General features: G+C 37.8%; 9 protein-coding genes and 1 long non-coding RNA gene across 21 annotated transcripts; 5 read left to right on the top strand and 5 right to left on the bottom strand.

Annotated features, from left to right (window-relative positions):
- Nucleotides 1-55328: 55328 nt before the first annotated feature.
- Nucleotides 55329-58822, top strand: LOC124160855. Its single transcript, XR_006865251.1, has 3 exons — nucleotides 55329-55354; nucleotides 58207-58367; nucleotides 58662-58822. It is a non-coding gene; the product is annotated as an uncharacterized LOC124160855 (long non-coding RNA).
- Nucleotides 58823-64725: 5903 nt separating this feature from the next.
- LOC124160540 (palmitoyltransferase ZDHHC9) lies at nucleotides 64726-98564 on the bottom strand. Of its 2 annotated transcripts, none has more exons than XM_046536404.1 (9): nucleotides 98145-98564; nucleotides 90161-90363; nucleotides 88456-88590; nucleotides 87167-87304; nucleotides 84205-84359; nucleotides 78437-78554; nucleotides 76082-76218; nucleotides 73103-73340; nucleotides 64726-67999 (listed from the first exon to the last, which is right to left on the bottom strand). In XM_046536404.1, the coding sequence occupies exons 1-9, from the start codon at nucleotides 98372-98374 to the stop codon at nucleotides 67797-67799; spliced, it is 1557 nt and encodes a 518-aa protein (XP_046392360.1). In that variant the 5' UTR covers nucleotides 98375-98564; the 3' UTR covers nucleotides 64726-67796. The 2 variants fall into 2 exon arrangements, with proteins under 2 accessions (XP_046392360.1, XP_046392361.1); XM_046536405.1 differs by having other exon boundaries at nucleotides 88456-88587; nucleotides 98145-98563.
- Nucleotides 98565-98649: 85 nt separating this feature from the next.
- Nucleotides 98650-99552, top strand: LOC124160541 (transmembrane protein 242). The gene is made up of 3 exons (XM_046536406.1): nucleotides 98650-98940; nucleotides 99016-99254; nucleotides 99335-99552. The coding sequence occupies exons 1-3, from the start codon at nucleotides 98844-98846 to the stop codon at nucleotides 99488-99490; spliced, it is 492 nt and encodes a 163-aa protein (XP_046392362.1). The 5' UTR covers nucleotides 98650-98843; the 3' UTR covers nucleotides 99491-99552.
- Nucleotides 99553-113091: 13539 nt separating this feature from the next.
- On the bottom strand, nucleotides 113092-317913 carry LOC124160538 (dual specificity protein phosphatase 14-like). Of its 7 annotated transcripts, XR_006865185.1 has the most exons (10): nucleotides 317824-317913; nucleotides 317509-317702; nucleotides 316412-316486; nucleotides 294955-295103; nucleotides 276603-276793; nucleotides 240125-240413; nucleotides 239446-239570; nucleotides 238818-239013; nucleotides 217166-217438; nucleotides 155510-155590 (listed from the first exon to the last, which is right to left on the bottom strand). XR_006865185.1 is itself a non-coding variant. In XM_046536403.1 (3 exons), exons 1-3 carry the CDS (start codon nucleotides 166295-166297, stop codon nucleotides 114450-114452), a joined length of 735 nt encoding a protein of 244 aa, XP_046392359.1. In that variant the 5' UTR covers nucleotides 166298-166397; the 3' UTR covers nucleotides 113092-114449. The 7 variants fall into 7 exon arrangements, 1 of the variants encoding a protein (XP_046392359.1); XR_006865181.1 differs by lacking the exon at nucleotides 316412-316486; XR_006865182.1 differs by lacking the exons at nucleotides 316412-316486; nucleotides 317509-317702; nucleotides 317824-317913 and adding an exon at nucleotides 314405-314492.
- On the top strand, nucleotides 230335-309601 carry LOC124160536. 2 transcript variants are annotated; one of them, XM_046536399.1, is made up of 8 exons: nucleotides 230335-230635; nucleotides 291140-291276; nucleotides 291792-291980; nucleotides 295471-295641; nucleotides 298684-298989; nucleotides 300029-300284; nucleotides 303292-303556; nucleotides 306681-309601. In XM_046536399.1, exons 1-8 carry the CDS (start codon nucleotides 230401-230403, stop codon nucleotides 307948-307950), a joined length of 2829 nt encoding a protein of 942 aa, XP_046392355.1. In that variant the 5' UTR covers nucleotides 230335-230400; the 3' UTR covers nucleotides 307951-309601. The 2 variants fall into 2 exon arrangements, with proteins under 2 accessions (XP_046392355.1, XP_046392354.1); XM_046536398.1 differs by having other exon boundaries at nucleotides 230336-230635; nucleotides 291789-291980.
- On the top strand, nucleotides 314614-359703 carry LOC124160537. 3 transcript variants are annotated; one of them, XM_046536400.1, is made up of 9 exons: nucleotides 314614-314784; nucleotides 315982-316135; nucleotides 329721-329818; nucleotides 344690-345102; nucleotides 346542-346820; nucleotides 350171-350363; nucleotides 351325-351434; nucleotides 353625-353831; nucleotides 359088-359703. In XM_046536400.1, exons 1-9 carry the CDS (start codon nucleotides 314745-314747, stop codon nucleotides 359490-359492), a joined length of 1899 nt encoding a protein of 632 aa, XP_046392356.1. In that variant the 5' UTR covers nucleotides 314614-314744; the 3' UTR covers nucleotides 359493-359703. The 3 variants fall into 3 exon arrangements, with proteins under 3 accessions (XP_046392356.1, XP_046392357.1, XP_046392358.1); XM_046536401.1 differs by lacking the exon at nucleotides 314614-314784 and adding an exon at nucleotides 315543-315655; XM_046536402.1 differs by lacking the exons at nucleotides 314614-314784; nucleotides 315982-316135; nucleotides 329721-329818 and adding an exon at nucleotides 342616-342985.
- Nucleotides 359704-362324: 2621 nt separating this feature from the next.
- On the bottom strand, nucleotides 362325-380814 carry LOC124160678 (quinone oxidoreductase-like protein 1). 2 transcript variants are annotated; one of them, XM_046536646.1, is made up of 8 exons: nucleotides 380602-380814; nucleotides 380126-380393; nucleotides 379923-379991; nucleotides 377878-377988; nucleotides 373901-374035; nucleotides 372737-372924; nucleotides 371615-371766; nucleotides 362325-362747 (listed from the first exon to the last, which is right to left on the bottom strand). In XM_046536646.1, the coding sequence occupies exons 1-8, from the start codon at nucleotides 380695-380697 to the stop codon at nucleotides 362651-362653; spliced, it is 1116 nt and encodes a 371-aa protein (XP_046392602.1). In that variant the 5' UTR covers nucleotides 380698-380814; the 3' UTR covers nucleotides 362325-362650. The 2 variants fall into 2 exon arrangements, with proteins under 2 accessions (XP_046392602.1, XP_046392603.1); XM_046536647.1 differs by lacking the exon at nucleotides 380602-380814 and adding an exon at nucleotides 380481-380557.
- A 1562-nt stretch (nucleotides 380815-382376) lies between these two features.
- On the top strand, nucleotides 382377-384892 carry LOC124160949 (MFS-type transporter clz9-like). The gene is made up of 2 exons (XM_046537086.1): nucleotides 382377-382653; nucleotides 382953-384892. Exon 2 carries the CDS (start codon nucleotides 382958-382960, stop codon nucleotides 384797-384799), a length of 1842 nt encoding a protein of 613 aa, XP_046393042.1. The 5' UTR covers nucleotides 382377-382653; nucleotides 382953-382957; the 3' UTR covers nucleotides 384800-384892.
- A 1936-nt stretch (nucleotides 384893-386828) lies between these two features.
- Nucleotides 386829-406250, bottom strand: LOC124160535 (serine/arginine repetitive matrix protein 2-like). The gene is made up of 9 exons (XM_046536397.1): nucleotides 406180-406250; nucleotides 405936-406062; nucleotides 404999-405121; nucleotides 404788-404924; nucleotides 402331-402419; nucleotides 402003-402149; nucleotides 400957-401135; nucleotides 398944-399074; nucleotides 386829-389836 (listed from the first exon to the last, which is right to left on the bottom strand). The coding sequence occupies exons 3-9, from the start codon at nucleotides 405112-405114 to the stop codon at nucleotides 387594-387596; spliced, it is 3042 nt and encodes a 1013-aa protein (XP_046392353.1). The 5' UTR covers nucleotides 405115-405121; nucleotides 405936-406062; nucleotides 406180-406250; the 3' UTR covers nucleotides 386829-387593.
- A 2135-nt stretch (nucleotides 406251-408385) lies between these two features.
- On the bottom strand, nucleotides 408386-428623 carry LOC124160534 (protein downstream neighbor of son homolog). Its single transcript, XM_046536396.1, has 8 exons — nucleotides 428072-428623; nucleotides 427798-427954; nucleotides 427485-427592; nucleotides 426896-427164; nucleotides 417748-417926; nucleotides 413497-413800; nucleotides 411641-411836; nucleotides 408386-408847 (listed from the first exon to the last, which is right to left on the bottom strand). Exons 1-8 carry the CDS (start codon nucleotides 428284-428286, stop codon nucleotides 408476-408478), a joined length of 1800 nt encoding a protein of 599 aa, XP_046392352.1. The 5' UTR covers nucleotides 428287-428623; the 3' UTR covers nucleotides 408386-408475.
- Between the last annotated feature and the right edge of the window lie 84614 nt (nucleotides 428624-513237).

The raw sequence follows: 513237 nt of genomic DNA, 5'->3' as shown, positions 1-513237 counted from the left end.
CTGGACATGGTGGGTGAGAGTAGGCAGCTTTTATATGAGATACGGAGAAGACAGATGGTATGGATGGTGGGAGTACTTAGCGGAAAGTGGATTTTGAAACAGTGTTAGAGGGTAGAATGTTGCGTAAACGAGGGAGATGAGGGAAGAGAATAGGATTTATAGATGGAATAAAAGAGAATAGTTGTTATTGTGATTTGAAGAGGGAAGTCGTGAAAGGGAGTGGACGAGGCCAGAGCGATTTTCAAATGCTCTATGCAAACCTACCTAGGTAGAGCACTTTAATAATGACGTGGAATCGATGCTAGTTCACCCCACGATTGCTATACCCTAACTGTTATAAATAGGAAAACAAGGTGTTGAGTAATACATCGACAATGGCACTGAGCGCGAAGTGGAAATTAATATAAAATTCGATACGTGAGGCCTTCAATGTCGATGAGGTCAAATTAAAAAGAAATCAAAATCTTTTCGATTATATTTCCAATTTTCATTCAAAATTAAAATATTCTTACGAAGGTATATGGTGTAATTTTGGCACATTGGAGGTGTTAGTGAAAGTAGACCACGAAAAAAAACCAGTCGAAGGCGTTCATACCGCCTTCAATCCCTACCCTTCAGTTAATAGCGGCCCATGCTTAAACTGGATAGATAGAAACTCATTTAAATCATCAAATTACTCTGCACTCAAGGTTTACTTTCAGGAGGTTTTCAATTACGTTAAACATTTAGGGGAATATTTGATAATTCACTTCCATACACTGGCACATGCACATATGTGATGAGAGTCAAATGCAGACACTATTCTACATCTACATCTACAAAATACCCTGCGAGCCACCTCTAGGGTGTTTGGCAGGGGGTGATCAATCACCAGCATGCAGCATGCATTTGGACTCCCACATGCACACCACACCGTCCAAAAAACGTCCCGTATAATAACAAACTATACTACTATATGCTGTTAGAAATAGAATATAGAATAGAAATTCAGAAACATGCATTAAGTTTTACATAGGTTAGTAGGCTACACTACAAGTCATGCAATCTATTTACGAGTTCTATTGCTGCCGTTATAATCTCTTATTGATCGTGGAAAAAATGACATTCGGAATCTGTCTGATCTGCAATCTATCTCTCTTATTTTATTTATATGATCTGATCTTCCGTAGTACGTTGGCGTCCGCAAGATATGGTTAACTTCGTCAGAAAAGACACTGCTCTTGAATTTATCTAAAAGGTTTCTAGCTTGACCGGTTATTTCTCGAATATGTTTATTCCACGATAGATCATTATTGAGTCTAACCCCTAGATATTTCACGGATTCAACTGCCTTTAACTGGGTGCCCCGAATGATATAGTTACGCTGTAGGGAGTTATTCTTCTTCCAGAAATTCATTACGACGCATTTTTCCAAATTTAATTCTAACTGCCATGCATCGCACCAAGCTTGGATAGCAGCAAGGTCATTAGTTAGTTCATCTATATCTTTGCTGGAACGGATTTCTCTGTAAACTACAGCGTCGTCTGCAAATAATCGTAACTTACTCTGCACTACTTCGCCAATGTCGTTTATATAAAGAAGGAATAGGAGTGGACCAATGACACTACCCTGAGGAGCGCCAGAAGTGACTCTAACCTCATTGGAGACTGCACCGTCTAATACTACTCTTTGGACGCGGTCGCTCAAAAATTCTCTAATACAGGAAATGACATCTTCGTCTAGACCATAAGATTTCAGTTTTATTATTAACTTTCCGTGGGGTACTTTATCAAATGCCTTTTTGAAATCAAGAAAAATCGCGTCTACTGGAATGTTGTCTTCCCCGGAGACTAAAATATCGTGGGCGAAAAGCGCTAACTGAGTTTCGCACGATCTGCTTTTCCTGAATCCATGTTGATTTCCCATTAATAAGTTTTGCGCGTCTAGATGTTTCATTACCGAGCTGACTACGATGTGTTCAAGGACTTTGCAAGAGATGGACGTTAAAGATATCGGCCTGTAATTAGATGGCTGTTCCTTGTCTCCACTTTTAAATATTGGCGTTACATTAGCGATTTTCCAGTCATTAGGTACTTCGTGTTGCTTGATGGATTTACTGAATATTAACTGCAAGTAATGGGCAATTTCTGAGGCTAGTTCTTTATATACGCGAGAAGGGATTTCGTCTGGACCAGGTGATTTATTCTGGTAATGCATGTCGTAAAATGTAAAGAGGATCACGATAGAAAAAGATGGAGAACAAATATGTCCACTGTAGACGGGAAAAAATTGATTTGTCAAACAATTTTTATGTATCTATGAAGTACACATACACGATGTTGAATGTTGATAAATACCCATCCCCTAGGGCAGCGGTTCCCAAACTTTTTCTTTCTGCGACCCATTTTAGCCCATACGTTTTAGCCGCGACCCCCTAAAAATGGTTGTCTAAGTTTAAGTACATAGTTCACTTTATTATTCGTATACATCTCGCGACCCCTTTCCGAACGGCCCGCGACCCCCCTTGGGGTCGCGACCCCTAGTTTGGGAACCGCTGCCCTAGGGGATGCAGCTGCCAAAGACTCACATGGAACAATAAGAATGTTATCGTAACCGGTCAAGTTATTACTAAATATTTGGACGGAGGATCGCATAAATCACTACACTGAAAAGACTGTTTTATTAAAGTCACGTTTTTGCGCAGTTTAGCACTAAAAATGTTTTTGAAATTGTGAGACGGAATACCTGGGGGTCACCATTACCCGGGATCTTTCGTGGGGTAATCACATACGTGAGTATGCGGGAAAACTAACCGTAAACTTGGATTTGTAAAAAGAATTCTCGGTAAATGCCCAAAAAAGAGGAAAGAAATAAGCTACCTGACTCTAGTGAGGCCTCACTTGGAATGTGCTGCTAGCGTGTGGGACCCTTACGAGGTAGGACTAATAGCTGAAATCAATCGAGTACAGCGCAGGGCGGCCAGATTTGTGATGAGTTGTTACGACAAAAAGTGCAGCGTTTCAAGTATGTTACACGAGTTAGGATGGGAATCTTTACAGGAGCGTAGATCGAAGTATAGGCTTAACTTACTTAGGAAACTCGAAGAAGATATTTTCTCAGACGACGTGAATCATATCCTTCGTTTTCCTTCCTACTATAATAGACGCGATCATGAGAATAAAACAAAAGAAATAGACCGCAAAACTGAGAGATTGAAAATGTCATTCTTCCCTCGTACTATTAAGGATAGCAACGTTGTCTCAATTGATAGGATTAATGGCATCGCTCAATAGGATCACTCATTTCATGTTTTTTCATAGTTCTAATCTTGCATGTATTTGCTCTAGGAACTACTAACCATTAGCAATTTTTTATATGAATAAGCACGTATATTTTTCTTGTGTGCCTAATATTTCTATGACCGTGTGGTGTGCATGTGGCGGTCCTCTTGCATGCTGCATGTTGGTGATTTTTCACCCTCTGCCAAACACCCTACAGGTGGCTCGCAGGGTATTATGTAGATGAATTAGAGCAGGGGATATTTTGCCATATCACGTCCACGCATTCTCGGACGCGTTCTAGCAATGCAGCGCTTTACACGACGCAATTTGAACTGCGCCTTCATACATACGCCAGACTGCGCAATGACGTTCCCGGTGCAAAACGGCCCAAAGATCTGAAAGTAAACGAATCCGATATTGAAGTCGTTTACCGTTTGCAGGAAACATAGAATCTGAAATCTTAAAAATTCATCTAAAATACAGACTTAAATCTGGGAGATTCCATCCATCCTATCACTTTCAACCAAACAAATCGATGTAGTCAGTATGTCACTTATTTGGACAAACGATATTTTTCTCGAAAATGCTTGCTTTTTCCTTGCCACATTTTTTTTTTCTTTTGGTGATTTTAAGTTGAATACGAAATTTTATATCGATGGAATGTCGTGAAATGCTGAATGGAACGCCAAGGATTACAATCGCAAATTGGTAGTGATTTTTCTGTTTGAGTAAGGATAAAAATAAGTAATTCATGAGTTTTTTTTACCGAATAGCCATGGAAATACAATGAAATTAAGTCGTTGACCGCATTATTACAATGGTATCGGAAAACACACAAACCTTTTGAAATGTAAGTACGATGCCATAAAAACAAAGTTTTACAATTAAAAAAACTGCTTTAATTATAACAATAATGCACGTAATTTAGGTCTAAGTCGTACCCTTAAGTCAAAGTCTTTGATTGAAGTAGCGAATCTAGAGAGAATCAAGCGAACAGATATGTGAAAGTGGAACAGAGACCAACCAGGAATGGATGAAACTTGGCCGTAATTAAGTGTCAAATTTACATTTACAGTGTTCGTTACGTAATCGAGTAAAAGCAATCCGATTTCTTGTAACGAATACTTTTGCAGTAATTTGTACTTGTAATGGTCACTTTTAACGAAATATTGAATTTATTTGTAATTTTTGTAATTTAGTCCTTACGGTGAAAGAGGAATCGTAACTTTCGTTATAATCGTTACTTGCTCGTAATCGACCATTACTTTACCGATTCCGCTGATTTACCAGGGCCGACATACTACTATACAGGGCAGACATAATTTTTTTGCCTAGGTTCAGCCATCCTTATGTTGTAGCCAACTTATGATCGATACAAAATGTGACACCCGTGCGTTGTTCCAGCAGTTATAATTGCAAGCATCGCAAGTGAAATTGAAACTTAAGCAATTTTTATTACTCAATTACTCTACATTTGTACTGCTCTATTCGACAGTTGCCAAGTGGTCTATAGAAAAGGGACAATCTTACAATAAGTAATTGTAACTTTAATTTCAATGGTTAACAATTACTTGTTTTCAGTACTTTTACCAACACTGCCCATTTATTTCCGCTCGTAACTCTCTTACCGCCAGACAAAATTCTACTGGTAATTGTATTCGAATTTTCTCACGATTAAAGTCTCTCCGAGAGTCTAGTGAACCCAAATGTTTTTCAAGGCAGACATATTAATTCTTCGCTGCTCCATACAAAGCGATGAGGCAAGTAGTAATGAGCGCAATGCCGAAAAAATTCACAGCCAGTATTCCTAATCGCAGGAAATGGTTTGAGTTGGGAGGGCTTTCACACTTTTTCACTCAGATGATGAGAAGACAGAAATTTCGGGAGCCAAGGATTAAAAGGAAGCAATTTGAAATTGCTATTATTATTATTCTGCTCTGGTCGTTATCTCACCCTGCACCGGAAACAATACAGGATTTTCCAAGATTTAAAACGCCATGAGCACTTGCCTTATTGCGACGCCAAATTATTCATACATTTGTTGATAAAATCTTCGCATTGAACTTCGGCTGGAAACCTGCTTAAAAATGGAAGGTTAACGAGACGCATGCTTTTGTTCAACTCCATTCGGGTCTTCCACGTGCTGAAAAACTACTGTCAAAATTTATAACTTTCAACGGATCAACGTGGTAGCTTTAGTGCCAACTTCCCACCCTGTGGAGCCGGGTTTAAATCCCGGCGGAGGCAGAGATTTTTCAGACTGTCTGTTCCCTTAAAATCGTTTCCTCGGTTAATAAAATTTATAGTGCCACTCGCTAAGGACGAGTCGTAGCATGTTCATATTTTGTCATTTTTACGCATCTTCTCGATCAAAATGATTGCTGTTTTCTTATCATTATATTTGTTGGTAATGCATCAATAGTATTGAATAGTATGTTAATATGATATTTTTCCTGAGAGAAACACGATATGTAATTTTTTTCATCTGTTCTAACAGGTCATCCTAGTAAATAAATAAATATTCATTCATTCATCATTTTTTAAGCGTAGTTCGACCGGTGTCTCTTTCCGGTAACTACTTTGCATTGTCATAACCTCGCATGGATCATGGATTAACTATATATTCAACGCGTGCAACGAAGAGCTGCCAGGTATGTGAAAGGTCGTTACGATAGTCTTGTTAGTGTAACTGACCTCTTAGAAAACTCGGATGGGAGTCTCTGTCGGACCGTAGATTGAAAAATAGACTAAACCTTTTAGATAAATTCAAGAGCAGTGTCTTTTCTGACGAAGTTAACCATATCTTACGGACGCCAACATACTACGGAAGATCAGATCATATAAATAAAATAAGAGAGATAGATTGCAGAACAGACAGATTCCGAATGTCATTTTTTCCACGATCAATAAGAGATTATAACGGCAGCAATAGAACTCGTAAATATATTGCATGACTTGTAGTGTAGCCTACTAACCTATGTAAAACTTAATGCATGTTTCTGAATTTCTATTCTATATTCTATTTCTAACAGCATATAGTGGTATAGTTTGTTAGTATACGGGACGTTTTTTGGACGGTGTGGTGTGCATGTGGGAGTCCAAATGCATGCTGGTGATTGATCACCCCCTGCCAAACACCCTAGAGGTGGCTCGCAGGGTATTATGTAGATGTATATACACCGTTAGCAATTTTTGCCATTCTATGATAAAGTATTTGCGTTGTGGTCTTGGGTTGCATGGAGCTAATCAAGGTTGGTGGTGCCTCACACCGGCTGCACGAATGTGCACGCATTGCTTTTGTTATAATTTGTGTTATTTTCATGACCGCGGGGTGTAATTGTGGGGATCCTGTGTTATGCTGTTGATTCATCACCCCTTGCCAAACACCCTAGAGGTGGCTCACAAGTTAATGTGCAGATGTACTTGTACACAGCACTCCGTCCGTCGAATAGGACGTTGAGCCGTGGTCCACTTGACGTCTTCCGATGAGACCAGGATGGGTTTCTCTCCTCCTTCCCTATCCTATGGCACAAATGACCTAAGCTTTGGGTCGCCTGCTCTTAAATACCCAAATACCGGTTTCATTCAGCAAGGGATGGTATTGGATTTAAATTTTCGAATTTTCCTTGACGTCAAAACTCATGAAGTGACGTTGGCTTGGAATCCTTTCTGCAATAACCTCGCCTAAGGGCAATAGCATTGGGGGGGTTGAAGGAAAAGAGCAGGAAAATCCAGACTGGGACTAATCCTTACGCCGTGAGGCATTCGTGGGTTCGCGGGCCAAATGGTGGGGGTGATTTAAGAGTAGCTGAGAAGTACTTTCAAGGAGTCTTTAAATAATGCCCATGCTTGAGTCACCCGTGAAAACCGGCTGCAATCAGATAAGGATTGGCGAAGAGGGCAGAAGTGTTAGCAAGCCAGACGCTGAATCATCCAAGAGAATAAAAAAATGCGTAAGAAGAAATTTTTGCATGCAATTTTTTCAGGGTAACTCCTTACAAAAAATCATTAAGCTCTTAATATTTTATTTATTACAATTTTCATTTGCTTCTACAGATGATTTCCGCGTACTATCTAGTACCCTAACGTAGCAGTAGCTGTTACTAATAATATCACTAACTGCATGTATGTAAATTATATACCACTAAAGTTACATGGTTAAATAGACCAATCCAAAAAATTTTACCGCTGTCAAAGATTTGATATGCAATCCGTATTATCATTTCAAAAATGGGATTAACGTTTAAAATCTGAGGAGGAATCGATTGGTTGAACAATTTTGATTATTTCTCTCTTGTACTACACAGTTGAAACCTATTACACTGTTCTGCAAAAAAAAGTTCAAAAAATGCCCGGCTACAACTTAGGGTGTTTCTGACTAATTTTGGGTCGCTGAATCCGAAAATGACCTCCGTTTTTTTCTATTACCCTCCATTTTTACGAGCAACCCCTAAATTAGGGAAAACTACCCCGTATCTAAACTTATCGCTTTTCAAGGGACTTTTACCAATGTTATCTGCTTCTGTTTGAAAAAAACTGAAGTTTTAAGGCAATCAGGGTCACAAGAGAGACAAACTGGGTTGAAAATATTTAGGGGGTGAAAATTGAAAAAAATTAATAAAAAACATTGAAAAAACCATATTTCTTCGCTTTTTATTGCATATACAACAGAGATGTTAACCATGGCCCTCTAATTAGTATTCTGAATACTTAACTACGGGATGTTTCCGGGTAATAACATAGTTTACGTGAAAATTGCGGATTAAATTTTCATTGTCTATTGTTCACTCCAAGGTCTAAGGAAGTCATTCGCGACACATGCGTCAATATTTCATCTTAGTCGCAATGCACTCGGATCATTCGCGTAAAAACGTCTTCCAAATGCTTACACGCACGTGTGGCACTGATCGGCAACCCTTTCAGCTATTTTAATGCGCCACAGGAATTAAAGCACGTTTCACTATTAAAAGAATAAACAAAAATTGGTAAAGGATAGCAGCTGGAGGATAATAATATACCTCATGAAGCCTATCCCGTTTACAGAATAATTTTAACTTCATAGCCAACAACGATAACATCGTAATTCAAGATGATGTCTTAGAAGTCTCAATTATCGACCTGCTGATCAAGGAAAAGTAATTACTTTATAAATCTCTAAAAATTCAAAGAGAGTAAAAATTTAAGTGTTTTCTTTCACATTATTTTCTATAATACTTTCTCATCACATTGTAAAATATCTTCCATCTGAAGTAAGATGCAGCGATAAAAAAATGAGAGTCTTAAGAGAAATAATCTGCTTCTACTTCATGTTTTAAATATTTTGACTTCCACTTCAGTTACGTTGCACATTGATTAAAAAAAATTATCGACTAAATGACGTATTTTCAAGTCAAAGTGTACAAACACGGCCAGTGCCCGTCTTTCTCGTGCCTTTCCTTCTTTTTGCTGCGCAGAATGTAAACAGACCGCTAACATCACGGGGAAAGACCGACCGAGAATCCGTTGAAGCCTAAGCGAGGGTTTCGCCTATAAGTAAGCGCTTAAAACCTCGGCACATGCATACAAATAATCCGAAAGCGCGTGGAAGGAGGCTTGTAATCTCTTTCGATCGCACCACCACCGTCTCTAATCTCATAAATGCGCCGTGCGGCACACGAGGACTAACGTCGGAGACATGAGACGGCATGCGGGCGGATGAATGGCGAAGTATCAGGTGGCAGTGACGTAGGCCAGTGGGTTGGAGCGGAAATAAATCTTTCCTCCATCCACCTTAACCCTCTGCGCTGTAATCGCTGCTTGGATCTCAGGTTGAGGAATAGTCGGCAGCGATTACCAAGAGAGAGTAGCAGGTGAGAGATATAAGATGAGTAAGGTAAGCCATGGTTATTGACTCCACTCAAAAAAAAGTTACAAAATGCCCATTACAGGGTTTGACTCAAAATCTTATTCCATTTTTTTTAACATAGTAAATTGATTTACTAAATTACTTGCTCCATAAGCATTCCACCGTTTGAGGTAGATTTGCACATTGGTATGTAAGAAGCATATGAGTCTCGGCTTCCGGGCGTACCTCCGCGTTGAATTGCCCATAGGTGACGACAGATCTCCAGCCATCCTGATGGCGTCTTCAGGCCAGGCCAGCAGTGTGGCTGGAGACACTGTCGTTATCAGATGGACAACTCAACGCGGAGGAACGCTCGGAAGCCGAGACTAAAATGAAGAAACGCCGCGGACACCTCAGATCAAACATATAAGAAGCATTCTTTTAGCTTTTCAAAATTTTCCCCCTGCCAAGCACCTCTGTAGTTGGTTTGCAGGGTAACATGCAGATGTTGATAACAGTGTTATATATTTAGCTAACATGTTTAGGATAACAGGGTAGTGAGTTTATACATCTATTAGGTTATCTTCACATCAGTCACTTGTCCACCAAACCACCTAACTCATTCACCCCTTGCATTACGACCCACCGATGCATCACCATTCCTTACGGCACCCACTTTTTGTGGCTGCTAATGTGTGAGAATTCAGTAGTCGCCGAGGATGACCTAACAAGTCTAAGCCGGTCGCAAATACATTTCTACATCTATCTACAATTACATAATACCCTGCGAGCCACCTCTAGGGTGTTTGGCAGGGGATGATCAATCACCAGCATGCAGCATGCATTTGGAATCCCACATGCACACCACACCGTCCAAAAAACGTCCCGTATACTAACAAACTATACTACTATATGCTGTTAGAAATAATAATTGAATTAAGAAACATGCATTATTTATTACATAGGTTAGTAGGCTACACTACAAGTCATGCAATCTATTTACGAGTTCTTTGCTGCCGTTATAATCTCTTATTGATCGTGGAAAAAAATGACATTCGGAATCTGTCTGTTCTACAATCTATCTCACTTATTTTATTTATATGATCTGATCTTCCGTAGTATGTTGGCGTCCGTAAGATATGGTTAACTTCGTCAGAAAAGATACTGCTCTTGAATTTATCTAAAAGGTTTTTTTTTACGCGGAATAAAAAAGGAATAAAAAAGTTTTCGCTCTCATTTATGAAAAATGTTAAGCAAACTCCACCAAATATCGCCTGAGGAAATCAAAATTTCAAAATTTAACCCTCAGGAATGTCCATCAATTTTAACCTCCTACATTTTTCAATGGGGGAGGTATTTCATTGATAAATCTGTCCATCGTCTGTATGGACCAAAAGGATGTATCAACAAACGAAAATTACAGCCGAACACTAAAAATTTGTTGTGGCATATTTTCTCTATAAATCGTAGAGGTTTCTTTCATGCAAAAGCATCGAAGTTTGATTTAATAAAAAAAGTTTTGGCATAATGTAATAAAGGGTACGAGTATAATAATGTTAACAGCTAGTATAATTTATGATAACGAATAAAATAAAAATGGTATTAGAAAACTGATAAGAATTTTTATGCCAAATTATTTTATTAGTAACCTGCTCAACACTCCCAGAATAAAGTTTATCCCATAATTTATTCGCTTTCTAATTTCCTGTCTGAACACCCTCCTCCGCGAATGAAGTAGTTCCGATCTCCAGAAAGTTCGTACGCGTACCGATACGGAGCCCATGCAGTAAAAAAGTGAAGTTGTTAGAAGTATTCATCTACATCTACATAATACCCTGCGAGCTACCTCTAGGATGTTTGGCAGGGGGTGACCAATCACCAACATGCAGCATGCAAGAGGACCGCCACATGCACACCGCACGGTCATTGAAATGTTACGCATACTAGAAAAATATACATACATATTCATAAGACAAAACTTGCCAATGGTTAGTAATTCCAATGGCATATACATACAATATTGGAACTTATGGAAAAAAATCACATGCAATGAGTCATCCTAGCGAGTGACGCCTTTATTCCTATTAATTGAGACAAGGTTGCTATCCTTAATAGTACGAGGAAAGAATGGCATTTTAAATCTCTCTGTTTTGCAGTCTTTTTTTTTTATTTTCTCCTCATGATCACGTCCACCATAATACGACGATAAACGAAGGATATGTTTAATGTCGTCTGAGAAAATATTGTCTTCGAATTTGCTATATAAATTTAGCCTATCTACGCACAATTCTATCAATCTACGCTCCTGTAAAGATTCCCATCCTAACTCGTGTAACAAACTGGAAACGCTGCACCTTTTTTCGTAACAACTCATCACAAATCTGGCCGTCCTGCTGTGTACTCGATTGATTTCAGCTATCCGTCCTACTTCATAAGGGTCCCATACGTTAGCAGCATATTCTAAGTGAGACCTCACTAGAATGTCGCGAAGATTTACTTAATGCTACAGCCAGTGGCGTAACTAGGAATATGCCTTGGTGGGGGGTGGGTTGGCCTGGGGTGGCGACCCCTCCCCCCAGGCAAAATCCGGTAAAATTTTTGAAAAGTGACAAGCCAGGAAATGCATTTTACACCATTTTGGCACTAAAAATTGGACTTTAAGCAGATGCAGTTATTATATGTAAAAAATATTCAATAGTTTTAAATATTTTTGTTTAATTTCTCTGAGGCTTTGGGGGAGGGGATCTATCCCCTAAACCCCTGTTACGCCACTGGCTACAGCCCTATCGGCGACAAATAGGCAGCCGCTTTCAGTTGCGGTGGTGATTGTTACGAATAATTACGTTTAATATTGAGAAGGTTGCTGACTGATAACTTATTTTTAGACTACGCAGAAAAATTACGTAGTTCTCAATCAAATATAGATTAGATAACGTTGAATCTTCTTCTTCTTCTTCTTCCTTCCAGGATTAGGCTACTAAGCCTGTTCCGGCTCCACATCACCATCTTTTCCTTGGTCTTCCTATACTTCTCTTGCCAAATGGTTGATATTCCATTGCTTGCTTTGGAATTCTTTCATTTGGCATTCGAAGTAAATGTTCTTTCCATCTATGTTTGTATTCTTTTAATTTGTCAGTGACTGCTTGGACACCCAGTTCATCTCTTATTTGAGTGTTTCTTATTTTATCCAATATTGTGCAACCTTTAACTGACCTTAAAAATTTCATTTCAGACGATTCTATCTGCCTTAATTCCTTCTTTTTTGTTACCCAACATTCTGATCCGTAGAGTACAGTAGGGACTGCCATCACTTTGTAAAATTTTATTTGTGTTTCTTTTCTTGTTTTGTTCTTTAGAGTTCTTCTGATAGTGCCACATATTCTCTGGAAAGTGTTAACCTTATTTATAATATCTTTTTCCTCGTCATATGTTATGTCGCATCCTAAGTACTGGAAGTGCGACACTTGCTCCAGGACTTGATTCTCAATAACAATTTTTGTTCTTATCGGGTTGCTTCCTAAAAATGCCATAGTCTTTGTTTTGTTTTTTGAAATTCTCAGGTTGTATAGCTTGCTCAACTCGTGTAGTCTGTGTACTGCCATCTGGAGTTTGTCCTCTTTATCTTGTATTATAACCTGATCGTCAGCAAACAGCATCGTATTTAAGTATTGAGATGGTCCTATTTCTATGCCTGGTGATACATTATTCTCTTTCCACATTCTTAGAACGTCATCTATGTATAGATTAAACAAGGTTGGGGATAGGCTGCAACCCTGTCTAACTCCACGGTTAATGATAATTTCTTGGGTGATCTGTTTCCCTGTGTCAATTACAATTCTGGTGTCTCTGTATAGACTCTGGGAAGCTTTTATCAGATGTCTAGGAAACCCTCTTTTCTGCATAACTGACCATAACATTTCTCTATTTACACGATCGAATGCTTTTTCAAAATCTATGAATGCCAGATGCGTTTCCAGATTGAACTCTCTTCGTTTTTGAATTATTTGTTTTAAAGTAAAAACATCGTCGATGCAAGATCTTCCCTTCCTAAATCCAGCCTGTTCTTCTAATAAAATGGTATCAGAGATAGCTTGTAGTCTAGTATTTATTATTCTACTGTAAATTTTGTATGCAGTATTTAGTAGGCTTATACCTCTGTAATTCTCTGGATTATTTCTTTTTCCTTTTTTAAACAATGAAACAACCTTCGCCACATTCCAATCCTTTGGGATTTCAAGCTTTTTCCAACACATGTTGTATAGATGGAGGATTCTTATTTGTAGGGATGTACCTCCATATTTTATCAGCTCTGATTCAATTCCATCTATGCCAGCAGCTTTCCTATTTTTTGTCTTATTCAGGGCACATTCTAGTTCTTTCAAATCAATAGGGTCTACTCCTATTGTTTCCTCTGGAGTGTTGATCGTATCATCTAATGTTGGATCATACCATAATCTCCTATAGTGTTCTATCCATTCTTCCTTCGGTATAACATTAAGTTGGGCAGTATCTTTCTCTGATTTGTTGAGTTGTTTCATCAGTTTATATGCTATTTCTTGCCTACCATGAATATCATCCTCTACTCCACTTATAAATCTATCCCATGATATCATATGTGCATTCCTTATTATTGCTTTCGTGCGGTTTCTGACCCTGTGATATTTTTCTTTCGTTTCCTCTGTTTCTCTCTGTAGGTATTCTCTGTATGCTTTGTTTTTATTTTCGATGGCCTGTTCTATCTCTTCGTTCCAGATTTTTAAACCTCTTTTCCGTTTCTTTTTATTTCTGGTGCCCAAAACTTCATTAGCTATTTGTAAAATAGCTTTCTTAAGATTTTCCCATTCCTTATTGATGTCATGTTCTGGTTTTATCTGTTCGAGCAGTTGTGTAACGTTGAATATGATACAGAAATAGATTGCGGAACATGGATAGAGGGCTAGTTTTCCGGGATCAATAAAAAATCGCAATAAGTAGCTTTCATTTTTATTATATTTTTCATAAAATCGATGGCCTCTTAGCGTGGCTTATTGATTAATTTCCGCCTTTTATTTTTTTGCCGTGAGAAATAAATCTGGGTGAGAGATTACTCCATTTCCATTTGTTCACTTTCAGCAGGGGCCACATTTTACCTTGCCAGCTATATTTTGGGCGTTTGACAGTGGGTGATTTCCGCGACCATTTAACACTATTCGAAAAGTAGTATTGTGTTAGATGATATCACAATAACACATACGTAAGTACACACGTATCGGGGGTGTGCTTTGTCAAATCAGACACTGTTAATTCCTCAACTGAGGAAGCCAGATCTACATGAAAGAACATGAAAGAACAATCCAATAATAGACATTTTGACCTGGCGGTCGTTATTTTTGCCAGAACTACAAGTAAAGTACATTACCTTACTTGGTACACCTTAGAACTACCAGTACTACTAGGCCGACTATAAATAAATAAACCAGTAAGAAAATTGCCATAATATGTAGTAAACTGCCAGAGTTTACAAGGGTTGATGCAGCAATTGAGCGAAGAATACACCACACACGCCGTGTGAGGAAAACTGGGATCGAATCAAAACATCTTTGGCATGACGTTGCTGAGATTCCCCAGGGAGATAGTCTGGAGATTATTTCAAGAGCTGACGTTACGAGATCTATCACTGGATTCGTCATCAAGGGACTGTTCTTAGTTTCTCTGGCATTTTTATCGGTCCCTTGATAATGATTGCGGGGCTAGATATCGTAAGGTTGGCTTTTCAAGGTTCTCACCCGACTGTCCACCGAAAAGAAATTCATCCACAGTAGGTATTCAAAAGCGAAGCACCAAAACCTATACATTTGCGCTGGCTTGCAGGTTACAATTTATATATAATTATAAATGTGTCAACGCATACTTTCTGAACCAATTTATCCATTTGAAAATATTATAGTATTTGAAAAGTAGGAACGTAAACTTAAAATTGTTTTTTGTGGGGGTTACAATTTAGAATAGATATTAATATTAACTTCCCAGTAAAGGTGCCGATAATTACAGAAAGCTGCCTATAAATTTTAATGCCTGGTTGTTAAACCAATATTACTCATTTCTCTTTTTCCTAAAAAGTCGTCTTAAACACAGCTGTATTTAAAATCGTGGATCAATTTGAGTGTTCGAAAGATCCACAGAGAAAAAATCATTCGCCTTGAGTGTGTGAATTTGAGTGTTGTTGGCTCGGCATCAAGTTTTTATGCATGCGAGAACTGAGGAAAAGTGAAAAAAATTTGGAGCCTTTTCCCTCACTCTATGGCTTCTTGTAAGCTACGTCAAAGGTATTTGAAGGGATTGTATCACCATCATGCCTACATTACATTCCGAAGCGCATGTAAAGCTCCTACAGCATTTTAAGCTCCAGTGTCCAGGGACGGATTTAGATTAAAAGAGTCCTTAGGCTAATCCACTTATGATGCCCTTTCACGTCCCACATTTGAGTTTGTAAATTAATTAATTTATGCAAGGACAAAAAAGAAATTAGTAGCATAAGTCACGTCAATATTTGCCATAGCACTCAGTGAACCTATGAACTATACTTTCGATCAATCTAGTATATACAAACGATCGGGTCCGAAGAGACAAATGCGTTGATCTTAACCGATACATCTCTATATTTGTTTATTAGCCATTTCCGTAGAATTTCTCCTTGTCTTCGGTTAAGTGCTTTAGTGTTCACTGTTTTTAGAATCATGTTATTTTAATTTTGCTAACAATTTAAATGTATGCTCCTCTTGATCTCGAGGCCATAGGTTGAAGCTTAATGGAGAAGCAGGAGCAATTTCCACAAATTTATATTTATTTTACGACCGGTTTCGCTTACAGCATCATCAGGTGGAAATTGCTTCTGCAAATTGCTCCTTAAAATAAATATAAAATTTGTGGAAATTGCTCCAGCTTCTTCATTATGTTCCGTTTCCACTCCATCTCGCCTGAAACCTCAGAGGCTGAAGCTTAGAATGGCTATAGGAATATCCGGCCCAGCCTGTATCTACATGGCCTATTTGTTCCGTCTTCTTATCACGGTTTTCATGAGACTTCTCTCACACTCTTCTATGGACTTTCCCATTATATACTCGGTCGATAACGAAAATGCCACCATGAAAATAAAAACATTAGTAGGTAATCGAAAAAAAAAATGTAACGTAGTAAGTGATTCATTCATGGGTTATCACTCAATCGGATGTTATTTGGCAAGTACGTACGATCGCCGTAATCTAGATACCGGCGTGCAAACATGACTACGCTCCCCAGGAAACGGTGGTCCTCAGTTTTCTCGATAAATCTTATGAAAACACGCCCACCAAGCATATTACTGTGGGCTCTCGCGTTTTTTCGGAACAGGTAGTGCTACTGATACGCACTTGAATTTCTTCCATGCATCTCCAGCTTCATTGAGAAGAAAAGTTGGGATGTTCGCAGAAATTGGTCATAATTCATGTATTACATCTCATCATCGAAAATCAGGAAATTGTAATCTATGCATCAAAATGTTTGCATGTTGTGTTATCAAATGTTATCACAATCATCATGCACTCATTTGTCTCGTCTGGAATCACTTGATTATTGTAGACTTATTTTTCTAAAGTAATTATTTGCTATATATTTATTTTTTGTTTATTTTTCAAGTTGTTGTTGCTTTCTTCATTTGATCAGTATTTTAAAATGGCGTTATCCGTTGGAAATTGATGAATAAATACACTGTAATACACCCCTGGGGCCTTCTGTCAATCAACTTCATAGCGAAACATACACCTAGGTGATAGGGTAAACAAAGGGCGTACCCAGGATCAAAAATAGGTGGTGGGGCAAGCCCCACAAGTTATTCAAGTTATAGGTAAGATTTTAGCATGGAAAAGGTGAATGAAACCAACATTTTAAGGAAACTGTAACAGCTCTTTATTAGTTATTAAAATTATTTGCTTGAAAAAATATTATTTTCCATAAAGACATTTGCGATTTTTGTTTCTAATAGGGGGGCAGCTCCCCCATACTGCCCCTCACTGGGTACGCCCACGGAGTAAAAAACCAACCTAACATCCTACTGCGGCCACTATCGGGGGCGGCGGGGCTAATTCCGAACTTGCTAGCCTTAAAATCGCAGGTTCGATTAACGCTTACATATTCCATTAGTTGATGGAGAGGGAGGACTAAATTACTTAATTATCTATATTAAATTATAAATTTACTGCACGATTCAGTGGTCCCAACTTCTTTCATTCCTGTAGGCCGCATTTTCTTGTTGATATGGCTTCATGTGACACATATACCTTTATTTTCTCGTAATGTATCTATACGTGGGTATACAATGAATGCAGTAAATTTGATTCATACTCTGTTTCCATGTACACTTTCATCATTTGCACATTTTAATTCAGGGTCCGCGGGTACTAAATCCATAGCCTAGATTTTTGTGAACTTAAAAATTACGCTATTGCTGGATCATAACGTCGTAAGTTTGAAATTATTTCAACTTTGCTTCTTCCATATGTATTTTAAATATTACCTATTTTTTGGAAAAAGCAATGCTCCACTTAAGAAAAAGCATAATTTCTGAAGTAGGTACTGTCCTATGGATTCATAACAGGGGCGTAGTCAGGACGAAGTGTTGAGGGGGCACGACCCGGGGAGTCAGGGGGGTGGAATCCTCCTCTGGGGAAAATTTGAACGTTTTTATCTCTAGAAATCGCATTTTATGCTATTTCGGCCTTTAAAATTACACAATTGAAGGGTCGTCGAGAAGCTGTTTTGCTAAAAAATATCGGTGGAGAAGAATAAATTTGTTTTATAACTTAATATTTTTCTGCTAAGATTGATTGGTTTGGGGGCGGAGGGCACTTGCCCCCTTTGACCTCCATGGTTACGCCACTGATTCATAATGATGCAGAGGAAGAAAAGTTAAAATATTATCGCCCATTGAATCAAATGCACACACGATAACGAATTCCACGAAGTCACGCCCGCAACGATTTCTTGGATTACGGAGATTAGTACAAGCAAGCAAAACACATTTTCTTTCCCTTAACTTCATTCCTCCCATCTTTCCTACGACTCCAGACAGTCCTTCGCTAGTCCATCCCCCTAGGGTGATGTTGAAAGTTATTTGAAGAATTTAAAATGAACAATCACCCTTCACCGAACGCTGTTTTCGCAAACTTACCCCTTCACCAAAACATAGGCAACTGTGTTCACGAGCAACTTTCTGCATTCAAAGGAGATACTTCGGAAACTGAAACTGGATGCGGAAACATGGACTGCACCGCGGAAGGAGGACGAGAAAAAACTCGGGATATTCGAGATATGTTAATGTAGAAGGGGGAATGGATGTAGAGGCAAAGGAACGAGGAATTGTTAGTAATTATGGGCAAGGAGAGGAATATTCTAGAGCAGGGATGATCAATTTCTTGAGATCGAGGGCCGCTTTGTATGAGCGCAGGTTATCGAAAGACCGAAACGTTTACAGTGATTGTATTCATCAGTTAACTATATCTAATTTCAGAATAAATATAAATTGTATGATAAAAATTAAACAATAGTGGTACATCTGCATCTACATAATACTACATATCACGGTAAGTGGTTCATTCATGGGCCATCAGTCACTCGGATATCATTTGGCAAGTACGTACGTTCGCCGTAATCTAGATCGCAGGATTATTTTGCAAGTCTGAGTAATATTTCTATGACCGTGTGGAGTGCTGGTGGCGATCCTCTTGCATGCTGCATGTTAGTGATTGGTCACCCCTTGCCAAAAAAAAACCCCAGAAGTGGCTCGCTGGGTATTATGTAGATGTAGATACCGGCGTGCAAACATGACTACACTCAAGAGGAAATGGCGGCTTTCAGTTTTCCCGAAAAATCTTGTAAAAACACGCCCGGGCGCGTCCGCCAACGAATGTTAAAGCCAGGTCTGCTTGTACCGGGGGAGAAGGTGTTGAGACAGAGGGTGGGGGAAAGGATGATGGGAATCCTCGCTGTGGGATCGTCCTTCTTGGGGCCAAGGACAGTGGCCGAGGCCGTCTTCGTGGGGAAATCCAAAGGGTGGATGACGCGATCCAGCAATTACACGCGGCGGAGGGGAGGGTGGGAGCCCGCGGTCGATTTACTGCTGCAGTCACGAAATCCCAGGGAACCACTCACACTCAGTCAGCGAGATAGCCACAGGTCTCGCAAAAGGTGGTAGCAGCAACCTCAGAGGAAATATAATAGGAGCGATTTTTGGCGTTCAGAACTGTCTATGAGAAATATTGGTTTTCAAACACTGTGACAGAATTCTACTCTTGCTTCTATTCGAGACCCAAATCACCGATGGCGGCGCTGAAGGCAGTGACGTGTTTGCCAACATGGCCGAAACATCGAGGATGTTGTTGTGATGATAAAATAGGTGTAATAGAATGTATCGCGAAAATTAAAGAAGAAAATTTCGAGGAAGGTTTTTCTTGTCTTTGAGGAAGTATTTCGATTCCTAGGGGCAACGATAAATAGCAGTTAAGATTAAGGAAATAATAAATTTTATCTGAAATATCCTCTACTATCTCATAGCGAAAATCAAAGGATTCCTAATGACCATAAATGCATGACTCCGATACAAAACATTTTCTTAGCAAGCTAGGAAAGAACAAGTGCAATACGTCGGTTACCCCTAGTGCATTAAACAAACAAACCGCCATCCCAGTAAATGATGAATTGTAGCAATGAATGGCAACTAAAAGGCATTTTACATGAATATTAAGGCATAAAATAAATTACTTACGACCTTGTGATAGCTCAATACCAAAAATATAATTAGAAATATCAGTAAATTCCCAGAAATACCAATGATTAGTTAACGTGGTTTACATAGGGAATTGCTTGATATCCTCGGAGCTCTATTTCCGAATTCGGCCAATAGTTGACTTATAGCTTGTCTGGATTCTCGAACATAATTCACTGTTGGCCCCTCTTGGGTGTTTGGCAGGGGTTGACAAATCACCAGCGTACAACAAGATCCCAACACTCACACCACACGGGCATAAAAAACGCATATTTTTTCATTTAATATTAGCGCTTCGTAATTCGCGTCGCAAAATTCACAGATAAAAAAACAGGCTTCCCTCGCGAATGGCAGACTCAAAGGTGGGTGTTTTATCACCCGTGGGTATAATGAGCTCGTCCGGGCCCTCCAGACCTGGCCGACTCCCATGTAATTTAAAGGGGAATTGCGCAAAATTCAATTGAAACGCCGTTTGGCTGCGAGCTTGTTGCCGGATGCTCTTGACAAAGGCAAATTCAGGCCAAGCATTCGAAGTCGTAACATTTTTATGCCCGTGTGGTATGCATGTGGGAAACCAATTGCATGCTGGTGATTGATCACCCCCTGCCAAACACCCTAGAGGTGGCCCGCAAGGTATTTCGTAGATGTAGATGTCGTGAGTTGTACAGAGCATCCGGCAACAGGGCAAAGTCGCGGCCAATCGGAGCGTTCATCTCAAAGTTTCTGTGGTTTAAAAATTATGCCTGTTCGACCTACTAGTAAGCATAAGTAATTTTGGTTCCTACTTGCAGTAGCTATCCGGGGTTAAAATTGCGTGACACAATTTTTTTCCACCCTGCATAAGACGGGCAAAAACTTGCATCCGACATTTCAACCCGCTGAAACGCCGGCGAAACTGTCGTTACGAAGATATACATCTACATAAAACCCTGCGAGCCACCTCTAGGGTGTTTGGCAGGGGGTTATCAATCACCAGCATGCATTTGGACTCCCACATGCACACCACACGATCAAAAAACGCATACTAACAAATTATACTACCACCTGCTGTTCGAAATAATAATAGCATTCAGAAACATTCATTGATTTATGCATGAGTTAGTAAGCTACACTACAAGTCATCTAATCTATTTACAAGTTCTAACGCTGCCGTTATAATTTATTGTTGATCTTGGAAAAAAGACATTCTGAATCCGTCTATTCTACAGTTTCTCTTTCTCTTATTTTATTTAAATTACCTAATCTACCGTAGTATGTTGGGGTTCGTAAGATATGGGTAACTTCATCGGAAAAACACTGCTCTTGAATTCATCTAATAGGTATAGTATATTTTTCAGTCTACTGTCTGATACAGATTCTCATCCGAGTTTTTCTTAGAGGTCAGTAACACTAACAAGACTATCGTCACGACTTTTCACTTACCTAACAGCTACTCTTTGCACGCGTTCTAACTCTGTTATTGAGCCTTGAGATAAAATCGACGCGTAGGACAACCCGGAAGCCTGGCAGTGCCTACCTCTACTAGAGTAGACCCACTCTAGTAGAGTAGACCCCCATTTAGAATACGCTGCCAGTGTTTGGGACCCTCATTAAATAGGCTTAAAAACAGAGTAAGAACGCGTGCAAAGAAGAGCTGCCAGGTACGTGAAAAATCTTTACGATAGCCTTGTTAGAGTAAGTGACCTGTTAGATAAATTCGGATGGGAATCTAACTTACGTTTACTTTAATCCATGTTCCCGAATTTTATTATTTCTAACAGCATGCGGTTATATAATTTTTAAGTATGCGTAACGTTTTTTGGACCGTGTGGTGTGCATGTGGGAATCCAATTGCATGCTGCATGCTGGTGATTGATAACCGTCTGCCAAACACCCTAGAGGTGGCTCGCAGGGTACTATGTAGATGTAGAATATATTGAGTACACGCTTCAATCGCGCTGCCCGCGGTAGATGCTTCGTCATTGGGCCGCTACGTGCGTCCCGTCCCGTTCGCCAAATGCCACCGCGTCTTCCTCGGAGATTTGATCGATCGAGTTCCCGGGAGCCGCAACGTTTCGGGGAATGACCACAACTTTCATTCGCACCCGCCCCCCCCACGTTCCCCCCCCCCCCCCCGCTCACATCGGCCTTCGGATTACGAATACGAACGAGCAAGACGCTCCGATAGTGCCGTTAATACGCGTTCCTTCATCACTTGTGTTCTTCTTCGCTAAAAAATAAAAAAAATATTTTCTCCAGCTGCCATCAGGGACGGGTTTGCATATCATCATTTACTGAAGATTGATTTGAAATTTCGTGAAATAGGCTTAAAAACCGGGATAGAATGCGTGCAGAGAAGAGCCGCCAGGCACGAGAAAAATCGTTACGATATAGTCTTGTTGGTGTTACTGACCTGTAAGAAAAACTCGGATGAGAATCTGTATCAGACGGTAGACTGAAAAATAGACTATATCTAATAAATAAAAGCGAACAAACTATGTATAAATCCACCAATTTATTTTTGTGGTTTTGTGTGCGTGCGTCGAAACTAGTAGTATCACAAAAATAAATTGGTGGATTTATACATAGTTTGTTCGCTTTTATTTATTAGAATTAACCTCCACAAAGTTGAGCCTGTTACGATATAGACTATACCTATTAGATAAATTCAAGAGCATTGTATTTTCCGATGACGTTAGCCATACCTTACGAACGCAAACATACTTCGGTTGATTAGATCATATAAATCAAATAAAAGAGAATGTAGAACATATATATTCAGATTCAGAATGTGGTTTTTTCGACGATCTATAAGAGACTATAATGGCAGCGTTCGAAATCACAAATAGATTAAATGACTTAAAATGTAGCCAACTAACTTGTGCATGCCTTAATGAATATTTCTGAATTTCCTTATTGTTTCTAATAGCATTTTTGTGTTTGCTAGGTAAATTGGCTGTTTACCTAAATGAGTAGTTGGTCTTTGCATGATTGTGGTACTCGTAGCATAATTTTTTATTACGCGCAACGTTTTTTGGACCGTGTGGTGTGGATGTGGGAGTCCAATTGCATGCTCCATGCTGGTGATTGATCACCCCTTGCCAAACATCCTAGAGCTGGGTCGCAAGGTATTATACAGTATAAAAATGGAAAAATTGAAAAATATCTTGTTGGAAAAAATCAGGGTAAACTAAATAATTTCCTGCCTCGGGTTTAATGCAACCAAATTAGTGTGACGAATGATAATGCCCTTTTGACTTCAAAATTTCATTAAAATCAGGTTCCAAATTAGATGAGCCAATTGATTTAATAATAATGGAAGAGAATTGATTTCAAATGATTATCATACAAGCTTTCTCGATAGTAAGATTACTCACACTTCATTTCGGAGAATGTTTGTTCACACAAGTATTTTCACACACAATTAAGGGATTTGTTTGACGGGCCGGATGAAATTATGTGTCAGGCCGGATGTGGCCCCCGGGCCATAATTTCGAGACCTCTCGACAAATATTGGGTAATGTATGAACCCCTGGGTAGTGCAAGGATCCCTGGGTATTGCATGAAGGAGACCCCAGTTCGGCCCGTAAAATCAAGAATCACATAGCCACTTCTGGCGCATTTTAATCGTTTGCCAAAAATGCCCGCAGCACGGCAATGAGTGAAAAACGATCTATTCATTCTTAATATTTTCAATAGAGTATATGCAATCGTAATGAATACCATTGGAAAGTTATGCATCCGATAGAATATGTCACAAAGAATATAAATTTCGGTGAAAACCCCCTAATTTTAACTTATATCCTAGTGAAATTCAATGGTTGACAAACGTCGCCACTGTCGCCAGCGACATTCAGTGGCGACGTTTGTCAACCTATTTAATGCGCAGTGAGTGAATGACCGTTTCCTCAGTTTCAACACGCATGGAATAAAGAGTACACTGGATTATTCACTGACCCTACTAAAAATGAGTGTTACTCCACCAATAGGGTAGTTTCCTTCATCAAAGAAAACGAAAGGCATTGATTGCGATTCGTTACCCACCATTACTGTATTCATAATATACAAATTATTTCGTTTTATAAATACCGGTTTAGACGAATGGCTATGGTCCATTTTTATCCTCATTTGAAAAGGGCCAGATTGGCGCCTATGCGATGCCACTCCACGTGACGTCACAGGGACCTAGTTTCTATACGAGAGGATAGGAGTTATACATCGTCTGAGATTACCAATGCATGCATGAGGCGCAGAGCTCAGGGAAACATGTCTTAACAATCACTTATTAAAACTGGCTAAGGTCGGAAAGTTTTCTTCATTTGATAAGGTATTAATAATTCTTATTTAAGCCAAGCGCTACCAGCCAGCAGGGTACTCAGCTACCCGCTAGCAGCCTGCGTCGTATCAGCGCTCAACTCGCCTCAAGGTTACCTCACGGGGCGGCAGCGGGAACCAGAAATACGCCACACGGAGAGATTTCCCGGCATTCATACTTACGCGTCGCGTTTTCGCGCGCTTGAAATTTTTCACTTTTCATTTAATCGCGAAAAATAGATATCGTCATTTAAAAATCTGAAAGCGTGAAATATGTACTCCAGGAGTAATAATCTTTCGATTCAAGCAATAAAAAAATAATAGGAAACCACCCTATTGCGCGCTAACGACGCGCTACAAGGGACCGCGAAAACCTCATGTGATCAAAAGCGCTTATTTTCGTATTCTGCCGGCGATAATTCCTCCAGGAATAGCAGCTGATCTCATACCCACTGCCTTTCGAATATTATTGATTATGAGGCGGTAATACGATGAGGCAAACAACAGCCCATTTTTCTTTCATGTTTCTCATAAATTTTACGAGTATATTTTGTCACACGTCCCCATATTTGGCAGCGGGCTTAACTAGTTTAACTCGAGGCGGTGTGGTCTTAATTGTTTACGTTTACATATTGGCCTGCAAGCCACCTACTGAGGTGTTTGGTAGGAGATAATCCATCACCAACATGCACCAGAGGATTAAAGGTTACTTCCAGGAAAATGCACCACCCAAAATTTACGCTACATATGACACATAAGGGATTAATCCATATCCTACACATGAATGCAATCTGACTATGAAGCTAGCACATGCAAAAAATTCTAACTGTTAGAACTAGGAGGAAATGCATAAAGGAATAAATAAGTTAGTACTAACAGTCAATTAACGAATATCTAAGTCTTAAAGCTGCTGTTATATTCTCTTATCGATCGCGAAAAAACGGCACTCTAAATATATCTGTTCTGCAGTCTATCAATTTTATTTAATTTTTATTATCTGATCTACCTTAATATATTGGCGTTCGTTAGACATGGCTAACTTTATCGGAAAATAAACTGCTCTTGAATGTAGGTACATAATGGGTTCAGTGTAGTTTCAATCTACCTACGGCCTGACAGTGATTCCGATCTGAGTTGTTCTAAGAGATTTGTAACACTCACAAGAGTATCTTAACGGCTCTTCACGTACCCGGCTGCCCTTCTGTGTGAATGGTTTAACTCGAGTATCATTTAAACAATCATTTTCCATTGAGTCCAGGAAATAGTAACGAAGAGAAGCAACTTACTGTTGCAAGAACTTCACTGGCAAACCAGTGGTGTAGCGAGGCGGGAGGTCCGGGGGGTCCACACCTATCCCCTCAAATATAAAAACACAATTACTTTGCTTCATATAAAAGAAAACAAAGTGTTGAAAAATCATGAATTTACAAAAGATTACTTTGACAAATGAAGTTTTTCGATTATGATAAGTGTTAAAATTAGCTTGAAACCCTCTACATCTACATCTACATCTACATAATACCCTGCGAGCCACCTCTAGGGTGTTTGGCAGGGGGTGATCAATCACCAGCATGCAGCATGCATTTGGACTCCCACATGCACACCACACCGTCCAAAAAACGTCCCATATACTAACAAACTATACTACTATATGCTGTTAGAAATAATAATTGAATTAAGAAACATGCATTAATTTTTACATAGGTTAGTAGGCTACACTACAAGTCATGCAATCTATTTACGAGTTCTATTGCTGCCGTTATAATCTCTTATTGATCGTGGAAAAAATGACATTCGGAATCTGTCTGTTCTGCAATCTATCTCTCTTATTTTATTTATATGATCTGATCTTCCGTAGTACGTTGGCGTCCGCAAGATATGGTTAACTTCGTCAGAAAATACACTGCTCTTGAATTTATATAAATGGTTTAGTCTATTTTTCAATCTACGGTCCGTCAAAGATTCCCATCCGAGTTTATCTAAGAGGTCAGTTACACTAACAAGACTATCGTAACGACCTTTCACATACCTGGCAGCTCTTCTTTGCACCTCTTCTTCCTCTACTTAGTACTATGTTTTTTAAACATTTCCCCCCTGGTTTTGTAACCCCCCCGAACGAAATTCCTGGCTACCCCGCTGTGGCAAACCAATAGTAATCTGCACCTGTTATTTTATCCTCCATACAAACAGATTTATTCCTTACTTCTAAAACTCTGAGCTATTTCAATGTTTTTTTCAACCGAAGTTTGGGATGCATTTATTTCAATACTCACTGCAAATAATTATACGGTAGTGTGGTTTTCTTTTACCCTTTTTAGCAGCGAAGTTTTTCGAAAGAAAATTGTTTTTCATCTAGTTAAGGTAACCTTGAATGTACGATTTACTTTATCCCATCTTTCTCCGTTCTAAAATCAGCTGTAACTTTAAAAATTTGGTTATTTTTATCATAGATGTAATAAAATTTTTAGTTATTCATTTTTCACATATTTATGAATTTTGAGGACGATAATCTTGTAAGACACATCGAAAATACTGTGAGGCCTGACAGAAATCCGATCAAGATATGCAATCTACAGTTATGCACAAAGCTATGCTTCAAACATTTGAAACTAATAAAAAAAAGGCATTTAGAATCGAATGTCTCATTCGCGTTTTTGAACGTTTCCTCAAGATAATAGCTTTTATTTTACCACAGTTGATAATAGGGTAGTTTCCTTCATCAAAGAAAACGAAAGGCATTGATTGCGATTCGTTACCCACCATTAGTGTATTCATAATACACAAACTATTTGGTTTTTGAAATACCGGTTTAGACGAATGGCAAGGGTCAAATTTTATCCTCATTTGAAAAAGGCCAGATTGGCGCCCATGCGATTCCACTCCGCATGACGTCACAGGGACCTAGTTTCTACACGAGAGGATAGGAGTTATACATCGTCTGAGGTTACCAATGCATGCATGAGGCACAGAGCTCAGGGAAACATGTCTTAATAATCATCTATTAAAACTGGCTAAGTTCGGAAAGTTTTCTTCGTTTGATAAGGTATTAATAAACCTTTTTTAAGCCAAGTGCTACCATCCAGCAAGGTACTCAGCTATCCGCTAGCATCCTGCGACGTATCAGCGCTAAGTCTCGCCTCAAGGTCACCTCACCGGGCGGGAGGGGGAACCAGAAATACGACGTACGGAGATATTTCCCGGCATTCATACTTAAGCGTCGCGTTTTCGCGCGCTTGAAAATGTTCACTTTTCATTTAATCGCGAAAAATAGATGTTGTCATTTAAAAATCTAAAAGCGTGAAATACGTACTCCAGGAGTAATAATCTTTCGATTAAAGCAATAAAAAAATAATTCGAGACTCAAATGACCGATGGCGGCGCTGCTGTCAGTGACGTCAATTTCCAATATGGCCGCCAGAGTGATGGTAAAATCAAAACAATCGTAAAGCATTGGGGTACGGAGAGAACATAAACCATAATATAAAGAGCTAATAAGATAGATTTATTATTTTAAAACCTTCATACGGTGTATTTCTCGGCTTTTTTCGTCCGTATGAAGATCTAGAACTAAAGAAAACTGCTTGTCGACGTAACTAAAGGTGTTTATAATGTACCTAAGCATTCCGACTCAGGTTTGATTCTCGACTTCCGTTCATCGGACTCGTATTGCGTTACTTTCTAGTCATTTCTATGGAATACACCACAAAAGAACTTTATAGTATTTTATACACAGTCTGCCGCTTCAATACATGGAATCATAATCCATCTCAAGCTATTTTCGTGCTGTATTTGGGTGCCACAGCCGTCTGCTTCACTGATGTGGATTGCTGTGTTCACCTTTATTATTATCATATTTCCGGATAAGAAATGAACTAAATAGTTATGTGATGTGATTTACCATTGGGAAATGAAATTGTTTGGTATGATTTAGAAATTTAAGGACGACTAAATGAGACGATAGTTCTTCATTCTTTATCCCCATGTTGAAGTATGCAAATACTAGTAACTGAACAGCAAGGTTTCAGATAAATAATGTCTACTACTACTAATTTAGCTATATTTAATAATTTTATTAATAAATCCTCAGATGAAAATATACAAGTTGGTGTAATTTGCAAAAGGCTCGTATGTATGTTTGGTTTTATAAATCGTCTGCTTTGAGTTACAAAAACACATTCATTTGTTCAAAGTATTGCATTCAGAACTGGTATGCTCTACTCTCGAATTTAACATAGTTATATGGCATCCTTGTTATCAAGTGTAAATGGTTACAACTGAAAGGGTACAAAGCAAATTTTAAACTACTATGGTGGATTCAATACTAAACATACCCCATACAGATAAACAATGCATATTTTGGATATCCAACCGCTGATGGTTAGAAGGAAACTGAATGACCTGATATTTTTACATGAATTATGTCATAGTATGATATGTTGTACTTGTGTGAATCGAGTTTTAATCGTTCGGTTGCCTCAGAAAGGAATTGCAATATTATCTTTGCAATCTTATTAACACCAGGTTATGGTTATTTCACAGAGCATCACATGAAATTGGCTGGATTTTGAATTTAAATTTGGTGTCACAGTTAAATAATAATCCATTGAATGAGTTACTGTAACTGTCTACGGGGAAAGGAATTTGGGGACTAAGTTTCTTTTCCCACTATTACATTTCAAAGTCGAAATGAAACTTGAAATTGCCTTGAATTGGTGAAAGTCGTCCATTTCTTGTCTGAAAGCAGTATGTTCTGTGTATGACTTCGAACTGACTACTGAATTGACCCCTGGAATCAATCAAAATAGGATAATAATGTTTACCATAATGCATATATTACTAATTTACATCGTGAGACGCTGTTAAAAACCGTTCTTTCAACGGTACAGTAGCTTCATCCTCCTTGCAATTGATACTTAACGTCAATCTTGAGTTACTATACTCAGCAACTTCAGGTAAATTGTTCAATAGTACATCGCGCACAGAAGAAAAAAACACATTTATCAGACTAACACGGGCAAATACCATCCCGCTTATAATAATGGCAATGTAAATATTGATTATGTTATATTGAAAATCTCGAAAACAGCGATCACGGATATCGGATACTTTGATGCATTGGATGTAAGCTATTTTTCTAATTTTTCTGCGTAACCTCACAAATGAACGATTTTCAATTGAAATAACACTATATTAATAGCTATGACATATAAAACCAACGTATCTCCATTAAAATCGTCCTAAGCAAGAGCTTACTGCTCCTACCTACGTGCGGGAATGAACAGCCGTCGCCTTGCTTTGAAACGATTCCATTTGTGCTGCAGTTATTACAGGGCCGTAGAATGAAATAATATTTAACCTCAAGTAATGGTAATAATTGTTTTGAAACCAAAAGGTAGGTATCACACCGTAACTAGTCTATAAAACAGTGTAAAGGTCTCATACACACTATTCCTCATTGCACTACCGCGTCATGACCATCGTTCCTCTGTTTCGAGCGTTCTCCGCCAGGTGGTGTCTCCCTTGGCTGGAATCGCGAATAGGAAACCACCCTATACAGCGACGGGAAGCAGGAAAATTGGAGTGTGGCCAAAGTTAAAGATTAATGGAAAATATTTACTTCTAACTAAACGTCTGAAATTAAACTGGAAATCTCTCCACTGTAAGAGACAAGGGTTGAAAATAGAACTATTGAAAAATACCGACCATAATTGGGAATACTTTTAATTAACAAAATTTGGAGGAAAGAAAGCCTTGTTTACTTTACCCCTCTTCAATTCCACCTGTCCCTCTACGATTATTTCATTAGGACATTATGCCTCATAATGTGGCTAACAAATAAGGTTTTTGGGAATCAATGTATACAATATTCCATATTATTCTAGTTCATTCATTCACGCAACTCTTATAATTTGCATAAAGGCCGTTTTATACGGGGCACGGAATTTCGCAGGTTAGAACAGTGTTAATTTCTAAAATGGCGTGGAATCACGAATTCATGAACGAATTAGAACAGGGACTATTTTTCCATCTCACGTCCACGTATTCTCGCATGTTTTCTAGCGATTCACCGCATTACAGGACGCAATTTTGACTGCGCCTTCGTACACACGTCAGATTGTGCAAGTACTTGCCCCGTGTAAAACGGCCTTAATAGAATTTAACAATACGTAATCATTTCTGTCCAGAAAACTTTAAATGGGTGTATTCTATATGTTTGTCGGTTATTTTATATTATCTCAAGAAGTTTTGCGTAAGATTATTTTAAGCGGGTTTACCCGTAAATAAATAAAATTTATGGTTTTGACACATGGCGGCGCCAGGAAAAGCTCACGGTATTTCGGCCTCAATTTCCAACGCCAGCGAGAGATATAAGAGTCCCTGTATACGAGATAAATGAAATCGAGGAACGTAATCACTTGACAAATGCAAACATCACGAGTTTTCGCAGTGAATATCATTTAATCCCCAATAATACACACGCATCAAAGATGAGAGAATATACTGTATGCATATAGCTTCTTGTCTGTGTTGAGTCCAACGTTGCTGCTTTTGGAAAACTGTGGATTACTGCTGGCATGCTAGACCGTCGTAAGAAATTACTCTGTGGAGAGGCTTTATTTGAAGGAGTATTTATGGGTACATTTCGGGTAGAAGCGTCACTTGGAGGGAGTACTAGCAAAATCATATGCCTAAAACATTTCGGAAAGAGTGGTTGGATCTCGCAACTCCCTTCCTCTCACACTACGGTATAATGAAATTGTACAGAATAAAATGTTGGGGAGGATCTAAATTTCCCAAGTTCCTTGAGACCTTGATCAAAATCCGAAACATCGCCCGTCGTGTATAGCAAAATTCGTGCAGTAAATTAGATGAATCTCGCTACAATTAAGTAGTAGTTAGAGGAAGGGTGAAGGTCATCACTAAATGCGGTCGAGGAGACAATTACGAAGAAAAATCTAAGAACTCTCAGGCACAATATACGGCATACGCTATGATCTAATGCCGCTGGTTAGGACAATCAAATGGACATGAGAAAATTCAAGTGTAGTGGACAGTGTTGAAACAGATTTCCTTTTAGGGAAATTTATTTCGGAATGCGAAGATTTAAAAAATTATTTGTCTATCGAATGATTTGATGCCACTTAGCTGTTGCCAGGATATTTTATGGTATATACCGAGATAGCTTAGGTCTTTTCCTAGGCAGTACAACTCTTCGTAGACTTAAAAAAAGCGAGGAAGTCGTTCAAAAAATTTTCTACTATCAAAGTGAGGAGACAGAAGTGTATGGGGAAATTCAGTAAAACGTAAAGCAAATTCACCACATGGGAACATATTCATCTCGTTTGTAGTCAGTGTCTACAGGCGTTTGAGATGCGGGTGTGGAGGAGAACGGAGAAGATGAAGTGGACGTAGCGGAAAAGGAACGACGAAGCGCTGGATATGGTGGGTAAGGAGAGGAGATTTCTTGTTCTTGTCTTTTCAACCCGTTTTCAAGGTCATCCACACTACCTTGAAGTGTATTTCAACTCCTTCTCAATCACATCAAACTTGGCTGATAGGCCAGTGACTAGAGCACAATTTGTACTTACTTCTGAACATTTTCTTTGAGTAAATAGTGGTATTATTTCCGATAGATTTCATATTCTAATGTCCAGAAATTTTGTGCGGCTGGTTTCCCTAATATCCGCATTCGGGATAAATTTTATGTGTATGTTTTTGTAGGTTTATATTTTGTTTTTTTTTCCTTCACTTTTTTCTTTTTTTGTACTTGCACTTAGGTACTGAGCCTTGTTGTGGCGTTTTTTTTAATCTCTGTTAATTGTTTTTTCATGAATTGTTGTGCGGTTGTAATATATGCCATGGATCAGAATGGCCATCAATAATAAATGAATTGGAATTTTCTTGAGGGTATAGAGGGCACACAAAGCGCCTGGATGAAGCGCTATCTGAAAGGATATGAGTTGCTAAAAATGGAGTTAGAGGGAAGATTGATAAGTTAGTTGTGGAGGGAAGTAGAAGAATAGGATTTATAGATATAATGAAGCAGAGAATAGGCCTGAAAACTGAAAATGAAAAAAATAGAACTGAAAAGAGAAATCCAATTTAAGAGTGGAGATAGTCCAGGATATTTCGCAAAATGTTCCACGTAAACTTACGTAAACTGTAGAATTCTTTAACATTAAGTCGCTGATTGACTCAGTATGTCGACTGTATGGGTAGAGCTTACCCCAGACTATTACCACTAGCTAAGTTAGTTAGCCGCACATATGTCATGATGGGTGAATACCTCACCTTTATGGGTTAAAGGGTCTTTCCCAGGGCCATTAGTTGAAATTCCACCCACTCTTGACCCACCTCTTTACCTCGATTATGCCTCAAAATGGCACTGCACGGGTTTTTCACGCATAAATCCAGTTTTGCAACTTAATGCGCTAAGTACTAGGACGGTTTCCGTCCCAGCAGCACACGATTTCGAGAGGAAGGCCAAGTTTTAACTGTCACAGCAGGTCAAAAACGACTTTTTAACGACAGCGCAACTGGTAGATAGGCGATTAAATCCTCATCATCAAGCTCGGTGCTACGGAAATAAAGAGTTGTATACAATCGAAGAATATCTGTACCCCTCCCGACCTCAAAGTTCCCGTTTACGCGAAAGGCTTGAAAATGTTGTATAACACTGAAGAGCGTCGTGGTTAAATATGGAAGCCTCGATAATTATTACAAAAGCGAAAGCATGGAAACATTTCAAAAAGCAAAACTTTTTTCAAAAGAATTTATATTTATTGATCCTTAAACAATTTAAAAGTTATTGAATATTATAGATAAAAAACGAATTGTGGAGCTTTAGCTGACCCAAGAGGCTAATGCCTTTTGGAGGGATCACCTTCAGAAATATAATCGTAATGTGTATATTGTTGCATAAGAAACAATGTCTTCCCAATGAACTTTTGATGCATAAGAATATTCAATGAGGATACACTAAAGAAAAAACAATGGAATTGAAATCAAATTAACAAAATTAAAAAAATTAATATGGTTTGAAAATACTTCTATGAGTAATATTTTAATAAATATTTTCCATAGAAGTAATATTTATTACCTCCGTAATATTTTTGCTGCTAATTAGCCTGAGATTCATTCTTCGGGAAGGTTTTAACATATTGTTCTACCCTCTTTGATTTTTTTGGCAAAAAGCTGTCAATTTTTGGCCCCGAGAAAAGAAAGCTTTTTTTAAAAAATTCGTTTTTGGTTTGGGTAAAACACGTGAAGTATTTGTGCGCACATTATCTGAATGGGGCTTATCCCTTACTTTTGGGATACTCCCACTACGGAGGTAGAATAACCTTATTCCACTGACTCCTATCAGTTTACGTAAAGATTAGGCATTCACTGCAATAGATCCCGAAATATGTGTCAAGAGAGTGAAATCTAATACAGCACTGCACGCAGACGAAAGTTTTCGCGCGCTTTCCATGCTTTTTTCCGCATCAACGACGACGAGTTCCTCATCGTTATGAGCGCAAATATTTGAACGATCGTGACGGAGTGGCATTTTTTTCAGCACATTTTATTTTCTTTATTTTTAGGAAGACGCAAGCAACGTGGTGTATTGATTTAAGAGTGAAAGCCAACGTGACATAAGTAACATTTTTCGTTTGTTCTGCCCAGGGGGCCAATATTCGAAGAATTTATTCTGTTGGCTTAAATCATCCAAAATGTAAACTCTTCAAAACTTGACGGTAGGGAAAACATCATTAAGTGGTTTTCAAGAAGTAGAGGACGATTTCTTGTCCTGGCCCAGTCATATTAATGGGGAACTTGCATGAATTTTTTTTATTTCGTAGGCGGACAAAAAATTATTTTCTGAATACAACAAAGAAAACCGCATGTAAATCTGAGTTTTCCTTCGCGAGATATTTAATGATAAATATAACGAATTTGAAAGCGCGGGAAAAACTCCCTCACCCCCCAAGCCACTGCCGACGAAGCCTCGATGACGTCAAAGGTGCCTAAACATCACGCGAAGCCATTGTTGTGATTGTTTGTAATAGTTGCCAGCAGTTGTGAGAGCTTCGTTTGTTAGACGTGTTGATTATTTTATATTTAAAGATAAATATCCGACGATAGAGGCTTGGAATCCCTCGTATTTTGCATTATTTATAATATTAATATCTAAGTAAGGGCATAAAATATAAAACTGGAGCAGTTAAACCAAAAATTTGATAATACCTAAATAACATCGTTGTAGGAGTCTGAGCCACGGCCATTGGAAGGGGGATACGTTAATTGTAAGTTGATGTTATCGACGGCATATCATTCATTTAAGTATGTAATTAGAACGATTTTGATGTTTACTAATGTCCGCTTAGCTTTTATATACAATAACTTCGTCCGTTTATTCGTAGGTACTGGAGAATTCGTCGTTTAGGACTGTATGTGCTTGTATTATGGGGTGAATTCCAGTCAATGCAACTTTTGCTCGCTGATTGGAGACATCTAGGAACATTTTTGTGCCAAAATAGTGTTATTTTCAACGTGACATCTCCCGTTAAGCTACTACTAATAATCACGGTGCCAGTGGTTGTAATGCACAAAGTTTGACAAGGTTGAAAAATATCGGCCAAGAGTTATCAGTGTTCCATCGTGATTGAATTGTAAAAAGTGCTATTACGCTATCGATAAATGTCTAACAGTAGTGTAAAAATTGTCAGTGGCGTGCTAATCTCCGTTGTTCACCGTAGATATGACATTTCACGATCACGCTATTGAAATAAAAACTGTGTGTGAAGTTTGTTATTCCATTATTTCAACGAATAGTAGTGAGAAATGTCACCTGTGTCACTTGTGTGGGCTAATTTAAGGGTGAATCAGTGAATAAATAGTTGTATTCATCATAACGAGTTCTGTTATTGTAAGTTGTACGTGATGAATATAAGAATGTGATAGTGACATCCAGTTTTTGATAAGAGTATTTGCCTGTTTCCCACTATATTTTTATGGTATATGGTAGTATATTGTTTATGGATTTACCTATATTATTGAAATAGGTTGTAGCTTGTGTGTGTGTTGGCAGCGGAACCGATTCGCGATCTCACATGTGGATTGTGTGCAGACTGTTTTGCTGTGAATTCGTACCGTAGGACGGATAGGATTACCTTCTCCGTTAATCCAGCGTTGCCAAATTCAACAGCACAGCTTACTCTAATGTCAACAGCACAGCTTACGATCGTTATCCTCCAGTATTACAAGTTTCTTTTACAACTCGATTTGCCGCTGACGTATAGCAATAATTTGTCTTAACAAATTCCATGAGGGTCGTGGCATCAATTCTTGGTGTCCTAAAAAAAGGCTGGTGTCCTAACACCCCATGCCACACGCCTTTTAGGCGGCTTGCGGGGTATTATGTAGACGTAGATGAATTTCAGGTGTACTATTCGAACGAGTGGCAACGTTATCATCCATTTTTCTGATAACCAAAACACACGAAGTGAAACGCTTGTACTTCATCATCCTGATGCCGCATTATTAATATCCCAAGTAATAATCTAGGCACAATAGCAATAGGAAAACTTGCCCAAGAATAACAGAACAAAATAAAGTGACGATGAGCGGCTAAATACTCCCTCAAAACAATTTTTACACCATGCGCTCAGCGTATTTCCCTACTCCCTACGGTTGTTTAGGCACCTATGACGTCACGCCTGGCCTCGGCAACGCTCGGGTGTCTTCGCGCAGTGGTCGGCTCAGAGAAATTTTTCTCGATTTTAAATGCAATTTTTTATTTCTTTTGATGTTGAATGGAGAAACTGAAGGTATTTTTGCGAGCTAATGTATCCATTTGACTTATTCAAAATAGATTTTAGAGCAATCTACGACCCATGCAAGTTCCTCATTAGCACCTACTCTTACGTAAAATGAAGAATGCAGCACGACATATAAAAATCACTCCACAGCAAAAAAATGGTGGCAAACCATCTAACGAAGAAACAATATCATTAGGCAAGGAAATGCATTTTTAGTGACACTATTCTTTTTTTAAATGAGTGATCAGTCAATCATACGATCGAGCGTGAAAATCAACAGAAACATCTGTCACGCTATATCACCTGCATTAGATAAGACATCAAGGCAACGCCGAATGAAATGAAAAGAATATGACGGAGGGCAGTGGATTAGATGAGCGTCATCGTGATAAGCAAAAGATTGGCACAAAAACATCATATGAGAAAGGTTATAACTATCCTTATTAAGTAGGTAAATACCATCGCAAGGAAGTTTTTGGCAGTAATTGCTACAGCATCTCAGTGAGGGCAACTTAAAAAATGCACACACTCAGACATATTAGAATAGCCATCACAGAAGCTCACCAAGACTTAAAGCACAGATATATTCCTAGAAGGCTTCTAAAAAATTTCGAAAAATTCAACGGGTTGGGCTCTCTCTAATATGCATATTTAACCTTTTATAGAGACTACTAAACTGCTACTATTATGCAGCAAGAGTTAATGGTCATAAACGATGCTTTCTACTTCGAAAGGAGCAGAAAAATTGAGGTTAAATACTATTAGATACTATAAACGTAAGGAAATTGATTCTTACCGTTCCGTATATTAAAAATTGTTGTAGCCCGCATATTAATAATTGGCTAAGGAATTCTCTACTCTCATATACCAATAGACCAAAGAAGTCCAGTGGCGGATACAGATGGGGGGCGCAGGGGGCGCGAGCCCCCCCCTTGCGGGTCTGCATGTATTGCCGAACATTGCAAAACCACAATTGTAACTTATTTATATCATAAGATGGCATTGTCTTTTACATGTTTATAATCACTTTAAATAAAATTTTCATATACTCTGCCTGTGACTTGATCATCTTTTATTACGATAAAATTAAAGACAATTAAAGATATGTTGCGCCCCCCCCCCCTTGAGTTTTTTCTGCATCCGCCACTGCAAAGAAAGGAGACGGTAAATGCAGATTAACGCTTGCGAGAAACATGAAGGTTCAAACCTCTACATTCTGAAATTTTAAGCCTTGTTATCAATCAGCGAAGTCATTTGGGTCAATGGTAATCTTCTTTCGCGTCGCATTTTAATATTTTTCCTTTTTTATAACGATATACCCAGAATTTGGGGCTTAGCTTTCATTTATAAATGATCTGCTCGTGGTTCGCAGTTTTCGCAATTCTAGTTTCTTCAATATGTACACAAAAATTCAATTTCCAGCGATCAGAGTAATTGATTTACTTATGCCCATCCCCCTAAAATAATCAACAATTTTGTACGACAAATTTTACGGTGTGAATATAATTTGCGAAAAATACTTTTAGCTTCCACCTTTGCTAATAATGCATACGTTGCAGATAGATATGACATTCCGAAGTTCAACAACGTCGAGATTTCCGAGTGATTATATGACTATCGATCTCTTACATACATAAAATAGAATTGATAACGTAGAGAAAGTATACACACCACTTTTGCGGACAATCTTAATATGGCTTGCACTCTGATCTCACGACTCGCAACGGTGACTTGCCATTCGTTAAAAGGAATATCACTCACATTTCAAACATTAGGACTAAAATTTGAGAATTTATTAGTACAAAGGGTGGTGAAAAATTAGTCCACGAAATTTTAACCCTGGATAGCGGATGCCAGCAGGAACCAAAATTATCGATGATGTTTTGGTCGAAAACGAACCAATTTTAAACTACGGAACCATTGAGCCAAGCGCTCCAATAGGGTTTCCTATTTTTTTTATTGCCTTAATCGAAAGATTATTACACCTGGAGTACGTATTTCACGCATTTAGATTTTTAAATGACGATATCTATTTTTCGCGATTAAATGAAAAGTGAAAATTTTCAAGCTCGCGAAAACGCGACGCGTAAGTATGAATGCCAGGAAATCTCTCCGTGAGACTTATTTCTGGTTCCCGCTGCCCCCCTGTGAGGTGACCTTGAGGCGAGGCTGATACGACGCAGGTTGCTAGCGGGTAGCTGAGTACCCTGCTGGCTGGTAGCGCTTGGCTTAAATAAGGATTATTAATACCTTATCAAATGAAGAAAACTTTCCGACCTTTTCTTTCGTTTTCTTCGATTAAGGAAACTACCCTATTGGCCACGAGTTTGCCCTGTTGCCGGATGCTCTGGACAGCCAGGGATGGCAAGTGAAACGACAAGAAAGTCAAAACCAGTACTTTCAATAGCTTGGTTCCTGGGAGCGAAATGCAGAAACGAAATGAAATAGGTCGAAACGAAATCGGAGTCAAAACTACTTCGGGTCGAAACAAAACTAAAACTCTGGGACGAAACGGAACGCAGATAATGTTTCACACCAGAGGCACCACGTGCTTCACCTTCGAAAAATTTATTTTCGACCCACACACCGAGTACGAAGAATGGTTGAATGAATTAAGAGGTTCGGCCTACCGCCATTGGAAGCATGGGAATTTTTACCACTAATAGGAGAACGGTGAACACAAACTGGCCATGCGATTTTTAAGCTCGATGCTTTAACCTCTGTACGCGTATGCCAAACGTAATGGGTCGAAACTATTCCCTCTTGTCCCTTTCCACTCAACTTCAGGGATCGAAACTTAACTATTAGCAGCGGAGTTTCGATTAATTTCGTTTCGTTCCCGGGAGAAAAGTTTCGTTCCGGGTCGAAACTAAACTCCTTGGTGATTTTAATTGCGTGCGGGAACGAAACTAAACCCAGGCCTCGTATTTTCGTTTCCCTCCGTTTTATTTTATATATTTATATAAATATTTTCGTTTCGTTTCACTTGCCATCTCTGTGGACAACTGATGAATGTATTGCCTGCCGCGATGTACCCAATACATCCGGCAACAGGGCAAACTCGCGCCCAATCGGAGAGTTTAGTTCAAAGTTTCCGTAGTATAAAATTGGTGCGTTTTCTCATCAGTAATTTTGGTTCCTAATGGCATCAGCTATCCAGCGTAAACATTTCATGACACAGTTTTTCTCCACCCTGCTCAAAGCCCTAGGTATAAACGTTCGTCATTGAGCAATTTGAGTGTGTAGAGCTTGTAGGATCGCTTGCATTTAAACCGTGCATTCAAGCATTGATCGGAGGTCTTTAGCCCACTTGCTAATTCAACTCAAGTAGGCATTCATTTCCCATTAATACCATGCCTTATGACATCAATGTGACGTAGCAAAACCTCCAAATCCGCAAGCCTAAATCGGTGAAGGTACCGTTTCTCCAAAAGGTGACAAAATTTCTCGGACTGATCGCCTTGCGAGCAAGATTCCGCGTACTATAAGTTAATGAATGGATCAGGAAGTCACTCACTCAGTGATTCATACCAGAGGGGAAAGATGAGGTTAGAGCTCACTCCATGCTAAGTCACAGGCGAGGGTAATTCACACTTTCAGAGAAGAGGATTTTTACTTGGGGGTCTTCGAAGGCATTCCCCGGGATTTGATGTCAGGACCATTTTACGAACAGTCAAACGCTCAACCGATGAGGCTATCACGCAATTCTATGGCTTATTGTTAGTAAGAACAACATTTCCTTGAATTTGTGATAAATTCGTCAAATGTCACCTATCATTCCTTTAAAAGGACGCTTCACTCTATTCTTATCCGTGACGAAGAAAATTCCCGGATTGCACCGCGAGGAGGTTAACGATATAGTCGAGGCTATGTCCTTGCCATAGCTTTCGATAAACGCTCGTCATTGAGCAAGTTGAATGTGTACGGCTTGGAGGATCGCCTGCATTTAAACCGTGCCTTCAACCACTGCTCGGAAGTCTTTAGCCCACTTGCGAATTCAACTCAAGTAGTCATTCATTTCCCATTAATGCCTTACCTTCAAGTATCAACGTGACGTCGCAAAACACATGGATGATGCAATGGTAAGTGTCCTTCAATAGAGATCATATATGATACAAAAATATTTCGTAAAGGTTTGAGGCACGATTAATTGACATTATCGAAGACGTTCGTAGCGTAAACACCGATTTCATGGAATGAGCGTTTCGCCAAATCATCGTATTCATCATGAAAGAGCGAATAAAATCATTCTGCGTTACAAATGATGTGCTATGTCATCTAATAGGTGACCTATTCTTATGGCATTACTACTCTTCAAATGCACTTATTTCTTATGTAAAACTTCTTAGAATATCAGAAAATATTAATCACAAAGATGTGAGGCAGGATAGACTTCTGGTATTCTGGTATCGTAGCAAATACATTGTGATACTCTTTTCCAATGTTGTATTATTGATTCAAAGTGAGTAAGTGCCTTGAATGTATTGTTACAACTTTTTATGCTTCTCGTATATATAAGTGAGCGTATATTTTAGATTTTTAACCCCACGCAATTGCAATATTTTATGCAACTTTTACAAAGAGCGGATGCAGATGATTTCCGAAATGAAGACTAATAAAGGATTCATTTGTCCACCACCATTTTCAAAATATAACAGCATTTAGCTTAGTGTGTACACAATTCAAAGCAAGAAATTCAAGGGATCAATAATTGCGAGATAGGGTAGATACTCAGTCATTGCTGATCGGATCTGCGACACTAAACAATTCAGTTATTGCAACATTACCCGACACAGCTTCATCACGCAACGTGTTTTTTTCTTAAATAATAAATGAAAGCTTCCGATTTAGAAAAATTTGCATATACAGTACAAAGCGTAATCTGAGCAAAAGTGAAATAATTGTTTTGCCTTCATTAGAGGTGTATCGTTTCCACCACATTGTACCTGAAACAATACATATCTTCTGAATCGGTTTATGCCCGGTATTTTATAACAAGAATGTTATATAAATATTACTGAATAACATGTACTTGAAAAATGAAAAATATTGCATAGTGGAGATGGTGAAAGCATTGCCAATTTTCGCCAACACAACGGAGCCAATCGATAAGCACCAAATCATGTGATCTGATTTCCTTTTTATTCCATGTATACCAAACCTGGCCCTTATTGGCTCAAATCATTGTACGTAACAAATTAAAGTTATGTGTCTCACAATTTTCATTTTTAAGGGGAAATTAAAATGTAATAAAAAGTAATTATTTTTTCATTGCCAACTATGGGTACCGGTAAAACGGGGTGAATAAAGGTAAAGCTTAAAATAAGCCTGAATCATATATATGAATAATTAAACTATGTTTTTTACAGCTATTTACTTTTAAGAACACTACGTATTCTGACTTACCTGGAAAGTTCAAAGTGGATAAAAAAAACAAGAATCACGTGGTAAAATTCAACATGACAAACAAACAGGAGCCAGTGCTGCCAACCAAACAAACCATTATTTCACTTTCAGCCAAAAGTGTACCAACCTAAAAAAATAATAGTTGCCGCTATTTACCCATAGTTATGTAGGAAATAGATTATACACAAAAAAAAGAAGTTTCGTTTCTATTCACCCCAATGTTTCTTTTCACCCCGTTCTAAGGTACGCTAGTAAAATAAAAATACTATAACTGTTTTCTTTATTCATTTTTTCATCAATTCACACAGTATTTTTCATTAAAATTCAATGCCTCGTGAAACAGCTTGCGAGCAGGTACATAAAGTGGATCTCCGATTAATCAACAAACTTCTTGAAAGAACAGCAAATTGTTGTTTTTTATTGTTTATAGAGCCTTGATGCATGTACAAAATTTTTTTCAACAAAGGTTTTTTCATTATCAATACACCAAATGGGGTTATTTCTTCCAATCAAAAATTCGCTATCTTCTCTATATAATTCCTTGATCTGATGGAGGGATAAAAAATAGATTTCGTTCGGAAAACAGCCTTAAAAAACCAGCCACCCAGCTGCAAATATAAAAACGCATTGCTACCCTGTTGAAAGGTTAAAAGCGTCACCAGGAAACTGAGGGATGAACAGAAAAAGCAACTACAGACGGCAACGACTTTCCTCACCTATTTTAGTTGCAAATGGTATGACATTCGATTTTACGGAGGAGCGACAGGTAACTAAGTAGAACTTTCATTCGATATAGAGGATAATTTTATCCATCATTTCCTACCCCAAACTTTTCAGTTTTTTGGTGAAATTCAGTGTACTCATTCCAGTTTTCACGCATTATTCCTCCTCGCGTCTAATGTACCTATCGATGCCCAAGTTCTAACAACACGTGTCTGAAATTCGGCCGGTTTGAGACGGGTATCTTAAACAAAGTGTAATAACGTAAAAAAATAAAATACGAGCAAAGAACAACTCTTTATTTGAAAATGAATACTTCTTTTTCAGTTTTATGGACTTTTGGTTTTTAATTTCAGTGTGCAACTAAAAGAAATTAAATGGTTTTTTGCTCTCCTGAAAAGTTGCTATTTTTGAGATACGTGTTTTTAGAACTTAGCCATCGCTATGCAGCTTTAAGCATTACCTTCGAGAAGAAATACTTACCAAAGGTAAGCAAACCTTCAATTTATAAGAAAAAAATATCTATAGAGCATACTGAAATATTTACATTCACATTCTATGCCGAAAATGGTAAATGTAATCCTGCACTCATTTTTTTCAGAAGGAAAATCCACATGCAGGTAAATTTCATTTTAATAAATACCACAGGATGTTGTCATCTTTACCTAAGGCGAAACCAAATCTCCCATAAATCACATTGATTACCCAATAAAAAAATCTCAGCGTAAATCACTTTCCCATTCTTTCACGCGCGAGACCACATAAAATCCTTCTCCTTTATACACCTTAGGTAAGAGTTCTTCCCATATTCTCGCAGCTAAAACATTAGCAACATTAAAATCATTATCTTGACGCATACAATGCAATAACTGTGAAAAGTGCTGTAAAATGAAGTGCTTTATGACATTTAGTTCTTCGTGTTTCGCATCTCCATTTGCAGATATGAGGTCAGGAAAGCGATTACTGTTCAGAAAATGTAACTGAGAGTAACATATACTTCCCATAACGTAAAAGAGATCCAATATACAAAGCATTTGACGAAAATCGCAAAGTAAACTACCCTGTCACGAAATGAATACACGCTAAGGGTATCGATTTAAAAGGGTCGAAATTTTGATTTTCGCCAAGAAAAAAATTGGCTTCCACCTTGCTATTTCAGTTTAAATTTTATAAAATCCAAACTCAAATCAATTGCGGAGGTTATGCGAAAGATACTCATTAAATTATTTCTTTAAAGAATTTACATGCCCTCATGCTTGCCATAACAAAAGACAGATCCAATTTATAAAGCAATTGATGTAAATCATGTAGTAAATTAATCTATAACTGTAAACTAATCTCACACTATGAGGCATGATGGCTTGATGGAAATATCGTTGAAAGACAGGCGCAAGGGAAGAAGGGCAAGGGACGGCCCCGAATGAGTTACATGAGACAGTTACCTAATAAAGTATGCAAAATAGAAGAAATACGTTGCTATGAAAAGGCTAGCGGATAGGAGAGAGGAATATTTAGAGAGCTGCGTCAAACCAATCTTATGATTGTAGTCTAATGGTGACGCAACTAAGCTATCACGAAGCGACTCTATGCTTAGGGATTAAATTTAAGAGGGTCTGAAATTGGATTTCCGCCATAAGAAAGAAATCGTCTTCCATCTTGCTATTTCAGTTTCAATTAAAAATATCCTCGCTCAAATCAATTGCGTTGGTTATTGCAAAAGGTTTTCATTAAATTATTTCTTTTAAGAATATTCATACGGCAGTTAGTTCTTCGCAGTTTCGCATCTCAATCGGCATTCAATAGTCCAGGAACGCAAAACAGCGAAAAAAATGTTGTTCTGAAAACGTTACTGAGATTAAGATATGAGAGTACCCAGCGAGGGGCAGAAGGGGGCAGCAGCCCCCCTAGAGGCAAAAGTAAATTTAGTTCAAAACGATAGTATTTTTTTATACCCAAGAAAAGTGGTGTTAGTATAAAACAAGTAATTAAAATTAAATAATTTTTCGGGCAAATAATAAAAAAAACTAATAAAAGCGCTGTTATAATTTTCGTGAAATTTTTGTTTCCTTAATCTTTTCTGGGTTACAATTTGAACTATCAGGCTCGCCCCCATCTAGTTTTGATCCTGGGTCCGCCCTTGCTTCCCTTAACATAAAATAGATCCATGATACAAAGCAAACGACCCTGTCACTGAATGACTCTAAGATAAAGAATTAAATTTAAAAGGGTCTAAGAATTAAAAGAAACAATCGGCTTCAGCCTTGTTATTTTTGTTCTCATTAAAAATTTCCAAACACTAATCGATGGCGGTGATTACGCCAAATATACTCATTAAATTATTTATTTTAACAATTTATATGCCCCTTTCAGATCTCCGCCTTGAAGTTTTCACTCTGCATTGAAGTCTGCCTCTATTGACGGGATGCATGGCGCAGTGTTTTTGTAGCGGCGCATGCTGGAGTCCGTTTCAGTAGGTATTTCCCTCGGCGCAAAAGGGATAATCAGTGAACTGTGAGCGGCCCGCAGCCCTCAGGCTTCTTTAAAAACGTCCCCACGCTGATTTATCGCCAAGAACGAGATTCACCGGCCGTGGGTATCCTTCGCAGATAAGGGGCGACGAGCAATATGCTCTGGGAAAGATCGATCAGATAAACTGGAGAGGAATTTAGAGTTTCCCAAGCGACTCTCAAGGTGGGATTTAAGTTCTCACCTCGCGGTCTTTGAACCCGCGTCATCCCCACGGACTTTGACCTCAAGCTTACCGCTCATTGTATTTTTCATACGGTTAAAAAAACATGCTAGTATTTAAGAAGGACGTGGAGTACCCGAAATGAGAAAAATAAAGGAAATATTAAAAAAATAGTTTGAATTATTTTAATGGGTTATGCGCGCGGGCAAAGCCGCAGAATGCGGTCATGCTGCCTTAGCATCACTGGTCAACAATCCTAAAGGCCGTTTTACACGGGGCACGTAATTGCATGTTTGCGAATGTGCAGTCAAAATTGCGTCGTGTAATGCAGTCAATTGCAAGAATGCATGAACATGAGATGACAAAATAGCCCATGTTCTGATTTCGTTCATGCGTTAGTGCAAATGCACGCCATATTAAGAAAGAAATGCAGTTCTAACCTGCGCAATTACGTGCCGTGTCCTGTATAAAACGGCCTTAAGATTGGTTTGAGGCAGGTCTCCACTCAGTTCTTCTCTAAGCTTATCTTTTCACACCCTCGTATTTCCTCTTTTTCATATCCTTCTTTACCTGTTTCATATATTATATTCGAGATACTCCCTCACATTTATGTTATCAGTCGTGTATAATTTAGTTTGATAATATCAGGCATTGGCGTAAATAGGAATATGCTTTGGCGGGGATGGATGGGTCTGGGGGGACAACCCCCCTCCAGGCAACGGGAAAATTTCTGAAAAAAGACATGCCTGTAAATAAATTTTACCTTATTTTGGCACTTAAAATTTGGGTTTCTCTCATAATTCCGCGGGAAAACATTAGTATATTTACTAAAAAATTTTTTGGGGGGGGATCTATCCCCTCATCCCCCCCCTATTGTTACGCCACTGATATCAGGGGTTTAACTTGTTTAAAAAGTCAATCCTGGGGCCAAATCAATATTTAGGGCAGTTAATGGTGGTCCCCTCCCGGGTAATATTAGGGAGTAGGGGCCATACCCCCACATCTTCCGACGTTTCAAGCTCCGAATCTGGGCTCATTTTCAGGGCTACTGAACGTCGTTGCGGGGAAATTGGAGTATCGTTGAGTATTATTTAACCCGATGGGAATCCGGAGAGAAGTTTACCCGCATAATTCGCCGGGAAAGCATCGAGTACTATTTCATCATTCTAAATGATGTTTTCTATACGTCCTCCCGGGGGAAAATTTTGTATTTTAGCATTAAAGAGGATAAACATTTTGCTGCACGTTTGAAGTCATCTGCCCTATAGGGTAATTACAGCTCGTAATTTACATAGAAGTCTTGGTTTCGAAGTTTTAAAATTTTAGCTTTGGGAAATTTTTTTCGGGGATTGACGGCGTGGGTGTGGTGGCACTCTTCCATCCTGGAATCACCACTGTCCCTCAAGGTTGTTTTACACGGGGCACGTACTTAAACATTCAGACGTGTGTATGAAGGCGCAGTCAAAATGCGTCGTGTAAAGCGCACGCCATTTTAGAAATTAATGCAGCTCTAACCTGCGCAATTCCGTGTCCCGTGTAAAACGGCCTTCACAGTTTACTGACACAACTCACTAAGTGATTAAAAGTGAAGGTGATTTTGGATAGGCGAGGGTAGAGCTCACCCCGGACTAAACATCGGCATGTGAATTTTAACTATCAGGCAACTAGGGCCAGTTCCTTTCTCCGGGCCACAATAATCATCTATGATAGTGGGCTGTAACGTTAGACATTAGATTTTTTTCCCAAAAACCTCTTTCTTTTTTTAAATTACGGTTTTCTTTATTTTTCTCACTCCTATGAGCAATGTTCCCTTTTTCCTTTCCTCCTCAACAATTCCCCCTCCTTCCATCAACAACCAACTAAGAACATCAAATACATTCTTAACTCATTAAACAATACTCATTAAACATCAACGTCAGTATTAAAATATCAAACGTTACCGGACCTAATTTATTACTCCGGAGATGGTTTATATTACGAAATGCTCAAAAATTGTCAAAAAGTGCTTAACGTTTCCTTTAGAATTCTAGATAATTATTCGTATATGCCTTTGCCTGCGTTCTCCGAAGGCTTCGCCAGGAATTCGAACCCATGAACCTTTGATCAGCAGGTAAGTAGAGAATATTTGGAATCTAGCTGGAATAAACATGAAAATAACATGACACGGCTACTTTGATGGTGGGAGTGGTCAAAATGTTTCCGTATGTTTGGTAGGGTTAATGGTTCGATAAGTCTGCAATAAGCCGATCCAAACTTTTCTAGTTAAAATTTTGCTATAGAAACTTCACATTCAATGCACCCCTTATCAGACTTCTGCGCACATACAACTTAGTGGATCCATATTCATTTCGACTTTGCTTTTATCTTCAAGAAAAAATGTCTGGCAAAATTGATGTCTCTTTATTATGCAGATGCCATCCCGCATAGTTGAATATGTAATTTGAGTGTATTTCTTATCCATGTTTTTGATCATTTTTTGTACTGATATATTTTGTATTTCTTGACGTGATATTAATCATATGTTATTTTATAACTTTTTATATTGTTCACACGTTATCTTTTGCTACCTTTTACTTTTTTAACGTGTTAAATGAAGCTTATTAATGTTTACATGCTTGTTATATATACTTATTTATGTAACACTAAGTCGATATGCTTATTTATGTAACACTATTTCTGTACAATGGGTTAACACCCGTAAGAAAAAACAATTACTATTATTATAAGACTGTGTAACTCTCAGTGGTGAAGTTATTAGGGAAAATAAGAGATTGAGTGGTAAATGTATAACCATATGTATCAGAAGTAGATAAAGTAGCCAACCGCTTTACACAAAAACGCTCTTGATTCATGTGTGACAGGATTAAGTCAAATTTCGTGATACTAGATCAATAGTGACTGTATTTGCCTCCAGAATGCAGATTACGCCGGTTTGCCACTTTATAAATCTAACTTCGAATAAGATTTTCACCTCATCGACCAAACTAACTCTGGTCACAGGGAATTCCGAACCAATGAAGAGAAAGGAAGAGGACAAACACGTCGAGGGGCTGACACTTGATTTTTTTTCTAATTTTTAATCTAAACTTGAAAAAAGAATAATTTAGAAGATATTTTTTTCTGGCTACACCTATGCTTAAAATTAACATTGACCGTTGATCTTAGGTCTTCTCTTACAATTAAGCGATAATTACAGCGCATGTTTGCTGTTTATCCGCGGTGATGTTGGATTAAGACATGGAAATGCAAAACTACTTACTTTGTGTACCACAAACCTTAAAAACTTCTACAAGAAGAATATTTATGCAAATAAAACACCCGTATACTTCAGACCCATACATGACAGGAGCCCCGAAAATACGAGACAAATCTCTGTCGGTATTCACGTGACGTGTATTACTACAGATATAGATTAGGCGATTACAGTTTCACGCAAGTATTGTAAGCGTATCTATGGTAACGACTTACGGTTACTTCAAGAATAAAATTACCAATTGTCTGAGTAAAAGCAACGCTTTAAGACTTTGAATTTGTTAGGATGTCAACAAAAACAAAAGCGTATGATTGTCCACCACATGGGCGTACCCAGGGGGGGGGGGGAGCAGCTGCCCCCTCCCCCCAGAAGCAAAAGTAAATTTATCACAAAATGAATTTTTAAAACAAATTTTCTTTAAATCCAACAAAAGTGATATTAGTATTAAACATTTAATAAAAATAAAAATATTTTTTCCGAACAAATTATTTTTAAAAACAATTAAAAAGCTGTTATAATTTTCTTTAAATTTTGGTTTCATGACCTTTCATGTGTTACGACTTAAATGACTAAGGCTTATCCCCCTCTAGTTTTGATCCTGGATACGCCCTTGGTCCACCATGAATTGCTGTGCAGAATTCCCGCACAGTAAGGTTAGAGCCCAATTATGAAATACGTAAAGACACCAGACACGTGCTCGACAACAAAGTCGGGAAACTGTAGCGGGAGAGGTTGTTTCCATAACATTTGCCGGGCTCTTGTGTGCTAGACATCGAAACCTAGCGAGTACAACCCGGAAAATCCACGTTCGAGCTAATAATAAGCTTATTTTATTTATATTTCCACTCAGGGTTCCGGAAGTGAGACGCAACACCCAATCTCCCTTAAACACAGAGTACGTGGACTTTAAACAAAAATCATCCCTCTTTTCGCTCTTCTAATTTTTTTCTCTTTCCATTTAGGCAATTAAATGCTATCGCAGTAAAGGGGAGTTTTTAAATAGTTCGCCCAAGCCATCGCCCGTGGAGTGGTTTCATTGGGACAATTCACGAGGTAAACGGACTCCACTGAGCCAAGGGCGACAAAAATATCTCAACACGACCGACGTCACAGCAATCCGCTTTCCCGGCTCAGCCCACGTGGTTTCCGAAGCACGGGCAGCGCTCGCGGCCACAATCGCTTACAAAAACTGTTACGCGCGGCAAAAAGGGGGCGTGGCAGGATCTTCGGGATTATGCACGGGATTACGGACTTAAAATTTCAATGGTTAAAACTGATCGTAAAAATCCAGCTAACCTATTCTTATCACAGTTCCTTTCAGTAGGTGTAATCTTCAACTATAAATCGGTTAAACCAGGGGTTGCCAGCCTCAGTGGCGTAGCGAGGGGGGGTTTGGGGATAAACCCCCCCAGGAGAAATTTTTAAGTTTAATCCATTTTTCTTAATTGGATCAGTATTACTGTTAGTATTAGTATAGTGTTAGGATTAATCAAATATTCCTCAGAAAGCCGTAAAACTCGCCATTTTGAACCTATTCTTAAAATTTTTCTGGAGGAGGGCTCCCACAACTCCTGCTTACCCTGGCGGGTATGCAATACCCCCACACCCCTAAGTAATAGTTGCGCCTAACCTTAATTCTTAGCTGCGCCCCTGGCCAACCTAATCCTGCCTAAAGTGCTGCATTTTCAAATTGTCACGTCTGAGAGGGTCACAAAATATTAGTGCCTAATGCCTCATGCCCTGGGATGCTCAATTGATGGAAGACATAGATAAGTTACCCAGACAAAAATCTTCATTCAGCCATTCTCTCGTAATTAGAAAATATAAAAGGTTGCCGCCAAAACTTTTCATGAGTTGGTGACGTCATTAGTGTTAAGATATATTAGCTATTTCGGGTAGGATCGCTCATCAGAGGAAGGAATGCCTCACGTGAGCGCATACGTCACATATAGGAATCACGTGAAGATCATGCACATAGGCGAGGAGTAGCAGAAAAGCAGCAACCCTCATCGCCATGAGTTCGTGACGTCATCAACTTGAATGAGAATATCTCACTTACTATGCGAATGTCTTTTAAGTAAGCGACGGATCGAAAAGCGGAAAAAATAAGCGAGTCTTTATTTTTTAAACATAACGCCGTCGACAGCATGTCGTAAATGGTGACGAGGCCATTTGAGCAGCAAGGACAGTCGCGGTCGACGCAGTTTTGGCCAGTTATCTGAGTGCGGACGTTCCTATGACTGGATCAGGTGAATTTTGCGCAGTGCGGATGAGCCGTTACAGTTCGTTCTGAGGAGAAACGAGGCATCATATGACCGACCGTCCCTCATGCAAAACTTCCGAGTAGAGGCCGTCTCTGAATTTCCGGGAACGGCCGGCGACCAACGCGCGGGGGATCCCCCAATTCGTCCTTCCACTGACGTGTGAGCGGACACCCACTTCGCGCCTCAACGTGTCCCACTTATCGTCCGCCGTTGAACCTTCTAACCATTCGCATGTCGCCAGCAACGGCTGTGCCAAGGCTAGCCGTTACTTTCATTTAGCGCTTCGTAATTCGCGACGCGAAATCCACGGTTTTTGTTTTACTAGGCTTCCCTAGCGAACAACAGACTCAAAGGTGGGTGTGTACTTACCAGAGGGGTGATAACTGGTCGATTTGTTGGCCAGGGTAAAGCCGAACGGAATAAAAAATTCGGGTTCGAATCAAGGTCGTGCCCAGGATAAAAGCTAGGGGGAGGAGGGGGGGGGGGCAAGTCATGGTTGTTGCAAGTTGTAAGCAAGATTTAAGCATGGAATTTATGGTGAATGAAATCAACATTTTTGGGAAACTTTAACAGCAAATTATTTGCTTGAAAAAATATTACACCCCTTAAAGATATTTGCGATTTTCGCTACTAAGGGGGGGGAGGGAGGTGCAGTTGCCCCTTGCTGGGTACGCCGATGGTTCGAATGTGGTCGAGGCAGGGCCGGATTCTTATGAAAAGGGGCCCTAGGATATTCCACTACAATGAGGCCATTTCACCTCTATTTTAAACATTTTTTAATTATACGAGAAATAATGAAGTAATATATCAATGTGATATATATCAATATATTAAATGAAAAAACTTTGTTTTTAGAATAGTGTGATTAGAATTTAGCTAAGAATTTGAATGGAGGTTGTTGATTTTGACGTCCTAGGCTCAAGCCTATTGGTAAATCCGGCCCGGGGTCGAGGCATGAAAAGGTAGTCCGTAGGATTGAGATTAAAAGAAATTTGTTGATGCTCTGGATATTGTCAGAGCGAACACGTACGAGAGCCAATTTCGACTAATTCGTATTCGGACCAAGGTTGCAACAAAAGTAGGGTATATATCTCCTAATTTCGGCGGAAGAAAGGGGAGGAACTCCCTTATATTCGACCCTAAAAGGACTACCATTAGTATAATTTATTTTGCTACGATGCTAAGCGTACTGTCGCACAGAAGGATGAAATCGGAGAAACTGATCAAATCCTAAAAAACTTTGTTTTTGAGCTAGAAAGTTTAAAACTCACATAAACATTCTCTTTTAAATTGTGCGTAACTTGCCTGATTCATTTTTTCTTGTGACGACAAGTTAACGATATACATAAAGTCAAAGTGAACGAATTTCACGAAAAACGACCACCCTCAATATTTTGATGAAAATAACCAAATCAAACCTCTCGCTGTCGTTTAATGAATTTGCTATGTGGAAAAACAAATACAGCCATTTTAATAAATAAAGTTATTTTGCTTTCGTTCGGTGTTTTTTCAAAGATTGTAATTTATTATTAACTATAGATATATATTAAAAAAGTGGCGGAGCGCGTTGTACTGTCCTATTTTCCGGTCATTTAAAAAATAGTAACTTTTGAAAGACAAGTACAGTAAATTTTTAAGTAATGCGTTTTAGTGGCATTGTGAACTATATTTCGCATTTCAGCGAGGGGTTTTATTAGTGGTACCGCCAAGTTCCGGATAGAATTTGATAGATATACTAAACTAAATTTACTTTGGACGGAAATGTTGCACTCACTTGCACATTTTGCTGGTTTTTGCTTTATCGTGGGTGACTGCACGTATCTCGCAACTGCTGCCCAAGCCGTGCCGTTCTGTCACAACGATAGGCGTGAGCAAATTCACAGAAAATGGGATATTAAATTATTCAGTGCATCCAAACATCTTATTTTTAGTTTATTTAATACTAATATTAATATTAACTAATTATAAATAATTAATAATGTATAATTATTGAAGCAAGAAACTGGTCCTACTATTGAGGGGAATATCACACGAAAACTTTGAGTTCATGGGCGTAGGGGGTGGGGGCAAAACTAGCTTTGGTCGTTCAATTAGTAACTTTTTTGCTCAGAGAAGGTTTATGAAACCCTTTAAGGAAATTATGACAGCAATTTATTAGTTTTTATAATAATTCGCTTGAAAAAAATGATGATTTTTATTTTAGTGTCATGTCTTATACTAATATCATTTTTCTTCAAAAGGAAAATTTGCTCATAACTTGTTTTGAACTAAATTTATTTTCGCTTCTAGGGGTGGCAGTTGCCCCCCCTGCCCCCCGCTGGGTGCACCCATGTTTGAGTGCAACAGCAGCTGTCAAGGACGGACCATTATTAGCTTGTATTTCAGTAATCCTCGTAAATTTGTCATGTGGCACGAAGATTCATCGACGTAAATTTGGAGAATACCGTAAGGATACAGCGCATCTTTTTGTTTCGCTGTATGGGTGGTACAAAATACCTAGCACCAGGGGCGCAGCTAGGAATTAAGGCTGAGGGGGGGGGGGATTAAGGTGCAACTAATACCGGGGTGTGTGGGGGTATGGAATACCCACCAGGATAAGCGGTAGGTGCGAGATTAGAAAATTGCGGAATTTTAAGATAGGTAAGTGGTTCCAAATGGTGAGTTTTATGGCTCTCTGAGGGATATTTTATTGATCCTTACACTATCCTATTAGTAATATCAATCCAATTAAGTAAAATGGATTTAACTTAAAAATTTATCTGAGCTCTGGGGGGGGGGGGGGGGGTTATCCCCAAACCCCCCCCCCCCCTCGCTGCGCCACTGCCTAAGCACCATCCATTAAGTGTCAATACTCAGTAGAAAAGTAGCATCAGCTGCTATAATACTCAACACCTAGGAGGCGCGAAATAAGCACGCAATATCGGTAGCACTCAGGGGCGGTCTGGCCGGGTCGGCTGGTCGGCAATCGCCGAGGGCCCCGAGCTTAGGGGGCCCCCACAACGCTCGCGTCCACCGTGAAGCGTATATGAATGGTGTGAACAAAAAAAGACCCAGCTTACTGGGACCAAAGTTTTTTTGCAACTATAAAATTGTACGTTTTCATTAGCTGTTTTACACAGTAGGTATTACACTCAGTATAAAAATTCAGTATAAAAAATATTTACACTCAGAGTAAAAATATTAAACAAAAAAATAAAGGCGTTTGAAGATAAAAGACAACCTGATACTTTCTGATAAATAAACGATAATAAAAAGATAAAACTGATTTGAAAAGGTTATTTAGGAGGTTGTTTTTTAGATTTAAGCGACGTTTAAAGGAACAAATTCACTAAAAAATGCCTAAATAATAGAACCATAAAACATTATTTAATTTCATAACCTGTTAAATGCTCACTTGTCATAGTATTTTTATCTAGAAATTTCTACTTTTTACTAATTTTTGTCAAGTTTTTAAGAGTCAGAATGGTGTAAAATTCCATTTCCGGGAAATTTCCTAAAATTTTCCGAGGACTCCCGCATCTCCTGGTAAGGGTCATTTATTGGGTCGTTATCATGAGCCCCAGCCAAGGACCCCCAACCACCCCTGACCGCCCATGGTGGCACCAAGCTTGGAAATGTGCCGGATGAATTTTCAAACCACTATTTATAATTTGTGCGACAATTTGGTACTCTGGAACCAGTATTTCGTAAATTATAACACATTTATTTCTCTAATTCTTCTATAAGAAAGATACGATAGTCAATCTAGTCAGATGGCTGCTCCTCTCTTCCAGTCCACTGATTTCCTCAATGAAGGAAATGCATCAACAAGAAACATCAATCTGCAATACTGGAAGAAGCCAAAGACTTTCTTAAATACGCCGAGTAGCACCATTTGAAGTAGGAGAGGATTAAACAAAAGTGTGAATTCTGATGTAAAACGTAGTTTTCATGAAAGGTTGTCATTCATTGAAAAAAATACTGCGAATTATACAGCATAAAAATTGCCATTAATATCTTCTTCCCTTAATATGTAGCAATCTCCAAATATTCGAGAAAATCTGCACTAGGGACCCCATTTTTTTCAGTTTGAGACTGTTGAAAATTTTTGCTTGTGGATGCGATATGTCCAAACTCATTTTTCTATCTTGATGATCGATATCATAGAGGTTGGAACGTGTCACCATAAATCTATGATAAAGCCTGCTAAAGATATATCTATGTATATATTTGTAAAGTGTGATATCACACTCATTTTTTTAAATTGCAATATCGGGTTTCATGTCAGACCTATGCCGGCTTGATGTCAGGCCAGTGTAAGTTGGACGTCATTCCAATGTTGGTTTGATGTCGGGCCGACCTGCACCCTGGCGAAAAATCTGTGTAACAAATATGTGTAAAAATATGGTATATTATGTAAAATTACACATTTACTACACTTTTCTACTCACAAAGTTACACAAATCGTACAGTCTGTACATCCTGTACATCATTGATACCACAGCCGTACTCAATGTGATGCATCAGATGTTACACAGATCGTACCACTAAGTTACCAGTCTATTCATGCACCATAAGTGTACTCAATATATACACATCAATCACTATTTTTGGGGACACAAATGTCATCACAGTTTTACCACTGTGTCGCGATACCATTATATTATGCAATTATTATTTTTTAATATAAAGGATTAAATATCGTATTTTGAAACTTGCGCCTAAGGCCAAAGCGACCGGCGGCCATCTTGCATACCATGTCCCAACAGCCGTCGCGCTGAAACATTCGCAGCTACTGTATTTTGTGACTTTGCGAATTAAGCTATGCTGTAGAATCTTATTTTACAAGCAAATTTACGTTGAAGTACGCAATGGAAGAAGTAAATAATCCGTGTTTCGCAATGAAGACTGGCAAAAAGGAATTGGTAGAATACCATTTCAGGGACTTTTTAAATCGACGCCGGATTAAGTTCCTGTCTGTTTCTGTGTACTGAATTACCGGGTAAAGTGGATCCTAGCGGCACGAAGAGATATATAAGAATATATCCTTGTCAGCATCAACACATATCTGCTGAGCTGACCATGTAAATGTAAGTAAATGGAACATTTTTTCTATTCGTTAGTAAATCACCGAGGTTGTGCATGTAATCTTTCGTATGTACTAATACGATTAATGAACCGCTAATTTCATTCCAATAAGTATTTAAGATTATTAATTACTATGTTCACAGTTTAATTACAATTTAGCATGATCTTTGCTTTCGCGGCCATAGTAAAAATACAATCCATTCAGACCGATTAAGTGGAAATATCAGGGTTCTCGCAGAAGAATCCACTTTGTTAGCAGTTAGTTATGGCATTAAAGTATCAGCCTCAATCTCAATTAAATCGTATACGAAGAGTTTTTTCTTGAAAATTTATAACCATTGGAAATACGTCGAAGAATTATAATAATTAATAAGCTGTTCAAAACACAGCCATCAATTTAACTCTCTCCGATCATTATCATTTAGGTATTGATTTGTGCTTCAGTACATTTTTTACGAATGCCTAAATTGCAATGAAAGTCATAAAGAGTTATAATGTTATCAATTTTCACAATTTGCTGGCAATTTCAGTAGAAGTTGGAATTGGGGCAGAAATAATATCTTCGGAAAATAATATTTCAACTGGTTTATATATTGGACTAGCTGACCCGGCGAACTTCGTACCGCCTAACAATAAATGAACTTACAGTTTACTTACACCATTTATAAATCAAGAGCGGCTGTATCGTTTTTAATCATGTTTAATTTATTATAATAAAATAAGGATACAAATTCAATAAAACTACGTAAATGAGTACCAAAATTGCTTGTCAGAAAGACATTTTCTTTATTGAATCTACATGGGGTGGATCGGAGCACGTTTACGCGGATTTTTTTCAACAAATTTTCTTACGTTTTGGCTTAAGAAATTTTGGGCATTGTGGTTTAATAAAGCAGTTTATGAAATAAAAATTATACGCATTCAGTTGTTGGCTATTTGCGTTATTAGCTGTAAAAAAATGTTCTTAGGTCCACGTCTGTTGCATACACTTGGCCCTTTCAGAGGGCAGGTTGACACAACCCCAGACCGACGCTTGACTGATGCTCAAAATCGTGCAAGAAAAGCCCCTATGAAGCAGCATTCGCATTAAATGACTTAAGGCGCGCCAGTTTTAGTATCTCTATTGGGAAAAAATGCACTGCGTAAACGTACTGCATGCGTAAACGCACCACGGTGAGCCCTACACATTCGGGTTTAATGTCTTGCGTCAAGCACCTTCTGATAAACAACAGTTTTTGTTTTGTATCAGGCGCAAGATGAAGCGGATGAAGCTAAATAAATATAGCGAAGCAAAGCAGTGACGCAGCGAGGGGAGGCTTTGGGGGATAAACCCCCCCCCCCCCCCCCAAGAGCTTAGAGAATTATTTTATGAAAGATTTTGTTATTAATATTAGGGGGACGGATGACTAACAAACAAAACATATTTAACTATTCACACAGCCACAAAACCCACTATTTTGAACCATTTATCTTAAAAAATGTCTGGGGGAAGTGCCCCCACACTTCCCGCTTACCTTAGCGAGTTTTCTATACCCTACAGACCCGTGGTATTAGCTGCGCCCAAAACTCCCTATCCTAGCTACGCACTTGAAGCGAAGGAAGAAATACAGAGGATGGTTTATCGACTCGTGAACATAGCACGCTAAATTGACCATGAGAAAATCATGGGTTTTCATTAGCACATGATCACAAACAACACAAAAACTGAAAGAATGACCATGCGATTTTTTAATCGTTATCACGAATGCATGACGAATTTGAAATTGGATACGTTTAAGCTCAAAAGGGCATATGAGTTGAGATCATGGAATCTACGGAATGAGGACTTCCTAACCTTTGAATTTTCCTTTGAGTAAAGTTGCGTGAATCACATTCATCACCAATTTTTTAATGATCACACACGTTCCGTTGGATAGTTATGGTTGGTTCAGGCTTCGAAATATCATGAGCACAGAAACTACATTTTTCTGTAAATCGTGCCTTGGTAAGCCAGGTATGTCCAAGGACTTAAAATATTTAGATAGATAGTTGGTGATTTCGTCTTCGTTTGTTACACATTTAAAAGATTCGAATCCATGCAGAGTACGAACTATTTGAATTTACCTCGTTTTAGTCATCCACATCTTCGTTCTTGCTCGCTAAATCAACCATCTTTGATTCGGAACACGGACATTACCGTTTGTCAACAATTGCTTGGAGATTTGTTTACAAACACGGTAGTGAAGTGTCAACTCGAGCTGGGCCACGGCTGGGCTTACAATCAGCTCGAATTAAATTTAAAAAATGTAATTTCAATTTAATTAATATTTTGAATATATTTAGTAATTAAAATGTTATATTGTTACTAAATTCAGTTATTAAAGTGGTAAAAACAAAACAAATTATTTAATTTGTAGTTTTGACCGACTTATCAATTGTTGTGTTACTATAACTCCTAAAAGCATGTCCATAGGAAAGAGATGAATATTTTTTGTGAAATTATTCTTTTTTTAATAGCCTATATGTTAACCCCGCCTGAGACGAATCCAAAGAACCAAATCTCATTGAAATCGGTGCAGCCGTTCTCGAGTTATAAGTGTTCTAACTAACACGATTTTCGACTTTCTTTTATATATATAGATGTCAGTTTGTGAATGCAGTGTACATAACAGGACATAACTGAATTGTCAATAAGACCTGAAGATGCTGGCAATAATGCTGGTGAAACTATTGTTATACAAAATGTCTCATGCGACAGATTCCTATAAAATATTATCATCATGAATATTTACAATTCTGTGAAAGACTTGACGCATCTACCTTTGAAAATGAAGATTACAATGTATATACTTTGTTAATTTCATTGCAGATTTCCGAGTTGGCCCTAATTGGAGGCAACACTTCTAAATAAATGATTTTAACGAACTATCCGGTATGTCATGAATGACATCTTGGAAGCCAACTATAGCTGGATAGGCTACAAAAATAAAAGAGTATTTTCTGAGCTTGGCCTGAAAACAATAATTTTTGGTAAGTTTTATATTACATTTTTTCATCATTAGAGGAGAGATACTATCTGAGGTAATTCTAAATCAAAAGGATATTTCTTTGTGAAAACGCCCCAAAAAACATTATCCCTTTCTTCAGTTAGACTTATTTCTTATTAAGCTCTTCATCCCCACTACATAAGTTATTGTCTAACATATCTCTTCCTTATTTTCCATATAAATTGATCCTTCAAAAATTTTATAAATTACCTATGATGGTTAATTGGACTACATGTTGTTGATATCATTGTCATAGAGAATACCCCTTCTTTTACAGATGCAGTTCGACTTTATCACCTAAGTGCTTCATCTAAGGAATTAGAAAATTACACAAAGCATTGGCTTAGACATGACAAATTTAGGGATGCCTAGAAGAAAGGCCATCATATTGATCATCCTAATCAGTAGTGCAGTTCTCACTTCTTTGTAGCATTAGTGTGTAAGTAATTTTCCCACATTATGTCAATTGGTGTTTTAACTTTTAAGTTATATTGAATAACAATATTAAATTTTCTAAATTTGATATATTTGTGGAAGTATTCTGAAGCTGTTTATTAGTGTGGCTTCTTTTAAAATTTTGTTAGAAAATAAATAGAGTTGTGATAACATAAATGCATAAAATTACTAGAATTTATTTTTCTGTTAATAACCAAATGAGTTTGATTAATGGTTGCACAAAAGTCCTCAGAGGTGATGACCATGTTGTCAAAGCTGGCCAGCGATTTAAATGGAAGACATAACACTGGCTTGGGGAAGAAGAAAATCTCAGGAGCCTGGCTTCGTAAGTTACTTCAAATTTTATTTTACCTATTGGCTTAATATAAGTTGGCTGGAATCAACATGGTATGAGGTAAAATAAATAAGAGCAGTAACTTAAGGGGTTGTTATTTATGAAAATGTTGTGAAAAATAAGGTTCTCTCAACCACTGTTTCATTTCATTAAAAAAAAAGAAAGATTGTTTTGACAGAAAGTGTAATGTTATGCATTAAACCAAATTTTTGTCCATTTTATCAAGTTATAAATTTTGCTTGACAAATGTTCTTAATTTTACTTTTTCATTTAACAGGAACTATCAAGATCATCAAGAGGGAGTAGAGGAGGCAACAATTGATGATTTATAGTTCTTCTTCAAACAGCAATAAATATTGATGTTTAAACATTCCTGCATTTATGTTTTTAATTTTAATCCTAATTGCATGGTACCCTTATTACCATTATTGTACACCTGTGTACTAAATGGTACTATAGTGTACATCATGTACACATCATGTACCACTGCAGACTCTGTACTCACTGTACACAATTCAGCGCCAATTGTTACACAAGTTACACACAAAACCTACACAGATTGGGCCACTTTACCACAAAGTTACACAGATTGTACACTGGAGTTATAACTATGTACACTATGGTTACACACAGCCTTCACAGAGTTTACCATTTTCCTACACTAATGGTACACTCAAAAGTTACCATTAGGTTACACAAATGTTACCATTCTTTTTCGCCAGGGCAGCCAACAGCTGCCGACGAAAAATTTTTAAAATGTCAGGTCAGTTAAGTTTCTAAATAAGCCATTAAAACCTTGTAGAGTAAAACCTCTACGTAGTGATCCTCTTCACATCGTAAACCTCCATACTTCATATCACCCCTACGGTCCCGTCAGATTTAGATGTAAATTTATAGGCAAACCTCTTTGTAGTGAATGTCTTAATATCATAAAACCTCCTCTTATTATACCAAGGAGACACCCCCGATACAGCCTAACTACCTCTGTAAATTGCACCGAGACAACTAGAGACCATTAATGCAGCCGCGATTACGTACATCGAATGACATTTTCAGCAATAAATGTTTCACACTTATTTTTTTTCTTATTCACCTTTAATATGCTGTGATTTTCACGTTAATCGTTAGTTATGACCATTTTGTTCCATATGAGAGCATACCTAACAGTAAATAAGAAAAAGGTATCCAACTATCCTAATCATTTTAAGAGACTGTTGAATTAACGAGAGATCACATCGTTTTCTCTCGAGTCACGGTAAAAATCACACAATAGCGCTCGCTTTCTGTTATAAATAATAAATGTATGCTTATTAATGCATGTATGTTTGTTTCAACATATAAGTATAACGGTTTCAAAGACAGTAGTGCCTTTCATTTCTGAAGGATTTGAAAAAATGGTGCCTATCACTAAAACCTCTCTATAGTGAACCTGTATACATTAAATTGCCCAAATGTTGGTCCCCTCCATTATGATATAAAGAGGCTTCACTGTAATTTGATTTCCACCAAAGATTGAAGGAGACAATTTTTAAAAAATGACTATTAAAAGTCATGACATATTTGCAATTTAAAACATTTATACATCTAGATATTAGTATTAAAAATCAATTTTACTCACTCAATAGCAGAGAAGAAGGAGACAAATGCAATTCTCCTGACAGTATTCTTCATTTTGAAGAATTACCTTAACAGTCAAATTCATCTATAGCCTTAGCTATTTCTTCCCTATAAAGAATGAGTGATACATCAACATTATATACACAGGACAGTGGAAAAATTTCAAATCCCGAAGCATCTCTCCAAAGATTACTTCACTTACCAACAACAACATCCTAGTAGAGACTCACTATGTAGGCTGAATTTCACACACACGTGAATGAACTATTCAATTCTGTCTACTGCAGGAACTTTTGAAATAATCACAACTTAGCTTTTACACATGAAAATTTATCTTCCACTGCTACAGAGCTAACTGACTATAGCTGCATCACAGGGTGGTACTTTAAATTTAAATTGACAGCAAAATGATAACATTGTACATACACAGGTAGATAACATGGTGGGGGAGGTAGTGAGAGATTGTATTGGCAAGCTTCCCATACACTTGAAATACAGGATTGTCCTAAATTTTAAAAACCAGAGTAACTGAAAATTTTGCTGAAATGTTTTCAAGCGGGAGCGGAAATTTGTTTGGTTGGACATCTTGAAGCACAGTCCAACATCATCACCGGATTCTGTCTTGATTAAAGCCATGGTTTACACTTATGTTGTCTACTTCCAGTCGGGAGCAGCATATTTCAGTTTAACAATGTACGTAATCAGGAATGAAAGGCTTGGCAATTCATGCACTGCTAAATAAAGAGGGCAAAAGCTCCTCTAGAGTTTATGCCCCTTTTCGGCAACCTCATGAATAGGAATGTGTGGAAGATTTCCAGGTGCTGAACAAGCAGAGAAAGATGTGGCAGTAGGCCTAAGAGCTTAGGGGAAGGAGAATGATTGGGCAAGTAAGATGGAGAGTAAGAGGTTGGTACAGATGGTGATTCATGGCATTTGGCTCAGCATGGCTTAAACTGCTCTCCGAAAACAAGATGTTCATGATGACTTGACGATGATATGAAAATACCACCATGCAATGCAGCCATGGTCAGTAGTAAAACTTTATACTGGAAAAGTAGAGTTGAAAGTATATCATAAGTTTCTACAGCTGAGGAGTTCCACGGATTCATGCCCATAGTGATAAGTCATCTCTGTATTGTGAGCAAATAGAACAGGAGATATCATCAATAGAAAACAACTCTTCCTGAAAATGAAGCACACACTTGATAAAAAGATAGAACTTGGCAATGGATGGAAAATAATTGTAGGTACCTTAAGACTGGTGATTCAATTGACTCATCATGTCATCTAGAGACTGATGGGATGACTCAATAAGTTGAAGGATGTTATAACATTAATACGTATAAAAATGAACTAGTACTTGAACAGCATTTGGATCAAGATCCTTAGCGATTCCGCGGAGATACATACATTCTAAAGGCAGGTCTCATAAGTTCGCGACTTTTGTGCCCTGCTTTGCCCTAATTCATATTTTGTTATGCCCCAAGACTGGTCTCCAGGGGGGAATGAGGGGAAGTGAACAAGGGATTATAGACGATGCCTCTGGGGCTGGCATGTAGCCACAGGGGCCTTAGCCCTTCATGAAGCCTTTGAACCCCTCCAATAAAAATGCTTGCAACAAATGCATCAGATGGATAAATGATCCATGAAATCATAAAGTACCTCTTGTTAGTTTATGTAGTGAGCAGTGAGCTCGTCAGCACTCAATTATTATTCAAGTCCACTCATGGATTAATTTGGCAATGATAATACCTAATTGTTTCCCTTTATGGGGACTGCCCATGTTACAATTGCTGAGGAGACCATTAGAGCAAGAGAACCTATCCTCTGGCACTCCATTTTTTTACATAATTACAGACAGTGCTTAAAGACTGTTTTACATGGGGCACGGAATTGCACAGGTTAGAAGTGCATAAATTTCTAAAATGGTGTAGAATTGCATAAATGCATGAACGAAATTAGAACAGGGGCTATTTTGCCATCTGACATCCACACACTCTCGCACGACTTCTAGAAATTTACCACTTTGCACGATGCAATTTTGACTGCACCTTCGTACACACACTAGATCGTGCAAGTATGTATGTGCTCTGCATAAAACGGCCTTGCTATCCAAAATTTTAAGAGCCCGAACACATACCAACACATATAATCCGTATAATTTTCAAATATGACCTCCCCTCCCCCCCAAATATCTAATTTGTTAAAACTTGTAATAAAAGATACAATAAGGAATCATATTATACTAAACAAAAAAATGACGATGAAACTCTTTGACATGATCCTACTTTCTCCGAGAGAAGCTGGAATGCCGTTCTGGTGCATTGCGGCCAAAATTAAGCAATGGTTATCGACATATTTCATAATTTATGCCAATATAATCAATGATGAATAGAATTTAATTGCAGTATTTAAATAATGAAATACATGGCTGATTTACTGAAATGCATGTCTTTCCAATGTGAAAATTGAAAAAAATATCAGTGTAGGCTATCTGCATACTAACAAAGCTGCCCCAAAGGAAATTTCTAGATACAAGCCTGCCTACAAGGTGGATAGAGTCGGAAAGGAGTGGGATAGGGAAATCCCACGCCATCATTAGGGTGACGTGGGCCACTCATAGCAAAACCATAATTTGATATATCTACGGAAGAGGCAGATTTTTCTATTGAGAAGGAAAATCTTTCAATTCTCCCGTAGAAAAGAAAGGTCGGCCTAGGTGGCGGTGTGGTAGACACCTCACATGCCAAACTGAAGGTCACATGTTCAAGTGGGTATAGCAATTGGCTGCTGAACAAAGTGTCATGATTTCACATCTTGGTGAAGCCTTTGAACCTCTCCGATAAAAATGCTTGCAACAAATGCATCAGATGGATAAATGATCCATGAATTCATAAAGTACCTCTTGTTAGTTTATGTAGTGAGCAGTGAGCTCCTCAGCACTAAATAATTATTCAAGTCCACTCATGGATTAATTTGGTAATGATAATAATTAATGATTATTTTGAAATCAGTTGTTAGAGAAATGTGATTCAGTACTTCGCTCATACAGCACAAAATGTAGTAATTAAATTTTATCTCAGTATAAGACAATATCAGATACATACATATTTCGGGCCTGTGATGTTTTAAGTTCAATGCCATTTACAAGACTGTAAAAATACACATGCTCTCATAACTGTATCAGTTCAATCAATGGAAATGTAGGATAAAATCACCTCCTTGTGAGGCAGGTATTGGATAAAAACAATATGTAACCAACTATATGAATTATAGTCTGCTGAAAATGTAATCTCTTTCAGGGAGATCAATATCATAAAAAATTAATGAGGAAATACTTTAGCATACATATATATCAGTAATGAGAGAAATGATAATGTCAAGATAATGGACAAAATCTGATTTTTCATCACTTCTGAAAGAAAACATGCATATTTTTTTTCAATGTTCTTTATTGATGAAAAATCTATGATCTTCAATGAAAAATGCATGTAATAAGTTTAACTGAGATCCTGCAACAATTATAAGCTTATGCCTTGCCTTCAAAGGTTTCAAGCATGAATCAATATAAATGCATAACAATGATGGCCACAAATAAATTGGAGACTTGAGATGTCACATTCATACCAACTGCATGATAAGGCTTCAAGCCATTGCTGAAGGTCATTTCATGATATTTCATATTTAATTTCCTCCTCTCAAGAAGGAATTTTGATTAAATCACAGGTAATGGTTCAAAGTTAACTCCCATCTGAGATTTAAAATTGACAAAAATAATGATGATGCCAAGAACAAAACAGGACTTTCATCACATAATTTCCATGTAGCATTGCAAAGACATTCAAAATGCATTCAGATGAGAATTGGTCCAAGATTACCAGATAAAAAGCACTGATGGTCCAAGGCTTCTTTTTTGCACAGTTTTTTTTCCACGATATGCATTGCTGGCTTGAGCAGCACACAGTTTGAGAAGTTCCTCAGAGGGAATAGGAAATATACCACTATATAAAATCTTTAGAAAGTTATAAGGTGGGAGAGCATAGGGATTTGGTCTAAAATTAATCCTAACATCATAGAAACCATAGGAGGACATTCCAAAATGTATTGGCATGCATTACTTTGAAAAACTTTCATCTATAAGACTGGTGACTAAGACAACGGGAGCATTGAAAATTGCCAGAATGAAAAGGATACTCAAAAAATTGTTCATATACTATTTGATCAGAGTGTTGGCCCACAAATCTATAGGCTTGTTATTGGACTTTGGAAATTTTCAACACATTAATTTTTCACTATGGCAGTTTAGGAGGTGAAATATAAGATAACATAGGTTTAATAGCATTCTCCAAGGAAAACAAGTACTATGTGCTCTTCGTATCCAACAATAAATATGATTTGGAAGTTACAATGACAGGCCCCCCTGCAGTCACTGAAGTAGGAAATTACCAAATTTACACCTTAAAAGAGTTTCAACAACTAGGACACACTTACAACAGATTCAATACTTTACTTTCAGTTGGAAAATATTGATTCATAGTATGTACACTTAAAATGTACTGAATAAGACATTAAATTTATAAGTGAAGTGAAGAGTTTTGCATGTTGTAGGGACATGCAGCAGAAAATCACAAATAGACACCTAAGAAGCTTTGCAACATGTAAATATTTCAGAAAATAAAATACATACAAAACACAATTTGAATAAACTGAAAAATATGGATAGCACCTGAGCTTTACTGTACAGTAAAAATATAAGTAAAATATTGCAAAGAATTAAACTAAAGACATTAGGATCAAACATAAATTATTACAACATTCAAGTACTTTATTGTACATCCATTATGCTCTTGTTCACATACATTAATAAAGCCTCATGGTAATTTTTGATTGTAGGAACTTGTGAGAAAATATAATGCACTATTACAAGATAAGAAGTGATGCTTTACTGACGAGCTCTGGGCAAGCAATCCATGTGTAATAGAATGCCAGCCACTTACCATGATGTATTCCCAAAATGGAGGAACAGCAGGTAAAAACAATATAGTTCTCGTGTCTGTGTGCTATTTAAAAGCCCACTTATTTTTCATAATAAAATACTGTTTGCATCATCAAGGTGGCCACTGCCTTTCTAATTCCAAATATCAGCATGTAGTACCTAAGTCCCAGTTTTCCAACAAGTATGTATTCCAAATGTATTTTTGAATTGCATCTATTTTATAAGAGCTATTGAGAAAGTATAATGCATTTGCCTTTGTTTCAGCTAAAAACACAATTGCACAGATATTAAAATCTCATTTGATACTGCAACGTTAAAATTAAGCTATTTTATGCAAGATGTTGTACAACAGCCCAGTTAAGTCATCAAATGCCCAAGGTAAGTTTACCTGACTTCCATTTACTGATACAGAAACAGATATATTTAAAGAATGATAAAAGGGAAAAGCGCACTCGACAGTCATTTCAAATAAATTTTTACCACAGTATCTACTTTGTTGCAATGCATGCTAATGGTCCGCGAAGGACTTCAGTATCGATATGATTGCAGGGAAATTTTTGTGAAATATATAATCAATATAATTTTAAGGAGGCATGGAATAGGATGAAAATGGTATCTGGCTTCAATAAGATGCAGGGAGACTAGATATATAGGCGGTCAAATTTCACTTCAAAAATATAAGCTGGACCAAACAATGGATCTCAAACAATCACCCTAATAGTCTTCACTACATAATGGGGACATGAAAAAAATGAGAAGCTCAGATGTTGAAAAGATAACCGAGGAAAATAATCAATTGTTTTTCAACGGTGATGGAAATATAAGGAATCAGAGTAGCCACCTTGATTCTGGAAATGTTTTCATATCTTCAAATGTATGGAACATGAATTCACAGAATGTGTATGAACCTTAAGGACATCATAAGAAAGTGGTCCACTAGCACATAAATTTACTGCTCAGCCATCTCATCAAGTCAAATCCCTACTGCGTTCATAAAAACAATTACAATATTATTAAATCAAGTGTTATAAATTTCTTCCTGTCATCACCACATTTTAGTACCCTTTGTGGCTTTATGGTATTATAAACACATCAACTATAAACATCTCTAGAACAAACTCTCAGAACAAATAACAATAATTTACCCCTCATTTAAATCAAGTTTGGTACTCTTGATTGATGACATATTAAAACGTACGATATAATAACAATAATTATCAATGCAAAAATCTTACATTAGTATTAAAAATACATTTTCGTTTGGAATATACAAAAAATGTGCATTAAGTAAAAAAAAAATTATACTCGATTCAATCAGTCCATTTAGATTCAATCATAAATTAATACGATACCTTTCAACTTAAAAGAGTTAAACACTGATTAGGAGCACTACCTCACATCAGACAAAATTCTTCAGGTATCTCATTTCCACGCACACAAAACCTTTCATACGGTCAACAACTCGCTTACGACATCCAAAAAGAACCTCACCCACTTGAGTCTGCATGCAGCACTGAGGTGCATTGAGTAAGAATGTAGTTATTGGTATCATAAATTCTCTCCACAAAGGAGAAGTCCACGATCAAAAAAAAAAAAAAAACACCTCAATGACATGATTTAAGCTTCAGGAATTCACTGTAAAAACGATTCCACGAACATGTCTTTAATGGATTGATATTGGCTTGACGTTGGTCACATATTAGCCTCTTGCTCGTCATATTCATTATGAATCATCTAGGCAATGTGGTGCGTCAAAAACAAGGGAAAACGATTTAACAAACGGGAGGGGAAGGGGGGATACAAGCAGGACGGAATTCTGGGAGCTCTGGAATGTCCGTGGCTCAGTATGGAGCGCAGCAAAAGGCGATCAGTCAGCCGGGTCGCCAATCTCCCATCTTCTGTCCTCTTCGTCCACTCCCTGTCCCACCCTCACAGCTAACGTCGGAGGGAACGTTTACGCGTGGTGGCACTTGAACTAAAGTTCGGTTGTGTACCACCGACCATGAAGGTCAGGCCATGGTCGGATGCGGTACGTGACCGACTCGTGAAGCTTCCTCGGGCGAGTCTAGGTCCAACTCAGACTCGATCATCGTGGTATCTCTCAAGAGTCGGAGATGGTTGGCTGTCGGAGTGGGGGGCACAGGGCCACCGCTTCCCACAGACTGGATTTCCATTGGCTCTGAGTATGTCGGTGAAATTGCCTGAATGCTGGCTGCATTCCAAAAGACACAACAATGGCACCACATGAGTAAACATCTATCATAATACCTTGATCAGTTAAACAGGGCGGTTACTAAAATATTGGATGATTTTTCTAACTTTTCCAACCTTTCCCAACTATATTTGCAATTTTTCGGATATGCATAAGTTTACTAAATCTACATTTACTTAGTGGAATGTTGATCTTCAACAAAACCAAGACGTGCAAATAAGATTTATGCATATGGAAGGACAAAGTACTTATGCTCATTATTTCCCTGGCACTTAAACATCATATACCTACCTAAATACTATTTATCTTTAAAGGGATTAAAATACAGATAAATGCAGTGAAATACTAGCCTTAAATTGCATCATTATGAGCCACACATTGTTTCATATAAAAAATTACTACACGATCCAGGTCTGGACAAGGATTGACATCATCACATACATTCAAAAGGTATCTATCTATGTAGATGTTTAACTGGTCATGCTAAGTAGGGGTGCCAGTCACTTTACCCATGTCACTCCCCTCTCTTGAACAAAGGGCCTAAAATGCAATGACAATGATTGATTACCCATGACCTGTGGTTACCAAACCTCCCACCCCTGCCTCATCACCAGAAACCTTTGTGAGGAACACATACAAGGAATATTTGTGGCACAGCCCTGAAAAAGTTATGATTTGTCAACCGTATTGTGGGAAGATTTTCAGATGAGAAAGTAAAAGATAGGTACTATTTCACACTCGTACGACCTCACCTTGAATATGCAATGATCATTTGGGATCCCGTGCAGAAAGAAGTAATCTGTGAACTGAATAAAATACGAAGGAAAGCCGTGCGATTCATCAAAAAACTGCTAAGGACGAACAGACGGCATTACCCAGGTGTTAAGCGAATTAGGCAGGGGGCCACGAGAGACTTGGAGGCTGTGAGCTGGACTTAGATAGCTTGAACAATTGAGAATAGATGTCTTTAGGAGTGATACTGAGAACATCATCTTAGAGCCCCACTATATTTCCAGGTCTGACAGAAGTGATAAATTAAGAGAGATAGGGGAGACTGGGGCACAGTGGGACAGTTTTAGCATTTAATTTTTATTTCCCACAGAATTAATGGTAAATGGAAAATGGAGGTACCATCGCTTGGAAAATATATTCTAAATCGTATAAAAAAATCAGCAGGTAATACAATTAGCCTAAAATAGTTGAAATTCTTAAGTTTCTTCTTCGATGAAAAGTGTCCCACTCTGCCCCAGCCTGGGGCAGAGTGGGACAGTGCACGGGGCAGAGTGGGACAGGCTTGCATTAGTCAATAAAATACAAATTTTAAATTAATTGAGGGTACAAATGAATTCATTTACATTAATATGTGAAATATATATGCGAGTGAACATATTAATCAAGAAAATTATTATTCAAGACACATGAGCGGGTAAAAAATATTTAGTCATGTTAGTATAAATTTTAAATCACTGCTTGCAATGTTTTTCATCAAAATTTAATTATTTTAATGGCTTAAGTACTGTCAACTGTTCTTTATGGTAAATTTAGAGACTTTATTCTAACATTGTTGCTATTTCTTCCATTTCCAATCCCCTTTTGTAGTCCTCTCATATGAAAATCTTTAATTTTCTTTACATTTTTATCGCTCATTTTTTAATATTTTCTTATAAGCAGGCTGTTTTTTTCTCCCTTTCCTTTGATTATATTAATTTTCCAGTGTCTTTTTAACTAGCCTATCCGTAGGGATCTCTTGTCTTTTCTTCTGTCTAGTATTTTTAGATATTAGCATGGTAGACGGACGTATTTCCTCAGGGGTGACAACTTTGCCCTCTAAAAACTTTGCCCTCTAAAACGAAGTTTCAGCCCGGGATGTCCTGGGCTTTCGAGATTCTCCTCGGGTTCGAAAAGAAATTCTTATTGATCTTCGACATTTGCTTGTGCAAGGTGTTAGTCATAAAAAATCCTTGGGTTAACAGGGCATACCCCGGTTGAACTAAACGTAGAAATAATATTATTAGATGTAAATTCTTTTTTATATGCTGTACCCACTAACTCTACCAAGTTGCAATTAGTAATATTCTCCTGAGTTGTTTATAGGGCATACGCAGTCATTTTAATATTTTTTTCAAAGGGCCGAACACAGTTATCTAATGGCTGCGGTTTGTGACTCCAGTGAGGTGGCAAAGTAAACATTACCACTACATTCATTTTTACTAACTCAATAGCATCAACAGAAATTTGCAATTCATGGTTGTGTAAAATTAGTAATGGATTATTATCTTGAGAACACTTTGCATCATCGATGAAATGCTTTAAAACCAGTAAAATTAAATTGATAGTTATCCATCCAGATGGGTTTGAGGCACCTACTGATCTCATAAGTTAAACAGTATTTTTGGGAAGAATTTCACTCTAGATAACAAAAAAATGGAGGAATTTTATTAACCTGAGCATTTATAATATTGCAAAATGTCATCGAGGAGCCTCTTTCAAAGGAGGTAACTTCACCTACTTGTATTTCACCTTTGGGGGCTATCACTTTTCCTTGGAGTTAAACGGTAGTGGAACCACTTTCATCATGATTGTATACTGACTAATAAAACGTTATTGTACTTTTCCACACGATTTAAATCAGAATCAGAATAGATTTTCACAAAGTAAAGCCAGAAACAATCGAGTTTATGATTGTATACACTTCCAGCAGAGAATGCGTATTTCACCTAAAGATCTGACAGATCGGAAAAAATGCACTCACAACCGTCCTGTAGAGGACCATGGCTTTTATCAGTGAAGTTTCCGATGGTTAATCGAAGGATTCCGCTTCATAAAACCATAAAATAAATCATCATCAGCGATTTCTTTCTGATTGCAGGATGGTGATTATTTCTTTCCATTGTTCTGAGCAAACTCATTTGCTAATTTTTTCGTGTGCAAGGGAAAAGATCTGTGGTGAAGTCGTGCTGCAGTTGTTACCCACAGTTTACTATGGTGGTAATTAATTTTGTAAGCTATGAATCGCAAAATTTCAATTTATAAATAATTTCAATTAAATAGATAATACGTAACAAACACTCTTGCCCCAAAATTCTCTTTAAAACTAAATTTTAATTGCCTGTTATTCTTGCTTTCACGCAAATCTCTGAATGTTCCCTGAGCAGGCCTATAAAAAGGAGAAATGTCGCAGCAACTAATATTTATGAGACTCTCTCCTCACTACCTAAAGCTCGCTTATGTCCTGGACTGAACTGTTCCGTATTAAGAGCATTATCTACGTAACAATTGTGTAATTCAAGAAATTTAGACAAATTGTCGCATACGATCGGGGTTCACTTAAATTATTCACTTCGGCTTTACTCTTCTTACGTGCATTGCTGATGCCATTCTATACATTTGTCCTCACTTTGTTGCATTGAAATGTACTGCTTCAAATCCTAAAGCACCAATATGGAGCCAAAACACTACAAAGTCACCATGACATGAAATTAGAGTGCTTTTAGATTACGGAGATTGATAGTTCGAAGCATCTGGGCTGTAAGTCGGCGTCCAACTATGACCCAATCCGAGTTGTCCCACTGTGCCCCAATTCAAGTTGTCCCACTGTGCCCCAATTTGAGGTGTCCCACTGTGCCCCGCATGTCCTGAAGTCTTATAATTGTCAGCAAAAATTTTAAACATGTTACTTTCGGAAAATATATTTTTTTTAATATTATACAGTCTCTAAATTATGTATTCGACAAGTCATTTTGCATGAAGCTTGTTAAAATTAGGAAAATTGCATAAATATTCACAACATGAAAGTTGCGAAAATTATAGCAAAAACACATTTTATAACATTTATGCGAAGCTACTTAACATTATGAAATAAGATTTTTGTGCATTATTTCCCGTGACAAGACATCCTTAATTTTAGTACATTTGCTCTTTGACCGAGTAAATTGTTTAAATAAATCAATTGTCCCACTGTACCCCGTGTCCCACTGTGCCCCAGTCTCCCCTATATTATATAGCACTTTAACACATTCACTGCTGCTTCCATCATAATGACCGAAACGTGTACTTAATCTTCACACCACTTAGGTCATAGCGACAGAAGAATTAGCCACTTTTTTGGCCTCTCATAGCACGCTGTAGGTCATATCAGCTTTGGTGCCACATATATGACATGACAGACATGGCACACATAGCTGAATGCACAAGTCAAATGGAAAGTATCATAAAGTATTAAAAAGAAAGAAAAAAGATAAACATGTTGGTGCAATGATAGAATTTATATAAAAGTCCATGTCAGGGAACGTGTTAAGAAGGGACAAATGATATTCTGAAATCACTGTTGTTCATGGGACATATCATAACTTCACCCAAGAGATCAACCAATGATACGAACCAAAATATATGTAAGTGGTATTTATAAATAAAAATAGATTTAAGTGTGCTTCCTTCAAAAGAAATAAGAAAAAGTCCATCACAGAATTGAGTATTTTTAACTTAAGTCAGACAACCCTTGTCATTAATATGGAATTACCATCCCAAATCATGGTTTGATATCAACAATAAATATTTTAATACAACTTAAATATTTGAAAAGGTATTCCATGAAAAAATAAAAAAAGCAAAATCACTTCATGCACCTGATTGTATGTAATAAGAGGCAGCTTTAGTATCGGAAGCTTTCCAGAGCAGCTGCATATTATGCATTATCAAGCAAGCTTTTCTGGCCATTGTAGGATGCATCATCAAGCAAAGTTACCTCTACAGGAAGGAAATTCAGTTTAAAAAGTGATTCTAGGCTACAATCTTAGTATTCTTGAATACCAGTCTTAACTAATCTCAAATAAAACAACTAGGCAAATTGTTTTCTAACAATTATAATGCCATGAAGCATAGATTAACGTATTTACACTGAAAAAACACACTTTGAACAATCTCACATGAGATTAGAGGGAGGGTATCAAGCCAAATCTCATGATATCACACTGCGGTGGGTACAAAAATTGCCAAAATCACCTCATGTAAATAATGGACGCCCACAAATACGCAACTGCTCCTGAAAGCCTCCGATACAAATGAATCTTGCTGCAAAAGCCTATGTTTCAAGAGGTAGCTTACCCATTTCATCCACCACACATTCCTCGTCATGTGGCGATGCCACCGGGTTGTCTCTAGGAGTGCTGATGCTCCCGGGGGGATCTTGAACAAGACGGTGCGTCGACCGACTTGATGGTGGGGATGACGAGGATGACGTGGGGGGAAGAGAGGAAATGGGGGACGCAGGCGAAGGCGGTGGGGAGGATGTCGGGACCATTGGCGTCATCTTGGTCGGTGACTCCAGGTGGGCGATTCCATTCTGCAAAAAGGAGAAGGATATGGAATATTCATTAGAGAGAGATAACAAAAAAAGTAGGGGATCGGGTTGGTGCGGTGGTTTGGCTATAGTGCTGGCTTCCCACCCCGTGGGCTTGGGTTCATATCCCAGCAGCGGCAGAGATTTTTCAGGGACTGCCCAGTCCCTGCTTGAATGTTATGCAGAGGAAATTTCAAGCGCAAAACTCTATCCGTCAGATAGATCGTTAGGCCACGGTCCCCTTGGTGCCTGTCATTAAGAGCAGGCTAATACCGATGCCGGATTTCTCCCCATCCCTCCTTCCATGCGGTTCCCTCATGACGCAAATGACAGCTGTTGGTTGACTATAATACCATACAAAAATAGTAAATCTTATATTGTAGGGATTTGCGAGTAACACTTTTTGATCTTGAGTCAGGTTGAAAACTACTCGCGAGTATCAAGTCGAGTCGAGTATGATAATTTCTGGACCAGGCAATACAATAATGCATGCTCCAATATATATTTTTATTTTTCTAATCCCATTACGAATTTTCTATTCTAAATGCTTAGCTTGATGTCAAAAGGAAAAGATAATGAGAAACATTGACAGTAATTGCGTCAGAATTTGGAGATAAATGAACATTTATGAGTCCTAAACAGTTCCATAGGCACAATTGAAATGAATTAACCTCTAGTAAAATGTATATTTATCCCAGCTACTTGGAAGAGCCCTGAGTAAAGGAATTTGCACAGCTATTATAAAATTAAATACAATGTAATCTAATCATGTAATATATGATCCTATCAAATTCTTATGCAGAAAAACCAATTGTTCTCATGCTCAGGCAGCAGTTTTTGACGTCTCTATGTTTAAGTATTACTGCCTGCAGAAAATTTCCTTTCGCTACACACTTACATGGCTGCAATAGTACATATTTTCTTGCCAAAATTGCAACATTAGGGAACCTTGGGAATTCTTATTTAAATATGTATCATTGATTTTTATAGATCTTGAATCTTCAATGAACTTAAGTGGACGAAGCAAACGAGCTATAGAATAGCTTTAGTTTTGCTGAGGAAAAAAATTATATATTTCTCACGTCATTTAATCAATGTTAGCAACTCTTGTTTATTGAGCTCGAGAAAGAAACTGAACGCAACAAAGAAATAAACAAAAATTAACATCGGATGTGCGCAATAATCAAATAAGGCTAAAATATTGTGACGTCAAACACCGGGAAAAACTGGCATTGTCCGCTAAAACCTTAAAGTTACATACTTTTCTCTCTTAAAGAAATCTTGAAAAATGTTTACCTATTCTCTCGGTGTTTGAGTAAAGAGTTTTTGGTAGGATACAAAAGTATCACATTGGAAAGAATGAACGGTCCAGCGGTCCACTCCGATTACACCGAATAGGTATGCCGCCACGGCTGACGAAAAGGTACATATTCGGCACCCACATCGACAGCTATAGTGTGTACAGTAAGCTGACACTCCCTGGGCGAGGAATTAGAATGACTTAATGACTTTAAAAACGATGCTATTACATGGGTTCCATCATAGCGCTTCCTGTCGGCAGATTGCTGGACCCACTGGCCTCGACAGGTCTGGAACCGAAACTACTCAATTCGACATTCGTGATTCCACTCGAAACACTCGCGTCGAGTATCAACTACTCGATTCGACTCGGATTTTTCGAGTACTCGCACATTCCTATTATATTGGCCATTTAACTTTGTGGAACCGTGTTGTTGTACATTCCACACTGTCACATTATCATTTCCAACCATAGTTTTCCCCAGGAACACAGCCAGAAATTTGCTACGTGGGGTGCTATAGAGGTGTGCGGGTTGTCTTTACAGATACTTCGTTATCAATTTGCATACATCAGAAAATTTACTGAAATCTTCTACATATTTACTTTGCATCGCGTTGAAAGTTAAATTCATCGTTATTTATTGGCATACATTACGAAATTGTATAACTTTATTGAAAAATGGAGTGTTAGAAGTTGGGAAATTGCCATGGGAATTTAACATCCTTAATTGCGTCATGGTCTGCACGTTGGTCGGGAAAGTGAAAAGTCTGGGCTGCTGGGCAACTGGCCTCCTTAGCAGATGCATCGTGGGTAGTCACCACAATAGAAAAAATATTCCCTTTGACCAGTAATCAAACCAAAGACTTTTGACTTTCCCGGCCTATGTGCAGACCACGACACAATTAAGGATGTTTAATTCCCATGGCGATTTGCCAACTTTAATATGTGACTCTGAGATATAAGGTTTAAGGTAGGTTGGAAAACCTACCCAAGAAATGTACGACCGTGCATTTGCTCAGACAAAGTCCTAGTCCCCACTATTGGGTCCACACAAGAACATTAAATCCAATTACAGAATTTCAAAGTCAGAGCGATCACTAATTTCACAGTAGATGACAGAGTTGCCAGAAAATAGCTCAATTTTTCCTCTTATTTGGGAGCAGAGATCATTTAATACCTCCACACCAGGAAATGAGTTCTTTATGTACATTATGGATATTTCAACATTGTCAAACTTTCAAAATATCTACATATATTGTTCTCCCAAATAGTGCTACAATTATGAATATCTGATGATGGGCTACACTCATCATTGCTTGATTTGGCATTGGCAGTTCATGGAGAGCGGACTCATCATTTCAACGGAAGGGGTCAAGAATAATAAATGCAAGACTTGCCTTTCATTTTCAAATTTACTCACTAAAAAAGTAATGAAAAAACTTACTGATGGATGTGAGTTCCACACAGTCCCATAAGTCTTTCCTCCAAGAGATACGACATCTCTACAATCATCTCCAGTACCACGCAGCCCAGAATCAGGAGATGAGGTCATATGCTGAGTTGAGATCACCCCTCTTCGATCTGCAGACAAGTGAAAAATTCATTAGTCAAAGACATTCTAAACTAATATAAATTTACAATGAACAGAATTGAAACTATAAACAATTGAGGAATTGAATAAGAAATGATTTAGGGATATAATTTCTAGTATTTTCTAAGTAAGTACCGTATAAGCGTGTGAAAGAGGTGCACCTTTTTTCCCAGAAATTGCAGCCGAAAATGAGGGTGCGCCACTTACACAAACTTCTTATCTTCCCCCCTCCCCTTCACTGGCCGCAAGTCTAAGGGGAACTGAGTGGCCTTGGTTTTCAGTGTGAGTCAGTCATCTGTAATCCTAGGTCAAAAACAAGCGGCAGACAGGGGAGTTTCTCCCTTAGTGACATATTTTTAAAATGCTCCTGTTTGCTTTTCTTGTAAGCATCGCGCCGTCACGTCGGTACCCCAGAGGTGAACATGGAAGATTGCGCAGGGTTTTTCACTCCGGAGGGCGCGCTAAATTTACTGCCACGAGTGGGCATCTCGCGGCATTTATACTGCATATAGTAATCGGTTATCAAAAGTAGAGACACATGTATTTTTGAAGGACATACCTGGTTAATAGTCAATATCTGTCTTGCCGAGTAATTTCCTTTACGCTGAGGACCTGATTTTACAAAAATCATCTTCAGACGCTAATATGAGGATTATTGCAACTGAAAATTATATTGGTATCAAAACCTGTGCTTTAAAAATTCGAACGAGTGTGTTCATTGTTGGACTAAATTGTGGATGGAAGAAATCACAAATGCTTATGAGTGAAGAGCGCAGAAGGAGAGGTCCAGGGGAAGGAGCGCGATCCCTCCGTCTTCGAAGCAAGCAACGAAATATGGAGGGGAAGGAGCGTGCTCCCTCCCCTCCGTATTTCAAGCTACGAGGCTATGAGCGAAGGAGCATGGGAAGAACACGTCCGATCTTGCATGTGACGTCGTTGCCTCCAAAGCGAAGGGGCGAAGGCGCAGCAATGTGATATACGCAGTTTGCGTTGCCTAAAGTTTCCAGTCCGTCTCGTCTTGTTTGAATGCGCTTATGCTACGCTTGTTTCTTCCAAAATTGTCCTGTTTGGATTATTTTGAATATTAGTAGCCTTGTTTTAAGCATAAACCTTTGTGTCAAACAATTAGAGCTTAAAAAACTTAAATTCTGTCAGATATGCGTCGCGTTAGATCTCTTTTTTTTTTGAACCTCGTGCGTGTCATACAATTATTGAAAGCTATCGAGATATCTTCGGGCTCACATCAGTAGATGACTCACCAAGCATTTGACCTCCATAAACTGGGAGATCGATCAAGGTCAGTTGGTGAGACGGGGTAGGGATGAAACACGTTTCCATTGTTCCCCTGTAACTTGATGTTTTCCTATTTTCCTGTGGGGTATCGGAAACTAAAAAAAAAACGGCAGAGGCATTGGCTGATGGAGGGCCAAGTGTGGTTCCGTTAAATCTACGACGTGGTTATTATCCTACGGCGCTGAGACTGCCCCGATTGTTGTCCAAGCTCTAGGGAAGGTTCATGCTATGTGCCTGTCGTGTTTTGCCTTAAAAATTTCCATGGCTGAAATTCTATTGCAATACTCCTGCGAGAGCATTTAAACAAAATTGTTCGTGAATAGGACAAGCATCGTAGAGCAACGGCGTATGCGAAGAGGATCGGAACTCTTTCTACTCCCTCTTATGCCGCTATTACCGCTAATTAATATTGAAAGAGAAAAGTTCAATAACTGTCGAAATTCCAGGCGTACGTCTGCAACACTGCGTGATAGTATTAAAAAAATGCCGCAAAATTTTTTTCTTCATAGCTCCGATGCTCAAAATAGGGGCGCGCCTCTTACACGTGTGCACCTCTTACACACGCTTATACGGTATTTCAGATGTTTCTTGTGCTAAGTAATCAGCAGATAACAAAGTACTAAAATACAATAACTAACATAACTTTCATGAGTAACCATTGTTATCAATTTTAAAAAGCTATTATCAAAAGATTAATACCATAAAACGTTTAAATCCACACAACCACATCTAGAAAACGTAATGAATTAGAACATTTTGCACTTAAAATTCATAAGTTCATTTTCTTTACCATACAACAAGCGTAATGCTTCAATGAAAGTTTAAAGAAATTCAACCAAATTGTTATAATATTTGAACCAAAGTTCTCTCTGTTAAGGTCAGAGGTTGCATTGGCAAGTTAAAAATTAGGCTTACCCAAGAGGCTGGGAGGTGTTGGACCACAAAGCACATAGAGACAATTAGAACATACATTTCCTTCACTATAGGGATTGAAACTTTCTTGGCCTTGTTTGCTACTAAATGATCCCTTGATCTGTAAAGAATGACATGAAACCATTGAATTTAGTACATAGAAATATTCCATGGTGAAAACAATGAACTATAATAGAATAAATGACTACAGTATCAACACTCTTCAAGAAAACAAAATGGAAAAAATGACCTTATCATCATTATTTCATTACTAAATTTCTTAAAACCAACAAAAGTCATAAATAATCTTACATTGATTCCTATGTTTAGTTAATAAAATGCTTGTAACCATTGTAAGCATCTCAAAATTGAATATGTTTGGAAGGAAAATTCTATATTCCCTAATTATTGACATTTGATTTTCACTCACTAAATTCACAGGCAAATGTTTGTAAACTTTGATATCTCCAATTTTTCTTTTAAACCTTCATTTTAAGAAATGTTACATTTGGGCAGTATAACTTTGAAAATGTAAAATATTTCAGCTACCTAGGTACTAATTTAAACTGTAAGAACTCAATGACAGAAGAGATCAACAAGAGGAAAATGGCTGGAAATAGGGCTTACTTTGCTAATATTAAGCTCCTGAAGTCAACTCTTCTATCTAAGGAGATGAAATTCAAGATCTATAAGACACTTATCAGACCGGTCGTGACATATGGAGCAGAAACGTGGAGCATCTCCGCTGGAAACAAGCAAGCTCTGCGGATATTTGAACGGAAGGTTTTGCGAAAGATATATGGTCCCGTGACAGATGGGGTAACTTAGAGGATAAGAACAAACAAGGAAATAGAAAATATTATCTGAGGCGAAGACATAGTGAGGTTTGTGAAGACCCAACGGCTAGCTTGGCTAGGTCATGTAAAAAGAATGAGTGAAGAAAGGATGCCTAAGAAGATTCTACATGGAAATATGTATGGATGGAAAGAGAAAAAGAGGAAGACCGAGGAAAAGATGGATGCAGGATGTGGAAGAAGACATAAAGGCTATGAGGATTGTCAGATGGTGGGAGAAAGTGCAGAACAGTAGAGAATGGACAGGTGTCTTGAGGGAGGCCAAAGCCCATACCGGGCTGTAGTGCCAAGGAAGTAAGTAAGTAATTTTAAGAAATGCTTCTTTTCACCACAATATTTGGAACTGTAATTGTGGGTTAAACTTGATTAGATAGAGTAAAAATAGGATGTCTTATAGGCCATTTGGCCTTGGCACTACCAGCAAGGCAAGGGGGAAACTTAACTACTGGTGCGGTATTTTGAGACTTTAGTAACGTCATGGGGACATAGAATATCCCCAAATTATTTATTTAGTTTCTTAATAACTACAGACATTTTGTCAAAACCTCCATGCATTATTGAAAGTTTAAATTATTTTCAACAGTTGTAGACCATTAGATTTTGATATTTTCAATATTTCATATTTTTTTCATATTTTTAGAAAAAACCTTGCATTTTTTGTAAAATTATATTTAATTTTCTGTTCATTCAGGTCCTGGGAACTCATAGTTCAATTATTATAACAAAATGCAAAATATAGTAATATTCAATAATGCAAAACACTTCACTTCACAATGGTAATTACCTACTTCAATGCAAAAAAAACGAGGTATCTATGTATAATGCAACTAGCGGTGCAGGGACATACCGAGTCCCCAGATCACTTTGCACAATGCTTACACTTCACAAGGGTGAGATAGACTGACAAAAACCAGTGTGGTGGGAGGGAGGGGAGTAGAATTGAAGCTACTAAGTAGCTAAGCGATGTTGCCAAAGCACCGTGGAGGTAAACAACAAATTTACCAGCCTGGGGATCTACCATCACCCCACACCAGTAGTTGAGGATTAAAGAAAGCGATTATAAATTACTTGAGGTGAATGTGAGCATAATGAGCATTTTTTTAAACCTTTTACTGCCAGCCCATTTCAGGTGGGATGCACGAAGACTGCCCAGGCTATTTTCCGGAATTAGCTACATTTCAGATTTAAAAATTGTTCAGCTTTTTAATTTTATTTAATACGTCTAGATTTTTTTCCCAATTCTTGAGATATATTTACATCTTATAACCATAGATAGATTACAGCCATTGAAAAGGCCACGATCACAAAAAAAAGTTAAATAATTCAGGCCAATAAATCGGGCCCTGGCAGTTTTCGCGCAACCAGCGAGGGCCGAGCTGCTGAATATACTGGAGCCTGATCAAATTATTTAAAAGCAAAATTCTATCAAAAACCACTAAAATAAGAATGTATAAAACCATAGTACAACCTGTAGTTATATATGGATCAGAAACGTGGGCATTCACCAAAAAAACTCAGAAGAGCCTCAGTACTTTCGAAAATAAGATATTGAGAAGGATTTTTGGACCGATAAAAGAAGGAGATACATGGAGGATAAGGAAGAAAAGAGAATTGTAAGAATAGGGAAGTGCACTAATTTTTTTTATTGCTGAATTTGAAAGTTTAGCCTAAAAAAGAAACATTAGTATAGTCACTTTTATTTTCTGCATCTGGGGTATGCACTTTAAAACGTTTTGAAAGTCGGAAAAATTCATTTTGGGCTGAAACACAGTGCCTCCATCTTGATTGAGATGTGACGTCACAAGGCAGTAGTCACCAGTGGAGTATCGCTGTATTCCGTCGCCTTCTTTAGCGCGGCGAGAGTTTCCGGGAATCGGTGGAGTTTGCTTCCTAAAAATGTCGTCTAGTACCGAAAACAAGAATTCAAAATAGAATTATAAATGATTTTTTGTTCCAAATTGCATCTCGACGTCGAAACAAAAGCCTGGAGAAGATATTCATTCCCGTGCCTTAAGCGCAAGCTATACGGAATAAATGGTTCAAGGCTGCTCCTGACTCTTGCCTATCGATGATATTCTGTTTTGAAGATCATTTGAAGGTATTGTAAGATCAAATTGATATTTATATTATAATAATTTACTTAATAGGTACCTCAGTCACATCAGAAAGTGTGTTGAGTCAAAATATAGCATCTTCCGCGAAGACCTACGTAATTTATAAACTGAAAGTAGTTTGGTTAAAGAATTATGGCACGACTGTTTTTTTACACGACCGGGCAAAATGCGTACTTTGCCCATGATATGTGCATATATGATAACAAACTATTTTTGTTAAAGTTAATCTTTATTTATTGAAATTAGTACATTTATAGGTGATACAGATATAAAGGTACACGGCAGGTCGCACGGCGTAATTTGTACTCCACTGGTGACGGGTTCATCTTGCTGATCTAAAAAATTAGCTACAATACCTCGAACTTTGAAAACTCGCAATATAGGCAGTCAAAGTACATTGTAAGAATACAAGAGACCATTATAGCCCAGAATGTACGTACAATGTCGAAATCCTTGGTTTTCAAAGATTGACGTATTTTATACGCCAGCGCGCCCGGTCCAGGGTTATCAACTTTTATTTCATCCTATTTGTCAGTTGAAATTATATTTCAGAATGGTTCTTTTAGCACTGCTACTGAGGTAAACTGGTAGGTACTGAGGTATGTACTGAGTAAGTAAACTCCCTTTGGAGTAATGTGAATTACAAGTGTTCGAGATATATGGCATTTTATATTCGCTTTGTGTTCTTATTAATTATGCCTGTACGCATATTGTTGCTTGCCGCGAGCCTTTAATGGTATGTGCTCTTGCAAGAGTGGTTTTCATTTTTAATGTGGAAGTTGGTCAGTATAAGCAAAGAAAAAATTAACATTTTAGCGCACACCAACCCTTGTAGTCATCGTATCTCGGCGTTTGTAATGACACTGCTAAAATACCTAAACGCCATAATGACGATAAAAAAATTGTCTCATGTCAATGATTGCTGCAATTATAATTAATGATAAACTAGACGCCTTATGATCACAATGAAGGCAACAAAAAATAATGCCATGACGTAGACTCGAACCACGGTCCTTCGAATAACATCTTTCCTTCGACTCGTGCACTATACCACTACCCCAACCGACCCATTGGGTAATTGTGGATATTTTGGATTTATATATATAACTTGTAAAAAGTAACGCATGAAAATTAATTAATTACAGCCTAACTAACGCCCTAATTGAAAAAGATGCAGCAAGGTACGCGGTCTCCCCTTGTTAGCCTTAACGTCTTGCATTTCTATGGAGCGTTGAACCTGTCCTCCTTATTCAAAAATTCAGTAACCACAAATACATCAAAGTTTGGTATAACATTTATAAGTAACGAATAAGTCTTGCAGCAAACGTCTGAAATAGGTTTATTAGTTTGATTGGTTCTTACAAAAAAAGTTTTGGCATGATAAACGGCATTGTGTCAAAATATACCCAGCGAAAAATAAATGCCATCATGCATTTATTAAAGATTCAATGTGCTATTCGTACTACTCTTTCCAAACTTGAAGTTGACACGTAAATGAATATTAATATATTACGCAATGATGAAGCCGTTTACTCAAAAGAGAAGCAGCCACATATATATTCTGAAGATATTTTATGACAGCAAAAAACGGATACCCTCAAATTCTGTAATTTTTCTATGCAATAATAGTGGTAGAACTAAACGGTGTAGAAGCTGCCTTCTGCTACTGCCTTGTGACGTCACGGCCAATATTCAACATGGACACCCGTTTTCGCGGCCTTTGAATTTTTCCATATTTCAGACGGTCATCTCGAATCAAGTACTCACTATTAGGATTTAAACTGTGGTTTTACGACATTATGTTATTCTGAACTCTAATTTAAAAAATGTGTTTGGTGCATTTGAAACACTAGTGCACTTCCCTATTGTATAGGGAGCCAGATATTGTGGGCGTAGTAAAAAGTAGGAGGTTGAGGTGGCTGGGCCACATTCAACGCAGAAATGAGAGAGAAATGATAAGACAAGTGTGAAGAGGCAAGCCAGAGGTTAGGAGACTGCTAGGAAGACCAAGGATGCGATGGATTGACGAGGTGACGAAGGACTTGAGAAGAATGGGAGCAGACATAGAGCTGGCAGAAGACAGAAGTGCATGGAGGCGCATGGTTGGTGAGGCCAAAGACCACTTAGGTTTACAATGGCCACAGGAGAAAGAGTAAGAGAGTAAGCAGTCTTTCGAGGGCCGATATATCGGCCCAGTGGCAGTCAAAGGGTTAAAGAAAGACTTATCATTGAAGAAGAAGTGCAATTTACTCATGTATCGATAGAAAGAAACTCAAGAGTGCTCGTGTGGACTTTCTGACTAGTTCTGCCTTTATCTACCATGGGTAGTCATTTATTCCTTTGACTTGAGGTTGAGAGCACTGTCATCTAGCCCATAGCCCCACTTTGTTTACTCTATCTTGTTGCTTTCACTCTCATAATATATTTAATTTAATACCAATTAACTTGCTTACTGAGCATTTTAGCCACAGATTTTCATGTTAACTCATTAATTTCAGCATAGAAGATTGTTTCTTAAGGCCGTTTTACACGGTACACGGAATTGCGCAATCTGACGTACGTGCAAAGGCGCAATCAAAATTGCGTCGTGTAAAGCGGTGAATTGCAAGAACACATGCGAGAATGCGTGGATGCGAGACGGCAAAATAGCCCCTGTTCTAATTTCGTTCATGCATTCGCGCAATTCCACGCCATTTTAGAAATCAATGCAGCTCTAACCTGCGCAATTCCGTGCCCCGTGTAAAACGGCCTTTATGTGCTGAAACCTTTGCAGAAATTAGGGCTAATTACAGCAAACACTTACATCTTCATTGGTGGTTTGATTTGATGTGGTGAGATAGGTATGGAAACCAGCCAGTCCAAGAATACTCCAGACACTGAAGAAGCACACAACACCAACCACTACACTGGCAGGCGTTTCTCTCACTGCTTCCAGAAAAGGTCTGTTGTCCCTGGTCACTGCACATAAAAAGTAAATAATTGATACTAAATCAGAGAAAATTGGCATTAACTGAGGAGAAATGAGTTTTGCCACAATTAACTATCAAAGAAAAGAGGCATTTGTTCAACATGAAGTATTTTATACATATAAATCACAGTTAAATAGTTTCTTAATCACCCCAAGCAAATTTCAGCTTCTCGCTATATGATTTTCCATGGGGCTTCCACCCTATTTTATACCAAATCCCATGCCTAATAAACAGAAAAATGGTTTGAGGTTCTTGTCCGGAATTCCTGATTAAGGAAATTAAGTACGAATGGGAAGTACTAAACAGAGGTACATATCAAGACAGACACTTTTGAATAGGAGGTCCATAAGAGGAGGAAGAAACTAGTTGCCTCAAAAATTATGGGAATAGAAAAGGTTTGAGGAAGAGAAAGACAAAAACTGACAGACTGCCAGCAGTTTGAAAGATGGGAATAAAACGTAACACTCACAAACCCACACAAATATTAGAATAATCACAACAAATAAAAAAATGGATAAATGTTTTCTGGGTTAAGGGTTGATTCATTTTAGCGGACAAGTTTTGGGCGTGTTCCAGCACCCAAACATACACCATGCAGTCCTAAGGACCTGAAGGTATGACCTGGAATGCGTACGAAACATTCATCCCCTAAAATGAATCAACTTAACATGGAAAACATTTATCCATTAAATCAGGGTGGAAGCTTACATACCAAATTAAAAACTATTTGTAAAGTAAAATAAGTCACTGTTTCAAAAATCAATTATGCTGAGATCAATTACAAAATATATAGTCAAAACAATGGCTTACATATCAATGAATTGAATTGACTGTGTTTTTATAAAGCAAAATGGACTCAGTGGTGAAAGATATCATGTGAGGGCAGCCTTCCAAAGGAACAGTCAATGATTAGAATTGTATTAATGCAACGAATGGACAGTCAAAGTAAGCTATAAGTAAGGTAGCATTGAGTGGACCAGAAACAAGGACTCTAGAGAGGAATAAGAATACATTCTATGAATCAGTAGTTTTTCAAATACAGTCAGTAGCCCATACTCGGGAGAGGGATCTAACTTCGGACAAAAGGGGACTTTTTTCATGGTTCCCACTCTAAATAAAATATGAAATTCACGTTTTTTTCCAGGTTTTCACAATCTAGATGTCGTCAAATTCACGGTTTTTAGATAAACTATTTCAGGCAGAAATATTGATCGCGTAACGATCATCGGCCGCAGTTTAACTAAAAGTTTAACAAACACAACAGATGCTGTGAATGCAAACGCAGTAATGAAAGTGCTATATCTCATGACATCACACAAAGTTTGCAAAATTCAGCTCCGGCGAAAGGTTGTGAGTGGGAAAATGGAGGGACAAGGGTGCCAGGTAAATTAATAAGTGTTTGAATTTTTGCCAGGGTTAATGAACACTTTGGTTACCAGTCTTTTGGCTTTGGTACAGGCTTAAGGCCAATGAGTCATCATGGCACACTAACCAATAATTGTGCTTAGAATATACGTGCGCAGATAAATACGTGGACAGTGTCTGCATATGACTGACCTTGAAACATGATTGACGTTTCGATTTATCTTTTGCTCTTTCAATTGTAGTTCTAAAATCAAGTTTGAGAGATTTTTAAGGCCACATGACGAAATTCACGGCCTTTTCCAGGTTTTTTCACGGCAGATGGATTTCACGGCTTATTCACGGTTTTAAGGTTTTCACAGTTGTGTGGGAGCAGGGTTGATAAAAATCTCGATTGTTTTCAAAAAAATCATTTTTGTTGATTTTTTTTATTTAAATCAGATTTTAACGATTTAAATCGGATTTTATTGATTTAAAAGAGATTTTAATGATTCTCCATTCATCAAAAATTCAGTTACTATTTGCAAAACTAACTATTTCGGCAGCATATTGGAGAATGATCGTTTGCAGAAACAATAAGAGGCAACATACTTTAAACTTAATACAACATTTAGTCAATCAGGGGAGAGAACTATGGAAATGCCGATGGTATCAAATTAAAAATTACACCAGCATAATATAAAATTGCCATTGGAAGTATCAAATGTGCAATATTATGCGGTTCTAAAGCATATGAAGTTTAGAAAAATTCTGTAATTACAACTTTGTATGGTGCCTACGCTTAGAAGTTAAATCAGAACACAATTTTTTTTCATCGGATACACTAGTATTCTAACCAAAGCCATTTTTTTAAATTTTCATGTTACATGCATTCCTACAGTATCATTTCTATTTAAGAGCCACCATTGTGCTGATAACTGTCAATTCATTGTATTAATTAAGAAATAAAAATCAAAATTATACACTTACAGCTTCCTTTTCTTGACTCTTTAAAAATCAAACATATAGATCACATTATGATTTAAATCACCTGATTTTTTAAAAGAAAAATCAAGTGATTTAAATCGTGATTTAAATCATGATTTAAATCAATCAACCCTGTGTGGGAGCCCTGTTTTACCTTTTCAGGTTGGCTACCATGATGTAAACAGTGTGGGTGCTCAGAGCAGTACTTATCAGTGGCGTAACTAGGAATATACTTTGGGGAGGGATGAAGAGGCCTAGGGGATGATCCCCCTCCAGGCAAATTTAACTTTGAGCAAATATTATGCGTCAAAAATAGACAATAGTTTGTAGGGATGTGCGAGTAGTACTATTTGATATCAAGTTGAATATCAAGTCAAGTTCTCGAGAAACAAGAGTGACCGCAAACCCACCAAAAAATTTATAATGCAAAAATGTGATACTTATAATTATGGCAATAAGAATACTCACACAAAATTAGATGTGTAAGAGAGCAGGCGAAGATGAATACACAAAGGAATGCTAAAGAAACAATAAACATGTAGAAATAACGATAGTTCCGCTTTCCAACACAGTTTCCTACCCAAGGGCAGTGATGGTCAAATCTCTCTGGAAATATAAAAAGAAAAGAAAACAACATAAATTAAAGGATTTAACTAGGTCATTCACTCAAAACAACAGAAATGTGACGCAACAATGAGAAATATTTTCAACAACATGAATATGCCACTTTGACATCAAATCTATAATATTTACATTTAAACTAAGTTTAAATGAGGAGAACAGATAAGGTCTGGGATACAAATATATCGCTATTATTGTACAGAGAAAAACATTGCTTCAAACAGGGTAGTTTTGATCTCACTTTATATAGGAGCCTTTCCAGTTAATTATGTCACCTTGAAAATCGGCAAAAATGAAGGGTAGGGTGACCAACTCACTAGTTTTTCCTGGGATATTTCATAGATTACCCCATTTCAAAATTACCTCTAATCCATATCTTGTATTTTCAGTGAACTCTTGGAGAGAATTTCTCTCATATTTTTCACCAAGTAAAGTTATTCGGAGAATAGAATTTAAATTTTGTTCAATTGAACTTCAAAATTCATTTAAATATCCAAGAAAAGATGCAACTTTAAGAATTCCAAAAAAGATGTCTGTCCACAGACCACTGTCTGAAATAAAATCTGCTAAAAATATTTTTACATCATTTAAAGGAATAAAATGAAATTATTTTTTAATTTGTTACAAGTACTGCATTGCTTATAAATCAAATCACAACTATACCATCAAAACAATACATACGTTTACTGTATTTCTCCGAATATTGTCCCCCCCCCCCCTAATTTTGAGGCTTCAGTTTTGGGAAAAGTTAAAATAATGCGTGTGAATATAGTCCCCCCCATTTACTTTTACCACAGGCATTTTTGAAAAAAAAAGGGGGGACTATATTCAGACATATACGGTAAATAAAATTCATGCACTGAGGATTTCAGACAGAAAATATTGTTTCCATTTAGAAATTATGACAAAGGAGTACCAGGAAATTCTAGACAAATGAATACTTAGAAGATACAATTAAAATAATAATTAAAAATTTATAACATGATATTTTGGCAAATACTGTAGCATTGGGATTAACTGCAGTAATGATATCTGAATTTTTTTTCCATCTTTACAGGGGATTTATTTGCATGATATAAGAAAGCAGTTACATTAATAAACATCAGAGAAAATATCACACAGAAGTTGCCACTTACCCACACAATTATCACATAAACTGCAATGAGAAGCTCGTGGAGGGCGGAATATTTTGCAAGTGAAACAATACTTGAGCTTAACAGGATGACCTCGGATGAGAACCTCCCTTGTTCGCGGGGGTGGCCTATATGCTGCTAATGGAATAAACATGAGAAAAAAAAGAGACCGATTAAATGGAGAACTAAGCAAAAAGAATGAATTTCTATAAGCATTAGAACTTTTGTTAGACTAATGACTTTCAGCCTTATGGTTAATCCATTGCAATTTTGTGGGACGGAAAGCTAAGAACTGAGGTTAAACCAAGGATTAAATTCACCATGAAAAAACTTCACTTATTGTTAGCCAGGTTTTGAACCCAGATTTCACAATGGCTGGTAAGGTCACACGACTAGTGATGGAGAAATGTTGTTTGAAATGGAGTTTCCAAGCAATCAATTTTTAATTGAAATGAAACGCTTGACTTTTCAACAGAAATTAAAATTTGGACCAAAAGATTGAAAATTAAAAAAAAATCAAGTTCTTTAAAAAAACCAAGCAGTACAAACACATTTTTACACGTCATTCAAAATACATTCAAAATACACATTTGAGTAATGAAAAAAATCGAAGTACATACTTGGAAGACATGCTTGAACTATTAGCAGTAAAAATTTACAGATGCACGCACATTCAAGTTTTGGGATCACCACTTGGAACCATTCAGCTTCACTAATATTTTGAAGAAAGATCAATTGTTTGAGATGCATTTTTGGTAACCGAGGATGTGCTTTTACGATTTTACAGGCCTATAAGAGATGTCTTTCTCAAGGTACGGATGCTGTTGTCATAGGCTGGTATTGACGCTGCTGAGATCAAGGAAATGATCCAGAACGAAGGTGAAAAATCGAGTTTGGATTGAAACTCGGTCATTACTCAATTTTGATTTCCTCGATCTTTCACAATTAAAACTTGAGTTTTGCTTTCAATCGAAAATATGCGCCTATTAGGGCGTAATGCCTTTGGTTCAAACATGGTTAAAAAGCTAGAAATTTTTCTAGAATATAACTTTATCCAATCAAACGTTATGATGCATCAATTCATTATGAATAACGAACAACAACTGAAAACGCACTAACGAATACGTATTGTACGCTTTAAAATTGTTTAGGTTGACACACCTAAATGACGAGAATCTTCGTCATCCATCCGGAACGTTCGGAAAAAAAATGATTAGAATTCTCGCCATCCGTACGCAACGTGTTAACAAAGGAAGCATTTCACAAAATAAAAACTAATTGAATGGGGGTAAAAATGAATTCTATCGCCTGCTGAAGACAAATTCAAACACAGGGAGTGCAACAGGCTTCAGGATCTTGCCAAACTTCTTATAACTATGAATTAACTTTTCATCATCACTTAAGAATCGGAATATTAAGCCAAGAGCTATACTCCAACTACAATTCATACATTGCCAAAGCTTGTTGGTTCCGAATACAAATACAAAATTATGTAGCTTAGGAACTTCTGCTTAAATGCCTTGGGACATTTTACTTTCATAAATTTCTTTCTTCTTTTTATAACTAAGCTGTCAACCTACTCCGCGCAAGTTGCGGCAAACAAGAATATACACATTTCATTACAAATAAGCAGCACTCATGCTACTTTCACTCAGTTAAGAAAGATTAAAATCTATACTGGATAATCTAAACATGCATTGACTTTCACCTGGGTTGCCATCTGGAGCAACGGCAGACACTGCAGCTTCTGCAGCTTGCCTCTCAACATGAGCAGCTTCTTCAGGAGTCGCCCGTGGTATGACTCCAGGATCGCTGAAGCTTGTGCGAAGAAGTGAAGACAAGACAAATGCAAAAAGAGCAGCACCCACGACTGGAATTGCTGGAGTGAGGCGAAGTGCCAGGAATGGGCAACTGCAAAACAAATTTCAATGCTATTACTTCACAGGCTCAATAATGGTAATGGTGACAAAAGTGAGGAATACCAGGAAGTGGGAAGAAATCAGATTACATGAAAACAAAATATTTTATCCTTAATTCACAAACCAGGAAGTTAATTATGGAAAACATATCCATACCTCCACTCCACAAACACTCAGCAATCCAATTCTCCAAGCTTCGGAGGTGAGCATTCGTGCTTCGGCTGCTGCCAGCTGAGTGCATTCGTATAGTTGGGCTACTAGATGAGCAGATTTGATTCGGTGGGCGATTATTGAGCATTTGTGCAGTGGAGGTATCCATACGAATCATAATGAAAATACTGGGTGTTTCCAAATGAATATCGGGGATTTAATGCTTTACAGCATTTATTATATTTAACTTACAACGATAAATGATGCATCAAATGAAAGAGCAACTAACACAGTTTTGTTTGTTGGCCACAATATGAATGTGAACCAAATATTTTCGTCCCCATCCGTTAGAGAGCACAAGTAGCAAATATGGCAACTTGTGAACAGAAAACTTTGTGTTTTACTGCTTGCAAAAACGGAATCTGTAGTTACTGTGCGACATGTGTTCTGTGTTAAATTCGGTTTTGATCCTTTAGGTGATAATGACATCCTTCCCTATACTACCTGCTGATTTTTATGAATCAAGAAACAGGATTAAAACAGCTGTTGCAACAAATTTCAAGAGACACTAATCAACGTTAGGGAATAACTTGCATATCATCATCACGTTTATTGTGTAACAAATGGTGCACCCATTGAGTATTTGTATGTTTATATACAAAATGCTTGAGTTGCTCTTTCATTTGAAGCATTATTTATAGCTCTAAGTTTAGTTCAATAAATATAAGAAAGTGTTAAAACCCCACTATTCATAAACACCCTGTATATTCCAGGAAAAAAATTAAATGGGGCCATTTACTAAAACTTGAAATTGCAACTCATTTCAAATTTGGTACATGAAAGGGGTAGCAACAATGCATACTGGAAGCATAAGGGAGGAAAACTTTAGTTTTTGATGTACCTAGAGAGATGTTTCCTTAAACAGAGTAGGGCATAGAGGTCTGACCATTGAGTAAGGTAGAAAACAAATTCTTTACTTAAAGGGCTCTAACAAAGCAAAGTTTTTAGTGAATTAAAGAGTATTTTAATTCGCTAACATGCTACAGCTATGCAAAGAAGATTCATCATCAGTATTACATGAAAAAACCAATGGTTGTTTCCACTAAAATTTTAAGACAATCAAAAATTTGATTTACTAGTAAATTTTATATGATAGAAGCAGTGCATAGATCCCTTACCACAGAAGTTGGAACCATGGATCAAGTACAGAGGATCAAATTAAAAAATTAGTTAAATTAATAGATCTGAAAGTACATAACATAATCTATTGCCTACTATTAGCTAACCTTTTTGGGAGAAAAGTTAAAGATCATAGAAAACTTTTAAGGCCCATCTATTTATTTACGTTGATATTAAGATTATTACTTTATCTCAAATCATAAAAAAATTGGCACCATCAATCTGGCATTATAGGCACTGATTCATTAAAGCACTGAGCTGCACCCTCTAAGTAATTGACACCCTCACTGCCTATTGTACTTTGATTCCCATTCGGCTCACAGTATCAACTAAATTAGTAAATTAGTTTGCTTACAGCTTTGCCACAATGTGCTAATTGGCAAAACAATATGTTACGTAACTACATCCCCTAACAAGGAATGTACCACTCTACTTAATAATTGCCCATAATATGCACACATAGGGTGTGTGTTCTAATTCAACACTTTTTCCAAAAAATAGTGGACACACAATATCCACAGGATACGTTCTTGCCATTTATTATTATTTAACTGAAATGTCTCCTAGCTATTCCTGACTGCTTATTGAGGAAGTGAGCAGCACTATGCCGCAACACGACATGTAAAAGTGAAACTTATAGCTACTATATGGGAAGTCTAACAATCAGTTTCTCATAACTTTTACCACATTTTCCGTTCCTCCTGCAAGTCTGCTGCTCATATCCTATTCGATTAATGCTTTTCACTTCTTTGTACACTGATTTGAGTTGGAAATACAGATAAAATTCTAGCATAGGATAGCAGAATTCCCTGAGAGGTTAAAATGATCCATTTCACTATAAGCACATCATCACACAGAATAATGATTTAGAGGGTGAACAAGGACAAAAACTTTGTAAGAGTAGACTAATCCATATATCATGAAAATTCGAAAAACACCAACCAGCAACTATGACACAAAAGTGTGAAAAAATGATGGGTAAATGGATAGGCATGATATTAACCCCTAGCATGCTTCTAGTGTTCAGAGCTTACTATTCCAACCAAAGACTAAAAGAAAATTTTCTCTAATAAATAAAGCTAAAAAAGATACATAAAATTGTGAATACATACTCTCATCTTTGATATTTACTCAAACCATGGGTAAATGTCCATTTTTAACCTAACTAATAGGCAGGGTATTTACCCCTCCCACATCAAAAGTATAAGTACAAATGGCCAAAGAAAAGACGATGTGGTATCAACATAACTTAAAGGAACACTTCATTATCAGCTAACAATCCTCAGATTATTTTGATTATGTTCACCACTCATTTCTACTATATTCGTGTTTACATATTCCTTTTCTGGGACATTATTAATATTTGATCTAAGTACTTATTTAAAAATAGGGCTTTCATTCCCATCCTTTTAGCCTCTTTAACACATTCAGTGCGGATGACATATATATATGTCATGAGGGCTTTTCCACTCAGGCGGATGACATAAATGTATGTCTTCGGGAGTACGTTTTTCCGCTGGTCACTAGGGTGCTCCGAGCGCACCTAGCGTTACTTTTTCACCCTCCCGCAGTTTGGGATTGACCTTACACCATTGCGGAAGTGTCCGTTTCTAGTTCTACGTGTTCCTTCATTTTTAGTGTTTTTTTGTTTACTTTACTGCTGTTTTTGGAACAATTTGGCAGGTTGAGATTTTTCTTTTCATTTCCTTCGTCTCTTTTTCATCATTCTTATCGTAAATATCATAAGCATGCCTTACATATGGATAATTCTTTTAAATTTGTTTTTTTACCTTTATTTTTAATTTATTCATATTTTATGTGCTATCACAAAAATTATGATTAGACTAACTTTTTTATTGAAGATATTTATCCCCGTTTCATACTCACTACATTATAAAAAAATGATCTTAGTGCGGTGCTTCAGTTAATGATGTTATATTTGAATTTCTTTTGCTAGGAACATTTTTTTATTAATGAAAATTACGTTTATCCTGGGTGATTTTTTTTGGGTCTTTTTCCTACTTTTACTGCATATTTTCTCATTCGTTTCCCTAGGTCAATTACCAATCCTCTATTCATTTATATTTTATTTCATTTTCTGAGTTATTCATACGTGTTGGGTTAGTTGCAGATTTTCTTCCTTTTCATAAAAAAATAACATATTAATGGCGTATGCAACACTGCATTACATTATCTACAGTATTGGTCTGTATTTTTTTACTTGTTTATTTGTTTCCTTAGCTTTGTAAACGAAATTGCGGAAAAAAATAGACTCAGAGGTATTTTAAGCATTACGGCATTTAACCATTAATTATGCCCTTGAAATAGTATTTTTATCTTATTTTTTAATTTATTCATATCTTATGTACAACCACAAAAATTATTATCAGACTTAGTTTTTGTTAATAACGTGTATTCCCGTCTCAAAACTTACTATTTTATTCAAAAATGTTTCCATGCGGTCCAAAAGGTCGTATTTTATACTTTATTAATAATTTTAAAATAATTATTGCAAATTACGTTTTTTTACATAATTTGGGTTTTTTTCCTAATTTTACGGCATATTTTCTCAGTCATTGCTCTGCATCAATTACTTGTCCTCTGATCATTATGGTGTTTTCATTTTGTAGGTCATTAATACATTCTAGTGTTAGGTACAGATACAGTCTTAATTTTCATAAAAACTAAGGTATTAATCACATATGCAACACTCCATTACACAAATTGTACTATTTTGCTTGATAATTTTTAAGGCTCAAGGTTGGAGTCCCTCCCTACCAGCGGCACTCCCAGAGATTATTTCAACTTGCAAATGATATTTTCTTTGAAATAATCCTCTCATAGACGGAGAAAATGCTGTAAGCATTTTCCTCCAAAATCCTTCACCATGGGCCTTCACTAAGGGCATAATGGATTGGAAGCTGTTAGACAGGGAGAACTGGTAACTTGGCTGGGCCTTCTTCTCCACATGGGCGCAATTAGGGTTAACACGATTTTTTAATGATTGGAGGTCAGAATTAGTGTGAGTACCGATATTCGGGAGAAAATATGCCGTGATAGGTTTTTAGGAATGATGCAGGCTCTTCATTTCTCCGCTAACCGTGAAGGCATCCGAAGGACAGTGACTGCAATTTGCCCAGAATGTGAAGGTCAACCAGGGCTACAAGGCCTTGCTTTCAAATATATCATTAAAATTTGTGAGAATTTTTATTGAAATGTTTCAATTTTGCAATAACTCTGGGGTAACATAGATTTAAAAAAATGTTTATCCCATAAATTTATATTTTTCTTGCCGTTCATTGTGTGTTCTACTTCTGGGACTTGAAAAAATTAAATCTACGGCCGTTGAAACAAAAAAAATACACGTAAAGACTAATTCCAAGATATTTCCGCCATTAACCTAAGGAATCAATGGTAGAAGAAGTATTATAAACGGAAATATGAAAAGTTCACTCCTTCATACAAGGAAAATTGCATGTGTGTAATGCGGGTTGCGTGAATTGTCAATTACTGGTGACGGGTGGCATACATGTATGTCATTAGGGTTTTTTACTAATTGCTTGAAATAGAAACGAAAAAAATTGCAAATTCTGTTGTATTACTTCCAAGACCACCGTTATGAAGCAAAATCGCCCATCCGTCACTGGAGGTTTCGGTGAAAATATCATCCGCATTGAATGTGTTAAGAAGGAATTACACATAATGTAATAATAAAAATCTATAAGAATTATTTATTCTAGAGATTTACTTCGGGAGGTACTTGACCACTTCTCCAGGGATTGATTACAATTTTTTCACCACTGACCAAAATTGAAATTGAATCATTACATTATTCCAAGCTGATCACAAGTGCTGTAATTGATCAGGAAAACATATTGTAGATAATTATACCTGCATGTGTCTCTCAATTTGAATTCCATTTGTAATGACGGATATGCTACATCAGATAAGGAAAGATATTGCGAAATGATATGATTCCATACAATCAAATCAGGTTATCTTATCAGGACGACATAAAAAAACAATCAAAATCCCATTGACAGTAGTCCATCACAGAAGATTGAGTACATATTACATGAACGTGTAATATATGCATTATCAGTATTTGAGTATTTCACAGTATATAAGAGAAAGAGTAAGGAAAATATATATATTTTCTCTAGGTTTCAAATTGCAATATCCCAAAGGATAAGTTATTAGTTAAACAAAATCAGGTAGAGTCAGGGCATCACAACTAGTAAATAAGTCCTTGGTAGCACCCAATTTTTACGACCACAGCAGCATTTTAATTTCCCTACTGCTGGCTAAAATGCCTGTGAACATTTTAAAGTGGACAGTACAAAATTTTAAAAAATAAGTGTATTTATAATTCCAAGTAACACTTAGCTCTAATAATTCAACATGCCAGATTTTTTTCAACATTGCAGATACACGGTCAGCAAAAAAAGGAAAATATTTCCTGGCGCTCACACCACTGGCTCCATTAAATTTCAGAGTTCCAGTCCCCCACCAAAACAGAGCAACACACGTATTCTTCCTACTTATTTCTCAAGTAGTTTCCCTGCTCATTACTTTGAAGTTTTGTGACTATTTCACATCACAAGAAAATACAACATACAAGTGTTGGTGGAATTTCAGTTTTGTGAATGCGTAGTGACTTGAGGATCTGGTTCAATGGTATATCAATAAACTCACTCTTGACTAGATTTCATTACTTAATGATATTATTAATGTGTTAGTGCCATGCACACTGATTTCTGAGGATTTTCCTCAACTAGTAAGGTAACTAATAATGGTTTGCTCCCCGAAAGATATAGTCTAGCCAATCACATGCTACAGAAGCCACTTTTCATTATTCACTGGTTTATAATGGACAATTGAAGCCCTAAAACTAAAAGGGAATTTATTAACTTTGTTATAAAATTATATCAGACATTTTCAGCCCTGTCGTATGGAACATATAATGGAAATAATTTTGGAACATACCAAAATATATTGCGATTTATCGTGCCGATGTAAGGAAGGGCTTCAGGTGAGAAAGTAACAGGGATTTATAACTGATAACTAGTGAAATCACACCTTGAATACTCCACTATTACACGGTATTCAGGCCAAAAGATATAATCCCAAAAATCAGCAGTTATTATCTGAAGAGAAACATGAAGAATGCCACGATTTCAGACCAATTTCGAAGGGAACTTCTTGAGACCCAAGAGGCAACACCCAATCTAGGAGTGTAGTCTTTTACACTGGGTACTATTTTGTCACTAATAGTAAACAATATGCTCAGCATTTTCAGCTTTCACGACTTCAAGTCTCTCTATGCTCTCTCGTCACGATCCATTTCAACAAATTCAAACTTCTGTAAAAACACATCCTGAATGATGTGTGGATTTAGATTAAGAAAAAGAAAGGATATAAAATTAGCATCAATTCAAACCAAAAAGGGCCTTTCGCTTCGATTATAAACTCCCTTCACAAATTATTGCACTCAATGAGGTAAAACATTTGGCAAAATGTTCACTTCAACACCAGCATACATAGGCACAAAGGTTGTGATCAGTAATGTTGTCACACAATCAAGTGAACACGTCTATCAGCAGAAAAACAACATCGGGAATGCACATGTGCTGAGGTATGAGCATTTCATGCATGGTTAAGAGCATTTTGCCACAAATACAAGGCTATTAATGAGTATTCCTGAGAGATAAATACGAAAACGCATAATAAGCAGTACTTAAAAGAGGAGAAATGTGTGAAAGAAGAAGTGAAATACTCTTGAGGACTTGCCTTTCAATACAGATTACACAAGAGGATGCAACTGCCTACTGAGAATGTATACCCTGAGGAATCTTTATGCCAACGGTATCGCAATACGTCCTTTCCTGAATCTATAACAAGCATGAGAAAGAGTCAGACGAAGATGAGAGCACTAACGATAAGTCACTTTTTGATTACTTTGGTGAACCAGTGACATTTAAAAGTCAGACTCAGCTTACTTCAGTGTCCGTTTAGATTGCAAAATTTTCTGAAACATGATAATATTCAGTTGCAGAGAACCATATCTTAATCACACAGTGGCTGTTATGGCATCACTACGACTTCAAAGTTGACAGAATTTCGCCTATTCTCACACAAAAGCATACACTGAATGAATCCGCCTTTGATTTTTCAATGACGAGGAGAGATTTTCTCATCCAATATTAAACAGGAAAAATACTCAGATATCCAGAAGTGAAATGATTCAAATAGACGCGCCAGCTACAGCTTATTAAATTTTCATAATAACGCCGCTACTTCACATGCGAATACACTGATATAAAACATTATCCTAGTGGAGGAGTAGACGGAAATCGCAAGACGACTGAGTAAATAAGAAAGTTTTCATAAGAAAATAAAAGCTAAGAAAAAATATGGGAACAAGATATATCACCAATGACTTACTCGAAAGCAAAGAATAATCCACTTGTTCCAACTATTAAACCTAACGTAATATAAAACACTCCAGTCTGGGGGGCCATCATGATTCGCCCATCACAGCAGAACTTATTCCTCCCTGGAAAAACTTCCCACTTGCGTGTTACATGCGGCATCTTCACGTTAACTTCGTCCTCGTTGTCAGATGGTGAATCTGTACGCACTAAGTAGTAATGATAGTCAGGTATAGTGACCATGAGAAATCTCCGACATAGGCACCGTTCTACAGATTATCCTGCCATTGCAGCGGTCACAATGGCTCAGAACTTCACATGAACTCATGTTTCATTTTCACAAAATCACTGAATCCAAACTCAACACCCATCGTAAACATCTTATCGCCAACTGAATGGCAAGGGCGTAAAACAACTTGCTATACTCTTGATCAACGTCCTTTCGACACAACACGCTCAGGTGTTATCCGCAGGAATGAATTCAAGAAACAAAAGCGAATCGAAATGAGACAAAAACATTGCATGAATAGCACGAGAACTTGTGCGGCTGTACATTTATTTTACATTTGTGTTCAGTGTTTTGAATGCAGTACTCTGTGATTCCATGCATACAGCTACAAGTTACTTTCTAAGCCGATATTGTAAAATGTTTTCATGAAAGAAGTGCCGTGTAGGTTGTAGGAATAAGTATTTTCTGTTGTTCTGGGCCATTATGGACAGTAGATCTTTAACCGCCACCGCCGTTGAAGGAAACAAAATGGATAGTGATGTAAAACAGCCTGAAAAGGACAAAGCATTTCGGCTAAAAGGTAAATACACAAATTTTCTTCATTTAATCCATTTAGTTGTAATATTTTGATACTTACCGTATACTCTTTCCGTAGCTGCTATTTTCCTATCATCAGTAACCGGATTATCAATGTTAGTGGGCTTTGGGACTACTCTAGCAGCAGCCAAGAAAAGGGACCCAGCATTTTTTAACAGAGGACTTATTCCCACGAGAGAACTTCCTGTGAGTGGCTCTGCTTTAGCAATGAAAGCATTAGGAATAGGAACATTATACGCGTTCACGGGATGCGGTATTTTATTTTATTCCATTTGGAAAATAATGGGTGTTAATGATGTGAGTATTCAGTTTTATCTGTAATACTGTCTTTTAAATTACATTTATCGTATAATTATTGGAGACTTTTTCTGGTTTAGCTTTACGAGTTCAGGATGAAGGTTGGATCCTTTCTACCAAGAGTACCAAAGAATGACCCACCCCAGAGTAGGGTGGAATTTGAAGGTCTTACCGATTTATTAAAGTATATCAGTGAAGAAAATAGTCCAGATGTTAAAGTAGCACAAAGTGATTGATAATAGCATGTAAATTATTGTACCTTTTAATATTAGTTAAAAGTATTTCATTATAAGTCTAACTCCTGCAATTTTATTTTTTACCAAAAACAATATGCCCAATGGATCCAGTGATGATGCTCTTCAAAGTAAGTATTTTAATTAAATTGGACATTTTTTAAACAGCATTTGAGATTAAACGTTGAGCGTTCAACATTAACCTACTATCTAGTAATTTTCATTGTCAGCCCATGGCCAGGGTATGGGAAAAGGTGTAGCAGTTATTTCATCCTAGGAATTTTAGTTCTACCAGACTAGCTCTAACAATACGACTAAAACTTTTGATGCTGGGCAGGGATTTAAATTTTGACCAATTACCTGGGACTCTTATAATTTGTGGTATTATTTCCAAGTAATATTTATATCTTGGGGACACTATGGATTATTAATCCTAAGAGCACCAGATGTGTTACGATAGGATAAGCCTTCCCGTGCATGGAAAACCAGCCCGTATTTTGTTAATCCTTCTGTTACTGAGGGGTATCAAAAGTCAGACCAGGCCTCAGAGCATAGTATGTATGTATATTGCATATCCTGGAATGAAAGTTGTCCATACACCAATGCTACCCTAAAATTCCTGCTCCCCAAGCCAAGAAATTTTACCCCTATTATCACCCTTGTAAGTTTTGCAGCTATTTCTCTTCACAAGATAATAAAGCGGATAGGTGTTTATGGATTTCAATTTTATGAATTCTTTGTACTGTGACTTGAGGCTCTGGTTCAATAGTACATTCATAAACTCACTCGTAGCTTGTTTTCATAATTGATGTCATTGATGTATTACAAGGGTACAGACCAATCTTGACATTGAACTACTGTAAACAAACACAGCAGGAAGAAAGGGATAAAGGTCTGATCTGAGGGACTGATAATTTGAGTTCTTAAAGTGCTGTGCCTGTAGCACAAGTTGGAATCATATATCATCCACAAAACACTTTCATTGTATTCTGGTTTTGAGCCAGGGCTCATGGGATGGAAATCAAATTATCTTTCTGCCCACCTCTTTACCAGTACTCCTTTGTTGTAAATATGTTTGATGGACTGCATTTTTTTCTTTTATTTCTCAATTTCTGTTTTTCGATGCAAGGCATAGCCAGAAATCGTTTTTTGGGGGGATTGCTAAAGACTGCACCCGGTAAAAAATTTAACATAGTTGTGAATAGAATTTGCAATATCAGCTGCCTTGTGCCATTAAATATCATTTCTAAACTAAATTATTCAACTGGAGCGATTTTAGAGTATTGGTGTTTCAAGAACTTTTTGGGGCTCATCTTCTCACAATTTATTATCTCTCTTTGTTGTCGTTACTTGCTTAGCAATGCATTGATATTGATCAACTCTGTCTGATAATTTACTTTTTTCAATTTTAATGCGGTGCGATTGCTTTCTTATTATTTTTTTTTTACAAATTATTAGCTAATTCAATACTAATTTCGTCTCAAAATTCCGGAGATCAAGGGGGAGGGGGAGATAATTCAGGCTCACTTATTAGGCCATTAATTTTCTGTGTTTGCTACGAAGCGTCAGATGCAGTCTCGCGCAGTTTAATTGGACTTCAAAAACTAGTAAGTGTGGATTATTTGAAAATCAAAGTACAATCTAATGTACTGGCATTCCTGCGCATTATAAAGTTCCACTATCTCAGGACCGTAGACAGAAAAAAAATTCGGAAGGGGGTGGGTGGAAATTGCGGTGGTGTTAAATTTTTGGAGGGGATACTCCCAAGACCCAGTCTCTCCCAGACATATCGTGGGGGGGGTTTGAAACCCACGAATCTCTGTGGTTGCGCTCAATTTGTTTACCTTTGCGATCACTCTGGCTCTATTAAGCCTGAATCACACGATCATTTATTTCCATCCCTTCCGAGGGACAGCTTCAGCGATCGCTCCAATTATGGAGGAAAAAAATGACCGATCATTTTCCGCGATAGCTCGAGGGATGGAAATGCCATCCCTTTTTCATCTTTCGGCACGTCCCTTTTTCCATCGCTGGAACCATCCTTGAGCCAATCAGAATGCACGGCCGCTGATAGCGATTGTAACGCCATGCTTGGCTTTTAATTTAATGGCAGTTCTAAATTCAGTAAGTTACGTAATAAATGATGGGAAAAGGGGCAGTTGGAATGACCGTGTGGTTATGAAAATAATGGGTCGAGCGATCACTCTTTTGATCTCTGAAAACCTAGCGCTAGAGCTATCATTATGAGGGACGGAGAAAAATGATCGTGTGGATCACAGCTCCTACCAATGCGATCAATCTGGCTATTTAATCTATCTGAAAAGTTTCAGACCATGGCTTCATTTATACGAGGTGATACGATGGCTACTAATACTTGCGCTTTCGAACATTTTTCAAGTGGAAATCTTGTATGATGTATCCTACTGGTGGTGTTACGCGTTACGCTGTTCACATGCCGTCAGATGTTTCAATTTACCTTACATTCGGGTAAATACGAGAGGGATGGGTGGCTGGCTTCCTCCCGACCGTAAATGGGGAAAATGAAGAAAAATAAAATAAAAAAGATAAAACTACGATTATTCAAAAACAGTAACAAAATTAAATGAAAAGTAAAAGAAAAAAATGTCATCATTGGCAAGCTAGTGTGCAAAATGTCAAGCCTATCTTACAATGAAAAGTGAGTTATAAATCATTTACAAAATTCCATCGATCAAACGTAAGAAGCAAGCTAAGATGAAGCGTGTAACAAGCAGAACATAGTCCGCATTTGAAATCAGTTGACATGACGGTATATTATTCTTGGCTACCCCACTATTATCGATCCATCATCGCTAGTTACAACTAATGTTAGACCTCTCAAGAGCGAATATGTAGGAGGCCAAGCAATTCCCCCTTCTGAAAAATGAGGATCTATAAACGCGGCTTAAGGCCGTTTTACACGGTACACGGAATTGCGCAATCTGACGTACGTGCAAAGGCGCAATCAAAATTGCGTCGTGTAAAGCGGTGAATTGCTAGAACACATGCGTGGATGCGAGACGGCAAAATAGCCCCAGTTCTAATTTCGTCCATGCATTCGCGCAATTCCACGCCATTTTAGAAATTAATGCAGCTCTAACCTGCGCAATTCCGTGCCCCGTGTAAAACGGCCTTTAAGGATGCGGTGAATGATCACGCAGTGGCGGATACAGAAAAAACTCAAGGGGGGGGGGCGCAACATATCTTGAGTTGTCTTTACTTTTATCGTAATAAAAGATGATCAAGTCACAGGCAAAGTATATAAAAATTTTATTTAAAGTGATTATAAACATGTAAAAGACAATGCCATCTTATGATATAAAAAAAGTTACAATTGTGGTTTTGCAATGTTCGGCAATACAAGCGGACCCGCAAGGGGGGGCGCGCGCCCCCTGCGCCCCCCATCTGTATCCGCCACTGTGATCACGTGATCATTCACAGGATCGTGGGAGCAAAATGGAACATGATCTAATTTTCACTGAATAATTATGCGCATGAAGGTTCATTCGCGAACCTTTTCCGCTATACACGGCGAATGATTTCATTCGAATGATCATTCACCGTGTATGGCGGCCTTCACAGGCTCTCGACAACTCGTGCCCAAAGGGACCGGAAAAACGGAGGGGTGCGTGTTTTTATTAAAAGTGATTGACAAAATAAGTCAGTAAATTTTTGAGAAGAACAACAACCGTGTATGTATTTTTAATTAGCATATATTTCATTTTGTTTCGTTGTTTTTTTAGGACCAGAAAATTAAAATAATCAAAGTTATACTGTTCAACAGTCATGAGATTTAGCTGCTAGAAAAATACCAAAATGTTCAAATATACGTGCATCGACAGGAAGCCCATACACCTCAGCCCTATTTACACGCCATAGGCGGATCCAGGGGGGGTGGGGCACGGGGGCACGTGCCCCCCCCCAGACCCTCATAAATATGCAAGATAATTAATACGGTCCCATTATAATTGCGTTCGTTTTGTATTACGAGGTATCCTTGTGCCCCACCCAGAACAAAATCCTGGATACGGCCCTGCTTGTGCCCCTCCCAGAAAAAAATCCTGGATCCGCCCCTGTTACACGCTGTACAAATCCGCGTCGATAGATGCGCGAATACAATCACCTTTGAAATTTCAATCGGTAAACAACATCACCCGCGTTGTTTGGGGAAAACTGGCCAGCGAATTCCTGTGCTATTCCTGAACAGACAAGTCTGAACATCTGTTCCTCTGTTCGCTCCTTGTATTCCCGCATTTACTAGAGCCGATAAATGAATGTCATGTAAACAAGCCTCAACTGAAGAAATACGTGAATCAGAGGCCGAGGAAATAAGGATACGGGGTGTAAATAGTGTGGGAATTCTGTTGTTTTTCAAAATCTCTTACTCTGCTGGGAATTGACTTCGTACTTCGGTGACATAGATCGTCAGTTTATGTGACCAACTGGTTTTAATATTGGCATGCCTTCAAATCGGCGCGCTGCCTTTGGTTGGAGCTTTGTACAACATCATTATTGATAAGAATTTGAATCGCATTCTGCATGATTCAAGAAACTAGTGGCTTAGTCTTCAGGTGTGGCTTATTTATTGCAAATAAATTTGGGAGTGATCGAATTACAAATATTCGCGAAATATTACCAAATAATGGAAAATAATCGCTATGCATACATTGAGTTCATAATTTTCTCCTTGTGGTAGCTTGGTATTTTGTGTCCATTTCATGTGTATCACTCTTCAACACGTTTTTGCTTCTGTTTCTTCTTCGGGAGTTTTCTTTGCCTAAGTTAGAATGCTCCATGGGTTGGTAGATTATATTTTACCAACTTTAATTTCTCGCTGTCTAGTTGAAAAATGCTTAATTGTTTCGGCGAATGAGATTTTACTGAAGATATGACAAATTATAAGTGCAATGGTTATATTCTGTGGGATTAACATAATATTTCAATAAGAATATAATTGGGGAATACCTAAAATTACGCAACCTAACCTCATATTGACCATGCCTCCCGCGAAAGTATATTTTATATACGCTACAGCCCTTTCTTATCTTGCAACCGCAGCTAGTTTGGAGCTGTTTGGAACAATCAAGGCGATCCCCTCAAGCGAGCGGCTTTGCTTATCTGCTGGGGTTTTTCTTCATGTGGATCCATATTAAGAGCCCTCTCTCTCGATGCAACCCCAAGAGGTGCCGCAATAGCTTCGGGGAGGATACGGCACCAGCGGGTGGCCATTGGGAGAAGGTCGAGGTCACATTCCTCAGCTCACAGCGAGTCGGAACAATGGTCTGATGATGACGTCATCGACACAACTTGTCGGTCCTGCAGTGACTCAGGATCACTCTCGCAGCGTGGTGATTGACGCGAGCGGAGATCTTCAACGGATCCATGTGGTTCACGGGACTTCTGTCGCAAACAATCCGCCGAAATAATTCGTCCGTCGGCCGAATTAAATGAAGGGAAAGTCGTGCCAAGGACAATAGATCCGGTTCGCAAATCGGTCAAGGACGTGTGTGCTTTTGAAGGAAATTTATCATCTTCGAGGATATTCGCCCGTCATTTTTTTACACCGCTGGAATCAAGTGCTTGGGGTCAATTGTCCAATTGTTCGGCTCAATTGAATTGAATTGAATTTAATACTCCAAGCTTGAATGTACACTTTTTTTTTAACAGGACAACACAAATGGAGCTTTAGGTAGCTCCAATGGTTAATAAACCAGCATGGGAGCTACCATTTAAAAAAATTAATTTCACGGCAGACCAGAAACAAAAAGAAAGTATATATAATTTTTTTGAAACATTATCACTATGAAACATATATGTGATACAATAACTTACAATAAGCGAGAATAAAGTATAATATGTGGACAGAACAAAATTAATTTCTTTTTTTCCTCCTTTCACAAAAAATATAAAAATAATATATAATAATATTATATTATTCACAAACATCAAAAATATCATCCATATCAGCATGGGACAACAGCCAATCTTTGGCCTTTTTACAAAACTTATTTATACTCTTTAACTCTTTGATCAAACAAGGTAATTTATTAAAAATCTTCGGCCCCAAATAAAGAAATGATCTTTTAAATAAAGAAAGATTAGGCTTAGGAACTAGAAAATTTACATTTACAATTCTTTTGTGATCGGCGAAATTGACTGCACGTGGTTTAATGATGTTTTATTTTTCAATGTTAAGGAGTTAGTTCTGTGTCCAAATTTTTTATTCGATAGCTTTATACGATATAATTCATGCATAAATATATTGTGTATCCGTGGGACTGCACCATTAATACATATAGTGATAGGAGTTGAGAAAACTCGTACTAACCGACTTTATTCCGTTCCTACTTTAAAATCCAAGCATTTACCTTAACCGTAATTTTTTTAGAAATATTAAATTACTATAAATATCTGTAGCTTCGTGTACAGCTGTCTTTAAATTAAAATCATTTGTACAAAGCATTTGCACTAGTCGATCTTATCTTCCCATCCCTTTTTAGCTGTTCTGCTAAAAAATACTTTTTTGCCATCCGAACGCTTAAAAAAATTAAGTATCGATGATTAAGCGGCTCCCAAATCAAACAAACAATTTGCGCTTGGAAATATATTGAAAGTCATCGGACATTTTTCGTATGAATTTTTCTTAATTTCCCATGAGTCTGTCCTCAGTTGTGTATGTATGGGATCCGGCGCGTCATGTCACGTATGACAGTGGACATGAGGTGCAGATAAATCAGCGGTTGGAAAGAGAGTTAAGGCCATCAGATATAGTGAATTTACTCCTCGGGCGAGGTCACTGATCGTGTCAATGCCAGATTTCTTCAGTTAATCGCGGGTTCGTCGTAACTTCGTTTTCATAAAAAGTCCTTAGAAAAGTCGGTATCTTTTTGATGAGAACTTACTAGTGACGGGCAGAAATTCTATATTTTATCTAGTCGCCTTTACCATGAGATTCATACATGGCTTCTAGTTTTATTTTTTCCATTTTATATTTTCTCTTTGTTGTGCCAATTTCAAGGCAAATGTTTCTGAACAATGAATGGGGGTTTCGACGTCATTTTGCAGCGGCGGTTATCACGATATGCCTTCAGAATATAAATTTTCATTCATAACCAGGCCTCGCTATGCGGGTGGATCGCGGAGAGGCTAGAAAACGAGAAAACGGATTTTTCTGCGAACGCTCGTTTTAAGTACGATGGCTGTCAGTGTACGATATGCAAACAATGATGGGTGGGTACAATTTCATTTTTATTATTGACAACAGGGGTGAAATTGACCCTTTGAATTGAATTTTAGACATTTAAGAAGTTTACAGTGAAGAAGAAGTAAACAGCCAACTTCAAGCTTTAAATAATTATATAATATAAATGTTTTATGTGAATTCAGAGAGAAACAAGTAATGAGAAATTTATTCAAACTACGAAAGTGGGAAAATCTAGAAAATAATTACCTACGTACAATAAGTGCTTACTGGTGTAAAAGAGTGATTAAGAAATTCAATAATATGCACATCTAAACTCAAACCAATAAGTAAGTTTATAAACCAAGTAATACCAAAACCATTATGTAAGTTGTTCAAGAAATGCAAATAAATCGTGTTTAAGTGTAATACAGCATCATATATACCTGGTATAATAAATTGAAAGCTAAAAATTAAGCTGTTGAAGTGCTATTTTATTTAAGATAGTTTCAAGATATTTAGCGCAGATATGTGCAAACTTTACTATGCTCAAACAAAGAGCAAATACTGAATTTAAAATAGGCCTACTTAATGGTACATTATTCTCAAAATACCAATATGATACAATGATACAGTAGGTGAAAAAATGAGAAAAATGTCCCTTTTTTCTAATTATGTGTTAAAATGGGTCACAGTGCTTTCTTCTTCAAATACCGTTGTGTGACAATAGTTCAATTTATAAAAAAATCAAAAATGCTTTAAAAGTTTAACGTAAACGAAAAGATTAAAGGAAAATCTAAAAATTCAAGTCTGACTTGAGGAGGAGATCGTGAAAATTTGTCAACTATAGCACAAACTTCAGTCTACGCTTTTTCTTGGTAAACCTAAAAATGACTAATTCTGAACCAATTGAAATGACTATGGACATTCGGTAATGCCAATCCTGTCAGTTTTGGAGAATCTTCGCTCTGCAATGCCTGCTTTAAGTTTTTTCAATTGTTTGTCGATATCTTCGGGCATAATTAAGTCTTTGGCGTTTGTAAATGAGACAAAATCCTTCCTTACGGTTGATTTAGCCGTTTTACTTGTGTGGACGTAGCGGTGTGATAGATTCATCTGACATATATTAGATATATCAATAATTTCACAAAAAAATCGAAAATGCTTCAGCGTCTGCAACCTTTTTCAAGATGGAGCTCTTAATTACTGCTTTGCAGCTATCATTTATATCGTTTTGGGTTGATTTGCTTCTTTAAGTGGCGTTACTCTTGGTAGTTTCTAAATATTTCTGGAGAAGCTCGTCACCAACATCAATCCTAAACCATTTGAGTTTCTTAAAGTGACCATCATTATGCATTTGTCCCGACTCCTCTTGGAGGTTTTCATTAAAGTTTCCATCGCCTTTGTGACCTCTTAATCTTTTGAATTCCACTTAATATATTTTGCCTATTTTAGGGAGTAGTGTGAGTGTACTCGTGGACGCAATTGACCAGATGGGAGAGCTGTCATGGGTGGGTAGTATTCACAAGAAAAACAGATGTTAAGGTAAATGGGTCGGTAAAATGTCTGAGTCTATAAAATCTCGACAATTGACATTGCCTCTTTTGAAATGGCAAAAATATGCTCAGTGAAAAGGAGCTTATCGTCGAAAGTAATCCCTAAATCACTGAAGAATGTAATTTTCACCGTTAAGACTTGTGTTCTGCTCAATCAAGATCATCTGCTTAAGTTGCCTTCTTCATCTACATGATACCCTGCGAGCCACCTCTAGGGTGTTTGTTAGGCATCAGAATCATAACCCTGGCAGAAGGCCTCCTTATCACGTAAAACACAACCTAAAGTAATGCTTGAAACATTCTGTATTTTATGATGATTTACCGCTCATGTTTTATGTGTGTGTTCTCCGCGATAAATTTGAAGTTAAGATGACTGTGAGGCATTTGAATTTTTCTGATAAATATGTATTTACTTCGCCTACAGTGTAGCCTTCGCAGTGGTGTGAAGCCTTCTGAAGAAGTGCTCCGTTTTGAACATTCTGTGATTTAACTCTAGCCCCAACTCTTGGCACCACGAATGGATGTAAGTATATAAAAGAACACACAAAAGTTGAAAGCTACTCACTGCTCGTTTGTAACGCATCAGTGGAGGCTTAGAAGATAATATTGAGAGGAAAAAAATTATACAGCCTCAACCCCTAGGCATCAACGAAACATCATAACAGTCCCTTCTCCTCGACTGCTAACTACTACCGACCTACAGGTTGGCTGGAATATAAGTAGATATTGAAAAAGACGGATAAATTTTATATTAACTGCACTAATTTATTGAAATTAATATCATTCACACAGTTTTACATAAGTATCTTGATGCATACTTGCCGGCTTTGACGGTTGGGTAAAGTCCTTGCCTACCAAACCGTAGGTGGTGGGTTCGAATCCCGCCTGGGTAGGTGGTCCCTAATCAGGGAATGGATGTTTGTACTGTGCTTTATTAATTCTCCGTTGTAAAGAACTTTAATTGTTGTTTACGGGGAAGTTGGGAATAAATTAATAAAATTCTTTAAAATTCAATATACGCTCCTGTGGTATTGGCCAATCTTCTCAAGCGGCCATGCAATTATTTTAAAATTCCTAGCTATATACCAGCCACCCTGTGAACAGACGCCTATGATCAATACTAGCTTACCGCTGTAGAATCCCTTAACCAGCAGCTGCAGGAAGCACAACCTTCACCACATGAGGCAGACCACAAGTTCACTCCACACAACAGTAGAGGAAGACGCCAGGGCAGCGGTGCATCTCAGCGAGCGGGCGTCGGCGAGGCAAACAGGGAGCAGCATTATTGCTGTTCCACTCATGAATGTCACGGAAGTACATGCATTGAAGATTGCACGAGCGGTTTTAGTAGGGAAGGATGCAAGTATTACGCTCAACAGAAAGGAAGCGTTAAACGTTCGTGTTATATTACAGTATCTCTCTCTTTCGCTGTGTCATTCATACTCTCTACACCTGTGTACATTTATATTCAATAAGGGAAGGGAGTTTTAAGTATCACTTGGTATTCTTTTCTCCTTCTATATTTTTCTCCTTGTCCTGCTCTCCTCTCCTCTCTCATTTTCTCTTCATCCTCGCTGTTAAAAAAATTCGGGGGAGTTTGACCTCCCTAGCCACGCGCCTATACCATCATATATCATAAAATATTGGCTATTCCTGATAGTCAAGGGTAGGTGAAAACTCACTTGTCTTGTCGCCAGTCATCGGAAACTGCCGAATATTGACGAAAGTATCTAGGAAGTTATTGCTTTTTTGAACATTTTTTTTACAGAAGAGAAAGCTACGCTCTATGTTAAGAACAACCCAAGGTACCGTTACGGTTGTGACTAATAGCCATGCATTTGCATGTATATACAGTATACACTCCCTTTACTCCTTTTCAAAGATACAACATCTATTAAACAAAACATTTGGTAGATTTTGGGGGATCATGACCTTTGTGCCCCCTAAATCTGCCACTGCCACTGAGTATAAGCAACTAGATTTTATTCAAATTGTTACGCATTATTAATATGAATAACTGGTAGTGATGCGATTAATTTTTATGATATTTAAAATGTAATTTTTACCAACTAGGTCTTTTCAGGAAGCAGTATTAACATTTTAGGTCTTCATTGTGGATGCAGTCATACACTAACATTGCTAACTCTAAATTTTGGCAGATTGCCATTTTGTTATCTACTTGACGAAGTTATGTCGAAGGCCCTATCAATAATGAAGTGGTACTTTTTTAGGAGGGCTATAGATTTAAAGGTAAGTTTTTCAAGTAAAAAAGAGGTGATACTTTGCTCTTGGTGGAGCTATGTCTCGGTCATGAGCAGAATGATTTGATAGCAGAAATAAATTGCGAAAGGAAAGCAGCAAACTGGGTTAAAAGCAGGTTGGAATAAACAAGGTGTTACACAGCATCGAGAGAAGTTAATGAGGGAACTGCTTGAGACTTGGGAAGCCACAAGCTTGTCTTATCGTTTAAAATTCATCATTCCGTATTCAAGTGTGACCCAGGCTGTCATTTTTATGCCGCTATACAAGCAAAGATTTGGCGATGAAAATATAGCGAATAAATATATAGCGAAAGAAAAGAACTAGTTCAGAAAAATCTAGTTGATTGATAATCCCCTTTAATAAAAATCAATTCATTAAGTCCAAGTCTTGATTATCTAGATTATTAAGAGTCAGGTAGTTTTGCAAGTTTTATCGAATGGGAAACTAAGTCATGTAGTTTTTTTGGTAAAAAATAATCATTCATTATTATTTAATTGACGAGTCACTCGTAATTTCACATTAAAACTTCCGATGGCGCCGTGGTTTAGATACGAAGTAATGTGAGTTATACCCACCGAAACGTATTTTATTGAAAAATTGACAGAAATAAAATACTTAGTAATCAAGAGTTCACTCTCCTCGATTGAGACTGTTCGCGGTTTCCTCGGTGAATATTCTTCTCAGTCTCACGTCGACTTTGATTCTAGTCGAACAAAACGGATTGATTTTCTTGACTTGGTGTCGTAAAATAGTTGTTTGATTCCGTGCGCCGTGAGACCAACGTCATTGTAATGTCGCAAGCAGCTGTGAGGTATCGAGGACAACCGTGGAAATTGCATCATTTCATTTCAAGGAAGGGTTTCACAGTTCAATACTTCGGAGACCTTCGATGACATCATGTGCACGGACGTTTCCCTATCGCGTTTTTATGCTTTGGACTCGGCTGAAGTCAATTTATACATCAACCAATCAATGTTGCGTGCTATACGTAGTCACCGGTTGGATTTTAGGATCCTCCGTATTCATGGGTTTCTCCTTGACTGAAATCACTGAGATGATGAACAGAAGAAAGAAACTATAGCTGCATCCTCTTGAAATACAAACATATTTTTAAAATGTCAAGTAAGTGATGGCTAATTTATTTCCTATCAAAAGAAAACTACTAATGCAAGTTAATATATATACGATGATTCTCCTTTGTTAAATACATCAGAAGGCGGCAATTTATCTTTCCAGGTTTTCTGGTGAGATCTGTCAAATTATTAATCTTCATAACGGAATGTCTCCGTTAGTAATTTTCACACTGATGTACCACTTCAGGTTTGAACTGATAATAGGGTAGTTTCCTTCATCAAAGAAACTGAAAGGCATTGATTGCGATTCGCTACCCACCATTAGCGTATTCATAATATACATATTATTTGGTTTTAGAAATCCCAGTTTAGAGGAATGTTAACGGTCAATTTTAACCTCATTTGTAAAAGGCCAGATTGGCGCCCATGCGATGCCACTCCACGTGACGTAACAGGGACCTAGATTCTATACGAGTAGATAGGAGTTTTACATCGTCTGAGATTACCAATGCACGCATGAAGCACAGAGCTCCGGGATACATCTCTTAATAATCACCTAATAATGTTGGCTAATGTCGGAAAGTTTCCTTCGTTTGATAGGGTAATAATAATCCTTATTTAAGCCAAGCTCTACCTGCTAGCAGCCTGCATCGTAGCGGCGCTCAAAGCCTCGCCCCAAGGTCACCTCACATGGTGGCAGCTGGAACCGGAATAACGTCTCAAGGGCTTTTCCCAGCATTCATACTTAGCCGTCGCGTTTTCGCGTGGTTGAAATTTTTCACTTTTCATTTAATCGCGAAAAATAGATATCGTCATTTAAAAATGTAAGAGCGTGAAATGCGTACTCCAGGAGTAATAATCTTTCGATTTAGGCATTAAAAAATAATAGGAAACCACCCTATTGTTATTTATCCATTCATCGCGACGCGTCGATACTTTTTTATGCTTAATAAATATGGCGAAGACTTAAGGAATGTAACTTGTAACTAGTAGATCAACTTAGGGAAGCTTCCGACAGCACCTTCCAACATCTGGTTCGTTTGCTGATAGAATATATTATTTTATCATTAATCATAACGTTCTCATCCGGGATAGAAATGAAAATATAAAACTCAGAAAAATGTCAAATGCAATATAATTCAATGGCTAGTTTTCAGATACTTCGTATTGTGTTTTTTTAAATATGGCTACTGAATAGCTGAATAGGGTTATTCCCTTTCTGGCTGAAGGTCTTCTATCACAATTTATCGTATAGGTACTCAAGTTTCCTCAGAGTTACAGTCAAACTTCTACGCATCGTAGTTGCTGAGCTAAGATTTCATTTATCCATTCATCGCGACGCGTCGATACTTTTTTATGCAACTTGTTACGGCCATTGGAGTGTTTCTTTCCCAAGTTGACCTTGAGGCCGTAGAGCTCATCTTTTTATCTAAGATTTCATTGGTTTATATTTATTGAGATTTTTCGTGGACAGTCCAATTTTGAAGATTAATAAATTAATATTTTTTTGAAGAGTGCAAATTATTTATTCTTCATTCAAAATTATGATGTTGGGTTAAATTAATGAAATGCATAAATACATCTACAGCTAACAATTGTTTCATTCTATGCATACTTACGTTTTGCATAGAATAGGTAAAATAATGTAGTACGTATTTCAGGAATAATACACTATTTTTTAACAACAAAGTAAAATTTTCAGAAATAAAAGATTGTCCATTACATATTAAAATTTATGATCAATGTTCGTTGAGTTTTCTGGGCCGATGAAAATTAGTTTAACAATATTGCATGGCGTACTTGCTTGAACTCATATCTTATGACATTACTTCAGCATATATTGTCGTTTAAAGTGCTTTATATTGTGAATACGGGTTGATTCTGCTTAATATTGATTTTTTCCAACCAGTATGTTTGAAAGGTGATGTTCATCAAAGACAAATGGAAATGGCTAAGAATTATTTACAATTCGACCACTTTTAGCGACAGTTCGATTCACGGAGTGAACAAGTCCATTAATTTTGACACGATTGAAAAATTGTCGAACAGAAAACATAAAAAGTTCGGTCAGCACTATCCAGATGCTACGAACTTTACAAAACAAATACATATTTTTCTCTTGCTCCCATTACCAATGACAAAAATCACACTAAACTTAGAAATAAGTCTTTCATTAAGTGGTCGTTTTCTTCAAAGAAATAGAGTCACATTCAGATTTCGTATGCTACCGCATATACACACACACAGGACATCAGCGTCCGGCAATGTACCCGACCTTGCGCCTTGACATTCAGTGACCAGCGCGAAGGTGAAACTGGGCTATAGATAACATCATCCTACCCCACCACACAAAGGGGTTTCGTGATGAAGATACGACGACAATAATCGTCGAGTTCGACCGGATACACCAACATATTTCTCTCCACGTGAGAACAAATACTGTCTTGTCAATACGTCTTGTGTGGTAACTTTCGCTGCGGTTGTGGAAACTTGGACAGCGCTACACATTCTTCGGATGTCACCTGTCAAAGATTCCACGGGAGCCTTGGTTTAAAATAAAAGGTCTCTCTATCCCCGGGAGTTTAGCGACACCGACTAAGGTGCGCCGAACAGGGGATTCTCGGCTGGAATGACGGACGTGCTGCGGCCATGAGCCGTGAAACGAGTGGCGCCTCCTCAGCGAGGTGCCCGTGCGGCGAACTAACGCGTCCCTCCTGCCTTCTCCTCACTCTCCTTTCGGAACATTTGGAGAGAGAAAGAGACGAGTGAGAGTAATTTTGGCAGCGAGGGGTTGGGAAGGCGCGTCTTTTTAGTTCTCGTGCCTTCGAAAATACTGCGAGGAATGCCGTGGCGCGTGGGTAGCGCGGGATACGTCAGCATCGCCGGCCGTTCATCAGCTGTCTGCCATAGCGTTGCTCGAAGAGCAGAGTGCGGCGGTAATCCGGCTCGTACACGTCTGGGATGAAGTGGCCGTTGTCTCCCGTAGGGATCTTGACCATGTCGACGGTGGAGCGTCCGAAGAGCCGCCTCTCGTAAGCGATCAGCTGGCGGAAGAAGCCCGTGTTGGGTCGCACGGCGGGCCTTCGGGAGCGGAGGTGGACGAAGGCCTTCCGAAGTGTCATGCCCTCGTATTTCATCAGGTAGGCGAGGCAAAGGGCGGCCGATCGCGAGACTCCGGCTACGCAGTGGACCTGTGGATGGAAGAAAATTTTGTACAATGAAAGCAGTTGCGGATTACGGGAGGGGGCGGAGTGGGCGACCACCCCCCGTTATTTCTGGAAAAATTGAAAATATGCAAATATTAAAGGTTTATCTCCAACAAAATGTTTCAGATGTCCAGCTTAATACATAATGTTTACATTTCCACCCAAGCATTTCAAAGATTAGACCAAATTATTGCATACAAATTAGGCGCCAGGGGAAGTAAAGGTCAGCCAAAACAACGCCCCTGATTGAAAGAGATCAGCCTCGGCAATTAGTGGGAATAAAGAGGAATTCCCTACACTTTCCTTGCCTTTAACTGTGGCATCATAATAATAGATGATTCATCTCGAACGTTGAATGGTACAGGAGAGGGTGGACCATACCACAAGCTACGCCTCAGGCGAGTGAATTTTCTCGCATTCAGCGTGGAGTATTTTTTCTCTGGGCATTCCTTCGTATTTTTAGGATTTTTGTTTGAGGGTATACGATTGTTTAACTCCGGATTTGAACCCAGGACTCTCGGTCAGATGCCAAGCACTAAGCCCTCTAAGCTACTCCACTGGCATTAAAGAAACGACTGTCAACTTCTTTGAGGGCGTATCCATTGGAATGTAATTTAAAATATACACAGCGCTACTCATAAGAAACTTAAAAGTACGTCTTATAGATGGAACTTTTTCAAAAATTCGATACCCCCGGCATTCTACCCTATTATTAACCATTTAAAGACAGAATTAACATACAACTGATTATTATTTTTTTGCATATCCTATTTATTTTACAACTAATTGTGAGGTATTATGAAAGAAAACCCGAAAAAAAATTAAATGCGTTTTCAAGCATTTTCCCAAATGGAGGCACCAGTGCCGTAGCCAGGAGGGGGTCCGGACCCTCCCGAAATATAAAAACGCAATTATTTTCCTTCATAAAAGAAAACAAAATATTGAAAAATCATGAATTTACAAACTATTTATTTAACAAATGAAGTTTTTTCGATTATGAAACGTGTTAAAATTAGTTTAAAACTCATTACTTAGTACCGTAAAACGGGGTGAAAAGAAACATTGGGGTGAATAGAAACGAAACTTCTTTTTTTTATGTATAATCTATTTCCTACATAACTATGGGTAAATAGCGGCAACTATTATTTTTTTAGGTTGGTACACTTTTGGCTGAAAGTGAAATAATGGTTTGTTTGGTTGGCAGCACTGGTTCCTGTTTGTTTGTCATGTTGAATTTTACCACGTGATTCTTGTTTTTTTTATCCACTTTGAACTTTCCAGGCAAGTCAGGATACGCAGTGTTCTTAAAAGTAAATAGCTGTAAAAAACATAGTTTAATTATTCATATAAAAGATTCAGGCTTATTTTAAGCTCTAACTTTAACAATATTATTTCCAAAAATTATACATATTTTTTAGGTTAGGTTTTCAGAATTTATGGGGTGAATAGAAACAAATCATTTTTAGTGTTTTATTCACCCCGCAAGAAAATTTTTTCAAAGATGACCGGTCTGATCTCACAATTTATTTATCATAATTAAACCTAGTAAATACGGTAATTGTCTACCTATTCAATTTGTTTACTTACAGTTATGTAACTTGTTTTGTTTATGTACTGAATTAAATCATTATGTTGAGAAATAAATTTGTATTTATCCATTACAAATTAAAAATACCATATTTAACTGTTTCCATTCACCCCCGATTCGTTTCAATAGAAAAAAACATGAAATTGAAGTAGTGTTTCTATTCACCCCCATTTGTCATGTTGAACTTTACCACGTGATTCTTGTTTTTTTTATCCACTTTAAACTTTCCAGGTAAGTCAGGATACGCAGTGTTCATAAAAGTAAACAGCTGTAAAAAACATAGTTTAATTATTAATATAAAAGATTCAGGCTTATTTTAAGCTCAAACTTTAACAATATTATTTCCAAAAATTATACATATTTTTTAGGTTAGGTTTTCAGAATTTATGGGGTGAATAGAAACAAACCATTTGCGGGGTGAATAGAAACACCATGTTTTAATTTTTTTTCTTTAAAATCAAATAAAATTTAAAAAATTAAATACTATAAACAAATAGGTCTAACAGAGACCTGTGGTTGGGCAAAACATTGTTTATATGGAACAACTACAAATATGAAAAATTTCAAACCAAAGTTGAAAATTGTTTCTATTCACCCCGTTTTACCGGTACCCTGTTTTTCAAAAGTGTTTCCTCCCTGGTTTTAGAGCCCACCCCCGAACTAAATTCCGGGCTACGCCACGGGGAGACACGACACAAAAGTTTGCTATTGCTTGAAAAATAAAATATGAGGGGGTGAGAAGTCAAGGGGTACAAGTGGTTCTTTTCTCATCGGAGTTAGGTAAAGTTCATTATTAGAATAAATACAACAAAACTTGGTTGCCAAGGGTTAATAGTGAGTCTCTGTTCTGTGCGGACATCGAGTGGAAAATCAAATGCACTACTAACAAAAGTATCTCATTTATCTCGTTTGTTTTCTACAGCTTCTTTCTGTGCCTCATTCTGTTTAAAAGCAGAAATCACTTGTACCCCTTGGCTTCACTCCCAAATGGGAACAGATATATGAAAAACGCACTGCAAAAGGTTAATCCCCCTTCTACGTCCCAATCGCCGCCTCTACAATGGCTAAGCTATAACGGCTCTCTAATACCCAATAAAATAATCTCTCTACGCTTTAACTGGTTCCGTTTGGTTATGTTGTCTCTCGATATAATGTTGGTGGATCTAATAGCATTTTCCCAGACAAAATTCTGAAATATATATTTTAGGCCCGGTTCCTATAGAATAGATACCACATTTACAACTGACATCCATGAATTTATCCAGGAATCATCAAAAAAGGCATGGTTATTTGGCGTCCACATTAATGTAGGAAAATCATCACAACCAGCAGGTTTCCGGTTTAATTGATCTCAGTTCACCCCATCCTTTCGTAGGGAAAACCTCAAACCCTTCGATGTCCCGTTTTAGGCTTTTTTTTTGGTAAAAAGACTTAAAGAAGAAAATAAAGCTAGGAATAGTACTTCTTTAAAAATTATAGTAATTTTCTCCGGAGAAATTTAGAAAAGATTCCCAAAATAGCAGTTTGTTTTTGAATTAAGGATGTTGACTATTACTACGAAATAAATTCACCGTGAACGGAACTCTATAACGTGGAGAACACTGAATAAATTAATGCCTAATCAACAATTGTTAACTATTTTACGGCTCTGATGCTTGTAATTAACAACCTAAAAAAATTCATGGGTAAAATATTTCTTGGACAGTAATTTTACACTTGAGAATTATAATTTATTGCTCATAGGCCACGCATAAAGGCCGTAAAACGAGTGGATGTAATAAAAAACATGGATCATCAAAAAGTCAAATCTATGTTATGGAGAGAGATACATAAGACTCTATTTTTGCTCGTGAAACTGACAAATAAAATCATCAAGTGCTCGGGTGTTAAAGAGAGGCACTTCAGCGATAAAAAAGTAATATCCAAATTAATGAGACATTGGCTTTAATTCTTCTCATCATAGTAATCATTTATGGGATCATGGCTTAATGTATTTTTTATTTAGAGTAATATAGGAGTTTCGTTTTTTATAGCGGTATTTATGTTAGAGGAAAAACCGTAGATTGACTATCAAAGTCGCACATTTGATTAATAAATCCTGTCGAGGACCAGTTCCAATGAAGTCTAGCTGGGTCTACTAGTTGAAGTGTTAGATAGAAATTATGGCCTCAGGTTCGGTTTCATTATCTGTACACATATGCGTATATCGGTCACTGAAATGCTTGCTGGCAGTTAACCTGGCGAATTTTTTCTTTTTGCTTTCTAAGAAATTTCCGCGGAAGAATTCATAGTAGAATATATTTCGCCATCCTCAACTATTTTTAATCATATTTTCCTTGGCCTTGTAGCATCATCAGGGTACTGCAATAATCCATTTTAATCCTAAAATATAGTCTTGGTTATTCTTCGTAAGTTCTTTTCTCGTGCGATTCAAATAGCTTAATTATTCCTCAGCGTCTAAAAGAAACCATGTTTTGGCCGCGTGCAGAAAATTTAATTTAACTTCTTAGATAGGTCAAAGAAATTCATTCCCCACCAGTTTCCAGTCGTACCGATGTTTCCATTTGTATCGATGATGATGTAAACATAATTCTAAAATACAAAATATGTTCTAAAATCAACGCTATATAATAATACTAAGTGAGTCCAGAAGCTTTTATATTTTTCCTCTGAAGACACTCGACGAATATCTAAACAGTCCAAATAATTATCACGAAATAAATAAAAATCCCTAATTATACCCTTCATTTAACTCATCAAAAATATTTCCAAGGATTAGGAAAATATAATTATCTGAACTAAATGTAATGAACTGAAGTTTATCATAACAATAATAATATTCTACAAATCAGCAAACATCGTTAAACGTAGAAACAGTAATGCTTTGAGCGACTTTATGAATGATAACTGTACATTCTTAGTAAAGATAAATGAGGGCCATTAAATAACATAAGGGAAACGGCTTTTACTTTGAAAGCCTGATTCAGTATAGGAGAATTGGATTGCAGAGGGGTAAAAACATTATGAAATCACCAGATAAAGTCCCGTGACCGAAAGCACGTACTACGACAAGAATACGGAAGTGTGGGTCCAATTTTAAAATGCGTCGGTGGCGGTGGTGTTTGGGGGGGGGGGGGGGGGGGGGGGGGGGAGGTTGTCCACTCTGAATTCGATGAGCTATTCTGAATCTCCTGCTGATGCACAGAAAATACATTCCTACCTTCCAATCCAACATTTAGTCGTATATATTGTGAGATGCAGCATAAAGCTTAGGCTTTAGTTGTGATGTCACATCACATGAAAAAAAATTCATAGCCACGTCCCTCTTTTCCAACTGGAAATAAAAAGAAAGCTATGGGCAAATCGAGAGAGTAATTTTTTATGATCGTAACTCTAAAAGTACATAAAAAGTTTATGGTGGACCTTTTTTATCTTTTCTATTGTCCTCCTTGCAAATAGGATGACATTGAGTGAAGTTATGGAATGGTCAGATTGTAAACAATAAATATATCAGGAGAAGGTTTTCCCGGGATTCTCGCGGGTTTTTCACACATTCCCAATGCTAAACAATGCTCTACAGCCCTCTTGTACTTATACTAGTGAGAAATATTACGCATGTATTCAAAACATTACCCGAAATTAAGTTCACCATTTCACAGTAGTAATTTACCGGGCAGAGGTACGGCAAGGGAAACGTCAGATTTTATCAGGTAATTGTTTTTCCAACCCTGAAAAACTCGTGGGAAAGCAGGTTCTATCATAATTAGGCGGAATGACACGTGTGGGTATCCGATGTCTTTATCTTTTTCTTTGTATTCAAATTCTACCGTTAGTTGACTTCGTTTTTTTACATAAAATTGAAGTAGAGACCGAGTGTGAGTTGACTGACAAAATTTCATTAATAGAACCCAATTTATTTTAAATAATAAAGAAACGCACGGAACGACTTAATGTATATATTAAAACTTTGTAAATTCCACACGACTTTTTATTTGGCAATCCTCGACCAGTTTCAACTTAAGTGGGGAAAGGGAACTAATAAGTTTCAATCATTCATTTAGCCGCGCAGTGGAGGTGCCGCGACGTTAACTCGCAAACCAACGAAGAATTGCGGAATAAAATAAATGATTTTGAAATATTACTGAGGAATTAATCCCTTTTGTTACTATAATGTGAGAATATAACCAATTTTCCCCATTTATACACGCCACTACCGCACCATAAGTTATACATCTATTCGTCCTGGTTATGTCTCATAGGCAGACCTCAGAGAAAATATAAACAGAGCCATTTTCGGATTTTCCGCATGTGACTAAGATTGAGATGACATAATCCGAGCGCATGAGATGAATCTGATAGGTATGATTGGCAAACAACGATAACTGTATAATTCATCTCGATTGGATATTCTATTGAATTAAATTTGTTGCTCAGGAAGGTGAGGTATCAAGACTTTAATAAAACTTATTAATACATTTTTCTTTTGCCAACTTTTTCCATTTCTCGTAATAACACTGGAACTGGGGTTTTCAATGTTGGCCTCTAGTTATGGTCGCTTGTTGGGTTCTCGTATATATTTACTCAGGCAAGCCCTCAGGATTTTGGAAACTCATCTAAGTCTAAGGTGACCTCAACTTGGCGTTTCTTCATCGGGACTTACCAAGAAGAAAACAACTGGTGGGCATTCGAAAATTGGAACACCCTTAAATCCCCACTTTCATTTTTCTTTGGGTCTCACAATTAAAGAAAAAACTAGGAGGAAGCACTTTCGCCATTTTCTCTCATTCTTCTGAATACCTCGTTTTTATCCACTTTTCCAACGAAGACTGAATCACGGAATAAAATGGTTTCTCACAAGTTTCCATTTTTAGAAACTAAACCGTTCCTTAGTCATCGCCATCCCGCTGCAGTTACGTGAACGCGTTCGCAGGTAAGTCTCCAAAGGTCTCGTTCAAGGACAGTCATGCTTGCTGACGAAATTGAGTTCAGTGTCGGCAGAACTATGACGATAATCTCTTACAAATATCTTAAAGTTAAATCGATCGGCCAGTTTGAAGAAAAGAGCGATTGTTGCCGTGTGTGTAATAATCATGACTTAAAAAGACATTCAAGTGGTGTTCTCGCAATGTCCGTTAGCCATACCCGACGATTACGCACATGAACAAACCTTGCGCATTCTTGAACCAGCATGTATTGACCAACACTCGTACCTCATCGTACTTGCAAACGAGATGGAATGCTTATAGTACAGCTTGTTCTACGTCAACATGAGGGTAAAGCCTGAATCACACGATCATTTTTTTTCGTCGCGAAAGTGATCACTGTCGCGATCACTGCGCAAAATGATCGTCGGCGGCAAATGTTTTTCGCGATCGCGATGAGGATTCCCATCGCTATTTTTCATCACTCGTCCGGTCGCTTTTTCCGTCGCTAAAACCGTCCCTAAAATCCCATATCAGCCACTCGGAACGCATGACCGTATGGTGTGATTGCAGCGCAGCGTTTGACAATTGTGGGAATGACATAAATAAATAAACACGCTATATAATTTCGTGATGTGGGTCCTATGACAACGAGCTGTGATATTGGAAATGATGCGAAAAGCGACGGCGGGAGGGACCGTGTGATTCAGAAAAATGATCACTAGAGCGATTGCTTTTCGCGACGGGAAAAGTGATCGCGATAGTGATTACTTTCGCGACGAAAAAAAAAATGATCGTGTGATTCAGGCTTAACTGAAAGAATAACGGTTGCAAGAACTTCTAGCGAAACAGAAGAGAAAGCAGGCTAAATCAAACCGATGCTTCCTGACTGGGGTTTTTTCTGCCGATCCATTACCGTAGCGCAGTTATCGTCTATGAAAACTTTTACTGACGTTAGCTTAAAACATATAATGGCTAAGGTACTGATTTGTGTGCAATTAACCTCTCCTGATTAAATTCCTCCTAAATTTTTTTTAAATCAGGGATTAAGGCTCAGCTACATATTTCTATTTCGCCTGTGCCAAGTAATATATTTATCCAAATAAAATACAAAAAATAAACTCTCTTCAAGGGTATGCTTCTTAATAGCTGTGAGGTATGGACAATGACAGAAGCACAGAATAAAATGTGAAAGCATTAAATCTGCGGTACTAAAGAAGAATGATGAAAATCATAGAAATAAATCAACTGAGTTAGTAAAAAGGAATTCCTTAGATAGAGCTCGGAAAAAAGAGTTCTTCCAAAACCAAAATAAGAAGAGAAAAAAGCATAATCGGCCAAATCATGGAATACAATGACCTGATGAAGAAAATTATCGAAGGATAAGAGGAAGGAATAAGCGGCAAGAAAAGACATCAAATTAGAGGTATAGATAAAGTGATGAAGGATGTAAAAGAAGAAATACAGAAATATGAAAATATTCGATAGTTTCAAGGAATTAAGCGAGATGGAGTGGAATTGATTCATAATGAAACAATGACTTGCAATTTTCCACAATAATAAATTTACTTCGACTCGAGTTTCGATGTTACTACATCATTTTCAAGGTACAACCTTGTACCTTGCGTTGCACCTTGAAAATGATGTAGTAACATCGAAACTCGAGTCGAAGTAAATTTATTATTGAGGTAAATTGCAAGTCATTGTTTCATTATTCGATAGTTGACTGGAGAGCTGCGTCAAAGCTCGGGATTGCAAACTGATGACGAAGATTCAAACAATAGCCGAGAAACATACGATGAAGATAAAAGATGATTCTAGATCCATTTTGGTACCGTACACGTTAAAATGTGACGCTGAATGTGACAAGGCTTTTTCTTGACCGTGAAAATGTGGGGTAAGTATTCAGATTTTTTTCGAAGGCAATATCGATTTTCAACAAAAAATACTATTTTTTCCTCTAGTTATAAGAATACACTCCTTGGGAATTTTATATCACTTTCCTCATTAAGTACATTCAAATAATGAATAAAATTTCCCATGAAATTAATCCTCAAAGGTTTTGCACAGGGATTTATTATCTCATGTTTAAAGATAGTCCCTAATTAATAAATGTATAAGGAATGCAGGGCTAGAATCTGTTAACATTTAATTAAAAATATGAGTTTGGAATAATTCACAACGCTGTGGCAAACAAGAAATTATAGGTATCCCCACAGTTGAACCGATATCATCCGATGAATTTCCGACGAAGTTTCAAAATAAAAAGATGAACTGCAATTTCATACGCATGCGCTAAATTAATTTTTATACGACTATGGACTCCCTCTCTTGGGGCACCTCTATCAGTTGATCTAATTAATTCATCCCAATAAGGTGGTTTCCTATTTTATTTTTATTGCCTAAATAGAAAGATTATTACTCATGGAGTACTTATTTCACGCTTTCAGATTTTTAAATGACAATATCTATTTTTCGCGATTTAATGAAAACTGAAAATTTTCAAGCGCACGAAAACGCGACGGCTAAATACGAATGCTGGGAAAAGCCCGTGTGGCGTCTGACTGCTGCTGTGTGAGGCCACCTGGGTGCGAGGCTATGAACGCCGCTACGATGCAGGCTGCTTGCTGCCGAGCATGGCGGTGGCGTAGAGTACCCTGCCAGCAGGTAGCGCTTGGCTTAAATAAGGATTACTAGTACCCTATAAAACGAAGGAAACTTTCCGACCATAGTCAATTTTAATAAGTGATTACTAAGAAATGTTTCCCTTAGCTCTGTGCCATATGCATGCATTGGTAATCTCAGGCGATGTAAAACTCCTGACTACTCGTATAGGATCTAGGTCCCTGTGACGTCACGTGGAGTGGCATCGCATGGGCGCCAATCTGCCCTTTTTCAAATGAGGTTAAAATTGACCATTAACTTTCGTAAACACTGGGATTTCTAAAACCAAATAATTTGTATATTATGAATGCACTAATGGTGGGTAACGAATCGCAATCAATGCCTTTCGTTTTCTTTGATTAAGGAAACTACCCTATTGCGAGGCTACGTATTGAAATTATGGTTGTGTCTGAAATAGTTGTAGACAAATTTTTAATACATAAGCATATGGAGGTATTGATCTATGAATTTACATTTTTAGGCTTCCCAAGCAGTCAACTGATGGGAAATTTAACATACGAGGACCCTAGAAGCTAAGGGGTACTAATTCTAGTTAATAATTTTGGAGATAAGTGCAGAAATGGTTGTTGGGGTACACAATATTGCTGTGGCAAAGGGATACAAGCGAATCACTGAATTTATAAATACATACTTGTCAGCTGCATTCTACATAAACATATTAAATTGCACATATACCACCTTGCTTCGCGAGTCCTCGTATTATCTTTGCATCATTTCTTATTGGTAAATTCTGTTCCTGCTCAAGCATTTTCGAGCCAGAATCCTCCTTGCTTTTTAGGAAAGAATACTTTTTTTTTACAAGAAATAAACCCTCAAATGCCTTGGAGCGGGATTTTATGTTCTTATGTTGAAAGATAATCTCTAACCACGGAATTCATAGGAATGCAGGACTGAAAAAGAGTTAGCGGCAATGTAAAAATATGTGTTTGGCATTGACACCGAGAACAGCAATTTCCCGGAAAATATTTGGCAGGGATCTCGGAGAAAAAAACACGATTCTAGCGCAACTCACCTTCTCCGCTTTACGAGAATTGGGAATCTCCTGACTGGCAGACGCCCAAATTTAAAAAGCGCGATACTGGAGCGGTGATTCGTTGAGGTCCACTGAAATAATCCTTTCACAATGCTCACACCTTTGCATTGAAGAATAAATACTTCTTAAAAAAAAACTAAAAAAAAAACACGCTTATATTTCGCTTGGAACAAGTAATAAAAAAAATATTTCAAAAAATGGACTAAAAAGTAAAAAATAAATTTTAATATGAATAGTTCAAAGAACCTGGGTAATCCATAATATTTTCACTAGTAAATTTTTGAAATGATAATTCAAAGAACCTGGGTAATCTATAATGTTTTCACTGAAAATAAAAGCGTGGGGGCCTCACCATAACATATTACTCCACCCCCACGCTTTTATTTTTAGTGAAAACATTATAGATTACCCAGGTTCTTTGAATTATCATTTCAAAAATTTATTAGTGAAAATATTATGGATTACCCAGGTTCTTTGAACTATTCATATAAAAATTTATTTTTACTTTTTAGTCCATTTTTTGAAATATTTTTTTATTACTTGTTCCAAGCGAAATAAAAGCGTGTTTTTTAAAAAGTATTTTTAAAGAAGTATTTATTTTCTACTTTTTAGTCTTCACATCTTGCAATCGTATACTTGACCACTTTCATAAGTTTTTTTTAACTGTAAAAGCCCACCTCGTTAGTTACTGATTTATCAGTTAACAAGTCCACCAGCGAGAAGGTGAGGTTTGGCACGTGATGTGAGAGGCTTTGAGCAGAAATGCAGCTTATATGACGCATCAACATCTTTTTAGACCCAAATGTAGCATTATTGCTACATTTGGGTCTAAAATTGTTGTTGTTATTGCTTTTTCGAAAAAATCCGCCATGTTGAAAATTCCATATTTAAAATTAATATGTTTATAATGATCAAAATATACACACTTTAGATGTTCGAAAGTGGTAAAATATTGTATTGTCACCGGGAATACGACTTCCTGTAAAGTTTCAGATCGATTGGAAGTCGGAAAGTGGTCGAATTTTCGATTGCAAGATTTGAACTAAACATACAAACAAACAGACAGAGTGAGTTAAATAAAAGCGTGTAAAAATTAGCATCGTGTCCACTAAATGCTTGATGAAGAGCCTGAACAGAAAGTGTTTTCCGCGCAAAAAAAGGATATACGGTGAAATCTTAGCTGTAATGTGTCCACAGGAAAAGTTGTGTAAGTAGAACCGCATTAAGCTTCAATCCTATGGCGCTTTAAATCGACAAACAATGCCGATTTCGTAATTTGGCTGAGTGGAAGAAGTGTCCAAATAGCTGTTCCCACACGGTGTGACATTCCAGAAGAAATTGCGGCGCGGGGAAGCTATATTTAAGCCTTTGCGCGCCAAACCTAAAAAAGACTCCAAATGACTGTTGCGAAATTACAACTCATTCATGAAGGTAAGACGACGCATGCGCAATGGAAATGATTTTAAACGCAGTAAGACTTTACCAATGTCTGAAGAATGACTGCTTCCTTTTGACGTCTAATCAATTTACCTATATTTAAAAAAATGTTTCGTCATCGTCATTGTCATAGGATTGGTTTCACGCAGCTCTCCATTCCGATCTCCTATCTAGTAGACTTTTCATAGTGAATTTAAATTTTTACGATGAAATATTTTAAAAAGAAAGTTTGCTTGCAATGGCTATAGTAGCAACTCCAAAATTATGTGGCAAACTTACAATTATATATAGAGGTATCAGAGCAGTTAACCACATTCAAAGCATTTTATATGAAGTTCCTTACATTAAAAAGGGGATGTAAATCGCATTAATTTTTGTAGTTTGTTTACTCAACAATGCTCTGGTGGTATCATCAGGTGATCATCATAGCCATTAAATGATCCTTTAGATATTGCTAAGCATTGAAAAAATGGCTGTACACTTTCTTTCCTGCAGAATATTTTTTTTCAATTTTTTTTCAAGCTGCATTCTTGAAACACGAATCCTCGAAGAAAGTTCCAACTGTATCGAATTATCCCACGGTCGAACAACAAGGCGCAGGCCAAGCCTAAAGTCGGCTCGCTCCAAGAACAATGACGAAAGTTTTTGAACTCAAAGGCGAGCCGATTTCTAGAAACTAGGTCAACGTCAAATTAAAGAGGGTCTAAATATAAACGTGGGAACACATATATTCTAATAGCTATAAATGAGCGCTCAAAGCAGATGAACTTTATAGCCACCTTCAGTCAATGGCTTGCACGTCTTCGATAGCAAAAGCATGTTATGGATTTTTGGGAAGCCAGAAGAAAAAAATCCCTGGAAATCCCTTATATTTTTCAAAGACTCAATGAATTACGATTATTCAATTAATTCGGTTTACTAATCGACGTAAAATATTTATTTGTATGATCGAAAAAGAAACTAATAATGAAAGGATGGCCTTATATCCACACTGTAAGAGGAATAATTCTTTTCATTATTCTGCTGCAATATCATAAGGGAAGGATATAAACTATGTAACCGTTTTCATTCATGTTATATCCCTCAAACTTCCGTTCGTACACAGTCGATTTACCTTTTCCAACCCTTTTACACGTCGTTTGAGTATAATTTCCTCAAAAAATGAGGCCTTCTATTGAAATTTTTTTCTATGATTTTGAGTGAGTTCATTCCTATGAGTAGATTGAAAGGAAAAACGATAAAGACGGAATGGAAAAACATAATGGCTTAAAAAAAACTTTTAAAAACTTGCATGGTGCATAATTGGCAAGAACTCATTTATGATTGGAAAACGCAAGAAGGCGCATTATGGTAGGTACGTTACTTGCCCCTCACAACACGCCGAATGTTTCGAGGCTGTGTACGGCAAGAATAGTGGAGAATCATACACAAGTGGATATAAGAGGATGATATAAATATTTAGAGGCTTTTTAAGAACATGCAGAATAAAAAAATAGTTTTTAGGTTACAGGGACACATCTTCAAGCTGGATACTTAGGATATTATTAGCTGCAGCACGAATATTTAAGAACTACCTTGTCGGAAAATGTTTAAAGACATGAAAACATTGTGTGTACGTATACCAAAGATACAGATTATCATCGAACCCAGCATCTTTTTTAATTATGTGCGCTTTACGCTATTATTCTCGATAATAAGGAGGAAACATGTAAAATAATTTTGAATGAAATCGGCAGATGAGGTTAGTATGACATTTAGATAAATTGTAAGAATGAAAACCTTTCTCAGATAATTATGAGGTATTCCATGTCTAATTTTATTTATTTCAATACTAAAAAAATTCACATCAAAAGTTGGAAAACAAATTCTCAACTAGGTTCCAACTTATAAGAGTGATATTGTTAAAAATAATAGTTAATAATAGGTAGGTTAGGTAATATTCATGACAATGAGGTTAAATGTGGCTAAAATAAAGCAATATTTTTTCTGCCTAATAAAATATAGGTCAAAGGAATTGGATGATAATAATACACCAATATCGTGGGTTTCTGCTTTTCAATTCGTGGTTTTAAAAGCTACCGCAGGAAATAAAATTCGAGAAGAAATGAATTTGAGATATTTTTAAGATTTTTGCATTCGAGATCCGTTGCTGAATCCACTTCCGAGTGCAAAAACGTTTTTCTGGCCTCAGGTAGCGGACACACTTCGACTCAGTGAGCGGAGCTGAGGACAAAAAAGTAATAGGCCTATTTCCAAATTCACACTGCGTGGTCGGGAGTTCAGCGACCGAGCGGCGGAAAGAATGCGAATAAGTTTTTAAAACGATTTTTTTTACCGGAAGCCACACAAAGACTTTTAACCCAGATAACTCAATACATTCTTAGAAAATAAATAGCATGCGAATGTCACAGTAAGGTGTCACTCGTGTGATGATTTTCAGTCACATCCAATAGAAGTAAATTTGGCACACCCAGCATGAGTTATCAATATAAAATTTTCCCTGCAAAATAATTTGAATGAAATTGGCACATGAGGCTAGTATGACATTTAGATAAATTGTAAGAATGAAAAGCTTTCTCAGGTAATTATATGGTATTCTACATCTAATTTTATTTATTTTAATGCTAAAAAAATTCACATCAAAAGTTGGAAAACAAACCCTCGACTGGGGTTCAACTTATAACGTGATATTGTTAATAATACACCGGTAATATTCAAGACAATGAGGTTATATGTGGCCATAGCATACACACCTCATTTTCTTAAAATGGATATGATCACAAGAGTGAGCCTTACTGTGACATTCGCTAGCTATTTATTTTCTAAGCCACATATGTGAACCAGAACATTTCACGCTTATATTATGAAATATAGATAATTAATCTATCTATTGATCACTTAAAATCACACAATTATTGCTATTTTTCTTGATTGAAGGTAAAATAATTTATCTTATTATCTGAGGAGCCAGTACTGAGCGGAGGGGTGTTGAAAACTGTGTTAGAGGGTAGAATGTTGGGTAAACAAGGGAGAGGAAGGAAGAGAATGGGATTTTTAGATAGACAGAAAAGGAGTAATCCTAATTGTGAATTAAAGGGAAATAAAGGAAAGGAGGTGAGACTGTCAGAATACTTCTTAAATACGCCATGCAAACCTACCTTAATTAGAACAATACCTAATAAAAATCTAATTTATGACCCGTAAGAAGACGATGTTTAAAATTAGGCTGGAAATTAAATTTTCATTATAATTATTTTAACAACAACCAAGAAAATAAAAAGATACATAAAAAATTAAACTTTTAGGTATTCAGCACGATTTCGTGCATCAAAGAACTTTTACAAATAAACTGCGTTATCAAAACCTAGCTGTATCGGATTGGTTGAAATAATAATAATATTCCAATAGGAGCTATTTGCGTATTATCATATCTTTAAGGCTGACGTTTACGTGAGATTATTTTTATGGGGACTGGAATGTAAAGTTAAAACTTACGTTTATACAAAATTACCGATAGACAAAAAATGCACCTTAGTACGTCGAGAACAGGGGAGAAGCATGCAAAAATAAGAGGTTGACATAAATATTCAGAGGCTTTTGAGGATAATTTCTGAAAAAAAAATTGTTTTTAACTTACAGTGGTACATTTTCAAGTTGGATACTTAGGAAATCACTTGTTGCTGCCAGAATCTCAAAGAAATACCGCGACGGAAAATGTTTAAAGACTTCCACATTAAAGCGGATAGACACGGACTTTAAAAGGACAAAAATCGAAACGGAATCCTTGTATACATCAAAACTTTAAACTCACAGAATAAAAAGAAATTTAATGATATCGAAGAAAAACTACTAACACATATATCACGAATAAAGACCACGCGTAAAGATTAATATTAAGTCGAAACCAACATCGTCATTGAAATTTGATACCTAAGTACACTTAAAATAGTCCTGTTCGATAAATGTGTCAAACTTCGTATTTTTTAATCCATCACTTTGATTGGAATTTACCAAGCGAATAACATTAATAAAAATCTTTCACTGCGAAAACATAAGGAATGTCGAAACTGATACCATAATTCAAATGCGACGGTCATCTTTAAAATATTCCTGTTCGTTAAATAGGTGTAACTTCTAGTATTTTTTTAAAATCCATCTCTTGGAATAGAATTTTACCGAGCGAATAAAATTAATACATATAAATCTTTCACCACGAAAACCTAAGGAAGGCTAAGGATGAAAATTGGAAAGATATAGTTGCCAATTAAGGAAATTATGATCCAGGCAAGGGGGAAATACCAACTAGATTCCGATGAGAGTATTAGAAGATTGATGGAAAGCTTTCAAAGAAACAGCGGCAAAGAAGTGTAAGCCAGTTTGGAAAGAGATGAGAGGCAATCGGAAGAAACCCTTCTGAAGACGATAGGGAGAGGATGACGGAAATATCGGGATGCTTTTGAGGGATATTAGGGAAAAGAATGTTTGGCAGCAGACCAGAGGAATGAGAATTCTCACGGAGGGTTTGGATGCGTCGAAATCGTTCTGAATAGCTAAAGGAGAGTATTGGGCACTCTTAAAGAATATTTTATCATGGGTAAAAAAACTCCAAAAAAGGGAATTATTAGTATAAAATTTCAAATTGCCTTATGGATATCGACGGCTAAGTTCTAACAACACGTATCTCTAAAAGAGTAACTTTTCAGTAGAGAAAAAAAAAAACGAATTATTTTTTTCATTGTATATAATTTTAATTTAGATTAAAAACCAAAAATACATGAAACTGGAAAAGAAGTATACATTTGCAAACAAATAGTTGTTTTTTGTTTGAATTTAATTTTTTATTATTACTATTAGCACTGTTAACTCAGATCGGCCAAATTTTGAGATGCGTGTTTCCAACTCTAAAAGCCGTAAGTGGGTATGACTGATGATTTCAGGCTCAACTGTGTTAAACGTTGCCATTACGGAAAATGAATGAATAACCACTATTAGGTTCACAAATTTATTTGAATAAGCACGACCCGAGTTTCATAACGTGTTACATCGTCAGGTGCATCGATCATTCATGTATCTCATTTTATATTAAGGCGGAGCATGAATGATCGATGCATCTGACGATTAACTATGTTACCATTGAATAACTACGTTATGAAACACGGGTCGTTGTTTTTCAAACATATTAGTGAACCTAAGAAAGTTTATTCTTACATTTTCCATAAGTGGGTATTTTATGGCATTGCGAGAGGATATTATTGATAGATTGTAACGCTAAAGGGAAGAAATGCTCACGAAAAAAGGTTAAATTCAGTAATATTAAACTCAAACCCTTTCCACGAATCTTCATCTCCATTCAAATAATAATACTTACATTCGGAATTATGGAAGTCATTGCATGTGCACTGTTCAGTATCAATATCTGCATCAAAAGGTAGCAATATAATTTTTAAAAACTAAGATTTTTGAAGGAGACGGCAGTGTTATTGTCTGATGAATAAAAGACAATATGATAATATAAGTCTACATAAAGATAACAAAATTATACTCCTTGAAAATTCAGCATATTTATTTACCCATAAATTTTCAATGAAAATCCTTGAGCAACTACGGTTCGATCATAATTTTCTCCAAATAATTTTATTGTTTTAGGGAGCCCTTAATTAAAAATTTATCAGACAGCAATTAATAATCGCATGGCTAGCATATTAATTAAGAAATAATTGACGATATAAAAAAGAATATTATGTTGGCCTCACGGTTTTTCACGAGAGAATTCCACTGTGGAAAAACTGTTTATTGCACTAATAAATACATTGGTAGTATTTTTATTTTGCTCTAACGCCTAGTACTTAGATGTTTACATTATTTCGCTTCGTATTTTGGCATGGAGTCGGTATCGAGAAAGAACGGCCTCCACCATCAAACAGCCGCAGAGGCCAAGAAAAAGTAATGACAGGAACAATGGGACGTAATAGCCCATTATTCTAAGTTACGGACTTCAGTAAGAGAAAAGTGGTAGAAGTAGCCCGAGGAAAAAGAAGCCCAGACAAATAAATACCAAATTCTCAGATGACACAAATTGAAATAGCTCAAACTGCTTATGGTAGTTATTTATTCTCGATTTTCCTATCCGAGTATACATGGGAATCGGTCCAGCGCTGAGGTCATTAGGTCCTTCATTATTGTGAGTTAAATCAGAATTATACAAGAGTCTAACATAAGAGCTAGAGAGACAGACGCGTCTGCGTAACCACCTGAAAAACGGGTTCACTGGTGTTCATTAAAATCCAGATCACAGTGCTCGTCATTGCAAATGGTGTTAGTATTGGTTTGTGAGTTGGGTTGGTTAAGTAAATATGTTCTTTCGCTTACATATCGCTATATTATCGTGGAATAAGGAAAGGTAAAAGGAAGATTTCTGAAATTTTCAGTTGCAGGCATGCAGTAGCAATATTTCATACGGGAAGTATGATATTCCTCTATGAACTACCAGCCGATTCAGAATTTTATTCGCGTTACTTCAAATGCATTATCAAATCCATCGTAAAGTCAGTCGTGAGGGACATTCGTAACATTCGTGCATGACCCAATTCAAGACCCCATTTTAGGGTCTGCTACGTGATTGCACCTCCCATATCAATATCAGATTTGAAATAACATAGATTGGAATATTCGAGGGTACACGCGGAAAATCCGTTACTCTCGAGCGAAAAGCACGAGACTCAACAAAAAAAAATGCCAAGTGAACTGGAGTAAATAAATTGAGCATGAAAGAGATACAAACATATGTGGATTTGTGTCTAATTTAGCTGTAGTAAAAGTAGAGAAAAGGACGACAGTCGATTTTTTCATATTTTTTTGCGGGGGACGGCACGTAAGGATTTCTGTTAGGGTGAATGTGGACCCCGAATAAAATGATCAGAAGTTATAATTATTGACCAGTGTTTCAAGATCCAGGTATAAGCAAAGAAAGATTCGAACTTTACGAATATAGTTTTTACTTTTAAAGACTCTGGGAGTCAAACATGACATATCAGTTGAAGTTATAGACTTGGAAGCAAATTTTTAGCCTGAGATTACTTGAGCTACTTAGAGGTAAGTGGAGCACGGAATGTCAATTTAACGGTAAGCACATATCTATGACGGAAGTGATACCACGAAAGTGAGATACAGATATTTAGATAGATCGATACAGATAAAATAATTTCTTCTTTTAATTTACATGAATTGATGATTAAAAATACCCAGAGTGACTCAACAATCCCAGAAATGCTTCATTGACCACTTGTATTTTGAGGAACACAGGTAAAAATAATTGTGACTTCCATCAGTCCCTTCGCTTCTGTGAAGAGCATCGCTAGTAAGCTTATTTAAGGAAAAAATAAATTTATCTAATGTATTTCTATACGTCATCATCTGATCTCAGCTACAATCACAATGGGTAAAATTACAATCACATCCTTTTAAGTCACAATTTGCATAGATTAAAGGAATTTACAAAAAATAATTCATGCATGGTTTCAGATTTTATTTAATCTATTTCCAACAGGTTAAGTGTAAAGCACGTTGGATTGTGAGAACTTACAAGAGGTCAGAAACGTAGCTACGTTAATGTTCCGATGATCCATTAATGAAAGGCCTTTTTGAAAACCTGAGGTATCAATTGAGGATCACTGAAACCATTGGATACAAGTGCAATTTTTTAAATTTAGGATGTAAGTTCAGATAATGGCTGGTGGGGTACAGTATATTGTCGTGGCAAAGGGATACAAATTAATCACTGAATCTAAACGCATATACTTATCAGTGGTTCAATTGTATCCATTCGCCATAACAAAAAAATATTTACCCCACCAACCATTATCTGAACTTACCTCCAAAATTATAAAAAATAGTACATGTACTCCTTGGCTTCCAGGGTCCTCCATTATGCTGGAGAAAAATTCTATCTCACTAAAACATTACATCGAAGGTAAAATTATGGTATTTCAATTTGAATCACCCTTTACACCAAGTTCAGGGATCAGCGGCCTAACTATTATACTTTTTTATTTTCGCATTAACAAATCAGATTGAACCAGGAAAGTGTTTAGGCCGTTTAAAACGGGGCACGTAATTGCGTAGGTTTGAGCTGCATTTCTTTCTCAATTTTGGGTGCAATTGCACGAGTGCTTGAACGAAGTCAGAACAGGGGCTATTTTCCATCACGCATCCATGCATTTTCACGTGCATTCTAGCAATTCACCGATTTACACGACGCAATTTTGTCTGAGCCTTTGTATACGCGTCAGATTGTGCTATTATGTGCGCCCTGTAAAACAGCCTTTAGGAGATTTTACGGCGCTTTCATCTTCAAATTTTCGCTCGTAAAATTTTCTCTCGTGCATAGAAATGATAAAAAGAGATTCGCCTGTGACTCATGAAGTAATCCACGTCTTTTTCATGGAAGCTCTTTGCCCGCATCGCACTATTTTTAATCCGACACAGAGAAATTGGCTCCATTAACTTATTCCTTGCGCAGTTTGGTGTGCTTGCCAGAGCTGGGGGCAATCCGAGAAATTAGTTGAAACGAATCTTACCCCGTTTAATTAACATAAGCGGCCATTTTCAGCCGTTTCAACCGAATCAGCTCAGAGTTCAAAGACACTATCATAAGCTGTGGCCCTAATACCGCCGTCTATAACACCTGTCATCAACTAGTTTGAAGGTAGGGACTTGGCAATGGAACAGAAGGCGACTTATCTTCTAAAGAGGCATTTATACAAAAATGCTAATATCATGTGATACTGCGTGGTTGTTGCCAAAGGGATTTCCTCGGGAAATACTGGCTAATAATATTGCAAATACAGCACTGCATGAAACAAGTAACTTTGTTCCCAGTCAAGCGCACGGATTCGAAGTTATATACACTAAGCATGAAATTCGCAATAAAATCTGCCATTTAGCTTAGCCGGGAATCGAACCCGGATGTCCCAATTGCCAGTCAGGTATGCTACCGGTTACACCTCCAAACCTTGAACCAAGAAGTGTAACCGGGCTTGGTGGTGTAACCGTTAGCATACCTGATTGGCGAAAAGAGATATCAGGGTTAGAACCCCAGCTTACTCGAATGATTTTTCCATGGCGAATATCATCCTTATATAACATTGCAGCCGTCATTTCCAATGAAAAATTGTGCCTTGCCTCGTTAAAAATTCATACTGTGCGTAAAGCCTGATTCACGCACAGTAGTCAAGCCGGGTTTGAGATACTGGGCGGGCACCATTCGCCCGTATCATGTCTAAAATGATACTGGTAGCTTTCCGGTGATTGCGAAAAATGTTGATTATAAAAAAAATGGAAGAAATTATCATGCCGCTGACGAAATCAAAACGCATGATGCGTGAATATACAACTTAGAGCAATGGTGAAGTGCAAGTAAACGCTACAAAATGAAATTTCAATAACCTTTGATAGCGAACATGCAGCCTTAGCATAGACCACACACTGGAATTCCGAAATCATGTGATTCATTCCAAAGTTTGTCTTTAGAGGTGGCTACAAAAATTCTTACTCGCAATCAATAAATCGGTCGGATATGTCGATGAAGACCATACTAGTGTAATTGCTCAAGACAAGAGCTAAATCGGAATGATTTAATCAAAAATTTCAGTCGCACATTCATAGTAATTCATATCCACGATTTACGGATTCTAAAAAAGAATGTAGTGAAAACAAGAGTTTCGGCGAAAAAACATATCTTGAGGAGATTGACCGTCACTGCGACGTGAAACAAAATTAATGAAAATAATTTATCAATATTTTACCAGCGGATATACGGGTGGTCTCCGTTTACATTTAGTAAATTTAAATTCTTGGGCTGACTCACGACGCAAGAATTTATTTTTCTCCGAGAATATGAACCACAGGTGTTCATTACAGGGAGAGCTACTAAGCGCCGCTCAGATGCTTATTGCGCCCCGGTCTAATTCGTCTAATTTGTTTTCGAGTGCCTAGAGGGTGGCCTTTATCTCCCAAAATAATGCCGGGAGCTCAAGTCATCCGCCACGCATAACCGACGGTAAATAAGTTGTACTCCAACTCGACGGCATTTCACCCTGGGCGGGGCATTAAAAGTTATTTTTGGCCTTTAGTGCATTAAGCAAGATAGAGGAGAGTTATTTGTCAGCCTTCAACTTATCCTCGTACGAATTGAGCTGCAGATTAGGGAGAGAAAAGCAATCTCAACGCGTTACGACCTCGTATACACTTTCATGTACACCCCAGAAATAAAAAAAGAAGGATCCAGTGAGCTCCAGTATATGGTAAAGTTTGTAGCCTTGATGCTGAAGTAGCTTAACTTGCCAAAGTGACACTGCATCGTATTAAATACGTCAACATACCACTCTGAGAGGAATGTAGAAATTTTATACTCAAGAAAACTCCGAGGAAAAATTTTCACCTGTGAGACATAGGCAAAGTTCACAAGGGTTTCCTTTATAAAGCCTGAAACTTTTTGGATGATATAATAATTTTCAAACGATTTTTGTGTCACGAAAAAGATCGGTAGAGCGTTCTCTCAGTTAAAACAGTGGCTAAAGTTTCCCTATTTGGTATACAGTGGTTGTTAAGTCGTCAAAAGCGGGAGATATCTATTAAACTGAAGAGCAAGATTTACAATTACACAGTGATTACCTAATCTTCACATAATCAGCTCTTCTGATATGGCAACAGACTTATATTTCCACGGATATCACTCGATGGTGAACCAAATGGCCCCAGGATGCCTCATGAATGAAAACTTGAAGGAGTGGGGCACGATCATGTGACAGTTTTCGGAGTCTCGCCAGCGGAGTTTACAGCGAGCACAGCCGATGAATCATTACTCTCTCTTCATTCGCTCGACCAGCCAATTCATGAGGGCCATGCCGTGGAGGTTCTTTCATACAAACGGAAACGGGTTAAGGATGCTTCCAAAGCACTGTTATGAGGCGAATGACAAGTGTTAATCCCTACAGAGTATACGCATATACAAGAGGGTATGTGGTGGAGTTCATTCGTAACACTCATAAAATGCATACATTCAATCCATCTTTCACGAGCTACAAACAAGGGGGAATGAACTGCGTGAGGAATCTAATGAGGAATAAATACGCGGAGAAATTGCTTAATGAAGTTAACCGGTTTCGCATGTATTATGCATTTCTGGAACAAAGCATGAATAACCTCTATAAATATAAACGCGCTAAATTACCTCGTGCCCGTTATTTTTACGTTATCAACTAAATATTTGAAATTGTATACATTTGATTATCTTTCAGTAATAAGCCAGAGGGGACATGATCATCTCCTGTGGCCCAGTGGCTAGGATATACGGCATTAACCCAGAAGGCTCGGGTACGATTCCCAGCATGGGAAATTTTTACTCTGACTTTTCTTTGAATTCTTGGAAGGCAGACTTGATTTAGACAAAAAGTGACAAAATCTTGCTACCACAACGGTCAGTTATTGCAACCATTATATTTTTCACGGAGCACGGTGGCCCTTGTGGGTACCGCTCTGGGCTTCTGACAGAAGGTTCCCAGGTTTAAACCCTGGGTGAAGCCTTAGGATACCTCACTGAACAGAATTAAAAAAGCGAGGTATCCCAGAGAAAGGAAGTGGCCTTCGTGCCTTGTTTAATCAACTGCCACACGCCTTTGGTGAAGTTCGGGGTGAGCTCTACCCTTACCAATCCAACAATGAGTGAATGTATATAATAAGAAAAATATCGCCGACCTCGGCGGCAGGGTATAGTCCTCGCCTGTCAAACAAGAGGTCGCGGGTTCGAGTCTCCCCTAGGTACATTTTCCTCATCCAGAGGGCATGGTTGTTCGTGCTCTTTTAATTATTAACATGCTGAAAACCCCAAATGTAAGAGGCCAATACGTACTATTTTCAGTGGTATGTGAATAAATACATAAAAACTAATACTTGTAAGAGAAACTATTTCCATTACGTCCTCTTACAAGATGATCCAGTCTTGTCAGTGGCTTAGTCTGCGTTAAGCTTTATCCTCACCCCTGGTAATGCGGAATACTTAGTGCCATACCTTCACCCGTCTATACCAATCTTCACGTCAAATCACTGATTGAAATAAAGAACTATATTCCATGCAAGATGATTCTCCACATAAACTTTGCAATCTTCGAAAATGCTTTCCCGGAAACTTCGGGATATTTATGGAAAACGACAAGGGGTAAAGCCACTTCGACGTAGGGGAAGTGGGCCCCCAACGGATGTGAGGCTAGTATTGAAAAAGCCACGTCCTGCGTTGACCGGTTTCGTCTCCGGATGGTCGCCACGCCAATACGCTGCGACGAGTGACGGGGAATGCAAAAAAAGGACGCACGCGTGACCGCAAAATTGACACCTTTTTTTTTCAAATTTCTTCACACGCACGAAACCGTGACGCATCATCGAAGCGTTCTATAGGGGAAACCTTTTCATACACGACTACTGAATGCAATGGATAAATCATGTGGCCAGTCAGTCAGAGTCGTCTCATTCTGGGTTAAGCTTTAACATCACCCGTGGTAATGCTAAATACATAGTGTTACCATGCCATCGCCCATAGTATCAATCTTAACGTGGAAGCACCGAGTGAAATAAAGAACTATATAACTTAATCAGATTCATGGCGTTTAATTGTTTCCATTCGGGCACACATCCAGACATCGAATCAGGTCATTGCTTTATGATTCGCGTTGATAATTAGGTAGATATACATTAAGATTTTCCCCAAGTAGAGAAAAAATGATAATTTACTCTAATTAATACATTTTTTAAAATTAGAGTAAGTACATAAAATTTTTCTCGAAATCCAACTTATATAAATATATAAAAGCATGATTTTTGCCAATGCTTGCACATAATGAGCAGAAACATATTGAAACATTGGGTCCATTGGGTGTGTTTGGTTGAAAGTTAAACTCGAACACAAACAATTTGGATGCATGAAATGGACACTATTGAGTCGTTCGTTAAACCGAAAATCACAGTTTTTGAGATTGACCAGCAGCTTTCTCATACGTGCAGGCTATATGCTCACACTGGCATCCCAACTTCCTCCAATCCTAAGCTCATCCTTGTCCATCTTAACATTTCTCTTTTCCAACGCTTTTACATTTTCTCCAGCACACAAAAATATCAACGGTCAATCGGCCAGTTATCAAAATTTGACCACGTATCATCCTCAACCATTGCACTATTATCTATAAACCGTGCCAAGAATGTCTATTATCTGTCTCACTGCCACACCTCCACTTCTCCGTACACACTTAATATAATGCAATTAATCTTTCGTAATTGAATGTTCAACTGTGTTGCAATTATTACAAACTCGTTGTCAAAATTGATGCCCTCCACTTCTTGGTACCTGTGTCGCGTGTTATTTTTGCACATATTATTTGGAAGAATTTTTTAATAATTCAGCCACAGTATGCCATAAAATTATTTTACCATTTACGCAGAGTATACGAATTAATGGTTAGCATAATACATAATGACAGAATCTTATATGAGTAGGTGAGAAGTCAAAGGGTACGAGTGATTTATTTTTTCTACACCGAGTTAAGTACATAAATTAGGCATAGAAAACAAGCAAAAAAATTAGATGTTTAGTAGTGCATTTAATTTTCCACTCGATATCAGCACAGAACAGAGACTCACTCGTATCCCTTGGCAACCAAGTTTTTGTGCATTTATTCCAACAATTAACTAATCCTAACTGTGTTGAGAAAAAAATCACTCGTACCCCTTGGCTTCTCAACCCCTCATATGACAAATTTGATTAGTTTTAGGATCTTATTATTTAGATCCATAAACCTATTTCCGATTTGTTTCCAAATTGCATAATTAATTATGAAATATTAAACATTGCATCGGTATTAATTAACCAAAAAACTCAAATACTCGCGCTGATTATATATTTGAAGCTCAATAAAAAAATGAGGGGCTCTCCGCAATTAGACTCCAGTGCTTTCATTAAATAAAAGAATCAGGAATACATAAACAAATTTTAAAAAGTCGATAAACATAACCACCAACAAAACAGTTAAAATTGAGACAACATGTTCTTCAATCCCAAATTAGCTCTTAGACTCTGGGTAAGAAAATGAACGTACGTGAGTCAGACAAAAGAGGCAGGTATTCAGACTGAAATCATAATGTTTCCTACTACAGGGTTCCCACTCTAACTAAATTATAAAATTCATGGTTTTTTCCAGGTTTTCACGGACTAAATTGCGTCAAATTCACGGTCTGTTCGATAAGCCATTTTAGGAAGAAATATTGATCTCATAAAAATCACTGGCCGCACATTTAACTAAAAATATAGCAAACGCGATAAACGCCGGGAATGCAAAACGCAGCGATGAAAGTGCTCTTATGACTTCGCCTATCATTAGCAAAATTTAGGGCCGGCTAAAGGTTGTGAGTGGGAAAATGGAGGGTGACAGGGAAGTGAAGAGGTGTCTGATTTCTCACCAGGGTTAATGATCACTTTGGCTACCCGTCTTCCAATCACAGGCTAAAGGCTATGTGTCGTCATGGCACATGGACCAATTAATATTTGCGCTTCGAATATACGTGTGCAGATAAATGCGTGTACAGTATCTGCGAGTGACTGGCCTATTTCTCTTTTGATCCGTCAATCGTAGTTCTAAAATCAAGTTTGAGAGGTTTTTTAAAGGTTTCATGACGAATTTCACGGCTTTTTCCAGGTTTTTTTCACGGTAGACGAAATTCACGGCTTTTTCACGGTTGAGTGGGAACCCTGTACTACGTAGGTAATGAACTAAGATACCAAAGGAATAAACACTGCATTTTAAAAAGGAAATTTTGAACCATTCGTTACTTTTTCTCACTTCATATATTCCATATACTGGATGAAATGCAGCGACGTAGTGTTCTAATTTTAATTTGAAAAAAAAAGACATTTTCTTCATTGGATTTTTCGTGATCACTGGAGATGAAAACTCGTGATGAGTATCAAAGTATAAAATGGCTTGAAGTAGATTCCAGTATGTTATAACTGCGTTTTTATTTTTGAGGAATGACCTACAAATGAACATTCCGATCATTTTTGCGTCATCTTATATAATGTACGATCTGAAGCTATCTACTAGCTTTACAAGTACATGACGCGTATGGATAAACACGCCATCACATAAAAGCGATAAGAGGAAATATTACGCCTCGCGATCTTAGGGCAGAGCTATAAAATAGACACGCTGAGCGCTCGAACATTTACGACCTCTTGCCGGGGAAATATTATGAGGCGACGATGACTATTGCCGGACACCGATGCCGACAGGGCAACAAAAATCTCTGAAGTAGGCTTCTTAGCTAAGCTATGTGTGAAAAAAATATTCTCAGCTATTATAAAGCCATAAGAAGCCAATTCACATCATGGAAAACAATCGACTCGTAAATGGAACGATTATCAATTTTGAAAGAACAGGACCATGAAAGAATGAAGAATACGCTTTAACTCTAAACGACCAGAAAATTTGAATTGAAAATATACAGAGGACACATTTTATTTTTACTGAGTCCCAAATTCAAGCGATATTTTTGATCATAATTGTACCAAATGCTAATATTTATAGGAACACGAAGGCAAATAGGCATACCTACACACAACAATTCACCATAAATAAACTTGGAGTGAAATAATATTCACTGTTATTTATATCTGGAGGAAGGCACACGAGTAGCAATTATAATTGGTTCAAAACGACATTGCTTCTGAAATAGAGAAAATATGCACTATACGAAGATCAAATATATCTGCGAACAGGTGAAAAAAATACGCATTCAGCTTCAATACAAATACAATTCAATACGATATCCCTAATTACCCTGTAATTATCGAGCAAAGGAAAGTAGTACTTTTGTAAGTAGTATGTTTTAGTATGGATTGCTTTTAAAACGAATAATGGCAGCAGCTAAGACAAACCCATGATCAGGTTCCATTTATTCAATAATTATATATCCAGAACCTAAAACAGATCACGGCGAAAGAGTACGCTGATTTTTTCCCGGTGTAAACGAAAAGGAAATATTTCATTTAATCCACGTACTGTGTCGTCAGATAACCTCATTGTCTTCTTGCCTTCGTGTTATATATCTACTTAACAAACGCTCTTCACTGAGTATTGATGGGTTTTGGCCAAAAGAAGAAAGCAACATGACGCCCATGCGTCTCCTAGAGAACTCTTGCTTTACCCAATTTCTTCTTTCCTCCATACATAATTTATTCGTGGCCTCAGCGGGAATCCAGTGTGTCTCATTTTTCTCACTTTTTCCTCTCGCTAAAAATCCTTTGACACCACTGTGTTCACGAATCTCTCGTATCACCTCAATCAACTATCTATATCTTCCACGAAATATCAACAACTAAAACTTCAGGTTTTCCCCACACATTTTATCATTCATTTCTGTGTTGCCAAACTTGTCTCGACTAGCTTTTTCCCCTATCAAAGCCGCTCAGAGATTATGTGCTCATAGCAGTAAGGAAAATTACGGAGCTTCACCAACTGCTACGAGCGAACAGAGAGCGCTACACAGCTGTTGAACCAATCAGGCTTGAAGCTGGTAGAGACTCGGAGAATAGGTGTTATGCTTAGATTGCTTGAGCAATTAAGAACGGAAACCTTTCAGAGTAACTCGGAGAACATCATCTTAGAACCGCAATGTAATTAAGGGTACAACAGAGAAGTCAGACGATACAAAAATTGATACCTTTTTCCGAACGGATATATATTGGAATTCGTTTTTTCCCTGAGCAATAATGGACAAAAAGAAATGCTAATTCGAACTCGGGAAGTTACATTCCCCTTCCTAACTTTTTACAAGTATTATTGCACACGTTAACTAGCACAACATCCCGCCATACACCCATTGAGGCGGATTGCAAGGTAGTATGCCGATGCATGAATTCGGTGCTGATAGACGATATGCGTTGTATCCGACAGAAAAATAATACGAGATATATTCCAAGTGCCCTCCCTTTCTACTGAAAAATGTTAACAACGAGGGGATTTTTCAAAAAGCTCTCTTCAAATAATAGATACACTTATATTGTGGCACTCACAATACGTTATTTAAATCAGGGCCATAATACAATAAGCTGCCCTTATTTGTTATGTAAACAAATTTAAAAATATTCCATGCTTGTTATAAAATGAAATTGGATGCAAATATAAAGATGATAAACACGGTAATTAAGATTGAGATTAGCTAGACAAGACTACTCGGAGATAAATTATAGGGAGATACATACCAATATACCTTATGTATTCTGCACTAAATGAATAAATTATCCAGTATTTAATTCCTTTAAAGTAATATATGCACGAGCGCAACGAAGATTAGATTCTAAAGTGATATTCCATAGCGATTTTTTGAACCCTTTCTGAAAAAAGCAATAATTAAGCGAGTGATATTTCACGATTAAGGATATACAATAAGAAAGAAAACTGAATAACTTTATGACAACTATAAACGGATAAACGAGAGGATGGAAAGGAAAACTGTATTCGATAAGGATATTGTATTAGATGAAATTAGCTCCGAAATTAAATAACCAAATATCACCCCATTATCATTTTTAGATCGGAAAAGCACTCCAACATATGATATGGTGATCGCGACGATAAAATTTACGGATTTATTTACAGATTTTTATGTATGTACTAATAGAGGTATAAAAATAAATAGCTAAAATTTAAAATTAAATTTATACGCATAGCAAAAAAATAATTTGACGGTTGTAATGAAAAATTTAAGTGAACAATGAATATTAATTAAACAGAATACAGTATTAAGAAAATAATAATTTACAGTAAAAATATTGAGCGGTTTGAAGTACGTTTTCTCGAGTAAGGTAGATCAGACATGGTCTTAAACCAGAGGCAAGTTTTTCGTGCAAAATTAAAGGCTTAAAAAACCGGTCAAAAACTCAATTCGTCATTAGCATTGACGTCACCAGAATTGATAAATCCATTATTATGTCTGAATTCGAGACCAAAAAAGCAAGCTTTCTTTCAAGTTATCTTCGAAGTAGAAAACTTATCATCCATTTCACCCAAATCACCCATTGTACCTGGAAACATAGGAATTTTGACAAAAGCTGATGCTCCAATTTCAATGGCTTCTTGAGTATTCTCTAACATTTTAATTTAATATTCCATCAAAATTTTAACTTTAGTCGAAGAGTAACAAATTAAGCGTTTGTTTTTACACCAATTCACTGTGCAATTCCGCTCACTGTTACCAACCTTTTTTTTGTTTCCATAAATATTTATCCATTCAAATAAAATATATCAAATGCACGGGGGATGGATTTTTATTTACAGGAAAATATAAAGTTATTTTCAAAGTAGAATTTCGTGGGGGTTAAGGTTTTCGGAACACTAAAATTGAAAGAACCCTATATTTGATGTAATAAAGATATTTTAATGATTTCTCACCACGGATAGTGATGTGCCTAGGCGTTTTTCCTCCGAAGAGAACATATTTACCATTTTTCCACTTATTTCAGGCATAATTTATATCGCATTACTCGCGACAGGAGGGTCCCACGGTGAATTAATATGTTGATTTGATCATAATGATCCGCTTATGACACGTAGACTGTACGCGCATGTCACGGTGGATGCATTTCGAATTACTCGAGCATTACAGGAGCGGTAGAATCGTCATCCGTGACCGTGACTCGACCGTAAGCGATCCAAGATTTCTCGCAACGCTCACAGACTGCAGAACGTCAATTAGAGGTCCCGTCTGCGCATAAAGCACGCAAGCGTAGGAAAGGCCTTGGGACGGCCTCAATGCAATGCACAGGCGTGCATGGGGAGAGCGGTGTCGTGACGGAAGACTTACTCGCCAAATTAAGACGCTGATGAAGATTTGCTAAGAAAATCCCGAGCTGGGGAAAATTGCATTACGGTTCTCAGTAGGTCGAAATCGAAAAAAAATACTGGCTGAAAACCTGTTAAACGGTTTTTTTGAGCGAGGGAGTTGAAATTTTGCAAATTTAAAAAATTGTCAAAATATTTTTGAGTAATATACCTACTGCCAATTTTTTTTATTTTGCTCGCACATTCAGTTTTTGAGTTATATACCGCATTTTTTTGGCTCGCACATTAAAAATTTACGCGACGTCAAAATTTATTTTTAACCTTAACATTTCACTAAATAAAATATCTGTGCCATAAAATAACGGGGTCTATTTTTATTAAATTACTTACGTTTATTTATTGAAAAAGTAATTAGTGGTGTTGCACAATCCACGAAGTAGGAAATAGGTACCGCGAAACTTATCGATAATTACACGATAAATAAGTTATAGATCAGGAGGAAAATACTGCATGAATTAGTTAGCACGCACACTAATGAATTGCATTCGATGAATTATAAATTTAGATGTATAAAAGAACCAACGTGTCTTAGCGGAGGGTATCAAAAAATTATTGGCAACTGTGAGTTTATCATTGATGGTAGCTTATGCGGTAACTGACTGCTGAAACAATTTGTGAACTTGACAAGAGTTATTTAGTCATTAACTTTTCGTAATTCGGCTGTGTTAAATAAAGAAATACGAATAGAGCGTATTGTCAAATACATTTTAATTTTTTTGTCTGATTCAAGTCCGCGTAATAATCTGTTAATATCAACTGAAATATATCAAGACAAAAAATAATATATACAGTTATGACTAGAACCCTCCATCCAACGTGGGTTCTTCACATCCCGTAGTTGTACCTTTTCCCACTGTCTCTACTCTGTACGCCCGTTCCCATCCCCCATCCTCAAAGATGTCAAATCCTCTCCTACCCCCCTCCTACCCATCCTTTCTCAAGGGTATAAAAGGGATTTTCACATGTTCTGAAGTGTCTTGTACCAGATGATGGCTCAGTGAGCCGAAACGCGTTGTACGCATTAAAAAGTCTTGTGGAAAAGTGCTACGATCTTTTATTCATTTAAATATGTCTAACTTCCACCAATTGAAGCCTGAATCTGTTGAACATATAGTACAGTATTGCAGAAATTCCGATCCATTTTCATTCAAATTTGTAAATTATGCGTATTTAATTTAAAGGGTAAAATAAATATCAAGCTAATTTTATGCCTCGATATTTTGGGTTTCAGTTTGAAGGACTACGTTCTTCGCGATAGTCTAATATTACAACGGGGGCAAACTGGTATCGCGAAAAACATTTAAGTCATTAAAATAGAGGCATCAGAGTATCCTGAGACTTTTCTTTTGTTCTTTCGTCCCCTTCGAGTAAACTGGCGGTATATTTTATGAGAAAAAGGGAGAGATCAAAGCTAGTAAAATTATGAATAGACAAAGTATCACGTATATCAAAATAGCAAAAACAAAGAAAATAGTTAGATGGTCTATAAACTTTGACCTCAGCTCTCCTGGAACACGTTTATGGGCGACAGCTTTCCTTATGTTCCAATAAAATCCTAATTTTGGACCACTCAAAGCAAAAAAAAAACAATAAAAACCCCATTTCGCACGTGTCTAATGCCAACATTTCCGGAGAAAGTCTGTGATTAGTCATGATTTATATGCATTTCCACAATGTGTTGGCATCCTATGAGAGCGGAAAAACTATCTTCGACGGTTTTCTCGAGAAAATTAGTCAAAAATAGACATTCAAAAGAAACAAAGCTGCTTTCATGTTTTTTTAACACGCTACTTCCTAACGTGGGAAGAGTGTGCTATCTTTTGCTCCTCGACTTCGTCTGCGCTCAACTATGCATGACCGAATTCCCGCGAAGCGGCTTTCGAACACCTGTCAATAACGTACTAATATTCATACATCACAATTTCAAATGTCACAGCGACTAGTGCCACATAAATTTTGAAGATAACACTTAGAAGAGTCAAAATATTTTGGGAGTGCTTTATTCAAACTCACTAAAAAATTGGAAATGATTGATGATGTTTAAATTTTCTCGTAGCTTAGAAACCATGCTTACAAAATTGAGGCTAATAACGAGTTATAGAAAAGCATTGTTGCACATTTACAACATTTTAATCGTTGAAATAGGTTTGGAGAAAAAGACCTCTGAAGAATATTACCAAGCAATTATATTTCATTAAGGACCCCAAATATTTGTTGGCAATTTAATTGTGTGGGCCAGCAATTATTTATTAGCTATCAGTAATGAATAAATTAATTCAGTATTAATTTCTGCAAAACACTGAATCCTATGGGTATAAAATGGAACATGTTAGCTTGATGAGTATTTATGACCTAAGAGTTCCGATTGCAAATCCGGCAGGGATATTCCCGACAAAACCCTCGCTAAAGGAGGTCTAGGGAAAGGAACTGATTCCTTTTACCTTGAGTGCGTGGAATGCCTGTGGCTTTATCTGTGACGCGCATTGCCCTCGCCTACCAAAGCCAACCTTTGAATTAAAGCACTAACAGTGAGTGAGTGCGGTAAGTACCTAAGTAGTCACTCGCTCAGTGATTCAAACTCGTAAGTTGGGTAGGATAGCTGAGGGTAAAGGTCACCCCGGACTTACCTACAGGCGTGTAAAATTCTCACATTCAGGATAGGGGAGCCGGTTGTCCTAGAGGGGAAAGCTTTACTGCATTCCGAAGGGCCTTGGGTGCCAATCTCGGGTGAAGTTATGAATGTGCAATTTGAATAAAATGACATTAATCGTGCAATGGAAAATACACAAGGTGGTGCTCATGATTCCTCAAAGGAAACTCAGTCGAAAGGAAATAATTATAGATAGATACTTTTTGTGCTCATCTATTGCTATTGATTTTGCTGATTAATATAGAATTTGATGTCGTAGTAAAATACTTTCTGACATGGATTTATCTTAGAATACCTTAATCCGCTATGAGATCCGCTATCTACTAGTAAGAACTGGTAAAAACTAATATGAGTCATTCGGCTTGATCTTTTCAGAAAACGTCAAAAAAGTATTATAGTTAGTTTATTTTTCTAAATGATAAACTTTAAAAAGAAACCTACAGTGCTTCCATGCTATACGATTTTATATTAATATTAAATGCACAATCCTGCTCATTGAACTAGGCATGTATTTTATCATAGCAATAATATACGCAGTGTGAGAGAGGAATTATCGACAATCCGGGGCAGAATTTTTCCTCGCATACCTATCCATCATTTTCACGGCCACATAGGTGCCCTCAAACACTTCGCGCGATACAATCTTCCTCCTCTATGTGGACACGTGATCTCACGCCCTATCATTGGCCCACCAACGGGCCCACGCGGCTAAAAGGGAGTGAAACAAACGCCGCACGTTTCAAGGGCGCTGCACCGAGTTAATTTTATCCCGGGACGGACAAAAGGCCTTCGATTGGACGGTGAGATGTGCCCCCCCCCCCAGCAGAATGCAGTGACGAGTGAAGAAGGGAGCGGTGGAGGCAGGAAGATCTTCCGATTGCGCACAGCCTCCCGCCGGCTGACGACAGACCACAGGCGAGGGAAGAAATTCGCTCATTGGTAAAGTGAGCAAAGCAAACGCCGCAATGATCGATTTTCGATTGTGTAGATACAGAATTAAATGGAAAGAAATATAATGGATATGAATACGATGGATAGACGGATATAAATATGGATATACGATATCCATTCTATTTTTATTTTATCCGAATAATGTAAGTAAAATATTCATTCACCAACATATTTCTACATATTATAAAGGCAAAAAGAATCAGCCTACGATTATTTAAATACAGAATTAAACGGAAATAAATAGAATGAATAAATATATGATGCATAATATATATCCATTATATTATTTAATCCGAATAATGTAAGTAAAATATTCATTCACCAACACGCTTCTAAAGATTACAAAATGAGAAAGAATCTACTTAAGATTATTTAGAATCACATTATTTGGGAATAAATAGAATGAATAAAAAAAAGTGGCAATTATACTTAGGGTATACTTCTCTCTACAAATAAATAGGTCACACCAAGTATTATCGGTTAACGTAAGTAAATATAACTTGCACTATTTAACCTGAAAAAAAATTTATTTTCAGACTTACCTATTTTCTTTATTATTTAAACTTGTATTTCTTTATTCACCATGTTCCACTACCCTAAACAATCATTATGACTAACATGCAATATTATTTCACAATTAAATAAGTTATCTTGGAATGGAATTAGAAGAGAATTTCGCGAAATATCGGCCTCAACCATGAATTAAATCAAATCAGCCAGAAAAGTTGCTAATTCGAGCAAGAAATATTCAATAAGTTTATAAAAGAAGCTGCCCATCGGTATTCCTGTGATGAGATTTGATTTTGGTTGGAACAAAAGGTTCATTTAGAAAGAAGAGGAAGTATTCAACGGTGTTTGGCGAGATGATGTCTTTGATAAGACTTCTTGACGTAAACCATGCATTTGTACTTGATGATAGCGATGAGTCGCTGAAACGCGTCGTACTTGAATAAATACTGTGGACATTCACAAAGTTTTTTCACTTTCATTTATAAAAAGAGGAAATTAAATGCACAGAATAAATTTAAAAAACGTTATTGCTTTGAAGATTAAATTACGCAAGTAGTCTTCCGCAAGTAAATATCATACCAGTAAAATACATAAATTTTATTCAAAACTACTGAAAGTTACTTATAAGACATTTACGGAAAGAAAATAGGGGAACACGGGGCCGGGGTTGTATGGGGTTCGGTTTTTTTTACTTTTAGGAGGAGCTGTCAACTATCATAGAGTATTGGAAATAGATTAACCAGTTATTGCTCATCTTCTGCAGTCATGTTGATTTAGTTATTTGAGTGTTAACACATTCAGTCATTCACTAAGAGTAGAGTGAATTTAAGCTGTTGTTTCCGAACTTCGGATGATTTTGTGTCCATGGTAAGTCAATATCTAAGTGTTTAAATTACGGTATTTCTTGGTATGTGCTAGAAATACGACTAACTATCGTTATTTTCGTATGCCTAATTCGGGATTCAATTCCTAGGTAAGCGTAAACGTGTTCTTGGGTCAGAACGGGTGGGGCAGAACGGATAGCCCGAGTTTCATAACATATTCAAATGTCAAAAGACGATATAACTATGAAACCCGCGTCGTGCTTTTTCAAATATATTAGTGAACCCAACAAAGTTAATTCTTTAATTTTCCACCATTAACTTTCCTGTGGCAATTTTTCCTTTCTCCTTTTCTACTTATAATAGGTACTTGCTGTAAGTGTTCCAATCAAATTATCCCACCATTGTTTCTTACGTAAGTGATACAGTAGGTACGTACAGCTACGTGAAAGAATAAAGAGTCGACCTGAATGGTGCTCAAGGACAGTTACATTTAGACGGCGCGACGATCAACCTCAGTGTTGATTGAACTGTTAAGTCTTCCGATAAATCCATTGGCAACAGGAAGTGGAAACTGGGAAGTGGTGCGGCTTCCAACTTAGCGATTGGAATTACGCCAAATGCATCATTCTCCCTATCATACCCTACCAAATACATTCATCCATTCAGAGCACTTGACACGGGACTAAAACAATTGTAATATGTTTGCCTTAATATTGGATGCTGCCATCAGTGCTATCCAATGCTTTTAACCGTGTAAGAGACGCAATCGCTACATGACTACATCCCAATTTAAGGTTCCATGGGGAGCAACTACCTTCTCTTCTCCGGGCACCGTCCCAAGGAATCCCAAAGATATTATCAAATGTTTTTAGGTTGATCTACGCGGTGACACGATAGCTCAGTGGGACAGTACGGCTCTTCACCGGAGGCTAGGGGCTAAAAAAAGTTGACATTCCTTCGGAAATATCTAAATTCAGCCAACAAGCAGAATAGGGAATGGTGTGAGAGAGACTACTGCTGAAGTTAACGTGGTTTAGACCTTTAGATGAAAAAATACCCTTAAATTCAACTCAATTTAAAAATCACGGTTTCAGCGAAGGCATAAAAAATTAAATTCCACAAGAAAATATATTATATTGCGACAATTATAAATAAGATCCGAAGATTCAATCGTGATAAGAGTGGAATTTTTCCATAGCAAAAAGAGTACCTGCAATTTTTCGCCATTATAATTATTCCTGGATACCACGATATTACTCCTGGTGCCTAGAAGATGATAAGGTAACATTGAAACCTGGACCGTGGTAAATTTAATAATCGTGGAAAATTGCAAGTATTTATTTTAATCAGATCTTAATTATGACTTATTTTTTTACCGCAATTCATGTAACTACTAATCGAGTCAAGAACATTTAGATAATTAATTATATAAGGGACGCATTGCTTTCTTTCTAAATGGGTTATTCTGCCTTTTTTCGAGACGAATTACTCGTTGAAATCTTAAGTAAACAGAGTAGAAATCTCTTTACGTTTGCCTTGAAATTTTCAAGGTGAAGAGATTTCAAAGAGGAGCTATTAGTCAGCGTTTGCCTGTATACCAAAGTTGAAAATTTTCATTTGAGAAAATACTGAGGCTCAATCGTCAAATGTGAGATAAATGAAAATTTATGCATGCAAGTTTTGAAAGATATCGTTGAAGTTTCAAACGAGTAATACAACACGGAAAAAACCGCTTGAGCGGGAATAATGCGCCCTTTTGAATAATTAGGTTTCAATTTATGATTATAGCTATTGGTGATTTTACACGATTGGCTCTATATAGCATAATCGTAAAATAATTATAATTTACAGAAAACTACACAAAACTAATATACTAAAATGCATTAACAATGATGTAAAAGATAATAAAAAAATATTGATTCTAACGACAAAATATGGTCACGGTACAAAAGCTCAATGAGCAGGATGGCTCATCTAATGTTAAGATAATACTTTTTATGGGAAGCATTGTAGATTTCCTTTTTAAGGTTTATAATTTAGAAAATTAAATGAACTACATCAGTATTTTTGTGACATTTTGTGAAATAATATGCCGATTGACTCATACACCTCATAGCGGATTACGACTATTCCAAGATGAGCTTATGCCAGGAAATATTTCGCAACGACATCAAATACTATAAAAATCAGCAGAAGAAATAGCAATTGATGAAAACAAACATTCTCTATCTATAAAATTCCATTCTATGACGATTCATGACCTTCAAGTGGCGTAGTTTCTGTAGCATCTAAAGAATGAATAGAAGATTCCGCTTCATGAGTTGATTATTTTGAAAATTGTGGTTCTAGATTGTTTCATAAGATAAGTGTGACCTGATTCTTTATCTGATTCCCTTCTTTCTGGTTTAGCATTAACCGGAATTATTAATGACGACAATTTCCACCAAAATCAATAGCTTGAGATAAAATCCTCTCATATCGATCGGATTTTAAATTAAGCTATAAAACAGTAAAAACTACCCCACAGTCAACATTAATTGATAAAGAAGCTCACGTTACAATCTTTTTACTTTTCCTGCAAAATAGCAATTCATGATAAGTCTTATTCATACCTGTTTTCATCGCGTCTCTTAGGTTTCTTCTAAAAAGCTAGAGTCATTCCACTTTATTGCTCTGTCAGGTTTTTTCATGCAGATTCCGATTTCTTTATCTTCCTTTTGCAAAGTGAATTAAAGCTCCTCCCTTAGTAGTACACTTCAGCAACATTTCTGTCATAAATACAACCACGTACGCTCTCGCCTTCATAATTAGTCTCCAAAAAAAATAGATAGTTTGAGGCGTGACGTAGTGGAATTGCTTCACGTTGAATGAAAATACTTCAAAAATTTCAAGTAAATGATTTTAATATCGACCAGTTTTATCGCTGTACGACATCGTCGGGTGCAAATACATGAAATTTACAAGGTTTTTTGATTCAACATGAGGGATATAATAATTTTAGCCTTAAATACTATGGGTATGGCACAGGTTTGAAATTTGGATACAACGATTGACTATCCCAAAACTGAATACCAAGTTTAGGTTCTTTCACGACACTTTCATCATTTATTTCGAAAAAGCGCGATGAACATTTTCCCTGCTGTATCTTTGTAAGGTATAATCACAGCCTCCCATACCTAGAGTCGTACATAATACAGCATTATGGTGTCTGAAACCAATGAAATATTACCTACCGAAATTTAGGAACATAAAGAACTTTAGCATGTATGCAAATCTAACACTTCATTGAGAGCTAGAAGAATACCATTTTATATATTACAACTAAAGAATAGTATTATCAACTATCCATCTTCTTCCATCAAAGATTTCACTCGATGCATTTTCGTTACTGGAACGAGTCTATCATTAACTCCTAAATAGCGTATCCATAATTCTCAGTAAAATTTTTTTTGGCGTCCTCACATCACCTACATCGAGTCACCATAGAGTCCTATTTTCCCAAGTCTTTCTCTCGTTTACCCGTAATTTTGAGGAAAATGTTTTCAAACACAGATATGGATAGGCACAGATAAGTATTCATCAAATACACAGTGGAATTCCAACTACGCAACCTTTTATCTCTTCCGCAGATGTGGCGTTGGGCAGCTTCTTCATAGATAAGATCAGTATCGCGCCCGAGCAGAAGGACTATGTCGCATTCACAAGTGGCACAAGTTATCATTTCCGCGATGACTCTCATTCCGATACGCGAATAAACTTTCCGTCCGGAAACGATCAGGCAGCAAACGATAAGGTTCCCGAGGCAATGTATCGAGTTATGGGCCAAATCAAGACCGTAATGATCAGGGGAGGAGATCCAAGCACCGGAAGTGAGGAATGAAAACCTCATCCGTGCAATTCAGCCACTCGGAAAATTCGCCGTTTATGATCGAAAGTATTAGAGAGTATCAAGACATTTTTCTTGTAATCTAGAGAAAGTATCAAGACACTACTCTTCTTTCGGAGGTGACCCAGTATATAGAAATAGTAAGGGGAGGATGAGGCATTATTGCACTAATAGGGATAAGAAGAAAATTTTAATCAGCAATAAAAAACGAACGTTACCTCCTTATTTTTGCTTGGCTGACTTAAAATAAAATTCAATTATTTATTAAGATCTTTGAGGGACAAACAAATGATCCGTGTGAAATAATGGTGTTGCTACCTCACTCTTTGAAAAATAGCATTATTTCAATTGAATTTATTGTCCGATGTTTTAAAATTGGATTCATAATTCAAGAATTCGCATTCCAGTAGATGGGGAAAGGAGTAGCTGAGAATTTTTGTCCGCCCGACAGGAGTGCGACGTCATTAACTTATCTGCGCAAGGGTTGAAGTCGAATATTTTTCGCCGCGAAATACTCGCGAAGCAGGCGTTTGATCGAAAAACGGAAAAATACGAGTTTATATATTTTTAAAACTCTATAACAAGCGACAATCAGAAAAAACTGCTGATCGCGTGTATGAGCCCACGTATTTCGCATTTATAAACGACTGTAATTGAGGCATATCTCAAATGAAACTACCAGTTTTTATTTTAAGTGTCAAATACCTAGCTAAAAAGCCTTTTGTTAAAGTCCTTTCTTTTAAGAAAAAAATTCTTATGCTGCTCTAACCTTAAAGAATAAATATCTTCTTATCATTACCCTGGCTTGAAAAAAGTTTTCGAGGAGGCAGCTTAATTAAAAAAAAATAATCACACTCTGGCACCTTCACGGTTGGATCACAGGTAACTGAGATGTAATGCAAGTATACATATGTAATCCACCAAAAAATTGATGATGGGAAAACAAGCGATTTGCGTGAAATAAAGAGGTTGCTACTTGAAAGATGTCACAATTTTACTATACTATACACCCCATCGTTTTGAAATTTGATTTCTAATTCAAGTTTTCGCATGCACGTGAGGAGGAAAGAAGAATCTGAGAAGTATCATTGAATGGAGTGTCCTCACCAGGGTCCGTCCACCTTTGGCTCGGACAGCGTCCACTTTATCGGCCACGGCGTCGAACAGTGACTCGATGCAATCTCCAGGCGAGTCCCTTAGGGCTAACCGGACGCTGTCCTCAACAGGGGGTCCCAGGGGCAGGGGTGGTAGCTCGGCGGCCGCCGTCACCACGCACGTGACCCCCAGGGCCGCCAGCAGACCCGCCTCGACCCCCCGCGCCTCTCCCAGCAACAGGCACGAACTAACCTCTGCAACCCCACGGGCCGCCGCATACAAAGACCTGCAAAAATAAAAAAACATTGCATTTACAGCATATTACGGTTATTATTTTAGCCACTGGATTTTTGGGACAGCCGCTTACTTGAGATTGATGTCCTAAATTGGAATCCATAAGAAGCATTAACTTGAGTTTTCTCCAGTAAATTGAGGCTAAGAGCCGTTGATAAACATACGAGTACACGCGATATTTCGGTTAAATTGTAAAATTCAAAGAAATTGAAAAAATGTGCATGATCAAAAAACATTTACGGAGGTGATGTTCATATAGAGAAACAAAATTAATTATCAAAATACCTTCTAAATATTCCCATGATTGACATATGACGAAATTACTGCCAGGTCAACCTCCAATTCCTCCTGTTTAAATCCAGTTTAATGATTCCAAACATATACAAAACTCGGTGAATCGAAGTATAACTTGAAAACTTTTAATAAGGCCCTGAATAATATTTCAAATATTGATTTTATAAATTTCAATCAATAAGCTTATGATATATCAAGATAAAATATTTCCATCCTAAATTTTAATTTGTTTGAAAAAGCTGACATTTTCATGGAAAGGCCCTATTATAACTTAAGTATTCACCCGATTAAGAGAGGTTTGCATGGGGTATTAAATAAGTATTCTAGCTGCCTTTCCATGGATTCCCTCCTCAATTCATAATACTACTCCCTTTCATTTTATCTGAAAATCCAATGCTTTTCCTTCCTCTCCCTTATTTACCCAACATACAACCCTCTAACACTGTTTTCAACATCCATTCCCCGCAAAGTACTAGCTCTTTCCGTACCTTCTGTCACCTCTGCATCTCACCCAGAAGCTGCCTCTCCTCACCCACCATGTCCAGTTCCCCTTCCTATTCGTCCACTTCAACTTCTCCATTCTTCTCTGCCCCCACATCTCGAACGCTTCCACTCTTCTCTCGTGCTCCTACCTAAGTGTCCAAGTACACGCATAAATTACGTGAAGATACGAATTTTGCAAACACTGGAAACATTAACTTGAGCTTTCTCCGGTTAATTGGGACAAAAAGTCGGTGATATGCATACAAGTATACGCATAAATTACGTGAAGATGCAAAATTTTTTTCAACTGTAAACCTATTCTGTGCATTACCTCTCCCCACAAATAATCGAGGTTAAAGTTGTGGCAATAGCGTTGGCTTCCCACCCGTGGGCCCGGTTTGAATCCCGGCAATGGCAGTGATTTTCAGAGAACCAGACATTTTCAATGGCTGCGTTTATATTTCTACATCTACATAATATTCCGCAAGCCGCTTAAAAGGTTATTTTGGCTGACATTTATTAAAGTCCTTTATGGTTCGGGGGAAAAACGAATTCCCATATCTAGGAGTTCAGCAAAGCATCTCTCTTTATTTATCGCTTCCGTCGGACCTGGAGATACATAGTGGCTCAAATATTATGTTCTCCGTGTCGCTCTTAAAGATACCCATTCTCAATTGTTCAAGCAATCTAAGCCTAGCGCGCAGCCTCCGAGTCTTTCAGCGGCTCCCAGCCTAATTCGCTTAACAACTAGGTAACGCTGTCTGTTATATTCTCGTTGAAAATTGTATATATCGTTGTATATATTCCAGTTGAAAACGGCATTTTCATGCGTATACACTACCACCCCAGTATGGGCCTACATAAAAAGGAGTACATTAAAAAACAACGATCGAGAAGCATATGTAAAGAATCCTAGGTGATATCAACAACCGATGAAATACAAATGGAATATCTGATTTTAAAAGTTTTAATGAAAATGAAATTTTCTCCCGGAAACACCTTAAAATGATTCTTGAACGCAATGGCAACGAAAATAGCACTACTCTGGAAGCTAAAAAAAATCAAACTGAAAATAGTTACAATGTGAAAATAATTACAGTTCCAGGGGCCTTTCTCTGTGCTAACAATAAGTCCAAATGTGTCTCTTCATCTTAAGATTAACCGTAACAGAGCAAATAAAAATATATTGCCTATGTTCATTGGTCACTTCTGCTATTACAACATTTTGCTACAAAAAATTGTCACATTGTAAAATAACCACTGCTTTCAGAATTTCCCATCCTAGCCATCGTTATAAGAACAAAAAGTCAACATGAGGGTAAAAACTATCAATGTATTTCCTTGAGTAGATGAATACTAGCATCCCTATGCCAAGCAAAGCTTTTGCCAAAAAGGGTGATTATAAAAACAACAATTTAGTCTAACTCACTAAACCAAGTTGGTTTAGTATTCCAGGTTATCAGGCCAAGGCTCTTCTTCTTCAAGGCTCCGATGCCGGAAATAATATTCTACCCAATTTACAGCCGAACACATTTCATTGTAAAATAGCGCATGTATATTCCTGGTTGTTGCCAAATGGCTTGAAATATGTAGACTCAAAATCTCGAATCGGCTCTAAAACCTTCATCACGCAATTTAAATAAAAATTTTATTCGATTTAAGCGAAAAGAAAGGCGAATTTTTTTCACCGTCAATCTCTCACCTTAGTACTTTTCACCACGGAGAGTCAGTTTCATTTATCTGCGGATTTTTTTCCACGGAGATTCCGATCGGTTTTGAAACATAGCGATGACGCGGAGTTGGACAGAGAAGAAACGAAAATGTTATGTCTACTGGGCATGGGAAGTAGGCTCGGGCTGAAGTGTGTCTCGGACTGGACAGAAAGTGCGAGCCGAGGAAATATTGAGATGTATAATTAGAGACTTAACGGAGAGTAAATCAATTCGTCGGGAGGTGGGAAGAGAGGGGGGCTATTTTGGACGGCAAAGAAGGAAGTCGGGGGAATATCATCAATTACTTACGGAGAGAGTGATTGAGGGGAAAGTGCTTACGGATATTTAGCGATGTTTTTCGACCTACTTCTGAGAAAAATAGCCACGGCCACGACACTACAAACATGGTGATTTACAGGGTCACGCATGCGGTTCACTGAGGGCTTGTCTCGCGACAGAATTCCTTTACCATACGAATTTGGGAGGATTTATGTACCCTTTCATATCTGGCACTCCATTTTTAAAATAGGAGATACCAAAATTATGGTTTAGCTTCAGTAAAAAATCTAAAAATACACTCGTATTCATAGAATTTCAACTGGAAGGAAGTCAATACAATTTATCATTGACTTATAAATTCCATAGAAAGGTAAATCACCAGGTGGCCAAGACAGATATTAATACAGTAGATTCCGCTTAATGAGTCCACCGGTTACTTGGGGCAGCCGCTTAATTGGGGCAGATCTTGAAGAACAGAACTCAATAGAGGAATATCCTAGAGTATTCTCCGCTTAATTGGGACAGCAAGCCGCTTTATTGGGCCATGAGTCGGCGACATAGAATCTATACTAGCGACGAAATTAAATTTTTTTGTTTTCAGAATACTATTTTTTTACTTTCCCCTTTGATTTCCTCTTATTTTTCACAAATGTTCCTATTTTTGCCCCATATTGAAAGCTCTTATTGTTATACTATCTGCAAGAGGATAGGACTTTTCTTTAATAGGATTAAGTAAAAGACATTCATTCGGCGTCGCCCGAGGCTGTGAAAAATATTTTTAATTCAATTATTTTAATTCTTAAAAATGATAATAATTTAACTAAACTGCTGATTTATTAATCAAATAATGGTTTAATAAACTAAGGTTGCATTATAAACGTTCTTTAGTCTTCTTTCTACCATTTCAAAGTTTTTCATGCCTATTTACGAGAGAGTTCGCCTAATTGGGGCAAAATGAACAAGTCCCGATATGTCCCAATTAACCGGAATCTACTGTACTTTGAATCAGTAATTATTTTACACGAGGAATTAACCCCTTGCCATGAAATGACGAGTTTAGATCGTCATGAACTTCCGATGGCAAATAGCACAACGGCGAACGTTTCTCATCTCCAGATTTTCATAATTTTGGCGTTATTTAGAGGAAAAATATAAATATTTTGAAAGTTGAACAATTTTAAACCATTCACACTGCACATAAATAATATATACCATGAAGTATGAGTTCATGGTATAAAAAGTTGACATTTTCATGGGCATTTCCATGAAAATGTCAACCTTTTCACACAAATTAAAATTTAGGATGGAAATAATTTATCTTGATATATCATAAGCTAATTGATTGAATTTCAAGAAATTGTTTGAAATATTATTCACAGCCTTGCTAAAAGTTTTCAAACTATACTTCGATTCACAGAGCTTTGAAGATGTTTAAAATCATTCCACTTAGGAGGTTGACCTCACAGTAATTCCGTCACATTTTTATTATGGGCTTGTTTAGAAGGTATTTCGATAATTAATTTTGTTTATGTACATGAAAATCACCTTCATAAATGTTTTTTGATCATGCACAGTTAAAAGTTTTACAATTTTTTTGGATTTTACAAATCAATCGAAATATCCTATTGCATAATTTTCTCAAAAGGTAATTCCGTCACAAATGGAATTGCCCATATGATGAATTGGAAGTATTAAAATGATTATACTAGAAGCGATAGCTCTGTTCTCGATGTATTTAACTAGATACTTTACACGATGAAATACTAATAATTTTACCACTGCTCTAAGTTGATTACGAACCATAAAATATCATTTTATTACCTACTAACCCACTTAAAAAGAACCACAGAAATAATTTGGAGGATAGGAGCACGACATTTAGAAAATAAATTGAAGTGGAAAGGTTAAATACATTTTAATGCAAAATTAAAATTTAACGATTATCATCTTATTTTATGAAAGTACTTAATTACTATCACCAATGAAGGTAATCAAGCATATTGAAATATCTTCTGCCCAAAAAAGAACAACGAAATCAATTACGGGATCAAATCCTCGATACTTTCTCCATTGATGCGAACTATTGAGATTTTTTCACAACTGACCATAGTTTTACCACCATCTAGTGGAACCTCTTGGTAATAACATTAGGTGCTGGAAAATGTTTAAAAAAATGAGATGACATTCATTGTTGTTAATTTTTAAATTTACTTGATCTTGAGTTTTTTTCCCTTTCATCCCATAAAATTTTGACTTTTAATATTTTATTGATAAAGTGGATGGATTCTTCAAGTGGAAAAATTTCAGCATACTCGGTGATTCTTCTGGCAGGGATAGAAAAATTAATTTTTAGAAACTAATATTAGTCATAAGACATCATGGATAAATATTTCTAAACTCTTAAGCATTAAAATATTAAAAATGATATGTAATCTACTTAAGCGTCATCTTAAGTACAAGTAAATTAAAGTCAAATTAAATTATCTTGAAAAATTAAATTCCAAAAATTAATATATTTAATGATTTGGGGCGACAATAAATTTTTATGATCATTATCCAGCCAACAAACGAAAATGTAGGTGTTTCCTGATCGCAGGAGCATAAAGAACTTTAAGAAATGTTTAAGTTATGTTTTTTAGTCCTTTCTTGAGAAATAGTTGATTAAAGTGAAATTAAAATAATCGTGAATATAATATACAGATTAGTTGTTCCGCGTTTAAAAAAAGTGTTAATTCGTGTTTATCCATTTCGATCTGATGACGTAGAAAGTAGACGAAACCCGGTTCGCGTATTAAAGGATTTTTTAGTGAAATATATCGATAGATAAGATCTAATAACACGCATCTGAAATTCGTACGGTTTGAGACAAGTATCTTAAACAAAGTAAAATAACATAAAAAAATAAAATACAAGAAAAAAGCAACTCTTTGTTTGATAATCAATGCTTCTCTTTCAGTTTTATGAACTTTTGGTTTTTAATTTCAGTGTACAAGTAAAAGAAATTAATCGTTTTTTTGCTCTCCTGAAAAGTTTATATTTTTGAGATACGTGTGGTTAGAACTTAGCCATCGATTTAGACCATTTCTAACTGCAAAGCAGTATGTCAAAAAATAATTCCATTCGGGTATATTTTGAATTTCTCGTCCAGAAAATCGCATCTGTTAAATTTGAAACATATAATCGCATCTGAAATTTTGCACATAAAATCGTAAGCCAGAATACAAGTCCTAAAGGCCGTATGTCGACCCTTTGATTTTATTATATCGTATCGCCCATATCAGCGGGTTGAATTCCGAAAATTTGATTTTAGGACCTTTCCACAGGAGTCAAACTTCATGGGCGAAATTTATCTTCAGTCAACTGTAATAATATTGATAAAACACGAAGGTGTTTTTCATAAAATATTTATAATAAAAATTGAACGAAAAGCGAGTTCACAAAACTAAAACTGAATTCTTGGCCGGGCTTTGTGGACTAGTATTCTAACATCGCTATAATGTACGAAAGTTATTAAGTGTTATTCAAAATTATATGGCTCAGGTTTCACACATACGATTTTGTGGACAAGGAATTTAAGATACACCTGAATGGAATGATTTTTTGGAATACTACTTTGGGACTAGGATCGGTCGATATAAGAATCTTTGCTCACTATTGAAATTATCACTTATTTCCACGAATTAAATATGGATACAATTGATGACTTAAAATTATTTTCAGAGGATAAGCGTAAAAATTTACATGATAAATCATTGTAGAGAGATGTGTATACAGGGTTCCCACTCTAACTAAATTATAAAATTCACTGTTTTTTCCAGGTTTTCACGGTCTAATTTGCGTCAAATTCACGGTCTGTTTGATAAGCCATTTTAGGAAGAAATATTGATCTCATAAAAATCACTGGCCGTACGTTAACTAAAAATATAGCAAACGCGATAAACGCCGGGAATGCAAAACGCAGCAATGAAAGTGCTCTTATGACGTCGCCTCTCGTTAGCAAAATTTAGGGCCGGCTAAAGGTTGTGAGTGAGAAAATGGAGGGTGATAGGGAAGTGAAGAGGTGCGAAAAATCCACAGAGAAAAAATCATTCGCCTTGACCGGGATTCGAACCCGGATCCCTCGATTTCCGGCCGAGTGCTTTAGCCAGTTAAGCTACCGAGGCGTCATTCTTCCCTGTGGAAATTTGTGGACTATACCGGACAAGGTGGTATGGACTGCTGAGCATATTATGCGACGAGCAGTCCAAATCGTGCGCGGTGTCTGATTTCTCGCCAGGGTTTATGGTCACTTTGGTTAAAGGTCGTCCAGCCACAGCCTTAAGGTCTGTGTCGTCATGACACACGGACCAATACTTGCGCTTTGAATATACATGTGCAGATAAATCCGTGGACAGTATCTGGGAGTGACTGACCTATTTTTATTTTGATCCGTCAATCGTAGATCTAAAATCAAGTTTGAGAGGTTATTAAGGTTTCATGACGAATTTCACGGCTATTTCCAGGTTTTTTTCACGGTAGACGAAATTCACGGCTTATTCACGGTTTTAAGGTTTTCACGGTTGAGTGGGAACCCTGGTATAGCCATTATTCAATTTACACAACGTTAAGTATTGCGTTATCTAATTTCCAATATTGGAGCATGAGGTGGTGTCAAGTGGAGAAATAATTAACGAGTCAAGTGGCGCGAAGGGATAGCTCCGCACAGGGAGGCGACTAAGATGATTGGAATGCGGCGGATTTTTGGCGCCAGCGGCTCGGAAAAAATACGAGCGGCGCCATATGGAACCGATTTCAAACGGAACATCAGTTCCACCCATTTTTAACCATGGAATGTCGACGAGTGTTCTCTTGACAGCCTACCGACGTGGTTCGTGCCGTAAAGCATGCAGTTTAAGTGTGGCCTCGCGCTCCCGCCGAGTTGATGAGGGAGTTGAAGCAATGTAATTATGCAGGCTCGCGGGGGAAGAGAGGAATTTCAAGAATCTGGAAGATGTGCTCGCTCATTAAGAGCAGAAAAATCCTTGACGGCGCCAGAACGTAGATATATTTGTGCGTCACCAGGGACATAACCCGTTGTTTGCGCATAGGATGGGAAAAAACGCGCATTCTTCATCACAAATGAAAGAGAAACAATAAATCTTAAATTACGTTTATTCTATACTTTTATACATGATATTAGAATGAACATGCGAATGATACTCATGCGCATGATCGCTTGAAACGTCTGTTACGAACGTAAAATCTTCAAAGGAGAGTGAAGAAAAAATATTCCTCTATACGTGACGCAATTTTTTAATATCATTTGGCGGCATACTATAACGATTTTTTTTACAAAGAAAACAGCAAGATTCATCAAACACTATTTCCTATGATTTGTGGAATCACAGGAAATACTTCCCTTCATTGATAAGATACTTATGGGTAATAAGTAACTCAATTTTTATTTGCAACATTTAGTTCATTACTGCTGAACTTAAAATGACACAAGAGCTATCCCGATTACATTCTGCCTAATTTAAAGGCAAAGATTATAGTTAAGTTCCAATTAAAAAAGAAAATCAAGACTTGACTTACTTCCTCAGGTATTTGCGAAATTGTAGTAGAAGTAGATATGTATATAAACAGCAAACAATATCTTCGCTTCAATTATTTTAAGATTTATGATGCTCATCACTGTCATTTGTAATGGAATCCATTCAAATGAGTCAACGCTTTTACACATATAATAATTTCTCTATTGTACATCGTCAATAACTTTTACTGAATATTTTACAAGCAAATGAGCAATACATTAGAATGTGTTCTTTCCTTGAAAAATTTAACATATAACTGAGAGGAAGTTGCTATAATTACTACGATTGAAAACACACCAAGTACCGATAATAAAGTTTCGTGAATGAAATAATACACATGTTTTACAGATTAGATCACAAAAAAATGAATAAACAACTCCGCCGCAAAGTGGTTTTAAAAACTATACGGGAAGATTGCCCGCCAAGGAGATCAACGTTCCTGAATAATCTCCCAGGAAACATACCGACACGATTTATTGCGCAAGTTCTCGGTGGAAGTAAATTACGAGGCGGTACATGCGGCAACAAATTGGTCTCTTAATATTTTTTTTAGCCGCACGTACTCAATCACCGATGCGTGTCCAGCTTCCATTCAGAACGTTGTCTCGTAAGAAAGCTGGCGCCATGAACTGACCACACTCTACAAATGACCACCTACAACGCCAAAACTACCCCTAGCGGATAATTTCGACACCGATGACCACCATAGAGGTACAATGAATTCAAATACCCATTTTTCCAAACACATGAATTAATTATTATGTACCTCGATCCGTAAATTTTCTAAATTGTTTCAAACTAAAGCTAAAGTTCACACAACGCAACTAACAGAAGTTTTAGATTAAAATGTGCATGCAACTATGCAATACAAATTTTTAAATCGATTGGGAATATTTATATTTAAATCTCATTGGGAATGAAAATCATTTTTCAGATAATAATAGCATACAAATACACAAATAAAGAATTTTTACCCTTTTACTGGCATGTTCTTCACTAGTTATCTCCAATACCCGAAAAAGGAAAAATAGTTCCGACAACTAACACTTAATTCAAACCAAGAACCTCATATATTCAGGCACAATGACGATTAGAAAAAAACTAATGTAATACTAAATTATTTCAAAGCCCATTTCACATTTATTAACGATAAAAATTGCAGATATAGGGAAATTCCGTTTGGTTTTGAAATAGATTAAATTTGGGAATACCCACTTGTATGAGTGTAAATGGAATACATGGAATGAAGCCTATTGCGAGTATATGATTGGCAAACGAGGTAATACCGAAACCTTCAAAGGCACCGAGTCTTTTTCCGAACGGCCATCAAAGCAGAACATTATATAATGAACCCATAGTTTATGTCATTCTCCCACGAGTTAACTTCAAAAAAATGTGAGCGCAAAGCCTGTTAGTCAAGGTGATTCATATCTTACTGTTCCGAGAACATATGGATTTTCGGTTTTGAAATTTTTCTGCACAAGATGATGAAGAAAGAGTGAACTGAAGACCGTTTATTGTATTGTGAGCATGTTTTTATTACAAATAACAACACTCGTTTCTTGTAAAATAGATACTCAACGCAAACAACTCTCTATTGGAGACGTAAACAATAAAGTGACAACGCTTACCTATTTGCGGAACAAAATGCTAAGTAAAGGGTTCCCAAGAAACATTTACGACTAAAGGAAAAAAATAGTAGAGCGATAAGTAACGTGCATATGTTATTTATTTATTTGTTAATTCGCTTAGAAAAGAAATTGAATAGAAAAAAATTGAAGACGTGTAACGGCATGTTTACAAGCGCGTAATATTTATCCAAACGGATACATCTTCTTACAAATATCTCACACTCCTCCACGACGACTCAAATCCGCGAAGGGAGATGACAGCTATCGATTTGAAAGAATAATAAACTAAGCCCCGCCGAAACTACGATCAACAAATTCCCCGTCGTCGAACGAAGGGAAACACGCGAACTTGAAATTCCGCGCCACTGTTTATTCCGGCGGAAAAAAGATACTTAAAAAGCACGCCACGCGATAAATAAACACCGCTTATACGATGACACACAACCGCGAAGTCTGCTTCCGAGCGCGGAGAAACCTTCGTCCAGTTAGGAGGGGGACAACGCCGATGGTCAGCTGTTCTCCCACCACCTCAGTTGTCGCAGAGAAAGTAAATACGGGAGGGGGCGGGAAAATTTTTCACCAACCTCGGGCTTCCGAGAGAATCCTGACCCTGCACGTCGGTCACGGCTCCCGGCATAACTGCAGACTCGTCCCCGGCGTCGACCACCATGGCGGGCTGAGTCAACTGCGGCCCCATGGCCGAAGACACGCTCTGCGGAACTTTCATATCTGACCACGGTAGCTCACGAAAGAGCACTGGCGAGGGAAGAGATCCTCGCAGCCAAACACATCGCCGCGACCTTTCTCGTAAGCTTCCCCCAGGACTGGGTTGGGAATCGTAAGAGGAATGCGGTCGAAATTTTTTTTCTCTCTCTCTCTCTCCGCTCTTCCTCACCCCTTACGAGCTTGAGAACTCCCTCGTGGAACTGTGTCGTTCGTTGGGGAATCGGTCATTGTGAACGATACATTATCGTAAACAGAATGAATTTACTTTTAAATGGTTCATGAGGAATCAAATGTTTAATAAAAAAAGTTGGTGAAGCTACTAATTGGTAGGAATGAAATGTAGAAGGGTATGGACCTGAACCCAATCAAAATAGGAATTAAATTCTCCGTTTGAAGAGTTTAATTCCTATTTTATTGGGTTTCGGACGCACGCTTCGAACATTAAATCAAATGGTGCATGAATAATCTTATAATAAAAGGGAACGGAATCATGCGGAAAAGAAATTGATCCATGTTAATATCCCACACTGACTTAAGGCCCAACGCGGTAAGGATAAACAATTTTCGAATGTTTTATAGATTAAATTAAATTAAAAATTTAACCCATAGCTAAACTCTCACCCTCAGATTCGAGATGACGTTGGTTTAAATAAGTATGGGTAGAGTTCGCCCTAAAGTAAGTCAAAGGCGGGTGAATTTCACACATTCAGGGAAGAGAGCCAGTTCCCTTCCCTGGGCCACCTCACGCTTTAAGTATTTTATTTGGGGTGTCCAAGGATTTAAACTCTGGACCCCTCGATAAGAAGCCAAAAGAACAACCCAGTAGGCTACTACGCTTCTTTATTGCCAAACTAGCAATAATAAATTTGTCTCCCGTAATTTAATTCCAAGTATCCAATTCTAAAATCTGCATTATTTCAAAAACCCTGTCTTTCACCATTGATATCGCCTAGGGCAATTTACAGCGTAGTCTTCGATATATGTTGCTCGTACCATTATTATCAATTGCAACCATAATTTGGTCCGTTGATTTCATTTTCATTTACAGTTTTCGTTCTGATGGTCTGTTTTTTTTAAATTCGTGGTGATCATTTAATTTTCAAATATTTTGGAGCCGAAGAGTTGATTTCGATCGCATACTTCATTTTGATACAAATAGGGTTAATTGATTTTCGCAAACGCGAATTTTCTTCATATCATTTATGCGATTTTTGAATGCAATGGTACGGCAAAAACTAGTGGAAAAAATCGTCAATAATGCCACGAGCACTGAAAATCAGGTAAATAAGCTCTTATAAAAAATTTTTTTTTAAAAACCAGCCTTTATATTTAGATTACAGGGGATGAGCAACGTTTATCTATGACACAAAGCAAAAAAACTCAGTGACCCCGAAAAACCAAAAGTGACGTATTAAAAAAGTCACTATATTTATTAAATTTTCAGTGAATGGTAAGCCCCCTTTGTTTCAAAATGCCACCCCTATGCTTTTAAATGCCTACTTCTATGTTAAAAATGCCACCCCCCTATGTTAAAAATGCCACCCCGTACAAACATGTTTTGGGGGGCTATAGGTTGACTGGGGGGTGGTTAAAGGGGGGTTGGAGAGAAAAAGTTATATTTTCATATATTGTCATCGGAAATGAAGAAGTGTGCAAAATTTCAGCGTTTTTGCTTCACAGGAAGTGAGTCAAATTTCAGTTACAAGATTTGTACCAGACAAACAAACAGACAGGTTGGTGAGTTGATATAAAGGCTGGTAAAAAAGCTAAACGTTAGGAATTCACGAATATTCTTACCAACGAAAATGAAGGGACACAATGTAGCGTTCATTTCGTTCGAGGCAATACCTGCGTTCATTAGGTTCACAGGGTTCATTTTGTTTATCTGGCTCATTTTGAACGAATCACGGCATGAACCAAATCTCTCGACTCGAATCACCGAAAAGCCCACCTCTACTCCCATGTGTCGGTGTGGAGTTGGGCGCATGTGTTCAAGGGGAAGAGTGTGCTTGTGAGTGGAAGGGGTGGTGGGTGGGGGGGGGGCGTAGGGTGGGGGAAGGGTTAGGTGATGATGCAGCAGCCCTCCGTTGAGTGGGAGAGAAGGGGAAAAGCCTCCCCAGAGAAAGAGTGGTGGGGCAGGGATCCCGAAATAGAGAGGCGGACATTCCGATGTGAAGAGTCAAAGCGTCCCGGGAAAGCCCTCGAATTCCGAGATTGATGCCGCCTGGAAGGTATGCAGACTGCGCTGGAGACGTGGCACGGGGGAGTGGTCAAAAGGGGCAAGAAAAAGTCGAATGGGGTATCAATAAATAATAATTTCCGAGTAATAAATTCTGAGACTGATGGCGCCTGGAAGGTATGCAGACTGCGCTGGAGCGGTAGCACGAGGGAATGGTCAAAAGGGGCAAGAAAAAATCGAATGGGGTATTGTTAAGTAATAATTTCTGAGCAATAAATTCCGAGATATACGCCGCCTGGAAGGTATGCAGAGTGCACTGGAGCCGTGGCACGGGGGAGTGGTCAAAAGGGGCAAGAAAAACCCGAATGGGGTATTGTTAAGTAATTATTTCAGAGTAATAAATTCCGAGATATACGCCGCCTGGAAGGTATGCAGAGTGCGCTGGAGCCGTGACACGGGGGAGTGGTCAAAAGGGGCAAGAAAAACCCGAATGGGGTATTGTTACGTAATAATTCAGAGTAATAAATTCCGAGATATACGCCGCCTGGAAAGTATGCAGAGTGCGCTGGAGCCGTGGCACGGGGGAGTGGTCAAAAGGGGCAAGAAAAACCCGAATGGGGTATCGTTAAGTAATAATTTCCGAGCAATAAATTCCGAGATTGGTGCCGCCTGGAAGGTATGCATAGTGCGCTGGAGCCGTGACACGAGGGAGTGGTCAACAGGGGCAAGAAAAAGAAACAGTCGAATGGGGAATAATAAGAAACTCGGAATACAGTTACGTGCGGGTGACGAGTATCTTTGTTTTTCCTGGGCCACGCTTTATGGACGGATTATGAGAATTCTCGTTTTTACTGTATATTGATTATATTTTGCCAATTTCTTTACGTATTTACGCTTTCTTCAAAAGTAACGCGTACCTATCATTAATAATGTAATTGTTCATAAGAAACTTTTAAAATGTCTGCATGTATTTTTTATTTAAATAAAGTAATTTTTTCGAAGCTGATAATTTCACGTATTCGCATCACGTCAAAAAAGAATAATTAACATCATTCCTGAGTGAGCACACAAATTCTAGTTTAATTACCTGAGGGAACAGAAGAACACGAGGCAGTGGCGCAGCTAAGGAGGTCCGCCCCCCCCCCCCCACCCCACGAAATATAAAAGAGCATTTCCTTTGCATCACAAAAAAATTGAAAAATCCTGAATTTACGAAAGATTTCTTTGAAAAATGAAGTTATTCGTTCATGGAAAGTGTTAAAATTAGTTTAAAACCCTCCACTTAGTACCCTGTTTCACAAATATTTCTCCCCCCCCCCCAGTTTTGGCCACTGGTACGGGGAATTTAAACACTGCCGTACGCAATGTGTTTAGGAATGTTTAGGAGGATTTCATCTCAAATCAGGCAGAGGGGTGTCAGGTTACCATCACCAATTACTCTGAAATTATACAATTGAAAGCAGTATCCTCACGACGAATAACGATCACTTTATCTCAGCTCAGAACCGAGCCGTTATAAAGTTACTATCCTTTCAACATTGCTTAGTAAAGCCTCATGTAAGAAAAATGAAACATCACATAAATGCTGATTACTATAAGAAACCATGGCCCATAAAACAGTGGTTATATTTTCATTATGAATAAAATGCATTTATGCATATTATGGCATAACTTTCAAGTAATTTGAAGAAATAATAAATAAATAGGACTTGTTTGAACAATAAAAATGAGTAATTATTCATCAATTTATTACTAAGAAAGGCTACCTCTTATTTTCTTTAAAATTTCTCAGTTGGTAATTAAATGTTCTGCCATCAATAAAAAATAAAAAAGATAATATTTTTACACTTTTTGTTTTAAGGCATGTCAAATGTATGCATGTTTTCGACCCAGTGCACTCCCCTTGTACACCAAGATTGTATACCTTTGAGGGAGTAAAAGGTAGATTCATTCTACTTAGTATGCTTAATGGATAAAAAGTTCAGATCTGAATGATTGGTTACATCCATTTACTGAATGCAAGTCAATATTGCGTACTTCCATGGCGTCAAATTTGTACAAACACCCACAGCTACTAAGTGGAAACGGTAGATGAGTCGCAATTTTCAATAAGTATTTTTTCAATGGCACTTCACATTGGTCTTCTAATTTGGGCTACACGGAACAATTCGACGGAACATATGGATGCATAAACGAGATCCTAAAGTCATTCCCTTCTAAGCACACTGCAATGGTTTTAGCAATCCACCAGGTTTTTCGGAAACACCCAATCAAGTCATTCATGGTGAGATCTTGAATACTGTATGTCTTTATACCACAATTTGTTGGTATCACATGCATACAGGCTGTGATTCTAGACCACAGACAATGAGAGTTGACTAGTAATTTTACAGATGTCATATCCCTCACTGAATGCAATAATGCCACCGCATATATCAATATTTTATTATAAACAATTATTAATTATCCTCGGTAAATGTATTACATTAGTCTTTGGTACTCAGGAGTAATATACACGTAGACAATAAAATAAAATGGCTTTTCTGGCACATAAATAAAATAAAATTACGGTAAAAAATGTGAAAAAACGCTTTTTTATGAAAAGAGTTTTTTTTAATTCTAATTCCATCTGAAAAAAGGGAGAGGAGATGTAGGAATACCTGGTACTAGAGAAGTTTGTAACATGAGTGAGAAGATGGGAGGAAAAGATCACATTTAATGGAAGGAATAAAAGTAATTTAGCCTAATTCCGAGATGAAAAAGTTGTAACGTGGGAAAGTGGAAAGGTGGGAATGTATACTAAAACGTGTGCATGTTCCATGAAAATCACCATTATGAAATTGAAACATTAGGCCTGTTGTACCATTTTAAAACTAATCTAAAATATAAAAAACGCCGAGGATATTGAATGAGTGGGTGCATGAGTACAAAGAAAAATTTGCACGCCTGTAATAAACATTAATTATTTATTTAACTTTTTCTTTATGGGGATTTAAAATAACTTGTACACAAAAGGCCTCGTTAAAAATTCTCAACATCATACAAGCAGTTCTAAATGTTAAATACTCCATTAATGCATATAATTGAAGCTAACTAATGAATAATAAGCCATCCAATAACGAATAATAAAAACACTCGAGTGAGGCATTGATGACGTACAAATAACTAAATTATGGAAAATATTAAACGTAGCCCAAAAATGGCGCCAATTTTTCCTAAGATGGTATGCATTATATAATGTTCGTGACGTGTTTGTTTACGCATGCACCGCATAGCCGTGCAATCATAATACTTTGGGAAAAACGTGTTTACCTGTACTGTTCGTATGACGAAATTCATAAACTCATACTAATTATATTATAAGGTAAATTTGTCCCTACGAAAGCTTGCTAAAACATCGCACAAATGGCAGTGAAAAGCTAATCAGTGGTTCATCTAAATAATATCTTCTAACCCTTGAATACATTTCTTATTATATATGATACATTACACTGATTGCGAATTATTTCTGAAGGGCACATTTTTCCTCTCTAGCACATGGTGTATCAGATATGATACACCCTGTCGTTATACTATATGGTTCTCGAAGCAGTCAGTAGGAGCCAAAGGTGATCGGCTTCTAATTATGTTGAAGGTAGTCAGCTCCCCGCATGAGAAACAAGTAAGATGATTTACCCGAGGCATATCTATATATGTAATTAGTAAAGGTACGGGTGCCAATGAGAAGTTTTGAACGAATATATTAAATTGCGGAAAATGGCCATATCTGTGATACATATCTATTTAATGTAAAAGTTGTCTATATTCATAAAGTATCACATATAATACATATTGACTTGTTTCCTTAAAATAAAACAAAAATGTTATTAAAATGAAGTAAAAGACACGTTTCTGAATATGCTTTATAAAGGAAATAATTTCTGACCCGTATTTAGAAATTCATGCAGTTAAGGATAAAAGTTATAAATCATGTGAGACATATCTATTTAATGTATAAGTTATCATGTGTGATACATATTAAATTGTGTCCTTAAAATAAAAAAAAATAACAGAAAAAGTTATTAAAATGTAGTAATTGAAGAGTTTCTCGATATATTTTATAAATAAAAACGTTTTTGGCACTAATATAGAAATTCATGCGGTTAAAGGTAATTAGTAAGGCTCAACCACACTTCCACGCTCTTCCGCACGCAACTGCCCCATTTTGGCTGGCGTAACTGTGGCATAGGTACCCTATTTAGAGAATCGCTTACTTCGTCCCTTGGGTTAATCATCCCTCCTTATGAAGTTATAATTCCAAAGTATTTTTTTTCTTTCCGGCCACACCAACGGCGCGAAGTAGGCGGTAATCTTCTATGCCTAGAGTATTTTTCTCCTTTCTTCTGTTGACATTTTCATTGACTTGAGATCAAAACAAGCGTTTTTAGTTACCATAGTTCTTAAGATCTGAATTATCAAAGCTCGAAGGTGTTTTATCACTTTCAGTGAAATATGAAATACATTTTCCCTTTGATAATCTTTTTATTCCATTAACATTTAAAACAATACTTTATTAAAACTCATTGAGTTCTAATCACATACTCCAGCGGGGAATACGTATATTTCGTAATTAACGATGTTCCTTCGCAAGATATATTTCCTTGAATTTACAAATAGGCAACGTTTGGCACGGGTTATAATTGCTCGAAAGACTTTTGTCTTTTATATGTTGAAATGTCAAGTATTAAGTATCATGGTATATTTTAATTTCCAATGTCTACTCTTTTGTGTTTATGATTACCCCAAAAATCGTAAAAACCCAATATCTGCTTTAGAAAATCGATTTCCCCAACTATTTCACGATGAAAAACGGAAGGTGAAATATTCGCAGGGTAAGTAAAACGAGGGCAAATGCAATTGCAATCCTAAAGAAGACGATGTCAGAATGATGAGCACGGGCAACCGCTTTGTAAACGAACAATGTTCTTTCACAGATGCCACTAGGAATTGCATAACGGGGAAAAACGTTCGATATGAAAGGAAAAAGGTCCGAGGCACGGAATTTTTAACGTTTGGACAACAATGATAGCAGGGAGAATGGAGGCCTTATGTGCACAGCGTTAGATGCTGACCGGAGAATTACGGTTCAGTTCCTGGTAGAAGCCAAAGGACCCCCTGCAAACCAAAATTCTCGGGATGCGAGTTGGTCAGGGAAAGTGGCCCTCCTACCCTGAATATGAAATGCACACGCCCTTGTCTTTTCCCTGGGATTAGCTCTACCCTCACCACTCCAAACTTGAATTGTATCGGCGAATGATGGAAATAGGAAAGAAATAAAAAATTCAATAGAAAATTGAGAATAGCTATGATAGTTTGACTGAAGCTAAAAATAAAAAAAAACTATAACTAAAACGAAAAAAATGCATCGGGGAGGAATGTCTAGCAGGCACTCGGCAAGCAAGTGATAGATAGTAATAGAGTTAGAAATAGAAGCTCCCGCGACTAACTTTACAGCAGACCAGGTGTACATGCCGTAGGCAACCATACAAAATAGGATGGTAAATATTAGCAGCTGTAAGAGGAAGTAGTTGCGGAAGAAATTCTTGTCACGATGGGGAACAGGAATGCAGTAGTAGGGGAATGGAGGGATGAAAATAAAATTGGGCAGCTGGGAGAGGATCGAGGAAATGACAGCGGGAAGGCTAAGGTGAGGTTTAATATAGATCTCTACAAACCTTAGCAAGTAAAACCATGTAACTATTCTGGCAGTATATCTGAGGAACACGGACAAAGAAGCAAAGGTATCATGAGATAAATATAGCTTTTCAGCCCTCAGATAGCCCTCGGAAATTTGGTGTGGACAAGTACCTTATGCGGATGAGAAACCAGAGAATAATTTACTCAGTTTAAGTGCCATGGGACAAAACTTAAATTCAATAGGGTGGTTTCCTATTATTTTTTTATTGCCTAAATCGAAAGATTATTACTCCTCGATTACCTACGTATTTCACGCTTTTAGATTTTTAAATGACGATATCTATTTTTCGCGATTAAATGAAAAGTGAAAATTCTCAAGCGCACGAAAACGCGACTAAGTATGAATCCTGGGAAAAGCCCGTGTGACGTCTGGCTGCTGCTGCGTGAGACCACCTGGGTTCGCTATGAACGCCAGCGGCGCGCCGCTACAATGAAGGCTGCTTGCTGCCGAGCATGGCAGTAGCGTAGAGTACCCTGCTAGCAGATAGCGCTTGGCTTAAATAAGAATTATTTATATCCTATCAAACGAAGGAAACTTTCCGACCATAGGCAGTTTTAATAGGTGATTATTAAGAGATGCTTCCCTGAGCTCTGTGCCTCATGCATGCATTGGTAATCTCAGACGACGTAAAACTCCCGACTACTCGTATAGCATCTGGGCCCCTGTGATGTCACATGGAGTGGCATCCCATCGCCGTTAATCTGGCCTTTTTCAAATGAGGTTAAAATTGACCGTTAACATTCCTCTAAACTGGGATTTCTAAAACCAAATAATTTGTATTCTATGAATACACTAATGGTGGGTAACGGATCGCAATCAATGCCTTTCGTTTTCTTTGATGAAGGAAACTACGCTAATACCTAAACTCAAAATCAAAATGAGAAATACGATCCTATATTTTCAATAAAGACCAGTTCCTAATACGTATATTTCGGGAATTATCATGGTTTCAAGCTATTTCTGGCCTTATCATCACAAAAATATGCTCTTTAAAGAAGATTTCAGGTAAATCAAACTTAAAAAAGTAATAACTACCAATTATTCATAAGTTTTTGCCATCTATTTTTTTGAACGAATAAGTCGCAATATTTTCGGCTATTATCATCAACGGCGGTATATAATTTGTCTGTAGAATATTTACATCAGTTTCGAACGCTTGTAATCGGTTACGTATAAAAGATCGGAACCCGACTATTAATTAACAATAAAATAATACTCATTCAGGGGAATTTTTTTCTGCGAGGAGACGTTTGGGTGAGGGAAAGAAAAGGATTAATTATTTTTAGGAAAATAAGCTTCTCCATTAGACCTTCATTTAAATAAGAAAAAAGTAATTTACAATGGAAAGAAGGAGTTTATTCTCTTTGTTCCAAGAAGACTTTCTCTACCTTAAAACTCAATAGTTTAGAAATAAAATGCCACTGAATACCTTACATTTGCGAAAAAATAGATGAAAAATATCTAGATTATGCATTAAAAAGGTAAATTTTTGGTTAAAAAATCTAATAACAAATCATACTCTAAAATAATGAAACCATAATTCATTTTGGTTAGAAACATTTATGTCACGTGAAAAAGTTTAGGATTATAATATTGGACATGGATTTGAACAACAAGTGACACTTTGGATATGTTATACATATAGTACTTGGTCACCCATCATTAGTTTCTCGAAAAAGCTTAATTTAATAAAGGTACAGATATTCGGCAACACGAGAATGAACCGGTTTGGGGTACTAGATAGGAAATATGGATAGGAAGTTAATCAAACAACAATTAAGGATACGACAAGGAGTCAATTAAATTGTATCCTTAGCTAAAAATATTGGCTTTATCACGTAAGGGATTCAACCCGAAGGTTGGCTAGGATTAATGAGGGTAGAGCTCGTCCCAGACTATGCCACTGGCATGTGAAATTCACTCCCAGGAATCGAACCCGGAACCCTTCGATAATTAACCCGGAGCTTAACCATCTATGTTCCCCTAGGTCACTTTTCCCAAAAATATGCCAATACGATTTTTTCCGTCGAAATGTGCCAAAAATTTTGACAAAAGGTATTGATCGATTAGGAAATTTTCTCACAAATTTTATCGAAAAGGATTGACATTTTTTTGTTTATGCAGAGCACGATCACTAAGATCCGCAATGGCAATTCATGAAAATAATTCGCTAAATGGAGGATAAAGATAAGTAACGACGATAAAAGATACTTCTCAACTCAGCTATTTCCTCGTGAGTGTAATAGAAGAAAACGTAAAAGTTGTCGCCCTTTTTTCATGAGTTGATGACATCATTAGAGCTACATTTCATTTATTCGTTCGGCGAGTTCCATCCATTGAAGTAAGAAATCGCTCACAAGCGTAAAAAATTAACCAGATGCGACCCTTGCACAAAGCTGAGGAATAGTGGCAAAGCAGTGACGCGCTCCGCATGAGCTCGTAAGATCATCAACTAGTCCGCGTAAGGTTTAAGATCGTCAAAAAATTTTCATCGCGAATATCTCGACAAGTAGGAGACGAATCAAAAAATGGAAAATTACGGATCTCTTTATTTTCAATGGGGAGGATTGTAGTCTTCTGAATGACCGCTTGGATGCTCATCGATGTGTCTCGGGTTCATATCCCAGAAGCCTTCCGACACTCCCTGAATGAAATCCTTAAAGTGAAACGTGGTGAGGAAAAACGAAACAGCCTCCCTACCTAGAATGTGTGATATTCACACGCCCATGGATTAATCTAGGGTAGGCCATACTCCCACCTATCCATATCAACCTACGGGTTGAATCACAGAGGGCTGTATTCTGAGTCGACCCTAAAGGGCCAACCGAACCTTGACACGTCATCAGCCCCTACATAAAACCGGCCTCGGTGGCGCCGGGGTAAAGTCCCCGACTGCTAACCTAGAGGTCGCGGGCTCGAATCCCGCCTGGGTGGTTTGACCACCATCCAGGGCATGAATGTATGTGATTGTGAAACAAGTTAATTGTAATTCGCTTGTGAAATAAAGACGACATTATTATTATTATTAAAACGATCTCGTCCTACATGCGCCATAAAAAATCCTACATGTGGCAGTTTTAGGAACTAAACCGTCCCTACTTGAAGTAGAATTCTTGAACCAGCCCTACACCCTTCAAAAACAGCGGCCAAATTTCGTCAGCTGATCAATTCCATTCGAAAATGTACGAAATAATGCATATTAACCCCTTCCACTTCAATTTATTTTCTAATTATCGTGTTCCTATCCTTTATTTATTTTTTCAGTGGTTCTTTTTACATTAAATGGTAGGTTGTGAAATGCAGAGAAGAGGCGCCGTTGAGGTCGGAAGAGCAGTGCATGTTCTGGTTTCGCAACACCATCAAAGCGGTGGCATCTTGGCTATATAGTTGTATGTATTATCTGAGGGGTCCGGACCCCCAAGAAATCTAAAAACGCAATAATTTTCTTTCATAAAAGAAAACAAAATATTGAAAAATCATGAATTTACAATATATTTCTTCAATTAATGTAGTTATTACGATTATGAAAAGTGAATCCTTGTCCGGTATAGTCCACAAATTTCCACAGGGGAGAATGACGCCTCGGTAACTTAACTGGCTAAAGCACTCGGCCGGAAATCGAGGGATCTGGGTTCGAATCCCGGTCAAGGCGAATGATTTTTCCTCTGTGGATTTTTCGCACTATTTGTGCATTGCCGGTGACTCCGTAAAAAGTTATCACCGTGGCTAGTCCCGGTACACTTTAATAAGTGGTAAAATTAGTTAACAACCCTCTACTTAGTACCCTGTTGTAAACAAATTTCGCTCCTGGTTTTCGACCCCCCCCCCAGAAAGAAATTCCTGGCTACGCCACTACTCCGAGGAAAAAGCGGCTTAAATAAAACCCTTCTCCATTGGTGTAGGATTATATGGGAGAGGTAAGGGAGGACAGATGGGATGTGGCAGGGGGTGTGGGGGTCCGAATAAAATCGCCGCGAGTGGAGAGAGAGGGGTGTTCCCGGATTCGTTTCATTCATCGGGGGAAAGCGTCTGGGCGTAAAGATTTCCCGCGCATGCGCAACGGCTCCGAGGGGAAATAAAACAAACAGCAGAGCCACCAACGGCCATTCTTCTCGCGGGCGTATCGGGGGATGGGGTAGTCAAATGGGGCTATAGGGGCCGTGGAATGGGGATGTGTGCCTCACACCCGCAACCACACATTCTACCGTTCCAACCTCACAGAAGGAGAGGAAGGAAAAAAGGCTATTCTTCGCAGGGCGGCGAGTTTGTTTTCGTTCATTGGCAGCCGCCGTACAGAGGAAAAGAGGCGCCACTGAGGTTGGAGGTCAGAAGAGAGCTGAGCATGTTCTGGTTTCGCAATGCCATCAAAGCGGTGGCATCTAGACTAACTGGATGGGAGATATTTGCCAGAGACTATGGGTAGCTGTGAAGGTAGTTTTATACTTCGAAGCAGACTGCAATGATAGCAGCTGAGAAAACGATTTCATTATCATGAAGATTGCAAGCGGGAATATTTTCGAGGGGTAACAGAAAAAAACGTCGTCAAAACAAAAAAAAAGCAACAAACCATAAATACCCATGTAATGACTATTTTTCCAGCGAAAAATGGCAGTGATGATTTCTCGGGTCTTACACCGGGTAAGGTCCTCCATATTTCCATCCGACGTTTCGATTTTCAACTCACTAATCGTCCTCGGGGATTAATAACCCAAGGATTGCTTATCGAAATGTGGGGAGGAGATATATGGAAGACCTTACCCGGTGTGAGACCCGAAAAAAATTCACTGCCAATAAGTACCCATGTCTTTCTTAAAAATTTTATTATAAATGTTAATTTTTTTGGATAGAGCTCAAAAAGTTCCACGGCTAATCGATCCAGGCATGTAAAATATCTCGCTCCTATGATCAACTAAGAAGAGTCCAAGAATGTAAAGAGTTCGTATTAGCAGATGTGGTAAAGCAGAAAATGCTGGTGTTGAGGGGAAATATTTGTATCTCTTCTGTGAAACGGTGAAATAAAGATTATGAAAAATATTAGTCAAGGCAATAGCACTAGGTATGTGATAAGTGAAGGAGGGCGAGAATTTGGAGGAAGAAGATGACTACGGATGTTACGAAAACCACATCTTTTAATACAGAATTGATTAAGTTCAAATACAAAATAATTGCTGGCCTTCACAACCACAGGATTGAGTTTCTCTCTTCATACGCTTGAACGGTGAATAAATGATCTCTTGGAGTTTCAACACACTCCACCCTTAATAATTGAGTCTACTGTTAACTGCATTATTTCCGTTCCGCCTTTGCATAATTAATTGCTTTACATTGAGAACATCATCTTAAAACCGCACAGTATTTGCAGATCAGACAAAAGGAATTTAAGAAGAGAGATTAAAAAAAAGAAAGATATTGCAAAAAAATAATAAAATATCAAAAAATAATAATATAAAAAATATAATAATAAATAAATAAATATAATGAAATGACATCAATAATGTTATACAAATGTTATGGCTATAAAAAGGTCAATATTTCTGTATTAAAAATTCTAGTTACAAGTTTCTATTTCACACGAAGAACACAATACACCCACCACAGAACACGTGCGCTATTTTTAATTGTTCATTGTAAACTGGCTGGTTGGGGTGGGCCAAGGCTCACCGGTACAGTATTTTAAATCGTGATCAAGACGTGACTATAATTCCGAACGGAAAGGCAAAGAAATTATAATTCACGTACATCATCAAATAGTGATTACTGTTTGGGCTTCAATGTAGATTCAGATTGTTTTCCTGGAGGTTATATCAGGCAGGCCATGAGCACTTTCGGGTACAGTGATGTTTTTACAAAAAGTTAATGAACACGAAATTACATCCTGTTGGTGCCGGAGAAGAAAACTGATTATCAACAATTTTATAAAATTTGAACTAAGCTCAACTTAGTCAACTTAACAAAGTAAATTAGTTGAGTGAAGCTGAAGCTCCCCGTTGAACGTAGCTGGTAGCAAGGAAAACAATATAATTTATGATGGTCAAAAAAGCGGTGGAAAGTCATCTCCAATCTATTTTGAAAGTGGTCATTCAAAGGACAAGGGGATGGGAAGAAAGGCAAAGGGCCGCCCCGAATGAATTACAGTGGACAGTTTATAAGGTACGTAAAAGAAAAGAAATGCGTCAACGTAACAAGTCTAGCAGACAGGAAAGTGAAGTGGAGAGTGCGTTAGACCAATCTTCGGGTTGTTGACTCAAGATGATGACGAAGTGGTCATTGTAGGAATAATTCTCTTATCAGTGTGGGTCATAATAATCCAAGTTAGGTTGCTGCAAACGAGGCTCATGAGTTCGGTTCATCAATTGAGTATTCGGATGGGAAATTTGGGAAATGAGGAAGGGAAATTCTACAAAGAACTTCGGTGAAAAAATTACCTTTGTACATTACCTTTAGCAATCGCTAGTCCGCAATCACTAATAAAAAATCTTCCTATTTTAGCAAGTAAATACTGCAAAATGTAAAGATTGAACAGTAAATTCTCTAAATACACCACAGGATGAAGTTCGCCATGAAAAAATATTTGACTTGGCCGGGATTCGAGCCTGGATCTCCCGGTGTGTGCCGGTCAGGTGTGTTAGCCAGTAACACCACCAAGCCATTTTTTCATGGCGTACTTCATCCTTTGGTGTATTTAACTTTGCACCCGTGCGCGTGACTGCGTAATAAGTCACTTTTTTCTGCAGTGCCTGGTATATTCTCTAGTTAATTTCTCCATCGCTTTTTAGCTAAGACTCCTCGATATGATCACTTCATATTTTTGCCTTCTGTTTTGAAGGGCTCTCACAACCCGATTCTATTTGTTTCTTAATATAGGTATGCCGAATGCTTCTTCACAATCCCGCAAGTGACAGAAAATGGACATATACACATTCTGCCTCCTTTAAACTCCCGTCATCGATCAGTTTTCTTTCTTAAACCGATTTGTTGAGTTCCTCCTTTCGTTCTATATCCTGCTAGAAAAACAACAATGATCTACAATAGGAATTAAAGTGTACAAAACTAAACGAAAACGTGACGCGAGAATACGAGACTTCACTCAAAGAACTAATCCAACAGTGAAAATCACAACCTCGAATTACATTTTGGCAATTTATAGAAGCCAATAAAAAAAACGCCTCGATATGCCCTTCTTAAAAATTGTGATAGCAGTTTCACCAAATGAGTCATAGATGCTATTTTCTTCCTAGATTAAAGAATGAATTGGCCTTAGAAATTTCAGCTAGACCAGATTAAACAGTAAATTTTAAAATTACTTTCTCCATCGCTTTTAATCTGAGACTTCTCGCAGAGATGATCACTTCATATTTTTGTGTTCTCTGCGTCAGAACTTGTATATCTTCAATCAAATTATTCGCTAGAGTCCATTTTTGGTGATTACTGAAGTTCATACCTTTAAAACCATAATTAATGTTTAAATCGCACCCTCCCGCTAAAACTCTTTTCTCTTCTTCCACAGTATTATTCCCAGCTTCAGTACCTTTATATTACGTAAAAATATACTGATAATTTGCTTCCCTGAAGTACTGTTACGAAATCGCATGCATTCTACTAAATCTCACCGAATACAATGCCAAATATGAAAAACTCGTCACCAATTACTAGCAAGTATTCCAAAAAATTAGTAGAATCTCACCTAAGCTCGGTATACAGAATGCTTCACTTTATATTAATCCAGATAATGGATTTTTCCATCAATTTTCACAACCCCACAACATGTTAGCACCATCTAAGCCTTCTGTTTCCTTAACATTAATTCTTGTGTCAGTTTTCTTTCTTAACCTAATTCGTCGAGTTCTTCCTTGTGCTCACATCCCCAAAAGCATTAGCAAATTGACCATCTAAACCTGTTTCTTTTAGATCACTTCTTCTCTCAGTTTTCATTCTTAAACTAATATGTCGAATTCTTCCTTTCCTTCTTTTTCCTCTCTAGTTGCATAATATACTCTATCATGGAATTACACTCCTATACAGTGCCCACGCCTCTTTTTCCCAATCGCTTATTCTATCTCTTTCCCTAATTACTACCGTTATTCCGTTAAAATACATACGCGGCGTCACAAACGCTGTTAGTGACCGTGAATTGTGATTGGCTGAAAGATGGTAGATCCTTCGAAAGGCCAGCTTTTTCTGTGTCTCCGCAGACATCCTCGAAACCGAAGCCTTGGACTCATACAAGGTCTCTCTCCAATGCAGATGTCCCAGCACTTTGAGCCTGAGTTTCTAAAGCATTTTGCATGCAATAGTTTCGGATGCAGTACCGACCCGACCGCATAGGTCTTTCTACATCTCTTTTTTCGATTTTATGCTGTTTATGTTTACGACTATGACCAAATATGAGAGCTTTATTCGTCCCCCACGGTTTCTTCTTCGGGGGCTATTCCCGTCCTCTCATTTGCGTCTAGGAATTCTTGGACCGTTACAGCGACGAGAATTCGGGAGGTGCCAAAATTTTTTTCCACGGGAAAATTCGTCGGAGAAGCGAAGGCGTGCCATTACTACGGAATGCTGGCGTGTGTGAAATAAATATCACCCCGATGATATTTCCGCTATGACGGGACTGGTCGGGAATTCAAGAAGGAAAGCGGAAAGGGAATACTCCTTTCCCCGCTGCGTATCTCAGGTTTACGTGAACAATGAATTCTACTTTTTCTTTCGCTACCGCCGGTAGGTAAACAGGAAATACTTCGCGCTCCATGAGGATGGCTAGCTGTAGAATAAGAGCTATCTTGGAGGACTAAGCATGCGTTCCAAGCCATCGTTTATACATTGCAAATTCCAAACAGCTTTATATATTCCCGATCGATTTCGACGACTGGGTCTGAAACACACGATAATTCCCCCCCCCCCCCCCCCCCGCAGAATGATAGCTCAAGCCATAGATTTTCAGGGACCAATAGAATGATCGCTCAACCCATCATTTTCTGAATCACACGGTCATTTCTACCGTAACTTCTTTAATCGCTCTTTCCATCACAGCAATTATAATTCCTCTAAAACATTTATTCTCAATAAATAATTCCGCGCCTCAATCTATTTCACGATTGAGGAGCGGTTTGTTCAGTGATTGATGCTGTGTATCGTTTATTGATCTGGTTCTTTATTTTGTTCATTAATTCAAGTTAGGACAAGGTTTTCTTTTGTCAGCGGGGCATTAAAAAATGTGTACACGCGTATCAGGTTTGCCTTTGCAGAAATTCGCTATATCCTTGTCAAAGTTTAAACTGGTGACATTATTAGGCAAGATGTTTCATTGCTCAACTGATCAAAGTAGTAGCGCCATAACTGGATAGAATAATGGCGATAATTGAATTAAAGCCTGTATCCCTAGATGATTTTCCCGTCCCTGAGAAAGAGAGCTCAAACGATAGCGCAATAGGTTTCCAGCGACAAAAGAAGTTGCTCCTCTGCTCGACCCATCATATTCTGAATCAACGATCACTCCAACCGTCCGTTTTTCCAAAGCTTATTTCGCCACTTTCCCTATTCACTGTCATTAAATTAAAAGTCAAGCGTGGCGTCACAATCTATTATCAAGACCGTGCGTTCTGATAAGATGAAGGACGTTGCCAGGAATGGTTTCAGCGACAGAAAAAGGGACGCGCTGAGTGATGGGAAAAGGGATGGAATTTCGATCCCTCGAGCCATCGCGGAAAATGATCGTTGAGACGGTCATTTTTCCGCTATCGATGGAGCTGTCCCTCGGAAGGGATGGAAAAAATGATCGTGTGATAATTCCTCAGTTCATATAATTAATCTTTACTTGGATTATAAAATATAGGGGCTTTATTGGGCACTGTAAGAAAATAAACAAGCACCACCCCAGAATTCAAAACTTGCTATTTTCTAAATAAAAATATGAGCATTGTATTGGGCCATGTTGGGAGGTGCCGGACTGGATTTAACTAGGCTTCAACTGATGATCAAAATTTCAGCTTTAACAATTACTTAACTTGTCTGAGAGAGCCGCTAAGGGTGGACAGACGTTTCATGAGCTCGATTTCGTTTGTTAAAAGACATTGATAAAAGAATTATTGAAAAGAAAAGAATGAGCGGCAAATAAAGTGTGTATAATGTTAGCAATGCTGAGTCTGCTAAGAGTGAAACAAGAATTTACGACATGGGGTTTCCAAAATGGTCGTGAAGGTGTTGAAGATGAAGATCGTCTCGGATGCTCCAGCACATCATCAACCGATGAAAACGTGGAAAAAGTGAAAAGAGATGGTAACGAACATCTCATCTAATGAATATCTTATGGGGACTATTTTGTAGGCGACACATTAATATAGACGAATAAATGATTTTTTCACAAACTAAAATTCCCGATATTTTCTGAGCACACCTCGCATATCAAATTGATTTGAGCTCAGAGTTTTGGCACTAAGTTCCATCATCACCAGTAATGGAACTAGGTTTTTCATTTTCAAAAGTTATCAGCGTTTTATTGGCGTAATGTAAACCGATTTGGCGCACACACGATTCAAATAAATGCCAGCTTTCTCTTAATTCTAGTCAATAGCAAAAGATATAGTTAACTCCATAGATAGTCATACAAGCTATCGAAAATCAGGCATTCATTCCATAATTGTTGCTCCGTCATATCTATGATGGTTGGTTCAACGCTCTTATCGATCGTCAGCTTTCGGAAGTGACATAAATTAGCTTTTCCTATCCGTTGTACGACCCTGCATGAAAGGAATAGGTCATAGAGAACGAAAGTGTTTGACGACAGATCTCACACGCTCTATTACGATATCGATTTAGGAAGAAAATAAAAATGCAATAAATGATACCGGATTACCGTAGTAGAGAGCGTTTGAAGGATTTTTTTCCAATTCATCTTTCAATATTAATGCATCACATCCGGAAAAATGTATAAGTTGAGTCAACAAAAGATAAATTTTCCATTTTAATCACTTGTTTAGAGTCATAACCTATTGATGATTCAGGTTCCATGAATTCCATGCACGTCATTTTTCATTTAATTTTATGCAGTTGTGTTAAAAAATAACATAAACGAGGTTAGGTGATGCTGAGGTCTTTTACACGCTGATTTACTTAGCTGGCGATTTAGAAAATAAGCAATCGAGGCCCAGTGTGTCACATATGTTTTGTAATATCTATTGTTTAAATAAAATGAAACCTGCAGAACCCTAACACTATTTAAGAGGCATAGATACGAGTAGTTTTACCCAGTCCAACGAAGAATGCTAGTAATTTCGAACGGGCAGTTTTACACAACCAAAATTATCGATTTTAATAATTGCTTTCACCAGACATTTTATATCATAAAAAAATACTGTCTTTGAATTTCATTGCTGGTGATCTCATTTTATTTGTCACGCTTTTTCAGAGGTGCTATACGAGTTAAATGCGGAAATGAGTGATTACTGTGCCATAAATAAAAGAGTCTTGAACCCTTTGACTTCGCGGTCATGTTTAAGCTACAAGCTCTTTCACGTCTAAAGACTCCTAATCACTAATTTATGTTCCCATACAACTTGAAAGACTTTGGTAATGAGCGTCAAGTTAAATTATGACGACGGGAGGCGGCGAGAGTGGCGTTTAAAAAAAACAAAGCCGCCTTCATTCACGGGAAAACGACTTCTTGGTGAATGAGACTGAAAGACGTGACTCCGTGAAGCCACCGTTAACCACCGTGAATAAGCATCACTTGCGGCGCAGTCCTTCAAATACTACAGCCATGAGTAATATGCGTAGCTTATTCGCTCCCACTCGAATTGCTTTCTGCGCATTACTTTTAGTTGGCAGACATGCACACGTCCACATTTCACCTTTTTCACAATCCCTTTCTGAAATATAGCGCAATCTTTTACCGGAAAAAATAGCTAAGGATGCTAAGAACCTCAGTCAGACACCTTACAAGCGTATCTGACCTTTAAAATTTTCAGCTTCATCGTAAAGTAATTTATTGGCATTTAAATATTGAAACAGCAGTGGATTCGGGGATCCCAGGGCGGGCCCCGCAAAGATACTCTCTCGAGGGCCGGGAACCAAGTTCCGAGTCTTATACGCCCGTGCCACTTCGAGAGGGGGAGGACAGAGGAAGGAAAAGGATGGGAGGCATCGCCCCGATGAGAGCCCGACGACACCTCCAGGTTTGAAACAGCAGTGGATTCGGGGGTCCCAGGGCGGGCCCCGCTAGGATACGCTCTCGAGGACCGGGAACCAAGTCTGAGACTAATACGCCCGTGCCTCTCGAGAGGGGGTGGACAGAGGAAGGAAAAAGGAATGGAGGCATCGCCGCGATGAGAGCCCGACGACACCTCCAGGGGAAGGATAGGAAAGGAAGGGAGGGGACGAGGAATCCCGCACCGTCACAAAGGCGGGCGGGCCCTACTATAAGCAAACCAAGCATACGCAATTAATATACTAACGACCTTGGAAGATTATTCTATGAGGAAGAATAATCCAACGATCAAATCGTTAGAGAATGAAACAGCACTACTTCTGCGGAACCTGGACATGGTCTGCTGCATATCCAAATTTTCGTGGTTCGATTACCGATCCAGGGGACTTTTTTTCGCACGCAAAATAATGTACATCAACATCCTTGAGCTTATGCAACATATAATGACAGTTTAGCAATTTTAAGGTTGAACGGGATACAAACTCAGAATATATTAAAACTAGAGAGATTTATTATTCATCGACCTGAAGATTATTCCTTGAATTGCACCCTTTATAAATATTTCCCTTCCATTATTTTTTAAAATAATATTGTACATTAGAATACCAAAGAAAAAAATGAAAGTACCTAATTGTAAAACTGCAAGCTATCAATGATGTATCTTGAAACTTCTCCTCTGAGAATTATCTCAACAACATTTTGCGATGACTTCTAAGTTATCGACTGAAAAAATTGCTTTCACAGGGTTATTATAACAGAAATGATAAGAAAAATGCAAATATACGTTGCGGGTGGCCAGCATAATACAATGGTGACATAAGGGGACACCGTGTTAAGTTAACTAATAGATAAGAAATAAGCATGAAATAACACATTTAACACAACTTAGGTACATAGGATGTGGTTAATTTAATTTTTTTATTTTTTCCAACTTATTATGTTCCAGCCATTTACATGTGAAAAACATGATTTGACATCAATAACAAATTAAGCAGCAAATAAATCAAAAGATAGTGCGGTGGCAAAGCAAGTTTTATTTTTATAATCATTATTAAAGTATAGCGAAATATCAGTTTTTTCTCCAACTTATATATTATATTATCGTAATAACTTGTTAACGTAGTAGCTTGTTTGGCACACTTGCGCCTAAATCACATGATCTATCGCCTGATCCTAGGATGCTAGCGAGCATATTTTGATTACTGTAGCGTTTGCTTATTGTAGCGTTTACACTGCAATCGTACATTGTTTCTAACTACGAAATAAAATAAAGATTTCTTGGACTTATTGCCTGTATTACTTTCATGTCATTCTAGCCTTTGCTGTGCGGTCAGTATTTTAAGAACTATTGGACCGTCCATTGGAAAATCACAACTAACTGAAAGAATTCTGAAGATGGAAAGAGAAGGTAAATAATAACGGAAGATAAATGTTTCTCGTTCAGCCGACATCCCGTAAGCTTGAAAGAAAAATAATTACACGAATGCTGCCGCACAATGTTCATAAGTTGGTGACGTCTTTCAGTATTTTATCATTTATTCGATCAGATAAACCTTTCACTGAGGAAAGGAATCGCCAGCCATAGTGTGAACAACAACATCAATCCACATAAAACTCATGCACAAGATCGAGGAATAGCGGGGAAGCAACGTCACGCTCGGCATGAGATCACGACGTCATCAGCTAACCTGCTAAAGGATTAAGGCCTTCGCTTTTTCGCCGCAAATAGCTCGAGAAATAGGTGATGGATTAAAAAATGTACATTGGTATCTTTATTTTTCAAACTCTACCACAATCAGCAATTAAAAAGTATTAGCGAACGAGCTTATTGTTTATACTCTCTATCTTAGAAATAAGACAAAGATTTTCTGGAATCACCGCCAGTTTTAATGCCATTGTACATCATGCCTTTTCTGTGGCCGCCAGTCATTAAAATACATTTACAATTTAGGTGCTACAGAAATGATTTGTTTATTTACTTATTTCACACACCACTGAAAACTCAGCACTATTCAGCCTTTACATCGTGGTTGATAACATTTAACAATATAGCGTTCACAAACATCAATGCCCTGGATAGGGGTAACTTACCCGTGCGGGACTCGAACCCACGACCTTTGGTTTGGCGGGCGAGATCTTCGCCCCGCCGCCACTGCAGGCCGGCGAAATACGAGATAATATTGTGCTCGTAGATATTGAGATAAATATATGATATAATATTATGATAAATTGAGATACATATTTTGCCGAACGGACAGGTATAGAATTCGCTTCCCCAAAATAAAGGACTATATTTGCCTGGTGGACCTCATTGTCAGCAAGCACATTTCCTTCTCTTTTCTTTTGTAAACGTCTGGTGTCCTTACACCCCATGCCACACGCCTAGCGTGGCGGTTTGTAGGGTAGTATGTAGATAAATAGTTTAAAAATTTGCAAGAGATGGACAGATTTTGTTTCTCGGACCAGCCATTTCAAATTTCCCACAATTCGGAAAATATTTCCCCACTGCCGCTCCGTGTCTTTCGTCTCGCCAACCGCAGCAATCGTGTTGATTCCCCGCGAGCGTTTTTAGCGCGCCAGTTTAAGAGGAAAACTTGGGGATCACGGGCGATGGGTTTGTTTTACATTGGGGAAACGCGGAAAGGAATATGTAAGCGAGGATGGGCACCATGCAAAAGAGCAATGAATCATCGCAAAATGGTGAAAGCTATTTGTAAACTGTTAGACGGAAAGCTTAGCATTCTCCTTCCTGGAATCTGAAACCGAGATATAAATTCCTTTTCCTCCTTTTCTGGATAAAAAGGAAAATCCTATTTTTCAGTAAAAATTCTCTCAATGACCAAAATGACTGACCAGCAATAATTCTCATTCATATTAACCACTTAAGTGAGTTTTAACTATTGTGAAATCTCCATTGTCGGCGAAATTCTTCAGCGTCAGGAAAACTGATTTTTAACTCAACAAACGATAAAAAAATTATTTAAATTCTTAAAATACGCAGTTATCATTAACTAACCTTATCAAAACGCTAATTTTACATATTTTTTTTAAAGTAGCACACCGGCCCAGCTCAGAAATTTAATTTATGACAAATCAGTAACTGAACCTAATACAGGGGACACTTTTTACAATTCAGAAGTATAACTTCAGTGCTTCTATTAAAAATGCCACTTAGATCATGAAGCTTCTGTAGGATCCAGTACGCTTTTTACTAAGTGGTAGTATGTAACGAATAGAAGAGGGATAACTCATTGCTCATTTGATGAGCTATTCATTTTCATTCAGTTCATTAAGCAGAACAGTCCAAAAAATCTGTTTTCGACGAACAGTCGGGGCATGTTGTATATAATACATATCTTCTTAATTATTTCCTCTTCCGTTTAGCCCCGTCTTAAACGGACGATGAAGGGTGATGCTATTCCTATATTATACATTGACATCCGGTAAATTAATCTTCTTCCAAGAAGTTTTTCCCTATTCAGTGCTGGCAATTAGATAGTCCATTTTTTTACCTCTCGAAATAGCACAAACGTTTCTAATCTATGTTTCTCACATGTTCCACGATGTTATTTTTTACAGTTCCAAGAAAATTAATTTTGCAAATGAAATGATTATTCATTACATCCGGACGCGTAAAACCAATTTCTTTAATCCGTAGTTTGATGGTTGGTCTATACGTTGAACTTAAGTCAAAAGGTGTATTTTGCGAGGTGTAAATACCTCAATGCGATAAATGGTACTTACCGATGCAACATATAAGTGGATAAATATTTAATTGAAACATAATTTCTGCCTAATTTTAATCTCTCTCATTGTATGCCGTAAAAAAAGCTTTACCTCTAAGTGATATCGAGTACTTACTTTAGGCCACCGCTCTCAGTGATGTATAATTATTTTTCTTTTCGCTTCCGATTTACTTTTAATGTAAGTATAAACTCCTTATTAAACATTAAAAATCTATTCTCCGTCTTAATGTGAATCCACAAAACTAACATAGAGAAGTAAAAATAACGAAAAAGAATGTAAGTGTTGGGGTTTAATTATGTGAAATTAACTGAAGCGGTCACATTATCACTTCATGAAAATGGGATGAAATAACATTTTTCATCAAATAAAATTGACGTGGTTGACAATATTATTTATTCATCACTCCGATTAATGATGAGTACATGCTTCCATCGACTTTCTCCGGCCGACTTGGAAGGTCTTCCCCTCCGTAGTGTAATTACAATTCAATAATACAGAAACATACTTGACAAGTAATTTATGGAAAATAGAGCCACATTTTCACAAAAGAACGCCCATAAGAGCACGAAACTCCTCGGCATTATGTCACTATTCGAGCCGGAACATTTTATTTAATAGTTCGTTTTGGCAGTTCTTTTTGAACCATAGACTCTTTTAAATGCAAAAACAAAATAACCCCAATTAGTAGGAATAATGCTTTTCTTCCAGCGGGTCTTTTATTAACGGAGCAAAGATATTCCTTTTCCGCAAAACATAAAAAGTACTTGTGTCGCTCCCAAGCAGCCATGAATTAATTTCATTCCCTTAATTATCCCCTGTAATTTTCACCCAAAATTAACTAAGGCTCCTGCAAAATTTTGAATATGCTTGCTTCTTAAAATTCACGTGAAGCGAATAATTTTTCGAGGAATATATTTTTTACACCACCTCTTATTTTCGGCTTTCTTTGACTCAAGTATCTCCGTCGTTTTAATGAACCAAAGCCCTTTTCCTTTGAACAACCGATTGCCTCTACCCGTTTTCCGTAGGGGTTCAATAATGATGATTTACTTCACGGAGGAAGGAACCACGTAGTTAATCATGAAACACCTCATTCGTTTCCAATAAAAAAGCGAACCATTTAAGACACGTGGCATCTCGAATGATTTATAGAAGTTCCATATTAAAATATCTCAAACATAGGTACTTTAACCATTTTAGAGGCAGCTAATTAGCCTGGTGTACTGAAGAATTCCAGGGCTTTTCAGGTGAAATTGTAGATTTGTACTAAAAAATGAACACAAAGCCTAATATGTATTTTATAAAGTTAGTATTTTTTATTTGCCCTTAGTACGTAACGGGTATGCCACATTTCATTCATTGAAAATGTTACAAAATCTACTTAGAGCACAAAAAATAAAAGGCAAGAATGTAAAAAAAAACCGGCCGATAGATCGGCCCGCTGGCACTATAAGAGTTATTTCACATTACCATGTTATGCGATAAAAAAGATGTGTCATTTTTTATGTGACTAGCGAATGGGAATGAAAAAATTATAGGAATCCCAAAAACACAACTAGTAGAGGATTCGGGTGAAAAAAGAACTGAAGGAAAATTCCACAGCTGTTGCGGTAGCTCTCTAAGCCATTCCCCTAAATATACCCTTTGGGAGCTCTATCAGCCTAAAAATGTCTTCACGAATCAGTTTCATTACACAAATAGCGCATAATATTGGGTCTAGTATGGAGCAAAATAGAGTGTGTAGCATTAGTTTTTTTATATAAAATTAAAATAAGTTTTTTTTAAATGAACAATGCACATTACATTTGCACCAATTATAATTTAAATATGCCGCCTTCTCGAACAACAGATTGGAGATATAGCAGAGGACTAGCCGTATTTGAAAAGAATATTCAGATTAGATTCTTCATTTTCTACACTCAATATGCTTTCCTAGTTGGAGAAATGTTTTTGTCAGATGGTTGTATCGTTGCTAAGATAATTAATGGAAACTTTAAGCGGTGTTATTCGAAGTAGAAAAAATCATTCTTGATTCTCTTCCGCTCAAGGAAGGGGTCCGCATGAGGAACACAGACCCTTCACCGAAGTTTCCTCGTAACTTCAGAACGGGCGTAGACAGTCGTAGACAGTCATAATAGGACATACAATCAGAAGGATCACTCCTCAGTTCCTCCTCATACAAAATGTAGGTGGCCAATACTAGTGACATCTATCGAGTTATGATTACAACTCTGGAATATTGTGATGTATGACGCCATGCTTGTTTTCTGGCCTCTCTAACTTCACTTCCATTTCAAGGGGGGTAGGTTGATTGTTGCAATTCTTTAGGTCGTTTTACAGGGAGTTGGTACTTGCACAGCCTGCCGTATGTACGAAGGCGCAGTGAAATTTGCGTCGTATAGAGCGGTGAATTGCTATAAAACATGCGAGAATGCATGGATGCGAGATGGCAAAATAGCCCATGCTCTAATTCGAAGCTCGCATTCCCGCAATGTCGAAAACGTTTTCAGTGCTAACCTGCGCAATGACATGCCCCGTGTAAAACGGCCTTTTAAAAGTAAGGCGCATATGGAATAGCTAATTGCTGGCACTGATAACGTATTTTATACTGTTTTGAGGAAAAAGGTAAGTTCATAACACATTAAATCCGGAATAATTCTGAAAATGAAAGGTCCTAGTTTTGTATTAACACCTGTTGATGCTGTAGCGCGGAAACCTGATAAATCGAGAAATATTTTGTAGATATCAGTTTTATATAACTAAGTGCGTGGCTATCGAGAAGTACACTAGAGAGATAAGAAGCCATCCCGGACAGAATTCGACGCGAGGAAAGCCTATTAGTGAAGATAAGGTGAGGAACGTCAAAACTACTCATACTGTCAAGGTAATTTCCGCCACGAGCATTTTGAAACTAATGGAATGGAAAGAAAAAATGAAGTAATTTTCAACCCAGATGTTAGAGCAGCAGAATAAAAAAGAGCTCTGAAAAGTATGCTGCCTTGATTAAAATAACAATAGTCGTATAATATTGGCCATAATTCTCTCTAATAAATTTAGTATCCTGATAGAAGTAAAATTCTATTTAATTTAAGATAATTATTGCAAAAATTACGATGACGTTCAATGTTTGATCGTCATGCATAACTTATTTAATAATTAAGCTATTATCTTAAAATTTTCAAGACATGTAGATTAGAACGTTGTCATTATTTGATATTTTCTAAAATTTGAAAATTTTGGAACCAAGACATAGTTTCACCCGTTACCTTAGGGAATTTGTTAATCTTCAAAATGAAAGGAGACAGTTAACTCCACAATAAATTTAATATCAACAGACCGGGTTCCGGAATCTCAGTGCCATTTTCTAAGTGCTGCCAGAGCCCCCGAAACCTGGGTCAATACACATTAATATAGTGCGGAGTATTCCATCGTGTTTAATTAAAAACTCGCCCTTCGTAATTCCTCATACATAAATATACATGCGTACATGCGTACGTTATATATAAATATTTGATGTAAATACTGGTTAGGATTTACCCCACATTCTCTGGCAGTTTCCATACGAAAATTTTAACAGTAAAAGATAACGTTAAGGCTATGGACAAGTTATGCATCATGAATAAAGACGAAATACTACCGGAAAGCAAGACTTATGCATCCTTTTCAGAACAATTTCAGACACCAGTTCCATAACCTTAAAGTTATCTTCAATTGCCTCGATTTAACCATTTTGCGCTCTACTGAAAAACCACGCCGAAAGACAGATCACAGGAATTAGAGGAAGAAGGAGCCTCTTTATCTCGGGATCCTCGATGGACCAGTAAATTCACTGTTTCCTAATGCTATCCTTGAAGAGAAACGGCGATGCGATTAATGTAAACCAGAACGAGAAAACATTTCTCCGTCAACGTCCCTGCTTTTTCGAGGCATCAAATTTAACTGCAGACCAGAGGATGATATAGTCAAAAGCTCTTTGGGAGTTCATAAACCATGGGCATGGGTTCGTTGGTATCCACTGCAGCGTTCCGTCGCCGCCATCTCAATGTGATCCATTGTGCTGTGTCCCCTCCAAAATCTAGCTTGTTCCGCCATTGGACAGCGTCCAATTTACTTCTCAGGTGATTAGCGAGGACCGCGGTGAAGACGTATAAGAGGACAGGCGGTAAGCTTAAATGTCCGCCAGGATTTTGGCCCTACTTCTATTTATTCTACGCCTGAACTTATGGACAGTATTGCATGCATACCGTTCACGGCGGCATAACTGGTTGCGTCGATCAATTAATTTCTACAATTGGCGAAATATGCCACCCTGTAATTTTATCGTAAACTGTGAAATTAATTCCGACTACAAGCTTGGCATTCTCCTTCCTGGAATCTGAAACCCAGATATTAATTCCATTTGTTCCTTTTCTGGATAAAAATGAAAATCCCATTATTCAGTAATAATTCGCTCAATTCCTCGTCAGCACCCTAATGACTGACCAACTAGTTATCTTATTGACATTGACTATTGGAGTTAGTTCCAATCATGGTGAAATTTACCTAGTCGACGAAACTTATTACTATTATACGATAACTGATTTCAAATTCACCACACAAAATATGAATTTTTAATCTAATAATTAAAATACACCATTCCATTAACTTACCTTATCCCAAGGCAAGTTCTAAAATAACGCTTTAAAAGTAAACAGCAAACCACCTAAAAAATTTACTCAACTCAGTAACAAATCATTAACACAAATGAACCTAACAAATGGGAGTTCAAGATAATTTTTAAAACTCAGAAATATAGCTTCAGTGATACTAACACGAATACTTACCACTTAGAACATAAAACTTTTGTGGGACTCTTTTTACGCTTTTCAATGGGCGAATAGAATATACTAAGAAGTAAAAAGCTGAACCGCTCATGACTGTTTCACATCGTGAGTAGTGTAAGAACACCTCCAATTTATAAGTTTTAAATAAATAGACAGGAGTGTTTAACAATTTCCACATTTAAAATTTTACGACAATCATATGCGAATGCGAATTACAGATATACCTAATTAAGTACTGCATGTAGTCACTCATAGTTTAGTTCTGGTAGAGTTTTAGTTGCACCCATGGAAAGATAGATAACTTTTAAAAGCGAAGATTGGAACATCTATTTAATAATGTATTACACATAATGATAACTCGAATAATTCCGTTGAACTGGTTTTAATAATTATTTAAACTTAGTTACCTTGATACTGACGAGTTATTTGCATAATTATAGTACATGCGATCTTAGAATTTTTATTCTATTACAATGCGGATAAGCTGGGAATCAATTTGCTCCCTGTGAATTGTTACGCACCTTGATGGATAAAATCTTTGAATTTTTTTTTCACAACTTCCGTGGGAGAACTTGCAGTGAGAATTATTTTCTTATTTATAGCATATTCAAACAACTGGTTTCGACGTATTAGGTAACCATAACTTGATTCTGAATGGATTACCATTAGATTCCATTACTCCATCCTGTAATTAATTGAAGGGGTGAGAATACAAATGATTTTTATCCAAACAGAGTTTAGTACAGAAATTGATAGAAAAATATACAGTAACTTGGTGGCCAAGGAATACGAGTCAGTTTCTGTTCGGTACTCACATCGAATGGGAAATCAAATACACTGCTAAACTCCTAGAGTATCTCGTTTGTTTTCTTCAGTAATTTCTCTACCAAACTCTGTTTAGAACAAAAAATAAATTGTATCCCTTGGTTTCTCACTCTCTTTATAATTGCAGTTTTTTAAAGCAGGTCTCATAAAAATATAGAATTCGGTGGATGACTAGACTTTTCACTAAATATGCCAACCAATATTTATTTTGAATCGTGCAGTCAGGATACTCCTCCTTAATTATCGTGATCTCTAGGCGTGGAATTGCAGCCATAACTCGATCCGAGGTATGGAAGCGAATCCTGGCCGAGTGCCTGTCTGCACCCAAAAGGGACGCAAAGTAGTTTGGCAAAGCGTGTAGCATAGGTCAGGACCGATTTCAGCCAGTATATGGGGCCCGCTGCTTGTTTTCCGACGAGGAGATTGTTCATTCTTGGGTCGGAGATGGAATTCCTTCGATAAGATGGAAGAGGAATTGGGAAGCCCCGGGCGTTTATTAACGGCCGCGTCTAGCAGACACACACGCCAGCGGTTAACCCTTGAAATTTCGCCACCCTCGATCCATTTTCACTACACTGTAAATCTCTCGGGAGTATGCGTCGTTTCAAAATCCCCCCTCAATGTACAGACAAGGCTGCAAACAGTACCGGAAGTATGGGAGTGAGAGAGAATAAACAAACATGGCTTTAATAAAGCGCGAACGTTAATATGGGCATGATTAACGGAAATTTGTGAAATTTTCAACATCCCATGCACAAAGATTAACAATGGATGACGGCAGTGGGTTAGCCAAGAATTGTGTCCAAAACCAGGGAGAAAGCTTTGAAAAACAGGGTACTAATCAGAGGGTTTTTAACTAAATTTAAACCTTGCATAATCGAATAAACTTCATTTTTCAAAGAAATGTTTTGTAAATTCAAGATTTTTCAATATTTTGTTATATTTTCTGAAGCATAGTAATTATGTGTTTATTTTCTGGGGGGAGGGAGGGGGTTCGTGCCCGGACCCTCCGGACCTCCCCCTGGCTACGCCACTGGATGACGGATAAACTGTCGAAAAAAAGTATATAATTGCAGATTTACACTGATGCAGTAGCGGATCCAGGATTGAGAAAAGGGGGGAATATGTATTGGGTAAAATCCCAGCAGTAGCGGGGGTCCGAACAAAAACTTCCATTCTATCTAGTGTAAATTAGATACCCACGGCTATAGCTCCTCCCATACATACGCCACTGCACTGATGCACTCGTTTTTTAATGGGCAAAAAACAGGCTGGGCTTTATAATAAACAGTTTCAATTCGTAAAGCTGATTTGAGACATTAAATAGGTTAGGCTCGATTAGGCCTCATAATAAACTAGTTAAAGCCAAAACGTATCAGGGTTCCCACTCTACTTGAATAATGAAATTCACGGCTTTTTCCAGGTTTTCACGGTTATTTTTCAGATTTTTCACGGTTTTTTTCAGGTTTTCACGGTCCGTTAATAAGCCAACAATAAGAAAATCACTGGCCGTATATGAACAGAAAATTAACGTACGCGACAAACGCCGTGAACGTTAACGCCGCAATGAAAAGTGATATCTGTTATGACGTGATCTATCGTTTGCAAAATTCAGGGCCGACAAACGGACCAGCCCAACCGCGCTCTTGCCTGGACGCCGAATACCCTTCGGACCTTCTTCCGTCCGGACACCCGAGGACCTTTTTTAATTCCTCGCCGAGAGATAGTTTTTTGCGCACGTTGTTATTACTGCACAGTGGCCGAATTTCCCCCACCCCAATCTTTCTTATTTAACGGAAAATATTTTATTTAAATTGTTTATAGAATATAATAAATTGATTCTTTCTTATTTAACGGAAAATATTTTATGAAAATTGTTTATAGAACATAATAAATCGAAAAACAATTTCATACACCGTATTAGCTCAATTCTAAGACGAACACGATTTTAAGACTACCCTCCTTTTTTGGAGCTCCACTAGGGGAAAATTTTTTTCCTAATAACGAAACGATAATAAAATGAATGCGGAAAAACGATCAATTCTTTATTTTTTTGCTAGGTTGCCTATGTCCCAGGAAACGCAGGATTTTGGCGAGTAATTAAGATATTCATCAAAGGTTTCAAACAATATTTTAGATAATAACAGGAATAGTAGTACTTTATCAAGACACAAAGGTCATATTGTTGATTCGACCCATATCTCTTTCAAAATTCTGAAGGAAAACGCCACCTCACTAAAAAAAAGTTTGCTCTCCACTCAGCATTTACACTGCTATTATGGATTTCAGTCTGATATAAAAATTCATATCCATCAAACACCATTTCCAGTACATGTATTCACGAAAGCAATGTGCATTTTGTGCCTAAAACAACCGCATTCGCCGGCGCAGTGACTGGTTGTGAGATAGATGACGAAGGCCAAAAATAGTCTATTACTTGAATTGTTCCTGTCTAATGAATATATTTTAAATATAATTCAGGTAGTGTTGTGTTACTTTCCCACGGCACTGAGCTTCTCCCAATGGTAGTTCCATCCCTTGGGAAGATTACAACTATGTGCTTGTCGTTATTAGCCATAAATGACACATTGTATTTATTTCGTCTCATTTTCGTCAAACGATGGATGCGGGAAAATTATGCGTCGGAACCGCAATTATCAAACGATCAATGCGAGAAACGATACTTCGGGGAACGATATATGCGGGAAAAAATTACATTGTCTATAAGGAACTTTATTTGGGACCAGAAACGGCGAACGATCAATGCGGGAACGATAGATCGAGGTTCCACCGTATAACTTTTCTTTTGAAAGCGGCAGTGTAATGACTTCTTTCCTCTGCTATCGTAATACTCTGAAACCAAAACTGAATCGATTTCTCTAATCAGAGGCAATTCATGTTCCCTTCATACTTTTGCTCTGGAAAAAATGGAACGACTTTTGTAGCAGTTTATATCGCGACGGCATTGAGGCTTTAACGTTACAATCCTCGGCGGGCACGGGGGCACATTCCCCCCAGACACTTAAAAAATATGCATTATTCTGAATACGGTCATATTATCATTGCGCTCGTTTTGTATCATGAGGTATCCTTGTGCCCCCCCCCCCCCAGGAACAAAATCCTGGATACGGCTTTGCTTGTGCTCCCCCACTCCCCAGAAAGAAATCCTGGATCCGCCTCTGGTTAAAATTTAGGTAAATTGTAATCAATCACACAAACATTTTGTAAGTTGATCAAGCTCTAACTTGAATGGAGCCGAACCCAGGGTAAAGCAGGCGATCTCGCGGACACGGCAGAAGTGCACCCGGCGATTGATTGGCACGCACGCTTTACCTGCTGCCTAAAATGGCAATAGTTTTTCACTTAAACACAAAATTAAATAAGCTAAATTACAGTTCAGGTATTTTTGACGTTGATTTTTCGTTGTATAGCTATATATATTAGGTGACAAACTCTAGTATTCATAATTTTTCCTGACGAAAATTATGCAACCCGATTGACGTCGAGAATTTTGCATTCGATTGTAAGACGAACCCTCTTTTCTGCAGGAGTTAGGAGGAAAAAATACCTTGTCTTAGATAGGTGCAATTAGGTAAATTATAATTCACTTGGTTTGAAATATATAAAGACATAAAAAATACCTGCTGAAACATGTTATTTTCACTTTCACTTTACTTTATTACTCGTCAAATATTTCCACACAAACTTTCCGGTTGCGACGTAAAACTGGCAAGTCCCAGGTCGACGCATGCGAAAATCGTGTAATGCTCTGTTGCCATAAGCGGAAATCTTCTCTCGTTTTCAGGCCGCAACGCGCGAGAATTAGTTACGTCGCGCCGAAAGCTCGCTGTCGCCCGGTTCAAACTCAGGGAGCGTTATGTCCACTAGTGATGGGTCGATCATGAACGATTCGATCAAAAAGATTGAATCACTAGGTGAATCAAATGACTCATGATTCATTTCGTTAAACAAGTCGATCATCAATCATCAATCACTCCGAATTCCGGTATCATATCAATCATCCCGGTTTCCGGTTTATTTCAAAATTTGGAACGATCGGTGCTTGATCTCTTTTCGACAGGGCAGAAATAGTTGTGAGAAAATTAAATACTATGTTATAAAGAACTGAATACTTGTGTAATCTTTTTCTTATATGTTTTCCAACAGTTATAAGTATTAATAACACCAATACACGTAAAAGGAAAATATTAAGATGACTCTTAAATTGTAGGAGAACGTTAAGAAGTAGAAGTTAAAGCTGTTAACATTTTACTGTGCCGTTAATAAAATTATCCTGCAGATCAGATTCATGGGTGTGGTGTACTTAGTGTTATATTTTGAGATATATAGTTAGAAATTCTTCTATTAGTGTTAAGAAACTGTGGCAGTTTTGCCTTCCCAAATATTTTCATGACACTACTTCCTTCATTTTTGCAATGTAATTTACTGATCTAGTAAATCACAATCAAAATAGTATATTAAATGATAATATGGATAGCAATCAGCGTTACCAATGATCTTCGCAGATGAGGCAGTATTTATTCGATTATTCAAAGTGATTTATTACATCCATTGATTGAGTCTTGTCGATCTTGATTCCTTTTGAGTCTTTTCGATCATGATTCCTTTGAGTCTTTTCAATCATGACTCTTTTGAGTCTTTTCGATCTTGATTCATTTGAGTCTTTTCGATCATAATGATTGAATCAATTGATTGAATCATTTATGTGACTCGAGTCAAAATGATTGAATCACCAAAATGATCGACTTTGCCCATCACTAATGTCCACAGCGAATAGCAGGTTGTCAAGGTTAGCGGTCTTCCAATCAGAGGATTGAGGGTGTTGAATATACGTTCAAATTTTTCGACACAAATGCCATCTAGATTTAGTTTCGAAAGCGGTCGCTGCAGCCAGTGGGAAGCCTAATTGGATGGAAGGGGGACTTAGGAGTGACCGAGGGAGGGGAAACCAAGCCAGTCGAGGAAAGTAAACAAGCTGATGAGAAGTGGTGTCATATTTCAGGAGGGGGGGAGAGAAAAGGCCTGCCCTGGGGAAAGATGTTTTTTTTCTTCAGGCAACATTCGTTCCCACGCTTTTCTGACCCATGCGACGATGCTCGCCACAATGAATAGACGTGCGCTGGCTACGAACGAAGTTGAAAATTTCTGGGAAGGTATTATTATCAAGATTGAGAGATTTTTAAGGTTTAAGGACGAAATTCACGGCTTTTTCCATGTTTTTTCACGGTAGACGAAATTCACGGCTAATTCACGGTTTTAAGGTTTTCACGGTTGAGTGGGAACCCTGCGTATATACGAGACATTTTCTATACTACGTTGTAACCACACTGTTCCTTACGTTGACCACTTCAAGGTAGAAAGTATATTCGTAATAGAATAGGTGTTCAGAAAGGAAATAATCAAACATGACTTTTAAAAAGCCCCTACGTTAATATGGCATGTTTAACGGAAATTTGCGAGATTATCAATGCCCAAGAGGTAAATTAACTATGCATGACGCATAAACTGTGGATAAAAGTATATAATTTATTCTATGCCCGCCTGAAATAGTTAAAATTAAAAATGAAAAGAGATTTGAACTATGTTTAAGAAAATGGCTATTTTGAATTCGAGATGTCAGGAATTATTAACAAATGTTATCTAAGAATTATAATTTTTAAGTGTATTAGTAAAAACAAAAAAATTCTACTCTTTCTCTATTCAAAATTCATTTCGTTTGTAAAGGTAGTCAATTACCATAAAAATAATAAGAAACTGGAGCAAAATACGTTTCAAGGTGTTTTTAACAAACAATTATATAATTTTCTTGCATATCGTTCAAATTTTACCCTAAATTTCTGAATGTCTCATTTAGCACCGCAAGACAACTGTCATAATTTAAAAAGCAATTCGATAAGTATACGTTTTCATAAAACTGTACTTAATAGAAATTCTACAAAGCTACTCCGTTTAAAATTACGTCAAACACATGTATTGAAGAAAATGGGCGTGGAACTGGCAAAATTTTATGTGAAGTGAATTTGAAATAAAAGGCTCTGAAATTCCAGGTTGTAGCAAAAATCCAAGAATAATTAACGCATAATTCCCGATTCTGACGCTTTTCTCGGTCATCGGACACCCTGTAATACGAGCAGACTCGGCGTCAAGGCGTGGACCAGTTGTCGCTATCGCCGGCCCATAGTTCTTGTCGGTAATAGACATTTATTTCAGCCCTTAAATTAGTAAATTGACGCCCAGAGGCCTCCGTACTTTTTCAGCAAAGGCGATACCGGATATGACCACCCGACCATTAACCCCCCTCCCGTGCACTACGATCCCCGGCTTACTTTCGCAATCGCACCCTGCCCGCATTCCTCAGGCGGGCTTCAAGGGAGGTGGGGGAAGGAGGAACGGAAGGATATCCCTCCCCCACTTTCCTCTCCTTTGGCAGCCAAGCAAAACAAGGAGCCGAGGGATCAATCCGTTCATCCCAACGCCTTCCTCCTGCCACAAGAACGCCGCTCAAGACCACCGGATAACCCCCACCCACCCAGATCCACCCTAGCCGGCTCTCCTAAGAAAGTTGAGGACCTTCGCTAAGGTGGCTGGTTCGTTTTTTTACATATTGTCCTGTACGTAACGTCTTGGGACAAATCAACTTTGATAAGCCCCAGGATATTTTTTCCAGTTCCACTATTTTTTGACAGCTTATTGCATACCATTGCAATAAATCAAAATACTTCCTAGAAAAATAAATAAAATTTAATTAGTAAAGGTAACGAATAAAAAAGTATAATTGAAATCACTTAAAAGAGGCAGAAGCTAGTCAAATCGTGTTTCGAAGAAGACAAAATATAAATACAATTAATGCGTGGTTTCCATAGCTGATTACAACCATTTAATTTTTAACTACCATCACAATTATATCCCAGAATAAATGAAAGCCTATACGGCATTAAGAATTACCTATGAGTATATTTTTCTGTGTCCATTGATTTGTGCAATTGGAGATTACTGCAGCCCATTTCATTCAACCAACGTATTTTGCTAATAACTCCTTAAGTAGTACTGCGAGATACTTACTTTTATGTTCAATCACATTTCGTTCTAATTAAATTTATAAGAAATATTTGTCAAGCATGTGTTCTTCTACCTTATTCCCAACATCGGAGATTTTGATCAGAGTCCAAGTGTGAGCGAGTAATTTTCTTTTTGCGAAGTTTTTGCGCATTACACAAACAAATAGCTCCACCGACACACATATAACTAAACTGCGCCCAAACAGCTATAACTAAACCGCAACTGCGGTATGAAATACTGTTTGAGTTAGCTCCATTTTAATTCTGCTGCCAGAGATGCTAAAGGCTTGACATGGGCGTCTGGAGGCAGATGACAGAATCCGGCGGATACAGGGAGATATTTCATCTCCCTTGGAGAAAAATGACGGCGATGAGTGGAGATTCGTCGCCTAGGTGACTTGAAGAGACGTCTGGCTGAGCTGAGAAAGACGAGGAATGCAGTCAACTTAAGAAATTTGGAGGACAAGATCTGATGAGTTCACGTCGCGTCGGCTGGCAAGGTTTGCCAAGCGGACCCGAAAAATTTCAGACAAGGTCGCGTTTGTCCCCCTAAACTAAGTCCAGTTCCAAGGTGCACAGGAAGACGACTGAAATATTTTAAATTCACATTTATGCGGTCGATCTAACTGTGAAAACCGCAGGAATAGTTACTGACTTTTATACCGGATCCACGGGTTGATTGGCACCGAGACGACGTTTCAAAGGGGCAGTCTTCTATCATCTACAGGGTGACTGATATAACAGATGGCAGACTACGCCTTCGAAACTTCGTCGATACCAATCAACCGCCGGACCTGATGGGAAACTCTGTATCTCTACAAACAATTCTCCGGGAAAACCTGCGATCCTTCAACCGTGAAAGCTATTCGAGTCCTCCACCAGATCAATTTATCCACTGCTGCCGATATTTATAAGGCCGAGATTTTGTTTCCAGGAGAATGATCTCTTTTAACAACACACCCCTGATGAAAACATACAAGCTGCATGACCACAGAATAAAATACAACCGTGAAGACGGGATACGACTCGGAAATTGATACTACGTACTGGAAGCAGAAATTGAAAAGTACTATTTTAAACTTTTTGCATTAAGTGGAGGACATTTACACATAACTGAGAGAGCTAACTATTTATTTTCTCAGCCTTGACTAAGGTCGCATAAATATTCATTCGCATTAACAAAGAACGCGTACTAACGCGTATATTACATGTCCTACCGCATAAACGTTGATAGTGAGGAAGCCATTTTATTCACACTTCGAAGTATTTATTTTCAAACCACTAGTTGGGGTAATCGCCTGGTATAAGCTGTGGTTCGTCATCACCAATGACGCTGAGATTATGACTTTTTTCATTAAATTTTAACGAGCGATGCGATGGCAATTTACTACTAAGTTATCGTTAGATAACCGCGTAAACCAGTACAAGGGCAAATTGCAGACAACAGCTGATACTCATCACATTATTTTCGGACGAGCAAGCAAGATACCATCAGATTCCGTGGAAAAAAAAACAAATTTAAGATACCCTTGATCGATTTCCTCCATTGATGATACACTACAACACGCTATAAATACTGAGAGGAAAAATCTGAAAAGTGGATATAAATATTTAGCCATTAAGAGCCCAAGAATGAAAATAAAATGTAAACTATCATCACACATTGGCCTCCAATTCGATCTTAAATAGGTCCCCCCATTAACAGTAACGGCAAATGAGGTGAAGTTCGAGCATAAATATTTGTGCCTTCGATATCCCCCAACAGCCTGGTGAAATACATTTTAAATGTATATTCAATTGCTGGAGAAACTCATTGGACAGTATTTAAGGGGTGCTGACAAAAATATACACAACCTTTGAATAGCAGAATAAAGAAGACCACCACTAAAATAGAAAAAATAAATTTGCTGACAGTAAACATTTTGTATAACATATTTTATACATTTTGCACGTTCACGCAATAATACGTCAATCAGATGATCACTTGGCGATAAATCAAACAGATTATGTTTCAAAAAAATAATTCAGTCCGATTCTGAGGCAATCATTGGGAAAAATTAGTAGTAACTGCGAAGCAAAAACAAGATAATGGTTTGCAATGAGAGAGAGAATGAACACAGATAAAAATAAACGAAATGGTATTTAAATTGAGAAATTGCCTACGAACAATACGGACGGTTCGTACCGATCTTCCATGCAACCTTGGGGCAAGAATCAATCATTGATTGGTAGGTCCCACATTTCCCAAGAACAGGATTCTTTCGCAATATGCTGGTCGCACGCACATTAATTCTAGGAAATGGGTTTTAAAGGAAACATTAGCAGGTCTCTCCATAAAAACAGAGGATTTCCTCGGGTGAAAAAAGCGATTTTACCTCAAATAGCGCAGCTAACTCTATTTCAAGTCAACTGCTGCTGCTAAACATAAAAGCTATAATAAAAAAATGCTGCTTTCTCATTTTTTAAAATGAATTCAATTTTTAGCAGTTTTAATTGAATTATTCCAACTTAATTCAGAGTAAATGTACTCCTATCTTGCTCTTAAGGATAACCCATTTATGTCCAAAATATTGAAGCATAAAAGCGCTTGGACATGGCTAAGACGGTTCAAATCTGGGTAAAATCTCCGGACATTTTCACCTAAATTTCCTCAAGAAACAATTTTCTACTTGTTGGCAAATCACAATGAATCGTAGTGAAAGAAACTGGCTCCCATTTTCTGCTTGTGCCAACGCAAAAGTCACCTAAAAAATCTTGAAAACATATGTGAGGGAAAACAAACTCGGTTAATCTTCATTTCGCAAGTGTTTCGTCGCCAAAGGACCGTGCAAGTGCGCCATCGCAGTCTATTATTCTAATGATGTAACTCATGTATGCATGCAGCTCACAAGTTGTTCTATTACGCGAGATAAATTTCAGGTAGTTTAGAATGGAATCCAAGAGCAAAATCAATTAAAATGAAACTGACAACATTTATGAAGACCATCATAATTTTTATTGATTTTTAGATACCTTAATTTGAGTGCCTTAGGGTATCGAGAAATTTATCATTTCTTGGAATAATATTTTTTTATTACTCCGACCCTTAACTTTCCCTTACTTAGAGATCATATTCAAGAAGTCACTCCCCGAAGGGAAGTTACCGCTAGACAGGAATTGCAAGCGTTACACCCATATTCAAAAAGGGAAACAGACATGACCCAGGCAACTACCGTCCGATTTCATTAACATTGATTATAGGCAAAATACTTGAGCATTAGCATCGTCGTTAGCAATATCATGACTTTCCTGGACAGACGTAACTTCCTCCATGACTATCAACACGGATTCCGAATACGTAGATCATACGAAACACAGCTCGTGCTCTTTCTTCACGACGTTTTAAAATCTGGTGAATCGAAAAGACAAGTTGACGCACTATTTCTAGATTTTAAGAAAGCTTTCGACACCGTACCTCACAACAAACTTTTATACAAATTACAGTCATGCGGATTAAACGAAACAGTCGTAAACTGGATATGCGACTTTCTCAGAGATCGTAAGCAAAAAGTAGTTCTTGACGGAATTAGCTTTGATGTTGTAAAAGTTACATCAGATGTTCCACAAGGAAGCGTAATCGGCCCCCTGTTGTTCATTATATACATTAATGATCTCTGCTTCCGCATTAGCAGTAAAGTACGTCTATTTGCTGACGACGCTGTCATCTATCGCGAAATTAGTGATCACTCTGACTATGAAATTCTATCATCTGACTTAAACAACGTTCATTTGTGGAGCCAAGAGTGGGGACTCGAACTTAATCTGAGCAAATGCATGGCACTACATTTCTTGCGGAATTCGTCCAACTCTAACCATGTTTATGCAGTGGATGATATTAACATAAAGGTAACAGACGAAGTGAAGTACCTGGGAGTTACGATAACCTCGAACCTCAAGTGGGGAACCGCAGAGCAGACCACTACGATATCCAGGTCCTTTCATTTCAACGATAATTTTAACGAGATCAAATGGTGCTAGATGTTACGCCCCCGCGGTTCATCAAGGATGTACCTCAATTACAATTTAAATGTAATTACAATTTTTCTCATGGTAATTAATATCAATATAAGGAGATGCATGCATGAATTCCAGGGATTCATACGTAATACTGGAAGGTTTCGACGTTTTTCTCAGCGCTAATAATATTATTATGACCTCATACTTATCACAAAGAAGGAGCATATTCAAGTCCTATGGCCTCAAAAATTCTCCAACTGATGGGAGTGTAGTAACCAGCTAACTATCAAATTTGCTACTGACAAAAGCAACGATCGCCGAAACGGAAAAAACGGAAACAATACGCAGTTTGCAATTGAGGCGCTTTAAACCTCGCTGCCTATGATACGCGGCCAAGGATGAATTTTGGAATTAGTATGGACTCGTCGCCACATTTAGCTGGATACCTTGCCGACAAAGGAACGAAAGTCTTCCACTTCAATTCATACTTTCTTTTGAGGCGTTTTCTTAAGGTAGGTAGGTAATCAATTTGATAAAACGAACAAAAATAATCAATTATAAACAAAATTGATAAACATAAATGATTTGAAATTAATTGATCTCATTTATTGATTAAAAAATTGATTTTATTTATTGATTTCAAAAACATTTATTTTATTTATTGATTTCAAAAAAATTGATTTTATTTAATGATTAAATAAATAAATGTATATTTATTATTTTCAAACCTATACCTTTACATAAAAATCATAGTTATTTTAACTATGCATTCTTGGAAACCAAACCAGGTCAAACAAATAATAACGCAGAGCGATAGTAATTTGTGGCCACGTTCGGTTGGATACGATGCCAGGAAAGGAACGTTACAGTGACTCCGCTACATTCCATACTTTTTATCGCCGTGCTTTCTAAAAGGAACTGCGCCAGGATTGAGTGGCTTTGTGAGGGATGATAACTGTCGAGACGGGATCATGCTCATGTGGTGGGCTCCCATTTCAAGTCTCAACGGGCTTAAGGGGTAGCAATGGTGATGATTGCTATTCTTGAGAGAGCCATTCACTCCGCGGACGGGGTTACCAGCCGCAGAATTAAGTTTTCCAAGAGAGTAGGCAGATTCTTAACCCTTCCGTGACTGCGCGGGATAACTCAGTTACCCCAAATTATGATAATGTTATACATTTTTTTTAACTTTGTCCCTTTGATATTTTTTGTATTCAAGCTCAACCACTTTTTCATTATTCAGTCGTCGAATGATTTTTTTAAATTTAAAATTATTTTTGAAAACTTTAATTTTTATCGGTGGGGTAACTCCGTTAACTCGCACAGCTGTTGGCGGGAGGAAAACAAGACTAGCTTGCTATATGAGTGCAGGGATAAAAGTTGAATGCAATAAATTTTATTATATTATAACTTCAATAACGCCAATATTCTACAAGATGACAACCTTTGTACTAGTTTTTTTCATAGCATGTTAGTCAGTGTACAGTTACAATAGCAAAACATGAAAGATTCCTGCTATTACACACAAAATAAATGTAAAAACCTAAATGTAGCAACCAATTTATTTATAAATAACACAAAACAGGATGTTATGTCATTAAAAAAAGAGTCATGGTGTTGAATTACAGGAAAGACTAAAATACAACATATAATTTATGAATTATAAATGGGGTTCCTGAGATATCCCACACAGTCGTTCGGCTAAGTTTTCTAGGCACAGTCACGGAAGGGTTAAGAGAGGAAATATGTTCAACGAGCATAGGGAATCAGATCAGCATTGAGAAGTTACTGATGGCATTCCTTCCGAAAGCTCTGGTTGAACGAAATCATCAATTTTATTTTATTGTCGATTGTGATAGGGCTTGAATGATAAATCGCCACGCGTCGCCCATTTTTCGTGATGTTCGCGACTAATATCGACGGTGTCGGCCAAGGGGACTGCTTAGGCCCGTTTCACATGGACTCGGACGGTCCGCGTTTTGTGCGCGGGACGCGGAGAGCGGTCGCCGTCGTTCACAAAGGCGCGGACGAAATCAGTCCGCGTCCGGCACAATGTCAGCTGCGTGTAGCTAGCCAAGGTAGAGGAACGTCACACTGACAAGTGCAATTCAATCAATAGGGTAGTTTCCTTCATCAAAGAAAACGAAAGGCATTGATTGCGATTCGTTACCCACCATTAGTGCATTCATAATATACAGATGATTATTTGGTTTTAGAAATCCCAGTTTAGACGAATGTTAATGGTTAATTTTAAGCTCATTTGAAAACGGCCACATTGGCGTCCATGCGAGGCCACTCCACGTGACGTCACAGGGGCCCAGATGCTATACGAGTAGTCAAGGGTTTTACATCGTCTGAGATTACCAATGCATGCATGAGGCACAGAGCTCAGGGAAACATATCTTAATAATCACCTATTAAAATTGCCTATGGTCGGAAAGTTCCCTTCGTTCGATAGGGGATTAATTATCCTTAATTAAGCCAAGCACTAACTGTTAGCAGCCTAGCCTAGATTAAATTAGCCAAGCGCTACGTGCTAGCAGGGTACTCTGCTACCGGCTAGCAGCAAGGAAAGCAACGATTAAGGCATTCGAAATGTGGTGCCGCAGAAGAATGAAAAAAATCAAATTGATACTCCAAGTGAGATAAGAATTATCATGAGAAGAGCAGAGAGAAGCCTCGTCAAAACCTTGATACCAAGACGATACAACCTAATCGGCTATATCTTGAGATTCGATGGCCTGATGAAGATAATCGTCGAAGGACAATAGGGTAGTTTCCTTCATCAAAGAAAACGAAAGTCATTGATTGCGATTCGTTACCCACCATTACTGTATTCATAATATACAAATTATTTCGCTTTAGAAATACCGGTTTAGACGAATGGCAATGGTCCATTTTTATCCTCATTTGAAAAGGGCCGGATTGGCGCCCATGCGATGCCACTCCACGTGACGTCACAGGGACCTAGTTTCTATACGAGAAGATAGGAGTTATACATCGTCTGAGGTTACCAATGCATGCATGAGCCACAGAGCCTAGGGAAACATGTCTTAATAATCACCTATTAAAACTGGCTATGGTCGGAAAGTTTTCTTCGTTTGATAAGGAATTAATAATCCTTATTTAAGCCAAGCGCTACCAGCCAGCAGGGTACTCAGCCACCCGCTAGCAGCCTGTGTCGTATCAGCGCTCAACTCGCCTCAAGGTCACCTCACAAGGCGGCAGCGGGAACCAGAAATACGTCACACGGAGAGATTTCCCGGAATTCATACTTACGCGTCGCGTTTTCGCGCGCTAGAAAATTTTCACTTTTCATTTAATCGCGAAAAATAGATATCGTCATTTAAAAATCTAAAAGCGTGAAATACGTACTCCAGGAGTAATAATCTTTCAATTTAGGCAATAAAAAATAATAGGAAACCACCCTATTGGAAGCAGGGATGGCAATAGAGACTATACGTATGTCAAAACCAGTAAAATTTCAATTTCTAAGTTCCCGGGAGCGAAATGTAGAAATGAAACGAAATGGATTTAAACCTGGGGAGCTAAACTCAGTGTCGAAACGAAATCGGATTCAAAACTACTTCGGGTCAGACCTAAAGTAAAACCCTGGAAAGAAACGAAACGCAGAAAATGTTCCGCACCGGAGGGACCACGTGCATCACCATCGAACAATCGAATAGGCAGTTGATGCGTAGTTTTCCGCGGCGTTGTCTAGATGATGTCTCCATATTTCTGGGTTTCGCCGCGTGGATTTTCTTTGTGATGACAGTTTCTCCGGTATTCCAACCGGCGTCTTCAGGTCGATTGTACCTGAAGACCCGGTGTACCCGCTCGACCTGAAGACGCCGGTTTGAATACCGGAGAAACTGTCGTCACAGAGAAAATCCACGCGGCGAAACCCAGAAACATGGAGACATCAATCGAATAGGCAGTTTGCGTTCACCGTTCTCCTGTTTGTGGTAACAATATGAGTGCCCCATGTATGGCGGTAGGCCGAACGTTTACTTCATTCAACCATTCTTCGTACTCGGTGTGTGGGTAGAAACTAAACTGTTCGAAGGTGAAGCACGTGGCCCCTCCGGTGCGAAACATTATCTACGTTTCGTTTCGCCCCAGAGTTTTAGTTTAATTTCAAGCGGCCGTATTCATAGATTTCCGCTAAAACACGCTAGTAGGGCGACTAACTTAGTCGGCTACTAAGACCTTTTAGTCGCCTACTAAGATATGGTATTCATGGATTGTATTACGTGAGCTACTAAGAGCTACTAACTTAGTATGCTACTAGCCAGCTCGGCAGCCGATACTCGGTAGCGATTTGGGTTCAACCCGCTAGGCTACGCTTGACAACACTGCATCTGACTCCTCCGCGGCGCGGAAAATTCGTATCACTATCAAACAAAAGAAATTGATTCAGCAAAGTGCATTGAAATTTTTACTTCATAATGGATAATTCGATGTGATATCGCATCTCAGACATATTCTTTTATTGCTGTACACAAAAATTATGCAATACCTTTGGGAAAGGGTAGATTTATGAGTAATACCGAAGCATTTGTATGCTTCAGATGCAGTTATTGCTTTACAAACGGCCGTATATTTATTGATCATATAAATTGCGTATTGCTTGCACTTCCGATATTTGTTTCCATTAGTGTATGCGTGATTAGTATGGAAATACATAACTAGCAACGTCAGTATTATACATATCTGTATTCGGAAAGCAGAAATACACCTCAATGTCGGAGTAGAAACGAAAACTTTTGCAATGCAGAAATGAAACGTTAAGAAAATAACGTTGAGATAAATGTGTGAATGACACACATTTATTACGTTACAAACACCTACGTGCGAGCAATTAGTAACATATGTTTGCAACTCCTAAAGTGTTAGTCAAGGAAACAACAATCTGCTTCGCTACATTTAAATATTTCAAATATTGACAGCGTGTGGAAATATACGGCATATAGTTTACTAGAGGTGGTTAATATAAAAAAAACAAAGCATAATTAACGTAACTTGTTTTACTTATTTATTGCTGATCATATCACAAATAGGACTACAACGCACACAACATTTCACTTCACATTTCACGAGCTGTCTTTATGACACTTATAATCCGTACATTCTGAATCAACTGGTTCAATGAAAAGCTTGACTCACACTTAATTTAAAACACTTTAACGTGACTCTAGTAAACAATGATAATCAGTTTTCCAATCACTCTGCACACACCAAAAGAATTTGCACTCGTTGACGTTCGAAAGAATTCTTCACATCTCACTTCCCACTCATCACTAATGATTTAGAATCAGTTGATGTTATTTCACATTAACATTACGTGGACAATGAAATAAATATGCTGAAACAAATTTTTAAACCAGAAATTGTAACATCAACATACTTCCAATCTCACTCTCCACTATCACTCGTACCGTAACCAAAACAAAAACAACAGCGCAACGAAATACGCGAAATGTAAATACTGCCGAAAGCTCACGATAAAGTGACTAGAATAAGTAATATAATCAAACACAAATTATAAGCGTACAAACGAATGAAAATTTATAAGCGTTTCCTGATTCCCTAAAGAACAACTGCTTCAAATATAAAACATATCCCCTTCGCAACAGCTAGTAGATACCTTTGATCGAAATGGTTAAACCAGTATGAAAGAAATAAATCATTTTGTCGAAGCTCATACACTCACAAATCACTTCACTTGTCGCTTCACTCTTTACTTCATCGTCTATATGCAATCAATTCACTTAGGGGCGCACTGAATGTACAAATTGTGTTCACTTACACTAGAGGCACAAGTTCACTGCAAGTCGTAGCTTCCTCGCAGCTATGAAAAACTTTCAATTCCTGTCAACAATTACACTACATACGTTGCCTGCCTTGCTTAAAGAATGGATTCTCGTATTCCATTTTGGCACAAATGCATAAAAACTCTATAACAGTATACAAATAAAACCGGAGTTCGATCATCCACAACGGTCCGCCATATTTAGTAGCTCCCTTAAACAAGGCCGGAGGGCGACTAAGAACCAGCTACTAAGATAGTAGCATACTAGGCTTAGTAGCCCTTACTAACGATCTATGAATACCATTTTGCTAGTATGCTACTACTTAGAACGCTACTTAGGCGTTAGTAGCTTACTAAGGAAACTATGAATACGGCCGAAGGAGTTTGACTCCGATTTCTTTTCGACCCTGAGTTTAGCTCCCCGGGTTTAAGTCCATTTCGTTTCGTTTCTACAATTCGCTCCCGGGAAGGAAACTATTGAAATTTTACTGGTTTTAGACTTTCGTTTAGATTCTATTGCCATCCCTGGTTAAAAGATTAATTGCGAGAATAATCGAGCGGTGAAATTGCTCAAACCAGTCTTATTACTGTCCATTGTTGACTATTGACGAGCAAGCTCACTGCATTTGAACCCTGCAGTGTATTTTCAGTTCTTTTTGCGATTTTTGAACCGAGTAGACTTGAATGTCTCCAGAGGGATCATTTAATACCGAGACGGGATCAAGGGGCCTTTCAAGAGTGGCACGCGAGGGAAGGCAATAAAGCCGGTGCGATGATTGCTATTCCTGAGCGAGGCATTTGCTGAGTGAAGGGGGATGGTAAGTCGCGGATTAGGGTTTCCCAGCGACGAAAAGGCCACATTAATCATAAAAGCTCTAGGGAGCGCATCAAAGGAATTTCAGGCACGCGTTCTGCAACCAGAAATTTTCTAGCAGCTTATCTTTCAAACCCGCTGCACCGTTACGACTACAATGCATCGATCTTCAACAAATTCTTCCAAAAATAAAGGTCTAGTTTCACGTCATGTACCTCGGGTTATATAATAACTAAAAAAAGTTTACGATCCCAGAGGATAGGGAATCACCCAACCATCCAAATCGAAGAGAGAAAGGCTTTTTTGTTGAGAGGAAGATTTTGAGGCTCAAGTTTCTCTGAGGTTATTAACTTTAGCATTTACAACAAGATTTTTCATAGGATGCACTCAATGAAATCCCAGGTATATATGCTTCAAGGAAACCAATACAAAATCAACACAAAAGGGAATTCATCACCCCAAGGTACTTAACATCTTCATTATGTAGCTAATTACCTGGGTTATCCTCTGCAAATAAAATACTTATATACTCTGAAATATCCATAACTAACATGGTAATTATATGCTGGGTGACAACTGCAAAAGCGCTAGAACCGCGTTTGACCTTCAAAGTGGTTAACACACTACCGTTTGACTGACATAGAAATTCATAACTTCATTGCATGAATTGCAACCAAGCAGTTCATGCAGTTATTGCTCTTACTAGGTAAACCACCTCTTCTGTTGGTCATTCTTCAAATTATTATTTATTTGTACAAGTAAAAAGTAAATTGTTTTATCCTCCTGATAAGGTGGCTTGAAAGCAGACCATCTCGAGGGACAAGGTTTAATTAATATAAAACCTCAAAACCATCACGAAAAACGTAAGTAAACAAAGTTATAGGGATATTTCCATACCTTCATATACAAACATGAATCTCACTGACAATAATGAATTTTTTACAGCATCAAAATATGTATTATGGATCATTTTTGGAACATTTTCGCTAAATAGCTATATGTACCCATTCCGTATGAAATACTAAAACCGTAGAACCTGACGACTGAAATTAAGATTTCCAAGAAAAAGATTTCGTACCGTGATTCCCTCGCCCTCCGCCAGAAATTAATATCCCGAGGCGTGAACGACCTCTTTTTCCCTTTCGCAATGAGGGGTCTTGCAGGGGGCATGAGGCTAGGCGCCAGCCGTCACTTCACTCACTTATCACCAAGGCAAGTGCGCAAGATGGTGTCCGAGGCTACGAGTAGCCTTGTGTGTGAGAGAGCTATACTAATTACCGACTCAGGTGCGCGCTTAAGAGAAAAACGAGCATGTCTGGCAAACGCGAGAACAATAAGGATAATCTAATGCGTGGAAATACTATCCCACTGTTTTAAGTCTTGCTCTCGGGAGCTGTATCAGTTACAAATATAGTACGGCGTCCTCAGTAGGAAATTAATACAATGAAGCGTTGAATAGGGTGGTTTCCTATTATTTTTTTATTGCCTAAATTGAAAGATTATTACTCCTGGAGTACGTATTTCACGCTTTTAGATTTTTACATGACGATATCTATTTTTCGCGATTAAATGAAAAGTGAAAATTTTCAAGCGCGCGAAAACGCGACGCGTAAGTATGAATGTCGGGAAATCTCTCCGTGTGACGTATTTCTGGTTCCCGCTGCTGCCCTGTGAAGTGACCTTGATGCGAGTTGAGCGCTGATACGATGCAGGCTGCTAGCGGGTAGCTGAGTACCCTGCTGACTGGTAGCGCTAGGCTTAAATAAGGATTATTAATACCTTATCAAACGAAGATAACTTTCCGACCTTAGCCAGTTTTAATAGGTGATTATTAAGACATGTCTCCCTGAGCTCTGCGCCTCATGCATGCATCTTCTCGTATAGAAACTAGGTCCCTGTGACGTCACGTGGAGTGGCATCGCATGGGCGCCAATCTGGCCCTTTTCAAATGAGGATAAAAATGGACCATTGCCATTCGTCTAAACCGGTATTTCTAAAACAAAATAATTTGTATATTATGAATACAGTAATGGTGGGTAACGAATCGCAATCAATGCCTTTCGTTTTCTTTGATGAAGGAAACTACCCTATTCACCTACTTTTTACTGATTTATATATCCTTTATCATTTATTAATATATTCCTGGCAAGGTATTGTAAAATGCTGCATTTTTTAAACTATGAAGAACGAAATTATACCATGCTACGGAGACCGAATTCCTTATAAACCTCACATTAATATATTTTCTAATTTAAAACTCAAACAAATATCTCATATATAGTACTGTATTAGTTCTCTTACTTCCGGTCTAATTTATGTAACTAGATTTAATAAACTAAAAACAGCAAAAAATTATATATATTGTTTTTTTCCCAATATTTGACCGGTTTTTTTGATAACTCAATATTTCGATAGCTCAATGAAAGAATTCCAGATTCAATGAGGACAAGAATAACAAATTGACTATTTTAGAACAAGACAAACTATGAAACATAGTCTATTATAAAATAATCTCACGAGAAAAATAATGAAACAAGTAACATCTAATTGTTCAAAGTTATTAAAATCTCTAAAGAAAAATTCTATCGACATTATCATATTCCACGAAAAAACACAAATGATCCCGCAGAATTAATGTGACAAATTTCAAGATAAATAAATATAAAAAAAATATACGAAAATCTTTCACGAAAGCAAGTCGTTAAAACTTACATGGATTAATGGTGGGTTCAGCCAAGTTAATTTATGAGTCGAACTATAATACACTTAAGTGTCCACTCTAATGCTTGATGTTTTATAGGAGCTCGTTCACTCATATGATTAAGTCCGAAAGTGTTAATAAATCTTACAAAAATACCTTATATATGCTGGCAAAATGCCAATTTCCCACCATATTTCTCGAAATTACATCCAAAAAGACTGGTTTGCAGTCTCCCGTCACTTTATTTCCTATTCCACCAATAAATTAGTGGAGATCGAATTGGTGAGGTGGGTTAAGCTTTGGCTTTCCACCTCGTGGGTTCGGGTTCAAATCCCGGCGGCGGCGAAGAATTTGCAGAGACTGCTCGAATGCTGTGTGGAGGACATTTTAAGCTCAACACTCCGTCCGTCGGATGGGACGTTAAGCCGTGGTCCCCTTGGCGCCTCTCGTTAAGAGCAGGCGGATGCCGACACCGGGTTTCTCTCCACCCTTCCTTCCATATCCTTATCTCATGGCGCAAATGATCTTAACAGTCGGTCGCCTCCTCCAAATACCACACCGTACTATGCATTAGTAATGTCATGATTTCTTGGCTTCTAAATGATAAGTTTTCTCATCAATTGCCTTAAATGTAATTAAAATGGAATCAGAAAAAATATAATTGTCGCTAACACTAACACTACTAAAAATACTTTATCCTTTTTATTGCAATTCATAAATGACTGTCATTATTGGTGAAAAGGCACCAAATTAAACCACTTCAGCCGTATCCCATGAAAATGATTGTATTAACTTTGTACCACTATTTTCTCACGCCCATTATATTTATATTTGTTCATATAAATTTATTGTTTTCATTATTGGGCCCCCTGGGCCTCTCCTATATATTCGCCCCGGACGTACGTAACTGTATTGCCATAGTAAAATATTATCAACATCAAATTTGCCTCAACTTACCTCGTACTTCACTGCACCAATCGATCGATGCCATCGTGAATGCATTTTGCTCAGGGGCGATCTTCCTCATGCGATGTCTTCTTCCTGCAAGACTGCTTTTCTCTTGTCTTGCCGCTAGGACTTGAGTCATGACATTATCTTGAAGTCTTCCTGAATGAAATTATGGATCGAAAAGCAGCTTGAAGAGGTATCCATGATCACAAAGAAACTTTACGAAACGGGTCTATTATAATTTCCTGAAACAGCATTCACAAATTGGTTCCTCCGTTTTCACTGAAAAATAATGAGCAAAAAATAAATAAGGTAAGATTTTGACAGCGAAGAACTGAAAGAACAAATTATAAGCAGGAAGTATAGAGCTTAAAAAGTGAGCTAAACGAAGTGGAGGAAAACGTAAAGGATATTCACTTTGAAAAATTTGGGTGAGCACCAACAGCTGTGTAAATTGACAGTCCATAACATGGCAATGAATATTGAGTCAGTACGAAGGTCCAGGGATGTAAGTGCGTATTTCCGAAAATTACCGATTCTAAAGCCAATTAAAATTTTCCAACTCTAAGAATTATCGTAACCTTAAAAATAGCAGGAATCTTCCATTCCATAATTGTGCATTTTGTCTATTCATACTTCGCAATCGTTAATTTGTATTCCGAATACTTCTTTTCTCCTCTAAAACATTTTTATTTACACTTAACAAATAAAGGCGTATGAAAACATGTCCTTCCCTCTCTTTCTGGGCGATTAAGCTGTGTAATCCCGCCGCTTAGAGGTAGCGTAATACTATCGAATTTATCCATCTACTCGTACTGCCCAAGTTTGATTAAAATTAAATCAATTTAAAATATTAAATATCATGAGGTATCCATATTTAATATTGCCTAAAATAACAAAATTGATAATGGCGTAATAAATAACAGCATAATACCAACGAATTTATGCATCTGCTCGTACTGCCTAACTTTCCAAGTATAATTAAAATTAAATCAATTTAAAATATTAAATATCATGAGGTATCCATATTTAATATTGTCTAAATTAACAAAATTGATAATGGCGTAATAAATAACAGCATAATACCATCGAATTTATGCATCTGCTCGTACTGCCTAACTTTCCAAGTTTAATTAAAATTAAATCAATTTAAAATATTGAATATCATGAGGTATCCATATTTAATAATGCCTAAAATACCAAAATTGATAATGGCGTAATAAATAACAGCATAATACCATCGAATTTATGCATCTACTCGTAATGCCTAATTTCCCGAACTTAATTGAAATTAAATTTATATAAAATATCATGAGGTATCCTTATTTACGATTGCTTAAAATAACAAAACATTAATGACCACCAACCATATGACACAGATAATACTAGTCATCACCCAAAGCCATAACTACCCAGATATTTGACATCACTAGCCTAGAGTTAATACTACCGCATTCTGGCTTATCTTCAGCGTCTTAACGACTAGGGAACTTATGGTCAACGACTGCAGTACGCCGACGGAAATAGGTGAGACTCACGCACGCAAGAAGGCAATGAAAAAAAACAATACTGCGCTCTTGATGGCCATTTAACGGGCTTTTTGAGGTATTGGCTGGTTGTTTTTACTAACAGGCATCCGCGGTGCTTGTTCACAAATTTAGTACGTCGCGAGCTTGTTGAGAGGGATAGGAGTTGGAAGCGCATCCTGTCTAATTTCCCGCGCGTCGTTTTGGACCGGAAACCACCATCAGCAATTAGGCGCTCTCTTGGACGCATATTTCTGCGGATGCCAAAGCCAAATTCGTGCCTCAGAATAGGATTTAACGAGTAGCCGTTTATCGCCATGGCCGAAAAAATATCACGAAGGAAACCAAAATAGGAAACTTGTGAACAACGTGTGAAACGGATGTGAACGAGAAAAATACACACCATCATTAGAAATAACTCCTAAAACGAGTTCTAAAACACTATTTTTTCTAAATTCTATGGGCATACATCAATTATTGATAAATTTACGAAGACGTTAGACTGCAGGACATTTCTGCTACAATTCTTTTCTTGGTGAATTATATGCGCCGTAGGTACTGTGTATAGTATAAATTGTGATGTGAACAACAAAAGGTGATGTATGTGCAATACGCATGACATGTGTACTGAGAAAGAGAAACTATTTATCATTTTTATTTACCAAATTTTTATTTACAACATTTTTATGTACCACACAAGCGTTCAAATATCGCCCACCGAATCAAATCCGATCATCTATTAGCCTAACAATACGAATGCGCGCAGCTGGCAGTAGCCGGAGCATAAACGCTAACATCCAATTCTCCAAGCTTCGGAGATGAGCGTTGGGCCCCTAGATGAGCGAATTTGATTCGGTAGGCGATAGTTGAGCGCTTGTGCAGTGGAGGTAACAATATCTAGAGCTCGAGAGAGGCTATTCGGGCTTCCAGCCGGGTGGTCTCCCTCCATTCTGCCGACGTTTCGGAACCTTAGTCATTTCTAATTAGCCCTGATGATGGAGCCCGACTCGTGTTCCGAAACGTCGGCAGAATGGAGGGAGACCACCCGGCTGGAAGCCCGAATAGCCTTTTTCGAATATATTCGCCGGGAAAGCATCAGATCTTCATATCTAGAGCTACCTGGTTCTTTTCTCCCCATTCTATCGATATTCGGCATTAAAATGCCCATTGCCGTCCATTTATGTGCTATTTAAGAATGCATTCATTTAAAATTATAGCGATTCGAGTGCGACTATGAATATCATCAACAATGTTGAATTGAATAGAATGATCACAGTGAGGGTACACCATCATAGAGTTCATCGTAACATCAATCTGAATCATTGAAAGTTACATTTAATATGATAACCCACCAGAAATAAAAATACCTCCATTTATGTATTATCTAAGAAGGCATTGATTCGAAATTACACACGAATAATTATTATGACGTACTTATTTCGGTTCGCGTACTCATGGAAATCTAATAAAGGCTACTTTTTTTACATGATTTTCGCACGACAGGATCGACACTTACATCATAAGTTCAATCAGTGATGTGCCGCACGATCAGGACGCTTGCTGGTGCAAATTGTGTGCAAGGCCGTAGCGAATAAGAGAATTTAGGGGTTACATTAATACTTCCCCCGTAAATTCAGAAGACACGATTTTAAGCGCAACCCCACAGAAATATAATCAATCCCCTACAGTTTTTGTTGCCTACGACCTTGATACTCTACGTATATGAAACATGTACCAAAGGAAAAGCTATTCAGAAAATACTATAAGCTTTAGAGACTTGGTACTAGCTGCGGAAGCTCAATATTAGATGAAAGGATAGGGTGCGAAATGATCAGGGGCGGATTAATGTCGTTGTTTTGGTGGGAGTGGAGGATGTGTAACTTTCCGCGGCGCCTGGGTTGTATGCAACACCTTCCAACGATAGTGTCTCTCACGCGTATATGCGCAGACAAGTGGCTTTCTGGTATTAATCAATTATTTGTACACATTGGTCGTTAAATACACCAAGAATGAAAATTGTCTTACGTATGGAATCGTTTTACGCTTGACGATGTGGAAATGAGATATATCCATGATAAAATACAATATACCAATAGTAATTTCCACACTTCAATATATAACTCCACTACCGACCATGGTTTCGACACTAAGCCATTCTCAAGGTCTTTCAATGCCAATTCTATGTTTGATCATGGATCATTTGTCTTAGTTGGGATTCGAACCCTGATCTCCCGATTTCCGGCCAGGAATGCCACTACCTACACCAAGCCATCTTCTTCCAAGGCCAATCTCAGACTGAATCCCGGCTAGGGCAATGATTTTTTCAAGGCGAATATATTGCTGGTGTATATAAATTTGTACTCGTGCGCGTGACTGCGAACAAAGTTACTTGTTCTATGTAGTGCATACCTAGTAAACCTGATGTAATAAAACTTCCACCTGTGAACGACCTTAAAAATTACCATCATTTTAGGGGATAGAGTTGGAGTGCTGGCTTCCTACCCCGTGGGCCCGGATTCAAATACCCCGTGGGCCGCAGAGTATTTTCAGAGACTGCCGGATCCCTGCTTGAATGTTATGTGGAGGCCATTTTAAGCTCAACACTCCGCCCGTCGGATGGGACGTTAATCCGTTTTCCTCTTGGCGCCTTTCGTTAAGTGCAGGCTAATGCCGATGCCGGGTTTCTCTTCACTCTTCCTTCCATACCCATCCCTCATGGCGCAAGTGACCTCAGCTATCGGTCGACTCCTCCAAATAGAATACCATACCATTATTCCAATTTTTTCCAGAAATTACGGAGGAGGTAACCGCGCAACCACCTATTAATCCTCCAACCCCTATTGATCCTCCATTGGAAACAAGGAGGTGTACCGGTGAATAGGAGAAGAAAGGGAACTGTAGAGCACTATTATTATTGAAGAATTCTACCGATAAGGTAGATTTCAATGGAGTACTTAAGAAGAACTGTAGTAGCCTTCCTTTACTTCACGGACTTCCCTCCTCAATTCACAATAAGGCCTATTCCCTTTTATTCTATCAAAGAATCCAGTTCTCTTCTTCCCTCTCTCTCTCTTTTACCCTACATTCTACTCTCCAACATTGTTTTCAACGCCCCCTCCCCGCTAAGTACTCGCTCTATCCATACCATCTGTCTCCTGTAGAGCACTATTCGGAAGATAAAATAACAGTCATACGACACAGTGATTACGTGAGCAACATAACGGAGGAAAGGAAGGAAAAGTCCCCTTTGGGAGGCCAAGAGATAAGTACTTGAGACAGATCAAATAGGAGGGACAGAAGGCAGAAGAACATCACGGAACGGAATGAACTAGCTAGGGGACTTGAGGATTGCAATATACTAATCTTAGGATTCCAGAACTATGACAGAATGAAAAATCTTGATTCTATGATTAAACCAGGGATGGTAATAGAGACTAAACGAAAGTCAATACCAGTAATGTTTTAATAGTTTCGTTCCCGGGAGCGAAATAGATTTGAGCCCGGGGAACTACACTCAGGGTCGAAACGAAGTCGGAGTCAAAACTACTTCGGGTCGAAAGTAAACTAAAACTCTGGGACGAAACAAAACACAGAATATGTTTCGCACCGGAGGGACCACGCGCTTCACCTTCGAACAGTTTATATAGTTTCGACCCACACACCGAGTACGAAGTATGTTTGAATGAAGTAGAGGTTCGGCCTACCCCCATTAGATGCACGGGGCACTCATATTTTTACCACTAAAAGGAGAACGGTAAACACAAACTAGCCATTCGATTTTTAAGCTCAATGTTTTAACCTCCCTACTCGTATGCGAAACGTAATGGTTCGAAATTATTCCATTTCATCCCCCTCCCCTCAATTTCTGGGATCGAAGCTTAACAATGAGTAGCGGAGCTTTGATTAATTTAGTTTCGTTCCTGGGAGTAAAGTTTCGTCCCGGGTCGAAACTAAACTCCTTGATGATTTTAATTTCGTGCGGGAACGAAACTAAACCTAGGCCTCGTATTTTCGTTTCGTTTCACTTGCCATCCCAGGATTAAACCCAATGAATGCATGAAGACAAGATGTTGAGACGCCTGATCAACTGTCTTCACATGTCTCGAGAGGCAGACATTGGAACGGATATCACGGTGAATAGACACGATGCACGATTCATGACCAGCCCACACAACACCCTTTCAATGGAGCCAATGCGCCATTGAAGGGGATCTAAACTTGACGGTGCAAGTGATTCATCCATAAGGGCTACCCTATCGTTCGAGGCATTCATCCCCATAACTCAGCCATTAAAGTAGATTACAAATGCGATGCTACCACTGGTATGCATCCAAATTCTTCGATAACTCTCGCAATGTTCTCATCAACAACTTGAGTCAATAATAGCGTGTCTTATGAGGTTATTTCGCAGATTACCTTGTCTTAGAGTTCCTGAATCTTTCGGGATTGATTCCGATGTGGAATAAACGCTCATTTCTTCATCATTAGGTGAATCCTTAAGTCTGAATCAAAGAATCATTTTTTCCATCCCTTAGGAGGGACACATCCAGCGATCACACCAATGGTGGTGGAAGATATGACCGTTTTACGCGATCATTTTCCACGATGGCTCGAGGGATGGGAATCTCATCCCTTTTTCCATCACTCGCCGCGTCCCTCTTTCCGTCGCTGAAACAATCGCTGGCATCGTCCTTCAGCAAAACGCATCGCACGGCCGCTTATGGCGATTGTAACGCCCTGCTTGACTTTTAATTGAATGACTGCTGTAAATACGGAAATTGACGGAAAATGCGATGAAATAATGGTGGGAATGATCGTGTGATTCACACAATGATGAGTCGAGGGATTACTCTTTTGGTCCCTGAAAACCTATCGCTTGAGCTATCATTCTGAGGGATAGAAGAAACGATCGAGTGATTTAGGCTTTAGCTACGCACGAAAATAATTTCGAGCGATTCTAGTGCAAAGTGTCCATTTGATTTTTCGTCATCCCAATTCAAATTTGTTTAAAACACCTGTGGCGCGTCTAGTTTTAATTAACCAACCCTTAAGTTTCGTTTACAATAACTTAAATTGGCGCAACTAATGAGTGGAAGATTTGATCGATTGATTGAGACCGTCTTCTTCTCCACGTCAACTCAAAGACTCGAAACTAAACTTGGAATCGTCACTATCTCCGAAAATCACAAATTTTTCTTAAAAATAGTCTCTGGCAAGGAAGGTAGTAATATGTATTGGTAGTCAAATGAGCTATTAAAGATTCTCTAAAATCGATTTCACCATTATTTACTGTCTTAAATGAAATGAAGGCTACGTAAAGTTATGCCATTGTGAACATTTTGGCCTTTATTAAAATTCATAAACCCAATTTCATTAACATTTCCAACCTCAGCTAGATATTTTTACTGGCATGTAAAGCAATGATGTATGGAGGGCGGGAATAAGTCGGAGAAAAATATGGTCGGCGGTGAATAATATTATTATAATACGTCGCCGTAAATCGGGGACTAAACCACGATTTATGAGTACTAAATACGGATACATTTTAAATATATCCTAAACGTTAGTCACCCACCGTTCCATGTCTAGTTCCCACGCGTGGTCGTACACCCTCTAATCCCGTCGGCAATATTTTTCACAAATCCTTCCCGTCCACGCCCCCCCCCCCCCCGAATTCTCTTCTATTTCAGAAATCATAAATAATACTAAAGACGCCCTCAGATAAAGCCGCGTTCCACTGCGGCGCTATTTCCATCTGCCCAGAGTCGAAGGTGTGCGAGGGAGAAAAAAATGGCACTGCTTCGAGATGTATGGCCTTATTTTTGAATTCCGCCGCTAGGGGCACGGTGGTCGACGCTCGCGAGAAAATCCTGAATCACACTTATCATTTTCCACGAGCACGTTCTGAGATGGCATCGATGATGAACCACTGTCCCTCTTTCGGTCAGTTAAACGACAACTATCTATCTAGGATATAAGGAACAAAATTATGCTATCAAACGGGCCATTTATTAAAAAAAAAAGAAATGATAGCATGATACCAGTGTAAAAATGTCCCAAAAAGGCCAACTTTCAGCCTAATCTGAAATAAGGCGCTTTTTGACTCGAAAACGCGGTTACTGAGAAATAATGACGAGAGAAGACAGGAGATGTTCAAGGTTTAAGTATGATAAGATATACTACACTTCCGCTGCTAGGAACACGGTAGTTGTTGCTCGCGAGAAAATCTGGATCGCACTCTCATTTTCCACGATCAAGTTCAGGGGTGGCGTCGAAGATGAATAAATGCCTTTTTTCGGTCACTTAAAGTCAACCATCAATGATATCGTTGAGAGCATAGTGTTACAAAAAGGGGTGTACATTAACAGAGATGAAATAGCAGCAGGACACCTGTGTAAAAATGTAATAAAAAGGCTAGCTTCAAGCCTGATCTGAATCAAGGAGCTAAATGGTTCAGAAGCGTGGATGCTGAGGAAGAATGACGAAGAGACGTTCAAGTTGCATGCATGGTAAGAGATATTAGCATTCCGTCGCTAGGGGCACGGTAGTCGTGGCCCACGAGAAAATCTGAATTACACTATCACTTTCCTCGAGCAAGTTCAGGGATGGAGTCAAAGAAAATTGAGTCGCAAGATTTGACTCGGACAAGATGGCAAACAACAAAGCGAGTTTATAAAACCGTTATGAAATGAGAAATAAGAAAAATTTTAATCGCGGACGATGCCTCCAGCTACAGGTTATGATGCCTAACTCTGACACTGCCTTTCGAACATATAGAGGCCCTTTACGCCTTGCGGACAATGCCGGAGGTACGCGATGAAACGTAGGAAGCCTCCGTCCCACTCACGCGATGGACAACCAGTGAAGACTCCACCGGCATCATACTCATGGAAAACACCAGATATTTCAATCTAAATCGCAGCCCTGGATATCTTGCACCACATACCAATAGAAATGACCGAATAATATAGAATATGATGGCTTCAGCTGTCACTTTCCCCATCACCAAGAGCGCAACTTAAGATGCTCCCTGGAACACTGCGTGAAAAAGGATTTTATGACTCACGCATGAAAGAATACTCGTTGTTTCCCGAAACACTCCCATTGACATTTGGAAGGGGCTGCTTGGATCCTAGCCATAGAAAGGACGGGTTTGGAAGAAAAAGGATTAAGAAGAGAAAGTGGCGATTAGTGGGGACTGTTTTGATGGATTAGTGCTTCGAACTATTTCTGTTTAGACTATGAGGTCTGGGGAGATCAATGGTTGGGGGGAAGAAAAAATTCACCCAACCAGTCAGACTAACAATGTATTTCTCTCATATTTTTCTATTCCATTTTTCGAATTGATGTGAGGTTGAAATAGTAAGAGCGGTCGAACCCGCACTCATCCTCGCCAAGCTACTTAAGAACATTGCAGAATTGCGCTCACTAATGAGAATGAGAGAAGTATGAGGAGGTTAAAGAGGGCGATTTACGATTAAATGCGCAGGACTGAATTTTTTCTTTTTACCCTACTACCCACCGCACAAATTTCCAAATTAGTGATACACAGGGTGTTTCACGAGGAATCTGGAATACTTCAGGAGGTGGAAGGGGAGAGCATAGGGTAGTTTCCTTCATCAAAGAAAACGAAAGGCATTGATTGCGATTCGTTACCCACCATTAATGTATTCAAAATATATAAATTATTAGGTTTTACAAATCCCAGTTTAGACGAATGTCAATGGCCAACTTTAACCTCATTTGAAAAAGGTCAGATCGGCGCCCATACAATGCCACTCCACTTGACGTCACAAGGACCTAGATTCTATGCGATATGTCAGGAGTTTTACATCGTCTGAGATTACCAATGCATGCATGTGGCAAAGAGCTCAGGGAAAAATTTCTCAACTATCACCTATTAAAATTGCCGATGGTCAGAAAGTTTCCTTCGTTTTATAGGGTATTAATAATCCTTATTTCAGCCAAGCGCTGCCTATTAGCAAGGTACTCTCCAACCTGCTAGCAGCCTGCATCGTAGCGGCGCTCATAGCCTCGTACAATGGTAGCCTCACATAGCGGCAGCTGGAACCAGAATGACGTCACACGGGCTTTTCCCAGCATTCATACTTAGCCATCGCGTTTTCGCGCGCTTGAAAATTTTCACTTTTCATTTAATCGCGAAAAATAGATATCGTCATTTAAAAATCCAAAAGCGTGAAATACGTACTCCAGGAATCTTTCGATAATAAAAAATAATCTTTCGATGTAGGCAATAAAAGAAAAATAAGAAACCACCCTATTGATAGCCTTTTTTGTCGATGACCATGGGGTTAGTTACTGAGCTTTGCCAACGCAAATATTCTTTTGGATGCACCCTGAAATTACCATGAAAACGGTTTTTCTTGGGCATCAAGCCTTTTCTATATTATACGTCATACTCTGTTTTTTAAGGATATTAAATAATTAAGGTTGGACGAAAATATGCGATTATAATTGCCTGTAAAAATATCGAAATGGGTGAGATTGTGCAATCGTATAACTGATACTCCATCAATTATATCGTTTTATTAAGCTCAAAGATTCTGAAACAAAAGCATTTATTATCGATTTTTAACCAGCTTCTGTCTCAATTTCACTTCAAATTTTCATAGTTCTTTCTTATATTTGTACGGGAGTGGATTTTAAATCCTGTTTCACAGTACTTTTCTAATTAGGCAAATGAGCTATGTGAAGAAAAGTTTATCAGTATACTCTCCTGTTTTCCCGATGTAGAGTGTCTTGGAAGGCTACTCGGGTTTCCCACCGGGTCACTGTTAGCACTGCTGCCAAGAAGATGGGCACCGACTCGGTTTCCGAAATGTCGGCTGTAATATCAACAATAACCAGGAGGCGAACTCGAGTAGCCTTCCAAGACAAAAACTGCATAAGTTTAATAATTACTCCTCATTCATACATCGAAGAATATACTCAATACGCACTCAACGCATCAATCGCGAGACGAGTTAAAACTGCAAATAATTTTACTACGTCCCACATTCGAACTCAAATCCTCAAAATGGAAATCTTTTTAATATTAATCGCTCGATTTTACGACAGCTTTTCTGCCTAAAACGGTTCCTAACGCATCCCTGCCTGTATATCATATAAGCACGCACAGAATTTTAACAAACTCGTATCTTTTCATCGTAATCAATATAGTTTTTAAAAATATTGCTGTAATGTTAAATGTATCCGGTTGGCGTCTAGGCCTAAGGTATTTGAAAATTTAACCCGGAACGTAGGTTAGGAGGGATGAGACCACAAGTCTTCCCTATTTTTCTGATCAAAGTCGATCTAACAAGACGTTCTATGATCCCCAACCTTTTTATTGCAGCATCGTAAATATAGCAAATGTTATTACCCAACAATAATGTCAAAATTATGGGCAAGCTCATGCACAAGACGCCACTGCTTTCTTAAGTGCCACTCCTTCCATTTTATGGATACGATGTTGACGGTCTTCCTCCGAATGAACTGTTGAGAATTTATTGGAAGAGAGCCCTTCATGAAGAGCTCGAAGAGAAATGAAATATATTTGCGAGAAGACGACTGTAGTACTTATACGCAATGTTAGAATTCAAAATTTAATAAACTGGAAAATACAATTATTGGCTCACAAATCCATTGCCAGGCTGTAAACCCATACACTATGGGAGTGTGCCCGGTGATCATCGCTTCGTGATCCGAAACATTAGTGCGTAAAATATAACTTTCCAATGTATATCTTGAAGAGTATTCTTCTTCTTACCCCATCGCGTATCACATGAAGACCATCCTGAAACTAGGAAACAGTAAACTAGGAGTTCTGCACTTCAGAGCCCGAGTTACTAACGATAGACTAAGTAAGATGGAAATAGTCAGTAATAATAGAATAGCCCAAGTGAAGAGGGCATTTCTCAAAAAGGGGAGTCTTCACACTACTGAAAATTTAAGCGTTGAAGGCAGGAAGGCATTTATGATAACTTATACTAGGAGCAAGCATCTTAATGGCTGTGAGGTACGGAAGGTGACAGCATCGGAGAAATTAAAGTTGGAACCTTTCAAAATGTGATGTTATAGAAGAACGATGAAGATCAAATGAATAGATCGTATGCTGAGGAAGTTCTAAGAAGAGCTTCTGAAAGAATTCTTTTGAAAACCCTGAGTAGAACACAGGACTAATCGGCTATATCATGAGACTCGAGGGTCTCATGAATATTATCGCTGAACAACAGATGTAATGGAAGAAGGGTAGAGGTAGGCCACGGATGACATACATGGATTCGGTGATGAACGACGTGAAGTAGAAGAATTTTTAGGTGAAGAAAGATTGGCCGATAGAAGAACTGAGTGGAGAGCTGTGTCAAACCATTCTTAGGATTGAAGATTATTGATGATGATAAACTCAATGGTCTCGTCACAGAGAAGTGCACACTTCCAACCAATAAACCAACCAGGTTCATTAAAACATGTGATTTGGAGGGGTAATGAAATATCGGAGAAAATCCTGTTCCCCGCTCAATGGGCATGATGAAAAAATATAAAACAATACACTGAGGAGTAACGGAGAAATTATGCAAAGGAGAAGCATTTCTCCAAGTGAATCTCTAAAGGCATCATGGATAGGCTTGAAATATGGTACACGAAATTCCATGTGATTACAGTCGAAGAATACGAACATTTCTGCAACATATTAACCACATATCAAGTTTAACATTGATGAAGCGCGCATGAAAACCAATCATAAAGTTTGGCCTTGGAAAGGGCTGATGGCACATAAATACATAGAAAGGTAATTACACATACGGGCAGAGCGGTATTATACCCAAAACAAACGCATTTGCGAAGCGTACTTTATCGGTGATTGAAATGGTAATAATTTCGTTAAATAAAGGCTTTGCATTTCTTGGAATATTAGTGCCATCCTAGTCCACCAAATTCATTGGTTATAGAGGACGTGTCGATAAGGTTTTATTGTTATTTGGCATTAGTTGGCGAAGCTTACGAATTTAGTGGAATTTCCTTAACGCTCAATATGTTATTGTTTGCGGAGGATAAAGCACTTGGTCATCAATATCCGCTTGAAATATTTCTCAAGTTTGAGCCTCCTGGTGTGTGTCTTTGATCTGTGTGCCTCCCCTATCGCAGTATGCAACTCATCTCAAACTGACTTCTCCGTATTTTCCCACCACTCCCCCACTTTCCTTTTTGGTCCGCCGACCACCCAAACATTTCTTCCAAACATTCTGCGTCCTCCACTCCCCGGGCTCCTTCCGATAAGGAGCCACTTATGCTAGGGACTCATCCTCCGGACCCCAAACTCCTCCTTCACGGGGAAGAACTTGGGGAGAAAAATTCTCCAGGATGTACACACTCCATGCTCCAGCATAGGGGGTCCCTAGTTCATCTTCAAGACGGTGATCTGCATATGCTCATTGGTATCGAAAGACCTTTCTCATACTCTCCAAATCCCCGCCCAGCTCTCTTCTCCATTGATGATGTCCGCGGCTTCCTGTCCCGTTTTGAATGGTCTTTGTTTGTTCTCGTTGTGAGGGAGCGAACGGGACCACTGACGGACTTATATGACTCGGGAGGCTGGCGATTAGGGGTGGGAGAAGGCCCCTCAAACGCTGCCGGCTTGGTCCTCTCTTCCCTCCGGGTGCCTCTTCGTTGGGAAGGAAAAAAAATAAAGCAATCGAGATGCAGATAAAGTGAGAGATGAAGGGAAGGAGGCAGACGTCCCAGGGATACTACTCCTTAAGCACACAAACGCTCTCCGGCGAGGAAGACGCGGACGGGTCCGGTTTGGTGGCCGCACTTTGCGTCGTGCGCGTAAGGAGTTCGGCGAGGGAGACCATGGAAGGCGCCCGCGGACGCGCAGCAAATGGCGTCGGCCAGCACGTGGCGACGGCAGCGGAGGGATGGCGCCAGAATCGTTCCCGCCGTCAAACGGGTGAGTCAGCTGAATGGGGCGCAAGCGATAATGCGACAGCCGCACAGGGGGCTTAAATTGGAAAAAAACTAACCCATATTTCAGAAATGGCTTTTAGAATACGGGAGTTGGAACTTGCAGTAGTTACATCCGTACTCGCGACAACTTAAATTGCTGTAACTATAAAGATGAAAAACGTACTGGCTCCATCTACTCGTTCACAGCAACTTTCAACTGCGTAACTCGACTTACTGTCACTAGGTGAGAAAATATAATTTATTTTATTGAAATAAGCGATTGCCTCGGAAGAAAGTTCTGCCCATCAAGGGAAATACTTACCAACGTAAACCCCACAAAATCGATTTCCAGATTGATGCGTGAATTAAGCTGTTAATGCTGGAATATTTCAGCTACTAGTCGGGATTACAGCAAATTTCAACGGAATTGTATTGCTAATGCGTAGGTATGCTTTAGTCGGTATTGGCACGTAACCAGTTTTCATAGATATTGACTGATTCCTAAAATATATGTCCTTTCATACTTGAACCAAATTCGCATAAATCAACCGTAACGATTATTTCTATTTTTGATTGAAATTGGTTCAACTTTGGAGCTACATATTTTTTTTAACAAAATGGCCAATGAAAATGAAATGGGTCGATACATACCCTTATGAATTGAGAATAACCGCGGGAAATCCCCACTTACGTTCAGAAAATTTTGAGATTTTGACCACTTTTATCATTTTCGCATCCTCTTTCCCTTCATTCACGGGCGCCTTGCAAAGTGAGCGGTTTTGAGTTTTCAGTCCCACTTGAGACTTATAAGTGTAAACCACAATATTAACAACATACTTAGTAAAAACATTACAAAAGAATGGAGTATAGTTATTAATAATTAAACAAATAAAACTCTTAATTCCTGAAGAAAAGCCAGATAATAAATTCACCCACTCAGTGCTTCAACTCGAGGATTTATTTGGATAGGTGAGGGTTGAGCTCCACGAGACCAACCACAGGTTAACGAATGTCAAACATTTAGGGTATAAGGGCAACTTCCTTTCCCAGGGCCACCTCGTACCGCAATGATTTTGTCGGGGGTGAGCAGAAGATTAGCCTGGCCAGCAGTGCTAACTAAACTTCATTATCCTACGCACTTCACCAAATAAAACTGAGGTATAGTGAGCAAGTCAATAGTCTACTTCACGCATAAATTCACTTGTCGAAACGGATTTAGTCACAGAAATCGAGCTTCGGCATCAAATTTTAATCCGTGCCGGAAGTTTTCAGATGGTGGAAAGTGCTTCATGATTAATAACAGCACGTGATGAAGTAAGTTGAGGATCCGTGCACTATCCCAGCCGTCTCATAAAAAATATTACGAACTTCAGGACCTTCACGATAAGGGTACAGTGATATTTAAATTAATGAAGTTTGTCAGGAGAGGATTGTGGCATGCCATTTTCAGATATATTGACAAAATTCACACTGCCATTTACGCAACCAAATAATCCATACATCCAAAAGTTCACGCTGCCATTTATGCGAACAAATAACCCAGACATTATTAAATAATTAACTGTCAAGAGATAACCAGATGTTTTATCACTGAAACTCTGTTACTGAGAATGGTGGCACTCGTGAAAATTTTAGTAATATTCTATTGCTAAAGTATTGCATAGCCTGTAGATTAATAAGTATTGCTCCTCAGGGAAAATGGTAGAACCCAATTTCAGTTATTCGTCACTTTTCTTCTCTCTGGTGATAGTTAATCAGAAACTCGATAGCTCACTTTGTAATCGGGAAAATGATCTCGATAATTCATAAATGGATCAATCAGATTTTATGAAATAACTCGCTTTCGCACGACCTGCGGTCTTTTCCGGTCCCTCTGCAGTTCTTAAAATTTTTGTCGGCCGTTTGTTCCCCGAGGATCTTTTGTTTCGGTGATATCTAACTTTCTTAAATTGACTCCTGGGAATAACACATAGTTCTTGGATTCTAGGCTTTCTGACCATTAAGGCCGTTTTACACGGTACACGGAATTGCGCAGGTTAGAGCTGCATTAATTTCTAAAATGGCGTGGAATTGCGCGAATGCATGAACGAAATTAGAACAGGGGCTATTTTGCCGTCTCGCATCCACGCATTCTCGCATGTGTTCTAGCAACTCACCGCTTTACACGACGCAATTTTGATTGCGCCTTCACACGTACGTCAGACTGCGCAATTCCGTGTACCGTGTAAAACGGCCTTTATAAAGGGTAGATTAATGGCTGCCACTATGACTAAGGTGCCAAGCTTTTCCACAATTTTCAAATTACTCATTATGATCGATGGGTTGACCCCCGCATGCCCCTAAATAGTAGAGGCATAGAGGTTGTTGGATACATTGTAATAGGTAGAAAATTTATTGTTTCGACAATTTATCCTAGGTTTCAGGCTTAAGAGGGTATCGATTTAATGATTATTTTGACGTATTTCGTCTCGTTCATCCAAAATATTTGTATAAATCAGTCAGTCAATACCGAAAGTGGACTTTAGATCACATATATTGTACAGTATCATCGCATGAAAGAGAGAACTGTATGAAATACACTTGAGAGAAAAGTCTCTGTAGAATTTTCATGCCGTAGTCACTCATTCTCAGCGACTAAAGAGCTTGCTCGACCACTGACCCGACAAAATAATCGAAAATCTCTTCAAACTGAGGGCTGATAGCTAAGTGACGTCCTTCGTACACTAACAGTCCACGCGCGAGTCGCGATTAACGTACGTCAATATTTTACGGTGATTCCGAGCGGCTCAACAGGAAGCGCTATCTCACATTGATATTCCTCAAATTTTGGTTTCCCAAACTTCTCCACATAGCGGGAAAAGAACTTAGCCGGGAAAACGTTCTAGCATAATTAACTGATTTTATAAATTCACTTAAACGCTAAATTAAGTTGGTAATACAAATAGTTCAATTAGAAATCGGGGGCTTGAAAGTTTCTCGTTTTCATTCTTAATGAAGGCTTTCGCGAGGTACCTTCAAGTTGACTGCAACGTCTGAGGAATCGGAACTGTTGTTCACTGAAAGATAAACGTCTGGGGAATATCTCGATTCCTACCGCGATAAACTCCGCGTTCATAAAAACTTAAAAACTCAACATTTCGTATGGCCTTGAATTATAACAAAATATAACCTTCCTTAGAATTTCGCAGCACGCCTTCATGAAATCTTGAAAAAGTTTTTTAGATTATGCAACAATTAAAATAAATAATTTGAGTTTCACGATGCTATAGAGTTTTCTGCGTCGAGCAAACTTATTTCTTTAAAGTTTACTTTAAATAAATAATCAATCAGCTGCAAATATGAATTTTATTCAATACAGTTTTGGAATAGGCTATAGGTTTGGGATAGGTTCGTAAGAGGAATTTTGCAACGATAATCGCTGTTCAGATTGTAATGTCTTCACTTCTATAACTTCTCTCACGACCCGCGGGTAACATCAATTTTTTTTCAATATCCATTTTGTGTCATTGATACCAACGTGTGTATCTTTTAAGATGCGGTGCCAATTCACCGCAGAGTGATACCTCTCTTCTTCAATTTGGCACGTTCTTTTGGCAAGTTTCCTTAACGTACATTCAATCAGACCATAGAAATTATTATTATTACAACTATTTATTAAACCATGTGCTTTTTTCATTCTCCTTCTTAATTATTTATGAGTGTTGTTCCACAAAGCTCCTGCAGATGCACCTTTAAGATTTTCTGAATATTTATAATTTTATACTCATTTACTTTTGCATGTAATTACTAGGAAATTAGACAGTTTACATAGTTTAACTTATTTATGAAGATAAATATTACTTCGTACACTTATGCATTGTGGGTAGAAGGATCTCGCAACGCAACCATCAACATAATGCGCGAATCGTCGTTCGTAAATTATGTTAACAAAATGTCATCGAATTAAAACTTCGACTTCGAATTTCAAAGAACACCCCCTTCAACTTCTCGGAAAAAAAAATATTTTAACATAACGGTATGCGGCTTTGCCCTCTGGAAATGTTAGAATTGTAAATCAATTACGTATATTCACGATCAAATCACAACACCATCAAAATCCCGAAACAGTACCACCATTTACTGAAGTGTACACTACGACAGACTAAGAATACGACGATGCGACAACAACTTTTTATCGGTATCATTTAACGTCATAACAAACTGAAAATTCGGAGAAGTGGCTGTAGAAGTCAATCAAACACTTCATTGGCATACATTTTAACTAGCCTAACGGCATGACTTCATCGGGGGAACGGAGTAATTGATGCCGAAGAATGAAAATCATTAAACCCTGAGAACAGACCTTTTATCGTCAATATGTGGCCGTGTATTAAATGCCATCATCACGTTAAGGACATCGATTATGATTTGTATGCATAGGGCTCATGCTATAAAAAAACTATATGTTTGTTAACAGCTGGTTGATACTCATACTGAGAGAAAAAACTTTTATAAGGCATTAAATCTTAACACCGTTTTGAACCCCTGGAAAACATGTAAAATATATTCGGCCGTATTCATAGTTTCCTTAGTAAGCTACTAACGCCCAAGTAGCGTTCTAAGTAGTAGCACACTAGCAAAATGGTATTCATAGATCGTTAGTAAGGGCTACTAAGCTTAGTATGCTACTATCTTAGTAGCCGGTTCTTAGTCGCCCTCCGGTCTTGTCTAAGGGAGCTACTAAATATGGCGGGCCGTTGTGGATGATCGAACTCCGGTTTATTTGTATACTGTTATAGAGTTTTTATGCATTTGTGCCAAAATGGAATACGAGAATCCATTCTTAAAGTAAGGCAGGCAACGTATGTAGTGTAATTGTTGACAGGAATTGAAAGTTTTTCGTAGCTGCGAGGAAGCTACGACTTGCAGTGAACTTGTGCCTCTAGTGTAAGTGAACACAATTTGTACATTCAGTGCGCCCCTAAGTGAATTGATTGCATATAGACGATGAAGTAAAGAGTGAAGCGACAAGTGAAGTGATTTGTGAGTGTATGAGCTTCGACAAAATTATTTATTTCTTTCATACTGGTTTAACCATTTCGATCAAAGGTATCTACTAGCTGTTGCGAAGGCGATATGTTTCATATTTGAAGCAGTTGTTCTTTAGGGATACAGCAAACGATTATAAATTTTCATTCGTTTGTACGCTTATAATTTGTGTTTGATTATATTACTTATTCTAGTCACTTTATCGTGAGCTTTCGGCAGTGTTTACATTTCGCGTGTTTCGTTGCGCTGTTGTTTTTGTTTTGGTTACGGTACGAGTGATAGTGGAGAGTGAGATTGGAAGTTAGTTGATGTTACAATTTCTGGTTTAAAAATTTGTTTCAGCCTATTTATTTCATTGTCTACGTAATGGTAATGTGAAATAACATCAACTGATTCTAAATCATTAGTGATGAGTGGAAAGTGAGATGTGAAGAATTCTTTCGAACGTCAAGGAGTGCAAATTCTTTTGGTGTGTGCAGAGTGATTGGAAAACTGATTATCATTGTTTACTATAGTTACATTTTAGTGTTTTAAATTAAGTGTGAGTCAAGCTTTTCATTGAACCAGTTGATTCAGAATGTACGGATTATAAGTGTCATAAAGACAGCTCGTGAAATGTGAAGTGAAATGTTGTGTGCGTTGTAGTGCTATTTGTGATATGATCAGCAATAAATAAGTAAAACAAGTTACGTTAATTATGCTTTGTTTTTTACATTAACCACCTCTAGTAAAGTATATGCCGTATATTTCCGCACGCTGTCAATATTTGAAATATCTAAATGTAGCGAAGCAGATTGTTGTTTCCTTGACTAACATTTTAGGAGTTGCAAACATATGTTACTAATTGCTCGCACGTAGGTGTTTGTAACGTAATAAATGTGTATCATTCACACATTTATCTCAACGTTATTTTCTTAACGTTTCATTTCTGCATTGCAAAAGTTTTCGTTTCTACTCCGACACTGAGGTGTATTTCTGCTTTCCGAATACATATATGTATAATACTGACGTTGCTAGTTATGTTTTTCCATACTAATCACGCATACACTAATGGAAACAAATATCGAAAGTGCCAACAATACGCAATGTAGATGATCAATAAATATACGGCCGTTTGTAAAGCAATAACTGCATCTCAAACATACAAATGCTTTATTACTCATAAATCTACCCTTTCCCAAAGGTATTGCATAATTTTTGTGTACAGCAATCAAAAAATCTGTCTGAGATGCGATATCACATCGAATTATCCATTATGAAGAAAAAATTTCAATGCATTTTGCTGATTCAATTTCTTTTGTTTGATAGTGTTACGAATTTTCCGCGCCGCGATGGAGTCAGATGCAGTGTTGTCAAGCGTAGCCTAGCGGGTTGAACCCAAATCGCTACCGAGTATCGGCTGCCGAGCTGGCTAGTAGCATACTAAGTTAGTAGCTCTTAGTAGCTCACGTAATACAATCCATGAATACCATATCTTAGTAGGCGACTAAAAGGTCTTAGTAGCCGACTAAGTTAGTCGCCCTACTAGCGTGTTTTAGCGGAAATCTATGAATACGGCCGATTGAGGCTACACAACAGAAAGATCTTCATCATTAACTCTAATGATAATTACAGCTACATAGAGAGTAACTATTTTTACATTTCTTTCCAACGCCACTACACATGCAGCAGCATACATTTCGCATGTCCTGTTCATAGTCAAAACTTTATTTTTCGTGAGGGTTGCGCGTTGCTCTTTATTTCACGTGAGGGTTTAGTAAATGGAAACAACTAATTAATCATGCATGAATTTTTCTCATATATTTGTACGAAATAAAGTTTTAAACCAGAAAATTGAACAAATCAGAGTTTCCCGCTATTAAACTTCTCGATCATATGAGTAATAAGGACATATGCTCAAGGGCTGGGTTTTAATGATTAACATGAAAATATCATCAGGAGTATAGTATAAATAATATCGCTTTATTAGCAAAATGAAGGGATTGTGCCTACCTCCCAAGCTTTGAAGTTCATAGCCAGGCATACAATTTCATTAATTTCGTAAAAACAATAGGAAATGGTAAATATTCACCCTTCCAGGTATTCGTAAGACATACTTGCCAACCACGGAAAATAACGTTACTTCAAACTTTTGGAACTACCTTAAACACATCATCGTAAGTAATCAAGCCGAATTATGGTCTGACGCACCTCTCGGTAACTTATCAGATAGGTTTCCCCCTAATAATTATTCTAAAACCTCACAAGGCAGAATTATAAAAAACTAATAGTTTCCTGTAACCTTATGCACTTGCCATCTCGGCTTTGAAAGATTTGTCAATCCACTCAATATTTGAATTACGCCATTGCTATACTTTACCACTGAAAGGGAACACCTACCACTCATTATTTTAAAAGTTTCAAATCTTTCTATTCCCCTCTTCATGAGTACTCTAGCTTCAGCTATAGCAGCTGTTTGCACAGCTTCTGCCTTAGAAAAAACAGCTTTCTTCCTTAAAAATGGAAGATGAATCAAACTTATTCCTTCTTTGTCACACAGTGATGTGATAAGAACCCTTTGCTCGTCAGTATTTCATTCCCATAAGCCTCTAATAAATTAAGAATATTGCCCTCTTCGAATATTTTTCAGTCTAAAGCTTTCAGCCAGCACTTTCAAGACAAATGATATCACCAGTAGAGACGCCTACTGAGTACTTAATTGTTTCATGCCCTTTAAAATGGGAGAATGTTAAATAAAATTCGATACCTTAAGCACTTGAACATTGTGAATTTCACCTCTGGGCAATCGAGGATGGCGCGAACCTTTTTGAATTTATCGAAATATTTAGGAAAATTTTGAAAAACACCCTCCTTAGTGGGAAAAACAATCATAATCTGAGGTACGTAGGACAGTGGTGGGAGAGAGGAACATATGCACGTCGTTGCCGTACAACCAAAAAGCACAGAGAGGATTGCAATAGACCAATTAAGCTTCAATTTCATCACTGTCATGTTAACTTTCTCCTTGTTGCTGAAACGTGACCTCATGGTCTCTGGACATTTCAGGGAGAAAATGATAACGATTCAAAATAGTTTGAAAAATGTGTCTAAGCCCTTAAAAATGCACAGTGCTCTTGGAGTCGCATTAATGTCAGTGAAAAACCTCTTAAATTACCAACCTGAGGAGACTTGACACCCAAAATCTCTCGTATCCGGGGTAACCTGGACCTCAATGGAAACTTTATCTGCAGTCAAGGTTTTACCCAAGGAAACTAGGGCTCGAGCAGCCTCGTGTTCCTCAGCTGCTATCATAGGAGCCTCTTCAGTGTCTCCTTGGCTATCACTGCAGTCTATTTCACCGTTTTCCCCAAAATTCTAATAGAAAGGAAGGGAGAAATAGAAACAGGTATTACACATATACCTTAATTTAAAACTGAAATATTGCAAGCTTACGATCTTCTCAAATCCTAAAATTCTTTGCACAGAATTTAGAGGTAGTTGACCATTAAATTCATTTCGTGAAGTGTTGATGCATGCTTCAACTACTTTCATTTTATAAGCACATAATACTCGATACAACCCCATATCCACTGCAATAATTTCCCAACTAAAATGTTTCTTATCCTTATCCAAAATTAAATAAAAAATGGCAATGAAATATACAGATTGTCAGTGAAATACATACGCTCTTACCCACTTAAACATACACATGCGTCTCAAGAAATGTCAATCACAGACAAAGTGAATAAATAGGTACTAATGGCATATCAAAGCTAGAAAGGGTCAGAAAAATGAAATGAAATCCACCTGCAAAGGTTGAGAAGGCCTCTGAAGAAAGGGCTTTCTAACTTTCCGAACATCTGCAGATCCTTTCGGAAGATTCAAAGATGGGACAGCTGTTTTTTTCAGATGCCTCTGCTTCGCGGGTACATCTGTAAAACGAACCAAGAATAAAAATAGACATCTTAGGGCTGCATAATTACGGATCCTTTACTTTCTCGCGATAATCAAAACTCAAATGAGGGGGTGTGAAGCCAGTACAAGTGATTTTGTTTATTAAACAGAGGTAGGAACGGAGATTAGGTAAAGAAAGCAAAGAAGACCGACTGGATATTTAGTACTGCATTAGAATTTCAACTCGATGTCAGCACAGAACAAAGGCTCACTCGAATTCCTTGGCCACCAATTTTTTACTCCTTTGTTAATTTTTAACTATATCATAATTATTCAAACTCGTTTAATTCCATAAGATATTCCCTTGAGTAAGCGACCAGCATCGGTCGGGAAACGTTGGGGCCACCCAAAGATTGACGCAGCGACATAGCCCAAAAGTTTTTATTTAAGAAAACACCTAGAAGTTTTTAAGTTCTTTTGTCAATTTATGTACCTAGCTATGTTTATACAAAAAAATAACTCGTACCCCTTAACTTCTCATCCCCTAAAATAGGAATGATCATCAATAACAATATACGACACTTTTAATTACCTGGAAGTATGTAGTCACTCCTTAAAAAATGCTTGGAGCATACGACCATGCTCTTGGTCACCTTCTTTCCAATTCTGAGGCGATGAATCCACACCTTACGCCGGTCGACTCTTTCTCTCTCACCCCAGCAGTTCTGAATAATAACGCTCTCTCCATCCTTTGGAAACTCATGGAAGCGAGCAGTAATATCCCTGCAGGCTTTAGATGAGCATTGAGGCACACAACAATACCGGTTCGAGTTGTTTCTCCGAGGGGAAAATGTCGCCGGTTGTTGCATGCTGACTTCAAGCTAGAGTACACGTGAACAAGAAAAACAGAAAAAGTTAAAGAAAATCGTATGGGTAGTTAAAATCTATCTCGATACCTGCACCTCATTCCAGTAGCGTAGCCAAGATTTTGAAATCGGGGGAGGGTTTACCGGAGGGGTGTATGGAGATAGGAAAACATCCCAGGGAAAAGGGGGTCCGATGACTTTTGATGTTGGAAACGCGATTTTTAGGACTTTAGTGTTTATTAAAGTAAAGTATTTTAACTTATTGAGGCCATCTTACTCGTTTTTTTGCCTTTTTTATAGGCTCAAGGGAGGAGGGGGTTATAACCCAGAAACACCCCCCCCCCCCGTGGCTACGTCACTTCCTCTATCTGAAGTATCAAACAAACCTACGACAAGTTTACCAAATAAATATTAACAGAAATGCTAGCCCACGGCGATTACTGAAAGAATTCCTCATGACCCAAGATGCACGACTCAGATAAAAACTTTTCTTTTCAGGGTATAAAAGAAAAAGTGTAATAAGTTGGTTACCTGAAACGTTTTAAGTCAACAAACCATCGTCACAGTAAATGACGAACTGTAGCCATGAATATCAAATATAACACCACATACATAAATATAAATGCAAAAAATATATTTTTACGTTATGATAGCTCAATACCAACAAAATATCTATAGAAATCAGAAAATACCGAACAACGCCAATGATTTCTCGACGTGGCTTCCTGAGGTACCACCGTCACAGTAAATGATTAATTGTAGGAATGAAAATCTTTTAGACACATTCATTTCAAAAATTTGGCACCTGCAACCATTGTTACCTTCATTCCTTCATTTATTCTCGCGAGGAAATGGCGAACACGAGAAATTCTGACGCGTATATATCGCGCCAAGATATTTCCCGCGCAAACCAGGAGTATCGCTTACGCTTAGACCGCTTCGCTAAGTGAAAGAGGATACGGCAAGTGCCCCGTGAACTCTAACTGAAAATTTGCATGCATTTGTAATTGGGTTGCAGAGCAACCGTCGTCATCAAATGTTCCATCTTGAAATATGCGTGGCGCAGGTGCTGCCACCTGGACAACCGGAGACGAATCACCCTCATCAACTTGTCTCGAGACCGTTCACCTGTCTTCTCGACGTCGCTCTGGTTGTTGGCCTAGAGGCGCGTTTCCCAACGGCAGACATGCACTCTCAAGACACATATTCACCCCGCTATTAAGGAGACTCTCAATACTGGCTATAAGCGTCGTCGCAGACCATTACGATTTTCCATTTCTTCAATTAACCATTGTGAAGTGTACTTATATTTTTCACTATATTCTCGAGTAAGGATAATTTTTTTGCAGTTACTAGGTGAAACTGATCATTTTAGCGTTGAGTATGTGAGGAAAATTATCCGAGAGTCGTTCACTAAGTCCTTAGAATTTCCGAGAGAACGCACTCTTAATATCAAAAATTAGTTTTTCCCAGTAACAAGCACTCATGACTTGTCAGATATTAGAGTTTCAGCTGTATCGATGCCATAGTTTCATTGTTGTTACAGATTGTAATGAACACCTTTCATTTGTTTCTAAAAATGAATAAAATTGAGTTTCGTGCGGTGATCAAAAACTTATTTTTTAAAGGGTCACCGCCGAAAGAAATCAAATCTGAGTAGCAAAAAGTTCATGTCTCATCTTTTCTTGTGTTTGCAACTTCTTAAAATTAGGTAAATGAATTAAAACGTGGCCGTATATCCAAAAAAAACATCGTTCCGGATCCCCCATGAAAATGTCTACCCTGGAAATGATTAACAAAATCCACGATATAGTTTTAAGTGATAGACAAATCAAAGTGCGCGATGTAGTTGAAGCCACAGGCATATGGAAATGCAGAATCGCTTTAAGTTTGCATAAAAAAATTGGTGTGAAAAAAATATCGGTGATATGGCTGCCGCGTTTGCTTACAGTGAAGAATAAACGAAAACATGTGGTCAACTCCCAGGCTGTTTTGACGTTTTTCCGCCTCTATCCTGAGGATTTTCCACGTCAATACATAACTGTTGATGAAATTTGGATTCACCACTACACTACAAAGACAAAAGCAGTCGAAACAATGGAATTCTGAGGGTGAATAGGCTCCAAAGCGGGCGAAGATGGTGTAATGGGCCTGTCAGGTCATGGCACGGGCATGGGGATGCATTCGGAATAATCTACATCGATTAGTTAAAAAAGAGAAAAGCGATAACAGGAGAGGACAATGCATCATTATTGGACAAGTTGATGGTACAAATGAAGAAAAGCGTCCTCATTTGAAGCAGATAAAGTTTCTCCAAGCTGTAAACTCAAACAAGACAATGCACGGTTGCACATCTATGCTGTTGCATTGACCAAAATTACGGAATTAAAGTTCCAATTGTTACAAAATTCGCCGTATTCACAAGATTTGACCCCCAGAGACTTTTTATCATTTCCTAATTTGAAGAAATGGCTATAAGGACAAGTGTTTACGTCTTAAGGAATAGGTCATCGCCCAAAAAATACCTATTTTGAAGAGATACCGAAATTCTTTTTGGACAGCTTAAAATGCTCAAGAAAATGCTAATACAAATTTATAGAGCTAAACGGAAACAAAGTTGATACATATAAAATTGGCCCAAAATAATTTTTTTCGACCTTTTTCTAAAGACTTATTGCACTACTCTCTCACATAAAGCTTCAATTTTTTAAAACTAGTTTTACAACTTACAATCATGCTGTTACGACATCATAAAGGAAGATAACACGTACTAGTTGCAAATATTGCTCCTTCGTAGCCTATTAAAATCAGCATGCATTGCTTCACTTAAGAATTCAAAAAAACACTAAATAATTTACAATAATTATGGGAATTTTGACATTTTTCACAGATGACTGCATGGGATTATTAACCTTTCGCAAATAGGGTGATGAAACCACGAGCTCCTGTTGAGTGGGTCGCCACTTCTCTACTACTCCTCCTTCCTTAAATCGGCCTCGCGTGGTTCATGGTAGTTTACATTCTTGGGAGTTATGCATTCGCATTATTAGTGGTTCTCCCTGAACGAGTTACTGAACCGGAAGTTTAATGACCAGTGACCACCCTTATCGACGATTGCGGTAGTTTTCACGTTTATTTTCATTTTAAAATTACAATAAAATGCTGGGCGAGGAAAAATATTTCGCCGCGCTTACCTTTCCCTTACATCTACTTTGGATCTGCGTGAACGAGCCCATGTTTCGAATATTTTTCACTCCCAATGGTTGATTCCGATTGATTAGCAACGCCATCAGAATTTTTTTAGTTTGAAAATTTTCACTGCGACGACGACATAGGCCCTTGTGAAGTAAGTCGTTGGGGTGAATATATTCAAATGCCAAAAAAATCCGATCGCGTTGTAACCAATCGGAAATTCGTTCCGTTCGGAATTAAAACAAATCGGAAAAATTCCGAACACTGCCTAGCACACACTCTTCCCTACCGATTTCAAAAGGAATTACTATGAAGACTTGCACGTAATGAACTTTTCCCGGACTTCCAGTTTTTAGCCCAAGTGGAAACCAGAGAAAATTTCATTTTTATTTATTTTTTTGAATTAAATCCAAAAACAGTAAATAACACCTTTTAAATCGGATTTTTGAACAAATGGTTCAATAATAAAGTGTAACGAGAAACAACAACAACAAAAACACGAATTAAATATACTCAGGTATCACGTAATGTATGAACGCCTCATCCGCCCATTTGTAATTTAGGAAGGGCGGAAGAAAGAAAGACGGATTAAAAGAGGAATTTTCCTGATGACGGTTGTAAATGATGAGATTGAAGATGTTATATCAACAGAAGGAGCTTTGATAGAATTTTAGGTAAGAGGTAGCCGGTAGGTAAGGGATCTCCGAGTCACAGATAATGACATACGCCGGGAAAGAGTTTCTTCATACACCGCAATTGCATGAAATGCAATGCGTAACTAAGAACAGTACTTGGTCTGTCAGATACAGAGTTACAATTTGGATATCTGTGTCCAGCCAAGTGTTTCACAATTCACAATGTTCAAGTGCTTAAGGTGCCAAATTTTACCATTCTCCCATTTTAAAGGGCATGAAGCAACTTACTTAGTAGTCGTCACTACTGGTGATATCATTTGTCTTGAAAGTGCTGGTTATGGAGATAGAGCTTTAGACTGAAAAATCTAATTTAATTTAGCTTTTAAGTGAGTGTCCATCCAATCAAAGCAGAAAATTTCATTCATAATTCCCAGTGTTCTTGGAAATTTCACAAAATTCCCAGGTTAATGTTACGTGATTACTGCGACGAATAAGAATTTTAAAACATCCAAAAGTAACTCAATATTTCTAAATAATATTACATTCATGTATTTACAAGGACAAGGAATAGGTTAGTTTATACGCAATGAATTAAAAACTTAAATTTATTCTATGCAAGCCAAGAAGCTGCTTAAACCCCCTAAGTAGATTTTGACATCCCCTCGAATTCCATTCTTCGTGTTTTTGAATCTTAATTGAGTCAACGGTGCTTCACATTTCGATTCTGTTGTCTTCTCTGACATTCCACGTCTTGATGCGGCCGTAAAAATCCTACTTATTAAGCTACCTCACTCAAAATTACGACAAACACATTTAATGCCAAAAAATGGATGTTAAACTGGCAAAATTTTATGTGAAACGAATTTGAAATTAAAGATTGCTTAGCCGGCCATTGCATACTGCGCAATGGCCGACTCCGACTTCGTAAAGACGCATTCTGGGAACATTCTGAAGGTACATTGATTTATGGCCGCTTATTTCTTCTCCAGTAACGAATATTTCTCGGCGCGGAGTTGAGAAGCCACGACATTGAAATGTAACATAAATTAAATCAACAACCTCGCCCGCTAGCAATCTTAAGCTTGGATTGCATCTCATTTAACTAGCGTCATTTACTCAAAGCTTTTATTGTGTACTTGGTGCAATATTGGAATATGTGAAGTTACCGTTTAGGAGAAATAAAACGGAACATATTTGACACCGATTTACTCAGCATTTTTAAGGACTGGAAGAGAGACATACGGTGATGCAATAGTTGGATAGGTTCAACTGTTAATAAATTTGAGTGTTTGCACTGTTGGGGCTAAGGTGACACCAGAACATAAAGTGAGAACAATAATCTTATACTGTGGAAATCGACGTAGATGAGGAGGATGAAAAGTAATAAGCGCTATTTGTCAAGACTGTGCCGCATCATCCAGTATGCATACATTCTTTAAACCTGTCAATTATTCAGGATAAATATTTCATGACTGATGATGAAATTAACAAATAATGCTACGGAAAAAATTAATTGTACTAAGAGATACATAGGTTTTTCTAAAACTGGGACAAATAGTCAACTGGCACCATGTAAACGTATTGTTTACCGGACTCTGACGTCACGCTCAGCCAACATGGCGATTGGTCGCTTGGAGCACAAGATTACTATACAATTTTCAAAGTGGAATTTTACGAATAATACGCAGGTTAGAGAAGAACTGCTTTCACTGTATTTTACACTATATTTTTTTATCGCATAATCATCCATTTTCAGTCGAATTCCCCATTTTCCGATTTTCCTAGTTTCCCCGGACGCTGGACACCCTGATCTCACCGCCTGTGGTCAAGACTTGTCCAACTTAGGCTCTCTCCTCAGCCTCAACCCGTTCCCAAAATAGTTCTCCCCATAACGCCATACCCATCAACCCATGACAGTGCAAATGATCTCGGTAGCTGGCCCCCTTCTCAAATAGCCAACCAACAATCGACGCCATACCGAACACTTCATTCCCGTCTACGCACCGAGACTACACATCATTCCTCGACTTGGACAAACAGCCTGTTTTCTATCACCGTCCTCCTCCTACTCCACATAGATCCTTACTCACGCAAAGAATTCGATCCCGAAAGCCTATTCTTTTGCTGCTCCATGTCGATCAACGCTCCTCGACATTTACAAAACTCTCGATATATCCTCCCCAACAAGTTTTCCGCATTCCGCAACTTTCCTCATCCAATCCTCTCTCTCTCTTTTCCCCCACTATCATCGCGTAATGGTCTTTTTTCTCATTTGTTGTACTTTCCTTCTTTCATCTATCCCATACAAATCCTCAGCCTACAAGTCATACTTGTCTTTTTACTCCACATATTTTCGTACTTGGTACGACTGTTTGTCTATTTCATCGATGGAATCTTATAATTGATTTTTAACACACATCCCATCGTCGGATCGGTTTGAAATTTTGCACACTTGCTTCCGTCTGAGAACGATACAACATTCAATAATCAGGCATTTGAATTTCTCCCATTGTTCTCCAATTAGTTAACTAAATTTCTATAAGGAAAAATAGTTTGAATTTTCTCCATCGATGGCGTCAGGAATAAATTTTTTGGCATGATTTTCTTTTACAGCTCTGGTTCCTCACGTATCAGGCTCTTGTAGACTCCTTTCTTATCAACTTAAACAGCACCCACGCCGTAATCTCCGAGTGATGAAAAGCTTATTTTTTACTTTTTAGTGCATTGCATACTCTCCTTGTAAAAAGCGTATTTTACATATTTTTTTAATCGAAGGTCGTCGGTTCGATACCCGGTCCAGGGGAACATATTCCAATGACAAATTATATAAAATTTCAATGTTTGCTTAGGCTTCAAGCAAATTATAAGTCACAAACTTAAAAAGAAGCGGTTCATTGGGAGTGATCCGTCCTCTTAAAGCGAGGCAGTGATATCAAATGCTCATTTTTGCATAGGTAAACGATGCTGATGGACACACTACATCCTACGCGAGCAAATTTGCGAATCATCTCCTGTTTACGAGGTCCAAACACAACACAATGTTGTCCTCTGTTGTTGGGTCTATTCTTGAAAATTTCGGTCAACACTAGAAATAACAAGGGTCGATCACCCCCAACACAGGGACGCACCTTTTAAAAATATTCTCACTCGGTGAGCGTCACGGGGGAGGAATCGTATTTATACCCTCGCCAAAATGAGACGTCAAAACAGAACAGAGAAGGTACAATGAGCAATTCAGATACCCTAGTTTGTCTCGATCCTGCAAATTTCACGCTTCGAATCACATGGTCGTGACTAGAAGTTAGGTTCGGCGCAAGCACTTTTAAGTTGACCCATAATATACGTAATTATCGGAGCCATCATAGATTTGAACGCTCACCGAATACATATATATGTATAATGTCAAAGTTCTTTACAATTCATTAGAAATAGGTTTCAAGGTGGACAAAATACTAAGCGCTAGATCAGAATTCTTGAATGACAAAAAAAGTAATGTAAGCCATTAAACACCTGCAATTACGACAATAATTAAAACTGAAATTGGTAGAAGAGGAAAAATTGACGAGATAATTTTGAAGAATTATCTTTTACTGACTAAATGCAGCTACCAATGGCAGGCACTAGTAGGCACAAAAATATTCAATTAGGTACTTTATAGACTGATATGAAAACGCTATATTGTAATTAAAAACAAAAAACAAATGAATCAGTCGTGTAGTGTAATTGTTATGAACAGCTTTGAAAAGTAATGAGTATGATAGATCTTCTATGATAGATAGACTTCTATAACACTGCATGGGAACCAACCTTAATCGGTGGAATACTTTTAATGACAAATTCAAAATGATATTAACGTAAACTCCTAAGCTTGAAAAAGTATACTAATGTATAATAATAAGACAAAATTTGCAGTATAAGTACTCTTACGCATGTTTCGCTAATTTTATTGCCGTCAATATTGTAATGAAGTTCATTTTTATCTTCATCAAAGAGCTCTTAATAACAGGAATTTTCAAAATAAAAGATTAAGTCATCATAATGACCGCTCCCCTGGACACAATGGCCTTTTACGGTCCTCAGCGCAGCACTTCAGAATCATTCGGGACGGAATATCTGCCATGAGAAATGGGGGAAATAATTGAATTAATAATGGACTGCTATGCCATTTAAGCGAAATGATACCCGACAGCCGAAATGAGTCAATCCGAAATATCTCGCGAAAGCAAGGAATGGGAGATGTTCGCTGGGACGCCTCAACGCCAATTTTGGGACGCCCCGCCAAAATAAAAAAAAGCGAAAAATAAACACTCTCCACCTGCGAAACACCGTGACTCATTCCTGACTGCGCAGTTTTGACGTTCGAGACGCCGTCAAAAGAGAGAGAGAAGAGGAGTGGGTGCCAACAAAAGAGGAAAATTGATGAAATCACGAGAGCGGTTTGGACACACGCGACGCCACGCCACGCCGGAAACGGAACACGCATTCCTCATGCCCAACATGGGACGGGGAACCCAAAACACGTTCCTAATATGATAAAACTATGTTTGAGGGGGTGAGAAGCCAACGGGCACAAGTGATTTTCTTTCTAAACAGAGTTAGGTACAGAGAATGGTAAAAGAAATCTGTACATATAAACGACGATGTCTGTTTGTCTGTCCACTATGCGTTTCCATATGGCTAAAGGTATTGCGACCTAAGTTTGTAGATACCTGAACCTCATGCTCTCGAACCACTTAGCGCTACTTTCGGTTGCATCGGACGTGTCCTTTTCTCAAAGTCGCTTGTTACGTCACGTTATACAATTTATGCTGTTGGACATCCTGCCGGATAGGCACACCTCTTGACACTCACACAGGGATAAAGTGAAAGGATACCACACTTACCTATTAATCCTCTCGGTGCAAACCTTCTTATTGGGGCATGAGATCACACGACATTTTTGGTTTACGCACATGCGTACATTTAACGATAAATGTCGTGGAGCGGGGTATAAAATGATCTCATTTGCGGTATACGGAATTCGATACCTATACACCTTCACCATACCTTCTTTGTTCCTTTGTCTAAAAATCCTGCTATACGACCCAGATATTTTAAAAAAGAGGATACTCAAGTCGGTCTCTAAATGTGTTGTCAACCACCGCGCATTTAAACAAGTCGCCACTTGCGTCGCTGCTGGACAAATTGATCCGAGTTTCACGGGGAGATAAGATATAATTAGCTGTTTCAACTGAAATTTATATACATGATGATGTGATCTATCAAACTCATTACTTTTCAAAGCAGTCCATAACAATTAAAAATACTATAATTCAAAATATTTGATAAAAGTGGATCGCATTGCACCCGTCACCGCGCTGTGGGCATTTTTGAAAGCCGATTAAAATGTGACCGAAGTGGCAACAGAAATCAGCCTTCTGTGGGATGGCCTCCTCTATGCAGACCCCTTGTAGGTAAAAATGGATTCCACGTTTCCCACTCCTACGAGTAATATCCTCCCCGAGCAACGCCGGATGGCCTGCTAGTATACAATAACTTGAGAGGCCAAGGGATACGAATGAGTTTCTGTTCTGTGCTAACATAGCATGGAAAATCAATTGCACTACCAAGTAGCTGGTTGATCTCGTTTGTTTTTTTACCTTATTTCTGTACCTAACTCTTATTAGAAAAAAAATCACTTGCACCCTTTGGCTTCTTAATTAATCAATTCATAAATTTTCTATTTCCATTAAATCCTTCTCTTGGAGGCCAATGGTATTTTTGAACCCACCCCTTATTAAGGAACAACATTATCACTGGATTTAAAAAAGAATGCACTGGATCACATTGCGCTCACCAATGCTAACTCGAGCCAATTTCTAATTATATGAATGTAATAGTATCCTTTATTCTTTCAAAAGCACAAAGAAGTGTCTTCAATGATGCTATAGTCTCCTTAACAATATGAAAATACCAGGATTTATCGGGATAAAATGTTCTACTTCGAAAGAAATTAATTTTTTCCACAATACATGTCATCATAAAAGAATGGTGCGGTTTCAGTAATTCATAGGGAGATAGTAGGGATAAGATGGCAGACATTTTTCAGAGGCTTCCCGATCCCTACTTGAATGCCTTTAGTTCTGACAGACTTAAGTGCAGCACTCCATCCGTCGCATGGGACGTTAAGTCGTAGTCCTCTTGGCGCCGTTCGTTGAGACCAGGCTAATGACGACGCCGGGTTTCTCTATCGTCGAGCGACTAAGGGCGTACGTAGTGAAATTTATTAATTATGAAAAAAAAACTGTTCTGTGAGACGAAACTGTGAGACGAAAATTTCGAAAAATAAACAATACAAACTGTAAGTAATTCTGCTTTCAGATAAACCATGCTCATAACCGCAACATTATTTCATGAACACTGTATAATGGGTATCCCACTGGTTAGGGTAGATTTACATGGAGCCTTAAGCGATCGCCCAGCCATTACCCCCTCCTTAACCTGGATTCGCCCAAAATATTTTTTTTTGAGATTAATAATTCATATTCTAGGGGAATGGTAAGGGTCTCATTCTTACTACATTCTGAAAATATTACGTTGATCGGTTGCGTAGTTTCCGAGATACAGGCTGTGACATAAATGTCACATTGGGCGGATCTGTTGTCTTTTGGTGCAAGGTAATATTTCCCCAGAAAAAGCAAATATTTTTCGCATTTGAGCTGCACTGCTCATTTGAATGATAAAAAAACACTAGAAAAACATATTATTAATTACGTACACTATTTTCAAGCTTTTGTTTAAATTTAAAGTAAATGGTTTAAAAATTTAGCAATAATTTTCAGAGTTCCATTGTCCGCGATTCATAAATTTTTCGATGTAAATTGTGATTTTTTAAGATGTACAAATTTTTTGGATTTCTTCAATGTTATTTCACAAATGTGGGGTATATTTAAATTTATAATATTTATATTATAAACTTTATTATTTTAAATTTATGTAAAGTTTTCGGCAGGAGCGTTATGAAATTACGGAACCTTGAATTGACACAATCAATGGATTTGTTGAAGGTACATTTAAATAAATTGAAAATGTTGAAAATGCATTTCTCAATTTTGGAAAATACATAGAATAAATATACATGTTTGAAAAATATTCTCACAACACATAGGAGTGTAATACAGCATAAAATTGAATGAAATTTGAATCAATTTGTTTCATATAAACTAAAGATTGATTTAGAGTTTAATTCCGGCGTATACGTACCATTTTGAGTGGTAAGTAGTAAAGCCATATTTGTCCTTATTACATGCATCGCATGCAGTGCATTTGACGGAAGCGCAATGTTCTCCAGCACGGCGACGCAATCTTTTGTTATCGTAAAACAGAGACTAAATGATCATTAGCATCGTAACATATTTCACTGTCTGCCTCTGTTGAAAATGAAGTAGTACGGCGGCTATACTTGGCTTTGTATCGATGTATGGTCAGTTATGTTTGCACTATTACACGCCTGATCTCTAATTGTGACATGCAATGACCAGATTTCGCTCGTGAACAGATTGTGAACAGCTACATCCAAAAGCCAAGGAAAAATATTCCACCACCACCGCCAAAACTGATTGTCTTCCGCCGAATGAATTGCATGTAAGGATGAAAATTTTCATCTCCTCTTTACTGATGCTAGAAGATGAAAAAACAATAGACGTAGTATAATTATCTGATTCTGGCATGAGAAAAAAGAATGTCATCCGAAAATACTATTTAAAAAATTTGTACACTTAATTTTTCCCTCTATTCAGGAAGATCTGTTTCGGGGAATAACCTATTTCTTACAAAATGACCTTCTTGTCGCAAATTGGCAGCTTCTATTTTTACTTTTTTCTATTGGAGAAGTGATGTAAGCTTCGTTGACTTCGTATCCTTTTCCTTACATCTAACTGGTACCGAAATTCTTCCGGACTTCTCTTGAAATTCATTAGTATTATCATTATCAAGCTGCAAAACAAGCTCCACTCTTGCCCGAAGTTGTCTTCCCGTTAAATTTTCCACAAGTCCACCAGCCTGGTCATCTGCAATGTCCTCATCAGTGACAATTGCTGCTTATGGTGGCTCAAGGTATATTGTTTTTCGCCAAAGTCTTCGTTTTCCGGAAGCTATTTGGCTTCACACAGTGTAATATCTCTGAGCTATCGATAACCCTAATATTAAAAAATTTAATTCAAAAATAATAACCGGAATAAAAGTTAATAAATGCAAATTTATCGATTAATTGATAAATAATAAATCTTTTGGCGGGAATACGAAGGAAAAACGTTAAGAATGCAATACATTCTAACTAGAGCATAAAATTCGAAACTTAAAAGATTTGCATAGGGATCCGCCCATTGTGACATTTATGTCACAGTAACATTTATCAGAGTATATTACAGAAATGGAAAGCAATACCAAACATATTAATGTATTATTAATAATTTTGTATCATTATGTTGATACATACCAAAAATTGTCGCTGTAGCGCATATAGTTAATGAAAAAATTAAATATTTACACAAAGCGAGCGTCCATTTTTTGTGTCTAGGGAAGGCACCTAAGTACCAGGGGTACTTAAAGGATACGTCTTCACTCTCACTTGACAATTCTTACCTTGATTTGAAGCACTTAGCTTCCTCTTTCTTATAAGGTATACAACACAACGATATACCGTGCCCGAGCGATGCAAGAGCCATTACAGTGGAGCGATACAGGGTGTGACATTTTTGTTACATTGGGCGGATCCAGGTAGTACTTCCCTTTACAATTTACAATGAGGCCCATTCCCTTTTCTTCTATCCCACTAACTCATTGATTCAACCCGAATGCTTATCAAGAATGGTGAGGGTGGAGCTTAACCCGGACTAAAACACAGGTGTGTACTTTTCACAAATTCAGGCAATAGGGCCACATAGCAATTCGAGGTTAATTATTTGGGAGTATCCGATACATTCCGCCCGGGATTTGGACCTTCGATCAGTGCCCAAGCGCTCTGTCCCCAATGCAGTCCTGCTAAATTTTTACTTACAAGGGGAGTGCCCGAAAAACGGGTCACAGATTTCAATCAAACTTTATAGTGTAGTAGTCCATCGGGAGCTGTCCACGTATCACTCCCCATATGGGATCATGTAACCTGTAGTTTAAACAAAAAACGCAGTTGAACATTTACAGGTATAATATATTCCCTTAGAAAGATTATCTAAGATCATCTAAGATTTAGCAATAGTCCGGTGGTTACATTGTTCGATTCCTATTCGCAGGTACTGGGTTCGATTCCCGGAGTCAGCCCTTCTTTTTCATAATTTGCTTCTACTTTTCATTTTACAAAAGCCTGATGTTAAATTCTATACATATAGAACACTCTTCATGTTCAGAAATACGCACTAATAAATGTAACTCACAACAACAAATACGATTTGATGAGAAATGTTACTTCACATTCATATAAATTGCAAGGACACATTTTTGCTTTGCAAATTTATGAATTTACCGCACTAAAAAGCCAACAGAAACTTTCACACACTGACATTAAATGATAAAGGAATCACTAGTTACAGTTACAATTTCATGGAGAATTCTCTTTCGTATACACAAAAATAAATTGTAAGTCCTTGCTCCACTTTAAGACAACACAAGCATAATTATATTATTTAAGATTTAAATTTAATACGTGAAATATTATAAAATCCAACTTCGAATATATATGGTAGGACGCCGTAATATCTTTTTACTGTTTCATTTACTTCCATTTTTGAAAGAAGAAAAATGCTAGAGCTCGCCTAATAATCATGTCAATGAGTTTTTGACGGCCGAGCAGTGCCTACCTATATCCGCGGGGATGAAGTCACTTCACGGAAAAGAAAAATTATCACAATTGGTAGCTTACATTTATACAAAATTTGAACAGCCTTGCGCGATTTTCAAGTAAAAGGCTTCCGCGGTGTGGTCTTCAGAAATGCTTGGAAGCATGCACTGGGTCATGATTCCAAGCTTGTTAGATAACCACCAGTTCTAACTCCAAGACTTCTAAATTCTAACCTACAATTTATTTATAGGGCGCAGAATAAGCTACAAAACAATGTTGCATTTACTTCTGTTTTTCAAGAGCTTGAGCAACTAAAAAGCGTGAAAGTAGTATAAACTAGAGGACGCTTTTTATTTTCGTGCCACCGATGGTGATGTATATCTGCGGGTTGAAGTTGAATGGCCCTAATATACTCAATATCTGAAATTATAGAGTAATATCCAGTTACAATTAACCTGTTAGGACTGATTCAAGACGAGAACGTTGGCCAATACACAATGATACCTAGATTCAGCAATCATTTTCGCGGTGCATGAAATCTTACGATGTTAGAGTAGGCGACCCGTTAAATAATTTCGATAAAGATATAGCTGAAATGAGCTGAAATTTTCACCTTCTCATTCCCTAGATTTCTAGTTACAAAAACGATGCGGTATGACAGCTCCAGCCGTAAGGCTTTTGAATGGAAAACGAAAACATTTGTAGAAAAATCATTTCGCAAATCAATGAGAAACGTCCACATTATTTGGAATTAGGCAAGATATCTTCTTACAAGCGAATTTCGTAAAAAAATGTCCATAAATTAAACATAAATGAGTGAATTTGTAAGCAGTCATGCCCGTGGATGCAAAGGTAGTAACCAAAGAAGTTAACTCCTTTTTGTCACAATACTTTTGTTCAGGTTGATATATTGCGCGATACCCAATTGGGTATTGATATTTCATTCGCGCCACTAGTACTTTAGCTTGAGATCATTGATTTTCCATTGAAACAGCTTAGCCTGAGTTACGTTTTCGTAAATGCGGAGATAAGTTTTCGTAACTGTCGTGTAGGGAACTTGAAGATAGCGTCTGGCCTGGTTCACAACTTACAGGGGTTTAACTACAACAGAATTGCTGAGAGAGTTTGTGTTTATCTCTGATTCGCCGGGAAAGAACCAGATCTTTCATAAAATTAATTCACGTTTACGTAACTTGTTCTCATCTAGCCACGGTGCGGAGCGGTAATGAAAAGCAACTCCCAACTTGTTAGAGCCATATTAATTACACTAGGGAACAATGTTTAACTTATTTTCTGTTGAAGTCAATTTTTGAACTGTTTTAGGGCAAAATAGGCATGCTAATTTCATAACTGTAGTTAGTTTTCTTCTAGCAAATCAAGTTTTTTCACTATTCCTTGAGTAATTGTGACCACACTCAGCTAGATTGACTGTCGATCATAGGAGGTATCATTGCTCTCCAATCTCTCTGATATTAACCTTATCCGACTGGCACCGGATGACTAACGCCGTAGGAGCCATCGACAGATGCATATAAGTCTAGTTATGCACGAGATCCTATAGTGAGACACAGGCACGTAGCCAGAAGTTTGATTAGTAAGGGAGCTTTGGTGTTGCGCGGGTTGCCTACACGGACATGTTTTCCTATTCACGCGCGTCTGTACCTTTGCATAAATGAAAATAATTTTATACGGACAGTATAAACGGTAAGATTTCCCTTTAAATTCTTCATTTAAAAATTTTTCATGGCACACGAGACTAAAAGAGGGTGTCCTGTAGCTTAAAAAGTTGACGTGATGGATGAAAACTGATGTTATTTTCTAATCCAGAGGACAAAAGTTTTTAAAAAAAAGTCAAAAATCTGATTTTTAGACAACAAAATGGCTGTTCCATAGTGAGCTGATCTTGAATTTCGTCGTGCGAGGCTCCGGGATTGCCCGCGTGACGAGCGACCATCCACTATCGTGGGAAGAACAACGCGCTTCTCCCGCCGTCTTCCAGCAGGAGAGGCGCCTGAGCGAATAAGTGTGTGCTGAGAATTTCCCCTGCTTGTGTGAGGGAGTGGTTTGGGAGGGGAAGTTGGACTATTTTTGGGAGGCGTCGCAGGGTCCTTGAATTATTCCCGTGAACCCTACGCCCCCGCAATGCGAGTATTTTTCTGTTTTCGCGTGCTCACGCCCGCCCGTGGCGTAACTTCACTCGGGCCACTCGCGAAGCATCACGGGGGGTGGCGAGCCTCCTCCCCTATTCGACTCCTCGCCCCCTATAACAATTCCCGCGGAAACCTATGGGAAGGGTGGGGCCTTGAAATCGTGAACCGGTTCTCCGTTCAGAAAAGATCGTTTACGACGGCGAGTGAACCGGTTCAACGGATGCACCAGTTTTTTTAAACGGCTTTTTCAACCGAACACGGGTTTTTTTTACTAAACCAGCATTTCAATGAACTGGTTTATTACTGTAGATGTGTTTAAGTTCAGCTGTTTCAGAGGTGATATGGCATACTGAAATGAATGGTAGTTGTACTTAAAAAAATATTTAAAGCGTACGATACTTTTCTGCTCAAAGAGCCATCATCTGGTATAAGACTTGCACTAGATGATGGCTCTGTGAGCCGAATGCGTCATTGCCATTAAACTAATATGGAAAAGGGCAACTACCTTTCATTTCAGATGGTGTATTTGGTATTGCACCGATTTCTTTACTGAATTTTTCACTTATAAAGGCCTCTATACACGGTGAATGATAATGGGAATGAAATCATTTGCCGTGTGTGACGGAAAAAATTCGCGAATGAACCATCATGCGCATGATCATACAGTGAAAATTAGTACAAGTTCTATTTTGCTTATGATTATGTGAATGATCACGTGATCATTTAGTATGATCATTCAACGTGTATAGCGGTATTAAGACGCATTTTTGTCCTTAAAGCTACAGAGTGGTTCCTCCTTTGCTTGACATCGATTAGAAGTAGTACGATCGGTTTACTAAGATACGTAGAACAAGGGTCATTTTGCACCGCTAAAATATTTATTTAAGAATAAAATTAATTATTTTCTCTCTTTATCTGATACAGAACGGTTTGATGTCCAGGGTTTCCTATAGTGCTTTTCGAATTAAGTCCTGAAAACCCATATTCTACGGCCGACTTGGATGCACCTTTTTTGTCAAAATGGACCGCAACTTTTAAAATTTGTTTATTTCATCATAAGTAAAATAAAATAACCTCCTCGGTACTTGAATATTATTTTTATTCTATGTTTTAGTTTCTGGAGGACGGTACATGAGTTAGCTACAATTTAAGTACAAAGGCACGTCTAGTAGCCGATCAAAAATTACTATTTACGATGATGTGGCTTAATTCGTTTCAACAATTATAATGAATGCATTAAAAATGTTTTTAAACTAAACTGATACGTGTTTCAGACTTGTTAGAATGTAATAAGATCGTTTAGTTGAACGTATTAGTTCGTATCTACAATCATTCACAAAAAACATGACACTGAAGTTGCCTAAAAGTAGCTATCTGTCGTTGAAACTATTTTTTAAAAACTTAAGAGAGGGGTAATATTAAATATTATATTCATTCGACCGAAGTAACCCGTGGTTATAGTTCTCTTAGGTTTTCAGTTGTGTGAATGAGTCCATCTTGTCCGAAATTTTGAGGTTCGTCATGATCCTCGTCCACAGGGAATGAAAATAACAAAAAGATCACCTTTCAGGCTTCAGCTTTAAAATATATGAAGTATTTTTTGCTAGTTACACAGACAAAATGGAAATTATTTCGACCCTAAAAACGTTTAGATTTGTCTGCTACCTTAAAAATATTTTTATTGCATGTTATCGCATTTTGGCATCCGAAACGTCAGATAAGAAGAATTATCTCACCCGATTAAAAACACGAGAGAGCTTTAGCTAGTTGATTCACCGGGGAAGAACCACATCCTCCTAGTAATTAATACGTGTATAGTACTTAACGTCTTTTTATCAAGCTAAGGTATGGAGCGGTGTTGAAAAGCAACTCCTAACTTGTTTGTGGCATATTCATTAGGGCTATTCGCTTCGGTAACATTGGAAGATGCGATATAAGCTTATAATGGACCAAGTGTCACTTATATCTTCACCAGGAGTTAGGAATGCGACTAACTGGAGTGCCAAGGGTTACGCAAAGGTAACCTGGCAAAAGAATCAGCAAGTCTATGGAGTTTGGGAACCGTTGGTGTGGACAAATTCAGGATTTCACGAGCAAAACCAGCTAGGTAAAAGATTGACGGGGAAGTTTCGCGAACTGAATGGGGCCAAGCCGTTACGGACAATTACCGAGAACAACCCCTTCGTACGTACTGTAAAGTCTAAAGTTGGATTTGATTGCAAGGCAAAGCAGAGAGTTTGCCAAATTTCACGGATGAATTGGGATGAAATATAAACCAACTTACTTTGTGCGCGGCGGAGACACCGTAAACAAATCACAAGCTAAGGATAATCCCAGCCAAGGGAAGGTTGCGTGTGACGCAGAGGCCAAGGAACCGAACTTTAGTGCACCTACCCTTCGTGCTTACAGCTTTAGAGAGATAATTTTATTCGAGAGAAGAGGTTGCTCAAACGTAAAAATGGAATAAATTTTGCCTTAACTTTGACTGTTAACCTAAAAAAATTATGGCTCCCCCCAATGAGAGAAGTGGATCTCATTGCATTACGAATGATTACGCTGAGCTACTACTTGGCTTAAGTGAATGTGTCTGAAGACCGGAAATCCAAAGGCCAGTAAAAGTTGGAAAAAGATTAATCGCCGAAAATGATTAATCACGGATCCCGGTTTTTCGATTGACTATAGCAATCGTCCACGGGGAGAAGAAGATGTTCTCTAGGCTGAGCACACTCAGCCTGGCCCTCGACGGGTTATCACCTGCGGTTATTTAATTGGTATTTCCTACAATTTAATAAAAAGTAATAAATTGACGATGTTTATTACGGAAATAAGCAATTTGGACCGGTACATATGTTTTGATGCAGTTTCATAAAGAGAGCAAACACACTATAATAATTCGTATTTCCCACCTTCGGACATGTATTAAGACCTCAAAGATCTTGTATGATGTGAGGCACGATATGATGGAAGTTCTTAGTATTAGTAAAATTAGGCATTGCAATATTACTCTGAGTTTTATTATGACAATACGCGTTTCGTCGTTACAAACACTTGATAATGTTGTTTGTAACGACGTAATGCGTAGTGTCATCATAAAACTCAGTGGAAATATTGCAAAGTCTAATTAACTAAGACCTCAAAGGCGAAATTAAATTTTAAACAAACGAGAATTTACGGACAGAGAACCTCAGAGTGAAAGCAAAATTAATTTTTCCCGACAAGAATATGGAAAGAAAAATGATGTATTGATTCGGGTGACGAGCTATTTGTCACATCCATCACAACAGATGGGTGCTAACACTACAACATAAAAGCTATTTTAGAAAGTGATGTAGTACAACAATATTTACATCATCTTATCAATGAGATACAGCTCATTAATCCTTTTTCTGATATAGAATAAACTTTCAAAAATGTTTCCATGTTTGCATACAAATATTAGAACAAAATAAAAGGCAAAGTCAAAGCGGATTTTTATTTTCCAATAAGTTATGCCATTTAAGCCAATATTTAACAACTTAGAGAAAATTTTAGCATCCCGAAAAGCCCTAAAATCACTTACTCATTGAAATTTCTACAAATTACGGACATTTTTGGTTCATTATCGTTAGCATTCCATATTATAAGCTAAAATTTATTCTAACGACGCAATTTTTATCTTTGAGCCTTTATCGAGGTAATTGTACTTTTAACTGGATCACTTTCATAGCACCTTATGATTTTTTTTTCAGTAGATGGCTATGTCTACCGATGAAGGTAATTAAGATAATTCCACAGAAAAATTAGCAAAGACGGGAAGATCCGAGCTTCCATTCAAAGGTCACGGTCAATGGGTAAACTCCGACCGTTTTTACCAAAACTGCTGGCGCCTAAAGCTTAAAGAGATTTCGAATTCACTTCCAGCAGGCAAGGTCAGCCAGCCTTTGTTTCAGCCTTGATTAATTACTTAGAGAGGTTTTTCGAGAATAGCTGAATGCCTCAATGTTACACGAATCTGCACGGGTAAACAAACTCACCTTAATTGAACTGCTAATCACAGTACTTTCGGTATGGCGATTCTTCTGATTCTCCACGTAGCGTGCTAAAACTCCACTAAATACGAATAAAACTCGAGTTGAATTCTGGAGTTGGAGCTCAAACTCATTACACGAATAGCTTGAGTAATTAAAGTACACCTAGCCCGCAGTAGCACGTGAAAACAGCATTTTTTGTGACATCGACATGCGATATTTTGCCAAGCTCACGCAAACCTACGTAATTACGTAGTAATGGTCGCGCATATCAAATGAAGATATTAATTCTTCCTTTACAGTGCGATGTTAGATCAAGAAAGGCAAAAAATACAGTAACTTAAAAACATACAGGGGAGTTGGTGGGTACACACACCTATATAATGAGATCTTATACGTACCAACATTCGAGGTTAAAACATCGTGAAATTTAAATCCTCTATAAACGAAAGGCTAATGCATATACATACATATGCAACATACTTATATAACTTAATCACATGAACGTAAAATTATTCGATTCGAACAAACTTTTTTTTAGATTACGTACCCATTTAGAAACACATGCAGATCTCTTTTCTGTCTCTTGTAGCGTAATTAATCGCCGTAAATCACACAAAAACGAATTGCTAACCAATAAATACATATTACTGGCCCTAAATCAGTGAAGGCAGTTTTTAATAGATGGGAATGTATAATGTCTATATCATAAGGGTTTTTAATAAATCACTGAGCTTTTCATTGATTTTTCGTTTCAAATAAATCGTCCTCCTGAAGGTCTACAGCATTGGTGAGCCCACTTCCAGTAGAGGAGCAATACGCGTTAGCTATGAATTTCAAATTGAATAAATGATATAACACCACCTTTTCAACAAAAAAAATTTTACCAGTGCTTGTCCCACTGTTGCGATCTGAATACAGTTATTTTGAAATTAATGCAACGCATTGCTGTACACATTTATTTATATCTCCTGATCCAATGATCATCCCAACTTAATATTTACTATGCTTTAAAGAGTAACACGAAGAATGAAATATATTTATTTCATAAATTTTGGAACTGACATGTTTTGAGATATTCGAGGTCAAAGGCTATGAGAATTCTTCTAATATGACGAAATTGCATTTTATAGCAAAGCTTGTTTCAAGACATTTCCAAAATTACCTGGTTCACTCTTCTATTATTATTATTACTGAAGTTACTGCCGTTTATGTCATGTGTTTAGGTAAAATTTTCCACACAGTTTTAGAACTTCGAGTGGCCATTACTCTTGTGTTATTTGTGATAAAATTCTGTTATTATGTATTTTTCATTCTCTTTCAGGTACAATGAATGCACCAAATTTCATGAAAATCGATGAAGGCCAGGTTGGAAATTGTACTTTTCTGTGTTGATTTGAAATGGAATCACCCATAAGCTAAATGCAATACTTTAATTTTTTCTTTCGGAAGCACGAAGAAGTATCGAAAATGATATGATCTCCAAAAATATGAAAAACCAGGAAATATCGTTTTAATACTTTCTATTTGGAAAGGGATTAAATATTTTTCTTAATATATTAAAAATACTCACAAAATAATCATACTGATTTTGAATATCGACATTCGTCGAACCTGAAAGTTCAGAACTAGATACCTAAACGCATAAACCTTTCAGTAGCCACTCCTCCCTTACCTGCAATGGTCTGAAATACATAATTTTGCAATAGGTACCCTAAATAACATATCAAGTAGAAAGTTGTAATTATCATCTGAGAGGCAGGTCCATTTACTGCAATGGTTTTTTAGAAAAAAATCATTTTATAATCAATGCTAAACCCATCGGTACTGCTAATTTACTTGTATAAGAAAGGATATCAAACCAACAGCTAGCCGGTATTCTGGAAATTTTCATACTTACACTTTGAGGTATTATTAGTCGCAGGCTAAAAATGAACAATAAATCATCTAATGAACTCATTTGTAATTCCGAGGTAATTCACAATTCTTAAAAATAGATATGAGATGAATGTAATAATTACATTTTTCCTCCGAAAACAAATCTAAGAGTATCTAATAAAATCTATTATCTCTACCACAAGATGATAATATTAGGATTTCGCGTTTCGATCTGGAAAAATTGGTTTCAAAGGAAGTTAAATATTTTTTTTTATATATTAAAATGCTCAATAAATTTTTAATAGATGGCATTCATACACGGTACTGACATTTTTCGAGGCAGATGGATCAGAATTTGACGTCTAAGGGCAGGGGTGTTTAACCTTTTTTAACACAAGGGCCAAAAAATGATTTCACATCGTCCGGAGGGTCACAATGCTCCACATCACTTTACCTACAAATCAACAAAATAAAAACATAGTTTCAAAGTGCAATAATCTTAATTGGTCAACAATTTTAAATAAACAATGCGATTTTTGAGATTGCTTATTTTCGAGGACCGTGTCGATACATATTAAATATTGTGTGGCGATACAATATTTTCTTTAACCTCAAGAGGCCGCAAGAAATTAGTTGGCGGGCCGAGGGTTAAAGACCCTTGTCTTAGGGTATAGATTTTCTTTTAACGCCTACGTATAGCCGCTCATGTCTCTCATCTTCGCACTGGGAAGCATAATCGTGCGATAGTTACACTAAACTACCACATATATCAAGATGAGAGTCGTTCACAGGAGAGTTCCCAAAATCCCATTCCCCATCCCTGCAAATCCTCGGGACATTTAATTGTCATCTACATAATACCCTGCGAGCCACCAGTAGGATGTATGGCAGGGGGTGACCAATCACCAACACGCAGCATGCAAGAGGACCGCCACATGCACACCGCACGGTCATAGAAATATTACGCATACTAGCAAAATGTACATGCATATTCATAAGAAAAACTTGCTAATGGTTAGTAATTCCTAGAGTAAATACATGCAAGGTTAGAACTATGGAAAAAAACATGAAAAAAAAACATCCTAGCGAGTGACGCCATTAATCCTATCAATTGAGACAACGTTGCTATCCTTAATAGTACGAAGATAGAATGACATTTTAAATCTCTCTATTTTGCAGTCTATTTCTTTAATTTTCTTCTCATGATCACGTCTACCATAGTACGATGGTAAACGAAGGATATGATTCACAATTCATTTATTCGTAAAAGAAAAGAAGTATTAAATCCTTTCAAGGTAAAAGTCTAGAAAATTAACTACTAACACTTCGAGGAGAGTATTATTAGTACGCACGCGAAAAATTAACTATAATTGCACGAATAAACAAGCGAACTCGTTTGTCACTTCGCGTTTTCGCCGCGATTCACATTTCTGAAGAGTGGTTAGGCGTAGAGGCTCAGCACGAGCCAAATGAGCTCCGAGAAGCAAGGAAGAAGAAAGCTGCCATAAATACCAAACATTCCGCGATACCAATCCAGCTCTGTGCGCCCGGATGTAGACACATGGTGTTATGGTTTCTACTTGACGGTGCGAAATGACTTCCGTCGCTTAAGTACCGACAGCTTCACTGCTGTGACAACTGCCTTCAAAATTAAGGCTCCCACCAATGTTTATGCGCCCGTGACCAGCCTTTGAAAACTTGTGCACCTTACAATATGACTCGCGCCAACTGCAGTTAAGAGAAAGGACTGAGATACTGCCCAGCGCAACTTCAATATATTAAATGCATCAAAGCATGTTCATCACTGCATACTAGTTAATTCATAGGGAACTTTTTCGAATTTCTTTACGATGTGAACGTCGCTACGTATAACCTGATGAAATCTCAAAGGAGGTATATCAAGGGTGTTTTTGCGGGTTCATGGGCCGTTAAACTTGTTTCCGTTAAAATTAAAGCAGCAGATTTATGAAAATTTACTAAATTCTACCACGGAAACTGTAGTAGTTATTCATTCATTCGTTAACATTAAGAGCTGGGTAAGAAACTCCTATGGCGAGATATGCGAAAGTAAGCTAAAGGAATACCGTAATGCAAATATTAAGACTAGGGATGGACGGATCCAGGATTTTTTCGGATCCGGATTCGGATCGGATCCTTGATTTTCGGAGCCGGATCTTTCGGATCGGATATTTTCGGATCCAAATGCATTTTCAAATTCTTGCTACTAAAATAAGTAATTCTTCAAGTTTATTCTGGGTACATACAATCAAAGGAATGATTTTTAGATTTTCATACACATTTTAATATTTTTATAAATTAAAAATCATTTTATAGGCTTTCAAGCTGTTTTTTAAACACATCTTTGTCAAAAAACATCTCAACAAGAGAGAATCGGAACTCTTTCCACCCTTATGGGGGCGTTGCATTCACTGAAGCTACTATTCAAAATTTCGGATCCAGATCCGATGTCTTCCGCGACTTTGGATCCAATATATCCGATGAAGGGCAATATCCGCGGATATTTGGATCCGAGGTATCCGATCCGAACATCCCTAATTAAGACCCAATGAGGGAACTAATTACTCCTCGAAAACGTTACTCGCACACCAGGATGTGAAAACAGAGCCCCGGCGTGATTAGCCAGTACTCAAGCCGTGCACTCAAGGTCAACCCATTTACCAACCAAGGTTAACAACGTAATTCTTCACGAAGTTTTCGACGGTTAAAAGAAGACTTATGTTTTCAGCAGAAGGAAGACATCCAGCACGTGGGCAAACATGCGTACACAAAGTGCCGAGTCACTCGTCGGCTCGTAGGCGCTAGAGTGACTGCGCCAAGTCGGGCAATAGAGTAGTGCACCGAAGAGATGGACACTATGTCGAGCACGCACTGCATCCGAGAGGATCAGCCAGGTAGCCCACGGGACGGCCTGGATACTTAAAGGTCGTGGGTTCATATCCATCTTCAGCCAGGAACTTCGATTGGTTCGTTTAATGATACGAAACAAAATTACACCTACTACCAAGACAAAAATGGTACCTACATACAGCACAAACCTTTTTGTGATAATTGTTAAAAAATGTAAATTTAAAATAATTTAAAAACATTATTAAGTACAAAATAATTTAATTAACTTCCCGATTACGACACTTCCGAGTCAATGATAACAAAACAGGAGAGAGTATTCATCATTTTTTTATTTTCATAAATTAATTATAAGCACAACTTTAAAGTAAGATTTCAAGCTCTCCCCGCGAATTGCAAAGATGATCTCTACTCGGTCTCCACACCGAGTTTGTGTCTTTAGTACTGCCAAATCATTGTAATACACGGTTTTCCAGGGGACTTTTCAGAGGCGTTTTCAGAGCATGAATGAAATAGACGATGCCATGATGCGCAGTTTAAGCTATAGGGAAAAAAGGCAACAAAAATATCACAATGAAATATCAATACGCTTAATTTGCGATGAAATTTTTCTGTGTCCTGAAGTGATAAATATGGTAGAAATACTGAAGGCATTGAGCAGCGGGAAACGGAAACTCAGGAGGTTCTCTGTCCATATCCTCTCAAAGGCTTGGAATAGTCTTAGAACCCCCTTCTAATGAACCCCCAGAAATTTACCCCCTCTCCTCACGTTCCTCCCCCGAAATATTTTGATTCAGTTGTAGAAATGAAGTGTAATGTAGAAATGAACAGAACAGCTTCAAAAAAGTTTGTGACAGTGAGTGGGCTTTATACGGAGAGGGCAGGTGCAACCCGATACATAAGACTAGAATAGACTTCAGGCATTAGATTTCGGGATGCATATAAGCGTTCGAAATGGAATAGAGGACAATGGAGAGAGAGAGAGGCAAACAAGGCAAAGAGGACTTGCTCGGAGGGGGAAGGGGACAATATTAACTAAGATCATCAGGGATGCCGACTTGCGAAAAATATTGGGGGAGGCCAAACCGGGGATCTTGCCATGGGAAATTTTATAAGTAGTGAGTTTAAAGTTTTTTTAAGCATTTTATAAGAGTCATTTGATCAACATTAGAACCCTGATAACTCGAATCTCGATATCTGGACACTCCGGGGAAAATCAACAAGCCTGTCACACTTTTTCCTCACGCCCATAACGAATTTTTGACGAGGCTCGGGCCCCCTCAGGCCCCATGGAGTCGGCGTCACTGAAGATCATGCGGTTACAGAAGTTGTGAGCGGAACACGTATTGGGGAAATTATTAAATACAGGGTTACCATAAAAGAATGGTGCGGTTTTGAAGATGATTTAAATGAAAACAGAATTACTTACAGTTTATCCTATTTATTTTTCGAATTTGACGTCTCAAACAGTTTTTTATATAATTAATAAATTTCAATACGAGCGCCTTTAGCCGCAGGGCAAGAGAGAAACCGGCGTTGACATTACAACACCTCCACAGTACAAACGCTCAACAATCGCCCACCGAATCAATTCCGCTCATCTATAACTACTAGGGATACTATATGAGGGGATTTGATTGATGGTGGGCGACTGTTGAGCGTTTGTGCAGTGGAGGGATCTATTAGCCCCCTCCTCACGAGAGGCGCCAAGGGGACCACGTTTTAACGTCCCATCCGACGGACAGGGCTGTACTTGTGAAGTGCCCAACACAAGGCACACAAGCAGGGATCGGGCAGCATCTGAAAAATCTCTGCCACCCTAACCCCACTATCTCCATGAGAATTACTGGAACATCCTTCTATGATAACCCTGTAATATATCGGTTAATCCTGTAGCAGGCACACGTAAGAAGGTGCTCGGACCATATGTTTTGACTTAAGCGTCACATTGTACGGCGACTTCACTGCCGCGCAGACCCATAGTGAATGCATCGTCCACTATGTAAAGCACAAAACTTCACCAGCAGTATTCATTCTTCAACGAACGATCGATACTTCATAGATTAGTCGTGAGTAGCCGCGAAGCGCCTTCCAATTCAAGCAAATAGTAGATACATACATGTATTGGATACTAGTTGATATAATGTATATATACATCTTAAATAATTATGCATATTAGATATACTTGAATTTAATTATAAATACTAGAAAGACATTCTACACTCCTTGACATCAAGTAGTACGAGCGGTTTAAGCACTGCCACGCGGACATTTAATAGACATGTCATATTCAGGGAATAAGATGATTTTATAAGCTATTCTAAAAATATCTTGGGACACCAAATTTATAAAACGCGTCCTTCAATCAATTAAAATTGTTAAAATTAGTAAAAGGGATAGCATGTGGTTTGTGCTCGAAACACCGCCACCCGGATAGTAATGGGAGTTCAAAAGACTGGACTGATAAAAGTGCATGTAAATTTACATGAAGCATTTTGAAACTCAACTCCACCTACAGTGGCCTGACGCAGATGTCCGTTCGCATTACGCGAACATCAGTAAATAAACAGCGAAAATCCATCTAGTTCATATTGAATCAATCATTTTTCTTTGTGATAAGAACAAGTATGATAAGAACAAGTTCTTAATGCCAGCAACAAAAGTGTCACTAAATTGCTGAACGTGCTGGGATGGACCTCACTAGGACAGAGAAGATAAATAAATGGGATTTGCGCATTCTTTCGCACACTTACGGGGGAAAATTCATGGGGTAACTACGAAATAAGATTGAAAACCCCTGCTATATAGGTAGAAAAGATCACCAATACAAGATTAAATGCTGGCCTCAAAGGACTAACGCAAAAAAGTTCTCGTACCTCCACAGGACGATTAATGAACGGAATAAACTCCCCGCAGAACTGTTTCAGCCCTATCCTAGCAACAAAAATATTTTCAAGAAGAGGTATAAAAAATGTATCTAGAAAAATTAATTCCACTGCTATTATAAATTTTCACTGATCTAGTTTCATTTTGGTGAAGGAATTTCAATTATTAATTTTAATTACATAACTGTTACCACCTGGCAAATAGCCAAATGGTAACTTGTACAATCATATAATATAGTAATAAAAAGTTAGACCTAAGGTAAGCAATTTTAACACATCGATTCTTGGCGGCGCAGGTGGCTTCTCAGACCACCGAGAGGCATGTCCTCACGGCCACTGAATTTCCCTCCTTAATCGGCAACACTTGATAGGCATGGCCTGTTGAGGTGTGGTATTCATATTTTATTGTCCGACAACTTTTACCTACCGCTTAGCTCCTTTGTTCGAGCATCCTCGGGGCTAAGTGCAACAACATTACTGTGAAGCAACATTAATGAAATCACATACATCACAATCACATCACAAAAAATACCTACAACCCATCAAAACCTATGGTTTGACACGTTGGTTGTCATGATGGCCCGACATTTAACTCTATGACCTTTGACCCCCATTGTGACCCTCCGAGGTCAAAAAATCAACAATACGGATCTATTAACTGCCTTACCGACTTTGGCACCCTTCAAAACCCATGGTTTGACTCGTTGGTTGTCACGATGGCCCGACGTTTAACTCTATGACCTTTGACCCCCATTGTGACCCTCGGAGGTCAATTAGTGGATAATACGGGTATTTGGACTACACCAATGACTTGGGCACCCTATAAAACCCATGGATCGACACCTTTGTTGGTATGCTATTCTTTTTGCCACCCTTATGACCTTGACGGTGACTTTACTGGGTCAACGGTTGAATTTTCTTAAATAAAAGTGTTGTTTTCGGGTTTTTCGTGCCCGAAAACCTAAGAATTGACATCTTGGTCAATGAAATTCAGACTTTTTTCTATCTCGATTTTTTTAACATTGAAACTCCAAAAGGCAAATTCAAATTTTTGGTTTGGACCCACATTGTGAGGTCAAAAGGTCAAAATTGTAAAAATTATGCTTACACTCAGAAAAACTTAGGACCTTTACTCATAAGTATGCCAATTTTCATGAATATTGCTCGATGCGAAGTTACTATAATTACAGGTCCAAAATGACACACGACCCTTGGGACAGTCTGTACATCTCACAATCAGTGCTATCCTCATTCGAGCGTATTAAATTCAGTTGAAATAAAATTTTCAAGATATAAGCAATATGAAAACAAATGATATCGTCGTGGGTAACATATGAGATCCATCAAATGGCCTCAAATTTTGCCATTTCAATCTTGGCCTCACGCGCTGATAATCTCTTGTTTATATTTACTCTAAAGGGAAGGATACATTTAATAAAGTCCGTATAGAACAACCTACTTCGCGAATTCGTGACTTAATGAAAAAACGCTACCGTCAGCCAAACAACCCTCCTTTCACTAAGGATAAGGCGCAGTGCATTCACCGAACATTGACCGCGAAAGTCAATGGTCATTATCGTGTTTCGATTCCTTGCCCAGGAATATTTATACCATGGCAATTTATGAGAATTTCACCGCTATTCTAATGGCCAAATAAAAATATTTCACATTATCAAAGGATGTTTTTCAAAAATAAGAATAGGGAACTAAGATCATTAAAAAGTGTTTCTTTCTCACTTTAAATACGTAGTTTTCCAAAAAAATATCAACTGAAACATATTTTAGATCATACTTTTAGTTTGGGGTCATTTCAGTAATAGCGTCCCGTCGCCGTAATTTTTCCCCAGGTCAGTAAAATGCCAGTTTTTCCTTTGGCTCTACTCTGAGGATCCCTATAAAGTTTACAATAGTAAGTTTCAGTATAATTCTTCGGTTTTCTTTGTTTTTTTATGATTTCCCCTTCCTCGCGGAGACTATTTTGCTGTTTACATGAAGAACTAAAGCAAGGCCCGTTGCCAACTGCGTCATTGATCTTTTTTCTGTAAGCAATCTCAAGTCTTGTCTTTAAAATGTCAAGCCCTCCGAATTATCCACATGACTTTGTAATCTTGCTTCACAACGCATTTTTGGCTACTCGGCATTTCGCATCAACACGGCCGAACCTAAAATTTCAACATTCTGGCAAGAAGATTGTTTCACTACGGAGATGTTTGGTAGCAAAAGAGAGTCGATGTAAAAATATCGTCACTATATTTAAATGTTTCTCTAGGTCAGTTAGAAGGCATCTTCCACTTCTTATGCGCAACTGACTGTTATGCAATCAGTATTTTTCCTAGGAATTCTGAAGAACCCTTTGAGACGATATCAACAAACATTCTCCCATGAGGTCCCGATCGACGAATGTAATACTTGACCTAATGACAATTTTAAAAAGCCTACGATTTTCCAAACAACTAATGAAATATTCCCATTTCATTTTGAGGCATATAATATATCCGCATGTAAAAAAAATCGAAGACAGGGAACATATGACAAATGTACATTTTTAAAGTTAAATTTTTTGACAAATATAAAATCAACAAATATACAGGGTTATCATAAAATAATGGTGCGGTTTTGAAGACGGTGTAAAGGAAAACAGAATTACTTACAGTTTGTGTTTTCTATTGCCGAATTTGTCGTCTCAAATTGTTCCCATAGATTATTAATTTCAATATGTGCGCTCTTAGTCGCTCGCTAAATGTCCAAACGATACTCAACCTCTATCCAAACATTAGTTAACATTTAATAGTTATTGGCTGACATTGCTTCATTAATGCTGTTCACTAAGTGGTTTAAGTCACGAATTTTTTTGTCTATAAAAAACGATTTGATGTTCCCCCACAAGAAAAAATTGCCTTGAAATTTCTCTACCATATGCCTAAGAATTACTGAAACCGAACCATTCTTTTGTGATAACCATATATTTTTCACAAATGGATAAATTCAGAATAGTATTAAAAAAACACCTTCAGAATTAACAACGAAGATAACCGATTCGACTAGAATTTTCGATGCCAGTACTGCATTCCGTAGGTCCACATACGAGGACCTCCGATTGCGGGAAAATGAAGGCGGGTATCGAGTGCATAGTTTTATAAGGCCTCTTAGAGGGTCAATTTTTAACTCTGCTCAATTTTTAGTGAAAGCATTGATATCACGGGTAAATATGTTGAGAATCCTAAATCGGAACGCTACAAAATTCAAGATACAAGCAAACTCAAAAACTGAAAAACTTTCCATAGAGTGGCACATAGAGGTCGCAGCCTCTCCTTGAGCCGAATTCATCCTGACGTTGATTCCTTCCGGCTGCTACCGCGTAGTGGATGACAACCTCCACCCACCATTTCTCTACTTAATTACTCAAAACATTGCAGGAATTTTCACAGTTATTATGGAGTACATACTCGGTGTGAAGGACGCGATGTTTTCGAAAGTTTTCGCCATTATTTCTCAATTCCGAAAACTTCTGATTCATCCAATGTTTGCAAGGCTTATGGATAAAAACGGAAAAAGATACGTAAAAGGTAATGGGGTCATTTTTGGGCCTCAGAACCGGTGGTGAACCAGAACTGTTTATCAGTATATTTACATGCCAAGTTTCAAGTCCTAAAACATACAAGAGACAAATTTGGACTGTCCAGCACTCTCCGACTCTGTGATAGCAATGGAAACGAAACCCTTGGGTCGGGTTCGCGGGATACACTCCTGGGGCGAGGACTATAAGCGATTAGCTTTTCTCCTCTGCCCCCAGAAGGGGAAGGACGGGACGGAACAAGGAAAGGAGGCGCCGCCGCGATAGGAGCCCGACGACGCCTCCAAGGAAAGGACGGGGAAGGAAGGGAGGGACGAGGAATCCTGCACCGTCACAAGGCGGGTAGGTCCTACTATCAGCGAAACCATGCATACGCAATTGATATTCTAACGACCTTGGAGGATTATTCTATGAGGAAGAATAATCCAACGATCAAATCGTTAGATACTCTGTGATAGCAGTTGAGCCGCTAGGTACACACTACACACGAGTATTTAGGAATTTCCGATTCATTACCTTCTGAAGTGGGCGTGGATTTCCTTTCGCCAATCAGAAGTGGACACACAAGCCTCGGGTTTGCAAAAAATTAATGGCGAAATCGGGAGTCAATGTATTTTGGGAAACTGGATTACAACAGTTTAAACACTTGAAAATTTATTTCAATTTTTCAATTTAACTTATTAATATGATTATTTATACTTCTTAAAAAAGGAAGCGTTTGAAAATATTTCTAGCTTAATTAGAACATGAGATATACACCAAAAAACATACGACAATTAAAAAAAAAGAATTAACAAAGAGCCCCATTATAATATTTTAGTCAAGGTTTTTCAAACATAATACATAACAAACAAGCACCATATGAACCAATTTTAAATGGTTGGAGCAGGTGCTCGTTTTTTTGACGCGAACGAACAATGGACTACGAATTGCCCTTACGGCGAAATTGTTGGAGAGAAAAGTTTAAGCAACAAACACAAATATAGGTTAATAATTAAAAGAGATGACGAGCATAACCCTTTATTTACTTAAGACATGTGTTTTCCAAAAAAAAAAAAGGTCCTGGATTATAGAAATGGTCTTATGAGTTTAAATTTTCTTAATTTGCGTATAAATAAAGTTAATCATGCAGATAAATGGGATATCTCAATTTTATAATGATTATGAGGCTACGTTCACAGTGGCGTAGCCAAAGGGGGGTTCAGGGGGCCCGGACCCTCCCCCCCCCCCTCCCCCGAAATATAAAAACTCAATAATTTTTCTTCATAAAAGAAAACAAAATATTAAAAACTCATGAATTTACCAAATATTTCTTTAACAAATGAAGTTTTTCCGATTATGAAAAGTGTTAAAATTAGTTTAAAACCCGATACTTAATATCCCATTTTCCAAAAATTTTCCCCCTGGTTTGGACCCCGCCCCCTAACGAAATTCCTGGCCACGCCCCTTTACGTTCATCTTCCGCTGGAAGAGTTTTTTCATCGGCTGAGTAGAGACACACAGGAAAAAATGTCAAATAGTCTCGCGAGCGAAGAATGGACAGAGAAGGAAAAAAGACAAATATGAGAAAGGCCATGAATTAACCATAAATCGTCTCAAGAGAGGGAATTTCCTTTCCAAGGATAAATATCAGGATACTGAATAAGGAGAAACAACATAGACGTTTACTCAACAAAGAAAGTTCATTCAACTTCACGATGACGATCACTTTTTCTGTAGCCTAACGCGTGGAATAAACTGCAATCTGTACATTAAGGTTCTTTATCTTTATGGCGGCTCTCGAAATATTAAATTAAAGCTCGTGGGGCTTAACGCCTGACTTACCTAGAACGAGGCAATAATTCATTGGACGGATCTCAACACGAGAGAGATGTTTTTTCTGTCATAAGAAAAGCTTTTTCACCTAGAACCGTTTTCAACTAGTATAAAAGCCATGAAGTCTCAGAACCGCAGCCACCACGATTCATGCTACGGCTGATTGGACATATTACATTATTACAACTTAATAATGATGCTTAATGGCATTTCATTACTGGATCAAAAAATTACCAGACAATTTGAAATGGCTTAGATATCTCTACTACATTCTGGCAATTGTAACTGATCATTTGGTCTTGTAAAAGTCATCCAATCAGTGAAGATCTTAGATGTCTCTCTGCTGAGGTGGGGTCAGTTACCGGCGGGACCACTCATGAAACAAAAATGGCAACTTTCCTTTGTATCAGATGGTTGTGTGAACATTGCTTAGTTTTCATTGATTTATTGATCATAAGAGAAGATTTCATTAGCATCTTGTTGACACGTTCATTGAATTGCAGAAGAAATCAACTTTTCATACTTCTGCTACCTAAACAAGACTGCTTTTACAATCCGAATAACATCCACTGCAGACACCGACCTTTGGAATGGGATATCTATTTGCTTTTACAATAATATAATGTAATTTCTTCGCATCACCTAATGAGGTAGCTCTATTCTTTATTCATATTTATAGGTTTACCGTGGATAACCCTTGCATAAGGATTTTCTTCTTTGCGTTTTCATAATTATTAATGCACTCCCTTCCGATGGAATGCATATCATCGTAAGTACTCTCAGAGATTAGTATTGCGTCTTACATGGTTTCGTTGGCATCGTAAATATTAATATAAAACATATACTTTTTATAACTACTTAGCGTCATTGAACAAGCAGAGCGACGTAGCACAGGAAATTTATTTGAAGAAATGGAAATAGTGTATAAAAGCGTTTCAGGCTTAATTTTGTGGAATAATGCTGTATCCATGATTAAAACACAATTGGTAATTTCCACACTATTTTATTTAATAAATGAATGGAAATAGTGTTCCTTAAAGGCGATTTACGTTGATATAAAACATAAGCTACATAGCCAACAGATTCATCATATTCTAGAAATTTGTTGCATGTTTTATGTTGTAGAGGAAAGCAACTTTTGTGTCCTTCAGCCACCACGATATGCCTGCATTCACACTGCAATTAATACACACCACATAAAACGGCCAGGGTATGTGAAGTTGGACAGGAGATGGATACCGAAACGGTTTCCATATCACATCCCAGCCTATACTCGACTGTCTACAGGACGAATACATAACAATCAATTTAAAATCAAATCGATGGATATTCTTCGAGGATATATCATTGATTGGGACCAAATCATCTTCCCCTCTAATTTGCTTCAATCGTGAGTATCACTTGACTCACTCCGTGAGGGTCAGATTGGGATAAACGGACTGTACAGTGGACTGGAAGAAAGTGGATCCAATTCTCCAGACGTCTCCTCCGCAAAAACGCGCATTCGAACATCCTCGGAGTGAATTTAAAAAACGGGATATTTGGCAACTGCCATTAAGATTGATATGGTAAAATCCGAGGTCACGCGATGGGCATGATTGGCTGATTCTGACAATAATATTTGTTCACAATTTGTTTACTTCGAATGTAAATTCAATCGTTATCACATATATTATTACAGAACGGTATTTTGCTGTAACTCTGTATTTGCTCCGTCAATACTACCCCTACAGTGATAAAAGATGTATAATTTTAAACGAAAAATACAATCTCCATCTCAAATATATGTGAGTGATATGTGAGGTATCATTTTTAACCGTGAATCACCGGCTTTGACGAAAAATGCAATCTCAATCTAAAATTCCACTCTTTACCCATTCACTTAACTTTAAAGCTCCGATTTTTCCACGTCCGTTACTCGCTCGAGGTATATCAACTCCACATATTTTTTTTAATTCTAAACTTCAAGAAAAGGTTTTAAAACCCGTTAAATCTATAACTAAACCAAAGAAACGTAATATAAGCTGGCAAAAATATTTAAGATGAAGAAAGTGGAAGCATGAAGAAAGTTAAACGTTCCCTAAAAGAGACATTGTGTGTAAGGAACTTAAAATATAACGTGTACCACGAATAAATAAAAATATCGCGTTGAAAGTATTCAAGAATAATCATCAACGGGAAATGACAACAAAAAATTAAAATATGTCGTACGAAATGCACATAGTGTTTGTAAATGGGTGAATGATATAACATCATTATGTATAAGAGTGAGAGTTTATAATGAAATTGTTAGAAAGTACTTTATGATACACCTTCTACTCTATTGAAAACCCAATTAACCCTTTTCTCAACAAACTTATTCCCTAACAGTGTGAATGTACGAAATTTTTGCACGGGTTACCTTGTATTTACTATTCACAAAAGATAAGTTTAAGGAGTTTTATTACATCAACTCGCTCGCTCTACCCCCCAGACTCCCTCGGAATAGGCCCATGGTTTCTTCTGGTCACTGACAGATTTGCAATTTTTGTTGAAACCTATAAAGCAACACCGTATCTCCCTCCTTTGTTGAGATAATAATTAAGGAAATAGTAAAATTAATCAATTAGGCTAAATTTTATGGTGCTCCGATAGGTTTGACTATTGATTTGTCGATGTATCCCGCGATATAGAAATTCTAAAAATCACATTTTTGATAAATCGATCTATACCAAACGAAAAAGTAGTGGCATAGAGGCAGTAGGTAACACTGTAATAGAAAAAAAATTTAGTGTTTCGACAATTTTTCGTAAGGATTCAGACGATTTTAGAGGGCGTATAGTCTATATGACTTTTGGTCGTATCTCCTCTCGTTCACCCCAAACAATGTTATGAATCAATCATTCAGTGGTCGGAAGTTGGTCTTATAGTACTTGAGTGACCTTCCAATTTTCAGGGTACATTTTAATTGCAAGGTATAAGTGCACTGAGATGGGATTTTTACTCGAGTCAGATTTGTATATTGTTAATACCCCATTCAAGTTCACGCAAGTGATTCATCCGATGACTACATCTGCCGCAAGGAAGAGTTAACTATATGATTCATTAGTATTTCCTTAGTTAACGCTTTCATTTTTAATACTAAAATTGATGATGGGGTTTCAATTCCGGCCACTGATTTTGGCTACAGCGCAGCCATATTGATCACTATTTTTTATTTACTCTGAGGTAACAGCTTTAGTTAACAACTGCTTCGAGTGACCCGTCTTCATTTCCCTTTTTACTAGATAAGGATTTTGACTCCCCAACCCCAAATTAGGCACCATTTTACGATCAAGTATATCTCAAAATATACTTTGAAAATATAGATACATAAATCATCGCATTCCAATCGAAGGTTTACAACTTACCTAATATTCTCCGTGTACTAGATCGACACGCTGAGTAACTGGAAGTGGCCGAATCTATTTCCAAAGCGTCGAATTGCATTCCTTCGAAGCATGAAGCTACACATTCCGGCGGTGAGGTAGTATGGATCACGATAACATCACCCGTCTGGAGCATCAAGGAGACGGACATAATGCAATATTTGTCAAAGGCCCTGAAAAATATTAACATTGATAAAATTACCAGTATAACCCGAGTAATTCGCACAAGAGGTAAGGAAATGGGGTGGACTTTTTTAGCTGATCAGATCTGTAAAGTATCATTAGCAACAAAACAAGAACAATGACTGGAATTTCGCATGTAGGTAATTCCATAAAAATAATAAACGTAGGTCTGCGATTTTCAAGTCCAACCTGCAAGACTAAAAAAAGGAAGAACGCACCCACCCACAGTGACGCCAAACCAAGCACCGAGCTCAACCCTCACCTCCCCCTACCTAACAACACCCGGAAATTTCCCAACCCATCCTATTTTTTTTGCTATGTATACTGGTAAATTTACCTGTAACTCTTCCCTTTGATAATGTTACATAGTAACGAAACCATGGTCGGTTACAATAAATTACGAGGGGGAAATAGCCAAGTTTTTATTTCTTCTATTCATACGATAAATGAATTCCACGAAGTTACGCCCGCTACTAATAATTAAATTTATGGATAATTTTTACGGTTGTTTTCAATGAGATGATTCTCAGAAATATGTTTTTCTAGCTGTAAATCGTCCCCGAAACGAGTTTATGATTAATATTCCGCAACATTAATTCCGTCAGATACATCAACTATAAAAAATATAATGAGAGTCCGATGGTGGTTCCAAGTCCGCATGACTATGCAGAACAATTTCTTGTGGAAATAGGGATAATGTGATGAAACACCAACTCGTATTAGTGTAGTTCAGGCATATAATGTAAAGGATTAATAACGCTGATATTCACGCGTTTTAGACCAGATGATGCTAATTCTGGACGACTCTACAATCGGATACGACAATTATAGAGCTAAAAAGGTAGCTAAAAAATTAATTACCGACTTAATGACGTAACCCAGTGATTATAAAATCATTCCCTGAAGCTTATTTGAATGATTTTGGATTTGAAATCGGTGAATGGTAAAAAAATATAACTTTTAGGTTTCTTCAAAGGTTTTGGACAAAATAAACGTCAAAAGTTTATGTAACTCCATATAAGGCCACCGTAATTAATATATTTTTGATATGGAATTTGCGCATAGCGGGAAAAGAGGGATACGTATTTAAAAGTTTATCGAGGCCGGAAGGATTGGATTAAATGCACATTGTCATTGGATTATATGCATCAATTTCTCGCTTTTGGGAAAATTCCCCAAATAAACCACTCAATTGTAATATGATTGAGCTTTTTCGCCATTATATTCAATTTCATACTCATAGATACGAAATTTGTGTTTTAACACGCAGGCTAACCGAGCGTAAACACCAGGTAATGAGCGAAGAAGTTCAACGCACTCAGCTCATAATTTGTACGCTAAGAACCCTTGCATTATTTAAAAAGAGACTGAATAATGTTTCAGAAAACATATTTCGCCACACATTTGTCGGCTCACAAGTACCATCGCAGCTACCTCAACGCAATAAAAAGGACGTAAAAACATCCGTAGCACGTAAAAACACAGTGGAGTCTAGATGGACGAGTGGGCGTAGCGAATGGGACAAGAAAGTGAAGCTCATAAAAATACCTCCAAATGTGCGTCTACCCGCTAGTTTTGCGGCGGTAATTTCGGGAAATATTCCTTTGAACCCATTTCCTAATTATCTCGCCCCGAGAGCCGAGTTATGTAGGCCGGTAAATAGGCGAATTACTCCATCTAATTTCTATTTTCCAATAATATACAGAAAATGCATTTCTTATACCTTGTTAGTCACCTCACCCAGGAGGAGGCCCGGTGGCTTATTGAGTAGAGCACTTATCAACTAATCGACTTATTTCAAATTCCGGGCATTGCCTTTGTACACTTATTTTAAGTGTTTCATTTCAAAGGTTGATTTCGATAGGTGACGGTAGAGCTCAACCCTGATTAAGCCGCAGGCGTATCTAACAAGCAGTCAGGATAGGGCGGGAAGTTCTTTTCCCTTGGAATTACGCATTTCGATTATTTTTATTAACGGGTAAACAAAGGCTTCACCCAAGATTTGAACCCGTGACCCATTGGTCAGAAGCCAAGCGCTGCCGGGGCAATGCTGAGACTTCGAGCCCTACCCCGCCTCACCTATCCTTACCAAACTTCGATTTGAAGCACTTACAATAGTAAGGGATAAGTATCTCAGAGATCGTGAATGAACTGCGTCAGTGCTTAGTTACACCGTAGCCTACGTTATTCATAAGGCCGTCCAACGTGAGCTGGAAACGGGCAGAATGAGCATGTCTGGAGTTAGTTCCAGTTGTCGCCGCTGGCGCTGTTTTGAGAACAAAATTCGTATGGGAATGAATGGCGAACATTTGAAACAGACGCGATTTTTGTCAAAATTAGTTCTCTTTTCGTGATTATGCTAACATTTACCATATTTATTTAATTTTGGCCTTTATTTTTTGGTATTTTTCACGGAATAATGTTTTCAAAATTATAGGCATTTCCGACAAAGTGATATTTTCCTAAACGCAGGTCCTGTTGCAGTGTTCGTTTCTTTTTTAGCATAATTGTCCAGAAGTGGCCTAAATTTTTTTTTGTAATATTACACGAAGCAATACCGGGTTTGTGCATTGCTTACAAGCAAATTCCTTCAGAAATCTTGGTAAAATGAATGTCAGTAATTGCTCTTCAAGTAGCTGGCGTTGCAGAAAGAGTATTGCCCGAATATAAAATTTTGCTGTCAAGTTTGCGCACTGCTTACACTGAGAAATATATAAAGTTTTTGCTAGGATAACGATCTATCTATGATCTATTCAAATGGTTCACTAATAACAGTGAGGGAGCACTTCTTTGACATGCGGCGAGAGGTTCCAGACACCCTATACATTCAGTTCTCTCCTCTGCGATTCGGACTAGGTAACCCGCCACGAAAGCTATTGCAGCTTCTCTCATATATATTTCATATATATAAGCGATGATCACTTGGGGAAATTTGTTAATAATAATTAATTAACTATCAAATAATTAATCTGTCGACAAACACGTTTTCAGTAACCTTACCTGGAATAGGTCTACTTAATATCTCGAGAGGATCTTCCGGTTCCGTTGCAGGAGTTTCATGGCCCTTAGAAATGCTATTGAGTTTCCTGATAGGCAACAGTGATTTGCCATCTCCAGAGTCATTTACTCTATCGCAGAGAGGTAGACAGTTTTAAATTCAAGTTCTTGGCATGTTTTCACTGTTTTCCTGCTGTCGGTAGAGTAACTTGACGTAGTCACTGGAAACGTTTACTCCGTCAATGTCAGTCTACGGTCAAGAAACTGATTTCTCATGTTCTCAAGGGTGTGACTAAAATCGTAGCTAAGGAATAGAGGCCGAAATGGGGCCACAAGGCGCGCAATGGAATACTGTCTTCTGAATGAACGCAAATGAATCCTTTCTTCCACTCATCAATTCGAACGTACTGGTGTTTACTCTTTAGCCATCTGTGAAAATTCCCACAAAAAATGTAATTTAACTAGTTTAATAGAGGAACACGTTTTGCTCAATTCCACCCAGTTTTATTACAATTTTACGCTGTTTCTTGCGGAAAAAAATTACGTGATACTTGCCAGGACCCCCCTCCCCTCCACGTGAGATTGGGTGAGAATCGGTTCGATCCCCTTGCCCCTGAACGATTCACGCAATCAATGAGTACCCCTTACACATAGAGTGGTACGCATAGGCGGATCCAGGGGGACACAGGGGCACGTGCCCCCCCAGATCCTTTAAAATATGCTAGATTTTTAATACGGTCCCAATATCATTTCGTTTGTTTTGTATGACGAGGTATCCTTGTGCCCCTTGAACAAAATCCTGGATACGGCCTTGCTTGTGCCCCTCCCAGAAAGAAATCCTGGATCCGCCCCTGAATTGGTACGACAGTTTACATAACAAAATCCGAAAACAAGAAAAAGCGGTTTTTTAACCCACAATGTCACACCTTGCTTTCTTTTCTTGTGGCATGCTTTCTTTCCTTTTATAGTGGTACGTCATGTAGTATATCGAAACCTGCTGCGTGAACGGCGGTGATATATCCATGAATTTGCCATGAGAATATATTCCCCTGAACCGGGAATCGAGGCTGTGATCTTGGATTTCCAGGCCACTGCGCAGACTTTCTTTGATTCCCATGGCAATTGTTCCGAGGCTCGTGGTACAAGATGAGAGTGGCGGATCTATGGGGAGGGGAGACGCTTAGGAGTCGTAACATACGCTATAGATAGAAATTGAAATTTTCATATGTCACTACTTTGACGTAAAGCATATAGCTAAATTTTCCGGTATATTTACCAACTATAACGAGTCAAAATACAAATTATTTTTAACCTTATAGGGCCTATTTTAACGCTTTGGAACTGATAAAACGATCTACTACACCTGCATAATATAGTGTCTTTTTCATCAAAGAATTAGTCTAAAACAGCCGTTTTTGAGTCTGGAAAATCCTTACTTTCAAAATCCCCGAACCCCCCTTCGCCTAGGGGGAAATTCCCGTGGCTGTGTACTAATTCACGAAGATAGGCCCCCCACCTAGTTGGTGCAGATCTATATCCGTCACTGCTAGATTTTAAACCCTTGTGGTTCGTCAAGGATGTCAACGCGGGAAAAAAGGACTTCAATGAAGCCGCAACCCAAGACTGGAGCTAGGGCGTTGCAGGGGGGCGTGTGCCTCTGGCGAAGATTTCAGAGAGGGGAGCAGAAAATTTTGAAACATTTATTACAAAAGTTATTTAACTTTCATAATTAAATTAGTTAGCCAAAATAATTAAAAATCATTTTAAACTAATATTAATAAAAGTTCTTCACAGCATACATACGGCGAGTAATTTCAACTAACGCACCATAAAAAAATGGATTACAGAGGTATTATATTTTAGGGGTGGAAGAGAGAAGGGGATCACGGGAGGGATAGTGGCAAACTGATCGTTGCACCCCCTGACAAAAGTCCTAGTTATGGCCCCTTCACGACCGGTTAAGAGTCTCAATCCTGCCCTAAAGACGCGCATGGCGGTATGACCGCAGTTCGATCCCCGGTACAGGAGATTTTTTTCTCACGGCAATTCTTGTATATTTGATAAGTTTTGGTTAGTGAGTAATCATTTCCATCGAAAAAAGTTTTGCAATAGGGTCCAAAATCAATCGCCTTAGGACTAATTTTCTCGAGACCTCGTTAAAATAAATATCCTCGCTTTTTCTCATACTTCATTATTTTCCCCTGCCAAACAACCTAAAGGTGGCTTGCTGGGTATTATGTAGATTTACAAGTATTAGAAAGAATTTAGAGCCTCTCTTAAGATAAAAATAACGTAATTTCATCAGTTCCGTTGCTATTTCCCGTAAGATCTCATGTAATCCATGTTCTCAAAAGAGCGCCTCTACCGGCCGAAGACTCAACTACGTGCGCTGTCCCAGCTTTTTCCCGACGTTGGACGGCCTTGTATATAACGTAGGCTACGGTTACACCCTCGTGGGCAGATCGCGCCTATCGGCCGTATTCATAGTTTCCTTAGTAAGCTACTAACGCCCAAGTAGCGTTCTAAGTAGTAGCATACTAGCAAAATGGTATTCATAGATCGTTAGTAAGGGCTACTAAGCTTAGTATGCCACTATCTTAGTAGCCGGTTCTTAGTCGCCCTCCGGCCTTGTCTAAGGGAGCTACTAAATATGGCGGACCGTTGTGGATGATCGAACTCCGGTTTTATTTTTATACTGTTATAGAGTTTTTATGCATTTGTGCCAAAATGGAATACGAGAATCCATTCTTCAAGTAAGGCAGGCAACGTATGTAGTGTAATTGTTGACAGGAATTGAAAGTTTTTCGTAACTGCGAGGAAGCTACGACTTGCAGTGAACTTGTGCCTCTAGTGTAAGTGAACACAATTTGTACCTTCAATGCGCCCCTAAGTGAATTGATTGCATATAGACGATGAAGTAAAGAGTGAAGCGACAAGTGAAGTGATTTGTGAGTGTATGAGCTTCGACAAAATTATTTATTTCTTTCATACTGGTTTAACCATTTCGATCAAAGGTATCTACTAGCTGTTGCGAAGGGGATATGTTTCATATTTGAAGCAGTTGTTCTTTAGGGATACAGCAAACGCTTATAAATTTTCATTCGCTTGTACGCTTATAATTTTTGTTTGATTATATTACTTATTCTTGTCACTTTATCGTGAGCTTTCGGCTGTGTTTACATTTCGCGTATTTCGTTGCGCTGTTGTTTTTGTTTTGGTTACGGTACGAGTGATAGTTGAGAGTGAGATTGGAAGTTTGTGGATGTTACAATTTCTGGTTTAAAAATTTGTGTCAGCCTATTTATTTCATTGTCTACGTAATGGTAATGTGAAATAACATCAACTGATTCTAAATCATTAGTGATGAGTGGGAAGTGAGATGTGAAGAATTCTTTCGAACGTCAACAAGTGCAAATTCTTTTGGTGTGTGCAGAGTGATTGGAAAACTGATTATCATTGTTTACTAGAGTTACGTTATAGTGTTTTAAATTAAGTGTGAGTCAAGCTTTTCATTGAACCAGTTGATTCAGAATGTACGGATTATAAGTGTCATAAAGACAGTTCGTGAAATGTGAAGTGAAATGTTGTGTGCGTTGTAGTGCTATTTGTGATATGATCAGCAATAAATAAGTAAAACAAGTTACGTTAATTATGCTTTGTTTTTTACATTAACCACCTCTAGTAAACTATATGCCGTATATTTCCGCACGCTATCAATATTTGAAATATTTAAATGTAGCGAAGCAGATTGTTGTTTCCTTGACTAACATTTTAGGAGTTGCAAACATATGTTACTAATTGCTCGCACGTAGGTGTTTGTAACGTAATAAATGTGTATCATTCACACATTCATCTCAACGTTATTTTCTTAACGATTCATTTCTGCGTTGCAAAAGTTTTCGTTTCTACTCCGACATTGAGGTGTATTTCTGCTTTCCGAGTACAGATATGTATAATACTGACGTTGCTAGTTATGTTTTTCCATACTAATCACGCATACACTAATGGAAACAAATATCGGAAGTGCAAACAATACGCAATGTATATGATCAATAAATATACGGCCGTTTGTAAAGCAATAACTGCATCTCAAACAAACAAATGCTTCGGTATTACTCATGAATCTACCCTTTCCCAAAGGTATTGCATACTTTTTGTGTACAGCAATCAAAAAATATGTCTGAGATGCGATATCACATCGAATTATCCATTATGAAGTAATAATTTTAATGCATTTTTCTGAATCAATTTCTTTTGTTTGATAGTGTTACGAATTTTCCGCGCCGCGGAGGAGTCAGATGCAGTGTTGTCAAGCGTAGCCTAGCGGGTTGAACCCAAATCGCTACCGAGTATCGGCTGCCGAGCTGGCTAGTAGCATACTAAGTTAGTAGCTCTTAGTAGCTCACGTAATACAATCCATAAATACCAAATCTTAGTAGGCGACTAAGAGGTCTTAGTAGCCGACTAAGTTAGTCGCCCTACTAGCGTGTTTTAGCGGAAATCTATGAATACGGCCGTATGTGTTTGTTACAGTGTAGTCTTCGCAAACTGTGGGCTCCGGTTCAAATCCTCAGAGGTGGCTGAGACTTTTTGAAGTACCCTCCACCCTGGCTGCCTTTGAATAAAGAGCCCGTATTCCCATAAAAATCCTCGAAGTGCGAGGTGGCTCAAGAAATGTAGTTGGCCACCTACCCTGAATGTTATCCACACGCCTGAGGCTGATTCCGGGGTGAGCTCTACCGTAATACCTCATCGTTCCACACCAACCTTCAATTTGAAGCACTGACCCTGAGCCTGTAACTGACAATCTACTAAATGAACTACGTTACTGAGTCCAGCGCCTTATTACACCCTTCCCTCATCGTTTACAAACGCATTATTTTTCTAACCTCTCCCCTCTCCAAAATGCAACGTTTGGACCACGGACTTGTTTGGACACATGTAGTTGCAACGTTTTGACACACACACACACAAACACACACTATATAGGGAGGCATAAAATAAAGTCAAAATATTTTCTCAAGTATTCTGTGAGCTAGGTTACTATCTTCCCCTCAATTCTCACGGGTGCTTTGAAAAGTGTTTTCGCGAATTCGCTACTTAATCCGCGAAACGGATAAATGTAATGGATTTGATGGCTTGAAGACTATCTACATTGGAGAGGCAATTATGCAGCCTCTACACAGGGATAAAGTAGTCGAGTTCGAAATGTAAGAAACACCTAGACGCATATCCCCCTGTTAAATTCCAGTACTGCCGGTGTAATGCAGGCGAATGAGAAATTTAACATACACATTATAAACGAAACATTAAACTGATTAACCGCATCTCACCGTAGATTTTTTGGAGAAACCCTCTCTCTTACGTTGGTAAAGTAGTTAATTAGCGCCCTCAAGCATGAAAAATGAGACTAAATCAATAGGACACAATATATTACAAAGTTATTGTCACGTAGCATATGAGCCAATGGCATACGGTAAGAATTCATCCACATATTACCCCGCAAGCAGCCTAAAAAGGCGTGTGGCATGGGGTATTAGGACAACATCTGTTTACATATAAAAAGGAAAATCTTTAACGAAATTACGATTAATGCGATGGTGGTTGGCGTAACATGGTGGAACTCCTTCATGATGCACAAAGGTTAAGAAAAAGACTTCGCTGTTCCACAAAATAAAATATATTTGCGTCCGGTTTCGATACAACGTGCGACGTTTCGACGCCAGATGATGATACGCTGTATCGAAACCGGTCGCAAATATATTTTATTTTGTGGAGCAGCGAAGTCTTTTTCTTAACCTTTGTGAAATTACGATTCGCATTTATTGAAGTCCTTTATGGTTCGGGGGAATTACAAATTCCCTCAGCTATCCGTTCGGCAAAATATCTCTCTTAATTTATCACTTCTGTCGGACCTGGAATTTTAGTGGGGCTCTAAGATGATGTTCTCATGTCGCTCCTAGAGATATCTATCCTCAATTGTTGAAGCAATCGAATTAAGTATGCATACATGAATTAAGTATGCATTCTATTACTGACGAAAATAAGTTTTCCTCTTTAATTGTAATTGGAATACTAGCGAGTTCCCGTGAGAGTATTTTTGTCTCTTGTTTCACTTCACCCGTGCTATTGGAAATTTACTCGCACAGGCACTCATTTTTTAGTTATTTTTCGTTCCATTCCTATCTTCCTTTGCCGTGATGACGATAAAAGCAAAATTACATGCATAATTTATTTACACAACTGGAGATATCTCCGGTGTTATACTAGGCACAAGTCCTCGAATATTCCTTCAAATCATTCTCTTATATCGACTGCCAAATGCCCCTCTGCTTTGAAAAATGATTGATATAATGGAAGCGCTAAATAGAGACTATATCCAAGCTAAAAAAAACAACTTCGCAGTTTCCAAGAAATACCTTGGTTTCTTGATCCTGTCTCGCATAGTGGCGAAACCCGTCGTGCAGGTTAATTTTTTTTAAATGTGGAAACTACTGATTTGATTTCTCTCCGATATTGATGCGGCTAAAGAAGCATCACTCATGGCCGACAAGTCTTTTTTCGTGAAGAATATCTGGTTTAAAGATTGAAGCAATCATCTAGCTATTTTTATGTGATCTCCGTCGACATAAGACTGTACTTCAAATTTGAAAATATTACCCATAAATGTTCTCAAACGTAAAATCAAAAGGCAAATGTTAACAAAGAAATTGCATATTTAAATAATAAAATATCGTAGCACTTTTATTTATTTAAATATGTCTAACTTCCGCCAATTGAAGCCTGAATCTGTTGAACTTATAAAGAAATTGCAATTTTCGGCGATTTTATGTCATCGGTGGAATCGTGACGAAATATACAATTAATGTGGTTGTTGTGTTTCATACAAAATACTCTTGGAAAGGACCTGGAGAGTTAGAACGTCAATGTATTTGTGTAATACATCAACGTGTTTTCATCGTAATGAGAGCGTTAAGTTTTAATTAAACAATAAAGTTACGCGTAATGAAAAACATAAAAAATGCGACCCGATATCTGGAGTGATGAGTATCTACTCGTAAAGATGGAGCCAATACAACTTTCATCGCAAGCCCAAGAGCTATTTATCCTCGAAATATCGATCTACTTGAAAGTCAATGTAAGGCGACCCCTTTGCCTCGTTCAGATTACGATTGTTCCAGCAATCGTTGGAACTATCGTGCATTCACACAACGATTGTTAAAAACTGTGCTCCCTCTAGTGCTGACATATAAAGTGATCGAGAAATTGGCGGTTAGCAAAGCTGTTGAGATATGCAGGGTCGAGATATTACTGTGTCCAACGTGTATTTAACGAATAATTTTTCTTCCGCTCATATTCTTCCTTCCAAGGACAAATCCATGAAAAAAAATAGAGCGAAAAGAGCTACACGAACTTTTCGTCTTTCTCTTGTCGCTTCCTTTTCCGGTCTCTCAGCGCCTAACCATCATAAAGTGGCAACGTTCGGAACTAAGTGAACTATTGTCAGGACATGCATTCACACGGCTAGTTCGGCCAACTATCGTTAGGACGATCTCTCGGACAATCGCAATGTGAACGAGGTATAGTGTCTATCATCTCGATATCAACATATCTGCTCAAAGATATCCATCTCCCATTCTTTCCAAACAAATTCCGAAACCTTGCACGCTGATGATACCTCAGAGGAAGTATTTCCCCGGAGATTGATGCTTCCATTTATTTTTCGGGTAATGGAACACTGGCCGTCGATCAATTTTGCGTGATCTTTCCCCGTCCATGTTGCGTGGCGAGTTTATTTCAAACCCGCGTCACCTGTTGAGCGCTATCTGATCGCAGGCGCCGATCGAAACAGCACGTGGCCAAGAAGCGGAGACACCGCGCGAAAATGCCACCTGTCACTTCCCGGGCCAACCTGTAGGAGAGGATCATAATGCAGTCACTTCCACCAAATCGATACCATATCCACATCCTCCATTAATGCTTACTATCCGTAGCGGGGGTATGGCATGGGTTGTTGAGAAAACGCATCCTTCCCTTTGGACAGGTCGCAATTTATATTTTATAAGGCGATTACCAGCTTAAAACATTTAATCTATCGTCTTGAAATGTTCATAGTACATGGAGTTGACTTTTGCTGGCATTTTTCTGTTCTTCGAATATAAAAAATTGCATTATGCAATCGTCTAGGAATTTTATCTATAATTGTAGTTGACTTATGCCGGCATTTTCCTGTTTCCCAATTATAAAAATATTGCATTTCAGAAAACATTGAAGGGACAAATTTCAAATTGGAAATACACGTAAATATTGACCGGTTTATACCCAACGCGCCAAGAAAATTTATGAGTGCATAAGTTTTAAGCAAGTAATTCGTCACCATAAAAAGACAGGACGAGAGGGAGGTATGAGTCCTCTTAAAGGATGATATTTTTTCCAATCCAATGAGAAAACGTAAAATTTTTGTACACCTCAAAATTTCAGAGAGAAGAACAAAGTTAATTTTTTGATAATCAATACCAAGCGTATCCATTTTAAGCCGAGGGTCGCTAGAAAAAAATACTGCATGCAACGGCAGTAATTTTCCATGGGAACATACTATCAATATACCTAAAAGAACAATTTCCGATCTGGTTCTCCACAGATGTACCTTAGAACTCAAATGAAGACCTAATTACAATGCCGGCCGATTGAAACTACATTAAATTACCTAAATTTATTTACTCAAGAAAAATTAAAGACACGAAAAATGTTAAATCTTCTGATGGCGAAAACATGATGGGGTATTAAAACTCATTAACTGTCCCAAGTACGAGTAAGTCATTACCTGTCCTAAGTTGCACTGTTACTCTGTAATATGGAAACAAATAAAATGTATTCAAAACATTTCGATTAAAATTACTATTTACAGTGGAATAATTTTTTTCTTGCTGATTAAATGGTAGAAGAGGCAATCCCTTTAATTTGATTTCAATCTCGTGAAAAATTTAGATAGAAAATATGAGAAACCATCCAAAAGAAATCGCACAATATTATTAACGCCTATGCTACTTTGCTCGGAAATGATGTTTTCCTACGAGAATCGCTTCCCTCCCTGCGGTCGCATCATGTTTCCTCTCACTTCTCAGGTGCTGAAGCGAATACATACTGCATCATTCGGAAACATTTCTAAACGCTAGCCCTGGCTTGGACTTTTTCAGTTGGGGACCAGTATAAATAAACTGCCTTGAAAGATGTCTAGCTTTGCCAAAGACCTTCCACCAATGACCCATGGAAATAAGAGAACTCGACGCGAAACTCATCCATCTCTTTCCGTCACTTTCACCTCCGAATCCTCAAGGCCTCTCACCTTCGAAGCAAAGCCTCGAGAAAGAATTTTCACTCATTATTGGTGAGTTTGGTACACGCCATGACGAAAATAGCGACATATATGCAGTACTTTTCAGTGTAGGAAGGCCAGTTCTTTCCCGTGGGCCTTTCGAGGACTACGCATTTCGTGGGGTTTTCATTTGGGGTTCTTGGAATGCTCCACCCAGGTTATGAACCAAGGACCGAGCACTTTATACATTAACTACCAGGACCCTCTCAATGGCTATGGCTGCGCTAAATAAAAAAACAACCAGCACACCTCGAATGGCGGTGAAGATAATTAAATGGAATGTTTCTATGAAATACTACGTATTTTCGTGAATACTAAACCTTGTAAAGAAAACATGTGGGTGCTATTGAAATACACTACTCAATGATTAACATCAAATCCTAACGCATTCACACACGAGCGAGGACACATTAAGAGTTCATTAATTATTAAGAGCAATTAAGACTGTGCCAATCAATGATGCGCTATGAGATTGACGAAATTAGATATTTTACACATTTAAACATTCTGACCGATTTGACTTACGAGTCGCATTTCATCATTGGATTATAAATTATTTCTCGTACAACAGCTAAAAATGTATACATTGACGAGGTAAAATATGCAAGAATTGCCATAAGAAAACATTCCCCTGGACCGGGAAAATAATTCATGTCTGAAACATTGGATGTGCCCATTCTGAAAAGATAAGCATTCAGTCATCGGATGATTCCGTTTTTGTATCTCAACCTAATTAACTCCTTTTCAACTAAATAAAAGGGCAATATGTAAAATATTTTCCGCAGGCGATAATTTTTCCCTCGTAAGCCTCGAGTCGGCTCTTCATCTCAGCACTGACGTGATATCAATATCAAATCAAAAATTTCATTTCCTGATTGAGGATATACAACCGCTTGTGGGGAATAGCAACCAAGTTTAAAATAATTATTCCAAAAAATATCCATACACAGAACTAAAATATCAAGGATTAATAGAAAGAAATGAGTAGCGGGGATCTTCCTTCTATTAATTTTTGCACAGTACCAGGACAGCACTTTATGGCGTTACTATCTGCCCAAAATTGTTGTATTTGGATAAGAGGACACATCACTTTCAATAGAACGGTCGTCTAAAAGCAAGAAAATATTGGTCAAATAGATAAAATTTTCGATTTTGAGATGAAAGTAAACGTTGATAAGGGGAACTTTATTCATGATGAAATTTACAATAGAGTAATTAAAGTTTTAGCTTAGTAAAACCTCATGGGAAAAGACCAGTGGTACGAGAGTGATGCGTCCAATTAAGAATTTATTCCAGCACCGATTTCCTTCTTGCCCCTCCATCATTCCTCTACTTACATGAATAATATGTAATAGGTAACCAATTTCATATAATATACCTAAGATAATATAATGTAATGTAATATAATGTTACAATTAGTAGAATTTAAATACACCAAAGAATGAAGTTCGCCACGAAAAAGTATTTGACTTAACCGGGATTCGAACCCGGATCTCCCGATCGCCGTTCAGGTGTGTTAACCAGTTCCACCACCAAGCCATTTTCTCAGAGTGAACTTCGAGATGGGTTTTACCGAACAAGATGTTGACGTCACAAGTCCACACTGCGGCACTAAGGGTCGTGCTTTCCTAAGCCATTGTCGGGGTGAAAAACCCTTATTTTGTCGCTGGTCTGCGACGACGAATTTCAAAGCACTGCAGGAACAAGTGACTTTGTACGCAGGCACGCGCACGGGTGCAAAGTTGAGGTGCAAATATTTTTTCATGGCAAACTTTATCCTTTATTCAACTTTGTGTCTGTGTTCAACTTTGCACCCGTGCGCGTGATTGCGTACAAAGTCACTTGTTCCTGCAGTGTTTTGAGTAGAATTTTTACGTAACAGTCGCAGTTAACGAAGCAGTTACGATAGGAAAAGTCGATTACCCGGAAAAAAAACTAATAAAATCTTTATGCTCATTACTAGGATGGAGATCGCCACCAGCTTCTACGGTCATAATCTTTCTGGCTGCAGTAGTACTTGCGGCGATTGGAGGCACTGACGCCCATGCATCCGAGTCCGAGGCTCGATCTTCGTCACGTGAACAAATACGGCCACGGAGGGTAAGGATCTTCGACATTAGCCATGGACAAAATGACGCTATTTTCTCGCCACACTCGCATTGAGGCAAAAGTTGTATTCAATGACGTAGCCTGTGGAGGCTGTCAATGAGTTGCACCCCACTAACCAAATTGTAGTGTTCTTCCTCAAATTTAAGTTTTGGAATCCGTATGAAGTTGTTTCTGAATATTCGAAATAAATTTGAGCTAGAAAATCAACACGTATTGCAAAATAGTCACTGATACCAGCATCTGGTAGTATGTCAATTACCACACAATGTGCAGTTTTACGCTGGTATAAGCCATTTCTTAAATGTTCAAAAAAAGGATTTTGGGGCATCTGTAGCAATTAAGTAAAAAATAAATACGAAATAAACATGTTCAAGTCAAAAACAATATTCTATTAATTAGAAATATGGAGAGGAATTAAATCGAGAAATTGGATTTTTATAATTGATTCCGTATACACCGCCGTACTCCGTCCGTCTACATTCCACCTACGCCCATCTTTGCAGCAGGCGACAACCACAGACGACAGACGACCTCGAGCGACTACCGCGGTGACGGACACCAATTGGGCAGGAGTGGCGCCCCCCATTTGGCTGTGGCGCCACCTGGACACCGTTCCCCGGCGCCTGGATGCTGCAGAGGGCCGCCTGGCGCGCATCGAGGCCCTGATCGAACTGCGACTCGACCAGATGGTGGAGGTCAGGGGTCATCCCATTTCGAAAATTCGCGGGACATTTTGACGCGCCATTTGACGGATTCAACTACGCGGGAAATTTCCGCGCGTTCTCACAGAGGTAAGGTGCTACAGGAGCCGGACAGGAAGTGGCTGGACTGGACTTGTTCGACCCAACTCGCCCCTGGCTTGAGATAAATATCGCTATTTTTTGGGTGTAATCACCTTTGCTATGACCGACCAAAGACGAACAAGGCAAAAGAAGGCCATCATCATTAAATATAGATCAGGCATAAGTAGACATTTATTCGACAGTCAAAATTGCATTTTTAGGACACTTTAGGTAATATCGGTTCCAGATGCATACGCTGATACTTAATGACGCATTTTTCTAAAATACAACTTTACTAACTGTAAGGGATGACGAATATTTCAGAACTCTCTAATAAAGTGAATTGATACATAATCGAGCAAATATTGATCCAGTAGGGGAACGGGCTGGTGTGGTGGCTAGAGTGTTGGCTTCCCACCCCGTGGGCTCGGGTTCAAATCCCGGCAGAGGCAGAGAATTTTCAGAGACTGCCCGATCCCTGCTTGAGTGTTGTGTGGAGGACATTTCAAGTGCAACACTCCGTCCGTCGGATGGGACTTAAAGCTGTGGTCCCCTTGGCGCCTTTCGTTAAGAGCAGGCTACTGCCGACGCCGGGTTTCTCTCCACCCTTCCTTACCTACCCTTCCCTCATGGCGCAAATGACCTCAGCTGCCGGTCGCCTCCTCCAAGTACCATACCCTATTGATCCAGTAAGCATTTCATTTGTAGGAAACTCGAAAAACTGAGAAAAAAGGATTACAAATTGATTCGCAAACTATTTAAAAATTTATTCAAGGAATCAAGAATTAGGCCACATTCATTTACAGCAATATTAATTCCAAATGGGGTGACTTAACCTAGGTATGTTTACTTTGGCCAATTGTGCACTATTTAAAAAATTAGATAAATGTATTTCCTTACTCAAACTTAATGAGGACACTATAATTCATTACTTTATTAATAATGTAACAAATTATTGTTTACAAAATCATACTTGTTCTCACAAAAACTATTCTAGAACTGCCCACTTCATACTAGCACTTCTGGTAATCACTAGACTAGTGTACGAAACCTCAGTCATAAATCAGCAAATGATCAAGGCCTTGATGAATGGTAACTTTGATCATAACATTAGTATGAAAAGGCTTAAAAATGTGTGAAAATTCTTATTTTTACTAATTTTCAGGGAAAATGGGCTGGCTTTAGTCATGCCTAGGTACTGCCTGACTCCTTGGTGAACATAATTACCTAAACATTCAAAAATAAGAAGATGCCTACACCAAAGGGAACAGAATTTTGCCATGAGCCGAGAAAATGAAAAATTAAAATATTTACAGCTGCTCAAATGCCAATACGAGCACAGCTAAGGAAAATTGAAACAAATTGAGGGAATTTGGCAGAATATTTGGTGGTAGATGGTTTCTGAGGTACATAAATTCAAGTCTGTATTAACTTGAACTATCGAATAATCCATCTGATTTTATAATGATTTAAGTGACATTGATTGGATAAAGCTATTCAGCAATTACAAAGCATTCACTTAAAGCAATATTCAATGTTTTTCAGAGGTATTGCAGGCAGTCGCCACTAGGGAAAAATTTTGGGGTTGGAGGGGCTTGACCCAAAGCCCTCACCTACTTGCCTGAATGTCATCAATATCTCAGGCAGGCAGGCATATAGGTATAAAGCAGGAGATGTAAAACACAAAAAGATGCCATTGGAGGTGATGACTTAAGAATCCGAGTACTTTAGTACCAGAAAAAGAATACTAATGGAAATATAATTACCTGTGCAAAAAGAGGTGGTCCTCTAACAAATACAAGAAAATGCGAATCTTTGATAAGAAATAGAGTACTCATTAAGATCTTAAAACTACATACCTAAAAACATCTGAAGTGGCTTTTTTTTGGAATGCAAGTTGAAAGAGTGTTGCCTTTCAAATCAGAACATTCAGAGTAGATTAGAAATATTATTCCATATCAATACCAATACCATTGAAAGAAATTAAAAAAGAATACATAAAAAGTTTTTGGAAGTAAATTTTTAAGTCCATTGATACAATTACATTTTATAGTTTTTTTTCAGTAAAATTACTGTCAGTAAAATGACCATACTCTACTACCCTAGGTAGGTTGGGAATGAAGAAGGTAGAGAATAACATTAAGTAAGAAAAGTTGATACTTGGGACAATTTTCAGTAATTAAAATAAATTTCAGAAGCTTGAATTAGCAGTTTTGGTGATAATGTACTCACAAGGTTTCATACTAATACATATTCTTGAAATTTTCTATGTATTAAAAATTGACATCCTTAGAGATATATTCCAGAGGTAAGACATTTTAGTCCTCTCTTGGATTGCTGACAATTTAACAAAACTATGAACTATGAAAGATATATTGAACAACAGCGTAGGAGCATTTAATGCAACGTAGTTAGCTCGTTCCTAAATCTGCTTTCAAAGAAACAACTATGTATTTACGTACTTATCTTTGAACGCATTCAATGATTAGTATTTACCCTAATGCTTCAGCATTAATTAATGTATGTATGTATTAGGAAACTCCGAACAGAAGGTGAAGTCACCCCACTCTAATGAGCTAAAAAAGGATCATAATTCATGTTTTCTATGATTCATTATGCCCTCGATTGATCCATCTTCTGATTAGAATTTCATGAGGCCGAATGTCATAAAAAGTTATCATAACATCCTCAGCAATTAAAATCACTAAATGAAACCAAAAAAATAAATTCTTGAGAACATTTTGCATATCGATGATAAAAATTCACCTTCATGACTTCCAGATCATCTACAAGTTAAAAATTCATAATAAGAGAGAGGAATTTCCTCACAACCTTACAGAAAATCTCACCACCTTCACTTTTGGCTGAGAAAAAACCATCTACTTACCAGTTTCAGACAGCCATTGTCTTTGTCTCTTAGTATGCTCCTGTCTTAAGTAGGCATTCTTGAATTAAGGATTGGATGTATTTCTTAGCTCAAGTCAGTCCAGGGTCCTGTGGCACCTTACATTCACCATATGAAGTAAAACAGTAGTCCTGAAACGAAACATTGAAATTATTTTTTAGTTACCCCTTACAATAGGAAGTACATGTAGACGGGCTTTGTCTAAAATTATTTTAACTTCAACGAATAAATACAAAACAGCTATAAGATCAAAGTCTCAAGGCTGAAAGCATCATCAAAGTAATAAATCTATGCCTTACGGCAACTCTTATGTTTCAAGTTTGCAATAAATATTTATTGATTTCAATCAAATGCAGTGAAAAAAAAACAACCCAAAAAAAGATACCTTGATACTTTTAAGTGGAAAAAGAAAATTAAATTAATTACAATTCTTTTCCAAACCAATCTCTATAAGTATTTCATTAATCCACCCCTTTAAGAATATTTTTCATCCTCCAGGGTGAACGAAGTCGAAATGCCAAGGAGGATTTATGGAGGGATCAGGAGAGCAGAAGGATAGAACTTTCTTTTGACCGCTTGGAAAGGCGACTGGCATACATGGAAACAAGGCTGGCGGATGCTGCAACAGCTGACCGCGTTGCAACGGCTTCTGTCACCCCTCGCTTACAGGCAAGAAGCCCTTGAATAAGGCTAGTGCCCACATCAACTATTTTCAATTTTTTTTTTTAAACATTAGTTCATGGATAAGTATTGTAAGGCAAAGTAATCTTTAATTTGAAGCTAGACAATTTAAATTGTGAATGATGATATACATGTTGATTGTATTCCAAAAACATTGGTGAAATGGTTCTAAATAATAATGAAATGATTGGCCACCTTGAGGACTTGAGTCACAGTACATTGGAGTATTAGGGGAAAAGGAGTTGTCTGTCAAATGTATCAATAATTTGGGAATCGAGGTGAATGAAGGATTCTAGGAGAATACCGATGGGGGTTATAAGACAACTTCACCGCTTAAGCAATATGAATCGGATCCTTGCCAATTGACCACCCCCGGTTATGCAAGTGTTAAATGGCTAAATTCATTAGGAGGTTAGTAGGTGAAAAGTGTAAGTTGTGCAAAGGAAGGAATAGAAGTTCTTCCATAGAGTTGGCCATGCAGTAAATTTAATGGCACAATTTCTTGAACATCACACAATGGTGAGAAAGTGCATATCTTTCACTTTTCATGGTATTTGAATCCAGATCCAACATTTTCCTGACAAATGCTATAAGTTACGTCATCCAGGCTTCATCATTCATTCCTTCTCTCTTAGTAGGTTTGAAGGAGAAAGATGACAGAGGGAGTTAGGCATTAGAATCACGAAGCATCTATTATGGTTCAGGTACCAAGTACTGTCCACAGGGTAACTTTGAAACACCTAAAGCCATTTCCCGACATTTGTGTAAGCAACAAAAGTTTCCTTTATAACTCCATCTTTCTATTACTCCATGATCACTGTTACACTCATCAATAACTATAAGTTCTATTTTCTTTTTCAATTCACGTTGGACAGCTTCCACGCAACCTTCTTTGTGTCTTAGTTCCCCATATAAGATTTGGTCCCAATGAAAAAACTCCTTTCAAAAATAGTTTAAATGAATGGTGTACCCAGTGGATTGAATACAAAAGCACTTCTCTAGCTTCTCAACCTCAGAATTTGGACACATAGGAGAGAGTATGGCCAGGACATTAAAAATAATTCAAGATGTTAGCATTAATGGAAAACATCAATTGATGTGGAGCCTAGGAAACATTTTTGCAACAATGCCTTTCCCCTCCATGTCCCCTTTGCCTTGGACACAGATTTGCATTACTTCATACATGCCCTCCGTTTTTGACCTGACCCCGGTACCAGATAGCTTGGTAGATCTGCCCATGGAGGTTAGTCATACAATGCCAGGCTTGATTTTGTCCTGGCATTATGTGTGAGACAGCATATCCTATGAAACTACTTTTTAGCAAATTAAACACCATGGTGTTTTACTCCATACTTCCAATGATATCATCAATGTCCTTTATATCAAATGAATATTATTTGTTCATGAAAAGTAGAAATATCATTAAAAATGAGTCTCAAATTAATTTCACTCTCTTATGAAGTACTGCGGTCATAATGACAACTTTGGTCATATTCTCTACCAAAATAATCAGTCCTGGTCACCCATGGCATTAGAAATCCATTGGAATTTAGTCCCCCCGTGGCCTGTCAATATGACTGGAATGAAATGGTGTGACTTTCTTAAATGGCCACTATTGCAGGCAACGCAGCCAATTTGTTACTATTTGCATTGGCTTTTGAAAAAGCAAAAATTGCCACAAGCAATTTCAGTAAATTTTGAGAAGGTGTCCAATTCAATGAATTCATAAATTTTAACTGTGAATTTCTCCAACCATACTTGGTAATTTTTCAAAGATTTTTCCCTTAACCCTTCAGGTGCATTTTCCCCCTTATACAGACAAACAAGGCATTTTGGTATGGAGAAGAACAAATATCCCCTGCATATATTTACTTCAGCTCATTTTGCATGTTAGGAAAAACCTGATTCAGTTCTCCACCAATTCTGATATCCATTCTTATAACACAAGAAGGAAAAATGACCTGCATTGTTTCTGTATAAGAACTGAAAGGTTGAAATGTGGCCCCAATGAAATGGGAATCAGAATTTACAATAAATTACCTAAGAAATTGAAAAATATGCAAAGTGCCAGTCTTCTCAAGGTAAAACTTAAAGACTTTTTACTGGAAAAAATGTAGGTATTACTCTGTAAATGAATTTATGAGTGATGACTCTCTCGAGTCTTAAAGTATTTCTATTTCCCTGTACAGTTTATGCCACTTATGTAAAGTTGTCTGTGTTTTTAATGTTTATTTTTTAAATCCATGCAATATGTATCTAAATTTCTTTTTGACGTGCCACATATCGGTTATGTTTTCTATGTATCTGATCTATCATGGCAAATAAAGCATTATTATTATTATTATTATAACCTTCTGAAAAAAATTGAACGTATCATTGAAAAGAAAGTGCTCCAGTTATCATATCATGGCACTGAAGGAATTTGCAGAACAAGGTAAAATAAAAACCTTGAGGACACAGGAATTACAGAAAATTCAGAGAATGGATAGATGTTTCAGCAATGAAAATCTTTGGGAATGTAGCCCAAGGGAGTCAGGTTTGTATGGTTAGGTGTACAACACAGGGTGGGAGGGCAGGGGAGACATTGCCCCCCCCCCCCCTCCCCAGCACAATTGTAAGGGGAGTCAAATGTTATGGCTGACTCTTAATGGGCACAGGCTAATTTGCAAAATTTGATTCCTTCATCGCTTGTGATTTCACTCTGATTTGGGAAACTGCACAAAATTTTATAGGAAGAAAATGTAACTCTCCCCTCCCCATGTTAATTTATTTTCAGACTACCTTCCACCCCACTTATTGCTTTTTATTGCAGCTTACCTATTTTGATTTTCCAATGAGTTTGCTCTTCCCACAATTTCAGGAGTTGTTATGCCCTGGTATACAATTGTTAGTTGTGAAATTGGTGCTCTTAAGTAGTAATAGATTTAAAAGTTCTTTAAAAAATCTTCAAAAGTTTTGTGCCTCAGAATCCATAAATGTTGATGTTTGAACAGCTCATGTTTTAGTTTATGCATATATACTTTTGAACAGGAGCAATTGCGATGCCAACAGGAGAAACTGGAGGAAAGTGTGGAGGGAGTGCGAAAGGCTCTTGTGGAAGTGGTTCCATCAGCTGTGGCAGCAGCGATTGCAGAAAAAATTAAAGGCCCAGACCTTGTTCCTACACCACCGCTGAATATAAATTCACATCCACCATCCCCATCACCATTGAAAAATTGTCCTTCAATCGAGGATCACATCAAAAACTTAACCAAGCATGCCTCTGATGCCCTCGAACACCTCAAGCAAAAACTATCGGAGGAATTTGGACTACAGGCAGAGAAATTTGTCTCAAAGGTGAAGTAGATTGATACATTGATTTATATTCCATATATATTAATTAGGTATACATATATCTATTATCCATTAACCCAACCATGAAACTTGACTATTCACTTCATTTGTTTATATTATTATTAAAATTGTTACAAGTAGGCCATTGGCCTGGTGGTAACATGTACATATGATGAAAGAAAACAATAGACGACATTGAAAAAATAATAGAAAACATTCAAAAAAACAAAAAACAATAGAAAATATTATAAAAGGCCCTTGGTCCCTACTTCTTCAACCGCTTTTTAAAACCGTGTAAATTTTTCGGGAAGGACTCAAATAGTTTTGCTGGTGGATCGTTCCAGTCCCTTATGGTCCTATTCAAGAAGGAGAACTGCTTCGCATTTGTCCTTTGTGATCGACACTTCATCTTGAACTGGTGATCATTTTTTCCAACAAAGCTGGGTTTTGATATGTCCTTCTCAAATTCTTTCCATCCTTTTTCCCCACTCATTATTTATTATCACTCATTATAATGCCACATAGCCTGCTTCTCATAAAGCATTTCTATATTTACTTAAATGTTACCTTTTGAAAATCAAATGAGTAAAACAATGAGATGCTATGAAAAAGTCATACACTGAGATTTAAAAATTAGAAGCTTGGTTGCCATTAGCATTTTAATTGAATTAAAAAATTCTAATCAAAATACTTACTTCCTTGCTAAGCCAATATATGCTGATAAATATAAGAAATCAGATGAGAGAAAATAATTTAATCATTAATTTCAACGCCCATGTGCCTCATTATTTATGATTAATGTCATAACGTGAATTCTGAAAAATAAATTTAGGAGCAGCAAAGTCAACAATCAGGTACCAATAAGAGGTATGTAATAGGAGAGAGAAAAAGCTTGAAAGCATACTAAGGATGATGATGATGATATGTACCATGATAGGTGAATCACAGCAATTCTGAGAGACTCAAATTGTTATGATACTTGGATTGAGTATTAATTTGTAAATAAAATTAGCAAATGTTAAATTTTGAACAAAATTTTTAGGTGGGGAATATGTACAACGATCTCTGGCAGAGAGCACAGTCCATTGAGACATTACTCAAGGATGCTTTAGCTTTGGGTAATTCAACACAGCGAGATTTACATGACGGCTTCCGAGCTCTGGTACAACAACAACAGGAACAACTACAGAAGCTGCAACAGCACAACTCTCAGGGACCAAGGGAAAGACATGGTCACTCTATACCAAACAGGAGACAAGGAGGAGCATCGATGCATGGACCACACAGCTCACAAAACCGTAAATATGAATACACTTTCAATTAATTTTATGATTATCTAAGTTGTTCCAAAATACTTTCCAACAGGTTTAAAACAGAAGTAACATTTATTTAGTTGCCATTACCACTCACTTAGGTTAATGCTCATAAATGTTAACCCATTCCCTGCAGAGCCAAAATCATGAATCAACCCTCGAAACTGTTTGGGAGAGATGGATTTTTCAGTCAATAAAATTTACTATAACCACCATTACAACAATAATGTATAAACTATTGAATTAAGTTAGAGCTTACACTCATGACTGAAAAATAATCACATCATAAATTTTTTGTTCAGGGTGCAAAATTACAAAGTTACTGTTTTCTATTGAAAATGGACACACAGTTGATGACATTAAAATTAGTAATTTGCACTGAAAGAGTAATATTTTTGAATGACTGATAAAATAAAATCAGACTTCGCATTGCATCATCGAAAACCAGTTAATGCTCAATAAAGTCATGAGGAATTACTTAGTTCAGAAAAGTATGCAAGTGAGGGTAGCAGACATAGAATCAGAGTGGGCTAGTATAGGCCGAGGAGTGAGGCAAGGATGTTAACTATCACCATTGCTTTTAAATGCTTGTGCCAGGAGATGGTAAGGGAAGCATGGAGTGAGTTGAAAGCCTAAGTTAAAACGGAGGAAATGGTATTTAAATCAGTGACGTTCGCAGATAATCATTGATTAGCCAGTCAGCGAAAGAGCTACAGGCTCTAGTGGATGAGTTAGACTGCACCTATTTATAAAACCAAATGTTGAGAGGAATATGGCAAGAGGATTATACACAAGTAAACCAAAGTTATGTGATTTAGTTCAGGATCATGAGCTAGGAATATGAAGCGCAAGATAAAAGTAGGTGGGCAGAAACTTGAACAGGTAGATCAATGCAACTAGGGCAGCACACTAGAGGAAAAAAAATACAGTAGTAAGGACACCAGAAAAAAATTACGTAAACAAAACAGGGAGGTAATGAACGGGTGAGATTTGATAAGAGGATCAATATAAAAGTGTTTAAGGAAAAGGCTAGTGAAGAGTCTGATCTGGAGTGTAGCGATTTATGGTATGGAAAAATGGACACTTAGGGAAGATGATGAGAGAAGACTTAAGGCATTCAAGAAGTGTTAGAAGAAGAATGGAGAAGGTGAAGAGGATGGAGAGAAAGAGGCATGACTTAGTATGGTATTTGAAGGAGGAGATCGACAGCTACGGTCATTAGTGCCATGAGGGAAGGGTTGGGGGGGAAGGGACAGCTAGAATCCCAGCATCAGCATTAGCCTGCTCCTAACAAAAGGCACTGAGGGGACCAAGGCTAAACTACCCAACCGACAGATGGAGTGCTGCACTTAACCCTCTGTCGGGCGCAATGGATCTGACAGGCACAGCGCGAGTGCTTTTTCATTTCTTCGTGCTATTAGGCAGCATAGACCCTTGATGCTCATAGTAGCTGTTTGTTTTGAAATGCTTGACGCAGCCTTCTCGCTTAATTTGACTTCAGCCGTCCCCACAGGAAGTTATTTAAGTTTGTATCAGAGAAGCTCACTGTGCCCGAGCTCATCATAATTTTAAAGGTATGTGTTTTTGATAGGCAGAATATTTTTTTCGGCATTTTCACTTGATGCTTCTATAATGTTTACTACTCGATGCTTGAATACAATTAGTGAAACATAGTTACCTATAGAGCACGTTAAATCACACCTAGCTGGATGAGTTTGGAGCCCTATGAAGGGGTGAAAAGGGTGTATGCCACATGTAAGACATCGTTTAAGTGTTAGACTACACTGATAATAGTGCATTAACATTTCAAGTTGCAGCTCTGAGCCATGCTTTGACTTAATAAAGTCTTTTCGTATATGTGCCTATCAGGCACATAACGCCTGAACTTAGGAGATTGCAACTGACAGAAGAAAAGTTAAAATACCCTCCACAAAAGACAGAAGGAGGGATTAGGCAGTGTCTCAAAATTAAATACACCAAGAAAGAAGTTCACCATGAAAAATTATTTGACTTAGTCAGGATTCGAACCCAGATTTCCCATTGCTAGTCAGGTGTGATAGCTAGTTTTACCCCTGAGCCATTTTCTCAGAGAGAATTTCAGGATGGCTCTGAGAAAATGGCTTGATTTGAGGATACATATTTTTGGAAATTCTTCCACATTGTGTTACTAGTTGACATCAGGCTAGCTATAAGACCTTTAATGGCTGTGAAACTGCTGTAAAAATCTGACTTTATGTACAGGAATGCAAAAAAATATTCTTGTCTTCATGTATAAGTAGTTACTTATCAAAATCCCTCATTGAGCAAATCAATAGGTAATAGGTACTTCTCTCCTAGTTTAAAACCATTAAAATGAAAATAATTTATGCACAATGGAGTCCTGATAACATGGTATTTAATCAACTATTCACTGGATTATCCCATGAATTCCCTTACTATTAAGTTGAAATTTATGCCCATGAATCTGCATGGAAATAATTGGAGCAAAACCCAGTTCAAAAACCTTTCTTGAGCGTAATTTACACTGTATATTTTGAATAGAGTACTATTTTGGAACCAATCACTTGTGAAATAACTTAATGCATTTCTTTCAACAGTTTTCATTACATTACACAAATCGTTTAAACCTTTTATAATAGATATATTAAAATGAAACATTTCATTTAGAACTGGAACCAAGTATAAAACTGAGAACCAATGCCAGACCCAAAATTGAGTCAGAACTGACAAAAAAAAAGGGGGAACCAACCTATCGTTATTCAAAACAACTACCTACTTTATCAATGAGATGGCTGCAAAAGATGCAGAGACAGTGAGAAATAGAAACCAAAGTTGGAGTCCCTAAGAAAATTGTATTGAATGGATTACCTTTCTTTTTTTCAAATATCCATTTGAGCATTCCCTCCATTAGGACTGAAGGTTAAAGTTCCAAAGAACCTGGTTATCTATTGGAGCCTTATTAAGTCTGTACAACAATTCACATTTATTGCAGGAGATTCTGGCAAAGGAGACTGGTCAACTGGGGAAGCTCTAGAACTTGGACTTGGTAGTCTGGAGCTTTCTGTGGATACACTCTCAGGCACAGTGGCGAGACGCCTAGGGGAGTTGGGAAGGCGCCTCGACTCCTCATTTCGAATGCTGCTGCTAGCTCAAAATCTATTCTTAGAGTCTTGCCACAGGATACAACTTGGAGAACCTACCCTCGAAGCACGGCTATCAATTGTTTTAGAAAGACTACTTGATACAGTATCAAACCGGTAAGAGCATATTTCAGCATTACTTAATCTGAACAGAGTAAATTAGTCATTTCATACCAATGAAACATATGATGATCCCCTAGAACATGGGCATACCCAGCGAGGGGCAGGGGGGAAAGCTGCCCCCCCCCCAGAAGCAAAAATCGCAAGTCTTTAACCCTTTCGCGCCGGACCTTCGTTGAAGGAAATTCGTCCTCAATACGAGTCTCTTGAAAGTTTTCTGTACTCCTCTGTACGAAGCCTTTCCGCGTCGACTAAAGGCAGTGGGTCCCTCCCTAACCTTTTTTGGATCCAACTCAGAGGGCACCGATCCCTTTCCTCTGCCTCTGTCCCAGACCCTAGAAGGATTAAAAGCCCCTTCCTAGCACGAGTTCGCGGTCAACTGGCTAAAATGTTAATGCAAAATATTTGAAAATATTTGTTGCTCGCACCGATTTTTTTACATTCAAAATGAATTTTGTGTTTTGTTTCTGAGCGTGCAGAAATTTTAAACGAAGTTCTAACGTTGATTTAGACGGATTTAATGTATTTACTTGTTGTTCTATAACTTTGTTGAGATTAACGTTAGAATTTTGTTTGAAATTTCCATGTGGTCAGCAAAAAAAGATGAATTCATTTCTAGCATTGAATTTCAAAAGTACGCAACAAAAATTTTTTTGGAAAACACACTGCAAATAACAGTAGTTGACCGCGTGGAGAGGATAGGAAAGGGTCGACCTGAGCGGCCGAAGAAGGGACTGGGCTCGCGCTAAGGCGGATCATAAGGGGCGACCGCGTCCGTGGGTCTATTGTGTCCGCCACGGTCTCTTTTTTCGACCTGTGCCGCACAGGCGCGGCATTCGTTGGTTAGGGTAAGAACATTCAGGACGCACTGGTGTGGCATTCGTAGTTGAGGAAAAAAAATCCTCGCCACACAGGTGCGGGATTCGGCGCGAAAGGGTTAAGCAAAATCAGTACTGAATTGAAACGAAATCATTCAACAAATTTTCTTTAAAACCACGAAAAATGATATGTATTGGTATAAGATATGTAATTAAAATAACACTATTTTTTCAAGGAAATAATCTCATAAACTAATGTCACAACTTGGTTTGCCCCCCCTTAGACCATGGCTTGCACCCCCCTTAGTTATGATCCCGGGTACGCCCTTGCCCTAGGATCCAAGATCTTATTCATTTGAGCTATGGTGGCTCAATTACATCAAACCTTACATCTCCAGATACCTAATTTTGTGGAAAAAAATTGATCAATTTATGCACATTCAACTTTATAACATAAGAAAATGCCTTGAATTACATTACACAATACTGACCACTCTACTCATAATTCTTACATCTAAAATGTTCCCGAGAAATTAACCTAAACCAGCTTTTTCATATCCATTAAATGTTAATTTAGTGAATGATTTAAAACAAACACAACAAACAAACTCAATTTTTTCATTCATCCTAGCACTAAAATCACCATATCTATTTGCCTAGTCCACAACTGCCTAAAATCTGAAATTGACCAAACACTTTTCAGGGTTCACTTTGAGAGTGCGGTCTTGCTCAAATAACTTTGCTACCTATGGCATCGCTAGTCCAACAGTATGTACAACACCCTGTTCCACTTGAGCCATTATTTCCACGAGAAAGGATTCCTAGGTAGCTCAAATGAATCTGGCACTCAATTTACTACATTCTCTGAAAACCCTCATTACTACCAAATCTTGACATACCTCTGTTCTTCCTTCACAAAGGCTTCTAGATAAAAATTTGAACTGAAAGAGCATAAATAAGGATACTTAGCTTCAACGATTTGCTTTACCACATCAAAATAATTTGCAGATAGTAAATTAAGAACTAGAATTGAGGGCTTGTGTACAAAAATGAGGACATATAACAACCCTGTATGCAGTTGACTACTTTAAGGTTTACTCAAGACAGTAGTGCGTGGGGGGGGAGGGTCAAGGAGGTCAAAATGTGTCCTGCCCGAAATTTTTGAGAGATTCAGTTTAATGAGGACCACTATTCATTGAAATTCCAACAGAAATAGGGTAGTTTCCTTCATCAAAGAAAACAAAAGGCAATAATTGCGATTCGTTACCCACCATTAGTGTATTCATAATATACAAATTATTTCGTTTTATAAATGCCGGTTTAGACGAATGGCAATGGTCCATTTTTATCCTCATTTGAAAAGGGCCAGATTGGCGCCCATGCGATGCCACTCCACGTGACGTCACAGGGACCTAATTTCTACACGAGAAGATAGGAGTTATACATCGTCTGAGGTTACCAATGCATGCATGAGGCGCAGAGCTCAGGGAAACATGTCTTAATAATCACTTATTAAAACTGGCTAAAGTCGGAACGTTTTCTTCATTTGATAAGGTATTAATAATCCTTATTTAAGCCAAGCGCTACCAGCCAGCAGGGTACTCAGCTACCCGCTAGCAGCCTGCGTCGTATCAGCGCTAAGCCTCGCCTCAAGGTCACCTCACAGGGGGGCAGCGGGAACCAGAAATAAGTCTCACGGAGAGATTTCCCGGCATTCATACTTACGCGTCGCGTTTTCGCGCGCTTGAAATTTTTCACTTTTCATTTAATCGCAAAAAATAGATATCATCATTTAAAAATCTAAATGCGTGAAATACGTACTCCAGGTGTAATAATCTTTCAATTTAGGCAATAAAAAAATAATAGGAAACCACCCTATTCAACTATCTTCCACATGAATCCCAAGAATAATATTTCTCACCATCCAATACGATTGCTTCCTTAGGCCCCGAGTCATTCCTAAATGTATAAAATCGTTTCAGGCTTAATTTCGTGGAAAATTGCTATATCCATGATTAAAACAAAAATGGTAATTTCCACACTACTTAATTTAACACTTAAAGGCGGACCATGGTTTCAACACTTTCCTTGAAAATGACACAAAGTGTCAAAACCATGGTCGGTCGATAAGTGTTACATTAAATAGTGTGGAAGTTACCATTTGTATTTTAATCATATTAATCATTCCTAAAACTAATTTTTCAAAGAGCAAGCTCACAATCTCCACTAACATAATTGAATGCATTAGTGTGAATACCAAGTTTCTGTGTAAGCTAACTCACAATTTTTTGTTTCCTACACAGGAGCCAAGGTTTGAACCATGAGGCCAGTGAAATTAAAGAGGCTCTACATTCACAAACAAAGCAGATAGCCACAATGATGGAAGACTTAGGAAGTGGATTAACAGCAACGATAAGAGAAGGAAATGAGTGGCTGTCAACTGAAACGGCAGGAGAAAATCAAAGAACACGGGATGAAGTAATGTCTTTGGTTAGGAATTTGAATGGATTTGGAGAGGAGACAAAATCTGAGCTATGCTCTCTGCTGCATGAAAATACCAACGAAACAACCATTGGAGCCCTTGATGGAGACCAAGTAAAAGAAGACGCCTGGAGTAAAATACCTGGTGACATCTCCAATCATGATTTTGAATTCCACCATGTGTCAGCAGTAGTGAAAGACGTTGACACAAATGAAAACATTTCAGTTATTGCTAGTTTACAGAAAAAGAAGCCAGATAAAACTTCAACTGAGGGTCTTATCAGTACAAAAGTAGATTCAGAGATTCACATCAACAGGAATCCACTATCTGGTCCAGCGAGTCTAAATGATGTAAATGAACCAAAGGCAGCGACAGAAGTGCCCCGCAAGCCTGCGAACCAAAGTAAAGTAAATGAAACTTCCCCTAAGGTACAAGAAATCAGCACAGATCCAGGCGAATTCCTCTTCGATCTTGACATTCCCTCTCCTGATGAAAATCCATATGATTTGCATCACAGAGTTGAACGCAAGAGATCTTCTGAAAATGGCACTGATAGTGAGGTAAGCTTGACGGACACCAAAGCAAAGGGTGGAGACAATGACACTAAGCAGATACAAGACATGATAGGTGCCTTGACAGATCAGTCTTTATTTGGCTCAAAAAATATGTCAGATGTCTCTGATATTAAAGCAAGCAATTCCACCGTTGAAGAAATGAAACTAATTCTCAAAGACATCATATTGCAAATTGCAAATGAAAAGAATAACATCAGGGACATTAAGTTCAACAAGACATTAGACTCAGCATTGGATGATGCTAATTTGTCCCACTTTATAAAGTCAGTTTTCAAAATTTACAAATCTCAGAACATAGACTTAAACCTAGAAAATTTGAAGACGAAAATCTCAAAAGAAATGAATGTGAGTGAGGAGCTAGAAAATCTACCTGAGTCAAGTGCCAATGAAAACATACTTCAATTCAACCGCGAACAAGACTTCAATAGTACTGAGGCATACATCGCTTCATATGTTAAAAAAATCATTAACTTAGCATCAAAACTAGACACAAATCCTTCAGATGCCAATTCTTAAATTGAATACTTATTTTGTGATATTACAACAATAAAAATTTTCACTAATAATTGCAATGATTTATTTTTACAAAAGATTGAATATTTAGCAAGAAACAATTGAAAAGTTTCAGATTTTTAAAAGGTCCTTCCTTAATGGCAGGCATGTTCTGGTACAAGTTATCCTCTTGGATGATGCATTGTCACAAAACCTTAGTTAAATTTGCTCTAAACCTATCAACATTGAATCATGCAAATCTAGAGGTCAAGAGATACTCCATCTTTGGCCATTTTTAAACAACCACAGAGAGTTATCTTCACTCAATAAGCAGTAATTACAGATCAAGCATCATGAACACACCATCAAATAATAAACGATTTTGATTTTTTCTGGTGAATAATATTCAGGTATTCTCCTTGGGGTCCGCACCAGGTTATTGCAGTTAAATTGGCACGCATTTGCAATTTCATGAACCTAAACATAAGTCACAAATGTTTCACTCTGTGTGAAATCCTAGACTGAGACAGTAAAACGCCTTCATAATGGAACACGAGTTGTTTTCCGAAACACCGGCCAATACGACTGCAATAACCAGTTCAGAGACCGAGAAGAATACCGGAACACAATCAAAATAATTAATGATAATAGTTAATGATTAATAATTAATGAACTAAGAACTAAGTGAAGATCTCACTTAACATGACTGGGATCACGAATCCATGAATGATGATAACTAAAAATATATCAGGCTCACAAACTGCCAAAACAAAGTTTTTAAATGAATGATCAAAAGTTAAATTTCCCATTCCACCAATTGTTACAAGTTATTTGCATAAAGAATGCCTTGACCAACAAATATATCCTTTTGGTCATAACACACCCATACTTTCTTGAATAAAGGAACAAGAAGCATTTACGTTCATACCATTATCTGGGGGTAAAATATTTACAGTAGAAAATTTTGATACATTTCAAAGATAAAATGAGACAGCTATCACCACTAGCAGATACAGAAATAAATCAAGATATATTGAGCTACCTTAGCTTTTATTGTAATAAAAAATAATCATGTCACATGCAAAGTTTAATCCAAACTGAAGAAAGAAACTAAGTTTTATCTAAACTGGTTATACACATATAAAAGACAATAACATCCTATGATATAAAAAGTTAAAATTGTGGTTTTGCAATGTATGGCAATGTGGGCAGCTCCGTAAGGTGGGGTGCACCCCTGGACCGCCCATATTTATCTGCCACTGGCTACTGCTGGATTTAGTGAGTTGAGCTCTGAGTTGATCTAGATAGGTGAGAGTGGAGCTTATTGGTTAAATTGGAGCCTATTGGCACTACAGGCAGTGGTGGAGCTGGACATTTTTGCATGGGAACTTCCAAGAAGGGCAATGTACTACACATAAAATTTAGCCCTAAATGTTGGGTACTAGATCCTCTGTTTGACAGGTTTTATATTACAAGTAAGGCAGGGAGGACAACCTGCTAAGGAAACTAATTTTTGGTCAATATTCAAATCAATGGATATATGCATTATATGTACTTGCTGATGACAATTACAACATAGTGGAGAAAATTACAACACATTATAAAGTGCCAATGAAGTCATGCACATTAAAATGTAGCCAAAACCTGAAACTCTAATATACACCAATGTTGGTATCCTCACATTGAAAAAAAAATTATAGCAATTCTTTTTCTGAACAAGGTACCAATTTTAAAACAACAGTAAATGTAGTAAGCATGTAAAAATAACATTTATTAAACTTTGATTACAATTGAAAGACTTTTTTATGACCTATGAGTAATCAAATTGGTGCTTTGCCCTAACATTCTCACAAAAAAGCAATTTTTTATTACATATAACTACATGCATATGATAAAATAAATTTAAAAAATTAAAATATAATGCAAAGCAATGCAGAATCATGCACCTAAAATTATGATGAAAAAAGTGCCCTTTATAACATGTATAAATTCATAAATATTGGCGCTTTTGTGGCAGCAGAGTTAAGTTTTTGCCAGCCAAGCTAAAGGTTGCGAGTTTGAGTCCTGTCTTGGTATCTAGAGCCAGAGTGGTTTTAAATGTGCTTCATCTACATGCTTGTAATTGTCTTCCAATAAATTGCTTGTAATTGGGGGCACCTTTAAGCAATATAGAAAATATTATCATCACATTCAAACTCAGCTTTATTAGTTTTTTGAGCAGACAGTATGAATGTGCATGAGAGGACAATTTTAACATCAGGGACCATAAGAACAAAATTACACAAAAACATCGAAAGAATGTGAAAATGAGCAGACTATGGTATGACACTCACTATCAAGGGTTACACTTTGTCAAATACAAATTCTATGTTAGTTATAAACCAAGTCTACTGTATCACTAGATCCCAAAATAGAAAACTTTGAACCAGACCTCAATCAGTGAGTATCTTTTCCTCGACTATAAGTTTTTATGCAACATCTACCCCTTTAAAAGTCACTAAAGGTGTTCCTCAAGGGTCTATTTTGGGTCCTCTTCTTTTCCTTATCTGTATTAACAATCTTCCCTCCTATTTTAATGGCGGTACTGTTTACATGTATGCTGATGACACAACCTATTTATTTTACTCAAAGTATTTTAAGTATGATGAAGTACAAGGAAATATTAATGCAATGAGTATATGGCGTGACGATAACAATGTACTCATCAATGATAAAAAAATCTATGTTTATACCGTTTCATACCCGTCAAAGGAAAATAACTTCTACTCCACTTCTGAGAGTAAATGGTAAAATTTTAAGTTCTTCCACTGGAATGAAATTCCTGGGACTAGATGTGCATAAATCATTACCCTGGGAAATGCATATTGATATTCTTTGTACCAAAGTGGCATCTGGATGTTATCTCCTTCGAATGATCAAAGTCTCACTGACACCAACACGGCCCTTTCTGTCTACCATGCTTATATTAATAGTAGGCTGAAGTATGGAACTGTGGTTTGGGGCCACTCTCAACACTGTATTAGGCTTTTTAGACTCTAGAAATCAGCCATTAGGGTTATTCAAGGTATTTCTGGCAGAAGTAGCTGCCGGGAGCATTTTAAAACTCTGGGTATACTTGCATTACCTTGTCTATATATATATTTGTATTTTCATCTATTGTTTTTATCCTTCAATGCAGAAGCATGTTTGATATTGGAATAAATGGTGATGTACATAATTACAATACAAGAGCTTCTAAAGACTTCAGGATTGTATCCCAAAATCTCACCATGTATAGTAAAAACCATGTTTGTGCTGATGTTAGATTTTGCAATGCATTACCTAAAGAACTAAGGGAAATATGTTCTATATGTAACTTCAAGGAATAACTTTACTGGTATCTGGTGAGCAGTTCTTGCTATGCTAGCTAAAACTCTAGGCCAGAAGTGGAAATGTTAATGGTGTCCAATAGACACAAATAATGTAATGTAGCCGCCTCCCAAGATGTACTCATCTCAGTAGATAATGATGCCATACTGCCTTTCCAACCTTCATCCTTCCAATTCTTGTTCAAATATCAAGAAATTGTAGGCAAAAATAATGAACACAAACAAAGAGGGAATAAGCAAGCTTCATTAACCCAAACAGACATATTAGAAAAAGAAAACACGAATTTTTTTGACCTCAGTAGACAGATAGGTATGTTTACAGGAGCCAGAAAGCAATCATACAAAAATGTATGCAAAGCAGTGAAAGGGATGAAGGGAAGGTCTTTAATAATGTACGAGTTGTATGTGTAATGTAATGTATGTGAATGTATGTAATTTGTATCAAATGTGATACATCCCTTTATATAAGAGAAAATTTTTATACATGAAGGGTCTCAGGTGGAAACAAGAGAAGGTAAACAAGTGAAAACATTCACTCTCTGTGTCACCACGAAAGTTCACAAAATTTCTCTCATTTTCTCATCTGCCATACACTGAGGAAAGAGGATAAGGGAAGACTGGAGGCACTCAAGACGTGGGTGTGGGGGAGAATGATAAACGTGAAATAGAGAGAGAGGAAAAGGACTGATGAAGGACCACACACAGTGGAGGAGGAAAGGAAACTTCTAATGATACGGAGGAAGACAGTCAGGATATAGAAAGGACTAAAGGGGACACTAAAAATAGTCTTGATATAGGGAAGAATTTTACATAAGCAGGGAAGGAGAAGAAAGTTAATAGGAGTTATAGCTAAAATAAAATGGAATAGGCCTTACTATGACTGGAAGAGAAATTTTCAATGTAAGAGAGGTATAGGCCGGTGGTGATTCACAAAACTCTCAATGAAAACCCTGCTTAGCTTATAGAATATCTACCTTAATAATAAACCACCAGATAAATCATGAATATCAAATGCACTAATTGCTAGGCATTTATTTTGGTTATTACTAATAGTCATTAACTTGAGTTAGGAAATAAGTAAACTACTAGCTATAATTGTTGAATTACCTTCTTATGGTAACCCTTGGTAATGAAAGAACTGGAATAAATAAATGACCATGAAGATAGACAAAATTCAGGGGGGAGCGTAAGTCTTCTAGAACTTATATTTGCTAAATCTAACAGAATTCCAATCCACCTAGTACTGGGGGGAACACAAAGTTCTTCCCGCTGGCCAACCATGCTCCCCTATCTATTAACTGAGCAACCAAAATAGCATGCTACACAGCTAATGGACACATTCTAAAATACAGAACCAAACCTTGTAGAAAGATAAAGAATTCAGAAACATCATTAGCATAAGAAGCAACCTTGTTTCTTTGACAATAAGAAACAACCAATCACACAAGGAATTAAGTTAGTTGGAGGCCAAGGAATGACAAATGAATTTTTTTAATAATATGTTTCCATATAAATAAAATGGAAATCATGAACCTTGTGGCACAAACAGAATAAATAGGGATTCAGAAATTATACGGTAATTGCAAAAGTTTTCTATTTTTTTATTAGCCAACATAGGCGGATCTAGGGGGGCACGTGCCCCCCCCCCCCCCCAGATGCTCAAAAAATAGACCAAATTTTTTATGCAGTTATCATTGCATTCATTTTTTTCTGTGCATTATGGAGCCTCGATAATTTAATTTCACATTAATAACCTTCATATTAAAATGGAGAGAATATTCAAATAGTAATTGTTGTACCTTGTCTTTCATATCACGTATGAGAAGACTGCTTGCCTGTCAGACTCTTGTGACCTCCCCAGAAAAAATCCGGGATCCGACCCTGTTTACCAATGTTGCCATTTTCAAGATAATTTATCCATTTTATTTTCAGTATTAAAATTGAGTCTCAGCGCATGTCTTCAAGGAACTGATTCATCATGTAAATGATGAATCTGACCTTGTTGCCAGAAGATGAAGTTTCATTTCAGAACCTGGTTCGATTGAATCAAGTTTTCGTGAGGAGCAACAAATTCAGTCCAAACATTAACATGATTTTCATTACTAAACGTAGGGGCTAAAACTGATTGAGGGCATCAAATATAACTTGTTCTATTAAATGATGAAAACAACTTTGAAAGATATCAGCAAATACTTCACGATACACGTCTTATGCCATGGTGAATTAAGTCTACGACTGACAGTGTGACAAAAATGAGCCAAGATTGTGAGTACAGAAAAAGTGAGTCACAAACTTAAGAATGTCCATAAGTGTGACAGTACATTGAATGATGAAATGCCTATGTACAGGGTGAAAATACGGTAAACAAAGTGATAGAATCAAGTTCAATGTGTGACAGCACACCCGGTCACAGTCAGGCAGCACATTTTTACACTCCACATCACGCTTTTAACTTAACAATGAGGCAAGCAATTGAGTACATACGGGCACAAAAGCCCATTTCAGGATTCAGCACATAATCAAGCCGTAGAATAACTTAATTTTCAACAATGAAACCACAGGGCACATAAGGCATGCATATAGCGACAACAATTCTGAGACAGCGTTTACCATGTTTTTCTTGCCAATGGCCAAAGGATATTTACACCAGGGATAATTTTATGAAATATGGGAATTATACAACGAATTTTGATGAATATTTCCTTTGTACAACCATTATAGATACATCCGTTCCCAATGATGTCATGCATAGCCTTTCAGTTCTTGATACACAGTCAGAGATTCGGACAAGTGAACATTACCTGTCATAATTCCAGTCACACTCGCAATTTGCCAACACTTTTCTCAGTTATGACATGGTCAATGCCATTCGCCGAGAGATATTCATGATTCAAAACTTCAAAACACGCGTGTTCAAAACTTACAAAACTATTCAAAACAATAATGGGTGGAAAATTTGACGCTACATCGCCACTCTCTTGTTTCCCGCCATTTTTAAAAAACGTTGCGATCCAGCGCGGAGAAACTTTAAAGAGATTACGATAAATTATTAAACAGATGGAGAAGTGGACACTTAAAACACGGAATGCAGTCGACTATCTAATCATCACCTTATTAATTAATTGGCTGCGACAATGTAACACGATAATAACGCCTCTTCTCTCACGCGCGTCGACAATGCAGTTCAATAAGGATTATAAAAATATTACCCAACTGAACATGTGCGCCCTTCCATTGGGATGGGTAATTAATTAATTTGACGAGCGAGTTCCATGGGAACGCGTGTTTAAACAATCAATTCAAACACATAATTTTCAAAGCCGACAAAAAGAGGATTGTTCTGAATTTGTGACGACTGAAAGCTCAAAGCCAAAAGTGGCATAGTAAAGGAATCGTCATTCACAACAGTACTCCTTCCCAAGACTGTATATCCAAAATAATTTCTTCGACATGGATGTGTATTCAAGAACACTCGGAAACGACGGAGCTTGTAAGTACCTTCTTCATGTTAAGGCATTAATCAAAGGAAAAAATGTTTTTATTTACTAATTTTTACTTTTCCTTGAGCAGATGGAATGAAGGTAGATGAACAAGGTATTTTTCAACAATCTGGTGGAGAAAATATGGCATAGTTAAATCAGATCCAGATTATTGTAGCTGGATACCTTGACACAACACAAGTAACCAATAGCGATACTTGGCTTTTCATAATTATTTAAGCTGAAAATACCTGAGTGTTCTCTATTTCGCCCATCAGCATATGATTTTATTGATCTATTATCCCCCTCCCTATCATCGCCTATCTTATTTGTTTATTTTCCTCAGGTCTTCGCCGCCGCCTGACACCAAAATGTTTTTCTGGTACATTCCTTTTCAGCAAGTTAAATATTTTGCATAATTAATTTTTATTTTCTCCTACTGCACTAATTGTCATCTTATCAACTATACTATGAACGTAAAAGCGGAAAATCAAAAGGCAGTAAATATTATTTGTATACAATTTGGCCTATTAATAATTTTGACTCTTTCAAGATTGCATGTTATTAAATTTAATTGACATCTTAAGTAATAAATGTGAATTTTGCCCAAAGAAATTCTCCACTCTGTAAAATTAGGTATTTGAAATTGTGCATAATAGTTTAAAATGTCATAATTTATTTTAGTATAAGTGTAGCTTTTATATCCTTGTGTCTCCTGGCAACGTAAACCACATGGCTTATGTCCGAGAAGTAAACTAACTCGTTATCGTAAACACCGTGTGAGAGGAAACGCAGCATCTATTTTTACTTGCAAAGTACGATTTAAAATTATTACCTCACTTTTTACAACACGCACAAGCAGCATTGGGATGCCGACAGAACGTAAGGACGGATTTATTTCGCTCGTAAACTTGAATCTAAGAATTACCATAGACATTTCCAACTTCTAATTATCATTGATTCAAAGTCGAGCTAAGAAAATTAAGAATTTTTACCGTTTCATTAAGTGTGATTTTAACACGTTACGTTAAAGATAAATGAAAACAAGGAACTGCTACGTAAAATAGCGTAAAACTTTTTTCCAGCTCGATCACATAAGAAGCTTAAATTTTTCTGAAAGTGCTTTTTTCATTAATTTACGACGTTTCACGATTTATTAATCATGAATTAACTGTAATGTGTGCTTTCCAATGTATTCCACCCGACAGCTACATCCGCAGGTCACGGTTTGCAGCCGCGTAGCAGGGCCACACCACAAAAGATACCGAGGCCTCCAAATGCTTTCATGATCTTTGCTAACGAATGGCGGAAGAAATTGGCAAGGCAGAACCCGAGGGAGAGTAATAAAGAAATCAGTGTCAGGTAAGTTCATTTCTATTTACTTCTAAAGTGTTGAATATCCTAAGGTGCTCCGAATTTTTCACTTTGTGAATACCAGTGGACGAAGTTAACTAATTAATAAAGGTATATGAACGGTTATATTTTCAATCAGCCTATCAATTTTGGCGAAAAAATAGTATTGTGTGGGAATGCCAGTCACAATTAAGTGTATAGAAGCATACTGATGGATTTTCCCTTATCATATGCTGATTTAAGGACGCAACGGACTAAAAAAAATCATTTGTAGTATGTACTCACCACCAGAGACATGTTTATTCAAACAACTGTTTTCTGGAGAAGATGGCGTCGTAGAAGGAATATTCATTAATTTATCTGCAAATAAATTATTTAATCGATTATTCCCGTGTGATAGCATAGTCCCATTTTGATATACTGATAACAATTACAGTCCCGAAATCGTTCACGTTTATTTATTTATTAATTTCCAACGGAAAACACCATTTTACAATACTGATCAAATGATTACGTTGACGATAGTGTGAAACTGATCGAGTATTTTTGTATGTCATTGCTATTTTCTTATATTTAACCGCAGAATATCTGTACGCCAAGATATGCTTACCGATAAATTAGCAGAGTTAATGTAATTCCTAAATAAACTTAGCTTTTAGAAAAAAAAATCGTTTCAGTTCTCGGCAACAATGAAACGCGCCATGTTCGAAATCTGTTTGTCGTGCTTTAAATCGCGGGGTGCCGATGACTTCAAAAGCATGGCAAATAGTTTACAGGCAATTAAGAGTGTAAAAATTTAGTGATTAAAAATTCGTCCATCTTAAGTCCAACCTAATTCAAATCAAAATCAAATTATAATTCTAAAAACTACATTATACCATGCATTAACTTTTACTCCAGCACACGAGTATTTGAAACCTTAATAGCGCTTTTTCAAATCAGCGTTCCTCGAATTACAAGAGCGCACATCTCGTAGGAAATGGAAGGTTATAGGAAACAATATTATAATTATATTTCACAAAATATTCCCCAAAAGTTAATATAGGATTCCGCGTTTTCTTATCCACACGCGACAAACAGAAAGTTAATAGCACGAAAAGGTTCTCCGGAAATTATAAATATCTCTCCAACGCACGTGAAACGTAAGGGAAATTATGATTAAAAAACTTAAATTATGAGTGCGTCAAGGTTAGGAATGATAACAAGATTTTTTCAGAAAATTCCAAAGCAACAGCAAAATACCAAACCGAAATATCAGGTAATTAGCGACACGTTTGCGCGTGGATTATTGAATGAACCGCTGGTAATTCAGAAATGGTCACTTTTGATATCCCTCCTATAGCTTAGCAGTCTACTTGAATTTCAGGCCATCATAGAGTTACCTTTCTTAGTCGCTTCCTGATCTGCCGGTCGTAGAAAAATATCCAGCTCAGGACTTATTCTTTCTTCAATTCACTTTTTAAAATTCATTTCCGCGCATGCAGATGCTGTATCAAGAGCACGAATGCGATGTTCTACGATACTTCAAGGGAGAGGACAATACAAATGATGACGACAATGTCCTCCGTTTTGGCAACTGTTAATATTATTATTGTAAAAATATTGTTAGAAGAATAACCTATGAATGCCAATGGCTATTGAAATCATTATAAATAGGTCTTATTTTTACATAGGAAAAGGAAAATCGATGCAGTTACCAATTTTTAATAATAATAGAACCAATTTCTGTCCGTTTTCAGACACTCTATTCCCGAAAATCGGTATTCGCAACCCTCCGATGCGTGCAGCGTTAGTGTTTTATAATTCAAATTTGGCGCTAGGTCCCCTCTTTCGTCACGGAGTGTGCTTTAAATATACGGTAAAGCTTGATTTATTGAATTGGCTGATCGATCCAAGCATGATTTGTTTTCTCGCGAAAAGCCTTGAGATCACAAGATATTCGATTAAAAATGGCGGTGCCGAGGGAACTAAAAATGAGCAATGCAATTTCAAAAGCCACAGCTTGTGCTCTACTTTCGAAAGCACACGTAAAACTGCATTTGTTTCTACTCAACTATTTTCTCAGACTATAAGCCGTAGTAACTTTCGGGTGATATCTTCATTTTGCATTAATTAAAACGATGGTGGGGAGATCATGTGAAGGCAATTAACTAAAATATCAACTGCATTCTGTGCTTCCCAGCATTTTTTGTGAAAACAGGTACGTGATCTGGGCCACATTTATTTCATTTTCTTTAATTATTTTGAGATGCCGTTTGACTACTGATTGGACTAAAATGCCTTTATTCTTTTAAAAATTATTATTTTAAACCTGGAATTTTCTACAAGCGTTTAACTACGGCAAAAAAGCTCACTATCTAAGGACTGGAGCTGTTAAAAGTGTTGCTTTATTTAGTAATTAAAATATGAGTACAATTGAATTCTAACGTAAAAAAAGTTTCTCTTATTAAAAATGATTCCGCCAATTTTTTTTCCAATCGAATGTGATTTTTTTTCAAAAGCGTAGAGAATGTGGGAGGGGTTGGTTATATTTTGAAGCCCCAGGAAATGTGAGGAAGCAAATATTAGGTGCATCCAATCAACATTAACTCCCCTCAACCGAAATGCTTTCTTTCTAGAACACTTGAAGAATGTTTTGGATTCGACCTTGATTTTTTCTAAGCTGTGGTAGTGCCTAAAAATCTATCGACTGATTTAAAGCATATGAAAAATTTATTAGCGAGCCATTAATATGATACAGACTAATGATTACAGATAATTTAAAATTGAGAATAATTATGACCAGAAGGACATTGCTCCTTCAATTAGGTTCATAAATTGCTCCCCCAAGCAAGATTTCGAGGGAAGCTACCCCTAATGCATCATATTTAGCTCACTTTAGAATAAGTACTTTTCGATTAGCAATATTGGTATAGTATTTGGGGGAGGCAACCGACAACTGAAGTCATTTGCACCATTTCATTAGGCATTAGCCTAATCTTGATGACAGCCGCCATGGGGACCACGGCTTAACGTCCCATCCGACGGGCGGAGTGCTGAGCTTGAATTGTCTTCCTCACAACATTCAAGCAGGGATCGGGTAGTCTCTGAAAATTCTCTGCCACAGCCGGGATTTGAACCCTAGTCCACGGAGTAGATCCAAAACTCTAGCCACCATACCAACCCGATCCGCAATTACCAATAATATTTTTCACCTTCGATCCTAGTGACTCCACACAGATTTTGAATGCTGCGCAAAATTTGATGTCTTAACTCCCCCTACGCCACCTTAGCTCACATTTGTAGATTTTTTCAAATTTTCCCTCTCCACGACTCAGGTTGCGGTTGCACCATGCCTCGAATATTTTTTATCTATTATCTACTTTATATTTCGAAAATTAGTCTCTTTTTCTACTGTTTTAACGAATAGAATTTTAAATTTTCCTTTATTAGAGTCTAAATTTTTACTTACTCTCAAACATTTCTAAATTAACACTGATGCCATTAAGGCAAAGACAGCTCATACTCTCGTTTCGTTAACGCTTTTTGAGATTTAATTTCATTAGAAGCTACTCCTTTTCAGTACTAATATTTGGCAGAATCCAATAGCATTAGACATTATGCTAAATTAGTGGCTTACTAAGGGCTTTTCACTGAACGGATAGTAACTTCAGCGACTTCAACATGATCCTCGCCGAAGGCTTGCACAAGGTTTCACTGTCCGCATTAACTTAGGGCATCTTTTTCACAGATTTCACCTACAAGTATGACTCATATCAGTGCTTTATTCCTAAATTTCACCGTGGGCTACCTGGTAAACGCTCTCTAAGTGAGACTTTAAAGAAATCGATTCGAATTTATATGATGGAAGAGCAGGGGCCAAATTTCATATTTTGCGTTTCGCAGAGACACTTGCTTTCGATAAATATGAAATCATGCTTCAAGGTTTTTGTACCCACCGATTTACTCAAGGATACTCAAGGAGGAGTTACTCCAGGATAATGTTTCATCTTTCTTTTTTGGTTCTTAGGACCGTATTAACTACTGTGTATGCTCTTTCGGCGTTCGGTGTTTGGTAACTGGTGAATGGCGCTCGGCTGATATATATCGCGCGACTAGTCTTTCCAAACGACAATTAATCTCAGTAACGGACATCCTTATTTAATTTCCTAATTCCATTCATTGGCTCATAAGTTTTCTTCAAATTTTAAAACCTGATTTAATGACCACTAAAAACTAATATAATATTTAGTGGCAAAGATTTTACGCGCCTCTATTTTTATTTGTTCCCCCTTCGGTTCGCATGCTCCGTAATTTACAAAAACGCGAATTTTGAATATATAATTACAATAACCTGTTCGCTTATCACGTGTGTAAAGCTATGAAAGGTTGGGAATGTTGCTGGAGGAGATGAAAAGTTGATTGCAATTAAAGTGAAGCTTTTAAATTATCTCTTTCATTGAACAGGTAATTAGGCTACCTCTCCGGTAGATGTTTTAATCAGTTCCAACAGACAATTATTCACCACCATTCATGTTCATCTAGTTTCTCGAATCCGAATTCTCAATATTTTAATTGTAAAGTTAACTCATTGAAACTTCTCATGGCTTGTTAACAGTTTTGGTTAACAGTTTTCAATAGTTTTAACGCATAAATACATTTTTTCATTGTGGTTTATCTTCTGTTGGAAGTTGTGCAAAAAAATTATTTTCTATTTCATCCCCTTTATTGTTTTTTTAATTTCTCTTGAATTCTTGCTGTCCATATTAATATTCAGCAAACTGCAATCAGTTGAAATATTGGGTCCAAGGGATCTGAATTCGATAGATTCGAGAGACAAAAATCGATATTCATGGGAACAAATTAATTAATAAAAAGCCTTGGAAATAAAGGAGGATAATACAGTTCGATTGTCTGTTCTATAACAATTAGTAAATAGTTTTTTTTCCAGTGGATGATTACTGCGGAGAAAGAATTAATACTCATTTCTCAGCTAACACATGAGCTACAAAATCAAAAATCCGAAGCAAAACTAACTCGCTCATTCATTGTCATTTATGAAGAGAGGCTTACGAGAGTAAAATTGGCTTCTCGTAATTTTCCAAATTACGTTTTATAACTTGTAGTTCATTATTTTATGAAAATAAAGTAATAGATAGCAAGCTAGAGCATAGTGAAATGAATAAAGGTATAATTTGTAAGATTACGTCTCAGCTATTCCCACCTAATATACAAGAAAACACAATTAAATAGCCCGCAAGCAGTAATAAAGATTTCTAGGAGGCATATGGTCACAGTTCAGGATAGTAAGTACGGGTTCGAATCTAATCTGTAGGTGAATGGTGTGGAAGATAACAAACAGCGAAGGTATTCTCCTTGGACTGATAGAGAATGTGAGTGTAGATATTCAGAGTGATAAAAGAAAAAGTGCTAATTTTACTACACATGTTGGATTTTAACCTCTGCAAGCTATCAACCAATGATGATACAAGGTATCACATGACCGTTATACCAGATTAAAAACCCTTTTTCTTACGAGAGGAAGGAATTTTACCTACATAATACGAGAATAAGTTTATTTTAGATGAAAAAATACTGCACGGTATACTCTAGTCCATTCATTCTTTAGCTTCTATCGACCAAGACATTGATACCAGAAAATCGGGTATGGAGACGGACAGACACTCGTTAGATCGAGCTAGGAATACCCCTGCGAATCCCAGGGCCTGAGACCCAAAACGCATGCATGAAATGTGGGTGGCCTGTAAGTCCTCGATATTCAGTCAATCTAAACCCTACATAAAGTTAACCATAAATATAATGCATGTCCATAGATAACAGCTGGAAAATAAGAAGAAGAATATTGATGGGTATATTAGAACAAAAAAGAGAATAGAGATCCAGAGCCTCCTAAATAAGTAGGAAATAAAATTACGCGTCCCGTCGGTCGTCACATTTCAAAGCAATAGCTGGATTAATAGTGGCGGATCCCGGGGAATTTGATAGATGAAGCGGAAATCGATCTTCAGGAAGTGTAGTGGTCTAGTGGATCGTGCGCTCGACTTAGGGTTTTTGGGTTTGAATCTCGGGTAAAGCCTATGGACACTTTCAGATTTAAAAAATCCTCGAAGGAAAGTGGCCTAGGGAAAGGAACTGTTACCCCTATCGCAAATGTGTGATATCCACATGCCTCCAAATTAGCCCGGGGTGAGCTCTATCCTCACACATTCAAAATTAACTTCGGATTGAGTCACTGGGTGAAGATCTTCAGTATGAGAGTTCCGGGGTCGCCTTCCTTCTGGTTGACCTCTCCAATTTCTTCTTATCAATGCATCATCGTTCCTTCTTATTACAGGACCCAGCCATCTAATTCTCCTATGCCTTATCACGGTCATAATATCTGATCTTCTGTACAGGTTCCTGAGCTCTTATGTTTTCAGAATTCTCCTAACCCCTTTTTAAATGTTGGCGCATGTATCCTTCTCGATATTTAATGTTATTTTCAAATGTTATTAACTTCTTCAGAATCTGTTTATTTAGGGTCCATACCTGGGTTGTTGTTATTTTAGGCCGGAGTTTTAAAGCGTCAAAGTATTCTTGTTGAGGAAAACTTATTCCAGAAAAGAGTTAATATCACCTATTTACCCTAAATTAATGTTGCGATAGGAAGTGGTTCTTCAAAGGATAGCTTTGGTAGCGTCACGCTTTCCATCTCCTAAAATTTTCTTGAAAAACGCTATAATTATAGAGCAAACAAGCGAAGTAACATTGATTCATATTGTTACAAATCCTTGGATTTTTTGCTATTTCCCCTGGCCTTCCACGGAATTCCAGGCACAAATGCCCTTGCTTTCCCTCATTTGCTGTCTCCTAATGGTGGCCATTCTAAAAAAAATACATTTTTGAAAACGTAACGAGCGTAAACATTAGATAAAAATTAAACTTTTAGCATGCTCAGGTACTTTTACAGAGTTACTATATATCCGTCGACGACAGAATATGAGGTGTGATGATTGCAACCTCATAGTAAACTTGAAGAATGCGCTAAAGTTGGCTGCGAAGAAACCAAAATCTGAAGACAGAATTTAAATCCTAAATCTATTAATATTATAATGGAAACGGGAAAAATGGTTGAATTATACATATACTTTTAATACTAGAAGCCATGATATCTAAAACGGCTGAAGTTCACGCGGTAGGATTTTGGTAATAACACGTACGCTGTATAACTTCAGGACTACCTTTGTTCTTGCTGCGATTTCTTATCAATGAATATATATTGCATTACCTGTCATATTTATTCCTCGGGGGAGTTTGAATGGGTGGCTTCGGTAGATTTAAAGATGTGCAGAGATAGCGGATGGTTTCAAATATGCCAAAAATTGGCGTATTCTTTTTTAGAATTCATAGTTTCCTACCTATTTGCGTCCTAATTTTTTGCTTTTTTTAAGTGTAACATTTTATTAAAAATAGAATTCAATCGAAATTACAGCATGTAAAAAAAACCACCGCAGCTAATTGAGTGGGTATCAGCCAATGAACGGCTACGCACAGACACGGGAAGATCATAGTTTTAGGGGTTACTTGATCTGGGTTGATAACGCATTTATCTTCAATATTTTGCGAGTCAACTTTGAGAAACCTCCAATACATAGCTAAATAAATATATATTCAAACTTTGTATTAGAAGTATTTCCTCTTGAGAATGATACGTGAGTGTTGAAACCGGTTGATGCCAAACAAATGATGCTGCGTGGAATCTACAAAGTTTCAATCATAAAAAAATTCTCAGAGTCCATGAAACCACATTACGACATTTGTAAATAATTACACTTGGTAATTATTATAACGAAATTTTTAAATTTAGCAACTTAGGCTACCGTTACACACTTAATTTTTTAGAACCCGTGAATGACTTACAAGAGTTAAAAACTTGATTGATTAATAAATATGATAAATATAGATTTTAATATTTTTCAGGCTTTATTTGATTTTTATCCTCACGGTAAAAGCAGTTGCCAAAATTCGCACTTCCTCTTTTCCTCTGAGGTATCTACAACTTTACTTTACAGATTTTGATAATGACCTGAAAATAGTTTAAATCTAAGTCGGTAAATCAAAAACTTTCTGCTAAACATTACTACGTGAGAATAAAAACGTTGCCTAAAACTTTTTAAAAATACTTTAATTATGCTTCATGAACGATTTCTATACATTTTTTTATTATATTAATGTCACTTCTCAAAGCATTTCGTGCAAATACCTTGGAGGGCAAACAATTAAAGTCAACTACAAGTTAACATAAGTGAAGAGAAAAATTAAAATATTTATTAAAGCGCAACGAGTGCCATTAAAAATTAGATATAATCTCTTCTTTCCAATTATTCGGGTACTTTCTCAGAGTGACTGTATCTCCGTCAACGACAGAATATGAGGTTTGATGGTTGACTTGAGTATTCTCTTCTTAAATTTCATGTAGATATAAAGAGAGCACTCAAGGTGACTGCGCAGTAATCAAAGTCTGAGGAAAAAATTGAAACCCGGATTTTTTATATATATCATAATGGAAACGGGAAAATTTTTTAAAATTATAATAAAGTATTTAAATATAAGAAGCCAAGATGTTTCAAACGGCTCAAGTTCACTCAAGTAGGAATTTTGGATCAACGCTTTCGTTGTTTAACTTTCGGACTACATTTGTTCTTGCTACGATTACTTATCAATTAATAGATATTGCATTACCTATTATATCTCTTCCGCGGGGGGAAGTTGAAGGGATGGTTTCGGTAGCTATGAAAATTTGCAATTAAGTGGCTGGTTTCAGAACTGTACATAATATCGCAAAAACATCGCAAACATCGCACTTCCCTATTTTCCTCGCCTTTACTTTCACAGATATTGATAATGACTTGAAAATCGATGAAATCTTATTGTTAGTCGGTAAATCAAAAACTTTTTGCGGAACATTATTATATGATAATAAAAGTTTAAAGGTACTGGAAATTTTCCAAAAATAGTTTAATTTTACTCCTTGACCGGTTTCAATACAATGTACAGTGACTCTTCAAAATATTTCGTTAAAATACCCTTAAAGGGAGACAAGTAAAGTTAAGTACAAGTTAGTACAGATTAAGAGATAAATTTTAGAATATGTGGACAATTTTCAGGAAATTTTAGTTAATTTACTAATTTGCCCCAGAATTCAACGAGATTAGGGCTGAAACAGCTCTCTAAATAACGAGGCGAAATTTTTCCAAATATTAATCTGGGTATACTTCATTTCAATCTTGGCAGCGTAATCAGAGGTTAAAAATCGTTCTTCTATGTCCTTCGTCTAAGGTTGCAACGACTCCTCGCCTTGCGTCGACTAAATTTAAGTTGCCTCGCGTTTGCGTCGCCCGTGCAGGATCGTCGCGGAATAAGGGAGGGGGATTGCCGCCCCCCATTCGGCCGACCGCCCCTCCTCAATTTCGACCGGTTTTGCTCCTAAGTTACTTACGCTTCCCAGCCTCCTCCCCCACCCCCCTAGCCCCCTCGGCCAGACCCTTCCCGGGACGGAACCCCTAGCCACACGTACCCTCTTCTCCGCAGTTGGGACGTACAGGATCGCTCGCTACGTGTAAGAAAAAAAACCAAATCTCGCCCATGGGTTCATCGATCCCATGAGAATTCGTCAGAAATACAGCTCGTCATTCAGAAACCCAGAATGTAAAACGAACTTGTGCTGTTTCGGAATATATATCCTCTTCGTTTAAAATCAGGAGATTCAAGCGTAATGGAGTGGAATTTTTCCATATTGAAATAAACACACTAATTGTCCACGATTTTAATATTTACTACGACCTTGGTTTCAATGTTATTTTCCAAGCTTTGTTAACCTGTGTTTCCATATTTCAAGGTTGCCACCTTGAATATGATGTAGTAACGTTGAAATCTAGGTCGTAATCAATTTTATAATCGAAAAAATTGCAAGTATTTATTTCAATATCTTATTCTTTTATTACTTTCCCGTAACCTCTTTCATTTTTAGCATAAAATTTTCAATTTTCAAAAACTTTCAGCCAAAATAAAAATATGAAAAAAACTCAACGTTTCAATTGCCTTCGTAGGAATCAGCCATCAACCATGCCCTCCCTCTCGCATTGGTCTGGTTTGTTGTTTTTTACCCTTCTACCCTTCTTTTACCCTTCCCTTCCATAAAAATTTCTCCCTGAACTAGTACATGAACGAGAGAATAGCTGCATAAGGAGATTTTTCTCATCTTATACATCGTCTTTCATAACTTTCGTCATTTCGTAGATTTTAGAGGTTTTCTACCGGTTGATATACTGTCAATTGCAAAGTCAGTTGATATACTGTCAGTTGCTCATACGTATTTATCAAAGAGTTAACGAAATGGTTAACCAATGCTTGATTATTTTTTTGTCGTAATAGAGGTTAAAGGTCTAGAGAATAGAGAATTAGAGAATAGAGAATTTTCGTTTTCCGATCCATCGCCGAGTTTTCGCAGATAAGTTGATGAGGTCTGGAGCTCAAGCCAAGCTGTTCATCGCCTCTCAGCCACTCCAAGCAGCTCATCGCATCGGCCTTATGTGGTTCGTTTTTGTTTACCCTCCAGTGAGCGATTCCTTCCCTCCACGAAAAGTTCCCTCTGGACGAAAATATAAACCCCAACTCCAAACACGTCACCAACTAGTGAAAATTGGCGTCAACTTTCCCATATTCTTAGGCCCGTATTCCAGAATCTGACTCAATTTTGAGTCCTCGCTCGACCATGATTGTTCAGATCTAAAACTCAAGTTGAGTTAGAGTTGGAGTTCGTATTTTAGAAAACTTTTACTCTGACTTGAGCCGCATTGACTGTTATAAAATAGACAAAATAATGCATTTATCTAAGCAATTTTCATTCATATTTTCTTGCTCATCAAAAACTAGAACTAATGTATTATAGTATCACACGTGGAAGTATTTGTGCGAGAGTTATTTCAGTTTAAAACGTGATGCGATGGCAGCGGACATCTTTGAAATTGGAGACTCAATTTGAGTTGGGACTCGAGTGAGGTCTCTCAAGATTAGCTTGGAAACCGAGTCGAGTTTGAGTCCAGATCAAGATTCGAGTAACATTCTGAATAAGGTCCTTGGTTTAAGCTTAAGAGAGAGTGGCTGCATAAGAAAGATATATTTCTTGTCGAAACTTATCTTCCATTGTCAACCTAATTTATTTTACTAATTGCGATTTTGGGTTGGAGGGAACGACCATATTTTATGGGCCGGTAAACTCTTTCCAGATTTTCTACCCGTAGATATATGGTCAGGTAATAACTAACATGTATTTCTATACATATGAAAGAAGTGGTCATTAAAAAAGATAAATACAATTCATATTCTGATGTTGCTTTATCATTCTATTATGTGTAAATTCTAGTTCTAATGTTTACAAAATGGCGAAAAACAATTACGAAAAACACAAGGAGAATATCGATGCAAACTTGTCCTGCATTAATATTTTTTTTAATATCTTGGATTATTTTTTCAATGTTCTCTATATTTTTGCTGCTGGGCTTTCTTTCTTTCTCGTTTGAATTAAATATTTTAGTTTTATACCACTGTCTCTGAGCTGAAATAAGTCATAAAGCGGGTGTTGTATAAAAGTACCCTGTTATAGACAGGGCCACTGTATCTATATTTTTGCGAGTGCTATTAGGTTTTCATACTGGGTAACATTTCTGGAGAAAATAGACGGTATCTTCAATGGGATAACTTAGTTAATAATTTAGTTGTATGACACACTGGGAAAGTAGAAAATGTTTCTTCATTGCGCCAGATCGTCCATTCTTAATATTTGATCATTCAAAGTAATCATTCAACGAGTCGTCACAAAATAATATATTTTCCTGTTTGGGGGGTGGAATCATTTATAACAATAAACAAAAAATATGATAATTCCCATCGTATATGAGAGTTTACCTGAGGTTACGTACTGATACCCGTTATTTCAAGTATTTATAGATTATCATCTCAAAGTTTGATGAAGTCTTCACCCTGAAATATTTTCATTGCGAGATTAAATAATTTTAATCGGGCATCACAAAAAATCAATACATTCACCTTCAGTAAAGCTCTTTAACCATAAGCGTCCAAAATGATTTCGGCAGTGAAAAATTCATGAAACATATAAAAAATAAATTTATAAATTTTGGAATTCCTGCCTCGCCTTTATTTTGTTTCATTCTACTCATATTCCGATCCAATTATTCGAAATTCTCATGTGTGACGATTACCCGAATGCTACGAAAAAAATTTTTTCGTAGATACGCTGTGCATGAGACGATAGGGTGAACCACCATTTACAATAAGGCTTCGCCTTTATTTATTTTTGATTCTCGTTTTACATATTTTCATCTCCCTCGAACAAAAATTTACTTCCATATAAAACCTTGAGGAAAAAAAGCATACCAAATATTTTCAAGGAATACGTATGAATGAACCCATACAATTATATATTCAGGGTTTTTGAATGATGATCTAAAAGTAGCGAGTGTCATTAAGCTGAAAAATCCAAGCCAAGCGTAAAAACTGAGCCTCGAAATATTTTAAATGCAGATGACATAACGAGATGTTTCCCAGCCCTGATAATGTAGGGAGATTTTAATATGAATCTTTTATAATCAGTCGCCATCAATGCATTACATATCCTGTAACACAGGGGCGCAGCTAGGAATTAAGGCCAGGGGGGTTTTTAGGCGCAACTAATACTTACGGGAGTGGGGGGTTTGCCTACCCACCAGGGTAAGCAGGAGTTGAGGGTGCCCTCCTCCAAAAAATTTGAAGTATAATGGTTCAAAATGGCGAATTTTACGGCTTTTTAAGGGATCTGTGATAAGTTCTAGCACTATTCTATAAGTAATACTGGTCCAAATAAGTAAAATGGATTAAACTAAAAAATTTCACTGAACTCTGGGGGGGGGGGGGGTTATCCCCCAAAAGCCCCCCTCGCTGCGCCATTGCTGTGACATGCCTAGACATGACCACAGATAAGGCATTCTTAAAATACTCCATGGCATAATATTCCACACACAAAATTAACAATCACAAACATTTTGATGCACGCATGGATAAATAATCACTACAAGCAATCTACGCGTAACAATCCGTCATATTTTGTATTTCCGATAGCAAAATTGAAATTGTGTATGCAAAAATATTTTGTAAGTGAATGTGTGTATAGTGAATTTGTATTCCTTCGGTCAAAGAAAATATCTTACTTTGAGCGTTAACATCAGCCGATGAAAATTTTGTTTAATTACATTTTTGACCAATTTGATGGCATCAAAAAATCATTTATCTTTTAAAATACAGGATTGGATAAAATATTTCGAGGAAAACTAAGATAATTTCATGTGACGACGCAAGGTGTAAAATAATTATTATTGAAAATAATGTTTTTAAATACAGCAAAGCGAGGCAAAAGTTAAAAAGCATATATGCATGATTAACTCCGATAATTCTCATGGGAAGAAAATTGGTTAACGGTTTATCATAATATTGAATCCATGCCTAATGTTCTATTGCATTGTCATTTTCTGTTGTTCATGATTATTTCTCTGAATTTTAGATTGGGAGGAATGTGGAAGAGCATGGTGAAGGAAGTTAAGGACAAATACTTTTCGCTGGCCCGCCAAGTAGATGCTGAGCACAAGAGGAAATATCCAGGTTAGAAAAATCTCCTTCCTTCCTGAAACAGTATCAATTTTGTTATTCATCTCAAGATACAGAGATGGCAATAGTGTCATAAAAAATCTTAAAAAGAGGAAAGTTAAGGGAAACGACTAACATATGGCTCCTAGATGGACTCATTCACAAACATTTACGTATTACCCCGCAACAGGCGTGCGCTAGATTAGGACACCAACCGCAAACCGTAAGAGAGTTTCAAAAAATAAGTTGGGTTGCGAGTGATTTGACTATCTGACTTCGACCTAGCATTTATTCAAGTCCATTATTGCTCGGGGAAAACGAATTCCAATACCTATCCGTTGGACAAATTATCGCTCTAATTTTCCGTTGCCGTTTGCCGTTTCTGTCGGACCTTGAAATATAGAGGGGCTCCAAGAAAAAGTTCTCCTGCTTCTGTGCAGGGTAATATTATAATAGAATGGCCCGACAAATATATTTTATTCTAGACAAATTAATTAAAACTACAGATTAATGGCCTTCACTCTTCAATGGTCTCCTTAACCGTTTTTCACCAAATTTCCGAGTGCTATTAGGTATTAAAAATAAAAGAAAAGAGCTAAGCATTCATTTTTCAGTCATTTATTTATATATCAGCGGCTAGACATTGAATTTCTGAACTCCCTGATTCCATCCAAATGCTATGAGCGCTTCGCATCACTTATATTCCCTTCTATTACAGCAAAGAAATTGAGCATGAGTATACCCAGCGGGGGCCAGGAGGGGGCAGCTGCCCCCCCTAAAAGCGAAAATAAATTAAGCTCAAAACGAAAGTTACATGGAACTAAAATAAATATAATTTTAATTTTCAAGTAATAATTTTATAAACTAACGAAGCGCTGTCACAATTTTGGTTTCACTAACATTTTCTGTGCTAAAATTTACAACTGGAACGACCACGGCGTGCTCCCCCCCCCCCTTGTTTTGATCCTGGGTACGCCCCTGAAATTGAGTATTGGTCCCGATGAATTATCTTGACCTTAGATTTTCAAGTGGGCGGTTACCGAGGATAAATGCGGTAATAAATTTCATCATCAATATGATGAATCCATTAATTAAATCACTTTCTCGGGACACGGTGAAATTTTGCCATCTAGCCATTTTCTGATTGTTTAACAACACTTGTTTCATAGCAATACACCTTAAACAGCAATAGTTCATATTTGACGGGGGAGCGACTAACATACTTAAAGATACGCAATGTATCGATCCTTGACTTTCGGACTGAGCTGACGAGGAGGACTGACGAATATTCCGCAAAACTTTGTAACCCTGTTATGGAGTGAGATTCAATATGCTATGTTCCGTGCTGTCAGAACTGTTTTCCACCAGAGTCACCACGGACAACTCAAACTCATACTATGCAACACCTATAAAAAATCATCTTTGAAGTTTTGTGTACAACTTTTGTGCACACCACCAATATCTGACTTTCTTGAAATGAAAGAGAATGTTATAAGTCGGTATCTAAAACTACAACCAATAAAAGTGCAGTAAAATAGCTAAAACGATAGGAAGAACAGCGTAGGGAGTTTTCAGGTTTCCCAAGGCGAACTTCTGCGGAGAGGAGCCTTCATGTTAGCACTCACTTCGCCGGATCATCCTGCATCACATTTCCTCCGGTCTTCGCTCAATAAAAGCGGGCTCGGCGAAAGACCGCCGGGAAATTATCCCATTGGTCCTCCAGTCGACCGCGCAGCCAAACACGAGCCGATACGCATGTTTGAAAATTTTGGCGGCAAAACGGAAGACAGGTCACGTGGCATCCACATCAAACTCTTGTAGGTGCGCCACAAACGAAATCAAGTATCACCGATGACTCTGTTATCAGCTGTATATAGCCAAAAATATTGCACAAATTGTCCCGATTTCATTCAAACTCTTGCATGTTAAAAATAAAGTTAATTAGAGACAGCAAGTATTTTCAGATCTGATGAAGTAAAACAGAATTATTTCAATGTAAGGCAATCATTTCGATGCTACAAATCTATTGAACACCTGTGTAACATTAAGGATTGAAAAGTTAATATTGTTAACATCGATGTTATCTTTCGCAAGTTTTTGATCATTAATAAATCTCGAGAGATGCCAAATTATTTTCCCTCATGAACTACTGGCTACTAGTATAGTCGACAAAAAATTCCATCCCTCTCAAATATTTTGTAATCGTTGAAAATAATTTAGTAAATCACAAATAAAAACTGTTGAGAGTTTACCATTTTTTAAGATTTAAAGCGTGGAATCATACCGTAGCGAAAAACTCTAATCTGTATCATTTTCCAGTGACATCAATCCCGAAAAATGTCAGCTATTTCATCCCAAAAATTGTCGTGAAAACTTAAACCTTCACTTTTTGTGCGTTCATTACTCTTTTTCTGTTATTCGGGAAGAAATTCCAAAATTTTGCGAAGACTAATCACATTCAAGTAGATGTTTAGAAAAAAATTCCAGAACTAAAATATTTTGGTTTATATTTACAAAATAAACAGTAAGGAATTAGGAATATACGGAAAATATATGTTAAATAAATAATTTCAAGATGTCACTCCAAAACATATCTTAAATTATTTCGAATTTATTGATTGGCTCTAATATTGAATAGAAAAGCTAGAAATACGAATTATATCTCACCATATCCCTCAATTAGGGAAACTAGAATATTTCAGAAAAATTCAGACCGAAAATAGCAACACAAAACTATAAAAATTGAGAGAGAAAATAACTTCCAATACTTGAGAACAAAAAAAAACTCAAAGTCAAGGTCTCCAATATTTTCTTTTTCGTCTGCAGTCACAGAAGGGGAATGGAAAAAAAATAAGTTAGGCATTCCCCGCCACTTTTTCGTCCAAAACTTTCTCCTCTGCCGTTGAGGATGTGAATCCTTAGGAAACCACGTCGAAGACGAAAAAATAATATACCGGGGGGGTGTCCGAATATTTCCGCACTGTTACCGAAGACGAAAAAAATACATAAAAATAATATGCTTCAACGAAAAACATGAGGGAGACTACGAGGGTCGAACTTTTCCGTAGTGACAACGCGCATGAGTTCGAAGGATCTAGGGAATTTTTAGACCGACAGAAGAGACGGTAGCTGAATCAACTTTATTTCAAAATATAAATATGTCTGATGCTTTCAAAAATGTGCTCTTCCTTCTCACCACAGAGTAGCCGAAATCAAATCGAAGATTCAGACTGAAAGAGAAATTTTTAAGAGAGGCAGGATCCAAAAATCGGATGATAGCGGAAATGGAAGAGTAGCAACATACCGAAGTGTCTGTATTAATGTCAGAAAGGGTAAAAACGCTTAAAATTATTTACGACCGTAGGTATATCAGGACAGGTGCGCAGCTAGGAATTAAGGCTGGGGGGGGGTTTAGGTGCAACTAATACCGGTGTGTGTGGGGGTATGGAAAACCCACCAGGATAAGCGGTAGGTGCGGGATTAATAAATTGTGGAATTTTAAGATAAACGGTTCAAAATGTTGAGTTTTACGGCTTTCTGAGGGATATTTGATTAATACTAACACTATTCTATTAGTAATATCAATCCAATTAAGTAAAATGGATTAAACTTAAAAATTTCTCTGAGCTCTGGGGGGGGGGGGGGGGTTTAATCCCCAAAACTCCTCCTCACTGCGCTACTGTATCAGGATGCAATTTCATGCAAGTTGTCAATGATTCGCTGAATTCCTCATGCCTTTTAATTTCCTTAAAAATAGAAATTCTGATTCTTAAATTCATTTGCTCAGATACTATAGTAAATGGCAAAAGAATTTAAAATTTTCGCCAACGCCAGAATACAAACAGTGGTACCTATGAGTAATGCCTCGGTCACTCATCGACATCCAAGACCCATACCAAGATATAAAATTCATCAATTAATTTTTCACTCGAAGATTCCCGAGACGTTGCTTTGGTGTTATTTTTCTTCGTTGTGTTTTTGGTACGCCTGCAAGTATCAATCCGCGTACATCTCCTTAGATAAACGACAGTTTCGCAGACTCTATAGGGTCATAGGCGTATTTAGAAGAGTCTGAAGGGGGGTCCACAAGAGGGTAAGAAGGGTATGAAATTCCTCCCAAGTAAAACGGGGGGTCCATGACACATGAACGGTGTTCTGACACTTGAGATTCTCTTCGTAATAGAATGTTTTAGATCAAAGTTATTTAAAAATGCTCCATTTTTTTAATCATTGTCGCATGAAAAAAGAAACACACACCCTACTACCATCATATAATTTTACTAAGAGTTAACCAAGGTTTGGAAAAATATTCCTCTAAAAAACGACGTGTTCTGAGCTTTGAAATTCCCTTACTAGTTGCATATTTTGAATCGATTTATTTTTTTATTGGGTTTCTTTAAATCAATTTCGGGAATCAACCGCGAGACCCCTGGATTCACCTGTGTACAGAATAATCAGTGACAATTCTGTAATTTCTGTCTGCAAAAATCATCATAATCCCTTAGTAGTTGCATAATTTAAACTGAAGTTTTTATAAAATTAGGTTTCTTTAAATCAATTTGGCGAATCACATCCGCCAAATCCCTCGCCTGAATCCACCTATGTGCAGAATAGTCTGTGACAATGCTGTATATGCTATATGCAAAAACCATCGTAATCCCTCCCATTACCCTACTTTTGGGGAATCCCCCGAGACAACGCACTTCCTCCGTAGACGGCTAGTATCGGCGCGGGACGCACGCCGAAATCGCGGAGGAGTCCAGAACGAAGTGAACCGTTCGGTCGAGACTGAATGGCTGTATGGATCGAGAGGTCTTGCTGATCGATCAGCCTCCAACTCCCCGCTGAACCGAGCGCTCGGTCTGCGAATGTCGTCAGCGGGAAGATCCTCCGTGTGGGAGAGGGGACGGGCAAGGAGGCGTGTAGCGGCCGGGGGAAGAGGGTTACGGGCCGACTTCACGCAGCGCCGATGCGCGATACATCTCGAGAGTCATAGCACACAATACGCTCAACAAGTACCCTTTTATACGGCAATACGAATAGCGACGATATGAGTCACGCGATGCATCTGGAGTGATGAGAGTTAAATTGTACGCCTCACGCTTCTTGAACAGATACGATTTAAGATGCCGAGATACGCATCGATTTACTGGAGGAAATTTCAAAAGTATCGCTGAAAATTACAATGCGAATATTCTCTCCGTATACCAGTTATCGAAAGAGTGGTACGGCATAAGCATACTCTCCGAAATCTTACTAATTAAATGTAAACTTCGTAACTTACATATCGAAAGATACAAGTACTATGGTCAAATAGGAATATTCGATGATTTAACTGGAAGAAAATAAATCTCTACGTATTTATTTCAAAATTGAACAAGACCGAAAATGTTAGAATAACTTGAGGGAATTGAACTTGTAGAAAAGTCATCGGGAGTTCACGAGTGCACGTCTTAAATCACAACAGGGCTAAAAGCTGGGTTGTGACCTATATTATGATAAAACAAATGTAAAAGTTGACCATTCACATTAGAGCCACTAATACAACTACGGAACTAATCTATTACCTTAAGTGTCTTTTAACTGATGCCATCAAAAGTGTTTTTTTTTAAGTTTTAAGCAACATGAGCGTATTTTATTTGTTCACATGAATTAAGATGAAATCAATAACAATGTTTCGTTGGAGATGTTTTCCTGAACTCCCAAAAATTAAACCCCTAAGAATTAAAGCATAATATTAGTTGTGTTACCTCGCATTTCGTTTCTCAAGAAGCTGAAAAAATAAACTTTGAAACTTTTACACTTGACTATCGGATAATGCGATCGAATTCTTTGCCTGTCGACTCGACGGATCTACCGCGAAAATGAAACACACTGGTTTTCTGAGGGGTGCCGGTGGGGTGAATCGGGAGCGTGGCACGTCTCTGAGTTTCCCTGGCTGCTGTTGAATGAACTTGTTTCCCCTACATCTGCATTGTACCCTTCGACCCGCCATCGCAGAGGTGCGTGGCAACCCGTGTTTGAAAACCCGCGGGGGAAGACGAGACGATATGGGGAAAAGATGATGGTGCTCCTTAAATACAACACGATAGGATATATAGATAATAACATGTTTATAGGTAATGTTATAAAACTTATAAATGACTTTGTTATTTTGGCTACCATTTATATGGCTAAGAACTTTTGTATTCATCCGCCGAAAACTTTTACGATGTAATTGAGTGCAAGATTTGCTACTTGAAGGCTCAGATTTTAAAAATTAGAATGAAAACTATAGCAAATTTTCGGAATATTTTTAAAGGGATTCTTTCAAATTCGAGAAGCACGTATCGTGATTTTTCTTCTATTCTATAGATGGGCTTTTGTTAGTCTTATCGTCCCGAGATTTACAGATATATTTGCGTTGCATTGTGTTATATAGTCCGAAACTTTTCAGGGAAACGCGATAAAAACAATGAAAATAATTTTTTTTAATCTCAAGTATCATAACACCGTTCCACTGTACCTCGCATCCCAAATGAAATAATTACGTTTACGATACCATATGAAACCAAGAGAGATACGATGCAAAATAAACTCCATGATTACCTACCTTAACACTTAATTAATATTTTCATTTCCAAATAGTAACATTAAACTGAATGATTTCAACTAAGTACGGGCAGAAATGATCAATTCTGCCCATAACGCGGCAATCTCTATTGACGCTGCAAACATTTTTGAAGCTCGTTTCATTGCGGGGTGTAAGATACTTTTTACAAAGTAACTTAAAAACAAATTCTTTGCCATCCCATCTATTTATTTATGTCACTCGTCACTTAACAAAGGGATTAGTATCCACCCTTTTCCCTTTCAAAAACCCTTTTCATTGGTTGTAATCGCAATCTTTACCTGAAAAGTTAAATAAAAAGTTCTTAGTAAGGAGTGGTAAAAGTAACAAAGTACTCCCACACGATTCGCATTATTTCTTTTATCATTCATCGCATCGCAACATCATCCTCCTCCAACAAACCCTATTAATTGCGTGAACATCTCCGTTTTTACCCACGAAATTTTATAAAAAAACTTCGCCTTGCTAAGTGGCAAAAGTTTCGAAGTACCACACGATCCGCTTTATTTTTCCTATAATTCACTGAATCGCAACACCTTCCCCTTTCCCTTACTATGATAATTGCGTGAAAATCTTTAATTTTACCCAGAAGTTTTATTTAAAAAACTCGTATTGCTTAAGGGAAAAAGTTACAAAGTAGCTCAAGATCCGCATTATTTTTCTCATAACTCATTGCATCGTAACATCTGCCTCCTCCCCCAAACCCTAGTAATAGCGTGAACATCTTGATTTTTACTAAAAATTTTAGATAAAAAGATCTTCATATTGATTAGGGGCAAAAGTTATAAAGTAATTCCTCCCGATCCACATTATTTTTCCCATCATTCATTGCATCGTAACACCTTCCTCCTCCCACAAACCCTGGTAATAGCATGAACATCTTGATTTTTAAGATTCTTGATCACCAGGAAATTTGATTAGAAAAAACTCCGTACAGGTAAGGGGCAAAAGTTAAAAAGTAATTCTTTATCATCCCCGTAACTTTTCCTTATATACATCACATTGCAAAAAGGGTTAGTTCGTCCAAATCCAGCCACCTGCCTTACTAGTCAAAATATCGATCGCGATTGATTTTAACCCAAGTATTTTGATAGAAAAAAACTTGTGATTACTTAAGAGCGAAAGTTACAAAGTTATTCTTTAACATCCCCATAACTTTTCCTTCTATACATCACATCGCAAAAAGGGTTAGTTCGCCCAAACCCAGCCCCCTGGCTTACTAGTCGCAATATCGATCGCGATATATCGCGAATCGCACATCGTGCGAACGGGTGGCGTGGGTGGGGGGGAGGGAGGGGAGGTTGTGGGTCGTCCGCGTAGCCTGGCGAAGGGGGTGCAGTCCCCGCTCGATACCTGGCCCCACCCATGCAATAGGTGGCAGGTGCCTCTCCGCTCCTTTCTCCTCCTCTCCCTCCCGCACCCCTTGCGCCCCCACGCCGCGTCCCGCACCCGCCCAACTCCGCCACTCCACAAGGTCGCAGACGCGGGAAATTTTTCGTTCGATTTTCCCGAAACCCGGGCGCTCTCACAGGATCAAACGATCTTTCCGCGCGCTACCCGCCGGTCGCGGGATAAAACAAATGGAGAAAATAAACGCTTTCTGCAACACGACCTATGCGAGCATTACTTGCGGGGGAAGCCCTATCGAATGACTATGCCCAAAAGTGGGTAAAAGTAAAAAAAATGGTAAAATAAATTCTCCAAGAAAAAAATAGGATAGACTAAAGAACGGATCGATACTTAAATTTTCAAATTTGGTCCGTGTACTGTCCCAAATTTCCTTCAGACGGCCATATAAATTCTGTCAATTTTTCCATCCTTAGTCAACAAAAATTATCTTTAAATTACACATAAAATATTTGAAAAGTGGATAAATATAAATTAATAGCAAACGAATTCCACGAGAAAAAATTAAGGTAGAATAAAGAACAGATCGTTCTTATGTTTCCAAATTTGGTGCATATATCGTCCCGTTCAGCTAGCCAAATTACTTCAATCAATTTTTTCCATGGTCTGAAACCATAAACTTAACTTTAAATTACACAGGAAATATTTTAAAAGCGCATATCCATGAATTTTCAAAATCGATAAACAGATACCCTACTTTTCTCCCTATGGACTAAACTATAATGTATAACTTTTTCGGATTTACAGTCAAAAATAAAATCCTGGAATAATTACGCTACTTATAGAGAACTAAAAGAAGAATTGATTTTCACATTATAGAATTTCTTTTGTATATTAATTCAATCTCCTACTCCTACCAATTCTAATATATTGTTCCCTTCTGAAGACTGAATTCAAATATGTTAAACAAGAAATACGCTGGATAAATATTCTTAACACACGTAAATACTAGTATTAAAAATCAGAGCATAAATTCCCTTCTGAACGCAAATTACGACATGATCTCGCAAATTGATTTTCCTCTGCCTAGACTGTAATAAAAGAACTCTCACAAGAGACGAGCACAAAAAATTTAATTAAAATGCAGGGGGGTTCCTTCGAAAAAAAATAGTACGAACTTACAAACAAGCAACGCAGAAATATATTGAGGAGACGCTGACCGTTAGAAAAAATGGTACAAAAAACGTAGAGATGTACCGATCATTATTTTTTCGTAACTGCGGATATATGTCGTCCCTTTTTCACCTATCGCGACCTACTTTCATTGAATTTTTTTTCCATCCATAGTATTTTTTTATTTTTCGAGCCGCCTAGTGCCTTAACTACCCCTCCCACACATGTGCGAAAACTCTCGGTGATCAAACTCGCGGGTCAAAAAGAAACAGAAAAATGTCTGACAAATCAATCTCTCAGGCACCTAATCGATGAATCACATTAAAGTACAGATATTTTATATATTAACTCGATTTTTTCATAACGAATTAAATTAAGGCGTGAGACCTTCTCTTTTGGAATATTTATTAATTTACCATCTCATTGTATTGTACCCCATGTCTATTTTCCTAACTTAAAATGACAGCTCCATCCACAGATTTTGCCAAATATAGTTTCAGCGGCATTATGGGAATTGTCCAAGATGGAAAGGGGAAAAATACATAACTCGCCATGACCCACGTGCGCGAAGACGAGGTCAATTTAATATTGCTTACATAGCGATAAAGCAGCAAATATGTATTACACTACAGGATTTTAAAATTTTAATAAACAAAAGATAAATGTAAATACGTCAGCTTTCGTGGAATGTTTAATACTTTCTATTTTTACCCATATTCACCACTTCCCTCATTTCCCGGCTTACATCCTGGCACCCACTGCCAGTTACTACTGTGGTGACACCCTGAGGCGCGCCTGCGAAACACGTGTTACGGTAAAATGTGAATCGATACTCCTTACGTCTCGCATTGAAAATGAGTTTAAAATTCGGCAAACAATTGAACATGTACAGAACAATACTGAAACGCCAGTAACACAGGACATAAATCAATTTTTTATGCTAGCATAAGCAAACTATTAGCAAATACTGTCTCCCTTTAGTTTAGAAAATAATTTTTCATAAACAAATTCCATATTCGACTCGCCCTCGCTGCTGCTATCTGTTGGGGATGTATGACTGTAATTAAGTGCACTAACTGTGAGAGCAAATCAGAATCAGAAGTCAAATAGATATTTTTTTATTATAGCAAAACCTACCAAGGATATAACGCAAGTTTAAATCACGCCTTTCAGTGAATATTACCTCGAAGTAAATTTGGAACAAATCGCCCGCTGTCCACGGTCCCAAACGACATTAATGTAGAAGCTCCCTTTAGCTGGCTGCTTTTACACCTAAAGAGTAAATTTAAAAAATAAAAAACTATTTATCAACGCAACCTAGGTCCGTAAAATAAATTCAATGGCAATAGAAATGATAAAAAAATCTGGAAAATCCACCAGTAACGAATGAATTCATCGTTGCACGAATCCATTTAAAGTTTCACTTTTTGCCTTCCCCTCACTATGTGTTCCATGTTCCTCTTGTGGATAACTCTGGGTACACCTTAGCAACCCATGCCACACCCCCAAGCGGCGGCAGGCAGAATCTCAGCGCCTCCGACGAACTATTCGCAGAGCAAAAGAAAAAAAAATCTGCCCCAATCATAACGGAAGGGGGGAAATCAATTACAAGTTTCGTAAGCGATATATAAAAAGTATATATAAACTGCTCAAATAAACAAAAATATAATGCGATCAATGATAACCCCATTTTTACAACATTTTACGGGATTTTTCCCTTCTCCATGATTTCAGACATATCACCTGCAGCAACACGTCTCTTTGGTGGGTTAACTTCCACTTGAGGCAATATCACGCGAATATACATTACCAGCGAAAGCACTATGCGACCACATCTTAAAATGCGCAAAATATTCAACAAAAAAAGTCACGGTTTAGTATCAGAAAATGATGATCTCTTCAATATTTAGGTTGATACGAAACAAAAACTCAAAATGTAACGGAAACAAATCCTACAAAAGCTAAAACTGCAAGCTCGCTCGATAGCATTATAAACACGACGCCGAGACTATCTCCCGCTCTAGTCGATATCCTTCCCCCCCACGGAGTGAATTCGGCTATTGCGCTGTTCGGCGCATATACGAGCACGGTTATTCCCGGGGCTTCGCGCGGGAACGGGGTAAAAAAATAAACGACGAACGAATATAAACAAAGACGCACCACCCCTCGATCGAGCGAAATATTTCGCTCTTTCCGGTTTATTTTATTTTTACGGGGGTGGAAAAAATCGTCGGGGGATACGCGCGCCGGGGGAAAGTTTTCGCAGACTCCCACCTTGCCCGACTTGGCAAACTCGAGTTCGCGAGTGCAAAAGGGCATCGGCGGGAACTGGAACGAAGCCCCCGAAAGACTGTCTACGCCGTTGGAGGGGTGGAGGCCAATACACGGGAAAATGAAAACCAAAGGAATTTCTGCGCGCATCTCGAAATTTACGCAAATAAATATGTAACGGGGAGTGGTATAACTAAGGATAACAACTCCTCACACACATTTATTAATTACTTAAACACCGTTCATAATTTTGTTCCCCAGATTACTTAGCTGTTGTCAATAAAAATTTGTAAAAACCGACTGTAACCTGCACAGGTATTTTATCGTGCAAGCAATCACGACAATTCAACTGACATTGGAAATTGAAAATTTATGTAAACAAATATGTTTAAACCTTAAATCAGAGAATTCGAATTTACTGAAGAGTATAGCAAAATTTTTTGAAAGATTTTTCGGTTGTGTTGCACCGACTTTTCAAAAGTAATCAATACAGGACCACCATTGGCAGCGATAGAAAGATAACTCATACGAATCAGAGGTTGAATTAGAGATGATATTTTTACCGTGAACCATCTCGAATATGTTCTGAAACATCATTATGACACTATTTCAAAATTAATCCTACGATTTTTAAGAAGAAAATAAAATCTTCAAAAACTAGCGTATTTTGTCCCATGTAAAGCTGAAATAAATCAGAGTAAACAATAAGCACAGACCGAGAATCGAAATAATGCGGAGTAAATACCAACGGGTCGCGTCGGGAACGCGCCGTTTCCCCAAAACAACGAGATCGTGACGTCACCTTTTAAATTCACGCGGCAAATTTAATTTCAAGATACCTTCTCCCTGCACGAAGAGGGACGCAATATTATGGTGACATTGGACTCAGGCGGGACGGAGTTTGCACTGCCGTGAGGAGGAGGATGAGTAGGAATGCATGCCGGGAAGGAGGAGGCGGAAGGATAAGAGAGCACATTCGAGAGGGGAGGTGGGGAGTTGGAGGTCCCCTCTCCACGGCTGGGTCGTCGCCTCGTCGGTGTATTGATTTGGGGCTGACCTCCCTATCAGCGCAGTCGACCGGGTGGGTGGCGGAGGCGGCGGTGGCGGCGGAGGGGGCCGGCGGTGGGCGGGGCCATACAGTGGGGGGGTCGCGGGGGCGGCAGAGAGGAGGAGGATGGGGACACAGGCGAGGTGTCAGCGGCGACTGAATGGCAAGGAGGAAGGCGTCGGGACTCGGTCAGTCCTCGTCGATCCCGCTGACTACGGGCGCGCGCGGGACCTTATTCGCGCGGGGCGGGGTTCCGGGGCCGGGAGTTCCTCACGGTGGTGGGGGGGCATGATGGGGGCGTGGGGAGGATCCTAGCGGAGAGGGGAGTGGGAGACGTGGGGGTGGAGAGAGAGAGATCGACGGGTTTCATACGGGGCCCAGCATAACAAGAGCGACAAGGGCTTTTGCCTGGAGATGTGCGAGCCGGGAACGGCTGGATAAAAGTTCAGGAGACGACGGCGTGGCCAGTTTGTTTGTTTTCCTTCGTCCGTCCGGCCGCGTTCTTCTGCACGGACTCGCGGGGAACGGCGGTGCGAGTTCGTCCCTCCGCGCGAGCGGTCGCGGGTTCGAGGGGCACGTGAATCGCGAGACGCAGTTATACCCACAAGCCGTCGCTCCCGAGACATGCTAATCATGAACTGCTGCGACTGTTACTGGCAGCCACAGCCACCGGTCTACCCACGACCATACCTGAGGGATTACCTGCCGGCAAACCAAGTTCCTTTCGTCCCAGGTACGGAGTTGTCTTCTGTCCGTGTTGTCCTGCCCGCGAGGGAAAATCTAACGGGGCCGGGACACAGCCGTGAGGGGAATTAGATTTGGCGCGCTCCGGTTCGTGTGTGGTTCGAGTCACGGATTCGTCTCGAGCCGCCGCCCGCAAAGTTTGACTGAGAGGGTCCGCACGTCCAGAAGTTTGATCTTCCTTGCCAGAGCGTGCTTGCGTTGATATTTCCATTCCCGCTGCGCGATTATCTCCGTAGAAACCTTCGCATTAATTGTCACCTGTTTCTTCTTTCGCGGAACCAATTTGTTTCGCGCTAAGTTAGGAAGTCATACATAAGCTCACCCCAGATCAATAAGCGGAGGCTAAGGAATTCTCTGTGCATTATAATATTTTTCACGAGGGTTTTAGGGAACGTAAACATTGGTTAAAGAAGATAGACTAGATAACAAGTGGATGTTGACAGTGATTTTTTTTCTTCCATGATAGACAAGACTGAGGAATGGTTAGTACACAAACTTCGCAAGATAGTTTGGAAAACTCATGATCGGAAATAAAACTGTAAATGAGTTCTCAGAGATGGAATTTCAGCAGCAAAAAATTTCAATATACATGTTCTAATTCACTCAAACCCTGTCAATAACAGAAAAACATTTCGTTTTCACCATACATGGAAGTAAAGTGAAAGTAAAAATACACGCACTCGCAAACATTAATAATGATACACTTGCGTAGTTCTCTTACGAATCAATATGCCAAAGCAAATTTTGAAAGGCACAGCTGAGATTTTTTGCTATTTCAAAAACGAATGCAACAGCAAAACTTAAAAATTATTATGAATTGACTCATATATTTTGCTCATCATACAGTTGCAACCGTTTGGAATAGCGAGTACGTGCATTATTTTACTACGTCAATTAACTATGCTGAAAAAGAAATTTAAAAAAAATTATAACTCTCACTTATAGGTAGCGTTTGTGATGAATAGAGGGATGGGCTTAGGTAAGGGAAATGAGCTCTACACTTGTGGGCTGTTTCTGCAAAGAATGACTGCATACAACTTGATAAAAATTTTCCCTATTATGCCTAAAATAAGGAGGACAAAAATAAAGAAAAAAAAAGTGTTTCACCCGTGATAAATATGACACAGCCCTGGAATTGTGAAAGGACCTAATGGAAGAAGAAAGGAAAATTGTAATGACAAATGAAAGTGGCCTCCCTATTGACCCAACAAAACCTAGAATTTAGTACTATTATCAACAATGGGATGCTCTTGTCATAAAGTTTTTAGTACAGTCAAAATTTCACGAAACAAGGGTAGCCAAGAATACAGAACTTTCAGTCCAACACAGTATTAGTGAAATTCGTATGCTAATGGTTTTAGGAATGAAGTGCTCAAGCATCATCTTTTAAAAATACCTTCACATTGAAAAATTTTAGTGAATGACCCATTTCACACCACAAATTAACTATCATTTCCAAGAATATTCCTTTCATTTGTGGAGATCTAATAACAGTAAACTCTAGGCATAATTATTCACCCCAATAAGGGAATTCTTTCAAAAAAATTTCTGAAACGAATGAAAAAGTTGTCTAATTATGAAATTGCTAATGTTCAACACATAATTGATGACTCCTAAATTGTTTAAAGATTATTAACAACTGCTGATGTATTATTTCACAAGTTTTTGCTACTAAAAATATTTTCTTTCACAGATTATGTTTACAACCCAAAGGAAGCTCGCATCCGCAAGGCGATGCGTGATCAAGCAAGCCGAGCGAGAGCAGTTCACCACCAACATCAAAGACAACACCAAGGTCAACACCACCATCATCAAGCACAAAATCGCCAACAGTACATGATGCCAATGGGTGGGAGGAATGACATAATCACCAGAACAAGACTGAATCCTATGCCAAGGCAACCACAAGCTTCCAATGTTCAACAAAACCACAAGATTTCACACCTTTGCATTCCTCCCCATATTCTCCATCAAAAGCCAAACCAAATACATATTCAACAAGTCAACCAAGGGATGTGCAATGACGCCTGCAACCAACAGTGGATGGTTGGAATAGAGCAGAGACAAGGCATTCATATTCCTCAACAAGAGTTCATCCATTCTCAAGTAAGTGTATGCTTTTCCAATTATTACGTCAATTATTAGGCACTAGAGCCTCAATAATCTGGATGAATTGTTACCAGATCCAGATGGAACTAGAAAAAATTTTTGAATTTTCAAACAGGAGATTAAGACTATTTGGGTGCTTAAACATAAAGAGACTTTGCTAAAAATTGTAACTTGCTTTAGCATGGCAGTCAAATAATTTGATCAGACAAATAGAACCATTAATTAATAAGACTTGCAGTACTTGTATGAAATATTTCTTAATTAAACTTATTTTTTGCTAAGTGTGAGTCTGGATTAATGATGATCTGGGTTTATGAGCTCTGAATTACTGATACTACATATATTGTAATGAGCGATTTCATTTTTAGTCATGGATGGTTGGCCATTAATTATTAATTCTTTTTTCATCAAAATTTCACTCTTTATTTGAGCATCCATGGGATTTGAGGAAAAGTATGGCACCCAACTGATAACATACCATATTTTTACCCTAAGCCTAAAGGATTCTCGTATTAAGGAGCGAAACATTGGCAGATGTTGCATTTATAACAATTGAACAACCCATCACAACAAAAAAACAAGTATCAACTAGTAGTGGTCAAGAACCCTAACTTTAGGTCAAATAATTTGTACCAATGAAGAATATGTAATGGGATGCTGAGATGATAATTGAAATTGCTTAGGGAGGAAGGGTAATACTATTTTATGGCATTTAAATAACAATACTGCCAGTGTTGTCTTTATGAAGTGATATTGATTAAATTGATATTTACCAATGCTATTTTTATAAGGTATTAACCCCTTTACCACCAGCCCATTTCAGGTGGGATGCACTAAGACTGCCAAGGCTATTTTACGGAATTAGCAACATATCAGATTTAAAAAATTTTCAGCTACTTAATTTTATTTAATACATCTAGATTTTTTTCCCAATTCTTACGATATATTTATATCTCATAACCATAGATAGAATATGGGGGTTTACATAAATTACAGCCGTTGAAAAGGCCACAATCACGAAAAAAAAGTGAAATAATTTGGGCCAATAAATGGGCTCCTCGCAGTTTTCGCTCAACCAGTGAGGGCCAATATATCGGCCCAGTGGCAGTGTAAGGGTTAAATATCACAAAATGAGTAAATGGCATTGGGGTCAACCGCCTACTTGACAGCATACCACCAATCCACCTATATCCCCAAGCACATATTCGATTGAATTGAAGAATATTAGGAACATAGGTTAACCATGAATTGATTCATATCCATGAGAACTTCATGCAACCTGGTAAAATACTTTTAATGTAAATCAAGGAGCCTTTGTATACTAGCTCTAAATATGGCTTCTTGCATCATTTATTCAATTTTATTAGTTTATGTTAAAAAAAATGACAATGTTCATGCTGAGATAACTTTTAATAAATGTCATTTGCATTCTTCAGGAGCAGCACTATGAAAAAACAAAAGCTGCCATTCGACAGCAGGTGGAACATGGAATCTTGGATGGAGTTTATACCAATTTTGTAGACATGGAAGCTGTGTCATACCCAACAACTAGAGTAGTAGAAGTGACAGGAATTGGACAAGGGGATGGTTTCGCAGACAGGTCAAGTGCTGAAGAAAGAACAGGAATGGGTTCACATGTCACAATGGCAAGCGGACAGGAATTCACAGTCTACACTGACATTGATGGCCATCAGCATTGGTATCCTTATGTGCAGGTGAGTAGCTAATTATTTTTACCATGTGATCATTTTCATAGCAATTTTAATTCTGTTTCTCCATCTTTAAAGTCCATAACACATTTCAATCTACTCATAGTAATCATATAGGGAAGGAATAGGAAGAGCAACGAGAGATCCAGGGACTGGATGAAGAAATTATAGAAGTAAAACCCAACACATGACTAACAAAAGGCAGATAATCAGTTTTCAACGGTACACTTCAGTGCTAGCTAACTTCTATTTCTCCTTCCCCAATTCTTCGTGAACTTCTTCCCACCAAAAGAAATTTAAAAGTCAAAAATCTTTACTTGTTGTGAGTAGGCAAGTTCATTCATTTTGATTTTCTAAATAAAATACGTGCAAATATGTCTTGACAAAAATCGTTAGCCAATAAGGGACTAGGGTTAGATTTTCAATACGATTGCAGAGCATTTCATTAAAATCCTCTTGCAAACTTAATGAATGGCAGTAGCATAGCCAGGATTTTAAATATGATAGTTAACCGGAGAATTTGCTGTCCTACTGGGGTGTATGGAAAACACCCCAGGGCAAAGGGGGGTCCGGGGTCCAGGGTGAAGACTCAAGGGAGGGGGTTTTAACCCGGAAACCTATGGGAACGGACTGCACGAAATGACAACGAACGAACAGACAACGGACTGCAAGAAATGGATTGTGTCACACTGGAATTTCTGAAACTGTCTGCATTAATGAATATGAGAATGAGGGATACGGATATATCTTCCAACAATGAGGCAGAATAATCCGCTTGGCCAAGTATCACTTTCCAACTGCAATGAAAGAGAATGCTCGTGATGAGGGAGCATAATTTTAAAACCGATGGCTATGCCACTGCGATTTTAAAGGTTTCATGTAACTCTTGTCAACTTCATTCATATGCTTACATTGAAAACCTCAGAGACTTCCAAAAGGCATTCTTTAGTGGTTTCAGATATCCTCATTGAAATTCTGTATTGCAAAACCTTTACCAATCCAGTTGAAAGCCTTTTCATATAATTTGTGAATCCTAACCAACACCTTTGGATTAGGCATAGCAGAAAACCTCCGGAAAATCTCTCGAAAACCTAAAGCAAAGCCCATTGTGTTGTAATATGTACTCCAAAGAGGTTTTCTTTGAGATTCAAAAAATCTCCTAGATTTCTAAATAGAAACTTTAAGAACCTTCTTGAAATCTAATAATTTTTTCAAATTGTTGATAATGGTGGGACCAAATTAATACGAAAATCACGTATCTAACACTAAAAATTATGTTTAAAGTTTTAAAACATGATGAGGGAGAGTACAACTAGTTATTAAAGAGCTAGAATTCCAATGTGCCATTTTAAATAGGAATTTTAAGTCAAATTTCAAAAGTAAAACATGAACAGAAACTTCCCTGATGATCCAAAGAGACTTATTTTCTATCAATTATTTCCCTACCTATACCAATCAACCACCTCTCTAAGTTGAATATCAAAGGAAGCGATTTGCTGAAAAAAATCTTTTGACACATTTGAACCCAGATATCCTGATTTCCTGTAAGGTATGCCACCCGTCTCACCACCATGTAAAGTAAAAGCCAATTTCCGTAAGGGATTAATGCTAAATAACTATCTCAATATGTAAATTACATCACACCAGCCAATTAGGTATCTCTTTAGCAATACACACTAGAGGAGAATCAATCTCATTGAAAAAATCTGCATATATGTACTTCATAATCAAAATTACTGTGATTTTCAAAATAAGGTAGTTTCTTTCATCAAAGAAAACGAAAGGCATTGATTGCGATTCGTTACCCACCAATCGTGTATTCATAATATACAAATTATTTGGTTTTAGAAATACCGGTTTAGACGAATGGCAATGGTCAATTTTATCCCATTTGAAAAAGGCCAGATTGGCGCCCATGCGATGCCACTCCATGTGACGTCAGAGGGACCTAGTTTCTATACGAGTAGATAGGAGTTTTACATCGTCTGAGATTACCAATGCATGCATGAGGCACAGAGCTCAGGGAAACATCTCTTAATAATCACCCATTAAAATTACCTAAGTTCGGAAAGTTTCCTTCGTTTGATAAGGTATTAATAATCCTTATTTAAGCCAAGTGCTACCAGCTAGCAGGGTACTCTGCTACCTGCTAGCATCCTGCGTCGTATCAGTGCTCAAAGCCTCGTCCCAAGGTCACCTCACTTGCGGCAGCGGGAACCAGAATGACGTCACACAGAGTTTTCCCAGCATTCATACTTAGCTGTCACATTTTCGCGCGATTGAAAATTTTCATTTTTCATTTAATCGCGAAAAATAGATATCTTCATTTAAAAATCTAAGAGCGTGAAATATGTACTCCAGGAGTAATAATCTTTCGATTTAGGCAATAAAAAAATAATAGAAAACCACCCTGTTGTTAACTTTGTAAGCTCAAGCCAATCCTTCCAAAATATGGATGAGACATTCATTGAACAAAACATTTGAGAAAAATGTGCCATTTACGGCACACGGCCAAAAGGTATAATTTAAAGCATTACAGTCAGTAGCATAGTTAGGAATTTCGTTCAGGGTGGGAGGGTCCAAAACCAGGGGGGAAAATTTTTAAAAAACAGGGTACTAAGTAGAGGGTTTTAAACTAATTTTAACACTTTTCATAGTGGAAAAAACTTCATTTTTCAAAGAAATCTTTTGGAAATTCATCATTTTTCAATATTTGGTTTTCTTTTGTGATGCAAAGTAAGTATGCTTTTATATTTTGGACGGAAAGGGGTGGGGGGTTCAGGACCCCCAGATCCTCCCCCTGGTTACGCCACTGATTGCAATGAGCTGTGAACATAGGATGGGTTAGTGGATGGGTCAAATATTATCGACCACCTGTATGGATAATGGAGATATTATTTTTTTTAAATAAACATAACTTTTTTCATAAAGCAGAAAGATAAAGTAAACATAAAAAATAATATAACATTACAAACTCGGTATGCTCAGGGGTTGTTTTCTAATTTACTCCAAATTATTTTGGAAAGTTTTTAACACAATGACTCAGGCAGCAATGGATACTATTTTAACTGATTCCAAAATATTGCATGTTTGATCGGTCAGTCTAACAATTCTCTTAACAGGGCAAGATTAATTTGGAAAAAATTCTGTCATTATGTAACTATGTATGTATATGAATAGGTAATTTTCCATTTTTGGAATCCGAAACAAGTACTTTTTCCTAAATATTATGTACTAAGAACCCTGAAAACAGCAAAACTGTTTAAACGAGTCTTTACAACATGCTTATGTCACTCTGCACATGTTTTGGGGATACTTTTTTTGAAGGCACTAACACTAAATATTTTTCTCAAAAGGCCAATGAAGTCAAAGTGATAAATGGAGGATCTTTAGTCAATCACTGGAATCAGCACCACGAGCATCAGTCTTTTCCACAATCATCGCATCATCATATGCAAAATGATAACCATGACTTGAAAATGCCTGATGAACACCAATTATTTCCAATGCAATGTTTAATTGGACCTGAGTCATCTAACCCTCTTCAAGGTAAGCTTAATTATCCTTTACAAATTCCTCAAAATATTTGTGTAAATTTATATTGAAGATAATCTCCGGAGAAAAATCTGAGACTCACTTGTATTAAGCTGATTTTACACAAACAACTTATCTACTACAAGAAAATTGATTTGTAAATTGAAAATATTTTCATGGCTTGTGTAAGGTACAAAAGTAAAATGCTGTAAGCAAATAGCAAAAAATTACCACGAACTTTAAATCATTTTCAATCAATGTAGCATAGTCAAAATCAACTTACACAAGTTCTCGCATAAGTTAAAAACAATATATACATTATAACTTACACACTAATATAACTTATGTAAAAATTGCAATTTTAACTGAAGCTAAGAAACTTGTGAATTGTCACTTGTATGATAAGTCCAAAATATACTTTTCTGGTTATACTTCAACTGGCAAGAAAAAAAGTTGCACTTTCTATTCTATATTTCCTAGAAATTGCAGTTGATAATAAGAATGTTAAATAGGCTTCTTATAACAATCCTCATCTAAGCATAGGAAAAATTTTGATTGACAATTGAATATTAATGTCACTAACACCAAAAATTGATTCCATATATAACCTGTGAATTATGAAAAAATTATTCATTGATAAAAAGTATAAATTCACCATGATAATTTTTCATTAATTAGAAAATTAAGTCATATGTAATTGAACTTATCCTACATTAGATAGGTGAAAATAGCACTACGGTTTGCTCATGCAGCTTGAAAAAGAATGAGCAAAATCTACGAATTGAATAACATTCTGTGTACCCTCATTCTTCTTATCAACATTATTGGATGTCATCTGTAAATACCAAACATTTTCACACAAATTATTCAAAGGGGTTTGTTTTGAGTTGTTCAGTACTAACAGTGCAATCTCCTAAAGTACATGTGTATAAATAATTTGAAAAATACAAAAATATGTTTACCTAATTCATTTCAGTTTCTCCCAATGATGACAGCAGATTGGAGGCACCTTCACAAGTACAGCAGTACTTAATTTGTCCACCTTCTGCTCCTGAAGCTAAATTTATAACGCAGACCAAAGAGGAGGCAAGTACACAGTATTTTGATTCCTTACTATTTTTCAATTTCCGCCTGAAATACAAAAGTTTTCACGGCTGGAAGATATCTAAAATTCGTGAATTTCACCCTAGTCCAAATGAAAAGCAAATACATACATAACTCATTTAAAATCAAAGTGGATATTGGTGCACATCAATTCATGTAATCATGATCTTCTTTGCACCACATTTTCCATGTCACCACTCTCATTTATAGACGCAGTCGTATCAATTCTCATTTGGACTGGATTTGTTTGTCACAACATAGAGGGTATAGGACTAAGGGGATTACTCTGTATCTTCGAATCTGGCCTCAAATTTGGGTGACATCAGTGGCGTAACCTAAGGGGGTCTGTGGGGGATAAATCACCCCCCAAAGCCTCAGAGAAATAAAAATAATATTCAAAACTACTGTCTAGTTTCGAAATATAGTAAATTCTAGCATAACCTTTTAATGAAACCCAAATTATGTAACATGTAATTTGCAGGCATGTCACTTTTCCAAAATTTTCCCAAACAGGAGGGAGGGAGGGGCGGGAGCTCACTCTTTCCTATCCTCCCTCAAAGCATATTCCTAGTTACGCCACTGGGTGACATCACACACAAAACGAAGTATGGAAATTGATTGGAAGTTCGACAAGTGAACGTCCTCTGACCCGGAGTAACTCTTATACAGGATCTGTATGTTTTCATTGTGCCATAAGCAATGAATGACTCATCGAAAGATTCATTTGAAGATCAAACAGCTGTCCGAATATAGTCATCTACTTTTGAAGTTGTCAAATAACTCCCCTTATCTCAAAGGGTATCGGGAACAACATTTTTTCATTGTCAAAAATTTTCAAAGTGATTGAAGTGGGTATTCTGGAGCAATCCTCTTCTTCAAGGACTTGGATATCCAAGTAGGATTGAATCATATTGACATAAATCCTTTAATGAATACAACAACCTTTGATTGAAATCAGCGGCAAATAAAGACTTTATTGTCAGGGGCCTTAATTTAGGAAGGCCTGCCACTCTTTTCATTTAAAGTGGACCTCTGCATTATGATGGGTTCAACTTACGATGGATTCAGCATACAATCTCAGCTGATTTTGAGTGCAGGTTTTGAAATTTCAAATTTTGCTGGTTTCCACTCCCATAATATGACATCATTTATATAACTCTATGCCTTATTTGCTAATGAAGTTTTTTTAACATAACAACATCAACATGCCCTACCGCACTTTTCATTGATTCCTCATCAGGGAATTATGCCAATTAAATACATATACGATGAAATTCACTTCAAGTTCTGTCCTTTGGAAGAGATTAATATCTTAACCCTCCCTCGGGGAACAAGGGATCTCACAGGCAGTGTGTGAATGCTTTTTCATTTCTTCACCCTATTAGGCGGCATAGACCCTTGACGCTCATAGTAGCTGTTTGTTTTGAAACGCTCTATGCAGCATTCTCGCTTAGTTTGACTTCGGCTGTCCCCACGGAAAGTTGTTTAAGTTTGGATCAGAGAAGCTCACTGTGCCCAAACTCATCATAATTTTAAAGGTATATATTTTTGATAGGCAGAATATTTTTTTAGGCATTTTCACTTGATGCTTCTACGATGTTTACTACTTGATGCTTGAATACATTTAGTGAAACATAATTACCTACAGAGCACGTTAAATCACACCTAGCTGGATCGGTTTGGAGCCGTATGAAGGGGATAAAAGGGGTGTATGTACCACATGTAAGACATCGTTTAAGTGTTAGACTACTCTGATAATAGTGCACGTTCAAAGTTGCAGCTCTGAGACATGCTTTGACTTAATTTTTTCTTTTCGTATCTGTGCCTATAAGGCACATTGCGCCTGAACTCGGGAGTTCAAATAGTGTGCCTGACAGAAGGTTGAAGCAGGGGTCTACTGTACATTCTATGGGTCTATTGAAACCTATTGAAATACAGGTAACTGAAATCATTTAGGTGACCTGAGGAAATGAACTGACAGTAGCCGGAATGGGGGTTTAGCAATGTCCTGAATTTGGGTTATTCTAATGCCCATAGCCTAGTCTTGGACAAGCTCTACGTTCATCTATCCAAACCAACCTTTGGGTTGAGACCCTGAATAAGAGAGAATGAACTTTCCTCTGAACACCACTAGCAACAGTGTTCAATTCTTATCAAAAACTGTACTTTCAGGTTGAAGATATCAAGGAAAACCCAAGTGAGTTAGAGATGTCTCATGCTTCACCATCAGAATTGACATCCTCAGCAGGCAACGACACCACTTCCAATGCTGAAGAGTTGGGTGAAAGGAATCCAGATTCCTTACCTTTGCCAGCATTTCAGCAAGCATTTGGCTCCACAGAGATTGGGCGTTTTGCCAATGAGGGCTTTCTGAATCAGGTGAGGGTTTCATTGGCACTACCAGCCCAGGTCCATAATACCCCATTACCTTCCCCAATGTCCAATTCATCGTCCCATTATCACCATCTACCCATTCACCATCAAAGTGCAGTGGACAACCAGTCGCAACCAATCAATGCTATCCAGCAAAGACTCCCCTACGGCACAATAAGTGCAATGCACTGCAACTACCAGCATCAACAGCAACTCCGTCCCAACTGGGAAAGTCAACGTGACTTACCCATCAGGCATTGAGCGAATAGATAGCTGCTAGCATAATTTTTTATCCAGTTTTCTTGTGTGGTGTTTTTGTTGACAGAATTTTTTTTGAACGGGTTACTTATTTACTTGAGTCGTGTTTTTTATGCTTTTATTTTCGGGTTGATATGGCATACGTGAATGTTCTGGAATACATGAACAACTCCAGTGATTTATATTAATAGATTATACATTTAATTTTGATTATTTTCTCAGTAAAGAGAGATTCCATTTAAAGAAGATGAAAACACAGAGGGCATACATTGGTGCATTTCTTACACATGTGTAAGATTCATAGGCAGGTAAAAGCCTGCTTTATGATAGTCTCAACTACTGATGGGTTGATTCCTAAATTTAAGGAATCTAATGCAGCCCATTACTATTTTGTCTCCTTAACTCCTGATTCACACATTTTTCATTCCAATGAAGATCTATTTATACTAGAAGACTAAAGAAATTATCCCTAAAAAGACACCAAATAATTTTAAATAGTGAAGCAATCTGTGAGATCATATTGCATATCTTAGACATGATTATGCCTAAAATAAGTTTTTGGGCATGTTGGATACCAGTATATACATATACAAAAATATGGAGTACTTTATTACCAACTATAAATAATTATTTAAGTTATATTCAATACAAGATTGAAATTTTTATATTCTTCCCTTAAGGGGCAATTTTCTCAGGAATGCATAACTGCATATCCCATGAGTCACTCTATTGAAGTCCAGGTTTTAATTGATATCTATTAGCTTCTTTAACAGATGACTGAACTCATCAGGTGAACTTTGCATTTCAGGATGTCGTAAATGTAATCAAGTAACAATTAGCGTATGATAGAAACATTAATACATTGATGACTTTTTTTTATCTGCACACATGTGGAAACCCTAGCACTATTAATAAATCCAATATAAATGTCGACCTTAAAATGAAATACTTAATCATTTTCCAAAAAATAAAAGGTCAATTCTGGGTGTAGAACTAAATAAACATAATCAACCCATCAAAAGTGAAGACTGTATGCACCCAAAAGCCTATTTGATGATGATCTCTCTCTTTATTTGGATTATTTAGTCTTCCATGCACACATATGAATGTTACCGAAATGCCAGGATGGGGAATAACTATTATCATTAAGCAGTAATTAGCTGCGGTTGTATTCTAGTCATGGGTACATTAACACTAAAGTTGGCCTAAAATAGCCAAATGTGAAAATTATGCATCAAAAATACCCTGGACCAACCTTATGGTCTTGAGTTCTATTTTGTATACATACTCATTGTGAAAAACTAATTGAAATTTGAAATGTTGCGATTAGATAGAATCCTTATGGATTGGTTAATCCATGACCAAGATCATGGTTTGAGAAATTGATATACTGTGCCTTTCATAAGGGAAATATAAGATTTGCTTGTGAATAGCCAAAAAATATTATATGTTATCAGCCAAATCAGCATATCCATATTCTGTTTTTAAGAAAAAAAGTTAGGAGAATGGCTATTTTTGGGGACCAAACAAATCAAAACATACAAAACATTCCTACATGCCTAATGCAAAGATAGTTAGATGTTCATTTACTTATATTAATTTGAAGTTCATTGCAGTCAATATAAATGTTTGTTGGTCGTGTTAATTGTAATGCATAGTGAAATTGGATTATGATGATAAAAAAAACTTGCCATATTTATTTCTGAATGCAAACCTAGTGAAGAAATTCTGAAAGACAGGATTTGTGATGAGTCCATGTGCCAAAGAAAGGTATCCTAAAGGAGTGCCTTAAACATAAAAAAATGCTTCATTTATGACATTCTCAGATTTTAAAGTGCAGCCCAGATCCCACTCTGAGGAAATCCAAAGATTTTTTTAATTGAGTAACTTACTTTTACTTCTCAACCGTCCTCTCAAAACTTCAGTTCAAAACTCTTCAATGCTTTCCATGTAAATTTAAAGCTTACATGTTTAAAAATATATCTAATATTGTTATATACTTATGAAAATTTAACATTAGTTAGGTGGCATAAATAGCAATTAAGTTTAACCACAACATAAGAGATTTTATGATTCAAGTCATTAGAGGAAATTGGACAACTTGACCAAGCCAACTGGTAAAAAAATTGCATAGTTCAAAGCATTGATCCCACAATGGTCTCTAGCCATTCGAGGTAGCTCATAAACTTGAATTAGTCAAAAATTTATGAACTACTATGCCATAGTCAGTGTTTTAAGACTGATTTTTAAGCATGTAAAGAAGTTTAAGCAAAATTGAGAAAACTTCTTTAGTGCAAATGGACGTTATTTATAATATACTACTGAAAAGTCTTTATCTACAATATTGTCTTCATCAAATTATATTTATGAATACTATACAACAAAGAGAAATGCTGAAAATGAGTTACAGAAATATAAAGTGAAATTATTGAAACTATCATTGCCAGCTCAATTTTCTTCGTTATTCTTTATCAAAGGATATTTTAAGGTAATCATATATTACTGAAACTGGTTGAGAGACAAATTACACCTTTGAATATAAAAGACATACAACTATAACAAAGATGTTATAAAATTTAAAATGTGTTGTGAAATTATTATAAAAGAATATTGTTTTAAAATAAGCCATAAGTATGTTGTAAAAGTTTAAGTGAATGAATGTATAATGCTTCCACAAAACCATAACACCAGATGTACAAATGGCCCAGTGTTCAAATGTATCAATCCTTAAGGACCCAAATTTTGAATAAACAAATGTATCCCACTTTTGAAAACAAGTGTTTTCACATTTTTTCCCAAGTAAGAATATTTCTTTAATGAACCCATTCATACTCACAACTGCTATATGATAAACGCACATGAATGCTCTCCAATTACCAGCTATATAATAATCATCACCTCCAACAACACCCAAGAGCCTTTGATTTGAAATGTTTTTAGATTAACCTTAACATGCAGTACTGACACATTTTAGTGGTAGACAGTGTTTAGAGCTAGACTAAAATTGAAGTTAAATATTTACATAGCAGACTTATAGAAATTTTAAACTGAAAAAAGAGAGGGATAAAGACCCAAACTCCTTTCCCTGGATCTAAAACATGCCTATGTCCCACATTTCATCTAGCATCTAGATCCAGCCCTTAAATTCAAGGGAAAGTCATCCTTAAAAATGGCTGTATGATATCTTCCATCGATGGCTAATACCTCAACCATTTCTCCACTAAGTTTCTCCAACAGCCCATTAATAAGCACACTAAAATCCTTTTTATTTTCACATATGATTAGCTCTATGCATTGCGATCTTAGTTTTCAGAAATTTGGACAGTGAATATATTCCTCTGTAGGATTTTCATGAAGAGCATGCGCAGGTGGCAGAATAAAGGTGTGCCACGGGCAACTCCATAGTCATTTCCTTATAAAAGAAGATAGATAACCAGATTCAGCTTTCTTTTACTTCTTAAAATATTTCATTTCCTCACTTGTTACTTATGATTTATCTTTAGTTTGATTATAGAGAGTAATTTTAGACTCACTCTCATGAAATTCTAACATATCAATAAAATAAAAGTTACTGGCAATTTTCCACAAATAGCTTACTACATATCTCATTACCGGTGTCAATAAATTTATTATCGCACTGAATTGTTGAGGCCTTTACTTTGTAGAATTCCATATTTAATGTTTGGAAGGAAATTTCTTAGCTTTTCTACAAAAAACACACACTTTATTGCCGACTAGTTATTTCAAGACTAGTGACACTAGTCTTGAAAATGGTACAGTGTAACCGAAACTAGTCGGCAATAAAGTGTGTGTTTTTTGTAGAAAAGCTAAGAAATTTCCTTCCAAACATTAAATTTATTATCATTTTTAGGTGACTTCATTTCAAAACAATTCATTTAAATACCTAGGAAGGGAAGCAAGTATAGCTCCTCAGCCTGCACTTACTTCCCTTCCAAGATATTTAAACAAAATATCTTGAGATGAAGTCACCGGAAGATAATACCAAATGCATGAAACCTAGTAGTGAGATCCAACAGTTTGTGGCAATTTGTCAGTGACTTTTTTCATACACCCTTTTGCACCGGAGCCTCATGGAGGGAATTTCTTCTGTGTTATGAGTTCCTTGAAAATTTTTTGCACTCCCCTGTACAAAGCTCTCTCGCATCGATGGTATACAGAATTTTGCACCCATACTAAAGCAAGGACCCAACTCAGAGGGACACCAATCCCTTCCCTTGGCCGCTGTCCTAGACCCTAGAGGGATTAATAGACTCCTTCACAGCATGAGTCCACAGTCAACTTAGGGAAATAGCCATGCTTTATATAAACAAATATTAATTTTTCCCATCCATTTTTGACTACATAAAATGAATTCCCTATTTTTCTGAGCGTGAAGAAATTCCAAACAAACTTCTAACGTTCATATTAATGATGGATTTAGTATATTTCTATTCCATATCGACTGATTTGGAACTGAAATGGACTCCATTGATATTAACACCATAACCCCATTTGGAATTTCCATGAGATAAGCAAAAAAAGAATTCATTTCTAACTTTAGATTTATAAGGTAAGCAACAAATGCTCTTTTTGGAAAACAAAACACTCCAAATAGCATTAGATGACATTGTGGGGGGGATGGGGAAGGGTCAATCTGAGTGGCCAAGGAAGGGCCTGAGGTCTCGCTAAGCTGGGTCTCAAGGGGCGGCCACGTAGCTGGGTCTATTGTGCCCACGGCGATCACTTTCCTCCACCCCATACTGGGTATATGCAGCTTTCATTCGTTTGCATCAGAAAATTGATGCCGCACACATCCGGCTTTCGTTCTTTTCCGAAGAAAATCCTCTCCGCATATATGTGGCATTCGGCGGGAAAGGGTTACCAATTTAGTTTGATATATTTTCACCACATTTGTGACCTTTAATTGCTATCATTTATTATGTTTAGTTGGGCATCGAAATATCATTTTACCGCCTTGTGTCTGACAATTTTCCACCCTTGCAGAGCCCTGAAGCACCCAGTTGGAGCGACCCATCCTCTCCTTATGGCTTATCCTCACCTCCATTATCCTCCAACCCTGCTGCTTCCTACTACTTCCCATCTTCCTGTTCAGAGGAGCTGACAACTCATGCCATCGCATTCCCCCAATCCTTATCAAACTACTTTGACTGCAGCATGCTGGAAGAAATTGAAGGTTCCGCAAGTGGATACGGGGATCTTGTGGGTTTGGTGGGAACTGAAGGATCAAATTTTGATTTCCTAACCCTGCATGTACCACCATCAGATTATACGGACAGAGACGGAGATACAAACACACTCTCTGGAAACGAAGAAATGAATCTTGGACTAAATGATCAAGAAAGCAATGACCTATTGCTCCTAGCTCCAATTAATTCAGATGAATCATGAATGCCTAATTGTGAAGGATGAATCATGTGCATGATTTCAACGGAATTTTCCATTTGTGCCTTGAGTTTGTATGAATATTTATGTATATTATTAATCTTTTTTTGTGAGGAATGAATATGGCTGAATCCTTTACATGTTTCTGACTTATAGAATACGATGACGTATTGAAATTAGTAAAATAATTTAGAGCCTAATCAAATTTAGTGTGATACCACATGGTAATAAAAAATTATAAGCAAATTAAAAAGTTTTAAATTACCAGTGCAGAAATTCATGGTAAAAATTCATTTTTAACTCGTAGAAATATGTCAAGCGAAAAAACATCAAAGGCCAGATCTAAATTATACTTAAAAATTATGTAATCATTATGTATAGAGATGAGGCCCAAAGTTATCAAATTTCATGCCTCACCAACTGTCCTCGAGGCTTTTGATAAAACCAATGATTTAACAACATTGGGTACCAAATATATCAATACATACTGATTACATAATTCAAGCTGTCCAACCTGGATGTTTGATTTTCTACAGTATCTATTGCAGGACTTTTTCGACAAGCCCTACAGTACAATAACCACCTGCAGCTACAGTTAATCCCAGTCTCACAGTAGCAACTGGCTCTTGCCGCACAATAATGCCTGATGAAAAAGATCCTTAATAGTCACTCTAATTGCCCCCAATATCCCCAACTAATTTTCCACTTGATCTTAAGGAAAGAAGGATCTTAAGAAGTAGAGTCATGTGGTATCACATGTCATTATGTTCCCATCAAGGAAAAATGGCATGAGTAACAATATTTTCACCAAAATGTAGGTCTATCCATACCTCAAATCATACGAGACTGAAAACTTTTATCTTCTCACTTATCTATCCAATCCAAAGGATTCTGTGTCAATTAAACAAGTGAAAATTTTCCAAAAAAATTAGCTAGAAAAAAATACAATCAGAAAAAATACTCAAAATTGAAAGAGGCAAAGATGTACGGTGAATGAAAAGCAATTAAAGAACTACTAACACTTTCTAAAAATGCACGTGATCATCTATACTTTATCCCTGCTTGATTATTGTTTTTACTAGGAAAACTGAAAGAGTTCAAATAGTAACTCCACTGAACACCACCTGATATTTTTAAGTAGTAGTTCACTTCCACCAGGAAATGCTTTTAGTCCATTACATTATAAACTAGCCTCAAATAATTTTAGTAAAATTTGTAATCCTCATGATTCATTCAGCCCTTTATAAACTAATACATACATATTAATTTTAAGTACACCGGAACTAGCCACAAAGATAACTTTTATGGAAGCCACCCGATGCACAAATTGTGTGAAAAATCCACAGAGAAAAAATCCTGGTCAAGGCGAATGATTTTTTTCCACAATTTTGCATCATGTGACTCCCGTAAAAGTTATCACCATGGCCAGTCCTGGTATACTTAAAATTAGTCAAGAGCAAACACCTCTATGTGTTCCAAGTCCAGGCCTCCTTTCTGGTTGTGGCACTGTACCCACGATTAGGGTGGTTTCCTATTATTTTTTTATTGCCTACATAGAAAGATTATTACTCCTGGTAGATGCATTTCATGCTTTTAGATTTTTAAATCTCGATATCTATTTTTCGCGATTACATGAAAAGTGAAAATTTTCAAGGGCGCAAAACGCGATGGCTAAGTATGAATTATGGGAAAACCCCGTGTGACGTCATTCTGGTTCCCTCTGCCGGCAAGTGAGGTGACCTTGGGGAGAAAATATGTGCGCCGCTGAGGTGCAGGCTGCTAGCAGGTAGCAAAGTACCCTGCTAGCAGGTAGCGCTTGGCTTAAAAAAGGATTATTAATACCTTATTAAACGCAGGAAACTTTCCCACCATGGGCAGTTTTAATTGGTGATGATTAAGAGAAGGCCTACGTCAGAAGATTCAAAGATTAGCAGCAACTGATACTAAGTGCATTAGATGATGTAAGTACCTCTTCGGTATCATCCTCTCACCTCTCAGGGAATTCCTGGCTTCCAAGAACCACACATCCATAGCTGAGTAATGCATGTTGCACAATAACATGACAAGTGTCCTAGTAGCCTTCTTGGAAGCTCTGTTATCCTGGTTTCCAAACATTGCAAACATTGTGTTGACATTTTTTTGTGCTGTGATCATGAAACTGCATCCTTTTAGCTAGCAGGAGTGTAATGTGACTGCATTGTATGATGTCTGAAATTAAGTTTCCAATCCCACGCAGTGACTTGACACATCCATGATCATGATACCATGAATCCTTCATCATGCAAGCATGGATGTGTGGTTCTTTTAAAGCAGCATTTAAAATGTCAATCCACAAAATTTCCACCTCTTCATGTCATTTAAGCGTTCCCTAACCCTTTACTTACTTTCCCAAGACCATTCAAGAATAAAGAATACAAGATATGCACTTGAGAAATATGATTTAATGCTTTCCCGGCGAATAATGTGGGTAAACTTTTCTTGGGATTCCCACCGGGTTAATGTTTTAATATCGGCCAACGTTTCAAGCACCGTCTCGGCACTCATCTTTCAGCCCTGCAGTGTAACTGTGCAAAAAATCCACAGAGAAAAAGCCCTGAAGATGAGTGCCGAGACGGTGCTTGAAACGTTGGCCGATATTAAAACATTAACCCGGTGGGAATCCCGAGAAAAGTTTACCCACAAGATATGCACTTGTGTCACTAACTTATAAATACATACTGTGACTGATTTTGGGATACTGGCTCATCTTCCTTGCAAACTGTAAAATCAAATAAATAATGTCTCTCACATGAGATAAGATTATTAAGCAACAGTAACAATAAAAGAACAATACAACAGTCAAGATTTAAGTTATGTTTTTGAATGAACACTTTTATTATGATTAACATTAGGTAAACATACAAAAGTATTATTATTCAGTTTCCTTTCATACTGATTTAAATAAATAACAATGAAAGGTATTTCTTATAGATTTATCATAACTTTAAAATGAGTATGGAATGCAAAACTGAGGAAATAAATTTGCTCCTTTCTCTTCCATCAAACAAAATACAAAGATTTAATCAATAATAAAAAGCATTGCATAAAATATTGCAATAAATAATAATGGAGAATCATTGGACTAGTGAATAAAAAGAGATAACAAGCATATTTTTAAAGAAATATCAAACCATCATAACCACCTTTCCAACTTTGACTTCTTCCAACCCAAGTACTGCATCTGCTACTTCATCAAAACTTACTGTGTGATGAATATTCGGCCTGAAAATTTTGAAAACTGGAGTTATTAAAACTATCACTTCACAAAAAAAAATTAGCACTCAAGAAGAAAAAGATATTTTACTTTGTCCAAAGACAGGAAAATCTGAATGCCTGTTAAAGTGGAAAAATTAGATATCTCCTAATTTCTCTAAGTCTAGCCTTTGGAAGGTTAACATCTACCCGTCTCCATGTAGATAATTGCAAGGTAAATACAAAAACCAGCTTCAGAAATATTTCTTCCACCTTCAACTGGCATTTAGATTTTGGATGTTTAGAAATGCCACATAACAACTCAACTTACCATATTTATCTGAACGTAGTCCCCCCTTTTTTTCCAAAAATACCCGTGGTATAAGTAAATACATTCAAACACATTTTTAAAATACATTTTCCCATAACTGAAGTCTCAGAATTTTCAGATAAAAATTTTGAGGCTTCCTTATAAATATTCATAGACATACGGTAATTATTATAGATATTTGGGTAATGCATGCTCAACCAGAAGTGCAGATGTAACACATTCAATATAAACCAAGTAAGATGACAGGGTCTTCTCATCCCGTGAATTTTAGCTTTTTCCACTACTTTTATTTCTTAGAGCATCTCTTTGCTGGGTTTTGTCCATGACTAGGACTTTTAGTTTGCCCTCTCCATCGACTACCCAATATTTGTACTATCATCCAAGTTTGATGCCTGAAATCTACAAACTCTTGGAGCAACTTCACACCAAGGTGAATTAAATAAAAGCCAGTTAATTTCTACATTCACATTAATGATAAGCATATGTTTTATACAATCATGAGCAGTTTCTTTCAGAAAAGAAAAAAGGTTGGTGTGATGATGTAATTATACTGCAAATAGTGCTTCCTAATGGCTTCAAACAGACCGTGGCTTCCAATACATCCTCAGCAGAACTAGTTAGGAATGGTTATCAGCAACACTATAATCCAAAAAGTTAAGTATGTAACTCTATTACCCGGTCATTTGACAGTCTGAATTGATCAAAAATATGTAGCTCAAGGCATGTGTGAAAATAGGGTGGTTTCCTATTATTTTTTTACTGCCAAAATCGAAAGATTATTACTCCTGGAGTACGTATTTCACGCTTTTAGATTTTTAAATTACGATATCTATTTTTCGCGATTAAATGAAAAGTGAAAATTTTCTAGCACGTGAAAACGCGACGCGTAAGTAGGATGATGGGAAAAAGTCCGTGTGACGCATTTCTGGTTCCCCCTCCCGCCTTGTGAGGTGACCTTGGGAGAGGCTCTGAGCGCTGATACGACGCAGGATACTAGCGGGTAGCTGAGTACCATGCTATCTGGTAGCGCTTGGCTTAAAAAAGGTTTATTAATACCTTATCAAATAAAGAAAACTTTCCGACCTTAGCCAGTTTTAATAGGTTATTATTAAGACATGTTTCCCTGAGCTCTGTGCCTCTTGCATGCATTGGTAACCTCATACGATGTATAACTCCTATCCTCTCGTGTAGAAACTAGGTCCCTGTGACATCACGTGGAGTGGCATCGCATGGGCACCAATCTGGCCTTTTTCAAATGAGGATAAAATTTGGCCCTTGCCATTCGTCTAAACCGGTATTTCTAAAACCAAATAATTTGTGTATTATGAATGCACTAATGGTGGGTAACGAATCGCAATCAATGCTTTTCGTTTTCTTCGATGAAGGAAACTACCCTATTGCCTTTTTCGCTATTTACTTATTCTTGATTCCGCCAACATGAAACCACATGTGATCTCTAAATTAGTAGGGAGAAATGTTGGTATTTTATTGGAAAGCACTGGTAGTTGTAAATGAATTAAATGCAATAACTCTTCATATTTTAAAAGTTTTAGTAGAACCGTATTTTAACTTCACACACATAAGGATTGTTAACAAATACAGATCAATAAACAATCTTGGTAACCAACCAACAGAGACAAAACACAACTGAAAATTACAAATGTCAACACCCCCCCGTAATTGAAGATGTGCTGAAACAGCTCTTTAGCATTTCCATCAAATGAATTACAAATTTTTTAAAATTATTTTTAAACCATGCCTAAACCTCTCATACATTTTTCATGTTTTATACGATTTAAGCCCTTGGTAAGTATGTCAGCTGTCATTTCCTCAGTGGAGAGAAAATCTACGTTTATATTACCGTTTTCTACTTGTTCTCTAACAAAATGGTATTTCACATCTACATGCTTCATTCTATCATGGAAAACAGGATTTTCTGCTAACTTGAGAGCGCTCTGATTGTCCTCAAAAATAGTAATAATTTCTTGTTCCTGAAATAATTCGGAAATAAGATGTTTTAGATGAATAGCCTCTCTAGTAGCCTCGGAAAGAGCAATATATTCTGCCTCACAAGACGATTGGGCAACACATTTTTGTTTTCTACTACTCCAGGAGACTGGTCCACCTGCACAAGTGAAAACATATCCAGAGTATGAATGCCTATCATTTAGATCATTTGCAAAATCTGCATCAGAAAAACCAAAAATAGGCTTCCCAGTGCATTTGTATGTGAGTCCCATTTCCATAGTACCTTTTAGATAACGAAGTACCCGCTTGGCCATCTTCCAGTGTATATCTGTATGCTTCTTATTAAACTGGGAGAGATAGCTAGTAATGAAGGAAATATCTGGCCGCGTGTTGACGGAGAGATACATGAGAGTTCCAATTAATGACTGGTACGGGACATCTATGATATCCTTACCCTTCTCTTTCATTTGACTAACGTCAACTGGGGTCGAAACAATCTTACAATCTTCCATGCCAAAACTCTTTAAAGCATCTTTAATGTATTGTTTCTGGTCTATCTTGAATACTCCCCTCTTCTCATCTCTTGTAAAATTCATTCCCAGGGCATGTTTGATCTTGCCAAGATCCTTAATGACAAATCTCTTCTTCAATTCTTCCTTCAATTTCTTCTTTTCTTTCTCATCATTGGAGAATATAAAGAAATCATCAACATATAATGTAATAATAACTATTTTAGTTCCAATATGTTTAAAGTAGACACAGGGTTCATGTTTTGATTTAATATACCCTATCTCATACAATAACTTGTGAACTGTTTTGTTCCAAGCACGACTAGCCTGCTTGAGTCCATAAATAGACTTCTGTAATAGACAAACCTTCTTCTCTTCACCTACAGCTATGAAACCTTCTGGTTGTGTCATATAGATGGTTTCATCTAAAGTGGCATTTAAAAAAGCAGTTTCGACATCCAGATGTTCAACATCAAGATTCAGTTCTGCTGCCATAGCCAACAGCAAACGGATAGTTGAACCTCTGACTACCGGAGAAAAAGTTTCTTCAAAGTCTATACCATGAGTTTGAGCAAAACCTTTAGCAACTAAACGAGCTTTGTACTTGATGATCTTACCACCATTGTCTCTTTTCAATTTGTAAACCCATTTACATGGTATTACACTTTTATTTGCAACTCGCACTAGCTTCCAAGTTTCATTTTTTCTAAGACACTCTAATTCCTCCATCATTGCTTTCATCCAATGCTCTTTGTCTTCACTTTGCATAGCCTCTTCAAATGTGGTAGGTTCTTTGTCAAAGAAATTTTTTGCTTGTAAAACAACATGATCAGGAAATTGTTTCTTGTTACGTACCCTTTGAGGATATCTAGGACTCTTAGCAGTTTCTTGAACATTAGTCCCAGCTTTATCTTCTGTTGAGTCTGCATTTTCACAAGGAGAATCCAAAAGAATTTTAACAGCAGCCGCAGCTTCATCTTTTGTTGAATCTGCATTTTCATTGTAAGAATCCAAAGGAATTTGAGCATCAGTACTGCTCTCACCGGAAAAATTATTTTCTAAAAACACAACATCTCCAGCATGGACTACCTTCATATAATTAGAAAGATCCCTAAATTTGTAAGCTTTCTTATTCTCACTATATCCTACAAATATATGTTCCTTGCTTTTGCTATCCCACTTCTTGCGTTCCTCCTTTGGAATATGTACAAAAGCTCGGCAGCCAAATACTCTTAAGTGTGTCAAGTTGGGACGCTCACCTGTCCATTTTTCTTCTGGAGTCATTCCTGTAACGGATCTATGAGGTGATTTATTCTTGAGATACGTAGCAGTTCTCACAGCTTCTTCCCAAAATGACTTAGGTAGTCTGGCACTATGCAACATGGAACGAGCCTTCTCCACAATGCTTCTGTTTCCCCTTTCAGCAACACCATTTTGCTGAGGAGTACGGGGTATGGAAGTCTGGTGAATAATTCCTTCTGACTTAAGATAATCTGAGAATTCCCTATTAACATACTCAGAACCATTATCTGATCGTAAAATTTTAATTTTCTGGCCAGTTTGCTTTTCCATGAGGTTTTTAAACTCTTGAAACTTTACTCTAACTTGATCTTTTGTTTTAATGAAATAGGTAAATATCATTCTAGAGTAATCGTCTATAAATACAAGTAAATACTTATTTCCTTCTAATGATTTTACACTGAATGGTCCACAGAGGTCAGAATGAATCAACTCTAGGCATTTAGTCGCCCTTTTACTTTTGATTTTAAGAAAAGGTTCTCGACTCTGTTTCCCTTCTAGACATGCAGTACATACAGTTCTATTTTCCTCAGGGGCGTAATCAACTCCATCAGCTAATCCATTTCTCAGTAGATTCATACCATAGCGGCAGAGATGTCCCAACCTCCAATGCCAAAGAGTTTGCTGAGAAGGGTTAGTTGTAGCAGCCAGGGACCTTTCTGATACCTGTGACTCTATCTTATATAACCCGTTACTGGGAAGAGCAGTCATTAAAACATTCCCTGAAATACTACAATCATTATCATGAAAAAATTTAGCACCTTCTTTCGTAAATACTACAACAAAACCTTTTGAAACACATTTTGACACAGATATAAGATTTGTAGCAAGATTAGGCACATGAACAACTTCAGAAATACTACTAATACTGTTGTTGTTATTACTTTTGTGAATCATGACATCACCTATACTGTCACTCTGCAACTTACGTTTATCAGCACACACAATCTCCAAACCAGAGTTACTTTTAACATTGAACAGAATATCTTTATGAGGAGTCATATGGGCAGTTGCCCCGGAATCCACAAACCAATCATTTTTATTGCTTTGAGCACAACCACCAACACCTAAATCCGAGAATAAAGTGTATTGTTTCTTGTGTAGCTGCTTGTGGGTTGAACTCGATGTCTGTGCCGTTTTCTTGGTCTTGTTTGGACAGTCTGGTTTTTTATGGCCGGGTTGGTTGCATCCATAGCAGACGATACCATCTTGAGAGTTGTTGCGTTTCGGGAACTTCTTTTTCTTCGGAATAGTTCGAGACGCATTGGATGCAAATGCAGTCTCAGTTGCACCATCATTTTTGGACATTTCATTTAAGAGTTTAGTTTTCACCATGTTCACCGTTACTTCAACTCCTGAATTCTCGAGTGCCATTACTAGGGGGTCGTAATGTGAAGGAAGACCTCCAAGCAAAATAGCAACTAAATCCTCATCAGGAATCTCCTTCCCAATATCAGCAAGCTTCTGAGCGGTATCCATTACGGCAGTTAGGTACTCTTCAATGGACGTATAATCTCCGAGGGATAACCGGTACAAAGTCTTTTGAAGGTTAAGTCTCCGGGCAAAACCCTTATCTTCATATGCATCGGCAAGAACTTTCCATGCTTCAGCAGCTGTTTTGCATCTTCTTACATGTATGATAGCGGAATCGTCCACGCACAAACAAATCTTAGCTAGGGCACGCTCATCCTTCCTGGACTTTGAAGCAGCATCAGTATGATCATCATTTGGGTATCCATCAACAGCATGCCACAAGTTTTGATCTATTAAATACGCCTTCAGCTTAAATTTCCAAGTTGGATATCCTTCACGCCCACACAACGGCTTAATGTGAGACGATATACCGGATGCGTCAGACGACATTATGAAGACTTCACTTACTTCTTATAATTTACCAGTGCTGGGCCCATAACCTCTGTTGGTATTTTATTGGAAAGCACTGGTAGTTGTAAATGAATTAAATGCAATAACTCTTCATATTTTAAAAGTTTTAGTAGAACCGTATTTTAACTTCACACACATAAGGATTGTTAACAAATACAGATCAATAAACAATCTTGGTAACCAACCAACAGAGACAAAACACAACTGAAAATTACAAATGTCAACAAGAAACCTTATATTGATTTGGGTTTACTTAATGGTAATCACACTCTTACAGAGCTCCAACCACATAGACCTCCCCACCAAGTATTTTCTACTTCTGGTGAAAACAACAGACTCACTTGTGGGCACCAGTTGCTGTGACTCAGTGCTATTGTTCTACACACCATTTTAAATTACTGAGACCCAGAGGTGTAGCCAGGAATTTCATTCAGGGGGGTTCAAAACCGGGGGGGGGGAGGGGGGGGGGGATTTTTTGAAAAACAGGGTACTAAGGGCGCGTTCCGTAATTCACTGGCAGTACTGCTACTGCTGCTGCAAAACAGAACGGAATACAGTACTGCCACTGTAAGCAAATCAGTGATTTTGGAACGGTCAACAGTAGCTGCTGTTGATCATTTCGCGGGAAATAGTGGACATAGCAACCCATTTGAAAGAGATTAATTCTAGATATAATTGGGATTTTATGGATTTCAAAATACGGGTTTAATACAGATTTAATACTTTCTGTGTTTGTAGGGAATGAATCGTGCAAATGCCATTTTCAAAGTAAATTGAATATATACGTTGTAGACATGAAAGTTCGATATTGATAGATTGCAGCCTAAATAAATATTTTTTTAAAATATCCATTGCAATTGAGGATAGACATGTAAAACTTTTAAAATTAAAAGTACTTCAATCTCAGGTTGACAAATGCCTTCAAACAGTGCGTAAACATAATCAAGAACAATTTACAAGGCACCAATACAGGAATTAATTAGGTGTACCTCAATATTCACGTTTGAAGAAAATTTAAACGCAATACACTTCACATATTCGTACTTCATGCAATGGCACAAAACAATTAGGTCAGTATCCTGAAGCTTAAGCAGACGATGACATACGTACAGTTGATATGGTAGAATAATGTCCTTATAAAAAAATAGACGAATTTCCAACGTGTAATTAAAATTGCTTTTGCCATTACTTATGTTATTATTATGCTCACACATTAAACCGTACGGTGGAACAAGAAAGTCTATGTATCAATGCATTGCATTGATGAAAGAAATTAACGTTAATGCATGCATTTATGTAACACACGATACCCATACATACATTGAGAACATAATTTTAATAATAATAGTTTCTTGCGTTGAAGTTTTCAGGAATTTCTTCTTATGTACCATTGGAATTTACGAGACATTATTCAAGACACCATCGGTAAATCACACGAAGTTAGCAAAACAAATATTTCATATAGGTAATCAAACACTCATTCGCGCACAACTTGCCATTTTCACATCCAATACATATTTATAATTGAAAATTGGAGTTCTTTTTCTCAGTCTACGTGAATATATAATGAATTATGTCCGTTATACTTCATTTACTTGCGTACCATATGTTATTAAACAAAGCGGTTGCTGTGTTCCAAACAGGTGAACATCGCCTTCCGTCTGCTTACTGCCGCTACTGCTGCTCTAGGCTTGCAGTAGCCACAGTAGAGTTCACAGTAGGGAACGTCCGGAACGTCATCAAATGACTGACGTCATCGGTTACTGTACCGTACTGCCAGTTGATTTTGGAACGGTTTGGCAGCACTGTCAGTACTGCCAGTGAATTTCGGAACGCACCCTAAGTAGAGGGTTTTAAACTAATTTGAACACTTTCCATAATCGAAAAAACTTCACTTTTCTAAGAAATATTTTGTAAATTCTTGATCTTTCAATATTATGTTTTCCTTTATGAAGGAAAATAATTGCGTTTTTATATTTTGGGGGGTCCAGAATCCCTGGAACCTTCATTGCAATTATACATTGCAAACATAGTACATAGATATTTTATATTGGCCACGTTTAATTTTCTCAAATATTTTTTTCCTGAAGTTATAGAAATTTGAAAAAAAAACACCAAAAATTGCCATTCTGGTGTGCTCAGGGTAAAAATTTAATGTTTACTTATCAAAACTTTTCCAACAGTGAGGCTAGAATGTTGAAAATGTCTTCATTTTGAAGTGATTTCTTATCATCTTTACCATTTACTAACAATAAGTGTGATGCCCGTAACTTAACAAAAAATTATTTGAGAAAATCAAAAGTGGCCAATCAGAATATATATGTGTTTATAGAAAAAGAAATTAAATGCTTGAAGTAATTCAATTCAATAATGAGATAAAAATGAATTGATGATAAAAATTGTCAAAATTACTTGTGTTTATATAGAAAAGTATGTATCAGTAATTTTGTTAGTTAGAATTATCAATAATATAGGTTAACCAGTTATCAGTAATGCAAAAACTAGACACAATATTGCTGTGTTCTTCAAAATGATTCGTGAGAACAATTTGGTGAAGAGTATGGGACAACCTGGATATTTAGCATTGGGACAAATAATGCTGCAGTATGTTAAGGTGTGGGTGACAGTTACTAACATGGATAACTTTTTGGAGCCCTGAAGAAAGTTGGGGCCATAAGCTATAATTTTGGTAGCTTTCACCCTCCCTGTTGAAGAGAGTACCAAAGCCTTGCTAAGAAAAACCTATTAAAATGAATCATTTTATCAAACCACTACCGCCATTTCTGACTCATAAATATATCAAACTTCAACTGCAAGTGATAACATTTTGAAGCAGATACTATAAGACACAAGTACCAAATGAAAATTTGCATATGAAAAAAACAACCAGTAATGAATCAAATTACCTGATAGCATCAGAGAATAATTTTTCCATGATGTCTTTCAATACATGCTGATGCCTCCCCTGCTGTACTGATGACAGAAGCCAAGCTTGTTCAAATAGATAAGCTAAACTTGCACACCTCATATACAGCTGCCTTGAGTTTGGAGGATCAATCTGAAAGGCAAAGTAATAGCTATCATGCAAAAAAAACTTAGGTGAAAACTCTTGATATTAAAGACATATGACAGCATGATACATCTTGGCACATAAAATTTAACAAAATGAGGGTAGCTTCAAATGAAATTTTAAATACATTATGTATAGATTTTCCCATTCTATTTACAAACTGGTATACTACATATCAAATACGGAGCATGGTAGCCAAGCGGGTGTGGATCTCGGCTGTTGGTCAAGGGGTCCTGGGTTCAAATCCAAACAATTTAAGCACGCTGAGAAACAAAGTGAGTCAATTTTGATCAAATTTTTAATATATTTCTTCTTCAAACTATAACTACCCCAACAAAAAGTTTATAACAGCTTTCATAACAGATTCTAACACAAACAATACACAACATGAACACCCATCCCATGGATAGGGGCCACCTGCAATGGCGGTTACATATAGGGGGCACGTGCCCCCCCTTGCAAGGCCGCCCGCATAGCCTAACATTGCAGAAACACAATTGTAACTTTTTTATTTCATTAGATGGCACTGTCTCGTATATGCATATTATCAGTTTAAATGAAACTTTCTTAAACTTTGCACATGACTGACTTACTGTATTTCTCCGAATATAGTCCCCCCCCTAATTTTGAGACTTCAGTTTCGGGAAAAGTTAAAAAATGCATTTGAATATAGTCTTTTTTACCATGGGCATTTATGGAAAAAAAGGGAGGACTATATTCAGACATATACAGTAATTATTTCTTTCTCATTAAGTTAGGTTAAGGAGAGTTAAAGGTAGCTCAAAATATCTTATGTGCCCCCTTCCCTTCAGTTTTTTCTGTATCTGCTACTGGCCACCTACCCAGGCCGGACTTGAACCCATGACCTTTTGTTTGGCAGGCAAGGACTTTACTCCACCATCACCAAGGTTGGCAAATAGATAATAATATAAATGGATAATAGATATTCAATTCTCACCTGAAGATTTGGACGAGTGGTCACCCAACAACCACCAACTGCCAAACAGGATATCAATTCATGTTTCGAGTGACATGAAGCAAGAGAATCTGACTCCACCAAGACATCCACACCTAAACCACCAGTTTCATGCATACATGCAGCTCTCAAAGACAATGGGTCACCCTCACCCATTTCTAGTACTTGAACTGCAATAAAAAAAACCTCATTCAAGAATCATGAGAGTTCAAGAGATTGCCAGCTGATTCCAACCAAAGTGGTTACTTCATTAACAGCATTCGACTTAACTTCATTGAAACCAAATGAAATACTTGGATACATTGTACACAACAGTGTCTAAATTTGCTTTTCAATGTTTAGCACTAACCAATTTCAGTGACCACAGACCATTTTCAGTTGATGACAACAACATCATGCATCTACCATAGCACACTGGGATCTCATAAGCAAGAGAACAGTGTGCTTTTCAAGGATCGGTCATCCAGCATGGATTAATATTATAAAGTGAGGGACTACTGAAATAGAGAATGCTCTAGTGCAGCTGATTGAAGAAATGGCAATGTTGGCAACCATGCTTAATGGTCATTCCAAAGGTGACTAACCTGGATTTTGATGTTAGGGACTAGGGCTAACTCATTGCTTTTAAGATTCATCTTCCTCAATGCTTAAAATAATGATAATTCCACTGAAATATACAAAACCTGAAAACGCTTAATTATTTTGATTTTAACTAATATCATACTCTCTAATTAACCATATCCCCATTTTCATCACATTGACCACAATGCTAGTCATATTGACCGACCACAGAGCAACTGAATTCCATATTTCTGATACCACAGGCAACTGGGAGCGATTGTTTAGACATGGATTAAAACCCAAATGATCATTATGACCTCTGTACTTTAAAACAGAGAATTCATTTCAGACCTATTTGCAACTATATTTCTACCTGTCATGAAGCAGCAATACTCAACTGATAAAAAAACCACTGATAGTTTCACCATAAATTTGTACAAGCACACCATAGCAGTCAACGTATTAAACAATCATTACAATATGTAACAACTTTCTAACATTGGACATAGATATTCTTTATTAAATTTAGATATTATGATGGTCAAAAGATGATTCACATTATAAGCATACTTATAAAAAAATCACCTTTATTTGATCCAAGGCTTTTTAGGTAGAGCACTTCATCCCTGGACGTTGCAGTTGATAACACCTTGGCTCCCCAAAGATGAGCCAACTGTACACACATACTGCCAAATGAGGATGCACCATTCAGCACCAACACTAGAAGAATAATAATTTTATTCTAAAACACACAGTATAATTAATGAGATTCATTGGACAGGCACCTAAAAAGAAACATAATACCCTAAAACCCATCATTTAAACTTAGGTATTACGTAGATAATATCAGGATACACTTAAAATTGGATAAATTCATAAAGTGAATTGAGTTAAAAATTAAGCATTAATCCAAATGTGCCCAAAAGGTAATGCCATTGCAATGTACTTGATTTGAGAATAGGGTGCTCCTATGACAATCTTTCCATGAGAATAGGGTAGTTTCCTTCATCAAAGAAAACGAAAGGCATTGATTGCGATTCGTTACCCACCATTAGTGTATTCATAATACACAAATAATTTTGTTTTTGAAATACCGGTTTAGACGAATGGCAAGGGTCAAATTTTATCCTCATTTGAAAAAGGCCAGATTGGCGCCCATGCGATTCCACTCCACGTGATGTCACAGGGACATAGTTTCTACACGAGAGGATAGGAGTTATACATCGTCTGAGGTTACCAATGCATGCATGAGGCACAGAGCTCAGGGAAACATGTCTTAATAATCACCTATTAAAACTGGCTAAGGTCGGAAAGTTTTCTTCGTTTGATAAGGTATTAATAATCCTTTTTTAAGCCAAGCACTACCAACCAGCAAGGTACTCAGCTACCCGCTAGCAGCCTGCGTCGTATCAGCGCTCAACTCGCCTCAAGATCACCTCACAGGGCGGGAGGGGGAACCAGAAATGCGTCGCATGGTCTTTTTCCCATCATTCCTACTTACGCGTCGCATTTTCGCGCGCTTGAAATTTTTCACTTTTCATTTAATCGCGAAAAATAGATATCGTCATTTAAAAATCTAAAAGCGTGAAATACGTACTCCAGGAGTAATAATCTTTCGATTTAGGCAATAAAAAAATAATAGGAAACCACCCTATTCAGGGAATTTATGATGGCGTGGAATGTCTCCCAAAAAATATCTTCAGAGTCTATCAAAGTTTGGGAGAGTAAAGACTAGACAGTGGGCTGTCTACACATTTGTCGCACCTCTGTACATGCCAGGAAGTGGGTTTCAATGACCAAATTTTTAATACATATTTCATGAAGATCTTACAAAGATATTTGACATCTTTAGCACTTACAAAAGCAATACAGTCACCACAAAAACCTGCAACCCTTTACAATGACTAGACAAAGTAGTGAATCCCTTCTGTTTAGCATACGAATTTTGCTTGAGAGCCATAGGAACACCCAGCATGTATTCAGCAGCTCGGTCCAGGGTCTACAGAATGCCCCCACTTCAAAAAGGGGTGTTTCTCCCCAGGAAAATATCATTAATTTGACATTCTCAGACCTTAAATTGAGCCTATTTCTTAGGACATATGACCATAAAACTGAAAGGGACTGCTAGCACTGCATGAAGCATGGCCACTACAATCTCAATTGGTCAAATTTTTCCAGGTGGGTCATTCCCACATCTCCCCAGATACACCCCAGCAAGGACCTCAAAATAGATGCCCCCATGCACCCATGACATTTCCGACACAAGAATAACAAAATGCTGTGGAACATTATGAAAAGCTGGTTCTGGTTTCTAAATGATTTTTACACATGCCAACCTGTTTCTATTGGTTGTAACCAGAGATGTGCGAATAGTATCCCTGAAAACTCGAAAACCTCAAATACAAGAAAGTATTCTATAATCGAGATCTCGAATAGTTATACTAAAGGTACCATCTCGAATACCTCGAATACTTTCAATTACGCGTCATACACTGTCGCACGCACGTCGTTGGTAGTTGACTCAGAAAAATGTAGAAAACACTAGTCGTTTAGTGCACGCAGTGCCGATTTAGGCAAGTTGACAAACTACATCAAATTTGCAGATTAGAGCGGTGAAAAAAGTTCAACGTGCGGAACCGAGATGGTCGGGTGGAAAAATCGGGTGGATGATCGGGTGAAAAAATCCAAAAATCCCCGGTTTCCCCCACCAGGAGAACCTCAGTGGCGTGGGATAGTAACTACATAGCACAATTCCCAAAATCCGCTACCCCCTCCATTCATCAGCCCTCGGCCCCTCCTCCAACGCTTTCCTCCTCTCCGAAATAAAAAAAAAAGCCCCAGCTTGCGCAGGGTTCGTATTACAAAGACCATAAATCAAAAGCTTCAAAAGAAAATATCAAGTTACAGGAGAGTAATAGAATCGTGTTTCATCCTTCCCTCTTTCTCCCCCACTGACCTTTTTCTGACTACATGCTTCGAAGTTCCCCATTGCTGGAGGTCAACTGCTGCATAAGTCATCTATTAGCCCAAAAGGTGTCTAAAAATGACTTTTGGCAATTGATATTACACCTTCATTGGATTGAAATATTAGTAATGTGCGCGTAATTTAAAAAAGAATAAGACCAACACGACGTATTTCTGACTTTATTTAAGCATTTTACGCAAGGAAATAAATCAATACGACGGAGACTTAGCATTCTGGCAAAACTCGATATTCTCGCAGCTGAGCTTCTCGGAAGTTGATACAGTATTTTTTTCCGAAAACATCAATATCAAGTTACAATTTATGAGTTATGCTATAAATCTCTATTGTCACAGTCACAGACGAAGGGATTTTTTCTCAGGATATTTGGTTTCTCCCTGCTAGCAATTCGAACTCATCTGCTTATCTCGTGAGAACTTCCAAAGATGGACTGAAAATAATTGAAGAAGAAGAAAAACCGGTGGAGAAGCGTGTGTATTTTGCAAAACGCCTCGGATTGTCTGCTAGCAATTGACAATAGGAATGAGGGTAAAGCGAGCTACCTATTGAAAATAAGAAGTTTGATGAAGCCGAGTATCAGCTGAAATGGCGTTTGGTAGATAAGAATGTATACATCAGACAGAAATCCATCGTAGAAGAGTAAATGCTGAGACGGCATGAAATCATTTTTTCGCGAGGTGGTGTGTCCCCTTCGAATATTTTAGAGAGATGTTAGTTGAATCAACTATATGCCCAAATTGTTTCCATAAAATTAAAATACTCCATTAATCAGATAAATTCCTGTTTGAATCCTTTAAAAGGAAATCACAATTACTCGCCAAAATCCTGAGTTTCCTGCGGCATAGGCAACCTAGTCAAACATTCCCGCATTCATCGTTTTTTTCGTCCATCCCCTTGAAAAACGATAGATCGAGGTTCCACTGGTTACCTTTTTATTTATACATTCATCAAGGGAAATAGATGAAGAAACATACGTTTAATGTGCTTTGCGTAACTCTAGTATTCGAGGTAATCGAAATTCGAGGTATTCGAATATTCGAGCAATGATTTAATATTCGAGTTCGAGAAATCTGCTATTCCACCCATCTCTAGTTGTAACACCACTGTCAAGACATCTCCCTACAGAAACTTATTCTTTTCACTTAGTACAGGAGTTATATTTATGTTATCTTTGTTTACCTTCATCTCCACATATAATCCTGCAACCTGAATAATATCATCCTAGTCATTGAGAAAACCCATTTGTAACCTTCAAAATCACATATTCCTAATGTCTCTCAGAGGTTTAAAAAAAAACATACACACAATCTGTAATCTTCCTTAAAATCTGCATTAAACTTGAGCCAAGGAGAAAAAGTACAGCAAATGCTTTTTTTTAATTATGCTGTAAACCTGCAAAATCCGTAGCTGTCAACAGCTTTCTGCACAGTATCCCAAATAGTATCTGGACAATACAAGACCATTTTGACAAATCTTGGGATTCAAACCAAGAGCCTTTGCATGAAATACTGCATTCAAACCACAAAGAATCCCAATTTTCATATCCTTTTAGTATACAAGCAATTCCAGACATACTAACCTGAATTGCCTGTTTTCATTCGAGCAAGGAAACAAAGGGCAGTGTATGCCTTCACAGCATCTCCAATGCATCCTGCAGCATCAACGAAGCTGACTTTCTTGGGTTTTTTAACTAGGTGAAAGAAGATCCAAAATTAATATAATGACAACAAAAATAAGTAAGGAATACAACTTTAAGCAAAATAGATATTTTCATATTTTTTTACATACATTCATAAAAGAAAGCTACCAAGATTAACAAATACATTAGCTGCGCTTTAAAGTTCATTACCTGTCAAGGCCACATACAGGGAGTTGAAACCCTTCAAAACTTTTATGGAAATAGTCATATGTGTACCTACTCAAAAAAAATTAACAGCACTGTTTTGCTGCAGCTGATTCAGGAAAAAGGAGCTCTTTTTAGAATTTGGAAGTTTTGTTTTGCTATTACTTGTTCTTAAAACTTACAACAAGGAATTCCTTGATATGAAGTGTTGTGCTTACAGAAACTAAAGAATGACTTTGAACTTCACATGTTCCCCTTGGAGCTGAACCTTTCTAACCAGGTTTGGACTTAAGTGGGACATGCTGGCGGGTCGGGGATGTATTACATTCTGCGGCTTAACCAACCTCTAGGTCCAGGGCCATAGCTAGGATCATTGGCCAGAGGGAGCAGACAAGTTGTCAGGTTGGGCTACAAATATATGTTACTGATGGGGGTGGGTGGGTTAGGATAACGAATAGAATGATAAAATGCTTGCAGTTCAAGTTGTCCAGGTCGAGCATTAATTCTCCCAGGTCGGGCAGCGCCCAACCTGACCCACCCCCCCTGCCAATGGCCCTGTCTTGGTCATAGCTCATCTTTAAGCCACTGCCTAGAGGTGGCACAGCACTTGGGGATCTCCTACAGATGGGAGTGAATGGAAGGGAAGTGTATGAACAATGGGCTGCCACTGTTCAGGCCCACTGCAGCTAGTGACTACACTATATCCCTCTCCCCAACTCATCGTGGGTGAACTTGAATGTGCTCGTGTCCCTTTCACTTTTCTAGCCAATCACAGAGAAGCGACACATGAAAGTGTGGATGAGGACTCAGTCTCTCTCTGACTTTCATGCAATACACACATGTCCCAGCGCAATGTGTTGGCAAACATAACCTGTGGAGATTGCACAGTGCTCTTTAACGTGTTTTTTTTATTTATTTTTTTATTTCCAAATTCCCCGTAAACAGCACTTTAAGGCCTTTACAACGGAGGATAAACAATACACAACACAAACATCCATGCCCTGGATAGGGACCACCTACCAAGGTGGGATTTGAACCCACGACCTACGGTTTGGCAGGCAAGGACTTTGACTCACCACCACCTAGGCCGGCTGGTTTGCTTTTGAGCAAGCATACGTTTACTACTATGGACTGGCAATGCCGGTAGGCCACATGGAGGGGAATAGAGAGGGGGGAAGAGTGGAATAGTGAGACAGCACCTCTGATTGGCATCTAACTCTCTCCAGTCCAGCCACCATGAGTCAGGGAAAAAGGGTATAGAGGCTCTATACTGTGAGGCCCTTCCAGTACAATACCTCAAAAATGTGGTATGTGTACACTGCCAGGATCTGCCATGTTAATTGTTGGGCCATTGCAACCTGAGGATTAGACTGAGGCCAGGGTCAGATGGGAGCACTGCCCAAGTGGGGTCAATACATTTTTTCAACTAAAGTGGTTAAACACTAAATTCTGAAGTGAATGGGGTCGTGAATCCCACGGAGCGTATGGGTTTTACACAAAATAGCAAGCCAACAGGTTTTCTCCTGATTATAATTGGTGGACTAAGTTGCAGATGGTTGACAGTTTTGTGAGGTGCCTCCCAGTCTAGTGAGAGAGAGAATTTTCCTCAGGACATTGTGGATGTTCAGAAGGATGGATGGGCCTAGATGATACTTAATTTACTTATAAGTAATAACTACATTCACAAAAACGATTAAACAAAACAACACAGCTGCGATAAATTAAAAGAAAACGTACACATATACATACGGAATAAAAAGCACGCAACATTATTGACTTACTCAGATCGAATTCTTGGAAAATCACATATTCAGAGCATCCAGACTGAGATGAATCTAGAGGTATAATTCCTGAAGAAAGATGCATACATGGCTATAAGTCATCTTAACAAAAGAAAATTGGCTGTAAAAATAAATATTGGGAAACAACCATTTAAATTAATCGAATAAAAGTTTCTATGAATGTAATTGGAAATGCTACACACCAGCAACTTCGTCGCCAACACTGAGAGTCGACACCTCACTTCCAATAGCTACAATTACACCCGCTACATCCTGGCCAACACTCAGGCGCACTGGACCTTCAAGTTGTTGGCTTGATGTTAAGCTGGTACCAATTAAGGAATGAGATCGGCCGCCCTGAATTCTTTTATGTAGGTCTTGAAGCATTGAAAAATTCTGCGAAGTCAGACCACAAGCACGAACGAGAACCTTAACTTCATGTCGATCAAGGATAAATTCTTCATCTGACGCCTGCAGAATGGAATAATGAGCATAAAGTTGATTAATTCCGAGCAACTAAGTGCAGCAAAAACACTCAAGAAAAAAACGAAACCATACAAAAGTGGGAGGGATATACTTGAATACAGGGTACGGATGAAACAATATCTCTCAAAATTTTCGGGAAGTTTAAATCCCTAGACCTCCATCAGTCTCTAGAGCCTCAGCTTAAGAAATTTACCTCGCAGGTTACTCGGAATGGGGGTGTATCCGTGCATTTTCCACACTCAACAAATATTGTTTTGTGGCTCTTCGAATGATTCACGTCGAGCGGCATAACGACTAAAGTAGGATGTAAATAATAGTCCAACTGATAAAGCGAGATTCTATAAAATATGTTTCCCCTTCATATAAAAATGACACCGGTTTGAATGGAAACATCCATGGCTTCCATGTTCGCATTTCATTTCGATACGCATTTGTTTCGATGTTGTTGTTGCGAAACTGCGGTTGATTCAATCCACAACACGCAAAAATCATATTATTAACCAAAGGTGAAAGATTCAACTTTTGCCCATATAACCCATTGATCTCCAGGATATCTCTTCTATCTATTTTAAACATTGGTATATGACCGCAAAACTCCATGTGAGCTTCAAGGAAATCACAATTTTAACCTTTTTCAATGCTAAATTGCCCTTTTCAAAAATCTCATTGTTCCCTTACAGTTGATAATCGACGAAATTTTTTCCCATACTATCCAGAAATTCTTTCACTAGAATTTATTTCTATACGAATATATAAACTAATTTTATACCTGTTTGAAATCCTTCTTTCCACAAAACTGCACTGCCTTCATTTCATTTCTTGATTCTGAACCTTTATTGTCTGATCTCATTCTTCTCCGATTCTGGCATTCCAGTTTCCCTTCAATAGATTTTTACAATTTATTACTGGTTATTTGATTTTGCTGCATGAGTATTCACCATCTATCTTTTGGGTATGTTACATCAGTGAAGAACCAGAGAGGGCTATAATCCCCCACCTTGAGTATCCAATTATCTACTCTAGTTAAAATGGTAATTTTGTTAGGACCTCCAATTTTGCTAGGAGGTTACCCTCTAGCCCAGATACCACAAAGTAAGAGAGTTATCCGCTTCTTATGGTTCTCTTACGGAAAAAAATGATAAACAGCTTATTGTAAGCTATGGGACTTATGTAAGGCAAGGGTAAGATTTAGGGAAGGATAGGTAAGGAATGCCTTCAAATATCCCCAGACAAGGTAAGTTGCTTCTGTTGGAGCGCCAAAGGCGGCTGAACAGTGTACTACACATGCTACACTGCTCATCCCAACATGAATTTAAAGCCTACCGGTGAAATTCAGTCTTTATAGGAGCTTAACAACTGACAACAGATTTTCCCGTAAATAGAAAAAATTAACAACTGCAAGCAACCGGCTGGTGAAGATACAAAGCCTAACACAAGTACTTTATCCTTTGTGGCAGAAAGAAAAAAAAATTAACTCCAGGGAGAACCGATCGTATGACCACACACATCGTATGGTATGACCTACACATGCGTAGCTCTATAGGCTAACTACTACACCACAGCAACTGATGAGTATGAGAGGTGTAGTTACCAGTTTAAAATCCAGGGCCCCCTTGTCGCTATCCTGGATCTGGCGCTGTGCTACACCATAAAGTTACCTAGTAGTTGAGATGCATACGTTTTTCCAATAGCCATGATCATATAGTCACATAGCTTACGGTACAAAACAACCTTTGAACCAGTTTCTCATTTTATACGGTATCTCCTTGAGAAGTAAGTCACAAAGATCCTAGTTTGAGTGAGTACTGAGCAAAAAGGAAAAGTTAACAACATGGCTGGGTGCTGAGAGAGGGGAGCACTTGCACCTCCCTGGCTCATGATAAATATTGGGATGACTACTTTAGTAATTTGAAAAGAAACATTGTAACTAGAAAAAGAAATTCATAGACATAATTAAAATAAGTACCGTCAGTTGGGGTAACATTGGCCCTTTGAGGTTAACTTTGGCCCAAAACTAGAAAAAGTTTAAATGTACCGTATTTTGACATATAGGTTGATTTACTGACTTAGTTCTAGCATTTCCTGATAGATGGCAACACTGGCCACACTTCTGAGCCAACCTGGGTTTAGTTACACTTTTCACCACCACTGCAGTGCTGCTTCATCTTGGTGTTGTAAAAGTGCTGGATTCTGTTGTCTTCCAACTTTTGTTACCTCGTTCTTATTTTAAAGCGGTTGAGAGCTGGTAAGTGAATTTTCTTTTACTGTAATCCTTTGTTTAACTTAATATCAATACAACTATTTGTTTATGTTTATAGTTTACAAACTGAGATGAGTTTTGTAGGTTAGTTTAACTTTGTACCAGATTTGGGGTAACTTTGGCCCAACATGGTGGCTGGGCCAAAGTTACCCCGAGGTATATTTGTTTGTTTATTTGTGGTAGAAATTTTTTTTGCTGTTATTTATTCATTCAAGATGCTAAAAAAAAATTGCAGAATATCCCTGTTAAACTGTGTATAATTACAATTGTGTGTTTTGCTGCAGGGGAAATGCCGAGAAACCGGATAAAACCACTTGGGACTAGAAATTATGCTAACTACAAACCAGAAATATTGGAGGAATGTCTTAAGGCTATACGAGCAGGTGAATTAACACAAAGAGCTGCAGAAATAAGGCATGGCATTCCTAGATCTACAATTAAGAACAAATTGAAAGGCAGGCACATGAATACAGTTGGTCGAGCAAGAATATTTAGCGATGAAGAAGAGCTGGCTTTTGAAAAGTACTTGATAATACTGTCCGACTATGGATTTCCAGTTGTTGAGACTGATTTCAGATATGCAGTAAAATGCTATTTAGATAAGAAAGGTGTCATAATAGATAAGTTTCATAAAAACCTCCCTGGCTACGAATGGACCAAATCGTTTTTGAAAAGGCATGAGAAGCTGACAAGTCGTCTCAGCTCTAACATAAAAAAAGTAAGAGCTGAAGTTGGTGCTAAAGACATCGAAAGCTACATGGAAAACCTGAAAGAAGTGATCAAAAACGTTCCTGCCACTCATATTTGGAACTACGATGAGACCAATCTTACGGATGACCCTGGAAACAAAAAGGTTATTTGCAAGAGGGGAGCTAAATATGTGGAAAACATATGCAATAATAGTAAAAGTGCGACCTCTCTGATGTTTTCTGGAAATGCTGCAGGGACTCTCCTTCCCCCCTATGTTGTGTACAAGGCAGATAATATGTGGTCAACTTGGACTGAGAATGGACCAGCAGGGGCTCGTTATAATCGTTCTAAAAGTGGCTGGTTTGATGCTATGTGTTTTGAAGATTGGTTTGAGTCATTGTTCTTAGCGCACGTGAGAACTCAAAGTGGGCCAAAAGTTATTATTGGGGATAACTTGTCTTCACACATTAGTTTAAATGTACTTAGGCTTTGTGAAGAAAATAATGTTAAATTTGTCTGCTTACCACCGAACTCCACCCATCTAACCCAACCTTTAGATGTGGCCTTCTTTTCCCCCATGAAAAAATCATGGCGAGCAATCTTAAGCAAATGGAAAGAGTCTGTTTCTGGCTCTAAGTTCACAACCATTCCAAAGGATGCATTTCCGACTCTATTAAAAGAGTTAATGGCTACTTTAGCAGAAAATCAAGTAGGAAACCTGAAGGCTGGATTTGAAAAGTGTGGAATCCATCCTTTTAATAAACAGAAACTACTAGACAGGCTGCCAGAAAACCAACCGGTTGACAACACAGTAATAGGAGAAGCCTTTCTTGAGCAACTGGAGAAAAAGAGAGCTGAATACTTGACGAAAGATGGCCCCAAAAAGAGAAAGAGGAAGCTGCAAGTGCCTGCAGGAAAGAGTGTTTCAGTTAAGGATGTCGAAGAATCTATCTTAGAAGCAACCAATAAACTCTCTTCGTCAAAGCACACCTCTTCAAATTCTAAGAAAGAAAATGTTCCCAAGAAGAAGCCTAAACAGTCTTACAATTCTTCTTCGGATGAAGATGATGTGGAAATGATGTTAGAGTCAGATGGAGTGAGTGAATCATTTTCAGACATGGAAGACCTTCAGGAAGAATCTAAGAAAGACGAACCTACTGCTCAAACAAAAAAAAAATGGAAAGCAGAAGATTTTGCCGTTGATAACTTTGTAATTGTGATCTACAATGGACAAAAGTACCCTGGCAAAATAGTAAGCTTTTTTGATCATGGCCCAGTAGTTGAGTGCATGGAAAAAAAACTAAAATTCTGGCGCTGGCCTGAGAAGCAAGACTGCATGGACTATGACTGGGATGACGTTTGGGCAAAAATAAATCCTCCTAAAGTAGCTTCAAAGAGGAACCAGTTCACAGTCCCAGAACTAGACAATTTCGTGGAATAACTTGTTTAATCAAGCAAATATAAAATTATTTAGGGTTTAAACATGTTTTAACTTCCTTTTATAACAATAAAGTGAGGTTTTCTTTAAGTGTAACAGTTTGTTTACTTTTTCCACATTTTTTGTCCAAATCATAAAGTTTTAAATCAAAAAAACAAGTAAAATTTAGAATTGAATACTTGAAAAGAATCTCGTATGGGGTAACTTTACTCCACTTACAATATGGTACTAAATTTTAAAGGTTTTAATGGTTGGGACAAAGTTACCCCAATCCCAGGTAACTTTGTCCCAATTTTTAAATTTTTTAAATCTAGGTTAGGAAAATTATTAGAGACTTAAACTAATGCTTAAATTTAAGGCACATAATTCAATAATAACTAGAAAACTTAAAAGCAATTTTCATCACAAATAAATTGGTAGAAACTTGTTTGTTTCACAAAAAGTTGGGAAAGTTGGGCCAAAGTTACCCCAGTTGACGGTACTTAAAAAAAATTTTTATTTTACCATTCCAAAAAAAGCTTCATCACCACACCTGGCAACATGATGCCTTAAGGGCAGAGCTGAGTGCACACGCTGACATTTTTCTATCAGCATCCATGGCTAACAATGTCAAATAAAAGGATTTCAGGAAAGTGTGAGGAAGACAGCAGGACTCAAATTCATATAATTAAAAAGAATTGGTAGGCTTGATTGTGAATAAAAAGCTACCATGCAGGGTGCTATATCAGAATACCATAGAGTAGGGGTGGGTCCAGGATTTTTTCTGGGGGGGTGGCATAAGGGTATTACAGGCCAACCTCCCCTAAATATTATTTCTGGCTATGCCCTTGCCGACTCAATATCTGGGCACTACACCCACCTAACATGGCTGATGAGTCCTGTGGATGCCAGGACTTCAATCTCAGCATGTACTCCCATGCTTCCAGGGAAAGAAATTCTCAGTAGGCTGGGTTTCTCACATTCACTCCATTTTAATGCGGCACCATCCCACGTGGCTCAGGGAAAGGAATAGCCTCCCTCAACCTGTATGAATGTAATTCGCATGCATCAGGCTGAAGCTGTGGTTGAACCAAGCTATACAACTCATGCAAAAGAACCAGCCACTCGTGCATAATAGGCAGGGGAGGTAGAAATGGAAGGGGTGAAGGTAAAGGTAAGGGAAGGAACAAGGCAACAATTGAGGGGGTGGCTGGGAGAGCAAGGGGAGGGTTGAGGGGTTCAAAAACTGCAAAAATACTAAACAGATCAGTCATAGGTGTACCTCTTACTAACAAAACTCCCCATAAGACATTGACCCTGTCTAACCCCCCACAACAAATTTTTCTGGCTGTGGCTTTTAAACTTACATTACAATGAAGTTAAGATTTCTTTGGTTAGTGCCATTCACAAAACACAAATGGACTAAAAAAATACATAAGGGAATGGGTACAAAATTAACACAAGAATCACTATAGGAGTTCTCAGCATAAAGTTTCTTAGTTATCTGCAAGTTCCCTCCAAGTTGTATTGAAAATATTCATCAAAAAACATGAACTATTACCCTGAGTAAATGGCTAGTCAGTGAGGCTGTACTCTGTAACACTCCAGTATACCTTAAATATGTGTGTCTACCAATCCATGGCCTCCATTAATACTAGTATTGAATGAGGCCACAGCCAATTAAAACATCTCTATACATTCAAAGGCACATGCATGAGAAACACAGGTGAGTGGTTAGAAGCATCCGTCACCAAGAACTTACCTTTTTATTTGAGGGAGAAATGTTTCAAAGAGCAAAAGATCTAACTGTGCCGCAAGTATGGAAATGTCAGCCACTTACTCAACAAGCAAGTGTTGAAAGTAATTAGGAAGGGTCCCACCGTTACTCTACACTGAACAACCTCACGTTCATCAGCAATTTTTTAAGTTCCGGCTCATGTCCCAAAAATTGCAGTGACATGACCTTTTGTGACAGCTATCATCATACAAAGAAACCTTAGTATTGAAACAGTAAGTGAATAATTAGGTGGTACATTAAATTATACTCCAAATCTTGTACTTGGTTGATATGCTTTATCAAATCCTTTCAAAATTATACAAAATTCAGTGCAATTGGAAATATGCTCATTATCAAATAGATTTTAAGTGTATATAAAGTTTAATGTAATTAAAATAAATCCAATTTTTGAAATGCTTTCAAATGCTATACATGGTGAAAGTATTAACATTCCAAAACATATTAATAAACATTTACAATGCCACAAAATGCAGCAATCATTCAGTGATCGATCTTGCATCAAAATGATGAATTCCTAATGCTCACAGCACAACAAATACAAAATAGACATTCAAAGTTTTCAGCCCCATGGTCAAAAGAAACAATTTCAAATATGGAATTACTTGATTTACAGAAAGAATTACAACAAAGAAGGAGGGGTTCTATGCCTAAAGCTTTCCAAATCATGAATACATTGTACATTTGTCAACTAATGTAGGTACATACATATATAAAACTCACACTGATTCCTACATATTTATATTTTCCACATTAAAGGATCAAAAATAAAATAAACACTGCATTCTCCAATGATTCTGGAATTCTATAATTTAGACATTCAAAAAGCTTGTAATTATCTATCCTCTTTAACACACGAATAGAATATCCAAGCAAGTGACATTACCCAGGATATCATCAAGTTAAATTTCCACATGATTTAAAAACATATTACACATAAACCCATCTCAGTACTGTATCAGTGATCAGCTTATCTACACAAAGGATACTGATCTCTTTACAACCACAACATGAGATGTTGATTTAATACTGATTCTCCTGAGATGATGACCTACTGCGACTGTTACGGGATCCTGGCCTTGAGTTTCCAGATGATGATGAGTTACACTCTAAATAGGAAGACCTTCTTCTGCCACTCAGTGATTTCCCTGCCTTGTGAGAATCTGATGTTTGATGCTCTGAAGAAGGCGACCTTCTGCTATTTGAAGATCTTAGCCGGCTTGATAAACGTATCGCAGGTGCACAATGATCCGGAGATGGTGAACTCCTATTACCAGGTGACCTCAACATGGCAGAATTATGAGATCTGAAGGCATTACTTTCAGGTGATTCCGACCGTTGCCTGCTCACTGGTGATATAGATCTATCATAACCATGGGGCAATGGACACCGCTCCTCTGCTACAAAACCTTCCTTGTAAAGAGGGGAATCAGGTCTAGATCTTGGAGACTTAGGAGAAGTAGGTTCTGGGGACATCATACGATCATTCCTACCAGGCATGTCAAATGCCTTTGAGTTACGTGAACTTGAATGATATCCTTCTAATGATGATCTCCTTTCAAAGCCAGGTGACGGTGATCTAGGACTATGAGGTTTTGGAGAGCGAATCTCCATAGATGTTGACCTTCTGTCAGTAGGAGAATTCAACGACCTCGGACCACGATGCTCCATCATCCTATACTCTTCAGATGGTCTCCTGCGGCGATCAGGTGTTATTGACCTCCTACGGCGATCAGGAGTAATAGATCTTCTACGGCGATCAGGAGTCATAGGCCCCTTAAGACGATCAGGTGTCAAAGATCTCCTACGGTGTTCAGGGGTGGTTGATCTTCTATGGCGATCAGGTGTCATAGGTCCCCTGCGATGATCAGGCGTTACTGATCTCCTTGACTTGTAAGGCTTTGATGACTGGCCTTCTTCTGATTCTGAACTCCTCCGGCTATTCCTTGATTGTGATTCTCTGCGACTGGGAAATTTTGAAGGGTGCTCCTTTGATGGTGATCTCCTCATGCTACCACGGGAACTTGACCTTCTTGGACTCCTGGGTGCTGACAAACTACGTTCATGTGAAGCAGATCTCTTGTGGCTCTTTGGGCGAACATCTCTTTCAGCAGAGCCACATTCACGTGAGTCTGGTCTTCGAGCACAACTTGGAGAAGGGGATCTCCTTGAATCATAAGGAGATTTGGGCGGTAAGTTTTCCCTGGACATTGATCTTCTCATGCTAGGAGGTGACCTGGGGCTAGGAGGTTTTGAAGAGTTGCGCTCAACTGAAGCTGACTTCCTGTAACTTGGAGATCGAATTCTCTTTGGTGAGAACTCCCCTGATCCGGACCTCTTCCTCACACTTGGTGATCTTGAACCACAAGGGTCATTAGACTTTGATGGGATTTTGATAGACTTAGAATCCCTGCTTGGTGATCTAGATTCCCGACCACTTCGTGACTTACCCTTGTCTTTTGTTTTCGAACCTTTCACAATGCTATGTGACCTAGATCTCCTCGAATCACCACGCTTGGAGGGACGACGATCCCTAGAGGTCGACCTTTTCCTGCTGCCCCCGGGCGAAGCTGACCTCTTTCTTCGGCTGGGAGTCCTAGGTCTTTTAGATCGATCCGACTTTGATGAGAAACGCTCACCAGATTTTGACCTTCTCCTGTAACTGGGAGACCTTGATCTTTTCCTCCCACTAGGTGATCTAGGCCTTGATGACCTAACAAGTTTGGAGGAGCTGCGTTCACCAGACTTTGACCTCCTCCTACTGCTAGGTGACCCAGGCTTCGATGACCGGACTGACTTTGTGGAATTACGTTCACGGGATTTTGACCTTTTTCTGCTACTCGGTGATCTTGATCTTTTCCTGCCTCCAGGTGACTTAGGTCTAGATGATCTGCCTGACTTAGATGAATTGCGCTCCTTAGATTTAGACCTCTTCTTTGCACTTGGCGACCTTGACCTCTTAGAACGAGATTTTGAGGAGCGACGCTCCCTTGATTTTGAAGGTTGATAATCTGGAGATGGTGATCTTTTCCTGCTACCAGGTGACCTTGATCTTTTAGAACCACGAGATTTTGAAGAGCGACGCTCCCGGGATCCTGACCTTCTACCGCTCCTATGGGATCTGGATCTCTTGGAATAACGAGAACTGGACGAATGCCTTTCTCGAGAGGCTGACCTTCTCCTCCTCCTACTGGATCCTGACTTATTGTCTCTAGATTTTGAGCCTTCACGCGAGGATTTAGACCTAGACCTTGATCTGTGGAATCCTGAAAAGTAAAAAATAAGAGTTATAATTAATTGCATGTGACTGGCTTTCATGTACAGTGCAACCTCGATATAACGACACCCCACGGTGCACTGATAAACACTCGCTATAGCGAATTGTCGCTTAACCGGAGGTGGAGCAAATAATAGCCAATATAGCTGTTGCGAACAGATATACAGGAACAGGAGTGGTGCGGCGACAGATAAACATCTATCCGATAAACGTAAGCATAAATCCAGACGAAAGGCGTTTTTTTTTTTGCATCACTAAATTTCCTTACTCAAATAACGACTAACTATTCAAACAATTTATAAGCGCCGCACTGAATAAAAATCATGCAAAGCATTGTTTCGTGAATCATTATATTTATCGAACGACAGTTTACCACATACATTTCAGACTGAGCACTCCATTAACTTCATTTCTAACAGATCGCTAGCAATTACAGAGGTTAAGGAGTCTTGATGAAAGTCTTCCGGCGGTGAAACCCTCGCTATGGCGACAGCCAACACCGAAAGGGTCTCGTAAAAACGAATTTTTCAACACGCTTATTATAGGGTCAATTAACGGTGCATCGGCTATCTCTCGTAATAGCGGGGGTGTCGCTATAGCCCGTACTCGCTTTAACTTCCACTGTACACATAAGTTTTTTTTTTTTTTTTTTAATAATAATAATATTTATTGCAGAGATTAGAAATTTTACAAAAATTGATAACATTAATCAAAGATGAAATGTCATTTACAAGAAATACAATGTGAAAAAAAAGTCTAGGTCCCGCTAAGCCTATCAAGGCTTGTCAGCAGGTGCCTATTAGTTTTTTTTTTATTCGTGGTCGTACATTGTCTTTTAAAATTGTGTATCTCATAATGTTACCACTATTATCAAAAACATATTATAAAATTATTAGGAAGCAAGAGTACATACATAAATACACATTAACATTACAGGAATATATGTATTAAATATTTTTTTTGATATATAACGTGATTGCATTGGAGTTACTTCTTGTATTGGAAGAAAGAAAAAATATATATGACAAAATAAAGACAAAATATATGTATCTTTCTTTATACATGTATAAACCATAAATTTAGGTTAATTTTTAACAAAACAATGTTTAAAATTTTTAGCAATATAATGTAATAAAATTTTTTAACAATAGACTTTTTTATAATATAAGAAATTTAATGGCAGAGATTAGAAATGGTAGCAGGAAAGGTTATAATAAAACTTATATAACTGAGTAGTAACAGTAACTTATAACTTTAAGCAAAAAAGAAAGTAAATGTATTATCACATTAGCAAACATGAATTCTCACTAATAATGTTTCCACTATTGCCAAAAACATATTATAGAATTATTAGGGAGCAAGAGTACATACATAATTACACATTAACATTACAGGAATATATGTATTAAATTTTTTTTTAAAATATATAACGTGTTTGCATTTGAGATATTTCTCGTATTGGAAGAAAGAAATTATATATGTGACAAAATAAAGACAAAATATATGTATCTTTCTTTATACATGTTTAAACCATAAATTTTGATAAGTTTTTAACAAAACAATGTTTAACATTTTTAGTAGTATAATGTCATTAAATTTTTAACATGTGTACATAACATAACAAATTTTTAACATACATACAAGACAAAGAAATAAATGTATTATCACATAAGCAAACATAATTCTCATATATCGGTATCATTATATTTCTCTAGTAACCAATGTCTCAGACGCGTTTTTAGTAGAGAAATATTTTCTATTGATTGCAAATTTTGTGGTAGCGTATTAAACAATTTAGGAACTACGTGTTCCAAGGTTCTTTTCCCGTGAGCGTTGATGAAACTAGGTACATTATATATTCTAGTACTTCGGAGTCCTATATCGTGTGTTACATTTCTTACAGTTTTGTAGCTATTGTTAAAATAGTTGTCTGTTATTAATATGTAGTGTAATAAATCGCGTATTGGAAGCATGTTTAGATTTTTGTAAATTTTAAAGACATTTCTTTCTCTTGGATCCAATTGTAATACCATATTGTTTTGGATTTTTTCCACCTTTCTCAACAGGGTTTTATTTGTGGAGCCCCATAAACCATATCTGAGTACTGCTTCACCGAGGCTTAAGTACAACATTTTTTTAAATTGAATTGGTAAGGTATATTTCACACAATATAGTTGGTACAAAATACATCTAAGTCTATTACACAAGTGATTAATATGCTCACTGAAGTCAAAATTTTCGTCTACGGTCAATCCTAAATATCTAAAGGAGTTGACTTGGGAAATAAATGAACAGGAATATAAATGACAGTTACTCTTTTTATGGCCAGGGTTACCAGTATGAAGGCATAAATGCGTATGAAATCTTAATTTTATTAGTTTTCTCGTTGCCTTGGCATTTCGGAATTGCATGGTTACCGTTTTCTTATCATTTATTACTAATTTATTGTCATGGCACCAGCACTGTATCGCATAGAAATCCTGTTGCATTTTTTCCTTAGCCATTTCAAAAGATTTGCTGATTGAAACTAGCGCTATATCATCAGCATACATATATATTTTAGAATGATTAATATATTCTGGTATGTCGTTTACATATATACAGAAGAGTATTGGCCCTAATATAGAGCCTTGTGGCACACCAGAGGTGACAGATTTAATCGTGCTCTTATGTTCAAATAATTTTACAAGTAATTTCCTATTGGTGAGATAGCTTTCTAACCATGTAAGCGGTATTCCTCGTATTCCACATCGTTCCAGTTTTTTTAAAAGGATGTTGATATCGATAGTATCGAAAGCTTTAGTGAAGTCGATATATACAGCGAGAACGGACCAGTTCTTATTTAGGCTTTTCCGTACATCTTCACTGAAGTACTCCAGAAGCGATCGTGCACTTTTATTTCTTTGGTACCCATATTGATGTGTAGTGATAATGTTGAATTTTTCTATGAAGTTAATTAATTGTACCGCAAAATATCTTTCTATGACTTTATCCAAGGAGGGTAGAATAGAAATGGGACGATAATTGTTTGTGTCGTTTTTCTTTCCTTGTTTATATATCGGTCTGATTACCGCTAACTTTAAATCGTTATGTAATTTACCTTCAGTTATGCTTTTGTTTATCCAGTGGGTTGTTGCAGCAATGATGTCATGTTTACAACTGAGATCGATCATTCTTATATTATCGTGCCCTGGGCATTTATTTTTTGATTGCTGTAATATACTTTGGATATCAGCTGGAGTTGCTGGCAACAATAAAAAGGTAGATGGAATTATTTTTTTAGCACCAGGGTTGAGAATGTGTTGTGAGCATTGGGGCAGTATTTTTTGTATGTCATTAGTGAATTGAGATGCAAAGGATTCGCAGACATAGTTTAAATTAATATTCTTAAAATTTGATTTTATTTGCATATCAATGCTTTTCTTACTGGTGACACCCCTAAGGCTATTGATCAGTAGCCAAGTCTTCCTAATGTCGTCTTTGTTCCTTTCGAGATTAGAGCGAACATAAGAGATTTTAGATCGCCTTATCAAGGAAGTTACCTTATTTCTTTGGGTTCTGTAATTATTTCTGTGCACTTTGTTTGTTGTATTGGATTTGTATTTTTTGAATAGTGTGTCTCTTATCTGTATTTCTGAATAAATAGCATTATTCATCCACGGAAGTTTAAATGTATTATTACCGATATTTTCCCGTTGCCTGATTTTAGATAATGAATAAAGATGATTTAACTTTTCGCACAGTTGCTGATAAATGCTGTCAGAATCATTGAGTGTAAGTAGTGTCGACCAGTTTATTCTGTTTATTAATTGTGTTACCCTCCGGTCGCAAAGATGAGTAGATTGTCCCATAACCTTATCTTCAGGTAAGCTCTTATCTGTGTGTATGAAAACACCAACAGGAAAGTGATCAGATATTTTTGTTTTGATAATGAAACCATCAAGTTTTGAGTGGAAACCTTTAACGTTAATGTGATCCAAGCATGAAGCTGTCACTTTACGTTTTTTTATTTCTATTCTAGTGCTTTTTGTGATACAAGCAGTGAGCCCATTGGATGCAAGTAAATTTTTGTATGCGTCCACATTAGTATCTTTTTTCGATTTTAGATTCAAATTAAAGTCACCAATCAATATAATCTGGTTTTCTGATCTACTTTCGAGGAAGGATTCCAGACTAATGAGGAAATCCTTCTTCTTACAATGTGGTGGTCTGTAAACACATACTAATAACACTGTGTTAGAATCATAAACCATTTTCAAGATCAATGACTCGCATTCGTCCAACTCGAAATCAACTACCGTTGCAGGCAAGACCTCCCTCAGAAAGACAATCATACCTCCACCCTTTCGTTCTTCCCTCAGTTTATGGAAAGAGTTGAAACCTAGTAGGTTGTAAGGACCCATTTCTGATGATTTTATATTGACCTCAGTCAACAAACATGCCAATACCTGACCCCTATTATTCAGCATATTGAGCAATACTTTTACTTCATCCCAACCTTTCTTCAATGACCTCACATTCAACGAACAAAAAATACAACCTTTAAACAAATTTACATTATTCAAGAAACCACCAGTGCTCTCATAGGATTTGCATTCAACATCACTAGCTATTGATGACAATGGATCCATGATGCCAAAAGATCTTTCAATTTCAACAGCAAACAGATAGAACACTTAATGTGTCTTATAGTGTTAAATACTTAATGACAATAACAAAATCAGTAATAAGAAACAGGAATATAATCAATTGAAATATATATTATATCAATTTACATAGGTCATTTTCATTTTCCACTTTAATTATTCGGCTGGTTTCGTTTTTTTTGACAAGTATTCCACCATTTCTATACCAGACAAATTTGAAATCAAGTTCTTTAGCCCTAGTCCTAACTTGCCACATCAAGTTTTTGAGATAAGGAGTTAGACTTTCATTGATGTATATTTTTGCATTAGGGTACTTTTTCCTGTTCTCAGGGCTGTTCAAGGAGGTTCTGTTGATTAAAAGAGATTTCCTCACAACTTTGCTGTTAAACTCAACAACGATTTTTTGTAGCTTTGTTTTAGCCTTAGGAAGGACGAAAACCTCAGATATAGTTCTGCTATCAATTACAACGCCAACATCCTTGGCAACATCGATAACTTTAGCAGTCAGGAGCTCACTGCTATCACTATCACCCAAGGGAATACCCACAATTTCTAAGCGGTTTTCTAGCTGTTTTTGCTCCAACCGGTTAACCTTCTTTTGGAGATCACAAATAAGAGTGTCTTTCTGTTTAAGTTGTTCTTTTAGGTCACTGATAGTGTTATTCAGCTCACCCACAGTGTTCTTAAAAGCATTTATGGTACTCACAAACTCATCATAGCCGTGGCTGAGGAAGGTAAGACTCTTCTTAATTTGTAGTACATCCTCCCTCGTGAGAACAGCATCAGTGGAACAGCTCTCTTGTTGTTCCTCAGCTGGCTGAGCCTCTACGGATGCAGCTGGTGGATTTCTGCTTTGCTCATTTTGCTTTGAATTCTCAGCACAACGACAGGTAACACATCTCCAAGCCTCTTTTTTCTTCGAGGACATAGACCTATATGTCGACTCTCTGATGCCGGCACAGTTGAAGTGAATTCTTGACGAGCAGCCGTAACAATTGACGAACTCCTCGTCAACAATATCTTCTTCACACTTGTTGCACTTCATGAAGATTTCAAATTGCTTTGTGAGTTCGTAAATAGTTAGTGTTTGTTGATTAGTGCTACGTGATACGTTTTAATCACAATATGCAGACAACTTAAGGCACATGTATAGACGCTTTAGGCTACAGAGCTACACACGTCCGACCACCATGAATGCCGGATGCAGAATGGAGACTAGAGATGGGTCGGTTCCGGTATTCGATTCTCGGTACTGCCAGTTTTTAGCCTGTGGAACCGGTATTGAGAACTGATCACATAAAGTCAGTACTTTGGAACCAGCTTGAAACAGTGGCGAGGCATTGATCTTGGCACCCGAAGCCGGAATATTATGCAGCGTATTCAAGGCCAAAAAGTGAAAAATAAAGATTTAAAAAATGCATGTATTACTTTCCGATTGCATGGCGGCAACATTTTTTTCTTTTGAGAGTTGCTCACTAACAGGCACATTTAAAGGTTCATTAATTTGTCGCTCTCGCCAATATTGTAACATTTCCATAGCTGCATTCACTTTCAAACGAGCAATGTTCGCCTGCCGCCGTCCACGGCACGGCAACGTCCTTTCAACCTATATAGGTCTCTATGGATGTCTTCAAATGAGTATCATCACGTTGTTGTCAGCACGGTGCCCATTTCAATCCAGCCCGGCGATGTGCCGTCTACAGCATGAAATGCACACAATGCTACATTGAGGCCGCTTTCAGACGAAACGACTTTTTGCCATAAAAGATACAGTGTCTGGCGTGATGTGGTGGAAATCTTTTATATTCAGCTTATTAAAACAACAAATTCCACCTAACGCTAAGATTTTATCTTTTGATGTGTGTAATTTGTTTACTTCAGTACCAGCAAAAGAAGCATGTACCTTAGCGGCTAATTTACTAAAAGATTCTGGTCTAAATGCATCCTTGGTGAATGAAATTAAGTTACTTTTAGATACATGTACCGATCAGAACTATTTTTTATATAATGGGAAGTTTTATAAACAACAGACTAGTCTGGCTATGGGGTCACCATTATCACCAATTCTAGCGGAAATTTTCATAGCCAATCTAGAGCAAAACCTGTTCAAATCCAAAAATCCCCTGCTAAAGAATGTTTGTTATTGGTATCGGTATGTTGATGATATTTTATGTTGTGGTCAGGTACCTCTCGTCAGATAGATGGTTTTTTGTCCCTTTTAAACTCAATTCACAAATCAATTAAGTTCATCATAGAATATGGAGGCAAAAATATCAACTTCCTTGATTTAAGCATTTCCATTGAAAAGGGCTATCACGATTACTCAATCTACCGTAAGAGTACTTTTACGGACGTTATAATTCCCAACTCTTCTAACCACCATCCCTCCCACAAAATAAGCTCGTTCAAAGCAATTATCAACAGATTAACAAACATACCAATGTCCGTAGAAAATTTCAACTTAGAGTTAAACGCCATCAAAACCATTCCGAGAAGGAATGGATTCGACACAGTTTTGATAAACAGACTCTTAGAATGTTATAGACGGAAAAGAGCCCTCAATATGATAGCCCACAAACCAGAGAATAGAGACAAACCATCTAACTGGTGAAAGATACCATTTATCCAAAAAATTTCTTTTAAACTTGACAAGATTATTTCAAATGACAAAACTAAAGTGGCTTTTTATAATCCATTGACACTAGGTAAATTATTGTTTAACTCTAAAGACGCATATTGTAATGATAATAAAAGTGGAGTGTATGAACTGACTTGTGACGATTGTGAAACCAAATATATTGGCCAGACTGGGAGGAGTTTTAAAACAAGAATGAAAGAACATAGATGATATTTCGTAAATAATGACGACTAATCAGGAATTGCAAGACATTTGAATGACGAACACCATTGGTGCAATTTTGATGCAAAAATTTTACATGTACATGACAAGGGGCGGAAACTGGATTTCTTAGAACAGTTTGAAATTGTGAATTGCCCCGCTGATTTTAAATTATGTAACGACCATATGTTCCCATTCCATTCACCCCTGCTGAACATTACCCTACCTCCAACCCATCGCCCATTGACGTCATCAGCAACCTCGGAATGAACACACCCCATTCCCCTTCTTCCTCCCCCCTCCTGAAAAACCTATAAAAAGCCTGTAACCCAAGGCTATGTACCTTGACAATGACACAAGTTGCCGAAACCATGGTCGGTGAAAATAAAATAGTGTGGAAAAAGACAAGTTGTTTTAATAAGCTGGACTTTCTGCCAGCCGCCGTACAAGTGAAATTCAGGCGGCTTTAAACAAGACTACTCTCTGCAACACCATGTGCGGTGCCTTGAATGGCTTGATACGGACATATACAGTAATTCTTCCAAATACAAGCAAGATGCATTCCGAGAGCTTGTTCGTAAGTTGATAAACCTACGCAAGGCATTGAAAAGCGATGTTATCCTGCAGAATGCAACACTGCATTACAATTTTGCATTAGCTCACAGCCACTCAGTTCATCCATGGTGCCGCTGTACCTGCATGTTGAACAGTTTATTGCTGAGGTTATAAGAACTGTGACTGAGAAGGATACGAATAAGCTGTCAGTTACATTAACATTTCAAGCCACATCGCAGAATACAGAATATATTTTGAACTGGCTCACAAGTAACAACAAATTAACTGATGATGTCGTCAGATGTAGGAGGGGTTTCAATATTGATCCTCATGCTATGCAGTATATAAACGGTGTTCCAAGCATATTAGCGCGGCCTTTCAAACCAACATCGACCACTACAGTTTTCAGTGAATGCCTGTTTAATACTGCAGGCAATATATCTGCCAAAAAACAGAATAGATTAGACCTAGATAGGGCAAAAATGTTGAATTTTTACAATCAAAACCAAGAGAAAGAACCGGGGGCTGACTGACGTAATGTGACACATTGGTCGATCATGCATTCATTAACAATGTTTTATTTAAACTTTTTTACTAGGCAAATAAAACCATGGAGACGATGTTAAGTTTTTTTTTTACAGAGATTTCCAGCTAATTTACATCTTTAGCGAAGTTATTTTCATTCACTTCTTGTGGTTGTTCATTTTAATTTGCCATTACTTCAGATACTAAGAGTTCATCATTGGAACCAAGTATCGAGAACCGAGAACCGATGGGGGAGAAAAGGACCGGGGCCGAGAACCGAAAAAATTTAAGAACGGACTCATCCTTCTTAAATTTTTATTCTCACATACATGCATTTAAACATACTCAAACATGTTAAGGTACCATGCATGCAACCAGGCCTTAAAGCAATGCATATTACATAAAAATGAAGGACAGTACTATGACCTGAAAAATTATTTAAGCAGCTTTCACTATTTTCAAGCTTGATTTCAAGACTACGAGAAAATTATGTTAAAATATAAAAGATGTTAATAACAGTTGTTGGCTCACCTGATTTCTCAGTAGGGAAAACATTTTCAATGTACTCTGACAGCGAAGATGTCAACTTCTCATTTGTCAATTCATGAATATCAGCCAGTGAGTTGTCATTTACCTCAATAGCTTGCACTGAGTGGTAAACTCTGAAAATTTAAAAAGATACCAGAATCGATAAACACTTCCATCAAGCTAGGAAAAATTAATATGCAATACTCCATATGAGAGTAACAGAGTCAAAATTAAGAACTTAACCCTTTCACACTGAACATCGGGTGGAGCAGACAAGCAATTTCATATGCAGAAGACCTGATGTCGGATAAGCTGTTGCAGATGTTTCAATGCAAACGACAGGACATCGGCTCTAGCTGACGTGAGGCAAGGGAAGCAAACGCTGAAGTAGCAATTATTGGATGCATTCAGGCCCAGCCTGAGACCCAGCTTAGGCCTACCATACACGTTCTGTCAACTGCGCAGTTTGGCCGGAGCCGCAGGCCCACCATACACGTTCAGTTTGGCCTCAAGGCCTGGACTGCACAGTCCAGGCCTTGAGGCAGAACTGACAGTGTGTGGCGATGCCTTGAGGCGGATTGTCGGCCGGACGGCTGCCGGATGGGTAAACAATGAGGTACGGCCTCAAGGTCGCTTGGCCTTAAGGCCAAACTGGACGTGTATGGGAGGCCTTAGCAAGTCCATAGTGCCAAACTCCTCAGCAATTAAGCCCGACCCTCCCACTCATTTATGGTCATCCTCACTGCAGGAATCCGTTGGGAAGTTGTTATATTGTCAATAGTTTTTTCAATGATATATTTAGTTACTTCATTGCATACCACAATTTTTTTATACCTCGAAATGAATTCTTCATTTTGTTTTGTGCGTAAGCAATTTTTAAACAAAATTTTTAGCATTAAAAATGACGGACTTCCGGACTTATTGCCACATTACCTTGTATTTACTGACTTTCTTGTTATTAACACTAGAGACCCACTTTAAATTCCACAATGCTTAAAAAATGTTAGTAATTCTTCTGGAAGAGTAAATTATTGAAAACCAAATACAATGTTTGGTTGAAAAAAAAAAACACTGGTAATGCAATAAGTTGACCGTGAATTTGTGTTGTGATAGGGTTGGAGGATCTAGCCCAGTGGCTGGGGTAAGGGATGGACACGAAGGAATGTTGAGTTGGGTCCCAAATCTGAACTACAAAAATACCAGGGTACCAACTCCACCCCAAAAAAAGAGCTTGGCACAGAGAGGTTTAAAATATTCTCATGCTACTCGTAGCACTGAAAATGTTTTCCAATAGTAGGTGCCAGCAGGAAATGATAAAAGGCCAGGTTGCAGGAAACATTAATATGTACAAGTTAATGTCTGTTTGAGTGAACAATTTTTGTGGACCGGAACATGCACAAATGCATGAACCAAATTAGGACAGGTTCTATTTTCTTTTCATGCATTTGCACAAGTTGGGTGGTTACACAGTGGATTTTGGCATTCAATCTCGGGTTCATATATTTAGACATTAACTCGTGCGTGTTAATGTATCCTGCAAACAGGCCTTAAGAGATATATTTTGCACTTATATTGACATATATTTTTTTGCATTCTAGTCAAGATTGAGGTAATATCAAAAAGAGAGATGAGCAAATAATATGATACCACAACTTCACTTTGGTAGCTATGTTCCGGTTCCTATGCCACCTGTACACAAATATAATCCTCCCATTTACTTTTCTTACTGAGATTTTCAGCAAGAAAATACTATAATCAGAGATGTGCAATGGGATAATTAAATTTGAAGATATTGTAACCCATTCATTGACAACATATGATCATATAACCTAGTTTTGCACATTCATTGCCATCTTTGTAGACCCAAGTTTTGAGCCCAGATATTTTAATTCTAATAAACTATACTGCACTCTTTAATAGCTTATAGATTCCTAATCCTTTATCAACTCCATTGGAAAATTCACATTTCTCAAAACTAAGTCGGTTTAAAATTAAAAAAAAAAGTTGAATACTTACTTTATTTTTATTCCTTCACCAATCTCAGAATTATTTAATTTCAGCCCAGGAATGATGGCTTCGTGCTTGACAAGTTCAACGAGGGCATACAATCCTGGGTCACTCTGTCTTTGGCAAAGTCTCACATACTTGACCTCTCCTGCCTTAGTGAAGTGCTCCACTAATGCATCACCATTGATCTAGAAGACAAAAGACAAAACTTAAGACAATTACGACTCTAGTTTGAAAGATAACATTATTGACCTTAACCCGAAAATAATAATTTGTTGATGAATATACATAAACGTTTTCATAATTAAAAAAACGAATTACATAATTTATTCGCACAAAAAGTTAACAACTTATTGGAACAAACAAAATCGGATGTCTGCAAAGTCATACGTCCAGAATTGAGCCACTATCAAATACAAAAATATCTGCAATAAAAAGTGCACAAATAATATAGGATAAGGTTGATAGAAGAACACAAGCAGCTGAACATCTTGTTCTACCAAGATAACTCTGTATTCATCAGTAGTTGCAACTATTACTTAAACGAACATAATTCCAGTACTATTGAAGGACATGAATACATATAAACACAATGGACTCCACAAATGGTGGCTGATTTTTGAAATGCTACACTGAATTTTAGGGTGACGTTCATTCCACCTTTTGAAGGTGCGGATTACAAATCACATGTTTATAAACACTGCATGGCTCAAAAGGGTGAATTTTTGAATGAATATTTCTTGTGTGCCATAATTTTTCAGGAAAATCAATAACCAAAGGCAATCTAGAAAGATGACCCTCTTTTCATCATTTTTTCCATTATTACTATTTCTCTCAGCAAACTATGCTGAGCTAATGGTATGCGTGAGGACATAGGCGGATCCAGGGGGGGGGGGCACGTGCCCCCCCCAGACCCTCAAAAATATGCAAGATTTTTAATACGGTCCCATTATGATTGCGTTCGTTTTGTATTACGAGGTATCGTTGTGCCCTACCCAGAAAAAAATCCTGGATCCGCCCCTGCGTGAGGAGATACAAAATCATACTCAACATACTGATGCATCAAGATTTGAAACTACTAATGTTCTTCTAGTCTGCTCCACAATGGAACTGCAGTAATTCTCAGGCAAGTCTGGATATGGAGGCAAGCCATTTTTGAACAATTCCTCAGATATCCTTGCAAATGTATCTTCATGGGATTCCTAAGTTCAAAATAAAAAAGAATATTTGTATTAGCATACGTATTACATAATTCTAGATTTATTTTCAGCTTAAAATAGAACATGAGACATTGCAGTAACATGATATGTTCATGAGCTGTTAAAATTTTACATAAAAATATGTAGTCTCAAACATGAAATTTTGAACTTTTAAGACTCTCACCATGAATGTGAGTCCAAGATTTTTCTGTTTCTCTTCCACAAGGATTTCTAATCCTTTCTCTTCACAGGGAATAACACCTTTCTCATCAGCTGCAATAGAAGAAAACTTGAATAAATATCATGACACAAATTTAACAAAGTTTGTAAGCTTTTGCTGCAGTGTCACGAAGGGAAGCTTTATTTTTCGATGAATGCAATGAATAGGTTGGTATAAAAATTTGACAGGCACATTTCAAGCATGACAAAAAGCATACTTCATTGGTTGACGGATATTAGGGCCAGCTGGTAGCATGAATGAAACTAAGACTGCACCAATGATGAGAAAAAACAAACCAGCCACTAGTACTAGGACAGCATAAGGTTTACAGCATTTACACCACCTTTCCATTACCGATTTCCCCAACTTTTTCCTGATTTTCAGTCTTAATACAAATGTCAAAGAAGTTGTGTTAAGGGATTTTAGAGCAAAATGCACCAACATATACTAAGAAATTACGTCTAGTAGTAAGTACATAGTAATGAAGTCAAGGAGGGTCAAGTCTGTGCTACCCCGCCACACTGACATCAAAATGCCAACCTGCCTCTCAAATGCAGTTATGCTCCACACATTCAACTACGACTCTTTTTGTTGTTCCTCTTGGAGTTTTTCCCGAACTATAATATAATTTTTCTCACATTTCCATGACTACTAGTCCTGATATTTATTTTCCTGACTTCATCAACCTGGTACGAAACAGCTCTGAATCACACCGTGCTCGACATTTAGAAGCCCTTGATTACTTGCTTATATAATCGGACTTGTGCATGGTCAAGCGTATATGTATAGTGATTTAGGTTTTAAAGAGTGGGAACACGGACAGAAAGGATGGTAGGTGAGTAAAGACTTTGAAGATGTAAGTAAAGGAATTGAAAATGGAGGCAAACAGACCATAAAGATGATATTGACAAAAAGGAAAGAGAATGAAGAAGATCTATACATGGTGGATGAAGAGGAAACCATGACATAGAGAAGGATATTGGGTAAGATATGAAGTGGAAGGAGAAGAAAAGGATTCATGGACAGCAAGAAGAGAAGAAGGTTTTTTGTCAGCCCGAAGAAGAAAATTAAATGAAGGGGGACAAGACATGGTGATTAGCAAAATTTCTTGTTTCCTGGATATAAACAGTTACTTATACCACTTATTTTTTAGAGCGCGACCCGGGTTTCAATGAGTAATCATCATCATCATAGAGCGCCTGATGATGATGATTACTCATTGAAACCCGGGTCGCGCTCTTATAAAATAAGTGGTATAAGTAACTGTTTATATCCAGGAAATAATGGAATACCACATAGTTAACCAAGAGTTAGTGAAAATTTCTTGTGCAAATAAAAAAAACTGTGCAGGTGAAATAAAGTGTTGTTTTTTTGTTTAAAAACAAAACTTAATTCCACTTTTGTTCTTAAAAGCATGTATTTCCTCAATGAAAATGCCAACCAAAGAGCTGGTTTCCAAAAGCCATGAATCGGTGGCCATGTGATAAGCAAGGGCATTGTCACAGGTCAGGAGAAGTGGTTTGCGAGGACACATCAAACCATTGGGGGGAGCCGGAAACTAAATTATCAGACATTGCACAATGCAATCTCATACACAAGTTTCCCACAATCCAACTCCTGCCTAAGATACCACTCAGTGACAATGCAGTACAACTGTGCCCCCCTTCGGCCACAACAGCTGGAAACCATTAGCATAGAGATCCCTTAGAGGCATCTGATCGGTAAGTCATAGCGCAACATGCAGGCAAGGATGCATTGTTGTTGGAAACCAGGGCTTAGGGATAAAAACGTCTGTGAGAGACTAAATATTGAGCCCACTTCCATAAGAGCCAGAGACACAATCACCTCATCATTGCAGTCCCTAGACATGTAAAATCATCTCTCCATTGGGTCCTTCCACCAGCAGGGTATCACATTCCTCTTGAAGTATGAGTTAATTCCCGGGGTAATAGGCACAGTCTAGAAGGTCTTATTAATAATGCCTAAGCTCTAGTTTAAGAAATATTTCAGTTTCCGATTGGTAATATTTCATGAGTGCACTTTCCATCACGTGAAAAACATGAAGATAGGGATCTTTGTATACATGCAATCACATCACAAAATTCATCAACAATAAACTATGCATAAAGAAAGATTATCTACCTCTCACAAATTTTAAGCAACAATATAACTAAATTGAGAAAAACTTAAATCCAATCCATCATATTGGGTGAAAAAGAGGTCAAAATGGTAATATGAGCTGACTATCTAATGAAATCCACTACAGGCCTCACCTCACAAGCTAACATGTGAAGCAATGGGTTAGCTGATGTCAGGCCCCTAAGGCAGGTCGTTTGACAGACAATACTGGTAATTCGTTAGTTTTCATTTCAACACCAATTGGTTAGCAAACCCCAATATTATTCAGCTACTGGTGCTTACCTTCAGTGCAAGGAGCAACCTGCAGGGTTCTATTCATCAATGGTGTGTTACTAAGGTAAAAGGCCAGATCAGCACTTGATGACTTTTTGTACTTAATAAAACATATCCTTGAATCAAATGCAGTCCCCATACTTCTCCTGAAATATTCATAATATATAAGTAATGAAAACAATGGAAAAGAATAAGAAGTTGGATCATAAAATATTCTTACAGTGTAGGATAGAGTCTTATGTCCTCAATTTCTCCTATGCACCCAAACATGGTATACATTTGGTCTTTTGTGACTTGCATGGGGATATTGGTCACCTGAATTACTTTGAGAACCATTTTGGCGCTGGAAACAAAAAAAATAAAATAATATTAGTCAGGAATGTCACTGAGTAACAAAATCACAATAAGCCTTTGCCTTGCCCACCAGGTACATCAACTTAAAATGGAGACAATCAATACTTTCATGATGAAAATTACTTCATCACCATTACACTTGAAATATTTTGCTACCATAAAACGAAATGATAAAATACAATTGTTGAAAGCGGCAAAATTAATCACAAAACAGATTAATATTTGAATTTAAAAACACATAGAAATCCATCTAATATCACAGGCAATAGGCCAAAGATGGCACATAAAAGAAAACAATCTAATCCCTAATCAATGGGCATTGCTTTGATCTTAAAAATCGCTGTTTTTTTTATTCAAACTCCCGAGTCCACACGTGGGAAACAATGAAGCGAAGGCATCGAAAGAGGCAATGATATACTATATGGCTAAGTAAAAAGATGAATATTACTAAGTGACATGGAGAGTCTTCCGTGTAGGAGCTTCTGAATGCATCTCGTGGATATTAAAGAAATATCTATAAGGGAAATATACCTAGGGGAACTGAGTTCCTCTCAGCTTACTGAAATCTCATAAACGGGAAAAGCTATATTTTCTAACAGTTTAACAACAAATGTAATCATCTACGTGGGTTTCAACGAAATCAAAGACACTAATTAACATCAATAGGGTATTCTAGTTCATCCAGTCAACTTAGTAACCATCGCAATAGCATTAAGACTATGGTACAGCTGGTTGGCAATTAAGTAGAACACATACATGATTAATATAAATACATTAATAGAAACACACATGAATATACATACATGGATTGAGAACTACTTGATGAAGCACCTCAAATGGTGTAATCACGCTTTCGGGCTACTATCACGCATTTGAAAAAAAATTACACTTCGTTGATGGGATGATACACAATATGTACCATACTGTCTGCTGAAATGTCATTAATTAAACATATTCAGGAAAACTCCTAATGGAGCAGCTTATACCAAGATAACACTAAATGACAGTAAAAGTATACAAATGCATATAACTACGATGTTTTGGTACCTATCAGTTCTCCGGCTTGTTTTGGGTTTTTGGTGAAGTTGGCGAATGACGCCAGCGGAGCGCGTCAAAAAGTTGAACACGCCATGCGCAATGGAGCCAAAATGTGGGAATTCAAAAGGGAAATGAACGGATTAATTCAGTCATACCTTAAACGCTATTTTTTTCAATCAAAATAATTTTTGCTTCCTACCAAATTTGACTTTTAAATTACATCTATGTTGTTCAGGACTCTCGTAACAAATTATGCTTTTCAGTGCAGTATTCACTGAAACCCGTTTTATTTTTTTTCAATTACCAATTTTTTTTAAATTTCAATTTTATTTATCTGAATATAGTTCCCCCTTTTTTTTCAAAAATTCTCGTGGTAAAAGTAAATATTGTAGCACATCTTAAAAATTTTCCCAAAACTGAAGCTTCAAAATTGATGTGGGGGACTAAATTTGGAGAAATACATGTCTTCGTTTGATATTCGATGGAATGATAGGCACTGTATTCACTGGCCTCTGATTCAGACCTTCTTCAAGGCCTTATTAACAGCAAACATGTATTTCTTAGTGATTTTGATGTTGAACAGTGATATAAACGAGATAATCCTACAAAACAAAATCCTCTGAAACAAACTGGGTATGACGGGTATGGGGGCAGTCCCCATTCTTGCATTGGAGGTGCTCCGTACCAAGGTGGTCTGCCATTCGACTGCCTCGGTAGATGATCTCTGTGAGTTCCTGTTTTTGGAGGTGGAAGTTAGGGGTGTCACCATTCTCTGCCCAAAACTAGAGCTTCCCAAGATACTTTTGGTCACTTTGCCCAACATTTAGGCAATTGCCAATAGGGTATACTATTGGGCGATATCAATGTACCCATCAACGGCCAATGGCTATTTTCTGGTAGTCCGCAGCCACGTTTTTAGCAAAGTTATCAAAATCGTTATTTTTCATCGCAGAAACACGGTTCAAAGACGTACTTGATTGCTTGATTGGCAGGAGTGTGATGAAAACAATCATTTTTTGATGATCGGGTTGATTGATTGATTTTCAAATTGCAGTCTGAGCGGTCACTTTTCGGGAGGGAGGCTGGTAGGGTTGATGAGACGGTCTGAGGAAGAAAAAGTACATTCACATCAGTCTGCCTTGCGAAAGTACTAGGTACGTTCACAGCAGTGAACGGGTTAAACACGCTGCACTCCCAGAGGTTATTAGTTATCCTACCCAACAGATCCTCAAGGATAACAGGATCATTCCTAAAGACATTCTCCAGGGACCTCAATTCGTTGCCCGAGGAAACACAGAGTAATACCACCGAGTTTAAGTTAAAAAAGTAATTGTTGTATCTATACAGTATTTAGCTAATTTCTATTTTGCTCTGATTATTTTTTTAAGCCCAGTTGATTTATCTGGTTGTTTAACTTATCCTACTTTCATAGGCCCTAGAAATCAGCCAAGCATGGAAAATAGTGCTCAAGATCATTAAGGTGTCATGGGGAAACAAAAACAACTAGATTGGCAATGGCCAATCAGAAATGACCCTATGCATGGCCGGAAGATATATAAATGCAGATAAATCTTGACCCAGCACTCAATGCCCTGAGGTGGATGATAGCAGAGTTAGCCATTGAAAGGTAGGCTCCAATAGAACAGCTAGCCTGGTGGGAATTCCACGTAACATTCATCCATGGACATGTCATTGATTATTATCATCTCCATAGTGTCTTTATAATCTAAAATCTAATCAATCTCGGGATTTAGGACTGATTACCATGATGAATTCATTGATTCTTAATGCAAATTTTTTTAAACAGTTTATTTCTTAAATAGAAAATTAAGTAGTAAATAGCTGCCTTGTCATAAATCAACAGCAGAGTGAAACAGCAGCTAAACATGATCAACAATTAAATTAATAAATAGATCAGGGTACACCAAGAGAGAAATTAAAAAAACATTCACTGGAGAGAGATACACACACTGAAACCACTGCTGAAATGATAGCATTTACACGATTCATGCCTCAGGTCACCTCCAACAACACACTAAAAAATAAGAGCACACAACATCTCACACATATACACCATTCATAAAATTACATCCAACAGACTTTGTACTATGTATAATGCTGGTAATCAATTTTGTGTCACTGATGGCCAACATACAGGGTTCAGTATTTTAGGATGAAGGCTTAAAACAAGGACACCAGTTTTTTCTTGAGCACATGATGCAAGCCAAAATCATCCCAACCAGCAAATCCATTACAGCTGCAACAAAATAATCTAATATACACAACCCTATCATTAAAATTGGTATCATGAGAGAGACCAAGAATATACTGAATCGGAAAACTTAAGATTGTCCAACACAACTGAGTTTGAGGATTTGCAAAATGTCTCAAGGATGTTGTGGAAAAGTCCGCAGTCACTTAAACTTTCTTTCTCAAACACAGATGCAGTCACTGCACTTTCAGTGTCCTTAGTGTCATCAGATGGAGGCTTTCCTGTGGCATGTGAAAAGGGTCTTGTAGAACTAACTCCAGCAAAGGTGGCAGTAAATTTTGTAGTCGAAGAAGGCGAAGAGCAAATAAGGGAAGATAGGGAATGGAGGGCAGTGGGAAGAATGGGACCACGGAGTTCCACAGATTGATATGACTGTCCTTCCACTTTAACAACACTATGCCTAACCTGAAATGATAGAAGAAATTATGGGTAAATCAAAAATGAAATAAACTTAAGCCATAATATTAAAATTCATTTCTCACCATTTCATTATTCAGGGAAGATTGTACAAATTTTTGGGAAAATCTGTAGCTTGATTTCAAAGCAATGCAATTACTATCTACTATCATAGATTACACACAAATTTTAGAGTGTATAATGTAAAAGCTCTATGCGACAAACCCAAAAGCTATTTTAAAAGTTTATATTTATTGAAAGTTATTTTAACTTTCTCATGAATCATAATGAAATTTTCAATAATTTTAAGGGGCCCTAGGTCGATAATGTCTTCTTTTTCATATAATGTGGTTTTTGTAAAAACATATGTTTTATACTTTAATATTATTTTAGAACTTTTAGTTCAATTAAAGAGGAATTTTGCAATCGATTTAAATTTCATGTTCAACCACGAAGTGGTTATCTCAATTATTCAGTCTTTTAAACTGACTTCTGACTTTCAGCTATGATGATTATTATAACTTCTAGCAATAAGATTAAATAAAGAATCAATGAATATTAAATAAAGAAGACATAAAAGAATAAGACTATTAAATCTATTTCTAAAAATGCCAGAGCCTACTTGGTTGACAAGACAGAATATTCTTTAAATTATACAAGCACTTTGAAGTAGGAAAATTATTACTGCCACAATTTCTATTCATTTCATTTTTTGAATCAAGTGAAAGAAAATTTGTTTCCATTTACTTTAAAAATGGATGGATTTAAATTCACTTTCATTCGCAGTCTATATGCTCGTAAAATTAAAATTACATCTTTTAATTTCTATTGTTTTAAATTGAAAAGAGAAATCAAGAACTAATGGAACAATTTCATCACTGGCCATCAAGAGTTTCATAATGGATTTACAGTAAAAACTCATCCTGCCCTTCATTTGTTATGTTAACAATAATTTAAAAATTGGCCCAAGTGCACTAACCTTAAAAAAAATTTAATTAAACTGTTCATTTCATCTTTCCAACCTACCTGTTCTTGCTCTCCAGAAATTGATATCTTAACACGCACTATTATTTTGGAGTTACTCATTTCTTTCTTGACTCTAACATTACAAGCATTTGTTTATATGTCCAATGTTTCAAATTGACAAGATATCTAAAGAACTAATTCAAAATATGTAGTTTCATCGAGAGCTGTCAAGAGTTTAATAATGGATTTTCTGTAAAAACTAAACATGCTACTTATTCGTTTTGCTAAGAGCAATCAAAACAAATTGTCTGAAACACCAATCTGATAGCGTATTTTAATTAAACTTTTCATCTTGCCATCCTACCTTGTCCTTACATCCTGAAATTATCCTAACACAATGTATTATTATGTAGTTCTCCATTTTCTCTTTTCTTTAATACCATTTCATTTCTAAATTCAATTTGTTTAACTATTTCCTTTAATTTGTAATAGGTTTACAGCAAACTTTAGTTTAGTTCGTTTGTTGAGCAAAATCAGCTGAATTTCTGACACTTGGAAATACTGAGTATTTATGGAAACTTCTTCATAAAATACATATTCTACACATATGACGTAGTGAAATGGCAAAGTTACCAAGCCATACAGTGCCATGATCCACATTTGAGCTTTTACAAGCTTTTTCTTTACACCTCCACCAATAACTCATTAATTCCCTCAGCTAAGAAAATACTTCTCAAGCCATGGTACAAGGGTAATCTAAATACATAGTAAGGTCTCCAATATTTTTATAATTAGAAAAAACTACTTTTTTTCTACAATACATACATCATTGACCAAAGATTGATCAATTGCCTATTTTTCTACATAAACGCCATTTCGGTTGGTGCATTTTTGCAAACGCTGTGACAGTTTTTTTAATGCTCATGTCATACCAGCTCACCGCCATGTTGAACTTCATCTTTCACCTGTTCGTGCTGACGGATTTTGGAACATTTCAAAATTAATTTGTGGATTCATATGCCAGCATCTCAGTTCAGGCTGGACTATCCACCAAACTACGTATCACCACCATTTATAAGTAGCAATTTATGTCATGCGTTTAGGATTTGAACTATAAAAATAAGAGCAAAGGAAGTTTAGAAAAATGCAAAATAAATAGCAATACATTAGTCTATGCATTAACACTAGGGCTGCAGGAGTTCACCATTTTAGCAGCCAGCCAGTGCAGAAGAGACCCCCTGTGCAGGAGGCACCCCTTGCCACAAGGAGTGGTCTGGTAGAGTAAAGCCCCTTAGTGATCCTTATGGTGAGGGAAAGTACCTAAGTGCAAGAATAGGCTGGGAGCCACTGGAGACTAGGAGGCTGTGTGCTAGGCTTAGATTGCTTGAACAATTGAGAATGGATATCTTTAAAAGCGACATGGAGAACATAATATTAGAGCCACACTATATTTCCAGGTCTGACATAAGAAATAAATTAAGAGAGATGTTTTGCTGAACAGATGCATATGGGAATTCGTTTTTCCCCTGAACCATAAAGGATTTCAATAAATGCTAGTCGTAATTTCCTTAGAGCACTTCCTTTTTATTTGTAAACGGCTGCTGTTCTAACACCCCCTGCCACACGCCTTTTAGGCTGCTTGCGGCATATTATGTAGATGTAGATATCCAGGTAGCAATAAAATTTTTGGGTAAATGCAGGAGTCAGTGGGAAAAACGTATAAAAACGTTCCCACACTCTTAAGGGTTATATAAAAAATAGGATAGAGTTTCCTCTATGATGAATCCTCAAACTTATTGAAAAGTAAGCAGAACATAAAAACAAAGACGTACATACCTTCAGTGCACCCAGAGTGGCCCCTCTGAATGCCACTGGTGACAGTAGAGTGGGAGGAACACCTGCCAGAGGGCCAGTGGGGGCGACACAACTGCGACAGTCCATTAAGAAGTTGAAAAGGGCCTGGGCTTCCACACCTTCAACGTAAACTAATGACTCCGGTTTCCTATCAATGTCACGCTCACTGTCAATGACACTGGGATAACTTGTTAAGGAATTTTAGAGAGAAACATCCGGTCATACAAGGAAATTTGGCCATTTTTCTTTCTGCCATCTATGTATTCTAAATGAAGGGATTTAGCTCATAAATCTTGATTAGCAATTAGAGTTTGAAATAAGAAGCCTTATATTGAACATGCCTATTATTAAGAAAAATTCCATGTTTTAGAGAAGAATTTTGTCACAACAAGGAAGTGCATTTTTTTAGGTATTTTGGGAATTTACCTCATTTCACTAACCCTTCAAATAATATATAATACAGGCGGTCCTCGACTTTCGTACATTCGACTTTCGTACAATTCGCACTTTCGTACGTTCAAAATGGACACCTTTTACTTGACTTTCGTACGCTAAATTCGGACTTTCGGACGTAGGTCTGTCATTTTTTAAAAATTCCCGCTGTGTTTATTGCGCATCCCAACATTCAATTGTTTCAAATGGCAGTTTATGCGAAAAACACGAACGTATATAATGAAGGGAATTGTTGGTAGTTGACTCTAATCTAGGTGATTTATTTGGGAGAGAGACTGCCTGCTATAGGCTCCTTTATCAAGAGAAGAAGAAAGCCTTCATTGGAGATATTTTTCAAAAGAAGTTGACTAGACATCATCAAATAAGTTTCAATAACACTAGTAAGATCTTCTTTCTACAGTGAAATCTCGATTTTACATTCCCCCATTTTACGTTTTCCCTGATTTTGAACACTTTTTATCAGGTCCCAAACAATACTGTCTTTAAACAATGATACTCTATTTTACAATTTCCTCAATTTTGCACTTTATGCAAGTGGTCCATTCAAAAGTGTAAAATAGAGGTTTCACTGTAATTGTGTTTTCTTCGTTTGAGTGCTGTTTAATTCATATACACCTTCAGCAACGATATTGCACGAAATATCAGCCGAATTCCATTTGTCTTTTTTGAATAACATGCAAAATATACGCGATCACGATTTTCACCTGCCGAATGTCGAATTTTGGTGTAAAATTTAAAAGGTATCCAGGGTGCGGGTTCAGCAACTACATTTTGTTATGCTTCTTGATATGTATTTTTATTTATAGTGGACGTAATAAGTGGAATGTCAACTTAAACGCCAAGAGGAAGTTTCACTCGATAGCCAACGGAGTTCTTGTTTTTTAAACTTTTATTTGCATTTTCAGCGTATTTTCGAAAGAAATTGGATGATTTGAGGAGTTTTATTGACGTATTATTATTAAAGTTAAGTCAATAGAAATAAAATCAGCAAAAAAAAGGTTTTAGTGCGTATATTCCGCTCTTTTGGAACGTAACCCCTAATTAGTATGGAAGTCAATGGTTCGACTTTTGTACAAGTTTTCGGGAACGCATTGTGTACGAAAGTCGGGGACCGCCTGTATTGGAAGTTAATATTTAGTTTAGACTTCAATGCTTTGAATAAACTCAACCTGTACCCATAATTATTATAAAAAAATTATTGTTAATAAATATTTCTTTCAAATTTCACTGTAATGTTATTTTTTCCACCCACCCTGATTATGAAAGCAGCCTGAAACGTAAATAAAATACCTCAGAGACTCATGGGTCTGAAGAGGCTAGAGTTGAATCACTGAGTGAGCGAGTGATACATAACGCTTTAATATAAAAAATTATAGAAAGGATACTGTTTAGCTTGCTCTGACTCCATTCTCTTGATCTCCGCTTCGGTGACACCCATCCTTTCAAGCCATTCTGAGGCCTCCTCCTCTTCTTCCTCCTCCTCATCACCCATTATCTCCGACTCTATGGCATTATCTGCTATTCTGCACCCCACTTTCAAGTCCTTACTCGGCGCAACAGGTGAAGAGGAATTCCTTTTAGAGCCTCCAATGCCAGCTTCCTCAAGTGTGTGATAGCCTTCATCTGATGTCCTACCTTGAGAAGATTTTCTTTCTGGTGATTTTTTCAGAGGCATACTGAAGACAACATCTGGAATGTATAATAAAAATACAATCACATCAATAAAAAGAATGAGCCATGAAAAAGGTAGCAATCCTGCACTGGTCAATAGATCTATCATAATATATTCAAAATCTCCATTCTTTCTGTGATACCATGTCGGTGGTTGTTGATGACAACAGTTTCGCTGGCACTGCTGCCAGCATCTTCAGGTTGAAAATACCGTGGACCGACCGAAGAATTGACGCAATGGAGATTTTGGAACCGACTGAAAGAATGGAGATTTTGGAACCCTGACACCTCGGAAACCTACACAGTCACTATCATAATAGATGTTGGGGATGGGTCTGTTCAGCTTCTAGATTTTAATAGGCCTTGAACTTACACCTAGAATAGGAGGGGAAGGAAAAAGAATCGCTACCCAATTTACGCAAAACAAGAATTTCAAAACTTTCCTTAAAAAGTCACAAGTGCAGACTTAGTGGGTGAGTAGGCATAGTGGTATGTATATATAGGCATAGTGGTATATCCATTGCAAATATGTAGGAGTGGAGGTTCAACAGGGTTACCACTCCAACTACATTATAAAATTCTCGGTTTTTTCCAGGTTTTCACGGTCTAAATGTCATCAAATTCACGGTTTTTAGATGAGGCATTTCAGGCAGAAATATTGATCATGTAACAATCATCGGCCGCATGTTAACTATGAACGTAACAAACGCGACAGATGCCTTGAACGCAAACGCAGCAATGACAGTGCTATCTCTCATGAAGTCACCTATCGTTAGCAAAATTCATGTCCGGCTAAAAGGATGTGTGTGGGAAAATGGAGGGAGCAGGGTGGCAGGGAAGTGAAGAAGAGCCTGATTTTTTGCCACGATTAACGTCTTCCAATCGCATGCTTGAAGTCAATGTGCTGTCATGGCACACGGACCAATTAATAGTTGCGCTTTCGAATAGACGTGTGCAGATAAAGGCGTGGACATTGCCTGCACGTGAATGACCTTGAAACATGATTGAAATATCGTTTTTTTTTTCTTTTAACCCGTCTATTGTTGTTCTACAATCAAGTTTGAGAGATTTTTAAGGTTTTATGACGAAATTCACGGCTATTTCCAGGTTTTTTCACGGAAGACGAAATTCACGGCTTATTCACGGTTTTAAGGTTTTCACGGTTGAGTGGGAACCCTGTTCAAGCCTGTCAGAGACAAATATTTTTTCAACATCATAAAATGGCAATAACATATTTGCTCAGCTTGGTGGCGCCAGGGTCTGCTAATCCATGTAATACCTCGTCTGCTAATCCATGTGCTGCAAGTTCGAAACTTGCCATGGTGGATTTTCTCCCATTCAGGGCATGGATGTGAGTGCATCTTAATTAAGAAAGAACTGTATAGTCCGAAATTCAGAATAATAATAATAAAAAAAGACGAAATAATAATAAAAATTATTATTATTAAAAACAGTGACATATTAAACAGTGACATGAGATGACTGGATATGTTACATTAGAAAGATTTCATCATACCCTACTGAAAATCATTGAAAGTTTAAAAAAATTAAGATGTTGACCGCCATGGTATTTTAGTACATATTTCCTGTGATATCAATAGTGTTTTTCATCAGTTGCGTATTATTTGTTCACGACATGGGGAAATATCATTGAAAAGGAATCTAAATTGATCTTTATGCTGTTTTTGAAGTACTACAGTCATAATGACCACTTTGGTCACAATTAATGCCTAAAAAATCAGTCCCATTCACCCGTGTCATTAGAAATCCATGGGGATTAAGTCAGAAGCCGATTACTATGTTTGATATGGTGTGGAGGGACCTTTCATTGCTGGTCACTTCTTAACACATCAAATACTGCATTGTTTTTTTCGAACTTAACCCTGTGGCCAGGAATATTTCCCAGAAACCTTTTTTTTTCCATCAACAATAATGGATTTAATAATTCAATAACAAACGAAAACACAAAGACAATTGATTTTATTACATTGTCTACTGATGTAATTAATGCTTAGAAAAAGTAGTTACCAAGTATCATTACAGGCGGCATATAACTGCAGAAAGTAGAAAACAAAAGTTAACACGTGACCTGTCCATAATAAGTGGCTAGTGAAACATGGGTAAACTTGTGACCCATCCTTATTGTGCTAACACAATGACCTGCAGAGCAATCAACGCGTTATGAAATTAAAAAGAAACACTCAAATAAGAACTAGAACTGTAAACCTAGACCAAGAACTGATGCCAGCAACTGATCTGGAATCAGAACTGACAAAAAAGGGGAACCAAATCATCTTCAACAGAAGTTCATAATAGGTTAATCAAAGTGCAATTATAAGAACACTACAAAGCAGCTTCCATTTAAATTATAAAACCCAGTCTCTGCAAAACTTGGAATACTTATAAAGTGCAGCCCTTGGTGATGTACAATATGGTACTGAGCTGGCATTGTCTGCCGGTCATGGGAGCTAGTGGAAAGAGCTGCTGGCGAGGTGGGTGACATGACTCCTGAAATACGACTATTGCCTGCATTTTTCGGACCTTCACGCACATTGCCCATCACTAAACCGTTACCCCTAAAAGACAGTTGTGATATGGGTAATGTCAACATGTGTAAGGTTATTAAAAACTCACACAAACATATCAGAAATGAGCAGTGCAAAGTACATTCTCAAAGCATAATATAGCTAAGGAAATTTGTCATGGGTACATAATAAAATGTTCATAAATTTTATGAATGATATATCCTTTCATTTCTGCAGTCCTTTAGAAGAAGGAAAAAATAACAGGAGAGAATACAACGGCATTTTTTAGTGTACCCCCCCCCAGAAGTTCATCCGAACTTATCCGCAGAACTTCTCCAGCTAAGGACTTTTCGCGCTAAGGTTTTTCACGCAAAGGATTTTTGTGCTAAGGCCTTCGACTCAAAGGCTCAGAGACTCACAGTCTCAGAACTCAGTCTCCAAACTCTACTTTCTGAATCTGCCATACCAGGAGATCAAGACATATATTGCAAGTATGGCAGAGGATCTGGAAATCCAGGGGAAGTTGGTGCTGAGGCATAAACTGCAGTTTGGAGTGAGAAGTACTCAACTTTTCACCAATCAAAACTCTCTCTCCTCGAAGACCTCATCCTACCATGTCTTCTCCCTTCTTGACTTCCAATGGCTTGCCTGACCTGTTGATCACACCACTTGGCTGTGTCTCCATCCAGAAGATAGAGGAGAAGAAACCCAGCAGTACACTCTTCCCCCAACCCCTGCTTGGATGACGAGAACTGTTCCAGAGTTTCCTGTCAACATGGGTGCTTCCCGGACTGTTGGGGCTGACCAGGATTTTGGGGGTTTTCCTCAGCTTCGAAGTCACCCTCCCTCCTTCGGCCAATTTCCCCTCCACTGTCACACTCAGTCTTGTTCCTCTCTCTCTCTCTCTCGAATGTCGGCATTCGACGCAGAAGCATCACTCGACCTCTGATGGCGATTCTCAACTTACATTTGGTGCTGACAGACTTGCCTTTTGTACTTAGTTTTTGTATTGGCTAAGGTTTTTTTTGTGGAGATTATTAGTTTTTAATGGTTTTAATCAAAATACTTCTTATATTGAATATTTTCACTATCATATGCTAGTTAATTGAACATGACATATAATTTTTGATACAAATGTTTCTCGTGGTAGTTATTATTCTTGTTTTTTGGAGTTTTTCCCTCACCTGGTCAGTGACAGATGAAAGGAGTTCCCTGTGTCCGGGCTTACGTTATGAATTGCCAAGATTTGACGACGTAACGCTACAATACCATCTGTTGATTGTGAGGGTTGCCCTAATCCATTCAGAAACCAGAGAATGCGTATGAAAGAGTGAAATTTACATGCCTGTGGCTCAACCGTAGTTGACCTCCATCCTCATCCATCAATACCAACCTTTGGGTTGAAGGAATGACTAAGTGAATTCCATTTTATTGACATACCTTCTTCCTTGAGAGCAGCCCTAAGACCTCTGGTTGTTGGTGTCAGGAGAGCATGCATTTCAGGAACACCAGCTACGCCAGCAGCTCTGAAGAGGCAAGTGAAAGCATTGGCACACAAGTAGAAGAAAGGACATTGACGGGCTCTCACCAACTGGAACAAGGAGCGGAAACTTTCACACCTGGTAACAAAAAGAAAAGAACTGTATAAAATCAGAACACTAAAGTCTTACGGCCGTATTCATAGTTTCCTTAGTAAGCTACTAACGCCCAAGTAGCGTTCTAAGTAGTAGCATACTAGCAAAATGGTATTCATAGATCGTTAGTAAGGGCTACTAAGCTTAGTATGCTACTATCTTAGTAGCCGGTTCTTAGTCGCCCTCCGGCCTTGTCTAAGGGAGCTACTAAATATGGCGGACTGTTGTGGATGATCGAACTCCGGTTTTATTTGTATACTGTTATAGAGATTTTATGCATTTGTGCCAAAATGGAATACGAGAATCCATTCTTCAAGTAAGGCAGGCAACGTATGTAGTGTAATTGTTGACAGGAATTGAAAGTTTTTCGTAACTGCGAGGAAGCTACGACTTGCAGTGAACTTGTGCCTCTAGTGTAAGTGAACACAATTTGTACATTCAATGCGCCCCTAAGTGAATTGATTGCATATAGACGATGAAGTAAAGAGTGAAGCGACAAGTGAAGTGATTTGTGAGTGTATGAGCTTCGACAAAATTATTTATTTCTTTCATACTGGTTTAATCATTTCGATCAAAGGTATCTACTAGCTGTTGCGAAGGGGATATGTTTCATATTTGAAGCAGTTGTTCTTTAGGGATACAGCAAACGCTTATAAATTTTCATTCGCTTGTACGCTTATAATTTTTGTTTGATTATATTACTTCTTGTCACTTTATCGTGAACTTTCGGCTGTGTTTACATTTCGCGTATTTCGTTGCGCTGTTGTTTTTGTTTTGGTTACGGTACGAGTGATAGTGGAGAGTGAGATTGGAAGTTTGTGGATGTTACAATTTCTGGTTTAAAAATTTGTGTCAGCCTATTTATTTCATTGTCTACGTAATGGTAATGTGAAATAACATCAACTGATTCTAAATCATTAGTGATGAGTGGGAAGTGAGATGTGAAGAATTCTTTCGAACGTCAACGAGTGCAAATTCTTTTGGTGTGTGCAGAGTGATTGGAAAACTGATTATCATTGTTTACTAGAGTTACGTTATAGTGTTTTAAATTAAGTGTGAGTCAAGCTTTTCATTGAACCAGTTGATTCAGAATGTACGGATTATAAGTGTCATAAAGTTATATCTTAATTTCGTTAATTAGTCTTCTTTGGAACTATATAGTTTTCTAGTTTTAAACCCATTAATCGACTTAATCCATATCCAGGTAACTACATTCCCTTATTTACGTTTAAAAAGAGACAAGTTAGTAAGTTTATCGGTTTGTTTTACTCTCTCTCAAATATCTATTAAGCGTAAATATCTATTAAAAAGAGACAAGCTAGTAAGTTTATCGGTTTGTTTTTACTCTCTCAAATATCTATTAAGCGTATCTCCCGTCAGGTAAGCTTTTCTGAAATCCAAAGTTGCGATAGTGATAGGATGCCTTCGAATAGGTCACCCGTTGCCGGAGTTGAAAACGCCGGTGAATGCGAGGCTCTCGGAGACCGCATTACCGCGTTGGAGACGATGGTGCGGGAACTTCGGGCCCAGTTTGAAAGGGTGGCTGATACCGCTGAGGGGAATGGTCCGAGGGGTGGTTCTTCGAAAGGTCGCCGTGCCACAGGGGCTGCACGGGTTCGCCCGATTGCAAATAGCGGCTGGTCGATCGAGAGCCTTCCTCGAGGTCCATCTCTCGATGACGGGGTCACGTCACCCCGTAAACCTGAGTTTTGGAGGGTCGTGTCTCGGAGGGACGGTGGTAGTGTCACTCTAAGACGGGGTTTGGGGGATGCTGAGGCAAATCCCGTCCCCGTCTCGAACAGGTACCAGTTGCTGTCGGATGGAAACTCCGAGGTGCCTGACGTGCCTACTCCTACCCCGAAACCGGCACCTAGGAAGGGGCGTCAGAGTGGGAAGGGGGGGATCATAGTGTTAGGGAGTAGCAATGTCCGTCGTGTGATGGTCCCGTTACGGGAGAGGGCAGACCGCGAGGGTGTAAGCGACCGTGTAACGTCATGGTGCATCCCTGGTGGCGGTGTTCCTCAGGTGACGCAGGCGGTTGGTGCGGCGGTACGGGGCACGAAGTGCTCCAGACTGCGGGTCGTGGCTCATGTCGGCGTCAATGATGCCACCTTCCGTGGATCTGAGGAAATTCTAGATTCCCTCCGGGATCTGAATTCCGAAGTGAAGCGGGTGGGTGGGACCATTGGAGTCGGCATTGAGCTTTCGATTTGTAGTCTTGTCCCGAGGATCGATCGTGGTTCTCTGGTTTGGAGCCGAGTGGAAGGCATAAACCAGAGGCTGCGTCGTTTCTGCACGGACATCGGAGCCTCCTTCGTGGACCTTAGGCCGGCAATCCGATCGTGTAGGATCCCTCTGAACCGTTCGGGAGTCCATTACACGGCCGAGTCGGCTAGTCGTGTAGCGAGTAGCATATTTGAGCACTGTAGGTCTTTTTTAGAGTAGAGAGTAGGGCAGAGTGTAGATATATTTGTGGGTTGAAAAATAAAGGGTTAAGTTCAAAACTTTTCACAGACAAAGATTCTTCCAGAAATGAGAATAGAGAAGTAGAGAGAAAAATCAGCGTTTCAGGTATTACATTTAAGCACGAGAAGCGTCAGTCGAGCAACACGTTCAAAGGCAGTCAAGGCTCAAGTCATTTTGATAGTGTGTCAATAAGACATGCATTTCCATTTATCAGCGGTATAGAGCCTGTGAATAGTCTATTCGACAAAAGCAAATCAGAATTATTCCCGAATCGCAATAATACTAGTTCCGAAGTTTTAATCGTGGCTGTGGTTAATTGCCGTAGTTTAAGAAATAAGATTCCCGAATTCCACCATTTAATTCATAGTACGAAGTGTAACGTCATTTTTGGAACAGAAAGTTGGCTAACAGATGATGATTCAGACAATGAGATCTTCCCAAAATCGTTCACTGTTTATCGGAAAGATAGAATTAATCGAGTTGGGGGCGGAGTTTTTATAGCTGTAAAGAATTCAATCGTCAGCCAAGCGATAACCGTAACTGAGACCAGCGTTGAATCTGTGTGGTGTTTAATTAAATGTCCAAAATTCAAAACTATTTTATTATGTTCGTATTACAGACCACCTAACTCAGATATAACGTCAATGTTGGATTTTCAAAATCAAATAAACAGCGTAGCATCCAAGTATCCTGAAAGAAACTTGATTGTGGGTGGAGATTTCAACGTACCTTCTATAGATTGGGAGACTTATAGCTTCATTCCTGGTGGGAGGGATAAAGTGATCTGCGAGGCTTTATTACACACTTTCACATCTAATTCATTGTTTCAAATAGCATCCGCACCGAACAGAGGAGAAAATATTCTTGATTTATTAGCGACAAATATACCACATCAGGTAATAAACGTTGGCACTGTCGAAGGAATAAGTGACCATAGGGTAGTAACTGCAAAGTTTTCTCTAAATACCGCTGTAAACTTTAAAAAAGAGCGTAAAGTTTTCATTTTTAAAAGAGCTAATTTTGATGGGTTTAAGAGTCATATGAAAAATGCTTTCCCCGAGTTTCAAGAATCATTATTAAAGTTAAATGTAGAGAATACTTGGAAAGCTTTTCTTTCGCTCGTAACTTCGGGAATAAATAGCTACATCCCTAGTAAAATAGTAAAAGAAGGCAGCGAACCGAGATGGTACGACGCGGAAGTGAGAAAATCATTGAGGCGACAGAGAGCGTGTCATGCTAAAATGAAAAAAGTCAGCACGGATTTATCCGCTAATGAACGCGAGCTAATAATTCAAAAATATAGGATGACTAAAGCCGCCACGAAGGAAGCGTTCAGGAATGCGTTCACGAATTTTAAAAGAAAAACACTAGTAGAGCAGTTACAGGATAACCCAAAAGCATTTTGGTCATATGTTAGGGAAGTTCAAGGTAAACGATCTACCGTATGTTCGCTGAGAAACGACAATGGAGATGTGTTGACAAGCAGTTACGATAAAGCCAATTTATTAAATTCCTACTTTAAGAGCGTGTTCACGGAGCCTTCCGAAAACTCACCCGAGACCGAGGACAATCCCTGTATTCATAAGATGCCAGCTATTGACATTAGTACGCTCGGAATCGAAAATATATTGAAATCGCTTAGTCCAAATAAATCACCTGGTCCAGACGAAATCCCTTCTCGCGTATATAAAGAACTAGCCTCAGAACTTGCCCCCTACTTGCAGTTAATATTCAGTAAATCCATCAAGCAACACGAAGTACCTAATGACTGGAAAATCGCTAATGTAACGCCTATATTTAAAAGTGGAGACAAGGAACAGCCATCTAATTACAGGCCGATATCTTTAACGTCCATCTCTTGCAAAGTCCTTGAACACATCGTAGTCAGCTCGGTAATGAAACACCTAGACGCGCAAAACTTATTAATGGGAAATCAACATGGATTCAGGAAAAGCAGATCGTGCGAAACTCAGTTAGCGCTTTTCGCCCACGATATTTTAGTCTCCGGGGAAGACAACATTCCAGTAGACGCGATTTTTCTTGATTTCAAAAAGGCATTTGATAAAGTACCCCACGGAAAGTTAATATTAAAACTGAAATCTTATGGTCTAGACGAAGATGTCATTTCCTGGATTAGAGAATTTTTGAGCGACCGCGTCCAAAGAGTAGTATTAGACGGTGCAGTCTCCAATGAGGTTAGAGTGACTTCTGGCGTTCCTCAGGGTAGTGTCATTGGCCCACTCCTATTCCTTCTTTATATAAACGACATTGGCGAAGTAGTGCAGAGTAAGTTACGATTATTTGCAGACGACGCTGTAGTTTACAGAGAAATTCGTTCCAGCAAAGATATAGATGAACTAACGAATGACCTTGCTGCTATCCAAGCTTGGTGCGATGCTTGGCAGTTAGAATTAAATTTGGAAAAATGCGTCGTAATGAATTTCTGGAAGAAGAATAACTCCCTACAGCGTAACTATGTCATTCGGGGCGCGCAGTTAAAGGCAGTTGAATCTGTGAAATATCTAGGGGTTAGACTCAATAATGATCTATCGTGGAATAAACATATTCGAGAAATAACCGGTCAAGCTAATCGTAAAATGGGTTTTGTTAAAAGAATATTAGGAAAGTGCGACGACAAAGTGAGAGAAATTAGCTACTTTTCCCTCGTTAGACCACATTTGGAATACGCTGCCAGTGTTTGGGACCCTCATGAAAATGGCTTAATAACAGAGTTAGAACGCGTGCAAAGAAGAGCTGCCAGGTATGTGAAAGGTCGTTACGATAGTCTTGTTAGTGTAACTGACCTCTTACATAAACTCGGATGGGAATCTCTGTCGGACCGCAGATTGAAAAATAGACTAAACCTTTTAGATAAATTCAAGAGCAGTGTCTTTTCTGACGAAGTTAACCATATCTTGCGGACGCCAACGTACTACGGAAGATCAGATCATATAAATAAAATAAGAGAGATAGATTGCAGAACAGACAGATTCCGAATGTCATTTTTTCCACGATCAATAAGAGATTATAACGGAAGCAATAGAACTCGTAAATAGATTGCATGACTTGTAGTGTAGCCTACTAACCTATGTAAAACTTACTGCATGTTTCTGAATTTCTATTCTATATTCTATTTCTAACAGCATATAGTAGTATAGTTTGTTATTATACGGGACGTTTCTTGGACGGTGTGGTGTGCATGTGGGAGTCCAAATGCATGCTGCATGCTGGTGATTGATCACCCCCTGCCAAACACCCTAGAGGTGGCTCGCAGGGTAATTTGTAGATGTAGATGTAGATGTAAAGACAGTTCGTGAAATGTGTAGTGAAATGTTGTGTGCGTTGTAGTGCTATTTGTGATATGATCAGCAATAAATAAGTAAAACAAGTTACGTTAATTATGCTTTGTTTTTTACATTAACCACCTCTAGTAAACTATATGCCGTATATTTCCGCACGCTGTCAATATTTGAAATATTTAAATGCAGCGAAGCAGATTGTTGTTTCCTTGACTAACATTTTAGGAGTTGCAAACATATGTTACTAATTGCTCGCACGTAGGTGTTTGTAACGTAATAAATGTGTATCATTCACACATTCATCTCAACGTTATTTTCTTAACGATTCATTTCTGCGTTGCAAAAGTTTTCGTTTCTACTCCGACATTGAGGTGTATTTCTGCTTTCCGAGTACAGATATGTATAATACTGACGTTGCTAGTTATGTTTTTCCATACTAATCACGCATACACTAATGGAAACAAATATCGGAAGTGCAAACAATACGCAATGTATATGATCAATGAATATACGGCCGTTTGTAAAGCAATAACTGCATCTCAAACATACAAATGCTTCGGTATTACTCATGAATCTACCCTTTCCCAAAGGTATTGCATACTTTTTGTGTACAGCAATCAAAAAATATGTCTGAGATGCGATATCACATCGAATTATCCATTATGAAGTAAAAATTTTAATGCATTTTTCTGAATCAATTTCTTTTGTTTGATAGTGTTACCAATTTTCCGCGCCGCGGAGGAGTCAGATGCAGTGTTGTCAAGCGTAGCCTAGCGGGTTGAACCCAAATCGCTACCGAGTATCGGCTGCCGAGCTCGCTAGTAGCATACTAAGTTAGTAGCTCTTAGTAGCTCACGTAATACAATCCATGAATACCAAATCTTAGTAGGCGACTAAGAGGTCTTAGTAGCCGACTAAGTTAGTCGCCCTACTAGCGTGTTTTAGCGGAAATCTATGAATACGGCCGTTAGACACGTACGGCCGTATTCATAGTTTCCTTAGTAAGCTACTAACGCCCAAGTAGCGTTCTAAGTAGTAGCATACTAGCAAAATGGTATTCATAGATCGTTAGTAAGGGCTACTAAGCTTAGTATGCTACTATCTTAGTAGCCGGTTCTTAGTCGCCCTCCGGCCTTGTCTAAGGGAGCTACTAAATATGGCGGACCGTTGTGGATGATCGAACTCCGGTTTTATTTGTATACTGTTATAGAGTTTTTATGCATTTGTGCCAAAATGGAATACGAGAATCCATTCTCCAAGTAAGGCAGGCAACGTATGTAGTGTAATTGTTGACAGGAATTTAAAGTTTTTGGTAGCTGCGAGGAAGCTACGACTTGCAGTGAACTTGTGCCTCTAGTGTAAGTGAACACAATTTGTACATTCAGTGCGCCCCTAAGTGAATTGATTGCATATAGACGATGAAGTAAAGAGTGAAGCGACAAGTGAAGTGATTTGTGAGTGTATGATCTTCGACAAAATTATTTATTTCTTTCATACTGGTTTAACCATTTCGATCAAAGGTATCTACTAGCTGTTGCGAAGGGGATATGTTTCATATTTGAAGCAGTTGTTCTTTAGGGATACAGCAAACAATTATAAATTTTCATTCGTTTGTACGCTTATAATTTGTGTTTGATTATATTCCTAATTCTAGTCACTTTATCGTGAGTTTTCGGCAGTGTTTACATTTCGCGTATTTCGTTGCGCTGTTGTTTTTGTTTTGGTTACGGTACGAGTGATAGTGGAGAGTGAGATTGGAAGTTTGTTGATGTTACAATTTCTGGTTTAAAAATTTGTTTCAGCCTATTTATTTCATTGTCTACGTAATGGTAATGTGAAATAACATCAACTGATTCTAAATCATTAGTGATGAGTGGGAAGTGATATATGAAGAATTCTTTCGAACGTCAACGAGTGCAAATTCTTTTGGTGTGTGCAGAGTGATTGGAAAACTGATTATCATTGTTTACTAGAGTTACGTTATAGTGTTTTAAATTAAGTGTGAGTCAAGCTTTTCATTGAACCAGTTGATTCAGAATGTACGGATTATAAGTGTCATAAAGACAGCTCGTGAAATGTGAAGTGAAATGTTGTGTGCGTTGTAGTGCTATTTGTGATATGATCAGCAATAAATAAGTAAAACAAGTTACGTTAATTATGCTTTGTTTTTTACATTAACCTCCTCTAGTAAAGTATATGCCGTATATTTCCGCACGCTGTCAATATTTGAAATATTTAAATGTAGCGAAGCAGATTGTTGTTTCCTTGACTAACATTTTAGGAGTTGCAAACAGATGTTACTAATTGCTCGCACGTAGGTGTTTGTAACATAATAAATGTGTATCATTCTCACATTTATCTCAACGTTATTTTCTTAACGTTTCATTTCTCCATTGCAAAAGTTTTCTTTTCTACTCCGACATTGAGGTGTATTTCTGCTTTCCGAATACAGATATGTATGATACTGACGTTGCTAGTTATGTTTTTCCATACTAATCACGCATACACTAATGGAAACAAATATCGGAAGTGCAAACAATATCTAATGTATATGATCAATGAATACACGGCCGTTTGTACAACAATAACTGCATCTCAAACATACAAATGCTTCTGTATTACTCATAAATCTACCCTTTCCCAATGGTATTGCATAATTTTTGTGTACAGCAATCAAAAAATATGTCTGCAATGCGATATCACATCGAATTATCCGCTATGAAGTAAAAATTTCAATGCATTTTGCTGAATCAATTGCTTTTGTTTGAAAGTTTTACGAATTTTCCGCGCCGCGGAGGAGTCAGATGCAGTGTTGTCAAGCGTAGCCTAGCGGGTTGAACCCAAATCGCTACCGAGTATCGGCTGCCGAGCTGGTTAGTAGCCTTAGTAGCATACTAAGTTAGTAGCTCGTAGTAGCTCACGCAATAGAATCCATGAATACCATATCTTAGTAGGCGACTAAAAGGTCTTAGTAGCCCTACTAGCGTGTTTTAGCGGAAATCTATGAATATGGCCGATAGAGTTAAATGAATATATAAGAACATTCACATATTCTACTAAGAAAATGATCCTTTCTTTTTACAAAGAAATTTTAGAGCAAACAACTCACATTGCAAAGATAAATTATTACTGCAGACAACAGAAGGAGATAAGAAGTATTAAGAGGCAAATATAAATTTCAAAACTTGCCATTCTTGGTGCAATGCGTCTTTAATCATTGGATCTAAGGCCAATGGTGGTAGTCCTGAGCTGGCTGCAGCTGATTCACCACGCACCCTTGGAAAGAGAGGAAGCCAGGGAAGCGATGGATGTTGCCAATAGAGACCACATTGATGGAACCGTGCATTTGGACTAGTGTCTAAAGATTGTCCACTCCCTAAGTCACTATCATTTTTGTCAGACATGCCTGTATCTAAGCATCTCACATATCCAGTAATTCCTGATGCTTCTTCACAAGTCTGTAACATAATTGCAGGCGTATTTAACAATGAATAATTGGAATATGCATAAATAGATGAAATATTCAATGAATTGGGGTAGATAATATAATTAAAAGGTATTAGTAAATGCATGGTGGAATTAAATATAAAATAGTAGCAAGGGTAGATAAATAGCTAAAATTTTTGAACCAGATGGAGCAATGATTCTTCCACAAATTCTGTGTGTTAGTAAATAGACTAAGTTGACACAACTACTAACCATACAATAAGCTACACGCAACAAATTTTACTAAACTCATTAGGTGTAGAAATCTCATTCAATTTACGACTACACTTACCCGCAGTTTCTGACTCCATGGAAAAGGATTAGGTGATATAAGTCTAATTTTGGTTTTGAGGGACCAATCAACTGGAATGCTCGTAGCTTCAAATTGCAAGGGCACTTCCTAGTACAAAAAAAACGAGTAATAAGTTGTAATATAATTAAAATCCACTCTTAGTCTTACAATTGTAACACAAGAATCACAAATAACTAGCAAAAAATATAGCTGACATGAAATGAAAAACATGACCAGTAGAAAAGGAAATGCAGATAAATAAGTTTACAAAAGTAACTGCACAAGCTAATATATTCTTTGACTAAGAGCTTACCTTCTGTTCGCTTTCCACGAGAAATGACTGAAAAGACGTTTCAGACGTTACTTCATTTTTCCTATTCTCCTGTCTCTCAGACAAGATTTTAAACAGCGATGAGTCTGATGTCACATTAAGGTCATCTGAGGACTTAAATCTTTTCCCTCCGTCTTGTCTAGAAATGCAAAGTAAAAAGTACTCACGATATGTATCTTTCACACATAAAATACCTCGTTCGACGGTGCATTTAAAGATCGAGAAAGAAACTGACCAACAGGTATGTAATACTCACTTAAAGGGATTCTTTCTTTTTTCCGTAGTCGAGGATCGAATTCCAAGCAGTATTGAGTCAACCAATGTTGATTCATTACTTTTAGACAACTGGCCTTGCTCCGAGCGAGTAAGCCGAGCTTGCAATGCTCTTTGTTTCAATTTTAACCTATGCTGTCGCATTACCTCATCTGGACGTTTCCACGATAAACATTCGCCTTCGTTAAGCTGATCCATTGCGTGAGAAAGTATTAATTCTGTTTAAACGCAGTGAGTGGTAACAGTAGGGGTTTGAGAACCAATTTAAAAGCCTCGGCACAGATTAGACAAGCGCCAGGCACAACAAAACAATCAGTTCAGCAAGAAGTCGTTGAACATTTTCGGCACATTTATCTGAGAGAGAAGCCGAGAAGCGAATTCTTTCACTGGCCACTACCGATGTAGCTGAATAAGCATTAGTACGGAAAACAAACCAAACAAACCCCCCACATAATCAAGTAATGTCGCAATCAAACTTAACATTCAAATATTTTCAAACGTTTAAAACCGTGTCGGAATACGATACAAAATTATTTGGTAGATGGCGTTTCAATCGCGTTAAATTTTCTTTCGAACTTCTTTTCCTGCTTTTGGAGGGAGTTATGAAAAGCATGGAAAGTGTAAAATCAGTGGTTGAAGACTACGGGAAAGTTATTTTTTCTCCTCGCGAGCAATCTTCAGAATCATATTTTGGTGAATTTGGTTTTAAATACAACAGAATAAGGTTCCACATTTGAGGGTTTGTATTTGTGGTATTTACGGAATCTTTACTTGAGGAAGGAAAATAGTAATTCAACGACTTTAAAATGCAGGAAAGTAAAAGAGAACCAGATACTTTTTTGATAGTGCTATTCGAAAAGATTATTTTAGATTTTTTTTAAAGATTTCATTGCAGTTTCAAGGAGAAAAATCACTACATGTGTACAGGGGCGGATCCAGGATTTCTTTCTGGGAGGGGCACAAGCAAGGCCGTATCCAGGATTTTGTTCAGGGGGGGGCACAAGGATACCTCGTAATACAAAACGAACGCAATGATAATGGGACCATATTAAAAATCTAGCATATTTTTAAGGGTTTGGGGGGGGCACGTGCCCCCGTGCCCCCCCCCTGGATCCGCCTATGCATGTGTAATAGAACCATAATGTGTACATCGCATTAAATTTTAAAAGCCGTGAATTGCTATTTTTTATTAACTTTTATCTAGTTTTTAAGAGCCAGAATAGCGTAAAATATATTTCCGGGCATTCAATTTCCTAAAATTTCCCAAATTTCCCCCTGAAGATTGGCCCCATCATGAGCCCCAGCCAAGTAGGGGCACAACTAGGAATTAAGGGGGGGGGGTTAGGTGCAAATAATACCGGGGTGTGTGGGGGAATGGAATACCCACCAGGATAAGCGGTATTAAATAATAAAAAATAAATAAGAAAAATAAATTGTGGAGTTTTAAGATACATAAATGGTTCAAAATGGTGGGTTTTATAGCATTCTGAGGGATATATTATTAATCTTTACACTATTCTATTAGTAATATCAATACAATTAAGTAAAATGGATTAAACTTAAAAATTTCTCTGAGCTTTGGGGGGGAGTTTTATCCCCAAAACCCCTCCTCGCTGCGCCACTGCAGTTACTTATGTATCTCCATAATTCCCTACAATGCTAGCATTGGCTAGGGCAAGAAAAAGAGAGACATCCAATCCATATGGTACCAAAAATTCATAATGCCACTTTACTATTGCAGGAGTCTCATGTGTCCTTTCATTTTTCAGTTCAAGTACTTGCAGGGTCCAAGTACATAAATATGTAGAAGGTCCTGAAAGAGCCCAGTGCTCCCCAAGGCTATTCAGCCCTAAGTGCCTGTAGGGCCTGGCAACAGCACTCTCTTAATTCCCAAATTTACCTCTTCACCCTTCAGGCCCCACACTAAACAGCAGTTCTCTTTTCTTTGCTTGACTTTGTTCCCAAGGTGCAAACATATTCTTGAAATGTGTGTTTTGTTAGGCATGTCTTCACTGGAAACAACAAAGACAGTCACATCATCAACTTATCCAGAGACGGTAATGTTATGGTCAGGCATGTTTGGCAGAGGTAAGCCCATTACACAGATTTTCAATTGGCATATCAGGGGTTCTATGGAAAGAACATAAAGCTGGACTGTCGCGGAACAATAGGGTGGCTTCCTATTATTTTTTTATTGCCTAAAACTAAAGATTATTACACCTGTAGTACGTATTTCACGCTTTTAGATTTTATCTATTTTTCGCGATTAAATGAAAAGTGAAAATTTTCAAGCGCGCGAAAACGCGACGCGTAAGTATGAATGCCGGGAAATCTCTCCGTGAGACTTATTTCTGGTTCCCGCTGCCCCCCTGTGAGGTGACCTTGAGGCGAGGCTTAGTGCTGATACGACGCAGGCTGCTAGCGGGTAGCTGAGTACCCTGCTGGCTGGTAGCGCTTGTCTTAAATAAGGATTATTAATACCTTATCAAATGAAGAAAACTTTCCGACCTTAGCCAGTTTTAATAAGTGATTATTAAGACATGTTTCCCTGAGCTCTACGCCTCATGCATGCATTGGTAACCTCAGACGATGTATAACTCCTATCTTCTCGTATAGAAACTAGGTTCCTGTGACGTCACGTGGAGTGGCATCGCATGGGCGCCAATCTGGCCCTTTTCAAATGAGGATAAAAATGGACCATTGCCATTCGTCTAAACCGCTATTTCTAAAACGAAATAATTTGTATATTTTGAATACACTAATGGTGGGTAACGAATCGCAATCAATGCTTTTCGTTTTCTTTGATGAAGGAAACTACCCTATATGTACTGCCTTATTCTCCCACAAATGACAAAACGACTTCATTTTCTTCAAGGGATTTATTTTCTTGGTACAACATGTTTCAACCTCAAGAGGTCATTTTCAAGTACACAAATTTTTAGCATTTCATGTAAATTTATACCGAGAAGGGACTTGAGAAGGTTGGAGGGAGGAAAAGTGGGTGTAAGGAGGGGGGGGGAGCCGGGGAGACCTAAGGGGTGACGGTTGTGGTGAGAGATGGGAAAAACCCAGTGAGGGGACAGCGTTAATAACCATATGATGACTTTGAAAGGGTCTTTTTCGTCATTAAATGATTAACCCATTAGTGCATAGCGTCCGATATATCGAACGTGTGTATTTTATTTTTTTATGGACTCCAGTTGACTTGCGCTACATTTTAATTACATTTTAATACCGTATTAAGTTCAAATGGATGTCTGTCTTCACCCCCCGCTAATATTTTAGTTGACTCATGGAATTTATCGACTAGAGAAGTATTTTTGTGAGACATGGCACATGTCCGATATATCGGACGCAATGCACTAATGGGTTAAGGTAGATGTGGGTTATCAGTAGGAGGGGAGTTGTTTGGGAGGTTCAGGGGTTTTTGTCCTTCCGTGAAGTTTAGAGAGACTTGTAGAAGGCGGGAAATTCTTTCAAAAAGGATGTCATTGAGTAATTGAAATTTTCCCATATTCCTTCTTATTTCCAGCTCTTCTTTTTATCCATCTTTCTTCCTTTTGTTTCGAAGTGCAGTATCTCCGGTACTAAGTCACTTTCCCAAAGATGTTTGGTGAAGTGGGACTGTGATGTATTGCAGCTGTGGTAGTTCCTTTGTCAGCCTTTTCAATGATGACATTATTGTCCCTTAGGCGTTTCCGAATAGAAATCACTGATAGGAGGTCTGAAGGACAGGATAGTTGATGTTGCTTGTGACTATTAATTAAGCTAGGCATCTTTTGAGATATGAATGTTTTAATTCCAATGTCCTGCTTGTCTAGTGCCATTTCACAATCTAAAATTCAATTCTCCACTTCTTTTTCCTTATTGGAATATTTGGTACATATTTTGGACCTTTCTGTAACAACGCCACTTCATGAGTCTCAAAAACTGTATCAGAAATGTTAATCACTCTGTCATTGAAGCACATTTGGGAGGCAAGCAATGTCTCATTTTGGGGGTTTTGATGGCTATCCAGTTTTATTTCTGAGAGGCATTTGAGTTTATCTAGTAGGACTAACCTCTTCGGATTTCACATGATGGAGACCTTTGGGATATTGCTGAACTTGCCTCCTTGAATAAAAGTCAAAATCTTGGGCCAGCTCCTGTTTAGATAATTTCTGAGGCTCATTTGATTTTACTCCGTGTTTTTAAGGAGGAGGTAGTTGGTATGTTTTCCCATGTCCATAGTGTTTTATTTTGTTTTTGGGCGATTCCATCATGTGAACTACTTTTTTTTCTGGTTCCTACCCTTTAACCTATCTTGTATGGGTACCCTTAGAGTGAGTAATTGACAATTATCCCCAACTTAGCAGTCATTGCGGCCATTGGAATGTGGAAGCCTTTCCACTGTGACTGGGCTGTAACCCAAAGTAAAGACTTCAATCTATGCCGTAGTACATACATGATTGTCCCAAATCAAGCTCCTTTTGTTTGCCAGATGACAATCAGCATGTTAAAAGATGCCCATTCCTGCATTCGTATATCCCTGGTCTTAAATCTAACCAGACCTTCTAGTTCAGTGTTTGCTCCAATAAACAAGGACATTCCTCTTATCCTTGGTGGTTCAGCTCCTGCATTTGCAAATATAAATTCCTTGCGCAGGCATATTGAAGAGATGGAGCAATTTCAATTATGTGTTAATTATAAAATATTCTCAAGCTCTAAAGATCCAAAAATAAATACATACTATGAAACGTCAGAAAAAGGATTGGTTAATTTTGATAAAAAGTGACTGGCAACCAAAAAGAACTAGGTAGGTGTATGGGATTATGCCATTACAAAATGCAAACATTCATTTTTTGGTGTTATAATATGAAAAATCTTTCCACATCATAAGTTTTCAGATTGCTTCTTTCTTATAACCACCCTTTTGCATATCTTTCATCATTACACCCTGCTTTAACAGTTATTATAATTCAAAGTAGAATTGAAAGGCATAGTGTCTCCACACCTGGGTAGCTTACCATGTAATCTTCAACCAAATAATCTAGTTATACTCCCTCTCCTGTTGAAATCTCTTTGCCTTAGCAAGGAGCAAATAGTTTGGCATACCTCCATACTTCCATCCATTGCCACTGTTGCAAAAATTCATGAATGAAAGGGAACTCCATATAAGTGACGGTAGTGTTTTCTTTAGACATGCTCGTTCCATGACATACCATATATGTAGTCGAGACAAGCATCAAAGTGAGTAATGGTTTGGGAGATGAGGTATGTCCATAGCTCCTATTGTAAAAAAAATGTGGAAAAACCTAAATATAATGAAAGTTTTGGCTATAAATGCGTACTTTGTGCTTCCTATTCAGTCCTGCTCTCTCCTGGGGATTGACCCTAGGGCTGTGGGAGTACACTATATTATCTGCCAGCCAGTGCAGAATAGATCTCCTGCCGGGAGGACTTGTCTGGTAGGGTCAAGCCCCTAAGTGATCCTTATTGTTAGGAAAGAGCCCAAGTGCAAGATATACAGGCAGCAATAAAAATTTTGGGTAAATGCAGCAGTCAGCATGCGATGAGCGGTATCCTACTTTCCGTTTTGCAATGGTGGTATCAAATGCTCCTCAGCATTTATGTGACTGCTTATAGAAAAGTGGCTTTCAGATGTTCTCTCACTATCTTTAAATATTGCTTGTTGAGTTAGTGACATAAAAAAAGTTTCATTAGAGAGCTACCTTAATGATTATCATCAGTGGCATAGCCAGGAATTTCATTCGAAGGGGGGGGAGAGGGTGGAAGGGTCCAAAAACAACAGGGTATGGGGGAAATTAAAAAAATAAAACAGGATACTAAGTAGAGGGTTTTACACTAATTCAACACTTTTCATAATAAAAAAAACTTCATTTTTCAAAGAAATATTTTGTAAATTAGTGATTTTTCAATGTTTTGTTTTCTTTTAAAAAGGTATACAGTCAAAATTTGACCAGCTGTAAAGTACTGCCATTACACTACCCAAGTGGCCAAGCCCAAACATATTGTTTGATAATATATTATTTAAACAAAGGGACAAACCTATTTCAATAACATAATGATAATTTATTATTTAAAGACTTATTCCCTTGCTCTATGCTTGATTAATTTTTTTATATGTTTTAATATTTTGGGGGGGTCCGGACCTCCTTGATCCCCCCTCACTGTGCCCCTGATTACCATCTTCCCTATTTTTCCAGGAATAAGTGGGGAAAGGGGTTGTCACAGGGCCGGCCCTTGCAGGTGAGGGGCTTGGGGCGAACCTTCAGTGTGGGGCCCTTCACTTAAAATATTAAACTCTATACCCCATCTACAAACTCGAGCATTTTGAATCCCTACCGCTCTCTGGCTAAGTATGTGTTCCCCTCCCAAATTCAGACTTTGTAATTACGCCGTTATGATACCTTGATTCAAAACTATCGTATATTTTAATTTTTTTTTCACGAACGCAGGGCCCGGGGCAGTCGCCCCGTCCTAAGGCTGGCCCTGGGTTGTCAAACCCCTCACCTGGCCTCCCACCTTAATCTACCTCTGCCACAGACATTCATGTAAAGAGGGAAATTATTCATTGAATTATTCTTTTGCATACTTTTTGGAGTGGGCAGTGGGCACTGATCTTCCCTGTTGAAATTATTTGGTCTTTTTAACAATTTCAATCGCAGTGACGCAGCGAGGGTGAGGATCTGGCGGGGGGGGGGGGGGGCCCAGAACCCTCCAAAATATAAAAACAAAATCACTTTGCTTCATAGAAGAAAACAAAAAATTGACATTTCATGAATTTAGAAAAGATTTCTTAAAAAAATGAAGCTTTTGTGATCATGAAAAGTGTTAAAATTAGTTTAACCTACTATAACCCAATGCTGCTTGTAACAGTCTTGCTTCTTGCTCTTGTAAGTGACATACAAAATGTGTACATTTTTGACTCTATTCGGGAAATATTTAAATTACAGGTTCTCTTGTACTGTAGAGTTTAATGGCGAAATATGTAGCTGACATGATAATTATGATTGAGTATAAAATTTTCACTTTTTTAAAACAAAAAATCTTGAAATTTAATTTCTCCCAGAAGCAGCTCTGGGATATAAAGGGTTAAAACCCTCTATTTAGTACCCTGTTTTTCAAAGATTTTCCCCCCTGGTTCTGGACCCCCCAAAACAAAATTCCTAGCTACCCCACTCTTATGATTTGGGGGAAATATTTCTCGTTTTTCTCTATTATTTTACCGTCGTCAAGATTAATCTTGTATGGATAACCTCATTTTAAATTATTATCATTAAATTAAATCATTAAAAATTGATTTTTGGTATTAGATTATGATATTTTTGGTAAAGTGCATAATTTTTAGCATAAACTAAAGAAATAATGGTATACACTAAAAAAAGTTACCATCTTACTAAAAAAATTCAAATAAATGAGAAAAAACTTTTTTCTCATTTAAACTATCACTGAATCCGAGTGGCTGGTTTCACTGACGAACTATGGTCGTATGATATGGTGCGGGCGGCAGCAAGATTGGGGCGCCTGAACGTTATGCAAATCCTCTCAACAACATTGTGTTTTATGAGAATCGCGTTTTAGAAAAGAACACACATGAATCGCTAAGGCATTTCGTAAAGAAATTGTGCATTAATACGTGTGTTGGGAAACCACGTTTATAATGACTAATATTATATTTTCTTGATGAGATACGATCGCCCCCATATTCCCATAGTGTGACCCTACCGGGAAAGACGCTTTGAGTTTGAACGTAGAGCCACTTCCCGAGGCCCAACACGAGTAACCAAGCTATCTTGCGGCGAAATGCTTGAAAAAAAAAACATTAGACAGGCTGGGAATCTTCATGTTCGTTTAAGGAGCCATTATACAGCGCATGCCACTGAAAAATTGACCAATTGAAGGGGCAAGAGAAAAATCGTGTTCGGGGATTAGAATTTTTGGTGAAGGCTTTCTTTTATCTCTCCAATTAAAGAAACAGTGAATACGGATTTTCAAATTAGGTTCTATTATGTTTTTAACCGGAAATTCAACAAAATCCTTGTTTGCTAGTTTGTATTGCCTACCATACAGGCGCTACAAAAATAGTGGTGAACTATTTTTCCTAATGGTCGGCGTCAACCCGGGTCTGCACAGAAATATATGAACGAAGAAATGGAAGTTACTATGATCGGCGAATTGCAAATATTATCGATTGTTATATTGAAAGCGTATGCGATGAATTAGACGTCCCATCGTGAATAAGAGTGATTCCGTATAATGAATATCGAGTATTTATCCAAGTGAACAAATATCATACACATTTACCGCCCATTTTCTCCAATAATTCTATCGCTTGCCCAATGTCTTTGAAATTTATATTTCTCAATACATCGTTCGTCTGAAAGCAAAGGTGTAAAGATAATTTTCTTCTTACCTAAGCAGGACCGTAACATGAAGAATTAATGAGTTAACTGTCCCAGCTGGTTTGTAAAATTTCTTGATGAGGCGCTCTGATTTCCATTGATTTTTCAGCGTATTTGCAGAACAAAACTTTCTGTGATGTTGTGGGGTCCAAAATTCGTAGAGAATTCGAGTAAAGTCATCAAATAACATTTGGGTCATAACATCAACATACAAAGAGGGCGTCACGAATGTCGGCAAAAGATTTTATCACTCAGTGTATATTTAGTTTGAGCTCGATGACAAGGGCGTACCCGGGATCAAAACTAGAGGGAGCAAGCCATGGTTGTTCAAGTTGTAGGTAATATTTAAGCATAGAAAAGGTGAATGAAATCAACATTTAAGGAAACTGTAACAGCTCTTTAATAGTTTTTAAAATTACTTGCATGAAAAAAATATTATTTTCCTTAAAGACATTTGCCATTTCTGCTTCCGAGGGGGGAGGGGGGTTGGAGGCAGCTGCCTCCTCCTGCCCCCATGTTGGTTACGCCCATGCTCGATATGACACTATAAAGGACCAAGCTTTTTGCCTCTGGTAACAGTAAGCTTGGCAGTTTACAAGGTAAAGAAACATTTTTTTGACTATTTTCACTGCGATTTATGTGTAGGGAGGGGTTCAAAGAGTATCAGTGTTATATCAGTGCTATATCAGTGTCATATCAGTGCTTAATAGTAAAAGCGGTTTTTCTCTCCAAAATACATTCTAGTTAGGGATTTGCCCTGGTCCGGGGAGGATAGCGCATCCATTTTAATTTTTAATCATAATTTAATCCGAGGAATTCCCTCCTGTATTCCTTATGAATCCTTGAGTATAACTGCCGGAAAAAATTAGGGAATTGTTTTCCATATTCCAAGGTTGACTTCTTGTAGCTCGAAGGAGACCACAATAGTCGAGCTTTGTCTCACACTTTCCCTTTTCTGTTTCTCTCTCTCTGAGGCCACGCCGAGGCATCTTGGATCATAACAAAAAAAAAAAAGATAACGCCATTTAAGTTCACGCTTTCTCTAGTGATTCAAATTATATCATTCGTCGACAAAGAGAAACTTCATATCGCTACCGCAGATACTAGTAAATATTAATCTTCGTTATGCCGTATTGTTGATTTCACTCAGAAGTTTTGCAGTCAGCGCCTGTTCTGAGAAATTCATCACGGTGCTAACTAAGGTGAGGAATCTGATCACATTTACGATCAATTCTCATAACTGATGGAAATTCTGCTGAAGAGAGCCTCGAAAATCATTTTGATTTTCATACCGTTGGCTCGTGTATGAATTAACACTTTCAATGCTGACCATGTAAACTCAAAATCGACCCCCGGTGCGGCTGTCGTTTTTTAATGCAAAACGCATGCATGGGTGCCAAAAGAGCTGGGAAAAATAATGAAAAAATTTTCTTGGCCCTAATATGCTAGCTATGAATTTTTTTATTCATGACGTGATATCACGTCACCCGCACAGCGGGATATAAACGTGATGCGGGTTGCATACTGTCAGCTTTTTCCCCGCGCCACCGTTTTCTTTCAATTTTTTTTCTGCGCTATGTATCCACAAAAATACGAGGAAAATGAATTTGTTATGCTCTACTGGTATCGCCATTGGTATTTTGCCACTGCCATAGGGAAATTTTTGGCTTAGATGGATGTAATGCAAGTTATAAGTACAAGGAATCGCCGTGAACAGCTGTTTGATTGTGATGGTAATTCTGCACAAGATATTTCGGCGTATTCCTTGTACTAGTAATCCTAAGTATCGGGGTAGGGTTCGATAATATTGAACAATTTCTACATTTTCTTCTGAAGCCACTATTCTCGTCACAAATTCCTTCACTCGTTTCATGTTTTCAGATCCAATTCCTTTCTTCCCATACGACCACCCGTAAGCATCAGATATTTAACAAAAATGGTTTTCACATACCATTATGTATTCCCTTCACTGCAGGTGCTTGAGATGGGTGGCACTCTGCTTTCGAGATTATTTTCCGACGGTGTATTAGGGTGTTTCTTGACGTGCACCACTCCTGCCGGCTATTCTAAGGTTGGAGGTGGTACGGAGATGAAGCGAGGGGTGATAGTAAGATTTAGTCGGTCCACTTGTGAGAACTAGGAATAACCTTTTTGGAAGTGCTATCGGCACATCAAAAAGATGGGGAAGGTATGGGGAAATATTTTGCTGATACGTGTCCTTTTAGGGTTATTGGGGTATAGGCTCCGTTGCCGAAATAAAAATGGATGTGGAAACAGAAATAATCAACCTATAACTTCCTCATTACTATCTTCTGAACTCAAGCCAATAACATATTTTTCAATATGATGTTACCGAGTTAGAAATTAATGCATAAAAACTGGAACTAATAGTATTTGCAAGCAAACATCTTACAAGTAATCTTCATTTAGGCCACGTATCGCGGTTCTTACTACGAATATTCTGCGAAAATCTGAAAATGATGTAAATTTTTACCGCAATAATATTTTTTCATTTGGTGCATAATAATATCAATTCGAGTAAACCATTCAATAATACGTATTGCTAGGAATAGATTTGCAGCATCTATGCCCCTTATTACTTACCCGATTACCGAAAGCAACGATACGTTTTCTTTCTAATTACACGAGGGAAAGAGTAATTCCATCGCGCTAGGAAATCTCTAGTTACTTCTTATTTATGTAAGAGCCCTAGACTATTGAAAAAAGGAGCACATAACATGAAAAAAAATATTTTATTTACCCAAAACAAATTCAATACAATCGAAATGATGACCATTTTTAAATTATATATTATATACCACTACGTACAGTCATGTATGTTTTACCTGTGTAGGAAATACCTCTCTCACAAATTTTATAACAATGTAACAACCTACAATACTATTGCAATATAACAAAGCTACTAAACAAGGCAACCTATAATACTATTGCAATATATGATACAAAAATATATAATACTATTTATGCCTTCTCATGAAAGAAAGAAAAAAGCTCGGGACAGATTAGAGGAGACCTAGCAGCCAATGTAGATATCTGCGGTCTCTTTCCTACGCCCAAGAGTGCTTGCACCGCAATAGTGCAATACTTGCACCATCGATTTTTCTTTCTGCCACCTTCCTCTTGGATGAGTTCAGGGAAGTGAGATTGATATATTGATGGTAAAAGTGGCTTGGTATAAGGAATGTGGGATGGAAGAATAAAGGATCTAATGACAGAAAGACGGAATTTATAAGGGAAATCTTTCCGGCGAGTTCACGATAAATGAAAAAGCGTGCATAGCTTTCGGGAAGGAATTATTAGGGAATCAATGGAGGAGTGAAATGAATCTAAAAGGGACGGATTTTTTTTAGAGGAAATACTCAGGCTCTGATTCGTTTGGGCCGGTATTCGCTGAAAAATGTAGGGCTTGAAGAATGCTAAAGAATCCATCACGACTCATGTATATCCGAAAGCAAAGCAGGTCAAACAAGATAGCAATGCTCCATAAGTCGGATATATTGGTTATAGGAATACTTACCTTGTGAAATATTAGGCCTATGAAGGTAAAACTCTTCATAGGTCAATTGTTTCCAATTCCTAACCTATTCTTTCGAAGATTATGAGAAAGTATGTCTGTATACGAAAGAGGGTGTCTGGGAAAAGGAGACGCAAAAAACACTTGGGTCCTTGGAAGGGGGTGGAATGGTGAGAGCTGGGTTTTCTATGAAAGTGATATTTTGAGGGGTCACTGAACTAAGGGTCCACCGCAAAAGACGGACGGTATTGTTAGAGGGTTCAGGAAAGAATAGGACAAAGGGGATGGGCCAGTGATTGACATAAAGGGATCTGGCGTAGAAGGAGGCAACGCAGTACCTGACTGTGAGGGTTCAACCTCCTCCCCACCCTCCTCCTCTCTAATTTCTAGCTCGGAGTCTTCAGAGAATGCCTGATCCCGCTCTCTTCCAGGAGCTCCCCCTTCTTCGTGTACATTCTTCTAGAGAAGGCAGAGAGCTAAGAAGGAAATGTTTGTGCCCTTGCGGAGGTTTCCTCCCTCGACGTCGATGGCTGCAGGTCCTGATGGAAGGTTGAAGACTACTGATCATCTACAAAAGCTGATGAATAGAGAATTTCACCTCTTTCAGGCGGCATTGAGTGCCTGCCAGCATAAAACATTTTCCGTTTTACTTCTCGCTTCCGTACCATCTGCAATAAATACATTGTATTTTTTTTAAATTCCGATAAATAACAGGATCAAAGTAAACACTCTCGGTGAAATAGGCCAAAGCTGAAATGCTACAAACAGCTTTACTAATGTAAAACTATGTTTAAGAACTAAATATTCACAATGGCGAGACAAAGAATTGAAAGCACCCATAAGCCATTGATTTCACGGTTATCGAGAAAATAAAAGCATTTTTATAAAGTAACTCCTAAGCACTTTTTCGCCAATCCATGGGATAATGTGCAAACAGTTATTTGCAATTATAATAAGAATGTTTATAAGTGCATAATATACATATATCAACAATAAATATTATAAATTACTTACACTTTTTCCGTAAATAACTTCCTTCACTCTCGTAATATTGCCGCTTGTCGATCCCCTCACTGCTTAGGAGTTGCACTGACAAACAAAGGAAGGGTGCAAAAGTTAGAGATATGTTACGTTGCATAAAAAATGTAATGGCATTTTCAAATTTAAATTAAAGTTTAACTAATCACAGTACTGCATGTATTAATTGAATAAAACTTATTAACATCAGACAATAAAGGTTCGAAAAATGAAAGGCTCGCAAGAAGAAAAAAGGAAGGATGGAAAAAATCTATATTCTCGCTAAACATTATTAAAACAATAAAAAATTAATAAACACACATAAGTAAGTTCCAGTTAGTAAATACTTTTGATTTGTAAAATAAAACTCAAATAAAATTTGTCAAACTCACGCACTAATAGAAATAAATAAAAATAATAGCATAAAATACAGGGGAGAAAATGAATGAAAATTGGCTTACCTTAAGATAAAAGAAAAAATTTCTCCCGATCCTCCCAGGAAAGGTTGCTTGAAACGGCGTCCACAAATGCGCTCCTATATCCCTGCTGAGCAACTTAGGGGGGTGAAATGTCATTAAAGAATTGAACCGAGCTCTTACGGAGGGCCGGAACCCTCGGGGTACACATGACGTGATATCACGTCATCAGCACCAGGGGATAGCGCACCATGACGTGATATCACGTCATGCCGCACTCAAGGTGTTAAGCAAGTTACACTCCCTCAGGGCCGGAGTTTTGTCAGGGTGGCAAAGATCAGTTTGCCGCCCCACTTCCCCACCACTAAAATATAATACATCCCTAATACATTTATTGAGATATGGTAGTCGAAATTCTACACCGTGTGTTTGCCATTGAGAAGTTTTGTTGATATTATTGCCAAATAATTATTAAATTAATAATAGGGTAGTTTCCTTCATCAAAGAAAACGAAAAGCATTGATTGCGATTCGTTACCCACCATTTGTGTATTCAAAATATAAAAATTATTTCGTTTTAGAAATAGCGGTTTAGACGAATGGCAATGGTCCATTTTTATCCTCATTTGAAAAGGGCCGGATTGGCGCCCATACGATGCCACTCCACGTGACGTCACAGGGACCTAGTTTCTATACGAGAAGATAGGAGTTATACATCGTCTGAGGTTACCAATGCATGCATGAGGCGTAGCGCTCAGGGAAACATGTCTTAATAATCACTTATTGAAACTGGCTTAGGTCGGAGAGTTTTCTTCAATTGATAAGGATGCTACCAGCCAGCAAGGTATTCAGCTAGCCGCTAGCAGCCTGCGTCGTATCAGCGCTAAGCGTCGCCTCAAGGTCACCTCACAGGGGGGCAGCGGGAACCAGAAATAAGTCTCACGGAGAGATTTCCCGGCATTCATACTTACGCGTCGCGTTTTCGCGCGCTTGAAACTTTTCACTTTTCATTTAATCGCGAAAAATAGATATCGTCATTTAAAAATCTAAAAGCGTGAAATACGTACTCCAGGTGTAATAATCTTTCGATTTAGGCAATAAAAAAATAATAGGAAACCACCCTATTATTGTTAAATAAGGTATGGTATAGTATTTGTTGGAGGCGACCGACAGCTGAGGTCATTTGCGCCATGAAGAAATGGTAAGGAAAGAAGGGTGGAGAGTAACCCGGCGATGGTATAAGCGTGCTCTCAACGAAAGGCGCCAAGAGGACCACAGCTCAACGTCCCATTCGACGGACGCAGTGTTGCGCTGGAAAATTTCTCCGCACAACACCTAAGCAGGGATCGGACGGCCTCTCAAAATTCTCTGCCACCACCGGTATTTAAACCCCAGACCGCGGAGTGGGGTGCCAACACTCCAGCCGCCCCACCAACCCGATCCCCCACGCTTTACATATATCATTCGTTATTCCGCAAAGTGAAGTCTGATATTAAATTATAAAGCCACTGACAAATGTCAAAATTTAATAGAGAACCTCATTTAATCACGAAAATAATAATAATAATACGTCTTTATTGGGCGAGATTGGGACTAGAAAGTCCCATCTTCCATATAACCCCTCGTCAAACATTAAGTATATGCAGTTAAATACATTGTCTAGTTGCTCGTGAAATTACATGCAGAGAAATTACATTAAAGATAAATAGAAGTTCCATTTTCAATCAACAATTAGCATTATAAGTTAACAAAGTTACTATTGACCAAGTGTAAAAAGATGTTAGTGAACGTGGGAAAAACCTAAGGATATTGACTGTCGTCCTTATTGGAAAAAACCCACTGCAGGAAAACGCCCACACAAGAAGGGGGGCGTGAAAAACCTGCGAAAACCTACTGAGAGAGAAAACAGTTCTTCGAAGATTAAATGCCCTCAATGTTAAGAAATAAATAATTCGCCCTATTGCCAAAGATTATTGCCCCTTAATCGCAAGAAAAGACAATGAATACTTTTTCTTTAAGCTATTTCCGCGAGGAAAGTATCGAATATTAGAACTGAAATGCTGGAAATTTCCCTCCACACAACATTCAAGCAAGTATCGGGGGCAGTCTCTGAAAATTCTCTGTTACCGCCGGGATTTGAACCCTAGCGCACCGGATTTTAATCATTGTTCATTATTAATTTTATCAAAAATCTTCAAAAAAATTATCGACAGATCTTGTTCTCTCCCCATCTCTTCACATTGAAGATGCTGTCTCCCAAATTCTACCTTGAAAATAACGTCACGACGTCGCTATTGAACCCGCTAGAAGGTGAGCATGTTGCGTACCGGGGAAGAGGAACGACGCATCTGGGTAGAGATGTTGAGATTGGAAATATGTTGCCAATTTGGGAGAATTGTCTTTGGTTTGGTCTAAATGTCGTTAAAAATATAACGTTTGAATTATAACTTTATCTTATCAAACGTAAGAAAAACACAAAAAAAGTTTTCAATAACGGCACGAATATTAAAAATCGAGAGGAAAATGGCAAAAATATGAAGCCACAAACATTTTTATTCGCGAAAATTAGTGAGTAAAGAACAGCAAATGGAAACGTTTGACCACATCCCTATCGTGAGCTTTATAATTGTTTTAGCTGACGCGTCTAAATGATTAGAATCTTCGAAATCCGTGCGCAGCGTGTTAAAATGTCAGTAATTTCACGATTTGAAGACTTACAAGATTTTTGAGGCTATTTAGTTTAGCTACATCGAGTAAAAGTGAGAACTTGGGGTGTGAGTAATACTGTGCTCGTTTTCCTCATGCCTAACGTTGTAATAACGTCAAAACGATAATGACGAGTAACCGATGAAGTCCCGCCAAAGGGGACCTGATTTGGAATAGTAATTAAGTAAATCAGTTCGGACGATGGGTGAGAAAATTCTACATTTCTGAGGAGATGCAAAAGAAAAATTATATATTCCGCAAAAAGTAATAAAAATCTCCGCCCTCGCGAGTTTGTGACGTCATCTGATCCCGCAGGCTCATTCCGAATTTGCTCGATGAATAGCGTGTTCAGAGAATTGCTGCGTGGCACCCAAGGTTACTGGATGGTTGCGGGCAGTGACGTCGGTAACTTTCTTTGGGCCTTTTTGCGAAAGGGTTGAGAACTTCAATTTCTTCGCCGAAGACACGTAAGGCAAAAACGGACAAGTAAACAGGAACATTCAAATTTTTTACAATGAGAAAACTGAATAGGGTGGTTTCCTATTATTTTTTATTGCCTAAATCGAAAGATTATTACTCCTGGAGTACGTATTTCACGCTTTTAGATTTTTAAATGACAATATCTATTTTTCGCGATTAAATGAAAAGTGAAAATTTTCAAGCGCGCGAAAACGCGACGCGTAAGTATGAATGCCGGGAAATCTCTCCGTACGTCGTATTTCTGGTTCCCCCTCCCGCCCGGTGTGGTGACCTTGAGGCAAGGCTTAGCGCTGATACGTCGCAGGCTGCTAGCGGGTAGCTGAGTACCCTGCTGGCTGGTAGCGCTTGGCTTAAATAAGGATTATTAATACCTTATCAAACGAGGAAAACTTTCCGACCTTAGCCAGTTTTAATAAGTGATTATTAAGACATGTTTCCCTGAGCTCTACGCCTCATGCATGCATTGGTAACCTCAGACGATGTATAACTCCTATCTTCTCGTATAGAAATTAGGTTCCTGTGACGTCACGTGGAGTGGCATCGCATGGGCGCCAATCTGGCCCTTTTCAAATGAGGATAAAAATGGACCATTGCCATTCGTCTAAACCGGCATTTCTAAAACGAAATAATTTGTATATTATGAATACAATAATGGTGGGTATCGAATCGCAATTATTGCCTTTTGTTTTCTTTGATGAAGGAAACTACCCTATTAGATACGGCACAAAATATAATTGGTGAACGAATTCATCTTAGTCAGCTGGAACTTAAGAGGCGTTTCCGACGCCGAATTTTCACCGGGCTTCTCGTGAGATCAGTGCTGGCTGTTTAGAAGAAAGGGAAAACATCTTGGGCCCAAGTTTAGCCGAAAAGGTATCCCTGGCTTATCAATTCGGCATTCTCGAACTTTCTCCTCATTTTTCTGGTTTCACCGTCATGCCCAACAATTTTATAACCAACTCTCTTTTTCTACGCCTTCTGCGTCCTATGCCGAGAGATCTGTAGAGTTAGGAGAAAGAGATACGACTAATTCCACGTTAGCATCCTCTGAATCCTCATGTTAAGACAAAAGAAGAGTTCTTAAGTTTCCATCTTGTAATATTGTGAATTGGCACATCATCGCCTTCAAGATGTATCACTCGTCTTAAAGATGATGGTGAACTTAGCTATTCTAAACGTCACTTTGAGTGGTGTTGAGTTCAGAAATAGAATTAGGTCTAGAAGTACAGCATAGCTTAAGAGATTAGAGTTAGCTTAAGTAATAACTTATGAAGTTGCTAATAAATGACGGCTATGGAGTGTTTAGTCAATTGGCTATACGTTGATTTAATCTATCGAATTTCGAAGTTTCCTACGCAAAATTCTAATGATCACTTACGCAAAATTCTAATTTCATTGCTCATAGTGATAAGAATACACCGGTGTCTTTATGCATTAAATACTCTTGTTTAAGAAATGTATACCTACGTTCTTCTGAAACATAAACCGCAAAAGCATAGTGAATCCACGTTTTAATGTTGGATAATTAGCATATAGTTGGTGCTAATGCAGTAGAAAGAGAGATGATGATAGATCATATGAAATTATACTTTATGAAACAAATGCATTTTTGGTTACTTCCCCACCACTAAAATATAATACATCCGCAATATATTTTTTTGAGATGTGGTAGTTGAAATTGCACACCGTATGTTTTCTATTTAGAAATTTTATTGACATTATTGCCAAATAATTAATAAATTAATAATTACTATTGTTAAATAAGGTATGGTGTGGTATTTGGAGGAGGCGACCGACAGCTGAGGTCAGTTGCGCCATGAGGGAAGGGTACGGAAGGAAGGGTGGAGAGAAACCCGGCGTCGGCATTAGCCTGTTCTTAACGAAAGGCGCCAAGGGGACCACGGCTCAACGTCCCATCCGACGGACGCAGTGTTGCGCTTGAAATACCCGCCACACAACATTCAAGCAAGGATCGGGGAGTCTGCAAAATCTCCGCCACGGTCAGGATTTGAACCCGGGCCCACGAAATGGGAAGCCAACACTATAGCCACTACATCAACCCGATCCCCAATGCTTTGTAATTGATAGAGATAAACACATAGTGCACATTGCTTCTTCTTGTTTTTGAAGTGGTTCAAGTAAAAAAAATTGTAATGCATAATTGATCACGCTTGAATCCGAGATCGAAGTGATAATCATGACAAATTTTTTTGATAGGTGAGGTCGTTGGTATCATTTTCGAGTTGAGGTTAAAATTTTAATGTGTTAAGCTCATGATTTAGCGGTAGTTAAATACCGTTCGGTTGTTTTTAGAACTTGAAGCTAATAAGTGGACTAATTTCTACCTTGAGAGCGGAATTAGTCACTATTTTTTTTAGTAATTGAAGTTTATTCATTGACTCCTCATTTACCATGTGTTAAAATGATCAGGTGCTAAATGCATGCCAATAAAAAAATGATCACCTCCTCAAATTTCCGAGTGGAAAAAAAACATCGTGTTCAATCTAGCCTATTTTTTTGTAAACAGGAATAAGTATGTGTAAAGCCGAGAATTGATAGTCTCTTAAGGTCCTTCTTGCATTAGGAATTAATGGTTAGCAGATAGTAATTGCGGCTGAGGTTGATGAGGTAATGGCTTGCTAAGTGGTTGAAATTTGTGATTCGTGTTTTTATGCTTTGTAGTCAAGCGTAATAAGAATTTCATTCTAGGTCATTATCAGAATGCGAGGCATGTGGAGCGGAGAGGGATGGAAACGGCTAAATACACTTCATATCCTATAAAGTTTTTACATGGAATTTTCAAAGGAATTTTCATTCCTGATGGTACTGTTCCACCGTATCTCAATGAACACTTGTTTAATGAATCAAGGCCGGAGTGTGGGGGTATATAAGGCTTCGACAAATGATAGAATTTCAATGGTTCTATTGGAACGGATACAGACTTGAAAAACCTTTAAATATACACTGGCGGATATTTGGCCTAATGTGTTTTTTGACATTATCTATGATTGTCCTACACAGGTTTAGGCTCTTACCACACACATGTCTCTCAAGATTAACCCACCTCCTCACAATATTTTATGGGGATACAGTCTTAAGGATACCTCGTTCACCCAAACCCCCCAGAAATGTGTCCCCACTCCAAATGAGCCCCTCTGAAAAATATGCTATGGCTCCGGCCTTGTTACGAATGAAAGAATTCATGATTTCCTGTTACTCCCACTGGTCATCGGCAGGGTCAGCTATCGAAACGTCAGGTCGGTACTTACATTACGACTAACTCAGTGGGAAAAGTTCAACTCACAAGGTTGACGTGGCTGTCACCTAAGACGAGGCTAATTTCCCATTGATATTCAGCCTTTCGCACCAAACCGGAAATTTGCTTCTTGCCGAAGGGAGCGAACGTATGACATTGGGAGGACAGGTGCATGTCTGATACTTGGGGTGGTTCCATCCGTCAGTTTAAGGGTGTGAATTTGTCAGTGTGAGTTAGTGCTGCGTTCTTATCTAATTCTTGACTTAATTTTTACCAATCAATCCCGCACTAGCTCCCAGAACTGAGCTAAGATAGAATAATAAGCGATAGCCAGCATTGGTCAGCGTAAATCATTCATCTGAAGGAAGTTTAAAGAATATTCAAATAAACATTTACAATTTAAATCAACTAGGTGCGGCCATTATCTTTTAACAGTGCAGCGCAATCATTATCAAAGCTGATTTCACGATAGTGTTTGTTTTCGTATGGTTGATTTTTATTGGAAAATTTATTTAATTGCATTTATTACAAACGAAAGAGGGGAAGTATGACGATTTTGATGAAATGCATTTTAAGTAATTCATTTTCTAACATTTTTCCTCTTCCCCTACTATGCACATATTGAAGTTGGAGTTAATATGTTGGCCTAAGGTATTGGCTACAGAGAAGCCACTTTTTGCTGTCATACATGTATTGGCTGTGAACCGTTGTCCCTTCCTTTTTATCCATTATCGGTCCACTGCTTTAAAAAAATAATTTTTTACCGCTGCCGCCTCACAACCATGGAGCAACGTTCTTAAACCAATCAAAGGCTCTTCATTCCTGCAAAAATAAAAAAAATTAAAATTGCAACTATTCTTAACTTGCCCAACCTAATTGACCTTTCCAACGCAGAATATTCAGTGTTGTACATTTTCATTTGGTAATGATTTCAATTCATTACTAAAGTATTTAACTGATTGCTGAGCTGAAAACTGCTTATAAACAATGCCCTAATCGGATGTAATGAATCGAGAACAACGCCTCTTGCACATTACGCGTTTTCACTCGTGTGGGAAAAAACCGCACGGTTTTGAAACGTGTCCAGTTGCTTTTATATTATTATTCCCTGACGGAGTTGAAAAAGGGGAGGCGAGGTAATACACACTGCCCCACGGCGAGATGAATGGGTCGGACTATAGTTCGGAATTCCGTTTCTTCGCTCGGACAATGTGATGGTCATTCTGTCAGATATGTGTTCAAGTTTTCCTTTTTCCACAAGGAGTCCTCAGTTACACGGAATAGAAGTGGTGAGAATTGGGTGGTGTCAAAGAATTTAATCGTTTTTTTAATATTTGGTCAAACATGATTCCTTCAATAAAACTTTTATGACGAGTTAAAAAAAACGGAAGTATTTAGGGGGGAAGGCTTATATTTGAAAATCTTGTGGGTTAAATGTATTGGTACGTATGCGTTCCGGTACCTAAAATATTAGGAATTAAGCACTGCCTTGGACTATACTCACTACTCGTCTATTCTCAAGTCTTTCAATTATGCATTCAGGGTGGAAAAGTTTATAATTAAAGTAGTGTGACAGAAATATGAAATCCTCTTGGATTGTGGATCTATGGACGATGGTTTTAATGATCCATTTCGTATTATTCCCTTCTTATTTATGGAATCGACTCGTAAGAGGTGATCTTGCGAGCCGTGTGTGTGGTAAGAATCTATGGCTGTGTACGGCTATTATGCTGAATGTCAAATTCACGAAAATGTGAGGTTAATCGTCTTTTTCAGTTCCGAGAGAACTATAAAAAATCCTCTATTAAATCAATTATAAATACTATGAGACAGTGTGACAGGATGTGAATGAATTTGCTCAACCTGCTCTCCTCATGTTGAAGTTATTTCGGGTTTCCCACCGGATAAGGTTCTCTATCTCTGCCGACGTTTCGATGGTCGTGTCTCGACCAGAGATGGAGAACCTTATCCGGTGGGAAACCCGAAATAACTTCAACAACATCATACGCCGGGAAAACCTCAGATCTTTCTTCTGCTCTCCTCATATTTTCTGGATTTTTTTTAGAATGGTGTGGATAAATCGATATTTTGAATTTTCAATATATATTGCTTTTAGGAAAATGGGAAAATGTCACAGCAGTTGGGTTACACTTCCCTGAGAACTTTTAGCCGAACATTAATATTACTTGGTAAGAACCAATCTGTGGAAGTTTCTCATGAGAAACGGCGAAATATTCTTGAATCGAATTTCTCCCCTGAATATCTGACTGAGAGTAATTTCCAAATTATGCAAGGTCCTTGAGCCTGGCTTCAATTACGCTCGATTTGAAAGCAGCGTAACTAATTAGGCGACGATTAACTTCTTCCGCTGAAAGGTTTGGTGCTTATTTTATTGCTCTTCGGGCACACGAGATGGCAGTGGTAGCAACGGGAAGGCCATCACATATTGAGGTAAGGACTAACGGAGGGGCTGGAATAACTCGTTTCTCCCCGCAGCAAGGAAGAAAGTACATTAAGAGCAAATTTAAAGAGCTTAAACATTTCTTCGACTAGCTTGTTTGATGCATACATTTTTCAGGCTTTTCCCAGCCTTTTCACGCCGAAAAAGCGAGGTATAATTCTTATTTGAGCTCTAAAATATATTTTCAAAGAAATTGATCACAAAAGTCAAAAATAAATACCTTACTACTCCCTAATTCACGCTCAGTTCCTTCTTAACTTATGTGCGGAGCATGCTATATGCTGTTCAATGTTTGGGTCCATCGTGGTCTCTGTGAAGCCTCTCATTATTATGAGACTAATAGTAATGTTTCTAAATTTTATCCAATTCTTCATCATTCACCCATTTTATGAACCAGTTTTCATAAACTCGCTTTGTTATTTGTCATCTTGCTCGGGTCAAATCTTGCAATTCAATTTTAAGCTACGAAGCTGAAAATTACAGGATAACTCAGAACCAGATGACGATGCAATATTATAACACTTTTATTATGTTTTTAACTGCATATTAATTTGTTAATCGGAATTTAAAATTGAATATGGAGATTTGTCCAAAAAATGGCCACCTAAATCCGATGGCAGCCCTGCAATCATTTAGAGGAACGAGAATGAAAGAGTCATAATAACAAAAAAATGTTCACAAATTAGGTGTCACAGTGGAACATATGCCCAATGTTTTTTTTTTTTTTTACATGTAGCAAATAATTTAGAGACTCTTAGAGAAATTTATTTTATTTCTTTTAGTTCGCGATAAAAACTTTTTAATGAAAATTGTTTTTATTAATGAATAATATGAATGATGAAATGTTGAAATGTGTTACCTGTTAAAAAAAATCTGCGTATACAATTAAAAAGGGATTCGGCTCCTGAGTTTTCTATGAACTTGAAACTGAATCCCAAATCTCCAAATTAAAACGGTTAGATGGATAAAAAAAAGGCATTACCACTTGGAGGGCCGTTAATTATACGATTATTTTACGGTCTCAGCGTGCTAAGCCATAGTATTACGGATATTTTTTCATCACTAGCCTTTCAATACCGCAAAGCTAGAGCTTCTTTTATCTTGCCTTTGCTTCTTTTTCTCGGCCTTACTAATCTTTGACGGCATCGTAAAATTTATAGCGTGATGACGGTTCCATTTTTTTCTTTTTTCTCCTGGCTCAAGCATTGCTGGCACTATACCAAATAATAGAAGAAAACTAGGTTCCGTGTGGAAATAGGCATCTGTAATGGTGAAATTTATTGCAGGGGAGTGGGAGTTAAGACGTCGTACAAGGAAGGAGGAATCAGGGTAGTGTTACTATTTGTCCTATTATTTTTAACGATTAAAACTGCTTTTCGTTAAAAATTCCCCGGAAATAACTCTTCGAATCATTAAAACAGGAATTTCCCACAATATAAAATAAAACAACACACATGGAAAACATTTAAATTGATTAGACTAAATCACAATTTTTGGCTAATATTTGATGGCTTTGATTCTTCATGCTTCATGTTTTTTTAATGCTTCCAAATTGCATTCTCCGGCACTTCAAAGCATTTAATATGGATTTTTAATTCCTTAACAAAAATGATCCTCCTCTTTTTCCGTTTCTGCCATCCACTTTTCCCTCGACGATTCATCGGGCCTAAGATATGGCCGATTCAGCTGTGTCGTCTTAATCTTTAAGTATTCGTGATGATTATCATCTTCGATATTCTTCTTAGGACGTCTTCATTTTTCAATCGATCGTGCCATTCGGTTTTCATCTGTCGCCTATAGAACAGCATTTTTTAGTACCTTTAAGCCAGTTAGTAGCGCCTCGCTAAAAGTTGCCAGAATTTGATGAAACTTTGGTCACATATTCTTTGAAAGAGGCAATTTAATAATAATCCAATGAAAAAAGGATTCCCATGAGCCATTTTTGACATATTTGAGGGTAAAATTAGGATAATTTAGCATGGGTTCTAAAGGAGAATTACGGTTTTATTGAGTTAGCGAAGCTGTTTGTAACAAGATGTTGTTGAGACTGCACCCATTATAAGCAAACGTTTCTGACGAATCCAAGTGTGAAGAAAAGTAGAAGTTCATCATAAAATGAGAAAGATATTTGCGAAAAACTGCCAGAAACTGGCAAGATGGTCGCCGGCGCAGCGTCTGCTATGGTGACTTCGGTATCTCTTGTTACCAACATAGCAGAACGAAAACCACTACACCGACTTCGCCAAAATTACGCAAATATATTTAGTTTCACGGCTTTTACATACGTCTTACACATCTTTTGTTAGAAATAGATAAATAAATATATATATTTAAATAGGATTTACCGCTTAGATTGTGAATATTTAGTCGAGGTGTGTAGTCACAGTTCAGTGAGCAAAGGTTCGAAGCAGTATTGAAGCTAGTCATGTTGACTACTGTAAATTCCTTTTTAAAAATAATTTTTGACGTTTGCATTGTGCTGAGGTGCAAAATTTCCCTCAAATTTCATTTCTTGTTATGCTTTCTTTTGTTTACATTTTTGGCGACTCTTTAGCGTAAATAATAGGTTACCCGAGTAAGTTACATCACTTGAATTCAGTCGATGCCGCTCTTACCACCTTAACGACATTATTAAAGAACAGGGCAGAGCATTACTTACAAATCATGAATTTATCTAGATGACTGCCAATGATGTGAATACTAGTAACAAAAACTGCACCCTTGTCCTCCTCACAAAATCTTTTGAAAAAAAAAAAACGGATTGCAACAGCAGAGTGGAATGCAATCCAAATCGTGGTGTTGCCTTAGGATGCATGGCTGCCAGGTAGACCCCGCAGATCTTGCAATGGACCCGATCTCAAGTAATCAGCCTTGATGCTAGAATTTTTCCTCCGTCAAAGTTGTCCCGGAAGAAACTGAACGGGGTGGTTAGACGAGTGTTGAACAGACTAGCCATCAATTAGGTTTGCCAACCTTGAGGTGGGGAGGTGCAACTACTAGTAGGTACATCCATCACTTTCTTCCTTTCATCGTCGGTGGCTGAGCAATATACCGGTCTTCTGCGACAAGTGAGTGGCATTTTGATGCAGCGTCGGTCGCGTCAGGTATCATTTATCGCGGGAATTAAGCATTTTCATGAAACGCGACAACAGTCGCCCTAGGTGCTATGCCAGTGTGGTCCAAAAACTAGAAATTGTGGTGAGAATAAAAATATATATGATATAACACGAAGAAAAGCGGAAATGATGCCAAAATTTATCTTCCGCAGATTATTTTGAGTTTCTTGAGATGTGAATAACCTCATCCGCTAAATTGGAAATAAAGGAGTAAAACTTTGTCAGGTTCACTGTTATATTAATATGGACACGACCCGGGTTTCGTAACGTAGTTACATCTTCAGGTGACTGATCTTACGTGCATCTTATATTTATACATGACATATTGAATACGACAGTGAGGACATCTATCGGAAGGGAGTGGACTGGTTGAGTGGGCGGGGGTGGGAGTTAAGTGTATTTATCTGTGGGGCTAAGCAGGGAATGGAAGTGGAGGAGGAGCAGCCTTGGTTTATGACGAGGGTTTTTCATGTGTGGATAGGTATCTTACCAGCGAGGGGAGGGCGGGGTTAAGGTGGGTGAGGAGACGAGGGCTAAGAAAGGTAGGGTTGTTGGAGAAGAAAGAGAGGATTAGAATAGAGTAGATATTTATTCATGCTCTGGGTATACCCCTTGAGCAAAACACAATTTACAATAATTGGCTCATCAAAAGCACAAATTTCATGAAAATATCAAGTAATAACAATAAAGTTGTTTAATACTCAACTAATAAAGGAATGACACGTAAACAAGGAGTGAAATTTGACAACACACGGAATATGTTGGCTGTATTTTATGTAGGAGTTTATTTTCGCTCTCCATTGAGTAAAGCCACGTATAATTTATATTTAAATGCATAGTTGGAGCCCTTCTGTTTTAGATTCCTCAGGGAAAGAATTCAAAAATTTAGATGCCGTTACTAGAAATGATTTCTGGTAGGTAGTTGTACGTGGAGTAGGATAACATAAATAGTCCATGAGATGACATGTGAGTGGTTATTGATCTGTTCATAAAGATTTCCCGGAGATAATTAGGGATTCCCTCCCTGAAAATCTTAAAAAGAAGAGCACCGAGTAGATATTTTCTTCGGTTATACATATATAGGATTAGCGGGGGTACATTGAGTTAACTAAGTCACAAAAGTCTACGGTATTTCATGAGTCCGGCTGTGGATGGTGCGGGCATGGGATAATGATTTCCCCGAAGGACATAGGTCACTGGAGGAATTTTAGTAGAAGCACTGCGTGATATTCTTTCTTGGAAATGTTAATGGCACATAGGTGCGTAGGCACTTAGAAATTTTAAGGTTGTCACTGTAGGAGTCCACTGATGGGGATGGAAAAGAGAGGGGAGTGGGAGGGGAGCACTTGTTCGTTAGCAAGGGGGGCGTAATACTAATCTTCATGTAATAAACGGGATAGTATCTAATAAATATTACTAGCGTGGAAATTGATTCCAGGTTTCTAATGATTTATGGATTTTTTAATGACAGTAGTAATAATAATTATTTTTAGGAAACCTGGCAAATGTATAAAATTCAACGTCAATTTGTGTTAGACTCTCGTTGGCTCTCTATATAGAGATACATATGGATTTTTCGATACTGTTTTCTAAACAACCAATCATATGCTAGGTACGAAGAGACATATATGTGGTATTCCAATGTCAATAATTTAACCAAGAAAACTTATTTGCTTGAAAATTTTCTCATGATACGTGCGAAAAGTAATAGTTTTTAGTCGCACTATCGCGAACTTACCTGCTTAAGAACTGAACTGTAATGGGTGTACAACTACGAATGAAAAAATGCCGGCCTGACAAAATAGAGAGAAAAGCGGGTGTGGTGAGGGTTCCTACAAATTTCAAGGACTGCGTAAACGACAAAAAAATTCCTGTTTTAGATTAGGGTTGACGTCTCGATGCGAAAAGTCCTCCCTTGGGACCGATGTTTTATGAATGGGAAGAGAAAGTGCGCGGGTCTACTCTGTTCCCTTTCGTTCATTGATGTATCCCTTTCACTTTCCAAACGGCACACTTGTGTTCCGAGCACAATGGCAGCTAATAAACGTCAGAAAGTCGACCCGCTGCGGATATCGTTTAGGCCGACTTATGGGCAATTTGGTGGCGGCTTGGGGTTATCATTGGGTGCATAAAAGGTTCGCGATAAACCGCTTACCTTGATTACCTTCCAACCGATGCGCAACAGGTGACCCTGCGACCTCTATTAGCCCGAGTCTGCGCCGAATATGGAGGTGGTGAATTCAGGGCCGTAGCTAGAAAAATATTTTTGGAAGGGGTATAAGAAAGAGAGAGGATACATTTCAGAGGCGATTTATTTGGAGGGGTACCTTTGCATCCTATCTTCCAGAAATGTTGGGAATGGTTGAACCCCCTTATAGCCCGCTCGGTACCGCCAAAAAATAGGGATTATGGAATAGGGTAGTCAACTTCATCAAAGAATACGAAAGGCATTGATTGCGATTCGTAACCCACCATTAGTTTATTCATATAATACAAATCTTTTCGTTTAAAAAATCCCAGTTTAGCGGATATTAATGGTAAATTTTAACCTCATTTGAAAAAGGCCAGATTGGCGCCCATGCGATGCCACTCCACGTGACGTCACAGGGACCCAGTTGCTACATGAGTAGTCAGGAGTTTTACATCGTCTGAGATTACCTATGCATGCATGAGGCACAGATCTCAGGGAAACATCTCTTAATAATGAACTTTTAAAATTGCCTGTATGGTCGGAAAGTTTCCTTCGTTTGATAGGGGATTAATTATCCTTACTTAGGCCAAGCACTACCTGTTAGCAGCCTGCATCGTATCGGCGCTCATAGCCTCGCACCGAGGTCACCTCACACGGCGGCAGCCGTCACCCGGGCTTTTCATACTTAGCCGCCGCGTTTCCGCGCGCTTGAAAATTTTCACTTGTCACTTAATCGCAAAAAATAGATATCGTCATTTAAAAATCTATAAGCGTGATATAAATACTCCATGAGTAATAATCTTTCAATTTAGGCAATTAAAAAAAATAAGAAACCACCATATTCCGAGCTACGGCAAAAACATAATGGTCCATGAGCTGATTGAGAGTTTTCTGCTAAAACATTAGTTTAAAACCCTTAGCTACCTTTTTAATCAACGCCCCGTAATCAGGGCTGGGAAAAATACAGGCCGATGAGCATTTGAAGTGTAAAATGCAAAATACCGCTCCAAATGTATATAAAATGCAAAATACAAAATACCTTTGACTTTGGCATTTGAAAAAAAATCGTAGAATATTTTAAGTACCTTTTAAATACAAAATAAATTTGTATGGAAAATAAGAGATCTTAAAAAAATATAACCTGCCTTGGCACGTTATGGATAGTTGCAAACATGAAGAAAACAATTCTAACGAAAACGAAGTAATCTCTGAAGCATATAATGTTACAGAAGTGTTATCAGAGCTACTTCAAAAGTATTTCTTATTCTAGAATGGGAATATACCGAAAATCTGTACTTGAAATACACAATACAAGATACATTCAGGTCGTGTATTTGTCATACCAAATAAAATTACAAATGTATTTCAAGTACGTATTTTAAAATACTTGTATTTGAAATACTGCTCAGCTTTGTCCATTATGAAGATTTTAACGACTCGAGTTTGTGATGTCAGTGATCAAAGGGGGACAGAAGTTAATTGAAATATATTTTTACCGAAACCGTATACTTGACAGAAGACGAAAGTATGGGTGTTATTCTGTAGGTAATCTGAGCAGACAAGGAAAATGTCCTATTACGTACCATCATAGAGTAAGAGTATTATGCTGTGGTACCACCGCGGCCATTCTGCGAAGAAAGCGGTCGGCTGATGTATGAAAATAACTGCAGAGATCTTTATTTTTATATATATTTGGCCTCTGGATAAAGTTACTTGTAATGTGGACTCACTGATGACTGTAGGAGAGATATGTTCCCGAAAATACGAACATATTATTCACTAGCACGCCACCCGGCGTTGCTCGGGAAGGACGGTACTCAGGAAAGTGGAATTCACGGTTATACGGCAGGAATTTTCGGTAACGGAACAAAGCAGGCATGATGATGGTATACATATGTAACAGCAAACAATGGAAAGAACTATTTCCGTATGCTGCACATGGGATCAGCTTATTCCTTGCTCCACAACATTGATCATTGTGCCCAGGGGCGGATCCAGGATTTATTTTCTGGGAGGGGCACAAGCAAGGCCGTATCAAGGATTTTGTTCTGGGTGGGGCACAAGGATACCTCGTAATACAAAACGAACGCAATGATAATGGGACCGTATTAAAAATCTTGCATATTTTTGAGGGTCTGGGGGGGGGGGGCACGTGCCCCCGTGCCCCCCCCTGGATCCGCCTATGATTGTGCCAGTCCGTCCGTGCGTAGACCAAAAACGACGTTTGAACGCATTCCCCTGCCAAAAGGTTTGCAGCAAAAGGATTACTGGTAGAGTGTAGAATACTTTCAGTTATGTTCACCCTATGAGCGTGTCACTAAGTGTGCCTACCCAGTAGGATGACCAACCGCAGAAGTTTAATGACGTGACGAAACAAACGGTAATGAGAAAACGACGCAAAGGACGAGTCAGCTACAACCAAATCAGCACAAAGAACTTTGGGAGTATGAGATGCACCTACGTACTGAGTTTTGTCGCAATCCGTGAAGCCGTATGGAAACGCTTAGCGGATAGACAAACAGACATCCCTTTTTTTATATTTAGATCGCTGCATGTCTGTAGAAAGATATCGGCCTTAGAGAGATAACTTATCCCAGTACTTCCGAGCGTAAATTCACTATCATAATTCCTTAAAGGTTTCAGTTCGATGCGCTAACTAGAACTCTGGGATTTAAAAAATAGCCATCTATGAAGGCCAAATTGAAAGAATATTTTATTGTAATAACGTTACTGGCTATTATCATCATATGTCATATAGAATACTTATTTTAGGGGCTTAATCTCCCTGTGCAATGACACGCTCCAAGTTAAATGACCTTTAGAACGGGCTATTTTGCCTTGTTGCATCCATGCATTCTTGCATGCGTTCTAGCAATTATGCTGCTTAAGGGCCGTTTTATACGGGTATGTCATTGCGCATATTAGTGCTGAAAACATTTTTCAAATTGCGAGAATGCGATCTCGGAATTAGAGCAGGGGCTATATTGCCATCTCGCATCCATGCATTCTCGCATGCGTTCTTGAAATTCACCGCGGTAAACGACGCAATTTTGGCTGCGCTTTCGTAGACATGTCAGATTGCGCAATGACGTTCCCCGTGTAAAACGGCCTTGATGTCGTGTTTCGCGGGCTGCGTACGGCCTGCGGGTTGCCGAACCCTGCTGTCCTTCTTAATGGGTTCCGCACATTGTCTCTCAGTTTCTAAGATACGCGCATCTTTCCGAAGACTCATTCTTGTGTGCAGGGGAAAAATATTTCTTCAGCCGCCTCTGTCACACATGTTGTGTGTACTCGATGCCTCGAGTCTCTTTTTGTTTACGTTCTCCATCCCGCACGTTAGCTTGTAGATAATGCTCATTCCAGCGCGGTGACCCCGGTAGGGCGGACTTACTCCGACCTTCTTTCACACCGATAAAAGACGCAAAAGTTTGAGTATCCTCCGGAGGGCAATGCCGTAAAGAATTGCCAGTCAGCGTCTTCGGAAGAAAACGACAAAGCTAAAATGTGCATAGTAATTGTTTGCACCGTATATAGCGAAAGTAACAAAATCGTCAACAAAGTCCGCAATGTTCAGACTTAAAAGCAAAATGAAATGAGCTCTTCCAAGAAACTTTAATGTGCTGCTCAAAGAAGTGCTCCAAATGTGTTGAGATTACGTCGGCGTGTTTTAACAACAGCCCTCAGGTGCGCTGCGGTATAGTCATTATTGTATTCTTTCGCTCATGGTGCTTGAACGATCTAATGTGAATTGAATTAACAGCAGTTCTATCCGTAGTGAATGAGATCATCATCCTGTATCAATACGATACTTATGGAGAAATCTGCAATATTTCAGGAAGAGTTAGGGGAGACAATTTTAAACATTTTTTGTCCATAAATAGGGGATCATAACTCCATAGTTAGTGAGCTATGGTAACGTAAACACATTTGCAGTTTTCAGCTACCACGAGAGCGGTTTTTCTATGGTATACAGCCATTCCGACATTTTTTAAAAACTTTTGATTTTTAAGGACATTAAATAATTAAGGTTGGACGAAAATATGCGATTATAATGACGTGTAACAATTAATCTTTGACCTCAATGAAACGAGAGCTTTGAGCGAGTACCAACAACAAGTTGCGCAATCTCACTCATTTGGGGATTAAGTAAGGAGTTTGCGACCCCATTTTTATGGACGAAAACGTTTATAATTGTCTCCCCAACCACCTCCTGAAGTAATGCAGATTCTTCCTGAAACACCCTGGATATATTCTCTCCCTTACCATGGTAACGGAAACGTGAGAGGAAACAAATTGATTGCTGAGTATTGTTAAGAATTTCTGAGTATTGGAACTTCGCTATTACATATTTTATCAGATTTCTTTCATTTAAAAAATGTGTTGCGTATTTATGCTCAACGATTTCATTTTGGATAGCCATTGCTATTGGGCTTAGAAGAATTTGAAATATGCTCGAGAGTATTTCAGATCAATAACGGGATTCTATAAAGTTAGGGGGTGAGAAACCATTGGGTACCTACAAGTTATTTTTATTCTAAACAGAGTTAGGTACAGAAATTGGTAGAAGAAATATTCGAAAAATTGGTGGCCAAGGGGTACGAGTGAGTCTCTTTTCTGTGCTTACATCGAGTGGAAAATCAAATGCGCTAATTTCTGTGCCTAATAGGGTGGTTTCCTATTATTATTTAATTGCCTAAATCGAAAGATTATTACTCCTGGAGTACGTATTTCACGCTTTTAGATTTTTAAATGACGATATCTATTTTTCGCGATTAAATGAAAAGTGAAAATTTTCAAGCGCGAAAACGCGACGCGTAAGTATGAATGCCGGGAAATCTCTCCGTGAGACTTATTTCTGGTTCCCGCTGCCCCCCTGTGAGGTGACCTTGAGGCGAAGCTGAGCGCTGATACGATGCAGGCTGCTAGCGGGTAGCTGAGTACCCTGCTGACTGGTAGCGCTAGGCTTAAATAAGGATTATTAATACCTTATCAAATGAAGAAAACTTTCCGACCTTAGCCACTTTCAATAAGTGATTATTAAGACATGTTTCCCTGAGCTCTGCGCCTCATGCATTCATTGGTAACCTCAGACGATGTATAACTCCTATCTTCTCGTATAGAAACTAGGTCCCTGTGACGTCACGTGGAGTGGCATCGCGTGGGCGCCAATCTGGCCGTTTTCAAATGAGGATAAAAATGGACCATTGCCATTCGTCTAAACCGCTATTTCTAAAACGAAATAATTTGTATATTATGAATACACTAATGGTGGGTAACGAATCGCAATCAATGCCTTTCGTTTTCTTCGATGAAGGAAACTACCCTATTCTGAATTGGCATTAAATCTTCGGAGGAGCGCGAACACCCTGTAGGTAAAATATTGGAATAAAAGATAATAAGTAAGATAAAGAAATTGAAGACAAAATCACTTTTTGAGAGGTTTTACCCGAATGATGGGTTAAATAGGTGATGGTGGATGGAAATCAACCTCGATTAAGCCAGTGTCGTAACTATGGGGGGATAAGGGGTTGTCCCCCCCCCCCCCAAAGCCACAGAAAGAATGAAAGTTATTAAAGCAACTGTCTAGTTTTGAAATAAAATAACTGCATACGCTTAAAGTTAAATTTTTATTGCCAAAACGATGTAAAACGTATATCCAGGCATGTCATTTATCAAACATTTTCCCGGATCCCAGTTGTCTGGGCGATCGCCACCGCTGGCCAATCAAATCAACCCATCCGCCCCCAAAGCATATTCCTAGTTACGCCACTGGCTTAAACTGTAGGTATAACATACCAAACATTCAGGGTAAGGGCCTGATCTATTACCTGGGCTACCTCGTGTACGGGTTTTAAAATATATTTTAGGAAGTAATTGATTTTTATGGAAATATATAAGTACGTTTTAGGATAAACTTGAAATTATTTTCGGGATTTTTTTTGTGGAAATGACGGAGACCTTACTCAGGGTTTGAATTGGGGATTCTCAGATCAGTAACCCAACACTCTACCCTATACTCCTCCATTATTCCTCAAAAACAAACTGTTAATTCAGAATATCAAACATTCTACTATTTCAAATACATTCCGCATTATTTTAAATACTCCCGAATACCTTTCAAGGTACTTTGAATTCATACTTGCAAGAGTTATTTATGGCCTTCTAATTAAATAAAATACTAAGATGTCAGATTTGTACTTTATATACATAACTTTATTTTAAAGTATAGCTCCACTAAATATCTTAACTAACGAGCGAAATTTCTCCTTGATAAGGTTCATAGAACATTCATATCATGTGACTGTTGATGGTAATAAATCTCAAAATATGGACGAAGAAGTTACTAATTTGGGGAGAATAAAAATTTTCAAAGATGTGGTCTTCAAATTCAATGCGAAAAAATAAAAAATGCGAAAAAATAAAAAATCTCACCATACAATAACCAAGTTCATCGAAAAAACTGGTATCCAAGTTTTTATTTATTTTTTACTGTATTTTAAGGATTACCTTCTCTATTCCAACTTTATATTCCAATAACTCCAAACGGGTTTTCTGCTCACCAACAATGCGTAGCTATATAGGATTGACAAATTTATTAAGCCTATTTTTTGTTACTTTACCGTCGAATACCATTATCCCCAATTAATATTAGCATTTTATCCATTAGAATCCGTTAGTATCTTTTCAATTTGCGTCTATTAGCAATATGATGGGACGTAGTGTGGACCTATTATGATAATTAAATGATCACGTTGCCGCGGTATTTACAGATTTCTTGCGGGAGATGGCGTAAGAAAAAATACAATGCTACACGTGGCCGACTAACAACGTATTTTTTGCTGCTTTTACAGGTGACGTTGATATTTCAATGTCGCAATGATGAAGCGTCGTTTTACGGTGCACAGCAGCTGAAATTGGCAAAAAAATGTGAGTGAGTTTGTGTAAGGCCAGAAGTCTCAAGTTGAATACAAAAGGTTTGAAATTCAAAAGATGCTCGGAGAAAAAAAAATGAATGTCTAAGCGAATGGTTTGTGGTGAGACTTTTTCAGGCATCAAATGATGCGTCAAATTTTTTGTCCCCAAGACCCTGTCCGTGTTGATAAAAGATTTGAAAGGATTATTCACGCGAGCTTTATTTGCGCAGGTTATTTAATATGCCCTTCCCCTAAGTATGGATTAATAATGATGACTCAATAGAAATGGTAATATTTTATTGTTTAAAAGTTGCTGTTCCTTCATTGTAAATTTATATTCCAAGGCCTGTGTTATTGAATGGTATTGACGTTTTGCGTTATCTCCTAATAATGAAAAAATATGATTCATTGGAATGATGGGGTAATAGCCTATCATTCATTCAAATTCAGTTGGTCGAAATGCAGAATCACTGTGCCCGAAGAAAGGACAGCTATCGTTCTTGAGATACATTATGTAATATTTCTTTGTTCGTCATTAAGTTTTTAAAATTTGGATTTAAAATTAACCAAAAATTTAATTTTTATCCATATCTCATTAATAAGATACAAACCACTATTAAATCCCTGAATATAAATTGATGACTTTGGATTAAAATTTTACCATTTACATTAAAATGTTAACTTTGGCAATTGTTCTTTTTATATTGAATTTGAATATTTAAAGTTAAGCTTAAGCGTTATTTGTAATCTTTAACTATTTTAAATCGGTATTTTGAGAACGTTTTTTGCCACACGAAGAGCATTCTAAGATTTTACTTAAGATATATTTCTTTGAATAACATACCTAATAGTCTCGAAAATATTCACCATCCGTCGTAATTATATAACAGTGCGACTGATGCATCATAAAACATACCGAATTCACCAGCCCTGCTTTATATGTGCTTGCCAATTATTTTTGTGTGCATAGATTCCAGCAAAATGATAGAGTAAATCCCACCTCAACTTTCTTCTGAAATCAATTCTTGCCTCAAGATAATATCAGCATTCGGCGGGAATGTGATGCGTAACCGGAGTCCTCAGGAAGACGAATGTATTGTTGAAAGTTCTACCTAGGTTTGGTGGTTTGTTCCCAAACTTTTCTCCATGCCTTTTACAGAAAATTTAGGGACTTTCTAGCGGGTTTAATCATTTGCGATATGAGCCATGAAGACTGACGCAGATGGTAGCACATTGGTGCATGCACGTACCCTGCGATACGTAATCTAGAACGTAACATATGAAAAATTAATCTATCGAGTCTTATGCACCATACCGTACGCATTTACTATTAAATAGACGCTCTATACATCAATGCGCATGTTATTCGTATACATTATTGGATAGTGAAAAATGTAAAACTGTACCGAAAATTGCCGTGATAATCGTCGAACATTAATTAGGTCAAATTTGAGGGCAGGTGAAAATTGCATATAGGGCAACTCACTGTGAGAAGAAAAAAATATGTAAACTTTGTAATTTTAAATTCTTGACATGTTTTATGATTCTCAAATTTCTTTTATAATTAAAATGACTGCCAGTTTCGCGCAGTGGTAAGGCTGGCTTCAAAAGGCTAAAATTGTAACAGTATAGCTGCGCAAAAATGTCGTCCATCCAAAATAAAAAAATTGTTCTCGGGTTCGAAAAAAAAATTCAAGAATTTACAATCATGTCCTACACAAGTCTATGAATTAAATTAAAAGATATTAATTTTCTCCAGAAACATTATGCATTCTTTCATTCAAAGGATATTCTTCCATTTGAAAGGGACGTAAGAGGCATAGGTGCGTTTGGGGGGGGGGGGGCGGGAGACGGGGGCACGTGCCTCCCCCCAAACGCTCAAAAAATAGGCAAGATTTTTAATATAGTTATCATTACGTTCGTTTTGTTCTTTGTGTTACGGAGTCTTAATCTTTTAATGTCATATTAATAACTTTTATATTGACTAAAGATAGAAATACATGCAGTAATTGTACGTTTTTTAAAATCTCAAATATGAGAAGATCGTTTGCCTGTCAGACTCTTGTGCCCCCCCCCAGAAAAAATCCTGGATCTACCTTTATAGAGGAGGTATACTTTGCAAGATAAAATGAATACTCATCAATGATAAAAATAATAACTTGCCAGCTTTAATAGTGCACACAGTCATGCGATTTTTTTAAATCAAGGTAAAGTTGATTGGTGTTTAAAAATAATATTCATCACAAGCACCTAAGATTTTATTTATGTATTTGAAAACTCTGACTTTTCGATTGTAGTGACTCATTTAATACTCGTCGATTATCACGATACTTTGCGGTACATTTTTAAACAGTAACGCGATATACAAATGACAGGCAAATAGGTGTAAAGAGTGTCTATTTGAAAGTAAATGCGGAGCGCTTTTTATATTGTTTGCGAATAGACTCATGCTTTACTGTCTGCGTTCTAGACGGTGGCGCCGACTCCATGGGGCCTGAGGGGGCTCGAGCCCCCTCAAAGATTCGTTTGGGGGGGCGCAGCCCCCTCAATAATTCAAGAAAATAATTAAGTAATGCTATGCTTTGTGAAATCACAAAAATATATTGGTAATCTTTATTTCCCATGATTGACGATAGTTATCTTTTAAAATAAATTCAACAATGTGTTAAAACAAATAATTATAAGGTTAAGCAGGTTAATTGAAAACAAATTTTGTGAATCATGATAGTGTTTCGGTACTGCGACACACTTTAAATCTGACCTCTTCCCTGGGCAAGACCTCCGATATAGGCCCCCCAAAATATTTTTTATAAGTCGGCACCCCTGGTTCTAGAGTATGTATCATAGGTTACAGGGATGCCGATTTACAAAAAAATATTGGGGGGGGGCAAACGGAGGATCTTGCCCCGAGAAATTTTATAAGTAGTGAGTTTTAAGTTTTTTAAGCATTTTAGAAGAGTCATACGATGAACATTAGAACCCCGATAACTCGAATCTCGATATCTGGACACTCCGGGGAAAATCGACAAGCCTGGCACATTTTTTTCTCACACCCAAAACGAATTTTTGAGGGGGCTCGGGCCCCCTCTGGCCCCATGGAGTCGGCGCCACTGATAGATTACATACGATACATGCTCTGATGCGTTTCATCCGCGTCATACTTCATGGCTCACATCGCATTTGATTAAACCCGCTAGAAAGTAACTTTCCTAAATTATCAGCAAAAGTCATGGGGAAAGTCTAAGAAAAAGGAACAAACCACATACCATTCTTAAAAATACATTCGTCAACGGGAATGCTGCTATGCATCTTGCATTATCTTGGGGAAAGACATGAGTTCAGAAGAAAGTTGTCGTGGGAATTACACTATTTTTTCATCTGGAAGTACTCCTAAATAAATAATTGGCTAGCACATATGAAGCGGGGCTGGTGAATTCGGCAAGTTTAATGATACATTATTAGCACAGTTATATAAATGACCATGAATTGTAAATCTTTTTGAGACCTTCATGTTTTAAATTCAGGTACGTAACACTGTTTTCGAATATTTTAATGTAATATTAGAATTCCTTTACTGAAAGTGATCAATTTTTGTTCAGGTACATCAATTGAGTTAAAAAAGTCTACATTCTCCTCACTGAAAATTAGTAGAGTAGAAAAATTATGTATTGAAGGAGACAAGGTGATCTACGTATTCCGTTCATCGTAACACTCTAAACCTTTATAATCATTCTTCCTAAACTTTTTTTTACCTCGAGTTGAGGGAGCATGGATTCATTTCGATAGAATATCTTTTATTGTTTTATCTCAACCTAAGTCTTTATTTTCCATTAATTTGTACTGTTTTGGATCTTCTTCAGGAGGCATGGATTAAAAATAAATATTTGACGAAGTCAAAATAAAAGTCGTACTGTACGATCAAGGACAAATTACATATTTCATAATAACGGTGGCAACATCTTTTTATGACACAGCGATTCAATTCTCAAGGTTTCATTTGCCTTACGTAATTCAATCTTGCCCTTGACTGTAAATTGACTTCTTTTTGGGTTTTATTTACAAAGCTACCAGTATAATATTCTAAGAAATTCATCATTCATTCAGAAAGATTGTATTGAATACGCGCAAGAAATGAATACAATTCATACTATGGCTCCGATGCGCTCCCACCTGGGTCTGTCTTCACATTGTAAATAGAAATCTCACCTTTAGATGCGAAAATTCCTTTACCGTGCGAGATTAACCGATAATACACCTCGGGTGGAGGTTTAGGTCTCGGTCATGGACGCATGTGGAAATCGTGGGTTTGCTAAACATCTTCGATGACTCTGAACTCACACGCGAGTCATTTATTTCTTTCTCTGTTTCCTTACGTCCTATTCTTGCGTCCTGTTTGACGTGTTCATCCTTCTTCCCTTGCATCACTCCCGAATTATTCGTTCAAATATTGCCTAGCTGAATAAAGATTTCCACTCCTGCTCAACCTCCCTCCACAGAATAGAAACGAGAAACTTTTCCTTTTTTTTGCAGGTCAGGATAAATTTCAGCACTTATCATCTCTAGATGAAGGATTACAATCCTAAGATTGTTTTGAAGCAGCTTTCCACTCAATTCTCCAACCAGCTACTCTTAGCAACCTACGTATCGCTTAGATCCGTATTACTCGCTAGAAATTTCTTTCAAACAAGTAAGACTGGTTTATTATTGTTCGTCGTAAACTAATTTCCATATCCTGGCATCTTGTATTTTTTATTTGAGAAACTGTTTATGATTACCAATAAAAATGTTACTGTATCATTAAAATATTACTGCTTTAAAGGTTATCACCTGATTGACTAGTTGAACCTGAGATCACCTGAGAATAATTGAAATATTTCAGAATCACATCATTGCGCAGAAATATATATATGACGCTCAATAGCTCTATCTTTTGGGGAAAATATCACTTTTTTGTAACTATAATGTAAAATTCATGGTCTTAATTGGAATATTTATTCTTACATATATTATTTCAGTCTTTGCTTTTATTGTTATCAATGGAATAATATTGTATCATATCTTTACCTAGAGAAATATATTCGAGCGAAAGCATATGTAAAGGAACGTCAATCGAGATAAAAAAGTCTTTATTCTCCTCACTGAAAATTACTGGAGTGGATAAATCGTATATACTAACGGAGAACATGTGATCTACATATTCTGATCATCTTTAGTGGTCGAAACCTCATAGAAAATTCTGCCTAAAAATTATTTAACCCCGAGTTGAAGGAGCATGGATTCACTCAATTGCATATCCTTTTTGCCATATGTTATTTACGCTTATCTTTGAATATAAATTGACTACTATTTGTATTTTTTTATTCCAAATTTACGGGTATAAACTTCTAAGAAACTAATTATTCATCCATAAATATTGAACTGAATATGCGCAAGAAATCAATAGAGTTCACACTAGTGGCTTTACTCTGTGAGGAATATTTTTAGGGAAATATAATTAATTGAGCTGAGGGTTGCAAATTGGAAATACCAGCGGAGCATATTTATAATGTAAAGAGATAAAATGACAATGTAGTGATAATATTGTAGAGATTTCCGCGGCGTTGATAAGATGCTGACATGCAAACATACAAAGATCAAGTATGAACTGATATTTTAATTGAGAGTTAGTGAGTTTTTGTGACGAAGTGACTCTGTTTTTTGATAGGGTCACTTTTCCAAATAAATTAATGCATTGTATCATTGCTCACATACGGTTTAACGATAATCACATATGGCCTTTAGCTTGCCGCTGCCTTTGCTTGAAAATTGCGTGGGTCGAACTCCACGCGGAAATAAAGGTTGTTCTTCACCTGATTCTGTCTACAAGTTACGAAAATATATCGCTGAGCTCTATTTTTAATAATGATATCATGGAAATTTGTAATTTTTCTTTCTATAAAGCTGGAATATAGATTAAAAAGTGGAAAAGATCACTTAAAAATTATTTTGGAATATTTATCATTTCAATTGGAATATTTATTCTTCCATATCGTTTTTAAGTCTTTATTTTTTTTAAATCAATGGGCTATTAATGTGTAATATACCCTCTGGACCTTGAGAAATATAATCGAACGAAAATATTTGCAAAGGAACATCAATCGAGTTTAAAAAAAGTCTACTAGTCAATAAAAGTATGTAAAAGCCACCGGAATAATTATCGTCCCTCAAGAAGTCATATATAATTTAGATTTCACTGCCTTCATTAAGTCTCCCAAAGTAACTCGCATGTGCCTCCTACGTTCAAGGCGTTAGCGCAAATATTTCTATGACTTAGGTCGCCAAGAAGTTCGACAGAGGTTGTTTATTTTCCTGAGACTTAGCCTAAATGGCGCATGGCACTCATTATGCAAACGAGTTCCGCTGCTCTTACGATAGGCGGCCATCTCTCAGATCATGCAATCCTCTGACTGCTTTTTTCTTTCTCGATCGACCTGCCTTGGAATTCTCCCAAGGCTATCCAGAATTTTTCCTTCTCCTGCAACGGGTGTAATAATGAGACATCAATAAAGACGCATTGCGAGTATTTCCGCGACGTTTGAGGCTATACTGCCGAGGAAAAAGCGCTTCGTGAGTTTGATTTAGCCATTGACGTCAATGGGTGAGTTCTTAGTTCCTGTTTTTGCGGTATGTGAGTGTTTTGATAGAGAATTTTGCGTATCATCGAAGAATCGGGGCGAGTGTGGAGTAGATTATCCATCGTCAAAACAGAGTGAGAGAGAGAGAGAGGGAAGCAAAACATTAGTACGATTATAAAACGCATGAATACAATGCTTGAAAATATTTGCATGCGTTGATTAGTGCAGAACTTGATCCGCCTTGAACGTGACGTAACACGTGTCTTTCTCGCGAATCTTCCGAACGTCACTCCTCAGGTTGCTTGCAGGGTCAGCAAAAAGTATACTAGGTCGATGAACGGAGTTCTTCTCAGTATTTCTCAAGAAATGCCCACCGAAAAAGTGGTCTTAATTGGAATATTTATTCTTGCATACGTCGTAAACTAATTTCCATATCCTGGCATTTTGTCATCTTTTGGGGAAAATATCACTTTTTTGTAACTATAATGTAAAATTTATGGTCTTAATTAGAATATTTGTTCTTACATATCTTATTTCAGTCTTTGCTTTTCTCGTAATCAATGGAATAATGCATCATCAACTCTCTTGACCAAGAGAAATATATTCGAGCGAAATCATTTTTAAAGGAACATCTATAGAGGTAAAAAAGTCTACATTCTCCACTACGGAGAACAGGTGATCTACATATTCCGTTTATCTTTAGTGCTCGAAACCACATAAATAATTCTTGTATTCCATTTTCCAGTTTGTACAATACACGTGACTCATAACTATCGGTATGATCCCGAATCTAGATCAAAGAGTTGAGTTATTTCGATCATTTCACACGTAATACTCCGTGAAGATATGGAGAGCTGCAAAATTTTTTCGGGAAGACGACTGCACAAATGTAAGCAGGAAGTGAAAGCATTCATATTGGTTGCATTTAGTTTGCTCAAATGGGAGTAGTGTTTTCACATACTTGTCTGTTTGAATTCGTAATTTCCCTTAATTTTTCTTTCTTTTGGACGATTGATAATTAGGTATAGTTTTAATACGAAATCTTCGGTGCCATACTGAATAACGCCAATTCACAATTGCTTGATCAAATTGTATGTAGCATCCATGACTGTAGTGGATTCTTCTAAAATATATGAGACACACTTATTTCACCGTTAGCAATCATTAACGAGAGAAGCTGTTTTTCTTGGCGTTTTGTTTATGCATTGGATAAAAATATTTCTTTCCCGGGATTCAAATGCTCAGAACATATTGGACGTACTGTTTCACCAACTTCATATATTAATATTGAAATGAGCGAGTTCATAACTTTTATGTACTATTCAACTCTAATTATTTTGATTTTTATGATGAGGTTTGGAATGAAATACATTTACTATGGGATAATGGATCTCTTTCTTTCTCATCTCCTACTCTCTCTCGTCTTCTATTATAACTGTATGATTTGTTACCTTAGTTGCACCTCTGTTTTTACAATATCAACTAGTCATGCTAATCTGTTGTATTTTCCACAGCATCGCATCACTGTATATAGTAAATAATTTCTTGAAACAGCTTGCCATACATGGAATAAGATGCGAACTGATATAAAAAATTGCTGATCTGTTAAAACATACAAAATAAAATATTATTATTACTTACTTTCTCGGGAATAGCTTAAGTTTCTCTTTTTTCAAATATGTGTTTATGTTATTATGATTCCTTACTTACTGTTCTGTTATGTTATGTTTTAAGTTAAGAAATCATGAGGTTTTTTTGCTGTATCAAATCCGGATTGGTGAGTAACTCCAATTGCCTTAAACGTGTGTACATACATTTACTACGCTTTATCATTCACACATCATTTATGCATTATGCCCAGACACATTTCAGAAATCGAAAAGTTCGTCTGTTTTTGAAATTTCTGATTTGCCTGAAAACTGTATTATTATTATCATTATAATTTTGTTCTTACAAATTTTTCCTGAACAATGATTATGTTTATATCTATCTACAAACAATTTTTCAGAAAAACTTGTAATCAACTCTCTTGACAAGTTTTTTTCATTCGGTTCTCGATTGTGATGCGGTAAGCATATTCTTCCATTCCAGGGCGGCAATGCTAATGGGTGATTTATAGGCTAAAAAATATCTCCATTTTATGCAATATTAAAACAAAACACGTGTTCTTAATAAAGCCATGAAAAATACTCGATAAGTTGCCTTAAAATTGTACGTTGGAGTGCACTACCGGTTACGAGAGAGGGAAATCGTCTTCCGCGAAGTGCGTCGTAACTAGGAATTCCGGCATCTTTGAAATCAATCAAGTCCGTTCCGTTTGAGAGCAATCAAGTCCGTTCACATGAAGATATTTTATGCCAGTTAGATGCATTAGGTAATTCCCCCAGCGACTAATCATGAGCGTAAAAATATTACGCATTTGTTGCGTGATTGTTATTTCAACGTAATTGTCGGAATCTGAATTACCCACTCGCCTAAAATGCACAGAAGATACGATTACCGCTTTGCCGATTACGACTGATTGAAGATGAGTGAAAACGATACGATGCCTTAGCCAATCTATTTGTTTTTTAGCATATTTATTCTTTCATTCTATACGAATATGTGGTGAATTAAAACAAGCCGCTTGGAGTGAGAAAGAAAGGGGTTTAACGTCTAACGAAAAAAGTTTAAGTTATTTTGATGATGAGGGATACATTTTGTGAAGGTGATGTCTAAATTATTTTAGAGTCCATTAAGGAATTATGTACTGTTTAAGGGATTAGGACGGTGGTGTAGCGGGATGTGCACTGTGACTTGTGCCGAGGTACAAGCCTGGGTTAGACCATTGTTACATCGAGCATAAATCCTTGCAATATTTTGATGAAATCCGCGGTGCGATGTTCTGATTTTTGCGCTTTTGTGTGTGATCACAGGTACAGGGGGATTGTATTGATTTCGGTGCATTATTATGGTTGCTTTTAATCTGAATTGGAATTAAATTCGCTTCAAAGCGCATTGTAGGGCTAGTAGAGTGTTAAGGAATTAAATCAGTCTCATCGAAGCACCTTCCCTATCATGCGTTACCAATTTGACGGATAAAAAGGATTTGACGGATGTAAAGTCATTAATTTTTATAGGATCTATTAAATTTACCGTAAAATACTTGTTTCATCGGTTTCCACGACACCTCATGAAATATACGACATTATTTTATTTATTTTATTTTCAAACCACCGGATTCAACTCTTATTGGCCAATTTACAGCGGGGTGTCCAACAAATATAACAAATAAATGTACACAAACAACCATGCCCTGGACCGGGGAAACCTACCCAGGCAGTAATCGAACCAGCGACCTCTTGTTTGGCAGGCGAGAACGTTACCCCGCCGCCACCGAGGCCGACTATTATGTCGTAAGTATTTTTATTATCAGGAGCTGAATCAGTAAAAACTGAATAACGATTGAGTCAACATTATGTATTCCCCATGGTCTGCATGAATTTATCTATTTCCTGCTAAGTATATGTAGTGCAGACGTGTATTTAATAAAAGTCCTGTGTACAGGATTAATAGTGGAAATGAGCACCTAATTACCCATGCTTTTTAACCAGATTAAGGTATTTTTAGGGGGGCAGTTCTAAACTTTTCGGGGCGTAATAGTGTAGAATAATCCCCCTAAAAGAATAAAAGATAGACACCATAACTTGAAACTCAGTTAATAAAAAAGCTGCTTGGAAATATCGCTGGCTGATGAACCAACTATATAAAAAGTATCATTTAAAGGATAGATCTTGGCTTTTTTGTGTTGGGTTACCCATGTATGCTTCGATATTATCTTGATCCCTCTCTTAGAGGCTTTCCATGAAGTAATATGCTCTACGTGGCGCTAAACACGTTTGGCAAGCTTAATAACACAGAACTCTGCACATGATTTTTATAGCTTTTATGGTATATCCTCTGTCTACTCATATTCTTTCAACTTCCGTGTTCACACACACTATGATCAACAATAAAGGTGTAATATGTGAAAAAATGCGTGTGGAGTGTTGAAATATTTTTCTAACAGAGGTAGATCGCTCATTAAGATTTTAATAACTTCTCTCATATATTCTGCAGTCTTTTCTAGTAAAGAAATTTGTGTTATCCGTACCATTCCTTTACTCCTACCATTCCGTCATTCCTATTTAATGGAATCATTGCACTGGACTCATTATCAGCAAGAAATTTTTTTTGTGATATTGTTCATGAGAATCATGGACATTTGGGAGGCATGCACATAAAACACAGGGATTTGAAAATGCTGCAGGTGCTGGATTACGCACATAAACGGTCATCATCATCATTGGTCAACAATCCTAGGATTGGTTTGACGCAGCTCTCCTCTCTATTCTCCTATCAGCTAATCTTTTCACACCTACGTATTTCTTCTCTTTCACATCTCTCTTTACTTGTTCCATATATTTTGTTCGAGGTCTTCCTTTTCCATTCTTGCCTTCCACTTGTCCTTCGACGATTGTCTTCATCAGGCCATCATGTCTCAAGATGTGGCCTATAAGGTTGTTCCGTCTTCTTATTAAGGTTTTCATGAGGCTTCTCTTCTCTCCCACTCTTCTTAGGAATTCCTCGTTACTAACTCGGTCGATCCATTTGATTTTCATCATTCTTCTGTAGCACCACATTTCGAAGGCCTCTATCCTTGCTGTCTCCGCTGCGGTCATTGTCCATGCCTCACTTCCGTATAGGAGCATACTCCAGATGGTAAACATAAACGGTATAAATAAAAAACAGGGAAGTATATAGAAGGAAAGAAAAATACAAAACGGATTAGAGCCATGCCAGGAACAAAAGGTACTAAATTATTTGGCTACTCTTGGGGGTGCACGAATTCGTTTGACACATAATAGCAGACTATAAGGACAATTAACGATAACGACGAAATCTCTCGAAGTGTAAATCTGCCGTTCATTCCATTCGATCTTAAGTTGCGACTATTAACACTTGATCAGAGAGCACTCGTCAATATGGATATGAACTCTCGTCATACAGATGCAGCATCACAGAAGTAATGTTACGTTCCTCTTTAACACTATCTGCATTATTATTTTGTTCAACTGTCTATGCAGTTTACCCAAGAATTGTTCCGATCCGGAGAATTTTCATGGATAAAATGGTCGAAGATTAAAGAGCTAGCATATCTGCGCACAATAAACCAGGTGGAAGGTACAATTAAATAAACTCATTCGTACAGAACCTTGTTGTGAGCATTGACCAGTGATTATGTTCATGTAATTTATATTTCTTGGACTATTCCGCCGAAGAGTCCCATATGCAAGGCGGATATTCTCCGGTCTAATTAATGTGACGGCATCAACTGCGCAGTATACTTGTTTCTCAAAGATTCGTTCGTCATATGTACCCTTTTGGGTATAGCCCCTGCGGTGGAGAATGCACGTGGCCAGTGATCGAAGGTCCGAGAGCGCATTGATGCACGTAATAGGCAGTTAACTCGCGGTCACAGCTTGGAGCCTCTTCTGTCTGCGATGTCAGTGGTGTCGAGTGACGATATCCGCGAGAGCTACCGTGATAATGGACCCTGGACGGAAGAGGGTCCGGGGAGCAATTCTAGCGAGTGCCACCCTTGAAGCTATGCAGTTGGAAGTCAATGTCAACAAATTTAGTAATCGTAGAGAACGAGCCCGCAATTAGGTTGGTAATTCAAATGGTACGAACACTGACGTAGTATTTAGTATATATTTATCATATATAATTCTCATACATACTAAATGGCAATCACATATGTTTGTTGTGTTGCCACATTGGGCAGTAATTAATAAATGCTAAAGACCTCAAGGAATGCAATCACTCTAAGGGAGTAAGAAAACAATCTGTTTCCACCTAAACTGGCACTCCTCCAGGACTCGGTAAATTTAAATTCTCTTTAATTAACAAGTTCCATTGAATTACTGTTATTGCAAATGATATTACGCCATTTAACTTTAAAAACTGCCTAGAATGAATTATCTTTCAAAAATTGAATTGTAAACATATTTCACTTTTGATGCGAAAATTGCAATGCAAACGACACCATCTCCATGAGCGTCTGACGCCTCAAATAATTAAGCAATCAGAGTGATCTCACATCATTTGACGGGTTTCAGCCCCAGACCACCACTTCCAACCAGTTTACATTAGCGATTATTATTTTGCGCATTATGTTTGTGTTGTTTGTATAGTGTCTTAATTGTGCTAGCAAAAGATGAAACTGTAAATTGATGAAATTTGAAAACATTAAAACATGAAAAGAATATTCTATATTTTACAGACATTATAATTTGTCTATAATAATTTTATTATTTTTTTTCGTTTAAGTAGCAATTTGTTGCATTTTGAGAGTAAATATTGTACTGACAAATTATGCTGCGAACCATTGCAAAAGCCTGGAAATGATATATTGTTGGGCATAAAAAATGAAAATGACTTGGATAGGTTTAAGAATGAATGCCGACGGAAGAGAGCTTAATTAAAGTATATGTAATAGACTGTTACAATAAACCGATCTTTATTCATTATGAGGAGCAATGGACGAAGGATGCTTTAAACCGGCAATGCACTTCTCTTCAATATACTTTTATGAATTAGAATCTTATAACTATCCGTAGAGTGACAGTAATTTACGTCAGCGAAGTTTCGTTTGACAAAAGGAGTTGTTGTAGATATGAACATGCTTTAGTCATCGCCATCGATTTTTTCAGCTCTGATTTTTCAGCAATAAAAAATCTAGAGTGTTTACTCATTAGCGCTATCGAACAATAAAATAAAGGTTTAGTGATTTTTATTAAAGTATCAACATTTTCTCATTTTTTTCAGAATTGAAACATGTCATTATAAAGCCACGTTTACCTATCATATTTTACCTCAAGTTAAATTTTAAGCGATTCGCGTATTCAGAGGAAAAGCCCTCTAACTTTTGTTACTGAATTAACGTAAGCTGTGAGAGAATTCAGATTTTAGCCCTGAATAAATGCTCATACGTATTTAGGTGCATCTTTCATACTTAGGGATTCCAAAGTGATTAAACACGATTTATGTAAATTAATTTGGCTAAATAAGCCTAACACATATCCACTAGTGGTTAATAATCTGATCTTAAATTCATTTTAGTTTACTCTTTGTTCTATTACAATTTTTTTGGCTCGTCGTATCGGAGAGCTCGAGAGCACAAGTTGTGGTGGGGAAACATTTCGTTTCTTCAGGTTGAGTAGAATCAGATAATTTAATTTATTCTCATTTCCTATCCCTTTTATGTTGCTCAATTTTCTCCCTTACCAGCTCCGACTAATTTTACGTCAACAAATATCTTTCAGTAGGTTGGTATTCTTCTGAGAGAAAGATTACGCTGCCAAAGCAACAAAAATAACAAACATCATCGCTTTTCGTATTATTGCGAGCAATCATTTTGATTGTTATTTTCCTTAATAAGCTCCTGTAGACATTCTGTTTTGATCATTAAAATACGATAACAGAACACTCATCAATATGCAGCATTAATATCATATAAATTCAGCATCACCCACTGAATATTTATTCCCTCTTTGAGATTTTCTGACGCATTCTTTTCTTCAACTGTTCAGTTTATCCAAGAATTTTTCCGAATCGGCGAATGTTAATGGATTAAATCGCCGAAGATTAAAGAACTAGCTTACCTACGCAGAATATATCAGGTAGGGGGTACAATAAAATAAACTCACAGGTACAGAACCTTGGCGAAATCCTTGACTAGTACCTGTTTCCATGACTTCTTCAGTTAAAAGGTATAGAAAAGGGGAATTGCGTAGCAAATTGTATGCATACGAGTGGAATCGGAAAGAAATTTACTTTTGGAAGTGTTACTGGTTCACCACATCATAACACACGCTGGCTTAATATGAGATGTTGAAGCAGACGAGCAAGGGCGTACCCAGAATAATAACTGGGTGGGGGGGGGGGGAGAAGGGGGGCAAGCCATGGTCTAGGGGGTGGCAATCCAAGTGGTGACATTTTAACATGGAGAAGGTGAATGAAACCAACATTTTAAGAAAATTAAAACAGCGATTTATTAGTTAATGAGATAATTTCCTTGAAAAAATAGTTTTATTTTAGTTACATATCTTATACTAATACATATCATTTTTCATGGGTATAAAATTAGCCGTACTTACCAACCCATAGTAAGAAAAAACAATCAGCAACCCACTCCTCCAACCGCCCGCTCCCCTCCCCCCAATTACCTGACACAGATACCTATAAATAAGAATTTAAATTCCCAACTCTTCAGAATCCCTTGAGAAAGCGACCAGCATCGGTCGGGAAACGTTGGAGCAACCCAAGAATTGACGCGGCGACATAGCCCAAAAGTTTTTTATTCGACATGACGAGTACCCGCGAAAGTTTCAACGAAGAATTAAGGTTTAAAGAAAATTCGTTGAATACTTTCGTTTCAATTCAGTACTGATTTTGCTTGAGGGCTTTTGCGATTTTTGCTATAGCCATGCAGACGAGCCAACTTGGGAATTGTGCAGAGCACACCGTGATGAAGCTAAATTTGGTCTTTTTTGAGATGGCGTGCTGGGTGCAAATATTTGCACTTGCTTCTCCAGGGTGGAGATACCTTCATTTTTTCTGTCGAAAATCGCCTGAAAAGGCGTGTGGCAGGGGTGTTTGCCGTTTGCAAAGAAAATGCTCAAAAAAAAGTACGACTAGCACTTATTAAAGTCCTTTATGGTTCGGGGGAAAAACTAATTCCCATATCTATCCGCTCGGAAAAATATCTCTCTTAATTTATCGCTTTGACCTGGAAAATGTAGTGAGGTTCTAAGTTGATGTTCTCCGTGTCGCTTCTAAAGATATCTATTCTCAATTGTTCAATTATAGAACACAGGCAGTATTTCCGTGGCAAATATTTTGTATCTATGCAATGTGATACATCCACATATTACCTAGCAAGTCGCCTAAAAAGGCGTGTGGCAGGGGGTATTGGGAACCAGCCTTCTACTTTTAAATAGGAAATGCTAAAAAAAATACGACTAGCATTTATTAAAGTTCTTTATGGTTCGGGGGAAAAACGAATTCCCATATTTATCCGTTCGACAAAGCATCTCTCTTAAGTTATCGCTTCTGTCGGATCTGGATGTTTAGTGGGCCTCTAAGATGACGTTCTCCGTGTCGCTCCTAAAGATATCTATTCTCAATTTTTCAATGATAGATCAAGGCATTATTTCTCTGGCAAATATTTTGTATCAATGAATCATAGGTGGAATACTATGGTGGATTCAGCGTATGCCGGAGGCTTTCAAAACAGCATGAGCCATTGGCAGGAAGGGAAAGGTTGAATTCCTCGAACAGCACATGTCTTCCGCGTAACATTTATACTCCCCTAGCTCACGTGAAAACCAGTTTCTTATGATCAATCAAAAGAATTATCTCACGTTTTTCTGCGTAAATAAAGCTAGTTAAACGAGTTTATTCCTTACTGTGTTGTTTGCGGGACTGTGCAAGATGGTGAAAGAGGCTAGCTATCATAGGCAATTGTCGATTTTATTTATTGATTCCTCCAAAGAGGTTACATGTATAAGTTACATATACTAAAATTATTATATAATAATGAGTGAGCTCCGGTTGAAATTAACTATTTGTTGGAGTACCTTCTGACTTCATTAATTAAAAATGCCTCAATATAGGAATTTAAAAAATCGATAATTTCAGATAAAATTAATCATAACTGTAGAAGAATATATCGTGAATCAGTGACGCAACTATAGGTGAGGGCATAGACCCCCCTCAAATCCTCAGAGAAAAAAATCAAAACTATTGCCTAGTTTTGACATGCAATCATTGTTGAATAGAAACTTTTGGGTTATGTCGCCGCGTCAATTTTTTTTTTGGGTTGCCCCAACGTTTCCCGACCGATGCTGGTCGCTTTCTCAAGGGGAGAAGAATGTAATAATGGCATCTGCTTAAAGTTCAATTTTTAGTTCCAAAATGATGTAAAATGTACTTCCGGGGATGTAATTTTTCAAAAATTTTACCAGATTTTGCCTGGGGGGATAAATCGCCACCCCAGGCATATTCCTAGGTACGCCATTGTCCTAGGCATTAAAAAAATTAACAAGATCAAGCAAAAAGATAGGGAAATTTAATAAATTATAGTGATTTTTAGAATATCATCTATTAAGCTCACAATTTAAATATTATAATGTAATTATTATCATAATTTGGTACGGAGGGTTCCGTGGTGACTAAATTTATAAATGTTTTCCGGGTTAAGGACGCGTTGACATTAATTACATTTGTCATCCGTCAATGCGACCTTAATCACGAACACCAGGAGATATCGGTCTCGGAGGTCGTTCCTTAACTCGGGAAATATTCATCCATTATCATAATATAATGATGTACAAACTATGTCTATTTTAGGCTGTAAATTTTTAAAATATTGAAAATAATTTCAAAATTAAGAACTGAGGCAAATTATCTCGCTGAATCCGATAATTCAGCAACTTAAACAGTACATACTTTTGTAATACATACCAACCATACCGGAACCCGTACCCTCATCAAGATAAAAAGATTTTCCATATTCTACGTCTTATAAAGCAAGGATTTAAGGGGAGGATACATTATGCCGGAAGAGAATGTAAATCAATGAAAAAGCCGTTGGTGGCGAAGGTCAGAGGATTGTCGGACTGGAGGGTGGTTGTTATTTTAATAGAAAGATCTGGAGATAACATGATCTAAATTACATAACTTTATAGGAAATGAGCGATTTCATATTGCTCGAAGAAAACCACCGTAGACTCTTTCTCAAACGGTGTAAACAGCTGCATCAAAATTAATTGGATGATTGAAAGTACTGAGGTGTTTAGCAACCTAGGATATATCGATGGTGCTAATTGATAAACTCTTTTTCTTTGCTTTCTTCAAATTTTCTATTTCTCAAAACTTCCTACTAGCGGTGTGGTATGGTGTTTGGAGGAGGCGACCGACAGCTGAGGTCATTTGCACCATGAGGGAAGGGTACGGAAGGAAGGGTGGAGAGAAACCCGGCGTCGGCATTACACTGGCTCTTTAAGGCCGTTTTACACGGTACACGGAATTGCGCAATCTGACGTAAAAGCGAAGGCGTAATCAAAATTGCGTCGTGTAAAGCAGTGAATTGCTAGAAAACATGAGAGAATGCGTGGACGCGAGACGGCAAAATAGCCCATGTTCTAATTTCGTTCATACATTCGCGCAATTCCACGCCATTTTAGAAATTAATGCAGCTCTAACCTGCGCAATTCCGTGTACCGTGTAAAACGGCCTTTACGAATGGCGCCAAGAGGACCACGGCTCAACGTCCCATCTGACGGACGAAGTGTTTCGCTTGAAATGTCCTCCACACAACATTCAAGCAGGGATCGGGCAGTCTGTGAAAATTCTCTGCCACCGCCGGGATTTGAACCCAAGCCGACGAAGTGGGAAGGCAACACTCTAGCCACCACACCAACCCGATCACCTTCCTGATAGCGTTTTATAGGAAAGTCTGGCTACTATCGGCGCAAAAAAAGGTAGAACGATGGGCTTTAAGCAATTGTATAAAATCCTGCAGAAGCTCCATAGGTTCGTGTCATATATCGTTTCACTCATTGTTTATTTGACTGCAACAATGAATCATTGAAAATTGCTTAAACCAAAAAGTTAAGCTTCTACGGTCGAAGGAGTGAAGCGGAACACGCGAAAAACTATTAAGACCGTTTTACACGGGGCACGGAATTGCGCAGGTTAGAGCTGCATTAATTTCTAAAATGGCGTGGAATTGCGCGAATGCATGAACGAAATTAGAACAGGGTCTATTTTGCCGTCTCGCATTCACGCATGGGTTCTAGCAGTTCACCGCTTTACACGACGCAATTTTGATTGCGCCTTCGCACGCACGTCAGATTGCGCAATTCCGTGCACCGTGTAAAACGGCCTTTGGAACGGCGAAACGGTCGTCTTCTTCATCTCGTCACGGGAAAAAATATTTGATTGGTGCATTTTATTGTAATTTTTCCGAGATAACGACATATTCGCATCACAAATAGTTTTTTTAAATTAAATTTTGCCCATTCTTTGATTTTTTTGAATGGCCAAAAGGTAGATTTTAATTTCCTAGGAGTAGAAAAGAAAATGAACATCGAAGTTACGTATGCTATAAGTGAAAAATATTTCCAAATTCATGTAAGGAAATGTTCATATTGTTCCTCTCACTTAATTCAAAGCCCAAGAGACGTAAATCGTCGTTTTGGTAGAGTAGACATTGCCGCGGGGTGATTTTCGTCTTTTTGGTTTTAAATAAAGCAAGGGGAAAAATATTAAAATTTCCTAAAATTTGGCTAATCACCTTCACTTGCGACGGAAAATAGGATATAGTAAAAAAAGAAGAAAAATCGTTGGGGTTGCTTCATGAAGCTACATGATCAAATATCGATCAGAAGATTGAAATTTGTTATAAAATTTAGTCATTTTAAAAACTTTAGTGACATAACGCATTCATTATCTTTCCCTAATCAAGGCCTTTAAAGTGAACGAAAAATCGATTTTAAATTTTAAATTGTGATCTATGAAATTAAATTTTTTAATCTAAAAAAAATCCATAAATTTCCTTTTACCATTTAAGAACTTTCAATTAAACATCGAATGCTTTTACATCGCCCTTATTTCCGAGGGAATGACGTCTAATGCGAGGAAAGGAATTTCATGTTTTCGCATTCTTCTATTCTTAAATAGCTCTTATTCCGGAATTTGCATGACGCAACTATTGACATTATGCATGGAAATACGAAAATTATAATGAGAAAAAACTTTTTATCGAAACCTTGCTGGCACAAACAAGAACTATTTCTCCATAATTGCTTTTGTCCTAATGTTATCAATCGACTGTATAAAAACTGCTTAGTTTTTTCCATTGCTTGTTTTTATCGGTTGTTTTAGCCGAGGATAAAACTATTATTGATGGATGAGCTAAGCAGAATGCGACAGAAAGCTTTTAGAGCCATTAAAAATCCTTAACCGATTGAAGGAAAAGTGATAAAATGATTGGATTGAGATTATACTGAGGATGTTTGAAGGTTCATGCATATTTGCGGTGAAATTGGTATATTAATTCCATAATAAATAAGTCGAGCTAATACAGCTTTGAATTGAAAAAAGTGGAATTAGCTTTTGTGTCCTTATTTCAGCATAAGACCAAATAAAGGTCAAGAGTTTTGGAGCGTGATTACTTTCTTTATCGTAAATGTATTGCAGAAAATGCGTTGCGATATGGATTCAATCATTGGAAGTGGTATAGTGGCGAGGTAGGCTATCGTGAAAGCCACACTAGTGGGTACGTCATCTCTATAATGGCTGGAAGCTAATTTTTCCCACGCTATATCGCTCTCCAGGTCAGTTGACGTCTTGTCACTCTTCGCCCTTACCATAAACCGTGCTTCATTTCTTCCCCCTCGTCACCTACCAAACATTCCGTTTTCCTTCCACTAACTTCAGTGCCCCTTTGGCCCTCAGGATTTTGTCAGTAATCTTCCATGTCGCTCTTTTGTTATCTATAGTCATCTATCGTGCGAAAGATCCACAGAGAAAAAATCATTCGCCTTGACCGGGATTCGAACCCGGATCCCCCGAATTCCGGTCGAGTGCTTTAGCCAGTTAAGCTACCGATGGACCGTGGATATTTTCGGACACTACCGGACAAGGTGTTGCTGGACTGCTGAGCATATGATGCCACAAGCAGTCCAAATCGTGCGCACAGCGCCAAGGCCGGAGAGTAGGCCCGGACATAGAACACAAGGGGTGTTCGCTCTAGACTAGTTTAAAGTATACCGGGACTAGCCGCGGTGATAACTTTTACGGGAGTCACCCGCAATGCACAATCGTGCGAAAGATTAACTGGCTAAAGCACTCGACCGGAATTCGGGGGATCCGGGTTCGAATCCCGGTCAAGGCGAATGATTTTTTCTCTGTGGATTTTCGCACGATTGTGCATTGCGGGTGACTCCCGTAAAAGTTATCACCGCGGCTAGTCCCGGTATACTTTAAAATATAGTCATCTACTCCATCTATCTCCATCAGTGGCATAACTAGGAATATGTTCTGGGGGGAATGAGAGGGGATGGGCGAAGGCCGATCTCCCACCCACCACCAATAATGAATAATATTATTATGAAAATTTTGGGAAAATGACATGCCTGCAAATAAATTTTTCATAATTTTGGCACTTAAAATTTGGGTTTCATTCAAAGGTTACGTTAAAATTCACTATAAGTCAAAACTAGACAATAGTTATGAATATTATTTTTATTTCTCTGAGGCTTTGGGGGGGATCTATCCCCCTCATTTCCTCCCCCCCCATATTTACGCCACTGATCTCCATCCTTGCATCTAGTTGACGGAGATAGAAGAAAAAGATAATTTATGCCGAAAAAAATCTTCCTCGTTTGCCAATTCCCGCGAAAAGCATTAATGAATGATTACGTCTCCTAGACTTTCACTTGCACATCGTAATCTACTTATTTCTGAGGAAAAACGTCCATCTCCCCGGCAGATAGCATTCTACCATGTGGAGGGCGATTCTAGCACAGCACGCAGCCCGTCGGATGGGACGTCAAGCCGTGGTCCCTTTGGCGCCTTTTGTTAACAGTATTGAGAGAATTTGTTTAGGCACGCATGAATGTGCATGGTAGTGGTACTAATGGTCAGTGGCGGATCCAGGATAGGGACAAGGGGGGGCTAAGTGGGGTTGAAAATTCCAGCCGTAGTGGGGGTCGGAAAAAATTACCATTCTGTCTAGTGTAAATTGGATACGCCACTCCTAATGGTACTAATGGTAGACTACCATTGGTAATAGACTTTTGGCTAATTCTGACGCCGGATTTCTCTTCATTCTTCATTCCCTACCCTTCCCTCATGGCACAAATGACCTCACCTGTCGTTCGCCTCCTCCAAATGCCAATATTTACTCATAGCATTCATTCTCCCACCCGTATGATCCTATCTTCAACCTGCAGTTTCCTATGCAGTTGCACAAAGCGTGACCATAACAGATGCGTAAGCTATTTACACGTGTTCATACGGCTGCTTTTCTTTGCATTCGCCCGGCCAATGTGACTACGCCCACAAAATGTTACAGGTCGCACGAATTCAGATCTAACGAAAGCTGTTCTTCATATGCAGGGTGTTGCAACTGCTATTCACGGTTAAAGTTTTTTAGTGCTGTCTTAAAACTGGTTCTTGCACTCAGGTTTCCAATATTTCAATACGCTGGTCATTTGTCTACCCACTTTCCCCTCTAATTTTACTTGTCTCGCTTTTTTATTTGGATTGCTTCCCAAACCTCCAGGGGAGGTCGAGGCGCAACAGGTTTTTGTGCATTAGTTATTTAGACGAAGGTCAACAGCGCTCGCAAGTCCGTGGTTACCTGTAGATTTTCACCTCTCGAGAGAGTAAATCCTTCGTTCTTGAATAACTGAGTCTTCAATTATGATAACTCATGTCTGGCTGTTTCTGGTTAACTTTTCAAATGTTCCGTACCAATTACTTCCCCCATTGCATTATAGTAGGTGGAACAGCAAGGGGTTATAGCAAAATCTTAATCGTTTTACGAGTTTTTATTAGACATTAAGGTTTCGATGACAGAATCAAATGTGTATTTAGCCAGAAAAAAATGAAACTTCAATAAAAAGCAGCATATTTCTTCTATTACGCAATTTTTGCCTTATTTATCTCTTGATTTAAAATTCGATGAATTTTAATCAAATAATGAAAAACTTAGAACTTTTAAAACTTAGAAAGAAATTTCTTAGAACACTGACGACACTTCTCGAGTCAAAAAAGGATGTAAGTTTATTTCCAAAGTGGTAACCGCAGGTGTTTGAATTTTTAAATCCCGGAAAAAATTTAAAGCTTCCATTGTTATAATATAGTTAATATCACTAAAATAATTAGGAATCTACTCCCGATGTCAATATTTAAATGAAGCAATGGAAAGGTATTTTCATTCACAAATGAAATGTATGTCAGGAATTGCTTAAAATCGCCATATTTAATTGCTATCCACGCGAGTATAATTTCATGGCTCAGTTTTCTTTTTTCTCGATACAGATAATTTCACGGATATCATACATCCAGAGATTTTCACCAGCCTAAAAAAGCCCAGCCACGGGTTGTTTATTTTCCTCATTAAACTGTAAGAATTTATCATGAATTCTTTGAAATGAGAGTAAATTGGTTTTTTGATGCAGAAATGTAATTCGTGGTATCTAAAAAAATTATAAATAATTTATTATTGGAAACGAAGTCAACTTCTTACTTTCACTCGCCTCGATAACTTGAATAATTTTAAAAAGTGAGGCAATTATGTAATGCGAGATCTGAGAATAAGAGTGGAACGCATTAACTCCACGCTCACTGCGGTGCACGTTACGTGAACGCATTTTAAATCCTCGCGAAGCTCGCGTCTGCTAAACGCCGAATGATATTTGAAATTTTGCCATTTTCAGAAATTCCCGTTTGAATTTCCTCTGTCGAAATTTTATTGATTGATTGATTGATGATGCGGTGGGGGATCAGCTCCCAGGGCGCTTAGACCTGTAGGTCCATTGTGCTAACCACCGATAGCTGACCACCCATAAAGGCCTATGTCCTTAGCGAAGGACAAGAGGTCCCCAATGGGAAGATCTCTTACCTCCTTGGGCTCTATAAAAGGTGAGCCCAGGTGTCCATATCGAGTCCTCATAATTGCGGGGCACTCGCATACTAGATGGGTGGTTGTTTCTTCTCCCGCCTCACACCATCTACACCTCTCTGAGTTACCCCCAGCAGGTGCATATGTCTCATTACATGATAGTGTCCCGTAAGCAGGCCTACTACCGTTCGCAATTGACTTCTGTTCATAAGGAGAAGTCTTCTCTCGAGTCTAGGAGAGAGCTCTCCTATAAGGGTTTTACCCTGACGTAACCCCGGTGTTTCTCGCCAGATCTTTGAGTGTTGAGTTGGTCCCCACCCTCTGATTGCAGCCATCCCCATTGAGGGGGCAACTGGCACCATTGGTTCTGGGCCATTTGGGTTCTGTTCAGCGCCGGCCTTAGCCAGTTCATCTGCCTTCTCGTTTCCGGTAATACTTACCTGAATGTCCCGGTACACAGAAAAGTTCTATTTTACAACGGCTGCCCAAAATATTGAGTGCCTTGTAGCATTCAGCCAATAGCTTGGACCTGCACCAAGGTGAGTTCAGGGACGTCGAAATTTAGTGGAACCCAAAAGCCATCTTCCACACGATGGAAGCTTTTTAAGGTCTTTCCGGAAGCAGTAATTTAGCGGGAAAAACCGGCGGCAGGCAACGAAAGCGTAGGATGGAAACTTTTCCACAATATAGTGAGTGCAGTGTGTCGGGACCTTCGGGTTGAAATGATGGATGCTTGAATGGCCGCGCTTTGAGACACAGACAAAGGGGGCAGTGTTCGGCGTGGCATCAGCCGAGAAACTTCTATACTGTGATGTGAACCTTAAATTTGATAATACACCACCCTTCACCACCCATCTTTACGCGTTTTCATTCCATTGAAGCACCCACATTTGGACAAATCGTTTTGAAGACGCGAATTTAGTATCGAACACAGTGATTGGGGCTCAAGCGTTGAGGGTTACCTACTCTCATCGACATATGCTTGCATCGAAAAATGACTCAAGCGTAGTCATAGATCAATGTATCTCGCGCAAAATTTGAATTGACACCGTTGATATTCAACTGGATCAATGTGGGACACTAAGCATCATCACTACACGACATCCTAGCACTACTTTTGGAGAAAAATCTTATAATGAAACATAATCCGGTTGACTATTTTGAAACACCGCGGATTAACTCTGTCATGAAAAAATCATTTGCCTTGGCTGGGCTTCGAATCCAAATCTTCCAATTGCCAGGTCAGTTTTACCACCAAATTACACCACCCAGCCCTTAGATAATTATTGTAGAAATAGGTTTATTTTTATGTTGAAATATATGTGGAGACTCGTACAACGCGAAATTCTATATTTCGCTAATTATAAGGTCGTTAAACTCTTGGCGTGATATTTACATTGCAATAACATTACGCAAGAACCTTGAATCAACCGTAAAAAATTTCGACCTTCATTAAGTGGAATTCTGAAATGGTTAAATAATTACGCCTTACAATTATCCACACCAGATTTTATTGAGTGCCAACAGGTTTCGAAATGCACATGTCATAATCAATAGACTATGCCATTTAGAATTAGTCTCCTGATCGTGACACGTGTTGAAGCCGGCTTGAGGTCATTTTAATCAAAACTTGCTGCTGCCAAATAAGCATCATTTCGTGGCATTTAAGCCTTTTCATGCACGCGCGTGGACAATTTATAGACAACTCAGGCTTTTGTAATAGTGAATTAAAGTATAGTTTACGCTTCAATTTGTTGTTTGCGAAACTTATTGAGGTTTTCAAAGGCTATTCCTCCACAAATCAAATTTAAATCACTTTTATTGAAGCCACTGCAAGCTATTTAAAATTAAAGTGCAAATTTCAACTCTCACGACTGTTAATTATTGTACCAGGTTAGTATTCAGACTCTTCCTGTGGCAAAATATTCACCTATACTCATAGTTGTGTTTTAAAGCGATGAAAGATTTGATCGTCGAGGGTATAATTTCCTTCAAACGTAGCATTAGTAAAATACTCGTATCCAGGAAAGGGAGGGTAGGTACCTAGTTTCTAAACCCGGGTTCACTACGGTTATTTGCAAAGTCCTGATACGAAAAGCAAATATCTTCGTAAAGTTTGGGTGGAAGAGTCTGGTAGCTTACTCATCCAATCCCTATATTATCAGTTTGTTGATCTCAATGTGCTGCGTCACAACTCGTCCCGAGGAGTCTTAAGAAGACGCCATAAATCATTGAAAACTGTTTGTATATAAGAGTATGCAATTTCAATGTTTATTTCTCTGAGTTACCATGTGCGTTGTTGTTTGTTGATTTTTTATATCAGTTTCAGTTTGTGAATCTTAAAATAGAGAAAACATGTGCTTTTAAGATTCAAGTTACTAATTAATTTCCATCCAGCTTGAAAAAATATCGAGACAACAAAAACTGGTCATTTCACAACTAAATTCAACTTTGGGAGGCCGTAATTCCAACTTTAGTTCATACTAAATGAAATTCAGATATCATAGTTGATACCCTTCTTGGGGAGCTAAGGAGCATAATTTTAACGTTTAAAATTCTGATAAGGAAATAAATACTTACTTAAATTAGAATAAAGCTTTCGTCTTCATTGGGGGACTTCATTTTAAATTCATTCACAAAAAATATTCATTCAAAAAGAGCTGAAAAAGAATTGCGGTGAATTGCTCAAGTTAAGTCTGTATCAAGACTGGAACGTCGTTGATCTACACAAATAATTTTTGCAAATTAGATCAGGTTGATAATAGGGTAGTTTCCTTCATCAAAGAAAACGAAAGGGATTGATTGCGATTATTTATCCACCATTAGTGTAATCATAATGTACAAATTATTAGGCTTTAGAAATCCCAGTTTAGGGGAATGTTAATGGTCAATTTTAACTTCATTTGAAAAAGGCCAGATTGGCGCCCATGCGGTGCCACTCCACGTGACGTCACAGGGACCTAGATGCCATACGAATAGCCAGGAGTTTTACATCGTCTGAAATTACCAATGCATGCACGAGGCACAGAGCTCAGGGAAACATCTCTTTATAATCACCTATTAAAATTGCCTTTGGTCGGCAAGTTTCTTTCGTTTGATAGGGTGTTAATAATCCTTATTAAAGCCAAGTGCTACCTGCTTACAGGGTAGGTACTCTACACTATCGCCATGCTCTGCAGCAAGCAGCCTGCATCGTAGCGGCGTTCATAGCCTCTCATCCAGGTGGCCTCACACAGCAGTAGCCAGACGTCACACGGGCTTTTCCCAGCATTCGTACTTAGCCGTCGCGTTTTCCCGCGCCTGAAAATTTTCACTTTTCATTTAATCGCGAAAAATAGATATCGCCATTTGAAAATCTAAAAGTGTGAAATGCGTACTCCAGAAGTAATAAACTTTCGGTTTAGGCAATGAAAAATAATAGGAAACCATCCTATGGAATATACGTGTGTTATACCTACTCTGAGAGAGGTAATGCACTTAAGTTATCAAATATTTTCTTATTTTGTAATGTATTTTTGAAATATTCAACGGAAGAAGCGTAATGTTTAAGTCTAATAAACTGTAGAGCGAATATAAAAAGGTAAGACTAGAAATTGATACGAATATGAGATCATTTTATATTTCGTTGGGAATTCTTTCAATCTACATTTATATTTATGCCATTTCTTTACCCAGCAATATTAATCCTTTCACTATCCAAAAACATGTACAAGATATAATATATTAAATTATCCAAAAGAAATACATTATAATATATAAAAGTAATTCTACTCCTTATGTGTTGGCATGTTTAAAAAGAAGAAAATATGTAATGTCAAATTATATTAATTCTCTCGCTAACGGTAAATTTGCGAGTGCATTTTGAATAACAAACGATGCGTAGTACGTATAGGAAAACAAAACACGGAAAAAAGAGGAAAAGTTGATCACCTTCTCTGTTTGAATGTAGCTAAAGTGCGAATCTCACTATCAGCTTTGAAAAAATAAAATAAAAATGATTGTATGGGAAAGAAATCATACCCGTTTCGATAATCTATTGCAAATTATCAAATGCTTTTTAAATAGTGCTCCGTACATTATTGAAGAGAGAAAAATCAGAAGGTTTGAAATTAAAAAAAAAATTTAATTGACAATATTAGTGATTAGTGATTGAGTGTCATTTTTTTTACCTCGCTCCATTCGGATGCTATTTGGTTGGAATGCACTCCTTACTTTATTTGCGTGGCATATTTCTATGAGAGAAAATCTCCCTTGTTATGGAATTTTACTCCTCCGCCCGCGTTCACGCAATCCACTTTCCCAAGAGGTTTTTATTATAGCTTTTGCGTCAACGAGCGGGAAAGTCCGCGGGTAGGGAAGCCCTCACCGCTGCTCCATTCGACGCATTTCCTGTCGAGGACAGCGATGCTTTTTCGGTCCGCTTCCCGCCTTATCCTCCCCCACTAGTGGTTGCATCCGCGCTCTCTCATGGACCTTTTAATTGAAAAAGAAATTAACTAGCTATGTCGTCATCATCATCGTCACTGTTCAACAATCAAACGACTGGTTTGACGCAGCTCTCCAGTCAATACTCCCACGCCTACGTCTAAATTTTACGACATTCGAGTTAAGCAAAAAAAATAATGTTACTGGGTTTCCTTCCTCGATCTAACTCCGGATATTTAGATTTATATCTAATCATGCGAGTCCTCACCTATTCCAAATAGGGTCATATCACTATTGACAATTTAAAGATATTAATCTGTTTAGTAGGCCTAGGAACAGAGATTGGCTTACGAGGGAGGTTTTTTTTCATTCTCCGATAGCTCAGCAAACACACCATACAAGCAACAGGCGGGTTCTGCGCAGGTAGGGCAATTGGGCGTCCTCCGTACCATACGCTCAAGTCAACTGCTATTTGTTCTTTTCTTTTGGGTGTTCTATTTATATTAATTTTTACATTGTAGTCCGAAAATAATAAAATAATAAAAACCAAATTGGAACCTGTTCCAATTTGGTTTTTACATTTCGTTTAAAATTACACTGTTCACACTATTAAGTACATCATCGTGAACTAGTGAAAATGCTTAATGTTAATGCTTGTAGTTAACCGGCCTTCAATGCCTTAGAATTATTTATAGTGGAGTAAAAAGGTGCAGCCAGCCCGATTGCATCGTTCAAAAGTGAAAACATTTCTGTAAAATGTGAAATTAATTTTTGTTATTGGTATTGTGCCCCACGGTTCCACGTTATCTTACCCCAATTGGGCGTCCTCCGTACCATACGCTCAAGTCATTTCTGATCTTAAGTCGTTAGTTTAAGGTTAGTTGCAATCTCATTAACCACACTGCCTCAATTGATTCTCCCGCATAGTGAGCACTGCGAAGCGACAGCCAGAAAACTCGCCGAATGGCTTCAGCATTGAGACGATAAAAAAGAATTCTTCTAGAATGTGGCTAGAGTCTGAAAAAGTGTGAAACATTACGTCCATTCCTATTCAAAACAAAAGATGAGTCACGCTGAATTCTGGAAGTGTTCTGATCCATGGCAACGCCCGTCATCTCAGCGCTGATACAGCCCAACTGTTCCTCGAGCAATTTGAACGGGACATTTCGATCACCCGCCCTGCAATGCCGACCTAGTGCCGAAGGATAAACAGTTTTGAGTTTTCTCAATAGATGGCAATAGCTATAAAATGTTTTTGTTCAGAATTTCTTGAACAGCTCTGGTTTGATCGATTACATGATTCACCTCTTAAAGAATAAAGTAAAAATTAAAAATTAGAGATTAAAAAACACGTTATTTCCAAAAACAGTACATGACAGTCAGAAATTGATATTCAATGCCAATCCTTACTCACCGATCAGGATTTTATACAATTATCTATAATCATCCAAATCAGCCTCCAGAATGTATGGTAAAAGTTATCAACATTTTCAACAATACTTAATGTGATTTAATATTGTTACTTCTAAACGTTTCATGTAAGGATAGTTAAAGATACTTTCTTCAGTTACTTTCTCGATCCCTGCCAATGCAGACGTTTTCTTTTCAAGCCCCTCCACATTTTCATAGTGCAGTTATTTGCCTCTATTCCTCGTTTAAGAGGGTAGAACTTCGGTGTATTTTAAAGGATTCGGTTCATGAGATTTGATTCGTGGCAATGAATCGGAATCCATCTGGACATCGAATCTATATGAACATCGAATCCATGTGAATCTTCGTAAAATCTCTAATCCGTGTAAAGCTCGGATCAGTCAACTTACTGTATTTCAAGTATCATGACGGACTATCTATTCACAATGATTATTAATTTTTATCCAAAAACATCTTAAATAAGTTGTTTTCAGATTTTATAACCTCTTCCATTTGTCGGAATACTATGCTACAGAAAATTATTATTCTAAAATTACTTTTTGTGAAATGAAATTACTCTTAACGTAAATAACTATTTAACGAAGTTCAATCCGTCAGATTACAGATGTTATTAACTGTTCCATTGCATGCGAATATTTCATAAAGACTTTCATACGTAAAAAACCTTTAGTTGTGAGAATGAAGAATTCATTTTCATTCCATCTTAACAATTCCCGTACCACAAGAATTTTCATTTCATTGATAATGTCAGAACACTCAAACAACTGATTACTCCGTGAAAACGATTTTATCATAGAAGAGCGTTCAACGAAATCAGTGAATATATTCTTCCATCACACTATGATACACAACACAGAAACCTACAAGTCAAAGCAATAGTAATTAAGGTGAAGAATTGATTTTTGTTGCCAACCTGTATTTACTTTAGTCAGAATCTAGTGATTCATCCGCCTTTCGTGGATAGCATCAACGCAGTCGAGCCGAAATCAAATAGTTCTTATTGAACGATTTGGATTTGGAGGATTTTAATCTGCCACATAAATCGTTCATTTTGAAAGATTTGGATTCGGCGGATTTGAATCTTCCATCAAATCGTTCATTTTGAACGAATCGAGTGCAAAACGTCTGTGGCGCAGCCAGGGAGAGTCCGGGGGGCCGAATTTCCCCCCCTCCCCCCCCCCGAAATGAAAGAACCAAATTATTTTCCTTCATTAAAGAAAACAATGTTTAGAAAAACCATAAATTTATAAAATACTTCTTTCACAAATGAAGTTTTTTCGATTATGAAAAGTGTTAAAATTGCTTTTAAAACCCTCTACTTTGTACCCCGTTTATCAAAACATTTTCCCCCTGGTTTTGGAATCCCCCCTCCCCGAACGAAATTCCTGGTTACGCTTCTGCGTCGACGCCTCGAGCGAGAGGATAGGAGTGTAAGGAAGGTGGATAGGGACAAACCCGCGCCGCCATGAAGGACAATCGGGCCCTCTAGTAGCGAAACCATTACTTAATTTACTAACGTAATTGGCAGATTTTTCTATGAGGAGAAAAATCCCCCTCTCCCCCCGTGGTGCCGGTAATTGAAGTTCATGGAAAGGGCATGCGATATTTTTATTATTATTATATTATATTAATATTGCGATCCATTTTGCAATTTTTCCGATAATATCGATTCGATATTTTGATCGCTCGATCGATATTCACTGGTCAATATCATGTCTTTTTAAGTGCATAGGAAGGGCCCACAAGTCCATCCCCATCTTAGGTTTGCATTACTATGAATGAATGACGGGAATTTTTATAGTACGGTCAATTCGGTGATTTTCATTACATACCGTCGATATTTCGATAGCTCGATCGATATTCGGAGGACGCGGGACCGTGATTTTCTGAAGGCAACTCGTATCGTGGGTACTCGCCACAAGTGAAAAATTTCGGGAGTGCCTGAAGCTCCGTAAGTCCCCTTCCGAAGGCTACGTGCCTGATCCCAATCTTAGGTATGCATTACTGTGAATGAATGAAGGGCAATTTTAACATTACGGTCCATTTGATGACGATTTCGATTACATCGATATTTTGATCGCTCGACCGATACTGGCGGGACGACTGCCCATCCTTTGAAGTGCATGGGTTGGGCTCATTGGGTCAGGCGCGCAAGGTTTCGACACAGACCTGGGGCCATAATGAGGTCAAGTCCGCGCATCGCCTCCTCATCCCCCTTGCGCTCCCCGTGGGCGTTTTGTTTCAATGTTGTTGTGGGCGAGACACACTCGGACGTTTTTTTCCGATCCCGAGCCAGAAGGTGCGTGCGCGTAACTTGCACCTTCTTCAACAGATCTGCTTATACGGTCCCGTTTTGAGCCTCCTCAGCATCCACGACGCCGCATAATTCTGATTGCCCTGTGGAGTATCTAACGATTTGAATCTCTGGATTACTCTTCCTCATAGTAATGATCCTCCAAAATCGTTAGAAAATTAATAGCTTTGCTTGGTTTTGCTGTTTAGTGGGGCACTCTTCGCTTCTCTAGCGTTGAGGTGTTTTTCCCCGTCCCGTTCCTTCCGCTCCTATCCTACCACAGAGGCGTCGACGGGCTCCCATCGCGGCGGCGCCTCTTTCCTTTTTCCTTCCTCTCCAGCCCCTCCCCGGGTGATCGGGCGTATAAGCCACGGGCTTGGTTCCCGGCCCCGATGTGTTGTATCCTCGAAGGGGTCCCCTGAGCCCTCATTCTCTGTGGAGTGAAATATTACAATTTTATTCGTCAAAATATTATATATATAGTATATTAAATAATAGTATATTTTATTTTATTCTTGCTTTTTCTTGTGGGTGAAGGCATTTTTTTGTGATGGAAATTGTACTACTTAAATGAGAGATATTTTTGCTTGTTGCAAATGAAAATATTTTGTTGTATTTTAATTGAGTGTTAATTCCACATACATGGTTTTGTTTCTTTTTGTCTTTTCTTTATCTGTGAACGCACTCAATATGTATTTTTATGGATAATTTTATGTTTACACACTCCAGCCGGCACCTGCTGACAAGCCTTGATTGGCTTAGCAGGACCGTGAGGACATATTGCTGCTAATGTTATAAAAATCTTTTTTTTTGTTATATTGGTTAAAGCAATTGTTTTGAAACTACTGCTGTTATCATCATTATAACACATTATTTATTAATATGTTAAATCCTTGGCAATAAAGCAGAGTTTGTAATAATAAAAAAAAATAAAAAAATAAAACTTTCAACAAGCGAACAGTCACACGGATTTCTAACGAATTGGGCCTAGCGCCACTCAAAGGCTTGATGGCTATTTGAAACGAATAGATTGCTTGATTAATTGTTGCCTTTCATTGCGACACAGTGTTGGATATATATGACGGGCGGGGGGATCGCGCCCCCCCTCCCCCATGAGGCCCGCATTGCCGAAAATTGCAGAAAAACAATTGTAACATTTTTATATTAAAAGATGGAATTGTCTTGTGAGTGTGTAGAATAGATTTAAATGAAACTTTCTTAAGCTTTGCAAGTGACTTAATTATTTTTTTATTGCGATCGATAGATCGGGAAACGTTGGGGCCACCCAAAAATTGAAGCAGCGACATAGCCCAAAAAGTTTTTATTTAACATGACGAGTACCCGCGAAAGTTTTAACGAAGAATTAAATATCCATCGTTTATAGCTGAAAGCCGACTGATTTTTCAAATAGCAAACAGGCAAGAGAGCTTGTGGATTTTCCCATCATTTAATACATGAGCTCTGTGTCATGGATGCTATGCCATGGGGAAATTTTCTTACAGCGTCATTCTGAAAAAGCAGAGCTAATAACTGCTGGATGCAGGGATGATTCAGCACGTTTACAAATGCACTAATGACCTGACGGAATAAACATCTGGGATTTCGGAACGACCGTGGGAAGAAATCTTGCGAGGAAGCAATAATGTACCTGCATGAAATTTAATTAGTAGCTAATTGTAAAATTGTATCATTAGACTCAACCACGTGCGTATTGAGCAGTTATGAATTAACTAATAGAGGGAGAATAGGGGGATAATTGGATTCCCTATTACCTAGAATGTGACATTTTTTTATTCCTTGGTACTCTTCTGCTAGAATTATTGGGTGCCTCGGTTAAAATATCCGAGCATCCACCATTTTATGAAATTCGAGTTTAGCAAAAATAAATACTTTTACAGGGTTCACTTTTTCGATCCTATTTAGAACTTATCTAGACATGCGAGTCTCCTTCTATTGCAAACAAGGGTACATCACTAATATTAATCAAATAACATTAATGATATAAATAGGCCTAGGAGCATAGATTGGCATAGTATGGGCCACTTTGAATGATAAAATGTAACGCACTTTCTATTGGTAAAATTTTAACCACTTTAAGAAAATCAGTGCCCTCCAGCCACCGAAAAAATACACCTGCGATGGCCTATAACATTCCCAAATTGATTAATGACATTCTCGTGCTATCATGTTAATGAAATTTCAAATTTGTCTATCTGAGGCCCGTCAGGACCACTCGGCCTTCCCATAGATATCAACGGAAAGAAATGGAATCATTGTTTTTACCTGGAATATGGTTATATAGAAAATAGAGATTCAAATGGAAAAAGCAAAATAAATTTTCCCAAATCATTCACTCCGGGGAATAATAATGAAACGCATGTCAACATCGTGATCGTGGGAGGGTAAAGTAGCTGAGTCATTCATCCAGAACCCATCGTCTAGAAATGCTGAGATTAAAAGTTTTTCTGAATTCGAATTTTTTTAAAGAAATGAATATGTTCGACCGGTTATCGTCGTCATTAAGTATTGAGCCTTTGTTTAGGAATTTAATGGAGTGATCAAGGCTTTTGAGAGGAAATTTTTGCGAGAAATATTGTACCGCATACACCTATAAAGAATTTCAGTAATTTTAGCCGATTGAATGAGCTGATCAAGGCACTCGAGAGGAAATTTTTATGAGAAATATTGTATCTTTTATACCTATAAAGAATTTTTGCAATTTTAGCCGATTGAATGTGCTAGGTGCCAAGTAGCGAGGTGGCTAAATTGATAGTAACATTTATTTTAGAGGAAAATAATGACTTTGAATTCTTCCTTGGACGTCGGAAGCAAGGAAACTTGGAGTTTCTCACTTGGCATCCCAGCTGTTTGCCTGTGTTGTCATCGTCACGAAAACGTCGTGTAATCCTTGACAGAGGATATGAGGATTAGTATGAGATCGAGGAAAGGGAAAGCTTGTGTTTTTCATTCAGTCTTCCTTTGTAACCGATCTCCATATGTGTTCCTTGAGGCTGTTGAGGAGATAATATCACGTCCTATCCCTCATATTAAGAACAAAAATTAATTGTCAGTATTACAAATCCCGTATTATCGTATCTAACTGAGCAATAAAAGGAGCCTTTTCCGATTGCAGGCAAATTTTCTCAAAAAAACACTGGCCTATATAGCTAGCAAATTTAACGTTAAAACTGATATCAAGGGGTTATCTTAATTCGTCAAGTACGATATGTAACAATAAGAAAGTAACGTACATTCCGAGAAACGCAATTATTTCGTGCGATACATTTCATGTGGGTTACATTCGCGCAGCTCTGCTACCCTGTACAGGGGCATTGAAGTTCGATTTAGCAAACCTTTGGATCTATAGATTGTGTTTAAGTTATAACTGTGGGCGATAAAGTGAATTAATTAGCACCGGGCAAATACCTTTGAAGAAATCGAAAATAAATATTTTAAGCGGTATTGCGATGTTTGAAGAAGAGTATATTGGACATTTTATCAAATGAAGAAGTTTACTAAAAAACCATTCCTGGAAAACATCTACCGTGATTCCTAAATCTTTATCGACAGCCCATTTAAAATAATATGAAAAACAGAAACAGTTATGCCGAGGAAATCTCATTTGAAGGATTCAAAGCCCGATTAATAATGATCAAAGAAGATATTGTATTGCCCACAAATTTTACATCTCTCCGCAAAAAGTTGACTTCATCCTTATAAATAAGATATAAACGTTCAAAATTACGAGCCAAAAACATATATAAGGTAGATAGACTATTTCAGGCTTCAAAAAGTGGGAGTCTTGAGTATGACCAAATTATTAGAAATTTTGCATGAACAAATATTGAATTTCAGCACGCATTTCACTATCTTGCAGCTTGACAACTTGGCCCACCCAATGATTCCGTGAGATGTTGTAACATCGAATATGCACTTGCAAAAAAGTGTGATTAGTATTTAATGTGGATAAAAAACCACAGGGAATAACTACGGTGCTCAAGATCGGGCATGCATTTAAATGACGTACTATAACTAAAATTAGGAAGTATGGGAGACTAACTAATGATTTAGTCACCTTTCATCCTCTTAGAGGTGGAGATGATATTGCTTTGTGCGGGAATAGGGTAGTTTCCTTCATCAAAGAAAACGAAAGGCATTGATTGCGATTCGTTACCCACCATTAGTGTATTCATAATACACAAATTATTTGGTTTTTGAAATGCCGGTTTACACGTATGGCAAGGGTCAAATTTTATCCTCATTTGAAAAAGGCCAGATTGGCGCCCATGCGATTCCATTCCACGTGACGTCACAGGGACCTAGTTTCTACACGAGAGGATAGGAGTTTTACATCGTCTGAGGTTACCAAGGCATGCATAAGGCACAGAGCTCAGGGAAACATGTCTTAATAATCACCTATTAAAACTGGCTAAGGTCGGAAAGTTTTCTTCGTTTGATAAGGTATTAATAAACCTTTTTTGGCCAAGCGCTACCAGCCAGCAAGGTACTCAGCTACCCGCTAGCATCCTGCGTCCTATCAGCGCTCAGAGCCTCGATCAAGGTCACCTCACAAGGCGGGAGGGGGAACCAGAAATGCGTCGCATGGACTTTTTCCCATCATTCCTACTTACGCGTCGCGTTTTCGCGCGCTTGAAAATTTTCCCTTTTCATTTAACCGCGAAAAATAGATATCGTCATTTATAAATCTAAAAGCGTGAAATACGTACTCCAGGAGTAATAATCTTTCGATTTAGGCAATGAAAAAATAATAGGAAACCACCCTATTCCCATGGTTGAAGTCCACAGATCACTGGGTCACTTCCTTTCTCGAATTTTTAGCTCCATTTGTTTTCATAAAAGGTGCGACAAGGTCATGTGGGCACGCCGCGCCGCAGCCGAGGTAGCCAGCGGAAAGTGTTTCTCTGGAGAGAACCACCAAAACTGGAATTAACTGGAGCGATACTGTATTGTGATACTGAAAATCTCCGCTCCCGGATGAGTCGATCCTGGATAAATCGGTTAAATGCGCGATAGAATGATTTAAGATACAGTCCAAGATAATGAATAATGAAGGAATGATATTGTCGGCTGACAGGATAAACAGCTGAGGCGTACTTATTGAAAATGATTAGTCTACTTAAAGTTCCCCTTAAAAGTGGAATAAAAATCTTGGCGTAAATATTTACGTATGTGTACTATTCCATATACCCCTGTTGAGGCGGGTATAGCGAAAAGAGGTAAGAGGACCATCAGTTGACTCGTGAGACAATACGAGAATGCTTGGGTGAAGTTTGTGCGATATTTGACCACCTCGGTTCGCAATTCAACGAAATGATCTTTGGATTTTTCTCTTCATAGAAAAATCTTCAAATTTCATTGGTAAATTTAGTAATGGTTTCGCTAGTAGTGGGCCCCATAGTCCTTCATGTCGGCGTGGGTTTGTCCCTATCCTCACCCCGGAGGGGTCGACGGGCCCCTATCGCGGCGCCTGCCTCCCTCCTTCATTCCTTCCCATCCATTCCCCTCCCCGGGTGATCGGGGGTATCATTTGAATTACTGGGTCCCGGCCACGGTTTGTTGTACCCTTGAAAGGCCCTTGGGGCCCTCATTCATTCGATGCCTCAGTTTGCACTAGCATTTATTAGAACAATTCCATATTCGATTAAAAATAAATAAGTGGGAAGTCACAGCAAAAATATCTTTCCATGTGTTAGTCTTAACCAGAGCTGTACAAAATACAGGCCGAGGAGTATTTAAAATTTAATTTACCGCTCCAAATGTATCTAAATGAAAAATAGAAGATACATTTGAAATTATTTTTTGAGAAAAAAACTACAAAATAGCATTTTCAATACTTCTTAAAATACAGAATGCATTTTTATAGAAACTAAGAGATCTTAAAAAAAAATATAATCTGTCATCACTTGTCATGAATAGTTGCAAGTATGAAGAAAACGATTGTAACGAAAACGAAGTAATCTCTGAAGCATAATGTTACAGAAGTGTTATCAGAGCTATACTTCAAAAGTATTTCACAAATGTTTTTATTATTTTAGAATGGAAAAATACCACAAATCCGTATTTGAAATGCAAGATACATCCAGATCGTATACTTGAAATACAAAAAAAATATACAAACTACAAATGTATTTCTAATACGTATTTTTAAGTACTCCTATTTGAAATACTGCCCAGCCCTGTTCGTAACCTGTCATCCTCTGACACGTTGCAACGAAGATGCCTCAGTCGCCTGTCGCCTTCTCGAATGACTTCAACAGCTGCACCATCTTTCCGCTCGAAGGTCTCCGCTTTCATGCTAGATCGGCAAAAACGAAAGTCTGTGAAAAATCCTTTTTTTTCAAAGCTGCTCGACCTCGGAATTATTTAGTGGGAGATTTCTCGGCCCCGAAAAGTCGTTCTGGAGAGTTAAAAGGTCGGTGGGTGTGTAGCATGACACGTTTTGCGCAGCCCTTTTGGCCCGAGAGGGTATTTCATTTCGAGTGCGTAATATTTGTCTTGTAAAAATTTACAGATTTTAAATCCTGTACAATCGATTTTCTGTTCAAGAGGGGAAATTTATACATATATCTATCTAATGCATACAGAATTTATGATGCCACATATCTTTATCTACATACTACCCCGCAAGCCGCCTAAACGGCGTGTGGCAGGAGGTGTTAGGACAACAGCCGTTTACGCATAAAAAGGAAATGCGATATTACGATTAGCATTTATTAAAGTCCTTTATGGTTCGGGGGAAAAAGGATTCCCGTATCTATCCGTTCGGCAAAAAATCTCTCTTAATTTATCGCTTCTATCGGACCTGGAAATATATTGTGGCTCTAATATTATGTTCTCTGTGTCTCTCTTAAAGATATCCATTCTCAATTGTGCAAGCAATCTAAGCCTAGCGCGCAGCCTCCGAGTCTCCAGCGGCTCCCAGCCTAATTCGCTTAACATCTGGGTAACGCTATCTGTACACCTGCCGTCTGTAACGTCTATCGGTAGCAGTTTTTGACGAACCTCGCTGCTTTCCTTTGTATTTTATTCTGTTCGCGGATTAAGTCTTTCTGCACCGGTTCCCATACGCTCGCTGCATATTCAAGGTGCGGTCGGATGAGCGCGAAATAGCACCTTTCCTTTACTTTCTCATCCGAAAATCTTCCCACAATACGCTTGACGTATCTTAATTTCTCCGGCGCAATACCGCAAATATTTCTTTTATATGTTCCCCACGAGACGTTTCAGGTTATCGCAACTCGCACGTAATTCATTTCGCCTGTTGCCTTTATTTTAATTCCATCCACAGCATAAACACGGTTATAGTTGGATGAACGCTGCAAAAAATGTACCACCGTGCATTTTCTCAGATAAAGTTCGAGTATTCCCCTTAAATGTGGTATAATAATAATAGGATGTCTACATATGTTGCGAATGGAAGCATTTTATGGAGTTTCCAACCTTGTTATTTGTTTATAGTTATAAGAGTTTGCCTCAGGCGTCGTCATGTCGAAGTGGTATTAATCCATAGGGTTCGCTTATACATGAACCGCGAACTGCAGATAGACATCATTCCCAATTTGGTTAACTTTATAGGAGAAATAAAAAACCTAGTAAACCCATATATACCATATACAGAAATTTTTTAACATTTAAAAAAATATGAATTGGCATTTTGGAACTTGTATACTAATAAAGTAAGAAAAATATTTTAAGAGAATTAGCTAGAGATTTTTTGTGTTATGGACATCTTTATTTTTTGCCCTAAACAAGAATGTTTTAGGACTTTTCATGGAGAACAATCAGTATGTAAACAAATTGATGTTTGCTATAACAAAAGCAGATTCCTAAAGCTCAATTTTCTTCCACGTATGAATACCTTTATTTTATTGAGATATTCCATTTTTTAAATTTTAATTGAAAGTACCTTTGAATTGGCTTTTTTGGTAGGAGTCCGGATCGACTCTTCAGCGTCCTTAGTCTAAAATTATCCATTGCCAAGCCGGCGATGTTCATGTTACACTGCGCCGTGTGGTGATTCTCGGATGGAAAAGTCATTATTACTATGTATTTTGATATGAAAAAAGTCCTTTTTTTTTATCTTTTTCATTTTTGTTTTTTTATGTACCAGTTCAAAATTGTACATGCTTTGTAAGCCCCCTTACCGACATGACCTTCATGATAGATAAAAGTTGTACATTCGTTGAATGATTTTGATAGTGAGCTGTCCGAGTGTCTTGGACAGAAAATACAAGGGATACAGTATGCAAATAAGTGAACTGGTTGTTAGTTGACGCGTCTGCCAGGCAACTCTTTACCGCAGAAAGGGAACTAGTCCAGGACTACACAATATTTAAGGCGTTGTCATGTGAATAATAAACCGCGGCCATTTTTCCTTTTAGTGGGAAACGTTGAGTCTTGCACCTAGCAACAACTTAGAGAAAAAAAAGAAAAATCGTCCAAAATTGGACATGATGCCTTTCTGCAGTAGGCGATTCATATGCCCGTCGTCTTGGTCCCGTTTGGCGCCAAATTTCTTCCGTATTTCTGCTTGGCTGGCGGGTTTAACCCTTTATAACCCAATGTTGCTCATAAGCAACACCAAAAATGTTTAAACTTTCAGCTCTATCCAGGAAATATCGTAACTACCTTCTATTTTGTAGAGTAAATTTAAATGAGGAAATATTTACCTGCCAGGATAATTATTATTGAGTGTAAAATTTTCAAGATTTCAAAATGAAAAATCTTGAAATTTAATTTTTTCCAGAATCAGCTCTGGGTTAGAAAGGGTTAAATAGCCTCTTCAATGCACTGGGGATTTTATATCTTCGTACCAACTTCATCTACGTATCTATACTATTCCGCTAGTCGTCCCAGAAGGCATGTGGCAGTAGTTGGAAGGACAACATCAGTCAGTCCGTGAGAAAATACGAAAACATTATGTGCAGTTCGGGTGAGAGTTAATTGCCTCAGTTCGCAATTACATTTATTAGAGTCATAAAGTACTTTACTGGTTGGTTAAAAATGAATGGCTACAAATAGCAGCCAAAATATCTTTCCATGTGTTCGAGCCTATAATTATTAGCATCTGATGAATCAATTTAGAGATTTTAATAAGTATAAATCCAGTTAAACACCGCTTGCATTCGATTCCATTCATCAAGATGACGCTAATCGCAGTCAAGACACTTCATAATCTGGTTAAATCAAGTAAAGCTAGTAACCCGACGAGGCATTTTATGTGAACTCTTCGATTGCTTCTTTCTTTACTCAATTGGTTTACAATCTCCCAAATATACTAAAGTTTATCAATATTCTTTGACGAATTAGTTCTATAAATTTCCATGTCCTTACTATGAGTAAGTCTAATCTAAATCGTATTACCAATATTCTCTCATTTATGTCCGAGTAGATATTAAGGGTTTGAGAATGTTTCACTGTTAATAAATATATGGCGCTGACTCACAGAAAAATCCAACAAACTTGCAATTGTAATGGTAGAAATTTAAAATTCCCTAAATATACCTTCAGTTAAATCAAGAGTTTGATAAGTTTGAGATTTGTATCAATTTATAAAAAATCTCAATCCATGAAGCTGCGCTAATAAATGTGCGAAATGCTATTAAAGGTTTGGCTTATTCTAATCATCGTCATCGCTGGTCGCCATTCCTAAAGGCCGTTTTACACGGTACACGGAATTGCGCAATCTGACGTACGTGCGAAGGCGCAATCAAAATTGCGTCGTGTAAAGCGGTGAATTGCTAGAACACATGCGAGGATGCGTGGATGCGAGACGGCAAAATAGCCCCTGTTCTAATTTCGTTCATGCATTCACGCAATTCCACGCCATTTTAGAAATAAATGCAGCTCTAACCTGCGCAATTCCGTGCCCCGCGTAAAACGGCCTTAAGATTGGTTTGACGCAGCTCTCTATTCCGCTCTCCTATCAGCTATCCTTTTCATAGAAGCGTATTTGTTATTTTTATATCTTTTATAAACTCTTCTGTGTAACTTATTCGGGGCCGTCCCTTGCCCTCCTTCCCTTCCACCAATCCTTCTCCGATTTTTTTAATCTGGCTTTCATGCCTTATAATGTGGCCAACTAAGTTGTTCCGTCTTCTCTGTAGGATTTTAGAAGACTTCTCTTTTCTCCCACTCTTGTTAGCACTACCTCATCACTAACACGGTTGATCTATTTTATCATCATCATTCTTAGGTAGCACCACATTTCGAATGTTTCCACTCTTGTGCAGTCGCTATTATCATCAAAATAGTCCATTAAATTCACGCGGTTGCCCTTTTTACATAAAATATACGAAATAATGCATTAAAAAAATTATCGAACTTTACCTCTTGTTTTCATGAGGGTTACAATTCAAATATTTATTTTCCTATGTTATAATCCATGAGGCTAAATAATTGTTGAAAGGAAATTAAATGGCCTTAAATCCAGTAAATAAATACTCTAAGGAAATGCATCTCCAGTGGAACTATCCCAGATAACGAAAACGCGTGACGTAGGTATATATTTTCTAGTTAAGTCTCTCCTATCTGCAATTAGCCAATAAGACTTACTGCTGGATTTTACGCTATACCTTTTCAATTCATTTGGCAATATTTTTGCGCAAGTTAATTTTTTTCGAATTAATGGGAAAATTAGCGAGAAATTGTAGGAACGCCCTGCTTCGTAGTCATTTGTCATGCGCTTCTAATGCGCTTTTCATCGCTGATTTGTTAATTCAAACCGTGAGTCATAGAAGATGAAATCTTGGGATGAAAAATTGTGTGGATATAAAATGGAATGGAGGAGATAACTCTGGAAAAATAGTGAGGGAGCTAAGAAACCATGCAACACAATTTCAATTCAGTTTGTGTGTCGACGGCAGTTTGCGGTTAGTTCTTCATAGGGATGGTAGATGGCGTCATGTCTTCGCTAATTTTTTTTCTATTAATGCCCCAAAGTTGTGAAGCTTTTTTTAAAAAATGTTACCTTAAATTTGTTATGGAAATTAAAAGAGTAAAACTTTGCAAGTTTCACTTGTATATTTATATAGGCTTTACACAGGTTTCATAATATGGTTATATCTTCAGGTTTTTTTGTTCCACCTGATGATGTAACCATGTTATGGTACACGGGTCGTGCTTATTTAAATAAACATCTGAACCTATCGAAGTTTTATTATTATCCTTTGGAAACTTTGACAAATAGTTAAGCTTGAAGTTATCCGTTACATATTAATTGGGTGGGTCAGAAGCCAAGGGGTACAAGTGATTTCTTTTTTCTATGCAGGGTTAGGTACGTAAATTAGGTGTAGATAAACTAGATCAATGAAATATTCATTAGTGCATTTTATTTTCCACTCGATACCAGCAAAGAACAGACACTCAACCGTATCCCATAGGAACCAAGTTTTGTGTATTTCTTCCAACAAATAACTTTACCTAACTCTGTTGAGAAAAATGTCACTTGCACCCCTTGGCTTCTCTCCCTTTCAATTTACTGCTGATCTTTTGACTAAACCGACATTAGCAAAGATAGATTATAAATATAAAAGATTGATTATAAAGGTCAAGAACTCTTCATTATGCTGTCATATTCTAATTATTATCTATTTGTCTCTAGTGGGGCAGGTTTCGTTTGTTTACCCCAGTCTCTTGGCAACGCCACAGCGTGCCCCCTTAGAAGAACGTGACGCTTTGCACGGCAGCCGGATTTCCTCGTGTTCCGCGTCACCGCGACATGTGCGCGGTCAAAAATTCCTCCTGCTTAGGCGGCGGGATGATCGGAGTAATAACACGGAGTGAGGTTACATCCATGTGCAGGAAATAACACCCGACTGCGCGCCAAATCCACTTCGTCACAAATTTCATTCCCGGAACTCAGGCTGAAGCTATGCACCCACCGCCACGCCGTCTTTGCAATGGATTATTATTACATCGACCTATTTCGATCCTGGAGTCATGGATACCACTTTCTTCAAACAAAAACAATGTATCTAGTTTTGAACCCTTAGGAAACCAGCTGTGTAGTAGGCTTTTCGGTGAAAAGGATCATATGAAGATAAATTTTGAAATACATATGTTATGGCAGGCACTACTTAGACGCTTTGCAATTTATAATGTTTTCTCATGCCCATTAAGTTTCATTATATTTACGGTCAGCGAGCGGCATTGGTCCAAATCATGACAAAAAATTACTTAAAAATAAATATCGGACCATTTCCAATCTAGTTCATTTTATTTCTCTTCTTAGTGGCACAAGTAGTGTTAAGTTAATTTGTGAGCTGTGAAAAAAGGTTGAACCACAGGTGTATGTGAACGTAATTTCATGAATTTTTAATCAAATTTATCATTTGGTAGGTGTCGAGGCATATTAATTTTTGATAATATTAAAATCTCTTTGGACCATACGTTGTAGATGAATCTAATGGACGGCACCACATCATAACTAGGTATTCAATTCTGGAAGTCTTTCATATATTTATTCATCGTCAGTCGTCAAAAATCCTAAAAATGGATTGGCGTAGCACTCCACTCAATTCTACAGTCAACTTATCAGTCCACTTTCACGTAGCCCTTCTCTTTCATATCCTTTGTCATCTACTCCATATTATATCCGAGATTTTCCTTTGCCATTCTTACCTAGCACTACTGTTATAGGACATCTAGTGAACACATATAATATTTTCCAATCATTAAATGGACTATTATGTTTTCATTGTTGAAGTACAATAAATTTGGCAATTTACTCTTGTTTCTTTTTAATTTTTTTTTAAGATTACGATAATTTAAATATAATTTGTATGAAAAGCGGCCGAAACAAAATTTGAAAAAGTGAAACGTCAACTATTATCCTACTTTTGCTCCAGAATCGGTTTGACCCATCGCAAATTTCTTCTCATACAAATATCCTTTAGTTACTTCTGCTATTAAAAGGCTCCTGCACTATCTGTATATTTCTCACTTATTTTACCAAAGCTACCGTCACTTTAGCTAATACAAAAGAGCAATGTAAGAAAAAAGTAAAAAAGAATCTAATTTTTAGCTAAGCGGATCGCTTACCGGAGCCTGTGTGATCCATTAGCCATGGAGACCCTTAATCCTGTATAAAACACATCGTACATTTAAGAATTAAAAAAAAACTTGCAAATACATGAAATAAATTGCAAAAATAATCATGGATGAAAATGACCTTCACCTCCGGTGATGGTTTTAAAAACGTCCGTGGTTCCAAGTGGTTCTTGTGTGAAGTCATTTACATTGTTACATCAAACATAAATCTGGTTCCGATCCTCATACGGAAAGGTCTTCGGCCTACTTCGTCATATGCCGCAGGGGCTTCGGTGCGACGATTGGTAGTGGTCTCGAAAAGAAAGCAAGCGTTTGGGAAAGAAATTACGCAAAAACACGCTGATGGGCTCGAGAGCCAATGGAAATAGGAAAACTTTCTCCTCCATGACTCTAAAGCTATGCTTACTGAGCCGCTATTTAGTTCCGAGCCATGTGGATTTCTTAGAAAGTTCATCAGACGCAATAATATGTAAGACGCATTCAGGTGCGTCTGTTGGTAACTCGAAAATATATTTTCTTTTACCACGAGGAAAAACAAATGGGTAATTAGGTCAGGCGAATGTTGTGGTGGTTGAAGTCTTGAATGCTTTCTGCTAAGTCGCAGGGTATTATTGGCTGTAAAAACAAACGGTATTTATGACGTTCTCAATCTGACATTCTTAGAAGCGACGGCCTGAAGGCTATTGGCAGGTTAACTATTTATGTTTCTCATTACCTAGAACACGTAAAAATTCGGAAAAAACACAATATACGTACAGTTTGGTGGAAACTCATAATTTGTAATTGCGGGAAGATAGTACAACTTTTCGGAGCTTGTGTCGACGGAGAAAAACACATAGGTAGAGGTGCATTTGCACCAAAGTCAAGGTCTTCCAAAGTGACTAGTTACTGAATGATTTTTTCGCGAAAGCCAGGTTATGAGGTCACGCTTGGAGAAAAATGTGTCTGTCAAGAGACCGCTGACATTTATTGAAAAAACAAATGCGCACAAAATTGCCTGATGAAAAGTGCGTATTATGGTAATTTATTAAGGAAACTTTACCCTATTTTGATAAGCCTATGATAAATGGAGCCCTTAATTATATTTTCTCAATATTTACATCTTCTTGTTACCAATTATTATTCGCAAAATAAATAATGAAACCGTTTTTTTATGCATTTCCCTTTCCTAAAAACGAATACGATTGTAAAAATAAGGTTAGGTCTAACTTTTATTTTAAATTGGTCTTTTTCGAAGAACCTTAGTGATGAAGTTGCATTTTGGAGTATGCTATTGATGTTGGCGTTGTAAATTGAGAATTTTTAGCTAATTCATATTTATTAAAATAATCCGAATTTAAAAAAATTGGCTAAAGTAATAAAGAGAGGTTTTATGCTGAGGAGGTTACATTAGAGAAATTTGTTACTCCTCCATGCCAATATTTGATTTATTATTGTCAAATATATTTTTCAGCAGGGCTATTCAGCCTTAATTTCTCATCAAAGCTTACTGGTTAAAAGTTTTAGATAAACTTTTCCTAGGTGTTGCTCGGAATATTAGTCGCAATTATTCCCCAGTCAGCTCCTTAGAGTATTTCTGGACCCCTATTCCCCAAAATTCTAGTGAAATGGAGGTGCTTGGTAAATGCCAGAGGCTCCATCTTTAGAGTTGTAATCAAACAAGAAATGCGTACATAAGCTCAGCCTTTAGAAATGTCTCAGGAGCTCTGCTATAGTGCACGTTGCAATCCACCACAGTTTTTTTTACCGCTTTCCTTTCCCCAAAACTCTTAAGAAATTTTCAGCAGAGCAGCTCTGTCCTTAATAATCTGAACAAACAAAATGTTACGGTTCTATCCCCTGAGGATATTTAACGAGGCCCGTTATAATACTCATCAAAATTTTTTCAATGCTCTGCCATTTTTTCCTTACTCACGAAAATCTCACGGCATTACACTTAACTGAACAATCACATTCCAAACGTCGGTAAAAGTTTTTTTTAGATCGAGTTCATTACTATTTCACCATCATATTCCTAAATGGGAGCAAGAATTGGCTGGGTCAAGAGGTCGTCAGAGTGGTGGCGGAGTCTTACATTATGTACGTAAGTATATTTACCCCTTTGTACTTTTCACCTTAGTTGTATTTGGGAAGAAAGGTTGGATGCTGTGTGACGAGTGCATTAAACTACTGATCGGAGTGTTCGAGTCATCCTCAGATGCATCCTTTGGGTATTCCAAAACAAAAATAGGAGTGGATGGAGGCCCAGGGAAAGTAACTGGCCCCCTACCTTTTATCAAATAGTTGAAGTGCAAAATAAACAGTGAAGTGAGAGAAAGTTAAGATATAGTGTGGACAGCATAATAATACAGTGCTTTAAGACAACAATCTCAGGACAAAATTCGCTGACTCTTGCTATACTTTGTGGCATTCCATTATAAGTTTTCCTGGATATACACCATTACTTATACCACTTATTAAAAAAATAACTTAAAATTCATCAAGTAACTAGGTAACAGTAATAAGATAAACAAATCATAATTTGCGCCTGAAGATGATGATAATTCATTGAAACCCGGGTCGCGCTCTGATGAAAAAATAAGTGGTATAAGTAATTGTGTATATCCAGGAAAACTTAAACTCTTAATTTCAGGACATTAGGACAAGGCAGGTTTGCAAGATGAAAAGTTTACTGAATTGTTGAAATTCGCACACCTAGGGTTTGTGAAGGGTGAATCTTTACTATACCAAAAACAAAGTTGAGGTTCAATCATTAAATAAGGGGCAGTCTGTCATCATTATCATAAGACAGCAATCCTAAGATTGATTTGACGCAGCTCCTCTCTTTCCTATCCGCTAGCCTTTTCATATCGATATATTTATTCTCTTTTACACCCTTTATAACCTGTCCTATTCAACTCATTCGCGGCCGTCCTATGTCCTTCTTGCGTTCCACCTGTCCTTCGATGATTATTTTCAACAGACCATTATGTCTCATAATGTGGCCAATCAAGTCGTCCCGCTTCCTCCTTAAGGTTTATAGAAGACTTCTCTTTACTCCCTCTTTTCTTAGTACCTACTCTCTTTTCTTAGTACTCCCTCATTAATTACATGGTCGATCCATTTTATCATCATCATTCTTAGGTAGCACCACATTTCGAATGCTTCCACTATTGTGCAGTCGCTACTATCATCAAAATTGGCCATTTAATTCACACGGTTGCTCTTTTTACTTAACACATACGAAATAATAAATTTATATAAAAAATTATCGGACTTTACCTCTTGTTTTCACTCGGGTTACAATTCAAATATTTATTTTCTTATACTATGATTCCCTGAGGGTAAATAATTATTCAAAGGAAATTTAATAACCTTATATCCAGTAAATATATGCTATAATGAGATGCAGCTACAATGGAATGGTGCTAGATATTGTAAACGCGTGACGTGGGTCATATGGGCCAAGCTCCTTAAGAAAATGACCAGCTCCTCATGAGATGTTGGGACCAATATATTTTCTAGTTAAGTCTCTCCTATCTGCATTGGTCAATATTACTTACTGCTGGATTTTCCGCGGGCAATATTTTTGCGCAAGATACTTTCGTAAGAACTTGCAGAAGATTTGAAGTTGTCGGAGAAAATCCCGGAAGTTGGTGGTAATTAGTTCCTGACCACTGTAAACTATTACTTTTTTATTTAGTAGAATCACACTTCCGCAAGCATCTTGCATAGTGAAATGGTTGCCCCCGGTGGCGGCAGGGTTAAAGTCCTCGCCTGCAAATTGTGGGGTCGCGGGTTCCAGTCCCGCCTGAGTCTTTTTCACCACTCAGATCATGAACGTGTGCAACATATTGCTAGTTTGCTCCCAGGAAAACTAATCATAATAAGGTATGCCATCTAGATCTCCAGGAGATAAACAGACCAATGACAGAATCATTATATTAATAATAATATATAAGTATATATGCAGTTATATGCCCTGAGATTAGTGCATTGTAAACAAAATTAAAAAATATAGGACACGTATCATGAAAATTAATCATGGATTAATACCTTAAATGGAACTATTGCAACAATTTAGAATTGCATAGTGCAAACGCACTAATCCACTAACTGAATTAAATAAAGTTTTATGAAGGAACTTCAGAACCGAACTTGGAACATAAACGTTTTATTTTTCTTGAGATAACTAGATTGTGAACAAAATAAAAATATTGGACTGGTATCATAAAAATTAATTATGGAATCAATCCACTAATTAAATCAAATAAAATTTTGAGAAGAAACTTTATTGTCAAACTTAAATCATGAACTTTTTATTTTTTCGGTGAATAGTGCGTTTTATACAAAATAAAAAATGTAGGGCACGCATCATGAAAATGAACTCGGATATTAACACCTTCATCGGAGCTATTGCAACAATACTTCGATTGTGTAATTTAGAATTGCATGGTGCAAAAGATCCATCCACAAACTATATTCTGTAACTTTTTAATGAGAAACTTTTCTACCGAACTTAAAACATTAATATATCCACAATATACGTCGGAAATCGCTTACCGAAGGTGACATGCACACAAAAATTGTCAGTTTGAAGCAACTGCTTACATTATCTAAGGGCGTATTTCGCAGCGGCTACTTATTAGGCAACGAGTGTAACCGCCTTGCGGGTGCTCTCTCATACCGGAATGTCAACTCAAAAGAAGCGGTCAGCTGTATATTTTCCTGGACTATTTTCCACTCCCCCTTCTGGGATATCCCCCCTCCCTCTTCCCGTGAGTCCACGCGCAGCCAGTCGGAGAAAGTTTCGGATTCCGAGGCGTCTTTACGGAGACGGAGCGGAAATAAAAGGCCTCTCTCTCTATCCTTATTTCTACCGCCTTACTATCCGTCTCGCTCGTTACGAGAGAGGGAGGGAGTTTGATGATACCGCAAGGCCTCCTTCAGAAGAAAGCCTACGGTTGGCAAATTTTTTCGCATTTTTTTTTGCACTGCCTCTTTATGAAGGTGGGTGATCCGAAAAGTGATCCACGAGTAATTATCAGTGTTGGTAAAAGTACAGGGATCAATTAAAATTAATTAAAAAAATTAATCAATTAAGAGTTCAAATTATTATTAATGATTTTATTAAATAATCCGTAATATTACGGTTACAATTACAATTCTAACTGTAGCGTTTTCGGCCATATAATGGGACCAATCTCGGTAAGATTTGCAAGCAACTTTCCCCCAAGTAGTTTTGAAGCACATTCCTCTTTAAATCACCCGCGGTATCATTTTAATTATGGGATATATCTTAAAAGGAGGATCGGTTTCTATCGATACCGATGAGATTGTACCAGTAAGATTGTCCACTATGGAGACCACCTGACAATAGCCGAATATTGGAGTAAAAATGTGGAATAATTTAGTCATATAAATCAGTAAAGTTGCAATTCCACTTGCTCATTATTAATTCAATTATAACTGTTGCAACAATACTTCTAGATTATAGTATTCTACCGACTAAGGTAGGTTTTCATGGAGTACTAAAGATATAATCTGGGAGCCTCCCTTCCCTTCCAGCGCTGCCTTCTTCAATTCACTTTAAGGCCTACTCCCTTTCAATCTATCTAAAAATCCTATTCTCTTCCTTCCCCTCTCTCGTTTCCCTAACATTCTACCCTCTAACACCGTTATCAACATCCCCTCCCCGCTAAGTACTTGCTCCATCCATACCCTCTGTCACCTCCGTATCTCATCTAAAAGCTGCCTCTCCTCACCCACCATGTCCAGCACTTCGTCGTTTCTCCTTCTCTCTGTCCATTTCACCACCTCCAAAATTCTCCACACCCACATCTCGAATGCCTCCAATCTTCTCTCGCCCTTCTTCCTCAATGTCTACGTTTCGCACCTCATAGAGCTACACTCCAGATAAAGCATGATATCTAATGGGTACTATTTTGAAGGTGACAGCATTAATAATAAGCTTCACTCCAGATCAAACTCTTCACTAACGTTTTCATTAAACTCTTACATAACGATCCTCTCAGAAGCTCCTTCCTGTTAATGAATGTGCAACAACACAAGGGTTGTAATATTTTGTACCCATCATAAGTGATTACAACATAAGAGTGA

The sequence above is a fragment of the Ischnura elegans genome, chromosome 6, assembly GCF_921293095.1.
Source record: "Ischnura elegans chromosome 6, ioIscEleg1.1, whole genome shotgun sequence".
Lineage (NCBI taxonomy): Eukaryota > Metazoa > Arthropoda > Insecta > Odonata > Coenagrionidae > Ischnura > Ischnura elegans.
The sequence above is the reverse complement of the archived record's forward strand: the minus strand, read 5'-3'. Positions and strand labels throughout refer to the sequence as shown.

What these genes read in the sequence shown, in the direction of transcription:
- LOC124160540 (XM_046536404.1), bottom strand. Translation starts at nt 98,374, where the DNA reads ATGGTCACTATACCTGACTATCATTACTACTTAGTGCGTACAGATTCA. An exon ending in GGATTATTCTTTGCTTTCGA is followed by an intron (nt 90,364 to 98,144) that starts GTAAGTCATTGG and finishes TTTGTTTTGCAG; the next exon opens with TTGCCCATTCCTGGCACTTC. An exon ending in TCTTACACATCTAATTTTGT is followed by an intron (nt 84,360 to 87,166) that starts GTGAGTATTCTT and finishes TTTTATGTGCAG; the next exon opens with TGACCAGGGACAACAGACCT.
- LOC124160541 (XM_046536406.1), top strand. Translation starts at nt 98,844, where the DNA reads ATGGACAGTAGATCTTTAACCGCCACCGCCGTTGAAGGAAACAAAATG. An exon ending in CAAAGCATTTCGGCTAAAAG is followed by an intron (nt 98,941 to 99,015) that starts GTAAATACACAA and finishes CTCTTTCCGTAG; the next exon opens with CTGCTATTTTCCTATCATCA. An exon ending in AAATAATGGGTGTTAATGAT is followed by an intron (nt 99,255 to 99,334) that starts GTGAGTATTCAG and finishes TTTCTGGTTTAG; the next exon opens with CTTTACGAGTTCAGGATGAA.
- LOC124160538 (XM_046536403.1), bottom strand. Translation starts at nt 166,297, where the DNA reads ATGAAAGTTCCGCAGAGCGTGTCTTCGGCCATGGGGCCGCAGTTGACT. An exon ending in GATTCTCTCGGAAGCCCGAG is followed by an intron (nt 155,591 to 166,154) that starts GTTGGTGAAAAA and finishes TTATTTTTGCAG; the next exon opens with GTCTTTGTATGCGGCGGCCC. An exon ending in CCAAAGGTGGACGGACCCTG is followed by an intron (nt 114,768 to 155,316) that starts GTGAGGACACTC and finishes TTCCATCCACAG; the next exon opens with GTCCACTGCGTAGCCGGAGT.
- LOC124160536 (XM_046536398.1), top strand. Translation starts at nt 230,401, where the DNA reads ATGAAGGGAAGGAGGCAGACGTCCCAGGGATACTACTCCTTAAGCACA. An exon ending in CTGTCACCCCTCGCTTACAG is followed by an intron (nt 295,642 to 298,683) that starts GCAAGAAGCCCT and finishes ACTTTTGAACAG; the next exon opens with GAGCAATTGCGATGCCAACA. An exon ending in CAGAGAAATTTGTCTCAAAG is followed by an intron (nt 298,990 to 300,028) that starts GTGAAGTAGATT and finishes CAAAATTTTTAG; the next exon opens with GTGGGGAATATGTACAACGA.
- LOC124160537 (XM_046536400.1), top strand. Translation starts at nt 314,745, where the DNA reads ATGGATGTGTATTCAAGAACACTCGGAAACGACGGAGCTT. An exon ending in ACTCGGAAACGACGGAGCTT is followed by an intron (nt 314,785 to 315,981) that starts GTAAGTACCTTC and finishes TCCACCCGACAG; the next exon opens with CTACATCCGCAGGTCACGGT. An exon ending in ATTGGTATCCTTATGTGCAG is followed by an intron (nt 346,821 to 350,170) that starts GTGAGTAGCTAA and finishes TTTTCTCAAAAG; the next exon opens with GCCAATGAAGTCAAAGTGAT.
- LOC124160678 (XM_046536646.1), bottom strand. Translation starts at nt 380,697, where the DNA reads ATGCCGCTCGACGTGAATCATTCGAAGAGCCACAAAACAATATTTGTT. An exon ending in TTTCCAAGAATTCGATCTGA is followed by an intron (nt 377,989 to 379,922) that starts GTAAGTCAATAA and finishes TCTTTCACCTAG; the next exon opens with TTAAAAAACCCAAGAAAGTC. An exon ending in AAGCCTTGGATCAAATAAAG is followed by an intron (nt 372,925 to 373,900) that starts GTGATTTTTTTA and finishes TTTTTATTGCAG; the next exon opens with TTCAAGTACTAGAAATGGGT.
- LOC124160949 (XM_046537086.1), top strand. Translation starts at nt 382,958, where the DNA reads ATGCCGAGAAACCGGATAAAACCACTTGGGACTAGAAATTATGCTAAC.
- LOC124160535 (XM_046536397.1), bottom strand. Translation starts at nt 405,114, where the DNA reads ATGGTTCTCAAAGTAATTCAGGTGACCAATATCCCCATGCAAGTCACA. An exon ending in GGTTGCTCCTTGCACTGAAG is followed by an intron (nt 402,420 to 404,787) that starts GTAAGCACCAGT and finishes CTTCTATTGCAG; the next exon opens with CTGATGAGAAAGGTGTTATT. An exon ending in TTTCAAATCTTGATGCATCA is followed by an intron (nt 401,136 to 402,002) that starts GTATGTTGAGTA and finishes TTTGTCTTCTAG; the next exon opens with ATCAATGGTGATGCATTAGT.
- LOC124160534 (XM_046536396.1), bottom strand. Translation starts at nt 428,286, where the DNA reads ATGGATCAGCTTAACGAAGGCGAATGTTTATCGTGGAAACGTCCAGAT. An exon ending in TCGTGGAAAGCGAACAGAAG is followed by an intron (nt 427,593 to 427,797) that starts GTAAGCTCTTAG and finishes TTTTTGTACTAG; the next exon opens with GAAGTGCCCTTGCAATTTGA. An exon ending in CATGGAGTCAGAAACTGCGG is followed by an intron (nt 427,165 to 427,484) that starts GTAAGTGTAGTC and finishes ATTATGTTACAG; the next exon opens with ACTTGTGAAGAAGCATCAGG.